Raw genomic sequence first — 576716 nt, 5'->3', positions numbered from 1 at the left:
ATGTAAGAATGCATCCACACACCAAATATTTTTGTTCTGAAACTAATACTTTGGAGAATAGCTCTCATGGCGTAAAAGTCATGCATGTGAAAAAGTTCGAATCGCTGATGTATTTACACTTCAACCTCAAGTCATGAATTTTTATGCGATTGCAACAATTTTCTCATGAGGGTCGACCATGTAAGAATGCATCCACACACCAAATATTTTTGTTCTGAAACTAATACTTTGGAGAATAGCTCTCATGGCGTAAAAGTCATGCATGTGAAAAAGTTCGAATCGCTGATGTATTTATACTTCGACCTCAAGTCATGAATTTTTATGCAATTGCAACAATTTTTAAAATGAGGGTCGACCATGTAAGAATGCATCCACACACCAAATATTTTTGTTCTGAAACTAATACTTTGGAGAATAGCTCTCATGGCGTAAAAGTCATGCATGTGAAAAAGTTCGAATCGCTGATGTATTTACACTTCAACCTCAAGTCATGAATTTTTATGCGATTGCAACAATTTTTAAAATGAGGGTCGACCATGTAAGAATGCATCCACACACCAAATATTTTTGTTCTGAAACTAATACTTTGGAGAATAGCTCTCATGGCGTAAAAGTCATGCATGTGAAAAAGTTCGAATCGCTGATGTATTTATACTTCGACCTCAAGTCATGAACTTTTATGCAAATGCAACAATTTTTAACATGAGGGTCGACAATGTAAGAATGCATCCACACACCAAATATTTTTGTTCTGAAACTAATACTTTGGAGAATAGCTCTCATGGCGTAAAAGTCATGCATGTGAAAAAGTTCGAATCGCTGATGCATTTATACTTCAACCTCAAGTCATGAATTTTTATGCAATTGCGCCAATTTTTCTCATGAGGGTCGACCATGTAAGAATGCATCCACACACCAAATATTTTTGTTCTGAAACTAATACTTTGGAGAATATCTCTCATGGCGTAAAAGTCATGCATGTGAAAAAGTTCGAATCGCTGATGTATTTATAGTTCAACCTCAAGTCATGAATTTTTATGCGATTGCAACAATTTTTCTCATGAGGGTCGACCATGTAAGAATGCATCCACACACCAAATATTTTTGTTCTGAAACTAATACTTTGGAGAATAGCTCTCATGGCGTAAAAGTCATGCATGTGAAAAAGTTCGAATCGCTGATGTATTTATACTTCGACCTCAAGTCATGAATTTTTATGCAATTGCAACAATTTTTAACATGAGGGTCGACCATGTAAGAATGCATCCACACACCAAATATTTTTGTTCTGAAACTAATACTTTGGAGAATAGCTCTCATGGCGTAAAAGTCATGCATGTGAAAAAGTTCGAATCGCTGATGCATTTATACTTCAACCTCAAGTCATGAATTTTTATGCGATTGCAACAATTTTTAACATGAGGGTCGACCATGTAAGAATGCATCCACACACCAAATATTTTTGTTCTGAAACTTATACTTTGGAGAATAGCTCTCATGGCGTAAAAGTCATGCATGTGAAAAAGTTCGAATCGCTGATGTATTTATAGTTCAACCTCAAGTCATGAATTTTTATGCAATTGCAACAATTTTTCTCATGAGGGTCGACCATGTAAGAATGCATCCACACACCAAATATTTTTGTTCTGAAACTAATACTTTGGAGAATAGCTCTCATGGCGTAAAAGTCATGCATGTGAAAAAGTTCGAATCGTTGATGTATTTATAGTTCGACCTCAAGTCTTGAATTTTTATGCGATTGCAACAATTTTTAACATGAGGGTCGACCATGTAAGAATGCATCCACACACCAAATATTTTTGTTCTGAAACTAATACTTTGGAGAATAGCTCTCATGGCGTAAAAGTCATGCATGTGAAAAAGTTCGAATCGCTGATGTATTTACACTTCAACCTCAAGTCATGAATTTTTATGCGATTGCAACAATTTTTAACATGAGGGTCGACCATGTAAGAATGCATCCACACACCAAATATTTTTGTTCTGAAACTAATACTTTGGAGAATAGCTCTCATGGCGTAAAAGTCATGCATGTGAAAAAGTTCGAATCGCTGATGCATTTATACTTCAACCTCAAGTCATGAATTTTTATGCGATTGCAACAATTTTTAACATGAGGGTCGACCATGTAAGAATGCATCCACACACCAAATATTTTTGTTCTGAAACTAATACTTTGGAGAATAGCTCTCATGGCGTAAAAGTCTTGCATGTGAAAAAGTTCGAATCGCTGATGTATTTATAGTTCAACCTCAAGTCATGAATTTTTATGCAATTGCAACAATTTTTCTCATGAGGGTCGACCATGTAAGAATGCATCCACACACCAAATATTTTTGTTCTGAAACTAATACTTTGGAGAATAGCTCTCATGGCGTAAAAGTCATGCATGTGAAAAAGTTCGAATCGTTGATGTATTTATAGTTCGACCTCAAGTCTTGAATTTTTATGCGATTGCAACAATTTTTAAAATGAGGGTCGACCATGTAAGAATGCATCCACACACCAAATATTTTTGTTCTGAAACTAATACTTTGGAGAATAGCTCTCATGGCGTAAAAGTCATGCATGTGAAAAAGTTCGAATCGCTGATGTATTTACACTTCAACCTCAAGTCATGAATTTTTATGCGATTGCAACAATTTTTAACATGAGGGTCGACCATGTAAGAATGCATCCACACACCAAATATTTTGGTTCTGAAACTAATACTTTGGAGAATAGCTCTCATGGCGTAAAAGTCATGCATGTGAAAAAGTTCGAATCGCTGATGTATTTATACTTCGACCTCAAGTCATGAACTTTTATGCAATTGCAACAATTTTTAAGATGAGGGTCGACCATGTAAGAATGCATCCACACACCAAATATTTTTGTTCTGAAACTAATACTTTGGAGAATAGCTCTCATGGCGTAAAAGTCATGCATGTGAAAAAGTTCGAATCGCTGATGTATTTATACTTCAACCTCAAGTCATGAATTTTTATGCGATTGCAACAATTTTTAACATGAGGGTCGACCATGTAAGAATGCATCCACACACCAAATATTTTTGTTCTGAAACTAATACTTTGGAGAATAGCTCTCATGGCGTAAAAGTCATGCATGTGAAAAAGTTCGAATCGCTGATGCATTTATACTTGAACCTCAAGTCATGAATTTTTATGCGATTGCAACAATTTTTAACATGAGGGTCGACCATGTAAGAATGCATCCACACACCAAATATTTTTGTTCTGAAACTAATACTTTGGAGAATAGCTCTCATGGCGTAAAAGTCATGCATGTGAAAAAGTTCGAATCGCTGATGTATTTATAGTTCAACCACAAGTCATGAATTTTTATGCAATTGCAACAATGTTTAACATGAGGGTCGACCATGTAAGAATGCATCCACACACCAAATATTTTTGTTCTGAAACTAATACTTTGGAGAATAGCTCTCATGGCGTAAAAGTCATGCATGTGAAAAAGTTCGAATCGCTGATGTATTTATACTTCGACCTCAAGTCATGAATTTTTATGCAATTGCAACAATTTTTAACATGAGGGTCGACCATGTAAGAATGCATCCACACACCAAATATTTTTGTTCTGAAACTAATACTTTGGAGAATAGCTCTCATGGCGTAAAGGTCATGCATGTGAAAAAGTTCGAATCGCTGATGTATTTACACTTCAACCTCAAGTCATGAATTTTTATGCGATTGCAACAATTTTTCTCATGAGGGTCGACCATGTAAGAATGCATCCACACACCAAATATTTTTGTTCTGAAACTAATACTTTGGAGAATAGCTCTCATGGCGTAAAAGTCATGCATGTGAAAAAGTTCGAATCGCTGATGTATTTATACTTCGACCTCAAGTCATGAATTTTTATGCGATTGCAACAATTTTTAACATGAGGGTCGACCATGTAATAATGCATCCACACACCAAATATTTTTGTTCTGAAACTAATACTTTGGAGAATAGCTCTCATGGCGTAAAAGTCATGCATGTGAAAAAGTTCGAATCGCTGATGCATTTATACTTGAACCTCAAGTCATGAAATTTTATGCAATTGCAACAATTTTTAACATGAGGGTCGACCATGTAAGAATGCATCCACACACCAAATATTTTTGTTCTGAAACTAATACTTTGGAGAATAGCTCTCATGGCGTAAAAGTCATGCATGTGAAAAAGTTCGAATCGCTGATGTATTTATACTTCGACCTCAAGTCATGAATTTTTATGCAATTGCAACAATTTTTAACATGAGGGTCGACCATGTAAGAATGCATCCACACACCAAATATTTTTGTTCTGAAACTAATACTTTGGAGAATAGCTCTCATTGCGTAAAAGTCATGCATGTGAAAAAGTTCGAATCGCTGATGTATTTATAGTTCAACCACAAGTCATGAATTTTTATGCAATTGCAACAATGTTTAACATGAGGGTCGACCATGTAAGAATGCATCCACACACCAAATATTTTTGTTCTGAAACTAATACTTTGGAGAATAGCTCTCATGGCGTAAAAGTCATGCATGTGAAAAAGTTCGAATCGCTGATGTATTTACACTTCAACCTCAAGTCATGAATTTTTTTGCGATTGCAACAATCTTTAACATGAGGGTCGACCATGTAAGAATGCATCCACACACCAAATATTTTTGTTCTGAAACTAATACTTTGGAGAATAGCTCTCATGGCGTAAAAGTCATGCATGTGAAAAAGTTCGAATCGCTGATGTATTTATACTTCGACCTCAAGTCATGAATTTTTATGCAATTGCAACAATTTTTAAGATGAGGGTCGACCATGTAAGAATGCATCCACACACCAAATATTTTTGTTCTGAAACTAATACTTTGGAGAATAGCTCTCATGGCGTAAAGGTCATGCATGTGAAAAAGTTCGAATCGCTGATGTATTTACACTTCAACCTCAAGTCATGAATTTTTATGCGATTGCAACAATTTTTAACATGAGGGTCGACCATGTAAGAATGCATCCACACACCAAATATTTTTGTTCTGAAACTAATACTTTGGAGAATAGCTCTCATGGCGTAAAAGTCATGCATGTGAAAAAGTTCGAATCGCTGATGTATTTATACTTCGACCTCAAGTCATGAATTTTTATGCAATTGCAACAATTTTTAACATGAGGGTCGACCATGTAAGAATGCATCCACACACCAAATATTTTTGTTCTGAAACTAATACTTTGGAGAATAGCTCTCATGGCGTAAAAGTCATGCATGTGAAAAAGTTCGAATCGCTGATGTATTTATAGTTCAACCTCAAGTCATGAATTTTTATGCAATTGCAACAATTTTTCTCATGAGGGTCGACCATGTAAGAATGCATCCACACACCAAATATTTTTGTTCTGAAACTAATACTTTGGAGAATAGCTCTCATGGCGTAAAAGTCATGCATGTGAAAAAGTTCGAATCGCTGATGTATTTATACTTCAACCTCAAGTCATGAATTTTTATGCGATTGCCACAATTTTTAACATGAGGGTCGACCATGTAAGAATGCATCCACACACCAAATATTTTTGTTCTGAAACTTATACTTTGGAGAATAGCTCTCATGGCGTAAAAGTCATGCATGTGAAAAAGTTCGAATCCTTGATGTATTTATACTTCGACCTCAAGTCATGAATTTTTATGCAATTGCACCAATTCCTTTCGTGAGGGTCGACCATGTAAGAATGCATCCACACACCAAATATTTTTGTTCTGAAACTAATACTTTGGAGAATAGCTCTCATGGCGTAAAAGTCATGCATGTGAAAAAGTTCGAATCCTTGATGTATTTATACTTCGACCTCAAGTCATGAATTTTTATGCAATTGCAACAATTTTTTTCATGAGGGTCGACCATGTAAGAATGCATCCACACACCAAACATTTTTGTTCTGAAACTAATACTTTGGAGAATAGCTCTTATGGCGTAAAAGTCATGTATGTGAAAAAGTTCGAATCGCTGATGTATTTATACTTCGACCTCAAGTCATGAATTTTTATGCAATTGCAACAATTTTTTTTCATGAGGGTCGACCATGTAAGAATACATCCACACACCAAATATTTTTGTTCTGAAACTAATACTTTGGAGAATAGCTCTCATGGCGTAAAAGTCATGTATGTGAAAAAGTTCGAATCGCTGATGTATTTATACTTCGACCTCAAGTCATGAATTTTTATGCGATTGCAACAATTTTTTTCATTTTCATGAGGGTCGACCATGTAAGAATGCATCCACACACCAAATATTTTTGTTCTGAAACTAATACTTTGGAGAATAGCTCTCATGGCGTAAAAGTCATGCATGTGAATAAGTTCGAATCGCTGATGTATTTATACTTCGACCTCAAGTCATGAATTTTTATGCAATTGGAACAATTTTTTTTCATGAGGGTCGACCATGTAAGAATACATCCACACACCAAATATTTTTGTTCTGAAACTAATACTTTGGAGAATAGCTCTCATGTCGTAAAAGTCATGCATGTGAAAAAGTTCGAATCGCTGATTTATTTATACTTCAACCTCAAGTCATGAATTTTTATGCAATTGCGCCAATTTTTTTCATGAGGGTCGACCATGTAAGAATGCATCCACACACCAAATATTTTTGTTCTGAAACTAATACTTTGGAGAATAGCTCTCATGGCGTAAAAGTCATGCATGTGAAAAAGTTCGAATCGCTGATGTATTTATACTTCAACCTCAAGTCATGAATTTTTATGCGATTGCAACAATTTTTAACATGAGGGTCGACCATGTAAGAATGCATCCACACACCAAATATTTTTGTTCTGAAACTAATACTTTGGAGAATAGCTCTCATGGCGTAAAAGTCATGCATGTGAAAAAGTTCGAATCCTTGATGTATTTATACTTCGACCTCAAGTCATAAATTTTTATGCAATTGCACCAATTCTTTTCGTGAGGGTCGACCATGTAAGAATGCATCCACACACCAAATATTTTTGTTCTGAAACTAATACTTTGGAGAATAGCTCTCATGGCGTAAAAGTCATGCATGTGAAAAAGTTCGAATCCTTGATGTATTTATACTTCGACCTCAAGTCATGAATTTTTATGCAATTGCAACAATTTTTTTCATGAGGGTCGACCATGTAAGAATGCATCCACACACCAAACATTTTTGTTCTGAAACTAATACTTTGGAGAATAGCTCTCATGGCGTAAAAGTCATGCATGTGAAAAAGTTCGAATCGCTGATGTATTTATACTTCGACCTCAAGTCATGAATTTTTATGCAATTGCAACAATTTTTTTTCATGAGGGTCGACCATGTAAGAATACATCCACACACCAAATATTTTTGTTCTGAAACTAATACTTTGGAGAATAGCTCTCATGTCGTAAAAGTCATGTATGTGAAAAAGTTCGAATCGCTGATGTATTTATACTTCGACCTCAAGTCATGAATTTTTATGCAATTGCAACAATTTTTTTTCATGAGGGTCGACCATGTAAGAATACATCCACACACCAAATATTTTTGTTCTGAAACTAATACTTTGGAGAATAGCTCTCATGGCGTAAAAGTCATGTATGTGAAAAAGTTCGAATCGCTGATTTATTTATACTTCAACCTCAAGTCATGAATTTTTATGCAATTGCGCCAATTTTTTTCATGAGGGTCGACCATGTAAGAATGCATCCACACACCAAATATTTTTGTTCTGAAACTAATACTTTGGAGAATAGCTCTCATGGCGTAAAAGTCATGCATGTGAAAAAGTTCGAATCGCTGATGTATTTATACTTCAACCTCAAGTCATGAATTTTTATGCGATTGCCACAATTTTTAACATGAGGGTCGACCATGTAAGAATGCATCCACACACCAAATATTTTTGTTCTGAAACTAATACTTTGGAGAATAGCTCTCATGGCGTAAAAGTCATGCATGTGAAAAAGTTCGAATCGCTGATGTATTTATACTTCAACCTCAAGTCATGAATTTTTATGTGATTGCAACAATTTTTAACATGAGGGTCGACCATGTAAGAATGCATCCACACACCAAATATTTTTGTTCTGAAACTTATACTTTGGAGAATAGCTCTCATGGCGTAAAAGTCATGCATGTGAAAAAGTTCGAATCCTTGATGTATTTATACTTCGACCTCAAGTCATGAATTTTTATACAATTGCACCAATTCTCTTCGTGAGGGTCGACCATGTAAGAATGCATCCACACACCAAATATTTTTGTTCTGAAACTAATACTTTGGAGAATAGCTCTCATGGCGTAAAAGTCATGCATGTGAAAAAGTTCGAATCGCTGATGTATTTATACTTCGACCTCAAGTCATGAATTTTTATGCAATTGCAACAATTTTTTTCATAAGGGTCGACCATGTAAGAATGCATCCACACACCAAACATTTTTCTTCTGAAACTAATACTTTGGAGAATAGCTCTCATGGCGTAAAAGTCATGCATGTCAAAAAGTTCGAATCGTTGATGTATTTATACTTCAACCTCAAGTCATGAATTTTTATGCGATTGCAAAAACTTTTAACATGAGGGTCGACCATGTAAGAATGCATCCACACACCAAATATTTTTGTTCTGAAACTAATACTTTGGAGAATAGCTCTCATGGCGTAAAAGTCATGCATGTGAAAAAGTTCGAATCGCTGATGTATTTATACTTCAACCTCAAGTCATGAATTTTTATGCGATTGCAACAATTTTTAACATGAGGGTCGACCATGTAAGAATGCATCCACACACCAAATATTTTTGTTCTGAAACTAATACTTTGGAGAATAGCTCTCATGGCGTAAAAGTCATGCATGTGAAAAAGTTCGAATCGCTGATGTATTTATATTTCAACTTCAAGTCATGAATTTTAATGCGATTGCAACAATTTTTAACATGAGGGTCGACCATGTAAGAATGCATCCACACACCAAATATTTTTGTTCTGAAACTAATACTTTGGAGAATAGCTCTCATGGCGTAAAAGTCATGCATGTGAAAAAGTTCGAATCCTTGATGTATTTATACTTCGACCTCAAGTCATGAATTTTTATGCAATTGCACCAATTCTTTTCGTGAGGGTCGACCATGTAAGAATGCATCCACACACCAAATATTTTTGTTCTGAAACTAATACTTTGGAGAATAGCTCTCATGGCGTAAAAGTCATGCATGTGAAAAAGTTCGAATCGCTGATGTATTTATAGTTCGACCTCAAGTCATGAATTTTTATGCAATTGCGCCAATCTTTCTCATGAGGGTCGACCATGTAAGAATGCATCCACACACCAAATATTTTTGTTCTGAAACTAATACTTTGGAGAATAGCTCTCATGGCGTAAAAGTCATGCATGTGAAAAAGTTCGAATCGCTGATGTATTTATACTTCAACCTCAAGTCATGAATTTTTATGCGATTGCAACAATTTTTAACATGAGGGTCGACCATGTAAGAATACATCCACACACCAAATATTTTTGTTCTGAAACTAATACTTTGGAGAATAGCTCTCATGGCGTAAAAGTCATGCATGTGAAAAAGTTCGAATCGCTGATGTATTTATACTTCAACCTCAAGTCATGAATTTTTATGTGATTGCAACAATTTTTAACATGAGGGTCGACCATATAAGAATGCATCCACACACCAAATATTTTTGTTCTGAAACTAATACTTTGGAGAATAGCTCTCATGGCGTAAAAGTCATGCATGTGAAAAAGTTCGAATCCTTGATGTATTTATACTTCGACCTCAAGTCATGAATTTTTATGCAATTGCACCAATTCTCCTCGTGAGGGTCGACCATGTAAGAATGCATCCACACACCAAATATTTTTGTTCTGAAACTAATACTTTGGAGAATAGCTCTCATGGCGTAAAAGTCATGCATGTGAAAAAGTTCGAATAGCTGATGTATTTATACTTCGACCTCAAGTCATGAATTTTTATGCAATTGCAACAATTTTTTTCATGAGGGTCGACCATGTAAGAATGCATCCACACACCAAACATTTTTGTTCTGAAACTAATACTTTGGAGAATAGCTCTCATGGCGTAAAAGTCATGCATGTGAAAAAGTTCGAATCGCTGATGTATTTATACTTCAACGTCAAGTCATGAATTTTTATGCAATTGCAACAATTTTTAAAATGAGGGTCGACCATGTAAGAATACATCCACACACCAAATATTTTTGTTCTGAAACTAATACTTTGGGGAATAGCTCTCATGGCGTAAAAGTCATGCATGTGAAAAAGTTCGAATCGCTGATGTATTTATACTTCAACCTCAAGTCATGAATTTTTATGCAATTGCGCCAATTTTTCTCATGAGGGTCGACCATGTAAGAATGCATCCACACACCAAATATTTTTGTTCTGAAACTAATACTTTGGAGAATAGCTCTCATGTCGTAAAAGTCATGCATGTGAAAAAGTTCGAATCGCTGATGTATATATAGTTCGACCTCAAGTCATGAATTTTTATGCAATTGCGCCAATTTTTATCATGTGGGTCGACCATGTAAGAATGCATCCACACACCAAATATTTTTGTTCTGAAACTAATACTTTGGAGAATAGCTCTCATGGCGTAAAAGTCATGCATGTGAAAAAGTTCGAATCGCTGATGTATTTATACTTCGACCTCAAGTCATGAATTTTTATGCAATTGCACCAATTTTTAACATGAGGGTCGACCATGTAAGAATGCATCCACACACCAAATATTTTTGTTCTGAAACTAATACTTTGGAGAATAGCTCTCATGTCGTAAAAGTCATGCATGTGAAAAAGTTCGAATCGCTGATGTATTTATACTTCAACCTCAAGTCATGAATTTTTATGCAATTGCGCCAATTTTTCTCATGAGGGTCGACCATGTAAGAATGCATCCACACACCAAACGTTTTTGTTCTGAAACTAATACTTTGGAGAATAGCTCTCATGGCGTAAAAGTCATGCATGTGAAAAAGTTCGAATCGCTGATGTATTTATACTTCAACCTCAAGTCATGAATTTTTATGCGATTGCAACAATTTTTAACATGAGGGTCGACCATGTAAGAATGCATCCACACACCAAATATTTTTGTTCTGAAACTAATACTTTGGAGAATAGCTCTCATGGCGTAAAAGTCATGCATGTGAAAAAGTTCGAATCGCTGATGTATTTATACTTCGACCTCAAGTCATGAATTTTTATGCAATTGCGCCAATTTTTCTCATGAGGGTCGACCATGTAAGAATGCATCCACACACCAAATATTTTTGTTCTGAAACTAATACTTTGGAGAATAGCTCTCATGGCGTAAAAGTCATGCATGTGAAAAAGTTCGAATCGCTGATGTATTTATACTTCAACCTCAAGTCATGAATTTTTATGCGATTGCAACAATTTTTAACATGAGGGTCGACCATGTAAGAATGCATCCACACACCAAATATTTTTGTTCTGAAACTAATACTTTGGAGAATAGCTCTCATGGCGTAAAAGTCATGCATGTGAAAAAGTTCGAATCCTTGATGTATTTATACTTCGACCTCAAGTCATGAATTTTTATACAATTGCACCAATTCTCTTCGTGAGGGTCGACCATGTAAGAATGCATCCACACACCAAATATTTTTGTTCTGAAACTAATACTTTGGAGAATAGCTCTCATGGCGTAAAAGTCATGCATGTGAAAAAGTTCGAATCCTTGATGTATTTATACTTCGACCTCAAGTCATGAATTTTTATGCAATTGCAACAATTTTTTTCATGAAGGTCGACCATGTAAGAATGCATCCACACACCAAACATTTTTGTTCTGAAACTAATACTTTGGAGAATAGCTCTCATGGCGTAAAAGTCATGCATGTGAAAAAGTTCGAATCGCTGATGTATTTATACTTCGACCTCAAGTCATGAATTTTTATGCAATTGCAACAATTTTTTTTCATGAGGGTCGACCATGTAAGAATACATCCACACACCAAATATTTTTGTTCTGAAACTAATACTTTGGAGAATAGCTCTCATGTCGTAAAAGTCATGTATGTGAAAAAGTTCGAATCGCTGATGTATTTATACTTCGACCTCAAGTCATGAATTTTTATGCGATTGCGCCAATTTTTTTCATGAGGGTCGACCATGTAAGAATGCATCCACACACCAAATATTTTTGTTCTGAAACTAATACTTTGGAGAATAGCTCTCATGGCGTAAAAGTCATGCATGTGAAAAAGTTCGAATCCTTGATGTATTTACACTTCAACCTCAAGTCATGAATTTTTATGCGATTGCAACAATTTTTAACATGAGGGTCGACCATGTAAGAATGCATCCACACACCAAATATTTTTGTTCTGAAACTAATACTTTGGAGAATAGCTCTCATGGCGTAAAAGTCATGCATGTGAAAAAGTTCGAATCGCTGATGTATTTATATTTCAACTTCAAGTCATGAATTTTAATGCGATTGCAACAATTTTTAACATGAGGGTCGACCATGTAAGAATGCATCCACACACCAAATATTTTTGTTCTGAAACTAATACTTTGGAGAATAGCTCTCATGGCGTAAAAGTCATGCATGTGAAAAAGTTCGAATCGCTGATGTATTTATACTTCAACCTCAAGTCATGAATTTTTATGCAATTGCGCCAATTTTTCTCATGAGGGTCGACCATGTAAGAATGCATCCACACACCAAACGTTTTTGTTCTGAAACTAATACTTTGGAGAATAGCTCTCATGGCGTAAAAGTCATGCATGTGAAAAAGTTCGAATCGCTGATGTATTTATACTTCAACCTCAAGTCATGAATTTTTATGCGATTGCAACAATTTTTAACATGAGGGTCGACCATGTAAGAATGCATCCACACACCAAATATTTTTGTTCTGAAACTAATACTTTGGAGAATAGCTCTCATGGCGTAAAAGTCATGCATGTGAAAAAGTTCGAATCGCTGATGTATTTATACTTCGACCTCAAGTCATGAATTTTTATGCAATTGCGCCAATTTTTCTCATGAGGGTCGACCATGTAAGAATGCATCCACACACCAAACATTTTTGTTCTGAAACTAATACTTTGGAGAATAGCTCTCATGGCGTAAAAGTCATGCATGTGAAAAAGTTCGAATCGCTGATGTATTTATACTTCGACCTCAAGTCATGAATTTTTATGCAATTGCAACAATTTTTTTTCATGAGGGTCGACCATGTAAGAATACATCCACACACCAAATATTTTTGTTCTGAAACTAATACTTTGGAGAATAGCTCTCATGTCGTAAAAGTCATGTATGTGAAAAAGTTCGAATCGCTGATGTATTTATACTTCGACCTCAAGTCATGAATTTTTATGCGATTGCGCCAATTTTTTTCATGAGGGTCGACCATGTAAGAATGCATCCACACACCAAATATTTTTGTTCTGAAACTAATACTTTGGAGAATAGCTCTCATGGCGTAAAAGTCATGCATGTGAAAAAGTTCGAATCGCTGATGTATTTATACTTCGACCTCAAGTCATGAATTTTTATGCAATTGCAACAATTTTTTTTCATGAGGGTCGACCATGTAAGAATACATCCACACACCAAATATTTTTGTTCTGAAACTAATACTTTGGAGAATAGCTCTCATGTCGTAAAAGTCATGTATGTGAAAAAGTTCGAATCGCTGATGTATTTATACTTCAACCTCAAGTCATGAATTTTTATGCAATTGCGCCAATTTTTTTCATGAGGGTCGACCATGTAAGAATGCATCCACACACCAAATATTTTTGTTCTGAAACTAATACTTTGGAGAATAGCTCTCATGGCGTAAAAGTCATGCATGTGAAAAAGTTCGAATCGCTGATGTATTTATACTTCAACCTCAAGTCATGAATTTTTATGCGATTGCAACAATTTTTAACATGAGGGTCGACCATGTAAGAATGCATCCACACACCAAATATTTTTGTTCTGAAACTAATACTTTGGAGAATAGCTCTCATGGCGTAAAAGTCATGCATGTGAAAAAGTTCGAATCGCTGATGTATTTATATTTCGACCTCAAGTCATGAATTTTTATGTGATTGCAACAATTTTTAACATGAGGGTTGACCATGTAAGAATGCATCCACACACCAAATATTTTTGTTCTGAAACTAATACTTTGGAGAATAGCTCTCATGGCGTAAAAGTCATGCATGTGAAAAAGTTCGAATCCTTGATGTATTTATACTTCGACCTCAAGTCATGAATTTTTATGCAATTGCACCAATTCTCTTCGTGAGGGTCGACCATGTAAGAATGCATCCACACACCAAATATTTTTGTTCTGAAACTAATACTTTGGAGAATAGCTCTCATGGCGTAAAAGTCATGCATGTGAAAAAGTTCGAATCCTTGATGTATTTATACTTCGACCTCAAGTCATGAATTTTTATGCAATTGCAACAATTTTTTTCATGAGGGTCGACCATGTAAGAATGCATCCACACACCAAACATTTTTGTTCTGAAACTAATACTTTGGAGAATAGCTCTCATGGCGTAAAAGTCATGCATGTGAAAAAGTTCGAATCGCTGATGTATTTATACTTCGACCTCAAGTCATGAATTTTTATGCAATTGCAACAATTTTTGTTCATGAGGGTCGACCATGTAAGAATACATCCACACACCAAATATTTTTGTTCTGAAACTAATACTTTGGGGAATAGCTCTCATGGCGTAAAAGTCATGCATGTGAAAAAGTTCAAATCGCTGATGTATTTATACTTCAACCTCAAGTCATGAATTTTTATGCAATTGCGCCAATTTTTAACATGAGGGTCGACCATGTAAGAATGCATCCACACACCAAACATTTTTGTTCTGAAACTAATACTTTGGAGAATAGCTCTCATGGCGTAAAAGTCATGCATGTGAAAAAGTTCGAATCGCTGATGTATTTATACTTCAACCTCAAGTCATGAATTTTTATGCGATTGCAAAAACTTTTAACATGAGGGTCGACCATGTAAGAATGCATCCACACACCAAATATTTTTGTTCTGAAACTAATACTTTGGAGAATAGCTCTCATGGCGTAAAAGTCATGCATGTGAAAAAGTTCGAATCGCTGATGTATTTATAGTTCGACCTCAAGTCATGAATTTTTATGCAATTGCGCCAATTTTTCTCATGAGGGTCGACCATGTAAGAATGCATCCACACACCAAATATTTTTGTTCTGAAACTAATACTTTGGAGAATAGCTCTCATGGCGTAAAAGTCATGCATGTGAAAAAGTTCGAATCGCTGATGTATATATAGTTCAACCTCAAGTCATGAATTTTTATGCAATTGCGCCAATTTTTCTCATGTGGGTCGACCATGTAAGAATGCATCCACACACCAAATATTTTTGTTCTGAAACTAATACTTTGGAGAATAGCTCTCATGGCGTAAAAGTCATGCATGTGAAAAAGTTCGAATAGCTGATGTATTTATACTTCGACCTCAAGTCATGAATTTTTATGCAATTGCGCCAATTTTTAACATGAGGGTCGACCATGTAAGAATGCATCCACACACCAAATATTTTTGTTCTGAAACTAATACTTTGGAGAATAGCTCTCATGGCGTAAAAGTCATGCATGTGAAAAAGTTCGAATCGCTGATGTATTTATACTTCAACCTCAAGTCATGAATTTTTATGCAATTGCGCCAATTTTTCTCATGAGGGTCGACCATGTAAGAATGCATCCACACACCAAACATTTTTGTTCTGAAACTAATACTTTGGAGAATAGCTCTCATGGCGTAAAAGTCATGCATGTGAAAAAGTTCGAATCGCTGATGTATTTATACTTCAACCTCAAGTCATGAATTTTTATGCGATTGCAACAATTTTTAACATGAGGGTCGACCATGTAAGAATGCATCCACACACCAAATATTTTTGTTCTGAAACTAATACTTTGGAGAATAGCTCTCATGGCGTAAAAGTCATGCATGTGAAAAAGTTCGAATCGCTGATGTATTTATAGTTCGACCTCAAGTCATGAATTTTAATGCAATTGCGCCAATTTTTCTCATGAGGGTCGACCATGTAAGAATGCATCCACACACCAAATATTTTTGTTCTGAAACTAATACTTTGGAGAATAGCTCTCATGGCGTAAAAGTCATGCATGTGAAAAAGTTCAAATCGCTGATGTATTTATACTTCAACCTCAAGTCATGAATTTTAATGCAATTGCAACAATTTTTTACATGAGGGTCGACCATGTAAGAATGCATCCACACACCAAATACTTTTGTTCTGAAACTAATACTTTGGAGAATAGCTCTCATGGCGTAAAAGTCATGCATGTGAAAAAGTTCGAATCGCTGATGTATTTATACTTCAACCTCAAGTCATGAATTTTTATGCGATTGCGCCAATTTTTAACATAAGGGTCGACCATGTAAGAATGCATTTATACACCAAATATTTTTGTTCTGAAACTAATACTTTGGAGAATAGCTCTCATGGCGTAAAAGTCATGCATGTGAAAAAGTTCGAATCGTTGATGTATTTATAGTTCGACCTCAAGTCATGAATTTTTATGCAATTGCGCCAATTTTTTTCATGAGGGTCAACCATGTAAGAATGCATCCACACACCAAATATTTTTGTTCTGAAACTAATACTTTGGAGAATAGCTCTCATGGCGTAAAAGTCATGCATGTGAAAAAGTTCGAATCGCTGATGTATTTATAGTTCGACCTCAAGTCATGAATTTTTATGCAATTGCGCCAATTTTTCTCATGAGGGTCGACCATGTAAGAATGCATCCACACACCAAATATTTTTGTTCTGAAACTAATACTTTGGAGAATAGCTCTCATGGCGTAAAAGTCATGCATGTGAAAAAGTTCGAATCGCTGATGTATTTATAGTTCGACCTCAAGTCATGAATTTTAATGTGATTGCAACAATTATTCTCATGAGGGTCGACCATGTAAGAATGCATCCACACACCAAATATTTTTGTTCTGAAACTAATACTTTGGAGAATAGCTCTCATGGCGTAAAAGTCATGCATGTGAAAAAGTTCAATTCGCTGATGTATTTATAGTTCAACCTCAAGTCATGAATTTTTATGCAATTGCGCCAATTTTTCTCATGAGGGTCGACCATGTAAGAATGCATCCACACACCAAATATTTTTGTTCTGAAACTAATACTTTGGAGAATAGCTCTCATGGCGTAAAAGTCATGCATGTGAAAAAGTTCGAATCGCTGATGTATTTATAGTTCAACCTCAAGTCATGAATTTTTATGCGATTGCAACAATTTTTAACATGAGGGTCGACCATGTAAGAATGCATTTATACACCAAATATTTTTGTTCTGAAACTAATACTTTGGAGAATAGCTCTCATGGCGTAAAAGTCATGCATGTGAAAAAGTTCGAATCGTTGATGTATTTATAGTTCGACCTCAAGTCATGAATTTTTATGCAATTGCGCCAATTTTTTTCATGAGGGTCGACCATGTAAGAATGCATCCACACACCAAATATTTTTGTTCTGAAACTAATACTTTGGAGAATAGCTCTCATGGCGTAAAAGTCATGCATGTGAAAAAGTTCGAATCGCTGATGTATTTATACTTCAACCTCAAGTCATGAATTTTTATGCGATTGCGCCAATTTTTCTTATGAGGGTCGACCATGTAAGAATGCATCCACACACCAAATATTTTTGTTCTGAAACTAATACTTTGGAGAATAGCTCTCATGGCGTAAAAGTCATGCATGTGAAAAAGTTCGAATCGTTGATGTATTTATACTTCGACCTCAAGTCATGAATTTTTATGCAATTGCGCCAATTTTTCTCATGAGGGTCGACCATGTAAGAATGCATTTATACACCAAATATTTTTGTTCTGAAACTAATACTTTGGAGAATAGCTCTCATGGCGTAAAAGTCATGCATGTGAAAAAGTTCGAATCGTTGATGTATTTATAGTTCGACCTCAAGTCATGAATTTTTATGCAATTGCGCCAATTTTTTTCATGAGGGTCGACCATGTAAGAATGCATCCACACACCAAATATTTTTGTTCTGAAACTAATACTTTGGGGAATAGCTCTCATGGCGTAAAAGTCATGCATGTGAAAAAGTTCGAATCGCTGATGTATTTATAGTTCGACCTCAAGTCATGAATTTTTATGCGATTGCAACAATTTTTCTCATGAGGGTCGACCATGTAAGAATGCATCCACACACCAAATATTTTTGTTCTGAAACTAATACTTTGGAGAATAGCTCTCATGGCGTAAAAGTCATGCATGTGAAAAAGTTCGAATCGCTGATGTATTTATAGTTCGACCTCAAGTCATGAATTTTAATGCGATTGCAACAATTTTTAACATGAGGGTCAACCATGTAAGAATGCATCCACACACCAAATATTTTTATTCTGAAACTAATACTTTGGAGAATAGCTCTCATGGCGTAAAAGTCATGCATGTGAAAAAGTTCGAATCGCTGATGTATTTATACTTCAAACTCAAGCCATGAATTTTTATGCAATTGCGCCAATTTTTCTCATGAGGGTCGACCATGTAAGAATGCATCCACACACCAAATATTTTTGTTCTGAAACTAATACTTTGGAGAATAGCTCTCATGGCGTAAAAGTCATGCATATGAAAAAGTTCGAATCGTTGATGTATTTATACTTCGACCTCAAGTCATGAATTTTTATGCAATTGCAACAATTTTTTTCATGAGGGTCGACCATGTAAGAATGCATCTACACACCAAATATTTTTGTTCTGAAACTAATACTTTGGAGAATAGCTCTCATGGCGTAAAAGTCATGCATGTGAAAAAGTTCGAATCGCTGATGTATTTATACTTCGACCTCAAGTCATGAATTTTAATGCGATTGCAACAATTTTTAACATGAGGGTCGACCATGTAAGAATGCATCCACACACCAAATATTTTTATTCTGAAACTAATACTTTGGAGAATAGCTCTCATGGCGTAAAAGTCATGCATATGAAAAAGTTCGAATCGTTGATATATTTATAGTTCGACCTCAAGTCATGAATTTTTATGCAATTGCGCCAATTTTTTTCATGAGGGTCGACCATGTAAGAATGCATCCACACACCAAATATTTTTGTTCTGAAACTAATACTTTGGAGAATAGCTCTCATGGCGTAAAAGTCATGCATGTGAAAAAGTTCGAATCCTTGATGTATTTATACTTCGACCTCAAGTCATGAATTTTTATGCAATTGCAACAATTTTTTTCATGAGGGTCGACCATGTAAGAATGCATCCACACACCAAACATTTTTGTTCTGAAACTAATACTTTGGAGAATAGCTCTCATGGCGTAAAAGTCATGCATGTGAAAAAGTTCGAATCGCTGATGTATTTATACTTCGACCTCAAGTCATGAATTTTTATGCAATTGCAACAATTTTTGTTCATGAGGGTCGACCATGTAAGAATACATCCACACACCAAATATTTTTGTTCTGAAACTAATACTTTGGGGAATAGCTCTCATGGCGTAAAAGTCATGCATGTGAAAAAGTTCAAATCGCTGATGTATTTATACTTCAACCTCAAGTCATGAATTTTTATGCAATTGCGCCAATTTTTAACATGAGGGTCGACCATGTAAGAATGCATCCACACACCAAACATTTTTGTTCTGAAACTAATACTTTGGAGAATAGCTCTCATGGCGTAAAAGTCATGCATGTGAAAAAGTTCGAATCGCTGATGTATTTATACTTCAACCTCAAGTCATGAATTTTTATGCGATTGCAAAAACTTTTAACATGAGGGTCGACCATGTAAGAATGCATCCACACACCAAATATTTTTGTTCTGAAACTAATACTTTGGAGAATAGCTCTCATGGCGTAAAAGTCATGCATGTGAAAAAGTTCGAATCGCTGATGTATTTATAGTTCGACCTCAAGTCATGAATTTTTATGCAATTGCGCCAATTTTTCTCATGAGGGTCGACCATGTAAGAATGCATCCACACACCAAATATTTTTGTTCTGAAACTAATACTTTGGAGAATAGCTCTCATGGCGTAAAAGTCATGCATGTGAAAAAGTTCGAATCGCTGATGTATATATAGTTCAACCTCAAGTCATGAATTTTTATGCAATTGCGCCAATTTTTCTCATGTGGGTCGACCATGTAAGAATGCATCCACACACCAAATATTTTTGTTCTGAAACTAATACTTTGGAGAATAGCTCTCATGGCGTAAAAGTCATGCATGTGAAAAAGTTCGAATAGCTGATGTATTTATACTTCGACCTCAAGTCATGAATTTTTATGCAATTGCGCCAATTTTTAACATGAGGGTCGACCATGTAAGAATGCATCCACACACCAAATATTTTTGTTCTGAAACTAATACTTTGGAGAATAGCTCTCATGGCGTAAAAGTCATGCATGTGAAAAAGTTCGAATCGCTGATGTATTTATACTTCAACCTCAAGTCATGAATTTTTATGCAATTGCGCCAATTTTTCTCATGAGGGTCGACCATGTAAGAATGCATCCACACACCAAACAATTTTGTTCTGAAACTAATACTTTGGAGAATAGCTCTCATGGCGTAAAAGTCATGCATGTGAAAAAGTTCGAATCGCTGATGTATTTATACTTCAACCTCAAGTCATGAATTTTTATGCGATTGCAACAATTTTTAACATGAGGGTCGACCATGTAAGAATGCATCCACACACCAAATATTTTTGTTCTGAAACTAATACTTTGGAGAATAGCTCTCATGGCGTAAAAGTCATGCATGTGAAAAAGTTCGAATCGCTGATGTATTTATAGTTCGACCTCAAGTCATGAATTTTAATGCAATTGCGCCAATTTTTCTCATGAGGGTCGACCATGTAAGAATGCATCCACACACCAAACATTTTTGTTCTGAAACTAATACTTTGGAGAATAGCTCTCATGGCGTAAAAGTCATGCATGTGAAAAAGTTCGAATCGCTGATGTATTTATACTTCAACCTCAAGTCATGAATTTTTATGCGATTGCAAAAACTTTTAACATGAGGGTCGACCATGTAAGAATGCATCCACACACCAAATACTTTTGTTCTGAAACTAATACTTTGGAGAATAGCTCTCATGGCGTAAAAGTCATGCATGTGAAAAAGTTCGAATCGCTGATGTATTTATACTTCAACCTCAAGTCATGAATTTTTATGCGATTGCGCCAATTTTTAACATAAGGGTCGACCATGTAAGAATGCATTTATACACCAAATATTTTTGTTCTGAAACTAATACTTTGGAGAATAGCTCTCATGGCGTAAAAGTCATGCATGTGAAAAAGTTCGAATCGTTGATGTATTTATAGTTCGACCTCAAGTCATGAATTTTTATGCAATTGCGCCAATTTTTTTCATGAGGGTCAACCATGTAAGAATGCATCCACACACCAAATATTTTTGTTCTGAAACTAATACTTTGGAGAATAGCTCTCATGGCGTAAAAGTCATGCATGTGAAAAAGTTCGAATCGCTGATGTATTTATAGTTCGACCTCAAGTCATGAATTTTTATGCAATTGCGCCAATTTTTCTCATGAGGGTCGACCATGTAAGAATGCATCCACACACCAAATATTTTTGTTCTGAAACTAATACTTTGGAGAATAGCTCTCATGGCGTAAAAGTCATGCATGTGAAAAAGTTCGAATCGCTGATGTATTTATAGTTCGACCTCAAGTCATGAATTTTAATGTGATTGCAACAATTATTCTCATGAGGGTCGACCATGTAAGAATGCATCCACACACCAAATATTTTTGTTCTGAAACTAATACTTTGGAGAATAGCTCTCATGGCGTAAAAGTCATGCATGTGAAAAAGTTCAATTCGCTGATGTATTTATAGTTCAACCTCAAGTCATGAATTTTTATGCAATTGCGCCAATTTTTCTCATGAGGGTCGACCATGTAAGAATGCATCCACACACCAAATATTTTTGTTCTGAAACTAATACTTTGGAGAATAGCTCTCATGGCGTAAAAGTCATGCATGTGAAAAAGTTCGAATCGCTGATGTATTTATAGTTCAACCTCAAGTCATGAATTTTTATGCGATTGCAACAATTTTTAACATGAGGGTCGACCATGTAAGAATGCATTTATACACCAAATATTTTTGTTCTGAAACTAATACTTTGGAGAATAGCTCTCATGGCGTAAAAGTCATGCATGTGAAAAAGTTCGAATCGTTGATGTATTTATAGTTCGACCTCAAGTCATGAATTTTTATGCAATTGCGCCAATTTTTTTCATGAGGGTCGACCATGTAAGAATGCATCCACACACCAAATATTTTTGTTCTGAAACTAATACTTTGGAGAATAGCTCTCATGGCGTAAAAGTCATGCATGTGAAAAAGTTCGAATCGCTGATGTATTTATACTTCAACCTCAAGTCATGAATTTTTATGCGATTGCGCCAATTTTTCTTATGAGGGTCGACCATGTAAGAATGCATCCACACACCAAATATTTTTGTTCTGAAACTAATACTTTGGAGAATAGCTCTCATGGCGTAAAAGTCATGCATGTGAAAAAGTTCGAATCGTTGATGTATTTATACTTCGACCTCAAGTCATGAATTTTTATGCAATTGCGCCAATTTTTCTCATGAGGGTCGACCATGTAAGAATGCATTTATACACCAAATATTTTTGTTCTGAAACTAATACTTTGGAGAATAGCTCTCATGGCGTAAAAGTCATGCATGTGAAAAAGTTCGAATCGTTGATGTATTTATAGTTCGACCTCAAGTCATGAATTTTTATGCAATTGCGCCAATTTTTTTCATGAGGGTCGACCATGTAAGAATGCATCCACACACCAAATATTTTTGTTCTGAAACTAATACTTTGGGGAATAGCTCTCATGGCGTAAAAGTCATGCATGTGAAAAAGTTCGAATCGCTGATGTATTTATAGTTCGACCTCAAGTCATGAATTTTTATGCGATTGCAACAATTTTTCTCATGAGGGTCGACCATGTAAGAATGCATCCACACACCAAATATTTTTGTTCTGAAACTAATACTTTGGAGAATAGCTCTCATGGCGTAAAAGTCATGCATGTGAAAAAGTTCGAATCGCTGATGTATTTATAGTTCGACCTCAAGTCATGAATTTTAATGCGATTGCAACAATTTTTAACATGAGGGTCAACCATGTAAGAATGCATCCACACACCAAATATTTTTATTCTGAAACTAATACTTTGGAGAATAGCTCTCATGGCGTAAAAGTCATGCATGTGAAAAAGTTCGAATCGCTGATGTATTTATACTTCAAACTCAAGCCATGAATTTTTATGCAATTGCGCCAATTTTTCTCATGAGGGTCGACCATGTAAGAATGCATCCACACACCAAATATTTTTGTTCTGAAACTAATACTTTGGAGAATAGCTCTCATGGCGTAAAAGTCATGCATATGAAAAAGTTCGAATCGTTGATGTATTTATACTTCGACCTCAAGTCATGAATTTTTATGCAATTGCAACAATTTTTTTCATGAGGGTCGACCATGTAAGAATGCATCTACACACCAAATATTTTTGTTCTGAAACTAATACTTTGGAGAATAGCTCTCATGGCGTAAAAGTCATGCATGTGAAAAAGTTCGAATCGCTGATGTATTTATAGTTCGACCTCAAGTCATGAATTTTAATGCGATTGCAACAATTTTTAACATGAGGGTCGACCATGTAAGAATGCATCCACACACCAAATATTTTTATTCTGAAACTAATACTTTGGAGAATAGCTCTCATGGCGTAAAAGTCATGCATATGAAAAAGTTCGAATCGTTGATATATTTATAGTTCGACCTCAAGTCATGAATTTTTATGCAATTGCGCCAATTTTTTTCATGAGGGTCGACCATGTAAGAATGCATCCACACACCAAATATTTTTGTTCTGAAACTAATACTTTGGAGAATAGCTCTCATGGCGTAAAAGTCATGCATGTGAAAAAGTTCGAATCGCTGATGTATTTATACTTCAACCTCAAGTCATGAATTTTTATGCGATTGCAACAATTTTTAACATGAAAGTCGACCAAGTCATGAATTTTTATGCAATTGCGCCAATTTTTCTCATGAGGGTCGACCATGTAAGAATGCATCCACACACCAAATATTTTTGTTCTGAAACTAATACTTTGGAGAATAGCTCTCATGGCGTAAAAGTCATGCATGTGAAAAAGTTCGAATCGCTGATGTATTTATACTTCAAACTCAAGTCATGAATTTTTATGCAATTGCGCCAATTTTTCTCATGAGGGTCGACCATGTAAGAATGCATCCACACACCAAATATTTTTGTTCTGAAACTAATACTTTGGAGAATAGCTCTCATGGCGTAAAAGTCATGCATGTGAAAAAGTTCGAATCGCTGATGTATTTATACTTCAACCTCAAGTCATGAATTTTTATGCGATTGCAACAATTTTTAACATGAAAGTCGACCAAGTCATGAACTTTTATGCAATTGCGCCAATTTTTCTCATGAGGGTCGACCATGTAAGAATGCATCCACACACCAAACATTTTTGTTCTGAAACTAATACTTTGGAGAATAGCTCTCATGGCGTAAAACTCATGCATGTGAAAAAGTTCGAATCGTTGATGTATTTATACTTCGACCTCAAGTCATGAATTTTTATGCAATTGCGCCAATTTTTTTCATGAGCGTCGACCATGTAAGAATGCATCCACATACCAAACATTTTTGTTCTGAAACTAATACTTTGGAGAATAGCTCTCATGGCGTAAAAGTCATGCATGTGAAAAAGTTCGAATCGCTGATGTATTTATACTTCAACGTCAAGTCATGAATTTTTACGCGATTGTAACAATTTTTAACATGAGGGTCGACCATGTAAGAATGCATCCACACACCAAATATTTTTGTTCTGAAACTAATACTTTGGAGAATAGCTCTCATGGCGTAAAAGTCATGCATGTGAAAAAGTTCGAATCTTTGATGTATTTATACTTCGACCTCAAGTCATGAATTTTTATGCAATTGCGCCAATTTTTAACATGAGGGTCGACCATGTAAGAATGCATCCACACACCAAATATTTTTGTTCTGAAACTAATACTTTGGAGAATAGCTCTCATGGCGTAAAAGTCATGCATGTGAAAAAGTTCGAATCGCTGATGCATTTATACTTCAACCTCAAGTCATGAATTTTTATGCAATTGCAACAATTTTTCTCATGAGGGTCGACCATGTAAGAATGCATCCACACACCAAATATTTTTGTTCTGAAACTAATACTTTGGAGAATAGCTCTCATGGCGTAAAAGTCATGCATGTGAAAAAGTTCGAATCGCTGATGTATTTATACTTCAACCTCAAGTCATGAATTTATATGCAATTGCGCCAATTTTTTTCATGAGGGTCGACCATGTAAGAATGCATCCACACACCAAATATTTTTGTTCTGAAACTAATACTTTGGAGAATAGCTCTCATGGCGTAAAAGTCATGCATGTGAAAAAGTTCGAATCGCTGATGTATTTATACTTCAACCTCAAGTCATGAATTTTTATGCGATTGCAACAATTTTTAACATGAAAGTCGACCAAGTCATGAATTTTTATGAAATTGCAACAATTTTTCTCATGAGGGTCGACCATGTAAGAATACATCCACACACCAAACATTTTTGTTCTGAAACTAATACTTTGGAGAATAGCTCTCATGGCGTAAAAGTCATGCATGTGAAAAAGTTCGAATCGTTGATGTATTTATACTTCGACCTCAAGTCATGAATTTTTATGCAATTGCGCCAATTTTTTTCATAAGCGTCGACCATGTAAGAATGCATCCACATACCAAACATTTTTGTTCTGAAACTAATACTTTGGAGAATAGCTCTCATGGCGTAAAAGTCATGCATGTGAAAAAGTTCGAATCGCTGATGTATTTATACTTCAACGTCAAGTCATGAATTTTTACGCGATTATAACAATTTTTAACATGAGGGTCGACCATGTAAGAATGCATCCACACACCAAATATTTTTGTTCTGAAACTAATACTTTGGAGAATAGCTCTCATGGCGTAAAAGTCATGCATGTGAAAAAGTTCGAATCGTTGATGTATTTATACTTCGACCTCAAGTCATGAATTTTTATGCAATTGCACCAATTTTTTTCATAAGCGTCGACCATGTAAGAATGCATCCACATACCAAACATTTTTGTTCTGAAACTAATACTTTGGAGAATAGCTCTCATGGCGTAAAAGTCATGCATGTGAAAAAGTTCGAATCGCTGATGTATTTATACTTCAACGTCAAGTCATGAATTTTTACGCGATTGTAACAATTTTTAACATGAGGGTCGACCATGTAAGAATGCATCCACACACCAAATATTTTTGTTCTGAAACTAATACTTTGGAGAATAGCTCTCATGGCGTAAAAGTCATGCATGTGAAAAAGTTCGAATCGTTGATGTATTTATACTTCGACCTCAAGTCATGAATTTTTATGCAATTGCGCCAATTTTTCTCATGAGGGTCGACCATGTAAGAATGCATCCACACACCAAATATTTTTGTTCTGAAACTAATACTTTGGAGAATAGCTCTCATGGCGTAAAAGTCATGCATGTGAAAAAGTTCGAATCGCTGATGTATTTATAGTTCGACCTCAAGTCATGAATTTTAATGCAATTGCAACAATTTTTAACATGAGGGTCGACCATGTAAGAATGCATCAACACACCAAATATTTTTGTTCTGAAACTAATACTTTGGAGAATAGCTCTCATGGCGTAAAAGTCATGCATGTGAAAAAGTTCGAATCGCTGATGTATTTATACTTCGACCTCAAGTCATGAATTTTTATGCAATTGCAACAATTTTTAACATGAGGGTCGACCATGTAAGAATGCATCCACACACCAAATATTTTTGTTCTGAAACTAATACTTTGGAGAATAGCTCTCATGGCGTAAAAGTCATGCATGTGAAAAAGTTCGAATCGTTGATGTATTTATACTTCGACCTCAAGTCATGAATTTTTATGCAATTGCGCCAATTTTTCTCATGAGGGTCGACCATGTAAGAATGCATCCACACACCAAATATTTTTGTTCTGAAACTAATACTTTGGAGAATAGCTCTCATGGCGTAAAAGTCATGCATGTGAAAAAGTTCGAATCGCTGATGTATTTATACTTCAACCTCAAGTCATGAATTTTTATCCGATTGCAACAATTTTTTTCATGAGGGTCGACCATGTAAGAATGCATCCACACACCAAATATTTTTGTTCTGAAACTAATACTTTGGAGAATAGCTCTCATGGCGTAAAAGTCATGCATGTGAAAAAGTTCGAATCGCTGATGTATTTATAGTTCGACCTCAAGTCATGAATTTTTATGCGATTGCAACAATATTTTTCATGAGGGTCGACCATGTAAGAATGCATCCACACACCAAATATTTTTGTTCTGAAACTAATACTTTGGAGAATAGCTCTCATGGCGTAAAAGTCATGCATGTGAAAAAGTTCGAATCGCTGATGTATTTATACTTCAACCTCAAGTCATGAATTTTTATGCGATTGCAACAATTTTTAACATGAAAGTCGACCAAGTCATGAATTTTTATGCAATTGCGCCAATTTTTCTCATGAGGGTCGACCATGTAAGAATGCATCCACACACCAAATATTTTTGTTCTGAAACTAATACTTTGGAGAATAGCTCTCATGGCGTAAAAGTCATGCATATGAAAAAGTTCGAATCGTTGATGTATTTATACTTCAAACTCAAGTCATGAATTTTTATGCAATTGCCCCAATTTTTCTCATGAGGGTCGACCATGTAAGAATGCATCCACACACCAAATATTTTTGTTCTGAAACTAATACTTTGGAGAATAGCTCTCATGGCGTAAAAGTCATGCATGTGAAAAAGTTCGAATCGTTGATGTATTTATACTTCGACCTCAAGTCATGAATTTTTATGCAATTGCGCCAATTTTTTTCATGAGGGTCGACCATGTAAGAATGCATCTACACACCAAATATTTTTGTTCTGAAACTAATACTTTGGAGAATAGCTCTCATGGCGTAAAAGTCATGCATGTGAAAAAGTTCGAATCGCTGATGTATATATAGTTCGACCTCAAGTCATGAATTTTAATGCGATTGCAACAATTTTTAACATGAGGGTCGACCATGTAAGAATGCATCCACACACCAAATATTTTTATTCTGAAACTAATACTTTGGAGAATAGCTCTCATGGCGTAAAAGTCATGCATGTGAAAAAGTTCGAATCGCTGATGTATTTATACTTCAAACTCAAGTCATGAATTTTTATGCAATTGCGCCAATTTTTAACATGAGGGTCGACCATGTAAGAATACATCCACACACCAAACATTTTTGTTCTGAAACTAATACTTTGGAGAATAGCTCTCATGGCGTAAAAGTCATGCATGTGAAAAAGTTCGAATCGTTGATGTATTTATACTTCGACCTCAAGTCATGAATTTTTATGCAATTGCGCCAATTTTTTTCATAAGCGTCGACCATGCAAGAATGCATCCACATACCAAACATTTTTGTTCTGAAACTAAGACTTTGGAGAATAGCTCTCATGGCGTAAAAGTCATGCATGTGAAAAAGTTCGAATCGCTGATGTATTTATACTTCAACGTCAAGTCATGAATTTTTACGCGATTGTAACAATTTTTAACATGAGGGTCGACCATGTAAGAATGCATCCACACACCAAATATTTTTGTTCTGAAACTAATACTTTGGAGAATAGCTCTCATGGCGTAAAAGTCATGCATGTGAAAAAGTTCGAATCGTTGATGTATTTATACTTCGACCTCAAGTCATGAATTTTTATGCAATTGCGCCAATTTTTAACATGAGGGTCGACCATGTAAGAATGCATCCACACACCAAATATTTTTGTTCTGAAACTAATACTTTGGAGAATAGCTCTCATGGCGTAAAAGTCATGCATGTGAAAAAGTTCGAATCGCTGATGCATTTATACTTCAACCTCAAGTCATGAATTTTTATGCAATTGCAACAATTTTTCTCATGAGGGTCGACCATGTAAGAATGCATCCACACACCAAATATTTTTGTTCTGAAACTAATACTTTGGAGAATAGCTCTCATGGCGTAAAAGTCATGCATGTGAAAAAGTTCGAATCGCTGATGTATTTATACTTCAAACTCAAGTCATGAATTTTTATGCAATTGCGCCAATTTTTTTCATGAGGGTCGACCATGTAAGAATGCATCCACACACCAAATATTTTTGTTCTGAAACTAATACTTTGGAGAATAGCTCTCATGGCGTAAAAGTCATGCATGTGAAAAAGTTCGAATCGCTGATGTATTTATACTTCAACCTCAAGTCATGAATTTTTATGCGATTGCAACAATTTTTAACATGAAAGTCGACCAAGTCATGAATTTTTATGCAATTGCGCCAATTTTTCTCATGAGGGTCGACCATGTAAGAATACATCCACACACCAAACATTTTTGTTCTGAAACTAATACTTTGGAGAATAGCTCTCATGGCGTAAAAGTCATGCATGTGAAAAAGTTCGAATCGTTGATGTATTTATACTACGACCTCAAGTCATGAATTTTTATGCAATTGCGCCAATTTTTTTCATAAGCGTCGACCATGCAAGAATGCATCCACATACCAAACATTTTTGTTCTGAAACTAAGACTTTGGAGAATAGCTCTCATGGCGTAAAAGTCATGCATGTGAAAAAGTTCGAATCGCTGATGTATTTATACTTCAACGTCAAGTCATGAATTTTTACGCGATTGTAACAATTTTTAACATGAGGGTCGACCATGTAAGAATGCATCCACACACCAAATATTTTTGTTCTGAAACTAATACTTTGGAGAATAGCTCTCATGGCGTAAAAGTCATGCATGTGAAAAAGTTCGAATCGTTGATGTATTTATACTTCGACCTCAAGTCATGAATTTTTATGCAATTGCGCCAATTTTTAACATGAGGGTCGACCATGTAAGAATGCATCCACACACCAAATATTTTTGTTCTGAAACTAATACTTTGGAGAATAGCTCTCATGGCGTAAAAGTCATGCATGTGAAAAAGTTCGAATCGCTGATGCATTTATACTTCAACCTCAAGTCATGAATTTTTATGCAATTGCAACAATTTTTCTCATGAGGGTCGACCATGTAAGAATGCATCCACACACCAAATATTTTTGTTCTGAAACTAATACTTTGGAGAATAGCTCTCATGGCGTAAAAGTCATGCATGTGAAAAAGTTCGAATCGCTGATGTATTTATACTTCAAACTCAAGTCATGAATTTTTATGCAATTGCGCCAATTTTTTTCATGAGGGTCGACCATGTAAGAATGCATCCACACACCAAATATTTTTGTTCTGAAACTAATACTTTGGAGAATAGCTCTCATGGCGTAAAAGTCATGCATGTGAAAAAGTTCGAATCGCTGATGTATTTATACTTCAACCTCAAGTCATGAATTTTTATGCGATTGCAACAATTTTTAACATGAAAGTCGACCAAGTCATGAATTTTTATGCAATTGCGCCAATTTTTCTCATGAGGGTCGACCATGTAAGAATACATCCACACACCAAACATTTTTGTTCTGAAACTAATACTTTGGAGAATAGCTCTCATGGCGTAAAAGTCATGCATGTGAAAAAGTTCGAATCGTTGATGTATTTATACTTCGACCTCAAGTCATGAATTTTTATGCAATTGCGCCAATTTTTTTCATAAGCGTCGACCATGCAAGAATGCATCCACATACCAAACATTTTTGTTCTGAAACTAAGACTTTGGAGAATAGCTCTCATGGCGTAAAAGTCATGCATGTGAAAAAGTTCGAATCGCTGATGTATTTATACTTCAACGTCAAGTCATGAATTTTTACGCGATTGTAACAATTTTTAACATGAGGGTCGACCATGTAAGAATGCATCCACACACCAAATATTTTTGTTCTGAAACTAATACTTTGGAGAATAGCTCTCATGGCGTAAAAGTCATGCATGTGAAAAAGTTTGAATCGTTGATGTATTTATACTTCAACCTCAAGTCATGAATTTTTATGCAATTGCAACAATTTTTAACATGAGGGTCGACCATGTAAGAATGCATCCACACACCAAATATTTTTGTTCTGAAACTAATACTTTGGAGAATAGCTCTCATGGCGTAAAAGTCATGCATGTGAAAAAGTTCGAATCGTTGATGTATTTATACTTCGACCTCAAGTCATGAATTTTTATGCAATTGCGCCAATTTTTCTCATGAGGGTCGACCATGTAAGAATGCATCCACACACCAAATATTTTTGTTCTGAAACTAATACTTTGGAGAATAGCTCTCATGGCGTAAAAGTCATGCATGTGAAAAAGTTCGAATCGCTGATGTATTTATACTTCGACCTCAAGTCATGAATTTTAATGCGATTGCAACAATTTTTAACATGAGGGTCGACCATGTAAGAATGCATCCACACACCAAATATTTTTGTTCTGAAACTAATACTTTGGAGAATAGCTCTCATGGCGTAAAAGTCATGCATGTGAAAAAGTTCGAATCGCTGATGTATTTATACTTCAAACTCAAGTCATGAATTTTTATGCAATTGCACCAATTTTTCTCATGAGGGTCGACCATGTAAGAATGCATCCACACACCAAATATTTTTGTTCTGAAACTAATACTTTGGAGAATAGCTCTCATGGCGTAAAAGTCATGCATGTGAAAAAGTTCGAATCGTTGATGTATTTATACTTCAAACTCAAGTCATGAATTTTTATGCAATTGCGCCAATTTTTCTCATGAGGGTCGACCATGTAAGAATGCATCCACACACCAAATATTTTTGTTCTGAAACTAATACTTTGGAGAATAGCTCTCATGGCGTAAAAGTCATGCATGTGAAAAAGTTCGAATAGCTGATGTATTTATACTTCAAACTCAAGTCATGAATTTTTATGCAATTGCGCCAATTTTTTTCATGAGGGTCGACCATGTAAGAATGCATCCACACACCAAATATTTTTGTTCTGAAACTAATACTTTGGAGAATAGCTCTCATGGCGTAAAAGTCATGCATGTGAAAAAGTTCGAATCGCTGATGTATTTATAGTTCGACCTCAAGTCATGAATTTTAATGCAATTGCAACAATTTTTACCATGAGGGTCGACCATGTAAGAATGCATCCACACACCAAATATTTTTGTTCTGAAACTAATACTTTGGAGAATAGCTCTCATGGCGTAAAAGTCATGCATGTGAAAAAGTTCGAATCGCTGATGTATTTATACTTCGACCTCAAGTCATGAATTTTTATCCGATTGCACCAATTTTTTTCATGAGGGTCGACCATGTAAGAATGCATCCACACACCAAATATTTTTGTTCTGAAACTAATACTTTGGAGAATAGCTCTCATGGCGTAAAAGTCATGCATGTGAAAAAGTTTGAATCGTTGATGTATTTATACTTCAACCTCAAGTCATGAATTTTTATGCAATTGCAACAATTTTTAACATGAGTGTCGACCATGTAAGAATGCATCCACACACCAAATATTTTTGTTCTGAAACTAATACTTTGGAGAATAGCTCTCATGGCGTAAAAGTCATGCATGTGAAAAAGTTCGAATCGCTGATGTATTTATACTTCAAACTCAAGTCATGAATTTTTATGCAATTGCGCCAATTTTTTTCATGAGGGTCGACCATGTAAGAATGCATCCACACACCAAATATTTTTGTTCTGAAACTAATACTTTGGAGAATAGCTCTCATGGCGTAAAAGTCATGCATGTGAAAAAGTTCGAATCGCTGATGTATTTATACTTCAACCTCAAGTCATGAATTTTTATGCGATTGCAACAATTTTTAACATGAAAGTCGACCAAGTCATGAATTTTTATGCAATTGCGCCAATTTTTCTCATGAGGGTCGACCATGTAAGAATGCATCCACACACCAAACATTTTTGTTCTGAAACTAATACTTTGGAGAATAGCTCTCATGGCGTAAAAGTCATGCATGTGAAAAAGTTCGAATCGTTGATGTATTTATACTTCGACCTCAAGTCATGAATTTTTATGCAATTGCGCCAATTTTTTTCATGAGCGTCGACCATGTAAGAATGCATCCACATACCAAACATTTTTGTTCTGAAACTAATACTTTGGAGAATAGCTCTCATGGCGTAAAAGTCATGCATGTGAAAAAGTTCGAATCGCTGATGTATTTATACTTCAACGTCAAGTCATGAATTTTTACGCGATTGTAACAATTTTTAACATGAGGGTCGACCATGTAAGAATGCATCCACACACCAAATATTTTTGTTCTGAAACTAATACTTTGGAGAATAGCTCTCATGGCGTAAAAGTCATGCATGTGAAAAAGTTCGAATCGTTGATGTATTTATACTTCGACCTCAAGTCATGAATTTTTATGCAATTGCGCCAATTTTTAACATGAGGGTCGACCATGTAAGAATGCATCCACACACCAAATATTTTTGTTCTGAAACTAATACTTTGGAGAATAGCTCTCATGGCGTAAAAGTCATGCATGTGAAAAAGTTCGAATCGCTGATGCATTTATACTTCAACCTCAAGTCATGAATTTTTATGCAATTGCAACAATTTTTCTCATGAGGGTCGACCATGTAAGAATGCATCCACACACCAAATATTTTTGTTCTGAAACTAATACTTTGGAGAATAGCTCTCATGGCGTAAAAGTCATGCATGTGAAAAAGTTCGAATCGCTGATGTATTTATACTTCAAACTCAAGTCATGAATTTTTATGCAATTGCGCCAATTTTTTTCATGAGGGTCGACCATGTAAGAATGCATCCACACACCAAATATTTTTGTTCTGAAACTAATACTTTGGAGAATAGCTCTCATGGCGTAAAAGTCATGCATGTGAAAAAGTTCGAATCGCTGATGTATTTATACTTCAACCTCAAGTCATGAATTTTTATGCGATTGCAACAATTTTTAACATGAAAGTCGACCAAGTCATGAATTTTTATGCAATTGCGCCAATTTTTCTCATGAGGGTCGACCATGTAAGAATACATCCACACACCAAACATTTTTGTTCTGAAACTAATACTTTGGAGAATAGCTCTCATGGCGTAAAAGTCATGCATGTGAAAAAGTTCGAATCGTTGATGTATTTATACTTCGACCTCAAGTCATGAATTTTTATGCAATTGCGCCAATTTTTTTCATAAGCGTCGACCATGCAAGAATGCATCCACATACCAAACATTTTTGTTCTGAAACTAAGACTTTGGAGAATAGCTCTCATGGCGTAAAAGTCATGCATGTGAAAAAGTTCGAATCGCTGATGTATTTATACTTCAACGTCAAGTCATGAATTTTTACGCGATTGTAACAATTTTTAACATGAGGGTCGACCATGTAAGAATGCATCCACACACCAAATATTTTTGTTCTGAAACTAATACTTTGGAGAATAGCTCTCATGGCGTAAAAGTCATGCATGTGAAAAAGTTTGAATCGTTGATGTATTTATACTTCAACCTCAAGTCATGAATTTTTATGCGATTGCAACAATTTTTTTCATGAGGGTCGACCATGTAAGAATGCATCCACACACCAAATATTTTTGTTCTGAAACTAATGCTTTGGAGAATAGCTCTCATGGCGTAAAAGTCATGCATGTGAAAAAGTTCGAATCGCTGATGTATTTATAGTTCGACCTCAAGTCATGAATTTTTATGCAATTGCACCAGTTTTTTTCATGAGGGTCGACCATGTAAGAATGCATCCACACACCAAATATTTTTGTTCTGAAACTAATACTTTGGAGAATAGCTCTCATGGCGTAAAAGTCATGCATGTGAAAAAGTTCGAATCGCTGATGTATTTATACTTCAACCTCAAGTCATGAATTTTTATGCAATTGCAACAATTTTTAACATGAGGGTCGACCATGTAAGAATGCATCCACACACCAAATATTTTTGTTCTGAAACTAATACTTTGGAGAATAGCTCTCATGGCGTAAAAGTCATGCATGTGAAAAAGTTCGAATCGCTGATGTATTTATACTTCGACCTCAAGTCATGAATTTTTATCTGATTGCACCAATTTTTTTCATGAGGGTCGACCATGTAAGAATGCATCCACACACCAAATATTTTTGTTCTGAAACTAATACTTTGGAGAATAGCTCTCATGGCGTAAAAGTCATGCATGTGAAAAAGTTCGAATCGTTGATGTATTTATACTTCAACCTCAAGTCATGAATTTTTATGCGATTGCAACAATTTTTAACATGAGGGTCGACCATGTAAGAATGCATCCACACACCAAATATTTTTGTTCTGAAACTAATACTTTGGAGAATAGCTCTCATGGCGTAAAAGTCATGCATGTGAAAAAGTTCGAATCGCTGATGTATTTATAGTTCGACCTCAAGTCATGAATTTTTATGCGATTGCAACAATTTTTTTCATGAGGGTCGACCATGTAAAAATGCATCCACACACCAAATATTTTTGTTCTGAAACTAATACTTTGGAGAATAGCTCTCATGGCGTAAAAGTCATGCATGTGAAAAAGTTCGAATCGTTGATGTATTTATACTTCAACCTCAAGTCATGAATTTTTATGCAATTGCACCAATTTTTCTCATGAGGGTCGACCATGTAAGAATGCATCTACACACCAAATATTTTTGTTCTGAAACTAATACTTTGGAGAATAGCTCTCATGTTGTAAAAGTCATGCATGTGAAAAAGTTCGAATCGCTGATGTATTTATACTTCGACCTCAAGTCATGAATTTTTATGCAATTGCGACAAATTTTCTCATGAGGGTCGACCATGTAAGAATGCATCCACACACCAAATATTTTTGTTCTGAAACTAATACTTTGGAGAATAGCTCTCATGGCGTAAAAGTCATGCATGTGAAAAAGTTCGAATCGTTGATGTATTTATACTTCGACCTCAAGTCATGAATTTTTATGCAATTGCGACAATTCTTTTCATGAGGGTCGACCATGTAAGAATGCATCCACACACCAAATATTTTTGTTCTGAAACTAATACTTTGGAGAATAGCTCTCATGGCGTAAAAGTCATGCATGTGAAAAAGTTCGAATCGCTGATGTATTTATACTTCGACCTCAAGTCATGAATTTTTATGCAATTGCAACAATTTTTCTCATGAGCGTCGACCATGTAAGAATGCATCCACACACCAAATATTTTTGTTCTGAAACTAATACTTTGGAGGATAGCTCTCATCCCGTAAAAGTCATGCATGTGAAAAAGTTCGAATCGTTGATGTATTTATAGTTCGACCTCAAGTCATGAATTTTTATGCAATTGCGACAATTCTTTTCATGAGGGTCGACCATGTAAGAATGCATCCACACACCAAATATTTTTGTTCTGAAACTAATACTTTGGAGAATAGCTCTCATGGCGTAAAAGTCATGCATGTGAAAAAGTTCGAATCGCTGATGTATTTATACTTCGACCTCAAGTCATGAATTTTTATCCGATTGCACCAATTTTTTTCATGAGGGTCGACCATGTAAGAATGCATCCACACACCAAATATTTTTGTTCTGAAACTAATACTTTGGAGAATAGCTCTCATGGCGTAAAAGTCATGCATGTGAAAAAGTTTGAATCGTTGATGTATTTATACTTCAACCTCAAGTCATGAATTTTTATGCAATTGCAACAATTTTTAACATGAGTGTCGACCATGTAAGAATGCATCCACACACCAAATATTTTTGTTCTGAAACTAATACTTTGGAGAATAGCTCTCATGGCGTAAAAGTCATGCATGTGAAAAAGTTCGAATCGCTGATGTATTTATAGTTCGACCTCAAGTCATGAATTTTTATGCGATTGCAACAATTTTTTTCATGAGGGTCGACCATGTAAGAATGCATCCACACACCAAATATTTTTGTTCTGAAACTAATGCTTTGGAGAATAGCTCTCATGGCGTAAAAGTCATGCATGTGAAAAAGTTCGAATCGCTGATGTATTTATAGTTCGACCTCAAGTCATGAATTTTTATGCAATTGCACCAGTTTTTTTCATGAGGGTCGACCATGTAAGAATGCATCCACACACCAAATATTTTTGTTCTGAAACTAATACTTTGGAGAATAGCTCTCATGGCGTAAAAGTCATGCATGTGAAAAAGTTCGAATCGCTGATGTATTTATACTTCGACCTCAAGTCATGAATTTTTATGCAATTGCAACAATTTTTCTCATGAGCGTCGACCATGTAAGAATGCATCCACACACCAAATATTTTTGTTCTGAAACTAATACTTTGGAGGATAGCTCTCATCCCGTAAAAGTCATGCATGTGAAAAAGTTCGAATCGTTGATGTATTTATACTTCGACCTCAAGTCATGAATTTTTATGCAATTGCGACAATTCTTTTCATGAGGGTCGACCATGTAAGAATGCATCCACACACCAAATATTTTTGTTCTGAAACTAATACTTTGGAGAATAGCTCTCATGGCGTAAAAGTCATGCATGTGAAAAAGTTCGAATCGCTGATGTATTTATACTTCGACCTCAAGTCATGAATTTTTATCCGATTGCACCAATTTTTTTCATGAGGGTCGACCATGTAAGAATGCATCCACACACCAAATATTTTTGTTCTGAAACTAATACTTTGGAGAATAGCTCTCATGGCGTAAAAGTCATGCATGTGAAAAAGTTTGAATCGTTGATGTATTTATACTTCAACCTCAAGTCATGAATTTTTATGCAATTGCAACAATTTTTAACATGAGTGTCGACCATGTAAGAATGCATCCACACACCAAATATTTTTGTTCTGAAACTAATACTTTGGAGAATAGCTCTCATGGCGTAAAAGTCATGCATGTGAAAAAGTTCGAATCGCTGATGTATTTATAGTTCGACCTCAAGTCATGAATTTTTATGCGATTGCAACAATTTTTTTCATGAGGGTCGACCATGTAAAAATGCATCCACACACCAAATATTTTTGTTCTGAAACTAATGCTTTGGAGAATAGCTCTCATGGCGTAAAAGTCATGCATGTGAAAAAGTTCGAATCGCTGATGTATTTATAGTTCGACCTCAAGTCATGAATTTTTATGCAATTGCACCAGTTTTTTTCATGAGGGTCGACCATGTAAGAATGCATCCACACACCAAATATTTTTGTTCTGAAACTAATACTTTGGAGAATAGCTCTCATGGCGTAAAAGTCATGCATGTGAAAAAGTTCGAATCGCTGATGTATTTATACTTCAACCTCAAGTCATGAATTTTTATGCAATTGCAACAATTTTTAACATGAGGGTCGACCATGTAAGAATGCATCCACACACCAAATATTTTTGTTCTGAAACTAATACTTTGGAGAATAGCTCTCATGGCGTAAAAGTCATGCATGTGAAAAAGTTCGAATCGCTGATGTATTTATAGTTCGACCTCAAGTCATGAATTTTTATGCAATTGCAACAATTTTTTTCATGAGGGTCGACCATGTAAAAATGCATCCACACACCAAATATTTTTGTTCTGAAACTAATGCTTTGGAGAATAGCTCTCATGGCGTAAAAGTCATGCATGTGAAAAAGTTCGAATCGTTGATGTATTTATACTTCGACCTCAAGTCATGAATTTTTATGCAATTGCACCAGTTCTTTTCATGAGGGTCGACCATGTAAGAATGCATCCACACACCAAATATTTTTGTTCTCAAACTAATACTTTGGAGAATAGCTCTCATGGCGTAAAAGTCATGCATGTGAAAAAGTTCGAATCGCTGATGTATTTATACTTCAACCTCAAGTCATGAATTTTTATGCAATTGCACCAATTTTTCTCATGAGGGTCGACCATGTAAGAATGCATCTACACACCAAATATTTTTGTTCTGAAACTAATACTTTGGAGAATAGCTCTCATGGCGTAAAAGTCATGCATGTGAAAAAGTTCGAATCGCTGATGTATTTATACTTCGACCTCAAGTCATGAATTTTTATGCAATTGCACCAGTTTTTTTCATGAGGGTCGACCATGTAAGAATGCATCCACACACCAAATATTTTTGTTCTGAAACTAATACTTTGGAGAATAGCTCTCATGGCGTAAAAGTCATGCATGTGAAAAAGTTCGAATCGCTGATGTATTTATACTTCAACCTCAAGTCATGAATTTTTATGCAATTGCAACAATTTTTAACATGAGGGTCGACCATGTAAGAATGCATCCACACACCAAATATTTTTGTTCTGAAACTAATACTTTGGAGAATAGCTCTCATGGCGTAAAAGTCATGCATGTGAAAAAGTTCGAATCGCTGATGTATTTATACTTCGACCTCAAGTCATGAATTTTTATCTGATTGCACCAATTTTTTTCATGAGGGTCGACCATGTAAGAATGCATCCACACACCAAATATTTTTGTTCTGAAACTAATACTTTGGAGAATAGCTCTCATGGCGTAAAAGTCATGCATGTGAAAAAGTTCGAATCGTTGATGTATTTATACTTCAACCTCAAGTCATGAATTTTTATGCGATTGCAACAATTTTTAACATGAGGGTCGACCATGTAAGAATGCATCCACACACCAAATATTTTTGTTCTGAAACTAATACTTTGGAGAATAGCTCTCATGGCGTAAAAGTCATGCATGTGAAAAAGTTCGAATCGTTGATGTATTTATAGTTCGACCTCAAGTCATGAATTTTTATGCGATTGCAACAATTTTTTTCATGAGGGTCGACCATGTAAAAATGCATCCACACACCAAATATTTTTGTTCTGAAACTAATGCTTTGGAGAATAGCTCTCATGGCGTAAAAGTCATGCATGTGAAAAAGTTCGAATCGTTGATGTATTTATACTTCGACCTCAAGTCATGAATTTTTATGCAATTGCACCAGTTCTTTTCATGAGGGTCGACCATGTAAGAATGCATCCACACACCAAATATTTTTGTTCTGAAACTAATACTTTGGAGAATAGCTCTCATTGCGTAAAAGTCATGCATGTGAAAAAGTTCGAATCGCTGATGTATTTATACTTCAACCTCAAGTCATGAATTTTTATGCAATTGCAACAATTTTTGTCATGAGGGTCGACCATGTAAGAATGCATCCACACACCAAATATTTTTGTTCTGAAACTAATACTTTGGAGAATAGCTCTCATGTCGTAAAAGTCATGCATGTGAAAAAGTTCGAATCGCTGATGTATTTATACTTCGACCTCAAGTCATGAATTTTTATGCAATTGCTACAAATTTTCTCATGAGGGTCGACCATGTAAGAATGCATCCACACACCAAATATTTTTGTTCTGAAACTAATACTTTGGAGAATAGCTCTCATGGCGTAAAAGTCATGCATGTGAAAAAGTTCGAATCGTTGATGTATTTATACTTCGACCTCAAGTCATGAATTTTTATGCAATTGCGACAATTCTTTTCATGAGGGTCGACCATGTAAGAATGCATCCACACACCAAATATTTTTGTTCTGAAACTAATGCTTTGGAGAATAGCTCTCATGGCGTAAAAGTCATGCATGTGAAAAAGTTCGAATCGCTGATGTATTTATAGTTCGACCTCAAGTCATGAATTTTTATGCAATTGCACCAGTTTTTTTCATGAGGGTCGACCATGTAAGAATGCATCCACACACCAAATATTTTTGTTCTGAAACTAATACTTTGGAGAATAGCTCTCATGGCGTAAAAGTCATGCATGTGAAAAAGTTCGAATCGCTGATGTATTTATACTTCAACCTCAAGTCATGAATTTTTATGCAATTGCAACAATTTTTAACATGAGGGTCGACCATGTAAGAATGCATCCACACACCAAATATTTTTGTTCTGAAACTAATACTTTGGAGAATAGCTCTCATGGCGTAAAAGTCATGCATGTGAAAAAGTTCGAATCGCTGATGTATTTATAGTTCGACCTCAAGTCATGAATTTTTATGCGATTGCAACAATTTTTTTCATGAGGGTCGACCATGTAAAAATGCATCCACACACCAAATATTTTTGTTCTGAAACTAATGCTTTGGAGAATAGCTCTCATGGCGTAAAAGTCATGCATGTGAAAAAGTTCGAATCGTTGATGTATTTATACTTCGACCTCAAGTCATGAATTTTTATGCAATTGCACCAGTTCTTTTCATGAGGGTCGACCATGTAAGAATGCATCCACACACCAAATATTTTTGTTCTGAAACTAATACTTTGGAGAATAGCTCTCATGGCGTAAAAGTCATGCATGTGAAAAAGTTCGAATCGCTGATGTATTTATACTTCAACCTCAAGTCATGAATTTTTATGCAATTGCACCAATTTTTCTCATGAGGGTCGACCATGTAAGAATGCATCTACACACCAAATATTTTTGTTCTGAAACTAATACTTTGGAGAATAGCTCTCATGGCGTAAAAGTCATGCATGTGAAAAAGTTCGAATCGCTGATGTATTTATACTTCGACCTCAAGTCATGAATTTTTATGCAATTGCACCAGTTTTTTTCATGAGGGTCGACCATGTAAGAATGCATCCACACACCAAATATTTTTGTTCTGAAACTTATACTTTGGAGAATAGCTCTCATGGCGTAAAAGTCATGCATGTGAAAAAGTTCGAATCGCTGATGTATTTATACTTCAACCTCAAGTCATGAATTTTTATGCAATTGCAACAATTTTTAACATGAGGGTCGACCATGTAAGAATGCATCCACACACCAAATATTTTTGTTCTGAAACTAATACTTTGGAGAATAGCTCTCATGGCGTAAAAGTCATGCATGTGAAAAAGTTCGAATCGCTGATGTATTTATACTTCGACCTCAAGTCATGAATTTTTATCTGATTGCACCAATTTTTTTCATGAGGGTCGACCATGTAAGAATGCATCCACACACCAAATATTTTTGTTCTGAAACTAATACTTTGGAGAATAGCTCTCATGGCGTAAAAGTCATGCATGTGAAAAAGTTCGAATCGTTGATGTATTTATACTTCAACCTCAAGTCATGAATTTTTATGCGATTGCAACAATTTTTAACATGAGGGTCGACCATGTAAGAATGCATCCACACACCAAATATTTTTGTTCTGAAACTAATACTTTGGAGAATAGCTCTCATGGCGTAAAAGTCATGCATGTGAAAAAGTTCGAATCGTTGATGTATTTATAGTTCGACCTCAAGTCATGAATTTTTATGCGATTGCAACAATTTTTTTCATGAGGGTCGACCATGTAAAAATGCATCCACACACCAAATATTTTTGTTCTGAAACTAATGCTTTGGAGAATAGCTCTCATGGCGTAAAAGTCATGCATGTGAAAAAGTTCGAATCGTTGATGTATTTATACTTCAACCTCAAGTCATGAATTTTTATGCAATTGCACCAGTTCTTTTCATGAGGGTCGACCATGTAAGAATGCATCCACACACCAAATATTTTTGTTCTGAAACTAATACTTTGGAGAATAGCTCTCATTGCGTAAAAGTCATGCATGTGAAAAAGTTCGAATCGCTGATGTATTTATACTTCAACCTCAAGTCATGAATTTTTATGCAATTGCAACAATTTTTGTCATGAGGGTCGACCATGTAAGAATGCATCTACACACCAAATATTTTTGTTCTGAAACTAATACTTTGGAGAATAGCTCTCATGTCGTAAAAGTCATGCATGTGAAAAAGTTCGAATCGCTGATGTATTTATACTTCGACCTCAAGTCATGAATTTTTATGCAATTGCTACAAATTTTCTCATGAGGGTCGACCATGTAAGAATGCATCCACACACCAAATATTTTTGTTCTGAAACTAATACTTTGGAGAATAGCTCTCATGGCGTAAAAGTCATGCATGTGAAAAAGTTCGAATCGTTGATGTATTTATACTTCGACCTCAAGTCATGAATTTTTATGCAATTGCGACAATTCTTTTCATGAGGGTCGACCATGTAAGAATGCATCCACACACCAAATATTTTTGTTCTGAAACTAATACTTTGGAGAATAGCTCTCATGGCGTAAAAGTCATGCATGTGAAAAAGTTCGAATCGCTGATGTATTTATACTTCGACCTCAAGTCATGAATTTTAATGCAATTGCAACAATTTTTCTCATGAGGGTCGACCATGTAAGAATGCATCCACACACCAAATATTTTTGTTCTGAAACTAATACTTTGGAGAATAGCTCTCATGGCGTAAAAGTCATGCATGTGAAAAAGTTCGAATCGATGATGTATTTATACTTCGACCTCAAGTCATGAATTTTTATGCAATTGCACCAATTTTTTTCATGAGGGTCGACCATGTAAGAATGCATCCACACACCAAATATTTTTGTTCTGAAACTAATACTTTGGAGAATAGCTCTCATTGCGTAAAAGTCATGCATGTGAAAAAGTTCGAATCGCTGATGTATTTATACTTCAACCTCAAGTCATGAATTTTTATGCGATTGCAACAATTTTTAACATGAGGGTCGACCATGTAAGAATGCATCCACACACCAAATATTTTTGTTCTGAAACTAATACTTTGGAGAATAGCTCTCATGGCGTAAAAGTCATGCATGTGAAAAAGTTCGAATCGCTGATGTATTTATACTTCGACCTCAAGTCATGAATTTTTATCCGATTGCACCAATTTTTTTCATGAGGGTCGACCATGTAAGAATGCATCCACACACCAAATATTTTTGTTCTGAAACTAATACTTTGGAGAATAGCTCTCATGGCGTAAAAGTCATGCATGTGAAAAAGTTCGAATCGTTGATGTATTTATACTTCAACCTCAAGTCATGAATTTTTATGCGATTGCAACAATTTTTAACATGAGGGTCGACCATGTAAGAATGCATCCACACACAAAATATTTTTGTTTTGAAACTAATACTTTGGAGAATAGCTCTCATGGCGTAAAAGTCATGCATGTGAAAAAGTTCGAATCGCTGATGTATTTATAGTTCGACCTCAAGTCATGAATTTTTATGCGATTGCAACAATTTTTTTCATGAGGGTCGACCATGTAAAAATGCATCCACACACCAAATATTTTTGTTCTGAAACTAATACTTTGGAGAATAGCTCTCATGGCGTAAAAGTCATGCATGTGAAAAAGTTCGAATCGCTGATGTATTTATACTTCAACCTCAAGTCATGAATTTTTATGCGATTGCAACAATTTTTAACATGAGGGTCGACCATGTAAGAATGCATCCACACACCAAATATTTTTGTTCTGAAACTAATACTTTGGAGAATAGCTCTCATGGCGTAAAAGTCATGCATGTGAAAAAGTTCGAATCGCTGATGTATTTATACTTCGACCTCAAGTCATGAATTTTTATGCAATTGCAACAATTTTTCTCATGAGGGTCAACCATGTAAGAATGCATCCACACACCAAATATTTTTGTTCTGAAACTAATACTTTGGAGAATAGCTCTCATGGCGTAAAAGTCATGCATGTGAAAAAGTTCGAATCGTTGATGTATTTATACTTCGACCTCAAGTCATGAATTTTTATGCAATTGCGCCAATTCTTTTCATGAGGGTCGACCATGTAAGAATGCATCCACACACCAAATATTTTTGTTCTGAAACTAATACTTTGGAGAATAGCTCTCATGGCGTAAAAGTCATGCATGTGAAAAAGTTCGAATCGCTGATGTATTTATACTTCGACCTCAAGTCATGAATTTTTATGCAATTGCAACAATTTTTCTCATGAGGGTCGACCATGTAAGAATGCATCCACACACCAAACATTTTTGTTCTGAAACTAATACTTTGGAGAATAGCTCTCATGGCGTAAAAGTCATGCATGTGAAAAAGTTCGAATCGTTGATGTATTTATACTTCGACCTCAAGTCATGAATTTTTATGCAATTGCGACAATTCTTTTCATGAGGGTCGACCATGTAAGAATGCATCCACACACCAAATATTTTTGTTCTGAAACTAATACTTTGGAGAATAGCTCTCATGGCGTAAAAGTCATGCATGTGAAAAAGTTCGAATCGTTGATGTATTTATACTTCAACCTCAAGTCATGAATTTTTATGCGATTGCAACAATTTTTAACATGAGGGTCGACCATGTAAGAATGCATCCACACACAAAATATTTTTGTTTTGAAACTAATACTTTGGAGAATAGCTCTCATGGCGTAAAAGTCATGCATGTGAAAAAGTTCGAATCGCTGATGTATTTATAGTTCGACCTCAAGTCATGAATTTTTATGCGATTGCAACAATTTTTTTCATGAGGGTCGACCATGTAAAAATGCATCCACACACCAAATATTTTTGTTCTGAAACTAATACTTTGGAGAATAGCTCTCATGGCGTAAAAGTCATGCATGTGAAAAAGTTCGAATCGCTGATGTATTTATACTTCAACCTCAAGTCATGAATTTTTTATGCGATTGCAACAATTTTTAACATGAGGGTCGACCATGTAAGAATGCATCCACACACCAAATATTTTTGTTCTGAAACTAATACTTTGGAGAATAGCTCTCATGGCGTAAAAGTCATGCATGTGAAAAAGTTCGAATCGCTGATGTATTTATACTTCGACCTCAAGTCATGAATTTTTATGCAATTGCAACAATTTTTCTCATGAGGGTCGACCATGTAAGAATGCATCCACACACCAAATATTTTTGTTCTGAAACTAATACTTTGGAGAATAGCTCTCATGGCGTAAAAGTCATGCATGTGAAAAAGTTCGAATCGTTGATGTATTTATACTTCGACCTCAAGTCATGAATTTTTATGCAATTGCGCCAATTCTTTTCATGAGGGTCGACCATGTAAGAATGCATCCACACACCAAATATTTTTGTTCTGAAACTAATACTTTGGAGAATAGCTCTCATGGCGTAAAAGTCATGCATGTGAAAAAGTTCGAATCGCTGATGTATTTATACTTCGACCTCAAGTCATGAATTTTTATGCAATTGCAACAATTTTTCTCATGAGGGTCGACCATGTAAGAATGCATCCACACACCAAACATTTTTGTTCTGAAACTAATACTTTGGAGAATAGCTCTCATGGCGTAAAAGTCATGCATGTGAAAAAGTTCGAATCGTTGATGTATTTATACTTCGACCTCAAGTCATGAATTTTTATGCAATTGCGCCAATTCTTTTCATGAGGGTCGACCATGTAAGAATGCATCCACACACCAAATATTTTTGTTCTGAAACTAATACTTTGGAGAATAGCTCTCATGGCGTAAAAGTCATGCATGTGAAAAAGTTCGAATCGTTGATGTATTTATACTTCAACCTCAAGTCATGCATTTTTATGCGATTGCAACAATTTTTTACATGAGGGTCGACCATGTAAGAATGCATCCACACACCAAATATTTTTGTTCTGAAACTAATACTTTGGAGAATAGCTCTCATGGCGTAAAAGTCATGCATGTGAAAAGGTTCGAATCGCTGATGTATTTATAGTTCGACCTCAAGTCATGAATTTTTATGCGATTGCAACAATTTTTTTCATGAGGGTCGACCATGTAAAAATGCATCCACACACCAAATATTTTTGTTCTGAAACTAATACTTTGGAGAATAGCTCTCATGGCGTAAAAGTCATGCATGTGAAAAAGTTCGAATCGTTGATGTATTTATACTTCGACCTCAAGTCATGAATTTTTATGCAATTGCACCAATTTTTTTCATGAGGGTCGACCATGTAAGAATGCATCCACACACCAAATATTTTTGTTCTGAAACTAATACTTTGGAGAATAGCTCTCATTGCGTAAAAGTCATGCATGTGAAAAAGTTCGAATCGCTGATGTATTTATACTTCAACCTCAAGTCATGAATTTTTATGCAATTGCGCCAATTTTTCTCATGAGGGTCGACCATGTAAGAATGCATCCACACACCAAATATTTTTGTTCTGAAACTAATACTTTGGAGAATAGCTCTCATGGCGTAAAAGTCATGCATGTGAAAAAGTTCGAATCGTTGATGTATTTATACTTCAACCTCAAGTCATGAATTTTTATGCGATTGCAACAATTTTTAACATGAGGGTCGACCATGTAAAAATGCATCCACACACCAAATATTTTTGTTCTGAAACTAATACTTTGGAGAATAGCTCTCATGGCGTAAAAGTCATGCATGTGAAAAAGTTCGAATCGCTGATGTATTTATAGTTCGACCTCAAGTCATGAATTTTAATGCGATTGCAACAATTTTTTTCATGTGGGTCGACCATGTAAGAATGCATCCACACACCAAATATTTTTGTTCTGAAACTAATACTTTGGAGAATAGCTCTCATGGCGTAAAAGTCATGCATGTGAAAAAGTTCGAATCGTTGATGTATTTATACTTCAACCTCAAGTCATGAATTTTTATGCGATTGCACCAATTTATTTCATGAGGGTCGACCATGTAAGAATGCATCCACACACCAAATATTTTTGTTCTGAAACTAATACTTTGGAGAATAGCTCTCATGGCGTAAAAGTCATGCATGTGAAAAAGTTCGAATCGCTGATGTATTTATACTTCAACCTCAAGTCATGAATTTTTATGCGATTGCAACAATTTTTAACATGAGGGTCGACCATGTAAGAATGCATCCACACACCAAATATTTTTGTTCTGAAACTAATACTTTGGAGAATAGCTCTCATGGCGTAAAAGTCATGCATGTGAAAAAGTTCGAATCGCTGATGTATTTATACTTCAACCTCAAGTCATGAATTTTTATGCGATTGCACCAATTTTTTTCATGAGGGTCGACCATGTAAGAATGCATCCACACACCAAATATTTTTGTTCTGAAACTAATACTTTGGAGAATAGCTCTCATGGCGTAAAAGTCATGCATGTGAAAAAGTTCGAATCGCTGATGTATTTATACTTCGACCTCAAGTCATGAATTTTTATGCAATTGCAACAATTTTTCTCATGAGGGTCGACCATGTAAGAATGCATCCACACACCAAATATTTTTGTTCTGAAACTAATACTTTGGAGAATAGCTCTCATGGCGTAAAAGTCATGCATGTGAAAAAGTTCGAATCGTTGATGTATTTATACTTCAACCTCAAGTCATGAATTTTTATGCGATTGCACCAATTTATTTCATGAGGGTCGACCATGTAAGAATGCATCCACACACCAAATATTTTTGTTCTGAAACTAATACTTTGGAGAATAGCTCTCATGGCGTAAAATTCTTGCATGTGAAAAAGTTCGAATCGTTGATGTATTTATACTTCGACCTCAAGTCATGAATTTTTATGCAATTGCGACAATTCTTTTCATGAGGGTCGACCATGTAAGAATGCATCCACACACCCAAAAATTTTGTTCTGAAACTAATACTTTGGAGAATAGCTCTCATGGCGTAAACGTCATGCATGTGAAAAAGTTCGAATCGTTGATGTATTTATACTTCGACCTCAAGTCATGAATTTTTATGCGATTGCAACAATTTTTAACACGAGGGTCGACCATGTAAGAATGCATCCACACACCAAATATTTTTGTTCTGAAACTAATACTTTGGAGAATAGCTCTCATGGCGTAAAAGTCATGCATGTGAAAAAGTTCGAATCGCTGATGTATTTATACTTCAACCTCAAGTCATGAATTTTTATGCGATTGCAACAATTTTTTTCATGAGGGTCGACCATGTAAAAATGCATCCACACACCAAATATTTTTGTTCTGAAAACAATGCTTTGGAGAATAGCTCTCATGGCGTAAAAGTCATGCATGTGAAAAAGTTCGAATCGTTGATGTATTTATACTTCGACCTCAAGTCATGAATTTTTATGCAATTGCACCAATTTTTTTCATCAGGGTCGACCATGTAAGAATGCATCCACACACCAAATATTTTTGTTCTGAAACTAATACTTTGGAGAATAGCTCTCATTGCGTAAAAGTCATGCATGTGAAAAAGTTCGAATCGCTGATGTATTTATACTTCAACCTCAAGTCATGAATTTTTATGCAATTGCGCCAATTTTTCTCATGAGGGTCGACCATGTAAGAATGCATCCACACACCAAATATTTTTGTTCTGAAACTAATACTTTGGAGAATAGCTCTCATGGCGTAAAAGTCATGCATGTGAAAAAGTTCGAATCGCTGATGTATTTATACTTCAACCTCAAGTCATGAATTTTTATGCGATTGCAACAATATTTAACATGAGGGTCGACCATGTAAGAATGCATCCACACACCAAATATTTTTGTTTTGAAACTAATACTTTGGAGAATAGCTCTCATGGCGTAAAAGTCATGCATGTGAAAAAGTTCGAATCGCTGATGTATTTATAGTTCGACCTCAAGTCATGAATTTTTATGCGATTGCAACAATTTTTTTCATGAGGGTCGACCATGTAAAAATGCATCCACACACCAAATATTTTTGTTCTGAAACTAATACTTTGGAGAATAGCTCTCATGGCGTAAAAGTCATGCATGTGAAAAAGTTCGAATCGCTGATGTATTTATACTTCAACCTCAAGTCATGAATTTTTATGCGATTGCAACAATTTTTAACATGAGGGTCGACCATGTAAGAATGCATCCACACACCAAATATTTTTGTTCTGAAACTAATACTTTGGAGAATAGCTCTCATGGCGTAAAAGTCATGCATGTGAAAAAGTTCGAATCGCTGATGTATTTATACTTCGACCTCAAGTCATGAATTTTTATGCAATTGCAACAATTTTTCTCATGAGGGTCGACCATGTAAGAATGCATCCACACACCAAATATTTTTGTTCTGAAACTAATACTTTGGAGAATAGCTCTCATGGCGTAAAAGTCATGCATGTGAAAAAGTTCGAATCGTTGATGTATTTATACTTCGACCTCAAGTCATGAATTTGTATGCAATTGCGCCAATTCTTTTCATGAGGGTCGACCATGTAAGAATGCATCCACACACCAAATATTTTTGTTCTGAAACTAATACTTTGGAGAATAGCTCTCATGGCGTAAAAGTCATGCATGTGAAAAAGTTCGAATCGCTGATGTATTTATACTTCGACCTCAAGTCATGAATTTTTATGCAATTGCAACAATTTTTCTCATGAGGGTCGACCATGTAAGAATGCATCCACACACCAAACATTTTTGTTCTGAAACTAATACTTTGGAGAATAGCTCTCATGGCGTAAAAGTCATGCATGTGAAAAAGTTCGAATCGTTGATGTATTTATACTTCGACCTCAAGTCATGAATTTTTATGCAATTGCGACAATTCTTTTCATGAGGGTCGACCATGTAAGAATGCATCCACACACCAAATATTTTTGTTCTGAAACTAATACTTTGGAGAATAGCTCTCATGGCGTAAAAGTCATGCATGTGAAAAAGTTCGAATCGTTGATGTATTTATACTTCAACCTCAAGTCATGCATTTTTATGCGATTGCAACAATTTTTCTCATGAGGGTCGACCATGTAAGAATGCATCCACACACCAAATATTTTTGTTCTGAAACTAATACTTTGGAGAATAGCTCTCATGGCGTAAAAGTCATGCATGTGAAAAAGTTCGAATCGCTGATGTATTTATAGTTCGACCTCAAGTCATGAATTTGTATGCGATTGCAACAATTTTTTTCATGAGGGTCGACCATGTAAGAATGCATCCACACACCAAATATTTTTGTTCTGAAACTAATACTTTGGAGAATAGCTCTCATGGCGTAAAAGTCATGCATGTGAAAAAGTTCGAATCGTTGATGTATTTATACTTCGACCTCAAGTCATGAATTTTTATGCGATTGCACCAATTTTTCTCATGAGGGTCGACCATGTAAGAATGCATCCACACACCAAATATTTTTGTTCTGAAACTAATACTTTGGAGAATAGCTCTCATTGCGTAAAAGTCATGCATGTGAAAAAGTTCGAATCGCTGATGTATTTATACTTCAACCTCAAGTCATGAATTTTTATGCAATTGCGCCAATTTTTCTCATGAGGGTCGACCATGTAAGAATGCATCCACACACCAAATATTTTTGTTCTGAAACTAATACTTTGGAGAATAGCTCTCATGGCGTAAAAGTCATGCATGTGAAAAAGTTCGAATCGCTGATGTATTTATACTTCGACCTCAAGTCATGAATTTTTATGCAATTGCAACAATTTTTCTCATGAGGGTCGACCATGTAAGAATGCATCCACACACCAAATATTTTTGTTCTGAAACTAATACTTTGGAGAATAGCTCTCATGGCGTAAAAGTCATGCATGTGAAAAAGTTCGAATCGTTGATGTATTTATACTTCAACCTCAAGTCATGAATTTTTATGCGATTGCACCAATTTATTTCATGAGGGTCGACCATGTAAGAATGCATCCACACACCAAATATTTTTGTTCTGAAACTAATACTTTGGAGAATAGCTCTCATGGCGTAAAATTCTTGCATGTGAAAAAGTTCGAATCGTTGATGTATTTATACTTCGACCTCAAGTCATGAATTTTTATGCAATTGCGACAATTCTTTTCATGAGGGTCGACCATGTAAGAATGCATCCACACACCCAAAAATTTTGTTCTGAAACTAATACTTTGGAGAATAGCTCTCATGGCGTAAACGTCATGCATGTGAAAAAGTTCGAATCGTTGATGTATTTATACTTCGACCTCAAGTCATGAATTTTTATGCGATTGCAACAATTTTTAACACGAGGGTCGACCATGTAAGAATGCATCCACACACCAAATATTTTTGTTCTGAAACTAATACTTTGGAGAATAGCTCTCATGGCGTAAAAGTCATGCATGTGAAAAAGTTCGAATCGCTGATGTATTTATACTTCAACCTCAAGTCATGAATTTTTATGCGATTGCAACAATTTTTTTCATGAGGGTCGACCATGTAAAAATGCATCCACACACCAAATATTTTTGTTCTGAAACTAATGCTTTGGAGAATAGCTCTCATGGCGTAAAAGTCATGCATGTGAAAAGGTTCGAATCGTTGATGTATTTATACTTCGACCTCAAGTCATGAATTTTTATGCAATTGCACCAATTTTTTTCATGAGGGTCGACCATGTAAGAATGCATCCACACACCAAATATTTTTGTTCTGAAACTAATACTTTGGAGAATAGCTCTCATTGCGTAAAAGTCATGCATGTGAAAAAGTTCGAATCGCTGATGTATTTATACTTCAACCTCAAGTCATGAATTTTTATGCAATTGCGCCAATTTTTCTCATGAGGGTCGACCATGTAAGAATGCATCCACACACCAAATATTTTTGTTCTGAAACTAATACTTTGGAGAATAGCTCTCATGGCGTAAAAGTCATGCATGTGAAAAAGTTCGAATCGCTGATGTATTTATACTTCAACCTCAAGTCATGACTTTTTATGTGATTGCACCAATTTTTAACATGAGAGTCGACCATGTAAGAATGCATCCACACACCAAATATTTTTGTTCTGAAACTAATACTTTGGAGAATAGCTCTCATGGCGTAAAAGTCATGCATGTGAAAAAGTTCGAATCGCTGATGTATTTATACTTCGACCTCAAGTCATGAATTTTTATGCAATTGCAACAATTTTTTTCATGAGGGTCGACCATGTAAGAATGCATCCACACACCAAATATTTTTGTTCTGAAACTAATTCTTTGGAGAATAGCTCTCATGGCGTAAAAGTCATGCATGTGAAAAAGTTCGAATCGTTGATGTATTTATACTTCGACCTCAAGTCATGAATTTTTATGCAATTGCGCCAATTCATTTCATGAGGGTCGACCATGTAAGAATGCATCCACACACCAAATATTTTTGTTCTGAAACTAATACTTTGGAGAATAGCTCTCATGGCGTAAAAGTCATGCATGTGAAAAAGTTCGAATCGCTGATGTATTTATACTTCGACCTCAAGTCATGAATTTTTATGTGATTGCAACAATTTTTCTCATGAGGGTCGACCATGTAAGAATGCATCCACACACCAAATATTTTTGTTCTGAAACTAATACTTTGGAGAATAGCTCTCATTGCGTAAAAGTCATGCATGTGAAAAAGTTCGAATCGTTGATGTATTTATACTTCGACCTCAAGTCATGAATTTTTATGCAATTGCGACAATTCTTTTCATGAGGGTCGACCATGTAAGAATGCATCCACACACCAAATATTTTTGTTCTGAAACTAATACTTTGGAGAATAGCTCTCATGGCGTAAACGTCATGCATGTGAAAAAGTTCGAATCGCTGATGTATTTATACTTCAACCTCAAGTCATGAATTTTTATGCGATTGCAACAATTTTTCTCACGAGGGTCGACCATGTAAGAATGCATCCACACACCAAATATTTTTGTTCTGAAACTAATACTTTGGAGAATAGCTCTCATGGCGTAAAAGTCATGCATGTGAAAAAGTTCGAATCGCTGATGTATTTATACTTCAACCTCAAGTCATGAATTTTTATGCGATTGCAACAATTTTTTTCATGAGGGTCGACCATGTAAAAATGCATCCACACACCAAATATTTTTGTTCTGAAACTAATGCTTTGGAGAATAGCTCTCATGGCGTAAAAGTCATGCATGTGAAAAAGTTCGAATCGTTGATGTATTTATACTTCGACCTCAAGTCATGAATTTTTATGCAATTGCAACAATTTTTTTCATGAGGGTCGACCATGTAAGAATGCATCCACACACCAAATATTTTTGTTCTGAAACTAATACTTTGGAGAATAGCTCTCATTGCGTAAAAGTCATGCATGTGAAAAAGTTCGAATCGCTGATGTATTTATACTTCAACCTCAAGTCATGAATTTTTATGCAATTGCGCCAATTTTTCTCATGAGGGTCGACCATGTAAGAATGCATCCACACACCAAATATTTTTGTTCTGAAACTAATACTTTGGAGAATAGCTCTCATGGCGTAAAAGTCATGCATGTGAAAAAGTTCGAATCGCTGATGTATTTATACTTCAACCTCAAGTCATGACTTTTTATGCGATTGCACCAATTTTTAACATGAGAGTCGACCATGTAAGAATGCATCCACACACCAAATATTTTTGTTCTGAAACTAATACTTTGGAGAATAGCTCTCATGGCGTAAAAGTCATGCATGTGAAAAAGTTCGAATCGCTGATGTATTTATACTTCGACCTCAAGTCATGAATTTTTATGCAATTGCAACAATTTTTTTCATGAGGGTCGACCATGTAAGAATGCATCCACACACCAAATATTTTTGTTCTGAAACTAATTCTTTGGAGAATAGCTCTCATGGCGTAAAAGTCATGCATGTGAAAAAGTTCGAATCGTTGATGTATTTATACTTCGACCTCAAGTCATGAATTTTTATGCAATTGCGCCAATTCATTTCATGAGGGTCGACCATGTAAGAATGCATCCACACACCAAATATTTTTGTTCTGAAACTAATACTTTGGAGAATAGCTCTCATGGCGTAAAAGTCATGCATGTGAAAAAGTTCGAATCGCTGATGTATTTATACTTCGACCTCAAGTCATGAATTTTTATGTGATTGCAACAATTTTTCTCATGAGGGTCGACCATGTAAGAATGCATCCACACACCAAATATTTTTGTTCTGAAACTAATACTTTGGAGAATAGCTCTCATTGCGTAAAAGTCATGCATGTGAAAAAGTTCGAATCGTTGATGTATTTATACTTCGACCTCAAATCATGAATTTTTATGCAATTGCGACAATTCTTTTCATGAGGGTCGACCATGTAAGAATGCATCCACACACCAAATATTTTTGTTCTGAAACTAATACTTTGGAGAATAGCTCTCATGGCGTAAAAGTCATGCATGTGAAAAAGTTCGAATCGTTGATGTATTTATACTTCAACCTCAAGTCATGCATTTTTATGCGATTGCAACAATTTTTTTCATGAGGGTCGACCATGTAAGAATGCATCCACACACCAAATATTTTTGTTCTGAAACTAATACTTTGGAGAATAGCTCTCATGGCGTAAAAGTCATGCATGTGAAAAAGTTCGAATCGCTGATGTATTTATAGTTCGACCTCAAGTCATGAATTTTTATGCGATTGCAACAATTTTTCTCATGAGGGTCGACCATGTAAGAATGCATCCACACACCAAATATTTTTGTTCTGAAACTAATACTTTGGAGAATAGCTCTCATGGCGTAAAAGTCATGCATGTGAAAAAGTTCGAATCGCTGATGTATTTATACTTCAACCTCAAGTCATGAATTTTTATGCAATTGCGCCAATTTTTAAAATGAGGGTCGACCATGTAAGAATGCATCCACACACCAAATATTTTTGTTCTGAAACTAATACTTTGGAGAATAGCTCTCATGGCGTAAAAGTCATGCATGTGAAAAAGTTCGAATCGCTGATGTATTTATACTTCAACCTCAAGTCATGAATTTTTATGCGATTGCAACAATTTTTAACATGAGGGTCGACCATGTAAGAATGCATCCACACACCAAATATTTTTGTTCTGAAACTAATACTTTGGAGAATAGCTCTCATGGCGTAAAAGTCATGCATGTGAAAAAGTTCGAATCGCTGATGTATTTATAGTTCGACCTCAAGTCATGAATTTTTATGCGATTGCAACAATTTTTCTCATGAGGGTCGACCATGTAAAAATGCATCCACACACCAAATATTTTTGTTCTGAAACTAATACTTTGGAGAATAGCTCTCATGGCGTAAAAGTCATGCATGTGAAAAAGTTCGAATCGTTGATGTATTTATACTTCAACCTCAAGTCATGAATTTTTATGCAATTGCACCAATTTTTTTCATGAGGGTCGACCATGTAAGAATGCATCCACACACCAAATATTTTTGTTCTGAAACTAATACTTTGGAGAATAGCTCTCATTGCGTAAAAGTCATGCATGTGAAAAAGTTCGAATCGCTGATGTATTTATACTTCAACCTCAAGTCATGAATTTTTTTGCAATTGCGCCAATTTTTAAAATGAGGGTCGACCATGTAAGAATGCATCCACACACCAAATATTTTTGTTCTGAAACTAATACTTTGGAGAATAGCTCTCATGGCGTAAAAGTCATGCATGTGAAAAAGTTCGAATCGCTGATGTATTTATAGTTCGACCTCAAGTCATGAATTTTAATGCGATTGCAACAATTTTTTTCATGTGGGTCGACCATGTAAGAATGCATCCACACACCAAATATTTTTGTTCTGAAACTAATACTTTGGAGAATAGCTCTCATGGCGTAAAAGTCATGCATGTGAAAAAGTTCGAATCGTTGATGTATTTATACTTCAACCTCAAGTCATGAATTTTAATGCGATTGCACCAATTTATTTCATGAGGGTCGACCATGTAAGAATGCATCCACACACCAAATATTTTTGTTCTGAAACTAATACTTTGGAGAATAGCTCTCATGGCGTAAAAGTCATGCATGTGAAAAAGTTCGAATCGCTGATGTATTTATACTTCAACCTCAAGTCATGAATTTTTATGCAATTGCGACAATTCTTTTCATGAGGGTCGACCATGTAAGAATGCATCCACACACCCCAAAATTTTTGTTCTGAAACTAATACTTTGGAGAATAGCTCTCATGGCGTAAAAGTCATGCATGTGAAAAAGTTCGAATCGTTGATGTATTTATACTTCGACCTCAAGTCATGAATTTTTATGCAATTGCAACAATTTTTAACATGAGGGTCGACCATGTAAGAATGCATCCACACACCAAATATTTTTGTTCTGAAACTAATACTTTGGAGAATAGCTCTCATGGCGTAAAAGTCATGCATGTGAAAAAGTTCGAATCGCTGATGTATTTATAGTTCAACCTCAAGTCATGAATTTTAATGCGATTGCAACAATTTTTTTCATGAGGGTCGACCATGTAAAAATGCATCCACACACCAAATATTTTTGTTCTGAAACTAATACTTTGGAGAATAGCTCTCATGGCGTAAAAGTCATGCATGTGAAAAAGTTCGAATCGCTGATGTATTTATACTTCAACCTCAAGTCATGAATTTTTATGCGATTGCAACAATTTTTAACATGAGGGTCGACCATGTAAGAATGCATCCACACACCAAATATTTTTGTTCTGAAACTAATACTTTGGAGAATAGCTCTCATGGCGTAAAAGTCATGCATGTGAAAAAGTTCGAATCGCTGATGTATTTATACTTCGACCTCAAGTCATGAATTTTTATGCAATTGCAACAATTTTTCTCATGAGGGTCGACCATGTAAGAATGCATCCACACACCAAATATTTTTGTTCTGAAACTAATACTTTGGAGAATAGCTCTCATGGCGTAAAAGTCATGCATGTGAAAAAGTTCGAATCGTTGATGTATTTATACTTCAACCTCAAGTCATGAATTTTTATGCGATTGCACCAATTAATTTAATTTATGAGGGTCGACCATGTAAGAATGCATCCACACACCAAATATTTTTGTTCTGAAACTAATACTTTGGAGAATAGCTCTCATGGCGTAAAATTCTTGCATGTGAAAAAGTTCGAATCGTTGATGTATTTATACTTCGACCTCAAGTCATGAATTTTTATGCAATTGCGACAATTCTTTTCATGAGGGTCGACCATGTAAGAATGCATCCACACACCCAAAAATTTTGTTCTGAAACTAATACTTTGGAGAATAGCTCTCATGGCGTAAACGTCATGCATGTGAAAAAGTTCGAATCGTTGATGTGTTTATACTTCGACCTCAAGTCATGAATTTTTTTGCGATTGCAACAATTTTTAACACGAGGGTCGACCATGTAAGAATGCATCCACACACCAAATATTTTTGTTCTGAAACTAATACTTTGGAGAATAGCTCTCATGGCGTAAAAGTCATGCATGTGAAAAAGTTCGAATCGCTGATGTATTTATACTTCAACCTCAAGTCATGAATTTTTATGCGATTGCAACAATTTTTTTCATGAGGGTCGACCATGTAAAAATGCATCCACACACCAAATATTTTTGTTCTGAAACTAATGCTTTGGAGAATAGCTCTCATGGCGTAAAAGTCATGCATGTGAAAAAGTTCGAATCGTTGATGTATTTATACTTCGACCTCAAGTCATGAATTTTTATGCAATTGCACCAATTTTTTTCATGAGGGTCGACCATGTAAGAATGCATCCACACACCAAATATTTTTGTTCTGAAACTAACACTTTGGAGAATAGCTCTCATTGCGTAAAAGTCATGCATGTGAAAAAGTTCGAATCGCTGATGTATTTATACTTCGACCTCAAGTCATGAATTTTTATGCAATTGCAACAATTTTTCTCATGAGGGTCGACCATGTAAGAATGCATCCACACACCAAATATTTTTGTTCTGAAACTAATACTTTGGAGAATAGCTCTCATGTCGTAAAAGTCATGCATGTGAAAAAGTTCGAATCGCTGATGTATTTATACTTCAACCTCAAGTCATGAATTTTTATGCGATTGCAACAATTTTTAACATGAGAGTCGACCATGTAAGAATGCATCCACACACCAAATATTTTTGTTCTGAAACTAATACTTTGGAGAATAGCTCTCATGGCGTAAAAGTCATGCATGTGAAAAAGTTCGAATCGCTGATGTATTTATACTTCGACCTCAAGTCATGAATTTTTATGCAATTGCAACAATTTTTTTCATGAGGGTCGACCATGTAAGAATGCATCCACACACCAAATATTTTTGTTCTGAAACTAATTCTTTGGAGAATAGCTCTCATGGCGTAAAAGTCATGCATGTGAAAAAGTTCGAATCGTTGATGTATTTATACTTCGACCTCAAGTCATGAATTTTTATGCAATTGCGCCAATTCATTTCATGAGGGTCGACCATGTAAGAATGCATCCACACACCAAATATTTTTGTTCTGAAACTAATACTTTGGAGAATAGCTCTCATGGCGTAAAAGTCATGCATGTGAAAAAGTTCGAATCGCTGATGTATTTATACTTCGACCTCAAGTCATGAATTTTTATGCAATTGCAACAATTTTTCTCATGAGGGTCGACCATGTAAGAATGCATCCACACACCAAATATTTTTGTTCTGAAACTAATACTTTGGAGAATAGCTCTCATGGCGTAAAAGTCATGCATGTGAAAAAGTTCGAATCGTTGATGTATTTATACTTCGACCTCAAGTCATGAATTTTTATGCAATTGCGACAATTCTTTTCATGAGGGTCGACCATGTAAGAATGCATCCACACACCAAATATTTTTGTTCTGAAACTAATACTTTGGAGAATAGCTCTCATGGCGTAAAAGTCATGCATGTGAAAAAGTTCGAATCGTTGATGTATTTATACTTCAACCTCAAGTCATGCATTTTTATGCGATTGCAACAATTTTTTACATGAGGGTCGACCATGTAAGAATGCATCCACACACCAAATATTTTTGTTCTGAAACTAATACTTTGGAGAATAGCTCTCATGGCGTAAAAGTCATGCATGTGAAAAAGTTCGAATCGCTGATGTATTTATAGTTCGACCTCAAGTCATGAATTTTTATGCGATTGCAACAATTTTTCTCATGAGGGTCGACCATGTAAAAATGCATCCACACACCAAATATTTTTGTTCTGAAACTAATACTTTGGAGAATAGCTCTCATGGCGTAAAAGTCATGCATGTGAAAAAGTTCGAATCGTTGATGTATTTATACTTCGACCTCAAGTCATGAATTTTTATGCAATTGCACCAATTTTTTTCATGAGGGTCGACCATGTAAGAATGCATCCACACACCAAATATTTTTGTTCTGAAACTAATACTTTGGAGAATAGCTCTCATGGCGTAAAAGTCATGCATGTGAAAAAGTTCGAATCGCTGATGTATTTATACTTCAACCTCAAGTCATGAATTTTTATGCAATTGCGCCAATTTTTAAAATGAGGGTCGACCATGTAAGAATGCATCCACACACCAAATATTTTTGTTCTGAAACTAATACTTTGGAGAATAGCTCTCATGGCGTAAAAGTCATGCATGTGAAAAAGTTCGAATCGCTGATGTATTTATACTTCAACCTCAAGTCATGAATTTTTTTGCGATTGCAACAATTTTTAACATGAATGTCGACCATGTAAGAATGCATCCACACACCAAATATTTTTGTTCTGAAACTAATACTTTGGAGAATAGCTCTCATGGCGTAAAAGTCATGCATGTGAAAAAGTTCGAATCGCTGATGTATTTATAGTTCGACCTCAAGTCATGAATTTTTATGCGATTGCAACAATTTTTCTCATGAGGGTTGACCATGTAAAAATGCATCCACACACCAAATATTTTTGTTCTGAAACTAATACTTTGGAGAATAGCTCTCATGGCGTAAAAGTCCTGCATGTGAAAAAGTTCGAATCGTTGATGTATTTATACTTCAACCTCAAGTCATGAATTTTTATGCAATTGCACCAATTTTTTTCATGAGGGTCGACCATGTAAGAATGCATCCACACACCAAATATTTTTGTTCTGAAACTAATACTTTGGAGAATAGCTCTCATTGCGTAAAAGTCATGCATGTGAAAAAGTTCGAATCGCTGATGTATTTATACTTCAACCTCAAGTCATGAATTTTTATGCAATTGCGCCAATTTTTTTCATGAGGGTCGACCATGTAAGAATGCATCCACACACCAAATATTTTTGTTCTGAAACTAATACTTTGGAGAATAGCTCTCATGGCGTAAAAGTCATGCATGTGAAAAAGTTCGAATCGCTGATGTATTTATACTTCAACCTCAAGTCATGAATTTTTATGCGATTGCAACAATTTTTAAAATGAGGGTCGACCATGTAAGAATGCATCCACACACCAAATATTTTTGTTCTGAAACTAATACTTTGGAGAATAGCTCTCATGGCGTAAAAGTCATGCATGTGAAAAAGTTCGAATCGCTGATGTATTTATAGTTCGACCTCAAGTCATGAATTTTAATGCGATTGCAACAATTTTTTTCATGAGGGTCGACCATGTAAGAATGCATCCACACACCAAATATTTTTGTTCTGAAACTAATACTTTGGAGAATAGCTCTCATGGCGTAAAAGTCATGCATGTGAAAAAGTTCGAATCGTTGATGTATTTATACTTCAACCTCAAGTCATGAATTTTTATGCGATTGCACCAATTTATTTCATGAGGGTCGACCATGTAAGAATGCATCCACACACCAAATATTTTTGTTCTGAAACTAATACTTTGGAGAATAGCTCTCATGGCGTAAAATTCTTGCATGTGAAAAAGTTCGAATCGTTGATGTATTTATACTTCGTCCTCAAGTCATGAATTTTTATGCAATTGCGACAATTCTTTTCATGAGGGTCGACCATGTAAGAATGCATCCACACACCCAAAAATTTTGTTCTGAAACTAATACTTTGGAGAATAGCTCTCATGGCGTAAAAGTCATGCATGTGAAAAAGTTCGAATCGTTGATGTATTTATACTTCGACCTCAAGTCATGAATTTTTATGCGATTGCACCAATTTTTTTCATGAGGGTCGACCATGTAAGAATGCATCCACACACCCAAAAATTTTGTTCTGAAACTAATACTTTGGAGAATAGCTCTCATGGCGTAAACGTCATGCATGTGAAAAAGTTCGAATCGTTGATGTATTTATACTTCGACCTCAAGTCATGAATTTTTATGCGATTGCACCAATTTATTTCATGAGGGTCGACCATGTAAGAATGCATCCACACACCAAATATTTTTGTTCTGAAACTAATACTTTGGAGAATAGCTCTCATGGCGTAAAATTCTTGCATGTGAAAAAGTTCGAATCGTTGATGTATTTATACTTCGTCCTCAAGTCATGAATTTTTATGCAATTGCGACAATTCTTTTCATGAGGGTCGACCATGTAAGAATGCATCCACACACCCAAAAATTTTGTTCTGAAACTAATACTTTGGAGAATAGCTCTCATGGCGTAAACGTCATGCGTGTGAAAAAGTTCGAATCGTTGATGTATTTATACTTCGACCTCAAGTCATGAATTTTTATGCGATTGCACCAATTTTTTTCATGAGGGTCGACCATGTAAGAATGCATCCACACACCAAATATTTTTGTTCTGAAACTAATACTTTGGAGAATAGCTCTCATGGCGTAAAAGTCATGCATGTGAAAAAGTTCGAATCGCTGATGTATTTATAGTTCGACCTCAAGTCATGAATTTTTATGCGATTGCAACAATTTTTAAAATGAGGGTCGACCATGTAAGAATGCATCCACACACCAAATATTTTTGTTCTGAAACTAATACTTGGGAGAATAGCTCTCATGGCGTAAAAGTCATGCATGTGAAAAGTTCGAATCGTTGATGTATTTATACTTCAACCTCAAGTCATGAATTTTTATGCGATTGCAACAATTTTTTTCATGAGGGTCGACCATGTAAGAATGCATCCACACACCAAATATTTTTGTTCTGAAACTAATACTTGGGAGAATAGCTCTCATGGCGTAAAAGTCATGCATGTGAAAAGTTCGAATCGTTGATGTATTTATACGTCAACCTCAAGTCATGAATTTTTATGCGATTGCAACAATTTTTAACATCAGGGTCGACCATGTAAGAATGCATCCACACCCCAATCTTTTTGTTCTGAAACTAATACTTTGGAGAATAGCTCTCATGGCGTAAAAGTCATGCATGTGAAAAAGTTCGAATCGCTGATGTATTTATACTTCAACCTCAAGTCATGAATTTTTATGCAATTGCGCCAATTTTTAAAATGAGGGTCGACCATGTAAGAATGCATCCACACACCAAATATTTTTGTTCTGAAACTAATACTTTGGAGAATAGCTCTCATGGCGTAAAAGTCATGCATGTGAAAAAGTTCGAATCGCTGATGTATTTATACTTCAACCTCAAGTCATGAATTTTTATGCGATTGCAACAATTTTTAACATGAGGGTCGACCATGTAAGAATGCATCCACACACCAAATATTTTTGTTCTGAAACTAATACTTTGGAGAATAGCTCTCATGGCGTAAAAGTCATGCATGTGAAAAAGTTCGAATCGCTGATGTATTTATAGTTCGACCTCAAGTCATGAATTTTTATGCGATTGCAACAATTTTTCTCATGAGGGTCGACCATGTAAAAATGCATCCACACACCAAATATTTTTGTTCTGAAACTAATACTTTGGAGAATAGCTCTCATGGCGTAAAAGTCCTGCATGTGAAAAAGTTCGAATCGTTGATGTATTTATACTTCAACCTCAAGTCATGAATTTTTATGCAATTGCACCAATTTTTTTCATGAGGGTCGACCATGTAAGAATGCATCCACACACCAAATATTTTTGTTCTGAAACTAATACTTTGGAGAATAGCTCTCATTGCGTAAAAGTCATGCATGTGAAAAAGTTCGAATCGCTGATGTATTTATACTTCAACCTCAAGTCATGAATTTTTATGCAATTGCGACAATTTTTAAAATGAGGGTCGACCATGTAAGAATGCATCCACACACCAAATATTTTTGTTCTGAAACTAATACTTTGGAGAATAGCTCTCATGGCGTAAAAGTCATGCATGTGAAAAAGTTCGAATCGCTGATGTATTTATACTTCAACCTCAAGTCATGAATTTTTATGCGATTGCAACAATTTTTTTCATGAGGGTCGACCATGTAAGAATGCATCCACACACCAAATATTTTTGTTCTGAAACTAATACTTTGGAGAATAGCTCTCATGGCGTAAAAGTCATGCATGTGAAAAAGTTCGAATCGCTGATGTATTTATAGTTCGACCTCAAGTCATGAATTTTATTGCGATTGCAACAATTTATTTCATGAGGGTCGACCATGTAAGAATGCATCCACACACCAAATATTTTTGTTCTGAAACTAATACTTTGGAGAATAGCTCTCATGGCGTAAAAGTCATGCATGTGAAAAAGTTCGAATCGTTGATGTATTTATACTTCAACCTCAAGTCATGAATTTTTATGCGATTGCACCAATTTATTTCATGAGGGTCGACCATGTAAGAATGCATCCACACACCAAATATTTTTGTTCTGAAACTAATACTTTGGAGAATAGCTCTCATGGCGTAAAATTCTTGCATGTGAAAAAGTTCGAATCGTTGATGTATTTATACTTCGTCCTCAAGTCATGAATTTTTATGCAATTGCGACAATTCTTTTCATGAGGGTCGACCATGTAAGAATGCATCCACACACCCAAAAATTTTGTTCTGAAACTAATACTTTGGAGAATAGCTCTCATGGCGTAAAAGTCATGCATGTGAAAAAGTTCGAATCGTTGATGTATTTATACTTCGACCTCAAGTCATGAATTTTTATGCGATTGCACCAATTTTTTTCATGAGGGTCGACCATGTAAGAATGCATCCACACACCCAAAAATTTTGTTCTGAAACTAATACTTTGGAGAATAGCTCTCATGGCGTAAACGTCATGCATGTGAAAAAGTTCGAATCGTTGATGTATTTATACTTCGACCTCAAGTCATGAATTTTTATGCGATTGCACCAATTTATTTCATGAGGGTCGACCATGTAAGAATGCATCCACACACCAAATATTTTTGTTCTGAAACTAATACTTTGGAGAATAGCTCTCATGGCGTAAAATTCTTGCATGTGAAAAAGTTCGAATCGTTGATGTATTTATACTTCGTCCTCAAGTCATGAATTTTTATGCAATTGCGACAATTCTTTTCATGAGGGTCGACCATGTAAGAATGCATCCACACACCCAAAAATTTTGTTCTGAAACTAATACTTTGGAGAATAGCTCTCATGGCGTAAACGTCATGCATGTGAAAAAGTTCGAATCGTTGATGTATTTATACTTGGACCTCAAGTCATGAATTTTTATGCGATTGCACCAATTTTTTTCATGAGGGTCGACCATGTAAGAATGCATCCACACACCAAATATTTTTGTTCTGAAACTAATACTTTGGAGAATAGCTCTCATGGCGTAAAAGTCATGCATGTGAAAAAGTTCGAATCGCTGATGTATTTATAGTTCGACCTCAAGTCATGAATTTTTATGCGATTGCAACAATTTTTTTCATGAGGGTCGACCATGTAAGAATGCATCCACACACCAAATATTTTTGTTCTGAATCTAATACTTGGGAGAATAGCTCTCATGGCGTAAAAGTCATGCATGTGAAAAGTTCGAATCGTTGATGTATTTATACTTCAACCTCAAGTCATGAATTTTTATGCGATTGCAACAATTTTTAACATCAGGGTCGACCATGTAAGAATGCATCCACACCCCAATCTTTTTGTTCTGAAACTAATACTTTGGAGAATAGCTCTCATGGCGTAAAAGTCATGCATGTGAAAAAGTTCGAATCGTTGATGTATTTATACTTCGACCTCAAGTCATGAATTTTTATGCGATTGCGACAATTCTTTTCATGAGGGTCGACCATGTAAGAATGCATCCACACACCAAATATTTTTGTTCTGAAACTAATACTTTGGAGAATAGCTCTCATGGCGTAAAAGTCATGCATGTGAAAAAGTTCGAATCGCTGATGTATTTATAGTTCGACCTCAAGTCATGAATCTTTATCCGATTGCAACAATTTTTTTCATGAGGGTCGACCATGTAAGAATGCATCCACACACCAAATATTTTTGTTCTGAAACTAATACTTTGGAGAATAGCTCTCATGGCGTAAAAGTCATGCATGTGAAAAAGTTCGAATCGCTGATGTATTTATACTTCGACCTCAAGTCATGAATTTTTATGCAATTGCGCCAATTTTTCTGATGAGGGTCGACCATGTAAGAATGCATCCACACACCAAATATTTTTGTTCTGAAACTAATACTTTGGAGAATAGCTCTCATGGCGTAAGAGTCATGCATGTGAAAAAGTTCGAATCGCTGATGTATTTATACTTCAACCTCAAGTCATGAATTTTTATGCAATTGCACCAATTTTTTTCATGAGGGTCGACCATGTAAGAATGCATCCACACACCAAATATTTTTGTTCTGAAACTAATACTTTGGAGAATAGCTCTCATGGCGTAAAAGTCATGCATGTGAAAAAGTTCGAATCGCTGATGTATTTATAGTTCGACCTCAAGTCATGAATTTTATTGCGATTGCAACAATTTATTTCATGAGGGTCGACCATGTAAGAATGCATCCACACACCAAATATTTTTGTTCTGAAACTAATACTTTGGAGAATAGCTCTCATGGCGTAAAAGTCATGCATGTGAAAAAGTTCGAATCGTTGATGTATTTATACTTCAACCTCAAGTCATGAATTTTTATGCAATTGCACCAATTTATTTCATGAGGGTCGACCATGTAAGAATGCATCCACACACCAAATATTTTTGTTCTGAAACTAATACTTTGGAGAATAGCTCTCATGGCGTAAAATTCTTGCATGTGAAAAAGTTCGAATCGTTGATGTATTTATACTTCGTCCTCAAGTCATGAATTTTTATGCAATTGCGACAATTCTTTTCATGAGGGTCGACCATGTAAGAATGCATCCACACACCCAAAAATTTTGTTCTGAAACTAATACTTTGGAGAATAGCTCTCATGGCGTAAAAGTCATGCATGTGAAAAAGTTCGAATCGTTGATGTATTTATACTTCGACCTCAAGTCATGAATTTTTATGCGATTGCACCAATTTTTTTCATGAGGGTCGACCATGTAAGAATGCATCCACACACCCAAAAATTTTGTTCTGAAACTAATACTTTGGAGAATAGCTCTCATGGCGTAAACGTCATGCATGTGAAAAAGTTCGAATCGTTGATGTATTTATACTTCGACCTCAAGTCATGAATTTTTATGCGATTGCACCAATTTATTTCATGAGGGTCGACCATGTAAGAATGCATCCACACACCAAATATTTTTGTTCTGAAACTAATACTTTGGAGAATAGCTCTCATGGCGTAAAATTCTTGCATGTGAAAAAGTTCGAATCGTTGATGTATTTATACTTCGTCCTCAAGTCATGAATTTTTATGCAATTGCGACAATTCTTTTCATGAGGGTCGACCATGTAAGAATGCATCCACACACCCAAAAATTTTGTTCTGAAACTAATACTTTGGAGAATAGCTCTCATGGCGTAAACGTCATGCATGTGAAAAAGTTCGAATCGTTGATGTATTTATACTTCGACCTCAAGTCATGAATTTTTATGCGATTGCACCAATTTTTTTCATGAGGGTCGACCATGTAAGAATGCATCCACACACCAAATATTTTTGTTCTGAAACTAATACTTTGGAGAATAGCTCTCATGGCGTAAAAGTCATGCATGTGAAAAAGTTCGAATCGCTGATGTATTTATAGTTCGACCTCAAGTCATGAATTTTTATGCGATTGCAACAATTTTTTTCATGAGGGTCGACCATGTAAGAATGCATCCACACACCAAATATTTTTGTTCTGAATCTAATACTTGGGAGAATAGCTCTCATGGCGTAAAAGTCATGCATGTGAAAAGTTCGAATCGTTGATGTATTTATACTTCAACCTCAAGTCATGAATTTTTATGCGATTGCAACAATTTTTAACATCAGGGTCGACCATGTAAGAATGCATCCACACCCCAATCTTTTTGTTCTGAAACTAATACTTTGGAGAATAGCTCTCATGGCGTAAAAGTCATGCATGTGAAAAAGTTCGAATCGTTGATGTATTTATACTTCGACCTCAAGTCATGAATTTTTATGCGATTGCGACAATTCTTTTCATGAGGGTCGACCATGTAAGAATGCATCCACACACCAAATATTTTTGTTCTGAAACTAATACTTTGGAGAATAGCTCTCATGGCGTAAAAGTCATGCATGTGAAAAAGTTCGAATCGCTGATGTATTTATAGTTCGACCTCAAGTCATGAATCTTTATCCGATTGCAACAATTTTTTTCATGAGGGTCGACCATGTAAGAATGCATCCACACACCAAATATTTTTGTTCTGAAACTAATACTTTGGAGAATAGCTCTCATGGCGTAAAAGTCATGCATGTGAAAAAGTTCGAATCGCTGATGTATTTATACTTCGACCTCAAGTCATGAATTTTTATGCAATTGCGCCAATTTTTCTGATGAGGGTCGACCATGTAAGAATGCATCCACACACCAAATATTTTTGTTCTGAAACTAATACTTTGGAGAATAGCTCTCATGGCGTAAGAGTCATGCATGTGAAAAAGTTCGAATCGCTGATGTATTTATACTTCAACCTCAAGTCATGAATTTTTATGCAATTGCACCAATTTTTTTCATGGGGGTCGACCATGTAAGAATGCATCCACACACCAAATATTTTTGTTCTGAAACTAATACTTTGGAGAATAGCTCTCATGGCGTAAAAGTCATGCATGTGAAAAAGTTCGAATCGCTGATGTATTTATAGTTCGACCTCAAGTCATGAATTTTAATGCGATTGCAACAATTTTTTTTTATGAGGGTCGACCATGTAAGAATGCATCCACACACCAAATATTTTTGTTCTGAAACTAATACTTTGGAGAATAGCTCTCATGGCGTAAAAGTCATGCATGTGAAAAAGTTCGAATCGTTGATGTATTTATACTTCGACCTCAAGTCATGAATTTTTATGCAATTGCGCCAATTTTTCTGATGAGGGTCGACCATGTAAGAATGCATCCACACACCAAATATTTTTGTTCTGAATCTAATACTTTGGAGAATAGCTCTCATGGCGTAAGAGTCATGCATGTGAAAAAGTTCGAATCGCTGATGTATTTATACTTCAACCTCAAGTCATGAATTTTTATGCGATTGCAACAATTTATTTCATGAGGGTCGACCATGTAAGAATGCATCCACACACCAAATATTTTTGTTCTGAAACTAATACTTTGGAGAATAGCTCTCATGGCTTAAAAGTCATGCATGTGAAAAAGTTCGAATCGCTGATGTATTTATTGTTCGACCTCAAGTCATGAATTTTAATGCGATTGCAACAATTTTTTTCATGAGGGTCGACCATGTAAGAATGCATCCACACACCAAATATTTTTGTTCTGAAACTAATACTTTGGAGAATAGCTCTCATGGCGTAAAAGTCATGCATGTGAAAAAGTTCGAATCGCTGATGTATTTATAGTTCGACCTCAAGTCATGAATTTTTATGCAATTGCGCCAATTTTTAAAATGAGGGTCGACCATGTAAGAATGCATCTACACACCAAATATTTTTGTTCTGAAACTAATACTTTGGAGAATAGCTCTCATTGCGTAAAAGTCATGCATGTGAAAAAGTTCGAATCGCTGATGTATTTATACTTCGACCTCAAGTCATGAATTTTTATGCAATTGCGACAATTCTTTTCATGAGGGTCGACCATGTAAGAATGCATCCACACACCAAATATTTTTGTTCTGAAACTAATACTTTGGAGAATAGCTCTCATGGCGTAAAAGTCATGCATGTGAAAAAGTTCGAATCGCTGATGTATTTATACTTCGACCTCAAGTCATGAATTTTTATGCAATTGCGCCAATTTTTCTGATGAGGGTCGACCATGTAAGAATGCATCCACACACCAAATATTTTTGTTCTGAAACTAATACTTTGGAGAATAGCTCTCATGGCGTAAGAGTCATGCATGTGAAAAAGTTCGAATCGCTGATGTATTTATACTTCAACCTCAAGTCATGAATTTTTATGCAATTGCACCAATTTTTTTCATGAGGGTCGACCATGTAAGAATGCATCCACACACCAAATATTTTTGTTCTGAAACTAATACTTTGGAGAATAGCTCTCATGGCGTAAAAGTCATGCATGTGAAAAAGTTCGAATCGCTGATGTATTTATAGTTCGACCTCAAGTCATGAATTTTATTGCGATTGCAACAATTTATTTCATGAGGGTCGACCATGTAAGAATGCATCCACACACCAAATATTTTTGTTCTGAAACTAATACTTTGGAGAATAGCTCTCATGGCGTAAAAGTCATGCATGTGAAAAAGTTCGAATCGTTGATGTATTTATACTTCAACCTCAAGTCATGAATTTTTATGCGATTGCACCAATTTATTTCATGAGGGTCGACCATGTAAGAATGCATCCACACACCAAATATTTTTGTTCTGAAACTAATACTTTGGAGAATAGCTCTCATGGCGTAAAATTCTTGCATGTGAAAAAGTTCGAATCGTTGATGTATTTATACTTCGTCCTCAAGTCATGAATTTTTATGCAATTGCGACAATTCTTTTCATGAGGGTCGACCATGTAAGAATGCATCCACACACCCAAAAATTTTGTTCTGAAACTAATACTTTGGAGAATAGCTCTCATGGCGTAAAAGTCATGCATGTGAAAAAGTTCGAATCGTTGATGTATTTATACTTCGACCTCAAGTCATGAATTTTTATGCGATTGCAACAATTTTTAACATCAGGGTCGACCATGTAAGAATGCATCCACACCCCAATCTTTTTGTTCTGAAACTAATACTTTGGAGAATAGCTCTCATGGCGTAAAAGTCATGCATGTGAAAAAGTTCGAATCGTTGATGTATTTATACTTCGACCTCAAGTCATGAATTTTTATGCGATTGCGACAATTCTTTTCATGAGGGTCGACCATGTAAGAATGCATCCACACACCAAATATTTTTGTTCTGAAACTAATACTTTGGAGAATAGCTCTCATGGCGTAAAAGTCATGCATGTGAAAAAGTTCGAATCGCTGATGTATTTATAGTTCGACCTCAAGTCATGAATCTTTATCCGATTGCAACAATTTTTTTCATGAGGGTCGACCATGTAAGAATGCATCCACACACCAAATATTTTTGTTCTGAAACTAATACTTTGGAGAATAGCTCTCATGGCGTAAAAGTCATGCATGTGAAAAAGTTCGAATCGCTGATGTATTTATACTTCGACCTCAAGTCATGAATTTTTATGCAATTGCGCCAATTTTTTTCATGAGGGTCGACCATGTAAGAATGCATCCACACACCAAATATTTTTGTTCTGAAACTAATACTTTGGAGAATAGCTCTCATGGCGTAAGAGTCATGCATGTGAAAAAGTTCGAATCGCTGATGTATTTATACTTCAACCTCAAGTCATGAATTTTTATGCAATTGCACCAATTTTTTTCATGGGGGTCGACCATGTAAGAATGCATCCACACACCAAATATTTTTGTTCTGAAACTAATACTTTGGAGAATAGCTCTCATGGCGTAAAAGTCATGCATGTGAAAAAGTTCGAATCGCTGATGTATTTATAGTTCGACCTCAAGTCATGAATTTTAATGCGATTGCAACAATTTTTTTTTATGAGGGTCGACCATGTAAGAATGCATCCACACACCAAATATTTTTGTTCTGAAACTAATACTTTGGAGAATAGCTCTCATGGCGTAAAAGTCATGCATGTGAAAAAGTTCGAATCGTTGATGTATTTATACTTCGACCTCAAGTCATGAATTTTTATGCAATTGCGCCAATTTTTCTGATGAGGGTCGACCATGTAAGAATGCATCCACACACCAAATATTTTTGTTCTGAATCTAATACTTTGGAGAATAGCTCTCATGGCGTAAGAGTCATGCATGTGAAAAAGTTCGAATCGCTGATGTATTTATACTTCAACCTCAAGTCATGAATTTTTATGCGATTGCAACAATTTATTTCATGAGGGTCGACCATGTAAGAATGCATCCACACACCAAATATTTTTGTTCTGAAACTAATACTTTGGAGAATAGCTCTCATGGCTTAAAAGTCATGCATGTGAAAAAGTTCGAATCGCTGATGTATTTATTGTTCGACCTCAAGTCATGAATTTTAATGCGATTGCAACAATTTTTTTCATGAGGGTCGACCATGTAAGAATGCATCCACACACCAAATATTTTTGTTCTGAAACTAATACTTTGGAGAATAGCTCTCATGGCGTAAAAGTCATGCATGTGAAAAAGTTCGAATCGCTGATGTATTTATAGTTCGACCTCAAGTCATGAATTTTTATGCAATTGCGCCAATTTTTAAAATGAGGGTCGACCATGTAAGAATGCATCTACACACCAAATATTTTTGTTCTGAAACTAATACTTTGGAGAATAGCTCTCATGGCGTAAAAGTCATGCATGTGAAAAAGTTCGAATCGCTGATGTATTTATACTTCGACCTCAAGTCATGAATTTTAATGCAATTGCGACAATTCTTTTCATGAGGGTCGACCATGTAAGAATGCATCCACACACCAAATATTTTTGTTCTGAAACTAATACTTTGGAGAATAGCTCTCATGGCGTAAAAGTCATGCATGTGAAAAAGTTCGAATCGCTGATGTATTTATACTTCGACCTCAAGTCATGAATTTTTATGCAATTGCGACAATTCTTTTCATGAGGGTCGACCATGTAAGAATGCATCCACACACCAAATATTTTTGTTCTGAAACTAATACTTTGGAGAACAGCTCTCATGGCGTAAAAGTCATGCATGTGAAAAAGTTCGAATCGCTGATGTATTTATAGTTCGACCTCAAGTCATGAATTTTTATGCGATTGCAACAATTTTTAACATGAGGGTCGACCATGTAAGAATGCATCTACACACCAAATATTTTTGTTCTGAAACTAATACTTTGGAGAATAGCTCTCATGGCGTAAAAGTCATGCATGTGAAAAAGTTCGAATCGCTGATGTATTTATACTTCGACCTCAAGTCATGAATTTTTATGCAATTGCGACAATTCTTTTCATGAGGGTCGACCATGTAAGAATGCATCCACACACCAAATATTTTTGTTCTGAAACTAATACTTTGGAGAATAGCTCTCATGGCGTAAAAGTCATGCATGTGAAAAAGTTCGAATCGCTGATGTATTTATAGTTCGACCTCAAGTCATGAATTTTTATCCGATTGCAACAATTTTTTTCATGAGGGTCGACCATGTAAGAATGCATCCACACACCAAATATTTTTGTTCTGAAACTAATACTTTGGAGAATAGCTCTCATGGCGTAAAAGTCATGCATGTGAAAAAGTTCGAATCGTTGATGTATTTATACTTCGACCTCAAGTCATGAATTTTTATGCGATTGCAACAATTTTTAACATGAGGGTCGACCATGTAAGAATGCATCCACACACCAACTATTTTTGTTCTGAAACTAATACTTTGGAGAATAGCTCTCATGGCGTAAAAGTCATGCATGTGAAAAAGTTCGAATCGCTGATGTATTTATACTTCGACCTCAAGTCATGAATTTTTATGCAATTGCGCCAATTTTTTTCATGAGGGTCGACCATGTAAGAATGCATCCACACACCAAATATTTTTGTTCTGAAACTAATACTTTGGAGAATAGCTCTCATGGCGTAAAAGTCATGCATGTGAAAAAGTTCGAATCGCTGATGTATTTATAGTTCGACCTCAAGTCATGAATTTTTATCCGATTGCAACAATTTTTTTCATGAGGGTCGACCATGTAAGAATGCATCCACACACCAAATATTTTTGTTCTGAAACTAATACTTTGGAGAATAGCTCTCATGGCGTAAAAGTCATGCATGTGAAAAAGTTCGAATCGTTGATGTATTTATACTTCGACCTCAAGTCATGAATTTTTATGCGATTGCAACAATTTTTAACATGAGGGTCGACCATGTAAGAATGCATCCACACACCAAATATTTTTGTTCTGAAACTAATACTTTGGAGAATAGCTCTCATGGCGTAAAAGTCAGCATGTGAAAAGTTCGAATCGCTGATGTATTTATACTTCGACCTCAAGTCATGAATTTTTATGCAATTGCGACAATTTTTTTCATGAGGGTCGACCATGTAAGAATGCATCCACACACCAAATATTTTTGTTCTGAAACTAATACTTTGGAGAATAGCTCTCATGGCGTAAAAGTCATGCATGTGAAAAAGTTCGAATCGTTGATGTATTTATACTTCGACCTCAAGTCATGAATTTTTATGCAATTGCGACAATTCTTTTCATGAGGGTCGACCATGTAAGAATGCATCCACACACCAAATATTTTTGTTTTGAAACTAATACTTTGGAGAATAGCTCTCATGGCGTAAAAGTCATGCATGTGAAAAAGTTCGAATCGTTGATGTATTTATAGTTCGACCTCAAGTCATGAATTTTTATCCGATTGCAACAATATTTAAGATGAGGGTCGACCATGTAAGAATGCATCTACACACCAAATATTTTTGTTCTGAAACTAATACTTTGGAGAATAGCTCTCATGGCGTAAAAGTCATGCATGTGAAAAAGTTCGAATCGCTGATGTATTTATAGTTCGACCTCAAGTCATGAATTTTTATGCAATTGCGACAATTCTTTTCATGAGGGTCGACCATGTAAGAATGCATCCACACACCAAATATTTTTGTTCTGAAACTAATACTTTGGAGAATAGCTCTCATGGCGTAAAAGTCATGCATGTGAAAAAGTTCGAATCGTTGATGTATTTATAGTTCGACCTCAAGTCATGAATTTTTATGCGATTGCAACAATTTTTTTCATGAGGGTCGACCATGTAAGAATGCATCCACACACCAAATATTTTTGTTCTGAAACTAATACTTTGGAGAATAGCTCTCATGGCGTAAAAGTCATGCATGTGAAAAAGTTCGAATCGCTGATGTATTTATACTTCGACCTCAAGTCATGAATTTTTATGCAATTGCAACAATTTTTTTCATGAGGGTCGACCATGTAAGAATGCATCCACACACCAAATATTTTTGTTCTGAAACTAATACTTTGGAGAATAGCTCTCATGGCGTAAAAGTCCTGCATGTGAAAAAGTTCGAATCGCTGATGTATTTATAGTTCGACCTCAAGTCATGAATTTTTATGCGATTGCAACAATTTTTCTCATGAGGGTCGACCATGTAAGAATGCATCTACACACCAAATATTTTTGTTCTGAAACTAATACTTTGGAGAATAGCTCTCATGGCGTAAAAGTCATGCATGTGAAAAAGTTCGAATCGCTGATGTATTTATACTTCGACCTCAAGTCATGAATTTTTATGCAATTGCGACAATTCTTTTCATGAGGGTCGACCATGTAAGAATGCATCCACACACCAAATATTTTTGTTCTGAAACTAATACTTTGGAGAATAGCTCTCATGGCGTAAAAGTCATGCATGTGAAAAAGTTCGAATCGCTGATGTATTTATACTTCGACCTCAAGTCATGAATTTTTATGCAATTGCGACAATTCTTTTCATGAGGGTCGACCATGTAAGAATGCATCCACACACCAAATATTTTTGTTCTGAAACTAATACTTTGGAGAATAGCTCTCATGGCGTAAAAGTCATGCATGTTAAAAAATTCGTATCGCTGATGTATTTATAGTTCGACCTCAAGTCATGAATTTTTATGCGATTGCAACAATTTTTAACATGAGGGTCGACCATGTAAGAATGCATCCACACACCAAATATTTTTGTTCTGAAACTAATACTTTGGAGAATAGCTCTCATGGCGTAAAAGTCATGCATGTGAAAAAGTTCGAATCGTTGATGTATTTATACTTCGACCTCAAGTCATGAATTTTTATGCGATTGCAACAATTTTTAACATGAGGGTCGACCATGTAAGAATGCATCCACACACCAAATATTTTTGTTCTGAAACTAATACTTTGGAGAATAGCTCTCATGGCGTAAAAGTCATGCATGTGAAAAGTTCGAATCGCTGATGTATTTATACTTCGACCTCAAGTCATGAATTTTTATGCAATTGCGACAATTCTTTTCATGAGGGTCGACCATGTAAGAATGCATCCACACACCAAATATTTTTGTTCTGAAACTAATACTTTGGAGAATAGCTCTCATGGCGTAAAAGTCATGCATGTGAAAAAGTTCGAATCGCTGATGTATTTATAGTTCGACCTCAAGTCATGAATTTTAATGCGATTGCAACAATTTTTTTCATGAGGGTCGACCATGCAACAATTTTTAACATGAGGGTCGACCATGTAAGAATGCATCCACACACCAAATATTTTTGTTCTGAAACTAATACTTTGGAGAATAGCTCTCATGGCGTAAAAGTCATGCATGTGAAAAGTTCGAATCGCTGATGTATTTATACTTCGACCTCAAGTCATGAATTTTTATGCAATTGCGACAATTCTTTTCATGAGGGTCGACCATGTAAGAATGCATCCACACACCAAATATTTTTGTTCTGAAACTAATACTTTGGAGAATAGCTCTCATGGCGTAAAAGTCATGCATGTGAAAAAGTTCGAATCGCTGATGTATTTATACTTCAAACTCAAGTCATGAATTTTTATGCGATTGCAACAATTTTTAACATGAGGGTCGACCATGTAAGAATGCATCCACACACCAAATATTTTTGTTCTGAAACTAATACTTTGGAGAATAGCTCTCATGGCGTAAAAGTCATGCATGTGAAAAAGTTCGAATCGCTGATGTATTTATAGTTCGACCTCAAGTCATGAATTTTAATGCGATTGCAACAATTTTTTCATGTGGGTCGACCATGTAAGAATGCATCCACAGACCAAATATTTTTGTTCTGAAACTAATACTTTGGAGAATAGCTCTCATGGCGTAAAAGTCATGCATGTGAAAAAGTTCGAATCGTTGATGTATTTATACTTCGACCTCAAGTCATGAATTTTTATGCAATTGCGACAATTTTTAACATGAGGGTCGACCATGTAAGAATGCATCCACACACCAAATATTTTTGTTCTGAAACTAATACTTTGGAGAATAGCTCTCATGGCGTAAAAGTCATGCATGTGAAAAAGTTCGAATCGTTGATGTATTTATAGTTCGACCTCAAGTCATGAATTTTTATGCGATTGCACCAATTTTTTTCATGAGGGTCGACCATGTAAGAATGCATCCACACACCAAATATTTTTGTTTTGAAACTAATACTTTGGAGAATAGCTCTCATGGCGTAAAAGTCATGCATGTGAAAAAGTTCGAATCGTTGATGTATTTATACTTCGACCTCAAGTCATGAATTTATATGCAATTGCGACAATTTTTCTCATGAGGGTCGACCATGTAAGAATGCATCCACACACCAAATATTTTTGTTCTGAAACTAATACTTTGGAGAATAGCTCTCATGGCGTAAAAGTCATGCATGTGAAAAAGTTCGAATCGTTGATGTATTTATACTTCGACCTCAAGTCATGAATTTTTATGCGATTGCAACAATTTTTAACATGAGGGTCGACCATGTAAGAATGCATCCACACACCAAATATTTTTGTTCTGAAACTAATACTTTGGAGAATAGCTCTCATGGCGTAAAAGTCATGCATGTGAAAAGTTCGAATCGCTGATGTATTTATACTTCGACCTCAAGTCATGAATTTTTATGCAATTGCGACAATTCTTTTCATGAGGGTCGACCATGTAAGAATGCATCCACACACCAAATATTTTTGTTCTGAAACTAATACTTTGGAGAATAGCTCTCATGGCGTAAAAGTCATGCATGTGAAAAAGTTCGAATCGTTGATGTATTTATAGTTCGACCTCAAGTCATGAATTTTTATGCGATTGCACCAATTTTTTTCATGAGGGTCGACCATGTAAGAATGCATCCACACACCAAATATTTTTGTTCTGAAACTAATACTTTGGAGAATAGCTCTCATGGCGTAAAAGTCATGCATGTGAAAAAGTTCGAATCGTTGATGTATTTATACTTCGACCTCAAGTCATGAATTTATATGCAATTGCGACAATTTTTCTCATGAGGGTCGACCATGTAAGAATGCATCCACACACCAAATATTTTTGTTCTGAAACTAATACTTTGGAGAATAGCTCTCATGGCGTAAAAGTCATGCATGTGAAAAAGTTCGAATCGTTGATGTATTTATACTTCGACCTCAAGTCATGAATTTTTATGCGATTGCAACAATTTTTAACATGAGGGTCGACCATGTAAGAATGCATCCACACACCAAATATTTTTGTTCTGAAACTAATACTTTGGAGAATAGCTCTCATGGCGTAAAAGTCATGCATGTGAAAAGTTCGAATCGCTGATGTATTTATACTTCGACCTCAAGTCATGAATTTTTATGCAATTGCGACAATTCTTTTCATGAGGGTCGACCATGTAAGAATGCATCCACACACCAAATATTTTTGTTCTGAAACTAATACTTTGGAGAATAGCTCTCATGGCGTAAAAGTCATGCATGTGAAAAAGTTCGAATCGCTGATGTATTTATAGTTCGACCTCAAGTCATGAATTTTAATGCGATTGCAACAATTTTTTTCATGAGGGTCGACCATGCAACAATTTTTAACATGAGGGTCGACCATGTAAGAATGCATCCACACACCAAATATTTTTGTTCTGAAACTAATACTTTGGAGAATAGCTCTCATGGCGTAAAAGTCATGCATGTGAAAAGTTCGAATCGCTGATGTATTTATAGTTCGACCTCAAGTCATGAATTTTTATGCAATTGCGACAATTCTTTTCGTGAGGGTCGACCATGTAAGAATGCATCCACACACCAAATATTTTTGTTCTGAAACTAATACTTTGGAGAATAGCTCTCATGGCGTAAAAGTCATGCATGTGAAAAAGTTCGAATCGCGGATGTATTTATACTTCAAACTCAAGTCATGAATTTTTATGCGATTGCAACAATTTTTAACATGAGGGTCGACCATGTAAGAATGCATCCACACACCAAATATTTTTGTTCTGAAACTAATACTTTGGAGAATAGCTCTCATGGCGTAAAAGTCATGCATGTGAAAAAGTTCGAATCGCTGATGTATTTATAGTTCGACCTCAAGTCATGAATTTTAATGCGATTGCAACAATTTTTTCATGTGGGTCGACCATGTAAGAATGCATCCACAGACCAAATATTTTTGTTCTGAAACTAATACTTTGGAGAATAGCTCTCATGGCGTAAAAGTCATGCATGTGAAAAAGTTCGAATCGTTGATGTATTTATACTTCGACCTCAAGTCATGAATTTTTATGCAATTGCGACAATTTTTCTCATGAGGGTCGACCATGTAAGAATGCATCCACACACCAAATATTTTTGTTCTGAAACTAATACTTTGGAGAATAGCTCTCATGGCGTAAAAGTCATGCATGTGAAAAAGTTCGAATCGTTGATGTATTTATAGTTCGACCTCAAGTCATGAATTTTTATGCGATTGCACCAATTTTTTTCATGAGGGTCGACCATGTAAGAATGCATCCACACACCAAATATTTTTGTTCTGAAACTAATACTTTGGAGAATAGCTCTCATGGCGTAAAAGTCATGCATGTGAAAAAGTTCGAATCGTTGATGTATTTATACTTCGACCTCAAGTCATGAATTTTTATGCAATTGCGCCAATATTTTTCATGAGGGTCGACCATGTAAGAATGCATCCACACACCAAATATTTTTGTTCTGAAACTAATACTTTGGAGAATAGCTCTCATGGCGTAAAAGTCATGCATGTGAAAAAGTTCGAATCGTTGATGTATTTATACTTCGACCTCAAGTCATGAATTTTTATGCGATTGCACCAATTTTTTTCATGAGGGTCGACCATGTAAGAATGCATCCACACACCAAATATTTTTGTTCTGAAACTAATACTTTGGAGAATAGCTCTCATGGCGTAAAAGTCATGCATGTGAAAAAGTTCGAATCGCTGATGTATTTATACTTCCACCTCAAGTCATGAATTTTTATGCGATTGCAACAATTTTTTTCATGAGGGTCGACCATGTAAGAATGCATCCACACACCAAATGTTTTTGTTCTGAAACTAATACTTTGGAGAATAGCTCTCATGGCGTAAAAGTCATGCATGTGAAAAAGTTCGAATCGCTGATGTATTTATAGTTCGACCTCAAGTCATGAATTTTTATCCGATTGCACCAATTTTTTTCATGAGGGTCGACCATGTAAGAATGCATCCACACACCAAATGTTTTTGTTCTGAAACTAATACTTTGGAGAATAGCTCTCATGGCGTAAAAGTCATGCATGTGAAAAGTTCGAATCGCTGATGTATTTATACTTCGACCTCAAGTCATGAATTTTTATGCAATTGCGACAATTCTTTTCATGAGGGTCGACCATGTAAGAATGCATCCACACACCAAATATTTTTGTTCTGAAACTAATACTTTGGAGAATAGCTCTCATGGCGTAAAAGTCATGCATGTGAAAAAGTTCGAATCGCTGATGTATTTATAGTTCGACCTCAAGTCATGAATTTTAATGCGATTGCAACAATTTTTTTCATGAGGGTCGACCATGCAACAATTTTTAACATGAGGGTCGACCATGTAAGAATGCATCCACACACCAAATATTTTTGTTCTGAAACTAATACTTTGGAGAATAGCTCTCATGGCGTAAAAGTCATGCATGTGAAAAGTTCGAATCGCTGATGTATTTATACTTCGACCTCAAGTCATGAATTTTTATGCAATTGCGACAATTCTTTTCATGAGGGTCGACCATGTAAAAATGCATCCACACACCAAATATTTTTGTTCTGAAACTAATACTTTGGAGAATAGCTCTCATGGCGTAAAAGTCATGCATGTGAAAAAGTTCGAATCGCGGATGTATTTATACTTCAAACTCAAGTCATGAATTTTTATGCGATTGCAACAATTTTTAACATGAGGGTCGACCATGTAAGAATGCATCCACACACCAAATATTTTTGTTCTGAAACTAATACTTTGGAGAATAGCTCTCATGGCGTAAAAGTCATGCATGTGAAAAAGTTCGAATCGCTGATGTATTTATAGTTCGACCTCAAGTCATGAATTTTAATGCGATTGCAACAATTTTTTCATGTGGGTCGACCATGTAAGAATGCATCCACACACCAAATATTTTTGTTCTGAAACTAATACTTTGGAGAATAGCTCTCATGGCGTAAAAGTCATGCATGTGAAAAAGTTCGAATCGTTGATGTATTTATACTTCGACCTCAAGTCATAAATTTTTATGCAATTGCGACAATTTTTCTCATGAGGGTCGACCATGTAAGAATGCATCCACACACCAAATATTTTTGTTCTGAAACTAATACTTTGGAGAATAGCTCTCATGGCGTAAAAGTCATGCATGTGAAAAAGTTCGAATCGTTGATGTATTTATAGTTCGACCTCAAGTCATGAATTTTTATGCGATTGCACCAATTTTTTTCATGAGGGTCGACCATGTAAGAATGCATCCACACACCAAATATTTTTGTTCTGAAACTAATACTTTGGAGAATAGCTCTCATGGCGTAAAAGTCATGCATGTGAAAAAGTTCGAATCGTTGATGTATTTATACTTCGACCTCAAGTCATGAATTTTTATGCAATTGCGACAATTTTTCTCATGAGGGTCGACCATGTAAGAATGCATCCACACACCAAATATTTTTGTTCTGAAACTAATACTTTGGAGAATAGCTCTCATGGCGTAAAAGTCATGCATGTGAAAAAGTTCAAATCGTTGATGTATTTATACTTCGACCTCAAGTCATGAATTTTTATGCAGTTGCACCAATTTTTTTCATGAGGGTTGACCATGTAAGAATGCATCCACACACCAAATATTTTTGTTCTGAAACTAATACTTTGGAGAATAGCTCTCATGGCGTAAAAGTCATGCATGTGAAAAAGTTCGAATCGTTGATGTATTTATACTTCGACCTCAAGTCATAAATTTTTATGCAATTGCACCAATTTTTTTCATGAGGGTCGACCATGTAAGAATGCATCCACACACCAAATATTTTTGTTCTGAAACTAATACTTTGGAGAATAGCTCTCATGGCGTAAAAGTCATGCATGTGAAAAAGTTCGAATCGCTGATGTATTTATACTTCGACCTCAAGTCATGAATTTTTATGCAATTGCGACAATTCTTTTCATGAGGGTCGACCATGTAAGAATGCATCCACACACCAAATATTTTTGTTCTGAAACTAATACTTTGGAGAATAGCTCTCATGGCGTAAAAGTCATGCATGTGAAAAAGTTCGAATCGCTGATGTATTTATACTTCGACCTCAAGTCATGAATTTTTATGCAATTGCGACAATTCTTTTCATGAGGGTTGACCATGTAAGAATGCATCCACACACCAAATATTTTTGTTCTGAAACTAATACTTTGGAGAATAGCTCTCATGGCGTAAAAGTCATGCATGTGAAAAAGTTCGAATCGCTGATGTATTTATAGTTCGACCTCAAGTCATGAATTTTTATGCGATTGCACCAATTATTTTTATGAGGGTCGACCATGTAAGAATGCATCCACACACCAAATATTTTTGTTCTGAAACTAATACTTTGGAGAATAGCTCTCATGGCGTAAAAGTCATGCATGTGAAAAAGTTCGAATCGCTGATGTATTTATACTTCGAAATCAAGTCATGAATTTTTATGCAATTGCGACAATTCTTTTCATGAGGGTCGACCATGTAAGAATGCATCCACACACCAAATATTTTTGCTCTGAAACTAATACTTTGGAGAATAGCTCTCATGGCGTAAAAGTCATGCATGTGAAAAAGCTCGAATCGCTGATGTATTTATACTTCGACCTCAAGTCATGAATTTTTATGCGATTGCACCAATTATTTTCATGAGGGTCGACCATGTAAGAATGCATCCACACACCAAATATTTTTGTTCTGAAACTAATACTTTGGAGAATAGCTCTCATGGCGTAAAAGTCATGCATGTGAAAAAGTTCGAATCGCTGATGTATTTATAGTTCGACCTCAAGTCATGAATTTTTATGCGATTGCAAAAATTTTTTTCATGAGGGTCGACCATGTAAGAATGCATCGACACACCAAATATTTTTGTTCTGAAACTAATACTTTGGAGAATAGCTCTCATGGCGTAAAAGTCATGCATGTGAAAAAGTTCGAATCGCTGATGTATTTATAGTTCGACCTCAAGTCATGAATTTTTATGCGATTGCACCAATTATTTTTATGAGGGTCGACCATGTAAGAATGCATCCACACACCAAATATTTTTGTTCTGAAACTAATACTTTGGAGAATAGCTCTCATGGCGTAAAAGTCATGCATGTGAAAAAGTTCGAATCGCTGATGTATTTATACTTCGAAATCAAGTCATGAATTTTTATGCAATTGCGACAATTCTTCTCATGAGGGTCGACCATGTAAGAATGCATCCACACACCAAATATTTTTGCTCTGAAACTAATACTTTGGAGAATAGCTCTCATGGCGTAAAAGTCATGCATGTGAAAAAGTTCGAATCGCTGATGTATTTATAGTTCGACCTCAAGTCATGAATTTTAATGCGATTGCAACAATTTTTTTCATGAGGGTCGACCATGCAACAATTTTTAACATGAGGGTCGACCATGTAAGAATGCATCCACACACCAAATATTTTTGTTCTGAAACTAATACTTTGGAGAATAGCTCTCATGGCGTAAAAGTCATGCATGTGAAAAGTTCGAATCGCTGATGTATTTATACTTCGACCTCAAGTCATGAATTTTTATGCAATTGCGACAATTTTTCTCATGAGGGTCGACCATGTAAGAATGCATCCACACACCAAATATTTTTGTTCTGAAACTAATACTTTGGAGAATAGCTCTCATGGCGTAAAAGTCATGCATGTGAAAAAGTTCGAATCGTTGATGTATTTATAGTTCGACCTCAAGTCATGAATTTTTATGCGATTGCACCAATTTTTTTCATGAGGGTCGACCATGTAAGAATGCATCCACACACCAAATATTTTTGTTCTGAAACTAATACTTTGGAGAATAGCTCTCATGGCGTAAAAGTCATGCATGTGAAAAAGTTCGAATCGTTGATGTATTTATACTTCGACCTCAAGTCATGAATTTATATGCAATTGCGACAATTTTTCTCATGAGGGTCGACCATGTAAGAATGCATCCACACACCAAATATTTTTGTTCTGAAACTAATACTTTGGAGAATAGCTCTCATGGCGTAAAAGTCATGCATGTGAAAAAGTTCGAATCGTTGATGTATTTATACTTCGACCTCAAGTCATGAATTTTTATGCAGTTGCACCAATTTTTTTCATGAGGGTTGACCATGTAAGAATGCATCCACACACCAAATATTTTTGTTCTGAAACTAATACTTTGGAGAATAGCTCTCATGGCGTAAAAGTCATGCATGTGAAAAAGTTCGAATCGTTGATGTATTTATACTTCGACCTCAAGTCATAAATTTTTATGCAATTGCAACAATTTTTTTCATGAGGGTCGACCATGTAAGAATGCATCCACACACCAAATATTTTTGTTCTGAAACTAATACTTTGGAGAATAGCTCTCATGGCGTAAAAGTCATGCATGTGAAAAAGTTCGAATCGCTGATGTATTTATACTTCGACCTCAAGTCATGAATTTTTATGCAATTGCGACAATTCTTTTCATGAGGGTCGACCATGTAAGAATGCATCCACACACCAAATATTTTTGTTCTGAAACTAATACTTTGGAGAATAGCTCTCATGGCGTAAAAGTCATGCATGTGAAAAAGTTCGAATCGCTGATGTATTTATACTTCGACCTCAAGTCATGAATTTTTATGCAATTGCGACAATTCTTTTCATGAGGGTTGACCATGTAAGAATGCATCCACACACCAAATATTTTTGTTCTGAAACTAATACTTTGGAGAATAGCTCTCATGGCGTAAAAGTCATGCATGTGAAAAAGTTCGAATCGCTGATGTATTTATAGTTCGACCTCAAGTCATGAATTTTTATGCGATTGCACCAATTATTTTTATGAGGGTCGACCATGTAAGAATGCATCCACACACCAAATATTTTTGTTCTGAAACTAATACTTTGGAGAATAGCTCTCATGGCGTAAAAGTCATGCATGTGAAAAAGTTCGAATCGCTGATGTATTTATACTTCGAAATCAAGTCATGAATTTTTATGCAATTGCGACAATTCTTTTCATGAGGGTCGACCATGTAAGAATGCATCCACACACCAAATATTTTTGCTCTGAAACTAATACTTTGGAGAATAGCTCTCATGGCGTAAAAGTCATGCATGTGAAAAAGCTCGAATCGCTGATGTATTTATACTTCGACCTCAAGTCATGAATTTTTATGCGATTGCACCAATTATTTTCATGAGGGTCGACCATGTAAGAATGCATCCACACACCAAATATTTTTGTTCTGAAACTAATACTTTGGAGAATAGCTCTCATGGCGTAAAAGTCATGCATGTGAAAAAGTTCGAATCGCTGATGTATTTATAGTTCGACCTCAAGTCATGAATTTTTATGCGATTGCAACAATTTTTAACATGAGGGTCGACCATGTAAGAATGCATCCACACACCAAATATTTTTGTTCTGAAACTAATACTTTGGAGAATAGCTCTCATGGCGTAAAAGTCATGCATGTGAAAAAGTTCGAATCGTTGATGTATTTATACTTCGACCTCAAGTCATGAATTTTTATGCAATTGCGACAATTTTTTTCATGAGCGTCGACCATGTAAGAATGCATCCACACACCAAATATTTTTGTTCTGAAACTAATACTTTGGAGAATAGCTCTCATGGCGTAAACGTCATGCATGTGAAAAAGTTCGAATCGTTGATGTATTTATACTTCGACCTCAAGTCATGAATTTTTATGCGATTGCGACAATTTTTTTCATGAGGGTCGACCATGTAAGAATGCATCCACACACCAAATATTTTTGTTCTGAAACTAATACTTTGGAGAATAGCTCTCATGGCGTAAAAGTCATGCATGTGAAAAAGTTCGAATCGTTGATGTATTTATAGTTCGACCTCAAGTCATGAATTTTTATGCGATTGCACCAATTTTTTTCATGAGGGTCGACCAGGTAAGAATGCATCCACACACCAAATATTTTTGTTCTGAAACTAATACTTTGGAGAATAGCTCTCATGGCGTAAAAGTCATGCATGTGAAAAAGTTCGAATCGCTGATGTATTTATAGTTCGACCTCAAGTCATGAATTTTTATGCGATTGCAACAATTTTTCTCATGAGGGTCGACCATGTAAGAATGCATCCACACACCAAATATTTTTGTTCTGAAACTAATACTTTGGAGAATAGCTCTCATGGCGTAAAAGTCATGCATGTGAAAAAGTTTGAATCGCGGATGTATTTATACTTCAAACTCAAGTCATGAATTTTTATGCGATTGCAACAATTTTTAACATGAGGGTCGACCATGTAAGAATGCATCCACACACCAAATATTTTTGTTCTAAACTAATACTTTGGAGAATAGCTCTCATGGCGTAAAAGTCATGCATGTGAAAAAGTTCGAATCGCTGATGTATTTATACTTCGACCTCAAGTCATGAATTTTAATGCGATTGCAACAATTTTTTTCATGTGGGTCGACCATGTAAGAATGCATCCACACACCAAATATTTTTGTTCTGAAACTAATACTTTGGAGAATAGCTCTCATGGCGTAAAAGTCATGCATGTGAAAAAGTTCGAATCGTTGATGTATTTATACTTCGACCTCAAGTCATGAATTTTTATGCAATTGCGACAATTTTTCTCATGAGGGTTGACCATGTAAGAATGCATCCACACACCAAATATTTTTGTTCTGAAACTAATACTTTGGAGAATAGCTCTCATGGCGTAAAAGTCATGCATGTGAAAAAGTTCGAATCGTTGATGTATTTGTACTTCGACCTCAAGTCAGCAATTTTTATGCGATTGCACCAATTTTTTTCATGAGGGTCGACCATGTAAGAATGCATCCACACACCAAATATTTTTGTTCTGAAACTAATACTTTGGAGAATAGCTCTCATGGCGTAAAAGTCATGCATGTGAAAAAGTTCGAATCGTTGATGTATTTATACTTCAACCTCAAGTCATGAATTTATATGCAATTGCGACAATTTTTCTCATGAGGGTCGACCATGTAAGAATGCATCCACACACCAAATATTTTTGTTCTGAAACTAATACTTTGGAGAATAGCTCTCATGGCGTAAAAGTCATGCATGTGAAAAAGTTCGAATCGTTGATGTATTTATACTTCGACCTCAAGTCATGAATTTTTATGCAGTTGCACCAATTTTTTTCATGAGGGTCGACCATGTAAGAATGCATCCACACACCAAATATTTTTGTTCTGAAACTAATACTTTGGAGAATAGCTCTCATGGCGTAAAAGTCATGCATGTGAAAAAGTTCGAATCGTTGATGTATTTATACTTCGACCTCAAGTCATAAATTTTTATGCAATTGCAACAATTTTTTTCATGAGGGTCGACCATGTAAGAATGCATCCACACACCAAATATTTTTGTTCTGAAACTAATACTTTGGAGAATAGCTCTCATGGCGTAAAAGTCATGCATGTGAAAAAGTTCGAATCGCTGATGTATTTATACTTCCACCTCAAGTCATGAATTTTTATGCAATTGCGACAATTTTTTTCATGAGGGTCGACCATGTAAGAATGCATCCACACACCAAATATTTTTGTTCTGAAACTAATACTTTGGAGAATAGCTCTCATGGCGTAAAAGTCATGCATGTGAAAAAGTTCGAATCGTTGATGTATTTATACTTCGACCTCAAGTCATAAATTTTTATGCAATTGCACCAATTTTTTTCATGAGGGTCGACCATGTAAGAATGCATCCACACACCAAATATTTTTGTTCTGAAACTAATACTTTGGAGAATAGCTCTCATGGCGTAAAAGTCATGCATGTGAAAAAGTTCGAATCGCTGATGTATTTATAGTTCGACCTCAAGTCATGAATTTTTATCCGATTGCAACAATTTTTTTCATGAGGGTCGACCATGTAAGAATGCATCCACACACCAAATATTTTTGTTCTGAAACTAATACTTTGGAGAATAGCTCTCATGGCGTAAAAGTCATGCATGTGAAAAAGTTCGAATCGTTGATGTATTTATAGTTCGACCTCAAGTCAGCAATTTTTATGCGATTGCAACAATTTTTAACATGAGGGTCGACCATGTAAGAATGCATCCACACACCAAATATTTTTGTTCTGAAACTAATACTTTGGAGAATAGCTCTCATGGCGTAAAAGTCATGCATGTGAAAAAGTTCGAATCGTTGATGTATTTATACTTCGACCTCAAGTCATGAATTTTTATGCAATTGCACCAATTCTTTTCATGAGGGTTGACCATGTAAGAATGCATCCACACACCAAATATTTTTGTTCTGAAACTAAACTAATACTTTGGAGAATAGCTCTCATGGCGTAAAAGTCATGCATGTGAAAAAGTTCGAATCGTTGATGTATTTATACTTCGACCTCAAGTCATGAATTTTTATGCAATTGCACCAATTCTTTTTATGAGGGTCGACCATGTAAGAATGCATCCACACACCAAATATTTTTTTTCTGAAACTAAACTAATACTTTGGAGAATAGCTCTCATGGCGTAAAAGTCATGCATGTGAAAAAGTTCGAATCGTTGATGTATTTATACTTCGACCTCAAGTCATGAATTTTTATGCAATTGCGCCAATATTTTTCATGAGGGTCGACCATGTAAGAATGCATCCACACACCAAATATTTTTGTTCTGAAACTAACACTTTTGAGACACTAACACTAACAGATTTTCAGGTCTAAAACTTAACATTGAAAAAACGCGTCTCATATGGATTGGATGCAAAAAACGCTCAGGAATGATATTATGGCCCCAACTGTATCTCAATTGGGACCAAAGTGACTTTGACCTTCTAGGAATTACATTTACCCAGGATCTTGATGATATGATAGTAACAAATTATACAGAAAAGATTAGAATATGTGAACAGCTTATGTCTATTTGGTCAGCCCGCAACCCTACTCCGCTTGGCAGAAACACGATTTTAAAATCGTTAATTATTCCTAAGCTACATCACTTATTCAGTTCACTACCAAATCCAAACACTGATGTTGTTAATGCATTTGAAAGAAATTAGTTTAAGTTTATCTGGAAGAATAAGCCTGACAAAATTAAGAGAAACCAAATCATTTGTGAAAAAAAGGATGGAGGGTTCAATGTCCCTAACATTAAAGCAACAATCCAGGCTAAAAAAATATCAATGATAAGACGCTTTCTTACTTCGTAATCCAAGTGGAGTTATCTATTTAATCTTAATCTTCCCAAATTACCGGTAGGTGCAGGCAATATATTAGAACATAACTGTAACTACTTAAGAAATAAACTACTACCAATTACCCCTAACAATTAGTACAAAGATATTTAGACTGCCTGGTGGGACTTAAACGCTCAACTGGAACACAACGCAAATCATTTACTGGCCGATAATATTTGGTTTAACAGTAATATATGTATCTGGCTTAAGCCCGTTTTTTTATAGCACCTGGAATCAAAAGGGGGTACGTTTCATAAATGACCTCCTTGACAAAGATGGAAAATTTCTGTCGTTTGACAACTTTTCAAAATCTTTCGAGATAAAAACGAACTTCCTACTATATAACGGCCTTATCGTGGCCATAAAACACTATTTTAAGGCAAGTAATGTTGAACTAGAAGAATTGAACAGTTGCAAAATCCAATTATACCCCTATGTATCGAAAATGTACTTAAATTTGTAAATGGATCGAAATGCTTCTACAACTTACTAATTTCAGAAGTCACTACAAAAAATGTACACTGTACGAAATGGGAAAAGAATATTCTAACGGATGACTCAATTGATAACTGGTCCCAATACAATAGAATGCCTTTTCGATGTACGAGAGACACTAAACTGCAATGGCTCCAATACAAAATACTCCATCATATACTTCCGACTAATGTTTTCTTGTGTAAATTAGGTTATGTTGAAAGTCGAAATTGCAGTTTTTGTTCAGTTGATATCGAGACCCCAATCCATCTTTTTTGGTCCTGTAATATGGTTCAGCAAATCTGGTGTCAACTTGAAGCTTGGCTACTTCAAAAGGTTAACATCCAAATCGAAATTACAAAGAAACATGTGATGATTGGCTTTCCAGAAAAACGCAATGACCCTCTAAATATCATCTTTTTGATGATAAAAGACCCTATATTTAAAAGTAAGTTAAACAAAAGACTCTCGTCATTTCAAGTCTTTCAGAACGAAATAAGAAACTACTACAACCTTACTAAATGTGCAGCGATTATTGAGTGTGACATTGGCCTATTCTATAAATTTTGGTCAACATGCCATCATCTATTTAGCTGACTACTTACCTACGTACTGGAATGTTACATTTTATCAAATAAATGTAAAATGATTGGAACAAATAAAAAATTATAAAAATAACAAAAAACTTTTGAGAATAGCTCTCATGGCGTAAAAGACATGTATGTGAAATAGTTCGAATCGCTGATGTATTTATAGTTCGGCCTCAAGTCATGATTTTTGATGCAATTGCGCCAATTCTTTTCATGAGGGTCGACCCAGGCCCGGGATGGTCAAAATCATCAACATCAGAGAAAGTTTTTTTTATTCCCCATATCGTTTGTGCAGTCTCCACAGATTTTTAAACGTGTATTTGGAGCTCAAAATTTTTGAAGTTTGAGAATTGAGCCAATTCTTGCCAAAATTGGGCATTTTCACAAGAGCCGGGGTGGTCAAAATCATCAAAATCGGAGAAAAGTGTTTTTATTCCCCATATCGTTTGCGCAGTCTCAACAGATGTTCAAAAGTGTATTTTGAGCTCAAAATTTTGAAGTTTGAGAAGTGAGCCAATTCTTGCCAAAATTGGGCATTTTCACCAGACCCGGGGTTCTCAAAATCATCAAAATCGGAGAAAATATTTTATTCTCCATATAATAAGCGTAGTCCCCACAGATTTTCACAAATTTGTTTGGAGCTCAAAATTTGCAGTCTCCACAGATGTTCAAAATTGTATTTTGAGCTCAAAATGTTGAATTTTGAGAAGTGAGCCAATTCTTGCCAAAATTGGGCATTTTCAACAGACCCGGGGCGGTCAAAATCATCAAAATCGGAAAAAAAATATTTATTCCCCATGACGTTTGCGCAGTCTCCACAAATGTTCCAAAATGTATTTGGAGCTCAAAATTTTGCATTTTGAGCTCAAACTTTTGAATTGAGAAGTGAGCCAATTCTTGCCAACATTGGGCATTTTCAGGAAACCCGGGGTGCTCAAAATCATCAAAATCGGAGAAAGATTTTTATTCCCCATATCGTTTGCGCAGTCTTCACAGGTGTTCAAAAGTGTATTTCGAGCTCAAAATTTTGACTTTCTAGAAGTGAGCCAATTCTTGCCAAAATTGGGCATTTTCAACAGATCCTGGGTGGTCAAAATCATCAAAATCGGATTTTTTTTTTTATTCCCCATATCGCTTGCGCAGTCTCCACAGATGTTCAAAAGTGTATTTGGAGCTCAAAAATTTGAATTTTGAGAATTGAGCCAATTCTTGCCAAAACTGGGCATTTTCGCCAAAAACGGGGTTGTCAAAATCATCAAAATCGGAGAATTTTTTTTTTCCCTATATCATTAGCGCAGTCTCCACAGATGCTCAAAAGTGTATTTGGAGCTCAAAATTGTGAAGTTTGAGAATTGAGCCAATTCTTGCGAAAATTGGGCAGTTTCAACAGACCCGGAGTGGTCAAAATCATCAAAATCGGGAAAAAAATATTTATTCCCCATATCGTTTGGCAGTCTCCACAGATGTTCAAAAGTGTATTTGGAGCTCAAAATTTTTCGAAGTTTGAGAATTGAGCCAATTCTTGCCAAAATTGGGCATTTTCACCAGAAACAGGGTTGTCAAAGTAATCAAAATTGGAGAAAAAAACATTATTCCCCATATTGTTTGCGCAGTCTCCACAGATGTTCAAAAATGTATTTTGAGCTCAAAATTTTGAATTAAGGGCTCAAACTGTTGAATTAAGAAGTGAGCCAATTCTTGCCAAATTTGGGCATTTTTACCAGACCCGGGGTGCTAAAAATCATCAACATCGGAGAATTTATTTTTTTTATCCCCCATATCGTTTTCGCAGTGTATTTGGAGCTCAAAATGTTTAAGTTCGAGAAGTGAGCCAGTTCTTGCCAAAATTGGATGTTACGACGTAAATTGTAATAAAAAGGTAAATTGTAATACTTGCAGCAAATTGTAATAATTTTGACGTAAATTGTAATAACAACGTAAATTGTAATAATATTTGACGTAAATTGTAATACGCAAATTGTAATAAAAATTGACGTATATTGTAATAATCTCTACTTGCGGTAAAATGTAATAAATTCTTACGGAAATACTTCAATACTCTTATAAGGCTATTCAAGATGTTTTTTGAATGACTTGCTTCAACAGTATGTTGACCAGTTCGACACGACTGAACGAGTGATGACGAAGGGTACAAACACAGGCTGGTAAACCAGTGTGTCGATTTGCAGTGGAAATCCTACACGAGTTGATAAGGAGTACATGATGCTTTTCTTGAAACAAACGAGGTAATCTAATCATATTTATACAATTCATTTTATTTTGACGAAGAATTCAAATACAACAAATGAGTTGACAGATCCCGTGCATACACAAATAACATCCGGTATATTCGGATATCTCTTGTACAGTTTCAAAGAGTATACGAATTATCAGAAATTTCTTGCAATCAATTGCTGAAATATATCTGCTTGTATCCAAATAGAAAGGAATTGAAAATTTATAATGAAAATATGTTTGTCACTAAAGTAAATTTTCTGTTTGACCTTGAAACGTACTTGAACATCATTAAACTCGACAATCGTTGGTGGATTGCGCCAAGAAGCCTTGATACGAAATATATACGTACAATAATCCCCTGAAAACATAACCTCCTCTGAAAGATTAAGAGGATTAAAGTTATTTGGGCTAACATCAAGCACTGTAATAACATACTCTCTTAAAATTCCAATGAAATGACTGGTGACTTATCAAAAAATCAATTTATATTTTGCTCCGATTTTTTTTTACCTAGTTCTAATTGCCTACCCTTATCACTTTCTTTCTGAAATTGAGTTTGAGGCTGCAATATATGTCTTCAGGGGGTATTTCATACACTATGTAACAACTGTTTTACCCCATTTCAAATTTGGTTTCATGCTGAATCGCTCTTTTGAACTACTGCTAACACACTTTAAATGCAAGGAAAGCATCCCAAACATATATTTTTATATATAAATACATTGTGTTGATAACCACGTACTTAACCTACAGAAATAACACTCCAGTGAGTTAATATATATACAACAATGTGAAAATGATATATATAATTTTTCGGTATGAATATAGCTCGAGATACTTTTGTCATGCAGTGAGAAAACATGCATGTTTGACACACACGGTTATTATATTTGTGAACAGTAATCCTTATACAACTATTGATATGTAAAGGGATCTTGAATAGTAAACTTTGCTTTATACATCTTTACTTAATCCGTTACTTGTTGGGGACATGTCAAGCCAGTTGAATGTTTGCTTTTATGTGTTCACCAGTGCAAAATGCGTTTCTTTCTGATTATTATCAATATTAATCAATATTTTTTATGTATTCCCTTGAGCTGTAAATTTACCCAAATAATATTATCTTGAATCGGGTAAAATATCCAGCTTAGGCCATGTAAAAAATTCCTTGTTTCTTATCACCGCCAGACATTACATTTCTCTTTTTTTTCACCCCCCTATTCACAACCAAAATCCATTTTCGGCACTCTCAGTTTTCAAACTTTTCTTTCTAAAGATTACTTGAGCCAGGTTAATGTATTATAATATCTTCTGTAAAGAGTTCATTCAACATGGGATGAACCCAAAAGTCCGCAAAATTATCAAATGCTAAAGTGTTTTTGAGTAATCTGTCGAAAAATTAATATGTAGAATTTCTTTTTAATAAAACACACCACCTTACCCATATTGTTGTTGATATGATAGTATCTACTACGTAGATGATAGTATGCCATCTAGATACTATCGTCCACTTACATACTTTCATCTACGTACATGATACTGTCATCTAGAGTATGTAGAAGTGCAGTCATAAATGTGATACCAATGATATAGAGCTCACATTTACTGCCATTACATACACACCTACATGCGCGCACACACATACATACGTACATGTATACACTCATACATACGTACATGTATACACTCATACATACGTACATGTATACACTCATACATACGTACATGTATACACTCATACATACACTCTCTCTTTCTCTCTCTCACACACACACACACACACATACATACCTATGTGTGTATGTGTTTGTATGTATGTGTTTGTATGTATGTGTGTGTGTGTGTGTGTGTGTGTGTGTGTGTGTGTGTGTGTGTGTGTGTGTGTGTGTGTGTGTGTGTGTGTGTGTGTGTGTGTGTGTGTGTGTGTGTGTGTGTGTGTGTGTGTGTGTGTGTGTGTGTGTGTGTGTGTGATGATGAGGGCATAGTATCGGAGATTAATATAATTTGGTTTCTTAGTTAGTCACTATTCTTTTCATTGGAATGTTAAGAAGGTATGCTATAATTTCAATATTTTATTACAGTGCTTGATGTTAGCTGGAATTATTTTAATCATCTTAAACCCCCATGAGAACTTTATCCTCTGAGGTAATTTTTGTCCGTATATAAGTCACAAATTAGTGATAACTTATGAAAAACGTAATTATCTGTTTCGAAAATTATGTACCGCATTATACGTGAGGTACCAAATTTGGTATCAAGGTTGCTTGGCGCAATCCACCAACGATTGCCGAGTTAAATGATCTTAGAATACTCTTCGTATAAGGTCAAAGAGAATATTTACGTTAGTGACAAAACCCTTTACATTATAGATTTTCCATCCTTTCAAATTTGATCAAATCAGATATATTTCAGCAATAATTGATGGCAACAAATTTATCATACATTCTGATGTTCTTTGAAACTCAACAAGACATGCCCGAAGATACCGGATATTATTTGTGTATGCTTTGAATTATGATTTCGTGCCGTTATCATGATGGATTCTGTTTTTGTTGTTGGGGTAAGGAGTTATTATCCCAGCAAAAGTTCTCAGTAAGTTGTTGTTAGTTCTTTATGACATATGAAAGGAATCCAGACAGTTACAATTATTCATTTATGTCATTAAATATACTTCTTCCTATGAAAGGAAATATTTTATGTTATATTAATGATCCATATGTTAATCATACATTGTACAAATATTGCATAAGTTAACATGGTTTTCATTTATTTATTATTATTTCTTTAACTGTGAGAACTTCACAGAGATCGAGAATACACAATAACTAATAGTATATGCAATGTAGGTAAAGAATATCCACGCCCCTCTTTTGATATTAATAAAAACATTGTATATAATGTTATGTATTAAGTATTCTCCTTTCCCATGCATGGGAAATCTATGCTGCATTTGCTGACGACTGGGTTTTTTCCTTTGACATTGCACAGGAGATCTGTCACTCATTTGTTGTATTTGAATTCTTCGTCAAAATATAATGTATAAATACGATTGAATTGTCTCATTTGTTTCAAGGAAACGGTCATGTGCTCCTTATCAAATTAAGTAAACCTCCAATGCAAATCGACATAATTTCAGGGTCCGGTTGCACAGAGCTCTCTTTGTAACTTGTAACTCAATGTTATTGCAATGGACTCCTAGCTAAGCTACTATTGTTTGATAAATCAATTAACCTATTTGTCGAATAGACGTACCTAATGTAATCCATCATTTTTAACCCGAGGATGGATCTTTCAGTCATTAATTTCGATGTGTACAGTTGTTAGAGTATCATTCTAACAATACAGACATGACACAATCTCCACGTAAAATAATTGATAAAGGTAGTCCTTGCGGGTTCACATACCTACATGTACATCGCCCAGGAGATTGTCATTATTTGCTTTACATCCTCCGAGCCACGTTAAAAAACTTGAAACTTGAATAGTAATAAATTGATATTATGTATATGAACATGTATGAATCAGCTTGCACACAGACTACTGAGGAATGACATGTCATCCATTTGCTAGTTAAGTTTAGTTTAAACATATTTTAATCACAGCATAAAATGAGAATTGTATTGGGGACACGTTCTTGCAACTTAGTAAACCCCTCTCCGCATAAAATATGTACAAATATACAGTTGCAAAATAAATAAATTTGCTTCAGTCAGTAGAAGTCAGACTTTCGACATTTACAAATCAATATATTTGTGTAAGTTTGTTACGTTATAATTATTCCATTGTGTAAATTACTACCTACTTTACCAATTGAAATATGATTCCAGTAGGTTAAATATGAACAATTATGATGAAAATAGGATGAAAATAGGATATATTACAATTAAGTACAAAACACAAAGAGTTTTTTCTCAAATAAATAAGAAAACTAAGTTCATTCTAGTAATTAATCCTCTTCTGGACAACCATAGAAATGAAATTCCAATGCGTTTTTACATTCATATAATTATACAACAATGTACGATAACGACCTCAATCCTCCCCCACACCCATACTTTAATGACGATTGTACGATAAACCCTGTACCAACCCTGACAAGGATAGGTTCTAGTCATTTAACGCCTTTGACACTAAACCTATAAGGTTATTACAATTTACGTAAGAATTTATTACATTTTACCGCAAGTTGAGATTGTTACAATTTACATCAATTTTTATTACAATTTGCGTATTACAATTTACGTCAAATTTTATTACAATTTACGTCAAAATTATTACAATTTGCTGCAAGTATTACAATTTACCTTTTTATTACAATTTACGTCGTAACATTTGGCAGTTTCACAAGAGCCGGGATGGTCCAAATTATCAAAATCGGAGAAAATTTTTCTTATTCCCCATATCGTTTGCGCAGTCTCCACAGATGTTCAAAAATGTATTTGGAGCTCAAAATTTTCAATTGTGGGCTCAAACTTTTCAATCGAGAAGTGAGCCAATTCTTGCCAAAATTGGGCATTTTCACCAAACCCGTGGTGGTCAAAATCATCAAAATCGGAGAAAATATTTTTATTCCCAATATCGTTTGATCAGTCTCAACAGATATTCAAAAGTGTATTTGGAGCTCAAAATTTTGAATTTTGAGAAGTGAGCCAATTCTTGCGAAAATTGGGCATTTTCACCAGACCCGGGGTGGTCAAAATCATCAAAATCAGAGATGTTTTTTTTATTCCCCATATCGTTTGCACAGTCTTCACAGATGTTCAAACATGTATTTGGAGCTCAAAATGTTGAATTTTGAGAAGTGAGCCAATTCTTGCCAAAGTTGGGGAGTTTCACCAGACCCGGAGTGGTCAAAATCATCAAAATCGGAAAAAAATAGGAATTCCCCATATCGTTTGCGCAGTCCCCACAGATGTTCAAAAATGTATTTGTAGCTCAAAATTTTGCATTTTGAACTCAAACTTTTCAGTTTAGAAGTGAGCCAATTCTTACGAAAATTGGGCATTTTCACCAGACCCGGGGTGGTCAAAATCATCAACATCAGAGAAGTTTTTTTTATTCCCCATATCGTTTGCGCAGTCTTCACAGATGTTCAAACATGTATTTGGAGCTCAAAATGTTGAAGTTTGAGAAGCAAACCAATTCTTGCCAAAATAAGGCATTTTCTACAAAAACGGGTCGGTCAAAATCATAGAGATCGGAGAAGTTTTTTTATTCCCCATATCGTTTGCGCAGTCCCCACAGATGTTCAAAATTTTGCATTTTGAACTCAAACTTTTGCGTTTAGAAGTGAGCCAATTTTTGCCAAGATTGGGCATTTTCACCAGACCCCGGGTTGTGAAAATCATCAAAATCGGAGAAAAGAAAATTTATTCCCCATATCGTAGCTCAAAATTTTGCATTTTGAACTCAAACTTTTGAGTTTAGAAGTGAGCCAATTCTTGCCAAAATTGGGCAGTTTCACCAGACCCGGAGTAGTCAAAATCATCAAAATCGGAGAAATTGTTTTATTCCCCATATCGTTTGCGCAGTCTCCACAGATGTTCAAAAGTGTTTTTTGAGCTCAAAATTTTGAAGTTTGAGAAGTGAGCCAATTCTTGCCAAAATTGGGCAGTTTCACGAGACCCCGGGTTGTCAAAATCATCAAAATAGGAGAAAAATATTTTATTCCCGATATATAAGCGTAGTCCCCACAAACTTGTTTGGAGCTCAAAATTTGCTATTTTGAGCTCAAAATGTTGAATTTTGAAAAGTGAGCAAATTCTTGCCAAAATTGGGCATTGTCACCAGACCTGGGGTTGTCAAAATCAACAAAATCGAATAAAAAATACATATTCCCCATATCGTTTGCACAGTCTCCACAGATGTTCAAAAATGTATTTTAAGCTGAAAATATTGTATTTTGAGCTCAAAATGTTGAAGTTTAAGAAGTGAGCCCTTTGTGCAATTTATAATGAAATGCAAAATCTGGATAAAAAAAATGTGTCTCTTCTCAAAAATGTCATCCCTGAGATTTAATGATTTTTTATAACAATTTTTGAATGAAATACAAAATTTGGAAAGTAAATGTGATTTCCTTTGTAGAAAATTTTATCCCTGAGATTTGGTACATTTTCGACAATTTGACTGAAATGCCAAATTTGGAAAAAAATGTGATTTACCCTTGCGAAAAATTTCGTAAATGAGATTTGGTGAATTTTTCGGCAATTTTTTGTTTTTCACAGAAATATGAAATTTAGAAAAAAATATGATTTCTCTTGTGAAAAATGTTATCCCCGATCTCACAAAATGTTATCCTTGAGATTCGGTGAATGTTTCGACAATTTTTTTAATGAAATGCAAGTTCTGGATAAAAAAATGTGTCTCTTGTCAAAAATGTCATCCCTGAGATTTAATGATTTTTTTAAAACAATTTTTGAATGAAACACAAAATTTGGAAAGTAAATGTGATTTCCTTTGTAGAAAATTTAATCCCTGAAATTTAGTGAGTTTCACGCATTTTTTTGGTTTGGACTGAAATGCAAAATTTTGATAAGAAATGTTATTTCTCTTGTCAAAAATTACATCCCTGAGATTTGGTAAATTTTTGGACATTTTGACTGAAATGCAAAATTTGGAAAAATTGTGATTTACCCTTCCTAAAAATTTCAACAATGAGATTTGGTGAATTCTTCAACAAATTTTGACTGAAAATGGACTGAAAAATGCCAAATTTGGAACAATTGTGATTTGTCTTGTGAAAAATTTCGTAGATGAGATTTGGTGAATTTTTCAAAAACTTTTGACTTAAATACAAAAATTGGAAAAAAATGAGATTTCTCTTTTCAAAAATGTCCTCCCTGAGATTTGGTGATTTTTTGACTGAAAAGCGAATTTTTCCAAAAATGTGATTTACCCTTGCAAAAAATTTGATCCCTGAGATTTGTTGATTTTCTTCAACTTTTTTGTGTTTTGGACTGAAATGCAAAATTTGCAAAAAGAATCTAGATTTCTCTTGTGACAAATTTCATCCCTCAGATTTGGTGAAGTTTTCGACAATGGTTCGTGTGGGACTGAAATGCAAAATTTGCGAAAAGAATCTAGATTTCTTTTGTAAAAAAATTTCATCCCTGAGATTTGGTGATTTTTAAAAAAAAAATATGTGATTTCTCTTCTGAATAAATTTCATCATTGAGATTTTGCGAAATTTTCGGCAATTTTTGGCTGAAACGCAAAATTAAAAAAAAATGTGATTTTTCTTATAAACAATTTCATCCCTCGGATTTTGTGAATTTTTCGACAATTCAAGGTTTGGGATTGAAATGCAAAATTTGGAGAAAAAAAATGTGATTTCTCTTCTGAATATATTTCATCCCTGAGATTTGGTGAAGTTTTCGACAATTGTTTCCTAAAATGCAACATTTGGAAAAAAATATGAATTCTCTTGTGAAAGATTTTATCCGAGATTTGGTAAAATTTTTGACATTTTGACTGAAATGCAAAATTCGGAAATATGTGATGTACCCTTGCGAAAAAATTTGTAAAAGAGATTTGGTGAACTTTGTGACAATTTTTTGGTTTTTCACAGAAATATGAAATTTAGAAAAAAATATGATTTCTCTTGTGAAAAATGTTATCCCCGATCTCACAAAATGTTATCCATGAGATTTGGTGAATTTTTCGACAATTTTTGACTGAAAAGCGAAATTTTCCAAAAATGTGATGAACACTTGCGAAAAATTTGATCCCTGAGATTTGGTGAATTCTTCAACAAATTTTGTCTGAAAATTGACTGAAAAATGCCAAATTTGGAACAATTGTGATTTGTCTTGTGAAAAATTTCGTAGATGAGATCTGGTGAATTTTTCAAAAACTTTTGACTTAAATACAAAAATTGGAAAAAAATGAGATTTCTCTTTTCAAAAATGTCCTCCCTGAGATTTGGTGATTTTTTGACTGAAAAGCGAATTTTTCCAAAAATGTGATTTACCCTTGCAAAAAATTTGATCCCTGAGATTTGTTGATTTTCTTCAACTTTTTTGTGTTTTGGACTGAAATGCAAAATTTGCAAAAAGAATCTAGATTTCTCTTGTGACAAATTTCATCCCTCAGATTTGGTGAAGTTTTCGACAATGGTTCGTGTGGGACTGAAATGCAAAATTTGCGAAAAGAATCTAGATTTCTTTTGTAAAAAAATTTCCTCCCTGAGATTTGGTGATTTTAAAAAAATAAATATGTGATTTCTCTTCTGAATAAATTTCATCATTGAGATTTTGCGAAATTTTCGGCAATTTTTGGCTGAAACGCAAAATTAAAAAAAAATGTGATTTTTCTTATAAACAATTTCATCCCTCGGATTTTGTGAATTTTTCGACAATTCAAGGTTTGGGATTGAAATGCAAAATTTGGAGAAAAAAAATGTGATTTCTCTTCTGAATATATTTCATCCCTGAGATTTGGTGAAGTTTTCGACAATTGTTTCCTAAAATGCAACATTTGGAAAAAAATATGAATTCTCTTGTGAAAGATTTTATCCGAGATTTGGTAAAATTTTTGACATTTTGACTGAAATGCAAAATTCGGAAATATGTGATGTACCCTTGCGAAAAAATTTGTAAAAGAGATTTGGTGAACTTTGTGACAATTTTTTGGTTTTTCACAGAAATATGAAATTTAGAAAAAAATATGATTTCTCTTGTGAAAAATGTTATCCCCGATCTCACAAAATGTTATCCTTGAGATTTGGTGAATTTTTCGACAATTTTTGACTGAAAAGCGAAATTTTCCAAAAATGTGATGAACACTTGCGAAAAATTTGATCCCTGAGATTTGGTGAATTCTTCAACAAATTTTGACTGAAAATGGACTGAAAAATGCCAAATTTGGAACAATTGTGATTTGTCTTGTGAAAAATTTCGTAGATGAGATCTGGTGAATTTTTCAAAAACTTTTGACTTAAATACAAAAATTGGAAAAAAAATGAGATTTCTCTTTTCAAAAATGTCCTCCCTGAGATTTGGTGATTTTTTGACTGAAAAGCGAATTTTTCCAAAAATGTGATTTACCCTTGCAAAAAATTTGATCCCTGAGATTTGTTGATTTTCTTCAACTTTTTTGTGTTTTGGACTGAAATGCAAAATTTGCAAAAAGAATCTAGATTTCTCTTGTGACAAATTTCATCCCTCAGATTTGGTGAAGTTTTCGACAATGGTCCGTGTGGGACTGAAATGCAAAATTTGCGAAAAGAATCTAGATTTCTTTTGTAAAAAAATTTCCTCCCTGAGATTTGGTGATTTTAAAAAAATAAATATGTGATTTCTCTTCTGAATAAATTTCATCATTGAGATTTTGCGAAATTTTCGGCAATTTTTGGCTGAAACGCAAAATTAAAAAAAAATGTGATTTTTCTTATAAACAATTTCATCCCTCGGATTTTGTGAATTTTTCGACAATTCAAGGTTTGGGATTGAAATGCAAAATTTGGAGAAAAAAAATGTGATTTCTCTTCTGAATATATTTCATCCCTGAGATTTGGTGAAGTTTTCGACAATTGTTTCCTAAAATGCAACATTTGGAAAAAAATATGAATTCTCTTGTGAAAGATTTTATCCGAGATTTGGTAAAATTTTTGACATTTTGACTGAAATGCAAAATTCGGAAATATGTGATGTACCCTTGCGAAAAAAATTGTAAATGAGATTTGGTGAACTTTGTGACAATTTTTTGGTTTTTCACAGAAATATGAAATTTGAAAAAAAAATGTGATTTCTCTTGTGAAAAAACTCATCCCGGGGATTTGGTGAATTTTGCGACAATTTTTGACTGAAATGGAAAGATTTGGAAACAAAAATGTGATTTCCTTTGTATTTTTAATTTTTCGACAATTTTTGACTGAAAAGCAAAATTTGAAAAAAATGACTGGATTTCTTTACTGAAAATTTTCATCCCTGAGATTTGGTAAATTCTGGGACATTTTGACTGAAATGCAAATTTTGGAAAAAAATTTGATTTCTCTTGTCAAAAATTCATCCCTGAGATTTGGTGAATTTTTCGACAATTTTAGGTTTTGGACTGAAACGCAAAATTTCGAAAAAAATGTGATTTCATTTGTCAAAAATGTCATCCCTGAGATTTGGTGAATTTTTCGACAATTTTTGACTGAAAAGCGAAATTTTCCAAAAATGTGATGAACCCTTGCGAAAAATTTGATCCCTGAGATTTGGTGAATTCTTCAACAAATTTTGTCTGAAAATTGACTGAAAAATGCCAAATTTGGAACAATTGTGATTTGTCTTGTGAAAAATTTCGTAGATGAGATCTGGTGAATTTTTCAAAAACTTTTGACTTAAATACAAAAATTGGAAAAAAAATGAGATTTCTCTTTTCAAAAATGTCCTCCCTGAGATTTGGTGATTTTTTGACTGAAAAGCGAATTTTTCCAAAAATGTGATTTACCCTTGCAAAAAATTTGATCCCTGAGATTTGTTGATTTTCTTCAACTTTTTTGTGTTTTGGACTGAAATGCAAAATTTGCAAAAAGAATCTAGATTTCTCTTGTGACAAATTTCATCCCTCAGATTTGGTGAAGTTTTCGACAATGGTTCGTGTGGGACTGAAATGCAAAATTTGCGAAAATAATCTAGATTTCTTTTGTAAAAAAATTTCCTCCCTGAGATTTGGTGATTTAAAAAAAATAAATATGTGATTTCTCTTCTGAATAAATTTCATCATTGAGATTTTGCGAAATTTTCGGCAATTTTTGGCTGAAACGCAAAATTAAAAAAAAATGTGATTTTTCTTATAAACAATTTCATCCCTCGGATTTTGTGAATTTTTCGACAATTCAAGGTTTGGGATTGAAATGCAAAATTTGGAGAAAAAAAATGTGATTTCTCTTCTGAATATATTTCATCCCTGAGATTTGGTGAAGTTTTCGACAATTGTTTCCTAAAATGCAACATTTGGAAAAAAATATGAATTCTCTTGTGAAAGATTTTATCCGAGATTTGGTAAAATTTTTGACATTTTGACTGAAATGCAAAATTCGGAAATATGTGATGTACCCTTGCGAAAAAAATTGTAAATGAGATTTGGTGAACTTTGTGACAATTTTTTGGTTTTTCACAGAAATATGAAATTTGAAAAAAAAATGTGATTTCTCTTGTGAAAAAACTCATCCCGGGGATTTGGTGAATTTTGCGACAATTTTTGACTGAAATGGAAAGATTTGGAAACAAAAATGTGATTTCCTTTGTATTTTTAATTTTTCGACAATTTTTGACTGAAAAGCAAAATTTGAAAAAAATGACTAGATTTCTTTACTAAAAATTTTCATCCCTGAGATTTGGTAAATTCTGGGACATTTTGACTGAAATGCAAATTTTGGAAAAAAAATTGATTTCTCTTGTCAAAAATTCATCCCTGAGATTTGGTGAATTTTTCGACAATTTTAGGTTTTGGACTGAAACGCAAAATTTCGAAAAAAATGTGATTTCATTTGTCAAAAATGTCATCCCTGAGATTTGGTGAATTTTTCGACAATTTTTGACTGAAAAGCGAAATTTTCCAAAAATGTGATGAACACTTGCGAAAAGTTTGATCCCTGAGATTTGGTGAATTCTTCAACAAATTTTGTCTGAAAATTGACTGAAAAATGCCAAATTTGGAACAATTGTGATTTGTCTTGTGAAAAATTTCGTAGATGAGATCTGGTGAATTTTTCAAAAACTTTTGACTTAAATACAAAAATTGGAAAAAAAATGTGATTTCTCTTTTCAAAAATGTCCTCCCTGAGATTTGGTGATTTTTTGACTGAAAAGCGAATTTTTCCAAAAATGTGATTTACCCTTGCAAAAAATTTGATCCCTGAGATTTGTTGATTTTCTTCAACTTTTTTGTGTTTTGGACTGAAATGCAAAATTTGCAAAAAGAATCTAGATTTGGAAATTTGGAAATTTGGAAAAAAATGTGATTTACCCTTGCGAAAAATGTTATTTTATTTTATTTAGTTGTTGAAATATATGAAGTAACCTCATTAGTGGAAGAGTTCACTTTTCTAAAGGTATAGTAGCATTTATGTGATGTGCAGTCAACCCTAAATTTGTTTTGATAAGGGCGTAGGTGAAATGGGGTGTAGCCGATATGAGGTCAGGCCCACTACAGGCGTCTGTCTGTTGTCAGTACAGACTTCATAAGTGCTCCACTGGAATGTGCAAAGGATAAGTCACACTCATCTGCTTGGACTACGCATGCTGTGGCTTCTGTTGTTGGAAGAAACACTGTCCCCCAATCAATGGCATGACGGACCAGTCTCTTGCTATCCTCAACCGTACATTTGAATCTCGCAGCACATCTTCCGCCAAGAGGATTATAACCACAATGACGCTCACTCTAAGAAAATAGTATTTTAAAAATAATAAATTCATGTACTGTAGGAAATTAAGTAAGTCAGATCTGATCAACACTGATTATTAATGATTAATTATCTTATTGTAAATAAGTAATGATTACTTTAACTTATGCGGGTTAGAATTGATTTTCAGCAACCCATGCTTGCCATAAGGGGCGACTAACTATGCTTGTAAGAGGTGACTAACAGGATCGGATAGTCAGGTTTGCAGACTTGGTTGATTGGATTGTCCAGTCCAGACTCGATTATTTAAAGACCGCCGTCATATAGCTGGAATATTGCTGAGTGTGGCGTTCAACAACAAACAAACAAACAAACAAACAATTTTTAAACAAATTTGTCTGTAATAACCATTAGGTCTGCTTTGTTGGATAAAAAACCTTCATAGCCTATTAAATATTTTTTACCTTGTTACTTGTACTTATTTTTTGTTTGTATATATTTTGCTGTGTGTTCTATTCATTTGTACGCCAGTTGATATTCTCATGATCTTACCAAACTAAGAAAGACGTTTTATTGACTGACTGCACTAAACGTCTGATGAACATTCCCGGACATTGAATAGTAGGACCCACAAAATATGAAAGACTGTTCTTTCATATTGTCCGCCATGCCAGAGCCCTTAACATCACTCTAACATAACATCAGGAATGATGTGGAATGCATTGTGATGCAGTTAATATCTGGTGGCACCAGACAACCTAAGAAGTAATACCATGAATTGGACAATACTCTCCAGAGGTACAAACAACGGTTTGAGAACAGTGACCTGCTGGCAGTCGGATACCTTGACGAAGTGTCACATTTGACTGGTTATCAAGATTAATTGCTAAATGTAAATTTTAGTGTAATATGTATTGCAATGTTGAATGTAATTGTATACAAATGAATGTTGAACGTTATTGAATGTATAATAATGTATGTCAATGTATAATAACTTATTTGAATGTATCATTATGTAATTGAATTTATCATAACGTAATCCATGTAATGTTGCCAAATGAATAAAAATAGAATGAATGAAAATACAATCAAACAAATATGTGGGTCTTGTTTTCTGTAGCTGTAAGTCAATATATCTAATGTGTTTACATTATAGCATGTTCCACCAGAGTGCTATGTACACAGTTATTATAGCTAGTTGTTGTACCAGCACTTTACTGTAGATCATTGGGAGTTATTCCCCTTTAGTTGATTAAACATGGCTATAAACCAGACATGCTTTTGACTCACTAGAAAGTTGAACCTCCTAAATAGAAGTTCCAGAAGTCAATAAGACCATAACATTTTTGAAACCAGAATTATTCTGCAGTAGTGTTGGGGGTACCCAGTATACCAGGCACACATAATCCCTTATTCCTTTAATCAATTTCAGTAATCCTTTTTCTAAACATTATATTAGAACAAAGCGACTAGCATTCCAGGACGACCCCATTTTAATGTTGACACGTGTCCGAAGATCAAACCCCTGACTTTTTTCTCTCTCGAGTTAGAGGTGTCACTGTATTTTCAATAACTTACATACTCAAAGAACACAAAGTGTACCACAAATTGTTTATTTGGTAGACTGATAGTTATGTGATTGACAAGTACATTACAATCAGTGGGGTAAACAACTCCATTATCAACAAACAATAAAGCTTTATTAAATCTCAGGTTGTGTGGAACTCAGTCCTGTCCTGGCAAACTGTTACTATATATCACTTATTTTAACATGTACCAAATTAAAGTTAAGTCTGTAACTAATTAAAAGCAACACATTCAGTTAGTATGCTTGAATATTAGCGGTGAGATAATCTTCTTCCATGTGTATTGTGTATCATTCTAGATTGCAATATCATTAAAAATAGCAAATCAGGGAAATGTATTTTATTACCTGATGTTATTACATGATGTATTGATAATCCAGTGATGTGAGGAAAATGCATATAGATAGATAAAAGTAGATATGACAAATGCTTCTGTTTTTATTTCTTAATGTCTACATCCATAACATGCATGATGTGGTACATTCACTTAATGTTGTCTGCTGGTTAAGTAAGAGGGTCGAACCTGGGATAAGTTGAACTATTTCTCTGGTCCCAAGGTGTTTGAGAGAAGAGGTAAAACTTTATATCACATTGCTAAAAAATATAGGATATAACAGATCCATTCACTCTCTTTAGAACCAATTAATGAATGTACAAATCAAACCAAGAAATTCTTACTAAACCTAGAAATTATTTCCAATACAATATCATGGACCGAAAATGTTAAACCTTATCTGATCCTAGTGAAGTGTTTGCAGGGAATATAATTAATTAGGTACGTGAGCGATTATATCATCTGTGCCTGTACAGTGTGTACACATGAACATAAAGAATGACCCAAATGAATAGAAAGGAAGGAATGAATATCACAGATCTGTTCAGTGGCTTGTCCCAGTAATACATTCTTACTTGTGCAAATTAAATACTGAAGTCGATCTGTCTTTCTTTGTTATTTCCTGTATTAAATTATTTACTGCTGACTTCATTCTAAGAAACAAACACTGCTTCCAATAAATGAGGAATAGAAAAACAATATCAGTTATTTTTGAACAAATGGACAATGATCCTTCATATTTACTTCAACAGATTTATGATGAATGAAATTCCAGGTCTACAATAAAAAAATATATTCATACTGAATTTAATAACTTCACAAAAAATATTCAGGAGGTAAGCAGACAATATGTGTGTGATCAAATGAGCCTGAGATCTTGGTTTGTTACAAGGTTGTTCAGAGTTGCTGTCTTGGCTGTAATCTTGGCACCAAGACTGTTGTATTTCTTTGTCATGAAATATTCAAGTTCTTCTTCACGCTTGTATCTGGACAAACCAAGGAATCCATTTGGAATATACATATAAAATAAGCCATTTATTTTTGCAAAAACAAAAACAACTGAATTTGCTTTCACATCTAACTGCAAAATGGCAGTCACTATCATCATGTTCAGTCCTTCTATACATCTGCCTTCGAGCATATAATGGTACAACAAATTATACAGAAACAAATCTTGTAAAATAACAGGAATCTAAGTAATCTGTGTATTATAAAGTCTGCTATGACTGTGCAATTTGATATCCACACCACAGAGTGAAAACAGCTCCAATGAGAACATCATGAAAGCTCAGGTCACCAATTCAGAGATCTTCCCCCTAACTTCAATCATCCAGAAAAGATAGGACCTGTCACAGCAGACTTAGCACGTAATATATGTTAATTATAACTATCTTGCTACAACAGTGTACAATTATTCCACAGGCATACATACAACTGCATATTCCCTGCTTTCGTACTTCATGGGTATGTTCACTTGTCTGTTTCAACAACCATTAGCTTGACTTTGTGTAGAAACCAGGAGGATGGCGATGTCAATGCTGGGTTCATGGATTGGTGAGATGATGCACCAGGACAAGAGGACCCAGTTAATGTAACCACGAAACATCCTCCTATCATTATCCCCAATTCATAACAACCTGTGTTATTGTAACACTCATAAAAATAAGTAAAATCTACATATTTATATACATTTGTATACTTATTCTGCATTATGCATTGACTGCCTACCTTACGAGAAAGAAAGACAGGGCCTCGCGATGGTCCTGGGTGAGAAAAAGAAGTTTTTCCATATCAAGTCTACTTTTTGCTGGCACGTGACAGATCATGATGTCACAACCAATTCATATTACCATACTCTCTTCACCTGAGCAAACGATTTTTCTGAAGCTATAGCAGGGAGGCAAGTCTGCGACAGGTGGGTCCTGAGAAGTAGTAATGCAGGATAAGTATACAAATGTAAAAAAATATTTAGATTTTACTAAATTTTTTACCTATGCTGCATTACTCCTTAATGCATCTCTATCTGACAGTTTGGCGGTGGGTAAACCTTCAGATGTGAAAAGAAACTCTAAAAAATCACATGATGCCGGACCGTCGGGCTTGTTTAATCTTATTTACAGAAACAACACAAGAATTGAGGATAAGTCCAAGTTAACTACCAGTAAAATAGAAGATTGGCATAAGCTAAAATCTGTATGTACTGTATTGCCAAGCCAAAGTTGAAAAGTCCTCCCATCGGGCGTGTTGTAGTCAGTACAGGGCGGGATGGGTAAAAATTGCTCCAGACAGGAAGAGTTCATTATTTGGGGTTGATTACCTGCTAGGCTACTACCAGAGGGCCAAAGTTACGAATGCTTTAACATCTTCAAGTGCCACATCACAAAGATAATGCCTGGCAAAAAACGTGTCGGACATCCAAAAAGATCCTTTCATGATTGCTCTAATAGAACAGTTGCTATGAAGAGCCCTGGTTGAGGCTACCGCTCTGATCCGTTTCCGTGAACCACGCCTAGTTTTGGAGAGGTGGATGAAAACTCATAGTGCATGTACAGGACACAAGAGGAGTTCTCCCTCATCTTTGACCCCAACAATCATAGAGATTGGTGGAAGGGTGAAGGGCCGGTTGGGTTGTCCTGGTAGTTGATTTTTCGCTATGAAATCCTAGCACAACCTGAGGCGTACCCCTGCATACCATGCTCAAAACGGACACTTGTTACGCCAAATGCATATAATTTACTCACCCGCACCACATTGGCCAAAGCCAAGAGAAGTATAGTTTTCTTGGTGATAAAATGAGGATGCGTTGAGTGGCTTGAAGGGGGGTCTGCGCAAACATCGATATACCACATTCAAATCCCACCCAGGGGGACGAAATTTGGCCTTGTGATCCTCAAGCCTGAAAGAGCACTGTAGGGCCTGTAGGTCCAGGACCTTAGTCATTTGGCGATTCGCTGGAATGGCCAAAACTGAATTAAGCGCTTCCAAATACGTTGTCATGGTGTTACCTTTCAAGTGTCTCTTTGTACGCATATGTTGGAGGTATTTAGCTAAGAATTGAGGTAATGCTATCATGGGATCTTGATTCTTTGCCTTACAAATGGTTTCAAATGATCGCCACTTGTTATCTTATAACCAGCCTGCTGGTAGAGAGACGATGTACCAAGGCAATGGCCTTTGCTGTCCATGCCGTATAGAACTTTACTGTAAGAGTGGATGACTAGATTCGACCACTCTGTGCTGGGTAATGGATCGTCTTTTGCAAGGTTTTTGAGGTCAACGAACCAAGCCCTCGACAACCACCAAGGTGTGACCTAATTAAAGACTAAAAAAATGCGCTCCTCAACCAAACACCAAGATACGATACCGCACAGGTGCTCCTGTTCTTATATCAAGGAGATGATGAAAGGCGGTGATGATGAAGCGAGGTGCCTCGTAAAATGTATAACCAATCTTGAAAGTCTGAAGCTCTTCATGTTTGGTACAGCTCATGTCTACCAGACACCACAAGACACAAATTCAATGAGAGTACTAAGGCCTCTCTCTGGAATCGTTTAGCCAACGTTGAGCATACACCGCCAGATGGGAGAATTGGCGGGAACTTTCACAGATACCTCAGTACGAGACCAGGCACTGCCAAAGGTTGAGGAAAAATGCAGTGTTATCATAAAAAATCGAATCGGTTGTTTTTTTAGTGTCTGCCTCAAACACAATGGTTCAGAGCTTATTTAGGGTTGTGCTTTGAATAGCAAAGCACAGTGTCATGTGTACATGTGACACATTTGATGCATTAGTGGTGTATATATTTACTGCAGAACAGCAGCACAACAGTTTCAGTAAGTTAACAGTAATGATACATAATTATGAAATTGACATTAGTTACACAAGCATTAACATTAGTTACACAAGCATTAGCGACAAGATTGTTTCAGTTCAATCCGAAAATGACATATATTTGGGTAGTTTATATGTTTAGTTTTGGTCACTTGCATTCAACAGTTATGTCACACAATAATCAGATTGTGTTTCCAAAACTTATATTATTGCACAAATTTTCAAATAGTGTTTAGGAAGAAGCCTAATTTGAAACACCAGTTGAGTCAATATTTCTTAGCCTGACAACAACATAGGAATAGGTCAGCAGATCAACATAACAATTCACATAACCATAGAGAAATATAACTAGATGTTTTGACAGAAATTAGACCTATCTTGATAATATTGTACTCACAATAAAGGAAAAATCCAATGCACACATTCCAAGAAAATCTTAATTATGGTTATCTTTCACATAATTCACAAACAAAACCATCAGATCCACATTCGTGCACAAGTTTTAAGACAATCTGGCATCACTTCCCATTTTGTCCACACCAAACCTTCATCTGCTGCTACCTTTGATATCCATTTCTTCAAGTATTTAGGATCTCTCCATACACTTTGTCTATTCAGGTCAGTCCAGAAGTATTTGTAGCACTGTTTTAGAATTGATGATTTTCTGCAACCTGGTGGGGCTCCATTCCCTAACCACGATTGCCTGTGCAGTGTTACCCATAGTTGACAAAAGCAATGTGAACAGCTGTGACACTGATCCATTAATTCCGACGTGAAATAATAAACAAATGTCTGTATCTAATTTCTTCCTGTTGCTGTGAAAAATAGTGCACCAATCTACTTACTAGTACAATCTACCATTGGACCATCATAAAAGAACAAGGTCAACATTATATTTCTTCAGCTGTTTATTAAAAATTTGATTTTGAAGCACAGCAACTCGCGTCATAAATAATTTATAGATTTGTACCAAGGGTTTTAAAATTTTATAAAATATGCCATTAAAGAACTTTTTTGTTTAAAATGACATTTTTTTTCGTAAATTTGACATTTTATTTTGTCTGCCCATTCTCTTGTTGGTTGAGGTCAGAGATGAGAAACACACATATAAAAAATATGGATGGCCTTATGCAAATGATACTTGGCATTCCACAAAAGAAATTAACAGGGAATTAAAATCTGGGTCACGGAACCCACGGAGTGACTTCAGCCTGAGAAGCTTTCGGACAAGTGTGACTCTGCCAAAACACATTGAAACCAAAGACCTACGCAAATGTTGAAAAGTCTTGGAATCGTTTGATTGCTATCTTTATTACCATTAAAACTTACGTCCTTGTTGTCAAACAGCCCACGAGGGTGGGTGTTTATATGTCGTCACCCATTTATGCATTAACCAGTGAAATTTTTGTGTTAACATAACATCATATTGACCTGTCGAGATTACTCTTATAAGCTCCTCCGCCCACTCAGATTGCGGTAGTTCCTTCCATAAATGCCCCTTACATATAGAAAAATTTGACCTGTCACCCTAGGGATTTCCCGGGCTACATGTATTTCGATTGCGAAAATGGTATGTTGACATAATAGTCAAATTGCAACAAATATTACTTGTAACAGTGGGTTGTGCGATCTAACGATCACTTCCCACACAATTTCTCTAAAATTAATGTAAACAATTTTTATAACCAGATGGTATATATTTTGGAACGAGTACCTTGAAGAGACATGCTAACGGTGATCACAAACAAGCTGTTGAGACTAAATATATGACATTGGATGTAGATGCAGCAATACATAACATATTACATCTGAGAAAGAAGCTGTGGGAAACATTCATGTATTGCTAACATTACCTGTGGATGGGGATGTAGCATCAATAACCTGCACATCAGATTTTAAGGGGTATTTTAATGATCTCTCGGAGTGTGGCCCCATACGTTTTGAAAATGACCCCATGTTTTTATGCTGAAGGGGTCCCTATCCCCGCTTTTTTATTTCTTGGCAGAACAATGCAAGCAGTCAACCAAGTTACCCTGGCATTCTCAGACTGCAGATGCTAAGGGGGATGGTCAGCCAAATTTCATGTTCACATATTTTGAAACTAGGATCCAAAGGATCGTAGAGACAGTTTCTTGGTTGGTCCAGGAGATTGGAGACCTACAGGCACGGTTAACGACAAATATGGAGGAAAAAGCAGAGGTGTTCCACAGGGGTTCTATGGGTGACAGGAAGGCATGGCAAGGACCTGCTTGAGTGAGTGAGTATGGTTTTTACGCCATTTTGAGCAATATTCCAGCAAGTATCACGACAGGAGACTCCAGAAATGGGCTTCACAAATTGTACCCATGAGGGAAATCGAACCCGGGCCTTCAGCGTGATGAGCAAAAGCTTTACCCCTAGGCTACCCTGCTGGAGATGTAGACTCATCATGAGGTGCAGTAGAACAATTTCAAGTCGATGCCAGATCCTCTGTGTGATAAGTAGATAAAATTGCACATTTATATTGCACCCTTGTATCACACTTTATTTCCACACCACACAGGAGCATGCTCAAAGAGCTACGCCAGTACTACCCTGGTCAATGGATCAGTGTGCAATTGATTTCATTCTCAACTCACCAGAGAATACACAACCCAAGCTGCATGTGGGGTGCTGGAAAGTTTACAGTCACAATACATCTCATCCTACCCATTCACTGCTGGGTGAACTGAGGCATATTTCGAACAAAGTCATTTGCCTCATGAGACTTCAGAGTTGAGATGGACTGAAGCCCTAGAAACTCTCAAGAAATCAATCAGCTGTATGCGTTCACCCATCCAATTACTCTCCACGTTCAAGTTTGCTTAACCTCGTTTGATTTGTGACCTGCAAGCTGTAAATACAACCATATGCCATCACAGCCATAAATGCCATAGTGCAGAGTAGGGGTGAACCAACCACAGGCAAATACATCCCACCAGATGCTACAGCATGATAAAGTGGAACCAAGACATGAATGAAAGAAGAGGCATCATGCCAGTTGAAAACACTTAAAGCATAGATGAACAACCTGAAGTGGAAGCAGACACAAGTACCACGTGACAAGCAGGTGCAAGCACCACCTTCACAGAAGGCGAAAGGGTTAGACCTGGAACAGAGAGTGGTAGTGGAGACCTAGGAGTTGGCACTAGCACCACAGAAGGTGATGGGCAAAACCCCACTTGGCTGACCACGGCAGATGATGTTAAAACAGCTGTACTGGAGAAAACCATCTGCCTGGGAAGATGCAGCAATTGGAAACACTGAGACACAGCCAGAGATGTTGGCAACAACATTCTGTGATGATGAATGAACTGGAAAAAACACAGCTGACTCCATTTCTGATGGAGTGACAGACATGGTTGGTGATAACTGCCATCCAAGCATTCCACTGGAAATGTTGATGTAACAGACATAGATGCAGTAAGAGTGCTTCCCAATTGACAAGATTGACAATCTAGACCAAGAGGATGATCATGGGCAGTTAACTTTAAATTGGTGACAGACTTCTGGTGTGTATCAGTCGAAAGGTTTCACTCAGTGTTATGTATATTGCAGAAAAGAAGCAACATGCACACTGTCATAGCTTGATAACAATATTTATAACATTATAAACTGTAAATAATGCCTGTAATCATGGGCTCATATTCATGAGGATTGACTGTGTGTTATCAAATGGGTTCTCTCACCTTGGTACTGGTCCTGCTGGTCCAACTGGGATATTGGCTGCGGGCATCTTGTTTCCATATGGGAATAGGTCACTGATAAGAACAGAAGGACATATACAGACTCGCTGATCAAATAAACATATCATACGGCTAAATATTTTACAAATAAAAAACATGAACCATGCATGATTAGACCTAAACCAAAATCAACAATGACTGAGTGAACTGCATATTATAATATAGTCCCAATTATCTTGGAATCATATATCCAGCTTTTGAATGAAACTATTACAACTACCCAACTGAACTTAACTTATAACCATTTTCTGAAGACAAAATATTCAAATGTCCTAAATTTACATCTACACACGAACACAACATAAAATTACTTTTTTAACAATGTAAAATATGTCTTAAATAGGAATTTCAACAATTTTCATTCGACAAGACCTGCACCAGGGATGCTCCAATTGTATACGAGTCATTTTCAAAATTTGCAAGATATTTCGTACCTTTGAATTGCAAAGAAAGAATATTTCTTTTCCTAGAAAATATCAATCAAATACTCAAAAACAAATATTCTAAACTTTTTTCAGCAAACAGTGTTCAAACAAACAGATTATCAAAGTATATTTTGTGGCCTATATATTGTTGGATAGTAAGGAGGATCAGAGGAGTGTTATCATTGATTCAGGGATCATGTAAACATAAAAATTTGAACTCTTACTCCCAGAATAAGGCATCTAATTGCCAGCACACAAAGTCAGTGATCTAACCCACTCTGCCATCAATGCCTCCATATCATAAAAGTCATACAACTTGTAGTTTTTATAACATATTTATCACACCTCTGATAAGTGTTACCGCATTTATTCATTTTCACAATTTTTATACTCCAAAATTATTATTATACACGAGAACTAAATGTTACTCCTTTTCCCCAGAAAGTGTGTGTGGCCATACATTGGAAGACAACCAATGGAATGGTATGACCGAAAATTACCAGTAGTTTAATCCACTGATGTATAAGCATCAATCACAACACTTACCTTTATTTTTCTGTGATAATAATGATTCATATTTATTATCACTAATTTGTTTCAGCTACTCATTCGTAAAATTAACTTGTAATATTTTTTCGCAAAATGTGTTTGTTCTTATTCTGTCGACAGGTCATCAGTTCAACAATCGATATATCCAGCATTTGAATGAAAATTTGTTCTGAAGATAATATATGCAAATGTCCTAAAATTTACGCCTTGTTTTTAATTAATCAGCATGTTAATAAGTAGTGAGTGAGTGAGTGAGTGAGTGAGTTTGGTTTTACGCCGCTTTTAGCAATATTCCAGCAATATCATGGTGGGGGACACCAAAAATGGGCTTCACACATTGTACCCATGTCGGGATTCCAACCCGGGTCTTCGGGGTAACGAGCGAACGCTTTAACCACTAGGTTACCTGACCGCCCCTGTTAATAAGTAACATACTTGTCACTGTATGAGGTAATGCAGACACTATGGAATGATGGAAAACGGAAGTTGTAAGTATTGGAGGGACAAACTATTTCACCGAAATTTAGGTAAACATTATTGAATGAAATTTTTGATAAAATTAATACAATAGATGACAAACATAAGGTCAGATACACAGTGAACACATTTTTATTACCAGATAGTGTAACAACAGGATTAACTTGCATAATTCAATATGATTTGTTGATATTCTATTTCCAATGACAGATCATGACAGTCATACATCTGAAATGATACTAAAGAGATATTCTTTTCCAGGATTTAATTGCCCATAGTTAGGGTGCGTATTACACACAAATATATATGGTAATTGTCACGCCTCCCATGGCAGAAACCTATGAGTACACAGTGGTCTCAAGACTTGATCAATGTACCAAGCTGCTGTGACACCATTGCCTCTCCCTGGACTGATGTTCTGGAAGACCACAGGGCCGACCCTCTGTGCAAGACCTATTCAACCCAATACCATGATGCTCAGACAACCCCACGAATCTCTCTCAACAACACATGCATTCGAATAACGTTCCCCATGGCGTCGCCAGACTCTCTCTCTGCCATCTGCTGCTGAGATACAGTAACGGCTCGTCTGAGAAGAGGACTCTTCCCGGCGAAGACAGTCCCTGCAATGACTTGGTGTCAGAATGGGTCCTCGGTGTGGCCTGTGACAGTAGATGTGTCTGCGCTATGTGTCGCTGGTGTGTCCCCATGGTCTGTCGAGCAGTTTCCGCATCAGTAACAAAACGATCTTGAAAATGCTGTCACACAATCTGACGATCCTGACGTCAGGTGGTGACCCTTGGTCTTCCACTACATGGTCGGTCATCTGTAATTTTGGTGGTCTGGTAGTGTTACTGGAGCCTGTATATGGTCCTTACGTGGACTTGAAATGCATTGGCTCCTTGCCAGGTGGTTTGTTCAGCTTGCAATCGTCCATGGGCTTGGTGTTGCTGATTTCTTGTCATTCTTAGCATGTGGTAACAATTCAATAACGAATGAACGTTTTCCGATCTGAGTGGATTTTGCGGTTCAGTATATATTGCATAACAGGGCTTTTCTGTCTGCGCATTTGTTTCTTAATTGTTCACTTATGCCCGAAATTAGGAAAAACAGAGGATTCTTTCAGTTGTCAACTCAAGGAATTAATCTCTGACATGCATTGTGTGGTATAGGTTTATTGTACCCAAACAGGAAATTAGTCATAAAAAGCTTGCTCCCCAATATTCATTGAAAATTTTAGTATAAATTGTATATTTATATACTTAACCTGTCATACATTTAGTATTTATTCTTTCATGTTTCAAGCTTCTAAAATAAAAACATTCTCCCGAACACCCCCTGCGTCTTTATGGGTACGTCCAGATGCTAGATCAATTGTGTGTTTCCTGTGCACGGCAAGCCTGCTTGAAATGACCACGTGCATACCTCTGCCAACTCATTCTCTCTCGCAGAGCTATCAGGCTAGAGGAATTGAGTTGAGGGGATGGTTGGGTGTCTCTTATGTCTGAGACAGGATAAGTATATAAATATTGAACAATAGTCATCATTGTTAATAATTCTAAGAATACTACCTCTATTACATCTTTGCCATAAATCCTGTATTTTAACTTCAGTCACCCACATTTTCAACAGACGTTCTCTTCACTGTCAATTACACATAATTAGTTGTTCTCCAATAGCACTATAGCAACCAAAGCTGTGACGTCCGACATCTAACCACTAGAGGTAGATGAATTGGGGAGGTGGGTGGGAGTACTTCTGATGTAATTGATGTAGCATTCTTAGAATTATTAACAATGATAACTATTGTTCCTCTACCTCTATATGACATCTTTGCCAGAATATACCAGAGTGACCCCGCGGAATCTGCCTCTAGAACCTCCCAGTGTAACTGACAGTAATCCTCCAGTGCCGTAGCCGGGGAGGGGGGGGGGGGGGGGGAAAGAGATTTTATATAGAAAACAGTTTTATTTGAATCATGAAACTACAAGTTGGTCTACAAGTGATACTTGTACAAATATTGCACCCCATATAGGCCTTGTCCTCTTCTGGAAACCTAATCACTGATTCTAATCCTGACCCGAGACAATTTCCTCTGAAATTTCTCTTGAGGACTTGAAAATCAGAAAGCCTCAAGAATCAATCAAATACATGATACCTTTATTAGAATACTGTTATATTTGCTGATCTTGATAGTTAATGACATCATTTCTGGTCTATTTCTGCCAAATGACGTCATTTCCTGTTAAAAATGGATTTGTGACACTATTTCCAGCACTGACATCACATCGGGTTCTCAAACCCTCTGATGCTTCCGGCATCAGTGCAACAGTAGACATAAGCGAGCCCGTTGGTGATGTACTTCTTGGAAAGAGGCTTGCAGGATATGAATAGTCTTCTTCGATGGTGTCTTATGTGGGTCTGTAGCCCAGAACTCTGATGGGACATAGAAGTCTCTCTGGGTGATCCACTGTCGGCCCCAAGACAGGAATGGTAAGTGTCTATGGCCCAACGGTCCCATGGTGGAAGACTGATTTTGGCTACAAAATCTGGGAGCGATCTCAGAGTAATTGAGGTCCAATGTTAATCATGGGTGAGACTAGAATAGTCCCAAAGCACAGTGTTTTGAAACTCTTGCTGCTGTCGCCATGGCTAGGAGGAAGGAGGCTTTTCTGGATCTTTGGAGTAAGGTGGCCTTAGCCAGGTGTTCATAAGGTTCTGTTAAAAGTGCCGATAACAGATAGGTTCCACTTGGGGAGGATACGAGGCGTGCGAACATCTTCCAGCAGGAAGGATCTCATTAGTCTGTTTAGAATGGGATGGGTGAGTGAGTGAGTTGGGTTTAACGCCGCTTTTAACAGTATTCCAGTTATATCACAGCAAGTCAGCTTAATGTGGGAGGAAAGCCCAAAGTGATGCAGGTCTCAGATGTTTACCACTCCGGTGAAACCCATGAGCACGGGTATGGTGCTGACAAACCTAGAAACACAATTGGGGCAAACCGGGATTCGAACCCACAATCATAGGTTTCTGGGGTGTCCAAGGGACGCAACTCTGCACAGCGAAACGCGGCGCCTTAGACGACTGGGCCACCTAGAATGGGATGGTTTCCAATTGAGAGTTCATCATGTTGAAGTACAGGGTGAAGTGCCCATCAGTAACCTTCTATCGTCCTATGTCGGAACTTATTGTAGAAATCTGCAACCATAGGAATGGGGATTGTATTAGTTATAATCCCTTGTCGTCTTCCCTATTGAACAAACTTATCCAATCTATTGTCATATATAAGGGAGGATGAAGATCACCATGATTTTGCCACAGCTCCAGAGGCAAGTCCAGAGTACCTGGATGTCTGTATCTTTTGTGTGATAACTTCCAGGCGGTTAGATGTAGTTTGGGCAGATTGTCGTAGAAAATGTTTGACCTAGGTTGTCGTGACAGATCTCAACGGAGAGGTAACCAGAGATGTTCTTCCATTAATAGACTTAATAATCTGGGGAGCCATGCTCTGCTGAGCCAGATTGGTGCTATCAAGATTATCATGCAATCCGTCTCCTCCACCTTGTAGATGACACTGACAAGGAAAGACCATGGTGGGAATGTGTATGCCAAGAGACCCGTCCAACCCATCGATAGTGCATCGATCTGGAGAGCCATTGGATTGGGAACTGGACTGACATAAACTGGAAGTTGATGGTTTAGGCAGGTGGCAAGGAGATCAAGATGCGGTGTGTCCCATAACGTGGTTATCCAAGCAAAGATCTCGGGATGTAGTGTCCATTCTGTTGCCACTATTCCCCCCTGGTGGGAAAGGCTATCAGCAAGGATGTTCAGCTTCCCTGGAATATGTTTCGCTTCCATCCGACAACTGATGGAGGCTGCCAAAGCAAACAATCGTGAAGTCTCCATCCTCAAAGAACTGGATCTGGCTCCTCATTGATTCAGAATGAATGCCACTACTATGGTGGCTATGAGTATGAGGATGTACAATTGGGAGAGACGTATTTTCCATGACAGTATGGCGTAATAAATGGCCTTCATCTCCCTACAGTTGATATGTAGGATCCTCTCTCCGGTGTTCCAAGATCCTTGTACCATAAGATTGTCCATATGGGCTCCCCATCCTGAATCTGACGCGTCTGTAACAGATGGTGTCTGGGCGTCGGAGAAGTCAGAGGAATGCTGTGCATCACATGCCCTCTGTGAGTCCCTTAATGCTCCGATGTATACGATGTCTTGAATGGAGTGGTCTCGGACTTGGAGGAATTGACTAGGAGGCCTAGGTAGGTCATAAGCTGAACCAGAAATAGCATGTTCTGGTATAACTGAGCTTCTTCCTGGTCTGCTGCCAGAAAAGTGTCCAGGTAGCCTTGCTTTTGTACTATGTGAAGGTGGGCAACCTAATGACTGCTGCTGTAATCATGGTAAACAGCCAAGGGGCTATTGATATCCCGAATGGTAAGACCTAGAACTCATAGAGTCGACCACTGATTGCAGGTCGAGGCTGATGAACCCATTTCCTACCCTCAAAGTCGACCACAACTTCCATATGGATTCCATCTGGAACTTTGGAGAAGGTACCAGGAATGATTTGTTGAGGAACGTTAAGTCTATTATCAACCTCATGTTGGGCGAATTCTTCTTTGGAACAAAGAATACTGGGGATCTGCTGCTGCTAGCTTGGCTCTGACTAAATGAATCTGCGGCTGACGGCCTGAGATGTCAGGATGGGATGTCTATTGAAATGCAGTTTTTGTATCCATGAGCCACGATGTCTTGGACCCAGCGGTCAGGCGTAATCTGCTTCCAACTTTTCGGCATAAAACGGAAGACATCCTCCCACTGGCCTTGGAGTCAGCATTATGTTGAAAGACAGTAGGTGTAATCCCAGTCCATAGACGTAACCAGGTCTAACGGGTCTATAACGGCGGAAAGGGTCAGAACCTGCGTTCACCTCTGTCCCTGGACTTGCCCCAGCGATAGGATCCTCGTTTCTTGTAGTCGGGCTGCCGAAACAAATCCTGAGAAGACTGATATTGACTCGGTTCGAACTAATCCTACCTGGAGGGAACAACTTCTTAGGTGGCTGTTTATATGACGAGTCTTTCTGATCCAAGGAACACTTTGGCATTGACAGCTAGATTGATCTCTCCAGATTTGCTGTCATATGACGTTTGCAACAGTGGAATGATGTTCCTGATTCCGGGGACAAACCAGTTGATATATGCACCAATGTCTATTAAATGTCTGGACCTCATAGACAGGTCCTTAATCTGTGAAGCAGGTAACGTGACTTTATTATTAGGGTTGCGTACTAGCTTCATAAAGTCATCGTCCAAAACTTGATGGTCCGGAAGTGGAGAATCATGTGTTCTATACCACTTCCGCTTCAGTGGAGGTTAGGGAAGCCAGTCATCCTGTATCAGCTTCAGTAGACTTTCAGACACCTTGTCTCCCCACCTTGCCAGCATAACTCAACCATGGCAATGTCTGGTGGATATGTACAGATGATGTAGGAGCTTGACATCCTCCGTACTTTGGCATTTTAGATTGTGAATTTTCTGTCATTTGAAGTACAGGCCTAAGATGATATAACTCCTAAATGAGTTCCACAAACCTGTATATCTCTATATAATAAGATCTAGGAATACTTACATGAGTACGATCGTCACTAAAATTAGCAGCTCTTAATATGACATATATCTGTTTTATCAGAAAACCATGGAACAATCTTAGATTAAATGTGACTACAAACCAAGTGCTAGATAGTTACAACTATAACAATAGGTGTGGACTCTAGCACACACAGGAAAGAAGTGAGGTTTCCCTCCATTACGCACTTCATAGCTTGGGTTGCTATGGTGCTATTCGGGAACAACTAATTGTGTGTAATTGTGTAAGTGTGACTGAAGCCAAAATACAGGATTTATGGCAAAGATGTAAAATAGGTGGAGGATTTGCAAGAATAATACAATTTATACTAAAATTTCCAAATTTTCAAACTTACCCTATTAAAGTCACACTTTATCCCACAGTTGGGTGGTGGGCTGCAGATACTGTAGCCTGTATAGACTACAACCTTGAGATATACACGAGTAAGCTTGATCTCAACACTGTAATTTTGAATTTGTTTAAAAATTTAAAACGGTCTGGTGTCTAAAAGCCATGAACTCGTGAGCAAGAAAAACACATGATCAACCAGTGTTGACAATCCCGATATGTTACTCAAACGAAACAGCAAGAGATTGGTCATGTCATCGTTCTTATAGAGCGACCGTGTAGCTGTAAATTTATAAGTGAAACCATGGACAACTTAATATCTATCCTGGAAAGACACCGATTCTTCAAACAAAACACATGGACCATGCAGTGCTAGGTTTGGTAACTCTTTTAACGCTTTGTCAAGGTTATCAAATACATTTAAGTGCATGAAGGAAACCAAGAGGAGAAGAGGAACGATCGACAATATTCCATAGGAAGGATGTTCGAACCAAATACCCAAAGCAGAGGTGAGCAGAATAAAGGTTCGGGACACTGTTCTTAGTCTTATGAAAGGCCGTACCTAATGGTGACTTCATAGATGTAGACTAAAAAGTCTCTACAGACGAGCTAATCCACCCTCGAATCCACTCGATCTGGGAAAACCAGAACAATCAAAAACACATAACAACAAAGTATATGTCCACAATTTATTCTGTACATGAGTCATTATAAAGAAATGACAACATTTATGTCCTTGACCAAAACAATCTTGGAAAGAGAAGAGCCACTTACAGAGAGCATGTAATGTGGTACATCAGAGTCATGTGTATAGACAAAAAAAATATGTATTAAAATGAATAACTGTACAAAAGATTACACTACATATGACAAAATCAGCAAATTTCTTTGACCCAGTAAGAATAATCAGCAAATAATTTCCCTCATAAATAGTGTTAAACATTCCTTACAGTTATTGTTTGGATGGCTCAAAATAGAAACACACCATATAAAATTCTCATGGATCAAAGTTTTGTGGAAAACACTGTAATTTTCCTCAGTTAAAAACGTCAAAGGCCATGGTCCTCAATAATTTGTGTTTCCAGTAACAACTTCTTAAGATATAAAAATATTGATACCTCCCTTGGCATGATCAAATTATCTTCCTGTGATGCTCAGAGGATATTTCCTGAAGAGGAATTTGCTATGTGGGGTTGCACAGCATGAGGTGAGGTGAAATGGGGTTTAACGGGTTTAATTGGGTCCAAGATTATAGCACTTATGTAGCAATGTGCATGCATGTATGTGTATGTGGCTGCTTGTACTAGTCTGGACTGATGCCGATTTATAGTGAAGGCCACTGAGATACCATGCCGCAGTTTAACATGAATACCCCACTCAGACACAGTAAACTGACTCCAAGCAGACCAGTCCTTGTTTTAGCCCCTTAATGCCAAGCGCCAGACAGGGTAACAACAAGTACCATCTTTAACGTCTTTTGGTGTGACGAGGCCAGGGATGAACTCTGAACCACTAGACCATGGAGGCGGTCCTGCACAGCATGAAGAGAGAAGTGGACAGAAATGCAGCTTTAAGGTAAAATTTGAGTGAGAATATCCTTTCCATGTCTTTTCCATAACGCACATTAATCACATATACATTTTGATATATTTGATTATGTTTTTGTGTCTTAAACATGGTGTAATGGTCAAATGGAAGAGGCCAATAAATTTTGGTGTAGGGAGCATTCGTTGTGTAAGAAATTACAAATTTGACTTTCCAGTAACTGTCCTTCCCATAACTCAGATTTTCATTATGGTAAAGACAAGTTTTCTTACAGAGAAGATATCTTGCTCTAAAAAGGTTATTATTAAGTCTACCTTTACATAGGAACAAATAAACAAAACCTTTGCAAAACAGATATACACAGATATGATTTTAGGTAATGTGTCAATTAAAAGAAAGAATTTGAAGAGACATTATGAAGACCTTTCTTATGATTGTTTCAGGAAGGACACATTTTGTTACTGTGAAGACATTGTTATTTATAAAGGCACTTATAATCAACAATTACACAGAAATGACATTTGAATGTATAAAGTATAACTAGCAATTAATCTAGACACACAACGAATAATTTTATGTATGAATATATGATTATTGGAAGTCATCTATGCTGAAAATTAAAGATTTTGTTACAGGAAAGACAATTTTTTGTTATGGGGATAGACATTTGTACTCTGAAACGTGAATTTCTCATTAACACTTGTGCTAAAATCTCTTTTACTTGAATGAAAATGCGTTAAGCATTAGATAAAGGATCATACTTGTGACTAAGTATAAATCTAAAAAATAATATGTTGTTCTATAAATTATCCCAAACTGTTACAGGACGGACATATTTTGTTACAGAAAAAACATCATTATTAAAAAATGGCACTTACATGCAACGATTACACAGAAGCAATATTTGACTTTATCATATGATATTATTTATTAGACATGCATATGAATAATTGTTTGTTTGAAGATATCATTATTAGGGATGGGTACTGGAGGTTTAAAGTGTATCAAAATAATTTGCAAAGCACATGCAAGGCTGTATTGCAATATGTATCAAGATATTATTGTATAATTCTACATTTTTAATTCATAAGCAAACTGATACATAAAGGAATGAATTGAAGTTCATAAATGGAACAAAACAAGATGCTGGAACAAAATAATGATTACTCATGAAATAAATACGCAGCCATCTTGGGGCCCCGGATGCTCACTCATGGGCTGCGAAGGCATTTGGCAAGTAAATAACACTAAACATGTGATAAAAATCTACGACCAGCTACAAGAACCCATTGGAGGGCATGTCCAACCGTGATCATCTGATGGAATAACAAGCAAGCTGCATCCACCTCTGACCTCAACACTGGATTAAAGACAACCAACTCCTCCAAAGACACCAACAAAGGAAGAAAAAGTCTTCAAATGTTGTAAGTACTACATTGTTGATTACTTTTCTTCCTTTAATTTAGTACGGTACATACTAATAGGTGTCATGGCAAATATGGAGTCTGGTATGGAAAGTAACTTTGAAAGTGAAATTCCAACAGTGTCTTTAGTTACGCCCCTTGCAAAAGTGTAATTCAGGCAAAATTTGGCACAAAACAACAAATTGTTTAGTATCAATTTCTTGTATTTCGTCTGCTTTTCTGAGCACAGCTTTCGAAAACCTTACTCTTGGAAACTCACCCTTTCCACAGGTTAAAGGTGTTGGCGGCGAATTGCATAAAGTGTTAGGTTCAGCTGTGTTAGATTTTGTCATTGAGGATCAGGAATTATCTCAAAGATTCTATGTTCTGCCTACACTACCAGAAGCAGTGATACTAGGTGAGAACTTCCTTGATGACAATGATGCAGTCTTAGATTATAGCTGTCATTCCTTGATACTTAACAACAGCACCTCAGACAGGCCATATATCAATTTCATATCCAATTCAGTGTAAGAGATTAGTGGATTAGCAAAAACAATAGATCAGATTTACATCCCCCCTCAGAGTGAAATTCATTTCATGGTTAGACTATCAGAGACCAAAGAGGATTCCCTCATCCTCATTGAACCCATTGCTTCCCTCACTGCTCATTCTGAAGTAGCAGGTGGTAGAACTCTTTCCAAAGTGAAAAGCAAAACTGCTACATTTAGGCTTATGAATCCCTCTCAAGAAGAAAAAGTTCTTGACAAGGGTACAGTTGTAGGAAAATTTAGTTACATTGACAAAGACTGTTTTTGAAATCGGCTCTGACCAACCATTCATCAGTACCGTTAACATGGACAATGAGAAGAGAGACAATGACACCAGGGATTATGTTAAAATTGCACAAGGGTTAGGATTTGATTTGACCAATACACAACTGACTCCAGACCAACGACACAGACTACTTAGATTTTTGGGACAAAATAGAAACATGTTTTCAATGAGTCTTGCAGATTTAGGAAAGACTGACATGCACCAACATATCATTGACACTGGCGACCACCCACCCGTTAAGTGAAGACCATATCGCCAATCTAATCATCTCCAAAAAGTCACTGAAGAACTTATAGATGATTTTCTGAAGTATGATTTGATCGAGGAGTCTACTTCTATGTATTCAGCTCCCATTATCCTAGTCAATAAACGTGATAGCTCATATAGATTTGTTTGTGACTACAGAAAGTTGAATTCTGTCACTTTACCAATGTCATGGCCTCTTCCTGTTTTTGATGATGTTGTTGATAACATCGCCAATGCACAAGCTAAGATCTTTTCTACTTTAGATCTTGCTAATGGCTTCTTCCAAGTGCCATTACATGAAGATTCAAAACATAAAACTGCTTTCGTCACCCATCAAGGCCTTTATCAGTTCAAACGTTTACCCCAAGGTTTGACAAATTCACCAGTTTGTTTTCAACAGCTCATGAGCAAGGTGCTAGGAAAATTGCTTTTTAAGGTTGCGCTGATTTACATTGATGATTTGATAAATTACAGCAAAAACTTTGAAGAGCTACTCCAACATTTGGAGCAAGTATTTTACTATCTCAAACAGGCAAAATTAACACTAAAGCCATCCAAATGCAATTTTGCAACGGACAAAGTTTCCTATCTGGGTCATGTTTTATCATGTGGAGGTGTTCAAGTTGATGACAAAAAGATTGATGCAATTAGAACCTTTCCAGTGCCCAAATCACAAAAGCAGAACTGCTCCTTCTTAGGTCTCACAAACTTCTACAGGAAGTATGTGAAAAAGTACGCTCACATAGCGCTTCCACTGAATGCCTTGCAAAAGAAGCATTCGGAGGCAGAAGTAGGAAAGAAACCAAAGTTCCAATGGTCACTTGAGTGTGATCAGGCATTCAACACACTCAAACATGCTATGAGTAATACACCTGTTCTGGCGTATCCAAATTTTGACAAAGAATTTCTTCTTGCAACTGATGCCAGTGATATGAGCAAAGGTTTTGTTTTGAGTCAAAAAGACGAGAAAAACAATGAACATCCAATAGCTTTTGGTGGTAGAGCTCTTCATGGCAGCGAAAAGAACTGGAGCATTACAGAAAAGGAAGGCTTAGCTCTAGTTGATGCCATTAGATCCTTTCGTCCATACCTTGAAAATTCCAAATTCACAGTCTACACTGATCATATAGCATTGAAATGGCTGAAATCCATCAAGGATGCCACAGGTTGGTTAGGGCGATGGTCTTTGGAACTTTCTACCTACACTTTTGACATTGTTCACCGCAGCGGCAGAGCCAATGGGAATGCCGATGCTCTCTCACGTAGGGAATATGCAGAAAATATTAACTGTAATGATCAGACAGAAGAAGATGCTGAGAAAACAGTCTTCTCAGTAACTTCAACTCAGCAAAGCAAATCAACTAGCAGTACCACAATCTTGCCAAACACCCATTCATCCACACAGGTCACACAGACAACTCAGACTGAGGATATTTGCACACCAATTGTCAATCACTTAGAATCAGACACACAGACAACACATTGGTCAGTCATTTTTGAATATGAAGAGGATTATCAGTCAGTACCAGTTAATGTTGTCGCAGCCTTACATGCTACAAATGCTGATGTTACCCAAGACACATTGGTTGAAGTAAGTATAAAAGAACATCCAAATTTACGTCACCTACAAAGGATTTGTCCAGATTTCATCCAAATCTTTGAGGATGATGTCCTTCCACAAAATGAAAAGGATCGTCAAAAGATTCTTATCGAAGCCAATACGTTTGAAATTGATGAAGGCATCCTATACAGATTCATTCCACAAAGACAGAAAGGCCATGCTGACAAATTCATTAAACAGCTGGCAGTCCCAGGAACTCTCAGAAATCAAGTCCTGCAATCCTATCATGACTCAGAGTTTGGCGGGTGCCACCATGGGAAAGAAAGGATGCAAAACACCATGAGACCTAAGTACTACTGGCCCAAAATGTACAGCGATATTATGTCCAGACATGTGAGGTATGTCAACAGACCAAGAGGCACTACCATGGCAAGAAGGCACCACTTCGTCCACTTCCTGTAGAAGAGGTCTTCACCCGATGGCACGTTGACATTCTCGGTCCTCTGCCAACAACACCAGACCAGTACAAGTACATTTTAGTCATCACAGATGCATCATCCAGATGGTGTTAAGCCTTTCCACTTCGGACCCAAGAAGCCAAAGAAGTAGCAGATGTTCTCGTCAGAGAAATATTTTGTCAGTATGACGCTCCAAGGACCTTAATTTCAGACAGAGGTCAGAACTTCATGTCCAAACTTATCAAAGCAATTTGTGAACTTTTGGCAATTAAATTTACCCATACCAGCCCATACCATCCTCAAACTAACAGCTGTGTAGAAAGGCTCAACTCTTATATCAATCAATCACTAAGAGCCTACTGTAACAAGTCTCAAAATGATTGGCCCCGTTTCATTCCCGGCATCATGATGGCCTATCAGATGGCCCCAAATTCATCAACACAAAAATCCTCATATGTTATGCTTTTTGGCCGAGAAATGAGAGCTCCACAAGATGTAGCATTAATTCCAAAAGAGAATTTAGGCCACAATAACAAAAGTTATCTTTCAAATTTGCTTGAGGAGCTTGAAATCACTAGAACAATCTCAGCTGAAAACACTGCTCGGGCTAAGGAGGTGTATTCAGAACAATATAATAGAAAGGCTAAAGAACCAGAATTTGCCCCAGGTCAAAGAGTTTGGCGTTACTGTCAAAAGTTGAAAAAGGCCTTTCCAACAAATTAACCAAAAAGTGGTATGGTAGCTATTATATCATCCATACAGGTCCAAATTATACCTACAAACTACGCCGAAGTTCTGACGACAAAATACACAAACCACTGGTCCATGCCAACCGTCTGAAGCCATATTTTGATCCTGCTGATCGTCCACAGTATCCTCCAGAACCATACCTCAATGACACTAGTAACATAGATTCAGGAGTCATGGATGACAATGAGGAACCAGTCAATGATTCACAGCTTGACGGCAACAATTCCCCGTCAACAAGTTCAACTTGCCAAGCGGCTGATCAATCCCCTCCACAACAGAAAGGTAACAAGGTCAATTCCAAAACTAAGGCAGGCACTTCCGGCAACAAGAGTCCGAAGCAAAAGACCCCAACAAAGAAGAAAAACCCTGCTCCAAGTACAACAGAAAAACCTGCCAGTCCAAGTACAACAACTATGAAGGAAAATCATGCCACACCAGGTCCTAGTACTCCAACCAAGGTAAATGGAAAGGTAAACAAAGGGAAAAGAGGAGTGAATAGTAAACATCACCAGCCAAAATCCAGAAAACAACTTGACGATGTCCAGGTTCAACCTCCAAGTCCAACATCAGGTAATCAAACGAAGGATATCCCTCAGGTTTTCAATCCGGAAGACATCCACTCAATTGTAAGTTCCAAGAGAGCAAACGGCAAAATCTACTACAGAGTAAAATGGAAGGATCAGGAAAGAGGAAACACATTGGAGTATGGCAGCAGCATTCCAGACTCCATTCGGAGAGAATTTCACCTCAAAAGAAGTATGTCAGGAAAACGACGAAAACGTCCACTGAAGAATCATAAGTTTTTCGACCAAAAGGAAACTGCACAAGACAATAAATCAGTCAATGTTCTGTCAGGGAATACAATGTCAGGAAATGTCGAGCAAGACAACACCAAACCATGCATAGAATTAGATGTCAAACCATATCCGTTTTTTCCAAAACACCTATGAAAAGTAGATCATAAAATAGGAAGAGTTCTGGGCATTGAAATTATTCAAGGAGACTGCTATGTCAAAGTCTCATATAAAGATTATCCTGATGATGACCACACATGCTATTTTGAAAGTGTTCCTCCCCACCTCATACAGCGCTACCTTGATGATAGCTGGAAGGATCTCCGTAAGTGGTCCTGTCTAGAAGACAATCCTCCATATGATCCAGAGGAAGCACCAATTTATGAATCCAAAAGGGTTATTTTTCCACATGAAGACTTTGGAAACATCAACACCTTTTTCTACCATATTTCAGCCACAGACTGTAGTCCCCATCTACCATACTTTGATCAACTCGCCATACATACCGAAAGCTGCCAGTTGAACATATTCTTGATCAAAATACAAAATCTCCTGAATAAACGGTGCAAATCATGAAACAGCTATTAGCTGTATCTTGTTATGTTTTCTTGTGTCCAGTCTTTTCACTATGGGTCGCCAGTTGAGAACAAATGGCATCAGCCTGATCATCTGAGTTATTTGTATCACAACAAATTTTGAGCATTGACCTGATCAACCAATCTCAAAAGCGAAATGAAATGACACAAACCAAACCATACTGCGAATCGAACCCAAACCGTACCAAAGCAAAGCAAACCATACTGCGAATCAAACTGAAACCGTACCGAAGCGAAGCAAACCATACTGCGAGTTGCACAGAAACCTATCGAAACGAAGCAAACCATACTGCGAATCGAACCCAAACCGTACCGAAACGAAGCAAACCATACTGCGAATCGAACCCAAACCATACCGAAGCGAAGCAAACCATACTGCGAATCGAACCCAAACCGCACCGAAGCAAACCGAAACCGTACCGAAACGAAGCAAACCGAAACAGTACCGAAGCGAAGCAAACCATACTGCCAATCGAACCCAAACCGTACCGAAGCAAAGCAAACCGTACTGAAGCAAAATAAACCAAACCCTATCGCATTGGACCGAAAAATCAAAGAAAAGGCAAACCAAATAGTTACGAAAACTAACAAATAATTCTAAAAAGGATATACATAAGTTCACCTTTTGTATACCTTATTAGTGTAATAAATCAATGCACTTGTTATATGCACATGCACATATATGTATATATAATGCGTCTAATGATTGTATAAAAAAATAGAAGGATATTTTATTAATATTTTTTTTTCTCATGATATACTTTTGTAAATTGCCGCCAATACATTCTTCCTGGCCATGACACCATTTAGTAATAATTATGTACTGATCTTTTACATCATAATTATCATATTTGTTTTATTTTCTAGCTATTACAGACAAACTGAGGAAGTATTTATATATGACATTATTTGAACATGCTAACTCTCTTTTCCATGTAAAACCCCTAATGGACACAGCCAACTATCTTACAACCCCAATCCAGGATGTGGAACTCAAGGCCTCCTACATCACCCATAAAACCACCAGTACAGAGTGCCAAGACAAGCCAGCTCCACATCCAGATATCCTGATGACAGCATTTTTATATTATGTTTCCTTATATCAAAAAGACTCTATAATAATTGTTATTTACTATACTACCAGTTTAACTTAATACATTGTCCATCTAAGCCATAATTATTTTAATTTTTACACGTTTGGGGTCCAAACTTTTTTAGACGGAGGGGAATTTATCATGGTATAACATTTATACTAAGGTATCCTATAATAATTAGATCCACATCAAGTGCTTTTATGAGTTATCATGGTGTAATATTTATACATCATTTCATATAATTATAGTTTAGCAAGTATATTTATCATCAGGTAAAATATATATATAAAATGTCAGTAGTTTCAGTTATAGCTTTTTAGATAGATGCTAGCCTAAGGTAATGGGAGCGCATCTAGACATACTATTCAAAAAGACAAGTGTTATGTCTACATAGTTTAATAGATTTGAAGCTTTTAGATAAATGCTAGCCTAAGGTATCAAGATCCCATCTCCCAGACAAAGGATATGTCTACATAGTCTTATAGATTACCTGGAACTATTTTATTTAAGTATATCTGTCATCACCTACCGGGGTATATTAGAACAACATTACTTCAATTAAGACTCATTAAGGATTAGCCCCCATACAAGCTCGTCTACAGTGCATTAAGGATTAGCCCCAACACAACCTCGTCTATAGTGACACCATAATCTCTTTCCAAAGCATCAAGTAAATATGTCAACAAGATTAGTGCCAGTCCAACAGGATTAACAGGAGTAAGTATTCCTCTCTGTCTAGCCATCCATTTAGCATAGGGCACAACCAATCGTGTATCAACCAATCCTATTCCTTTTTATTGTTCAATTTTTTTTGTTAAATACATACTGTAGCTAAGTTTTAGCAGAGAAGGGGTTTGACTCTCTTACCAAGCAGACCTCTCTCCCACAGCCCAGAGTGTTGTACCGACTCTCTGTGGCACCCTCAGAAGGATGGTGGAGTGGAGAAAGAGAAAGAGAAGGATGGTGGAGTGAAGAAACAGAAAGAGAAGGATGGTGGAGTGAAGAAACAGAAGGAGAAGGATGGTGGTGCTGACAAACAGAAAGAGAAGGGTGGTGGAGTGGAGAAACAGAAAGAGAAGGATGGTGGAGTGAAGAAACAGAAAGAGAAGGATGGTGGAGTGAAGAAACAGAAGGAGAAGGATGGTGGTGCTGACAAACAGAAAGAGAAGGGTGGTGGAGTGGAGGAACAGAAAGAGAAGGATTGTGGAGCGGAGAAACAGAATGAGAAGGATGGCGTGGAAAAACAGAAAGAGAAGGATGGTGGAGCAGAGAAAGAGAAAGAGAAGGATGGTGGAGCAGAAAAACAGAAAGGGAAGGGTGGTGGAGTGAAGAAAAAGAAAGAGAAGGATGGTGGAGTGAAGAAACAGAAGGAGAAGGATGGTGGTGCTGACAAACAGAAAGAGAAGGATGGTGGAGTGAAGAAACAGAAGGAGAAGGATGGTGGAGTGGAGAAAGAGAAAGAGAAAGGTGGTGGAGTGAAGAAACAAAGAGAAGGATGGTGGAGCAGAAAAACAGAAAGAGAAGGGTGGTGGAGCGGAGAAACAGAAGAATGGTGGAATGGAGAAACAGAAAGAGCAAAATGGTGGAGTGGAGAAACAGAAAGAGAAGGATAGTGGAGGGGAGAAAAAGTAAGAGAAGGATGGTGGAGCAGAGAAAAAGAAAGAGAAAGATGGTTGAGTGAAGAGACAGAAAGAGACAGATGGTGCAGTGGAGAAAAGGAAAGAGAAGGATAGTGGGGTTGAGAAACAGAAAGAGGGGTGTGGAGGAGCTGGGAAATATATAGAGAAGGATCAGTGCATTTATTATTTAAGTGTGTTTTATGTTTGTCGATGGCTGTCAAATGTTAAGGTTCTGTTTTTTATTGATATCGGATCATTGTATTCTACATTATAAGTTTCCAAGTTTACATAAAGAGAGCACCTTATGTGGTTAGGAAATAACATATACAAGTGTCTTTTAGCAGAAGTATAGACATGTATGTGATTGTAATTTAGTGGGGGTACATATTGGACATGTACCTTGACAACGAGGTGAAATCCTTCAGAGAACATTTATAGCATGGCTTATCAGGGAGAATACAGTACTTATCTTAGTCTTTTTTAAAAATGTCCATCCCGTTAGTCGCCTCTTTTGAACATGCATAGTTGCTTTTTACGACAAGCATGGGTTGCTGAAGACCTATTCTACCCCAGATCTTCATGGGCCGAAATGCTATGTCATTTTGTTCACATTCAGCAACCCATGCTTGTCATAAAAAGCAACTATGCATGTTTGTTCACATTCAGCTTCTTTTATTATAAGCGTTTACGATTATATGTATGTTTTCTTTTAAAAACAGCAAATAGAAAAGACTGTTTTCATTAGTATCTGAGGAGAGTTTTTTTTTTAATTTTCATCAAAGTAACCTTCCTGTGACACTTACTGTCTATACTGAAACACAGCAAGACTCTTAAGTTCAAAGTTGAGAAATTGAATGAGCAGGACTCCAAAGTATGAAGTTGTTTTAGTTATAACTCCAGTTTAGCATATATCTGATTCAGAAGAATGTATTGTTGGTTTATATGGTCATGTGAATTGATATGGAAAGTCAATTTTTTCACATAATGTAACTATACTAGCCACATAAAGAAACTGTGCACGGAGAAAATATATTCTGGATTGAAATACAACACAGCAAGAACAAAATGATGCAGACGCTGTAGCAGCTGAATGTTCGGACCATAAGAAAATGTCAATGGGACCTGAACAACATCTGTTACCATGACGTCAATAACAGGTATGACCACCCTGTGCGTGAATTACAGCAGTGCATCGGCGACGCATGGAGTCCACCAAATGGGCATGGAAGGCCTGGGGAATGGCCTGCCATATCCTCCTCAAATCCTGTGCCAAGTCACGGATGTAAGCTGGAGGATGTGGAAGACGATGCAGACAGTGCTCCATTTCATCCCACACATGCTCTATTGGGGAGAGATCTGGAGAAATTGCAGGCCATGGCAGTAACCTAACATTGTTATGGTGAAGGAAATCCATTGCGACCCTAGCCGTTTGAGGACGAGCGTTGTCCTGTTGAAATGTCAATCCTGGGCCATGACGTTGCAGGAAAGGAATGACCACAGGCATCAGAATCTGATCACTGTAGTCAACACTGGTGAGATTGCCCTGAAGTACCACCAAAGGGGTTCGGTGCCGTGCTGTTATCCCACCCCAAATCATCACAGAGCCACCTCCAAAACGATTCCTCTCCACGTGCATAACGTTCTCCCAAACGCCGGTATACACGTTGGCGCCCATCACTGTGGGAAATGTTGAACCTCGATTCATCTGTAAAGACAACATTTCTCCACCATATTCGAGGTTGGCGAACATGATTTCGACACCATCTGAGACGGTTGACTCGATGACGGTGTGTCAGGATGGGACGTATGGTAGGGCGTCGTGGTCGAATCCCATACTGACGTAAACGATTCCTGACAGTGTTGGGATGGATACGGCGCAGTCCAGGAATTGTCTGGAACGTCGTTACTGCCGTTTGGAGCCTGTGTCGGAGATGTGTAACTCGAATCCATCTGTCCTGTCTTGGCGTCGTTACTCGGGGACGTCCTGAACGTGGGTGGTCGGCAACGTCATTTGTGTTCTGATAACGCCTCACCAATGCCGATATCTTGTTACCATGGCATTGGAAATGTGTTGCCACCTGTTGTTGCCTCATTCCTGCTCGGATCATTCCAATGGCTTCATGACGCTGTGCCGCTGTCAATCTTGGCATGATTTGCTTGTGATATGCTTGTGTCTGCGCCTGAGAAGTTTTGAATTTTTGAATGACCACAGATCATGCTTTCCAAAGTGACAGCGAATTTTGAGTTGCACATGCTGTGTACAGCTGCACAGGATGCATGTGCAGTAACACATTGCACGTCCATAGGCCACCATCAATGACGTCATATCTTATTGCACAGTTTCTTAATATGGCTAGTATATATTATTTCCATTTCCATCGATAACTGAACATCATTACTTATTTATATTCTGAAAGTTAATAATCAAATCAAACAACCTTCTTTCAGTTAATCTGGACCAATTTTAACTCTGTTATGGGAAAGACACCTCTGCAACTGGATAAAATCTGGAATGGAACCAAAGGTTTGTACGGTTGCAATTAATTATCTTCTAACGTTACAGTTGATGTTGAAAGCAAATAAGAAAATAAAGTTTTCATTTTGAGAGACTGGATTTTACTTTTTTTCAATCTTCAAATTATGTAATTATTTTTACTCATATACAATTGTAACCCGCAAGGATCTCAATGTTTAATACCTTATCTGCGTGAACTGGGGCGAGACAGTTGTTGTGCCAACACCAAAGGATGAAACTTGTGGAGCCTTGTCTGTCCGTGACTAAGATGTTGCCAAGGTAGTGATATCAGAAAACTGTATCAGACTTCCAAAAGCACCCTTCCAAGATGGCTGAAATGGTGCAGTTATGGTGGAAGCAACCGCTCGAGTCTGGTGAGGTTTGGACGTTGTCGGTGGAGGCAGCCCAAGCACTCGAACTGGGCACAGGGAGGGGTCTTCATGGTCATTTGACCCCAAGATAGATGAGAGCGGGGGAATCGTAAATAGACGGCCAGGTTGGCCAGGAAGTTGGTTCTTTGCCATGAAATCCCAATGAATTCCCAGGAATGCCGAACTACTTTTTGATCTCTCAACCTGGCTCTGGTGACATCCAAAGAATGAATTTCGCTAACCTCAGGCTGCAGTGGCCAAAGCCAACAAAGAGATGGTTTTCAGCATGTCTGTCTCGAAGTCCTTCTCTGCCAGTGGCTCGTAATCACAGGAAATCAGGTGTTGAAGAATTCAAACGTTCAGGTCCCATGAAGGAGGCCTAAAACAGGCGGCTTGGTCTCCTAATAACTACGAACAGATGAGAGATTCTCGTTCCGCGACCGTGGAAACCTTTGCCCCTGAAGTGGTGGAAATGACAAAGTTGATAGCTGTGAGGTAGGTGGCTAACGTGGATCCCTTAAGTTTCTGGGTCGAATGCAGGTGATGTAAACAGTCAGCGATCTACTGAGGTGAGGCTGATGTAGGAGTTAAAATATCACAAGCACGACAATAAGTCTCAAAGGCTGTCCACTTGTGGTCATAAAGGTGCCTGGTTGATGAACGATGGGCTGCAGTTATGGTCTTCGCTACATGCTGGGAGTAGCCTTTGGCAATGAGAGACTTTGCAAGGAGATGGAGCTTTGCAAGGGACGGATGGAGCCACTGAAACAGAGGCTGAAGAAGTAGGTTATTGTGGAGTGAAAGATGATGTAATTGTTCGTCGACGAGCCTTAGCAACCAAAATCAGAGAAAGGCGATTTGTGCCTGCTACCCTCTGGAGGACCCAGGGAAGGATCCCTGTTGGAGGAAAGACGAAGGCATTGAGACCTTCCCACGAAATTGCTAACACATCATGCTCCAAAGCTAGGGGATCAGGGATGGGTGATACAAATCGGGACAGCCGAGCGTTGAAGCAGGTGGCGAAGAGGTCTACTTCTGAGGCCTGATAAAGTTGGGAAATCCATTGGAACGATGTTGGATGAAGAGACCACTCGGTTGGTGATGGTCTGTCGGGTTGGGACCAGGACTCTGCTATGACATTGGAGATCCCTGGAATATGTTAAGCCCGGACATGGATGTTGAGGGAGTCAATGAGTTGAAATAACTCTGGAGCGAGTGAGAGGATGGACATCAACTTCTTGGATCCAATTTTGTTGATGTCGGACTGGATGATGAGGGAGGAGGATATTGCTGATGTGAAGGCAACACTTGTCGTAGGACCACCGCCCTGCCTTTTGCAAATCTCGAAAGTGTGCTTGAAGCGTTTACAAACAACAGATGAAAGGACAGGACGAATGGCCTCAAAGAGTACCATCCGCAAACGTTAGATGTGACCAGCCACCATTGAAGATGAGGGCTGAGACGGAGTGGAAAAGAGATCAGCGTGTGACAATCATTGATTCAGATAGAGAGCGCGAGAAAACATTGAAGTGGTCACAGATGCAGTTGACCCTGTACAGTGAGCTCCTGCACAGATGTTACGAGACTCAGCAGTTGTTGAGTCTGAGCAGCTGTTTGAGTGTCCTTTTTGGGGACAAGGAACATGGGTGTATAAAACCCCCGAGTCGCGGAATGTAGGCTGAGACTTTTGATTGCGTTTTTTCTACTAACCTACACATAGAGTCGATCAACAGTGGTAGTTGCCTGGCTGGATATGTTCTATGTAGGGGCTGGTGTTGTAGTAACTGTGTCAGGAAGGGGTCTGCAAGGATGCTCCAGTAGCTTGCAAATAGCCCCAGGAATGCCCGGAGGCAGAAGATCATAGTCATGGCGTTGTGAAAAGGAATCAGTTCCCTGTCAAACCTCCCCCTCGGGAAGGTTCACCAGAGCGCTTGGGAGGAGACGGATTGTCCTGCGAATGGTTTCCAACCATGTTGTCCTCTTCGTCCTCTACTACGTCCGCAAAAGGGATTAGGTCCATATGAGAGCATTTCACGAAGATCACTATTGGCAGAAGCAACCTGTGGATAGTTTCGCTCTTTCTCCTCCTAAGTGGCGATGAGAAAGTGAATGAGTTGGCAGAGGTATGCACATGGTCATTAGGATTTTGTAGGATTAATACAGTTAAAGGGAAACAACACTCCAACTCTCAGGTGTCTAGCTGACACCTGTCTAGTTTTAATTAGCCCCCATAATCACCAGATGCCAGTAACCGTCAGTGCCAACAAACTGGGCTTCGGACCAGCAATGGGGCAATCAGCAGGACCTCATTGACAGCAACAGGGAAAAACCCATTGAATCCTCACATTTGATTGGATGATGTTTACTGTGACATGTGTAAATGTGTATGTACAATTATGTAGTTTAGTAAATAGAGATTATCATGCTTGTGTGTTTGGGGATGGTGAATATCCTGTATTAGGAATAAACATTGTATAAATAAATAGTGTTTATTCATAATACAGGATATTCACCATCCCCAAATACATAAGCCTGATAACATCTTTATCACAAACTGTCATTCTTCAATTATGTGCTTGAAAATCTCTTCCCATCTCTCACAAACAATACCTGAACATTGCAAGTTTCCTTGGAATGTGCGAATTAATATTTATTATGTCAGATGGTTAGTGATGTGTCAGTCGGACCTTGACAGTAGCCAATATAGTTCCAATTAACTGAACCTGTTTCTTTTTCAGTGGCTTAACTATATATATGCTATATATGCAAAACAACAATTGCCTACACAAATTGTTTGTACTTGACTTTCGCGGCAATCCAACTATTCTAATATGTGGAAAAAGTTCCAAGCCGCAGAGGTCTACAAGCACAGATATGGCAACTGATCCGTTTAGCTAGTGTTCTCGCAAAATCGTTTAGCAATGTATATCTCCAAGTTTCCAAAACTTGTAATAGGCCTTAACTACGTCACAATTAGACACTGATTTTCAGCATATCAGACTATTCTTTTGATAATGATAGCATTATCCCAGTAGTTTCTCCAGATTCCCAATGGTTAATTCTGAACTCGATCGACGAATGACAAGGGCAACGCCATGTTTGTTTGTAAACACTGAAACTGATCCCTACTTGACCTTTGACATTTGCATCTCTATCCGCATATGAAACCAACAGAAACTGTTTTTATTTCTTTGCTTTATCCTGCCGAGAAACCTACCCATTATATGGTAAACAGTAAATACATGTCCATATTATTTTTCCCAACAATGAAGTTCAGTTAAAAAATTCAAAACAGCAACAACCCTTATTTTTCAGGAAAATTGCATACAATAAAAACTACTCCATTCTTGTCACCCATGTTTCATGGTATAACCGCACACCTGTGAATTTGTCATCATTCACTTCATGCTCATTTAATTACTTTATTTTGGTATATTTAGTGGTGAAAACTTTGCAAAATCACTAAATAACATTCATCCGTGCCTCTGAGGTTGTTAAGGATATATTTTGCAATCGGTCATTTGCATTTGGCACTTTTGCTGTCTGGGTTAATTATTTAATCTAAGATTGGGTTATTAAACCAGGTCTGATGTGGTGAATTTAGAACATGTTATTTAAAATGCACATGACAGCGTAGCAAAAGAGGAATGGTCAGGTGAGTTCCTGCTGTTCTTGCACGGTTATCTTCCACAGAGGATATGTCAAAAGCAAGTGTTTACAAATTTTGGGTTTCCTAAAGCAGGCGGAATACACCCATATCTGGGCGTGAAGTGCCTCTGTAAAAACAACATACTTTGTCAAAAATTGTTCAAAGGATTAACTGAAAAGATGTGATAACTACATAACTGATACCATGTAGTGCTTTGTATTTATTCTGGGAGTGACTGCTATTGTTTTGTAAGGAAAGATTAGCAGCAGACTACCCCTGTTTGTTATATCACATCCAGTGACCCTTTGCAATTGCTGAAACATTAATATCAGATCTCGCTATCTTTATTTTAGTTTTTCTCTCATCATATTAAATGGAAAATGACAAATGAAAAACGCACAGCAGATCGTCACCTTTTGCCAAGGCATATATACGAAGGCAATGTAAACTTTGTCGATATTAATATAGCAATACTGCTATCATTACAACACAGGATTTATATTTTTGTATATAAAAGTATTCAACCACTTAAAATTATGATTGGTGAATATTTAAATGTTGTTTATTGTATCCTAAGTTCTGACTTCTGAAACAATGGTAATTCGGCATATGGACATGCAGCTTCCTGCATGACTATTGTCATGAAACACACTGCCTTACTCTGAAGGTCTGCGCAACTATTGTCATGACACGCACTGCCGTACTCGGCAGGTCTGCGCGACTATTGTCATGACGCGCACTGCCGTACTCGGAAGGTCTGCGCGACTATTGTCATGACACGCAGTCTTAGGGTTAATAAAGTATCCTTATCTGAATAAAGTATGGCAACTTACTTAGACAACTTGTCATCTGATGATGATGACTGAGACCCATCTATGAGGGTGAACTGAGCATTCACCATCTCTGGGGTAAGGTAGATGCCATTCAGCCGAGATTTAGATTCTGCTGTCTCCTCGTCTCTGTAATATAAAAAGGTGATTACTTCAGGGAAGTCACAATGTTCACAGTTCTCAACTAGAAAAATTGTTTGTAAGCAGTCCAGGTTTGGAAAAACACATGTCCATGCAATGCAGCAGAACTTTCAGAAAAAGATGCTATGCTACTTTAATTATACAGAGTGTTACACACTTCGGGTCATGGTAACTTGCCACATATTAAAGCAAAACCTGAGGTCATCATTGTTTTCATTATTGTGAATAACACATCATCTTAGTGTTCAGGGAATTATGTCACTGGGTTCACTTGTAAAAAGCATCCCCACTTACAATCAATATTAGGCACTTACAATCAGCTTTTAAACAATCGCCATACCCAAGTCTTATTCTACTTACATCAACTGATCTCAGTGGGAGTGTATGATTGGATCTAAGTTCGCTATCTCAGCTAAGATTGAAATTTTCAAAGGTGGAGGTATCAACTTAACAAAGCAACTTTGCAGATTTTAATACTTTAGGGCATGCTTAATAAATGCTTGACCAAAATCATTTGAAAAATGGAAACAGCTCAAAACAGACAAAACAAATGATAGGCTAAATTGTCAGCCAAAAAAAAGATTCACCACTGTTGTTAAAACGGTGGTTGTTGCGCTACCCACTTTCAATGATCAGGTCGACACCCAGTCTACCCCCTTTTACCTCAGATTTTTAAAATGGACTTTCTGTCTTCTTTGATTACCGTGTCCATAACTGAGTTGTCTACTCAGGGGATTAATCCCTTACATGCAATCATTGTGTGGATTAGGGCTGAAGGCCGCAGGTGATGAGTCATGAAAAGCTAGTTACAGACATAAATTGTTCTTTTAGTTATTCACAGTGTCAAGATCAAAGTGTTTTTCACACAACAATGTATGCAATGTTGTCATTTCAGTATGATTAACAGCAACAGCCACACCTTTGTCTTGATTAATGTTTGAGTTGTGGCTGTCGCTTTCTGACGTATCCACATAGCGGCTGAGCACTGCAAAATTATATAGTGAATAGACACTGTGTATGAGCCAATGAAAAAATTTGTCAAGCACTGCTGTTGATGCGCAGGAAGCTTTAGGCCATGCCTGGAAATAGATAATGACCTTGCGCTTATGATAAAAGATGCAATGACAACCTTCACAAAATACAGAAATACTGAAGAGATTTGTTGTCACTGTTGTGTGGCAAGTCATACAACTGACCCATTACACATTATTATAAGACTGCCTCCGTGGTCTAGTGGAAAACAAAGTCTGTGTCACACTAAAAGACATACAAAAAATGGTTCTTGTTGTTACCCTGCCTGGTGCTTGGCATTAAGTGGCTAAAAAAAGGACTGGTAGGCTCGGAGTCGGTATACTCTGTCTAAGTGGGGGTATGTATCTTAAACTGTGGCATGGTATCTCAGTGGGTTAGCACTATAAAATCGGCATTAGTCCAGACTAGTGAGGTGAGGTGAAATGGGGTTTAATGTCACGTTCAAGATTATTGCACATATATAGCGATGTGCATGCACGTGTGTGTGTGACTGCTTGTACTAGTCCGGACTGATGCTGACTTTGAGAGTGTTGATGTGCCAAGTTCATTGTGCGCCAAACCACAGCCCTGAGGCTGTCTGGCCCTGTAGATGAGCAACCCACCCCTGAAGAGAGGCGTCTACAAACAGGTTTAGATTAAGGGTTAGCCCGATAAGGAGAAGCCTCCAAAGACATTGGACTCTTTCGACCACCAGTTGAGATGAGTCCTTAGATGTTCCGATGTAAGGAGCCAGGAACTGTTGTTTTGGGCGCAAATGTAGGCAGCCTCTGCTTGTCAAATACTTGGCTGAAGGGATTGGGCCCAGCAACACTTGCCATTGCCCCGGATACATTTGTGCCCCGGACTGCTGCCACAAGTTCTGCATCAAGTGAGTCTCAAGGTATGGTTTTGTAAGCTTGTTTGTACATAGGTTGCACTGCCGTGTAGGTAGGTGTCGATAGGATCGTGGCTTGAGCTGGCGCCAACCCGGTAGGAGCACCGTAAGATTCAAGCGCCATCATTGCTGGGACCGTCACCATGGAGGCCAAGGACGCCTGAAAATTAGAGACAGGTGTAATACTCACATTCGAGTCCGGCGCCGTAGAACACAGAGGCAAATTAATGTCAGCAGTCACGAGAACCATAGATAACGCTCCACCTAACGACGAGGGTTGAGTGATGATAACCCGGGGAATGGTGGCTGTAAGTGTGCTGCTACACTGACATCTTCCTCGCAACACAAATGGGACTGCTGTAGAATATGCCTGTGTGTGACCAGTCTAGAAATTGAGAAACTCAATGGACAAGGAAGAGAGAAAAAATTACATTGAGTTTTGAAATGTTTATCAAAAATACAAACGTGAAACATGGTCGCAGAATGCTAACCACCAAATTAAGCAAAAAGTTGGAGGACCAAAATAAAACACAACTTCCCAGTAGAAGAACGAGCAGGAATGTGATCACATGTGATGTCATGAATGGTCACATGACAGTGGGATGAGTTCTACAAAAAGTAGACTGAAGATGGAAACAGACTTTTTTTCACCTCGGACCCATCGCAAAGCGCTGTCTTTCTTTGTTGAAAGGTAAGCAGGTAAGCATTAAGGAGTAATGCAGGAAAAGTAAACAAGTATGGTTTTCCGGAAGCAAGAGAAGGGGAGATATTTGGCCTCAAAGAACTCTTTCCCCATGTCAATACATGTGGAAATACCCTGGGAAGCTCTGACCACAGAGAGGAACTGGCCCAGGATAAGATAAATCTGACCTAGGTTGGAGTCACCAGAGGGGAAAGATCTGGCCTAGGCTGACCCTTTCCAGCCTCAAATATAAGGGGAGAATGTGTGGCCAGGGGTGGGGAAGAACGTGACCAGGCCAAACCTTTCCCGAGGAAGAACTTGCCAGGGTGATGTTTTGGCCTGTTACAGGCCTGGTGCGTCTTGAGGATATGTCAGACTTACCGTACTTCTGAGCTTTGTGCAATTCTGCCTCACATAACCATAACGAATCGCTGGCATTAAATACCTTACCCTAAACCCATATGTCGAGAGAAACGTATTTGAGGCATATCGAGGCATGTCGTAGGCATCACTGTCAGTTAAATGTCTAAATATCTTCCACAAGACCTACGTCTGCTCGAACAGCGAGAGCTACTACCTTCAAGAAACGTAAATCAGCATGTCTTGTAAATGGGCCACACAGATGTGGTTGACGCGTGTGCTGATATCTGAGCAGACCTTCAAATATGGGGAGTTCGAAGTCAAAGAAGGTGGGGGAACTATGTCATGCTGGGCCAATAAGGAGCTACCAAAAGAAGGTGGATGCTAACCCACCGACGAAAAGACCATCCCACCAGCTGGCTAGGGCATCATGATCCCTAGCCAGGGAGTCTGGGATTAGTGAGACAAACGTGACAAGTGGTGAACAAATTGACATTTAAAGATTTGAAGAGGCTGAGTTTAAGATGCTCAAGGCAGGTGGAATCTTAAGCCAAGGTGAGCAGGACGAGCAGGCATTGCCACCTGTGGATCGTAACATTAGAGGACAGACAAGCATGGACCAGAGGTTGAAACAAGTTCAAATATTTCTGAGGGACGAAAAGGCCACGATGAATTGGAGGGTTTGGGGAGAAGTCAACTGCAACTTGTCGCAGCTGACCTCCCATCCAAGCTGCCGAAAAAGGATAGAGAACCTGATCTGTTTGCGAAACAACCAAGGCATAGGATCGCCCATCAGGCAGCAGTCGATGTCCGAGCTGAAGGCGATTCCCTCCTTTATAAGAATGCCCCGGAGATTTGGCAGAAAAGGTCTCAGACAAAGGCTTTGAATACAACTGAGCCCAACAGAGGTGCTTCACATTACGTTGTACAAAGCTCTCTTTGTACTGAGCGCCTGTTCAGCTAAACACATCTGTAGTGTGTGAAGTGGCGCTTCAGCCTGTGCAGTAAAGAGAGACTTCTCAAATAACTCATGGACCTCTGCTGACCAAGGTTGAAGGGGATGTGTCTTCCAATACCCGAATGATGTCGTTAAGAGCTGAGAACAATTTCCAAAGGAAGTCGGACTCAAGAGGGCAAATTCTTGTAATCTATGTCTGAACAAAGGTGGCGATGAGTGACAAAGGAAGGAGTGAGTGAGTGAGTGAGTGAGTATTTGTTTACGCCACTTTTAGCAATATTCCAGCAATATCACAGAAGCGACACCAGAAATGCATGGGCTTCACACATTGTACCCATGTGGAGAATCGAACCCGGTTCTTTGGTGTGACAAGTGAACACTTCAACCACTAGCCTACTCCACTGCCTCGACAAAGGAAGAAGAGATATAGGCAAGTCAGAGTCTACCATGATCCGTAGATTGCAATCTATGAATGCATGAAGTGGACCCTGCTTGTCCACAACAGAAGCTACGATGCTGGGCGCCGAACCGCAGGAAGAGGTTCTTGGCGAGGAACGATTACACTTAGAGACTCTTTCTGGAGAGGGTGGGCGTGATTTAGTGATCTTGCGGTTCCGAGACTCTCATCTAGAACAAGGTGTAAGGCGACAATTGAGGCAGGGGTATCCCAGGTGGAGACGAGAGTGGCAGTGGTGGCCATGGCAAGGAGGAAAACTGTTTTTCTCAAAGCAAGAGGAAATGCAGCTTCTGCAAGATGGACACTCAGATTATTTTTTTAATCTTTTAAATTTAAGATGTTTTCACTCTACAATATATTCAAATTGGCTCCTGTTATCAATAGAGTACAAGAACAGGAAGATACAGATGCCACCCTGCTTCCTCATTGTAAGCCTGTCATCTCATGAAAAGGAGTGAGTGAGTGAGTGAGTATGGTTTTACGCCGCTTTTAGCAATATTCCAGCAATATCACGGCGGGGGACACCAGAAATGGGCTTCACACATTGTATCCATGTCGGGAATCGAACCCGAGTCTTCGGCGTGACGAGCGAACGCTTTAACCACTAGGCTACCCGACCGCCCCTCATGAAAAGGAAGGAGCCTGACACGTCCATCAAACTGAGCCATGTCTTCCGTACAATAACAGGAAGGTGAATTTCAACATCTTCTGTAAAAAAAACAGCTCAATGCAGCCCGCTTGAAAACAGGGCATCCTGTGAAAGGTGTGACCCTAACAGCTTTTACAGACAAATCAAGGTTATGCCTCCGATTCACAGATGGCATAAAAAGTTGTTGGCAACATGGCAGCGAGCTTTGTGCCAGGGCAACAATTCTTGACAATGGTCGTTATGAAGGTGGGGTGTGATAGTGGTAGAGGATGAGGGTCATAAATCTAAAAAAACCTGAGGGAAAGTGATTTATCTTAATTATTAACCGGAATAATATATGAAACAAGACAGGTGAACTGATTTGGTTATTGTGAATGGACATTTGACTCGTCAGATGAAATTTTGCATGGTGGGTACACCAGATATTGATCTACTCACTAAATCTAATCTAATATTTTAAAATCTAATATTTTACTATAAGTTGTATATTTGTGTACTTATCCTATCTCACACTATGCATTTCATCCTTCTTCATTCTTGGTGTGGAAATGGTCCTATAATGAAGTTTCCAGCTTAAAAAACCACTGCACCTCAACACATCCCACTCATCTGCATGGGGACCACCATAAACAATAGGTCACACACCACAGAGCGTACAGGCTCATGTAACTGTGATGCAGGGATGGTTGGGTGGGCTTTTAGCCTAGACAAGTATATAAAAATACAATTTATTGTAAAAATGTAAAGATGTTAAAAACTGATCCTATCTCACACTGCATTTATCTCACTGTTGGATGGTGAGGCCCAGATACCCTAGTCTGTAAAAGGACCTTAACTGTGAGATGTACATAAGGAACCTGGTTCTAAACCATGAAAAAATCCAATGGCTGTCATTAAGCTTTAGTGTAAAAAAAAACAAACTCATGTAAGGGTTGCGTCATAAAACCCCTTTGCGCTACTAAGACAGAGACAACATAAGAACGGGTAACTCATGTGTTTCGTGTTTCTGACCATGGTCTCCTGACAGAACAAAGTAACGTGATGGACACCATGCAGAAGTGAGGAGGAGTTTCTAGGTATTGAAGATCCAGATATCTTTCTTCTGTCTTTCTTTGGAATAAGGAAGATCGGTGACTAGAAGTCTGGGATAACTGGACTGGGACCTAGATATTCTATCGCATGCCTCATAATCAACGTACCTATGGTTTCTGTTATGGCAGGTAGTTGGTTGGCAGCATACTGTCTTTGCAAGGGGCTGGCAGCCGGAAAAACTTTCTTCGGCGGTAAAGTGAGAGTGAAGCGCCTTCGTTCATTATGATCATAGTGATGACAATCTCGAAGAGAGGAGTAGCGTTGTGTCTCTGTAGCATCGTGATGATCATCAGAACTCAGGTGATAACGATTCTTAGGAGAGGGGCATCGATGATGATCCACTGCACCAGAACACTTGGTTGATCCCTGTTGACGATTGTGTACAAAGTCCTGTTGATCCACTTAGTCATAAGATCTGTGTGATCCTGTACATGTAGGTGATCGCTATCGATCCTTTGAGGATAGTCATATCAATCTGTGGAAGCATATCAATCTGTTTATCTGCGTGAATGATGTCAATCCTTTGATAAACAGCAATCCTGTTGATCTGATGATTGGCATCAATCCATCAAATTACGTCGATCTCTTGATCTCAGCTGATCCATCGATGTATGTCGAGCACTCTATCCATAGATCCAAGTGATGAGAATCGATACGTCGACCTATGATGATCCGCTGAGGTACATCGATTCATCGATCTATATCAATCCTGGACATAAGTCGATCCCTTGAGATGTGTCAATCCTTGTCAATCCCATGTGCCATGTCGATCTATCAGTCAATCCCTCAATCCATGGGGATCCATTGACATACAGCTATCATGATGATCCAACGATGTTGGACGATCAATCTTGATCCATACTGATTCATCAATGCTTGTTGATCCATCAATGTTTGGCAAAATTTGTTTTACGAATGGCAAATTATAGATATTACATGCACATAACACAACATGGCAATTTCTGTAATGCATCATGTCCATTACTTTTTCTTTAAAAAAATCTATCTAATGTGACAATAAATATATTAATTTTAGCATATATATATAAATGAATAAAGTGCATTGATGAAATCTGCACTGCAAAGACGGACACACTGAGAAACACAGTATTCACTTTGCACCTCTACTAACTTCAACTTCTGAAAGTTAATCATATGAAATTGGATATTTATTGTGGAAACCTGCGCTTCTGTCGGATAATAATTGCTCAAATAACTTTTTTGTAGGAACTTATGAGCAAGCATGTCCGTTATAACATGACATGGGCAGGGACAAGGCTCATAAAAGCCTTCCTATATGTCTTTTTATTACAAAAATGACAATATTGGAGGGGAACATTTTCCAAATATCTAAAAATCTGGTATTTATAAGATATGGTATTTAGTAAAATGTACTCTCATGTCACGTTTTGTGTCACCATAGCAAATAATGACCCATATATATGAGAGAACTGTCTGTTTCAGTTTCCTCACTCAAGACAGGCCATGTACAGATTCTGATATTTATGGAGGTAATTTTTTAAATCTGGCTCTGATAAGTGAAGACACCACTGACATCGGTCGTTGTAAGAGCATGTGCCACGATAGTCACAGCAAACGAAGTGTGGGTCATGCGTAGAGGAAAAATACGTTTGCAATCCTTGCAAGTATGGCGTAACGACTCCGTAACCCTCGTCTCAGCAGTTGTATTTTATTGAGAAAGACAGTCACTTAACCTAAAACAAAATAATTCTTTTCTGTTCACACCGGGTGATTAGAAAGAGACCCTTACACAAGTTATTTCGACACTAAAGGTTTGTGATAATCATTGGATTTTATCATGGTTTAGAACCAGCTTCGAAATGCATAGTATGAGATAGTATAAGTTTAAATATTTACAGACATTTATCATCCTTACACCTTCATTATCGTGTCATCAGTTCATTATTTTTTAGTCTTTAGTATAGCTAAGAACATGTGGAACATGATATGTGTAAATAATATTTATATGTTTAGAACATTTGAAGAAGATTTTCAGTGTTTATGCCAGACAAGATCCAAAATCAAGTCTTTGAAAGGCACTTAGAAGTGATACACATAAGAAAGAGAATTTATAGATGTCAACTTCTTTATTAAGAGAAACACAACGTTCCAGAGTATATATATGCTTACTCCTTCATCAGATGAAATGAATGCTATGACTTACTTACTTACTTTGGATATTTAACGTGCGCTTTCCGTCTGATGTGTATTTCGCACATGGGCCCGGCCAGGCCATTTAATGTGTTTGCGAAAGGGGCGAAAGTGGTCTGTGCAACTGCTATGAGGCAGAGAGCATATATATATATGTACATGTATGAACAACAATGCTGATAGTTATGGACAACTGGGAAGCCAGGGCTTAAAGGGGCACTGATCTAACGCCATTCCCCAGACTGGTTGTTGCCTTTGTTATTGTTTTTTCCCCCGTGAGTACCCGGATGATACGCAACGCAACTGAGCGTGACCAGAGACTGGGCTACCATCTGCAAGGACAGCTAAATAAACTTGGAAGCTGGAGGCAATATTTGTTTTACGCATTTTTGAACACTGGTTGGTTAACTGTGAACTATAAAGATTTCGACAAAGGGCACATGTTAATTAATTTCTTCAGCCTAAACAAACAGACAAAAAGAACGGCGGAGCTCATCGGATGTCGTCATTTGGAAACACCCCAGATGGTTATAGTTTAATAAAATAAAAAAAGTATCCATGCAGTGAAAGCATTTTCGGATTTCAGTTAATGAATTTATTACGGGTACAATTAGTGGTAGCACCTCTTATATTACCTGACAAAGGTTCCATTTGGTATTTATTGTGTCTGGACTAATTATTCAATCTAAATCCAGGTTTGAAGTGAGGTGAAATGTGTGTTATGTAATATGCACGTGGCAGCCCAGAAAGAGGTGAATGATCAGTTGATTTACTTTTTTTTGTAAATCAACGGATCGTTCCTAGTCATCAAAGGATTAACAGAAAATACGTTGATTGTTTAATCACTGTTATCTTACACAGTGGATATGTCAAATGTGAGTGTTTACATATCAAAGTTTACTAAAACAAAGGGAATACACTCATATCATGGCGTGAAGTGCCGATGTAAAAACAACATACTTTGTTCAAAGGGGTAACTGATAATACGTTGATTTATTGCTCATTGTTATCTATCACTCAATGGATTTTTTAGGAACCGTGGACGTTAGGAAAATAGTTGTCACGTGGGCCTTCTCAGCCGACCCTTGAGACTTGACACCTATGTGAAACACCTGAAATAATTTAAGTGATCAGTTGAGAAACGAACACGGGTTATAATATCCTGAAACGATATATATCTTTTAAAATATTGGATTGTTATAGTGACACAGGACATCGAACAAGTTTCTTTGTACAGCTGCAGACAAGTGGGATATTGTTCCTTTGTCTGGATATTCACGGATACATTCCTCGAACAAGGAGCTGCCTAATATTTATACACATAAATTTGGTAGGTTGTAATTATGGTATTTGCATTTTGTTTTCCTTCATTTGCTGTAGCATGGAACCGATTCATTCCTGTTTCTCTACGTCTTGGTTGGGAAATTCTTCAATGCGCGATAGGCATTGTTTTCACAAGTCTTTTCCTTTGTAAGCGTGTATATATCAATTTGTAAAATGTGATTCTCTCAGGCAATTTATAAAATGTGTAAATATTTCAGTCATTTTGACTGAAAAATCTGTCCAGATTGACTAAAAATTGATTAAGACGATCAAAAGGGACTAAAAACATCACAACAGATTATTATGTAGGATCAGAAGCCAAACAACATAGAAATGTACTTTCTCTTGGTGATGACATTAAACATCAAAATGTTTGGAATACTTTATCATAATAATACAGATGGAAATGTTTTTCAGTCAATTTGTAAAATAACTGAATATTGAGGCATTTAATAAATTTTAAAAAGTTACACATTTTGACTGTAAAAAATATACACACTATAAAAAAAAGCAATGCTCAGGTGAAACATTTACTTTGTGTTGCAAGCAAAAATAGTGAAAACGAAAATCGCAAAATTACCAAGCAAGTGACTTATCCAAACTTCGTCACCATTACCGATTCTACCCACAAATATACCTACATTTCCTTATTATCTCGAAAACTGTATTTCATTTTGTTGATCAATGTGACCATACGCCCTTATTACTACCCATAAAAGTGACTAATGCGATTACGAATGATGCAGCAGAGGTCGCGAACTAGTCTAGATTTCTGCTATACATCCGGGTACTCACTGGGAAAAAACAATAACAAAGGCAACAACCAGTCCCGGGGAATTGCTTTGGATCAGTGCCCCTTTAAATTATCACTAACTGGTAATTGGCAATTGACAATTGGCAAATGGCAGGCCGGGGGATAATTAGCACTGGTCGGTAAGAGAATAGAAATAGCAATGGGCAAATGGAAGCCAGCTAGATAACAAGCACCGACAAGTGATAATTTAAGTGATAATTGTAAGTCATGGCTTCCAGTTGTCTGCAACTATCAGCACTAATTACTGTTAAGTGTTGGCTTCCATTGTCTGTTGCTAATCATGGCACCTATCAGCGCCAATTATCTGTTGGCTTCCTTTGTTAAGTTTTCACCTTTTGTTATCTTATTACTTTTGTTGTTCTTACATGTATATATATATATGCTCTCTGCCTCATATACTCCAACAAATAACCTTCTTGTGGATACCCGTCCACGTAGGAATATACGGTAATGAAAACGCCGATAAAGCAGCTAAACTATCCCTCAAAATCCCAGAAATAAGCTTAAACTTACCCATCTCAAAATCAGAAATTAAAAGCATAAACAAGCAAAAAATCACAAAAAAATGGCATAACCTATATCTAAACTCAAATAGCATAATCAAAAAAGTGCTCAGCAAACCACTAACCAAACCAAAAATTCTCCATCCATTAAAAAAAATCGACAGAGTAATCACTAAACTCCAAACAGGACACACCAACCTAAATAACCACCTAAAAAAAATAAAAAAACACACTACAGGTAACTGCCCACACTGCAAACAACCAGAAACCCCAGAACATGCACTCATCCACTGCACACACTACCTTGCACATCGAACCGCAATACAAACCACCCTCAATCTAAACAAGGCTCTCACTCTAGAAGCAATACTAAACCCACAAAATAAACTAGAAAACTTCAAGGCCTTAGGCGTATTCTCAAAACGGAACTAATAACACACATCTAAAAACACAATAACCTACCAAATCAAAATCACATAAACAAACAAACATCCACCATACCCAGCTCCCTTAGCTCTCCTCCCCAACCCCATCGGCATCTATTCCAAATCTCAAAATTCCCAAATTCTATATAAGCAACCCCTAAAGCCCCCTCTTGGATTGCACAAACCACTTTCGCCCCTTTCGGAAACACATTAAATGGCCTGGCCGGGCCCGTGTGCGAAATACGCATCAGTCGGAAAGCGCACGTTAAATAAGTAAGTAAGCATATACTCCGAAATGTTGTGTTCCTCATAATAAAGAAGATGACATCCATAAATTCTCTTCCTTTAGATCCAAAATATAAGCTCACATTGACAATTTCAAGGTGCGTTCAAACAATCTTACTCTATGTTTTCCATGTCATCCTTGGGCAGACCATCAAATAATGCAGGAACATCTTTGGACAGCATCTCATCACCAAACTGGTCATCCCTGCAAGTCAATACCATGACCTCAATTATATCTAAACAACAAAAATAAATTGCATACTTTCAGCACCAAGGTTCTTTTACAACCCTAGAACACTTTCACTCGTAATGTTTGGTGTTTGGCACACTCAGCAATATTCTAGCTATACGAGGGCTGGTCAAAAAGTTCTAAGCCTAAAAACAAAACCAACCAACATGTGTTTTTAATTTTATATTTTAACATAATCTCCCTGCTTTTCAATACACTTCTTGTATCGATTATGAAGCTTTTCAATTCCAGTCATGCAGGAAGAAGTTTTCTGAAGCCACCATTTACAGCAGCTTTGAGGTCATCCTTGTCATCATAGCGCTTTCCACGAAGGTGTTCTTTCAGTGTAGGAAACAGGTGGAAATCACATGGTGCAAGGTCTGGCGAGTATACAATATTCACTGTATGTTTCACTATTGTTTTTGCCTCATATGCAGTTACCTCCAGCATACATGTGATAAACTGTCAGAAGGTGTCAGGAACAATAAGCCCTTAGCATCACTAGCAACCATTATATTTAAATGTTAATCAGTCATAATAACCTGCCAATGTACAATGGCTTAGTACCACAAAGGTCAGTTCTCCTTATCCATACTCATTTAACATGCTTCCTGGGCTTCCTAAAGAAATATCAAGTGCATTTATCCAGATGCAACATCATTTCCCCTAATTTCATTAAGATATAGTGTTATTTCTGTCTGTGGTAGTCTGTTAATAATCTGACTACTTTGCTTCATAAATATCCCAGAAATGTCTGCATTATTCAAGTGCTTTTACGTTTATACTACTGTTGTTGACCTTTCTGACCTAGATTTGTATTAATCTCATTGGTTGACTAATAGAGTAGTGGCCAGGCTATATAGTGGCCATATAGTAGAACAAAGCAAACGGACTAGAAAATGATAAAATGATGGTTGTGGTCAAATGGTTTGGTGGCAGATACTGTTTTTAATTTTTTAATTATAGCTTCTCACAAATTTGAGATATTAGTGAAAAAAAGCCAAAATGTGGTAAATTTTGCTCCAATTATTGGGAAATGAACCATAATGAATTATTAGTATTATCAACCAAGCCATTTGAAAATGATCCGACACGTCTTATAAGGAGACGGCAGTGTTAATATTCAACATAGCTTTTACCATTTTTAAAATAATTGGTAATATGTTACCCCACTCCTGATTTTGTCAAAATGTGCAATTTTTATATTCCCATGGCTAATTTCATTAATAATAGATTTACACAACACATACATGTCACCGTTTGCAAATACCTTTTCTATGTAGGATATTACTGAAGGTTTGCCTAAAATCAATGATTATTTAAACCACCTAGGAGATACATTTGAAGGTCAATGATACTTTGAAAGTCTAGTTCTAAATTAATACATAGATAGTATTTAAAAAGCTACAAATGCTCATACAACTTGCATTACTGGTTCTGGGCATGCTTGGTTAAGCCCTATCGAATATACGAAGAAACAAACAAAAAATGTGCACTATAAGATCAAAACAGCTGCTCCCCCTCAAAATGGACAATCAGATAATACTGTGGACTCAATCTCAAGACACATAGAGGTATTAAAGGAAGAGAATTTATGGTCGTCAACTTCTTTATTATGAGGAACACAACGTTCGGGAGAAAATACTTTCTCTATGAAGCAGAGAACATATATATTTTCCTGTAAGAACAACAAAGTAATTAGATAACAAAGGAGGAAACTTCACAAGGGAAGCCAACAGTTAATTGGCGCTGACAGGTGATTAGCAATGGACAAATGGAACAGTTAACAGTCTCCGGGCCAATGGCAGAGGCACCAGCAGCGCAAGTCCTGACCCCAGAGGATGTATATACCAGATCCCCTGCACCTGTGGCCACCAATACATTGGAGACACCCTCAGTTCCCTCAACACAAGACTCAAAGAACATCAGACCTCTGTCAACAGACTAGACCTGAAATCCGCCATTAAATCAGCACCAAATAACCATTGGCTTCCCTTTCTTATTTTCCAATTGATATCTTGTTACTTTTATTGTTCTTACAGGTGCATATATATGTTCTGTGCTTCATAGCATTAATTCTCCTGATGAAGGAGTAAGTATATACTAAATGTTGTGTTCCTCTTAATAAAAAAGTCGACATCCATAAATTCTCTTTATGTGTATCACTTTATGTGTATCACTTTATGTGTATCACTTCTAAATGTCATTCAAAGACTGCAAAAAAAAGGTACCTAAACCTCATAATGTGACATATATCTGAATATTTATATTGCTCTCAATACCCAAGGAGTGTACTATATGATTATATTTGTAATTACAAACACAATTCTTCATAAGAGTATGTCACTTAAACCTCAAGCCGTGTACAGTTCGGTATGACTAGACTGTCAAATGTAGTCAAAAGTAACAACAAATGAATATGACCAAGATGTAAATGAGAAACATCTTTACTCATGGTATAAAAACAATATTGTGGCTATGTAGCCATGCTATGTTCCAAACACACTTCTGCACTTGTACACAGCAGACATAATTCAAAATGACTATATCGGTTTTTAGTTTCCACAAAAAGCAGTAAATGCATTATTGTGTCACTGGATTTTCTCTGGTCTCCTTAAAGACAACCAACGCACTGAAGGCACCATACATCGCTTATGTTTATACAAATTTTGTGATTGGCAGGTGTTACAGGTAGGGCAGGACATGATAACCATTCTCACCGATTTTCAGTGATCTGTTCATATAATTTTCATGGCTACGTCCCATAGAATCTGTATTGGCGGATATTCGAGACTGGTTGTTCTCTGGTGTTGATGTTTTATAAAAATTCAAAAAATGTTTTGTGCTGTTATCTGCTGCAATGCTGTATTTTAAGGGTCGTGTCTATTACACGTTCTCCCATTTGGAGACTGTGATAATGTGTTGTGGTATAAAAAAAGTTTTACAAAAACTGTAAACATGCTTTGGATTTATGTCGCTAAAAGGAACAAAGTCTTTGTATGTTTTAATTCTACATGTAGAGTGACATGTAGCACATGTCAGGGGCTCAATATCCAAAAAGTGTGGAATCTAGTTATTGCTGTCATTCATTAGTTACCCCCTACCACTTACAGGTCAACACAAGGTACGTTTACATATATCTACTGTCGTAACAATCGTTAGATCAAGAGTCAAGAAGAGTCAAGAAGAATCAGAGGAGATATGTCAACCGTTGTTCGATGTCAGCCGAAACACATTTAGACATTAAATACTTGATTACCTGAATATTTCATCACTTTGCTTTGATAAATACAGCAGCAAGCAAAAGTCGAGCAAAGATTGTAGAAATGTACAATGTGAACAGACATTTTTAACATCTTGCTTGGTGTTGATGTTGTTATATTGGAAGCATCCCAGAGCAATATACACCAAATATCAAAACTGTTTAAATGGTTTAGAGGGTTCATGTGCTCAAATAAAACAATTTGGTGGACAAGAGTCATGGAATTTTTTTAAATATGCTATTATATATTTGTGTTTTCTTTTAACAGGATGGGGATGGGATCACATTTATTAAATTTTCATACATTATATTATACCTATATTAATTGTGGATTTTTTCATAAGCTCCTCAAGTATTCAGGCAGATTTTGAGATATCAGCCGAAATGATTGTCAATATGGAGGTTACGTTATCTTCAGTTTTGTAATAATTTGAAATTGAAAATTGAAGGATTTTTTCCTGTTTTTGACACATTTTGGCCAATAACTCGACTTAAACCATTTTGCTACTTGATTATTTGTTCTATTTTAGGTTTTAGTCAGCACACTGATTTTGTTTATACAATGAGCATTGCAATATGCAAACTGACTTGTTTATATAGCCATTTATTTGATTTACTTAATTTTGTCATACAAGTGTGCATTTTACCACCAAAAGACATGTCTGCCACCAAAAGAAATCACCACGACCATAATTTTCTGATGCATAAATGACATCTTGTGAAGAAAAATGTGGTTGTGTCTTGTTCTATTGTGGGGAGGGGTTACTCCTTAAATAAGCCTCTTTTTAAGGGTTGGCCGCTACTCTATAATACCACTGATTTCAAATTTCCCGATTGCCAGTCTGGGATGCCAACTCACTATTAGACAATCAATTAGCGTAGAATAATCACATGATACATTATCACGAAATTTGATGTTCGAGGTGTTGTTACTTCTGTGCAGATAAGTCACAATGTCAGCTAAAAGGCAAATTAACATGAGGTATACTTAAAGTTTGACTTTCAAATGTATACTTACCACCTGGCCACCCAAACAGCAGAGAGGGTAGGGGTGTTGCTGAGAGAGGTGAGACCCTGGGATGGGAACTTCTTCCATCCCATGACGCCACGCACAATATCCTGTTAGATATACAAGCATAATCAAGAGACAGACTAAAAGCAGTTTTTGACAATATCAACCTGATAAATGTCACTCATTCAATCTGAAAATGCAGTACTTTGGGGACACATAATATATTTGAACATTATCTGAAAGTAAATCAAAACTCTGCCTGGGAATTTCTTAAAAAAACATTCTTGGAATGGCATAGCTGTACAGACATCGTAGCTTTATGAGATCAGTTTTAGAAAACATAAAAGTGTTTTCAAGTTCTTCACCACCATTTCTAAAAGGCCCCAGACCATAAGGTCAAGGTAACCATATCAACTTACACACCTTGGCACCACATTTAAATCCAATCCATGCAGACAATCAGGAGATTACTAGCTGACAATGTATGTACTAACATACAGATATATTCTAATACTAAGCCCCCTTAAGGAACAATGAGGAAACTAAATGCATTTCCACTCTGATATCATCACTTCCAGTTGCAGACACCGTTTCTGATTTGAGAAACACAATCTTAAACAAGAAAGGCCTTTTCCTCATGTTAAATTTTGCTGCAAGGCAAAATGCCTAATTACCGACGACCTTTCCTTTCAATTTCAATCGTTAAGTCTTGGTAATCTCCGTGTTTCGGATTTCCCATTAGCACAATATAAACGCAGTGCACGTAGTCAGCACTTCACACTCCAAATCATTTTGACAAAATTGTTTGACAGGCAGTTTGTTAACCCCCTCCCCCCCAGACTACCTACGTATTCTCGGACGAGAACGACTATAATTCCAATGTGAGTCCTTGACGTTCTGTTTTGAAACATAAACTTGGTTGACAATATTTTATTATTCCAACTTGTGACACAGCCCCGAAGAGTATTGTGAGGTGAAAAACGGTTCAAATGCGGATGTCTTCTTAGAAGTTTGTCGAAGATAAATTACTCTTTGACTCGAAAGGTCAACGCTTTATTGAGATGGACGGGTTAAATGTTCATTACAAGAGAAGCACCTGACTAGATCCCAAAGAAAACAACGTCTCTAAGCTGAAATATAGGAGCTATGTTCTTCAGTAGAGAGTTTAAAGTTCAGGAAACTGGCTAGTGTGAGACCTGTAGCGTTATCACCATTTAGGGAAAAACCCAGTCAATATCAAAGTTAGCTCCCCTACGAAAATGTATGCGTATTATGTCATCGAGTGCCATCATGGATTACCGTACGTGTACTTGAATGGATGGTATGCTGGCTGTCGCATGTACTCCAGTCAATATAACACATTCAAAAGAACTCCAGTATTAGTGATGACATAATACAACCTGACACAGGGTCCAAAGGGAGACACTTTGCACTGGAGAGGTCAACCCAGACACAGAATTTCAACACGTCAACTTAGGGATCTGGAGGACATGGACTCCAATGTCACCACACAGATGAAGTCTAAGGGACTTGAGGTTTCAGACAGCGACTCTGCCGGCAGTGCTTCAGAAATCACACACAGCAGTGTTTCCAGAGGTAGGCAGTCAGGTATTAATGGCAGATCCGCTAAGTCAACCATGCCGCCCCAGATATGGCCTAACACCGTCCTAAAGCTCAAGTATGCTGCTTGGGTGGTCAGGTTTAAGGACTTTGACTTCAGACTGCTGGTGGCGGGAGAAACAGAAATTATTAAAGGCGATTCTTCAACTCCTGCTGAAGAGCGTGGTAGCTTAGACTTGTTACAAATTAGCTTATCAAAGAGATAAGAACGAATGGTTGCCATTCTTGATGTTTACACAGCATGGCTCCGCAAGATAGAATTGGGTAAAATATTGTGGTCTGATCAATCAAGCGTTTTAGAAACCCTGCTGTTGGCTAGATTTGTTATTAGGAAGCAACATAGGGACAGTCTTAAATCGGCAAACGCTGATTCTCTGGGTAGAAACTTTCTTAGCATTCCTGATCCTCCAACTAACAAATGTAGTTTGGTACTCCTTACTTTATCAATGAAATAAATGTTCTCAGCATGCCATTCACACTGCTACCATCAGAGTCCAACTTAGACTCTTAAAGAGCCCAAAATAAACACTCCAAATGCTCTCTGATATGCCCACATCAGTCTAAACATCCTGGAAGAAAAGATAAGACTTTGTGACCAGATAATGAAGCACCCCTACCCCTGCAAGGAGAGGAAATAGGGCAGGGTAGGTCATGTCTATCAGTGGCCGCTGTGTCTGCTTGTCGATCAATAGCCATCTTCATAGCCCAGCATCAGTAGTGGCATTACAAAGAAAGATAAAATCTTAATATTGAGTATCTTGTTCTACGGTTAAAAGATTTTACTTTGACCGGGTGCCAACCATGGGCCTACGATCTGCTGCCTTTATTTGCCAGAGTATGACTAATGCTGTGAAGCATATTTTGCAGAGTGAAGGGGTGAGTGCAGTTAACTATCTAGATGAGTTCGGGGGAGCAGATACCCTGGAGAATGTATGAAACAGCTTTACTAAGCTTGGACAGGTTTTGAAGGAATGTGGGCTCAAGGAAGCTGAGGCTGAGTCTTGTCCACCATCTTCAAGAGTGTTATTTTAAGGCATTTTGTAAGACACAAATCATCTTTCTCTTGAAATAGATGAGGCCAGACTTATAGCATACAAAGAACTCTTCAGCAGCTGGCTCGATAAACAAAGAGCAACTATCAAGGGAGTTCAATCCCTGATAGGTAAAATTCATGTGTTTGGCCCAGTAGAGTTTTTCTTTCCAGAATTACGGCCTTGCTCTGTGGGTTACCAAGTGAGGAAGGGAGACTATTCCATGTAATTAAAGAGGTAAAACTTGATGTTAAATGGTGGCTGGTATTTCTTCCTTGGTTCAAGAGAGTGTCCATGATGGTGAAGGAAGAGTGGTCGGAGCCTGATGACGTAGTCGCATCAGATGCATGCTTGGAAGGTTGTGGTTGAATTTCAGGGAACAAATATTTACATGCCAAATTTCCTCCCTTTATTTCAGAGAAAGAGCTACACATCAATGCTCTGAAGAAGCTGTCCTTGATGGTGTGTCTCAAACTGTGGTGTCATACATAGGAGGGTAAACGGATTGTTGTTCTCTGTGACAGTTTGGTGTCAGTCACAATATTGAAATTACGTGAACTTTGTACAATTGCAGCTATTCAGGAATTCGAAGTCCGGGCAAAACATATCCTAGGAGAAGACAATCGTCTTCCCGACCTTTCAAGGTGAAAGGGCAAAGCTTCCAAAGACAATTCTGGCACAGAACAGAAGATAGACATTTCTCCCTCTGCAATCCTGATGACTGCTTATTCTCCTTTGAGCATGAGTGGTAATATAATTTCAGTTTGTTGCAGGTTCGCAGCTAAACACACTTCACAAGAAACTAAACCTTTGCACGAGGCACCCGCAGAAGTGGAGAAGATTTATGTTATTTTGTACCTATTTCCAGTTCCAATTTTGTCCAGTCGCAAAAGACACTGTGTGTATGGATGCACAATTTTTGTCCAGGTCCTTTAAGACCACCAAATCCATTAAGAATTACCTCAACAGAGTTTAACTTAAGGATTTACTTTAAGATACATCTTTGGGACAACTTAGAGCTCAGGCTGGCTCTCAAGGGAATGGTCACTCTTAAGTCCCATTTACAACAACACGCCTACAGATGCTGCATATTGGTGTTTGTTTTTGTTTTCCTTTTTCTGATGGCTCGTAAATCAAATTTAGTTCCTCAATCAGCCAGTGGGCATGGTCATACTTCAAGTTCCTGAAAAGAGAAGTTGTTCGTAAGCATGACCAAGTGATTCTCTTCTCCATTAACTGGTCTAAAACAATTTAGTTTTGAGAAAGAAAAAGCACAATTCCTTTGCTTACAGCCCCAGGATCCACCCTGTGCTCTGTTAGAGCTTTTCGTTGCATGTGTTGCTTATGTCCCACCAAACCAGAAACCCCAGTTTTTGTTATTCCAGGCCCAAATGGCATGCAGCATATCACCTACCCTATGTTGCATTACAAAAAGCCTTGATTGCTGCCACAGGTCTGAACCCAGAAAGCTTTTCTTCCAATAGTTTTACCACAGAGGCAGGGCCACATGGACCTTCAGATCCAAGGTTCAAGATGAGCTGATCCAGCTCCATGGTGACTGGCTCAGCGATGTGTATTAAGTTTATATACAATACAATTTTCAGATTAAAGCCCGGATCTGTGCTGCCATGCTGAGCCATATCCCCTCCCATTAGGATGCTAAGATTGGCTGGTATGGTTTTTCATCATGAGTTTTGTTTTGAGGATATCAGTGTCCAGGCCTGCTGACCCTATCACTATTTGGCCTATTTTCCTTTTGTCTCCCTATTGCTTTCAAAGTTATTCACAACATGTGCTCATCTTATTGTCCCCTTGTGGTGTTTATGGTAAGCATATTTTGTCCTCAAGAATGTATTATGAACTTCATTTAAACTCAAACAGTGTTTACATTAGTAGGATGAAAGTTAATACATATCCTCCTTAGGGTGGCGCATTGAAGTGGTAAAGTTTTTGGTGACCTTTATGGAAGGTCAAGGTCACTGGAATGATCATTTAATTACCCTCCTCACCAAGCCACAACAAAACTATATAGTTTATATATAAACTTTTTTGGCCGCAAACAGTACATGCTATTTCCCACATGACAGTATATGTATAGAAGTTGAAATATATATATATATATATATATATATATATATATATATATATATATATATATATATATATATATATATATACTCACATGCAAAAGAAACGCAAGTGGTTTTAAGAGGCGTGTCATCTTCTCTGATGAAAGTCGCTTTTGTGTCTCCCATGCAGACGGAAGAGTCAGAATTTGGCGGCGTCGAGGTGATCGTTTCGCTGACAGAAACGTTGTGGAAAGGGATCCATGGGGTGGACCTAGCATCATGATATGGGCAGGGATTGGACTTAATGCGAGACTTGGACCCATGTGCTTTCTGAATGTTGGTCAAAGTCAGGGACACGGCGTCACTGCTCAGCGGTATATCGACCAAGTGATCAGGCCCCACGTTGTTCCATTTTTTGCACAACATCGACAACACATTTTCCAGCAGGACAACACTCGTCCCCATGTTGCCAGAGCTACCATGGCCTTTCTGCAACAATACAACATCCGTGTTCTACCGTTGCCAGCCCTCAGCCCTGATCTGAACCCCATCGAACACTTGTGGGATGAGGTTCAAAGGTGTCTGCACGATGTGCGCCCAGTCCCTACAACTGCCGATGAACTACGCACAGCTGCTCTGGATGTGTGCAGGAGGAGCCCTAGGGCCTTCACAAATCATCTGATCCACTCAATCTACAGGAGATGTGTGGCAGTGATCAATACTAATGGTGGTCACACCAGGTTTTGACTGACATTTTGGGTATTGACCCGAAACTTTGTAAGCCCTTAACATTTGAAAAAAACAATTATGTCATCTGCCTTTTAATCCATTAAACTGTCTTCAGTCAAAGTTTTGTCAATCTTGCCCTATTAGTATTTCTTGTCTTTACTGTTGAAAATAAATAACATGTATACTGCATACTCGACTTGCGTATCTTTTGGGTGTGAGTATATATACACACATGCACACGTACACGCACACGCACACGCACACGCACACACACATACACACATACACACATACACACAACCAAGGCTCAAACAATGACAAACGCAGAAATTGAATAGGGCAATATGGCTGACAAATAATGAAAATAGTGAAGCTTATATACATGTCAACAACTAGAAAGAATGCCAGTTGAAACAAAATTACCTATATGGCGGGACTCTACAAAGCTGAAAATTTGCACATAGAATATGACTATGTTAATACTATGGAGCATTTTATGGTAAGCCGCCAAGCTGTAGGCCGAAAAAATGCAGACGAAATATTTAACCAAAGGACATACCCTTGTATGACATTGAGAGTGAATTTGACAATCATTATTAGTTGCATGTGACAAGGTCCAGATTGAGAGACCGTCCCATTGTTTTAATGGCATTTGTATGTTAACGTTTAAATTCCCTTGGGTTTTTAGTTACCTTGTAGAAGGTAAATAACCACTTTGACCTTTATTGCTCATAAAACATGTGCAAGAGCAAACAGTGCACCTTGTAATGATAATATTACTCTTGTTAGTTTAAATGCTAATCTGTAACATCAGATTAGACACTTATGTTGCATTTCCTCTGTGAGAATAATTCCATAACTTCGTGTGTATGCCTGCGTCTGTGTCCCCGATGCAACGTCAAAGCCTGGAGTTGACTTGAGAAACAAATTGGTTACGTAAGAGGTGGTTATGCCCTTTAACATATCTAGACTGGTGTTGTGGAGACTTATACCTGTGTAGATTTAATCAACACTTGGTGTATTTAGATCAGTTTGGTTGTATATTGATACCAGGGAGTCTATTTTGAGGTAGTAGGCACTTGGCCATTCTAATCAAAATGAAAAGAAATCTCAATTGAAAAGGTCAACTTCACTATTGCTTCTAAAAGAGGTCATAAAGAAAATAAATATTGATCAAACTGAACAATTCAGAACAAGGCTCTCTGAAACTCTAAGCATTCAATGTACTTTATAAAGTAATTGCATGTGATCAACTGATCAATGTATCAGAGCTTAACTACTGTCAGCAACATCGCCGGTTGAGTTTTTGATCTTCCCATCCCTAAGGAGAGATACTATGTCGTCTGGGCCCAAGATGTAGGTGAGCTAGGGGATCGTAAAAAGCCATGAAGGTTGTCCCAGAAGCTGGTTCTTCATGAACAAAATCCCAGCGAACGCCCAGAAAACCAGCCCCTTCTCATTCCTTTCAAACTGGACGAAGTTGACATCCAAAGCGTGGATCTTGCTGATACATGCAGCAGTCTCAAGGGCCAGTAAAAAATGATCAGCTTGAAATCTTTGTGATCAAATGGTTCATAGTCAGCTGAAGTCAAACGGCGAAGCCAAACGAGGTGGTGTCCTAATGATGATGCTGGTATTCATAAGGGTGAGAGTGATAGTAGTAGTCCGTATAGGTGACTGACAGGGAGTGAGCAGGTTAGCGGTCAACTGAGTCTAGGTACCGGTAATCATTATCACCCAAACCCTGATGTGTATGAGTGGAATGAGACGACTGTGAAGAATCTTTGCAATATCGATGATCCTTGGAGCATCGAACGTAGGAACTTCAATCTCGAGAGCAATGATCGTGAGAGCAAGAGCGACGATATCTGCCACTTGAAACTGAACTTTGATCGTGAGAGCGCCGATTCTAAGAGCAGTGGTCGTTAGCGTGTCGATCCTGACATCGTTGAATCTGTGCATCAAACACTTTTTCTGCACAATTCGATGCTAATCATATGTGATTTCAAAGGCTATTAATTAGGTTTGTAACGAATTCACCTAAAGCTCCTAAAAATATTTAAAAGCCCTTATTTTCAGGGAATCCATATTTTCCTCATTGTAGGACAAAAGATGAGCCGTTAAAAAAATATGCTACATTTTAAAAAGTAAAAAGGAATCACACACGTGAGAAATTTCTTGAAATCCAGTCGCAATGTAGATCTACATAGTTTCATCCATTGTGAGTACGAGCAATTCTCAGAAAAGGTTTTAATCGACATCTTCAATATTCAATGTCGTTCTTGCAATGACAGAGCAATAACCCATATTATGTTGTTATTATTATGTCATATTAATATGTTACATCTCTTGCTGACATGATCATTGTCAGAATAAAATCGAAAAAGTCATCGACCACAGAATCAATTACAATTTCATATTAAGACTTAAACATTTGATGTTACACACCGGCAGCAATCACAAAAAAAACAAATTATAGGAGTGAAGCCGACCATGACTGCTACCCAGAGCAATCAACAGTAAACAGGTGACTATGCTAAAATAGGGGCGGTCGGGTAGCCTAGTGGTTAAAGCGTTCGCTCGTCACGCCGAAGACCCGGGTTCGATTCCCGACATGGGTACAATGAGTGAAGCCCATTTCTGGTGTCCCCCGCCGTGATATTGCTGGAATATTGCTAAAAGAGGCGTAAAACCATACTCACTCACTCACTCACTATGCTAAAATAATTATTTATTTCATTTATTTTGAATTTGGAGGTAATTTGAATCTAATTCGGAATTTTCTCGATGTTGTTTACCAACTTTACCAAGTGTTTGTTCAACTTTACAAATCGCCAGTTAAGCCACACCCTCAAGTGTCACCTACGCCTGTCAATATCATGTCCGAAAGTTATCTAACAAACACATTTACAAACTCAAGAAAAATAAGATACTTTTTATAAAGATTTATACATCTATCAAAATATCTATGAAGTGTCTGTTTCATCCAATTGATGATGATGTAACCAGATTGTTTTTGCATATAATCAATTGAACCAAAAGTTGCTTATTTTTAGAAATTTCACAAATAGTGGTGTTTTCTTTTCACAAAGAAAACAGTAAGAAAATACTGGACTGCATGTCACTCAGTGTTGAGTGCCTCAAGTAGACAATGGTTGTAACTGTACCAAGGAATTTGAGCAATACTTTGTTAACTTGCAGACTTTTCTCTTTGAGATACATAAACTACTTAAAGTTTTGATGTTTAGAAAGCAGATGACATAAGTTAAATGATATATGTAAAACCTTCTTGGTAGAAAGTTAATGCTGTATTTATTTTGGGGTCGTTGTTATGTTATTTGCCTGTCAAATCTGTTCGACCACAGGGGAACAGATAATAACACATTCCGTCAAGTTGCTTTGGGAGCCTGAAATAACCTGCTTTACTTGAATGAATGGTGAATAACCCCAAATAACAACATTGAAAAAAGCTTACAATTCTACTCGCCATTGGTTTATGAAACTGACCCAAGCTAGTAGGATTGTGAGCCCTTTCAAAACAATTACACATCAGTATGGAATAATGATTATAGCTAAAATGCCCCCCAAACTCTCCCCTACAAACATCTCCATTGAAGACCACATGACTTCAAGTGGGAACAAGTATGCTGACCTCTCTGTTCAGATAGCGTCTCTGCGTGGAGGCGTGGGGGTTGGTAGCATGGTCATTCCGGACATAGCGAGGGAGGGGACACAGGTGGAAGTCCGGGTCAACCTCGGCATATGGGATGGGGGCCTGGAAAACCTGTAACCCTGGGGCCGGATTCTGAAACATAAACAACATTTGCATAGAAATAACCAGTAGTGCATACAGATATGAAGTATATGCTAAAATAACTGAGTCTGGACAAGACAAACCTGTCATGGAATAATGATCCCATAAAGCCATCTTATACATTGAAACCTACCAATTTCTATCTTAAATGACTCATACAACAAGCATTGGCAACAGAGGGCTTAAAACTTTGCTGGATGTGGCAAACCTTATGAAATTATGAACTAAACATTATTTGGTTATTCATTTTAGAAAATATTATCATGCAACTTTGAATCACATAAACTAGCTGTCATGGATACGATCACAATTTTCAGTATTTCTTTACAATTACAATTTACTGGTAATATTTTAGCTTTTGGGACAGAAAAAGATTGTAACTTCTCCAAGATCATTACTCACAAATATATGAAGAGGAGGATACTCAATTGGCTTGAACAGAGCTTCAGGGGGAGATAATGTTTGTTTTGTGGTCCTCTCCATGACCTCGTTACTTGAGTCGGCAACATCTACCGGTGCCATGTCGTCTTCTGGTATCTCCTCCAGATAGGAACACTCCAGGTCTACACTGGCAGCCAATTTGATTACCTCATCCTGAAACAATGTCAACCCCATCAATCATCATATGCTTCTGACAATGTTGTTAAACAGCCCAGTCTTTATTATTATGATTTATAATAATAATAATATTCTTTATGATTTAAAGGCGATTTACAGTAAACTATAAATATAGAATTAAATCATATTAACACAAGTATCTTGAATGAAAAAAATTGAAAGGCATTCCTGGAAACTACAGAGAGTTAATGAGCTGTGTTGTCATCACATGACGTGTAGAGAGTTGATGTGCAGACGATCACTGTTTCTGTATAGTGTTTGGTAGATTACTAGCGTTTGCCATGGCATCACCTGACAATGCCATCAATGAAAATGTTGAATTTTACCTCATTGACCCAACACATATTTGTCCATATCAGTATCAGCCAATGGTTAGTCAAAATAGTCATGACAGCAGCGAGGAATGCGAGGAAAGCCTAACAAGTGAAGACGATCAGTCTGACGCCAACACAGAAAGACGAGGGAACACAATCTTGTATTAAACGCTATCCTGACAATTTGAAATAAAATAGATGTTTGTCAATAATAAAGAATTCATGAGACAGTTATTCTGGTGCCAGATTAGATTGATGCTTCGTATAAACATCTTTAATTGTGTTGTCTTTGTGCCAAACAATTAGCATAGGGCTATACAAACTAAATTTGTTTTCTCTACAAATGAATGTTATGTGTTAAAATTGTAAATTCCCTGCATGGAAACGCCCTTGAACAAAGTTTCCAGCTTTTAAGCTTCATTCGCCCAAACACACTGAGCATCACCATGGCGACCACCTTGCCAATTAGGCCATACACCCAAATCTCTCGTGCAGCTTGCCGTACGTGTGCTGATCACTTGACCCATACTGCCTCATCATTGTCTTTCTTGGAGCTGACAGGCTGTGTAACTGTGATGCAGGGCTGGATGGGCAGGCACAGTTTGTGAGATAGGATAAGTGTTTATAAATATACAATTTACTGTAAAATTTACAAAGTTTTAAAACTTATCCTTATTCACGCTATGCATTTTTCCCAAAGTTAGGACAGTGGGTGGCAAATACCCCAGCCTGTCAAATTCTATACATAAGGATTGAGGTAGGGTAACCTATTCCACTACGACTTTAAACCAATCTGGAAGGGGGCTCCATGCAATTAGCTCTTGAAACAAAATCACCTTATGTTCGTATTGGTGAAGACCTCAATTGTTTGGCACAATCATTTAAGACTATGTCAAAACTATCTATCCCACTGCGGCATAGATTTCATTAAGACACGATGAGGAACGATTGACAATATCCATAAGAGGATCCTCTACTGGGACATCACATGCTCATGGCAGAGGTGAGCAGGTAAAGGTTTGGGACAGCACTGAAACGGCCTCACCTTTCGGTGATTTTGTAGTGAAAGACTAATGTCTCTACAGATGAGTTATTTGCCTCTCCATTGAAGCCTCGATCTGGGATCCTGATTTCGTATAAGAAACAAATAAGGCTCTCAATAATGAAATACTCAAAATACTCGGAAACCATCTGGGAGATGGGGATGAACAATTTCTTCAGGGATTGTCGAAAGGTCGATGAAGCCTGCAGGTAGATGTGCAAGGCTTAAACTGGACACAGCGAGATGTCCTCGATATCCTCAGGATGTAGAATAGAAGCAACAGACGGGATGGTAAACAGCCTGTCCGGTTGCCCTGGGAGTAGGTTCTTGGCGATGAAATCTGATCGCAGACCTATAAGGACTTTTCCATGGTTGTGCCTCTCAAATACAATCCTGTTAACATCCAAGGCATGTATCTCGCTGACCCTCACAGCAGTAGCCAAAGCTAAGAGGAAGCCTGTTTTGAGAGCAAGCTGCTCGAGGTCTTTCTCTGCTAGTGGTTCGTATTCTGCTGACGTCAAGTGTCGGAGGATCCAATTTGGTTGGACGAAATCTCGAAGACTGATCGGCAAGTTTATAAGAGCGTAAAAGGGCTTGTAGCTGTAGTCTGCTATGACATTTTTTACTCCCAACATGTCCCGACATGTCCAGAGTGTTGAACAGGTGAAAAGTCCATCGTTAGTGATGGTAGGGAGGCTGATTTGGTAGATCACATTTTGTTGATGTACCACACAACTGAGGCGTTGTCCTACTGTATCATAAGTCGAGTTGATTATAGTACCTCTGCCCAATGAGAGATTGCTAGAATGACCACCTTGAATTCGAGACTGTTGATGTGGAGGTTTGATTCTGCAGGTGTGCTCCCAAACCCACTGTCGTTGCATCCACGAACAAGTGAAGCGTTGGTAGAAAGGGTTCCAGGGGAACTCCTGAGCAAAGATTCATCTTGGTTAGTCACCATTGCAAAGGTGTGTACAGGCACAATGGGAGGCGAATCAGAACTCGACAATCATCAATCCGGTTTAAGAAAACACTGAATTGGCGGTAATTGAAGTCGACCTCTCTCGGTGAGAGCTTGAGCCGACCTTAGGAGACCGAGCAGCAGCTGCCATTGTCGAAGATGTAGACTCTGAGTGCCAGCATCAGGAGTCTTTGTATCTTCTTCCATCTGTGTCGAAAGGGGCTCCAATGAATTACAGTTGTCGAGAGGGTGTTGTTTCTAACTTTTCTACATTTACTTGCCAATCTAGTTGGTGAAGGCGAGATGCTTGAGTAGAACATTCCGGTCGGCTTGAGCCTGGATGCAGTCTTTTATGAATGACTCGAAGACGATTCCTCTGATGTATAGAAACTTGTGATGGGCTTCGTAAGGCGGGTAAAAATTAAGCCACGTGGCTGAAGAAATTCCAAATTGGAGCACTTTCCACTGGTAGTGACGACCTTGGAAAATGAACCGGAGGTATTAGCAGTGCTCTCGATGGATGGGTACGTGTAGGTAGGCGTCTTGTTTATCCAGGCTGACCATGTGGTCCCCTTGTCGAATGATGGTGCAAAGGAGCACGACAGACGTCATGCGAAAATGAGCCAGTTTCTCATGTTGAAAATCATGCAAAATTTCTTGCTGTCTTTTTTCACAACTAAAAATATTGGGGAGTAGAACCCCGGGGTTCTGGGACAGGGTCCTAAACACTCTAGGGCATTCTTGGATATCAAGGTACCTATGGTGTCCTGTGGTATAGTAAGTTGCCTGGTCGGATACACCCTCTGGCGTGGCGTAAACGATGTCGCCGGGGATCCTGTGAGCGGCAGCCTGTATCCTTCCCTCAGGATCTGGGATACATAGGGATCATTCAGTAATGTCTGACTGGCTGTAAATAGACCTAGTCTTCCGCCTACTGGTGTAAGAGTTACAGGTACAGCTGGGGGAGAAAGTTCCCAGTCGTCCTGGAGACGGAGGGAATCACTTGGAGGAGGGATCGCCTGCCTTGGGCGTTGAAGGTAACCTGGTCTTCTGCCAGGTTGCGGAGGTCCAGATGGGATGGGTTGAACTGAGGATGTTCGCGATCTTTCCTCTGTTGCCCTTCAAAAGTGTTGTCAATGGAGTTTAAGTAGATACACCGACACTTGAAGAAGAGCCTCTTTGGTGACCTCCTGAGCCACCTCCTGAATCGCATTGTCGAATAGGTAGGGCAATGGCCTGGGCGTCGTTGTACAAAGCGATCTTAGCGCTAAGGTGATCGTAACTCCCATACCTTAACATAGACTTACGACAGTCTTAGTGCTAAGGTTGCTTTGTACAACGGCACCCAGGGCATCTGGTAGAGTGTGACCTTGTGGTGTGCATTCAACGGACAATAGTTCAAAAGACCTGATGGTGAGTGAAAAGAGCTATGATGTCCTTGAATTTAGTTTGTGTTAAGTGAACTGTCCTTCTGACGTAAGCTTCTTCTGAAGTCTTGGCCTGTTGTATTGACATGCCTATAGTGTCCGTGGCCGATAAGATAGTAGATAATAAGGGTAGAGTCCTTCTGACGGTGGCATCTAAGTACATAAGATCTCTATCTTCAATAATAGATGTAGTAGAGGAGCGCTAAAGGGCGATGGAAGAGATATTCCCGTCCAGCTCTGGGGAGGAGGCCATGGCTGCATCCACGATCCAGGGAAGAATCATTGAAGGTTCAACCTGGCTGTGACTTGTCTGGCGCTTGGTCTGGATGCGTGTCACTCAGGACTCGGAATGTGAATGAGAAGAAAGTCGACTCACGTCTACCCTGCGAGGTCAATGGGGAGATAGAGCATGTCTATAGTGATCCCGCATCAAAGAGTATTGAGGTAGGGTCGATATCTGTGGTCTTCATGTCTATCCGGAGCAGGATACGGGTAGCATTGCGTAGGCTGGTATCGATGAGCTGTCGATGGATCCGATTCCATTCGCTTTCCCTCCAATGTGAGTCAGTCGAGTAAGATTGTCCCTGATGTCAATGCTGTTCTGGAGAACTTGAATGACTATGTTTATCATCAAAGGATTGATCCAAAGATCTGAAGAGTCTGAGGTTTAAATCTTGTTGACCGAGGGTTATCTGCTTCGAAGGTTGGTCCATTGTTGGCAACATTGTAGTCCTTTCTCGAGACGATCTAGGTTGAGGGCAATGATCAGAATGTCAACCCTTGGAATCTCGACCCTTTGAATGTCGACTCCTGGATGCTGTGTCGGAACCCTTAGTAGCAGTACGATCAGTAGAACTAAATGTACGACTAAATGTCGACCTGTAGAATGTCAACCCTTAAAGAGTTGATATTGAGAGTACGATATCGACCCTTCACACGAATGTCAACCTGTAGAATGTTGTCCAATATAGGGTCGATCTAGAGAGTTCAATATTGACCCTTCACATGAATGTAGACCCTTGGAGAGCGACTCTGTCGAATGTCTACTTCGGGAGTGACGTCGATCGTGCGTAGTAGATCGCAATAGCTTACAACTCCTATCACGTCCGGATGACAAAGTAGATATAGTATTCAAGGTCAATGCGACATTCGTTGCGGTGGTTACAACCTGGATAGACTGATCCCTGCATCTTGACTGGTCAAAGTCGAGGGAATAGGTCTGAGTGTGATCTCTGTCGATGGACCTGTAGTAGACCGGTCTAAGCTAGTAGCCAGAACCATACGTGTATCCGACGTATGCTTGGCCTGGGAGTTTATACCAGTGGAGATTGTGCTTGTAATAGTTGAAGCAGAGGAACTGGTGGGAATCTCCTCTTCCAAAAAGCTGAAGGAGACAGCGTCCTCTTAAACTGAAAGCGTAGTATTCATAGCCAGGGTTGACTTCATGGACGGACTAACACTGGTCTTAGTAATACATTTTGGCTTTTTAGGCGCTGACAGACCAAATTATTCCTTTTGGGGATTTCTTTAGGTAGTCATTGAATGCCTCCGATGATAGGTGTGAACAATCATTACATCTGAACAATGGTTTGCATACACCCCTGCCGGACGTTTAGGTTCATCCTTGCCCATCTGTTTTGCGTGAAAGTACACCAAACTCCTTATGAATTTGAGAAAAAAAGGCCCAAAAATATTCTCCCAAAACAAGTACATCTCCAGTGTGAGGCGAAAAGAAAGACAATGATGAGGCAGCACGGGTCAAGTGATCAGCACTCGTAAGGAAAGCTGCACGAGATTCGGGGGTGCATGACCAAATTGGCAAGGTGGTCACCATGCTGATACTCAGGGTGTTTGGGCAAATGATGCTTAAAAGGTGGAAACTTTGTCTCAGGATGTTTCCCATCTCCCCGAAGCAAGGGAGTTAACTGATTTTAAAAGTCCAGAGTCCACCCTTGCCGAACTAGGCTGTAATTTCTGGGCTCGATCGTAGCGCTACCAGTGGTTATTATGAGTCATGTCCCTTCTGAGCCTCTCCTATGGACCAATCAGATTCCACCTCTCCTATAACTTGCCTTTGTATCAAACAAAATGGTGGCACCCAGTCAAGAAGACCTGATCGGTAATCAAGTCCTATAGTCTGATAAAAAGGTCTTACATCTCAAGGTGAATCAAATTGCATGAGCACCTTGATTAAAAACATGAAAATATTTTGCACATATTAATAAAAATTATTTTTACATACGAGTCATGATTATCAACAGAAATACTCATCAGTCACTTTCATTGATAATTTAAGTGTGCCATAGGTGCACGGAGGTAAGGAATTCACCGTGCCATTACAGTTTTAGGTGTGCCCTTGGCATGATGGCACTAATAATTTCGAACCCTGATACAAATTTAATGGTGTACACAAAAGTTTCCTTTCTATATCTAAATTTTTTCGATATTTTTTTAGTAATTAGGGCTGAAAGGCTTGAAGCCCTATATTATTATTATTATTATTATTATTATTATTATTATTATTATTCCGCCAATTCATCTACCAGAGCTGGCAAAGTAACCACTGGCTCAATTCTGTTGACATTTTGAATGTGTATGTAGACAGTTGAGTTCTAGGTACAAACAAAAACCCAAGGCTGTAGGCCCAAAGACCAAGGGTAGATAACTGAAAAACAAGTAATTTTGGAAGCTATAGTTTGCCCTATTGCTTCGCAACTGCTTGTCCGATTACTTTCAAAGTTTGGATGTGTCTGCTGCTTTGGTTGCTTGATATTTTTTTTCATTGGTCATTGATCACGTGGTTTGGCAGCCATATTGGATTCAAGGTTTTCACATGGTTTTTGGGGTATATGTCTTCAAATCTGAACCCACTGCATGAAATGATTTCAAACTTTCTGAGAATTGTCTCCATACATAATACATCAAACCCTGTGAGCCGATTATGGATATCTTTTTTAGATGCGACCATAATGGATTTTGATTTTGATCATTTTTTTCACCAAAATTTTACTTTTTACTTTAAGATCATATCTTGTAAAGTTGTTGACAGAAACTATTGCAAGTTTACATGAAGTTAGTGTGCCATATGCATCCTATAGTTTGTTCTTGTCTTGGTGGCATGCTAAAAGTAACACTGCTTGGTGGTAATATTTGATTAATATTTGGGACACTCAAATTTTATAGTGGCGATGTCCGGTGACTATTTTTTTATTGAGTTGGTACAAGCAAACCCTTTGAGGATTCGAACATATTTGAGGTCGGAATTGGGTTTAGAATGGATTTGGATACCCCGGCACATGACAATTTTGTAGCAGCGATACCCTGCAAGTGGTGCCTACATTTGACGGATTTGGTACAAGGAAACCCTTTGAGGATTCAAACATTGACGTTTGTTCGCAGTGTTCCTTGTAGCTTGCCATCGCATCCTTTTTCTCAATGCTTTTGAGGTTTGTGTTGAGTAGTATACTGGTTTTGGGGGACTCAGGATTCCTAAAAAATATAGATAGGTTCATCCTGCATGTTTTGTGAATAAAATATCAGAGATCTTTCCTGCAGAATCAGACAAGGAATTCAAGTATGCAAGACTGTGAACTGAATATGTGAATTTATGTACACCAAAATTGGGAGCACCTGTAAAATACAATACCACAACTTCTTGTGAGGACGATCTCTGCCGTAGGCCACGTGTCTCGAAGACGAGCAAACAGTTTTTGTTAGAATCCCTCGGACGCGAACTCGCAACCTTCGGATTGTTAGCTCGAAAGCTCACCAACTGAGCTACGTCCTGTGAAACTAAGTGCAAATTTATCTAGTCATGCCTATGCCATTACGGAACTGAATGAAAAGGGTCGAATAGGTGACGGACACTTACAAAGGTTACGGGTAGGTTACTTTAGTCTACGGTCACTTACTAGTAATCCCGATGGCATTTGGCATACTCATCCCATTCCGTAATCTACAAGATACCGTGTGGCGAGGAATGAGCCAATATGGCGAGAACTGAACTGGCTCTTGGCGTCAGGAGTCAGACGTCTGAATGACATGGGATTTAATAATTCGTCAGGAGATTTTTGTGACAGAAAAGTGTGGTAAGGAACACTGTAAGGATAATGTGGATAATTGTAAGGAACGAGGGAAGCATAAGCATGGCTAGTGACGACACAAGGGTGAGTTTGCTTTTGAATCAGTACTGAATAAATGTAGCTGGTGAAAGTGCCTTGCTTGAATGTTCCATTTTCAAAAAGCCAAAATATTTGACACTGAACCATTTCATCCTGTTTCTTTCTCGACGTTTTTGTGGGAAGAATATTAGGAACAGCTATAGAGTCAATAATAGCCACTAAATGGGTACCTAACCCTAATCCTAACCCTTCAGTAATAGCCACTTAACAGGTACCATATACCCTGATGATCGTAAAGGGGTGATTAATCATATAGGGGATCGCAGGGTGATATAGAGTTCGGGGTAACCTTCCCTAACACCGGCGACATTTGGATGTGTTCAGCCCCAAAATAATATTACCTAATAAACTGCATTGCTGTGCATACTAATGAAAATGAATGAATCGAAAATATAATACTTGTATTAATTCCCATTTATCATCATTTTAGCCACTTGAATTACAAAAAACTTGCTATAAAATGCACCACGCAGGCTATATTTAGTGACAAATATTCAAAACACTCAACATCGCTGGGTGTATTCAATGACATTGCGTGTAGAGATGATAGATCACTGGGAGGAGCTTATTCACACTCGATGACCCCTGACGTCACAGGCTATTTTTTTGCAGGTGTGACTGGTAACTAAATACTACAAATTACGTCATAAGGTATATTGTCACGTGTTTGAAAAGTTTGTGGTACTGTATTCTAAAGGTAGGCCCAAAATTGTGCGAAACATATAACCTTAGCATGTAATCTGATCAATGTGCATGGTCCTCTGTAATTGTTGTATGAGTGAAGTCATGAATTATATACAACAATGGACTATTGAAGATCTGGGTCAGAATAGGTCTTCAGCAACCCATGCTTGCCATAAAAGGCGACAAATGGGACTGGGGGTCAGGCTAGCTGCCTTGGTTGATGCATGTCATCCTATCCTAGTTGTGTAGATCGATGATCATGATGTCAATCACTGGATTGTCTGGTTCAGACTCAATTATTTACAGACCACCATCATATAGTGGGAATATTGCTGAGTATGGTGTTAAACAAACAAACAATATATGTAACAATGAATGCAAAATTTATTTTCGTAATCATGTTCGATGAGTTTGTGTTGATCTCTCTCATAGACAGATGGCTCAAAATGCAAGAAACACAAAACGGCATGTCCAGTCTGTTTCCCTTTTTCCTCCTTGCTGACATCACTTTATCCATTCTTTCCTCATCGCTAAACACTTTGTACTTTTGTTTGATGAACTAGTAGACCTCCAAGCCCACACAATACCCAATTTTGCATCTTCAATACGCCAAGAATGACGTATAATTGTCCCCGTGAAGATCCGGGTTAGAATTGGTCGTATGACGTGACTAACGGGATCAGTTGGTCAGGCTCGCTGACTCGGTTCATGCATGTCATCGTATCCCAACTGTGTGGGTCAATGCTCATGATATCAATCACTGGATTCTCAGGTCCAGGCTTGATTATGTACAGACCACTGTCATATAGCTGGAATATTGCTGAGTGTGGGTTAAACAACAAACAAACAGAACTTCATTGGCATCTTGACAAATGCACTGCAAACGAAGTTTGTAGCAAATGTTCACATTATTCCACTTACTTCACAATAATGTTGTTTCAGGAGACGGTGCTTGCTGGTCATATTTGTTTACATTTCAGAGAGTTTAATGGTGTAACTTTGAGGTATATTTAACAAAGTTTCTGACAAATCTGATAACCAATAAAGTCATGTATAACTAGGCTGCCATACATATCTATGTTATTAAATTATGGAGGAATAAATACGCTAAGAAAATGAAGAGAACATATCATTTCAGAAAGTGATAAGTTCTCGGCTGATTATTCATTTCATATTCAACCCTTCAGGCACCTGTTCGAAGTATCTGAGTTTTCTTTACAGTTTAAATAAATAAATTCTTTAGTTGATTACGTGACAAAGTAATTTGCCCATCCGGGGCAAAGGCCCCCGGCACGTAACCATGAAAAGGGTCGCTAATCTGGGAGCCTGCCAGACAGATCGGAAGGTATCAGTTGCATGTATGCATACTGACTTAATCAGAAAACTTACTCATAGAATTTGTAATTATAAACTTCCTGTTCTTTGTTTTTATTTGCAGGACAATGCAGCGTTAGAAATTGGCACTGGTCCTGTAGTCCTTGTCAAACTGACCAATAGTTAAGGTATCATAAGAACTAGTAGAAAATTTCTCATTATCAAGGGTTTTGCTATTACCGGTAATTATCATTGTAAGGACTAGTGGACTTTCTAGCGCTACAATGGAGGTGTATTTTGAAATTAATGATAAATGCTGTTTTGCAGGAAAATATTCTCTCATGTGGGAGAGTGGGAGATTTCACCAAATTATGTGAGACTTACGCAAAATGCAGGAGGGTCGACAGGTCTGGGTATGAAAGATGACAATGACTCACCTGTGCTCCAGTTCGTAGAGGTTGGGTAAGTGTGGGTGAGATGTATCCGCTGGAGGCATTCTGGGAATCATGCTTCTTGTAGCTGAGGAGGGAGTACTGTTGCGGTACCTGGCAAAATATACTATTATAAATATGTGACAGATGGTCCAGTAATGTATCGCCATAATTTACAATGATGTTTTAATTATTTCTTAATATTCTGAATGCTGAGCTGCCAACCAGTTTTCACTCCCATGTGTATTTATTCTGTCTTGAAAGAGACAGTACTTGAAATAATTTCCGAGCATGTCACATGCCTGATTCAATTCTCAAACCAAAACAATAGAGCTCCACAAAGTGAAATCAACAACGGAAGCGCTGTGTGGAGTAAAATGGCTTCAGTTTTGTTTTTTAAAAGAGGCCAAAAAAAGAGAAAGCTTGTGTGTTTCGCTTACGGATGAGTTGCAAAATACTAATTGCCAGCTTGATCAGATCAGAAGTCAGTGTTGAACAAAGCCTTTGTTATAATATAAATGTGTGACGGTGGTATGAAGGCTATCACTCTCCTACCCAGGGTTCCTTGCAGCCAGGCTTGTACCTCTGTCACATCGTAACATCTTATACAGTCCATTCATGTGGTTTTCATCTGTGTCATTTTGGATCAGTCTTCACATTTAGATGATCATGAAATGTTTAATCAACTTTCATTGAGAAAATATCCTAATAAGCGACAAACTATTTCCTTTTGTATATGTATCCTCCACATCCTGTCATCGAAGCCTTGAAGGCAAAGCTAGTAATATGGTCACTTTGATGTGTAAAGCTATATTGTCATGCACCTCAATGTCGCAGTTTTAGTAGTAGATTTAAATAATTATGCAAAACAATATGTACAGAGCAATGAAAGGCTTGCATTAGGCCCGTCTGTTCTTATTTCAGAATAAGCGTGTTTGTTTACAAACAATAGAAAAGTCTTTTCACATGATCAGTCTACACCGGCGGGGTGGTCACTGGAGCAAAAATGGAATAAGACTAGCAAGAGACGAGTAAGTTTACAAACAAAGGTTCAGAACGGTCGACGTACTGTTCCTTTAAAGTTGTTGTTTTTGTACAAAGACTTTTCAAGATGTACCTGGATTTTAATTTATAAAAAAATACAAGTATGGCAAGAAATAACAAATAAGTGGAGGTGTACAATGTAAAAATCTTCAAACTAGTGTTAGTGGGCTTTTTCCTGTGAGTGACCTCATTCAAAATTTCATAAAAAATAAAGAAAATAGCATAATCAGTATCCCCCGTCATGGGGCACATTAAAATTTTGTTTATTCATATAGTAAACAGTTACACGGTAGTTAATGTTAACTATACATCCTCATATATATCCTATATATATATATATATCCTCAAGAAGAGATAGCATCCTTGTGTGGAAACGTCCAAAAACAAAGTTTCCAGCTTCTAAGATCACAAACACCCCTTGCATCACCATGGCGACCACCCAAACAAATCAGGTCAGGCACCCGATTATTTTGCAGTCTGACTGACGTACATGATCTGATCACCTGACACCGCCTGCCCATCATTCTCTTCTTTGGAGCTGACAGGCTAGTGTAACTGTGATGCGATGATGGATCGTCGGGCATAGATCGTGTGAGATAGGATAAGTATTGTAAATATACAATTTACTGTAAAACTTACAAATTTTTAAAACCATACCCACCTCACTCTATGCATTTATCTCACAGTTGGACGTTGGGTCGCAGATTACCCTAGTCTGTATTTGTCATGTAACTGTGAGATATACACGAGGAAGTTGGTGCTAAACATGTTTCAACCCTAAGATTGTCATACATTCGTGTCCGAAGACAAAGACTCATGATTTTATCGGTGGATCACTGCACTGCACTGAGTGAGAATACCCCTTTACAGCACTAGAACACAACATCATGTCATCGGGTATAACATGTGATGTGTGTCTTCGCATAGGACATCGTTCTATGATGACCTCGTGGTTTTGAAGTAGGCAACCTGTGTTTCAACCCAAAAAGTTTTACATGAAGGGTTGAAGTGACAGATAATATTTTTCTTCAAATTAAGACAATCACTATGAAATGATACTTATCGAACATTCATGAAACTTCGCAGATTTAATTGATCGTTACTTTGTCTAGATGTGCAAATGACTAATCATTTTTAGATTCCCTCTCTACAATGACCACCTGGTTGTTATTTGTAGGTTTAATTCTAAAATTTATGACCCCAAACCCTTTTAACCGACTTCTATCAGATTTACTGTTGTACAAAGGTTATCTATACTCTACAAGGTAACCTCATTTCCTTAACTATCCTAATACCAAGTCGTAGATGGAGGTGGGTTGTTAGAATGGTCGATTAACAGAGTTTTAGGCAGAAAATAATGGACATTTTGACAATCACTGGATTGTTTGCTCCAGTCTCGATTAGTTACCGGACGCTGTCTCAGAGCTGGAATATTGCTGATTTTGGCGTTAAACAACAAACAAACAAACAAACAAATCCAAGTACAATGATAGAAACAGCTGGGTAGTCTTCCAGTGTACTCAATAAAAATTACAGCAAAACCTCTACCACATTTTGCCTATCTTTGTTATCATACCAGGTCAATCTCTCCGGTTGGATATATGTAAACACACATAACGTATCTCTACTGAAACCAAACATACTTTTATCAAACAGAATAGGAATAGCATTTCTGCACATTTAACATCAACAACATACCTTAATTACCAGTGAATATTTTATCAAAACCAGTATTCCTCCCGAATACCTCCCGAACTTGGACTTTTTTGTGTCTGGTAAACAAAAAAGTTAATATTCTAGAAAAATGTCACTAAAGCCATATTCTATTGTCTATGTTTCATATAAAGCAAAATGCCATGTTGAGATAAAAAAACAAACAAAGCCATATTGGACAGTTTGTGGGTCAAACCTTTTATTTTCCAAGCAATGTAAGATGTGCTTTTGCCTGTTGACTCGCTATAACAGCCCAGGTCACCCCGTTATTGCCCTGAGGCTGAGTTAACCTTGGACCTTGACGGTAGCACCCTGGTCCACAGATGACAATGTTCCACTTGAGTCCCGATCTGCAACTGGAGCAGACACCTGATGCTCATCACCTTCCAGAGCAGTAGGTGGCATGACCTCAATAACGAGCCTGCCATTCTTATAATAGCCCTCTATTAGCCCTTCTCTTACCTGAGCAAAATCAGTTTCTCATGCTGTCGCTTATTACGAATAATTACAAGAAACCAAGCAAAAGCAATGAAACATGTGAAAATAGCAATAAGTACCCCATATTTCCAATCAGACTTTGTTTGAATCTTTTGCAATAAGTTATGTAAGATATTAACCCTCAATGTAAAAACAATATTACATAAGGAGTAATTGTTACATTAAAGGTTGTAACAAACCTATTCAACCACGACTTGTAACCAATCTGGGAGAGGTCTCCAGTCAATTAGCTCTACAAGACAAACCCCCCAAGACATAAATAAGGTGGATTTGCTTAGCATCTCATGTTACCCTTTGTTGAAGCTTTGCCAAAGCTATCAATCCCACCGCAGGATTGAAGTATGCTAAGACAAGATGAGGTAACAATCAACAACATTAATAAGATGATTTTCAAACCAAAACTGAGACATCATGTGCTCAAGGCAGAGGTGAGCAGGTAAGGGTTTGGAACACCCCTGAAACGTCCACGCCTTACGGCGACTTCATAGTGGAAGACTATTGTCTCTACAGATGAGTTTTTTGCCTCTCCATTGAGGTCTCAATCTGGGAACATGAAAGTACAATAATAAACAACAGAGTGGCTCTCCATTATTTATTCATGCTATACACAATTCAGGAGACCACTGAGGTAACTATCTGTGAGATGGGGATAAACAACCTCTTCCGGGATCGTCAAAGTATCGATGACACCAGCAGGTAGATGCGTAAAGCTCTGACTGGACATAGTGAGATGTCCTCACGATCCTTAAGGAGTAGGATATAGGCCAAAAACGGGATGAATAGTCTACCTGGTTGACCCAGAAGTTGGTTCTTCGCAATGAAGTCCCATTAAGACCAAATTGCACTTTGCCATGGCTGTGCTTCTTGAATCGAATCCTGTTGACATCCAAGGCTTGTATCTCGCTGACCCTCACAGCAGTAGCCAAAGCAAGAAGGAAGACTATTTTGAGAGTGATCTGATCGAAGTCTTTAGTTTCCAGAGGTTCGTATTCTGCTGACGTCAAGTGTCGAAGAATAATGTTCAAATCCCACTTAGGTGGATGAAATCTGGACGACTGGTCAGCGAGTTTATAAGAGCAGAGAAGAGCTTGGAGTTTGGCAACTACAGAAATCTTCACACCTGTTGTAGTAGTGATGACCAAGTTAAGAGCTGCTTGATATGTGGATAACATTGAGCCCTTAAGCTTCCTGGTAGAACGAAGATGCTGACGATATTCTGCAACTTGCTGTGGAGTAGCAGTAGTATGAGAGGTGATAGACCTGCCACGGCAGTATCCCTAGAAGGCTTTCCATTTATGGTCATACAAAGCTTTGGTTGAAGTACGGTCAGTAATGGTCTTCGCTACTCAGCTTGTGTACCCTTTTGTTACAAATGACTTCTGGAGATGAACCTGACGCATAGATGTGTGATGTCCAGGAAAGGATGAAGAAGGCTCGAGTGAGTTTGAAGGAGAAGGACACTTCAAAAAGGAAGCAGATGATGACTTCCCTTTGCGAGCTCTACCAATGAGTAAACCAACTGTGGCCAGTTAGGTGCGATCAAAATCATATGTATCTGAGTTGTGGCAACAACCTTCTGAATCATCCGTGGTAGAAGCTGTTAGTGGAAAGGCTTAAGCGTAGAGATTCTCCCACTATATGTCCAGAGCATCATACTCCCATGGCTCTTGATCCGGAATTGGAGAGATGAATCTGGGGAGTCGTGTGTTGAACCTGGTTGCGAATAGGTTGATCTCTGGGTGATGGTAGAGGTGGCAAATCCCCTCGCAGATAATCGAATGTAGATGCCATTCTGTTGAGGGTGGTCAACCTGGATGGGACAAGGGAGTCTGCTATGATGTTGCTGACCCACTGAATGTGTCAAGCTCTAGCAGGATGCCCAACGCATCGATCAACTGAAAGAAGTCATCAGGGCCAGCAGGGAGGCTGACTTGGTGGATCCAATCTTGTTGATGTACCAAACGTCTGAGGTGTTGTCAGACTGGATCATGAGTCATTACGACTGAAGAACTTCCGCCCAATGCGGGAGATCACTTGAATGACCACCTTGAATTCGAGATTGTTGATGTGGAGGGTTGTTTCCATTGCGGTCCTGATGTCTGACGATACTGAAGGTGCGATTGTTGATCTGAAGATAAGGTCCCAGAAAAAGCTGAAATGGACGTAGTTGTAGACAACCTCTTGGGGAAGGAGCTTGAGCCGACATGAAAAGATCAGATAACTGCTACCATTGTCGAAGATGTAAAGACTGTCTAAGTGCTAATGGCACGAGTCGTTGTATCTTCTTCCACCTGTCCGGAGGAAAGAAAATCTTCCTGAGATCAGTGTAAAAAAGAGCTCCGATGAATCGCAGTTGTCGAGAGGGTGTGGTCTCCGACTTTTCTGTGTTGACTAGCCAACCGAGATGATGAAGTAAACTCTGCGCGAAGGCGAGATGCTTGACTAGAATGTTCCGGTCGGTATGGGCCTGGATGCAGTCGTCTATAAATGACTTGAGGATGATCCCTCTGACGTGAAACTTCTTGATGGGCTTTATGAGGCGGGCAAAAAGCCATGATGCCGAAGAAATTCGAAACAGGAGCACCTTTCACTGGTAGTGACGACCTTGGTAAATACACCGTAGGTAATGGTGATGCTGTCGATGGAAGGGTATGTGAAGGTAGGCGTCTTGTAGATCCAGGCTGACCATGTTGTCCCCTTGTCGAACGATGGTGCAAAGGAGCGCGACAGACAACTTGCGAAAATGAGCTGGCTTTTCTACGTACCACGTGTTAAACAGCTTCATGCTGAAAATCATCTTCTTCGTCCTCTACCACGAAAAGAACCTGATTTTCCTGTTGGGAGGGGTTGAATTGGGAACGTCTACGGTCGTGCCTCCTGAATCCTGTTATGGAATAGGTTGGGAGATGACCACGGCAATAGACCAATCCAATCTGTCAATCAAAACTAGCGCATGCGTAAGTTATATCCAATCAGAAGACCGGGCACGCTTTGCAGATTTGTCAGACTTTTTTCCGTCGTCAAACGATGCCTGAGAAGAGACGTGCTTTGTGCTATTTTCACTCACGATATCCATTACAAATTGCTGGGATTAGATGTATACCCTTACCCAAACCCACAGGGTTGGGAGAAAAATGTTTGAGGCTGTTTGAGGTGTGCGGTAGGCCTCAACATCAGTTGATGTCGCCACCATCTTCCACGGTACCCACGTCTGCTCAAAGGTGAGAATTTGCACAAATTTCTGCACTTTTGAACATATGCATATTCAATACGAGTAAATGACAACTCGTGGCAATTTAAGATTTTACACACGTTATAAACAAGGATAATGCTTGTAACTACAAAATCATTTCTGAATTATGTATTTTGGCAACATCGGGCATATTGCTGAAATGTGACACGCATGACGGCCGTGACTCTCTGTAAACAAATATGTCAGTGATCTGATTTCGATTAGTACAGATAGAATTGAAGTACAATCTGGTGGAAATTGTTGTCCTCTCTCTTAGATATTATTTATTTTGTAACAGATTTTTAGATATGATTTTAGTTAAATCACAACAATCGCAATGAGCCTATATATCTATAAATACACGTTTTGCAAATTACTCGAGTGTATTATTTCAAATTACTCTAGCATAGTTCTTGAAATATTATTATCATTATTATTATTATAATTATAATTATTATTATTATAGAAATATTGTCATTGTCAATGGTTTTCTTTCCCGCAAAATTGTTTAATTTAATTCCCATTAAATTATGCTTTGAATATTTCAACATTTCTATGTAAAGACACAACCCATGCAGTAATGAATTACCTGATCCCATTCTTGTGAAATGGAAATCATCCCTTCAAGGTTAGAAAGAACAGGAATATTTCGTGAGAAGGAAATATTTTGACAGATTGAAATAAAAAAATATTCTTAACTGATATAAGAAAATTATTGGTTTAGAATTTTTACAAAATAACTTATTCACTGATAGTGGAAGCTTACTAATATACATTTAAGTGAAATATTACAACTGTTAAAAACGATAATAAGTCATTTATAAGTCAGATACAAACAATTTGTAAAATCAAAAGCAGTATCTCTTTGTCACACCCTGAGTGCCTGATCAATTCAGATACAGAATAAATTATATTAATTCTTAATACATTTCATATATAACTGTGATGAATATTGAAATGTATTTAACCCAAAAGGTAAATCTTTACCATGATTTGAGGAGATTGTCAATATTTGATAATTGAACAAGAGCTAGTGTTTATTGGTTATTTACATATTGTTCGAGATTTGGTTATAATTATGTTGAAAATAAGCTTCATATTAACTTGACAGAGATTTTGCTGGTTTCAGGACATTTTCATTTTCAACTTTATGACATTATGGATGACAATCAGTCAGTATCCTAGAAAAGGAACTGGTCTGAATCCCTGTTTGCGTGTATTTTTATTATTTAAGGAAAAGTCATGTTCACACTAGAATTTGTGAGGCATGCTTGGGATGTATATTGCAATATCTAATGAACTCCAGGTGCCCAGCTACCTGATACTTGCATTTAAATGTATGTTATTTCATGTATATGTAATACTTGTCACTTCACATGTGATTTGTAAAAAATGAAATATATATTATTTAGTGTTATGTCCTATAGGCATGTGTTTTCTGTTGCAATAAAAAAAATATTTCTTCTAAACAGTCATGATGTCAACAGTTCATTTTGTTGATTAAAGTTTGAACTTCTGAGATATTAAAGTCTCTGAATGGCATTTAGAAGTGATACACATAAGGAAGAGAATTGATGGATGTCAACTTCTTTATAATGAGGAATACAAGGTGGTGTTCCTTATAAAAAGAAGTTAACATCCATAAATTCTCTTCCTCATGAGATATTTTTTTTAATTTGCATGTTTAGTTGTTTACAGTAATAATTCTTGGATTCCCAACAATTCTTTTCAATAAAAAATCACACATGAATTTAAATTTGTGTTGTATATCTTATTAATGCAAGTTAATTGATGGGAAGTACTTCAGACCCTCTCTTCAGATAATTTTGCTACCCCAGGTTATGGAATATGGATCCGATTGATTCGCCATGGCAACTGCAGGTGGTCATTTCATCTTGGATCCTCTCAATGTTTTCCACTGTTGTCACATACATGTACCTAAATACTGGCAGTTTAATAAGTTCAATATTCTGGAAGTGTGACCAGGGAATCTCATTATGCAAAAAGCTGTCTGAGACGGCATCCTCCCCAACTGATTGGGATGTGATCGTGGCTGATGGTGGTTGCTTGACCACTGATTTTTGGGTTGGATGGATGCTAGCCTTAGTCGTACCTTTGGGTTTCTTACACAAGTCCAAGGAGCGTCCATTCCAATTTGGAATGAATGTTGGATTGCTTTGGAAAGATCGCTCATTCCAACCTTTCCAAAGCTTGGAAGGATCGATCTTTACGGAAAATCCAAAATTGGATTGGCAACATTTCCAAACATATTTCCAACACAGGAAATGTTTGGAATGACTTGGAGTAGTTTGGAATGGTTTGGAATTGTTTGGAAGTATGTTTAGAAGGAACAAGTTAAAATATGTTTTATTAGTAATTTGAACAATAAAAAGACTATGAATTATCTATTGGGTTTAAACTATATATAATAAATAATAAACTTATCTCAAACATTCACTACTTGTCTGTCTAGCGAGGGGCTTTTACAGTCGCATTCTCCCTAAGGTGAGAGAGAGACCCGCACTTGACTCGACAAGACAATAATAGGTCTCAAGATTAAGTATTCGGCTGGATGGCAGCTGCCATTTAATTATAAAACAGACAGTCGTCAAGACAGCTCACATATAAGTGCGCCGACATGTGCCTAAGATCATCCCTCAAAATACCTGAAATAAGGCTAAAGCTACCAATATCTAAATCAGAGATCAAAAGTATCAACAAACGTAAAATCACTCAAAGATGGCATAACCTCTATCTAAATACAAATACTCAAATCATAAAAATCCTCAAAGAAACCCTTACCAAACCAAAAATCCTCCACCCCTCCAAAAAAATCGATAGAATTATCACCAAACTCCAAACAGGCCACACCAAACTTAATAGCCAACTCCTAAAAATGAAAAAACACACAACCGGGAAGTGCCCACACTGCACACACCTAGAAACCCCAGAACACGCACTCTTACACTGCACCCACTACCACACCCACCGAGCAACATTACAAACGAACCTAAATCTAAGTAAGGCTCTTACCCTAGAAGCAATCCTGAGCCCACAAAATAACATAGAAAAATTTAAAGCCCTAGGCGTATACTTAACTAAAACAGACCTAATCAATTGCATCTAAAATAATCCAACCACCCAAACATACCACATAAACCAACAAACACACCTTAACAAACTCCCTTAGTCCCCACCACACCACCCAGGCATTCATTCCAAATTTCAAAATTTCAAAATCTTATATAAGCAACCACTAAACCCCCCTCTCTGGTTGCAAACCTTTCATTTTCCCTTTCAAACCACTAAATGACCAATGTGTGCGAAATACGCTTCAGTCGGAAAGGGCACGTAAAATCTCCTAGTATAAGTAAGTAAGTAAGCCTAAGATCATAAAATGGACAATCTTTGGTAACATCTAATTTATTGTTGTCTCACGCCAGAGCTTTGAATAATTCTGTTCATTGAACAATTGGAATTCAGGAAGTTATCAAAATTGATTTACTTACCATAAGATAGGATAAGTTGTTTACAACATAATATTATCATGTCAGGACGTACTACAGTCAAAACCATATATTATAAAATCAATTTAATGACTATGATTTCCAAGTCCCGATTATCAAATCAATAAGGTATCAGTTTCACCACATGTGCACAGACCACCTATACTTATATATATATTTTTCATAACTATTCTCCAGTTAAAGTCCTAACCTCTTATCAAATAATCTGTGAGATTGATCATCATTAACGAAACTCATTCTCATCAAAGAATACACAACAAATGAAGAATCAGATGCATACATTCATTGCCATGCTTCATTCATCACGAAGCAGATTTACATACATTTGTGAATAGCACTTAAACTGTGATAATGAATTTTACCATATCAACATAATAATATATACACAGGACATGCATTTAATAAATATTTACCATAATATGCATTTCTGAATATATAAAAGACTTTAACGTTGATATTTCAGACCAAAAAAAAGTCTCCTGTCTTTTAACATTCAGGGGAAAAGGGTTTGCTTTCACAATTGAACATTTGTTTTCACCAAAGGACAATCAAATCAAGCCAAAAACATATACATATATATGGTTAGCGACCCTCATTGTACAGCGAGGGGGGAAATTCGTCTGCTCTAACTGCCTTCACAAAAACATTCCAGCCCTTAATTAAAGAGGCAGCTGTGATGTAGAAGCATTACTTGCAAGGTTGTTTTAATAGAAAACTTACATTTTAAAAACACAATTGTTCTTATATAATGTTTTTAGGTTTGGTTTATAAATATTAGAGAAGAAATAGAAAAATCAAAATAGGAGTTGTGAATAGTGACAAATTTTAATTACATCACTGTGTCAATAATTATTGACTGATTCCGTCAAACAACTGTCAAACCATTTATTGCCATGTACGTACATGTACACAGGAAGTCGGCGCTGTCTGAGGCTCCAGGTAAATAAACATCGTGGTTTTATGACGGGAGATCAGACGAACTGTGAACCAGGGGCATGCGATGTAATTACACCTAAAGGTGGTAGAAGCAGGGTATTGTCTCTTGAACTGGCTAATTGACCGTATATATAATTGGTAAATATATTTCTTTTTGACACCCATGTTTCATGCGCATCCTGGCTTCATAAGCAGAATACAGACAAATGAGGCCCCATGATCAGCGGAGCGTGAACAACATGGATGCCGCCTTTTCGACCATACCGAACAGTCAAGCTGCGATCTCGGAACTGATCGCCCGATTGAATCCAATTGCAAGAGGAGACAAGGTTACTTCCCTTACCCAAACATGATCGTTGCTCAGAAATATTCAAATCTATCTTCAGTAAATCATGAAATTAATGCGAGCATGACATTTATGCGAAAAATGCGATCGTCAGTCCCTCTGATTATTTTAATATGTTTCATTTTATCATGATAAAAAAGTTAGTCACTTTTAAGGTTACCACGTTGAAAATGGAAACAATCAAAAACAACACAATGTATTCTCTCATCACTCAGCCTAACAGTGATGTAACTGCAAATTAAACAATCAAGTACGCTAAAGTATGACACATGGTGGGTGGATGACCAGGGGCACTTTGAGTTTGACAGGTGTCATCAACTGGTCAAGTAACATCACGGTTTGTATATTTCACGTTGATTGGACAGTCTAGACTGGCGCCAACTAATCATGACGGCGTCTTCAGAACAGAACAGAACTTTATTTCTCCCAGGTTTAGGCTTACGTGGTAAAGGGATAATTTTGTTTTAGTGATAGCACATTTTTAATTCAATCTAATATACTTTCCTTGATTGATTATATGACTGCGGTCGTAGATCCGGATGTATCTAAATATGCTCAGTAAATACACAGGATTTATTGTTATACTATTAGGATTAATAGATACAATTGAGTATTTATACCCTTGATCATAAAGTTAGTCACTACTTTTATTTTCACATGTTCGATTTGTATGATTTGACTTCTTTCAGTGGCATTTAGAAGTTGGTGTGATGAAGTAAGACGAGTTCTATGGATGAACAACTTCTTTATTACAATTAGTGCGACGTTTCGGTGTAGATCCTGGATGTTGTGGTCGGGGTGGGTTTGGGTTTGGGTGTGGTCGGAGATGGCTGGTTTTGAGTCATTTTCTTTTGTACTGAGGTCTTGTGTTCTTTTATTCTAATGGGTAGGGGCCTGGATGTTTCTCCAACATAGGAGTCGCTACAGTAACATTGTATGTGACATACGGCACCAGCTGGGTCTTCTTTCTTTGATTTAGGGGGCTTGCCATTGGCACTGAGGATGTTCTGGATTGTCCTGCCTCTCTGGAATCAATGTTGGCATGGTGTTTGAGCAGTCTGCGGATCTGGTGGCTGGCTGTTCCTATGTAGGGAAGACTGATGACAAACGGGGCTGTCTGTTGTCGTGGAGGCCGCTCTCTAGGGCTGAGGATGCTGTTGATTGTTTCTTCAACTAGGCTGGTAGGATAATTGTTGAAGTTAGTGAATACATGGCGGATGTGGTTGAGTTCAGTTTGTAGCTGTTGTGGCGTGGAACAGATTTTGACGGCACATTGGGCTAAGGTGGCGATAATTCCTCTCTTGATTTGTGGTGGATGGTTAGAGGAATTGTGCAGATACTGATCCGTATGGGTTGGTTTACGGTAGACACTTACGTAATTAAATTGTGTATAAATAAGGACACTAGGTTAATTACTGTTATTGATTATTTGATGAACATATTCACCTTTAGTTGCGTAATATGTCACAGAGGTAAAGCTAATCATAACAACTAATTGTCCCATTTATTTGCCTTCTATCTTTTATATGAAACAAATGCTATAACATGGGGTGATAAACTTCATTGGCAATAGACGTAGCATATAATTGCCCACATGAACAGTCTACTCTGTTCCAGATATGTTTATTCATTTTGTCAGCATTTAAATCGTTGCATTCCTGGCTCAATGATTCATTTGACGAAATCTTGTTCCCTGTTTTGAATTACCGTCAGATAGTTCCAGACCAATTATAAAATTTCCAGCCCTATGTGTTGCGCATGATTCTGAGATAATTTGAAGTTCATATTCTTGTACGAACACTTATCAAAATTCATTTATACCTAGTACTATTATGTACATATGCATATTAGTTCAAATTATAATAATGAGGCCCTCTATTCTCGAAACAGTCTTTTTTCTACGACAACTGTAAGTCATATGGGAAAACAAAATATTTGTTTAATTGTTCAAAGTTCATAGTCAATGTCATATGATTATAGACAAGGAAGATAAGAAATTAAATATAAAGAGTAGCCACTTTAAACGACAGAGTTAAATTTGCTCATGATTTGGTCTTTTCGTGGTAAATAGTGCCAAAATACTCTTAATTGTTTCCTTTCATGTCATTACTAATCTCACATAAGGTCAAAAGATGTACAACGTTTAACAGATATGATTATGACATGTTGTATCCAAACATATCCAAACAAATCCAAACAAATCCAAGCTTGGAAATATCACCTTGACAAATTTTGGAATGGTCATATTTCCATTTGGAATGATGGTATTTCCAAGTTTTGGATTGTTTGGAATGGATGATATTTTGTCCAGTGTTAGACGAGGAAGGTCATCTGAAAGATGAGGACATTTTGCACAACGGAAACTAGGTTTGCAAACTCCCCTGATAGTCACAGCATAATTTGTGTGGATCCACCGGTGAATATATATAGCAACACTTCTTGCAGGCCTGACGTTTCTTCTGATCCTCGCCCATAATGTTGCAAGTAGTATGCTGAACTCCCAGCAAATTTTGAGGAAAAAAATGGCCAAAATATTCTGTCTAAAATATAGCATGTCTCCACATGGAGGCTAACAGAAAGAGAATGATGAGGCAGAGGGTGTCAGGTGATCAGATCATGAAAGTCAGGCTGCATGGGATCCGGGTGCATTACCTGATTTTTAGGGTGGTCGCTATGGTGATGCAAGGGATGTTTGGACAAAATGAGCTAAAAAGCTGGAAACGTTTTAGGATGTTTCCACACAATGATCTGAAGTATGAAATGCATAAAATTCCTATATCCCTTGCCCCACTTCGTGGTGTGGAATAAAAATTGTGGCAACAACAAACTGTAATAATCATTACAGACCATATACTCCCATATATACCATGTTTTACAGTTTGTATGTTGTTGCCACAACCGAAGGTCTAAATCAGTCCAAAACGAGAGCTTTGCTGGTACACGTCCATGCCGTAGGTCACTTGCCAACAAGAAAGTAAATGTATACAAAATTGCGAGATGACATTACATCACATAGCTAGAAACTGTTCTTGAAACTTGTTGAAACATATACAGCAATACTATGTGTAGTGTCTCCTGGATATCCTTGCAGGTCTCTTTCACTGTAATCTTTGATGTGTGTTTCTGTGAAACAAAACATGAACCACTCCAACAAACTTATCCTTCTCCACATCCTCAAAATGAGCATGGAGGAATTGAACATTCAAGTGAGCCACTTTGAGTCCATCACCATGAATGTCCTCTACAGGGTGTGTCCAGGTGAACAGTCTTTCATTCCGCAATCTAGTCATCTCATCCAATGCTTTTTTGTTTGCTACAATTTATGTGATAAGTTTGGTGAAGAAATATTGTACGATTTTCAAGATCTGCTCCAGAAACAAGCACTACCAACATTTTCAGTCTAAGGCAAAGTCGTTGCCAGGGAAACTCGGTAAATATTTTGGGTAAAATCCCAAAGTATGAAAAGGCACCAGTTTTCCACTAAACCTATTTATGGTGAAGTTTGGTGAAGAAATATTTTACGGTTTTCAAGATCTGCTCCGGAAACGAGCACTACCGCCAGGGAAACTCGAAAAACAATTTTTTCAAAAATCCAAAATTATAAAAAGGCACCAGTTCACCACTAGACCTATCTATACTGAACAACAAAAGTTCCTGTGACATTGAATAAGATTTAATGCAAAGTTATGTTTTTTACCAAATCTGAAACAATTTCAGTTGCAACAGATAAAAGACTCCTGGAAGTGTTCAAATGGTTTAATTTGCCATACTGACTTCAGAAAATGTGTGATTTCATAAAAAACATGAACATGCCAAAATATCAATTTACAAATCAATAGCGTGTGTGTCCACCTCTGGTTGCGATGCAAGCAACACATCTTCATCTCATGGAATTGACCAGGCGTTGCACAAAGTCCTGTGGGATATTTGTCCATATCTGCGGGAGCATGTTTTGAAGCTCCTGAAGTGTCTGTGGAACACGTGGTTGACGTCGATCCATCTCATCCCACATTTGCTTAATTGGCAAGTGATCAGGGGAGCGAGCCGGCCAGGGGATGACATTCACGTTGTTTTGTTGAAGAGAATCCTGAACAAGTCGAGTAATATGAGGCCGGGCGTTGTCATGTTGAAAGGTAATGCCTGGGCAAAAACGGTGAGAACAATAGGGCCGATGATCTTGTCGCGGTAGCACTGTCCATTGAGATTTCCTCTACCACTATGGTAATCCCAAACCATGCCATAACGCTGCCACCCTAAAACAGATCTGCTTCCATGACACAATGATTGACGTAACGTTCACATCGACGTCGGTACACTCGAATCCGTCCATCGCTGTGGCTGAGGCGAAAACGAGACTCGTCAGTGAATAGAACTTGTCCCAACTGCATGGTCGTCCAGCGTAGACACTGTTTGCACCACTGTAAACGTGCTTGACGGTGGTTTCCTGTCAAAATGGGACGTCTGGCGGGTCTTCTGGCGACAATCCCAGCACATCTATGGCGGCGACGTACGGTTTGTGAAGATATTCGTCGAAGGCCAGGGATGCTTCTTGCAGTCACTGTTGCTGGCTGGAATCGATTCCTTAGGTGTGTTGTTCGAATCCAGTTGTCTTGTCGATTATTGGTTACGTGTGGCCTGCCACTACGAGGATAGTCTCTGACTGCAATCGTCTGTTGCCAACGTTGCCATAAACACCAAATGGTGTTTCTGTGGACGTTAAATTGTCTTGCAACATCACGTTGACTCGATCCTGCTTCAAGCATACCAATGGCTGGCAGACGCTCATTTTCGGACAGGCATGGCATTTTGTTATGTTGAATAATTCCATAATTTGGTTGTTTTTCTGAGTGGTTGTTGTCAGCACGATGCTCAACAATGCATATGGAATCCCGTTAACGCATATGTTTTTTTACCCATTTTTGGGTCGTGAAATGCATGGGGCTTGCATAAAAGTCATCTTTTGCATGGAATGCATGCTTTTCTGTAGCAGTTGTGTTTTTGTGACTTGATTCCATACATGTACTACAATACTGAAAACCAAACTTTACTTGTTTCAAAAATACACTAAAATATTGGTGTCAAAGGAACCTTTGTTGTTGAGTATATGTGCCAGGTTTGGTTAAGATATCTCTCATGGTTTTTGTGTTCTACTCAGGAAACATAATGTGACGGATGGATGGAAGGACGGACGGCACCCATTCCTATTTCCATAATAAAGTTCTTATGCTTTTTTTCAGGCTGATCCACAGATACCTCATTGATCACGACGTGAACAGAACGACAGAAATGAACAGTGTATAAATCAGTTCCCAAACTCCACGGGCCATGAGTGCTTGTCAATAAAAACTGTTTCAAGCCCTCATCATATTTTACTGGGCCTGCTTTATGGTGGCCACCATTTGCAATATGAAGTGAAATAGTCTTGAGATTATTATGCTGAAAAATGGCGAGGCTGGTAAGTGACATAATACCATACATGTACGTGATATTTGTGGTGGTTCTCAGATTTTCACATGCATAGCTAATAACGCATGTACAAGCAAATCAGTCTTAAGCAGTGTACATCAAAAACCCAGTTTCCGATAAACTACGAAATGAAAGCAAAATGACAACCCATTTTGATATTGAATGACACTTAAACTGACTTGAAGAGTTTAAGTAATAAATAAGCATTGATTAGAATTTTCAACTATACAGTCGGGCCTACTTTACAGAAATGTTACTAGCCCAATTTATAAGTCACCGGCACGTGGCAGGCGTGAGGCAGCTGTTTTGAACACTGAATGTGAACACAATACCTTGAGATTGAAGTAAGGAACTTTCCTCTTGACAAAGACTTCGGTTGGCTTGAATGGTACCACACCTAATGCATCAGGTGCCTGGAGTCAAAAGATAAAAACAAAAAATATTGAACATGAATTTTATGTATATAATAAAGCCAAAATGAATACCTTAAAAATATATAGACAGTGTGTATGGGTAAACTATTTTTATTAATCCTTGCATTCAGCACTTCAAACATCAGGTGAAACACACCATCTGCTTTTCCTTTTTATTGACATAACTTCTGGATCATGAACAAATGACCATGTCTTTGAAGGAAATTGTCTCATAGAAAGTTTGCTGAAGACTTTAAGTAGTGTAGATGATGAGGGTTGTGGACCACTACCACTGGAGCCAGATTTATATACCCATACCACCACTACAGAGGAAATTTTTTATGTCAAAATGATGATGCGATTTAACGATCGTCATGACTCGTATTAAAAGAATCATCAATATGAAATAATAATGAACAAAATTTACTATAGCCCACACGGATATTGGAAAGGTATAGGAGCAATACAAAAATTAGCCACCGCGGGTAAGGTATCTAAACATGTGGCCATGGATTGGCTAAAGAAACAAACGATGAGGCAAATATACTTACCACTTCCACTGGAGCCAGATTCATATACCTATGAATTTTTTATGTTGAAATGATGATGTGATTCAACAATTGTCATGAGATTAAACTAAATTGTACTGAAAATATTCTCTATTATTTTCACTAATATTCATACCATTCATTGAACAAAGTGATATTCAAAATGTTTACAAAGATCTTTGTTCATTTTACTAGGAGACCAGACTATATACTCTTTGGAAATTGGAAAGAAACAATTAATGACCGTATTTGGTTGGTTTGACATCACTGATATAATATATACCCTGTGGTAATTCTCGCCATTTGATTGTCTCCGTTATTATATACTTATGTAAGCATTCATTTAAATGTGATCAAACAATCCCATTTTTAATCTCCAACCAGTTCTTTGGTTTTGACACGGAATAATTGACACGCTTGTTGTCCCCCTTGTTCTATGAACTTGTTTTTCTCATCTTCGCTAATACCACTGGTCTTACAAGAATTAGATCGAATCTCCTGCTTCATTGCGTTGTATTTTGTGAGTTCTGACAACACTAAACAAAACTCATCCTCGCTGTTGAAATATGATCCTCAATGCTGTTCAACTTTGCTTCGGCAAGTGTCCGAATATTAACGTGTTTTAATGCTTTCTTTTGCAACTTACGAGAAATAAATTTTATCTCTATTCCCGCCAGTCCTGAGAATCCAGCCGCTACTTCCATACCAAGTACGATAGGCGCGGCGATTTTAGTTGATAATAAACCAACACCAGCTACACAGAGTCCCATGCCAGCTGTTACAAGCGTAGTGTCAACTCCTTCGAGAACATTCACAGCCCCGCGATACTTTTTATACAATTCAAGTCTAAGCTCCCTACCCTTCTCTAATCGATGTTTTATGACGCTTATTTGATGTAATCGAAATCCATCCACAGTATCCATCTTTTCAGATGCTTCATCAAGCACCGGATATAAACCCATAATGTATATCATTATATCATATAATAGTCTTTAATTGGTCTTGTTTCAAAGTTTTGAGAATATACATCAACCTTATTAAATGTATATTATGAGGCATAAATATCTTAGTAAGAGAAATGCTGTCACTTTTATTAACTTGGACCCCCTCAAGGGTTGCAACGGGTGATACTCCCATATCACATGAAATTCTCGCGCTCACGTGCTCACGTGCGCAGGAGCCTTGACGGTGACTGGTCAGACATGTTCCATGTAAAAAATAATACCCGGGAATAGCGATCAGCTGCTTCGCTTAGGGTTATTATTATTTTAAATATGTTTAGTAAAGGCTGCATATATTTAAGAAAATAATGGAATATATTATTCCTGATAAATAAAATAGTTTAAGATACAATTGTTGCCGATCCTTGCAATAAAAATCCTATAAAGTTATATCATTGGGTGTGTCTTGACCGAATCACCGGTCGATTCCAAGAAAACGTGTGTACAGCTGATTGCTGTTTCCGGCTTAGTTTACGAGAAAATACACAAGGTAATCTTAATCCCTAGATATAAAACAATGCCTGGCAGAACAATAAATACTATTTAAACGGTAAATAAACATGTCTGGTGATTTTTTATCTCAAATTTCGAATTTGTACTGACGAAGTTTTTCTGCGCATAATATTCAAATTTCTTTTTTTCCAAAATATTGAACCCGCTAGAGGGGGGTGCGCATTATACATGGGTGCGCACTATACTCAAGAAAATACGGTAAATAATACTACAACGTCAACGCTCGTGTTTCTTGAGCCATTTAATTGATAGACCTGGTAATATCTCGAAGGCATCAGGTGCATTCCCAAACAAGACTTCAATAATAAGTGTAGAAAGATTTTTTTATAGCACTCAAGTTCTGTTTTATATCATTGAATTCAGTAACCAAATTTAAACTAACATTTTTTACTGCTCAATAACATATGACCTGGGTTTTCTGGTAGGGGAGAGACTAACACACTTTTTCGTTTTGAGGGGATATAAGACCCAAGTACGATCCCACTGATCATTTTCTTAGTTAATTGATGTCCCTTACCCATCATCGTATATGGTGCTGTAATGACGATCTTTAGTAGCCACTCGATTTTTTCTTCGATCACAGTCCATTTCTTATCATCATTGCGAGTATGATTGTATGAAGTGTTTTTATTGAGTCTACTAACGTCGACATCACTTAAATCTCCTAGATTACCTGTATACATTATCTTGTAAGGGGTCTTATGACTTTTAACAGGTCATGGTACGGCATATATGTTGTGTTTATCCATTCTCTTGCAACTTAAGTTCGTTTCAAGGCGTCAATAGCGGTAATCTGACCGTGGTTGCTGTTAATAATGGTGAGTTGTGTGATCTACCGATCACTTCGCATACGATTTCGCCGAAATTATTGAAAACATTATTGAATTAAATTTTAAATATAATCAAAAAAATATATCTTGCAAACATTAGTCCAGATGAACAATGAATATTTTTTTATATTACCAGGAATTATAATAATAGGATTATATGCGTACTTCTGTTCGGATTTGTTGACTGGTATTTCTGGTGTTACGTGATCGCGGTGATCAGCTGATAATGTTTTCTGAGATGGGGGAAAACATTATGTCATTGGAAAACTTGAGTTTAGTGAAAATGTTAGTAAATTTTGGGAGCCATGCTTTACCGCCCGCTATAACCGAGTTAGCGCTATATTGAAGGGCGCAATAACGAGGGCACACTGTATATCTTAAGGGACCAAATTGGTGCTGAAGATTTGGAAGTCATGGATTTCATTTTAATCGCATCGGATGGTTTCTTCCCTATTAATCTCGTTACTTCATTATTCAACGTTGATACAACAGCTGATAATCGTGTCACCCATTCGATTGATCTTAATCGTTCCGATTTCATTTTGATCCCATACTGATAGCCAAACTAACGTTCAGCTAATGTCTGGTTAAGTCTTTCAATGATAGCTTGACTACGGTGGGCCTCTTTTTCACCACGCCTGATTTCGACATCGTGCTTTGTTAATAGTTTAGTTTCTGATCCCATAAACTCGCGACAGGGATCTACTTGAAATAGCTTAGGCCATTTTAGTGGTTCGCGTTTATACATGCGGCCCAGTGCATTACCTACTTCTGTTGAATCTTTAGAGGTTAATGGCTCAGCCTCTTTGTATCGACTAGCCACATACACTATGGTTAAAGCGTATCTATACGTTTTGCGTCTTACCTTATCATGGGGAAGAAACAAGAGGTCAGCCTGATGAACTTCATTCGTTGTAAAAATATAAAACTTCTTCCTCAGTATTGGGGCTGGGACGGGTAACTCGGGTACTCGGGTTGGTCCGAGGTAGGACCCGGGTACCCACAGTACTACCCGGACTCGTGGTTAATCACGTGACATATTGTTTAAAAACTCACTAGAGCTCAGTGGGTACACTACAAGTCGCTAATGTTCCCATTTCTTTATAATGATGCACACATTCCTTTAGACTTGTATATGTTTGAGTAAAGTGAGTGAGTGAGTTTGGTTTTACGCCGCTTTTAGCAATATTCCAGCAATATCACGGCGGGGGTCACCAGAAATGGGTTTCACACATTGTACCCATGTCGGTGTTTGAGTAAAGATAAAGCTTCAGTCAACTTCAGTGAACGCATGATTTGGTCGTTTCATGAGAGACCATATATCCATTATATGGTCTCTGGTTTCATACATGTATCTAAACAGGTTTTGCCAGGGCTACAGTTAAACTATTCCCAATTAGACATTGTGTTCACAACTCTCGAGACCTACAGTGGGCTATAGTAAATTTTATCCATTATTAATTAATATTGATGATTCTTTTAATATGACTCATGACGATCGTTGATGCGCATCAGCGTTTTGACATAAAAAATTCCATCTGTAGTAGTGGTATAGGTATATAAATCTGGCTCCAGTGGAAGTGGTCCAGAACCATCATTACCTATACTACTTTTCACTGTTTGTTATCTTATTACTTTTGTTGTTCTTACGTGTACATATATATGCCCTCTGCCTCATATACATTACTCACCTAATGAAGGAGTAAGCATATAATCCGAAATATTGTGTTCCTCATTATAAAGACTTTTGTATTGTTTCACATTTTAGCTTTCCAGTTTCATGAGGAATGACTGTTATTTGTGACTGTATGAAACAGTTCCCAGACAAGGCAGTGTTTAAAAGGAACAAACTCTTGTTCTGTCATTATATTTTGTGTTTAAGATATATAAATGTTTCAGAAAAAAGGCTTTGTTATTATATCTAATACATGGTTTAAAAGTGATATAATCTGCATTACTTAAAGTTGCCTTCTGAGCAGTTACCCCACAAAGTCAGGAAATGTTGATCATTTTCCTCCTCCATCCAACCAATTTGGCCCCATAAATCCACAACTCCATTTCCTTTTATTGATCTGGGCTTTTTTTAAATATTTATTTTGCCTTCTTCCAACTAGCAAATTGAGTCCAAAGAAGCCAAACACTATACAGCATTTGATTGGACAAAATGTACTCAAAATATATTGGCCAACGAGATGAAACACATAATACATGGATAAAACATGACTGAATTATTGTGATGGTAGAAAGTAAATGTATTAGCAGAATCATATAGTGAGACTTACCATATCATCCTTAATGTTGGGAGGTATGTATGTTGGGAATGAGTACTTCTTGACATCATGGCTGCTGAAGTCATAGTGCTGAGCCACATCTTCTCTGTCCTCTTCCTCATCCAGTTTCTCCTGCTGCTCACCCACTACAATTTACACATTTACATCTAAAGGTACAGTCATGCTCAAAAAGTCTCTTATAAAAAGATTCTTGTTAAGGCGACACTTTTTTTATTTCTTGGTTTACGGATTTCAAACTCATTTCAAAAGTGAGGCAGGCCAATTAAAAAAAAAAAGAAAAAAAAGCCTCTCACATTTTTTCACCTGAATTTTGTCCTAAAAAGTTAGGTAGGTATGAAAAAAAATATCCTGGCGTATTAAAAGTAAAATAACTCAATTTTTCAAGAACATTTTATTATATCCCTTGCACTCAGCTTGTGCAGGGATGACAACATAACAATATTCATGTCATGGGTGGAAATGCATGAAAGACGCTGCTATTTTGGCAGCAAATGCATGGGCAACGTTTAACTCTTTCAACACCAGCCAACCAGAAGATTACTGCTGTGACACCAAGTTCCCAGAGACTGTTGTGTGATAAATGAAACCAACATTTATCAATGAATTATCTGCTGAAATTAACATCTTTGCTACTACATGTTTGGCCATACACTATTTGAAAGGTCTAATTAATCCTATTGTTTATAAATATGAAAGTTATGTGTATTTCATTATTTAAATAATTCATGAACAACTAAATAAAGTTCGTTTTAAATAAATAATAATGTAAACTAAAACATTCATAACGTCCAAATTTAGCGCAAATCTAACGATTTTTTCGGCAAATATAAGAATTCATAAAATCCACTTACCTATTTCTTTTTAATTTTCATTTGTTTACGTTGAACATTATTTTAAAAAGAATTACAAATAATATCTGTCATCACCCATTTCCCGATGATAGTGGCTGTCCGCTCACTAACATGAGGAAATACCTCGGTTTTCAAAGCTTCGTATGAATAACACATACGTCCTGCCATGTCAGTATACATTAAAAAACTTATATTGTTTCACCGACAAAATGTGCTACAAGGTTCGTGATTAGTCAAATTTAAGCACGTGACCTAAGGCAGCTAATCAAATTACAGCAAAGATAATTTTCAGACTTTGGCGAAAGGTTTGTGTTAAATCATGTTATTCTGAACGTTTTAGCATGAAATCGCGATCTATAATAAAAATATGGAACTTTATGGATGTATAGTGCTAGGTTACGAGCTGTGACAAAGATTTCTTATGCATATATTTTGGCATTAAGACATCGTGTCCGAGCCGAGAAATCCAGGCGACGAAAGCCGAGATGTCATTTGACTTACGATATGCGATCGCACAAAAAGTTGGAAATAATAACTAAGATGTCAGTTTGGCAACTTTTATAGATACATTTTTGATGATTTTATTACTTTGTAAATAAAGACGTTTCAGCCCGTGAGGACCCGTTGTCGAAGTGTGTCCGAGAATTTTATTTTCAATAACATTGCGGGAAATAGTGTCAAGTGAATATATTTTTAATCTATAGATCAAAAAAGGATAAAATCAAATGGAATAGGTATTTCAGACATTGTGAAATGTGATAGATTTAATAAATGAATGATACGACAAGTAGGTTAATATAATTATAAACTATTTTGACGTGGCTTGGACGGTTTACCGTGCGGTGTGACTTGTGGCTTTGAACGGCCAACAGTGTTGAAATAGTTAAACTGGACACCACTGCGCTTTGCGTTGACAAGCTTTGATGGTATAAAGAAGGATCCCAGCAAGAAATATCAGAGTGACTTCCCTTTGCTTTAAGATCGACGAGGAAAAGAAATCTTTTTTTGTTTGAACTTTTTGTCGAAAAGATCGGCGGTATTAAAAAAAAGGGTAATTTTCATTTTTATTTTTTTTTAACATTTGGACTTTGAAAGAGCGGCGCATCCGTAAACCAACAAATAAAAAAAATGTCGCCTAACAGTTTGTTAAACTGTTTTGGCCTAAAATTTTAGAAAATATAAATATTTTTAACATTTGTATTCTTTTCCTGCATAACCTCTTCATGCACCTCACAACAGAGAAAGACAGTGCTTCACGATGGTCCTAGGTGAAGAATAAAGGTTGTTTCCATCTTCAGTCTACTTTTTGTAGGACCCATCGTTTGTGACATTCCTGCTCATCACCTGAGCTAACAAAAGATTTTTCTGAAGCTATTGTGGGGAGACAGGTGGTCCCTCAGACGCAGAAATGCAGGAAAAGTATACAAAAGTAAAAACAATTTAGATTTTACTAAACCTTTTACTTATCCTTCATTACTCCTTAATGCATCTGTATCAGGTGGTATGGTGGTGGGTATGCCTTCAGATGTTAAACCTCAATATATATATATACCCTTCAAATGACAAGTTGTCAAGGAAACCAAATGGCAAAAACAAAGAGCCGGATGGTTGGGCTGGTTCAATCTTATTTACAGAAAGAACATGAGAATTGAGTATAAGTCCATGTAAACAAACAATAAAAAAGAATATTAGCGTAAGCTAAAATCTTTACAAACTGTGTTACCAAGCCAAAGCTAAAAAGCGTGAAAATCCCCCGAATGCGAATAGTGTAAGACTGGCTCCGGACAGGAAGAATTCATTATTTGTGTGTCAAGGGAACCTTATGGCATATTAATCGCTGAATGGTTATATTTTTCAATTTGAGGATAAGTCTAGGCAAAACAACAGTAAAAAAGAAATTTGCAAAAGCTTAATTCTAAACAAACTGCGTTACAAAGCTAAAGAGCCTGAAAGTGACACACGTGTCAAGGGAACCATATGGCGTAACAAGCGCCTAACAGGTATTGGAGAATCAGCGGCATTGGCGTTGGCATCGGTGTCAACATATACTACCATTCCTGTCGTCAGGAAACAAGAGTCGATGCTAAAAGTAAAACCCGAATAGGTGTCAGAAATAGAATGAGATGGGTAGCCAAAAACTAGAACTGACTGTAGAGCGAATGCGGAATGCAGCAGAGCCCTCTTGTCTGGGGTGATAAACACCAGAGAGGTCGACGGGCCCCGCTCAGGGAATCTGAGAATCAGTGGCGTCGGTGATTGGTGACCTGTTGGGCTACAACCAGGGACCAAAACTGTGAACGCTGGCGACATCTTCCAAGGCTACATCACGGAGGTAGTGGCTGGCGATGGCGGTATCAGATCGCCAAGAACAGCCTTCCATGAGCGACTGGATGGAACAGTTAGACCGAAGAGCCATGGTAAATGTGATCGCCCTGATCTCGTGTGGGTTGATAGCCTTGGGGGATGGGGGAGGGGGGAGGGGGGAGGGGGGAGGGGATAATGAATTATCTATCAGGCTGTCCTGGGAGTTGATTCTTGAAGATGAAGTCCCAGCACTGCCCATGATGAACGGTGCCCTGAGCACCGCGTTCGAACCGGACACGGGTGACATCTAGGGCGTGAAGCTCACTGACCCGAGCGTCAGTAGCCAAAACCAGTAGAAACACAATCTTCTTGCTTAGGTTGTAGAAAGAAGACGAGTGGAGTGGTCCGTAGTGACCCACGCGAAAAGCGTTTAAGATCACATTTAGATGCCACGCAGGTTGTCTGAACTTTGCTTTCTGGTCTTCAAGACGGAACGAGCGCAGCAAGGCCTGTAGTTCAGGAATATTCGTCATTCTCCGATCGTCTCGGATGGCAAGAACGGAGTTGATGGCGACCAGGTATGTGGAGATGGTAGGGCCTTTCAACTGACGGGTGCTGTGCAAGTACAGAAGGAACTCAGCCAGGAACTGCGGTGATGCTGTGAGCCTGTGCCAGAACATGCTCTCAACCTGGTGAGTACAAGACGAGAGAGTACAGGTCCAGCCTTACCACCAAGTCGAGGAAGCGGAAGGTCTGGTTTAGGAGGGATGGAGAGTGGAGAGTACCCTGGTTCCTTGAACACCACACCATGGTGATGTTATCCATAGACATGATCAACAGGGCATGACCGAGAATTCTCTGCCAGCAAGTGACGTCTAGGATAAGCGCTTTTATCTTGAGGCTTTTGCTGTCCCAATGGTTTCTGTATCTGGTAGCTAAGGCTGAAGATATAAAGGTGTCGTAGTCTGAAAGATCAAACCGTACAAAGGAAGGCGATCTTTTCCATCCCTTGAACGCTGTATAAGCGCTATCGTTCTTATAGCAAGGGGGCGATGAAACGTGGTGCCTTGTGACTGCCATGTTGGCAGCGGAGGTCTATTATTTCCATCACCTGTCATTGGATGGACTGCGACAGGCGTCTGGTTGAGTGGTTGCACCATGCATACATGTAAGCATGCAAACTAATCTGTAGAAATACATTGCACTGTTCGCCATAGGTCAATTGACCAAATCCGGTCGGAGTTGTTTACATTCGGAGTACTTGAAACATGACATGTAAATCACTCTGCGCAGTAGCCGAGAAAGCCGCATTGGAACCGGAAATGAGGGGCAATCTTCACACACAGACAATCCTTAATGAACTGTGTGGTAGACATACAAGTGTTGTACCCGAGTTTTGTGAAAAAAAAGTCCCGGGAGCACTGTGGAAAACCCGGGGAGCGCCGAGAAAGAGCCTCTTTGATGAACGCTGGCGCTGAGGCAGGGTAGAGGAGCATGGGTGCTGGTGATGTCTACGAAGAAGACAGTGGATGTCTATGAAGAAGACAGTGGATGTCATCGTCGGATGGTAGGGCCGGTGTAGAGCGATAAGATACACGGTGATATGTGAGACCAGTCAACGATGATCCCGAGAAGTAGGTACCCAGTAGCCTATGACAAAGGGGTCAAACAGGCTTAATGAGCCTGAACAGTGAAGAGCTGCCAGTTCTGATTCAGACGTCGTCCACCAGAAGCTCTGTTTTGATGGAGGTCATCTCTCCTAAAGCATGGCATTTTAAACGATGGGGTTAAGGAGAACGTAGCAAAACAAAACCTTGTCCAGACAACCAGTGGGCAAGTTGAATCAGACCAAATGTCTACTGGTTGAAAAGATGCCTCCCAGGAAATTGAACAATAGTCACGATCCTGACGATGTACGAGTGAGCAGCGACAGGAGCAACAACAATTGAAAGACATGGTTTCACCTTGCCCCTCCGTGGGACGATCTATGAGATGTCAGTAAGCGCCGGGAGCTTCAGGAGCGTGGGAAGTGCCGGGAGCGCCAGTAAGCTTGGCTGAGATACGCAGGCACCGGTTGTGTTGCTTTTCGCGAACGCCGACGGCGCCACTGCTGTCAACGTAGATGGCAGAGGAGACAGAAGACCGGTCCCGTTACGGGTGTCACCGGAAGGGACGATGTTGTCGATAAAAGTGACGGCAATGGTAGTGTCAAAAGACCGCAGTCTCCAAGTTGTAAGCCATATCAGGGCGGTGATGAGCACGTTGAGTGAGGTGTGTCCTGGGTACTCGTTTCGAGTTGAAGGAGCACAGCGAAGAAGGACTGCACCATTCGCACTGCGTTGTGAAAGTACAGGGCGTCATACAATCACAGCAGAAGGGGCGGCCCCGACTAGATTTGTTCCCGCTGCATCTGCAAGTGCAGTGAGGCAGAAAATCTGGAATTCAAGCAAAAACATAACCATGTGGCAAAACCACAAAGTACGGGAAGCATAATGTAAGTAAAAATCTTTGTATTTTATTTAAATTTTTGAGAGCAAAAAATTACGCTAAAAGGTAGGGAAAAGGCAAAGCTTTAAGCAAAAACATAACCATTTGGCAAAACCACAAAGTACGGAAAGCATAATGTAACTCAAAAACTTGTATTGTATTTAAGTTAATGTGAGCAAACAATTACGCTAAAAGGTAGCGAAAAGACAAAGCTCTAAGCATAAAACATAACCATGTGGCAAAACCACAAAGTACAGGAAGCATAATGTAACTCAAAAATATTGTATTTTATTGAAGTTTATGAGAGTGAGTGAGTATGGTTTTACGCCGCTTTTAGCAATATTCCAGCAATATCAAGGCGGATGACACCAGAAATGGGCTTCACACATTGTACCAATGTCGAGAATCGAACCCAGGTCGAACAACAGTTGGAACAACTTTTCTTCAGCAGCTGGATCTCACACAGTTTGTCTCTCTGTCAAAAGACAGCAGTAAATGCAATACAGAGTAATGCAGGATAAGTTAAAACATTACATTTTTCCACATTTTTTACACAAATGCAAATTGTCAAAAATAATTTAAATACTCAGGATTATATTGATCGAATTACCCACATCCTAATGCGCCATCTGGATTCGCTTGTGCAATTTCGAAAAATGGCGGCCCTCGAGAGGGGGACGAGCATTGTTGTACGTTACAGAAACACGTGAGTCGTGATGAATGCGTGAAGGGCTGGGCATGCATAAAGGTCAGGAGCTCAACGAACGTTTGAAGCTGTGCAGAGGTGCAAGGCTGTGCGCAGATGTCTTCATTCTAGGTGCTCATTGAGGACGGCTTCGTGGAACCCTTTGTCGTGGATGATAATTTCAATTTTGTTGAGGTGTGAGCTTCGTGTGAAGGTCTGCGCCATTGTGGAGGACGACGTCTTCGAGGAGGACAGAAGAGGACTTCTTCATCGCCAGAAACTGGAGATTCTTGCCAGGGTTGGAAGACTTCACAGGAGACTTCTTCGACTTGACAGCCAAGACACCCTTCAGAAGATAGTTGGCACTTCTACTGCCGACAGATGATTTTTCTTGGCTGAAACATCAGGGATGGTCTGTGAAGAGTGAAGGTTAATATCGACTTCATCTTCGATGTCAAATCCCATTTCTTCGTCATCTTCTTCTTCTTAGTGGTTGTCTCTGTAGCCGAAGTGGAGTGTGAAGACTCTGTCCTCTTCCTCTCGATGGCATAGATGTATTCAGCGAATTCTTCTTCAGCCAAGTGGAAGCAAAAGTTGCATTTATTGTCTGTGGTAGAGTTGCATTCCATACAAGGTGAACAAAGGGTGTGTGGATCATGACTGGAGATACGCAGACGACACTTGGTACACGTTTTCATATTGAAAACAAGGAAGATATAGAGTGCCAACAGAGGGATGCGTTAGGGTGAGAAGTCTTCTGTTCACTGCGAACAATGCACAAGAGTTTCCACTACGTTTTGGTAAGAAGAAAGAGTTAAGCAAATTAGTAGAAGTCAGGATAAGATAAAATAATACTTTTTTAGCAATATCATACCTATCCTTACCTTTGGAAAGGAAAGCGTTAGAAAGAAAGAAGGTTAGAACAGGGACAGAACAATGGTTGGATTTGGATAAAAATAAAACAAAGTCAAATCTGTGGTGTTAACGTAAAAATAAGGTGATCTGATTTGAAAAGTGTTATTTACAAAGTTAGTTTGCGAACAGAACAGCGCCATGATCAGGCAAAGCCAATGCCATGACTAACTTGTAATAATATAACATTAAACAAAACTGTTTACTGCATTTACAATTGAAAGAAAAACAAATACTGCATTGCATTAGTAGTAGTAGTAGAAGACCACTACTACTACTACTACTGGATTGCATTTATGCGCATTTCAAGACAATTAAGCAATAATTTGTTGAATAACCTTGACCTTGGCAAGGATCGGTTTGCAGTTATGAGACAGTTTCGAACAATTGATTCCCTATAAGAAAAATATCTTGAATCAACTTTTTAAAAGAATGAGTTTGCTGTCAAACAACTGCAGAACAAGTCTGAACAAATGTCCACCAACAGTCTCTTTCATAAATAAGGGTTAAATCATATATCTGAACAACTGTCAAACAATTTTGTACGAGAATATTTTCAAAAAGGGTATGTTTTCAAACTTTAGGATAGTCCTGCCTTACAAAGAATCAACAATTGTTTTCAGGACTCAAAATTAGTAGAAATTTTGCAAGGGTTTTGAAACACTGAATTAAGAAAGGAAGAATGTCACTAACATTTTGAAAGGTAAAAACATTATGTACAAACAGAAATACATAATTTCAGAGAATTACATTTTAAACATGTTCATGATTTACCTAAACCCTTGATGGCAAACTTCTTTTTGCTCCAGTCTATCATTGCTTTTCTCAGGGAGGCAAGTTTATGGCTTGCCCTGGCTCGAATTATCACCTACAAAAAAGAGATGTGATATTTTTTCAGAAACAATTTCAATGCTACACCAGATGTAATATCATGAAAAGCATCAGTGAAATAAAGGAAGTTCTTGGAACAATCAAGAATACTGTAAACTAGCCTCCATCACCACCATTTCTAGAGGGCTCCAGAAATCATGATATACATGTGAACAATTTGGGGAAATACATGCCAACTACAACACCATAACACCATTCCCTTCTTTTGGCTGAGAGAGTTGAGGAACCTAAAGGTTGCAGTTCCTGTCTGAGAGCAGCATTTCTGGTATGGGAAATAGAGATTACTACACGAGTGTCTGTCAGATACCATTGATCTTACAAGTTTTTTCAAAACGTATCTAACGAGTGAAAGCGAGTTAGATACGCTTTGTAACAACAAGTTGTAAGATCAATGGTATCTGACAGGCACGAGTGCAGTAATCTGTTTCTTACACACCCTAAATTCGCACCTTTTTAGCATTGAACCGATGAATTTTGTCTATTCTTCTGATTGCAGTAGCGCATTAACACATAACACCACTGTCATAAGTGACGTCATCCTATATGCTGCTTACTACTCATAAATAATGTGACCCTACACAAAAAGGTTTCTGTCATATCTGTGGATTATCAAGGCGATGATGAAAATGCAAACTAGACAAAAACCAAGAACACGCTGGGTGCCAAGTTGAAAGTTTACAAGTTTATCAAATATGTACAACAATGTTTACTTCCGTATGACATCACTACCGGTGACCGACTTTTACAAAATGGCGTGTTCACTGGTAACAGTACGCGGGATTTCCAGAGGAGGTTTTTGTTGATTGAGGGATCATATACACATAAATGTGTCACGTAAGTAATCAGAAACATTCTGACAATCTGCGTACTGTTATTTGTTTAACATGTTTTCCAATGTAACAAAGAGAATTAGTCAGAAATGCAGATAACTACCGTCATCGTTGTGCATGATTTAGCGTCAGTCATGGCGTCACACAGGACAAAACTTTTAAGGCTTCTGTTGAATTTGTTTAATTTTTCCAATCTTATCCCCACACTAAGGTTGACGTGTGACCAAGTTTCACTGACTTCCATATTATAAACATTAAATGAAGTAATTTGAGGAGGACAAGCATAGTAGCATAATTTTAGGCTAAAAAGCGTAATAATTACGCCAAAAGTGTAATAGTTGGCATCTCTGTATAGATGTTTTGACTGAAGTGAACACGGAGTGAGTGAGCTTACCTTGCGTCCTGCCTGTCGAAACACACTGAGGGAGGCATGTCGGATTGCCCACATATCATTGGTGTAGGGGTCAAACTTGGTCTCTGCCGATGCAAGCTGGAAAACAAATTGTCACATTATATTTTTTACATAAATTTCCACCAATACTAGTCTATGAATAGCTTCATAATTCAAACGTTTTAGTTCTCAGGTAATATCTGCATCAGTACTTAGATAGGTGCATCATTACTTAAATAGGCGCATCAGTACTTAGATAGGTGCATCAGTACTTACGGTAGATAGGTACATCAGTACTTAGAAAGGTGAAACAGTTTCGTTTTGTTTTCGTTTCATGTTTTTTAACACTGCACTCAGCAATATTACAGCTATATAACGACATCATGGGCATCAATCCAGGCAGTGGGATACGATGACGTGCATCAACCAAGTCAGCGAGCCTGACCCATCCGATCCTATTTATTGCCTCTTACAACAAGCATAGTCGCCTTTTACTGAAAACATGGGTTGCTGAACATCTTTTCTACCCCGGATCTTCACAGGTCAGGTGAATTGGTACTTAGATAGGTGCATCAGTATTTAGATAGGTGTTTGTGTTAAAATACTGCACAGAATCCACTTCTGGTTTTATTGTACACCATGAACAACATGGTGGCTAGTAGCAGTTTAGGGGAGGATGTCAATCATTCCACTGATCGTGCATGCACCAGATCCGGGTGTAGGCTGTTCCAGTCCACAATAGTTCTCACAAAGAATTACTGATCACATTGGCTTGTGGTTCCCTGTGGCACTTGATATCCTCTTGAGTGATTTACTGTACATCACTCAACCAGGTTACTTGATGTGAAACTTGACAAACCATTGAGTTGGCTGCGCTGTTAGATAGTTCTGTGGTAGGAAGGCTTGCACCAATCCCTCACCCACTTTGTATAAGAAGAATAACCTCTGACATTGTCATCGATTTTGTAATTTGGAAAGATCTAACTCCTGCAGGATAGAAGTAACACCACCTTCAGTCCAGGATGTGCACTCTCCAGCAATGAATCTGTCTGTTGCCGCTGTACTCTTTCGAGTCTCTCTATGTCCTTGTGGGTATAGGGATCCCACACTATCCCTCCATATTCTATTATTGACCTCACATAAATATTTGCTGTTTGTTTACCATGAAACCAAGTGTGTAATGAGATGTCAAACAATATTTATCATTGTGTATAATTCTAAGAACACTACCTATATTACATCAAAGCCATTATTCCTGCAATTGTGCAAATCATCCACTACAAGAATCCCAAGAGTTTAAAAAAAACGTACACTTTACTGTCAGCCATCTCAACCAGTTGTTCTGTTAACCGTACCTCGGGCAAAAAGCTTTGAACACGGTGGGTATCGTCAATTCCTTCCAATCACTACATCCACTTGATGCTGATACTCGTAGATTGGGAAGGATGGAGGGAGGAATAACCCTGATGTAATGGAGGTAGCACTCTTAGAATTATATACAATGATAACTAATGTTTGATAATTCCTTTGAATACCCAAACCTCTATTACATCATAGCGAGAATACACCGGAGGGATTACAGTAATGATGATAAAAATACATTGAAATGTTAAGAAAATGCACAATACCTTGATATTTCCACTATTAATACAGTTGTATTCGCTATTTTCATGACGTCATGGACATGGATTTCACAGACTGCAGCTCCAACTATGTGAGCCCCCAACCCTGTTCGGATGTGTCCGTGTAGACGTGGTAGTCTGGATGAGGAAATATCAAGGGAACGCCTGTCATGACATCCTGTCCATCCACCAATTCAACTCGAATAACTGATCTGATGACAGCCGTTCCAGGGGATTGAGATCAAGGGATCTCGTCCAGTTCATGAAAGTTTGCAGAGGGGGGGAGTTGAAGACATCCTCTGTACGTGAGATCTTGGAGAGATGTTAGTAACCCCAGACATGACATCCATGATCAATGAGATTGAAAGGGCTGATTGATGGCTTCCACAATCATTGTCTGGAATTCCATGTACTGGTTATCCAGGGGTCTGAGAATACCCCGACTTAACTGGAACCTTGCCCCCTATGTACACGTCATCCTGTACAGGCCGAAATTCCGACTTGGTTGGATGAACAAGAAACCCAAGGTTCTACAGCAGCTGTATCAAGAAGATTGTATCTCCCTCACAAGCCTGATGATCAGAGTTGTTATCTGCAGCTGCCAACTTGGTCCTTTCCAGATGGAAACAATGATCCATGGAATTGGATACAAGTGCTGGCCGCTGGTGAAAGTTCAGCTTGTATCCCGTACAAGTAACCTTGAGTAACCACTGGTTGATGTTATGAGCTGCCATTTGTTGATGTAGACTCATAGAAGTTCCCATAAAGTTCCCACAGTTGGTGTCATGTTGAAATCAGGTGGACAATAATCAAGCCAGAATCGGCGCCCTCTCCTGTCTCTTGGGCTAGGCCCGCTTTGGTCTCAACATCAATCCTGGCTGGTCAAATTATGGTTTTCTGAGGGGAGAGGATGTCTCAATCTGGGTTAGGCACGAAAAGAATCTTGTACCCAAGCAACATGTCGGTGCTACCAAGAATGAAAAGGTGTGTGACCAGGGTGCTTGTATGCTGACACTGCTACAGTTGATGTTTGGAAATGTACTTGGCCTAACTTCATCAATTGGTGCAATTGACTGTTGGTACATGACGGGTTGGGATAACACTGACTTCTTGATGGCTGGACATCAAAACTTGTGCAGATGAGAGATCTTCCTGTATTCATAACATGTTTCTTATGGGTGAGTAAAGCCAACTTGATCATGTGTCATTGACAGTGGTGTTTCCTCTGGGAGACCCATGTATGAGTCTTGGAGGGTAGAAGACATGACAGACCCCTAGAGCAAACAAGTTACAAAAAGCGCCTATATCCATCATTAGACTATTTACCAATTCCAAGTCCTTGAATGTAGTCATAGGGACACTCATTCTAGTCAAAGGTGACCAGACGAGACAATAAAAATCATCATTGATGGAAGGTAATTGAGAAAAGGAGGACCCATGTGTCATATAAGTTGACCATTTAATCGACAGCAGCAGCAATCTATCATCCGATTTGGTGCATAGGAGATTGTAATTTGCATGACGAATTACTCTGGTCATACAAGATGGCCAAGGCCAGAGTACTGAATATTCATGCGTGCGATCTATGCACTCTATGCGAGTCCGGACTCATTCCTGTCTGAATGAAACAGTCCCAGATCCACGTGAAGTGAAGAAGAGTTCCAATTTATACCTTGACTTAAAGTTGCCTGTAAATAAAATGGATTTTTATCTTGGTGGCCATTATCCATTTTAAAGAAGTCTGCAATTCTCTAATGTCTTTCACACCATGGTGGGATATGTAGAAGAATCCAAGAATCATTTTAATCTTTCCTTGAGTTTATTTTTACCCATATGATCTCAGAGCTTGTGTTGAATTCTGCTTTATCCCAGGATAAATTGATAGGTGTTTCCATATTTATAGGTGTTTCTACATTTGAAGAAATGTGCATTGTGGGAAATGATCATTGAATTATTTAAAGGTCTGTGTGGATATTATTGTGCCTGTTAACATCGACAAACCAGGGGTAACGAAAGAGATGAAATCAGTTCTAAACGAAACAAGAATTGCATTCAGAGAAGGCAAGAGATTTATTAAAGTAAAGGCAATTAAAACAAGGAGTCATCAGGAGATGACATGTCCCCCCTGGTCTGGTGCAATTCGGAAAGGGAGTTTGGCTGCTTATACCCCACTTTTGGTTCATTGCCATTGAATACCTTGAGTTCAGTGAAGAAATAAATTCGAAAGAATAGATCAACTGACTGTTACTTTTAAGTCAAACTTGATGAGAGAATTAATATTTAATCTGTCAGTCCATATACAAGAGAAGTTATTGAACTATCAAAACAATACCATGGAATTGGGAGTCGGAACTTTCTATTTTTATATCAGGTACACAGCAATATGAACAGAGTCAAAGTTAAACTTGTTGCCATGGAAATGGAAAAACCATAAGTTCTTAAAATATTGCTAAAAAGCAAAAGGCACCAGTTAACAACCTGGGCCTAGATTTTCGAAACGATCATAGCCCTAAAATTATCGTAAAGTTATCGTAAGGAAATCGTAGGCTATCGTAGCCTATTTTCGAAACTATCGTTGACCTGAGATATCTTAAGTTTGTTGTAAATCTAAGATAGCCCCATACCTGTCTTTATTGTATCTTCATCCAAGATGGAGCATACTTTGCCATAGATATTTTGCCAAACAATTAGTCTGCTTCACGTTCAAACATTGACATTTCATTTTGTTAAACTGTGTGATACAAATTGACACTTCGAAAATCCCAAGAACATATCAATGATTCCACGTCAGAAATGTTCTTAATCGCGACAGCGATCCACAAAACTATGGAGTCGATAGCTTAAAATATATTTCTATCCAAGTCCATGCTGAAGAAATATGAAACAATGTACCTTTTCGATAATTTGGAAAGGATAAAAATGGAAGGTGTCGGCAGGCTACATTAATGACCGTGACCTTATTGATAACTAAGGGGGAGCTAATCTTAGTTCATACTCTAGTTGAGAGTGGTTTCCCTTTGTATTCGCCCGGGACATCTTGCTCAACATTACAGTTTTCATATAGCGCAGAGTTCCACTATTATATTTTCTGGATCGCATTTGTGTCAATGCTTTAGTCTTTATTTTCGCATTTTATTAAATTTAGTAAAATCTAAATATTTTTTATATTTGTATACTTATATGCATTACTCCGTATTGCATTTACTGCTGTCTTTTGACACAGAGACGAACTGTGTGAGATCCAGTTGCTGAAGAAAGTTGTGACAACCAGTCCAGGAGGCAGCGCCCTCTCACAGTCGGCATGTGACCCGGAAGTCATGACGTCACACCAAAACACATAACTGCTTAAAACATATCATCTGAAACTTCGTAATGCAGGATAAGTATACAAATGTAAAAAATTATTTAGATTTTACTAAATTTTTTAACTTATCCTGCATTACTCCGTATTGCATCTTCAGATGTGATCCATAATAAACCCTCGTCAAGGTCTGATGAATCCGCACCGCATACAAGTGATGACCAGAACATCTACGACCATTCCTGTCTTCAGCAAACAAGAGTCAATGCAAAAACAAAATGCCCGAATAGGTAACCGAAATAGAATGAGGAGGGAAGCCAAAAAATAGAACTTACCGAAGAGCGAAAGTGAAACGCAGTAGAGCCCTGTAATCAGAGGTGATAAACACCAGAGAGTTCGACGGGCCCCGCTCTGGGTATCGAAGAATTAGCGGCGTTTGCGGCAAGATCTACGGCCAATCCCAAGAGCAAATGCGTAATGCAAGACAGCCCTCTAAGTCTGGAGGCAAGGAACACCGGTGAGGTCGATGGGCACCGCTCAGAGAATCAGCGGCATTGGATTCGGCGCCGGTATCCACATCTACTACCATTCCTGTCATCAGAGTTGATGCAAAAAGTATAACCCGGATAGGTGTCAGAAATAGAATGAGGCGGTAAACCCAAAACTAAAACTGACCTAAGAGCGAATGCGGAACGCAAGAGAGTAGTTTTGTCTGGGGTGATAAACACCAGAGAGGTCGACGGGCCCCGCTCAGGATATCGGAGAAACAGTGACGTCGGTGAAAGATGACCTGTTGGGCTACAACCAGGGACCAAAACTGTGAACGCTGGCGACATCTTTCAAGGCTACATCACGGAAGTAGTGTTTTGCGAAGGCGGTGTCCGATCGCCAAGAACAGCCTTCCCTGATCTCGTGTCGGTTGATAGCCTTGGGGGGAGGGTCCAATCCGGCGGCTTCATAAGCTTTAAGGATGACCACCAGGAGCCAGAGGAAAAAGTATTCCTGCTGACCAATGACAGCGACGAAGGGGAGACCTGCAGAAAAAAGGTGTTTCTCAGACTTGGGGCAGGCTTTTAGATCGTTGTAGAACAACCTTCAGTGCCCTTACTGGACATAATGACGCTCCTCCTCATCCTCAGCACCAACAATGGACGAGGGGGGAGGGTATAATGAATGATCTATCAGGCTGTCCTGGGAGTTGATTCTTTACCCTGAAGTCCCAGTACGGTCCATGATGAACGGCACCCTGGGTACCGCATTCGAACCGGACACGGGAGAAGTCGAGGGCGTGCTGTACATGGACTCGAGCGGCAGTAGCCAAAACCAGTAGAAACACCGTCTTCTTCCTTAGGTCGTAGAAGGAAGACGAGGGGAATGGTTTGAAGGGCGTTTAAAACCACATTCAGATCCAACGCAGGCGGTCTGAACTTGGTCTTCTGGTCTTCAAGACTGAACGAGCGCAGCCAGGCCTGTAGTTCGGGAATTTTCGTCATTCTCCGATCGTCCGGGATGGCAAGAATGGAGTTGATGGTGACCAGGTATGTGGGGGTGGTAAAGGGCTTCAACCGACGGGTGCTGCGCAAGTACAGAAGGAACTCAGCCAGGAACTGCGGTGACGCTGTCATCGGATCCTGGTGTTTGTCTGAACAAAATGCCTGGACAGACCATCATTTATCAGCATACAGTCCCCATGTAGATGGACGGTGGGCTGAAGCAATAGCCTTGGTCGCTCTAGCTGAATAGCCCTTGGCTCAATGGGCTTTCTGCAGATGTGTCAGGCGTGCAGACGAAAACATGCGGGTATGAGGGTGTGGCAACCGACCGTGTGGATGGAGCAGAAGGTTGGACCACACCAGAAGTTCCAGGGGCTATGTTTCGGAGTTCGACTTCTGGCTGGCCAACAAGGCGAGACCAAATTCAATGTCAGGGGCCGAGTGGCCTGGATCTCTGAAGAACCAGGGGAGGGAGAACTGGAGTCGAAAAAAGCGTACGCGCGTAATCCTTCTCAGGAACAGCTGAAGGCGTCGACTGCCACAACGGCCGTATCCGGAACTGGTGGAATGTAAGACGACGGCTGGCAGCTTTCAGAGATGTGGCAAACAGATCTAGGTTTGGGGTGTCGACCGTTTGACATAGTCTGGTCAGAGGCGCCGGAGAGCGTGAGGCGTCGGAGAGCTTGAGGTGCTAGGAGTGCCGGAGGCGTCGGAAGAGTCGGAGGCACTGGTAGCACCGGAGGCATCGGAGACGCCGAAGAGCTTGAGGCGCTTGGAACACTGGAGATGTTGATTCTCGGGGGCGCCGGCATGACCGAGAATTCACTGCCAACAAGTGACGTCCAGGATAAGCCTTTATCTCGAGGCTGTTGCTGTGCCAGTGGTGTTGATCTCCGGATCATAGTTGGTCACAAGGTGGGCTGGTGTGGGCCACTAGCCACTGACAAGGTGGCAGTGGAAGAGCGGGAAGTCATGGTAAATGAGGTCATCTACAAGACTGCAAAGTTGAGAAGCCAGCAACAGGGGTCTGCGATTGTGTACCGTCGGGACAAAACGTGGAGAGGTGTGCTCGCCTGCGAACCAAACCCCTTGTAGACGAAGTACACCGGCTTCACAATCAACAGCCGGGGCATCGACGTAACCGGGTAGTAGGAAGTCGAGGCAATATGTCCACTGCACAAAGTAATGAGATCATTTCCATCCCCTGAGCGTCGTATAAGCAGTCCTGTTCTTATATCGAGGTGACGATGAAGGACTAAAACATGATACGAGGTAAGTATTCAACAGGGGTCTGTGGGACGGCTGAGGGACGAAGTATCCAATCGACACTGTGTCCGGTAGTCAAGGCGGAAGATATGAAGGTGTCATAGTCTAAAAGATCAAACCGGACGAAGGAAGGCGATCTTTTCCATCCCTTGAACGCCGTATAGGTACTATCGTTCTAATTGGGGAGGGGCTGATGAAATAAGGTGCCTCGTGACAGCCGTGTTGGCAGAGGAGGTCTGTTGTTTCCATCATCTGTGCAGGGATGGACTGCGACAGGCGCCTGGTTGAGTGGTTGCACCAAGCATACAGTTAAACATGTAAGCCAATCTGTAGAAATACATTGCACCGCTCGCCATGGTAAGTTGACCTAATTCCGGTCGGAGTTGTTGACAGTCCGAGTGCTTGACACGTGACATGTAAATCACTCTGCGCAGTAGCCAAGAAAGCCGCATTGGAACCGGAACTAAGGTACAAACTCCACACACAGACAATCCTCAATGAACTGTGTGATAGAAGAACAAATGGTGTACCCGAGTTGTGCGAAAAAAACGCGGGAGCACTGGGGGCGTCGTGGAAAACCTGGGGAGCGAGGAGGAAGAGTCTCTTTAGGAACGCTGGCGCTAGGGCAGGGTAGAACAGCGTTGGTGTCGGCGATGTCGACGAAGTAGACTCTTTTATTCTTTTTTTTTGTTGTGCATGTCGTCGTCGATCTGATACAGACGCTGTCCACAAGACGCTCTGTTTCGATGGAACCCAGCAGGTCATCTCTCCGAAACCATGGCGCTTTAAATGACAGGATTAAGGATAACGTCTCAGTGGGCAAGTTGAATCAGACCAGCTGTCTATTGGTTGAAAAGATTCCACCCAGGAAGTAGAACGATAGTCACGATCACAAAGACCGACGGGAGAGTAGCGACAGGAGCGGTGACAGTTGTTTCACCATGCTTCTCCGTGTGACGAGCTATGAGACGTCAGTAATAGAAGTAGATGGCAGTGGCGCCGGGGAGGCGATAGCCGATGGTGCCCCTTATGCCGAAGCAGAAGATCGGATGAGATACTCGGCTTGTTGATCTGAGCTTCTTAAAGCTTGGTGATCTGGCCGGAGGTCTTGAGGCGCCGGATACATCAGAGGCGCTGGGAGCGTCGTAACTCTGGAGGCGCCGAAGATCTTGAGGCGCCGGGAGCGCCATAACTCTAGAGGCGCCGGAGACATCAGAGGTGCCGGGAGCGACAGAGCTCTTGAGGCGCCAGAGACATCAGAGGCGCCAGAGTAGTCAGAGGCACCGGGAGCGCCGTAACTCTAGAGGCGCCAGAGGCGCCGGGAGCGCCTGAGCTCTTGAGGCGCCAGAAGCGCCGGAGTAGTCAGCGTTGTCGACGAAGATGGTGACAGGAAACCTGTTACGGGCAATGCTGAAGACGATGGTATGGTGTAGGAGACCGTGAATGGTCATATGTCGTGCCATGGGAGGCAGACTCTACGTTGGGGGCGCGGGAGCCGCCGTTGGTGTTGGTAGCATTGCGACGCCTGGCTGAGCGCTGCTACTGTCAACGTAGATGGGGGTCAACAAGCATGTTGAGCGAGGTGTGTCCTGGATACTCGTATGAGCTGAAGGATCACAGCGACGAATGACTGCAACATCGGCACTGCCTTGTGAAAGTACAGGGCGTCGTACAATCATGGCAGAAGGGGCGGCCACGACCAGATTTGTTCCCGCAGCAACAAGTGCAGCGAGGCAGAAAATATGGAATTTAAGCAAAACATAACTATGTGGCAAAACCAGGAAGCATAATGTAACTCAAAAACTTTATATTTTATTGAAGTTTATGAGAGGAAACAATTACGCTAAGAGGTAGCGAAAAGGCATAGCTTTAAGCAAACACGTAACCATGTGGCAAAACCACAGAGTACGGGAGACATAATGTAACTCAAAAACATTGTGTTTTATTGAAGTTTATGAGAGGAAACAATTACACTGAAAAGTAGCGAAAAAGGCAAGGCTTTAAGCACACCAAAAACAACATACATGAATTTAATGTATTACCCAAGCCAAAGAGAGAATTCAAAACGCAGAACACGAAATTACGTGGCCACGTGGTGAATGGCAGAAATGGCTGGAAAGAAAACAAAATGGTCGGAACAACATTGCACCCGTAAATTACTGTGACTTGAGCCACAAACGAGCGATAAACGTTACAATTTAAGAAAGGGAAGACCCTAAGGTAACGGCCCATAACAGGTAACAATGTAGCAGCATACAATGAATGTAGAAACACACAAAATCTAAAAACAAGAAGCTTTAATTTCCACAAGGGATACAAAGTACGTCCGTCCGTGGAGGTGACAAAGCAGTTATGTGTTTTGGTGTGACGTCATGACTTCCGGGTCACATGCCGACTGTGAGAGGGCGCTGCCTCCGGGACTGGTTGGGACAACTTTCTTCAGCAACTGGATCTCACACAGTTCGTCTCTCTGTCAAAAGACAGCAGTAAATGCAATACAGAGTAATGCAGGATAAGTTAAAAAATTATATCAATCTACATATGTAAAAAAACATAAAGGTTTCGCATAAGTTTTTACATCTAAAATTGTGTGGGAGGGGTGGTTTTAGTAATTGAATTTTAACTGTACAGTGTAGTATTTATTGACTTAACAAGGAAATACATGTGTTCAAATATTTGTATGCAATGTTTAATATTTTTCTTGCAAAGTAATTTGTTTCGTTTTAAATTCAATACCTATGTCATCCATATCCTATTGAAAGACAAATATTTGACAAAAAGTGATTAAAAACTGTCTGTTAAACAATTGCATTCTTTAAAAACAGGTGATTGAAGGCATATAGATGTATTCCATTAAATATAACAATTTACTGAAATTTTTACAGCAAAAGTTAAGCACAGATTTTCGTTCCCATGCTAGTTCGGGTCCTCATCAAAATGTAGCATAGTTTGCACATTTTCCAAAATTCACTTTCCAATATATGTTCGCAGAAAAAAAGTTTATTGAATGAAATTTACTGATCAATATTAAATACACATTTTCAACACAATAATCTTTGCATTCAATAAACCATTTTAATTTTTTTGTGGTCTTTTTAACATTTAAGTCTAGACAATAAAATCATTGAAACGTATAGGGTCAACGGACAAATACTAGCAAATGATCCTCAGCAATTCTGTCAGACAAGCCAAACATCATTGAACTACATTCTGAAATAGATTTGAAACATTACAAAGTATTTCGCTCCTAAGCCAGATTTAAATTAAATCAGACAAATCAGTTTATTAGCTCTACTTAATTTAAAAGGATAGAAAATTATGCATATAAACGTTAAATTTTGACAACAGGACTTGACAATTCCTAAATTATATCTATTTGCGAACGAAAATTAGTGTCACTTTTAAATTTTGAAAAGAATTATGGATCTAGATAGATAAAAAATAATTTCATCATCTAAATACTAATAGCTTGATATTGTACTTAAGTCCTTGGTTAATTCGTGAAATATATTGGATACATAAATAACAAAACAAACTTAACAAACTTAGATTGTCATAAAAACTTGCTTGTGTGTGCGCTGCCTTCCTGAACAATTTTTGTTTTGAGTGTTTCCATGTCTAATGTTGGTTTTTACACTAATACAAACTTGACTTTTGACATAAACACAAACATATACAGTATACATAACTTAACATCAGACTTTAACATGCATGTTAAATGCTGAACGCATATGCTATTCGATCAAAGGTCTCGTCATTGTCATTTAGAATAACTTCCCTTACTTTAGTCCTTGACTTTGTCGGCGATGTGTTTATATCATATCTTTGAATGTAAGTTGTTAAGATTTATCTTAGCTGAGATCGTTTCGAAAATCTAGGCCCTGGTCTTGGTGTGTGCACAGTTTCAAGAAAGAGTACTTATTACACACCATAATGTCAAAGTCAAAGTTAAACTGATTGCCATGGAAACAGGACAAAATAAATTTTTCATGTACCATGTGTGGATGAAACATTTTGAATAGTTTTTTAGTTCTGCTCCAGAAACAACACCTACCTCTGTTTCAGCTAAGTCTAACTGTTTCCATGCACACAAGGAAAAATCAAATTCAAAAACATTCCTAACCAGCAAAAGGCACCTCTTCAGTCCTTGGTAAATATATGTACCAGGTTTGCATGAAAACTCTTTCACAGTTCTCAAGTTTTGCTCCAGAAAGGAAATCCATTTCCAACTTTTGAGACCAAATTGTTTCCATGGAAATCGAGAAATATAAAAACGAAAAAAAATCTGCAAATAGCAACAGGCACCACTTCAGGATCTGTTTGATATATCTGGCAAGTCTTGTTGAAAGATATTGATCATTTTTTGAGTTGTGCTCTGAAAACGAAATCAACCCTTTATGAATTTATGTACAAATTGTTTCCAGCGAAGTTGAGAAAAATATAAATGCCAAATATCTGTAAATAGCAAAAGGCACCACCTCAGGATCTGTTTGACATATCTGCCAATATTTGTTGATAAATACTGTAAATCGTGAAATTAATGCGTCTCCAAAAGAATGTGAACGCTTGCCCCCAGCCAAAAATGCGATTCAATATGAATGTGACACCCCCCTCCTCTCAAGCATCAGTGGATTTACATCTAAAGAAAATGTCCTCTATCAGGTTTACAGGAGAATCCTCACCGTAATCCAACCTTACATTAATCCAATCACACATCAAATAGCACCGCTTATTAGTGCTGAGTAGAGTACTTCTGCTAAAACAATACATGCGCGCTGGCTCTATCCGCATTTGATGCAGTCGCAGAGAACAAAGACACCATGTTGCGTGGGTGGCTTGACAGAAGAGGCGTCAACTATAACCCCCTGCATTATATGCCGCGGGGACAATAATATACCCCTTAATATTCTCCAGGGGTACAGGATTTATATCAGTCAGGTAGTCTCTAATATCTGTTTCTAGCATGTTGTCAGAATTTAGTTTCGCATTACATTTTTTTTTAATAATTATCAGACACAGTTTTCAAAATGTAGCAGTGGAATGCTGAAATTACTACCTTTGTAATGATACTGTTTGGGGCTGAGCACTTTGCTAGTAAGGAATATCTGGCAGTTTGGATCCACTTACCTCTGCTGCATCTCTCAGTGTTCTCTTGAAAGTACACTTTGTGGAGGTCCTCTTGTACTCACTCTCTGGCACACAGTCACCACGCTTGTTGTACTGAAATTAATTGACCATCTTTGAGTGCAATTGTACAATCACCACACAGAGAGCAAACAAAGATCAGGACAGTGAGCCATGCACAGGCATAAGTGATAATCAGGATGACTATCTACTGATTTGGTAATGTTTCTTTAAACAAATTGGCCCCCTTTAGTTATGTCTGTTTAGAGTTTGTAAACACATGTTGTTTTTAGCTTTATAAGAAACAAACCAGTAGTTGATAGTGTGATTCACAATATATGGGTGAACATATCAACATGTAAATATATAACACAATATGCATACTCAGTGAGTCAGTATTCACCTGATGAAGGAGCAAGAAGAAGACATGAAACGTTACAAACAATAAAGAAATTGTGATCCATAAAAGAGTCTTGAGATCATGTTTTTCCAGCTTCTAAATACCCCCCTCCCCCCCACACACACCTACCTATGAAAGAATTGATGGTTACTTGATGGCAATTTATAACAGTTACACCTCAGGCATTTGAAAACATTATGCCATATTGAATATCATATCAAAACCTTTTGAAAAAAATCATGTGCCGTCACTGGTGGGCACACACCCGTGAAGTTTTAATTTCACTGGTTCAGTGATTTGTAAGGAAATGATGTTTATAGTGCGAGTTCAATTTCCAAGATGTGTAGCCTTGATATTCTCACACTGTTGCATCAGCATATTTGCATAAATTTGGACATTGATGGTCTGACCATTTTGGAGGTAGTCCACCAGTAGGATAACTTTGGAATCCTAATCCAAGGCATCATCTTGCTAGCTGATGGGTCAGACTTTGCCTTATTCTTCTTCAGAAGAGAAATTAGATATTTCCACAGCTTTGACTGTTGTTTAGTCTCTGGCTGATAGTGGTGAACCAAAGACTCACCAAGACATGAAGAACCCGGAGCATTTCTGAGTCAGAAGCCTTGGAACCGTGAGTGCTGAAATCTTTGTCATGTCCGGTTTATTCCTGAGAAAGTTCTCAAACCTCTCATGAGAGATGACCACATGACCACTGAATGTGACATATGGAACGAGTGGTGAGTCCTCGATCATCCTCAACCGTATCATGTATTTTATCAACAGTTTCCTTTGTGGTGGCAGCTGAAGGTCTGCCTGATCTTGGCCAATCTTCCCCTCTTGAACTCAGCCGCCCACCTCTTAACAGCAGTTTCGGAAGGAGCATCCTCCCCTAAATTTGACACCATCAGGGTTCACTCCAGGAATTTTCTGACATGGGACCTTTATGTGAAAATTTCAACTATTCCACAGGTACGCCCATACAGCACAATGTTAAAATGCCCAACTGTATTTAAAAATGTGGGCCTTTTTTTCAAATTTAGGGGCTAAAAGCTCACTAGAATTATCCCTGCACCATGTCTGCATGAATGTTAGTTGGTGTTGGCCATTTCAGTTGGAAATACTTGATGACAGCATGATTGCCAATTTTGTCCATTTTCAGCAACAGAGACTACCTAGTGACTTTGATGCACTAACTGCTCTCTAAAAGGCAACACAATGAGTGAAATAAATGTCAGCAGGAATAAGCAAGAGGCCCTATGATATAATATATATGTATGCACTCATGATTGTCCAGAATTTTGTCACAGCCAAAGGCTGATTTGCTTCATCGCCTGAGAGATTCTATCAAAGAAAAGCAGCAAGGAATGATGAATGCTTGAGTTCTACTTGTAGAGACTTGCAAAGGCTGCTGTGCGACAATGTGGGTTCGAAGAGCCTCCTCACACTCCATACTCGCCAGACCTGGCACCAAGTGATCTTCACCTGATTCCTAAACTGAAAGAACACCTTCGTGGAAAGTGCTATGACAACAACGATGACCTCAAAGCTGCTGTGAATGTGTTTTTCAGGACAGCTTCAGAAAACCTCTTCCAGACTGGAACTGAAAAGCTTCACTATCTATACAAGAAGTGTATTAAAAAGTAGGGAGATTATTTTGAAAAATAAAATTAAAAACACTTTCACATTTGTCGGTTTTGTCTGTTAGGCTTAGAACTTTTTGACCAACCCTAATATACTTACAGTTTAATTATCTTGACCCTCAATTTCTGTCTATGAGTAATTATTTCCAGTTCAAAACATCAAATTAATGATTTGCGATCAAATTCTGGCAAAACTTTTTAACATCCCCATTTACATGGGGCTGCTTAATAACTAGATGTATGCTTAAACAAACACTGTAATGAACAGAAAAATAAGACTTGAAGTGCAAGATTTGGCTGTAACTATCTTCCACTCAAATCAACAAATCACAAAACATATGACAATGAATTTAACATTTCAAGGGCAAACATGACAGTATTATAACACTGAGTAAGTCACCAAAGAAACTGAAAACAAAATAAGAATTTCTTGAGAAAATATCATGACAAACAGATTTCAAATGAATGGAATATATATGTAATTTATTTTCTAAGAACCACACTGTAAACCTTGCAAAAAAAACACAAGACTTTTGCAAAGTATATCTGTTATAATTGAGGAAGGCACCAAATATGTTGCATTTCCATAGACAGTTCACATGTCAGTTATAAAAAGTATGTTTGCAAGGCAGAATCATTCTTCCAAGCATTCCATGTTTGCGTAATGTGAAATTAATATTTCTCAACCTTTAAAATTGGTAACATTACATTTCTGAAATGATGGCATGCAATATTTGGGGAAACATCCACCCTAATTAACAAGAGAACATAACATCTGAAACATTTTTACTTACCAGTTTGGGAAAAACTCTCTGTAGAATATTCACATATTGGGTCATATCGGGAGAAACAGATTGTATTGATTTTTCAGTGTAATAAACTCTCATAAAAGTAACAATTAAATTAGCACCGTTGGTACTGTTGCTCAACTGAATAAGTAGTCAACAAGTAAGGATAAGAATTTATGGATGAACAACTTCTTTATTACAATTAAGAGCGACGTTTCGGTGTAGGTTCTAACACCGTTATCAAGCAAGTGATTTACAGAGTTACTTACTTACTTACTTACACAATTCCTTTCTTGACTTGAGGTGGATGGTTGGATGCATAGTGTAAGTATTGATCTGTGTGGGTGGGTTTCCTATAAACAGTGGTCTGGAGTTTGTCGTTTTTATCTTTCTGTATGAGTACATCAAGGAAAGGGAGCTGTCGATTGGTTTCTTCCTCCATGGTGAACTGCATACGTGGGTTTTGAGAATTAAGGTGGTCCAATAGGGTTCTGGGGTCATTGTTGGGATGTAGGATGGCAAAGGTATCATCAACTTTGCGGAACCAGCAGAGGGGAGTTATTGGGGATGTTTCCAGGGCTTTTTCTTCCAGGTGGGTCATAAATATCTCGGTGATCAAGGTGTTTATAGGAAACCCACCCACACAGATCAATACTTACACTATGCATCCAACCATCCACCTCAAGTCAAGAAAGGAATTGTGTCAACCCTACCAAGACGAGCCCACAGCATCTGTTCCACGAAGCAACATCTAACTACTGAACTTAGCCACCTCAAACAAGTATTTACACAGCATAACTGCTATCCTGAGCAACTAGTACAACAGACGATAAAGACCATCACCAAGAAATCCCTGAAATCCCCACGTCCACAGTCTGCACCCTTTGTGATCAGCCTCCCCTACTTTGGAACAGTTAGCCACAAAATCCAGAGACTCTTAAAGAAACAGGCCAACATTGATGTAGTCTTCAAAAGAAGTCAGACTATTCAGAACTCTATTAAAGCCACAGGGAAAACACCATCCAGCCACAAGCCAGAACCATCAGGAGCAGTGTACCACATTCCGTGCAATTGTGGACAAGCTTACATAGGAGAAACATCTAGGCCCCTCAAAACCCGAATTAAAGAACATCAAAGCTCAGTCTCCAAACATGACTCTAAATCAGCTCTATCAGACCACATCCATGACAACCCAAGCCACAACATCCAGTGGGAGAGAGTCACAACCCTCGCCACCAACCTCAAAGACTTCAAGATCAGGAAACTACAAGAAGCCATCAACATCAAAAGACTTCAGCCCTCAATCAACCGTGACCAAGGCTATTACATACACCTGGCGTACCATCAACTCATCAAAGACCCCAATCAGCCATAATCCCGTTGTTTACATTACTGGCTTCATCCTTTGTATCATGGCACTGACTTCACCCATGGTCATCATCACTGCCCTTGTGTGTACACAGCAGGCTTCGCTACTCCAGTATACAATATCTACCCTACTGTATAAACATTGCCTCCTACGTGTATATATACTTGCTTACTGCACTCTGTAAATCACTTGCTTGATAACGGTGTTAGAACCTACACCGAAACGTCGCTCTTAATTGTAATAAAGAAGTTGTTCATCTATAAATTCTTATCCTTACTTAGTACTCCAACTTCTAAATGCCTATCAAAGAAGTTAAGTAGTCAACAGTTGAAAATGTCAACAATTACTTCCTAAACAAAGCTACAGTTAAGAAAAACATAGTACTTCATGCTAAAATGGTGATGTTATACACTGGATATAAATAGAGGATGAATCTTTGAGTGAGTGAGTTGGGTGTAACAGCGCTTTTAACAGTATTCAAGTTATATCGCGGCGTGTCAGCTTAATTTGGGGGGAAAGCCCGAAGTGATGCAGATCTCAGACGTTTACCACTTTGGTGAAACCCATGAGCGGGGGTATGGTGCTGACAAACCTAGAAACATTATCGGGGCAAACTGGGATTCGAACCCACAATCATAAGTTTCTGGCGTGCCGAAGGGACTCAACTCTGCACAGCGAATCGCGGCACCTTAGACGACTGGGCCTCCCATGCCCCCTTTAATCTACATGTCTGAGGCTCTTCAGGTATGATGACAATCAAGTTACCACCTGATCCAATTAAGTCACCTTTTGCAACAAGCAAAAGAGTGCTGGGGACATACGCTTTAACCTGGGTCCCCACTGGGTCACCATGTCATTTGCTCACTTGGTGAATTATTCAATATAATAATCAATATCTATTTATACATGGCGAAAGAAGAATGAAAAGATTGAAAAACACTTTGTGTGAGTTCATTGGAGTATGAACCTTCATAAAGCGAGGGCCAAACATTGTATGCAAGGACCTTCATACAATGTTTGGCCCTCACACTCCACGATAAACGTGACGGGAGAGATTCTTAATAAACCTGTGGATATTACAAGTGTTAGTCATCAGCGATCAATTGCCCGATCACTGAAAGGTGATTGTAGAGATATGTCAAATACATACTAAGGTACATTCGTATATTGCTGTAGACTGTCACTGTATTCTAGACATGGATCGAATCGATACTACGATAGTTTGAATGTGCTTTTCTTTGTTTTATTCTCTACGATGGGTAGTAGCAAGGATATCCTTGAACGAACATGCAATCAAACTCTCTGACTTATCCCAATGTATGCTTAAACGCTAAGTTCAAGATTAAAGGGTCTAAATGATGAGAAACAATGGTTCTGTATTTATTCGTGCTGGGGAATTCCCAGGGGTTCCCCCAAGAATGTGGAAGAAGTCCCTCAGTGATTACATCATATCACGAACACGGTCTTGTGAAAAATGTATGAACGTCAAATTGGGCCCTTCATACACTTTTGAACGTCCATTTCGCGGTCATGTGACCTACCTCTCATCCCAAAGGAAAAAAAGTATATCATGTAAACTTCAAATCAAAAAAATATTTGAATATAAAACTCTTTTTAAAGTCGTATAAGGGTAACAAAATCTTTAAAACTATTAAATGTGCATAATTAAAATATATTTTAAAGGTACAGACCCTATAGTCTTCCCAGGCATGCATCCTGTCTTCTAAAACATATGTCCGCTTCTTGTTGGAGATCTGAACCTCGCCGAGTCGTATTTGCCATCTCAGTTGGTTCTGCCTCTCTTCATACACATCTTGACGTACATCATGTGCAAACTCGGCTTCCTGCATGCACGTTTACAATTAACTTAGCCACAACTTTTTCCCATGATCACAATCCACTCAAGGGTAAAGGTTACATATATGTATATACATAGGCTGTTTGATTGGCTCGTACCATTTGTAAACATTATGATTGGATTACACAAAGCTAACAGAGTCAAGATCTCTACCCACATACCGAAAAATCAACAAACAAACGTCATGTTACTGTAATAATTAGTTGCTAGTCATACAGTGTAGCTATCGTACAGCCAAGACTGCAGTGGATGGCTCTTGTTCTTTGATATGTTGTTCACAGTTCACAATTTCTTCCTGCAGATTTATGGATCGCCTTTTGCAACAGACCTCCAGTGTTTTACATTGACCCATTTTGGGGGGTTTCTGGTGGTTGGCCACCATGCCCTACTTTTCTGTTGGCTGACATGAACATGATATTTCTCTGTAGAAATTGAACTTGTATTGAACAATCCTGTTTACTTTTATGTGTTCAGATGGACATGATATAACCTGTCAAAATGATAGATCAGGTATTAGAAATCAAACAATAGTAATAATACCTCTATTTAGTATTACATCGTTGTCTGTATTTTAGCTGTCATCACATGATAAAAATCTTCAGATTTTTTAAACAGATATCTTCTTTACTGTCAACTATCAATAAGTGTTGTTTGTGCAAGTAATGTTATCTTGCCTTCCAAAGCAACTGTGCAAGTGGAAGGTGGAAAACCTCATTTCTTTCCAAAATCAGCCATCCTAGATGAAGAATACAGGCTAGTTGGGTGATAATTCTTGCGAATATCCTATTTGCATATATCATTATGTAATAGGCGAGTTATGACATCTAGTTATACGTACACTGGATAGTTTACAGACTGCTGGATTTCAAACCAGTTAACAAATTAAAAATGTGCATGGCATGACAATTGTTGGAGTCCATATCACATAATCTATACCAAGTAACTGGTATGGTCATGGAAGATGTACATACTCATCTTGTCCTTATTCTTGCCATTTTAACAAAGTCTGTCTGTCCTCACTTCCCAGTTTTAGGTCTGGGAAGTGTAAGAAGTGGGACCACGGCACCTGGCATATCCAAGCATTGGTGGTACCTCTACTTTGTCAGCATCTTATCTATTAAAATAGGCATTGAGTGTCCAGATTCACAAACAAGTAAAGGAGGCTCATCTCAACAGACTATGGCTGATGAAATATCAGACTGATCTCCCTCTCTCTGGTCTTGATCTGGTTTGAGGATAGGTGTACGATCCACCGAATCAATACACGTTTAATGCCCAATTTTCACATGCTTATCTGAATTTATTAATCTCCCACAATGGCAGACAATATGAGATGGTGATGGCACCCCCGTGTGATGATTGGTCATCTGTCAGACCATGACTCACGGTCACAATGTAAGTTAAAAATTTGAGCGAGGAAGATCTGGACAGGGGTGGAGAAGGACTGGCCTAGGACATTCCTTCCCCGGGGAAGAACTGGCCAGGGAACATTTTAGCCTGGTACACTGGTTTTATAGTGCTAGCTCATTGAGATACCATGCCACAGTATAACATGGACACGCCAATTCAAGTCGACCAGTCCTTGTTTTATCCCTTAATGCAAAGCGCCAGGCAGAGTAAGAACAAATACCATATTTTAACATACTTTGGTATGTTGTGGTAGGGGCTGTCGAACCAGCGACTGTCTGCTATTCAGGCAGATGCTCTGGCCCTTAGACCATGGAGGCAGCCATTTTTCATGGTAGAGATAAAACTCATGCAATCTGTGCAGACTAGGGTTAAAAAATCGGAATTATTATAAACTATGGCTTTTATGCTTACTTTCATTTGTCTGTTAGAGGGCTTGTTTGTGTCCTTCTTGGTCAAGATGGCTAAAACAGAAAATGTTATCAAATATGTTGATAAGCTGACAAAACAGATGCCAATCATTCTAATATACAGCATTCATTTTGCTTAACACATATGACACATTATGCTTTAGTCAGAGACAGAGTGAACAAGAGCACCACAGGTACAGAAGACATCTTTATTCAGTGATAAGGCCTGAGATGTGCCAAACTAGATATTTTGTCAAATTCTTGTAAACTGACATTCAGAACTATTCTTTTCTTACTGATATTGATGCTAGAATCCGACCTGGAAATGTCCATTTTATGAACAAACAGGTGGGTTGAGTTTGGTATTTCCCGCATATTTTCACAATCCTCACGTCGATTATCTGTTCCTTTTCTCCTAATACCGATTGTCTAATCTCTCCCACTTTTGGATGTGATTGTTTGGCCACGATCCTCTCCAGCTGCTAAAAATGCCTCACCTGAACACATCCAAAAACGTAACTATGGTCACCACCATCACCACCTGCCCTTGTAATGCATGGATCTGATGCTGGCTGCGCATGTGACCTGCCCTGCCAATTCATTCTTTTTCGTAGAGCGATTCCAGGCTTTTCTGAACTGTGATGTGGGAATGGTTGGCCACATTTTTTGTTTAAGATAGAAAAAGTATGTAACAGTACAATTTAATGTACAATTTACAAATATTGAAACTTATTCTTTCTCCCACTTTACATTTATCCCATGGTTGGAGGGTGGGGTGCAGATACCCAAGCTCGAACTCGCCTCAAACATTAGACGTACACGAGTAAGCTGGTCCTAGAATTCTGATCCAATCAAAGATCACTACGTTATTTAGGCTTGTTCTGACGACAACTCGTTTTGGGTAGCTTCTAAAAAACCCTTTTTGCTACAAGGATGAACTATCATGAGGTCAGGTAACTCATGTGTTTCATGTCTTTGCATAGGACAGCATTCTAAAAAACATTGCATTGCATGGAAAAAGGACGAACCCGTTCGGCAACGACTTGTAACATTCCGCGGATGTCAGACAAAGCAACCAGTCCTTGGTTCATCATTGGTCCAACAGTGGCACTATAAAAAGACTGACTTGAGTTAAATATGGCAAGGGTTTGTAGTCCTCAGATGACAAATGTCTCAATGCCACCGACGAAGAGTCAGAGACTGTTTGAGACGCAACGGTACTTGTTGCTGTATCTTTACCCATCTGTCATATGGGATGAACAGTTTGGCTGCTTGGGTATCGAACAATGCTCAGATGAACTGGAGCTGCTGTGTAGGGACCATCTCTGATTTCTTGGCATTGACAAGCCTTTGGCAAACTGCAGCTGATTCTCTAGGACCCAAGGGTAGGCATGAGCCTGAATGCAATCGTCTATGTAGGCCTCAAACACAATCCACTGACAGCGAAAACATTGTGTGATGGGTTTCATGATGCAACTGAACAACCACGGGGACATGGAAATGCCAAATGGGAGCACCCTCCAGTGATAGCGTATCACCTGTGAAGACACCTTGAATGATCCAGATAGATGGTCACGTGAAGATACTCACCTTATAGGTCCAGAATGAGCAGTTAATCTGCGTTGAACTACTTCATGTTGATCAGGCGCAGTTTGACTGTGTCTTTCTTGGGGATGAGGAAAACTGGAGATTAAAACCCGGGAATGATGGGATTGGGACCTAATGACTCTTTGCCTTGATTGGCTAACAATGTAATTATTGTGTCCTTTAGAGCTGGCACTTGGTTTCCCAAGCAGTCTCATAGTACAAGTGATTCATCACCAGATGCGTTGATAGAAATGGCAGCTGATATCTTTCATTAGAAGCATCGTTAATAAGGTTCGTCTAGTACCATCAAATTGGCTGCAAACATTCCAAGTATTTTGCCTACCTGTGCATTGTACACTGACGGGACTGGGAGCGGAAGGTTGACAATTTGACAAATTGTTGTCAGATCATTGATTAAGAGTGACGGATCTGGACATTGTGGCCACCGGACTACTGCCTCCCTGGCCTCATCATTTATTGCAGTGAAAGCGAAAAGCCTCTCTCAAATAAGTCTACGCTCGACGGTATTGGGCCGATCGTCTGCGGCACTCTATTGAAGTTGTGAAGAGTGAAGAATGCCACTTCTACATAGAGCTCTCATGTAGCCGAAGAAGTGAGGTAGTTGGTCCATTACACCTTGGAATTTATCATGAATGAGTTCAATTGCTCCATGAATATGAGCCTCCTTAGATGTGTTCGCATGTGCTAGAGACATGGCAATAGCCTCCGTAGCCAGCAGAATCATTGAGAATGAAGGGAGGGTTTGCCGAATGATCATTTCAAGATGCATCAGCTCACTGTCCTAACAATTGATGTTTGACTCGATCTTTTGGCATTGTCATCTGAATATCTGCGCCTAGTTCCAGTGAAGAGGCAAGTGACTGCATATGATGTGTGCCGCGCTCCATTAAGTTACATTAAGAAGCCTTTATGCGCCCATGTGAGAAAAGTGAATGATCTATCTAAATTCTTGCCCAATTCCAGCATCACCAATTAAGGTGATACATGTAAAGTCAAGGTCCACGTTTTTATCTTTCCTGACAAAACAAGCGTGACGATCCTCCTCAGAATTTTGTCTTTGAAGTTTTAAGGTATTGGTAATCCAAACCATTATGTCAAAAGTATAGACGCTATTGAAGCTTTCAGTTGGAGAAACGATCAATGCTGCAGTCTCTGGTTCCAGCTGTGGCATGCTAAGACTATTATCCGGACCATGCTGGCGCATAGGAGTATAATACAGGAGACCCCCGATTGAAGCTTCAGTGAAAGGGACCAAGAACTGTAAAGGGTCTCCTGTAAAAATGCCTCTGGTGATCCTCCCACTTATGAGGATCATGCAACTTGGGCATTTGTGATTACACAATGTCAACTTGTGGCAGGTGTGACACTAGTCATAACATCAGGTTGACATGTGTCATAACAAGTTCCAGACACAACAATAAGTTGAATAGATAAGATATTCTGCGACTTGGTCTTATATTGAAGCTGCAAAAGTTAAGGAATGCCCCTCGTACATCCAAGGCTTAAAAATTAAAGAGTCTTGGTTCTCAGGCACCGCCGCATCATCACAAAGTCTGCTGCACGTTGCGTTTTCATTTCCATTTCCCCCAAAAAGTAATCCTTAAATATTCCGCGTCACAAACACACAACCCTATTAGTGAAATGCTACATTACTGAACACAATGGGATCCAAAATATCATGCAATTACTTCCCTTTACATTTACTCTGCTTTACTGCACATCTCGTGTTATGTGTTAAGGTCTTGGCGGCAGAGTTTGTGTGCTTGTTATGGTGTTTGCAAAGTTGGTCAAAGAAAAGATGAAATTTACAATAAATCATCACTAGAAATGTTGATTTACAAAGTCAATGGTATTTGTGTACCGTATGCTGGACAATGTGTTATACTCAGTGATTATAATAACATGTGTATTTGTCTTGTAAAATAAGCGGGTTATGCATTTTCTCCACAATCGATGAGTGATTTAGTTTTAAAAATACTTAATGTGGAGGCTTACCTCCTCGTATGACTACTGAACGAGGCATTATAGATGATACGGGTGTGAGGTTAGATGTTAAGAAAGAGTCCAAACCTTACTCAAGCGAGAGAAACGGATGGGACGAAGGGAGCTATGTACTACCCTTTGCCAAACCCGAACAACCAGCCTTTAAGGTTGCTCTCTGAGGTTTCTTGGCCGCCTAAGGCCCATATTCGGAAGATGCAGACTGAGAGCACCTATCATTCTGTCGTCTCGACGCTTTTGTCTGTGGAGTTCAAAATCCTCATAAGTCTCTACAAAGTACATATCTGTCAGATACCAAAGCAGTCATTGCACTTAATGTGGATCATGTGTTGAAAAGGTTTTCAGTTGTCCCAAACTTTCCTTTTCTGTCTGTCCAGACTGACAAATAACTCTAGAACTAAAATACTCAACAGTAAGTTGTTGTTATCCTTCAACTCAACGTATGTCTGCACTCTGGTGCGATGAGAATGAAATAGCAGGGCAGGTCACGTGGTTGTGCGGCACGAGATCTATGCATTGCAAGAGTATGTGGTGATAGTGATGACCATTGTTATGGCTGGGATGTGTTCAGGTTAGGTGTTTTTTTAAACTGGAAATGGATTAAAGGATCGTTTCCACCCTAGGATTGACTAAAAACAGAGAAATGCAAAGTGTGAGATTAGTACAAGTATAAACAAAATCAGGAGCATAGTCAAAGTGCATAACTTACATTCCCGGAGATCTTTTGCCCGCAATTTTCCTGGTTCCTGTATGAGAACCTGCGCAACAGCATACGGACTCTCTATGACTGATGGGAACTTGATACCCTGGTATTCTATCTCCTGATTTAACAACAGTAAAACAAATCTACAAATCGATGCTCATGATATTCATCACTGGATTGTCTGGTCCAGACTTGATTATTTACAGACCGCCGTCATATAGCTGGAATATTGCTGAGTGTGGCGTTAAACAACAAACCAACCAACTTTCAAATATTTCACAAAATGATGAAAATTGATATTTCCATTTAACAAAACATAATTGTGAATACACTTTTACAGATGTGATACTAAATTCATACTCAGACAAGCATTTACAATAAGCAACATATAAACTAAATATGTGTGTGTGCGTGCGTGAATGTGTGTGTGTGATTGCGCGTGCGTGTGATGTCACAGTTGAACATGAATGCACCACTCAGACACAGTATACTCCGAGACTACCAGTTCTTGTTTTAACCCCTTAATGGTAACACCAAGAACCATATTTTAAGGTCTTTTGGTATGATGTGTTTGGGCAAACTATCGCTCTTCAGGCAGACGTTCGACCATAAGATCATGGAGGCAGTCTCTTAAGACCACAATTCCCCCATGTAGGGGCATGTTATAGTTGCATCATTATTTTCTAAGTTTTTGTTACATTGCTGCATTGTTACCTTTTTTTGAGTCACTAAAGGACGTTTATTCCCTGATGGTTTCCGTTTGGATCTCGCACGGTCCAGTGGAGATAAGCATCTGGGGTCAAGAACCTCAGAATCTGCATAGGTGCTTTCAGATATTTCCCTGCATAAATCAAACAAAAGTTATCACTGAGAATAATTCAAATGATATTACCTATGCTACATCAAAGCCTAATTTGTGTAATTTGTGTTGTTATCAAACTTAAAAAGATACAGACTCCTTACATCTTCCAAAAGAAAAAATCTCATCAGTCTGTGTAGCACTTGGCGACAAACTCTCAGAAGTCATATCATGTTGTAGGACTGAAATTAATGCTGATCTATACTCTCCCACTGTTCTATGATGAAACTTCTTATCCTGGCAGAGAAGTAGTCATGGGTCTAGATTCTAAATCATTTCTTTCACTTGAAGAACTTGTCCCATCTGTTTTTATAGATGGCAGAAAAAGAAGGTCCCCAGATATAGCCATCACCTCTGATGCTAACTTGGGAGTAATCCTGAGGCATCTTGTCCAACATAAATTCCAAGTGTGAAGATGCAGACTGTGTAGTTTGCTGAATATGTCTGACCTGGAATGACGGAGAAGATCCTGCTGCTGTGGTAATTTAAGTGGAGATTGTCCATGAGTAAAGGAGCAAGTCTGGGAAACCATAGTCGTGTCAGCCTTTGTTGAATGATTATACAATTTGTCTTCTCTGTCTCATAGATAAGCCGAGGTATTAACTTGGTCCTTGAAATCTGTATCAAAATGTTAAGTGCAGTAGATGAGAAGATAGATCATCAATAGTGTCTTGAGGTGAGATGTAGATGACATTGTGAACAGGCTTGGTCTGTGATTTTGTTGGATGAATAAAAAAACCAAGATGATATACACTGAAAGGCAAAAGAAACGTCACTTCTGAAAATACTGATAAAACTTAACAGACACTGGCAGTTACATGTTCTGTGGTCAATAAACTCATTTATCGTTCTACTGCTTCTTTATGTGGCCTTAAAGTCCATTTAACAATTGAATATAAAATGGAGTGCTTTGCCCAAACGCAGCCTACAAAAGTTCAATGGGACTCTTGTCAAAAACATGATGCACGTGCATATTGTGGATGGTATGGGTATAAAAGACAACCAAAACTGTTAAGCTGGCTTTCGTTATTTCGATTTATCAGCCATGCCAAGATTATCAGGAAATGAGAGTCAACAAGCCATCAGAAGACTGCAAGCAAGCCAAGAGTGCACAGGTCGTTGCAAATGCATTCAATGTCAACGTCAAAACGTATCGTTTGCAACATCAACACAACACCACCAAAACCACCGACGACCGACCGGGTAGTGGTCGTCCTGGAGTCACTACTCCCAGACAAGATCGGTTCATGATACGCCAACATCTGCAGAACCGATTCCTAAAGGCCACTGAAGCATCTTGGCAAACCATTGGCAATCACCAGCGTGCCCTCAGTGATCGTACAGTCCGACGTCGCCTAACTGCCAACAACATCTCGTGCCACCGTCCTGCTCGTGTACCCATCCTGAGAGATTGTCACCGACAGACCCGACTGCAATGGGCCAGGCAGCATCAAAATTGGCGTCAACAGCAATGAAGGAGAATCATCTTCACTGATGAAAGTCGCTACTGTGTTTCAACGGTGGATGGCAAAGTCAGGGTCTGGTGAAGGAGGCGCGAACGTTATGCTGATGCTTGTGTTCTGGAACGAGACCCGTGGGGTGGCCCAAGCATCATGGTTTGGGGTTGAAACAGACTGAACCAGAGAGATGGATCTGTGGTCTTTCAGAATATTGGTCCAGGCAGGGGTAATGGCATCACAGCTCTCCACTACATTGACCAAGTCCTCAGACCCCATATCGTGCCTTTTTTTTGCCCGTCATTAAAACCACACCTTTCAACAAGACAACGCCCGTCCCCACGCTGCCAGAGTCACCGGGGACTTCCTCCAGCAGCACAGCATCCAAATCATGCCTTGGCCTGCTCTCAGTCAGGATTTGAATCCCAATGAACACTTGTGGGATGAGATCAAACGCTGACTCAACGACGTACGCCCAAGGCCGACAACTGCAGCAGAACTGCGTGTAGCGTGCCTGAGGATATGGGCCCATATCCCACTGGCCTTCATCAACAAGCTAATCCACTCCATGTACAGGAGATGTGTGGCTGTAGTCAACTCCCATGGTGGCCACACCAGGTACTGATTTTGAACCCCCCCAGCTGTGTCTTCTGGTGCCTCCCCATATTCACAATGCGCAAATAAAGATATTTATATGATACATCTACATGATGTTTCTTTTGCCTTTCAGTGTAGAAGTTGAATGAGAAATATTTCTAGCTTCGTTCCGTCCTAATCTGATGAAGGCTTGCAAGAGATAAATAGTGTGTTTCTATGATTTCATGCGACACAGGAGTCTGTTAGGATGATCCACAGCTTTTTCAAAGCAGGAATGGAATAGTGATTATGTCCTAGCGGTTAATGTGCTGCAGACTGCTTCTCAGCAACAAACACTTGTTGCAATCTAAGAGTAATTGTGTGCAAATCCTGTGCGTGAGTGATCGAAGAGAGGTCAATGTAATTCTGACACTCTGGCAACCATTGCTAGGCAGAAAGCTGTCTTCCTCGAAGCAAGTAGGAGTACAGCTTCAGCCATAGGCTCATATGGTGTTTCCATCAAGGCTGTGAGGACAAAGGATAAACTCTATATTGGGAATGTGTGTGGGTATTTGATATCTTCCAGTAAGAATGACTTCATAAGGCGATTGAATACTGGGTGAGTACCTGTATCACATGGAAAACACGAAGAAACAGTAGTTGAATCAGAAAAACATGTTTGGCATGAGCTGATCTGGTAATCCGGATTAATGGAAGCGCATGGGTGGTTGACCGAATATAGTCTATTCTGGTGAAGGGCCCCTGGTGACGTCATGTCAGCCGGTTATCAATTATGCTCGCTGGTCCACAGGGTGAAGACAGTTTATACTGACTATAGATAAATTTATTTTGGAGTTCAGTCATCAACCTTCCAGAGGCCTTCACCAAGGCACCTGCTGGTGATGACTTCAGACAGTGACTAAGAAAAGATTCTAATCTTCACCAGAGATGACAACGTGCTACTTCTTGCCAATGCTGCTGTCTACTACTGTGACGGAACATTTGACAGGTGCCCTGCTGTCTTCACAAACATGTATACTTTATATATATGTTTGTTGAAGGCACGATGTGCTCACTAGTATAAGGACAACTGCCCAACAACATATGAGAAAAAAAATTGAAAGATTAATAAATTTTGTGAAAACATGTGCTAACAATCTTCATCTCAACCTGTCACCAGTCAACATCTTCATATACATGTGAAGAAAAAGAAATAATGACAACTTGGAACATCCTCTTGACCGGTACAAAAGATAATTTTTTGCTGGGTAGATATGTGCAGTCGAGAACTTGATGCTGTTTCACATCTAGCCGGATACTGATCTCAATGGATTGTAAATGTAAGAATCTGTATTGATGTACATATGTATCTGTTTATATAATGTCAATGATGAATTGTGTTTCATATCCAGGGTTCTTTCATTCAGATTATGGTCAGTATATCAAAGAAGCATGTGCTAATCTAAACATGCGGATTATATGTTGGCATATCAAAGAAACCGGCTATGTGGAATGACCCTGCTGATTGTGTCACGATCGACTTCAATTCTGATTTGGTCTTATGCATGCAAAAAGGTGATTAGTTCCAACAGGACAAGCAGAAAATCGATGTGTCTATATGAATTCAATATTTGGATGTGATCCCAACTTATGAACTTTGCTGTTATCCAAGTGAATAGTCACTAGATAACTTGTAATGGTGCCCGTTGCCTTAAGTATGAAGTTTCCGTATAGATTCCCTCTTGAACTATAGTACTTTCATTTTTTGAGAAAAAAATCTCGATGACCACATGCCTCCATAGTTAGGTAACAGACATTCTGTTTAAAGGGAGCGAGATTTCCCATAAACAGGTTCCACTGATGGGCCACTCAGCAAGCTTGGCACCTTCCTAGTGCATAAAGAGCTTGTACCTCAATGGTTTACATACAAATTGCTCTCCATGAAATTGTATGCCTCTGGTGACTGTGACTAGGGCTGGGACAAGTCCAAATTTACTACCTGGATACCCAACCCCTTATTACCTTTCACTACCCGGGTAACTGCTGCAGGTCTCGAGTTAGGAAGAAATGTCTGATTTAGAAATCTTTTAGCTGAGCCCTGGCAAAAAATATTTAGATCCACGTATAAGACAGTCTTGTGATACATACACTGAGGTTAACTGAAGCGTTATATTTACTGAAACATATAAACAAGTTTGAAGGAATGTGTACATAGTCAGAAAGAAATGCGAACATTAGCAATTTGTTGTAAAACCATGGAGTTTTATTGTTACTGTCATTGAACTATATATCACGTCACTTACCACAGATTGGGGTAATCAAGTGGGAACCTGGATCCTAGTCAGGACCTACCCAACCCGAGTATCCAAGTTAACCTCCCAGCCCTAACTGTGACAATGTTGATTGTTGAAAATTGGCAGTAAGGGTATGCTTCTTGTACTTGGCGGTCATCTAGTTGTGTGAGACGGCTTCTGTGTCAGGATTGAATCTGTGAGCAATTGCTGCTAAGTTAATGAGAATGCTCTTACAGTAAACTAGATACGAATGCTGTTTGATCTTGGCGATTGAAGAATCTCCTGACATGCCGTTATCTCAATAAACCTGTTGACGACTTCCATGTTCTTGAAACTGGTGATAGGTACATTCATCTTGAGCGGAGGTGAGAATGGCAAGTTGAGAGTCTTCTATGTTGTTTTCCTTGTGTGTAACTTGTAACACATTAGCCCAAAGGATGGCCAATGCAGAGTATTGCACTAAACTGAAAACAGACACTAGATCCGTAAACCCTGGTCACTCTAGCCTGTACCATGATGGGTCTTCCGCATCGGTGGATCTGAATTCCAGCATCAGATGATAAACCCTTCCATGATCACAGTGAAGGTAAAACTGTCCAAAAATTGCTGACAGGATCCAATTCCACATCACAACTGCCATACGGTGCACCTTTAAGATACATATACCAATGCTTCCTTAGAATGAATGGTAGACTGACAAAACTGCAGACCCATGGGAGGGGGTCTCATCTCTGCCAAGACTGCTAGGGGGCCGTTGGGCATGTCCTGCATGCAGAGTAACGGCAAATGTCAGAGGAGTGCATGTCATCAGAGCTCTCTGATGAGATTGGATGTCTTACGTAATATTTCCTGTTGTCTTAATTGTCAAGTTGGTGTGCCTTGGGAATGATTTAATCTCTACTTCTGGTACAATGAGAGGATCATGGCTCATGAGACCTGTCTCCAGATCCACGAACTGAAGTCATCATGTCAAGAATGTCGGTCTCTAGGCTGACTAAATTTCTTGTGCCATGTGGATTTGTATGCCGGTCTTCTGTGGACACAATTTCAGATCTGTCATCCTCAACCATGTCCTATGTACGAGATAAGTTTGCTTGTGTCTAACAAACATTTGCTGTTAACTCAAGCACACAGGAAAGATGTGACTTTTCCTGCTCCGTGTTTGCAAGGTGGCACTGGGCAGAAAATACGGTTAACCTTCAGACTCATTATGGATGACAGGCAGTGAAGGAGATGTCTGTTGAAAAACTAAAGGAATTTATAAGTGTGATGACTTTTGTTGAATGGCTATAATGTGATACTTGTAGGGTATTTGAAGGAATTTTATTAAAATCTAAATATTTTTTTACATTTGTAAACTTATCCTGCATTACTCCTTGATGCATTTCCAGCTGTTTTTTGACAGAAAGATGAAGCTGTAAGAGGTCCAGCTGCAGAAGAAGTTGTTCCAACTAGGTGTGTCGCTATTGCACAACGCCAACGTGACCTTGGAAGTGATGACGTCATGTATTATCACATTACTGTTTGATCTTAACATCTGAAGACATCGTGGGGCAGTAGCTCTGCAACAGGTGGGCCACTTCAGATGTAGAAATGCAGGATAAGTATACAAATTTTACTAGATTTTTTAAATTATCCTGCATTATTCCTTAATGCATCTTTATCAGACTGTATAGCAGAGGGCATACCTTCAGATCCGGTCCTCTGTGACACAAACTCTCCAGTCATTGAGATCATCATTTGCACAGTTCTGCAACTACTTCGACCAGTCCTGCCCACGAGAGCATGAGTACATCGTAGTAAAAAGCAGTAGGTGAAATTAGAGTGCACTAAAGTCTAGAAACATGAATTACCAAGCTAAACTGGTGATTAGCAGAATAACTGAGTTGTGTAAGGTTGGCTCCAGAAAGGATGAGCATTTAAATGGTGACGATGATTGGTGACCTGCTGGGCCATGACCACAGGGCAAAAACCAGGAACGCCTTCAACATCTTCCAAGGCCTCATTCCTCAGGTAAAGGCTTGCGAAGACAGTGGCGGACCTCCATAAACACACAACCTTGATGGCTCCAATAGAGCAATTACTGAATAGAGCCATCGTAAAGGCAACCACTCGAATCTCATGAGGGTTATTAACTCTCAGTGGATCTGGTTTGATCAAATTCTCTGCGAGTACTATCTCCGTCTCCATGGAATCATTCCGCCAACATTAAACATACTTGATGAGTCAAGGAGAATCTGCGGGATCTTTCACAGAAACCTCACCATGAGGCCCTGCACTGCCAAAGGCATGAGGAAACATCAGACCTCTGATGTATGAAAGCCAATCGCGTGTCCAGTATCTGGATAGTTGTTTGCTTAGACGACCCTGTCATACGATGAAGACCCTCATCTGGGTGTGTGCCATGTTCCACACCTCAAAAGCAGGGATGGGGAAACCATCCTTCCTAAACCGAGGAACTTGTAAACGCCAGCAAAGAAGATAATATCACAAAATCTTCGTTCATTGCTGAGACCAGATCCTTCAGGACATGGACAAAAATATGTCTCATTTATCTACGCCCATCCGGGAGTAACGGAGGCCAAGAGGTCAACCGTCCAGTCAGGGACTTGGTTACGGCTAGATGAGTGTCCTTCTCAGGGGAAGATTTGTTGTACAGAGGCACAAAAGAACCTTCAGACAAATCCGAGTGGAAGCCATATGATATGCACACATTATTAGATGCGCTATGCAGCTAATCGTATTCCTTCCTGCAGACAGGGGAACGGATCCTGGAGCAGTGCCAAGATCGAGACTTCGAACTGCGTCGAGAAGATCCTGGAGAGGCTGGGCCATGAGAGGACACCGCCCGAGAGGTAGAGGCACTACTCATTACAGCAAGAGGCACCAGTGGAGCAGGTGTCTACGCACCGGAAGCACCTTGGACGTCGGGGAGGTCGTCGGCGCCAGAATAGGCAAAAAGGGGCTTTTGACATGTAGTGTGTACACAGACGCAGGTGCTTGTGTACCGTATATGACCGCGGATAAGCCGACCCTGTAGATAAGCTGAGGTGTTAATTTGACCACTGAAATACAAAAGAAAATGATATGATGGTAGTCATCAGTGCCCGGGGTGGCGCCATCTCCAGTGAAGTCATCAGTGTTTAAGGAGATCTAGTCTGGATAAACAACTACATGTCATGCCCAAAAGGGAGGTGTAGGATGGATGCTTCCCAAATGAAGCAGCCTGCATGTCTGAGAAACCAAGGGTAGAAGGTGTTTCTGCGTTGACAGGCATCTTAGGGTGTCTATGCGCCTTCTGGGTCTGACGTTTCCTCAGTACCATCAGTTATTAGGAAATGGCTTGAGGGGTGATGGGACAGCAGAGACAACACTGAGGTGTTGTTGAACAGGGGTCCATGCAGTCCAAACACAATGGGTGGGGATCCCTGGTAGTCACCTGACAACAGCTGACTGATGGTTATTTCGGCATGATTCTGCTCTTTCTGGAGGATGCTGATGAACTTGAACAGATTCTGATATGGATGACCAGTCTTGTTCATTTTAGCATGCCAACCCTCTACATGATTTGTGGTTCTGGCCCCATCGTTGCTGAAATGGTTCCACATTGTTCTATCAGGTTTCTCCACCCACTGCAAGGTCACATAGACCGCAAACTGAAGTAGTGCAGGGTTGGCGGCTGGGTTGGCAAGGTCGGCGTTTTTCAATGGCATGCCACCAGACATTATCCATGTCACCAATCCTCACCAACGGCAAGGCACAAGCACATCTGACAAACAGGATCACGACTGGATCAGAATTGAATCTTGTCTGTAGTCCAAATCTCTGAACATTTCGCCATATGGCCTGTCTGTAGTGAGCTGGGAGAAGAGTTTGGGGCATATGCATGAAGGTATCATCGCAAAAGAAGGTATCAGCTGCTGTAAGGTGTTGTAGGTTGTCTGTCACGGTGAAGATAAGCATCTTGTCGTCGCCGTGCAGAAGGAAGTTTGCCGTTGATGGTTGTAGGCTGGGATCATGGTGGTGATCAAAACATGTGCTGTGTTTGATGGTTGCAGGGCATGTTGCACTTCAGTGTACACTGGCCTCTTAACTCGGTACTTATGACCCCCATTTACAAGCCATCAACCGCCACGGTTGTTGGGAATGAACTTGATGTTTACCAGCACCTTTGCCATTTTGCAATGAGGAAGAGACGTTAGGACCATATTTATATGCTCCCATTATGTCAGTGATTTCTGATCACTCACTTAACTTACCACTATGCAAATCATTGCAAATCACTCCAAATTCAAAATGTTTTCTAAATGATTTAATACTTTCATGTAGTGAAAACTACTACCATCAACCTGCTGGCTCATGAGGTTAACCGTGGACCTGTAGCTGTTGATTGTCTAAGTGAGATCAGTTCACCTGCCGCCTTTGGACATGCTCATTTCCTTGTGAAAACACCACCACTGTTAATCCCCACCAGCCTGGTGGCAAAGTGAGGATAAGCCGTATTGTTACTGTGGCAATAATACAACAAGGCATAAATCTTTAATTTAAGCAAAAGTTGTATTCATAATGCATGCAACAGAACAATGAGAAACTGCCTGGTAATTTACAACTGAAAAAGTCAATGGATAATTATTATCATTATCACTGGAGAAAATTACACAAAAGAAAGTGTAAACAAACACTTGAATGCCCACAAAGAGTAAAGGCAATATACATGAAACAATTACCAAGCAATAAACAAGAATTCAAGATGCACGGCACGAGAATGTGACCACACCGAGAATACAGGATAGCTAATCATTGCTAATTGGAACAACATTATACCTGATATTAGTGTGACTAAGAGGCACTATCAAACGCCAAAGATTATAGCAACAAAATGCTGAGACATGAAGTCAAAAACCATACCCAATATACAATCACAAGTATAACATAGAGATAGAAATAACAAGCAATGAATGCCAGTAGATTCTGGACACATCTAGTCCATTTGATGACAAACAGTAATGTGATGATATGTGACACCGTTGCTTCCATGGTCACGTGAATGTTGTGTGATGGAATTGGCCACACACCTAGTTGGAACAACTTCTTCTTGGGTACAATCAAATCCCTGCAGGTATCATTGAATGAGACCACAATGTGAACTGTTTATAAACCCTACTTGTGCAGAGTTCTGCTAAGAAACTTTACAAGTGTGGAGAGGGACCCCTTCAGCATAAAAACATGGGGTCATTTTCAAAACACATGGAGCCACACTCTGAGAGATCATATAACAAACTTTAAATCCGATACACAGGTTATTGGTGCAGAATCCCCATCCACATGTAACGCTTGTGATACATAATGTTTCCCATGGCTTCTTTCTCAGATGTAACATTATGTATTGCTACAACAACGTCCATGTCATAGAAATTGTCTCAACTGCTTGTTTGTGATCACCGTTAGCATGTCTCTTGTTCCAAAATAATAATTTTGCCTTGTCATTGAATTAGATTTCACATGATTTATGCAAAGCTGACATATTATATTATTTCATATGATAGTTATGCTGTAACCATGTGTAGTTGCGATGCCAGGTTCTACCTTTCTCAGTCTGTCACTGTCGGGTTGCGCCATGTGAAACTTTCACTAACGTTACCTACGGTTGCTGATAATGCGAAATTAAGCTCATTTGAAGCAGAAACATCTTTGGCATTATCAGAAGACTGTCTTAGGCTGTGTTGATGAAAAACAGAAATTTAAAATTGATCTGTCTCTGAACATTTTTCTGACTGTTGGATTTTGCAGTTTGGCCATGGTTTATTAGTTACAAAAAAGAACAAATGAAAATCATCCATATGACTACTACTTGATTCTGATTGGACCATTTGGGACTTTCAGCAAATGAAAGGCCCAGACAGCAAAATGAGACACGAAAATGGGGAAGTTTACATTAAAATATTGAAGCAGCAGTGCAAGTGATGTAAAATATTTTTTGAGACAGTCAGTGGACCCCATAATTAAATGAAATAAACCTATCTGAAGCATAAATATTATGCTCCAATCAAAACATTATCGCGGAAATCCTCAGCAGAACACTGCTTGTTGCATATTTTATTCCGAGAATATTTTCAAATTTTGTATCCTAAAATTTACTGTTGTTAAATAGGTAACTTGGTAAAGTGATAATCTGATCTCAGTTAACCAGTTTAGGCCAGTTATCTAAGAGGTAAGTGTACCTAGGCAACTTTCAGAAATAGAAATAAACTGGCAAGACCTTTGAAGAAGATGATTTTTGAAATTAACATAATTTCAGGCCATGTCAGATTGAAAATAAAAATTTCCTAGTTGTAGCACAGAGCTTACTTCAGAAGCCCTGGTGAGGAATGTCCTGAGAAAGTACAGAGGATGGGTTTAGAATTGAACTGTGAGATGGTCAGCTGTATCTTTGCCTGCACTGTTTGGAACTCCCGTGGCATGAACGTTACTGTAACTTCAGCCTTGCTGTTGGCTGGCACAACACCTGCAACATACAATCAATGCACGATCAATTAGATCTTTTCATGATGCTGTTATGAGAACCAGCCCCCTTGGTAAGAGCAGCAAAGCAGTCACAGCAATACACAAAATTACTGTTTATGGGTTCTGATGTGGGGACAGTTTCAATACATTTTGAAAAAGACCAAGTCACACAGTGACAAGAAGTACCGTATTTCGCCGTCTATAAGGCGACCCCAAGTATAAGGCGATCCCCTTGTACAAGCTTTACAAATCGATGCTGATTTATATACCCCATCTATAAAGCGAATTGGAATGAAGAAAGGCACCAGCGCATACACAATCCCTACATTAATTTTGCAATAAAAACATGTTTGTCTTACGCAGAATTTTTTTTACATCATATCCCTTCAGTGAATTCAGGGAAACAAACAGATCATAACAATTAAACTTGGTCAGTACAAATTTACTAGACATGATGATTTACCGATCAAATTGTATTCCTGTTCTGATAAGCATTGTTTTATATGCAGAGATTAAGTTTACCAAGTCTCATAAACTAAGCCGAAGGCAACAATCAACTGTGCACACATTTCTCGGAATCTATGAAATTGAAATTACCCAATAATATAACTTTAAAGAATTTTAATACAGTGGTGGTATGAATTGTATCTGAAACTATTATTCTATCAGGAATAATGTATTCCAATATCATGTTATCATAGTTGCAGTTTCACTATATACATTTGAAATAAATTAATAATTAGCGTAGCACTTTGGTACAGCTGATCGCTATTGCCATTTATTTTTTCGTATGGAACAATTTGACCAATCACAGTCACGATAGCAAAAACTTTATGTTGACATATAATAGTCCAACTACAACAAATATGACTTTCAGCAAATGCAAGCAATAGTCAATGAAATTTTGATTAAAATTAATAAAATAGATTACAAACAGTCCAGGGGCCTGTTCCACAAAGCGATCTTAGTGCTATGATTGTCGTAAGCCTATGTTAGAGTATGGGAGTTACGAAGTAGTATAGGTAATAGGGGTTCTGCCGCAACTCCACTGGAGCTGGTTTTATATACCAATACCGCTACTACAGGTGGCATTTTTTATGCCAAAATGATTATGCGATTCAACGATAGTCATGAGATTAAACTAAAATGACTCTAGCTCACCACCACTTGGAGCCATTCAATGCTTCTATGATATAAATTTTTATAGGTAATGGTGATTCTAGACCACTTCCACTGGAGCCAGATTTATATACCTATACTGCTACTACAGGGGGAATTTTTTTTATGCAAAAATGATGATGCGATTCAACGATTGTCATAAGTCATATTAAAAGAAATATCAATATTTATTAATAATGAATAAAATTTACTATAGCCCACGAGGGCTAAATATACTTGCCGGCACCGCGTTATATACCGAGGAAGAAGTTTGATACTTTTACAACAAATGAAGTTCATCAGGCTGACCTCTTGTTTCTTCCCCACGAAGATGTGGCTAGTCGATACAAAGAGGCTGAGCCATTAACCTCGAAAGATTCAACAGAAGTAGCTAATTCACTGAGTTGCATATATAAACGCGGACCACTAAAATGGCTTAAGCTATTTGAAGTAGATCCCGGTCGCAAGTTTATGGGATCAATAACTAAACTGTTACCAAAGCACGATGTCGAAATCAGGCGTGGTGAAAAAGAGGCTCACCGTAGTCAAGCTATCGTCGAAAGATTTAACAGGACATTAGTGGAACGTTTGTTTGGCTATCAGTATGGGATCGAAATGAAATCCGAGCGATTGAGATCAACCGAATGGGTGACACGATTATCAGCTGTTGTATCAGCGCTTTATAATGAAGTAACGAGATTAATAGGGAAGAAACCATCTGATGCGATTAAAATGAAATCCGTGACTTCAGAATCTTCAGCACCGAGGAGAGGCAAAGAACAAAAACTTCCGGATAGCGTAAGCGTAAGATATTTATACCAGCCCGGTGAACTCGAAGGAGGCCTACGTCGCGCAACAGATCCGATTTGGTCTCTTAAGACATATAACATTAGTCGATTGGTTACGAAAGAAGGAGAGCCTATTCTTTATTATCTTAAAGATGGACTGGGCAGGGCATTTGTATGAGAAGAGTTGTTCATAGTTCCCAAAGGTACAATATTACCGCCCTAAATAACCATAAGCATAGGTAGTTACACCATCATTATCAATCCATCTCTTTGTATCTAAGGGGGATAATGATGTCTTGTTCATTCTTAATCCATATATCCTATGATTGTAACTTCTTAGAGAGTTCATCTCGTGTTTGAATGTTCTACTGTTGAATAATGCTTCTTTATACTGTTCGTGTTTGATATGCTTTTTTACCACATACTTTTTAACACCCTTAGCTTTTCTTATCTCTCCATTATCGGACTTCCTTATAGAATACATCTTAGGTCTTAATCCGACATACTCCGCTATAGGGGTCCCAGCACATTCATCCTTCATCTTACCTAATACCTTTTTATTTACTACGCTGTGCAGTGGATTATCTTTTGGGTAATCGCTCGTGTCGTACATATCTATTTTTTCTGCCATATCTTTATACACATCCTCAGTTTGTATTTCCATCAACAAAGAATCTGTGTCGGTATATAACACCTCGCATCTATCGCCATATTGCTTCTTAAGTTCTTTGTAATGAAAGTCATACATTAAGTGTTTTGACAAGTCGAGAATACTCATACCAACGTACACCGGTCTGTTGAATTTTATATTACTCTTCTGCATATGCAACGCGGCTAGGTCGTTATTGAATATGTTGCTTCTGTTAAAAGCTGGACTGGTTATAAGTTTCCTGAGTCTTTCTTCCTCATTAGATCTAACTAATTTAACATCAACACGCTTCCTTAGATTCTCCATAGTTTTACCAAATACTGAGTTATTCATGAGCTTATATAGATTCTTTTCAAAATCGCTGGTAGCTATCTTTCTTAAATCTGTGTTCAACCTTATATAGGGCTCCATCCAAGGGCTTTGATCAAACTTTAGAACTCTGTGTATTTTTTTAAGTTTCATACCTAACGATAGATATAACTGGAGATTTCTGTAGTGAACTATATGTTTTGTCTTATCCATTTGGTATGAGTTTTTCTACGTTAGCTAACCTAGTATTACCCATCAAGGAGTGTTGATATTCCGACATCCAATCTTTATTAACCATTAATCTTTCGGGAGCTAGCGGATAACTGTTATGGTCTTTATGTAACGAACTTGGATATTCCAAGTCAACTTCTAGTATATACCCTTTATACACATTCGCATTGATATCATCGACCCACTCAAAATCACCCGTGGGTAAAGGTTGACTCATAGCCCATCCGTACAAATTGTTAGCGTCGAGATATAATATATGCGTGTCGGGTTTACTCAGATCATATCCTTCCACTAATTTATTATAAGCCTTAGAATACCTTTTCGCTACCATCGATATACCACCTCTTAATCCTTTCTAAATAAACAAGTGCATATCGTAATCTGTCAGTAGTTTTAGTTCTACGCCGGTCTTCTTCAAAAATGCATCCCACGATAGTCCGGGACTGGAATAGTACCATGCAGGATCCAAACCGTATTGTTTTAAACATGTCTTTCTAAATATCTCTCATATATATCGGCGAGTAACAGTACATCGGTTTTTAAGTACAGATCGTGATAATCGCCTGAATTCTTACAACCTAATTTATCCCACACCGTCAGAGCGTGTTCATAATCGGCATCTGTTATTTTAGTTTCTGTTAAGTTACTATAGAATGATTCAAGGGGTGGTAATTTAGTTTCGTCGAATCTAGACCAATCTTCCATATTCGTAAGGATATACACCTTTTCTCAGCAACAAATGACGAGTTATCTTATCGGTATATTGATTTGTTATCGCAAAGTCATCGGGATTGTTCGCATTAGCTAAATTGTCCAGGGAAGATAACAGAAACTGTACGGAATCTATGAATCTAAGCCCATTACTTTGCTTTATTCTAGCTTTCCCATCCTTGTCCGTATAATGTATAGTTTTAGTCAACGAGAATGATATGTATTTTTCCATATTATTAGGAATGCCGTCGGTCTTTGAGATAGCTTGCATGATGAGATGTGAATCGTATCCCCTAAGGTTATGAAACACAACTGGGATGGGTCTTGTTTGAGAATTCATTTTTAGTTTCAAGTTACACTCGTTATGAGCGGCTCCCCGATAATTACCCGTGACGTGGCAATGATCTCTTACTGAATCCCCATTCAGGGGTTTATTACAAACATTTCAACTCGTTGACTTCTTATGGGCCCTCCAATCATCCCTCGTCATACACATGGGTTTCTTACAAGATAAATTTTCCCTGATTATTCTCTCTTCATTTTGTAGATATTCTAGGAAATTTCCTGCTGCATCAGGACCTCTGTAAATCACGGGCGGGTTTGTTTTCCCATCATACCTTACAACTATATATCCGAACCCACAAGGAATATGTTCTTGAGTTTTGTACGTAAAACTACTATCAGTATTATCTTGATTATTTTCTAAAGTTTTGATAAGCGCTTCGAAGTCGGCGTAAATTACGTACGGTACTGGCATTTGATTACAATAATGTTCAAATTTTAATATATCTTTTCCCTCTTTAGGCATATCGATCCTGATAGCAGTCTGTCCAACACCTCTACAGTCTTCTTTATGCGCTTCTAATAGATCTTGTCTGCTGTACCCATGTAGGCATCTTTCGCAGAAATATTTCTTTCCCTTATATTTAGTTTGATCTTTAATAGCCTGTTTAAACTCTTTATCCACGTATAATGATATTCACCATCTTTTTCGATCAGAAATGAATGGATTCTGGGAATATGTTCCGGAGCGGAGCGTATCCTGTGTACAACAATTCCTTTAGAATAATGTCCGAAAACATGTATAGCTAAATTATTTTGCTTTTCCACCTTATCAATTAGTGATATTGGTGTAGGTTCGTCGATACCATCAAAGTTGAGTCCATCGTTTTGAGGATAGCTAGAAGGTCTATTTGCAATTTTAGAATCTACGGGGAACAATGCAGATCTTATCATCATTCTTAAACAGTCATCGGATTTATTTTTTACGTTAATTATGGCTTTTTACTTCTTATAATAGGGGGGTAAATCTATATAAGATCCGCCTTTGAAGGGCATATAATTTGCTATATCTAAATATATAAACTATCGATTTTATCCACACCCCAACCCAAACCTCTATTAGTCCAACGTTCTAAAGTTTCCTGTATCCTCTGAATTGATGTATCTAATGATGTGTTTAGAGTATCGGATTCGGTTATAACTTCTTGATTGCTTCGGAAATATGGTTCGGTATATTCGGTACTATCGTCTGCGCTACTTTTACTCAATGACATTTTAATCGTCAGCTGGTTTTTTATACTATGTAAATCATCTAACTCATCGTTAATTTTGCTCGATATGATGTGCTAAACATCATTAACATCCATGTTGGAATTAATATCCATCCTCCAACCTCTTAGATATTTACCAACGCTGGCGGATGTGGGTACAAATTTTAATTCTTGTTGTTTTTTATCAACATCGTCATGTTGTTTTTTATCAACATCATCTTGTTGAACATCATTATTGTCTAGTAAAGCAATCAATTCAGCTTTTCTCATTCGAGAATAACCTCTCAGCCCACTGTTTTTTGCTTGAGCTTTGAGTTCTCTAACAGTCTGGGGTTTGTTGTATTCCAAACCGAGTAAATCGATCAATTCAGCTTTTCTCATTCGAGAATATCCATGTAGACCACGTTGTTTTGCCATAGCCTTCAACTCTCTGAGAAAAACCATTGTGACCATGGTATATACAAAATGATTTATTTGTCTAAATGGTTATTTTTCATATATAAATATGTATTCTCCCCAACCTATTCCTCTCATTGATGTAATCTCTCTTCCTAGCGTAAATAATCTGCTTCCTGACCTTATCAGCACCGTGACTCTTACATAAACTGTAACTACATTTGACTCCAATCCCACATACAGAACAAACGTAATTTTTAAAACCCTTTCTTATGTTATAAGCGTGGGCGCCACAGTAAATACCAACGGATGGCTTCTGACATTGAATAGATTTCCCCATGAGTGTATATTTACATAGATTCTTGGTTATACACATATCGTATCATTTGTCTAAAAGGTAAATCTCCACATCTCCACTGGCTATTTATTGATTAGATGTCACTCTGACTAGGTCACGGTTTAAGCGTCGTTATTGTGTAGCTATAAATAGCCACAGCAGTCAATCCGATTATTATGAATATTACCTCGCGGTCTTTCTGAGCTTCTGACGGTGTATAAAACTGACTCATTGTTGGTCTCGGTATTGGGTCAAGTTTTTTCCCATAAATGAGGGAGTATTCATGCATGGCAGATTCAACATCCTTAAACGTTTGAATTGAATGTCCCTCCCTACGCAGTTCTTCATGAATAAAATCTAATCTCTCGCTTCTCTGCCGCGCCCATTGTGAATGAGCTTTTTTGAGTTGTTCTAAACTTTATTATGTCTTTTCTGCTCCGAACCTCTCATACTAGAAAATAAAAAATTACTCCCCGAAAAAGTTAGAGCATTAACAATAGCTCCACCAACCATCATCGCAATTGATGCCATATTATATGAATCTAAAATATTCAAATGTTTAATTACTTCATTATGTCTTCCAGGATAAGCCCTTGTTTGATGAGCATATCCTTTGTTGCCATAGCCAATCCAATATCATCGTCCGTTGTTCGCATGTCAAGCCATAGCGTGTACTACTACCCATCAATACACCCCAGAAAGACAGATCTTTCACGACCGCGTTAACTTCTGGGCTTCGTTTTATAGAAGGGAGTTTTTTAATCTCATCCCATTGTTGATACGCTAGCATTCCTTGAGTATATAGTTGATTAGGAACGTCCTCGATAGTCAATTCTACTTTTGTAATCTTGGGATTGTAGAACTTCTCTGTATTTCTTTTAAATGCATCGGAGGGGTCCTCGAACAACATCAAACAATAGTTATCATTGTGAATAATTCTAAAAATACCACCTCTATCACATCAGTGCCATAAATTCCTGTTTATGCTGAGAACCACACTATAATTTTTTTATAAATTTTCAACAGACGTCCACAACACTGCCAACATATCCATAGTTGTGAGGAAACCCTATCCCTTGCCAGTGGCGCCACCACGCATGCGCAAGGCGGGAATCTAGTCACTTCTTTCAACCCATTACTCTCATCAACTAGATGCAGATATTTGGGGAGGTGGGAGGGATTAATTCCTGATGTGATAGAGGTGGTATTCTTAGAATTATTCACAATGATAACTATTGTTTGATAATTCTTGTGAATACCTCACCTCTATCACATCAGTGCCAGTATACACCAGAGGGACCGGCGGGTTCTGGTATCTAGCATCCCTTAGATATTTGGCTAGTGGAGTGGTAAAAACCAAGGATTATATGCCAAAAGGGGATCTAAAACGGATGTGTCTAATAGTCTACTTCCAAGACTTAGACGTATAGAATTTTCAAAACGTCATATGATGGGTATATGTATATTCCCTTGTGATACTTAGACATAGTCATCTGTGACGTCACTTCCGGTGTCATACCATGCACCTCTTGTGGTATATGTCTACTATATTCTCGTATCACTATGACATGGTTTATCGTTATGCCCTTCTGGATAGTGATATTTAACGTATCTTGATGTTAGTCCGGTGTGATGACTCCTATGACGTCACTTCATTGATGTTTCCTATCATGTAGATTACCGTCTATCACTTAATCCTTCGATCTCTGATTTCAGTGTTGCCATTTGCCCTGCTTTACTAACTCAGTAGCGCAGTCCAGTGACAAAGACAACTTACCCTGAGTTCATGAGGTACTTCTGAAATCTTCACCCCTCCCCCCCTTCTTTTTCCCACCCCGGAAGAGGAAGGGGAACAAGGTTACTTGGCGACTATCACCTGGGTCAGCCACCAAGGGCCCCAGAGTGTATAGTCTTTAGATCGGTCTGTATGTCTCGTAAGTAAAAGTTTGAAAAGTGTTGTGGGACTACCACTGGCAGCTGGCTACAACTTGTTCAATGGATACTGTATTCCATGCTAGACTTGTTGCAAGGGCTCTGATCTCGTGAGGCCTGCAGTTTCCCAAACTCGGCGTGGAGATTTGTGCCAGTTTATAGCTATCTATGATAACTGATTTGCCATCCCGCTACAGTGCCCTCTGTGATGTCCTTTTCTGACGAGGGCTTGCAAGAGATAAAGAGGCATTTTCTCTGCTTTCTGTGGGGTTGAGTTGCTGTAATGAAGTATCTCAAGGCTCTTATGGGACAGATCAATCTATCCGTTGACGACTGGTTTTTGGCAATAAATTCTGGGAGCGATCTAAACGACTCTGATTTCATTCTTGGGTATGAGTTACAGTGGAGGTGTCAATAGCGTGTAATTCTGACACGAGCCGCCGTAGCCATGGCTAGTAGAAAAAAACAAAAACAGTTTCCCTGGGGATAATAGTAATGTAGCACTACTCATGGGTTCATATGGTGTTTTCATCAATGCTGACAATACTATAATTAGATCTCATTTGGGAAGTACGTGGTACTTTATTGTCTTTTCCAGGGCAAAGGACTTTATGAGTCGATTCAGTACTGGGTGGGTACCTATATATAGACCAACGTGTTATAATACTGATGTTGTAATTTCTTGTCGTTTTTTAGATAGACCAAGAATTCAGCCACTATAGGTATGACGATGCTGATCTCCATGAGCTTGCCACTCTTCGTGCAGCTGATTTAGAGTAACCGGTGGCTTGCATCTTATTCGAGATAACTTCTAAGTGTGAAGATGGAGGTTGTCGAAGCGGCCGTAAAATATGTCCGCTTTGGTTGTCTCGATAGGTCGTGACGTACTGGGAGTTTCAGAGGTACTTCTACCAGAAGTTGTAGAAGTCTCGGAAACCAAGCCCTTTTCGGCCATGCCGGGGCTATGAGGATTATGACACAGTCTGTTTCCTCTATTTTCTTCAGTACTCTGTCTACGAGAGCCCATGAGGGAAAAGTGTATGCAAACATTCCCTCCCATTCCATGGAGAGCGCATCGACTTGGAGTGCTAGTGGGTCTGGTACCGGGCTGTCGTAGACTGGTAGTTTGTTGTTGAGACATATGGCGAATAGATCTAGGTTTGGAGTATCCCATAGCTGGGTTATCCACTTGAACACCTCGGGATGTAGTGACCATTCTGTGGGTACTATCTTGTTCTTCCGGGATAGGTAATCATCTAGGATATATAGCTTGCCCGGTATGTGTCTTGCTTCGATCTTGCAAATAACTGAGTCTACCAAGGCATATAAACATGTAACCTCCTTCATTAAAGGCTGAGACCTTGTGCCTCTGTAGGTTAAATCTTGGATAGATGTGAGCGGGCATAGGCGAGACATCCACCAGTGTCTCGACTTGACTGCCTGATCGAGTGCGCTTGTTATCATGTGCTGTACTCTTGCATATCTGTCCTCTGGGGGTGCTGCTATGCCGTTGTTGAGTAGAATCTTGTGCCTATGTAGGTGATGCCTGTGTGGGTACTAGCTCTGTTTTAGAGGGTGAACCAGGAAACCTAAGAGTGTTAGTAGTGAGGCACACTGTGTTTAAACTAATTGCGATTGTCCTGATCGGCCAATAGGAAATCGTCTATATATCCGAGAAGCCTTATGAGCTTATATGGGCGCAAACCGATGATGGGATTGGTGATCCTGGTGAATAACCATGGGGCTAAGGATATGACGAATGGTAGTACCCTGAACTGGTATCTCTGACCGTTGACTGCAAAGCGTAGGTACCTGGAATACTGGGGAGTAGAACCCGTGAGTGGTCTCTGACTCCTTTAAGATGCTGATAGCCCCTTGGCTAGTTCGACTGGATTCGATGTGGTCGTATCTTTGATCTTCTGTAGTTCTAAATCATTGTCTATTGGGCAAGTGATGTCGGTAGGGTCTGAAGGCATTTCCGGTGGTATCCCCTTCGGGGACTGCTTCTGCTTCCTCCTCTGCGAAGTGGGATGATCATCTTTAGCAGGAACTGTGCTGATATCCAGTCTTGTGCTGATTGAAGATCTTCCTGCATCTTCAGTATGTGTTCCAGTGAGCTGTGGATGAATCCGGTCTGTTGTAGTGTCATCTCCGTGGGGTGTCTAAGTGTAGGCCTACGTTCTGATTGTTCGAGGTATGACGTGGAGAATTGCAGCTGCAATCCAGTTAATGTATAAACTGAAATTAATCATCTGTTTGTTGACATAATCTAAGTCCCTGATTAAGGCCATGTCAACATGCATTTTTTAACGAGAGAACATGCATTTCTTAACGAGATAGTAGAAATGTTCAACGATGCTCAGCTGTTGTGCGAGGGGCAACTTGTGTCGTGTAATCTTATTAATGGCAGGCATACCCAGTCTAACATTAAGTGCCGAATGTAGCATTTAATGAATATTCGATTCTTGATGACGTCATCAATATATGACGAACAGGGAAGGGTAAGGAATTCTAAAATCAACTGACCGGTACCTCCTACCCGTCACGTTCTAACAAGGTCATCTGGTATTTTGTCCTTGTATCTGTTTTAAAGGGCGGGCATTAGATTTATAGAGTTCTGCAATGATATCTTAATGGCATAATTATTTGGTCTATAATTAACCTCCGTAGTAGAATCCCCATGTATAAAAAACAGTATTAGCAATAAATCCGCACCCCCTACTCAGGCTGTGCTGAGACTGGGTCATATGGCTGAGGGTAGCGTAATCCCGGTCGTCTGATCTACGGCTGGCCGTGCGGGAATCACGTGTTCTATAACTGTGTGATAGTGACGTAACATCTCCCTCGCTTTCTCCGCCCGTGTAACTGGACTGTGTGGCAGTATGAGAGCTTTTTCAGTTCGTCTATCTTATGGCTACAGGGTGAATGGTGTGTATTTCTGAGCATACTGCGGTGCAATGTCTGTGATTCACGATCTGCCCTATGGTGTGCGTGGTAGGGAGGAAATCTATCTCTTTTATGTTCTCCTGTGTCCTCATAATAATCAGATACAGCGTAGGCTTGCATTGTCTGCTGTATGAGGAAGTACTGCCATATTCAGCCTTAATCTCGTGCTCATCAATCCCAGTTTGGACATGCCGGGTTTGTGCAATCAATTCTTTTAGATATGATTCCTGAGCCATTGATTGCGAGCGCTTTATCAATTATTACAACATTGAGTTGGTTAATTTCTCCGAATCCCTTTAGTTAAAATCCTGTGAGGTACATCTGCTCCTCAACTTTATTGGGAGATCCTTAGGTCTCTTGAATCTCGTGATTGACCCCTGTTGGCCAAGCCCGGGTTGTGCGACAGATTCTTTTGGATATGAGATTTCCTGAGACATTGATTGCCTGCGCTTTTATCAATCTGATCGAACCCTGTATGGCCAAGCCGGGGTTGTGCAACAGATTCTTTAAGATATGAGATATTCTGAGACATTGATTGCATGCGCTTTTATCAATCTGATCGACCCCTGTATGGCCAAGCCGGGGTCATAGATTGCATGCGTGTGTCAATCATAACAGACATTGAATTTGTTATTCTTTCCGTGAACTCATTTAAGTTAAAGGGGGGATGCGGCAGAGGGTGAAAATTGTTAGTTTCTGTCCAAACTCGATGATCGACCGTACCAGACGTTGCCGGATGCAAGTTAGAGGCTTTCTGTTTGACCGGTAAAATACATCTGCTCCTCAACATTATTGGGAGAGTGGGATGAGCGACGGGGTCTCTTCTCCTCATAAGGTGAGACGGCGCCCTCGCGCGACACTCGCGCTTTTACGCTTTATACATTGAATTCCGAACTCAATTAAGTTAAAAGGGGGGATGCGGCAGAGGGTGAAGATCGTTAGTTTCTGGCCAAACTCGATGATCAACCGTACCATACGTTGCCGGATGCAAGTTAGACGCACTTTCTTTTTGACCGGTAAAATGCATCTGCTCCTCAACATTTGGGAGAGTGGGATGAGCGACGGGGTCTCTTCTCCTCATAAGGTGAGACGGCGCCCTCGCGCGACACTCGCTTGTAACCCACGTGATTAATATGGCCACCAAGGGCTTAATCACTTGTTTTTACTTGATACTCTTGTAATCTTTGTAATCAGGATTGTTGATACATGCCTTGTAGAGCTTGTCAATTTTCTCCTTTGACAGACGCTCGCAATAGCTGCACCTTGACTTTTGTGTGTAGTTGCTTGCACGATAGACATCTAGGGTGAGGGTCACCAGGATCTGGTGTTGCCCACAGCCTGAACAGACGGTTGTCTGTCCTTGAGATGAAGATCTCATCCCACAAAATGTTTCTTACTAATTACTTACTAGAACTTCTGATCTTCTTATACCCCTGTTCTCTGCTTGTAGAACTGCTCACTGCTTGTAGCCTATGAAGCTTGAGAAGATCTAATGTGCTTTGTAAGTGTGGAACTCAATCACGTGTACAGATGTGCAACAAAATATTTTCCTTGTTGTCATCTGGACACACAGGAAAGAAGTGACTAGATTCCGGCCTTGCGCATGCGTGGTGGCGCCACTGGCAAGGGATAGGGTTTCCCTCACAACTATGGATATGTTGGCAGTGTGGTGGACGTCTGTTGAAAATTTATAAAAAAATTGTAGTGTGGTTCTCAGCATAAACAGGAATTTATGGCACTGATGTGATAGAGGTGATGTATTCACAAGAATTATTAAAATACCCTTCAACGATCTCGTGGGGACGTTTAGATTGATATTCCACGTTGTATCTTTTTTGTTCCTCGTGATCTTTCGATGTCGCAGCACGCGATCGTACAAAATGGCTAAACTTCCTGTATACTGGTTACGAATTTGTCTGGCTACTTCGGGATCTGTTATCATATCATACTCCAGCGAGATATTGTCAATGGAATAGCTAGCATCTTCAGCAGCTCTGATTAATCTGCTGTAGTCATTAAAAGTGAGTTCGTATTCTAACCTATCGCCTAGGGATGCTTGATAAAAGGGCATGTGGGAATCTAGTAAGTCTAGGGGAATATAGAATCTGTTACCTAATGCGTCGGCAACTGCCTGATCTTTTACGACGGTACCATCACCACTAAAAGCATCTACACGCAGTCTCAATGTGTTCCGATTACAAATACCTTGGTACTGTAAATTTTCCCGCTCTTTATCCGTTCTCCAGAGATCCAACAATAGTATATATTGCTATCGTCGATACTCATAACCTCATTACCGCTAATTTTAATCGCGATTTTCTTAACGATAGCACAACCTATGTTCTGAACGGGCTCCCTGTTAACGTCGGTAGAAGTCAAAATAATTGTAAATGCCAGTCGGACAGTTTCCGGAACTAACACATCATGTGCGACGAGATAAGGAAAGCGAACCAGAAGCGTTTGATTCTGATCGATGGTACTCGGGTTATTAGTTATAGTTACTGACTGACGAATTGCTTTGACCCCTAATGGATCTCGAAGTCTACGTTGTGGGTTTAAGTTGCGTCCGTATTGCGAGGACATTGTTATATTGAAATTATATAACCATATGTTTAATATAAAAAATGGATGAGTTTAATCCAGATAACATAACTGATACTAGTACAATCGAAGAGGGTACTGATGAAACCAGTTTTATGAATCTTGATGATGAACTTTTACATTCAGCCGTTAATGATTATTACGATACCTTTAAAGATGTTAGTCCTATAGGTCCTGACTATTCAAAGTTTGAATTAGATAGTAAAGGAATATTGCGACTGCATCGCCCTCCGGATATTGATCTTATGAATTTTTGTACTCGTAAGCCCCTAGCCTTGCCTACGATAGCCGCTAAACACGGTATCAGCACTGTTCGTGATGAATTAGGTTTTGTAGACTACTCACGAGGAGCAAAACTTTCCGCGAAGACTACTAAGGTTCTTAGGACTGTGCGTACTGAACTCGGTAACATAGATAATTTGGAAGAAAGCCCGAAGGTGGCCTCGGACGGACTCGGAGAAATCTTGGATACCTACTACGATAATTCCACGGTCTTGGAGTTCAGTATTATGGAATTACGAGGTCTTGACAAGGCAATGCGAACAATGCGGGGAGAACTCATCAATGATATAGCCAAGATATCCGACATCGACAAGCATATAGCTTATGAGAAGACAAAACTTGAACAAGCGGGTGATGAATTCAGTAGACGTCGCGTTGCAGAAAGATTGCGTAACTTAGAAGACGAAAGATCGGCCCGCCTCGAAGCTGCTTACGGTAAAAAAAAGGCACTTTGTTCACAAATCAGTCGATTTTGAGAAACTATCAATCAAGTCCTCAACGATGACACTACACTGGCCGATAAAATTAAAACATTGTTCAGAGAACAGGGAATAACCACTGCTAGTATTTTAACCGCATTGGGATTTATTATATCGCGTTAACCGGTGGCACAGGCGGTACAGGTGGTAGTGGCGGATCACCTCCTACTGATAGGGATGGTATAAAAGAGTGGATAAAAAAGCATTTAAAAACATTAGGTTCAGCACTGGGAAAGCTCGCCGAGAAAGCCGCGTCCGCACTTCCCGGTATAATAGGAGAGTATTGTTTCCTGGCTCTTGAATTTATTAGCTAAGACCACCACTTGGCTTAGTCAAAACTTGTGGGCACTGGTCGTAGCAATTGCAGGGCTGTTGTACGTATCCGCTAAAGACTATTTAACCAAATCAGTTCGCTAAGAACTATTTAACCAAATCATGAGTAAACCAACCGCAACTCCACCTAATACAAGCGCTGTTTTTTTATCGATATGTTGTTGATTTTTAGACGCAATATGTGGTACTTGTGGTTGTGCGTTAGTAGATGTGTTAGTAGGAGTGTCAGTAGATAACTGTGGCTTGACTATTCCCGTTTCGCCTGTGTTTGTTTGCGTTATTAATTCGGTATTAATATCTGAATTTATACCTGGTTTTTGTTGATCGGTAGCAATAACAATTTTATTATTATAACCTATCACTTGACCGATCTTAAGTTCCATATTACTAGGAGACATATATAGTCCCGGCGCATAAAAGTAGTCCACTTTGGATTGAGCGTACTGTAATACATCTTGATAACGCTTTATAGACGATGGTATGTCAACTGGTGAATTAATAGCATCCTCCATGTTTGCGACAAACTGTTTTTGCGCATCGAGTGCCGTCCCAGAACCAATAATGGACATTCGTGTTTGCGATTGTGCACCGAGAATTGCCCATACATAAGTTCTTATTGATTCATTAACTCTTACAACTCCTGGGTTAGTAAAATTATTTTCCGTTTTATCATTAAGAAATTCATTCCAAGCGTTTGCAGTATCGTTCATTTGTATAAATTTTGTAACAATATAAGCCAAACCAACCTTAAAACTCGTAAGAGAACCTCTCCAATCGTTACTTGAAAGTTCCCAGCCATGATTAAGATTATGCAATCTTACAAAAAGATTGTTTTTCTGTAACAACTTACATGGATCGAATGGTTGATGAGTTTTTTTAACTAAATCATCGCTGACTTCTTTAACAGTTTTTTGGCCGCTGTACGGAACACCTAGACCATGGTTAATTCCTTTAATACGCCAATCTTTACTCTTAGAAATATTAAATTCCTGACAAATACGCTCATACGCGAACCTATTGTACGGATTATTTGTGGAATTCCATGCTCGATACTGCGGTAATGGAGCACTAATTTCTTTAAGTATACGTCTAATCTGATAGTACACGTGAAATGTTACAACAGACTTATTCAGTTCAAATCCTGGGGAATAAAGAGATACACCACATCCCGTTGTGGCACACCATATGGCAAAGTTTAACTGATTCTGCCAAAATTGCATCGGATTGTGAAACCAACCGTGCACCATTTTATCACTAGTTGCCGTGACCCTGTACTTTTCAAAGATATCAGGGAATTTAACAAAAAAATCAAAACCAGAGGCAGTTACTATAATCGATATCGATATAAGTTTTGATATAGTATCATTGTATATTTAATATGTATGTCACACTCCCAGGAATAACAAATGGTCAGTTTATTCAACTGCTTCATACTATCGATAACTCGGATGGTCAACTCGAAGTCGCTCTATGCGATGTAACGTAGTACCCGAGGTTGGATCAATATAAATGCTGCAAGAGGTAATAATAAGACAGTAATAAATAGTAAAAAACACATTATACCTGATGGGTATTACAGCGTATGCTCACTCAATGATGGATTTTTTAAGCCTAATGGAATTAGTCTCACACAAAATGAGTCGAATGGGATGCTGATTTTAAAAGCTGGAGAAAAGGATGTAAAGCAATTACACTTGGATTTGCAGATGGAGATATAACAGTACTCAAGACAACATTTGATGGATATACATTACCCGATTTAGTTCATCTATCTTGATCAGATCAGTATGACGGTAAATATTCAACTAGAAAGTCCTTCAACTCTGCTCAGATCTATTACAGTCAAAGATGAAAAATATAATAGCGGTAGAACGGAATCTTTCTCAACATTACAATATAAAAAATTAAAGCGGGGTATTATTTCAGACCTCAAAATTTCTGTATTAGATGTAAAACACCAATCTGTACATATAGGATACTTAAGTGTAACACTCCATATTATAAATAATGGTTGATTCATCAGGCCCTGGAACACTCAGACAATGTAATACAATTGCGCTTTCCGATCTCGGAGACACAGAAGGATTCGGTAAACCCGGTACCGATGGTAAGTTATACGCTTTACACTTACAAGATAATGTATACAAGCGGGTAATCTAGAAGATTTAAGTGATGTCGACGGTAGTAGACTCCTTAAAAACACTTTGTACAATATTACTCACAACGATGATAAATAATGGACTATGGTCGCAGCAAACATCGAGTGGCTACTGAATATCGTCATTACCCCACCGTATGTGATGACGGGTAAGGGACATAATTTAACTAAGATAATAAATAGTGGCATCGAACTCGCGGCTTATATCCCATCCAAACGAAAAAGTGTGTTAGGCCCTCCCCTGCCAGAAGACCTAGGTCATATATGTTATTTAGTCGTCCGGCAGTCCAAAATGTTAGATTATATTTGGTTACTGAATTCAATGATATTAAAGTTAACTTGAGTGCAATACCTAATATTTCTACGCTTATTATTGAAGTTTTGTTCGGAGATGCACCGGAAAATGCCTTTGAAATATTACCAGGTCTATCGATTAAATGGCTCAAGAAACACCAACGTCAACGTTGCAGTATTATTCATATTGGAGCATCACCCGTTGCAACCCTCGAGGGGGTTCAAATTATTAAAAGTGACAGCATTTCTCTTACTAAGATATTCTTGCTGTATAATATTCATTTGATAAGGTTGATGTATAATCTCAAAACATTTAAGCAAGATCAATCAAAGACTATTATATGACAGTAATATACACTATGAGTTTATATCCGGCGCTCGATGAGGCATTTGAAAATATGGATACTGTTGATGGATTTCGATTACAGTATTCGACCCGTTAAGCGCCCAGGGCTCTTAAAAAAAGACAGAAAGGGTGGGCGCTTATTGGGGACAATTCAGGTCAAATTGGCGTAAATTCATCAGTAAGCCTTACCGTATTTTCTTGAGAATAGTGCACACTTTTTTCCAAAAAACACAGCTGTGTAGAAGGGAGTGCGCATTATACACGAATTAATGAGTTTTGATGTTTTTTCCCCTATGGAAAGACATTACTGTGAGCACGTAACACCGGAAATACCATGTCAACAAATCCATACTGAAGTTCGCAAATTATTCATGTTATTACACTGTCTGGCTATAAAAAGTGTTCTTTGTATATCTGGACTTTTGTTTGTAACTTATTTCATTAATTTTATTCAAAATTCCTTTTAATATTGTTTTAATTAATTTCAGCGAAATCATGTGTGAAGCGATCAGAAGATCGCACAACTCACCGTTTTTAACAGCAACCACGGTCAGATTACCGCTATTGAAGCCTTGAAACGAACTTAAGTTGACAGAGAATGGATACATATATCATAAATGCCATACTTTGAATCGTTAAAAGTCATATTTGTTTTTGTTGGACGATTCTATGTAGACACGTAATTCTCGCGATCACGCAATCATGTGCACAGGAGCCTTGACGGTGACTGGTCAGACTGGTTCCATGTAAAAATTAATACCCGGCAATAGCGATCAGCTGCTTCTCTTAGGGTTATTATTATTTTAAATATGTTTAGTAAAAGCTGCATCTAAATTAACAAGATATTGGAATATATTATTCCTGATAAAAAAATAGTTTCAGATACAACTTTTGCCGATCCTTGCATTTAAAATCCTGTAAAGTTATATCATTGGGTGTGTCTTGACCGAATCACCGGTAGATTCCAAGAAAACGTGTGTACAGCTGATTGCTGTGTCCGGCTTAGTTTACGAGAAAATACACAAGGTAATCTTAATCCCTGGATATAAACGATGCCTAGCTGAACAAAAAATACAATTTAAACGGTAAATCAATATGTCTGGTGATTTTTTTATCTCAAATTTCGAATTTGTATACTGACGAGGTTTCTCATTACCCGTTCGTTTGCCGGACTTCGCTGAAGGGGTACAGTGTAATTTTTTTCTGCGCATAATATTCAAAGTCACAAATATCTAAAATAAACAGAAGACAGTCATGCCCCACTGATACGGACTTCAAATATCCGGAAACCTCGGTTCCCGTACAATTTTCATTTAAAACGAAATAATTACTATATAAATTTTCGGAACCGGGAAAGGCGCTCATTGAGGGGAGGGTCGAATATGGTACATCAAATAAGCGACATAAAACAGAGGGAGTTAAGACTTGGATTGTATAAAAAGTTTCGCAGAGCCGTGAATGCTCTCGAAGGAGTTGACACCTTGCTTGTAACGGCTAGGACTCGGTGTAGCTGGTGTTGGTTTATTATCAACTATAAACGCCGCGCCTATCGTACTTGGCATGGAAATAGCCGCTGGAGTCTCAGGACTGGCAGGAATAATGATAAAATTCATTTCTTGTAGGTTGCAAAAGAAAGCATTAAAACACGATACTATTCGGATACTCGCCGAAGCAAAGTTGAACAGCATTGAGGATCATATTTCAACAGCAATGGCTGATTGTAAGATATCCGAGGAGGAGTTTCGTTTAGTGTTGTCAGAACTCACCAAATACAACGCAATGAAGCAGGAGATTCGATCAAAATCTCGTAAGACCAGTGGTATTAGCGAAGACGAGAAAAAAAAGTTCATAGAATAGGGGAGGCAAGAAGCGCGTCAATTATTCCGTGCCAAAACCAAAGAATTGGTTGGAGATTAAAAATAGATTGCTTACTATCATTAGATCACATTTAAACGAATGCTTACGTAAGTATATAATAATGGAGAATTACAAACCAACAAAGGAAGGACTCGAAAAAGCTATTGAAACATTTATGCTCAGGGACAAAATTATCAAATGGAGAGAATTACCATATATGACCGCGTATAAGCCGAATTTTGAGGACCAGAAAAAAGATTATGTAGAAAGGGGTCGGCTTATCCACGGGATACACTTTCATGATAGTATTTTTCAGATCGTGATCCGACAGAAACATTGCCTGAATGAGGGTCCGATAGATTACAACCCGAAAGTTTGGAATAAAGTTATCAAATAAAAACTATCAATAAAGTTATTATTATACACCAATGTTGTCATTATTAAAAAAATGTTATGCATATTACTACTTACGATAATAAGTTTTCAATTGAATGTTCAAAGTTTATCATTCTTCATACACTCCACAATCTTTACATTTAACAGTATATAATTCACAGATGAAATCGCCATAGCTATTACCGGTACGTACGTTTTGGAAAAATCAAAATTTGATAGTGAACAAGTATCTACCTTTATTGAAAGGGGCAAATAAACAACTGTAACGGCGAGTTATTCCGTTTGCCATTTGCAAAAACATGTGATCAGCTGTTTCCTGTGATGTCACAGACGGTGACCACTGTGATTGCTTCCTGTTGTTTAAAATGCAACATGGTACACAAGGAAATGAGCACTGATAAAAACGGGCCGATTGGTATTGTTATGTTGTTTACACAAACACTTTCAAGTTGTGGGTGCTTAGCGATCGTGGTGGGAGTAGGGGCTTAATTATTTTGTTTTCGAGAGATTAGTTTAATAAACTGGAGAAGCCTGTGAGTAAGTGATGGTCATTTAATTTATTCATAGTTTATTTAATTCAATTGAATTAACATACAATAGTGGCGGCAATGTTTGAAGTTGAATTGAAGTAAATTGGTGAGTTACTGCATAGGTGTATAAAAGTTGGAATATTTTTATGACTGGCATTCTCATCATCAGTTCAAAATGAAAACTCCACGCTTACGATGCTGCATTCAAACTACGAGTCGTCACTGTTGCTGAGTCGACAAACAACAGTGCGGCTGCACGGCAGTTTGACATTAACGAGAGGCAAGTTAGTGCCGTCTTTTCTTTCCTCCAATTTCTAACAGAAATGCCGAAAACAAAGAAAGCTAGACGGTTTGACGTATCACCATACATTAAACTAGAGGATGTCCTGTATGAGTTTATAACGGAACAAAGACAGTTTGGTTACATGGTAACCAGAAATATGATTCGCCAACAGGCACTGACGGTTTACAAGGCGAAGAAAAAGGAATTCGACCTCCCAACCACGTTTAAGGCATCGTCACACTGGTGTTCAAGTTTTATGAACAGGAGACACCTTACACTCAGGTAGAAGACCCACATTGCCCAGAAGCTGTCTGACCAGGTAAACACAAAAGTGGACTTGTTTCATGCCTTTGTCATCAAAGAACGGAAGGCTATGGCCTATGAACTTTGTCAAATCGGCAACATGGACGAAACCCCTTTGAACTTTCATATGCCAGGCTCCAGAACAGTTGACCACCTGGGTGCCAAGACCATATCGGTGAAGACAACGGGGAACGAGAAATAACATTTTACTGTTGTTTTAACCTGTTTGGCTGATGGGACGAAACTAAAACATATGGTTGTATTCAAAAGAAAGACAATGCCAAAAGACAAGTTTCCGGCTGGAGTTGTTGTCGCGGTACACCCCAAAGGATGGATGGACGAAGACCTAGTTAACAGATGGGTGACAGATGTGTGGATGTCAAGGCCGGGTGGCATGAGGGGATGCAAGTCGCTACTTGTATGGGACATGTTTCGAGCCCACCTGTGCCTGAGTGTAAAGAAGAAGTTGACTGAAAGCAAGACACACCAAGCAGTCATACCAGGCGGATGTACATCCCTTCTCCAGCCCCTTGACGTATGCCTAAACAAGCCATTCAAGACCAACGTCCGAGAGAAGTGCTCGGAGTGGATGCTGAACAGCGATCACACATTCACCAAATCGAACGCCATGAGAAGAGCTCCACTCGCAGAAGTGGCAAAGTGGGTGGTGGAGTCTTGAGATCCCCAAAGACATGGTTCAGAAATCGTTTTTGAAATGTGGAATTTCTAACGCAATGGACGGGTCTGAAGATGATATTTTATTCGAGGAGTTTGTGTCCCCCGCCCTGGTTTCTACGGATGTGGAAGATGTCATGTCATGTGATGACCTTGATGACTATTACGAGATGCGACAGATGTAGCTGTGTGGGCGTTGAGGACAGCGACACCAAATTTGATGTCTTTACAAGGGAAGATGTGATGTAAATAATAATGTATATATGTTTTTATTTGTTACAAGGGATGATGTGATGTAAATGATAATGTATATATGTTTTTATTTAGTTATTTGAACACAAAACAAATAAACAAAAATACACTGATTTGAAACTAAATATTTGACTTGTGTTTTCATTTGTTGGTACATTTTCTCACAGGTTCATAATTCTATATACACCGTTTCACAAAATGGCGCTTCGTTGTTGATGGCAACAAAAAACAATCATAATGAGATTAAAAAAAAGACAAGAGAAACAGCGTCCCACATTATGAAAGTGGATGACTGGTTTGTTAAATCATTATTAGAAATAATAATGACCTTTTCAATATAATTACAATGTTTTTCATCTTATTGAATATCTGCGAATTCGCAGTGTTTTTTGCCTTGCACTTCCTGGTTCGGCTTATCTGCGGGTCATATCATTTTCCTCTGTGTTTCAATTGTAAAGTTAACACCTCGGCTTATCTACGGGGTTGGCTTATCTGCGGTCATATACGGTACCACAAGGTATATATTATATTTGTGATGTCAACCAACCAAATACGGTCATCAGTTGTTTCTTTCCAATTACCAAGAAGAGTATATAGTCTGGTCTCCTAGTAAAATGAACGAAGAACTTAGTAAAAATGTTGAATATCACTTCGTTAAAAATAATGGTATACTTATTAGTAAAAATAATAGAGAATATTTTCATTACAATTTAGTTTAATCTTATGACTATCGTTGAATCGCATAAACATTTTTGCATAAAAAATGCCACCTGTAGTAGCAGTATAGGTATATAAATCCGGCTCCAGTGGAAGTGAGCCAGAACCCCTATTACCTATACTACTTACGATCATCTTAGCGCTAAGATTGTTTTGTTGAACGGGGCCCAGATATCAAATGAGCATTTTTTATAACTACACAGTGTAATTACATGATTATTTTGCGTACTGCAGTACCGATTTGTTGACATGGTATTTCCGGTGCATTCTGGTTCCTTTAAGTTTTTTGCCAAAGACAAATTTAATACATACTTCATGGGTTGATGTATTTAGTATATTACATTATTCAGTTTGTCTCTTATTTGATAAACAAAATGAATATTCATGACAGGAAGAAAGTTACATTCCTTAAATCAATTGAACAGAACTGTTTTCTGATATGTAATATGAATAACCTTTAAATATCAGTTACAAATTACAGATTATTAGATGATGGCTTGGCTGTGGTAAGTCAGACCTTCACCCATAATTGGAATTTGGATGATACCTACACAAGTTTCAATTGCTCCATACCAGCAACATGTGGTCAATGCATCATTCACAAATACACTCCTGCAGGTAAAGGTAACTCTATGACACGTTTCATTATCCTTCAACAGGTTCTAGCATCCATTTAGCTTAATTTGATGAAGTACAGGCACTTCCTCCAGGACTCTGGTAAGTGTACTGTTAAAAATGTAGAAGCTGAGAGGGGCTGATTGATAATAGTACTTCTGGTTTGTTCAGACACTGCCTGCACAAAGAAAAATGCTGTTGCTGCATTCACATATCCTGAGTTGAGAACCACATCTGTATGGAGAGCCATTCCTCTTGCCTCTTTACGATACTGTTGAGAAGGCATTGTGTAGGTGCCATAAAATCTCCGGGTCCCATCATGGGATTAGAACCACAGACCTTCTTATCCGAGTTCGGCCACCTTGTTCACATGACCAAAGAGCTGACAAGGTAAAGATGTCATCTGTGGGATGACTCCACACCCTGCTACACATGCATAAGTCCGATCTTGTCAGTGCAGAAGTGTCCAACAGGGGGATAAAATGACGCCACAAGACAGTTAAAGAAGATTTACAGTAAACTATAAACATTGGATTAAATCATTTATAAAGCATATTAAAACAATTACATGGAAGGAAAATCTTTTTGTGACAAAGACGATAAAACCTACTCGTATTCCGAAAACTATCAAGAGTCAATGAGCAAACATTGCTAATTTGCGCTTGTCTTTATGCCAAACAATTGTTGATGTTGTCTGTGGATATGGTCAACTGGGCATGACGGAGAGTGCTCTGCTAGTGAGAGACGGCTAGGATAAGTGGTTATTAGCTCAAGGTTGTTGCTGTGCCAATGGAGTTGATCTCCGGACCAGCCGTGTAGCACGGGGCAAGGAGACGCTGCCAAAGACATTCGATTCCACTGTCCACCACCAGAGGAATCGGTGTAGGTGAACCGGGGTCCACAAAGGCAAAGCGAGTGTCCGGCATATGAAGGGTGGCGGACTTGATGACCCAGTCATTCGATGCAGGTCCTCGTCTAACGTGTGTGCTTCATCAGCAATGTTGAAGGAGTGGACAGAAAAATCACCATGAGGACTGTGAGGAGCCTTGAATGATGACGTGATGGACACCTAAGCGAAATCCTCATCTAAAGCCGCAACAAGGTTGGTTAACATAGGGTCAGGTTGGAGCAAAGTCAGGTAAGACCAGATAGTGTATTTTTTGTCAACATCAGAACCAGGGAAGAGAGCAATGGAGGACAAACGGTCAGCCAGACAATCAGCTACCTGGGAAGGACCCACTTGGGTGTCAATCTCCAGAGAGGGAGGATCTAAATCTGGTCAAAAAGATCCCTCCGAAGAGTCTGAGCAATGTGAAAGACTTTGGGATTGAGAAGACATGGAACACCGGCGAGAGGAAGACGGAGAAGATGAGGCATAAGACAAATGAGGCTGGTGAGAACCTGTGGTAGACAAAGGGGCTAAAGGCATCGGCGAGTCAGTAGTCAGGTGGCGGGTGCGATGTCATTGTTAAGGTGAAGGCAACGGAAGCGTAAGGGCATTGGTCTTGATGAAGGAGGGAGTCTTGATGAGGGAGTTGTAAGCCATGTCAGGGTTTCAACAAGCACGTGAGTGAGACGTTTCCTGGATACTCATGAGTAGGAGTTGAAGGTGCACGGCGTCAAAGGACTGCAATATCGGCACTGTGCTGTGAAAGTACAGGGTGTCATACAACCAAGGCAGAGAGGATGGGGGTCCCAAACAGATTTGTTTCCGCGGCAGCAAGTGCAGTGAGGCATAAATTCTTAAATTTAAGCAAAATCATAACGATGTGGCAAACATAGTGAGCAAAAGGTAGTAAAAAGCAAAGCTTTAAACACACAAACATGAGGTCAAACAAAATTAATGGATTACTGAAGCCAAATAAAAGAATTTAGAACGCAACACACAAAAGTATGTGGCCATGTGGCGAACTGAAAATGGCGGGCAGGAACAACAATACACCCATAAATTACCGTGAATCAAGCCACAGTTGAGCGATAAAATGTTATAAAATAGGTAGGGGAAGACCAAAAGGGAACAAACCATAAACAGAAGAGAATCTAGTTAGCAAACGATGAATGTAGAAACAGGCAATACAGCAACACAATAAGCTTTATTTCCACAAGGGATACCATAGTATGTCCGTCTGTTGAGGTTACAAAGCAGTGATGTGCTTCAATGTGACTTCATAGCCTCTGGGTCACATGTCGACTGTGCAAGGGGGCTGCTTCTTCTGGTTAGAACAACCATCTTTAACAGCTGATTAACAGTTCACACTGTTTGTCTTTCTGTCAGAAAACAGCAGTAAATGCATTAAGAAGTAATGCAGGATAAGTTAATAAATATCAATATTGCAACCATCCATCTGAGACTGGTACAATAGGTTGGTCGTCTGTTAAGCAGCATCTAGTTCAGAGCCCTAGGTTGAGATAAGGTTGACACTGGTCGACAAGTGGTGCAGTTGCACCTGTCAGTCAGGGTCACTGGGGGAATGGAGAACAGATCCGAATCAAAACCAACCATAAATCGGCTGTGGTGATCGTGGCTTGAACTACTTCCGTATGTCCAGGTCACCAGCAACATTTCCCGTTACACGGGCTTGACTAGGCTTGCCCAGGTGTCTCTGTCCACACGGCCATTTGAGTTTGATGGTACACTGGCAGAACATGGTTCACACATTACCTTCTTCTAAACACCTGTATACTGCAGACATTGAGCATCTTCTGTGCAACCTGTAGAACTGCAACTTCAGCAGGGTATGTGAGGGTCACAATGTGTTATGAAGTGACCGCAAACATTACATGTATGAGTAGGGGACACATTCTTGTCTCACCAGACATGTTTACTGCCAAACCACACGGAGCAATTAAACACACTATAGTTTCTCAAAGGTACAAATGTTTCACATATATCACAAAACATTAACTATTGTTGATGACTAAGGTAATGTTAAGAAACAATTTTGATTTACAGTGGGAAATAACCAGAAAACACTACGCGAAGACAACTACTGTTACATATAGATGGCTCTAGCACACACAGGAAAGAAATGTCAGAGGTTTTTTGCCACCTTGCACATGCGCAGGTGCTTTGGAAGGCAGAACATAGGACCTGGATATTTACACAGTCATGATCAAATATACATTTGCATTGTACATGTATGTAATACTGCAAATATTTCGTAATTTTGACTAAATTAAAATTGGGTGGATGGCAAATCTGACAGCATGAATGTGTATTTCTCTAGCTACAAATGTAGCATAAAGATCTGCACCGTTTCCATGTTATGATCCAGGATAAATCATATTAGAGGTATTATTCTCTTCATAACAAACAAATGTATACAATGTATCTGTTTATTATAGGGTGGGAATAATATCGGTTTGCATGTTATGGTCAAGGTTCTAACTCCTTTGGGAGTGCCAGATAGATGAACAAAAGTGCCAGTCCTGGTAGCATATGTGCATTCCTCTCATTATACTCTCAATTGTACTTATGGTTATACGATGGGGATCTTAACTGTGTCCAAGTTATAAACTCTTTTTAGCCCCGCCCCTTTGTCCCCGGGGGTGAGGGTAGGGTTCAGCCCCTCTATTTCTCCAATTTGAATCCCCATCTTTGGAGAATGCTTCCAACCAAATATGGTTGATAACTATCACTTAGTTCTAGAGAAGAAGTCGTCTAAAACAATAATGCCAAATTACTCCTATTTGGTCCTGCCCCTCAGCCCCTTTGAGGGGTCAGCCCCTCCATTTGTACAATTTTGAATCCCCACCACCTAGGGATGCTTGCAGTCAAATTTCGTTAATTTCCTATTGGAGGTTCAGAAGAAGAAGTCGGACGGACAGACGACGGACAGATGACGGACGCCACGGTACAGCATAAGCTCACCTTGGTCCTTTGGACCCGGCGAGTTAATAATATATTACTTGCACAACAAGTAATGGATAGTTGACAGTGAAGAGGACTTCTGTTGAAACTCTAAAGACTATTTAGGATGTGCTATTTGTCAAAATTTGGGATTTATGACAAAGCTGTCACGGAGGTAAATAGGGGTGACTATTGGTCTGGAAATCACTATTGCGATAACTATTAATATTGAAAGAAACTATTGCGATAACTATTGATATTGCAAGCAACTATTGCGATAAATAACGATGGTTTTCAGTATATCATTGTAGATGGATTTTAGAGTTGAATTAAACCTTGGAACTGAAGTTTCCTTTGAATGTAATAACCACAACAACAAATAACAAGTACAGAGTGAGATATGACTGATTTGTTTTTTCTTTACCCTAATAATTTAAGAAAAAGAAACTTCCACATTATCATGTGTAAATTACCAACACTCATGATCAAAAGAAAAATAAACTTAAACAACATTTGACTCAATTGCATAATATGGTAAATACAATCGAAACTATCGATATTCCTAACTGAAATCGATGCTATTGATCGGAAACTGATTTAACAATCGATTTATTGACTTTAAGTGCTTACCAATAGCAATATATTTCGATTTATCGTGACACCCCTAGAGGTAAGGTATTTGTAGGAATAATGAGTAGTTTCATATTTATTTATCCATTTTTCATGAATGAACCCTTACTTAAAAACTTAAATGAATTTTTCAGATGACAATTGATTCAAAGCTCAAACATAAGTTAATATGATGGAGGTACATAACCTTATATTTCACATATCTGTGCCGTTGTTAATTTTGTTACCTGACATAGGGGAGATTTGGAAGGCCACACTTGGCTGGATGTAGGTAATCTGAAACTCAAAATCTACTGGAGCTCCACAGTAGAGAGGAAATACTTCAGACATTCTGAAAAGAAAATTTTATGATGATACAAAGATGCACTGAATTTTATTTTTCTAATACATACATCTGAAGTAGAGAATACAATGAGAAGAAATGTTTTTAGGAGTTGTGTACACATTGATAACTTCTTTGAGTGGCATTTAGAAGTTGGTGTGATGAAGTAAGACGAGTTCTATGGATGAACAACTTCTTTTTTACAATTAGTGTGACGTTTCGGTGTAGATCCTAACACCTTTATCAAGCAAGTGATGGATAGTGCTTACTTACTTACTTACTTACTTACTTTGGAGATTTAACGTGTGCTTTCCGACTGATGCGTATTTCGCACACGGGCCCGGCCAGGCCATTTAATGTGTTTCCGAAAGGGGCAAAAGTGGTGTGTGCAACCCAAGAGGGAGCTTTAGGGGTTGCTTATATAGAATTTGGGAATTTTGAGATTTGGAATAGATGCCTTTGGGTTGGGGGGGAGAACTAAGGGAGCTGGGTGTGGTGGCTGTTTGTTGTTTGTTTATGTGATTTTGATTTGGTAGATTATAGTGTTTTTAGATGCGTTTTATTAGTTCCGTTTTGATTAAGAATACGCCTAAGGCCTTGAAGTTTTTTGGTTTATTTTGTGGGTTTAGTATTGCTTCTAGAGTGAGAGCCTTGTTTAGATTGAGGGCGGTTTGTAATGCGGTTTGATGTGTTAGGTAGTGTGTGCAGTGGATGAGTGCGTGTTCTGGGGTTTCTAGTTGTTTGCAGTGTGGGCAGTTACCTGTAGTGTGTTTTTTTATTTTTTTTAGGTGGTTATTTAGGTTGGTGTGTCCTGTTTGGAGTTTAGTGATTACTCTGTCGATTTTTTTTGATTGAGTACTTTTTTGATTTGGCTATTTGAGTTTAGATATACACTGCTGCCTAGAAGTTCTTTCTCCTAACACGCGTTGAGAACGCGTGTAACACGCATGTGACACGGGTGCTCAACGGGTTGCACACGGGTTGAGCACCCATTGGACGCGGGTGTGCAACAGGTGTGCAGCGCGTGTGCAACCCGTTGAGCATGCGTGGGTCACTCATTGCACACGCGTGTGCCACGCGTGTAACACAGGACTGGGTTTCAGTTGAAGTTGGAAAATATATCAAATGGATTGTGAGATAAATCAAAACAGTGAGATGTGAATCTTGAGTTAATGAGCGGCCATTGACCTGTGTTCACCAGACCATGAACACAAGGTCGGCCCGTCTTAATTAGTGTTCGGTTGCTGGACTTTTATGACATGAACCATTCCACGAGGGTCCAATCCAGCCATTGTGGCTACCCGACAGTAGAACAGTAGTGAATTTAGAAGCGAGTTTATTGCTAGGGAAATCCCGAGTTGACATGATAGTCGCGGGTTGGTAAATGCTCGCTAATAATGAAGTGATTGTTTGTGGATTGTTTGTGTCATTGAGGGTGACTGCAAATATAACTTTTTTCGTTCGCCAAATTTATGCTTTAGATAGTACAATTATGATAGAATAGTCATCACTGCTTATGTCTTATTATTCCACGTAGGAATATGTCCCATTTTCCCACACCCCACTTTCTGTTTGGTATTTTGTAGAATTATTAAGAGAAAGTTTTGTGTGGGACTGAACATTTATCACTAATTCTAAGAGGATATTGGAAATGAATATGAACAGCCATTTTGTCTCACTGTTGATAGAATTTTAGATCTTCACAATCACCGGGTGTGACCATGTAGACAGAATCTCGCAAGTGTTTGTGATTATTACATTTGCCCAATGACCATGGTGAGTAATGTTGGGGATACCAAAGGTGACAGTTTACTATTAGAGGAAATTGGTTGTGAGTACTTATACTGTTTGGATAGGATATCTTTAGGATTTTAATCCTTTCTTTCTCTGTGGGTAATCCTTTCACGCTGATGGAAGGAAGTCGCTCAACCAGGTCATGACAATGGTTATGCGCAAGGCTCGGAATCGCGAAAAGATCACTGGAGGTGTTGATGGAGGCTGGACATGCAGCATTTCCAGTGTAGGCTGGCACCTCGTCTGTTTCACTCGGTATTTAAAACCTTGACCATTCACAGGTGCATTTGTCTATTTACAATGAAGTTGTTTAGCATTCCCAGTATTTCTATACTATCTCACTGATTACTTGTTAATTGGTCACTGCAAGTGCCTTAATTATTTAAATTTCAGTGAACTGAATTTATTCACATGTTAGCTTTCAAAGGTTGTGATGGATACTTGTATAATCCTCAGTTTAGTTAACTCACTAACTACTGTGAGCGTTTTGGCATGACTTATGTGCTTGTATAAACACTGTAACTGCTAAAAGCGGCGTAAAACCATGCTCACTCACAGTAACTGTTAATCCTCTGCATTGTGCTGGCAAATTGGGGATAAACCTGTGACGATCAAACTTAGCTAGAATCCTTGTTTATCTGTGACATCTTCCAACTGGTGACATTTTAGTAAACTTGAAAAGTGATGATGAATTTTAATATTCATATTATTATAGTTTTTCAAATTGTAAATAAAACTTTGATAAAATTGTGCTACACTCTCTGGAAATATGTATTGTCTGTGGGTAAGTTTATATGTCACGTCACATCAGCATTTTTTCAGTTATATTGCGGCGAAATAATTGCCAGCTTTTTGGACTACATGTTACATGGCTGCTTTTATATTTCTTATACAGGTGCTTGACTGCCTCAGTAGTGCATGGTCAATTAGAATTTTAATTGTGTAAACAAATCAGTCAAGTTTGCAACAATAGATGAATAAGTTAATAAATTTGGAGCGCAGTTACCAATTAAAAACATAGAGACAGGTCATCGATATAAAACAAACATTATGGTCCTGTTAAGACGATTGACAGTTAGAACGTTGGAGTAAATGAACCTATATTGTAGGATCAATCGCTTTTGACATGTTTAAACTCACTTTAAGGCACATGACAACTCAAAGCTGGTAATAATTGGGGGTCTGACAAACAAACCCTCCTCAACATCTACAAAACACTCATTCAATCCAAAATCGACTATGCCGCTCCGGTCCTAAGCGGCATCTCAACAATTAACTATAATAAAATAAAATCAATCCAATACAAGGCCCTCAAAATAGCCACCGGCACCAGGACTGGGACCTCACACCACGCCTTATTACTAATCACAAATACACTCTCCATTAAACACAGAATACAACAAACTATTCTCAACTACTGGGCTGGGGCACAACACAATCCAATTTTTATAAATAATAAAACCAAAATACAACAACATCAACAAACAGACGGCACACAAATTCAATAATTCCCCTGATCAAGCTCCATATATGACCCACCTACACAAGCTAATACTCACCCACAATCTAAGCAATATAATACATACACCCCCTCCCTACAATACATAGCAGACCTCCCTTCCCCCCCAGTAGATACAACCCTCCACAAACTGTTTATACCAAGCAATGGCATCCCAGCTGAAAAAAAGGCTAAAGTAACCCTTACACACATCCATAATAACTGGCCTACACACACTCACATCTACACAGATGCATCCCAATCAAATGGTAAGACAGGATTAGGAATACACATAGACCAAACACCCCCAGTCACTACCAACTTTCACTATAAAAAATTCACCAACAATAACACAGGGGAACTACTAGCAATCCTTACAGCAATACACGCTACCAAAACAATTAATCAACAAAAATTCCTAATAATATCAGATTCACTAACTTCACTCAAACAAATACAAAACAAACACTCCAGAACACGTCCAGACCTCATCAGCAATATTATTACTCACACCAACCAACTTAATAACAACAAACAAATCAGTCTACTCTTGGCCCCAGGTCACACAAATATACCAGGCAATAACACAGCACACATCGCAGCCAAAATAGCCACCCAACAGCCATCTCTGGAAATTAACTTCCATACCTCTAAAATAGAAATCAAGAATAAAATCAAAAAGTCTATAAAACTACAAAACTACAATAACATAATTCAAAACACCAATTCGCAATGGCTCAAAACAATTTTTACGCAACCCAATCTAAAATGTCGCAACTTTAACAACTCTAACCATCTGGACAATATCATATCAAGAATTATTAGCGGTAATACCAATCTCAGCCATAACCTACGCAAACAAGGCAGACACCCGGACGGGAAATGTAAATACTGTAAACAACATGAAGACTTGTACCATATTTTTAACAGCTGTCCTTTCTATAACACCCTTTACTCCGAACTTTACCAAGCTATCCCCCCTAACTATAAACAAAACCTCTCACTACTTTTCAACCCATCCAACCCTATCCACATCTTCAATGCAATAACACAATTTATCATCAAAGCAGACCTCTTAGAGAGAATTTAGAATCTCCCCAAAAAACTATACAAAACTACTTCGCCCTAGTCAACAATCTCCCAAAATTTTCGGATCGGGATCCAAATTTCCAACACGCGTCGTCCTCTCCGACGTCCGCGCCTAAAACCCAGTTTTCCACACACTAAACCAAGAAACCCGTTAAGCCAGCAAGCGCCTACCACAAGCCCACACCGCTCTCCACCTAACCACATCATAACAAAAAAAAACAGTCAGCACTATCCCCAATCAGTTCAGTTCTCCTCCCCAATCACATCGGCATCTATTCCAAATCTCAAAATTCCCAAATTCTATATAAGCAACCCCTAAAGCCCCCTCTTGGGTTGCACACACCACTTTCGCCCCTTTCGGAAACACATTAAATGGCCTGGCCGGGCCCGTGTGCGAAATACGCATTAGGCGGAAAGCGCACGTTAAATCTCCCTAGTAAGTAAAGTAAAGTAAGCACTATCCCTGGGCCGGGTCCCAATCAACCCCTCTCATCCAAAACTTAATAAACCAAAATATCAGCCCCCAAAACCAAGCTCTAGCTCGTAAACACCCCTTACTTACCCCAATATCCCAAAGAATAACAAACTACCTAAATGAACACCAAATTAAAAATCTTAAACAAAACTGCAAACAATCAAATATCTTTACCCCTAAACTTAAAATACCCAAAATAGACACAACACTAGCTAGCCAAATAAATAAACCAACTGACCTAAACATAGCTAAAACCACCACACTAGCATACACACACGAAAATCGGCCAAATTGGTGTCACATTTACACGGACGGATCCTCAGATCCGACCTCCAAACACACAGGTTTCGGAGTCCATACCACACAACCAATTAAAACCACACAATCCTTCCGAATCCCAAACAACCAATCAATATTCATGGCAGAACTAATGGGCATGGCCTCAGCCCTCCATAATCAAGAATCCAAAAACCACAAAAAAATCCTAATACTTACCGACTCCCTTAGTGGACTGCAAGCCCTCCAAAACAAAAATACCAAAAACCGACCTAAATTAATAAATCAAATACTTAAAAGCTCCAACGACCTAACTATGGCAGGCAAACAAATAACCTTCTTGTGGATACCCGCCCACGTAGGAATATATGGTAATGAAAACGCCGATAAAGCAGCTAAACTATCCCTCAAAATCCCAGAAATAAGCTTAAACTTACCCATCTCAAAAACAGAAATTAAAAGTGTAAACAAGCAAAAAAATCACAAAAAAATGTCATAACCTATATCTAAACTCAAATAGCATAATCAAAAAAGTGCTCAGCAAACCACTAACCAAACCAAAAATTCTCCACCCATCAAAAAAAATCGACAGAGTAATCACTAAACTCCAAACAGGACACACCAACCTAAATAACCACCTAAAAAAAATAAAAAAACACACTACAGGTAACTGCCCACACTGCAAACAACTAGAAACCCCAGAACACGCACTCATCCACTGCACACACTACCTAACACATCAAACCGCATTACAAACCGCCCTCAATCTAAACAAGGCTCTCACTCTAGAAGCAATACTAAACCCACAAAATAAACCAGAAAACTTCAAGGCCTTAGGCGTATTCTTAATCAAAACGGAACTAATAAAACGCATCTAAAAACACAATAACCTACCACATCAAAATCACATAAACAAACAAACCATACCCAGCTCCCTTAGTTCTCCTACCCAACCCCATCGGCATCTATTCCAAATCTCAAAATTCCCAAATTCTATATAAGCAACCCCTAAAGCCCCCTCTTGGGTTGCACACACCACTTTCGCCCCTTTCGGAAACACATTAAATGGCCTGGCCGGGCCCTTGTGCGAAATACGCATCAGTCGGAAAGCGCACGTTAAATCTCCAAAGTAAGTAAGTAAGTAAGTAAGCACTATCCATCACTTGCTTGATAAAGGTGTTAGGATCTACACCGAAACGTCGCACTAATTGTAATAAAGAAGTTGTTCATCCATAGAACTCGTCTTACTACATATTGATACTTTCAGTCAGATGAGCTACAACTTTGAAAGTCAAAACTGATATGGAATCATGTCACTGAATACCTTTCAAAAGGGACAAACTCACAACAAAGGTTCAGATATAGATTGAACATACAATAGGGGCACATGTACAAAAACAGTCACCTGGTCTTTTGACAGATGGATATGACTTACTTGTGCCCGACAGGGACTGGAGAGAATGAAAAGTGATGGGGGAAGTCTTTCGTGCTCATCACAGGGTAGGCATGAATAGGCACCACCAGGTTTTCCTCTCCCTGCAGACAGAAGGCACATGGAATTACAGGTGAGTAAGAACTACCCTCACCACGTGATTTAGAAATCAGTTTATGTCCTTGAAAATGAACTGAAACCCTGCTTAAGGCCACTAAAATGTCAACACTAAAATGTCAAAATATATTGGAGAACTAAAATTGTGTTTGTAATACATGCACAAACAGAAGCAGCCCCATCCCCACCATTTCCTGAACACCCTCAAACTTTCCCAGCAGAAATATATTCATCTCTATTCCATGTTGTCTTATGCAATACAACTTAGTCCTATGCCTCCAGTTTACTTTTAATGCAATATACAAGTACTGCCAGTTGCTGGGCCAACCTCTGACTTTGCAATTTAACGGAGTTGTTTATTATGGAGTTTTTCTACATGTACAAAGATCATAACTCCACAATGCTTAACTGGAAGCCATCGTAACTCAGTATCAGTCCTGTCCTTGTGAGGATTCGCTCTGGCTCAGGACAATACATTCTGGTATATTTTTCTTTATGTGTAGCTTCAAAGTTCCCACACAGCTATCAATTTTGAAACCACGTGCACATCGGTTCCTTTTCTGGAACTGTGAATGATTGTAATCCAAAATGTCCTGAAGACATATTTCAGATTTTGTGATAATATAGAAGAATGATCTATAAAAATCCTGAAAATTTCCTTCAGGAATACATTTACTTTTAATTTAAGGAATGAAGTGGCTATTTCATTTAACCTATCTACATAAATATACATAATGAATATTTCACAATTCTCCAAATATGTATGTGCTGCAGTGTGTTACATTCACAAAGCATCTTATAGAAAGAAAAGCAAGATGAATGGCAATTTCTATCTTCAAATGAACAGTTAATTAAGAGATTCATAAATTCTATGGCATTTTAGAAAATATAAGTAACATTAATACATACATGTACCCATTTTGCAGCAGTGCATTATTTTACAGGGTGAAAATATATCAAGAGATATTCAAATTATATACTCTTCAAAAAAAGAAACTTGACACTGACTTTCAAAATGTAATATGATGCGATTGTTTCAAAATAGGACACAGAAACCATAATTGAAACACTGTTTGACGATCAATGTACACAATGTTCAAAACATTGATCGTGTCACCTAGACAGACACACCTACACGATACAGTTAATGTCACAGGGGTACAGAAAATGTCAGTATCGGTTGTGCCCACCACGTGCATCAATCACCGCTTGACACCGACGACCCATAGAGGCAATCAAGTTGTCAATAACACGCTGTTGGATGTGCTGTCATTCATGCTGAAGTGCATCAAGAAGCGCCGGAAGTGCTTGGGGCGGTGGATTCCTTCTGCGAACGTGTCAATCCAACTCGTCCCACAGATGCTCAATCGGGGACAAATCTGGTGACTGGGCTGGCCAAGGTAATGTCTGGATGTTGTTGTGCTGTAAGAAATCCTGACAAACAGGTGCAATATGCGGTCAAGCGTTGTCCTGCTGGAACTGTCCGCCATGAACGTGAGGAAGAACATAAGGCTGTAGGATCAAGTCTCTGTAAGGCACACCTGTCAATGCATCTTCCACATGCACGAGAGGCGTCCTAGGACGGTGATGAATTCCGGCCCATACCATGACACTCCCGCCGCCAAATGGGACAACCTGCTGCACACAGTTGGGGGCGTAATGTTCACCCTGACATCTGTAGACACGTGTGCGCCCAACAGCACGTGTGAGTAGGAAACGGGACTCGTCAGTAAACAGTACATTTCTCCACCTTGCACGTGCCCATCTAACCCTCTGTTGGCACCAAAGAAGAAGGTCCTCCAGATGACGTGGGGTCAATACATGACGTCGAACAGGTCTTCGTGCAAAAAGTCCAGCCTCCCTCAGTCTGTTGCGTACCGTTTGATCTGATATTCTGCATACCCCAGGGATCTGTGTGGTTGTAGATGTGGCTGTGGTAGTGCGGTCTCGGAGGTGTCGCAGCCGGATGTATCGATCTTGTGCTTGGGTTGTCACCCTTGGTCTTCCTGACCTTGGTCTGTCGTCAACTCTGTTGATGTTGTTGTATCGGGTCCACAGCGTAGATTGTCTGTCTGGATACGCCTGGCCACTTCTTGCTGAGTTGCTCCAGCTTGTAATCTCACAATCGTGTTGTTCCATTGAGCTGCATTCTGTTCAGAGTAGTTTATTCAGTGGTGCAGGGAACACATATATTCATAAATAAGTCATGTAAGTTAAGTAATCTGAAATCAACATGTTCTATTTGTTTTTTATGTTTCTATTCTAGCCTTGATACTAAATGGAAAGGCAGACTCATACCGCTGTCAGTGCGCATAATTTTGCGTCAATCATGGCGTCATGTGGAACAAATTTTGTTGACTTTTCCAAATAAGTATCTAATTATTAATTTCTCAATTCTTGCAATGATTATCGACCCAGGCATATTCACAATAATCTGACCTAATGTATGCAAAAGGTTGACGACTGAATCTCTCAGAATAGTAGAAAATTTTAACATGCAAAACTAGAAGTTTGCTTTGTTTACATTTTCAAACAAGAAGGCCTTGTAGGTCTCAGAGCACAGGGTCTGGTTTCACACTTAATTCAATTGGACCATTTGTATAAGTGACTTAAGCAATTGATTGGTAATGGTATGATGAATTCAGGGATGTATGTAGCAGAGGTTTAAATACATGTGATGCGACAGGCATCTCAACTGACGCGATAAGAGTCGTGATTTTGCAACACTTTCCAACATGGAGGTGGAGTATGGAGAAAGAGCAGACACCTGATAGTTTTTGACTGAACTTCTCATGTAGCTATACCTTATTTGAATAAATAATTACATTTAGAAGGGGGGAGTTGGTAAAATGCGAAAATGGCAATATTTTTTTATGTACACTACTTTAAGATGTCGTTTTCTGTACATATGCTTTGCCTAAAATAGTTGTTAATGGCATCACATAATAGATACTTTCCCAAAGAATCCAAAACTGTGACGTGTATTTTTGTGTATGATGTATTTTAAGTATTAGAAACGTATTCAGGGCCTAATCTCATTTTGGCCTACACTACAGTGTACAATCACATAGCCGTCATTTCAAATAACACTATGAACAGTTTAACCAAGAGAACTAGACCAATGCAAATGTCAAAATATATAATTTGTTACAGGGTTATTCTACGTACACTCAAGTCCCATTAATCTGACACTCGTTAATCAGACAAATGGCTTTATCCGACACTAATGATGGGAACCGATTAAATCAGTTGACACTAGCCATTAAGAAAGCAGCTTTCTTGAGCTCAAAATACAAAATCTTCAGCTTAAAATACATTTTTGAACATCTGTAAAGACTATCCAAACGATATGGAGAATAAATTTTTTTTTTCAATTTTGTTGATTTTGACCATGCCGGGTCTGGTGAAAATGCACAAATTTGGCATTTGGGCTCACTTCTTATACTTCAACATTTTGAGCTCAAAATACAAAACTTTCAGCTTAAAATACATTGGACCTAACTGAGGGAGGCATGCTGACGTAAGGGAGACTGAATTTGCTGTGCCGGGATGAAGGTTAAATCATTATAGGGACTCAGTAAGGTAGGAAGTATCTGTGTGGAAGACTGTAGTGTCCCTGGAGGATCTGGTACAACCGCGATAAGCGGACATGAACCAGAGGCGAAGACGGGGAAGCTGAATGGCACATTGGAGGTACTTCGCACCTTGGAAGTGTGCTGCTTCAAAGAGGAGCGTTGGTCTTGAGATTTTTGCTGAACCTTAGAAGTACGTCAATCTGGGGAGTATTCACGATCCTTGGAGGTATGGTGAGTCTGAGAAGATCGCGGATCCAGTGATCGGCAATCCCTTGATTGCCGATCCCTATCTTGAGTTCATCGATCCTTAGAAGATCATCGATTCATGTGTTCAGGTGGATTGTATTATTAGAAGCTGGAAACCTTTGTTTAGGCATGTTTCTACTAAGGATCGAAAGAAGAATGTAAAATGCATAGTGTGATATAGGATAAGTTCAAAAATTAATATTGTGAAGCTGGAAGTCAGGTACTTTAAAAATACATTACATACATGTATTACATTACTATATTTATAACAAAGATTCATGCATGTCCAGTTTATTGAGAAACTTCTGTTTGGGAAAAACATGCTCATTACCATGAAACAGTACTAAAAAAGGAACATTATAGCACTATTTAAAAGCAAATGTAAATTTTGTTCACGATTGTCTGAAATAGGATGGTACATTTTAAGTTTTGATGAATTCACTGAACTGTATCAACTTAAAACCAACTTCCTTGAATATGCAGGTTTGATTTCAGCTATAAGAGCGTATGCACATACCAAATCAATATCTTTTGAAAAACAAGTAGAATTGCCCTCTATTCATCAAAATTTAGAGATACTATATAATGGAAATCATATAATTACATTGCCAAAATGAAATGGTTTCAATATGGAGTGGTCCATAGAATTCTGACAACTAATAAAGATTTGTACATCTATGAACTAAAAACAGAATCATTATCATGATAATGTACTTTTTGTGATGTTGAACAGGAATCTTTCATACATCTGTTGTTTCAATATATACATGTAAAACCATTGTGGCAAATGGATAGAAAACTGTACTGGCACAAAATTTGGATGTAAGGAAAAATGAAATGACACACTAAACTTGATTTTCATTTTAACTAAATTATACATCTACAAAAACAAATATACGAATTGCTTACCAAATTTGAATGGTCTCAAGACTATGTTAACAAATTCTTATCATTTCAACAAGTTTACTGCCTATTCAGAATGCAAATATGGAAAGTTTATGACCTTCTGGTCCTCATGTCACAATGTGTTTACACAGGTAAACTTTATCCAATGTCCAGCGTCTACACAGCACTAATAATATGAATGTAAAATAATTATATTGTCCATCAATTTTCTCTCTGAAATGTGTCAATTACCATAGAGTGAGCCTGTACCCTAAAAAAACCCAAACAAACATTATAAGCACTTCCTAATGATCTTGACCTTCTGAAGAAAATTGGATTTGCAAATTGAAAGTGTATGTAGTTACAAAGGTCAAGCTACTGTAGTATACAGTAAATACAGTCTGAATTACACTGATTGCAAGTCTTTCAATGTATGAATGACCATATGACATGACCTGGACACATGGCAAATTTGGCATGTTTAGAAGGAAGTGCTTAAATGCATTATTAATCATTTACAAGTGTTCTGAATTATCATAAATAAAAATCAAGCATTCCATGCTATTACAAAAGGGTTTCTGGTGACCTTCACCCTCACAGATGATCAAGAATCTTCTCAAAGAACATCCCATTATATGGATGAGGTGTTAAAGTTTCATCAAAATCGAAGCATAAATGCTCCTTTCCTGGGGGCTGCTTAATGAACGAGTGAATGTTGTTTTTGACACCTCGATCAGACAAACCAGTAATTTGACTGCATGGTCAATGAACCACTTTGCCGGGGGATGATCAACCAGTTCGCATATCATAACAACCCAGTGCTCATAAGTGTCCAGTGCCCAAGAACTGCTATAGGATTCAAACACATCAACCAAAAGTTGTGAGAAAGACACCATGGTTCCAGTCCTTTCTTCCTCAAATGTAATCATATTCCCTCTGTACCACCCAATACTACATACAACAAATTGACAGCAAGCTCACCGGGCAGTTGATTCTAATACAATCATAGTAATATCTCCACTCGTCAGGGGTAAACTCTACTGTACAGTCAAGGGTGAGGCCTGGCACCATCCTTTCCTGCAGGAAAAACACATTAAATAACTGATTATTAATTATCCTGACAATGGAGTTTCGCTTTTCATAATTTTACACATTGCCTTTTTCAAATTGGTTCTGTTCATAACAAATTGAAAACTATAAACAGACAAGTTAAAATAATATATCAGTCTACTATTTGATGCCAACATGCATGATGTGACCAAATTTTACATTTGGCAACCGTGATTTTATATGATGCTTTGGATATTATAAGCAGACCCCTTGCTGAATAATACATGCAAAGCCATCCACCCTCGTGAGAAGAAAGCAATTCTTCACCATGGATGCAGGACTGACAAAGAAACAAATGTGAAACAGTTGAGTTTATATCAGAATTCAAACAATTTCATGTCATCACCCATCTTTCCTCAGAGCCACATTCATGTGCTTAGTCCAGGAAGTCTGTGGTTAGTCCATGTTGTCTGTGGTTAGTCCATGTAGTCTGTGGTTAGTCCATGTTGTCTGTGGTTAGTTCATCTTGTTTGTGGTTAGTCCATGTTGTCTGTGGTTAGTCCATGTAGTCAGTGGTTAGTTCATGTAGTCTGTGGTTAGTCCATGTTGTCTGTGGTTAGTCCATGTAGTCTGTGGTTAGTCCATGTAGTCTGTGGTTAGTCCATGTAGTCTGTGGTTAGTCCATGTAGTCTGTGGTTAGTTCATGAAGTCTGTGGTTAGTCCATGTAGTCTGCGGTTAGTTATCTTGTTTTTGGTTAGTCCATGTAGTCTGTGGTTAGTCCATGTAGTCTGTGGTTAGTCCATGTAGTCTGTGGTTAGTCCATGTAGTCTGTGGTTAGTTCATGAAGTCTGTGGTTAGTTCATGTAGTCTGTGGTTAGTCCATGTAGTCTGTGGTTAGTCCATGTAGTCTTTGGTTACTTCATGAAGTCTGTGGTTAGTCCATGTAGTCTGTGGTTAGTTCATCTTGTTTGTGGTTAGTCCATGTAGTCTGTGGTTAGTCCATGTAGTCTGTGGCTAGTTCATGAAGTCTGTGGTTAGTCCATGAAGTCTGTGGTTAGTCCATGTAGTCTGTGGTTAGTTCATGTAGTCTGTGGTTAGTTCATGAAGTCTGTGGTTAGTTCATGAAGTCTGTGGTTAGTCCATGTAGTCTGTGGTGAGTTCATGAAGTCTGTGGTTAGTCCATGTAGTCTGTGGTTAGTCCATGTAGTCTGTGGTAAGTCCATGTAGTCTGTGGTTAGTTCATGAAGTCTGTGGTTAGTCCATGTATTCTGTGGTTAGTCCATGTAGTCTGTGGTTAGTTCATGTAGTCTGTGGTTAGTTCATGAAGTCTGTGGTTAGTTCATGAAGTCTGTGGTTAGTCCATGTAGTCTGTGGTGAGTTCATGAAGTCTGTGGTTAGTCCATGTAGTCTGTGGTTAGTCCATGTAGTCTGTGGTTAGTTCATGTAGTCTGTGGTTAGTTCATGTAGTCTGTGGTTAGTCCATGTTGTTAGTTCATGTAGTCGGTGGTTAGTCCATGTAGTCTGTGGTTAGTTCATGAAGTCTGTGGTTAGTCCATGTAGTCTGTGGTTAGTCCATGTAGTCTGTGGTTAGTCCATGTAGTCTGTGGTTAGTTCATCTTGTGTGTGGTTAGTCCATGTAGTCTGTGGTTAGTCCATGTAGTCTGTGGTTAGTCCATGTAGTCTGTGGTTAGTCCATGTAGTCTGTGGTTAGTTCATGTAGTCTGTGGTTAGTCCATGTTGTTAGTTCATGTAGTCGGTGGTTAGTCCATGTAGTCTGTGGTTAGTTCATGAAGTCTGTGGTTAGTCCATGTAGTCTGTGGTTAGTCCATGTAGTCTGTGGTTAGTCCATGTAGTCTGTGGTTAGTTCATCTTGTGTGTGGTTAGTCCATGTAGTCGGTGGTTAGTTCATGAAGTCTGTGGTTAGTTCATGAAGTCTGTGGTTAGTCCATGTAGTCTGTGGTGAGTTCATGAAGTCTGTGGTTAGTCCATGTAGTCTGTGGTTAGTCCATGTAGTCTGTGGTTAGTCCATGTAGTCTGTGGTTAGTTCATGAAGTCTGTGGTTAGTCCATGTAGTCGGTGGTTAGTCCATGTAGTCTGTGGTTAGTTCATGTAGTCTGTGGTTAGTTCATGAAGTCTGTGGTTAGTTCATGAAGTCTGTGGTTAGTCCATGTAGTCTGTGGTGAGTTCATGAAGTCTGTGGTTAGTCCATGTAGTCTGTGGTTAGTCCATGTAGTCTGTGGTTAGTTCATGTAGTCTGTGGTTAGTCCATGTTGTAAGTCCATGTAGTCTGTGGTTAGTCCATGTAGCCTGTGGCTAGTCCATGTAGTCGGTGGTTAGTTCATGAAGTCTGTGGTTAGTTCATGAAGTCTGTGGTTAGTCCATGTAGTCTGTGGTGAGTTCATGAAGTCTGTGGTTAGTCCATGTAGTCTGTGGTTAGTCCATGTAGTCTGTGGTTAGTTCATGTAGTCTGTGGTTAGTCCATGTTGTTAGTTCATGTAGTCGGTGGTTAGTCCATGTAGTCTGTGGTTAGTTCATGAAGTCTGTGGTTAGTCCATGTAGTCTGTGGTTAGTCCATGTAGTCTGTGGTTAGTTCATGTAGTCTGTGGTTAGTCCATGTTGTTAGTTCATGTAGTCGGTGGTTAGTCCATGTAGTCTGTGGTTAGTTCATGAAGTCTGTGGTTAGTCCATGTAGTCTGTGGTTAGTCCATGTGGTCTGTGGTTAGTCCATGTAGTCTGTGGTAAGTCCATGTAGTCTGTGGTTAGTTCATGAAGTCTGTGGTTAGTCCATGTATTCTGTGGTTAGTCCATGTAGTCTGTGGTTAGTTCATGTAGTCTGTGGTTAGTTCATGAAGTCTGTGGTTAGTTCATGTAGTCTGTGGTTAGTCCATGTAGTCTGTGGTGAGTTCATGAAGTCTGTGGTTAGTCCATGTAGTCTGTGGTTAGTCCATGTAGTCTGTGGTTAGTTCATGTAGTCTGTGGTTAGTTCATGTAGTCTGTGGTTAGTCCATGTTGTTAGTTCATGTAGTCGGTGGTTAGTCCATGTAGTCTGTGGTTAGTTCATGAAGTCTGTGGTTAGTCCATGTAGTCTGTGGTTAGTCCATGTAGTCTGTGGTTAGTCCATGTAGTCTGTGGTTAGTCCATGTAGTCTGTGGTTAGTCCAGGTAGTCTGTGGTTAGTCCAGGTAGTCTGTGGTTAGTCCATGTAGTCTGTGGTTAGTCCATGTAGTCTGTGGTTAGTCCATGTAGTCTGTGGTAAGTCCATGTAGTCTGTGGTTAGTTCATGAAGTCTGTGGTTAGTCCATGTATTCTGTGGTTAGTCCATGTAGTCTGTGGTTAGTTCATGTAGTCTGTGGTTAGTTCATGAAGTCTGTGGTTAGTTCATGAAGTCTGTGGTTAGTCCATGTAGTCTGTGGTGAGTTCATGAAGTCTGTGGTTAGTCCATGTAGTCTGTGGTTAGTCCATGTAGTCTGTGGTTAGTTCATGTAGTCTGTGGTTAGTTCATGTAGTCTGTGGTTAGTCCATGTTGTTAGTTCATGTAGTCGGTGGTTAGTCCATGTAGTCTGTGGTTAGTTCATGAAGTCTGTGGTTAGTCCATGTAGTCTGTGGTTAGTCCATGTAGTCTGTGGTTAGTCCATGTAGTCTGTGGTTAGTCCATGTAGTCTGTGGTTAGTCCAGGTAGTCTGTGGTTAGTCCAGGTAGTCTGTGGTTAGTCCATGTAGTCTGTGGTTAGTTCATCTTGTTTGTGGTTAGTCCATGTAGTCTGTGGTTAGTCCATGTAGTCTGTGGTTAGTCCATGTAGTCTGTGGTTAGTCCATGTTGTCTGTGGTTAGTCCATGTAGTCTGTGGTTAGTTCATGTAGTCTGTGGTTAGTCCATGTAATCTGTGGTTGGTTCATGTAGTCTTTGGTTAGTCCATTCAGTCTGAGGTTAGTCCATGTATTCTGTGGTTTTTCCATGTAGTCTGTGGTTAGTCCATGTATTCTGTGGTTTTTCCATGTAGTCTGTGGTTAGTCAGTACCCACAGGTGATGGCCATACCGTTGACAAAATATGGATTTGGATTATTAGTCACCTTTCCTAAAAAGAGTGTGTATACATACCAATTTCTTGTACTTGATGTAGAAATATTTACTCTGTGGTGGGATGATATGCATTCGGAGAACATCTGATGAAGCGTTGACAATCTTAAATGACCTGGTCTGTTTCTTTTGTAATTCAAAGCCATCAAAATGAATGTTGGATGGACGGGTGTGAATTGCAGCATTTTTACCAACTTTGGAATATATTTCTGTAAGAAAAACAAAATTGCAACAAAAATATACGACACCAAGCATTTCATCCTTCTCACTTGATGCTATTTTGTGATGGATACTTGCAACTGAAAATTTGAAAGCAATACCTGGCAATTGCCAAGTGCTTAAATATTTGCATGCTTTGGCTCCAATGTTTTAAAATGCATGAGAAGGGGGTACAACACAATTGTCATTACAAATATTATAAACATTATTGAGTTACTGTAAAAGATGTCCTACTGTTGATAAATAGTGTTTGGAATGGTGACATTTGGATGTATGCAACGTCAATATTTAAATAACTAAAAAAAAGGCATTCCTGTGCATGATAATGATAACTAAAGAATCGAAAATATAAAACATGTATATTAGTTCCCATTTATGATTCCTTCATCACTATGAATCAGTGGAACATGACGTCGACCATACTCAATCATTGTTTGAAAATAATAAGCGATAATCCCTGAGCTTACTCTGCACTGCTCGCCTTATTCCGCAAGCGAATTTTCTGCTCCAGTGACCCCACAGCAGTCAGAGGCATGTCACAGACTTTGCTCTTGTTTGTAAACAAATGCACCTCTTCTGCAAAAACCTCACATGGGTCTAATGGAAGCTGTTCGGTGCATCCTACATATTGTTTAGTATGATGATATAGATATATACTGAACCGGAAAAGAAACGTCACCCCAAGTAACATTGCATGAAAAGTTGTCATTTAAATATCTGAGTACCATATTTTCTTGAGTATAGTGCACACTTTTTTTTAAAAAAAACACAGCTTTGTAGAAGGGAGTGCGCATTATACACGAATTAATGAGTTTTGATGTTTTTTCCCCCATGGAAAGACATTACTGTGAGCACGTAACACCGGAAATACCATGTCAACAAATCCATACTGAAGTTTGGAAATTAATCATGTAATTACGCTGTCTGGCTATGAAAAGTGTTTCTTGCATATCTGGACTTATGTTTGTAACTTATTTCATTAATTTTATTTAAAATTCCTTTTAATATTGTTTTAATTAATTTCGGCGAAATCATGTGTGAAGCGATCAGAAGATCGCACAACTCACCGTTATTAACAGCAACCACGGTCAGATTACCGCTATTGACGCCTTGAAACAAACTTTTGTTGACAGAGAATGGATACATATATCATAAATGCCATACTTTGAATCGTTAAAAGTCATATTTGTTTTTGTTGGACGATTCTATGTCAACACGTAATTCTCGCGATCCCACGATCACGTGCACAGGAGCCTTGACGGTGACTGGTCAGACTGGTTCCATGTAAAAAATAATAGCCCGGCAATAGCGATCAGCTGCTTCTCTTAGAGTTATTATTATTTTAAATATGTTTAGTAAAAGCTGCATCTAAATTAACAAGATATTGGAATATATTATTCCTGATTAAAAAAAATAGTTTCAGATACAACTTTTGCCGATCCTTGCGTTAAAATACTGTAAAGTTATATCATTGGGTGTGTCTTGACCGTATCACCGGTAGATTCCAAGAAAACGTGTGTACAGCTGATTGCTGTGTCCGGCTTAGTTTACAAGAAAATACACAAGGTAATCTTAATCCCTGGATATAAAACAATGCCTAGCTGAACAAAAAATCCAATTTAAACAGTAAATCATCGGTCTGGTGATTTTTTATCTCATATTTCGAATTTGTACTGACGAAGTTTCTCATCACCCGCTGAAGGGGTACGGTGTATTATTTTTCTGCGCATAATATTCAAATTTCTTTTTTTCCAAAATATTGAACCCGCTAGAGGGGGGTACGCGTTATACATGGGTGCGCACTATACTCAAGAAAATACGGTAATTTTTGTCAAAGTTTCTCAAATGTAACATAACCTTATCCTGAAAAAAGAAATTTGTTGATAAAAAATCAAAGCAGATGACAATAAAACCGATCGCCCAAATGCATCACGGCAACGGCCATGGTAACCTGATGCACTTGAGTTCTGTGCAGATTGAAATGCACATGCGTTCCCCCATTTCTTGCCCTATAAAAAAACCACCCAGATCGGATAACATTCATTCGTTATTGAATTGCTACCACATGCCAAGATTGACAAGAAAGCCCTTGGACGATTGCAAACTGGACAAACCGCCCGGCAAGTAGCCAATGCATTTCAAGTCCACGTAAGGACCATATATACAGGCTCCAGCAACGGTACCAGACCACCAACACTACAGATGACCAACCACGTAGGGGAAGACCAAGGGTCATCACCCGACGTCAGGATCGTCAGATTGTGCAACAGCATCTTCAAGATTGCTTTGTTACTGCTGCGGAAACTGCTCGACAGAACATGGGGACACACCAGCGACACATTAGTGCCGACACCGTGCGTCGACGATTGACGAACAGACACCTCCACTGTCAAAGGCCACACCGAGGAACCATTCTGACACCATGTCATCGCCGGGACAGTGTTGAGTGGGCAACACAGCACCAGCATTGGCGCCAGCAACAGTGAAGAAGAGTCCTCTTCTCAGACGAGAGCCGTTACTGTATCTCAACAGCAGATGGCATAGAGAGTGTCTGGCGACGCCGTGGGGAACTTTATTCGGATGCTTGTGTTGTTGAGAGAAACTTGTGGGGTGGTCTGAGCATCACAGTGTGGGAAGGAATTCGTCTTGGACAGAGGGTCGGCCCTGTGGTCTTCCAGAACATCGGTCCAGAGAGAGGCAATGGTGTCACAGCAGTATGTTTACAGTATTTGGACAAATAAAGTTTCTCATATATCTATCCATCGTAATGTTTCTTTTGCGGTTCAGTATACTACTACATCGGCTTGAGCTGGGACGGATAACATTTATCAAGGAAAATATCTGATTGTAAAACATCTTTGCTACTACATGTTATACACCATTTGAAAGGTCTAATCCTACTGTTCATACATATGAAAGTTATGTTCACCATATTATTAACAATGATTAAAACAATGCATTAACAACTTAATTAAGTTTGTTGTAAATATAAAAAATGTAAGCTTACACATTCATAACGTCCAGATTATGGATCAAGGAGGCGAAAATTTGACGATTTGCAGCAAATATAAAATTTCATAAAATCCATTTACCTATTTCTTTTTTGTTGTCATTGTTTACGTAAACAGTACATTATTTTAAAAGGAACCATAAATAGTATCTGTCATCACCCATTTCCCGATAACAGTGGCTGTCAGCTCAGTAACATGAAGAAATAACATGTTTTTCAAAGACTGCCATGTGACGCACCATTAGAAAGCTTATTGTTTCGTCTACACTATAGAAACCTCGCCCAGAGTCTTTTCGGTACTGTAACATGTGATTTATTCGAAAGAAATTGGTTTCTGATGATCTTGTAGCAGAGAAATCAAGGCAACCAAAGCCGAGATATCATGTGACTTACATTACACGCGATCAAACGAAAAGATGAAAATAATAACTTAGCTGTAAGTTTGACAACTTTTAGATATATTTTTGTTGATTTTATATACATTGTATTACTTTGTATAGTATATTTAATTATTTGCTTGAAATCTCTTTATTTTTCTCTTTGACATGTTCGATGTGGGCCTGTTGTCAAAGCGTGAGTCCAAGGATTTTACTTTCAATAATTAACATTGCGGGAAATAGTGAATCATTTTAAAATTTATCAATGAAAAATAATAAATTGAAATTGTATACGTATTTCATATATTGTGAAAAGTGGGAGATTTAATAAATGAATTATATGACAGGTATGTTCATAAAATTATATACTATTTTGACATGACTACAGCTTGGCCGGTCTACCCGCCTGCAGTGTCTGGGGACTCAAGGCTTCTTGGCCGGTATACCGGCCTACGATTTTGAAAGAGATAATTGCAAAAATTATCAAGAACTCTATGGTTACGCTACAAGTGACAAATTTTCACATTTCTTTTTGACTATGCACACATTCCTTCTGACTTTATGTGTTTGCATAAAGATGAAACTTCAGTCAACTTCAATGTATGCATGACCAGATCAGTTTATATGTGTATCTAAATACATTTTGACAGGAGTACGGTCAAACATTTCCCAATCGGTCATTTCGTACCTATATCTTGAGACCTACAGCGGCTACCTGGGTAGCGTCGGGTAATAGGGGGATGGGGACCCGGTGTAAAGTCTGAAAGTATACCCCCCCCCCCCCCCCCTTCAAAGTATATATAGTTAGATTTTGGGGCCTTCCAGAATCTACCCCTCTTTCCCAGAATCAACCCCCGGGGTATACTCTGGGAGCTCCCAGAATGATCTACACCCTGTTTGACTTACTTACTTACTTACGTTTGGAGATTTAACGTGCGCTTTCTGACTGGAGCGTATTTCGCACACGGGCCCGGTCGGGCCATTTAGCGTGGTTTTGAAGGGAAAATAAAGGTGTTGCAACCAGAGGGGGGTTTTAGTGGTTGCTTATATAAGTTTTGGAGATTTTGAAATTTGGAATACATGCCTAGGGGTGTGGTAGTGTACTAAGGGAGTGTGTTGGTGTGTGTTTGTTTGTTTATGTGGTGTGGTTGAGTGTTTTTAGATGCGGATCATTAGATTGGTTTTAGTTAAGTATACGCCTTGTGCTTTAAATTTTTCTATATTGTTATGTGGATTTAGGATTGATTCTAGGGTTATGGCTTTATCTAGTTTTAGATTTGTTTGGAGTGTTGCTCGGTGGGTTTGGTAGTGCGTGCAGTTTAAGAGTGCATGTTCTATTGTTTCTATTATTTCAGGAATTTTGAGGGATTTTTTGGCGGCTTGATCGGCATTTTCGTTTCCATATATTCCTACGTGGGCTGGGATCCAGATAAATGCTATTTGTTTGCCTGCCTCTGTTAAGTTATTTGCGCTTTTGAGTATTTGGTTAATGAGTTTAGGGCGGTTTTTGGTGTTTTTATTTTGGAGGGCCTGTAGTCCCCTTAGTGAGTCTGTGAGTATTAGGATTTTTTTATGTTTTTTAGCATGTTGGTTATGGAGGGCGGATGCTATGCCCATTAACTCTGCAGTGAAGATGGATTGGTTGTTTGGGAGTCGATAAGATTGTGTGTTCCTATTTGGTTGTGCTATGTGGACTCCCAAACCTGTGCGATTTGTGATCGGATCGGAAGATCCGTCTGTGTAGATGTGGCACCAATTTGGCCAGTTTTCGTGTATGTAAGCTAGTGTGGTGGATTTAGCTATGTTTGGATCGGTTTGTTTGTTTATTGAGTTTGCCAGAGATGTGTCTATTTTGGGGATTTTTAGTTTTGGGGTAAATATATTTGATGGTTTGCAGTTTTGTTGGAGGTTATCTATTTGGTTTTCGTTTAGGTAGTTGATAATTCGTTGAGATATTGGAGTAAGTAAAGGGTGCTTCCTAGTTAGAGCCTGGTTACGAGGGCGGATATTTTCGTTTATGAGGTTTTGGATGAGAGGGTTTGATTGGGACGAGGCCCAGAAATTAAGGGTTAAGTGTTGCCTACGTAGGTTTAGTGGCATTTCTCCTGTTAAGGCCTGAAGTGAAGTGAGAGAGGTGCCATGTTGGGAACGTGTGACTATTTTAAGAGCTTGGTATTGGATTGAGTCTAGTTTTTTGGTTAGGTTATTGCTAAGGGTATCATAGATCGCACATCCGTAATCTAATTTAGACCTAATTAGTGATGTGTAGAGAGAGAGTAGAGTATCTTTGGAGGCCCCCCAGTTGGAGCCGGTGAGGCATCTTAGTGCGTTTAGATCTTTGCTGCATTTAGTTGTTAAGTTTTTAACGTGGGCCTCCCATGTTAGGTGTTCATCGAAGATTAGCCCTAGGCATTTGGTTTGTTTTTGGAACTTAATTGGTTTATTGTTTAATTTAAGATTTGGGGTGGCGTGTTTCATTTTTCGGTGTTTGAAGACTATTCCTGTAGTTTTTTCGGAGTTTAGGGAGAAGCCCCACTTGTCTGCCCCTTGCTGTATTTTATTTAGGGACTTTTGGAGTAGATTTTGGGAAGTTGACATACTTTTTGTGCGGATCCAGAGGGCTCCGTCATCTGCGAATTTGGATGTTTTAATTTTAGGGGATAGGCCCTCGAAGAGGTCATTGATCATTATGTTAAAGAGTGTTGGGCTAAGAATACTGCCCTGGGGAGTGCCGTTTTCTAGGGGACACTGGTCCGATAGAACCTGGTCTATACCCACTGTGATTTTTCGGTTATTCAGGAAGTCCTGGATGTAGTTAACGATTTGTCCTTTTAGTCCTATTTTTTTAAGTTTTTGAATTAGCCCGTTGTGCCAAACCATGTCGAATGCTTTTGAGAAGTCCAAGAAGATGCCTGTAGTATATTGTTTGTTGAGTTGTCCTGTTTTGATCTCCTGTTCTAACCGGGCGAGATTGTCTAGAGTTGAGCGGCCAGGAGTGAACCCGCTTTGGTCTGTATTTATGGTGTTGTTTAGAGTTAGGTAGTGTTGTAATCTATTTTTGGTCATAGATTCCATTACTTTACATAAGTTTGAGGTCAGAGATATTGGCCTGTAAGAGTTAGCTTGGTTTGCAGGTTTGTCGGGTTTAGGGATAGGGATAACTAGAGCCTGTTTCCAAGAGGTTGGTACCTGGCTGTTTAGGTAGATTAGATTATAGAGTTTGAGTTTGGAGTAGCTTGGGAGGGAGTTTTTTTATTATTTGGTAGGATGTTAGGTCTAGTCCTGGGGCTGTTCCCTTTTTCCTGTTTTGGAGTACATAGTTCAGTTCTTCTATTGTGAAGGGTTGGTTTATTTCTAGGTTATCGTTTAATTCTTTGGTAGGTTTGGATTCTGTTTTGAGTTTTGTTTGGAATTTATCACTGAAGTTTTTGTTACTGCTGATGGTCGAAAAGTGTTCAGCTAGGTTATTTGCTTTTTCGCTGGGGTTGGTTGAGTTATTTATATTAGGAGTTTTTTTGTGTCTTTTTAGGCCTCTAATGGCATGAATTTTGCGCCAGACCGTCCTCGCATCTGTGCGGTTATTTAATCCCTCACAAAAAAATTTCCAGTCCCTGGTTTTGGCTATTTTGACTAGGTTTTGGACCTCATGGTTTAGTTTGTGGGCTATAGGTATGTAGTTATGGTCGCGTTTGGCTTTATTGAAGGCTTTTTTACGTTTTTGTCTGGTTTGTTCTATTTCCTCGTTCCATCAGGGTACTGAGGGTTTGCCTGATTTGTTTGCTTTTCTAAAGGGTATTGAGTTTTTAGCTGAGGTGATTATGTATTCTGTTAGGTTTTTGCAGAAGGTTTCTGGGTCATTATGTTCTATCTCGTTTAGATTGGCTTGTTTGCAGATATTTTGGAATTTATCCCAGTTAGCATGGTTATAGTTAAATTTGGGTTCTGAGTTTTCGGGTTGGTCGGGGACGTTAGTATTTCCTATGGTTATGTTTATTGGGAAGTGGTCACTTCCTAGTGGGGCGTCGTGAACTTCCCATTGAGTGCTTTGGGCTAATTCTGAGGTGCATATACTTAGGTCGATAGCCGACATGTCTCTATTGCTTTTATCATATCTGGTTGGTTGGTTATTGTTAAGTAATACGAAATCGTTGGCCTCTATCCATTCAGAGATTATTTTACCGTGATTATCTATTTTTTCCCCCGTGCCCCAGGAGGGGTGGTGGGCATTAAAGTCTCCTAGGAAGATTGTTGACTTTTTGCCTATTTGTTGAAGTATGTTTAGATCCTCTGCTTGGATTTTTTGTTGATGCCAGTGGTAGATATTTATGATGTTTATTTTTTTATTGTTTAGGGTGATTTGAATACCGTTGGTTTCTAGGTTTGGGGTGTTTATTTTGATCTCTTCATAGTTTAAGTCTTCTCTAATTAGTATGGCTAAGCCTCCTGATGCTCTAGTGGTTTTGGTTTTAGGACGATCTGTTCTGACTATGTTATAGTTGGCTAAGTTAAATTTTGATTTATTTGAGAATTTAGTTTCTTGGATGCATGCTACATGCGGTCCTTTGTTTAATTTAAATTTTGCTTTTAGTTCGTGGCTGTGCGAGTTAAGCCCGCCAGCATTCCACTGTTTGATTTAAACATTTTATTTCATGAAGTTTCCTTTTTGGGCATGCATCTAACTCTGTCTTGATATCTTCTGGTCAATTGCTGTAACAACATTGTCATCTGATAAAGTTTACATAAATGCCTATTCAGTACACAATTAGCATGATTAGTTTCAAAACATTCATATCCTGTTATTTAAATTGAGAAAAGGTGGGAGCACCAGTTTTTCCAAACAGTAAAAATCATAATTAAAGAAATCTCACATGTGAGATGAGAATGTAGATGAATGTACATGAAGTTTTCTTTTGGAGGATGCATCTAACTCAGTCTGGATCTCTCCTGGTCAATTGCTGTAACAAGATTGTCATCTGATTAAGGTTACATAAATGCCTATTCAGTACACATCTGACATCTGACATTGTTGTCTTCACCCATTATGGAAAGGAGTTGAAATGGTATATGCTACCCAGCATCATTCACGCTTGAGAAGCTGTACATTGGTGCAGTGTATTTTACCAACCTCCATGAACACTTTAACGTAGTGATAAATGTCCAGTGACACTGAAATGATTCATGGAATCATTTAAGAATTGACCTTCACTTTGTGTGAGTTCATTGGAGTATGAACCTTCATAGAGTGAGGGCCAAACTGTATGAATGTCGGAGCCCTCACTTGATCACTTTACATCTAGTACATCTCTCAAGACAGAGAGTTTTCCGAAGTTGTTGATGAACCTGTGGAGGTTACATGTGTTAGTCATCATTTATCAACTGGCCGATCATTGAAAGGTGATAAAAGATGCGTCAAACAGGCACAAAGGTAAATTCATAGATTGCTGGAGATAGTCACTGTCAGCCTAGACACGGATCAAGTCGATACTACGATAGTTTGGATGTGCTTTTCTTCGTTTTGTTCTCTACGATGGGTAGTAGCGAGGATATCCTTGAATGGACATGCAGTCAAGCTCTCTGACGTTTCTCAATGTATACTGAAACGCTGAGACCAAGATTAAAGGCTCTAAATGATCAGAAAGAACGCTTATGTATGTTTTTGTGCTGGGGAATTCCCAGGGGTTTCCCCAGGAATGTGGAAGTAGTCTGTCAGTGTTTACGTCATTTCAAGAACACGGAAAAACATATGAACGTCAAATTGCGTCATTCATACACTTATGAACATCAATTTCGCAGTCAGGTGACGGACCTCTCGTCCAATGGAAAAGCTGTATATCAGGTAAACGTCAAACTAAAAAATTATTGGATATTGATTTTCAGAATAAAATTGATCTCATATCATGCATATTATATGTTAGTTTCATCTATTTGTTATTGATAATATAATCAATATAACTCTGACTAAGACAATGTCAATTGCTTCGTGAAATATATTACATCCATCTGACTATATTTAGAAGAATAAGAATGTAAATGGACAAATAATTGGATGCTTTTAATGATGTGATGACTTCTAAAGTCAGAATATATTCTTGATGCTGTGATACATGCCTCCCCAAACAAAAGTACTTACAGACACAAAATGATTTTATATGCAATCAAAAGTAGGTAGGTCTATTCACAAAGCATATTTATGCTTATTCAATAACATAAGTGTAAGACATTTCATTACACAATTCTCAACACCAACTTTCGAACAATCAATGTGATTTGTAAGATATTTTTTATTAGTTTAAACAATATTTATTTCTTCTTTGATTGTATAAAACAACATTTGAATTGTTGTATTCAATAACAGGTTATCATTATCTACACCGGGATAGATTCTGGGAAAGGGGGGGTAGATTTTGGCAGCATACACCTCGTAGTAAATTTGGACTCGTCACAGCCCTAACATCTGCAACAGTGATGTGCTTGACAATATAGCTATATACATCAAAATGACCAACCATATCGCTCAACCTCTCTGTAGGGCTTCGAAAACAGCACATGGATGATACATACGCAAAAGGAAATAGGTTTTCACATTTTAGGATGTTTTCTCAAAGGAAGTTAAGCATTTCATGAAATATGTTTATCTTTATGTGTAGACTCATCCAAAGTGAAACAGATGAAAAACACTTGTGTACTGTGTAAGATCTGACATGTGACATAGGTACTAGGCTGCCCACAAGGACCTCTGAGTAGAAAAGTGATTGGCTTCATACAACTGAGGCATATCTATATTGTAATGTAGGCTTTGATCAACACTAGCTTCTAATTAAATCAAGCTGGCAATTAGTATTTTGTAACTCATCGATAAAAAAAAAATACGTTTCTCTTCTATTTGCCTCAAATAAGAAAATATGACTGAAGCCAGTTTACTCTGCCCAGCGCAGCACTTGTTTTGTCACCTTTGCTGTGACCATTTAGGGTAGTTTCGAAAAGGGAAAATAAAAGGAGGGTGGAACCCAGGATGAGGGTTTTAAGGGTTGCTTATATTGTAATTTTAAATTTTTGAGATTTGGAATAGGTGCCAAGGTTTCAACTGACTGACTGACTGATATAAAAGATTTAACGTGCGCTTTCCGACTACAGCGTATTTCGCACACGGGCCTGGTCGGACCATTTAGTGTATTCCGAGAAGGGTGAAAGTGGTGTGTGCAACCCAAGAGGGGGCTTTTAGGGGTTGCTTATATTGATTTTTTGAAATTTTTAAATTTGGAATAAATGCCGAGGTGGGTGGAGGAGGGAACTAAGGGAGCCGGGTGAGGTGGGTGTTTGTATGTTTATTGGATTTTGGATTGGTAGATTAATTAATTTTTAGATGCGCTTAATTAGGTCTGTTTTGATTAGGAATACGCCTAGGGCCTTGAAGTTTTCTAGTTTATTTTGAGGGTTTAGTATTTCATCTAGAGTAGGAACCTTATTTAGATTGAGGGCGGTTTGTAGTGTGGTTCTGTGTGTTTGATAGAGGGTGCAGTGAATGAGTGCGTGTTCTGTGGTTTCGGGTTGTTTGCAGTGGGGGCAGTTGCCTGTGGTGTGTCTTTTAAGTTGTTTTAGGTGGTTATTTAGGTTGGTGTGTCCTGTTTGGAGTTTTGTAATTAATCTGTCAATTTTTTTAGAGGGGTGTAGGATTTTAGGTTTGGCTAGTGGTTTTCTGAGCACTTTTTTGATTTGGCTATTTGAGTTTTGATATTGATTATGCCATTTTTTGGTTATTTTTTGTTTGTTTACACTTTTAATTTCTGATTTTGAGATGGGTAGGTTTAGGCTTATTTCTGGTATTTTGAGAGATTATTTAGCTGCTTTATCGGCAATTTCATTGCCGTAAATTCCTACGTGGGCGGGGATCCACAAGAAGGTTATTTGTTTGCCTGCTTTTGTTAGGTCGTTGGAGCTTTTAAGTATTTGGTTTATTAATTTAGGTCGTTTTTTGGTATTTTTGTTTTGGAGGGCTTGTAGTCCACTAAGGGAGTCAGTGAGAATTAGGATTTTTTTGTTGTTTTTAGATTGTTGGTTATGCAGGGCTGAGAAGGTTTCAACTATGGACCAAGGCTTATATAGCCAAGGTCACCTGACATGGATTAAGTAAAAAATATAGACAACAGTAATTAATCAGTGACATAGTTGCACATCTCGTTCAGAATGGCAGACAGTCGATGTACAGTACAATGGGGATTAACAATTGGGTTTAGCATCTTTTATAATGGTAATTAAGTCATTCAAGGCATGTAGATGTCATGGCTACAGGGGAATTAGCCTTTGGAATTTAATGTTCATTCAGAAAATGGAAATATTGAATACTCTCATCATTGCATTGCTAGGCTTATTCAATGATATTGCGAGTAGTGATGAGAGATCAGTAAAAGGAGTTTATGCATACTCGATGACCCCAGCAACCCAGTGAAGTTAGTGTCGCAAGTCACTTTCTCGATAAGACACCATGGATGGAAGTGATTGGCTTATTATTTCGTAGGACTACCAATCATAGCAGTCTCCCTGATCATAGAGATAAGGCAGCTGTCAGAATGATGTGTTTGTGATAACTTCCGATTCCCGCCTAATTGTGGAAGGAAGAGGATTGGGGCCGCCGCCGATCGAATGCTGACTGGAATAATGAACTGATAGATTCAACTTGTTGAGAGAGTATCCTATCTCGATGCAAAGTCTTTCCCCCAAGAGTGGTAGACATGGCCAGTACCAAAGTTTGAATGTCTGTCGGCGAAAACAATCGTGGCTGTCAAACCTTCTCTGATCCTCTCGTCTGATGTTTGGTTAGGGGTTTGTCGAATATTGTCCGGTCCTCTGATAAATCTTTCCATATCTCTATCTTGAGTACTGTAACACTGTCAAGGATAGAAATTAGAACTCCAGCCCATCCCAACTTCACTAATGTTAAAGGTGTTCTACGGGCTGGTAGAATTTGGAACATTTTGTGGATGCTTTTTGTTTTCACTATATGGGCTAGTAGGCTTTCCAGGTTAATTTCTATCCCTGTTTCATTGATCGTCTCAGTTCAATTATGAATGATGAGTCTCTGCAGATTCACCAGAACGTGTCTCTGGGTCCACATAAATCTTTGTCCGATCATCTGATCCTTCATCTAATGCAAGTGAAGGCACATTGGATGTACAAGAGCCTAGGCGTATTCAGGAGGGCGAGCGACCACGCAAGACTACAGTGAGGCAATATCACGCCTTTCTGAACGGGAGGCGCGTGCTCGCTCTCGCGGCACAACATCCAAAATGGCGTCACCGGGAATCAAAACAGCCCTGTTCACAAGTGTCATAGATTCACACATTTAATTTCATCACAAGTTTGATGGGTTCATACTTTGATGTTTGTGATCCCTGTGCTGGACCAGACAATCCAGCAATCGACATGAGCATCGGTCTGTGCAATGGGGATACGACGACATGCATCACCCAAGTCAGCGAATCATATTACTCGATCCTTACAGCAAACATATGGGTTGCGGAAGACCTATTGTCTTCCCTGATCATCACGGGTCAAGATATTGAAAATACAAAAATAACTTTTTGATGGTAGATCTAGTCTAAAAGAATATTCTATTGACATCGGTACCATTCTCGCCAAAGGCAAACATTTGTACAATGTGCGACGCCATCTTGGATTACAGGTGAACTACCTCTCGGGCTCGATCGCGAGTACATGTGAGCGCTCGCGCGATAAGCCGTGTTCAACAGCGCTCGCTCGCATAATATCGCGAGCGCCCGCCCTCCTGAACACGCCTCCTGATCTTGCCGCCTTCATTGAAGTCCTCTTTGGCTTCTTAGCAGATGATGGCCATTGTTCCTCTGAGATAGATGTGGAAAGCTTGTCACTATCTCTCGTCTGTCATCAAATCATGTTCAAGTTCAAAACATGAACAAAATCATATTATTTCAGGAAATACACACACAAAAATCAAACTTCGCGCAAACTTCCTCTCCTATTAGTAAAGAAAGTGTTTCTTAAATTTGAAAAAATCCATACAGTAGTTCTCAAGTTACAGGTTGCACATTTCTAAGTTAAAGAAAACGACAAAAATCATATTTTTTCAGAAAATACACACATCAAAATCAAACTTAGGAATCCACCTCTTCTAATAGTATGGAAACTGATCTCTAAATTTGAACAGAATCTATGCAGTAGTTTTTAAGTTATTGATCCCACAAGTTTAAGTAAAAATTTCAAAAAATGAAAAATACCTGTTTTCTTCAGAAAATCGAAATACTGAAATCAAACTTCGCGCTGCACCTCTTCTATTGGTAGAGTAAGTTTTCACCAAGTTTGCAAAGAATCTATGCAGAAGTCTTCAAGTTGTAGGTCGCACAAGAAATATCCTATTAGATCTGGGATAAACAAAATATAATATGTCTCCACACAAGAGCGATAAGAAAGAGAATTAGTAAGCTGGCGACATTACATGATCAGGCTGCATACAATTCATGGTTACGGCTGGGATGAGTAGTATAGGTAATGGTGATTCTGCCGAAACTCCACTGGAGCCAGATTTATATACATATACCGCTACTACAGGTGTCGTTTTTTATGCCAAAATGATTATGCGATTCAACGATAGTCATGAGATTCAGTTAAATTGACTCTAGCTCACCACCACCTAGAGTCAATCAATGCTTCCATGATATAAATTTTTAAAGGTAATGGTGATTCTGCCGCAACTCCACTGGAACCGGATTTATATACATATACCGCTACTACAGGTGTCATTTTTTATGCCAAAATGATTATGCGATTCAAGGATAGTCATGAGATTAAGTTAAATTGACTCTAGCTCACCACCACCTGGAGTCAATCAATGATACCATTAGTACAAAAACGATGATGAGACTAAACTAAATTGTAATGAAAATATTCTCTATTATTTTTACTAATACGTATACCATTATTTTTAACGAAGTGATACTCAACATTTTTACTAAGTTCTTCGTTCATTTTACTAGGAGACCAGACTATATACTCTTCTTGGTAATTGGAAAGAAACAATTGATGACCGTATTTGGTTGGTTTGACATCACAAATACAATATATACCTTGTGGTAATTCTCTCCATTTGATAATTTTGTCCCTGAGCATAAACATTTCAATAGCTTTTTCGAGTTCTTCCTTTGTTGGTTTGTAATTCTCCATTATTATATACTTACGTAAGCATTCGTTTAAATGAATTTATGATTTTTTATGTGGTACGATCTAATGATAGTAAGCAATCTATTTTTAATCTCCAACCAGTTCTTTGGTTTTGGCACGGAATAATTGACACGCTTGTTGCCTCCCCTGTTCTATGAACTTTTTTTTTCTCGTCTTCGCTAATACCACTGGTCTTACGAGATTTTGATCGAATCTCCTGCTTCATTACGCTGTATTTGGTGAGTTCTGACAACACTAAACGAAACTCCTCCTCGGATATCTTACAATCAGCCATTGCTGTTGAAATATGATCCTCAATGCTGTGCAACTTTGCTTCGGCCAGTATCCGAATAGTATCGTGTTTTAATGCTTTCTTTTGCAACCTACAAGAAATGAATTTTCTCATTATTCCTGCCAGTCCCGAGACTCCGGCGGCTATTTCCATGCCAAGTACGATAGGCACGGTGATTATAGTTGATAATAAACCAACACCTGCTACACCGAGTCCCATGCCAGCCGTCACAAGCGAGGTGTCAACTCCGTCGAGAGCATTCACGGCTCTGCGATACTTTTTATACAATCCAAGTCTCAACTCCCTCTCCTTCTCTATTCGATGTTTTATGTCGCTTATTTGATGTAATCGAAATCCATCAACAGTATCCATCTTTTCAAATGCCTCATCGAGCGCTGGATATAAACTCATAGTGTATATTACGGTCATATAATAGTCTTTAATTGATCTTGCTTAAATGTTTTGAGAGTATACATCAACCTTATCAAATGAATATCATACGGCAAGAATATCCTAGTAAGAGAAATGCTGTCACTTTTAATAATTAGGACCCCCTCGAGGGTTGCAACGGGTGATGCTCCAATATGAATAATACTGCAACGTCGACACTCGTTATTCTTGAGCCATTTAATCGATAGACCTGGTAATATTTCAAAGGCATTTTCCGATGCATCTCCGTACAAAACTTCAATAATAAGCGTAGAAATATTAGGTATTGCACTCAAGTTAACTTTAATATCATTGAATTCAGTAACCAAATATAATCTAACATTTTGGACTGCCGGACGACTAAATAACATATATGACCTAGGTCTTCTGGCAGGGGAGGGCCTAACACACTTTTTCGTTTTGATGGGATATAAGCCGCGAGTACGATGCCACTATTTATTATCTTAGTTAAATTATGTCCCTTACCCGTCATCACATACGGTGGGGTAATGACGATATTCAGTAGCCACTCGATGTTTGCTTCGACCATAGTCCATTTTTTATCATCGTTGTGAGTAATATTGTACGAAGTGTTTTTAAGGAGTCTACTACCGTCGACATCACTTAAATCTTCTAGATTACCCGCTTGTATACATTATCTTGTAAGTGTAAAGCATATAACTTACCATCGGTACCGGGGCTACCGAATCCTTCTGTGTCTCCGAGATCGGAAAGCGCAATTGTATTACATTGTCTGAGCATTCCAGGGCCTGATGAATCAACCATTATTTATAATATGGAGTGTGACGCTTAAGTATCCTATATGTACAGATTGGTGTTTTACATCTAATACAGAAATTTTGAGGTCTGAAATAATACCCCGCTTTAATTTTTTATATTGTAATGTTGAGAAAGAGTCCATTCTACCGCTATTGTATTTTTCATCTTTGACTGGAATAGATCTGAGCAGAGTTGAAGGACTTTCAGGTATAATAATGAGTTTGCCAATACCACTATCTTCAAATATCCATATCTCATTATCACCCCTTGCATCATTTATATTGGTCCACCGCTGGTAATACGTTACATCACATAGAGCGACTTCAAGTTGACCATCCGAATTATCGATAGTATGAAGCAGTTGAATAGACTGACCATTTGTTACTCCCGGGAGTGTAACATACATATTAAATATACAATGATACTATATCATAACTTAAATATGGAATCAACCATTATTTATAATATGGAGTGTTACACTTAAGTATCCTTTATGTACAGGTTGGTGTTTTACATCTAATACAGAAATTTTGTGGTCTGAAATAATACCCCGCTTTAATTTTTTATATTGTAATGTTGAGAAAGATTCTGTTCTACCGCTATTATATTTTTCATCTTTCACTGGAATAGATCTGAGCAGAGTTGAAGGACTTTCAAGTTGAATATTATTCGTCGTACTGATTTGATCAAGATGGATGCACAACTCTTTATAGGGAACTAAATCGGGTAATTTAACCCCTGTGCTGTTACACCGGCTAATATCGTATCTCCACTCCATCCAAGTGTAATTGCTAAGTTCTCGTAAAGCTTTAGTTGCTTTTTTCCAGTGTCTAATTTCAGCATTCCATTCGAATCATTTTGTGTGAGACTAACTCCATGGGGCTTAAAATTTTTATCATTGAGTGAGCATAACTCGGATGCATCAGATATAAAAATTTTTCTGATAATAAAAAACCCTTTTCATCTAATATCAATATCTTATTTTTACCTCTTGCAGCATTTATATTGGTCCACCGCAGGTAATACGTTACATCGCATAGGGCGACTTCGAGTTGACCAGCTGAGTTATCGATAGTATGAAGCAGTTGAATAGACTGACCATTTGTTATTCCCGGGAGTGTAACATACATATTAAATATACAATGATACTATATCATAACTTAAGTATGGAATCAACCATTTTTTATAATATGGAGTGTTACACTTAAGTATCCTATATCTACAGGTTGGTGTTTTACATCTAATACAGAAATTTTGAGGTCTGAAATAATACCCCGCTTTAATTTTTTATATTGTAATGTTGAGAAAGATTCCGTTCTACCGCTATTATATTTTTCATCTTTGACTGTTATAGATCTGAGCAGAGTTGAAGGACTTTCTATTTGAATATTTACCGTCATACTGATCTGATCAAGATGGATGAACTAAATCGGGTAATGTATATCCATCAAATGTTGTCTTGAGTACTGTTATATCTCCATCTGCAAATCCAAGTGTAATTGCTTTACATCCTTTTCTCCAGCTTTTAAAATCAGCATCCCATTCGACTCATTTTGTGTGAGACTAATTCCATTGGGCTTAAAAAATTCATCATTGAGTGAGCATACGCTGTAATACCCATCAGGTATAATGTGTTTTTTACTATTTATTACTGTCTTATTATTACCTCTTGCATCATTTATATTGATCCACCTCGGGTACTACGTTACATCGCATAGAGCGACTTCGAGTTGACCATCCGAGTTATCGATAGTATGAAGCAGTTGAATAGACTGACCATTTGTAATTCCCGGGAGTGTGACATACATATTAAATATCGAGATACATTACTAATCAATCAATTATAGTAACTGCCTCTGGTTTTGATTTTTTCGTTAAATTCCCTGATATCTTTGAAAAGTACAGGGTCACAGCAACTATTGATTAAATGGTGCACGATTGGTTTCACAATCCGATGCAATTTTGGCAGAATCAATTAAACTTTGCCATATGGTGTGCCACAACGGAATGTGGTGTATCTCTTTATGGTCCAGGATTTGAACTGAATAAGTCTGTTGCAACATTTCACGTGTACTATCAGATTAGACGTATACTTAAAGAAATTAGTACTGGATTGAGCATGGAATTCCACAAATAATCCGTACAATAGGTTCGCGTATGAGCGTATTTGTCAGGAATTTAATATTTCTAAGAGTAAAGATTGGCGTATTAAAGGAATTAACCATGGTCTAGGTGTTCCGTACAGCGGACAAAAAACTGTTAAAGAAGTCAGCGATGATTTAGTTAAAAAAACTCATCAACCATTCGATCCATTTAAGTTGTTACAGAAAAACAATCTTTTTGTAAGATTGCATAATCTTAATCATGGCTGGGAACTTTCGAGTAACGATTGGAGAGGTTCTCTTATGAGTTTTAAGGTTGGTTTGGCTTATATTGTTACAAAATTTATACAAATGAATGATACCGCAAACGCTTGGAATGAATTTCTTAATGATAAAACGGAAAATAATTTTACTAACCCAGGAGTTGTAAGAGTTAATGAATCAATAAGAACTTATGTATGGGCAATTCTCGGTGCACAATCGCAAACACGAACATCCATTATTGGTTCTTGGACTGCGTTCGATGCGCAGAAACAGTTTGTCGCAAACGTGGAGGACGCCATTAATTCACTAGTTGACATACCATTGTCTATAAAGCGTTATCAGGATGTATTACAGTACGCTCAATCCAAAGTGGACTACGTTTATGCGCCGGGACTATACATGTCTCCGAGTAATATGGAACTTAAGATTGGTCAAGTGATAGGCTATAATGATAAAATTGTTATTGCTACCGATCAACAAAAACCAGGTATAAATTCAGATATTAATACCGAATTAATAACGCAAACAAACACAGGCGAAACGGGAATAGTCAAGTCACAAATATCTACTATCGCTCAACCATCTACTAACGCACAACCACAAGTACCACCGCATATTGCGTCTAAAAATCAACAACATATCGATGAAAAAAGTGGAGTCGCGGCTGGTTTACTCATGATTTGGTTAAATAGTTCTTAGCGAACTGATTTGGTTAAAGGGTCTTTAGCGGATACGTACAACAGCCCTGCAATTGCTACGACCAGTGCCCACAAGTTTTGACTAAGCCAAGTGGTGGTCTTAGCTAAAAAATTCAAGAGCCAGGAAACAATACTCCCTATTATACCGGGAAGTGCGGACGCGGCTTTCTCAGCGAGCTTTCCCAGTGCTGAACCTAATGCTTTTAAATGCTTTTTTATCCACTCTTTAATACCATCCCTATCAGTAGGGGGTGATCCGCCACTACCACCTGTACCGCCTGTGCCACCGGTTAACGCGAGAGTCAAAGTCGATATAATAAATCCCAATGCGGTTAAAATACTAGCAATGTTTATTCCCTGTTCTCTGAACAATGTTTTAATTTTATCGGCCAGTGTAGTGTCATCGTTGAGGACTTGATCGATAATTTCTCGAATTCGACTGATTTGTGAACAAAGTGCCTTTCTTTTACCGTAAGCAGCTTCGAGGCGGGCCGATCTTTCGTCTTCTAAGTTACGCAATCTTTCTGCAACGCAAGGTCTACTGAATTCATCACCCGCCTGTTCAAGTTTTGTCTTTTCATAAGCTATATGCTTGTCGATGTCGGATATCTTGGCTATATCATTGATGAGTTCTCCCCGCCTTGTTTGCATTGCCTTGTCAAGACCTCGTAATTCCATAATACTGAACTCCAAGACTGTAGAATTATCGTAGTAGGTATCCAAGATTTCTCCGAGTCCGTCCGAGGCCACCTTTCGAGCTTTCTTCCAAATTATCTGTGTTACCGAGTTCAGTACGCACAGGCCTAAGAACCTTAGTAGTCTTCACGGAAAGTTTTGCTCCTCGTGAGTAGTCTACAAAACCTAATTCATCACGAACAGTGCTGATACCGTGTTAAGCGGCTATCGTAGGCAAGGCTAGGGGCTTACGAGTATGAGAATTCATAAGATCAATATCTGGAGCGCCACGCAGTCGCAATATTCCTTTACTATCTGATTCAAACTTTGAATAGTCACGACCAATAGGACTAACATCTTTAAAGGTATCGTAATAATCATTAACGGTTGATTGTAAAAGTTCATCATTAAGATTCTTAAAACTGGTTTCATCAGTACCCTCTTCGATTGTACTAGTATCAGTTATGTTATCTAGATTAAACTCATCCATTTTTTATATTAAACATATGGTTATATAATTTCAATATAACAATGTCTTCGCAATACGGACGCAAGTTAAACCCACAACGTAGACTTTGAGATCCATTAGGGGTCATAGCAATTCGTCAGCCAGTAACTATAACTAATAACCCGAGTACCATCGATCAGAATCGAACGCTTCTGGTTCGCTTTCCTAATCTCGGTCACACGATATTGTTAGTTCCGGGAACTGTCTGACTAGCATTTACGATTATTTTGACTTCTACCGACGTTAACAGGGAGCCCGTTCAGAACATAGGCCGTGCTATTGTTAAGAAAATCGCGATTAAAATTAGCGGTAATGAGGTTTTGAGTATCAACGATAGCGATATATACTATTGTTACATGGATCTCTGGAGAACGGATAAAGAGCGGGAAAACTTACAGTACCAAGGTATTTGTAATCGGAACACATTGAGACTGCGTGTAGATGCTTCTAGTGGTGATGGTACCGTCGTAAAAGATCAGGCAGTTGCCAACGTATTAGGTAACCAATTCTATATTCCCCTAGACTTTGAATTACTAGATTCCCACATGCCCTTTTATCAAGCATCCTTAGGCGATAGGTTAGAATACAAACTCACTTTTAATGACTACAGCATAGTAATCAGAGCTGCTGAAGATGCTAGCTATTCCATTGACAATATCTCGCTGGAGTATGATATGATAACAGATCCCGAATTAGCCAGACAAATTCGTAACCAGTATACAGGAAGTTTAGCCATTTTGTACGATCGCGTGCTGCAACATCGAAAGATCACCAGGAACAAAAAAGATACGACGTGGAATATCAATCTAAGTGCCAACGAGATCGTTGAAGGGTATTTTAATGTTGTTCGAGAACCCCTCCGATGCATTTTAAAGAAATACCGAGAAGTTCTGCAATCCCAAGATTACAAAAGTAGAATTGACTATCGAGGACGTTCCTAATCAACTATATAGTCAAGGAATGCTAGCGTATCAACAATGGGATGAGATTAAAAAACTCCCTTCTATAAAACGAAGCCCAGAAGTTAACGCGGTCGTGAAAGATCTGTCCCTCGGGTTGTATCGATGGGTGAATACCTCACCACGAAGTATGCGCTATGGCTTGAAATGCGAACAACGGACGATGACGATAACTACACGGCAGTGGGAGGAGAATAGAAAATGCTAGTGAGGGTGTCACTATACAGATAACGAAGCTCCAGGAATCAGCTGGTAAATTAAACATATATTTGTACGTGATTATGGATGCGCAACTTAATATACAGAATGGACGATTCGTGCAAGCAATTTATTAGTAATCTGTTACCTAAAGAACCACACTGCGCTATCATATGCGGGCAAACGGGTTGTTGAAAAACAGCTTTTATTCTAGATATTTTACAAACTCATTATCGGGACGTTTTCGATCATATTATTATTCTGTGCCCGACTATAAGCGTTAATAAAACATACCTATCCGGGCGATCGTTTACAATACTGTTTACGAGTATGTCACGAAAAATACAAAGGAGAATCAACCCTTTTCGTAATAGACGACTGCAGCGCGAGTAAAGAACTCACAAAAAAGAAAGATATGCTTTCGTATTTAGCATTCTCTGGACAGCATACTCAACATAGCGTTGGGTACTTACTCAAAAATACAACTCTGTCCTGAAAGATCTCAAAGAGCAGACCAAATGGATAGCCCTGTTTCATTGCAAAGACCGAGATTCATTCGAGGAATGTTTACGCGAAAATGATGTTATTTATACTAAGCTCGAATGAGATAAAGTCAGAAAACTGTTAGCGGCAACGAAGCACTGTAAACTCGGATTAAAAACCGATCAACCAGCTGCTTATGCAATTGCTTAGCAAAATGTGGCAAAAATGTAGCAAAATGTAGCAAAATGTGGCCAAAATGTGGCAAAATTATAGCAAATATAGCAAAATTATAGTTAAAATACGATAAATTGAACATTAACAGTTAATATGACATAATGTGGTTTGAAATCCTCATTCTTTCGCAACAGTTCATTATTATGGGATGTATTGGATATGCCATATCATATTATGTTAGACTTAAATATCTCCTTAGGTATTACATTATGGAATGCGACGAACTCATCGAACAAATGCTCAAAGAATCTGATCAACATGCAGAAGAACCTATGACAGATAAATCTTTAGATAAACATAGAGAAAGACCCGCGGCTTTGGTAGCCGGTGGAAAATGTTCCCAATATTTGGGGGAAAATTGTACCATCGAAAACATTGATAACATGACCGACAAAGAAATTAAAAAACTGTAAACGCGTTTCGAGTCTAGACTGGGAGCTACCATGACTAAAACGATAGGGTCGGCTATATTACAACTATACACAGTCGTAGCTAGTACGTTTCTACCTATCCCAGCAGAACATTGCATGTATTTATGGAATCTCTCGAGAAAGAGAAAACACCACAAAAACAACCCGGAGTTACTAGGAAAAAAACCCAAAACATCTCTGCAGGCAGGATGGGAGGACTCGCTTGCAAAGCGAAACTAATGAATAATTCAAATATTGATCCGATTAAAACATGGGCACTAGTAGGAGTTGTTGCTATAGCGGCTGTATGGTTGTTTTATAAGACCTAAGAAGAGAAAATTTCATCCCTGATGTCACAACAACAAGTACAATTAGAGGTTAGCCCTCATATAATGCTATAAGAAGCATGACTACTCCAGTTACAGACGGTAAAATGTTGGTAAACGCAACGTATCATTCAGCGGTGGTCACCGGCTTGGCCATTGGCTATGTCCGTATGGCTAAAATGATTACTAAAGCCACACCTCCATAGCTAGATTTTAATGGTTATGATATCAGTATGGCCGTTCTTCATATAGGATTGGCTATGGCTACAAAGGATATGCTCATCAAACAAGGGCTTATCCCGGAAGACATAATGAAGTAATTAAACATTTGAATATTTTATATTATTGAACATGGCATCAATTGCGATGATGGTCGGTGCAGCTATTGTTAATGCTCTAGCTTTTTCGGGGAGTTATTTTTTATTTTCTAGTATGAGAGGTTCGGAGCAGAAAAGACAATAAAGCATTAGAACAACTTGAAAAAGCTCAGTCACAATGGGCGCAGCAGAGAATGGAGAGATTAGATTTTATTCATGAAGAACTGCGTAGGGAGGGACATTCAATTCAAACGTTTAAGGATGTCGAATCTGCCATACATGAATACTTCCTCGTTTATGGGAAAGAAATTGACCCAATACCGACACCAACAATGAGTCAGTTTTATACACCGTCAGAGGAACAAAAAAAACGCAAGGTCATATTCGTGATAATTGGGTTATCAGTTGTTGCAATTTTCAGCTATACAATAACTACGCATAAACCATGACCTAGAGTGACAGCTAACCAATAAATCACCATGACTGCTAATCTATAAATAGCGTTGACTGCTGTGGGTATTTATAGCTACACAATAACTACGCATAAACCATGACCTAGTCAGAGTGACAGCTAATCAATAAATAACCAGTGGAGATGTGGAGATTTACGTTTTATACAAATGATACGATATGTGTATAATCATGAATCTGCGTAAATATACACTCATGGGGAAATCTATTCAATATTAGAAGCCATCCGTTGGTATTTACTGTGGCGCCCACGCTTATAACATATGAAAGGGGTTTAAAAATTATGTTTGTCAAATGTAGTTACAGTTTATGTAAGAGTCACGGTGCTGATAAGGTCAGGAAGCAGATTATTTACTCTAGGAAGAGAGATTACATCAATGAGAGGAATAGGTTGGGGAGAATACGTATTCATATATGAAAAATAACCATTTAAACAAATAAATCATTTTGTATATACCATGGTCACAATGTTTTTTGTCAGAGAGTTGAAGGCTATGGCAAAACAATGTGGTCTACATGGATATTCTCGAATGAGAAAAGCTGAATTGATAGATTTACTCTGTTTGGAATACAACAAACCCCAGACTGTTAGAATACTCAAAGCTCAAGCAAAAAACAGTGGGCTGAGAGGTTATTCTCGAATGAGAAAAGCTGGATTGATTGCTTTACTAGATAATGATTATCAACAACAAGACGATGTTGATAAAAAACAACAAGAATTAATATTTGTACCCAAATCCGCCGGCCTTGGTAAATATCTAAGAGGTTGGAAGATGGATATCAATTCCAACATGGATATTAATGATGTTGAGCCTATCATATCGAGTAAAATTAACGAGGAGTTAGATGATTTACATAGTATAAAATACCAGCTGACGATTAAAATGTCATTGAGTAAAAGTAGCGCAGACAATAGCACCGAATATACCAAACCATATTTCTGAAGCAATCAAGAAGTTATAACCAAATCCGATACTATAAGCTCATCATTAGATACATCAATTCAGAGGATACAGGACACTTTAGAACTAATAGAGGTTCTGGTTGGGGCGTGGATAAAATCAATAGTTTATATTTAGATACAGCAAATTATATGCCCTTCAAAGGTGGATCTTATATAGATTTACCCCCGTATTATAAAAAGAAAAAAGCCATAATTAATGTAAAAAATAAATCCGATGACTGTTTAAGAATGATGATAAGATCTGCATTGTTCCCCGTAGATTCTAAAATTGCAAATAGACCTTCTAGCTATCCTCAAAACGATAGACTCAACTTCGATGGTATAGACAAACCTACACCAATATCACAAATTGATAAGGTGGAAAAGCAAAATAATTTAGATATAAATGTTTTCGGACATTATTCTAAAGGAATTGTTGTACACAGGATAAGCTCCGCTCCGGAACATATCCCCAGAATCAATTCATTTCTGATCGAAAAAGATGGTAAATATCATTATACATAGATAAAGAGTTTAAGCAGACTATTATGCGATCAAACAAAACATGCAGGAAAGAAATATTTCTGCGAAAGATGCCTAAATGGGTACAGCAGACAAGATCTGTTAGAAGCGCATCAAGAAGACTGTAGAGGTGTTTGACAGACTGCTATCAGGATCGATATGCCTAAAGAGGGAAAAAATATATTAAAATTTGAACATTATTGTAATCAAATGCCAGTACCGTAGGTAATTTACACCAACTTCGAAGCGCTTATCAAACCCATAGAAAATAATCAAGATAATAATCAAGGTAGTAGTTTTACGTACAAAACTCAAGAACATATTCCTTGTGGGTTTGGATATATAGTTGTAAGGTATGATGGGAAAACAACCCCCCCCGTGATTTACAGAGGTCCCGATGCAGCGGGAAATTTCCTAGAATATCTACAAAACGAAGATAGAATAATCAGGGAAAACTTATCGTGTAAGAAACCCATGTGTATGACGAGGGATAATTGGAGGGCCTATAAGAAGTCAACGAGTTGTCATGTTTGTAATAAACCCCTGGATGGAGATTCCGTAAGAGATCATTGCCACGTCACAGGTAATTATCGGGGAGCCGCACATAACAAGTGTAACTTGAAACTAAAAATGAATTCTCAAAACAATACCCATCCCAGTTGTGTTTCATAACCTTAGAGGATACGATTCTCATCTCATCATGCAAGCTATCTCAAAGACGGACGGTGGCTTAACATGCATTCAAAATAATATGGAAAAATACATATCGTTCTCGTTGACTTAAACTATACCTTATAGGGACAAGGATGGGAAAGCCAGAATAAAGCAAAGTAATGGGCTTAGATTCATAGACTCCGTACAGTTTCTGTTATCTTCCCTGGACAATTTAGCTAATGCGAACAATACCGATGACTTTGCGATAACAAAAAAATATACCGATAGGTTAACTCGTCATTTGTTGCTGAGAAAAGATGTATATCCTTACGAAAATATGGATGATTGAGTCTAGATTCGACGAAACTAAATTACCACCCCTTGAATCATTCTATAGTAACTTAACAGAAACTAAAATAACAGATGCCGATTATGAACACGCTCTGACGGTGTGGGATAAATTAGGTTGTAAGAATTCAGGCGATTATCACGATCTGTACTTAAAAACCGATGTACTGTTACTCGCCGATATATTCGAGATATTTTGAAAGACATGTTTAAAACAATACGGCTTGGACCCGGCATGGTACTATTCCAGTCCTGGACTATCTTTGGATGCATTGTTGAGGAAGACCGGTGTAGAACTAAAACTACTCACTGATAACGATATGCACTTGTTTATTGAGAAAGGATTAAGAGGTGGTATATCGATGGTAGCGAAAAGGTATTCTAAGGCTAATAATAAATTAGTGGAAGGATATGATCCGAGTAAACCCGACACGCACATATTATATCTCGACGCTAACAATTTGTACGGATGGGCTATGAGTCCACCTTTACCCACGGGTGGTTTTGAGTGGGTCGATGATATCGATGCGAATAATATCCCCTCAGATTCCGATAAAGGGTACATACTAGAAGTTGACTTGGAATATCCAAGTTCGTTACATAAAGACCATAACAATTATCCGCTAGCTCCCGAAAGATTAATGGTTAATAAAGACTGGATGTCGGAATATCAACACTCCTTGATGGGTAATACTAGGTTAGCTAACATAGAAAAACTTGTACCAAATTTGATGGATAAGACAAAATATATAGTTCACTACAGAAATCTCTAGTTATATCTATCGTTAGGTATGAAACTAAAGAAAATACACAGAGTTCTAAAGTTTGATCAAAGCCCTTGGATGGAGCCCTATATAAGGCTGAACACAGATTTAAGAAAGATAGCTACCAGCGATTTCGAAAAGAATCTATATAAGCTCATGAATAACTCAGTATTTGGTAAAACTATGGAGAATCTAAGGAAGCGTGTTGATGTTAAATTAGTTAGATCTAATGAGGAAGAAAGACTCAGGAAACTTATAGCTAGTCCGGATTTAAACAGAAGCAACATATTCGATAACGACTTAGCTGCGTTGCATATGCAGAAGAGTAATATAAAATTCAACAGACCGATGTACGTCGGTATGAGTATTCTCGACTTGTCAAAACACTTAATGTATGACTTTTATTACAACGAACTTAAGAAGCAATACGGCGATAGATGCGAGGTGTTATATAACGACACAGATTCTTTGTTGATGGAAATACAAACCGAGGATGTATAAAGATATGGCAGAAAAAATAGATATGTACGACACGAGCGATTACCCAAAAGATAATCCACTGCACAGCGTAGTAAATAAAAAGGTGTTAGGTAAGATGAAGGATGAATGTGCTGGGACCCCTATAGCGGAGTATGTCAGATTAAGACCTAAGATGTATTCTATAAAGAAGTCTGATAATGGAGAGATAAGAAAAGCTAAGGTTGTTAAAAAGTATGTAGCCACATCCACTACTGTTAAAGCTTATTTATACGTTTTGCGTCTTACCTTATCGTGGGGAAGAAACAAGAGGTCAGCCTGATGAACTTCATTCGTTGTAAAAATATCAAACTTCTTCCTAAGTATATAATGCGGTGCCGGTAAATATATTTACCATATTGCTTGTTTCTTTAACCAATCCTTGGCTACATCTTTAGATACCTTAGCCGCGGTGGCTAATTTTTTTATTGCTCCTACACCTTTCCAATATCCTTGTGGGCTATAGTAAATTTTATTCATTATTAATTAATCATTTTTGCATAAAAAAATGCCACCTGTAGTAGCGGTATATAAATCCAGCTCCAGTGGAGTTGCGGCAGAACCCCTATTACCTATAAAAATTTATATCATGGTATCATTGATTGACTCCAGGTGGTGGTGAGCTAGAGTCAATTTAACTTAATCTCATGACTATTGTTGAATCGCATAATCATTTTGGCATAAAAAATGACACCTGTAGTAGCGGTATATGTATATAAATCCGGCTCCAGTGGAGTTGCTGCAGAATCACCATTACCTATACTACTGGATGTGTTTGGGTGAGGCGTTTTGGGAAGCTGGAAATGGGGATGGTTTCCATGCCAGGATCGAAGAAGAAGGATGAAATACATAGTGTGAGGTTATAAGTCTAAAAATATATAAATTCCTTTAACCCCCTGGATGCCACAGGGACATATATGTCCATCCTCTACAGCCCTCACTTTGAAGTCGAATAAAATTCAAAATACATCATGCACACTAATACAATTCACAGTTTTGAATAAGGTGGGAGATTCCCTGTTCTGTGATATCATCCACTGGCATTTTAGGCCAAGCAAAAGTACTAAAAATGACCTCTGAAAATTAGGTACTTCGTAAATGTTGCCATTTTTTACACATTACTAAATCAACACTCACCGCGTTATTTACAGCATGTTTTGAAATCTAAATTTCGGATATTTACTCCAATTTCAAAAACAGCATATTAGTGATCACGGGTATCTGTCCTTTATGAAAACACCAATGATCATTCCAAAACATCTCCAATAACCCTAGAATCATTTAGAATGTTTTGGAAAATACGCAAAGACGAACGCCGAAGTGAACTTTCCGCCATATTGGATAGTGTTTATAAAATCACGTTTCAGGTACACCGTTTATGAGGCGCCTGTAACATCACGTATATTTCAAACTTAGCTGCGATACATACATCCTTGAATTCCTCATACATTTTAGAATCAAATGACCAGTGGTCTTTGTCACCAATGTGAAGTGGCTGGATGAAATCAAGCAAAATAAGTTAGGTGTGAAAATGAACGCTGTGCTCAAAAAACTGCACTTGTTTAGAATGTAAACAAAGCTAAATACAGATTTTACACAGTGTAGCATTTTCTCCTATTTTGAGCTATCCATTTGTCTATTCGTTCAATATATTGGCTCAACATTTTCAGAATATGCATGGGAACAGAATCGTAGGGAGAATTAGGGAAATTAAAATAGATACATTGACAATTTCAGTTGAAAATATCAAATTGTTGCAAAGTTACCATCCTGTATGACCACATGACTGACACAAAATCAAGCACAATGACAACGGTATTTATCGAAATTTCTGACTAGTTCGGTTTGTTTCAATGAAAATTATAACTACAAATAACAGTACATAGATTGTCAGAATGTTTCTGATTACTTAGATGTCACATTTATGTATATACGATCCCTGAATCAACGAAAGTCCCCTCGTAAAATCCTGCGTACTGTTGACAGTGAAAACGCCATTTTGTAAAACTGGGTCACGGGTAGTGATGTCATACGTCAACATTGTTGTACATATTTGGTAATTTCTTTGAGGTGACGGCCCTTGAATGAGAGTGCACACGATCATTGTACCATGTTGTTTACAGTTTCAGTTATGATGTAGATTTTGCATATCTTTTATACATTTTTTCACACAGTTAATTTCACTTTGGACATTTGTCAATGTTCAAAATGATATCATACGTAAATATAGGCCAAAACATGTATGAACGAACCTTTGATAATCTTCTTTTTGTTTGAACATTGTTTACATAACAATTTGGGGCGGTCGGGTAGCTTAGTGGTTAAAGCGTTCGCTCGTCACGCCGAAGACCCGGGTTCGAATCCCGACATGGGTACAATGTGTGAAGCCCATTTCTGGATATTGCTGGAATATTGCTAAAAGCGGTGTAAAACCAAACTCACTCACTCACTCACTCACATAACAATTGATAGGTTTTTAGTGCCGAACACGATATTTCTTTCCTTTGGACAAGTGTTACAAGATGAAGTGTAAAGGTAACTGTAGCATATACGTATTTCTTTTTGGATGTGCAATAGTCAATATTATAAGTTCATATTAGAAATGTCCATGAATTGCCGCTTAATTTTATTTTATAACTAAAACTGAAAATATTACTTTCACAAAATGGATAATATTTTTTCGGTAAAATATATGCATACTTTTCAGAAAGAATTGTCTTGGTCTTGGAATTGTTTTTTTAATGTCGTTTGATACACAGAACAGTGATATCTAACGATTCGCCAGGTGCGCGTTAGTCACAAATAATTTACGAATTATTCCTTTCGTTTTGCATTATATAATCAATGGGTTTATTCTTTTTTCAATATAGTGATCACAGGATAGTAAACTGTTTACTTAATTTCTCCAGAAATTGTAAAATGTATTAGATAAAATCCATGCCAAGTACCCCGTTGGGTCAACCTCATACAATTATCCTGATAATTGTATACCAATAGAGCCTTCTTTGCATCTTTTATTGTGTAATTCTGAGAGTGAGTGAGTATGGTTTTACGCCATTTTTAGCAACATTCCAGCATTATCACGGCGGGGGACACCAGAAATGGGCTTCACACATGTAATTCTGAGACGAGATGAAGAGAAATAATAACATAATAATGAACAAATATATGTCCAATATTGAATATAATTTTGGTTGTTTTGACATATTCTTTTGGGTATTTCATTACGTAAATTAATGCCAAACAGGTGCATGTCTTGTCCAATTAAGATACACTATAAACTATCTAATTGTTTACATATTCAAGACATTATTCACTTGGTGAAAGCAGTAATTTTATGTTGTGTCGAAAAAGCGTCAAATTCCTTTTTAACACATCAAGATTTTCCATACCATGAACAAAAATTATGGGAGATATATATTAATCAAAATACCAGTGTCGTCTTTCTCCGATGTTATCAAAGACATAAAACCAGCCATGACATCAAAAGGAATGGTGTTATTTATATGGTATTTCATTACATTTGATGATAAGGCTAGTACTCCATGAATAATGGTGCAACATCAGTGAAATTACACTTACACAATCAGGAGAATGTTGGAATCTAAGGACTAAGTTATAGGTTAGATAGGGCCATCCATTTCTCTATTACCTCTTTTTTATGAAGTACGATTTCATGATTTCTTATGGGTTTTTTTATAACTAAACGTATACAGTTTCAATATGGATATTTGTGTTGGAATGGTTTGGTTCCTCGTGAACGAAACACCACGAAAATACATTGTCCTTACACACAGCTAATTCTCACCATTTGACCTGAGTTACAATCAACTAGTGCTAAGTATAGCGGAGTTATAGCCCCTTTTCTTTGTACGCATGTAACCTCTCTGTCGCCTTTTGACGTCATAGAGAAAAATCAGTTTTTATCATTTACGGCATGCTATTTTTGGCATTGAATGTATGTCATTATACATATGCATGTAACTCCATTTGATATATAGTTATGTCGTTCAGATATAAGGCAGTACTTTGTTTCGCTGACAGTTTCCGTAAAGCTTCGAAATAAAAAGAATTGTTGCACAGTACTTTTATCGGTGTATGTTAAAAAGAGGAGAAATTTACTGTTTTTCAACGCAGAATGAATTCTTGGACAACACTTAGAAGTGTATTTTTTTAAAACCGGTTTTATATTTGCAGTTTACTTTACACCATCTAATAGGAAATTAATATTCTCCACCTCTGCGTAATTTTATAGCCAATTCTCGCACAACCTTCACTTTTCCGATCTTAGGAAAATGTGGGTCAGAAAAAAAAACCCGACTTCAAGAGGTTTAAAGACATTAATACGTATCATGTGACCCCTGTTCAATTAATTCATGGTGAGTGAGTGAGTGAGTATGGTTTTACGCCGCTTTTAGCAATATTCCAGCAATATCACGGCGGGGGACACCAGAAATGGGCTTCAGACATTGAACCCATGTCGGGAATCGAACCCGGGTCTTCGGCGTGACGAGCGAACGCTTTAACCACTGGGCTACCCGACCGCCCTTAATTCATGGTGACATATAGCTACTTTTCATATTGTGGCTGAGGCTAGATTGTGGTACACCAGATACCTACACTATTTTGGTTAGGAGTGTGTGAGATCTTCTTCCTTAGTAACAGTTTCTAAGTTTTTCAGCAGCCATTTTTAGCCGTCTCGCTAAATTTTAACAGGGGGTTTGGGCGACTTGCCCCCAATACATGCTGGAGTGAAGATAACACCCTTAATTCAAAACAGTATACTATTGAAACATGTTCAAACTTTTTAACGCATTTAATCAATTACACTATTTTCTATTATTAACAGTTTTTATCCACCAATTGTGGATTAGTCCACTTTTATATGTTAACTTCCTGTTATGTGTTTACTTCCTGTTATATGTTAAATTCCTGTATTGGGACGAAAAGATCATTGTGCATTGGAACTCAATATTTTCATATCCATTAAATGTTCCTTTGGGTGCGTTTTGGCGCACTCTTTCACTCTTGCGTTTTGTCACACAGTCCTGTCCATAAACCATTGTAATAAAAATTTGTCCTTTTCAGTCACCTGATTTAATGAAAAATGCTACATGTGTGTTTAAATGTGTCCCCAATGCATGTAACTGATGAGGCTGCCGCACGCCATAATGGAACTTCTATTTTCGAGTAATTATCAAAATATTGATAACTGATTTTCGATGTTTATGAATTTCATTGATATTCAGCAAGAAACTGAAACAAGTTATGCTCATATACATCCCCACGTCACATGGTTTCATGCCTCACCCCTTTTCCAGACCCAAAACAATATGTGACCATTCGCTTAAAGGGACAGTATGTCGACGGTTCTGTGTGTTTTTAAATCACGCATGAAATCATTTCAGAGTAGGACGTCAAATGCTGATTCAATTCTCAAACCAAAACAATAGAACTCTGCACAGCAAAGCCGACAATGAAACCGCTGTGCAACTAAACTGGCTTCAGACATATTATTTCATAAGTGGTAAACTGAAGAGAATCGCATGTGTTTTTGTCATGGATGAGTTGCAACATACTAATTGGCAGTTTGTTTAGATTTGAAGCTAGTGTTTATCAAAGCCTATATTACAATATAGATACGCCTCAGTTGTAAGAGGCCAATCACTCTCCCACACTTGAGTTCCTTGTGGTCTGAGCTTTGTACCTCTATCGCATCATCACATCTTACAGTTCATTCATGTGTTTTTCATGTGTTTGTTTTTGAATACACAGTGCCTTTCTAGAAAGAGGTCAAATGTTATAAATGGAATCACATTTTCCTCATAAAGTACCAATTCTAGTGCTTTTGGGGGGGTGATTCCCCTCTGGGTTTTGAGAACAAATCCTAAAGCATGAAAAACTATTTTCATTTGTGTATTCATCCTAAACGTGCTGTCATCGAAGCTCTATGAAAGGATAGCAATACGGTCACTTTGATGTGTAAAGCTATATTGTTATGTACCTCACTGTCGCAGTTATTGTAGTATGTCTATATATTTATGCTTACCAAAACGTAAAACGCACCGAATATCAGGACTGTCTGTTCTTATTTCAGAAGAAGTGTGTTTGTTTACAAACAAGGGAAAAGTTTGGTCTTGTGAATAGCCTACACCCGCCGTGTGGTCACATTCTGTCACAGAATAAGGTGAGCATAGCCGAGTAAGCTCGGGGGTTATTGGCTATTATTTTAAAACAATGATTTTACAAACACCATGCTTTTCAACTTAGTGCATGGCGTCTGCAATGGGGACATGTTTTTTCAGAAATGACTGACGTTACATGAACGAAAGTTTGCATGCTTGTGTAAGTGATACTTATCAAAACTTGAGTTAAAAAATGATGCCTAAAAAAAACACATTTTTTTTACAAAGTTATGGCCCTTGACAACTTTTAGATAAATTTTTGTTGATATTAATTATTATTTCATGTAATATATCAAACTCTTGCTTGAAACGTCTACATTTTGCTTTTTGACATGATTGATATGGATCCGTTGTCGACTCAAGTGTCCAAGAAAAAAATTCAATAAATTTTTAATAATTATTAAATCTAACGGTAAAATATGACAAATTGAAATGAAAAAACATATATTTCAGACATTGTGAAAAGTGATAGATTTAATAAAGAATGATATGACATGTAGTTTCATAAAAAAATATACTATCTTGACGTGGTTATGGCATGGCTGGTCTACCGGCCTGTGGTGTCTGGGGACTCATGACGTCTTGGCCAGTGGTTGAAAAGAGTAAATGAGTTAAATGACACTTCAAATCCTACTGAATACATCAAAGTGTTCGCCACTTGCCACTTAAGATATGTTGCAAATAATGTTACACAAGGTATGCTGGTAAGATATTCAATAAGTAATGAAAACATACCTCAAAACCTACTTTCACACCAATTCACATCTTGATCAAACTTGATCTGATGATAATTTGTGTCAGAACAATCGTATGCACCAAAGATGCATCGGTTGTGCATCTATGGTTACCCTGACTGTAATGGAAGAGCTCAAAATCATGTGACTGTAACAAGATGGTGCCTGATAGCATTATCACTATAAAATGAAAAAGATATGATCATTTGACCATCCGAGTGTTTACAGAAATAAATATTGGCCTACCTTTAGAATACAGTACCACAAACTTTTCAAACACCTCACAATACCCTATGACATAATTATTAGTATTTTGTTGCCATTAACACCGGCGAAACAATGCCTTGTGACATCGGGAGTCATAGTGTGTGCATAAGCTCCTCTCAGTAATCTGTCATTTCTCCATGTAATGTCATAGAATAAGCCCAGCGATGTTTGGAGTTTTGGAATATAAGTTTACTCAATATAGCTGATATTTTTTTTTCTTAATTCAAGAGGCTAAAATGATCAAAAATGGGAACTACCCAAGGTAATATACACATATTATTTTTTAGATTCATTATTTTTCATGATTATTTACAGGAATGCAGCTTTTAAGGTGTATCATATTGGCACTGAACACATCCAAATGTACCCGGTGTTAGGTTAGGTTACCCTGAACTCTATCCTTAGCCCATGGATCCTCCTTCGTTCCTCACAATGATCCATATTATCCTTACAGCTACCACAATTTTTTGTCACAAAAATTGCCTGAAGAATACTTAAACACCATGTCATTCATGAGTTCCCGCGAGTTCAACATCTGACGCCTGGAGCTGTTGTCAGTCGCACCATATCGCCTCATTCCTCACCACTCAGCAAATGCTCAGTATCTTGTTGATTACAGAATAGGATGCATGTACCAAATGACATCAGGATCACTCATAAGTGTCCGTTGACTAAAGTCACGAGACACCATGGCTACCTGTAACCTTTGTAAGTGTTTGTCACCTTTTGAATGTTCAGTTCCGTAACGGCATAGGCATGACTAGGTATTTTCACTTACTTTCAGATTCTCTAGGTGCACCACGTCCGAAATCACATTATGTGAAGATAACTACCGAATTGCTTTTACCCTCCCATTTGAAGATATGCCAATGACCAAGTCAAATATATCAATATAGACACTTTTCATGGTGGGGACAGCACGGTTAAACAGATCCAGATTTTAAAACAGAACACCTTTTACAACATGATAACCATATGTATATGATACATGTCCTATAACAATCAACACTTACTCGTCTCCAGTAGATGGTTTGGGATATCAATCTTCTTTCTTGGCTCTACTAGTCGCACTGTGTTCAATAATAAATCCCGACTCATCCCAGATTCATCTCTAGGACTCATTTCAACTGAGACAGGCCTTGAGCCTGCTCTGACAACTGCACCTAGGGTAGGCATTATGCTTGAGAGAAATATGACAGTCGTCAAATTGTGTTATCCATTCATGATCAAGATTACAACTGCACACTCAAGCTAAATGTTATTGAGATGCCATCCGGTAGCCATGTTGTTTACAGTGGAACTACATTAATGAGAACCAAAACATAGGCCACCACTCATTACGTTCAAAACCATCACCTATATAATTTCGAGTGGATATTATGGCATTGACTAATGACATATGCATTCAAAATACCAATAAAGAAAACGCGAAATACAAAATGAATTTATAAAAACAGCGTATTAATCGCAGGATTTAGTTCCGCGGTTGCCAAGGAGCCAGTCCATATTTATGCTTTCAACTCATCCACATGATTAAACACGTTTACAACAAACTATAATCGTAATAACAATCATTTGTAACTAGCCAACACAAAATATAACCATGATATCATTACACTAATATGAATTTAGTTTATCTGATCTCAATAATAACCCAATCAACTTCATATTGTCATCCTTGAAACTTATCGCATTAGTTAAAGGAATGTCGTATATGTAACAGGAAGTAACTCTTCCATCCGAAGGTTTCTTTTACCTTCTTCCTGTTATTATTTGTCATATGCAACGTGGTGAAAGTATATTGTTTCCTCACGAACGTATTGAACTGAAATATGCTTGTAGTTATTATCGAGGGAAACGCAAATTGACTTTAACTACACTTTGATGTTGATAGGTGAAAAGTTATTGAAAACGACCAAACAGCGAAATGTAGATTATTCTCTGGCGCCGGTCGAGATACCATAAATGTCGGTGACATTACTTGGCATGTCAGTGAAAGTCAAATAGCCTCTAGTTATGATTGGGTTTTCAATGATAACGAAAACCAGCGACGGGTTGCCTTTGTGTGGCACAACTGATATCAATAGTCAGGACCAAAGTGAAGACTATCAGTTGGCGTACAAAGATTTGAAATTTATTACTAAGAAACTTTCCAAATTCCCCGACAGATGTTCATGTACACCAAATTCATACTCCATACAGTAAGTTTCCTTCTTTATATGACATTTACAGGACACCTTATACTGTTCCATTTTGTCAGGCCCTAAAGTTGTGGTGTTTGGGTTGTTATTATATTCAAAGGTGAAACCAGGCTCTGGCAATTAGGCAGTCAATGTCCTACCAAGTTTGATGAATTCTAAACCGACATTCTTTGACTATGAACTTAAATTTTATGATGCAAATATCAATCTGATCATTCCCCTTAATACAAAGAGACAACATCTGAGAATAACGCAAGTCACGAATTACAAAGTATAGACCTCGACTTGACTGAAATTGACTCAAGTCTGTGGAACATAGTGCCCCTTTAAGAAGACTTCTGGCTCCTAATAATTGTATCCTGCGGTCCAAAGGAATAACACAATTTCACAAGTAGCTTGCAAAGTCAAAATAAAACATTCTTTGAGAGATATGGCCATGGTCATGTTTCATTCATGCCAGTCAAGTAACATTGGCCTAACTTTAGAATTCAGTAACACAAACTTTTCAAAAGTGTGACATGATTTGTAGTATTTTGTTGCAAGTCACATGGGCAAAACAATGCCCTGTGACATCAGGGGTCATGGATTGTGCACAAGCTCCTCCCAGTGATCTATCATCCTTACACGCAATGTCATTGAATACGCCCAGCGGCGTTGAGAGTTTTGAATATTAGTTTACAAAATATAGCCTGCAGCGCAAGTTTACGAAAGTCCTTTTTTTTTTTATTATTTATTATATTTAGTTTTTCTGTAATTCAAGTGGTTAAATGGTTACAAATGGGAGCTAATATACTTATTATCCCCCCGGCATATAATGCAGGGGGATATAGCGATCAGTCTGTCAGTCCGTCTGTCCTTTCGTCCGTCTGTCTGTCCTTCCGTCCGTCCGTAATCATTTCCTTTTCCGGGGCAGAATTCGAAAACCATTCAGTGTATTTGATTGAAACTTGGCACATCTATCAGGCACATACTGAAGTGGTGCCTTTTGATATTTTGGGATTTTTCTAATTTTTATTTTTTTAAATTTTTATGGAATGAAGTTGGACATAGACCCAATTGGGGATGGGGTTCGTTTCCAGGGCAGAATTCGAAAACCATTCAGTGTATTTGATCGAAACTTGGCAAAGCTATCAGGCACATACTGAAGTGGTGCCTTTTGTTATTTTTTTTTAAGAATTTTGATTTATTACAATTTTTATGGAAAGAAGATGGATCTAGACTCCAAACGGGAACGGGTTCATTTCCGGGCCAGAATTCGAAAACCATTCAGTGGGTAAACGATGTATGCTTCTTAAAGAACATTCAACTGTTGACTCATTACATACAGAATTGCACATTTACTAGTGGTTACTTTACAGACCGCTGCCGGGGGGATATGTCATCTTTCTGATGACTCTTGTATTATTTTTTCTGTTCATTAATTTTCATTATTATGCACAAGAATGCAGTTTATTAGGGATATTATATTGGCACTGAACACATCCAAATGTCGCCAATCTTAGGGTAGGTTACCCTGAACTCCATCCTTAGCCCTTGGATCCCCTTACGATCAATCAACCCTTTACGATCATTAGGGTTAGGTAACCGTTTAGTGGCTTCTAGATTCTATAGCGGCTCCTAATATTCTTCCCACAAAAGCGTCGAGTAAAAAGGATGAAATGGTTTTGTGTCGAATATTTTGCCTACTGGAAATTGTCCTGGAACATTCACACAAGCCACTTTCACCGGATTACATGTTTTCAGTACTGATTCAACAGCGAACTAACCGTTGTGTCATCACTAGCCATGCTCATGCTTCCCTCGTTCCTTAATATTATCCACATCATCCTTACAGTGTTCCCTACCACACTTTTCTGTCACACAATCCACCCAACAAATTATCAAATACCATGTCATTCATGCGTACTTGCGAGTTCAATGTCCGACGTCTGACGCCTGGAACTGTTTTCAGTTCGCTCCATATTGGCTCATTTCTCACCACTCGGTATCTTGTAGGTTGCGGAATGGGACGAGTGTGCCAAAATGGCATTGGGATCATTCGTAAGTGTCCGTAGACTAAAGTCAAGAGACACCATGCTTACCCGTAACCTTCATAAGTGTCCATCACCTATTTGACTTTATCCGATCAGTTCCGTAACGTCGTAGGCATGACCAGGTAAATTTGCACTTAGTTTCAGTGTAGACGTAGCTCAGTTGGTTAGCTGTCAGTCTAACAATCCGAAGGTCGTGACATCACGTCAGACAGATTTTTTCAGAAACTGGCTGCTTGTGTATGAGACATGTGACCTACGGCAGGGATTGTCCTCACGAGAAGTTGTCGTACTGTATTCTAAAGGTGCTCCATTTTACCTAAACATCAAAGTATGTTATTTCAGGGACCTTGGCCCATTTCTCAAACAATCGTTGCAGAGTTCTTAGGAATGATATACTGAAAACTGGGGTTGAGTTTTGAAATAATCAGTAGGTTCGGACATGAGACTAAGGGAGAATTTATGTTCAATCCTAGGTGCCAAACCTTGAATGGTGAAGTAGGAAAGCATACACTTACTCCAGTGCACTGATATGCATTTTCATGTGTGTAAATTATTAAGTAAAATATTTATTACAAAAAAAAATGAGGTTAGTCATCAATCATATTTTTGAGTGTATTGCTTTGAGATTTCATTTTACCCTCTGTTATGTCTATTTTCAGTAAATGTCATACCTAACTCAAATCATTTATTGAAATAATATTCTTGTTTAACTTGACCTGCCTGCTTCCAAAATAGCCTCCACCCCTAATTTATTTATTTTTTATCTTAAAGCGCTGGTTAGAAAGTTAAGTTTCATCTTTGCACTGGATTCAGACATTGAGGCGTGTGGATTAGAACAACATTTAAATTAAATTAGAAATAGTTAACGCACACATTCAGTCAGTTTTGAAAACCGCCATGAGAAACATTTCTGTTCTTTTCTTATCTGGCCTTATTATTGTATTTTAACCATAACTGGAGTTTACTCTCTGTGTCATCGTGTATGGCATCATTCACTCCCTCACAGCTTCAAAAGATTAAGAATGTGTTTCTTAGCATTTTGTTTTCTTTAAAGATTTAAACAAAACTATTCAAAATGGGGTTTTGTAGCAATTTACAAAGTTTATTCTGGCTCTGGTTTGCTCTTCAAATCATAGGTTAAATTATCATCATTTTCGATATACAAAATACCAGGCAGTCATAGGCAGCCTTCTAAGCTGCTGCGTTGACTGCAAACAAATTTAATTACTCACAAAAAATATGGACTATCATGTAAATTTCGGTGCTTAGTATGGGGCACTTATAAGGATTACTTACTTATTGGTCTATAACCAGGTCAAAAGGTCGAAGTGGAGCAGGGCGCTGAATACAGCGAATACAGAATTTATTAGAATCTTTAACATGATATATGATTAGACACCTTGTACCTGAGTAATACAATACCTCCGACCGATACTGAAAAGCAAAGTAAATATTTAGTGATTTGATTGAAGTATTATCAGTTTTATAGTCTTTCAAGGCTATTAGCTACAGATAGGATCATATTGTGATTTTAGTTTTCATTACAATTATAATCATTTTTAACCTATCCTGCTTTACTCCTTAAGGCATTTAAGCATACGTCACAGAAGTGATGACGTCACATATCTTCACATTACTGGTTGTGACCCACACTGACAAGTTTTGTTTGGAAATAAAGCTCCAGAATCTACTGGCATCCTTTTGCTTGTTGTTCAATTTGACATTGTACTTGTGATTTATGTCATTCCTATGGTTTGTGACTTCATGTCTTACTATTTATTTTTGCCATTGCATTATTATATTGCCCTTGATGGTGGCTGCTAGTTACTGTAAATATCATGCATATTTTGTTCTAATTAGCCATTTTTAATTATTCAATCGATTGAGTTTTGGAGTTGTAAATTGGCTACTTGAAGCCATTTGTGAAATATTCAGAATCAAGCAGGTCCACACATCTCCATATCATCCTCGGACAAATAGCTGCGTTGAGAGGATGGATTCGTATTCAGCCAGGCAATGCAAGCCCTAATGTGACGAGTCCCAGGCCAACTGGCCCAAGTCCCTACCAGGTATCATGATGGCTTATAGAATGGCCCCAAATTCATCTACCATATATATGACCATAGATAAGCCGAATTTTGTAGGACCAGAAAAACCTGCTGTAGAAAGGGGTCAGTTTATGTATGGGTTACACTTCAAACTCTTTTTCTGTAGGTAAAAAAAAATACATCGTATAGATTCTGGTGAAAGAATAATGCCAACAAACAAACCAACAAACTTTTTCAGTGAAAATGAGAAATTTGCGATAAAACATCGCTAGCCTTGATGATTTACCATTTTGATTGTACTTCTAGTTATGCTAGGCATTGTTTTATGTGCAGGGATAAATATTACGGTGTGTATTGTCTCGTAAAGTAAGCAGGAAATAGCAATCAGCTGTATATCCATGTTCTCCCAATAGCACTTTTGTGTATTTTCGCATGGTACAATTTGACAAATCACCGTTGAGTTTTCGCGCAACCTCGCAGAAATAGTATGTTGACCCTGCTGATCGTCCAGTCTATCCTCATGGTCCTCTCATCAGTAATGATCATGACATTTATCCTGAAGAAATTGATGAGGATCCTGACCTTCAGACAGGTCCCCCTCCAAGTGCCCCTTCATCACCATCCCCACCAAACCTTACAACAGGTGAGAAGAAGGGTAAGAAAGGAAAACATAAATCACCATCACCACCTGACCTTACTACACAGGTAATAACAATAACAAGGATGTAAAGAAGGGTAGGAAAGAAAAAATTCCTACTAGTCAACAGCAAACTCCGAAGTCTCCCACAACAACAAACACTTCACACCGACAAGAGGGATGCACACTCCAGACAGACCTACAGTGGAATGGGCAAGAAAATCTCAAGACGGACTTCATTCCCATGGAAATCAGCATGAATCCATTCCAAGGGTGTCGGCCTGCAGTTGTGACTTCTTTTCAAGACTCGGTTTGTGGATTCAAAATCATGCTATGCTGCATGCCATCAAATAACCTTTATCAACTGTACCCATATTCACAAGTATATTTAATGTTAACTTTTCAAAGATTGTACATCTATCAGTTTAATTCCATGTCATGTAACTTTTCAGTTTGGAGACCAAACTTCTCAGACTGGAGGGTGATATCATGGGCATTGAATATGAACATAAGTTTTGTTATAATGCTTAATTTAAACTAACATAACTGTTAGAAACTGAAAGTTTCATACATTATACATGATAAATATACATTTATAAATAAAGTATTATAATAAAATAGCTTTGCAATGTTCTAAATAACAAACCATAGATACATTGTCACATGACCCAAAACATTCAATAGTTATCTATATTGAAACAGTGTTTAATCTAAAAGCCATATTAAGCTATGACTTAATTTGTGGTGTCTTAATATTAATATAAACAAACCTTAGACCCTATAATCCAACTATAAGAATAATATCCGAAAATAACATTGTTGACACCACTTGATTACCTCTATATTCTACCTGTGAAGATTCGGGGTAGAATAGGTCTTCAGCAACCCATGCTTGCCATAAAAGGCGACTATGCTTGTCGTAAGAGGTGGCTTACAGGATCTGGTGGTCAGTCTCGCTGACTTGGTTGATGCATGTCATCGTATCCAAATTGTGTGGATCAAGGCTCATGATGTCTGGTCCAGACTCAGTTATTGACAGACCGCCATCATATAGCTGGAATATTGCTGAGTGCGGCGTTAAACAACAAACAAACAAATAAACCTCTATATTCCATGAGTCTAGACGGCGCCCTAATTACCGAGGGCTAATCACCTAAAACAAGAGATGTCACACACCTACAAGTTAGTGTCAAAGGATACACATCTTAAAGTTCCAAATAGTTCAAAACCTTAAATGTTAATCCCTAATATGGTTGGTCCCCACAACCTAAGCTTGATGTGATTGGTAAACTAACCCAAACCAATGATATAATACGTATACATGTAGGGTAGTATTAATATTGGTCTGGGAAGAAGTGTGTGCAGACTTGCTCTTGCCTTCCTTTGAACATGCTCGGTCCCTGGGAAGTCTATTGTTGTACACCACTGTTGTAAAAATTAGTTTCCTACCTATATATATGTATATATATCATCTGTGTATATTGTACTGGTCGTCTCCTGTTTTACCTGACTAAGCTGCCATAGTCTGAACATTATAGGAGCTTGAATCTCATCTCCAGCTAAATGCGTGATACTTGGTTACTGTGCAGGGTAATTTAAATGTCATGTCAAGAACTCTCTGACTGTAAACATGTCTGACCAGAATTAGGTCAACGAACCTAATGCCAGCCATGCAGTGTATTTCTACAGATTGGTTTGCATGCTTACTTGTACTTTATGCTGCAATCCCTTGATCAGATGCCTGTCGCTGATATCAGTGTGACCGAGTCACTTACTTCAGTAGATCATCAAAGCCTACATGCGTAGTAATGAGACACCACCCTTAAGCATCACCTTGATAAAAGACGGGAGCGTGTATATTGCACCAAGGGAATTGGAACGATCACCTTACTTTGTACTGTATGATCTTTCAGACCAAAGTATTATATATTCAACCTTCTCTACTGAAAATATTGAGTTTATAAATCTTCCCAAGAACTCCGATGGCAACACAGAGAGTAAGGAGGCACCTGGTCCCCTCTTCATCATCACCTTCATTAAGAAAGGGAGCATTATACAACGCCCAGGTGATGGATATGATCGCCTTACTTCGTACATCATGATCTTTCAGACCAAACTTTTATGTTTATAATCAGCTGGATACAGCTTCGACTTCCCATGACCGTTACTTCTATGCCTCAGCATTATTTAGTCTGTATGGGATCTGGCTTTGGTTTTCAGATGAACACAACTTTCTACATATCGTCATGGCTCAAAACAATCAGAAACCCTCCTGAAGACTTTTCAGCTTTACAGTCTCGAAGACAGCCTACCAGTTATCAAATCTACTACAGGCTCTTCTACCTGATTACACTGTGTCAGTGATCATGGGATTGCTCGCGTCATCCCAGGATTTAATGAGCAGAGGTCGCCTACGCCTCAGTCCGATCCATCAGTTCCTGGTGCCTCCCTCGTCATCCCAACATCGACCTCTTCGCCACTTGCCAGAACTACCAGATCTCAACGTATGTCCCCGATCACAGACCTGCAAGCTTGGGAGGTAGACACATTCAGCATCACTTGAGAAGGACAAAGAGCGTATGCTTTTGGGCCACCAGTACTGCTTCCCAAGGTGATGCAGAAGATCCGGGCAACCAAGAGCCTCGCTCAGACTTTGACCATGCCTTGGTGTCCAGCAGAGGGGCTGGTTTGAGGATCTCAAAGACATGTTCACAGACGACCCCCTCAAACTACCAGGTTGGCCATACAGACAGGTTTTCATCTCACACCTGGTACATGTGCAAAGGGCCTCAGGTGCCAAGAGTTAACTGGCCAGAGCAGTGACAGCTCTAAATTTGTCTCTCAGACTTTCTACCAGGGGAATTTACGACGACAAGTGGCGATCCTTTGAGAGTCGTTGCATGGAACCCAGCGACTGCATCTCTCCCCAAGGTATGGTGCAATTTCTTCTGTACCTCAAGGGCAGTACCATCACCACTTACCTGGTGGCCCTTAACTCTGTATTGGCAGTCCCAGAGTTCATCCTTCTGGCTTATGAGATTGCTGGTCTGAATCCTTTGGCAAACAACCCGCACAAGCTCTGGGTGGTCGCATCTACGATGACTCCACAGCATTTGCTCCATCAGATCCACCATGGAAGGATGTTTCTGGAGATTCAACAGTCCTTGCCAGCCACTACCTCTCTTGAAGATCCAGTTCAGATGTATTAAGGAGTAATTCAGGATAAATTTCGTAAAATCTATATATTTTTAACATTTGTATACTTATCCTGCATTACTACGTCTAAAGTGGCCAACCTGTCGCTGAGCTACCTCCCCACCATGTCTTCAGATGTTACGATCTAGTAGTAATGTGATGATACATGACGTCACCACTTCTGTGGGCGCTGTGCATTCATACATCTAGTTTGAAAAACTTTCACGTCATCTTTCTGTCAAAAAACAGCAGTAAATGCATTAAGGAGTAATCAAGGATAAGTATACAAAATGTAAAAAGTATTCAAATTTTACTAAAATGAAGTTATTGAAGTATTATTTTAATATATTAATCATGCTATAGCCAATGAATTGTTTTCCTTGTCAATTTCAGTTTCACAAGTGCTGTTGGTTTGACGTTTCTTGTGCTTTGTGAATCTTCCTACCCAGTTGTGTTGGCCTTTTCATTTTTGGATGAAATACAAAAGGAATTCTTACAGGCATATGAAAGACACAAGACTAATGAGGCATCATTAAGGCCATATGCTTACATTAAGTTTGGTAAGTTCTAGTTATTAATGTCAGTAATAATGCTGGGTGGAGATGGTTTATTTGAAAGCAAAAGCCAAACGGGGTGAAAGAAGGGTTGATTGCCCTCTTCGTCCTATCATTTTTCTTGGAGACTATTGTTGAATTTCCACCAGTGAACAGCGAGTGATATTTTGAAATCTGACTCTTATTTTTTGTCGTCCATTTACGACATAACCATGATAATCATTACCTGGAAACAGATTGACAGCTGGCCAAAACCTTCTTTCACCCAGTCTGTCAATGTTTATGCTTGCTAATTATTGTAGTACTGAACCGATTATCTGATCATGGCACACATTACATTGGGCATATTTTGGTTTTCTTATCATGCATATGTTCTATCATGTGTCTATTCTAAGAAGATAAATCATGTGTCATATGCAGTTTTCATTCCTTCTGATTCCATTCCATGTTAGGCAATAAAAATCATGCATCCTTGAGCATTAAAAGTTATGTTCAGAAAAATAAGAATCTTTTCCTGCCACCTGACTGAAAGTCAAGTGAGCTTTTGTCGTGGTCTGTCGAGTGTCGTCCATCTTCAGTCGTAAATATTTTTTCCCTCAGAAACCACTGGACCAGTGAAACTTGAATTACACATACTTCTTCTTACTTTAATGGTGCCCCCCCCAATTTGTTCAAGAGGTTTGAATCACGGCTGCCATATTGAAATAACCTCGTTATGGCCATTTCTCAGCCTTTTTTGTACAAAATGTAATGAAATTTGGTACATGTATAGATAGTTCTTGGACTCAATGCATGTTCCATTATTTGCGATATTTAAAATTTGACCTTCGTTTGACCATGCACATAAATTCTTGCAAAATGTATTGCTTCGGAGTCTAAACATCATCTCAGAAATCACTGATCTGATGAAGCTGAAACACCACATGCTTGTTTCTACCAAGGTTTAGTATTACTGTACCTACATGCCAATGTGCCTACAACCCAATATGCCCACGACCACCTCCATGGTCTAGTGGTAGAGCGTCTGCCTGGAAAGCAGAAGGTCCGATCCCAGTCCGCGTCATACCAAAAGACGTTCAAAGATGGTAGTTGTTACCCTGTCTGACACTCGGCATTAAGGGGCTAAAACAAGGACTGGTCAGCTTGGAGTCAGTACACTGTGTCTGTGTGGGGTATTTATGTTAAACTGCGGCATGGTATCTCAGTGAGCTAGCACTATAAATCGGCATCAGTACAAGCTACTGCCACACAAACACACACACGTACATGCACGTCCCTATATAAGTGCAATAATCTTGGACGAGATGTTAAACGACATTTCACCTCTCCCACCTTGTTTCATAGGGGCGGTGGAGTAGCTTTGTGGTTTCACTCCAAGGCCTATTACGATTTCCCACATGGCTACAGTGAGTCTCACAGTCCCTTATCCATATTATTTCCCCTTCCACCCAGCCCTTTCTGAAATGCAAAGCCCTAAATGAAGCAGTCCAGATATTTCTCAGGTTCTGAATCTCCCATCTGACTGGGGCTCTTTTTCAATTTAAATGGAGTTCTTTGTTTCTATCAATTTGTTTCTATATTTTACCCTCGACTTTAACATTTGTCGAGGGTACAATGTGTGAAGCCCATTTCATGTGTTGCTTCGGTGTTATTGCTGGAATATTGCCTAAAACAGCGTAAAACCATACTCGCTCACAACTTGTTTCATATTTGTTAATACTTTTTATCTCAGTATTCATGCAGAAAATATTTGAGTAGCACTGCTGACTGCAACCTTTTTTTATTGTGTCTCGGTTGACAATTTACGCTGTTGACTTCATGTCCAGGTGAGCGACAGTGCCATGGCACAATTTTTTTCGTTATTTGTGCTTGTTTATTCCTATGCTTTTTCAGCTCTTGAACACTCTTTACTACCCATTGGGTCAGTTGTATAAGATATTACTTGAATACTGCTAAATGTGGCCTTAAACCCAACTCACTCACTCACTGACGTACCTGAGTAAAACCTACCTGAAATAGGAAATATACCACAGACCTGATAGTCAACCACATACTGTAAATCTTGAAATTAATGCGAGCATGAATAAAATGCAGAAATATCTATTTATTCCACATCACGGTTCATTGAGCAGTAGTTACAACAAGTATATGAAACAATGCCATTCAAAGAATAGAAATTACACAATGGGGTCAAGAGTTCCACCCACTCACGTCAAACTAGGCATAATTGAGTACTTCAGCATTCCAGACAGTTGCCACCCACGCAACACTGTGTCAAAGGCCAACACGACCCAATACTCATACAGATCATTGAACTGTTGTTTGTTCAATTATTTTGTTGCCTTTGTACTTCCTTAATGCCAGTAGACAGAATAAACATATTAACTTAGTGTTGTTTTTAGGAAGACACTGATGTTGTTATTTTACGGAGTTGCTGTTTGATTTGATAAAAGTAAGGTTGGATTAAGATATTGATATATAACATTCCTCTGGGGATTGGGGGTATGTCACATTAATTTGGATTTTAGGTGTCAGCAGGGGTATTATTCTGGAAACTCATTAATTTAAAGATTTACAGTATTTGAGCCCTACCACAGAGTTCAGCCTGGCATGTATAGGCATGGTGAATTTTATTTCAGATGTGAACATAAAGAAAATAAAGACTCGCTATAACAATCCCAGGTCACTGACTACAAAGTTGGACCTGTCTGCCTTAAGCCAGGAGATAAAACTTCGTCCACCTCATGTCATTCATCCAGATGAGTTCGAGTACCCTGGAGGGAAACATGCTTCACTGACATCATTCAGAACTGCTGGTAAGAGAATAAAGCCAATATTATTTGCATTGAGTCCCAAAGAAATTAATGAATGTTGGTTCTCTTCATTTTGTTATGTTGTAGTTCAGTTGTCAGCAGCATAAACAATGAATATATCTGAAAAATTCATAAGTGTTTGAACCAAATAAAAACAGAAATAACATAATTCTTGTTAGTATCCAATACTATGCACAAAGAAAAAATTTAAGCACACCCCTATTTCTGAACCATGTAAAAAATCATGGCATGAGGCTGACTGACCACAGGAGCTGGGCAATACCAATGTCATCGGATAGAACAAACAGTTGACAACAAATAAAGAAGGTGAGTTGTGATTGAAATTTACTGACAAAAACATCATGGTAACAGAGGTACTGTTTTTGACCTCAGACAGTACCTAAAAAGATATGGAGCTGCAGGATTAAGTAAACAAGTTACGTTTGATGTATCGTGTGAAAATGTTCCTCAAAGTCTCTACTTGATATGACATGGGAAACAGATCAGTAGCAAGTATAACCGCCACGTGCCCGGATGACGCATTCCACCCTACGTCTCATGCCGCCAGTCAGACGTTGGATCTGTTGATGGGTCAACAACAACCACTCCTGATGCAATGCTGCTTCCATATAGCGTAAATTTTGTACAGGAGAATATCGTGCCTCTATGCGCCGCCCCAGAATATCCCAAACATGTTCAAGTGGGTTTAAATCTGGGCTCATTGCTGACAAGGGTAGAGTCGTTATTGCATTGGCCTTCATGTAATCCATGACTGCATGCAAACGAATGTACTGAGGTTGAGTAGCAAGAGGGTGGTTAAGTTGCCCCTTATGGTGACCAAATCCAACCTGCAGTCATGAGACACCCCTAAACCATTTAGAGAGCCCCCGCCGTATGCAACAGTCGGTTTAATGTTCCTGGGGGTGTAGGCCGTTTTCCGGTGCCTCCAAACTCTCGTTCTTCCACCTGTGACGTGGAGCAGAAAGCGACTTTCGTCTGATCGATGGATCCGTCTCCAACTTCTCAGATTCCAGTTCTGTCGCGCAATACACCATGCTAAACAAGCAGCTTTTTGGTGATCTCTCAACAAGGGACTCATAATGGCTGGTCTTGCCCTCAGTCCTGCTGCTTTCAGCCGGTTTCTGACGGTTCTGGTGCTGAAATGACGATTGGGCAATCACAGTTGTTTCAGACGAGTGCTTGTTAATAAGGGTTCTCGGCATATGAGACGAAGAAGGTCCCTGTCTTCACGATGTCTCGTCAAGGAAGGTCTTCCGGTTCTGGGACGGTCCTATACATCACCAGTCTGAGCATGTTTCTTGACTAAACGGCTTACAACAGTGTGATGATACCCCAAATTCTGACCAGTGGCATTACACGACATTCCTGCGTTATGCATGCCGATTATTTGCCATCTTGTGGCGTTTGATAATTCGCTTCGTGCCATGGTCACACAATGTTATGGAATAACTGTTCAAAACCGAGCTTAAGAAAACAATTTAAACGTTTGAATATACTGCTTTTAGAGATACTCGAGGGTAGCATGCTGCACGGGCATACCATGCATGGCATGTGAGCTTTCGTCACGCATTACTGATTACATCATCTCGAGAAAACATAATTCTTCCCGTAATTATATCTTTCATGACTGTTACAAATATGGGGACCAAACAATAATGAAATATATTAGGGTGTGCTCAGCTTTTTTCTTTGTGTATATCTCCCAAGTTAATAAATATATACTGAACAACAAAAGTTCCTGTGACATTGAATAAGATTCAATGCAAAGTTATGTTTTTTACGAAATCTGAAACAATTTCGGTTTGCAACAGATAAAGGACTCCTGTAAGTGTTCAAATGGTTTAATTTGCCATACTGACATCAGAAAATGCATGATTTCATAAAAAAAACATGAACATGCCAAAATGTCAATATACAAATCAATAGCATGTGTGTCCACCTCTGGTTGCGATGCAAGCAACACATCTTTGTCTCATGGAATGGACCAGGCGTCGCACAAAGTCCTGTGGGATATCTGTCCATATCTGCTGGAGCGTGTTTCAAAGTTGCTGGAGTGTCTGTGAAACACGTGGTTGATCTATCTCATCCCACATGTGTTTGATTGGTGAGAGATCAGGGGAGCAAGACGGACAGGGAATGCCATTCATATTGTTTTGTTGAAGAGAATCCTGAACAAGTCGAGCAATATGAGGCCAGGCGTTATCATGTTGAAAGGTAATGCCTGGGCCATGACGACGCAAAAACAGTAGAACAACAGAGCCGATGATCTCTGTCCATTGAGATTTCCCTCTACCACTATCAAACGTGTCCTCTGTCTTGCTGTAATCCCACCCCATACCATAATGCTGCCGTCCCTGAACTGATCTTCTTCCGTGACACAATGATTGATGTAATGTTCACCCCGATGTCGGTACACTCAAACCGTCCATCGCTGTGGCTGAGGTGAAAACGAGACTCATCAGCGAATAGAACTTGTCGCCACTGCATGGCCGTCCAGCGTAGACGCTGTCTGCACTACTGTAGACTTGCTTGATGGTGGTTTCCTGTCTAAATGGGACGTCTGGCGGGTCTTCTGGCGACAATTCCTGCACATCTGAGGCGGCGACATACGGTTTGTGAAGATATTCGCCGAAGGCCAGGGATGCTTCTTGCAGTCACTGATGCTGGCTAGAATCGATTTCGTAGGTGTGTTGTTTGAATCCAGTTGTCTTGTTGATTATTGTTTACTTGTGGCCTACTATGACTGTTGTTAGCATAGCATTGTTCGCGGTAGGTTTTTGTACAGTGCGTGCAGAAATGATATACTAAATTTTCAATTCAAATATTTCGTGTGTGAAGTTTTTATTTCAATAAAATCAGTACTAGTACAGGTAATAATTATGACCATGCAAACTTTAACTTACCGTCCAGTTTTGATATAATGAACGTTCAATCATTAATAAAATAAATATGACTGTTGTTAGCACATTCCCATGTGTGGAAGTTTTCTTCCGTCGCTCTGTTTATGATTGTTCGTATTACCGACTATTACTTGTAAGCTGGGCTCTGATTGGATTAAACGATCAACTTCCAGGGAATTCCATCGATAGTAACGAATGACGTCCTGTGTCTGAGATTAGTTATTCCGTTGCCCAAAGACCATATATGGAAATATGAGTGACGTAGTTTTGGTGAGAGAGTTAACATCATTGATTCATGAGGATAAACCAGGGCGAGATTATCCCGTATATCAACACAATGCAGAGAGTGCATTACAGTCAATCGACTATGGTACTGACGTCGACTGCTATTAAGATGTAAATAAAAAAAACTTGAACGACTAACAATGAGTTGAATTTTACTGTAATATTATTATCTGTGTTAATTTTGTGTACATTCGTATCAAAGAACTTGACTGTCAATTATATTCAGTTCAGAAAAAACAGTCAAATTTACGCAGTATTGCCAATAAGTATAGTCTGATACTGAACAGCCATTGTTCAGCCTGTTTTTGAACATGTTTTTGTAATGTTTGTGATAATGTTTGTGATAATGTTTGTGAACTAATTGCAAGTCTATGATCAGCCAAAACACTGTGTCTGACAAGAGCATTTCGCTGGTGTGTCTTACACCCTCTTGTGAAAGTGTTGGACATTCCAGCCTTTTCACATGCCCTACAAAACATAACTATGCCATCGTTTGACAATGTTTGTCTCAGCCACAGAAATTCACTTTCCCATTTGTGTAAATAGTCAGGGGATTTGCGAGCTTTTTTTATTTCGGAACAACTTGTAGACTCACTAATATCAGAATAGGTGTCTGCACTCAGATCTGCTTCGGTATTAGACAGAGTGCTAGGCGACACAAAGCGTAACAAAGAGAACTGTTTTGACATCGTGAATCCTGTTTACGTGTGTGTCACTTGTATTCTAGCAGACGACAATGTTCAAACTATTCGTTAACCAATCAAAGCTCATGTTACAGGGATGCGATTCAAAGTGCCATCTGGCCACATTCTATTTTTAGCAATGGGAATTTCGAGGTTTTGATTTATTTTCGTCTGAACATTGTAAGCAGGCTATCAGCTTTGAATACTTTTTTATTTTATGGTATTAATACAAAATTAAGTATATCACAAGCTGTGCGTGCAAAACACGCATGCAAAATATTTTTTGCAATTTTATATGATTTTAATGCGTGAAAAACGCACGTTTCTGCGTTAACGCGAACACTGCTTTTGCATGGAATACATGCTTTTCTGTAGCAGTTGCGTTTTTGTGACTTGATTCCATACATGTACTACAATATTGAAAACCAAACTTTACTTGTTTGAAAAATACACTAAAATAATGGTGTCACAGGAACTTTTGTTGTTGAGTATATTACTATCCTGCTATGCTGAATCAAATATGCTTCTTTGTCATCGAGGTTCATAACATCGAGTGAAAACTCTTACATGAATGCATCCTGGACCACAGAATGTCATTCTTCTCGCTCAAACTTTGGTGTCTTCTCCTGTAATGACATCGACAAACTACTGGTACATTGTCTGCGATTGGTTTTCTAAACCATGAGGGGCGGTCTGGTAGCCTAGTGGTTAAAGCGTTCGCTCGTCACACCGAAGACCCAGGTTCGATTCCCAAAATGGGTACAATGTGTGAAGCCCATTTCTGGTGTCCCTCGCCGTGATATTGCTGGAATATTGCTAAAAGCGGCGTAAAACCATACTCACTCACTCACTATATTCATTCATGAAGTGTTCTTGAACATGTTGAAGTGTTGATTACTGAGTCACGAACAGTTCATGAACTAGAATGTTTTTTCTTTGTTCATAAACTGTTCAAATGCTCTTGACCAAGTTCGTGAACTTACCATATGAACTTTTACTGAACAGTTCATGATGATCATAAACAGTTCATGAACAGCTCATTATTTGAACAACTCACTTCACAGAGGCAGTCACCATTGTTAATAATTCAAAGAATACTACCCCAAGTACACCTCAAGGACTCCCACCACCACCCAAATTACCTGAATCTAGAATTTAGATTATGGGAAGAAGTGAGATTTTCCCACCTTTTGCATGTGTGAAAGGCAAGGGAGGTAAGATACTATTACTTGCATTTTTATGGATAGTTGACAGTGAAGAGGACTTCTGTTGAAAATCTGAAGATTGTTGTTTTAGCGTGATGACAAGCCAAATTATGGGAATCAGGCATTGATGTAACAGAGGTTGTATGCTTTGAAATATTAACAATGATAACTATTGTTTGATATATTTTCTCCCTTGCACATAAAGTGTCATTAAAATAACCAGCTTCTGCAAGAATGTTCTGGACTGTATAGTATTTGACTAAATAGATACCTTCCTGACTATACCCTCAAACATTTCATGAGGATGTTTGAATTTACAGGAAGATAATTGAATTCACAGGACATTGCCTTGTGGGATAAATTGTTTTGGAACATGTAGAAATCACTGTGATTCTATTGTGACAATTAAAAATAAAACTATTCTTTTACATCATGATAATGTTCATTTACAGCTTCATCAGGTCGACATTTCGTCTCACTTGACCTCTATGGTTGGCTGTCGGTGGGGATGAATATACTGTGTTCATTTCTCAATCTCACCCGTGGTGTCAGCATCATGAACGATGGCCATATAGATGTAAGCAATCCATGTTCCTGCTAGATTGCAGTATACCAGATACCTTCCGTCATTTTTGTAATGGATGTTCACAAACTCCTTTCTTAGTAATGGTTTCTATGTTGTTCAGCTGCCATTTTTAACCATGTTGCTAAATTAATTAAATTGTGGTCATTCTCCGCACACAAGCCATTGTAATAAATTCTTTCATAAGTAAATAATTTTCAGTCACCAAAGTTAATAAAACATGCTACATGTCCCAATGCCGCATGCCACAAAGGAACTTTTTTGTTGATGTCTGATTTTCGATGTTTAGTAATTGCTTTGACACTCAATTTTGGAGTTTAATCAAATGCTTGTTTTGAGTTTTATCCCACATTTTGCAAAACGACACTCTGTCACAGAACACATTATTAGACGCATCAAACAAATATGGTGGACAAATATGCAAATGTACCTATGTTCCTCAACAATCTGCTTCGCAATTGCCCAAAATGTTATTACTATTTCTTCTCACACTGTTGGTGTACATACAGTGGACACTCACTTATGCTCTCTCTCTGATTTTTTCTGAGGGAAAATACTAGGCTCCACCAACAGCAGTCTGACCTATAGGAAACGTCATCTTTGGTCAGGAAGAATGTATTTATAAACAGTATACTATATCAGTTTATGTCATCACAGGTTAAAAGAGGGTTCACCCCCAGCAATATGCCTCATGTTAAAGCTTTCACATGGATAGGTAGACATGTCCTATGCTATGATTACGTACAGTTTTTCTAGCTATTATCATTATTCATGCTGAGCAAAATGAGTTGTTGTTTTTACCAATTGTTCCTGACTTTTTGTCATTCATTAAACATTCATGTTGGTCATGGGTGTATTTGATGTATTTGGTATATTATGTGGATTTCTTTTCAGAGCCTAGACAGTGAATCATTCCAGTATGCTGTTGCCTTTTTTCTATGCTTCTTATTCTTTGGTTATCAGGTAAATATACCTTGATTGATATTGGCTTGATAAAAGTATGAAAAAATTTGATATCTCAAATAAGACTATTACTCGCTCTGGTACTGTCAAACACAATGGTTAAAATGATACTTTGGATGTGCATACTCCCAGACTTGGCCACACTTTGTGTGATTGTGATCTGTCTGCACTATGTCTGTGGAAGGCAACGTTTGGCCTTTCCACAATAAACTAACACATCATGGTTTCACCATCAGATGTGGCAAGGTCAGGCAGCATAGTGGTGACAGCGTTAGCTTGTCACACCGAAGACCCGGGTTCGATTCCCAACATGAGTACAATGTGTGAAGCCCATTTCAGGTGTCCCGAGGCATGATATTGCTGGAATATTGCTAGGAGAGGCGTAAAAACCAAGCTCAATCAATCCATACAAGCCTAAGTGGCTTTACTTCAATTCAAGCCAATTTTTTTCATTAGTTGGTTTAGTTGAAATAAAATCACTTTCTTTTATCCCCCACCCAAACTTTTCAGGAATTATTTTTCTTTATTTTTTTGTGTTTCCAAGGCAGTAAGTTTGATTTTAATTCAAGTGAGAGTATAGTGACCATGTCCTGGCTGATGAATTTGCGGAATTGTGATTGAGTCTTACATGGACGATTGCATTGAGACCAGTGCAGACTCAAATGTTCTTACACAACATCCTCTTCACAAACTCGGTTGACTCGTCAATATTGGCAAGTCCGAGACTTATAGTCAGCTACAAGATGTTACTCCCTCTAAATTGATTTTCAAAGATTCAACGCCACAGGCTGCAAGCACTCAAACAACGGCCGATGTTAGGGAAATGGCAGCAGATCCTTGGTGTTTAGACTTAGGTGCAAACCCTCACTTTGAGGGGTCAACTTCACCTCCGTCTGATTGTGTATTTCCTTATGCCCTTCATCCAGAGCAATGATTGCCTGACATCTCCTGCCACTTCATCTGCGTTCGCATCTTCAGTGGTGGCTAATAACAGCGAACAGCAAATGTTTGGGACATGTGGGACAGTCTCTTTGACTGACCTATGCATCTTCTTTGACACATCAACCCAGGGAGCACACTTCCTAGTCTACAAGTAGTAGGGTAACACATGTTATATTTGGGATAACACTTTCTTAGTAAAGTACAGATTCTAGTACTTTTTTTAGTTAGGTCCCGTCCGGGATTCGAACCCACACTTGCCAGAGTGAGGCACCTAATCGCCAGCACACAGTCAGCGATCTAACCCACTCAGCCACTGAGGCTTCCACAAGAATGAAAGTCTGACAACTGGTAGTCTAGATCACATACTTTGAGTACGCCCAAGGCGCCAGGATTCGCTGTGCAGAGTTGCATCCCTTGGGGAAGCCAGAAACCTATGATTGTGGATTCAAATCCCGGTTCGTCCCGGTTTCTAGGTTTGTCAGCACCATACCCGTGCTCGTGGGTTTCACCAAAGTGGTAAACGTCTGAGACCTGCATCACTTCGGGCTTTCCTCCCACATTAAGCTGACATGCCGCGATATAACTGGAATACTGTTAAAAGCGGCGTTAAACACAACTCACTCACTCTTCTGTTTCAAATTAATTCTCAGCTTTATGTTTAGTTTCAAGCACATCACAACAACACGCTTTAATCTGAACCAATCTGAGAATAACTCAAATCGTTCTACATCAAATCCCATATATCCAGTTGTCATTGTTGTCATCACAAGACTCTTGACACACTTCACTTCTAGATCAGTGAAATTCATTCTACCTCTCTGTGCTGAGGTACATCCTTGCTCCAGAGGAAGAGGGGTCCCTTCAACCAGTCAGATTTAAGTCATCAAGATTTGAGGTGTCAGACCCCTAGATACATCATCTGAGGGATTCGACTCGCTCTAAATGTACTTCCACTGAGAAGTTCAGTTTTCACACGGATCATACTCGATTGGGATTTATGTCAATGAAACACTTTTCATGACAACAGTTGCTTCTTCCATATCTCTGTCCATATCTCAACTGGTGTTGATTTGCATTTGATTTCATTACCTAAACTGTTCAGGCCTGTTACACCGGCAAGATTCAAGATCTTAGCAGACAGTCTCTCTAGAAAGACCAAGATTGTTATGTCAGAATGGTCCCTCCATCCAGACATATTCATGTGGATAACTTCACAGGGTGACACTCTGCTGCCTTACCTACTTGCCATGTGCCTGAACAACAAACTCCCTGTTTACATCAGTCCAGTAACAGATCCACAAGCCCTACAAGTGACACATTTTTCATGAGTTAGAAAGAAATGTTTGTCTATGCATTTCTCCCATGGTCTCTCCTAGACAAAGTCATAGACATGGACACTATTCCATACCTGCTCTGAACCAAATTGTAGATCACGCAAATGTACTTCTATGTCCTGTATGTGCGCTTAAATCTATCCGGTGGCAACAGAGCCTTCTGGAAGACACGGAATCCTTCCAAGCAGGTTCCATTGAAGACACCACAGCTACAGCTGCAAAACCCCCGCCAAGAATGACAAATGGTTGATCCCTAATCATTTGTCAACTGCGGGTAGGGCAGCTCATGGGCTAATGCCTGGAATCCCCATTATGGAATCTTCAGTGATCATCAAATCCTTCATAACCGGAAGTGACGTCATTCAAACACGAAATGACATCATTAGAACCGGAAATTATATGTCTACAACATACCCGTGATGATTCGGGGTAGAATTAGGTCTTCTGCAACCCATGCTTGCCGTAAGAGGCGACTTTATTTGTAGTAACAGGCGACTAACGGGATCGGGTGGTCAGGCTCGCTAATTAGTTGATGTATGTCATCATGTACCAATTGCTTGGATCGATGCTCATGATGTCAATCACTGCATTGTCTGGTTCAGACTTGATTATTTACAGACCGCTGGCATATAACTGGCATATATGCGACGTTCAACAACAAACGATGTCAGAACAGGAAGTGATATTCACGCGATAATGATGTAATTATGACCTGAATTGACCTCAGCAGAACCCGGAAGGGACGTCATAAACAGATAATTCCATTGAATTACTGTCATATTGCCTCCAATGACGTCACTTCCCGTCCAATAACAAATAATGAATCTTTCAGAGGTTATGTTCTGATTCTATACTTTATGGTGGCTTCAGAGTTTATGGAGTACATCCTTTATTAATAAGGATTTGCTGTAATCTGTCCTAGGATTACTAGATGTCAGAACGAACCATTTGTTGAAGCTAATCTTGCAATGATGTAATGGAGGTATGGTATTCGCTGGCAAGCAATAGTTATCATTGTTAATAATTCTAAGAATACCACCTGAGGAATAATCCCACCCACCTTCTCAAATTATCTGCATCTAGTTTGAGGTGGGATATTTGGAAAGAAGCTAGGTTTTCCTGCCTGTTGCATGTGCAGAACAGACCCATGAAGATCCGGGGTAGAATAGGTCTTCAGCCACCCAATCTTGCTGTAAAAGGCGACTTTGCTTGTGGTAAGAGGTGACTAACAAGATCGGGTGGTCAGTCTCGCTGACTTGGTTGATGCATGTCATCGGATCCCATTTGCGTGGATTGATGCTCCTGATATCAATCAGTGGAATGTTTGGTCCAAACCCGATTATTTACAGACATGCCGTCATATAGCTGGAAAATTGCTGAGTGCGGCGTTAAAAAACAAATAAACATGTGCAGAACAATGGTGGAGGACAACTATAATCCACACAACTAATTAATGTCGGTGACAGTGAAGAGGAGGAGTTCTTTGAAGATCTAAAAGAGTTGTATATTGTGATGACTGCCAAAATACAAATGGCAATAAAGGTGATTATAGAGATAGTATTCTTAGAATTATAAATGTTGCAGGGGTGGTTCATTATGAAAAATGACAAGCTGCAGTTGTGTTTGTTGAGGTGACATTTATTCCATTATCAATCACACTGTAATAAAATATATAACATTATATACTGTACATAGAATAGCATTCAAAGACACGGCTGCATATTAATTATTTCCTAGTTTGAGCAGTCACATTAATCCATACATGCAACGCATACAGTTACACATCACTAGTCCGTTGTAGATAACTTATATAAATACAATTTACTGAACTTTCAAATAGTAATACATATATTAAATGTCTCTTATCATAACTGAATATATCAGTTACACACCATATAGTTAGAAGAATACTAGTAGCCGTGTGGCGTCTTAAATATATACTTATTATCTCTAAGAGTAGGAATATATATAAAATGCTACCATGTTGTGTTAAATTATAACACATAGTTAATACATTTAAATTCATCCATAAGTGAGTGATAAAATAAAGGATTTATAAATACCCTGTGGGTGACACCGGGGTGTGTCTATAAACCCACATCATATAGGATTATAGCATTCCTATAAACAGTAAATAACATAACTATCATGCCTGAATACATACATACATACATACATACATACATACATCATAACAACCATTTCCTTAAATTATAGAAAACCAACTTCTAATTCAATCCTTACATTCAAAACTCCCAATCAAATCATGCTCTCACACATATTTACATGTAAAACACTTTATACTGATAAAATAGAAGATATCTTGATTATTTGATATCATAGGTAAGCATTTGCAATATTTTACATTATTGATAACATATTTAAATGATAAGTTAGAATTCTATTTAGGAAAGATAATGTAAATAACTAACCTGAACTATATGTAGTCCATGTCCTGTCTGTGCAGAGTTATAAGCAGAGTGAATAAAAAGTGTGCAAATGTTAGGGAGGAAAGCTGTAGTTAGATAATGTTAATCAGCTAGGAAGCTGAAAGCTATTGTATTGACAAGCTAGAGAGTTGGTGACAAAGGGACAGGAATAGACTAACCTGTCCACCCTTCAATAAATTGGATCAACCGCTTGGACTCTTAACCCAAGCATATACATTTTGTACTACAACTAATGAAGATGTATACAACTACTTGAAATGAAAAGAGCTAAAACTATATTCCTAAAAACTATATATGCAATATCCTGTTACATAAACAATGATCCATATTGTTTGATTTCTGCTGCTTGCCTTGGGATGCTTGTTCCCAAAGGAAACTTTGTGAACTCATGATTTTGCTTTGGCATTATTCTGAAGTTCTGTAGCGTCTTGTTCAGCCGTTACCTAAGCAATTTCAGTTTCTATGGCTTTCGTAAAAGTCAAGGTTCCTCAGTCAAAAACCGACACTGAATATTTTCTATTTTCAAACCAAACGTAAACCTGTCTCTGGGCATATGATTTAAATTTGTGCCAAATTCACAATGTTGGGTCAAATGTTTCAGTTCTGCCACATAGGAATTAACACTTTCACCTGAATTCTGGTCTCTTTTATGAAACAAAAACATTCAAAAAAGTTTGGTGACCTGTAGAGTTTTCATAATCTGGGCAAAATTTGATTTGATGGTTTATCTGGAGATATTTATGTCTTTAACACCAAACAACGCTGCTGTGTGTTCTACATAATTTTTGCCAATTTTTTTCCAAGTTATTATATTCTCCCAAGGTTCCACAGAATTAGCCATACTTCTGAGTATATACCCCAAATGTTCTGCGGGGAACACTCCCAGATACCAAAGAAATATTGGATCCTGATACAGAATTGTTTGCCACTGCAGTGCAGACTGTGGGAAATCTACACAAGCTGAAGGCACAGGCTGACCAAGTCAGCTGACGACTGACAATACATTGTGAGACCCTGTGATTTCATGATAGCAAGCTACTAGGGGAAGCATCTTATAACACTGTGTTGTGCGCACACAACACTGACCTTCACGTGTGGCCTTGAACATTGACCCTCAGCATTATGTGATGACTCTACACTAGAGAGTGATGATAACAGTTTAACGTCAATCGGCAGAGATAGGAGTTTTTATTTTTCTTATAGATAGATTGATTATCTCACTTTTAGTTAGATATAATAGGATGTGAGTTTGGTATCGGGAGAACCAGAGAAATAGATCCAGGGGTTATTGTTGTTTGTCCGAAATGTGAGCCCTGGAGATATAGATGGTGATTGTTTCCATGATTATATTCTTAGTGTTAATGGACAAGGGTGTTGTAATTTGGCATGAAATTGAACATTCTGTGCTGTTGTCAGAAACCTTTGAGCAGGATGCACAGGTTTATAGAATATTGATCTTGCACATTAAGTATTCAGTTATGCTGCTATCCCCAATGTCATGTGTGAATCATAATGTTCACTGATACAACTCTTCTTTCCCAACAGGTGTACTTGATTTGCTGCCCTACCGGTATGAGGAAGCCTCTTGCCTGTGCCACACTCGGGAGCATCTGTCTGTGCCAGCTGTATCTGTGGGAACATCGAACTAGTGTACAAATGCTGTTTCATGTCACTGTAGGCTGTGCAGCCACCTTTACTATATTCACCAGACAGATTCAAGAGAAGTTACCTCAATATAATCTATGATGTGGTGTGTTTCTGATGTGAAGATGAATTATAAGATGATGGAGACATCATACCCCAGTACAAGCAGTCAGGATGTATGTATGTGTGATTCTGTGTTGGTCCATGTTAAGGATGTTACTGTATATGGTTGGAATACAAGTGAAATAGGTACAGAATCCTGATGCAGAAGCCTCAAGTGACAAAACAGAAACAGGTTCTCAGGCAATTACTTTTTTGCCAGCACATGACCACACGTTTGGGCTAAAAAAGTGCTACCCTGGTAAACAAATTTCCATTCAATTTCTGAACAAGCTATCTGATTTTAGGCTGCTGAGAAAGTTAAATAAGATATCACTCTTGTAAATGTCAGTACTGGCTCTATCACGTCAACAATTGAGAAAAATATGGACATACAAAAAGATACATCAACCTTGAAATTTACAAAAACATTAAATGTTGTCAAGAAATGAAACTAATGGATAATGTCATGGTTGTATGCTGTATAGTTTCAAAATACACTAAACACAGTTGCTGTGCTGGGGGAACATTAAACTAGGTCCTCATATGTCATTTTCTGGTTGACTTGTCAGTTTTACAACTTTCTGTGAATAAATAATGCACAGCGCGTTGATAAAGTCATCCTTGTTTGCACTAAATCTGCTGCCATTGAAATATTTGTAACTTTAAGCATATTTTGGAACATATTATTGAAGTCAACATACAAACTATTCCTTAAAATCTTCAAAAATATATAGATTACAAGTAACAAATGATCAAATGTTTGAGTAATTATATTTTTATAAGTTTATGGAAACCTATAATTAATGAGTTTTCAAAACTGAAATCCGTCAAAGCGTATTCAAAAACGTTCGCTGCGTCATACCAAAACATGTTAAAAGATGGTACTTGTTGCTACTCTGCCTGGTGCTCATTAAGGTGCAAAAACAAGGACTGGTTGGCTCGGAGTCAGTGTACTGCATCTGAGTGGGGTATTCATGTTAAACTGTGACATGGTATCTCAGAGGGCTAGCACATTAATATCGGCGTTAGTCCGGACTAGCAGCCACACACACATACACACGTTAATGCACTTTGCATGTAAGTGCAATAATCTTTGATGTGACATTAAACGCTATTTCACCTCACCTGAAAAACGTTCAATTAGTAATGCATACCTATTGTCATCTGTGCACCCTGTGGGAATTCCAGGGAAGAACTGGTCCCAGCAACATAAATGTTGATTGTTTCATCACACCCCAACGGAGTGGATCAATGGTCACAATATCAATCCCAGAATTGTCTGCTCCAAACTAGATTATTTAGAGGCCGCCGTCTCATAGCTCAAACATTGTTTGTGAGGCGTGAAACAACACCTAAACAACGACAACAAAACTGATGTCTGTAAAAGAGAGTCTATTTGAAACATTGTCCCTTTAGAAATTGATACGAAACTCAGAACTGTTTGATTTGCATTCTAGTCGTAAGTTGGTGGGTAAAAAAGAAAACGTACAACTTTATCGATAACAACTTCTGGATTATTGCATATAGCGACGTTTCGATGTAGATTCATACACCGTTATCAAGCTGGAGTGACTAGAACCAAATGAAGCGAGGTATATGTGCATATGATTGACTGAAGCCATGTATACAGTAAGAATAACAAATAGCCCATAGGTAATGAAGCCAGGTGTATTGTTAGGATCAAATGTAACAGGACACAGACCATCGCTCATCCTCTCACATTGCTAAGAACCTTCATGCTTCTTTTGCCAAGGCTACCCAAGCCCAGGGCTTACCAACACCAAACTTCAATGCCAAGAAGTTTCCCTTACATGCATGGATGCTTTTCTCCTGGTCTCAGAGATCAATGAAGATTATACTTTAATAAAACTTATTCCAAAAGTAGGACATATCGTGTTGATGAGAAGAAGTTAGCACAACTGTACATGTATACAAGAACTAGACATTCCTTCTTAGGCCTTTCCATGTCATGCTCCATTGATAAAGCTATGCTGACTGCCTCAAAGATTCCTCAGAATAACCAGGAAAGGATGTTTCTATCTGAAATGATAGCGCACATAAAGAATCAAGAATTGCTCAAGTTTCTGCTTAGGCTAAAAAAAATAAAGAATTGGTTCTCAGGCAATGGATCATGACAGGATTTGACTACTATTGGACTTGGAATATTTAAGGATTTTGTTGAAAAAAGTCCAAAGGATCCTGTGCCTGTTGTTGAAGGGGAGCTGTTGAACAACTGGGACCTTCCACTCCAAGCCGTTCAGTACTGCAATCAACTGTTAGTGGAAGACTGGCTGGATATTGGAGCAATTTGGACATCCGTGACCACCCTATCATATCAAACATTCTGAGAAAGGGCTACAGTAAAATTGTATGCGAGGAACCCTTTCTCTCTCTCAGTCCGCTGATTATTCAATTTCCGGAGACACTGCAATCCACACCGACAGATGCAATCGGCACACTTCTTGCATAGAGATAGGACAACCAGCTGTCCTAATTTTAGACTTATATTCACCTGTCTCCTTAGTCCCCAATAAGCAAACAGACAAGAAGTTTTGTTTAATCTACAACATGAAAGAATTCATCAAGAAATATCTTCAAAAGCCAGACAAGTTCAAAATGATCCATCTACTACAACTAAAACAAATGATAAGCAGGATGATTACCGGTATCCCAAAGAATTTCAATGGCACGTGGTTCTACATGTTGCTCTTTCTACTTGGACTACTGGATTCAAGCACATCAACACGTTTTGTTTGTTTGTTGTCTAACGTCGCAATATTCCAGCTGTATGGCGGCGGTCTGTAAATAATCGAGTCTCAACCAGACGATCCAGTGATGGAGGCTACCACTGAATTTCTCTCTGAAATTACTAACAGTCAAGATGGTAGGTCAAATCAGAAGTCCAAGCTCCATCCGTCACAAGATCTCATGTTCTGAAGCAGAATCAAAATCCAAAGTTATCTTCCAGCAGCTATTCACAAACAAATGTCGGTCAACCACTGGCATATGGCCAAGCTCAGCAAGTACGGGGCAGACATCACCTGTATCCCATTGAAAGATTCCTCAAACCATTCTTAGATTATCAAGAACCCAAACTTCCACAACACCTGAAGAAACATCTCCAATGGTTGAAAATCAAGTCGAACGTTTGCAGAGGAACTTACTTGAACAAGCCGGAATACAAATAGATACAGTACCTCACTTCAAGGATGGGATGCCCACCTCGACTCTGAAGTAGCGTTGGGGATGTGATCTGCAGAAGATAAAAGCTTTTCAACAAGAACCACATAGAGTTTGAGGCAGTAATCCGGGCAATATCTCAATTGGTGCCACAGTTGAGAGACATGAATCTGATGATAAAAACAGACAAATCAACTTTGGCCTTTCATATAAACCTCCAAGGCACGACAGGAGCAATAACCCTGATGAGGTTAACATTTCAGCTGTACGAGTAAACAGGATCTATCTAAAATTCAAAGCAAGGTACATCCCAGAGCCTCAATACCATCACCAACAGAATGGATGCCACATCCATAAGCATTCCAACTCGCGAGATTGCCCATCAATGGATCTATTCACAACCTGGTTCAACAGACAGATAGTAACCTTCGTCTCCCCAGTACCAGACCCTCAGGGTTGGTCCACATCTGATACCAATGGTTTTACAGAAGATGATGCATACAAAAAACCTTCAACTGTTTTTGGTTGCGCATTAGCAGTAAAACCAACTCAAAAGCTCACAAACTGGGCAAATTAACTTCTTCATCCACACTCAAAGCAACTTCTTTCAATACCAGATCTTTATGAGCTACACATTAGAAGCATATGACAAACAACCTCATAAGACAAGGCAACTTGACCAGGGCAGCTAAGGCAGTTAACTTAGCACTTTGTTGATCTGCAAGGAACTTGTGTGAAGACGAGTGGAAGAGATTTGACCAGTTTGCAATAACTAAAGGGTTCACAGCAGCAGAAACTACCTCACCACAAGTTGCAGATTTCTTGTGTAATCCTCAAGGGTTCAACCCTAGGATATCATTTGGCAGCGATCAGCTCCGTCTTAACTGTGACTAAAAGAGTAAAAGTCACCTGAGTTTCCCAACCGACAGCCCTAGTGAGATCCTACAAATTTGGGGATCAACAGAAAAAGTTCAGAGCTCCAGCTTGAGATTTAAACATAGTGCTGCAACATCTAACATGTGATGTTTCCGAACCACTAGAATAAGCTGATTTCGAACATCTGACACAAAAGACTTTCCTCCTGGAGCCAGTCACAGGAGACAGAATGTCAGAAATAAATGCACTTGACTTCAGTTTCCGTGGAGATTGGGGTAGAAAAGGTCTTCAGCAACCCATGCTTGTCGTAAGAGGCGACTCTGTCCCTGGGAACCATTACCTCAGGGACTTTGCTGCAGAAGATGTCACTACTGGCATACATCAATTCGAACCATTTATAGAAATAGCTCAGCATTTAACTGTCCCCAGGAGACGATACTTTCCAATAACCACTGACCGAGAGTCCATGTTCCCCTGTATCTGTATTACAATGTAATTCAGACCATGAGTGATAATGGCTGTCCGAAGATTGTCCTTCTCTTTACCCTGAAGTCTTTCTAAAGCAAGCTGGAATGATATTCTATGGACAGTTTACCAAAATCCACAAAATGTTATGATTTTCTGCTTTTTATCCAAAAAGGAGGTGGTACCCCGCGACAGACATCGCACACAACAGAGCATAGATAAGGATGCTCCCATGGGGTTTCTACAGAACAGACCACGTCAAAATCACACATTACGGTGAGACCAACCACCAACTGTGAGATTCAAGCAACTAGTATGAGTTGACTCATACACTGAAGCACCCTCCCAGCCACTCTCTCTCATGAGATTTCGATTTATGAATGATAGGAGAAAATACTGAGTGGTGAGTCTGACGGGTATGAGTCAGGATGAGTATAAATGACATTTTACCATAAAAAGTTATTATTTGAATCGTAAGGTGTTCTTGTCCGTTCACCGTTCACTCTTACCTTTCGAGAACTCCGAAAAAAATACAAGGTGTGTGAAGCAGAAACTTTGCATGAATGATCTCATGCAGCAATAGTGTCAAATCATTTTCACAGAATTTCGATCCTATATTAAACATATTGAAGGTGCCATTTCTACATGTATTATTGTAAGCATTTGTTGTGCAGCAAGTTTATCATGTGGAATAACCTATTGTACTATTTTGTCATGTTCTGATACCTTCACATACCTGTTTGTATCATGTAACTACATTTTCTTCATCACTACAAGGACTTTTGTTCATTTGAATCTGATTATAAAATGTCATTTCGTGTTCACGTGGATAGAGTGAGTGAGTCAGTCAGTTGGGTTTAACGCCGCTTTTAACAGTATTCCAGTTATATCGCGGCCTGTCAGCTTAATGTGGGAGGAAAGCCCGCAGTGATGCAGGTCTCAGATGTTTACCACTTCGGTGAAACCCACGACCACGGGTATGGTGCTGACAAACCTAGAAACATAATCGGGGCGAACCAGGATTCGAACCCACAATCATAGGTTTCTGGCGTGCCCAAGGGACGCAACTCTGCACAGCGAATCGCGGCGCCTTAGACGACTGGGCCACCCGTGCCCCCTCTCGAGGATAGAACATCTGCCAGGAGAGCGGAAAGTCGATGATTCGATCCCAGGCAAGTAACAAAACGTAACAAGATCATACTTCTTGTTATCCTGCTGGGGGCTCGACCGCCTCCGTTGTCTAGTGGTCTCCGTCCGGAGTTCGATCCCAGGCCGCGTGATACCAAAAGACGTTAAAAGATGGTACTTGTTGTTACCCTGTCTGGCGCTCGGCATCAAGGGGCTAAAACAAGGACTGGCTGGCTATACTGTGTCGGAGTGGGGTATTCCTGTTAAACTGCGGCATGGTATCTCAGTGAGCTAGCACTATAAATCGGCATCAGTCTGGACTTGTACAAGCAGTCACACACACGTGCATGCACGTCGCTATATAGGTGCAATAATATTGAACGCTACGTTAAACCCCATTTCACCTCACCACCTCACCTGCTTGGGGCTCGGTAGTAAGACTTGTCGGACTGGAGTCACTAAACTGTGTCTGAATGGGGTATCCAGAGTGTAACCAGTCATGCACTCTAGGTATGTGTTTTGTCAATGAATTTGCTATGAAATATCATTCATCAGACAAAAGACCAATTATTATGTTGTTATTTTTTCAATAACATAACATTTACACCACTTTATATGAACCCTAGTTACTTTTCCATACACACTCCCTGATGACAAGCGCCAGGCGTACAGCGCGGGGGCAGGTGCTATTTGGGCATGTTTATCATCACCTCCAAACTCGCTATTGCAGTTTGTCCTAACACAGCGATATACCTTCTATGTAAATACTTGGGTTGTACTAAATACCGCCCAGGTTTTATGTGCAACTGCCCAGAGAGTCTGTTTACAATCCAACTGTCCGTGATGAATATACACCACCCTAACATCTTAATTTGTTTTAAAACTGATTTTCAGAGAAGAAATTAATTATTGCATGGGTTCAAAGTAACGTTCACAATGGTTCAGGAAGAGTAAGCAGGGTAGCAGTGCTTGAACGACCCGGGTGAACCCGTGTTGAACAATTGTTTGTTTGAATGTCGTTTAACGCCGCACTCAGCAATATGCCATCTACATGACGCCGGTCTGTAAATAATCGAGTCTGGACCAGACAATCCAGTGATTGACTTCATGAGCATCAATCCACGCAACTGGGATCCGATGACATGCACCAACCAAGTCAGCGAGCCTGACCACCCGATCCCGCTAGTCGACTCTTACCACAAGCATAGTCGACGGCAAGCATTGGTTGCTGAAGACCTATTCTACCCCGGATCTTTACATGTCCGGATTTCGGTCGATTGCCTGATTTGCAAAGCATGTGCACCGCCAACTCGTTATCAACAGATATTTTCCAAGTCTTTTCATGTTTTTAATCAAGGTTCTCACGTGATTTGATGCACTTCGCGATGTAAGAACCCTTTTATCACAATATAGGGCTTGATTACCGATCAGATCGTCTTGACTGGGCGCCGCCATTTTGTTTCAAACAAATGCAAGTGATACGAGAGGTGGAATCTCATTTGTCCATAGGAGAGGCAGGCTCCTTCCCAGCGCGTGACACCTTCGTTACACGCTCGGTAACATCGCTGCCACCAGTGTGGGCGCGGCCATTACAAGAATCTTGAAATTTGCCCTCCAACCCCATATGTAGTTACGTTTATACTTTTGTTTATGTCTTTGGGAATGCCATCATATTTCAATTTGAAAAGGTTTACGACTGACCATGTTTTCCAGACGAATTTACTTTGTTGTTTTGATAATCAGATTGGTTCGAGATTGCAGACTAACGGAAAATCAACCAACTTCTTCCTTACATTCTGACTATATCAATAACGCGATAGTTTTAATGAAACAGAAATTCAAACTGACAAACGAAGAAAGTAATTTTGCAGCGATAAGTGTATTCGGCGCACGACAGTCGACACTTGTTTGTAAACACAACGGTCATTCGGTTGTGAGTTCAACTCCAAGCGTGGTTGTGGCTACCTATTCACAGTGGGGAGTTTTGACTGGTGGCAGCGATAGTATAGAGAGCTCCGGGAACGTACTATCGCTGTGAGGAGTATAGAGAGCTCCGGGAACGTACTATCGCTGTGAGGAGCTTGTAGGAGAGGCTTAGAAGGGACATAACTCGCAAAAAACACTGGTGGCGCTACGATCAAGCCCAGGAATTCCAGCGTAGTTCGGCAAGGGTGGAAACTGGACTTTTAAAGTCAGTTAACTCCCTTGCCTAGGAAAGATGGGTTTGTATAGTGTATATTTATGGCAGTGAGTTCATGATCAAAACGTAAACATCGAATGGCCCGAAATGATCGAAAGGGCACGTTCGCATCATAGCTGTGCCGTGTCTACCAGTTGTCCTACTTGCTCGCCCGTTCCGTCAAATTACTGCTGCATTTTTCATGTGAAATGACTAAAAGTCACGTGTGATTGATCCAACTACCTGGCTGTGGGAATAAATTGCCCTAACCTTTCCACATTTCGTCGCAAAAGGAGATTTCTAAAGTGTGGCCACGACATCTAACGTGAGTCGACGCCATGTTGTAAACAAATTGTGTCAAGGTCGGTTTTATATCTGGTAGCTCGGCCCCCGTTTCTGTCGATGGTGCACGCGATACAAGCACGATACAACTACTCAAAAACATCAAGGTAACTTCTAAAATGATGATAGCAATATTATTTTTGCATTTGGGTAAACCGCTTATGCATGCGATGTGTTGTGAAGTTCGATTTCGATTTGACTTTGCTTTCAAAGAAACTGTTATATTCGCGCTATGATTGGTTTGCTGAACTAGTATTTTCCGTGGGTCTAATGTACATGGTACATGCTGTGATTGTACAAGATAATTGATAACCAATTGTGTATGTGTATATATCATCAAATGCACATTATAAATCTCCTTAGAAAATGGAATATATACTCAACAAAAAAAGTTCCTGTGACACCAAACAGGTAAAGTTTGGTTTTCAATATTGTAGTACATGTATGGAATCAAGTCACAAAAACGCAACTGCCACAGAAAAGCATGCATTCGATGCGAAAGTTGACTTTTATGCAAGCCCCATGCATTTCACTACCCAAGAATGGATATAAAAATGTGCGTTAAAACGAGATTCCATATGCATTGTTTAGCATCGTGCTGACAACAACCACTCAGAAAAACAACAAAATTACGCAATTATTCAACATTACGAAATGCCACGCCTGTCCGAAAATGAGCGTCTGCGAACCATTGGTATGCTTGAAGCAGGATCGAGTCAACGTGATGTTGCAAGACAATTTAACGTCCACAGAAACACCATTTGGTGTTTATGGCACCGTTGGCAACAGACGAATGCAGTCAGAGACCATCCTCGGAGTGGCAGGCCACGCGTAACCAATAATCAACAAGACAACTGGATTCGAACAACACCACCTACGGAATCGATTCCAGCCAGCAACAGTGACTGCAAGAAGCATCCCTGGCCTTCGATGAATATCTTCACAAACCGTACGTCGCCGCCATAGATGTGCTGGGATTGTCGCAAGAAGACCCGCCAGACGTCCCATTTTGACAGGAAACCACCGTCAAGCACGTCTACAGTGGTGCAGACAGCATCTACGCTGGACGATCATGCAGTTGGACAAGTTCTATTCACTGACGAGTCTCGTTTTCACCTCAGCCACAGCGGTGGACGGATTCGAGTGTACCGACGTCGATGTGAACGTTACGTCAATCATTGTGTCATGGAAGAAGATCGGTTCGGGGACGGCAGCGTTGTGGTATGGGGTGGGATTACAGCAAGACAGAGGACACGTTTGATAGTGGTAGAGGGAAATCTCAATGGACAGAGATCATCGGCCCTGTTGTTCTACCGTTTTTGCGTCGTCATGGCCCAGGCATTCAACATGACAACGCCCGGCCTCATATTGTTCGACTTGTTCAGGATTCTCTTCAACAAAACAACGTGAATGTCATCAGTAGTATAGTTTGAAGAAGTATCCCACTGGCGACAGCCAGTGCCTCATTAATATGCAAATGTATGCATGACGTCATAGGTCAATGAGGTTAATAAAGGGTCAACTGACCGGATGCAATTAAGATGCAAATGTATGCATGACGTCATAGGTCAATGAGGTTAATAAAGGGTCAACTGACCGGATGCAATCATGCAATTAATTACTTAATCATTGGTTATTGAGATCAATACCAATCCTCAAAACGTGACCATAAGCAATGGATCTCCATTCTCAATCGTCATCGCCATCCTCAAAACGTGACTACGAGGAATAGATGTTAATCCTCACTCCTCGAGACGTGCTCTTCGCTCTGTCGTATTGCGGTTCGGGAACAATGGCCCCCTCCCCCTTACGTGTATTGTTATACCAGCCATCGTGTTGTGGTTTGGGGTCAATGAACCCTTTAACGCCCGTTGATGCAATACGTGATCGCATTCGCGCACTCCGTAATATTTCGCATCGCTGTCATTTATCACTCTAGAGAGAGATTGTGAACTTATCAACACTGTTATGGTGTAATGTCGGTTTAGATTATTCTTCGTTAGGTGTGTAATCCAAAACAAAACAATATTTCTGTGTTGCAGAACAGTTTAATTTCATTAATCACATATGTATTATATCATAACGATATCTGTAGATTACTTTTAGTTATGAGTGCGTGAGTGAGTCAGTTGGGTTTATTGCCGCTTTTAACAGTATTCCAGTTATATCGCGGCGTGTCAGCTTAATGTGGGAGGAAAGCCCGAAGTGATGCAGCTCTCAGACGTTTACCACTTCGGTGAAACCCACGAGCACGGGTATGGTGCTGACAAACCTAGAAACATAATCGGGGCGAACCGGGATTCGAACCCACAATCATAGGTTTCTGGCGTGCCCAAGGGACGCAACTCTGCACAGCGAATCGCGGCGCCTTAGACTACTGGGCCACCCGTGCCCCCTTTTAGCTATGAGACATGTGTAAGTATGCATATATCAAAATTATTTTTTTATTCATTCAATACATTATAATCATCATCATACCATATGTGTTTCTCTCTATTATTAAAAAGAAGCAATTAGTCGCAATAATAGTTTATTCCTTCAGTTTGAATACAAATTTCAATATGATACAAAACAATGTTGTGGTATCATCACATACAAAATATTGCGTCCTCACACATCAATATTCCATACACAAGATTATAAATTGTCCCCTCATACCATACCGTACCTTAACACAAGATTATAAATTGTATGGTTGAGTGCACAAAAAAGTGCAATGCTGTTACCTTGATTGATAATGGAATGACCCATAGCTAAACATCAAGATATAACAAAACAAAATGACGTGTTAAGTCAGATGTACTTATTTTATAAACGTTCATCTCAGATTAGGCTGTTACCTCAGATGTATATACACATATATTAATTTTAATCATGATATGTACACGTCATACTCGGTTCATCCTATTGTCAGACTAAGGTCTTTTGGCAAGTTTCAGGAGGTGGTCCACGGCATCTAAAAACTGAACTGGAGTCTTCTGACCAAGGCATAGATGGTCTTTCAATCTGATGATCCGGTGGTCGATCTCGCGATACACTCCCTTGTGGCTGGGTGGTGCTGCTCCAAAGTTGACCTGGACGAGTTTGCTTCCCTTCCGCATGTTCAATACGTCTGATGACCTCTGGAGGAAGGCAGAAGGGGTATCTCGTTGTCATCTTCTTGTGCTAGCTGGTCATTGTAGAGGGAGTGCATCTTGGTTGTTTCTTCACGGGCGCGCTTTCGAAGTGTGCTGAGGAACTTGAGTTTGTTGACATGTTCTGGTGGATGGTTGTGCTCAGTCTGGTTCCGGAGGAAGTCGTCACTTGTTGTGCATCTACCAGTGCAGGTCTTGGTAACACACCTCCAGTGGGTGCTGGTCTGTCTTTCTCGATTTCGGTTGTAGAGATATCCATTCAGAAGAATCTGAGGTGTGCCTCACTGTGACATAATATATTCCACTTTCCTTAACCAAGCCATTCTGATAATGCTACCATGATCTGCCAGTAATAATATTTATATCACAGTTGGTTAAACTGAGTAGACTCTGACAAATTGATAGTAAAAGATTATTTTTTTATATGAAGAATGTTATTATAACAAGAAGCTAAGAGCAAGTGTAACTTAAGTCGTAGTCTAGTTGAGAAGTTCTTCATTTTCCAAGTTTTAAAGATCAAACACTACATATTGGATTAACACAATAACTTATAAACAGAGTGCAACATGCAACTGGAGTAGCAATCTAGTAAATAACTGTAACAATAAAGTAGAAAATAAGTAGAGAAAGATCAAACAATGAACCTTAAGACATGTCTAATTTGTTCACTGAGTAGGACTGTACCATTTTTATGGGTACTGCCCTAATTAATCACCTACTTCAGTGTCTGACAATTGGTTGTCTAACTAATAGGAGATAACCCCGACAGGTGGCCAAAACGTGATGTTGAGACAATAGCACTAGCTTCACCGGCAATTCGCCTGTGTTCCCGTAACAAAGACGTATAGTAACACTTCCTTATACGGAAAGACATTACTATGCTTACCCTTTCCGATCTTTAACACCATATATCTCAAATTGTACGTTACTAATAGTTTATTTGATTCTATTGAATATTAATTTAAATGATTTGGTGATTGATATGCATGATTACATGGCTGATGTGCATTATATGCAAGATTAAATTATTTAATTTTGAACACAAAGACGATTATTCATATGCACTAGATGAACTGATTCAAATATTTCATTACATTCTGTTTGCTGTTTGTTATTGCGAAGGTACAATTTATAATCTTGTGTAAAGGTACGGTATGGTATGAGGGGACAATTCATAATCTTGTGTATGGAATATTGATGTGTGAGGACGCAATATTTCTTAATTTGATGATTTGATAACTAAAAGGGGGCACGGGTGGCCCAGTCGTCTAGGGCGCCGCGATTCGCTGTGCAGAGTTGCGTCCCCTGGGCACGCCAGAAACCTATGATTGTGGGTTCGAATCCCGGTTCGCCCCGATTATGTTTCTAGGTTTGTCAGCACCATACCCGTGCTCGTGGGTTTCACCGAAGTGGTAAACGTCTGAGACCTGCATCACTTCGGGCTTTCCTCCCACATTAAGCTGACACGCCGCGATATAACTGGAATACTGTTAAAGCGGCGTTAAACCCAACTGACTCACTCACGCACTCATAACTAAAAGTAATCTACAGATATCGTTATGATATAATACATATGTGATTAATGAAATTAAACTGTTCTGCAACACAGAAATATTGTTTTGTTATGGATTACACACCTAAAGAAGAATAATCTAAACCGACATTACACCATAACAGTGTTGATAAGTTCACAATCTCTCTCTAGTGTGATAAATGACAGCGATGCGAAATATTACGGAGTGCGCGAATGCGATCACGTATTGCATCAACGGGCGTTAAAGGGTTCATTGACCCCAAACCCCAACACGATGGCTGGTATAACAATACACGTAAGGGGGAGGGGGCCATTGTTCCCGAACCGCAATACGACAGAGCGAAGAGCACGTCTCGAGGAGTGAGGATTAACATCTATTCCTCGTAGTCACGTTTTGAGGATGGCGATGACGATTGAGAATGGAGATCCATTGCTTATGGTCACGTTTTGAGGATTGGTATTGATCTCAATAACCAATGATTAAGTAATTAATTGCATGATTGCATCCGGTCAGTTGACCCTTTATTAACCTCATTGACCTATGACGTCATGCATACATTTGCATCTTAATTGCATCCGGTCAGTTGACCCTTTATTAACCTCAATGACCTATGACGTCATGCATACATTTGCATATTAATTGCAACCGGTCAGTTGACCCTTTATTAACCTCATTGACCTATGACGTCATGCATACATTTGCATATTAATTGCATCCGGTCAGTTAACCCTTTATTAACCTCATTGACCTATGACGTCATGTATACATTTGCATATTAATGAGGCATTGGCTGTCGCCAGTGGGATACTTCTTAAAGCTATACTACTGTCATCCCCTGGCCGGCTCGCTCCCCTGATCTCTCACCAATCGAGCACATGTGGGATGAGATGGATCGGCGCTTTCGACGTCAACCACGTGTTCCCCAGACACTCCAGCAACTTCGAAACATGCTCCAGCATATATTGACGGATATCCCACAGGACTTTGTGCGACGCCTGGTCCATTCCATGAGACAAAGATGTGTTGCTTGCATCGCAACCAGAGGTGGACACACACGCTATTGATTTGTAAATTGACATTTTGGCATGTTCATGTGTTTTTTCATGAAATCACGCATTTTCTGAAGTCAGAATGGCAAATTAAACCATTTGAACACTTACAGGAGTCTTTTATCTGTTGCAAACCGAAATTGTTTCAGATTTGGTAAAAAACATAACTTTGCATTAAATCTTATTCAGCGTCACAGGAACTTTTGTTGTTCAGTATATTATCATTACGCGACAGGTTATTAGATCGAATTAATTTACAAATTATTGATATCGACTGTACTCTCGATTATCTTCAAGTCTTCAATTTTAATTTGGTATGTTATCAGTAATGAGTTACCTGTATTGTTTTTCGTTCAATGACGTTACAAACTGCAATTTTATTTGTGTAGGCTAATAGACAGTCGATGATTTCTCGCCGCTGTGCGCGTGATTTGACCTCGCGTGTTGTGACGTGGATGACGTCACGTCCAAAAACTGATCGATGTTGTGGTCGTATAATGGATACACGTGTTTTCAGTTTCCAAATAGTAATATTCTCTTTGACTGAACTAGAAAGTAGATCTGGTACATCACGAATTGGAAGATTTCCACGGCTACCGACGGGTAAACGAGATATTAGTGGACTGACCTTTTAGCGCAGTTTTCTAATTTCGGTATGTTGACATGTGCTTTTTATATCTGTGTTTGATATTTGAAGAAAATAATGTGCATATAGTTGAGCAAGTGAATGGAATGTTTTATAGTGAAAAAAACTGTCAAAATGGATCCTTGCAATATTAAACAGCCTTTTAATATTTGAGCCTCGCATGATAAAATCTCGAATGGTTCAAATGAAACATCAACAGTAAAAGTAATTAGATCTAGACACAATATATAGATAATCGATTTCTGAATGACAAAAAGTTTTCAGTTTAAATGTGATTTTCGAACGGATCGCTGACTTGGTTGATGTATGTCATCGATCCCAATTGCGTGGATCGATGCTCATGATATAAATCACTGGATTGTCTGATCCAGATTCGATTATTTACACACCGCCTTCATATAGCTTGAATATTGCTGAGTGCGGTGTAAAACAACAAACCAACCAACCAAATGTGATTTAGTTTTGATGTTTTAACTAGTTTTCATTATGTTTTTTTTCACTCTGCATTATCTAGATTATCAAGTACTTCGATCAGTGACATACGTATGTAGTAATAACTACTTTTTTGTATCCTTAGTAGGAAAAATAATTTGTAAAAACGTCAAAATGAATGCATTCTTGTGGGTTTTCTTCACAATTTTAAATTGTATATGTTCCCTCCAAGCTGCTAGACCTAAAACAAATAGGAAAGATACAATTACTAAAAAAACCATTTATATTGAAGGTTTCCTAGTTATATTTTCGAAGTTCAATTCCAAGAATCTTTTTCCTTGTATGACAAATATGGGAAACTGTCCTCGAAATAAACTATCACGCATGTCCTTGAATGTATATATGTATACACCTATGTGTAAATACACTTCTAAAGTCGTTTATAAAACAATACAATAAAAAGTTGTATTTCATGGACTGGCCACACAGTATATTTTGAGCAAAGGTCTAATTAAGTAAGACAGCCAAGTGCTAAATACAAGCTGAGGTGAGGCTGTATTTTTGGTTGTTGCCAGAGTGAGACAAATTAGTTTTGAGCACATGAACAGTATATACATTGAACTTTAATACAACTTTAATCGTAGTCATTCATATTTTCATAATTTTCTTTTTCACTTAATCTAGATATAACTTATAATTGTACCGTAAAAACCGTAATATTGCCTTCTTTCACCAGTGCAAGTTATCGCTTCCTTGTAAATAAATATAGCCTCCCCTCTATGCTTCTTGAGCTTTCAAATTCAAGTATTAAAATTGTCCAATTACATCTCGTTTCACGCTTTTTATAAGTTATGTTTAAACCATTAACAACACATCATAACTCTGGAAGTATAAATAAGCGGTCTGTGTGATTGCACAGCCGATTGTATGACATATGGCGCCTGAGTTATGAGTGATGGAAAATAGGTTTGGTGAATAAATTTGCTGTCTATGAAAACGTTTCAACGAGTTTGATTAAATCTTCTTAATTGTACCTACTCTTGGGTGTTAGAACGTTAGTATAATCTTGTTAATTATTAAGAAAAAATACTGTCCTATATTGATCGATGACAATTTGAGTATTGTTAGGGCTGTTAGCGATCTTTTACATTTCGGCCTTTGAAAATGTCAGTCAATTACGCCGAAGTCGTTTTTATCACTGATAAAAGAGCACTGATCGACACTGAAACCTACATGGACGTAGCCAGGCTTTCATCAAGATATATAATTCAAACTGTCATTTGTATTGAGACACATTATTGTCTTTGATTCAGTCTGCGAACGAACAAATCACGACCACTTACGTCAGTCTGTTATGACGTCAAAGACACTGACATTATCAAAGAGATTTTTTATCGATAAATATTTATCACGGAAAATTCGCAGTGAATGTGTACTTCGACATGAATTTCATATGTCTTTCACTGCTAGGATATATACTTTCCAATAATATGAACTACTGGACATTTGCATTCCAGACAAGGGCGCTCACTTGACTTTACTTGCAACATTCGGGTGCTTCCATTTTACGATTAATGTAGAAAAGTAGTAAACTTACAATAACAGCACTTTTATCGATGGCTAGGCAGTGCATTGATCGTTTGGATTTGTTGACTTTAGATACTGTTGGAAAGACGGTCAACTCGAGTTGAATGTTATACAATTCGGTTACACTGTATGAAGCAATAAGGACGTTGTAACAATTTTGATACAATGTATACGTTTTTGAATTTGCGACGTCATCACAGTGCGGCAAAGAGCGGTATGCAAAGCCAGCTGACGGCCAGCGTTAAACATGGTTGGCCAATGTTACCTCGTTTAACTTGTTTACGTCATTCTTCGGTTGGCCAAAGTTGCCCATTCCTACTCAAAATAAATACAGTTAGACGCTGCTGTGTCGAACTTTGATGTGACGAACTTATGGTTGTCCCGAAGTAAAAGCTTGGTCCCTTATTTATTTATCATTTTCGGCTGTGTCGAACTTTAGATAACTCGAACTATTTAAGTTTCAAATATATTTTCCAATGGGTTGGTATTTTTGCTATTATACGAATATTTGTCCAACGAGTAACTGAAGGGCAATATAGTTGTCAGAAACAGCTTAGCTTTGTTATAGTGGGTGTGACTTAAAATTAAACGTCTCATCGGCATTATTTCAGCCATATAGCGACAGCTTTGTTTATAGAGTTGTATTACGTGACAGCTAGGAGTTTTATCGTTCAACAAGTCTATCCTCATCTAACATAAGACACCCTTTGTCATTGTTGTTTGAGGACGCTTTGTCTTTTCGTAATACGAGGGCTGGTCAAAAAGTCTAACAAACAAACCAACAATTTTTTATTTTATTTTTCAACATAATCTCACTGCATTTCTCATATCGATAGTGAAGCTTATCAATTCCAGTCAGGAAAAAGTTTTCTGAAGCCACCCTGAAAACCCCACACACGGCTATAGGTCATCGCTGTGGCCATAGCTCTTTCCATGCACGAAGGTACCGTGTTCTGTCAGTTCAGGAGACAGGTAGAAATCACTTGGTGCCAGGTCTGGCGAGTATTGAGGGTGAGAAAGCTCTTCGAACCAACATTGTCGCACAGCAGACTTTAAAAGTCGAGAGGTATGACAAGAGGCATTGTCATGAAATGGTAGAACTCCAGCAGTCACCATTCCTCGACGCGTTTCTTTGATAGAATATCTCAAGCGATGAAACAAATCAGCATAGTAGGCACCGGTAATTGTATTTGACTTTCTAAGTAATCAACATGGATCACACCCTTTGCATCCCAGAATACAGAGGCCATAACTTTCTTCACTGATCTTGAAGACTTGAATTTCTTGGGTGCTGGGGTAGTGGTATGGTGCCATTCCATGCATTTGACTCGGGATCGTAGTGGTAAACCCATGTTTCGTCAACCGATACTAATCTCTTTTGGAATTTGACGAAATCCTCAATTAGCTCCATATTATTTCCTCTGGCAATGTGAGTTCTTTTTTTCTTAAGATCAGAATCCGTAAATGTTCATTCATGAATAATAGTTTCAATGGATCCATGGCTTAGACCTGTGTCTTCCTCAAGTTCAGCACTGTCTATCAGACAGTATATGTTTTCTATCTCCTTCTCTAAAGTCAAAAACTTAATTACTGCTCGGTACTCGTTCGTTTCCATTTCTGTGTCCATTTGGACCCCTATCGCGTTTAACTGGCTGTCGATAATATACAAACGGCCTCAACAGACCAAATACACTTGCAATGAACTGCTTAAACAATGTACTACATTGGCCAGTTCACTTTGTTATGGCCCATAATTGAAAGTTAGTCAGACTCAGAACTTTTTGACCAGCCATCGTTTGAACTCGGGTTGCCGGATTCAACTGATGACAAAGGCGTTGGGGAAGCCTAGTGGTTATAACGATAGTTCGTCTCGCCAAAGTATCGGGTTCGAATCCCCAAATAGGTACCACAAAAGATAAATGCATGAAGTAAAATGTATTGAAAAGATAAAAATCTCAACGAATTCAACATAAATTCGATATTGATAGACAGTTGGGAAGTAAAAACAAGCTTTCAACGTAATGGACAAAGGACACATATAACTTAAATCAATCAAGTTCAGTGACACGTCGCACCAAGGGCGTGAAAACTCAGTCGTCTGATGACGTCACGTTAGATACGTCGCCATTCTTCTTGGAGGGCCTGGATAAGTTCTTGTCGCTTGGCTGAAGGATGTCGTCGCTGTCGATCACCACGATCCATTACCTCCCAGAGGTGTTCTAATGGGGAGCGTGCAGGCCACGGCAGCACGTTCACGTTGTTGGCTGCAAGGAAGTTCTGTACGATTCGGGCTTTATGAAGTCTAGCGTTGTCATGCTGAGATAGGACACCACGTGGCAGCTGTGGACAAAAAGGTAGGAGTGGGACGAAGAATGGCATCCATCTGAGGCTGAACTGTTAATTTCAGTTAACGACGGCCAAAGGTGGTCTCTCCTGCCCACAAATTCCTCCTCTCACCTTGACACTCCCTCCACCATACCGTACGACCTCCTGAATGCAACATGCTGCCTTCGACGGTAAACATGCCGACTTCCATAAACTCTGAACATACAGACCTGGCTTTCATCAGTGCAGATGACCCTTTGCTAGTCACGTCGCGGCCATCTCAATCTCTGACGACGATGTTGCGCTGTCAATATAACTGTCCTCTGTAAGGTTTGTAAGCCTAAATTTCTTCAATGGCCTGACCACTGTCTGTAGAGTAAGGCATTCGTCACTGATGACGTCACTTGTATCGATTCCGGAGATGCAAAGTACGCAAGTATCGGTCTTCATTGGGCGTAGTTAGCATGGGTCTGCCTGTTCTTGGCTTGTCTTATGTCTGTAACGTTGCATCAGATTAGTTACAGCAGCACAGGAGCAACCAATAGTTCCAGCCATGTGGTCATGGATGGCTCCCATGGGTATCATACCCAGAGCCCGCTTACGTCATGGCATTTCTGTAGTGTTTTTAATTTTGTCGGTGTGAGTGTCCAACATGCCGTCCGTAGTATTTATATACCCCTACTGCACGTGTAAATTCGGCTGCCCCAGCGGCACGTGTTTTTTCGCATTTTCTAAAAAAAAGGCTTGCCGTGGACGTATATCACTTACTGCTCTTTCTTTTAGTATACATGCAGATTCTTAAAACAGGCTCGTCACCCTTGTCTGATGATCCTGCTAAATGAATACAAATCTTGTAAACGATCAATTAAAAAAGATGGACGTAAGCAGGTTTGAAACCAGATATTTGTTATCTATAAACAGTTAAGTGTAGATCTTATCTGGTTATGGTGCAGCATTGGACATGTACGGGACGAAAGGCACCTTTCGATGTATGCCTATTTAGTCTCACCTATTCACGAAAGCCTCTTAGCGCAACGAAACCCTAACCGCTACGACCTAGTTTAGGATGTCCTAGCGACATGTTTTACGACCGTTTCATAAAGGCATCGTAAGCCCCTCTTAAGATGAGAGTGAGATTACGATTTACGACATCCTAATATGCATAGCAATACTATGCAATTCAAGGTATTTAGAAGTGATACAGATAAGGAGGAGAATATATGGATGTCAACCTCTTAATTATGAGGAACACAACGTTTCGGAGTATATGCTTACTCCTTCATCAGGTTAATGAATGCCATGAGGTAGAGAGCATATATATGTACATGAAAGGTCAACAAAATTAATAAGATGAGACAAGGTGGAAAATAACAAAGGGTAGAAACTAACAAGGGAAGCCAACAGATGATTGGCGCTGATAGGTGATTAGCAATACACAATGGAAGCCAACACTTTACAGAAATTAGCGCTGATGGTATGGAAGCCAGTACTGGACCATCTCAAGGAAACCTTCACCTCCCTCAACAGCTATCCTGCCCACCTAGTCTCCAATACAATCCGCAATACCCTCAAGAACTCCTACCCCAGGCCAAAACATCTCCTTCGCCCATCAGAATCACCATACCCTACCAAGGCCCTGTCACTCATAAGAACAAAGACAACATAGATGTCACCTTCACTAGTGGGAAGTCCATCAAGACCCATCTACAAGCTAATGGCAGAGGCACAAGCAGCGCAAGTCCCAACCCCCGAGGATGAATATACCAGATCCCCTGCAACTGTGGTCACCAGTACATTGGAGAAACCCTCAGACCCCTCAACACCAGACTCAAAGAACATCGGACCTCTGTTAACAAACTCGACCTGAAATCCGCTATTACCTAACACATCTTGAAGAACCAAAACCATAACATCATGTGGGAAGCCACCAAAGTCCTGTCTACCAACAGGCGACAAGGAAAACTTCAAGAAGCCATTGACGTCAGGAGACACCAGCCAGTCATGAACCGTGACCAGAGAACATATCTACCTAGTGCTTGGGACTTATTGCTTTGATTCTTGTTGATCTTTCTCGGTTTCTATAATTACCTAGCTGGCTTAAATTTGCGCTTGCTATGTCCATTCTTTCACCTATAGGGGCGGTCGGGTAGCCTAGTGGTTTTAGGGTTCACTCGTCACGCCGAAGACCCGGGTTTGACTCCCTACATGGTTACAATGTGTGAAGCCTATTTCTGGTGTCCCCCGCCGTGATATTGTTCAAAACGGCATAAAGCCATACTCACCCACTCACTCTTTCACCTATCAGTGCTAATTACCCCCGGCCTCCCGTTTGCCCAGTGTCCATTACCTATTACTTATCTATGATAACTTAAGTACTGGCTTCCATACCATCAGCGCTAATTTCTGTAAAGTGTTGGCTTCCATTGTATATTGCTAATCACATTTAACATCCCAAACTGGACCCTAGAGGAGATATCACTTGGGTGAGATCAAGCGATATCTACACGGGAGCCGACTGTATTTTAACAGATACTGCTACAAAAAGGACTACAAAGATATAGGCACTACGTCAGCAGTTCAACTCCCCTTAAACTACCCCACCCATAAGTTCCTAAATATATCCATTTACCCACAATAATCCCCAGTCGACCACACTGTTAAAACTACTTTTTACACTTAAGACACTGCTTATTACTGTCTACAAACTGACAGTTGGAAGAATGAATTTGGATGATAAATAGAATCTCACCCTTAAAAATTGTGTCTTTTGATATCAAATATATCAACACTCGTTGATGTATCTGATAACAAAAGACACTCGGGTGAGATTCTCTATATCAGCGCCAAATGTCTGTTACACATCGACATTCCACCAATAGCTCCTGAGTGTGATGGTTTGAAGCGACAACAAACTGCATCGGCAAAAAATTGTAACTCTCTTGTGTGGAAACACGGAAGATTGTAATATTAGAGTTGTTCCCCTTCGAAACGGCAGACGACAGAACTATATATTATGGGCGCTTCTGCACTAAAGATAAGAAAACGAAACTTCTCCTCGGCTGACATAGATGTCATTGTGCCAGGTGTTGAAAGTACTTTTGACACGCAGAATTCCGCCTATACGAATACAGTGACAAATAATGCAAAGAAGATCTGGAACAATATCAACACGAAGTTAGCGCCTTTTTTCTGATGATACGTTAAAATGAAACTCATAAGATCTAAAAGTGAGGCTAATATTATAAGTTGATGTATATGATTTTCACGCATGAAAGTAGGGGGACATTTTGTTAATATTCATTCATTCATTTATTTCAACTTACATATTTTTTTCCTGAATGTTCATAAACGTAAGAAGAAGTTGTCATGTGTTTCAAGGGTCATAAATTTGTGACATTTACTGAAACAAATTGGAAATAGGGGAAAAGTTTTTTGAGAGAAGTGGTTAAGATGGCCATATACTGGATTACATAATGTAGTAATAGTTAAATTAGCTCAGATTATTTTCATGTTTGTTTTCTCTTTATAACATAAACGACTACTAACCACCACTTCACCTCAAAATTTTATTAACCTCTCACAGGAGAGTGGGTAAGTGATTTTTCCTCAAAACCACATCATCAATCTTGCCAGTTTTCGTGGCATAACAGGAAGTGTTATAATTTATGAACACATAAAGTAACAGTACAGTCTTATTTTCAAATAAAAATACCAATTAATTTCAAATATGTTTCACAAAAAACACCCTTACTTATCATTATTATAATAACAATAATATTAAATATCAGGTAACATAACCCAGAATGATGAGGAAGCACAAATGAAATGGACGGATATGAAGGGAAGTGTCAGGAAGGCAGAGTCAGCCAGGAGGCTGAATGCTAGGAGAACTGGTGGTGGACCACCCCCAGATGACCTAACTGCAACGGAAAAGAGGGTAAATAATTAACGTAGATTCATGTTATTATGAAGACTACAAACAAAATGTTTCAATATGTAACTGATAAAGTAATGTTGTCTTGAGTTTTGAAACATATTGAGTTTTGGTAACAATAGACATAATTCAAGAAAAACTAATTGTGTATTACACATTTTAAAATAATCTGTTATTATAGTAATATATAGCCAATTCCTTCTTTAAAAAGATTCTACAAACTAATTACTTCCTGTGCTATTGAGGGGATCTCAGGAGGCATGGAAACACCTGGTAATGATGACACTTCCTTCTTGTGATTTATGTACATGTGTATTAAAGTCAATAAAGAATGTAATTTAATCAAGTTATATGTTTATGTGATGGTAAATGTATAGAATATTGACAGTATTTGTTCATTATAACACAAATGAAAATGATTTTTTTCCATTAATTTAACAGTGTTTAGCATGATTCCTTCAGTAGCTGATGAAGCTTAAGAAGCTACACAGGCATTAGTCTTTGGTAAATATTGCTGCAAACTCATTGCTTTCTTTGTTTTGAAGATGTAAATATAATAACTTTTGCCAAATTCAAAACCTTTTATGTTAAAGTGTGGCTCTTCTATGTCATATTTATTTAACATTTCTTAGTGTGTGTTGTAATATCTTGTTGATAACATTTTAATTTATCTGTAGACACTATTGCTCCTTTTTGCCTCCTGCATATTGGCAACTTCCCCTTACATATTAAATATATTATAAATGATTTGTTGTTGTTGGTTTGTTGTTTAACGCCGCACTCAGCAATATTCCAGCTATATGACGGCGGTCTGTAAATAATCGAGTCTAGACCAGACAATCCAGTGATTGACATCATGAGCATCGATCCACGCAACTGGGATCGATGACATGCATCAACCAAGTCAGCGAGCCTGACCACCCGATCCCGTTAGTCGCCTTTTACGACAAGCATAGTCACCTTTTACGGCAAGCATGGGTTGCTGAAGACCTATTCTACCCCGGAATCTTCACTGGTCATATTATAAATGAACTCATGTATAAAAAAAACATAAATGAAATTACTCAATACCCTTAACGGTCAGGCACAATCAACCAATACCTTCAATACAAATAGTTTAATGGACTCACAACTGATAAATATCAGATTCTCCACAGGAAGTGTTTTACACTCCATTGACAGCTACGAGCACAGGAGAAGCTGATTGTGGAACTAACACAGGTATGAAAAAATATTAATAATAAAGACAATCAAATGTTACACTTTGCAATTTACACTGACATGATGAATAAATTCGTATACTTGGTGCTATATTATTCACAAAATCCAAGTTTATGCTGTAAATACATGTGAACAAACAGAATACCGGTATCCCATGTGAGATGTTAACAGTTATAATTATCTTAAAAAATGATATACATTCCAGAAAAGAACCAAGCCAGTCTGGAGGATATAATGATAACTCTTGCTATCAGTATGTATTAAACATTATGCAACTTTATTAAATAGTAAATTAGTATTAACATTAAAATCAATTCTAGTTAATAACAATACAAATTTTATTTCAAGGAAAACCTAAAGGGATCAAGAAAACATCTAATGAAGGTATGGTATTTATTTGTTCATAATGTAGTAGTATCAGTATTACATGTGATCATAAATGTTTAATCAAATAATATTAATGAACATCCAAACATCATTAATTTAACCGAAAATTGTTTGAATATTTTCTGAAGACATTCTGGGAGAGATAAAGTCCTTACAAGCCCAGGAGGAGAGAAGAAAAATCTCTCCTTGAGAAAAATTCTGTCTGTACAGAGGGACTTCGGTGACATCCAAAGACAGAGGCTGGACCTGGAAAGAGAAAAAAACAGGAGCGATTGACAAATCAACTATGACACAATGACGTTTATTATCTGAAAGTACAAGCAAGTCTAAATTGTTTGTTCACATTGCAAGGTTTAAGGACGTCACAGATATTTAGAGGCTTTCGTGGAACGGCCCCCAGACCAGGAACATGGAGATATATAAGTGGAGCAAGTGCACACTCTATGTGGTTGTGTTGCTGAGCAGTCTACGAGGCCGAGTTCATGGTGTGATTGATTTGTTACCAGCGTTCAATACAAAGTCCAAAATCTATATATATATATATATATATAAGGCGATGCCATTTGAATTGGTCATGCCGACACCCCCACCCCCCAAAAAATAAAAAAATAAAATAAAATAAATCGATCAAAATTAATTAAATAAATAAATAAATAAAAGTTGGAACCTGATCAGTACGATTAGTTCGTTGACGACGAAATAAATATATTTCCCTGTGTCTCTGGTAATCTTCGTATGTTCAGTGCCTCTTCTCAGTAATGGCATTTAAATTTAGATTTAAATTCACAACCCACATAGCTCAAGGGAGGACCATTTTAGGAGGATATTTTATTCCCAGCTTAAATACTCGTGATTAGCAAAGAGAAACTGTATATTTTCCTTAATTTCGTTGTTATCACCAGCCCATGAGACTGTAGTCGCTAAGTACGATACAGCACAGTTGGCTACTACACGAATACAGCAAGTACGATACAGGACAGTACTACATGAATGCAGCATGCACTATACATAACATTACTACACAAATAGTACTACAAGTAAGATATAGAAAAGTACTCCAGGAATACAGCATGCACTATACCAGCGTTAGAAATTGGCACTAGTCCTATAGTCCTCGACAAACTGCCCAATAGTTAAGGTATCCTAAGGACTAGTAGAAATTTGCCCCTTTAAGGGTTTTGCTATATGTTATCATTATAAGGACTAGTGGACTAAAAGTTTTAGTTTCTACCGCTGTATATATTACAGTAATACACAAATACAGCAAGTACGATATAGAAGAGTACTACACGTATACCGCAAGTACGACACAGCAGACTACGCGAATAGAATAAGTAAGACATAGAAAGGTACTCCAGGAAAACAGAATGCACTATACATTACACAACAACACGAATACAGCAAGTAACATATAGACAGGTACTCCAGGAACACAGCATGCACTATACATTACAGTAATACACGAATACAGCAAGTACGATACAGTACAGTAATACACGAATACAGCAGGTACGATACAGTACAGTACTATACGAATACAGCATGCACTGTACATTACAGTGATACACGAAAACCGCAAGTACGATACAGTACAGTACTATAAGAATACAGCAAGTACGATACATTACGTCACTACACGAATACAGCAAGTACGATATAGTACAGTACTAGACGAATACATCATGCACTGTACATTACAGTACTACACGAATACAGGTACGATATAGTAGGGTACGACACGAATACAACAAGCGCGATACAGTACAGCGCTACTCGAATACAGCAAGTACGATTCAGTACAGTACTACACGAATACAGTAAGTACGATTCTGTACAGTACTACATGAATACAGCAAGTACGATTCAGTACAGTACTACACGAATACAGTAAGTACGATTCAGTACAGTACTACACGAATACTGTGAGTATCCATCAGTACAGTACTACACGAACACAGTAAGTACGATCCAGCACAGTTCTACACGAATACAGCAAGTAAGATATAGAAAAGTACTCCAGGAATACAGTAAGCACGATACAGTACAGTGCTACACGAATACAGCAAGTACGATACAGTACAGTGCTACATGACTACAGTGATATTAAGGATAAAAAAATAATTTCTTTGTCATTTCATATGTTTCTGGAGAATGTCATTGCTAAAATTGTGAACATATTTTTTTATCCACATTACGAAAGCGACTTGCGTCTGTGCCTTCCCCAGTAAAGGAGATTATTTTACCAAGCTACCAGTCTGTTGTTTCGCGTTAGGTTTATACTTCCTTGTCATGTTGCTAAGGAATGACACCAACAGTGTAAAATTGATTTATAACTTTTTTTTAACCACTCTCACGAGTTCATAGGAAATGTACGTACACGTCTAAACCTCCGTGGTCAAGCGGTTTGGCGTCTGCCCGGAGAACAGAAGGTCGGAGTTCTATCCCCGGCCGCGTCACACAAGACGTTAAAATATGGTACTTGTTTGTTAACCTGCCTGGCGCTAGTCATTAGGGATAAAACAGACTGGTCAACTCGGAGTCAGTATACTGTGTCTGAGTGGGATATTCATGTTAAACTGCGGCATGGCATCGCAATGGGCTATCACTATTAAATCGAACCAGTACACACACACACACAGATACACAGAGACACACACGTGGATGCACGTACCTGTATAAGTGCAATAGCCTTGAACGCAGCGTTAAACCCTTCACCTCACATGTTAGCTCTGGAAAAAAACATCCAGGAGCATAAAGTAGTTCTTAAAATTTAGAGGAGCACGGAGTAGTTCTCAGAATTTGAGAATGAAACAATGCATTATCGTGCGAATAATATATACTGATACAATAAATTGCCTTAACATATCATTGAATATGTTAGCATATTGTAAATGAGACTTCACAATTATTGCTTGTTAGCAGTATTGTTTATCATGCAGAAGAAACTTTGTTCCCTATGTTTGATTAGGGAAACAAATCTCCGATGAATTAGTATTATCGGTCATCGATAATCACGTCGATATAATTGTTGTATCATTTTAAGAAAATATTTGAATATCATTAGAACGGATTATATTAATTTACATTTTTAACTTCATAATACAGGCGTACGTGGTTGGTAACATTTGACATAGCAGTTCAGTATTTAGAGTATTTAGCCTCTGTTCAGCCAGGTAGGGTGATATGTTAATGTGACTGTTAACCTTCAAGCGCCGGAAAGGCAGCTTGGGTTGTATGCTCCCCCGGGAGCTGACAATGCAAATCGTGTGCACACTAATCAAGTGACTGGGGTAATAATGCAGCGCTTTGAGCATGGTGTAGGGTATGGATTTGGAGCCTTTAAAATATGCACATTATTATTATTTTCAAAATTATATTTTGTCGACCGGAGAAGTGAAAAAATCTTTTCCAGACTAAAACCCCAGTCCCCACTTTCATAACACGATAAATTCCTTAATACTTTGTAACTTCTAAAACAACATTTACATCATTATTAATGTCGGTACTTGCAAAATATGTCATTGATCCTGAAAACTATTCTAACATGACGAATTTATGTAATTTCAGTACTTAAAATTTCATCTTCTCTTTTTGTAAGATTTGTGTTGTAAACGAGGGCATTGAATTTGTTTTCCCTTCACATATTCACATTGGGTTTTTCTTTAAATTTCAATTAGTTGAACACAAAATATAGTCTTTACACCTGTACAAAACTTTAGTGAAACGGGGATGAGCAGAAGATGGAAACAACAGACGGTACTTGATAATGGGTAAACACGACAAACGTGGGTTGATTCTACACGTGTATGTTATGGAAAGAAAGGCTCGTAAAGAAGTGTTCTGTGTTTTGAGCGATCCGGCCCTTTTAAGGGTAAAATTATACATCCTTTCAGAATTGTAACGAGCGACTGATATCCCATATTAATTCAAAAGTAATATTTACAGATCATTTAATGCACAATTACCTGCTGTCTGCAAGTGACAAGGTATGTCAACGACAAACACCTTTTCGGGTAAGGAGGTGACATGAAAATCTGAAAGTTTCAGAACTTTACAAATGTAAGGGATTGATTTGAGCCTAACGGGGAGTGATCTGAGCTGTGAGTGAGTATTTTGGGCCTAGTTGAGGGTCGTGACCAGAGCCGAGGCTGAAAGCATTCTGGAATGATTTTTTAAGGGATTGGTTTGAGCCTGCTATATACCGGCACGTATATTTCGTATGTCGACCAAGTCCCGGAGAGAAATCAGCTGCAGAAATAGCCTCAGCCCTTCAGAGACAGTTGCTTTGAAAAAAACTTACCCCCCACATTGCTTGAACACACTGGAATCAATAATCTTATCCGTCTAAAGTGTGTTGTCTGATTTGACATATGATGACATTGTTGGGTTAACTATCAGTTGAAGTTTGACATACATAACTATTGAACGGTAAGTTCCCTCAATTTGTGCAATAACAGGGTAACTGGATTGGAGGTATCGCATGTGTGTACTAAACGGTATCTGAAAACCCTAATTTTATGAACCAAAGATGTATCAGTTTAGGCAATGTCAACTTGAGCAGGAGCAGGATTGGTTTCAACACTACACACAAGGAAATATTTGCTGATAGGCCACCATTAGTTATCATTTTTGAATTTTATCTGACAGGAAACAGAGTGTTGGCGATAGGGCAGATAGCTCTTTGAGAGGATATTTTTGGAGAGATATTGCACATTTAGTCAGTTTGTTTGTACAGGATATTTACCATACCCAAGCACACAAGCGTGATAACCTCTTTATCATATAATGTCATTCTTTAAATATGTGCTTGAAAATCGCTTTCCTTCTCTCACAAACATTACAGAAACATTGCGAGTTTTCCTGGAATGCGCGCATTAATATTTATTACGTCACAGGGTAAGTGATGTGTCAGTCGGACAGTGACAGTAGCCAATATAGTTCCAACAATTGTTTTTACTTGCATTTCGCGGCAATCCATTGGTCTGTCCGCTAGAGTAACTGCCCTTTGTCAAAGGGAAGCTACTCTAACCCTAGTCTATGAGACGTCACGGGCACGTTCAGACGTTGTTGACAGTCGGCCTGTCCTGTCATAACGTTAAGAAGTGCAGTCAGATGTACACAGCGACAAAACGAAACAAGGTAACAATTCAAACATATTTCGGCCAAATCCAGCTATTTTAATTTGTGGAAAAGGTTTCAAGCCGCAGAGGTCTACAAGCACAGATATGGCTACTGATCCCGCTTGGCTAGGCCCCCAGCTAACACACGACGTTGTCACAACGTTGTGGAAAGGTTGTGGATTGGTAACGTCGTGATATTACGTTGTCACAACGTTATTATAACGTCAACGTGCAACGTTATTTCACAACGTTATAACAACGTTGCACATTCACGTTGTGAAAACGTTGTGCATTGGACATCACACAACGTTTTGTAACTACGTTTCTGAAACGTCGGTGAAACGTTATAGAGTTTGAATCTCGATAGTCATGAAGGAATAGAACTGCTTTATCAAAATCAACATGAATTTGTCAGAATACCAAGGCAGTAATGCATTACCTTTCTATATATTCGGCATTTGAATTTTCATCTCTTAATACTAAAATTTCCAGAACGTAATTGTGTATCTCTATGACAACGTTATTCCACAACGTAACAACAACGTTGCAAATTAACGTTGTGATAACGTTGTGCTTTGGACATTACAACACTTTTTGTAAATGATGTTTAGGAAACCACTTGTAGATCTACCATCTCTAAGTGTTATTTTTTTAAACATATATATCTAGTAACGAAGTTATCTGTCTACTAAATGTTGTCACAAGCAATATTACAGATAAAAACAATTGGCGCCCATTTTTTGCGGCGTGAGAGCGACTGCATGCTGAAAAGTTTAGCCTGTTGCCTCGTGATTGACGTCAGAATGACGTCACATTGTCGCGGAAGATTTGTTGTCACCAGCCATCTTAGTTCAAGCTCACTCTAGACATATTAGAGGTCTACAACCAAGAGATTGTGCAGCAACTGGAACTGGACAGATGATCTGTGAATTCGGATGAGGTAAGTTAATTTTTCAGAAGCAGCCTCCGCTTGTTGATATGTTTCTGTACATGCAGATCGTCAAATGATTTAAATGTATCGTATTATTCAGCAGTGGCAGGGTTTAGAATGCAGTTTGCCGGTCACTTTCACTGAGCGTCAGTGTTGATATTAATATTTGATACACAGAACATGATGTATATAGAGGTGAAGGAGGCCCAAGACTTTTTTCCATATTATTATTTTATTTATACCAAGGGTAATTACCAAGGGCAAGCAGTATATGTTTGACCAGAATTCAGTCTGGCGGCGTTTTGTGGCCGTCATATTATGTTCGGGTTTCGATCGAAAACGTGTAGGTCTGTAAATAGGTCTAACTTATGCATCACCTACTGACCACTGATAGTTTTCGCCATTTCTTCCGTGTTATTTCTGAAATCATTACTATTTAAAGTTTACATGTAGAATCTACTAATCTTCTGACTTTGATTTTTGTGAAACAATGTGGCTCATTCAGGCCATGGGAAAGGTTTAGGCTAGTAGATTTCTCTAATACAGCGAAGAGAGGGAATCAAAACAATGGAAGTGTTATCAGATCGACTCTCTGTAGGCTACTAGTTATAGCCTTAGTCTTAATGCGCTCAATGATGTTATGAAAAATTGTATTTTCGGGAAGATACAGAAACATACTTGTTGTTTCCGAAAAGGCCTAATTAGCACTGACTGAAGTAGCCTGTGGACCATCAGGTTGTTGGTGCTGTCTATAAAGTTTATTTTAGCAAGGCGCTTATCATGGTGTATTGTTATTATTTCCCAAAAAGAATCAATTCATCATTTTCTGATAATTAGATCTATGTCCGACTCCCTTCTAATGAAAACGAGCAAAAGTAAAACGAGTCTCTCGTCTTGCGCTATAACGGGGTGTTGGCGGTATTGTCATATTGGTGATGATAAGCTAGTCGATAGTCGAAAGTTAAATATCACCATATATTGTCAGTGAGTTGGTAATCGTTTGTTGATTATTAAGGTGAGATAGGTGTAGCCAATGTGCACCAATGAAAAATACAATGGAATTGATAGCAACAATATTCGTTCGGTTTTCGATCTCCATATGTTGCCACGTAGGCTACCATACTACAGAATTATATTTAACGATATTGAACTGTATTATGTTAATAAACGTAGTAACAAATAAATTTCAATAAATATTTACAGAGCTGTTTCAACTTCGTCTGGTATTGTAGAAGCTATTGCATTTTGTTAATTTTCCCATGTTTCTATCTTTGTAAATGTTAGAACATATATACATATCCTGGCATATTAATATGGAAAATATTAAGGTTAGTATTAAAAAAAATAATCACAATTTTAATCAGGATAAATACCCTAAAGTGTTAACTTCTATTCATAATTCATATTCAATATTCATGCTTCAAATATGGGAACTATTTATTATATTTGTCAATATATATTTTTCATTTATGTATATATTTTTCAAATAAGGTTTTAGAAACTTGGCCAACATATTCACTTGAATCACTAGTTTGTGATGTACAGCAGAAAGATAAAGTTACTGCTTTTGAATAACTACAGTTGATCTATTGACTGATAAAACTATTTGCCAATACTACCACCAGTTACATCATACTCTAAGTAAATGTGATTTATCTATACAGTACTGGTTTATTTAAAAATGTGATACTTTGTGGTTTCTGTTTTTCTTTCAGGTGGAGAAAACAGTATTGTGGGAGCATATTTGTTTAAAGTACATCACTGACAGAAAGGTATGTATAATGCAATAATATATACAAACATCTTCAAGAATTAAAATTTAGATGATTCTTATTTAATTATACCCACAATTCTAAAAGGGCGGGGGTATAAAGTTACACCAATGATTCAGTGCTAAAAGCTTTTCTGCCTATGTATGATCCAAGAGCATCATGGTATTACTGTCAGCGCCTTCTTCGCACTTTCAGCAGTTTTTAATTGTTTAAAGCTCTGCACGCTAACGTCGAACCCATTCGACAGAGGTGTCCATCCCCGTGCATCTGATGTCGAACCCATTCGACAGGCGAATAGCATAACAACAGCCCAAAATAAAACTCGCCATATCTATTTACCAAGAAGGCTTTGCGTAACATTTAAATTACGTATGACATGCATAAATGCTCAGCTTGTTCAATATCAAAACGTTCAGTCATTTATTTACCTCAAAAAGAAAATATCGCGAGTTAAAAAAGTTTCGGCCAAACTTCTCGGCACACATCTACCAGGAACGGCCATTGTTGACTTTTGGCACTTCACGTTGAGCGGCATGCAGTCCGATATTTTCTTTATAATTTCATCATTTTTCTTATTCGATCATAATTTTTGGTTTGCTGACGAAAGGAAAAAACTCATGTTCCTTTATTTCTAAAAATTAGCAACTTTCGGTGTAATTAATTGTAAACAAAACCAATCTGAATCGTAACATCATCGATTGGATGGAACTTGTACGATCATGGCAACGGCGGTAAACAAACAACTCCACATGCATAGTTATCCCGTTAGACTATTACAATCATTTTGTTACATCTAACTTAATTTTCTAGAATTATTGACACGCATGTATAAATCTTTGTAAAAAGAATTTCCTTTTAAAAGAGTTTGCAAATGATTTCGTTTGATAAACTTTCCGACACATTGCCAAGCCGACAAACGTCAGTGATACGTTTGGGCGTGGCCTAACTCGCGATTTGTTGAGTCGAACAAAGTCAACAAACACTGCGAAAAATGACAAATATTGGATGATACGCAAAATCTGAACTGATATACATTCTAGGTAAACTATTCAATAGCAAAATAATGCATTTTACGAGAAATAATCAAAATACTTGTAATTTTAGCTATCATTTCTGAAACCGGAAGCACGTACCGCATGTGACACATGGAAGCAAAATATGCACAAGTTGGTAAGCTATCATAAAGAAATTCCGAAATAGATTCAAATTCAAAAGAAAATACATAATTTACTATTTTTCGTCAACTATTTACTATTTATTGATCTGGAGAGCAGTCTTCACTCTTATTTGTTTCATATTTCTTCGTGATTGTCGCCATAAAATGTGTAAGTCTAAATCCGGACCCGTAATGGATTTCACGCTCGATGATTTTAATTTTAAAATATTTTCTATAAACGAGCGCAACGGAGAGCGATCCAACGTATTGATATGCCATAATAATAACATAATATTGTTATTGGTCTAACATTAAAAAAAGAACAATTTAAATATTAAAGATGTTGTTGAAAACTTTCTGAGAACCTCCCGTCCTCTGAACCGATAACATTTTGGTACACAACGAGGTAGTGTAAATATATATAGATTCTAGGCTCCTATTTATATATATGTGTGATTTTGTACCCAAAACAAATTAAATTGTACCCAAAATACTTTGTGAATTTGTACCTAAGAAAATAAGACAATAGATCTATAATTATATTTATGTTTTAATGTAGATGAACAGAACACATAATAAAATATTTCATCAAGTTCCAAATATGATTATGACTGATCCTTGAAATTGATTGTTTAGTTTTGAGAGAAAATTGACGTCTTGTCACTGAAGGAGAGGCCAGTTAAGTTGGTTAAACCTAAGTTAGAATGAATTGTTTTGATAGGAAAGTGATATTATGTTAAGTTTAAGACCCCAAATTAATGTATATCTTTGAAATAATTCTAGGTAGATCTACAAAATCACATACCCATTTGGGTAACAAATTACTAGAAATTTTGGGTACAAAAGTCACCACTGTACGTTTCAACTGATTTTCGTGAATCAATGGGATAAAAAAAATTCGTCTGAATGATTCCTTTTCTCATTTTTCAAGACAAGAATTTGTTTTACATAACAAAACACAGGCAGATCTACACGGATCACGTTTAGTCCTAAAAATGTGAAAAATATGGACACCTCAGAAATGAGGGCTTATAAGGTTATAATTCTACCTAACTAGTCACATGGTTTGACTTAGATCTAGGTCTATCTAAGAAAAGTCCTTATGAAAATCTTTTTTTAATTTTTTTATGACACTTACATTTCTGGCACTTAGACAAAGAGTATTCAAGGAAAGACAGATATGTTTTTGAATGAAAATATGACTTTCCTTTATAATTCTTTTTTCATGATGACAGGGGAACTTTTATACACACCAGCTGAGGAAGTTGTGATACTGTGATTGCATACAAAGAAAAAACAGTTTGGAAGCAGTACCTGTATGTATAAAATAGACCACATAAGGTGAACAAAAGTAATGGATTGGCTGACTGGAAAAAATACATCTGGCAAGGGTAAACATGTACACAGGCATGTTTCTTTTCATTCCAACCAGAAGACTGAGATAGCATTTTCTAAGAAACCTATGGCAAACTTACCAGCTTATGTGCCACCATGGTTCTTGTGATTAAACAAACAAAAATGTCATGTACTGTTACAAGTACTGTTACTATAATTAAATTAAATTAATTCCTATTAAATTATATTTCAGAATTGTTTTATTTGGAAACAAACCACATAATGCACAAAATTAATGTCCATATCAGTTTAGTATGTATTTGTTAAGGATCTGATTTAATCATTATTCATGGAATACTAAAATTAAAATGATGACATCAGAGAGTTACTTATTCACATAGTTGATTTTCATAGTGCAAGATAATAATTGTTGAATAAATATGTTGAAACTAAAGATAATAATTGAAGTTTGATCAGTTACACTCTGCTGATGCAAAAACTAATATTTACTGTCCCCACACACCATCATTGTGGGAAAAATAACTATTAAAAATAACTTAAAATTTTAAAACCTGTAAAAAGCTGCAAATAATTAAACAATTACAAATCTATCATCAATGCGCAATCATGGTGGTCTTCATATTTTTGGAATAAATTTAGAAATCCTTCGTGAAACTGTTCTAAAATCATGCTAGTATCTATGAATGTATTCCCGAAAGGAAAACTATCCTAAATGTAATGTGGAACTAACACCGAAAATATGTACGTAGAATTTTATTGCTTATATATACCCTATCATTTTCAGCAACGCGGGGATGTTATTTTGAAACACGATTTGTCAAGCCCATTTTCGCGCACCTGTTGTTGAGGGTGATCTTGCTGATCGACGATATCCATAGACGTATTACGTGGGATACACTTGTTGTAGTGAAACTTATCAGCATGTACATCGCAGAAATATGAATCATGTCCCATTTATATTCACAACATAGAATGGTGATTCTTAAATATCAACAGAAGTTCAAATTAAAGATACCGAGAAACTTGCATGTGGCATGTTGATTTATCGTCTACCGTTTCCGGGTCACGGGAGCATGCAAGGTCAAACGGATTAACTAATACGCGAATTATATCGTCAAAGTCACATTTTTATTTCATGTTAGTGGTGATTACTGATACTGTGTATCGACTTATATTTTTGCTGTATGTGATAGGCGAACTGTTTCAAAATTTACTGTAATTGTTTTGTTTCGAAAGCTTATCAGCAGACTACCCCTGTCTGTGACATCACATCCGGTGACCTTTGCACTAATTGTAGTAGTGCTGTCAGAATTCACGATCTTTATTTTCATTTTTCTCTCGTCATATTTATTGGAATATGACGAATAAAACATTCTTCGATTGAGAAGATCGTCAACTTTCGCCAAGTTATATTTATAAAGGCAATGTAAACTTTGTTGATATTAAAATAGCAATAAGTTGTGCGGAGGTCGGGCGAAGCGCGCCATGTTTGATTTTAGGACGTCTGCTAGCATCATGACACGGGTTGTTTATTTTTGTATATCGTAAATATTCAACCAAAACGCTTGAAATTAGGATTAGTGAATATTTATAAGTCATTAATTGTTTCCTGCAAATTATATAACATGACACGTCAGATTAACCCGAATATTCGTATTTCTGCAACCGACATGATGACCTCGAAAATTTAGTTATTTTCTGTTTAACGTTTAGATAATACATTCAATGAAATGGTTCATAATTTACCATCGCGCTGATATATGCCGATTATAAATCCCGAATTTTTACTCAATTAAAATTATGATATCGGAGATATGATTATTGAAATCAATTTGCAAAAATGTTACGATATTAGAGGGTTCCTAGCATGAAATGCAAACCACCTTCAATAACGCAATTCAGGTAAGTTCAAGAAAATTAACAAATTTTGAGTTCGCTTTGGTCTTAACCTTGGTATGATTGAAAACACCAGGATATTTTTATATAGAATTGTGTAGTTTTCTATCAGGAATAAATGTGCAAAATATTTCTTCAATTGGCCCTTGTTTAATGAGGCACCGACTGTTTGAAATCACCCACCCTCTTTAGAGCGCCTTATGCTAAAATTAATCCAGCAGGCAGGGGTAAGAAGTGTGAAAATAATTCAGCAGGCTAAAGGTTAAAGACTGACATCAGACATCAAAATATTATTTTGGGGAATGCAACCATTATTTTGTTATGTCAGAAAAATGTCCCTTGCCTTGCCATTTTATAATATTTATGTCATTTTTTATTCAGTTACCAAGGCATAAGGAGAGACTATGGATACAGTTGAAGATCATCCCTGTGACTTTTCATTTGAGGACTGAAAAGGCTCCTCAGCCACTCAGCCCAAGTTCTGACTTGTCATTTAACAAATAAATAAAGGTCACCTCATCCAGAATCTATTGTCATTTCGTTGCTGGGAAATGGATCTTAGGACATCAGATGCATAGACTATTATGTTATGTGGTTGCTCTCAATGCTGAATGTATGGGGTAAGGCCAAGAAATTTTAAATGTTTCAATTTGTGCAGGGCTTATTGTTTGATGGTTTTTAATTTGCAAATTCTAGGGGAAAATGAAATATCTATTAATTGTGTTGAAACATTTGTGAACAATTTGCACAATGTGACAGATCTAGCCTTGAAAATTGTTTGGGAAAATAAATATTATATAACCGAATTGTACATGTAATTTCAAACATTTAGAATTTTATCTTGGCCGTATTTCAAACTCTGCCAAAAGGAGAGTGCATTTCATTGACTTGCTGTTTCATGGATAGGGTTAAAGTGAATTCAGTTTGCAGAATGCATTGCTTGGTACCTGATGTCTTAACTAGATTGGTACAAACTTTTCATGCTGCCTGGGAGGTATTGAGGAATAACACAGGCGTTAATCTACATGGACATTGCAACAACGTGCTGCAATGGCTGTAGTGTCGCCATATGTATGCGATACCTACGTTGTCGCGACGTTTTGTATAAACGTTGTAGCAACGTAAAAAATGGATGTTGTGACAACGTCTTGATTTAGTTGTATTTTGGTTTACGCACAACGTTGTAGCAACCAATCTGGGAGTCTACAGATTTACGTTGTGACAACGTAACATCACAACGTTGTAACAACGAAATGTCAACGTTGTCAAAACGTTGTCACAACGTAGAATTGTTTGCTGGGGGCCTAGTGCCCTTGGCAAAATTGTTTCGAAATTTATATCGCCAAAGTTGCCAAAACTTGTAAAAAGCCTTAGCTACGTCAGTTAGACACAGATTTTCAGTATATTAGACTGTTCTTTTGATAATGTTAGCAATTATCTCTAAAGTTTATCCAATCATACTTATGATGACGTCATAAATTACAACTGTGACGTCATAATGTATTTATACACTCCAGCGACGACACCAAGTAATTTAACAATTGTAGGGAGACATTTGAATTAAAATATACAGTATATGTAAAGTAGCAGTGTAACATTTACGATTGAAATGACAAATCTATTAATACATTCTAGAGTTCAATTTGGGTTTCATCAATTGGATAAACATTTGTTCTTTTTCCAGTCTCTGCTGCTTGTTACTGGTATACAATTTATAAAACGGAAAAATACTAAATTATCCGTTTCCGCAATCATCAGTGTGTTTGCTGACACTTAAGCATCGAACATTAGTGTCTCTAATCTGCTGTTTGTGTACAGTGACTCTATCTTTAAATTCCATGCCGGTTTCGCCGATGTAGTTTTCGCCGCATTCCGAACATCTCATAACATACACCACCACATCTTTGCTGCGGCAGTTCATGTCGGCTTTCACAATGAAACCCTTGCCATTTGCAAAAAGGAAAATGGTACCTTCACTAATGATGTTACACGTGCCGCATCTTGGTGTGTTACATCTACTTACACATGGTACACTCTCTGTACAAGAATATTTGGATAGACAAAGCATTTGCTTGAGATTGTTTTGTTGCCTGGTACTTTTTATAACTTTGAATTTATTCAGTCCTTGTTTCATTTTATCACATGGCTGTAGAATTGGGAGGTTGTCTCTTATGACTGGCATGATATCACAGTTATTAGGATTGAAGGTGGACACAAACGGTATAATTTGATCGCCCACAGACTTTTCATTAGGTTTCAAGAGATTATTTCTTGGAATTTTTAACGACTTTTCTATAGCGTCATTTATGACGCGAAGCGGATATCCTAGCTTCCTGAGATATCCCATCAATTCTTTCAATCTCATCTCTCTTTTATCCGTTTCCAACACGATGGTACGTAGGCCTACTCTCCGCGCAAGTGAATAAGGAATAATAGTTCTTGTATGCCTGGGGTGACATGAACCGAATTGTAAGTATTGATGGGTGTCCGTTGATTTGGAGTAGATATTAGTTTTCAATTTAACTTCCCAACCAGTTGAGGAAGATATTAAATTGAAGCCCTACGATTTATTAACTACCATCCCTTATACTTAAACTAAATACTAGATTTTTCATTTTCATGATTTGGATATCACACATATACGAAAATATGTTCTTTTTCAAAGCGACCCCCACACAACTGAGCTTTCTGTTCGATAACTTGATGGCGTATTAATAATATTAGTAGTATTTTACAGACAGGCATATAATACAAGCCAGCGCAAATGTATCAACAAACCATACCTTGTAGCTTCGTATTGCCACAGACCTGTGCCCTGTCCTCTCAGCGATAAGCCGTTCGTCTAGGCCAGAGTCATACAGACGTGTTGTAGTGGTGGCCCTCAGGGAGTGGTTGGAATAAAAACCACTAAAACCTGCCACTTTACACAGTCGTCCGAAAGTGCCTCTTAAAGGGTGCAATCCAATCGGAATGTCAGCATACCATGTATTTTTCTCTCACAAATTTCAATGGCTTCAAGTAAAATGCGGTGCATATTCCGTCTTTAGGTCTGAACATAACATAAAAATACAAATTAATATAAACACATGTGTTTTCAATATCTAAACATCGAGTTCAAGTGAGTAATGACAATGCCCCGCGCACAGGGGTGTGAACTTCATTTTGTTAACTAAATGACGCCCAATGTAGTATGATATCATAATTAAATATTGTTCAAGTTAACCATCGATGCTAAAATATGTATTGCTTCAAATTATACTCAACAATAAAGTTCCTTAACACCAATATTTTAGTGTATTTTTCAAACAAGTGCGTCACTAAATGAAGTCATAATAATTAATAGGTGACGTGTTATGAACACTTGAGTTGAAAATTCCAAGACAGTTAAATCAACTTGCCAATATACTCTTAAAAGTTACTTCACTGATATCATTACCATTCAATTTTACTGTCAAATTCATTGATAACTTACCTGAGTGACATGTACTTTTCATAAAGCCGAACAAGGCACCACTCTGGACGTTCCAAGTTCTGGCCCACTTTGACGCATTTTCGTTCACACTGTCGATGTTTTAAGCCACCTCTGTTTTGGACACATCTTCCATGTATTTTAGACATTTCAACCCATCAGCACCTACTGTTATTTCGAACTGTGAATCGGACCTGTTCTTAGATATCTGTGCTTATCACCAGCCCTCAGAGCACAATTGAGGCCAATAGAATACACAATTGTATCTAATAGCTGTGGGGGGTACCCTCCCCCAGCATCCCCTTCTCCCACAACATGTCTTCCTGGTCCACACTGACAACTTCCGCCTGCCTTTTCTCTATCCCGATTCTCTCTCTTGCCAAATATTTCATTCCTGCATCTAGCACGGACCTTAATCCTTGAAACATCGGGGATTCGAAAAAAATCAGTTGAGTGCCGTTTCTTATGATATAATATTGTAGATATGAGTCAATTTCATAAAGAGTATTTCCGCGATATTCATCGCCTTTCTTATTTCTGACCTCAATCATAAAATACATCAATATTTTATACTCCCTTTCCTCCTGAGCCAGTGACCAATGTCAGGGTTCAATACCATGTCCTCTGTTCTGCCCCACTTACGCCGTTCCTTCACCCACCCTTGATACAAGCGAACTGCCCACATTCTCTTGTTTTCAGTATTCGATGAGTATGCTGAATCACACAACTTCTTAATGTCAATATCAGATGTTGGCTTGCCAAACCTTGCTGAACTTGAATCTACGCTTTGTTCAGAAGCGTCACGTGATTGAGGTATTTCTGATGAAGTTAATGGCGAGCGAGTGTTACAATTCAAGGTAGCAAATTTAGAAGGTTAGATTCAATTGCTTGGCTTGCTTTGTACAGATCAGTGTCGGAACCTGAGGAAAACCCTTCGAGATCAATCAACTCACATTTACCAACATCAAAGTTTGGAAGTTCATTTGAATCCAAATTTAGTAAAGTTTCAAAATCTGAATTAACGTCCACCTCAAAAATGTTCGTGAAACTATTTTGTGTGACAAATACATCGTTGTCGGAATCATTTGCACTCATGCTGACAACCCTACCGAGTCGAACGTCGTTCATCGAAAATCGAAAAATATGATGTGGCATGTGCAGATATACACACCACGCTCCCGTAGTTTTGCACGTTTATTGGTGTGTTTTAGCGACTTGGTTTGTCATGACTATGTACAACTAGAACACACACGTGAATATCACTTGAAGATTAGTTTGAGGCATTAACTTGATCGAACTTTGTTTTTATGTAGGAGGCTGACGGCCTCGAAAAAGCTTCACGTGCGAAAATAATCGCGAGATTTCGGACATTCGCCTAAACTTAAATAAGTGGAGTAAGACATTCTCCTAAACTTAAATAAGTGGAGTAAGATTGAACACAGTTCTAATTGAACTGTGTTCAATCTTACTCCACTTATTTAATTATTACTATAGGTATGTATGTATGTATGTATGTATGTATGTATGTATGTATGTCAGAACCTATTGTCACTGTGAACCTTTTTCACATACACTCTCTCAAGAAAGAAACGCAACCCCAGTCTGAAAATGTGAGAAAACCCCGAGAAGAAAGATATTGATAGTAAATACAATTGTTCTGATATGCACTTATACCATGTACTCTGTTTATTAACGTAAGCGCCCAAACACACCAATTTTCGTGCACAAGGGCATTTTACTTTTATCATAGTGAGCCAAATTTTCACGTGGCCCATGCCAAAACCCTCATGCACGTGCAATTCATGGAAAGAGCAGTAGAAGTATGGGTTTATAAAAGCACGTGTTGATTAGCGATTCACTCTATCATTTTCATCGAAAGACAAGGTCGAATATGCCACGGTTGAGTGCTGCAGATCGAAATATCGCCACTGGTCGTATTGAGGCCGGATAAAGCTTTGGAAACGTTGCCCGGCACATCAATGTTCATAAAACAACGATTTCCCGACTTTGGAGCCGATACACCAAGTTTCATGCAACTGAAGATCGACCCAGAAGTGGTAGGCCAAGGGTTACCACACCACCTCATGGTCGATTCATCCGGGTCACCCACCTACGTAATTGGCTAGCCACACCTACCGTCATTGCAACACAGGTGCCAGGTTTGAGAAAAGTGTCCGCACAAACAATTAGGAACCGTCTACGGTCTACGTGCAAGAAGACCACTTATTGGACCTGTTTTACGCCACGAACATCGACGCCAACGACTCTGTGGTGCACCAACGTTCGGATATGGACCCTCAGAAACTGGAGGCGCGTCTGGTTTAGTGATGAATCACGTTTTCTCTTACAACGCCGTGACGGAAGACAGCGTGTCTATAGAAGAGGAAACGAACGTTTTGTCCCGAACAGTGTTCGACAGGTCGACAGATTTGGAGGAAGGAGCGTCATGGTGTGGGGAGCCATGTCTTACAACCAAAGATCAGACTTGGTGATCATTCGTGGCAATTTGACAGCCAAGCGCTATATCAATGACGTCTTACAGCCTCATCTTCTGCCGATTACCGACCAACAGAGGGAGCTCTATCAACACGACAACGCCCGGCCGCACACTGCTCATGCAACAGTGAATTTTCTCCAGAATTCTAACGTCAACGTGTTACCATGGCCCTCCCGATCACCAGACATCAACCCAATCGAACATCTTTGGGATTATCTGGACCGACGAGTACGTGCACGTACACCGCCGCCGCAGACGTTGGATGCACTAGCCGTTGCACTGCAGGAAGTGTGGAGAGCAATCCCTCAGGAAAGAATCCGGCGTCTAATCCGTTCTGTTCCTAGGAAGTGTAATGCTGTGATCGCAGCTCGTGGCGCTCATACGAGGTACTGAGAACGACGCCCCCTTGCGTCATGTAAATCTTAGTGAGAGAACTGTCGAAGTCTGGACTTAAACTTGCATAAGTGTACTGCCACCATGCCAAATTTCATATTGTTGTCTTCAATAATAAATGTGTTATAATAACTTGAATATTGAGATAAACACCTTGAAAATATAGGGGTTACGTTTCTTTTTTGAGAGAGCGTATATTCCACAATGTAAAAGTTTGAATTATTGTGCGAAATAAGATGTAACTTGCTCCTTCATGTGCTCCAGAAACTTTTTGTCGCAGTGGATCTGATCAGACTGCTGTCTTGAAAGGTCAAGTGAATGGTGTAACAAAAATAGCTCGGTAACAATCTGCACACGCCAACACATAGCACTTGAAGCAAGTTACAGCTTGTATCTGTTGCTCCTCCCAACCAATTGCTGAGATAATGCCGGCTATATATTAGATTTATTCAAACGTTTTTCTTGTCAGAGCTCCAAATCAGCTTACCTGTCACGACGTTCTCTGTGTCCAGCCGGTCGATGGTACGTATGCATTAAACTTGCCTTACGAGTATGTTTGGCTTTCTTTATTTCTTCATCTAAGTTGTTTAAATAACTTTGTTTTCTTCGAAAAACATCGTTGGTGTGTTTTAAACTTGTAAGAACATTTCTCTATGTGAACTTTGTTTTTCAAGTACAGATAAATGTGATGCAGTGAAATGGCTCTGGCGTTATTAAAATCTGTGAACCAATGACTTTGCTTGAAACATGTTCTCTCCTTAGTCATCTTTACAAATAATTTATGTCAGGTCGCGTTTATAATTGACGAAAAACACAAGGACCTTTACTAATTTTCTGCTCTCTATATTTGAGTCCTATTGTTATATTGGAGCCAGATGCTAAAACCTATAAAGCACCCATGATGACGCTGCGCCGCACACTAGGCGGATCCCAACACACACGTGTTGTGTTCAGTTGCAGGGACATGAATATTATATGAGTCATATCTATGTTCATGTTAGTGGTATTTCCGCACAAGCGTGTTTTTTAAATATACTCATTATAGAAATTCTTTTTAAAACTATGTTTGTATAAATGTAAAAACTTGTGAATATGTGCCGCCGTATTTTATGTGATTATTTATGGCTAATATTAACCTGAAGCTGTGTATGAATAGGTGCAAGTACAAGAAGACTGTTATAGGGCAATGTATGTTTTCATGAATAGAAACAACACATTCAGGACTCTTACTAGTCTTAATGTCTTCAGCAATATTTTAACATAGACGTTTGTCTTGCTGTGTTGTTTAATGTCAAATCTATTCAATTCGACACATATCAGATCTTTAAAAAAACAAAACATATACTCTTAAAAAAAAGAAACGCAATAGGGATATTTTGGGTCATAAAAGCAAAATGTAGAGGTTTAATGTGTTATAGTGTCAGTGACACATTCCCGGATCAAAATGATGACAACAATGACATGCAAACCATTAGTCGGGAAACACGTACAATTCGTAAAAACGCACCCAATGTCTGGTTCAGCGACGAATGGATGGAAGAGCACGGGTCTACATACGTCGGGGAGAACGTTACGCCGGAAACTGCGTACAGGACGTGGAAAGGTTTGGTGGGAGTAGCGTTATGATGTGGGCGGATATCTCTCATCATGGAAGGACAGGTTTGGTCCATATCCGATTATTCTTACGACTCGACCATATATCAACGAAATTCTCCTTGCCAACGGCAACGGTGTATTCGAGCAGGACAACGCTCGACCGCATACAGCACGGATCACACGAGCCCGTCTACACAACAACAGCCTTGATGTTCTCCCCTGGCCCTCCAGATCCCCGAATTTGAACTCGATAGAACACTTGTGGGATGAATTTGATAGACGTCTACGCCGACGTAAACCACAACCGCAGACGTTGCAGCGGTTGGCTTTTGCGTTGCAGGCCGATTGGGCTACCATTCCCCAGGATGTGATTCGCATACTCGTCTCTTCCATGGGCAGGAGATGATAGGCCGCCGCCGCTATCGAATCGAACGGGGGACATACGCGTTATTGATGGTAGCTGACCTTCACCTTGGACTTTTCCTATGTACCGATAACTGAGATGACTACAATCACCAAGTGTTCTCTCCACAACATTTTGGCTCAATACCTCGTACGGTTCCTCGTATAAATGTATTTTCCTACCTCACACAAATCTGGCTTTGCGTTTCTTTTTTTAAGAGTATATATCATAAAAAAGCATCACACATTTTCTTCCGAAACTGAGAAACGTGGTTAACTCAGTATGTTGTTTTGTAGTGTGTTTTGCCTATATCGAAAGCATATAGTTAAATCAGCTGGCATTTGTTAAGTTTTAACAATAATAATTTTGTCCCAGTGTAGTATTTTTTCAAAGCAAACTTTGAAATGATGATTTGCCCTAATCATCGTGGAGGTCCCCCAATATATAACCCCATCCCCTCGTTTTTCTGCAAACGATTATCCCGGTTACACACCGATCTTAGAAACACTGCTGTATATATCATCGGCAACTAGTTCAATTACCTGTCATTTTCACGTTGCTAGGCTCGAGATATGTCGAGAAACATACATTTTCCCCTGCACATTTAAAATAGGTCAGATCCGTTGTCACACTAGACAAGTAAAACACTTTTACGTGAAATGCATTCACATCCTGATTGCAAAAACCCACAAGATCCACTTCAAATGGAGATAATAATTTTCGTTTGATATTGTTTTGAGATGGACTATTACTGAAACCATACAACCCACTCCTGACTCGGCCTGTACATCGATTTGTCTGTATTTGTATTTAAACAACCATCATGGTTTGTGTCACTGTCTTCTACGGGTTCACTGAAAGTACGGAGTCCATACAAGAGAGAAATGGAATATGAATTCCTTCGTTCAGTCGCAATCAATATATTACATGAATTTCCTTTATTTAAGCACCAAAACAGTCGCAATAATAGAGTGCAATTAAGTTGCGTCGATATGAGAATGATTTGTCATCAAGTGTTGAACGACTGATTAACAGTGAATTTGGAAGCACAAAAGGATAATTTGAGGATAACAAATCCAAGGACTGTAGTAGTCACTACTTCTAATGTCGGAATGCTGAATGCCTAGATTTGTATCGTATTGTATATCACCTTTGACGTGCCAACGGATCAAGACTCGTTTTTAAAGTGATATAAATATCCTTATTTTGTGCAGACCTATTGCTGCGTGCCAATCGTTATTTGGCGTATTTATTGTTTTATGTATTGTTTTGCAGTTTCTATCAAGGGAACCCAAGCTACGACACATTCTACCATGCCTGACAAGCGTTGTCTGGTGCTTGAGTGGTAGGTGTATATGCTGTTGTTTACGCGCACTCTACGATCAATCAGTATCAAGTACGTTATCATACATTACAATATGCCAGCCTAATTATTTTCTTGATTAGCTTTGTGTTTTAGAATGAGATCAGTCTGTCATGGGGTAGTGGTTAAAGCAAAGGCCCATCACGCCAAAGAGCCGGGTTCGATTCCACATATGGATACATTGTGTAAAACCCATTAAAGCAGTCCTCGCCTTGATATGGCAGGGGTATTGCTCGGAGCGGCGTAAAGCATAATTCGCTCATTCAGGCACTGGGAGATTGGGAAGCCTTGTGGCTGAAGCGTTCGATTGGTACGTAACGCTGATCCAGATTTCATTCTCAATGTATGTACCACGTGAGGAGCAAACCGATATTGCAGCTATATTGCTAAACCGGCTTAAATTGCACTCATTTGCTTCGAATCCCCCCAATATTATTGTCTTTCAAAATACCTATGATATCATTTTGAATTTTACGTGAAGGGTTAGCGCACGTAAAATCCTTCCTGTAGATTGTCGGTAACTTCGTAAATTCGAGTTTTTTGGAGTTATTATTTGCAGTTTGGAATTATTTATAAACCACAGATAAATGTTCAAGTAGCAGTATAAATTCTGATGTAGAGTTACTGTTAATTTCGACCAAAAAAACGAAAAGGTCACAACTTTTCCTATTGCACACTCGATAATATTTAATGATTTAGAGGCATTTTAAGTTTAGTTTAAAAAAAACTACAAAAAAGTAAGTGACAGGTGAAATAAATTCTTGTTTTACACGTCTGGCAAACTTAACTTACCTCCTTTCTTCATTGAGTACACACTATGAAGTTCGTATAATGTCAGTCATGAGGTCTTTGGGAACTTTTGTTGTAAGTATATCATATAAGCTATACTTTGAGTAATTGCATACGAGCAAAAATCAGGGCCCTTTACACAAAACAACCTCAGGTTAGGCAAACCTCAACCACTATTGTTAGAATTAAGGTTAACTTAGTCTGAAGTTTCGCTTGTTTGACAAAGCAACCGTAGCTCGATCTTAATTCCGTTTGTCAAACGTAGCGCTAAGGTTGCGATCTTTAGGCTGTATGACATGGCGTGCTGAAATCATACCTCGATGCTGTTAAGAACACGACAGTTTAGGATTCTTTGCTTATTTTCTAACACAATTTGTTTAGACCGACTTACATCGCCAAAAGTAGTATAGGAAATGACAGTTCTAGACCACTGCGTCCTAGGCCAGTTTAGTACCCCAATAAAGCTACTACAGAGGTAATGTTTTATGCAATGCAGCAATGCGATCCAATGATCGTCATGGATCAAATTAATTAATAATGGATAAAATTTACTATAGCCCGCGAGGATATTGGAAAGGTATAGGAGCAATACAAAAACTGGCCACTGCAGCTAAGGTATCTAAAGATGTTGCCAAGGATTGGTTAAAGAAACAAGTAATATGACAAATATACTTACCAGCCCCCTTGTTATATACCGAGGAAAAAGTTTGATATTTTCACAACAAATGAAGTTCATCAGGCTGACCTCTTGTTTCTTCCTCATGATAAGGTAAGACGCAAAGCCTATAAATATGCTTTAACCGTAGTAGATGTAGCTAGTCTGTTTAAAGAGGCTGAGCCATTTACCTCGAAAGATTCAACCGAAGTAGCTAATGCACTGAGCCGCATATATAAAGGTGGACCATTAAAATGGCCTAAGTTGTTTTAAGTAGATCCTGGTCGCGAGTTTATGGGATCAGTAACTAAACTATTAACAAAGCATGATTGTTTGCATTAGCTAAATTGTCCAGGGAAGATAACAGAAATTGTACAGAGTCTATGGATCTAGGTCCATTACATTGTTTTGTTCTCGCTTTCCTATCCATGTCCGTATAATGTATAGTTTAAGTCAACGCGAATGATATATATGTTTCCATATTATTAGGAATGCACGTTAAACCACCATCAGTCTTTGAGATAGCTTTCATGATGAGATGAGAATCATATCCTCTAAGGTTATGAAACACCATGGGGATTGGTATTGTTTGAAGATTCATTTTAAGCTTCAAATTATACTCGTTATGCTCACCTCTCCTGTTTTCCAATCATACCTTACAACTATATATCCAAACCCACAAGGAGTATGTTCTTGAGTTTTGTATGTGAAACTACATTCAGTACTGTGTTCGGTATTTTCTATCCGTTTTATAAGTGCTTACCATCTTTTACGACCTGAAATGAATTGATTCTGGGAATATGTTCTGGGGCGGTGCTCAACCTGTGTACAACAATCCCTTTAGCATGCCTGAAAACTGAGCTAAATTATTTTGCTTTTCCATCTCAAGTTTGAGTCCATTGTTTTGGGGATAGCTCAAAGGTCTATCAGAATGTATGTTTGCTGAAAACAGGGCAATTATCATCATTATTTTTTACATTAGTTATGGCTTTTTTCTTCTAAATCTTAATAAGATCCTTAATCTACATAAGATCCACCTTTCAAAAGCATATAATTTGCTCTTTCTAAATATGAAGTATCGATTTTAACAACGCCCTAACCCAAACCTCTGTTAGTCCAGTGCTCTAAAGTTTCTTGTATTTGCTGAATTGATGCATCTAATGATGCGCTTATGGACTCTTGCATAAACAGTAATGACCTTTGACCCCAATCCCACATACAGAACATGTATAGTTAACCCAATATTTTTGGGATTGGCCCATGCGTATGAATTTACATCTGGATGTGCCCTTCGCCATTGTGATAAATATACACTTCTAGTATCATTTGTCTAAATGCATGTCAGCTGAGTCTCTGCCTTGTGTCATGACTATTAATAGCGTGGCTAAAAATAGCAACTGCCTACAATCCCAACACTATAAATGCTATCTTGCGGTCTTTCTGTTTCTCTGACGGTGTATAGAACTGAGTGAGTGTTGGCTTTGTGCCAATTGAGTCAAGTGTCTTCCCAGTATTTGTGCATGGCTGTTTCAACATCCTTAAACGTTACGAAGCTCTTCATTGATAAAATCAAGCCTCTGCATTCTTTTCCTGGTCCATTGTGACTGGGCTGTTTCGAGTTGTTCTAATGCTTTATTATGTCATTTCTGCTCCTCTCGTAGAAGAGAATATAAAATTACTCCCCGAAAAGCTAGAGCATTAACAATCACTCCACTGACCATCATTACAATTGATGCCATTTTATGCTTGAACTATGTTCATAAATATTCAAATGTTTGATTATTTCATTATGTCTTCTGGGATAAGTCCTTGTTTGTTTAGCATTTCCTTAGTAGCCAAAGCTAGGCCTACATCTAGAACCATCATACCAATATCATAACCATCAAAATCTAGCTTGGGTGGTTGGGCTTTAGTAATCATTTTACCTATACGAGCATAGACTATTGCTAAGCCACTAACAACTGCCGAATGAAACACTGTGTTTACCAACATTTTACCGTCTGTAACTGGAGTAGTCATGCTTTTATAACATTACATGAGGGCTTAACTCTAATTGAACATCATCCAATTTTTGAACTGGTGGTGTTTTCTCTTCTCCAGTCTTGAAAAACAACCATACCACTGCTATAACGCCTAGTGCATAGGGAGCCCAAGTTTTAATCCTTTGTGTATAATGTTCATGGTGTATTTTTGCCTTCCTTGCTAATAGCCCCATTTTACCAGCGGCTACTTTTCTGGGTTTTTTAGTCACTCTCACTTGTGGTGTTTCCATGTTCAGTTGTGGCATTTCCACATTCACTTGTGGGATTTCCGCCTCCAGTATTTATTTGAACTTCTCTCTTTATATTATTAGGTGGGCACATATGTTTAAATTGACAATACTTAGCCGTTATTAAAGCTGTTTGGTAAGTGGTGCTAAGAACATTCCATCTCTATGGTAAAACTCACAGCTTACTGCGCTTAAAGCATGTTCAATAAATGGGTCTTTCTCGAGAGATTCGCATAAATACAAGTGATTTTCTGGCGGGATAGGAAGAAACATACTAGGTACAGCTGTGAATAGTTGTACAATAGCCAAGTCATGGTAGCTCCCAGTCGTGCGTATAGTTTTTTAATTTCTTCATCGGTCATGTTATTAATTTTTTCTTTTTAATATAACACACTAGCCGATATATAAGTCTAATATAATGAAATCTGAAATGTCCAATACAGCCCAAAATAATAAACTGATAAAAAAGAATGAGGATTTCCAACCACATTATTACCTAAATGGTTGCTTGTGTTCAATTTAGCACATTTTTGCTATAATTTGCTATATGTTTCCTATATTTTGCAAAATTTTGCTAAGTAGTTGCTAAAATATGCTGAGCAGTTGCTTAAATTTGCTTAAGTTTGCTTAAGTTTGCTAAACATTTGCTAGAGTTTGCTAAGCACTTGCTGAAATTTGTTAAACAGTTGCTAAAGTTTGCTAAGCAGTTGCTAAAGTTTCCAGGGGCAGTCAGGAAGCCAAGTGGTTCGCTTGTCATGCTGAAGACCGGGTTCGATTCCCATCATGGGTACAATGTGTGAAGCCCATTTCTGGTGTCCCCCACCATGGTATTGCTGGAATATTGCTAAAAGCGGCGTAAAATCAAACTCACTCACTCACTCACTCACTCACTCACTCACTCACTCACTCACTCACTCACTAAAGTTTGCTAAAATTTGCTAAGCAGTTGGTAAAATTTGCTAATATGTGCTAGGCATTTGCTGAAATTCGCTGAGCAGTTGCTAGAATTTGCTAAGCAATTGCATAAGAAGCTGGTTGGTCAGTTTTTAATACAAGTTTAGAATGTTTCGTTTCCGTTAACAGTTTTCTGACTTTATCTCGCTCGAGCTTGGTAGAAATAACATTCTTTTTCGCATAGACATTCCTCAAATGAATCTTGGTCTTTGCAATGAAATAGGGCAACCCATTTAGTCTGCTGTCTGAGATCTTTCAGTTTCAGGACAAACGCTATGCTCCATATGTCATCCGGAGAATGCTCAATATGAAATCATATCTTTCTTTTGGGTAAATTAGGTTCGCACTGCAGTTGTCTATTATGAAGAGTGTTGATTCTCCTTTGAATTTTTTGTGACATACTCATAAACTCCAGTAAACAATCACCCAGATTTAACTTTGTGCACCCGGGGATCTTTCATTACCCAATCTCTTGAAAGGTATGTTTCATTAACGTTTATAGTTGGACACAGAATAATGATATGGGTGAAAAACTTGTGATAATGACTTTGTAAAATATCTGGAATAAAAGCTGTTTTTCTACACCCCGTTTGCCCCCAGATAATAGCGCAGTGTTGTTCTTAGGTAAAAGATTATTAATAGATCACTTGCACGAATCCTCCATTTTGTATATTCAGTTGTGCGTCCTTAATCACGTACAAATATAAGTTTAATTTACCTGTTATCTGTATAGTAACACCCTCACTAACATTTTCTATTCTCCGCCCACTACCGTGTAGTTGGTCATCATCTGTGGTTCGCATGTCGAGCCATAGTGCATACTTTGAGGTAAGGAATTCAGCCAGCGATACATTCCCAAGAGCCAGATCTTTTGCAACCGCATTAACGTCGTCTTATAGAAGGGAGTATGTCCGCATGCCTTGACTATATAGTTGATTAGGCACGCCCTTGATAGTCAATTCTATTTTTGTAATTTTGGGGTTGATCGTAGAACGCCTCGGTATCTCTTAAAAATGGTTCAGAAGGGTCCTCAACCAACATTAAAATACCCTTCAATGATTTAGCGGGCACGTTTAGATTGATATTCCACGTTGTATCACTTTTGTCTCCGCTTTACTGATTACGAATTTGTCTGGCTAATTCAGAATCTGTTATCATTCTCCAGTGAGATCAATGGAATAGCTAGCTTCTTCAGCGGCTTTGATTACTCTGTGGTAGTCATTAAAAGTAGAATCTGTGACCTAATGTAACACATACAGCCTTATCTTCTACGATGGTATGATCACCAATATCACCACCCACACGCAGTCTCATTGAATTTTCATCACAAATACTTTGATACTGTAAGTTTTCCCGTTCTTTTGCTGTTCTCCAGAGATCCCTGTAACAGAAGTAGACATCTGTTGTCTGTTGTCAATACTCAAAACCTCCATTGAGATCAATGTAATAGCTAGCTTCGTCAGCGGCTTTGATTACTCTGTGGTAGTCATTAAAAGTGTGTTCCTATTCTAACCTATCACCTAGGGATGCTTGATAGAAGGGCATGTGACTAGCTAGTAATTCAAAGTCAAGGGGAATATAGAATCTGTTACCTAATGTATCAGCAACAGCCTTATCTTCTACGATGGTATGATCACCAATATCACCACCCACTCGCAGTCTCATTGAATTTTCATCACAAATACTTTGATACTGTAAGTTTTCCCATTCTTTTGCTGTTCTCCAGAGACCCATGTAACAGAAGTAGACATCTGTTGTCTGTTGTCAATACTCAAAACCTCATTACCGCTAATTTTAATCGTGATTTTCTTTGCAATTGCACATCCTATGTTCTGAACAAGCTCTCTGTTAACATCATTAGAAGTCATGAGCGCCGATTATGGTGTTAAGCCGCTTTTAGCAATATTCCAGCAATTTCATGGCGGGGGACACAAGAAATGGGCTTCATACATTGTACCCATGTCGGGAATTGAACCCAGTTCTTCGGAGTGACGAGCGAACACTTTAACTGCTAGGCTACCCGACCGCCCCCGCCGAGATTAGGAAAGCAAACTAAAAGTGTTTGATTCTGATCAATGGTACTCGGGTTATTAGTTATAGTTACAGACTGGCGAATTGCTTTGACTCCTAATGGATCCCGAAGTCTACATTGTGGATTTAACTGGCGTCCGTATTGCGAAGACATTGTTTATGCTGAAATTATGTTTCCATATGTTTTATACAAAAATGGATGATATTAATGTAGATAACCTAACTGATACTACTGCAGTCGAATGTGGAACAGATGAAACCAGCTTTATGAATCTTAATGAGGAACTTTTGCAATCATCTGTTAATGTTGTTAAGTTTACAAAAGATAGTAAAGGAATATTGCGCATACTTGGCTCTCCAGATATTGATCTTATGCATTCTCGTACAAGGAAACCCCTAGTGTTGTCTACAATAGCTGGGGGTCGTGGCGGCATCAACATTATTCGTAATGAATTAGGTCTTGCAGACTATGACAACTCACATCAAAACTTTCTCCAAAGACTACTAAGGTTCTTCAGACTGTGTGGACTGAACTTGTTGCAACGGCGGCTGCCATAGATAAAGATAATTTGGAAGACATACCACAACATGCAAAGGAGGCCTCTGATGGTCTTGAAGAAATCTTGGCAGCCTATGATAATTATACATTACAGGCACCATCATTGGAGTACAGTATTAGAGAATTAGAGAATGCAAACAATGTGGGGATCACTCTTCAATAATATAGCCAAGCTAGATGAACTCGACAAGCATATAGCTTATGAGGAAACAAAACTTGAACAGGCAGATGATCAATTCAGTAGACGGGGCGGTCAGGTAGCCTAGTGGTTAAAGCGTTCGCTTATCACGCCGAAGACCCGGGTTCGATTCCCGACATGGGTACATTGTGTGAAGCCCATTTCTGGTGTCCCCCGCCATGATATTGCTGGAATATTGCTAAAAGCGGCGTAAAACCATACTCACTCACTCACTCAATTCAGTAGACGCTGTGTAGCAGGAATATTGCGTAACTTAGAAGACGAAAGATCAGCCCGCTTGGAAGCAGCTTCCACCAATAGAGAAGCACTTCGTTCACAAATCAGCCGAATTCGAGAAACTATTGATCAAGTCCTAAATGATGATACAACACTGGCAGGAAGAATTACAACATTGTTCAGATAACAGTGGATAACTATTACCAGTACAGTCATGCCCCGCTTATATGGACTTCAGATATCTGGAAACCTCAGTTCCCGGACAATTTTCACTCAAAACGAAATAATTACTGTATAAATTTACCCGTATATACGGAAATTCAGTTTCCGGAACTGGATGGTCATTTTCATACACAAACCACTGAAATGCACACAAAATTGTCTCACTTACCGGGACAATACACTTCCGCTGGTGGCAATCCTTCCGCTGGTGGTAATCCTTTGATTCGTGAGAAGTCAATTAACCAAGTGACACTGAGTTACGTTTGAGACGAGCTTGTTTATTGTACATGTAATCCCATTCGATAAATATGTCGTCTGATGAGGTCAGAGGTCAAAGTTGTGACTTCAAACTGAGTATGGCCTGTCAACCAGCGAAACGTAAGTGACACGCAGTTACAGAATGCGAAAAAAGGGAAATTTGTCTGTTTAAGGAAAAACACCCGTCGGCAAGTTTGGAAACCATCAGTAAGTATTATGGCACTGAATTTGGACATACCATATGAAAATCGACAATTGATGACATTTTAAAAGACAAACAGAAGTGGCTAAATCTCCCGGAAAATTCACATGACTTATCACCATCCCGTGTAGCAAAACACCAGAAGATGGAAGATGCATTATATCTTTGGTTGTGTGACATGACAAGTCGTAATATGCCCGTTAATGATGAAAAGCTGATAGAGAAAGCTCGCGATTTTGGTGGCAAAATGGACATTTCTGACTTTGCATATTCTCGATTCAAATCCAGACATAGTGTATCATGTAGGAAATTTCAAGGGGAGGCTGCTAGTGCCGACAAGGACGCTGTTGTGAGAGGAAGGGAAGATCTTCGAAAAGTACTGCAAGAATATGAGGAGCAAGAAATTTTTAACATTGATGAAACTAGGTTGTTTTTTTAGTTGGGACGAAATCAAACACTTGCGTCCAAGCCTGTTAGTGGTATGAAACGATCCAAGGAGCGTGTAAGTGTGGCTCTGTGTGCGAATGCGAATGTGTGAAAGTGAAGCCATTTGTGATGGGAAAAGCTTGACGACCTCGATGTTTCAGTGGTGGTTTCAATCCCGAACTTTATGTTAGGTACGGCAACAATACAAACGCGTGGATGACATCAGAACCCTTTTCTGATTGGTTGCAGTCCTTTGACAGGCAGATGCGTTTGCGAGGTAGGCGTTTTATTCTTTTGATGGACAATGCCGCTAGCCACGCCCCGAAGGTAAAATTGACACATGTGAGAATTTACCACCTACCTCCAAACACCACTGCACACATTCAGCCGATGGATGCGGGCATAATTCGTGCCTTCAGGGCCCACAGCAAACATCAACCTGAGATTGTCAATTAGGATGATCAAGTGTGCATGGGATGCCGTGACAGAAAGTACAATCGCGAATTGTTTTCGCCATGTGAACATTATGGGTTCAAAGACTGATAGTGACGACCCAGAGAAGGACATGGCATTGTCGGAGCTTCGGGATGTGCTAAAATCCTATGTTGGCTCTGTGCCTTCAGCTGAGCCGATCTCAGCTGAGGAATATGTGAACTGTGATGAGGAAGATGTGACTGGCGAGTCCCTCAGTGATATTGACTTTTTGCAAGCCGTAACACAGCCGGAGCAAGATTCAGACGATGTCCAAGACGAGCAGCCCCTCCAACCCACTACAGTCACTCACAAGGAAGCTTGTGCTTGTATAGAGACCTTGATTATATATTACGAGAACACAGGCGATCTGGACAATTTGGAATAATTGTTTAAAATTCAAACCTCAAAATGTTTAAACTTCCATGACAGATTTTTTTAAACGTGTATGTCTTGAATAAAGATTGAGTGGATGTATCTGTTTGCTTTGTTTGCTCTGTCATCTGTCAACTCTTCCAGTAAGAAGCTGCTTTCAGTTATACGGAAAATCGTTTATACGGACGAATTGTGAAATGACGCAAGTGTCCGTATAAACGAGGCACGACTGTATTTTAACCGCATTGGGATTTATTATATAAACTTTACCTCTCGTGTTAACTGAGGCACACCTCCTAGTGATAAGGATGTTGTAAAAGAGTGGATAAAAAAACATTTAAAGGCATTAGGAGAAGCACTAGGAAAGCTCGCTGGGAAAGCCCGTCAGCACTTCCTGGTATAATAGTGAGCATTGTATCCTGGCTCTTGAATTTATTAGCCAAGACCGCCACTTGGCTTAGTCAAAACTTGTTGGCGGTGATAGTAGCAATAGTCGGGCTGTGTACTAGCCGCTAAGACTATTCATACAAATCATGAGTAAACCCCCCGTAACTCCACCTACTGTAAGCGTTATTTTTTCATTGATATGTTGTTGATTTTTTACCGCAATATGTGGCTTTACAACTTGTGGCTGTTGCACTTCTGTTACAGTATATGACTGTGGTTTTACTTTTCCTGTTTTGCCTGTAATTGTTTGTGTTAATATTTCAGTGTTAATATCTGAATTTACACCTGCTTTTTGTTGATCGGAAGCAATAACAATTTTATGATTATAGCCTACAACTTTTTACTGATATTAAGTTCCATATTATTCGGAGACATGTATAGTCCTGCTGCAAAAACATAGTCTACTTTGGATTGACCGTACTGTAATACATCTTGATAACGCTTTATAGAAGATGGTATGTCAAATGGTGAAGCAATAGCATCCTCTACATTTGCAACAAACTGTTTTTGTGTATCAAGCGCCCTCCTAGAACCAATTATTCCTGTTCATGTTTGCAACTGTGCACCAAGGATTGCCCATACATAATTTCTTATTGATTTCATTATTATAAATAATGGGTTTGTAAAATTATTTTCTGTTTTATCATTAAGAAATTAATTCCATGCGTTTGCGGTATCGTTTTGTTGCACAAACTTTGTAACAATATAAGCTAAACCACTCTTTAAAGCTCATAAGATCTTCTCTCCAATCGTTACTTGAAAGTTCCCAGCCATGATAAAGATTATGCATTCTTACCAAAATATTGGTTTTCTGTAACAACTTCAATGGATTGAATGTTTGATGATATTTAAAAACTAAATAATCCCTTTCTTCTTTAACAGTTCTTTGCCCACAATACGAAATACCTAGACCATGGTTAAGTCCTTTAATACGCCAATCTTTACTCGTAGAAATAACAAATTCGTGACAAATACGTTCATATTTCCACCTATTGTACGGATTGTTTGATGAATTCCATGCTTGATCCTGCGGTAATGGGGCACTAATATATTTTAGTATACATCTAATCTGATAGTAAACATGAACTGATAAAACAGACTTATTTAGTTCAAAGCTGGTGGCAAAAAGAGATACACCATATCCTGTTGTAGCAAACCATATGGCACTGGTTTTGCCAAAATTGCATTGGATTGTGGAACCAATCATGCACCATTTCATCACTAGTTGCTGTGACCCCGTATTTTTCAAAGATATCAGGAAAATGAACAAAAATCCTAGCACCAGAGCCACTTTCTAAAATCGACTGGTTCGTATTGTAAGTTGATTTCATGTTTAAGTTATGATATAGTTTCTTTGTATATTTAATATGTATGTTACACTCCCAGGAATAACAAATGGTCAGTCTATTCAACTGCTTCAAGCTATTGATAACTCGGCGGGGCAACTTGAAGTTGATCTCTGTGCTATAACATATTACCGACAGTAGACCAATATAAGTACTTTGAGAGGTAATAAATACGTTCTATATAGATATAGAACATTGTACTATTCCTGATTGGTATTACAGTGTATGCTCACTCGATGATGAACTTTTTAATCTTTTGGGAGCTAGTCTCACACAAAAATAGTCTAATGAGGTCCTGATTTTAAGCAGTGGAGCATATTCTATAAAATTTGACAGGGGCTTAGCAAATACACTTGCATCCATCTTGAGCAGATCAGTACAACGGATAATATCCAACTCGAAAGTCCCTCAACTCTGCTAAGAGCTATTCCAGTCAAGATGAAAAATACAATAGTGGTAGAACAGAATCTTTCTCATCATTACAGTATAAGAAGTTGAGGCGGGGTATTTTAACAGAGCTCAAAATTTCTGTATTAGATGTAAAACATCAACCTGTACATATAGGATATTTGAGTGTGTCACTCAATATTATAAATAATGGTTGATTCTTCTGGACCTGGAATGCATAACCTTAGACAATGTAATACAATTGCACTTTCCGATCTTGGGGACACGGAAGGATTTGATAAACCCGGTACTGATGGCAAATTATATGCTTTACACTTACAAGATAATGTATACAAGTGGAAAGACGTTATATTCACAGCACCAGCACCTGATTCAGGAGATTTAAGTGATGTTGGACTCCATAAAAACACTTAATACAATCTTGTTCACAACGATAACAATAAATGGACTATGCTCGAACCAAAAATCGAATGGCTACTGAATATCGTCATTGCCCCACCATCTGTGACAACAGGCAGGGGAGCATTTCGCTTACTAAGATATTTATGCCATATAGCATACACACAATAAGGCTGATGTATACTCTAAAGACATTATCAGTCGACTAATTAAACACTGTTATATAATATAAAATATATTATGGGTTTATATCCAGTGCTCAATGAAGCATCTGAAAAGATGGATAATGTTGATGGATTTTGATTACATCAAATAAGTGAAATAAAACATAAAATAGAGAAGGAGTCAGATTCTAGACTTGGATTATATAAAAAGTATTGCAGAGCTATGAATGCTCTTGACGGAGTACACACTGCACTTGTGACAGCTAGCATGGGACTTGGTGCAGCTGGTGTTGGTTTATAATCAACTATAATTGAGGATCATATTTCAACAGCACTGGCTGATTGCAAGATATCTGAGGAGGAGTTTCGTTTAGTGTTGTCAGAACTCATCAAATACAACGCAGTGAAGCAGGAGATTTGATCAAATTCTCGTAAGACTAGTGGTATAAGTGAAGACGAGAAAAAAAAGAACTGGTTGGAGATTAAGAATAAATAGTTTCCTGGATATGCATCTTGATCCAAGATGATGATTGGATCACATCACGGCGTTGCATAAGAAATGACCTCTGTAGTAGCATTATTGGGGGATGAATCTGGTCTAGGTGGTAGTGGTCCTGAACTGTCATTCCTTATACTACTCCAAATTAAATTCTAAACATAAACGGTTACGAAACTTATAACAATACCGCTCTTTATACCGAACCATTAAATATTTACTTGACAGACCAATCCTGTCCAAAATCTATCTCGTTTTCATAGGGCCTATATTAGAATATGCTTCAGGTATGGGATAACTGCAGTCAAGAAAATTCCGAAAACTTGAAATGAAACTTGAACAGGTCTCCCTGAATTCTCCTCAAGTTCGAATTTATGTTTTGAGACAATTGCAGTATTGTTAATAATGTAGGTCCATCGCATTTACATGATACGTTACCACCCAAAGTATCAACTATTAGTAGATATGAGTTACGAAATAAGAACAATATGAATATGCCGCATGCACGAACAGCATTCATTTATACCTTCTTCAATCAAATTATGGAATGAGTTACAATCTGTCTGTAAGCATAATGTATACGGGTATGTTTATGTTTGTATATGTTAGTAAATATGTGTATGTGTTATATGTAAGTGTGAACAAACATATATGTATACATATACATGAGGGAAAAGACCACCTAAGTTGGATAACTTTTGCCCAATCCCAATGACCATAGTTGGATAACCTTTGCACAATCCCAATGACCATATATGTCAATAAAATGTGTTTAAAACAGCATCTTGGGCTATCCAAACATAGGAAAAAACACATGAAAATAATAGTGTTCTGACATCAGATGCCCATGTATGTTTGCCATTCTTCTCTGAAGATTCTAGCAACCGGTAACTCTTGCAAGGGTAACGATATGGCATTCGTATACGTTTGATCCAATATTTAATTACTTTCATCTGAGTTCGAACAAGAAAGAAGTGACCAAAGCTCACATACCCCCGTTATCCCCGCTGGTCAACAACAAATAGTAAATAGTTTGTTAATTAATGAAATATACCTGTTGCTTTAAGTCAGAGGAACTGCCCTTTCCTTTGTAACCCCATGAGGATGCATTATGTTTGAAATGAACACATGTTTTTGCAAATATATTTCAATCTAGTGTGGGATAATCAATGCTTAGCACAACATACATTCTTGAGGTTTCTAAATGTATCCATGGAAACGGCCAAAATTAAAAAAATCAGAATCTTCAAACTAGCAAAAGGCACAAGTACTCATTGTGGTAAATGGGTGTAGCACGTTTGGTGAAGCTAGGGTGCATAATTATAAAAATATGGGCAGTACAAAACACCCACCCTAAAAGTTTAAGTTCCTTAATGTTTCCATGGAAACGGCAAAAATTTAAAAATTCAGAATCTTCAAACTAGCAAAAGGCACAAGTACTCATTGTGGTTAATGTGTGTAGCAAGTTTTGGTTATGGGCCGTACAAAAGGACGGACTGAAGGACGGACAGACGGAACGCTATATACCCCGATTTACTTCGTAAACGGGGGTATAATAAATATAGTATAGCGCCCAGTCTCCCCTAGTATGGCTTTATTTAACCGTGAGGAAAATATTAAACCTAAATATACTCTTAAAAGAAAGAAACGCAATACGGATATTTCTGGCCGTAAAAACAAAGCAGCGGAACGAAGAGGTGCAAAATGAAGAGGTAAGGAACATGTACGATTCAGAAAAAACGCACCCAGTGCATTAACAAAAGAACCATGGAGCTGCACGTACTGCACGTGCAGCTGCACTACGAACAGTATCAAAGTGCAGGGTTTTTGAGTGCCTGCCATCTGTGTCAATCGAACATTGACAGTTCAACAACATGCCAACATTAACAAGTGCAAAGAAACAACGCCATATGTCACTTGCAGGTAGGGGAATCCCGATCATCTGTTGCCAGGTTTTTCAATGTAGCGCCCAGCACCATCACAAGGCTATGGGATCGGTTTCAACGGCATGGGTCAACACATGATCGGCCAAGGTTGGGACGACCAAGAGTAACGACCCCAGCCGAAGATCGCTACATTCGACTGCTCCACCTACGTGAAAGGAAGACCCCAGCCACCTCAAACGTATCAAAAATACCCGGACTGTGCAGAATCTCCGATCAGACCGTACGAAACCATCAAAGAGCAGCAGGTCTACGAGCAAGACGTCCTGTTCGACGCTTCATATTGAGTCGACAACATCATCAACTACGACTGCATTGATGTTGTTAACACAGGGTATGGCGTCAACTGCGATGGAGAGATGTCTGGTCCAGCGACGAATCAAGATTTCTCCTCCGGCGAGGGGATGGAAGAGCACGGGTCTACAGACGTAGGGGAGAACGTTACGTAGGGAACAGGTTTGGTGGGAGTAGCGTTATGATGTGGGCGACTATCTCTCATCATGGAAGGACAGATTTGGTCTATGTCCAGGGCAATCTTACGGCTCAACGATACATCCAAGAAATTCTCCTACCACACGTACTCAAAATTGCAGCCAACAGCAACGGTGTATTCAAGCAGGACAACGCTCGACTGCATACAGCACGGATCACACGAGCCTGTCTACACAAGATCCCCGATAGAGCACATGTGGGATGAATTGAAAAGACGGCTACGCTGACGTCAACCACAACCCCAGACGTTGCAGCAGTTGGCTTTTGCGTTGCAGGCCGGTTGGGCTACCATTCCCCAGGATGTGATTCGCATACTCGTCTCTCCCATTGGCAGGAGATGTCAGGCCGCTATCGATTCCAACGGGGGACATACGCGTTATTGATGGTAGCTGACCTTCACCTTGGTCTTTTCCTATGTACCGATAACTGAGATGACTACAATCCCCAAGTGTTCTTTCCACAACATTTTGGCTCAATACCTCGTACGGTTCCTCGTATAAATGTATTTTCCTACCTCACACAAATCTGGCTTTGCGTTTCTTTTTTGAAGAGTATATATATATATATATATATATATATATATATATATATAATAGGAAACAACTCTCATATTTACATTACGAAACGACCATTTTTCCTTTTGCGCAACTTTATCACCATTTCTAAATACAACTATATTTGACTGATCTAGGTTAAGCTCTAGCCCCCAAGTTGCTGCAGAGCGTTCAGTTGCTTTGTAGACCATTCACTGTACAGGAAAACATAACCATGTAATTACTAAACATGAACGGTTACGAAACTATCGCTAACTTCCATGTGTTAGAGCTGTCTTTAATTATTCCTAGATAAAATCATATAGATAACAAATTCTGGATAAACAAGTTAGGACTATTCAGTCAGACCAGGGCTCAAATTTCAGGTCAGGTGTTTTTTAAAAGGCTATGCATCAGTTATGGGCATAACTCAAGGTCAAGTATAGTACATTTCATCATGAATCTGAAGGAGCTTCAGAGAGGTTTCATCAGACTCTTAAGAATATAAAAAGGACTTACTGTTTTGAGATTGAGAAGGATTGGGATGAAGGCATTCATTTGTTGTTGTTTGCTGTGAGAGAGTCAGTTCAGGAGTCCTTATGTTTTAGTCCTTTTGACCTTGTCCTTGGCCATACTGTTCGTGGACCTTTAACCCTCATGGTGCCTGGACGTCAGTCAGCCTGCATACCGCTCAGTGCCGCACTATGATGACGTCGCAAATTCAAAAGCGTATACATTGTATCAAAGGTGTTACAATGTCTTTATTTCTTCACACAGTGTAACCAAATTGTATAACATGCAACTTTTGTTGATTGTCTTTCCATCAGTATCTAAAGTCACCAAATACAAAAATCTATGCACTGCCTAGCCATCAATAAAAGTGCTGGTATTACAAGTTTCCTACTTTTCTACATTAATCTTAATATGGACGCACCCGAATATGGCAGGCAAAGTCAAGTAAGTGCCCTTGTTTGAAATCTAAATGTCCAATAATTCATATCATTTGCAAGTGCATGACCTAACAGTGATAGACATATGACACTTATGTTGAAGTAAACATTCACTGCGAATCTTCCGTGAGTTATATTTACCGATAAAAAATCCCGATGAAATTGTGCGTGTTTTTGACGTCAAAACAAAATTGACGGAAGTAGTCGTGATTAATTCATACGCAGACTGTTTCAAATATTATGTCACAATACGAATGACAGTTTGGAGTGTATATCGTGAAGAAATCCCGGTTACGTCCATGTATGTTTCAGTGACCGTGCTCTTTTATTAGTGATAAAAACAACTTCGGGGTAATTGACATCATACATTTTCAAAGGACAAAATGTGAAAGATCGCTAAACAGCCCTAACAATACTCAAATTGACATCGCTCAATATCGGGCATCTTTATTATTTCTTAATAATTGACAAAATTCTACAAACGTTATACCACCCAAGAGTAAGTACATGTAGATTCAATCGAAATTGTTGAAACGTTTTCATGGGCAGCAAATCTATTCAACAAACCTATTTTCGATCACTCGCAACTCGGGCGAAATATGTCATTGTTTCACTATGACCACCAGAAAACATACATCCTCGTCTCAGCTAGTATTTCGCACTTGGCTGCCTTACTTAGACCTTTGCTAATATACTTGTATGGCCAGTCCATGAAATACCACTTTTTCTTTCATTTATTCATTTCATTTATAAATACGACTCTAGAAGTGTATTTACACCTAACTAGGTATGTACACGTACATTCAAGGACATAGTTTATTTCTACTTGTTTCCCATTCCATCCTATTCTGCTAAAGGAAAAGTTTGAAATAGATCATGATCGTAGGTCAGTGAAAGTAATTGAATTATTTGTCATAAAGGGAAAAATATATTCTTGGTATTGAACTTCGAAAATTTAGCCAGCAAAATGTTTAATATAAATGTTTTTCAGTTATTACGTCTTTCCTTTTTTCTTAATTTTGGCCTAGCTAAACTACAGCTTGGAGGGAAGATATACAAATTAAAATGGTGAAAAGAGAACCACAAGAATGCATTGATTTTGCTCTCAGACAAATATATATTTAAAAAAAAATATATTTCATACTAAGGATACAAAAACAAAGTAATTACTACTATGTCACTGATCGAAGTATTTGGTAATTTAGATAATGCAGAGTGAAAAAAGACATAAATAAAACTATATAAAACATCAAAACGAAATCACATTTACACTGAAAACGTTTTGTCTTTCAGAAATCGATTATCTATATACTGTGAGTAGATCTAAGTACTTTTACTGTTGATGTTATAAATTGAACCATTCGAGATTCTAATAGATGAAGCTAAAATATTAAAAATCTAGGTTATTAAATATTGGATCAATTTTGACAGCTTTCGCACTGTAAAAAATACATTCCCTTACTCAATTATTTTTTGGGAATATCAAGCCTTCAAACAGATATGAAAAGCACATGTCAACATACCAAAATTAGAAAACTGCGCCAAATATTCTAACACTGTTAGTCAAATGATTAGCGGCCTCATTCACTCGTCGGTCGCCGTAGACATTTTCCAATCGTGATGTACTAGATATGCTTTCTAGTTCAGTCAAAGAGAATATTGTTATTTGGAAAATGAAACCAGATGTATCCATTATACTACCACAACATTAGATCAGCTGTTCCATGTGACGTCATCCACGTCACAACACGCGAGGTCAAATGACGCGCACCTGTCCAGACGACAAATTCACAGCGGCGTGAGATCACCGACCAGTAGTTTAAAAGTAATACCTCAAGCACCTTCCGGGGAAGGTGCCCTATGAATATTCATGAGCCTAATGTTATGCTAATAGACATGCATGACGTCACAATAAGAACGGCGTCATTATGCATGAATGTTAAGAATGTGAAGAATGCGGCCTTTGTTAAAAATGTCATAGTTGAGGAATTCTTAAGGAATGCCAGCTATGTGGTATGTAGTCGGGGTAGATACCTTTAGATGTATACTAGAAAGGTCGTCAACAAATGGAATGTCACCCTATCGTGAAAGAATAAAACAGACCTCGATCTCTTGATATAGCTACTCAATGAATACTAGTATGTCGTCATCGAGACAAAGAGGAGAATGTAGGAGAGTTCATTCACCATTTGATCATCAGAGTCGACTACGAGGAAATATATATTTTTTGCTTTGTCTTACAAAATACAGACGTACCTTTCATCTGATTCAACCAATACCATCAATCATTTTCACTAGAATAAGTGAATAAAAAATAGTATAGTTTTATTTAAAAAATCCTCTACTTTAAAGTAGTAAGAAAACTAGTATATGGTCAGAACAAGGCCCAAAACCTCCCTTTGTGGTAATAGGAATGTCTGGAATGTGGGGAATGGTATGGCACCTCTGGTCTATTATGGAATGTCTAGAATGTTGTAGAATGTCTGGAATCGTATTGTACGTCTGCTCTGTTATGGAATGTTGAGAATGAGAATTGGCATGTCTGGAATGTTGTAGAATGTCTGGAATCGTATGGTACGTCTGCTCTGTTATGGAATGTTGAGAATGAGTATTGGCATGTCTGGAATGTTGTAGAATGTCTAGAATCGTATTGTACGTCTGCTCTGTTATGGAATGTTGAGAATGAGTATTGGCATGTCTGAAATGTTGTAGAATGTCTGGAATCGTATGGTACGTCTGCTCTGTTATGGAATGTTGAGAATGAGTATTGGCATGTCTGGAATGTTGTAGAATGTCTAGAATCGTATTGTACGTCTGCTCTGTTATGCTCGGAATGTTGAGAACGGGTATGGAACGTCTTAAATGTTATATCACGTCTGGTCTTTTATGGAATGTTGTAGAATGTCTGGAGTGTCTACAATCTTCTAATGCACCTGATTTATTATAGAAAATCGCGAATGTGTATCCCCAGTTTCATTACACAGATATATATTCAACAAAAGCTATGTACGTGAAGAAAACGTAAACCTCGTCATAAGCTGAAGAAGAGATCGAGCCGTTATCTAAGTATTTGTCTATCATCTTCCTTTTCCATCACATGCAACACTGACCCCTATCTCAACGACCATAACGCTGAATCTCTACTACGTTACGGTAAAGCATCATTGTCTTGACTGTTAGCCTAGATACACGCCCTACACATAAGTGTACACAGCGTCCTTGGGTTCGTCCCTTTCTCTCCCATCACCCCCTTAAACAGTATCTTGTGATCAGACAATCAGTCAAAACATGACCTTGTTTGTAACTCCTTTTTGCCGCGATAGTCAAGCCACAGTTGCGCTAGTGTAGAAAAAAATATGAAATATGGCTTTGAAAGGAATCACTGCAATTGTATTGCAACAACAAGGAAACGCGCGTCGACAACAATGTTAGATTGAAATGTTAAGTACCCCACAACCACAGCTGGCGGAATGTAGCACATGGTGAACATTTTCCACGACCTCGCGGGGAATCATCGACTTTATCTATTATGCCATATTTAAACGTCGACAAGCCTCTCTCGTTATTCAATCACGAGTCACTGATTCGCGCTTGGGAGTAGAAGCAATATTTTTCTTTCACATCTTTGGATTATTTTATATTTCCTGTTACAGTGTGCGTGTACACTTTTTTTCCATTAAAAAGCAGCTTGTTCATTGTTGGACATCACTTGAACGCACACGCTATACAGCTGATGGGTCGTTAAGTACGTATTCAATCGCCGAGGTAGAATCGACTTTTTCGTCTCGTTTCGAAGTAAACATACTACTGCGACGGTCGAACATTGAACTATACTATGATTAAAAGTTAACGATCAGTCCAGTTTGGTTCTTGGCTTAGAGTGGAAGCAATATTCACCGTCTTCTGTTCAGATTCATGTTGACTTCCTGTTTTTGTAACTGAACGAAAATTGTACAACATGTCATCTCCCGATGGAAAGTGCGCCCGAGATTTATTGGTGAGATCTGACGTTACTAGCCAAGTCGCTGACGAACGCAGAAGAGGCATATGTATCAGACCCTTTCACAGGGAGGACGCTGTAGTCGGAACTCTGGTTGGTTTACTGATGTTAGCAATCACCATTTTGACCATCGTTAATGCGGTTACTATTTTGAATTGGAAAAATAAAACTTCACAGCAAAAAGATAGTGAACTATTTTTTGACGACCCACCTATTGAACCAACCCTCAGTCTACAGTCTATCAATGCTTCTTCACAGTGCTCGAACACACAGTTAGTCTTATCCTATTCAACACGAGCTGTCGTTTGTCGTAGCGAAAATCGCACCGTACTTGACGTGACACAGTTTCTGAATGAAAAACCAACAATAAAAGGTATAACGCTTACTCAGGGCGAATGGAAAATGATGTTACGTCTGAAACCTTTCATCCGTGCACAAATCAGAACCATGAATGAACGGACAATGAATAAAAGAACACTGTCTGAATGATCTCCACGAACAATTTAAAATTACATATTTAGGTTATCAACAATGGACTAAAAGACGATGAAAAGAAGAAGAAAGTACTCGAAGTTTACTACGTTTATCAATGAAAACCTACATGTCATAGAATATAGCGTGCGCACAGAGTTGTAGTTGTTTACACGAATAAAATACTTTCATGTAATGATAGCAGAAATTGCTTGAATGGTTACGCGAAAGCCGAAGGTCCTAAGAAGTCCTAAGGAGCGGAAAACGACACCATTAAATTATCACATCAATACGCTACATGAGGGTGGTGGTGGTGTCGATATAAGATTATGTCATACGTTGTAATATGCTATGTTTTATAGTTGAAAAGTCATTTGTTTCTGAGTCTCTGTGAACGAGTGTTTACATGAATAAAATATGCTGTTTATCACTCTCTGATTGTTTTGTCCTCATTGCTTATTGTTCTTAGATATCGTTAGTTTATCTTAACAGGTATTATGTTGAGACGAATGTCGCTCTCTCACAGTTGAATCGTGGCTACAGACACAGCACATTCCTTGTTGGATAAGGCTTTAGAAATGATTCTTTTAACCGTCGTAAACCATGATTCAACCAATACCATCAATCATTTTTACTAGAATTAATAAATAAAAAATAGTATAGTTTAAAAAAAATATTTCTGTACTTTATTCACGCCATGATATATTTTGTTGTAAAAAAGTCAGTCTTATTCTTATTTTCAATCTTAATTTCCAACTCTGAAAGATTTCCTTCGCTCATATCGTACAGACACAGCACATTCCTTGTTAGATAAGGCTTTAGAAATTATTTTTTTAACCGTCGTAATCCATGATTCAACCAATACCATCAATCAATTTCACTAGAATTAATGAATAGAAAATAGTATAGTTTAAAAAAACATTTCTGTACTTTATTCACGCTGTGAAATATTTCGTTGTAAAAAGTCAGTCTTATTCTTATTTTCAATCTTAATTTCCAACTCTGAAAGATTTCTTTCGCTCAAATCGTGCCCTAAGTTTCCCATCTAAATCCTGAATCCGACCATACACTTTCTTTTTAAATTATATCTAGTTCACATCACATATTATTCACCGAACATAAACTAAACCAAATTAAAACTTCACAATCCTAAAATTTTAACATTTTGACCAGTTATCATTGTGGGCCCTTATTGTGTATTTAAACAGTAATGGCCACGTATTGTCTTCAGATAAAACCCGTTTTTGTGCAGGTGAATCGATCAAAATCATGTGCACAGCACTATAGTGGCAAAAGTGCTCTTTCACGTGCAACTGGTCACGTGGCCATAATACCGCACGTGTTTTTAGCCATACTTGTTAGAAGTCATTAACAAAAAAAGAAATACACAAGAAAACAAAAGTCTGTACGGCCATTTGTCATGCCACGCCTTTCAAATGTGCAACGTGAACGTGCCATCGGCACGATTGTCTTACTTCACCTCCGTAACCGATTTTTGACGGCTACATCAACCAGAAATGAACTGTTTAGGGGTAGACTGAGTGCGCTAACTGTTCGAAACCGTCTGAGAACTGCTCACCTTCAAGCACGACGGCCATACTGCTGGCCGATTCTGACTCAATTACACAGACGTCAACGTCAATTGTGGGCACAGCGACACTTACGATGGACTCAGAGGAATTGGAATCAAGTCGTCTTCAGTGATGAATCCCGATTTAATCTTCGATTTGCTGATGGTAGGGCGAGGGTGTGGAGGCGCCGTCATGAACGTTACGCCCAGTGTTGTGTACAGGAAGGTGACAGATTTCGATGCGGAAGTGTCATGGTGTGGGGTGCTTTCTGCGGCAATGCACGTTCAAGGCTTCTTGTCGTCCGTGGCAACCTCAACGCTGCTGCTTAGCGCGACCAGGTACTGGCACCAGAACTTCTGCCTTTTATGGCAGCACATTGACCCGGTTTGATCTTCCAACACGACAATGCCAGACCCAACACAGCAATTTTGACAAGGAATTTCCTTCAGAATGCGGGAGTCAACGTCATGGACTGGCCGTCAAGGTCTCCCGACCTCAATCCCATCGAACACGTCTGGGATGCTCTTGGCAGAAGTATGTGCAGTCTCCAGAACCAATCACAGAATTTGCAAGATCTTGGCACCATTTTGCAGCAACAATGGCGTCGTCTTCCCAATCATGTGTTCACAAGCATCACAAGGTCCATGCGGAGGCGTTGTGTGGCAGTTGTAAACGCACATGGTGGCCATACACGCTACTGAACTTGTGTGCCATCAGATTCTCGTGCTTGGGACTTATGATTTAAACTGTTGATGTTATTACCGAATACCGTAGGTGCTTGGAACAAATTATGGTTACCACCGTTAATTAAAATCCTTCTTTGGACACTAATGATTAAAAATTACCTTCTCTGATACATTTTTCCGTTGTATATCATATATGGGATTACTTTTAAAAATGTGAAGTTTTTTAATTTGACCAGTATATTTCAGCAATCCAACCACAGCGCCATTATCACAGTTTCAATGAAAGGAAAAACAAATCGAAATCGAAGTTAACAGCACAGCGTATCCATAAGCGGTTAACCCAAATACAAAAAAAGGTATTGCTGTCATCATTGTAGTTATGTTGATGTTTATAGTAGTTGCATTATGTTTGTATCGCGTGTACCATCGACAGAAACGGGGGCCGAGATACCACATATGTGGAACCGACCTTGACACAATTTGTTTACACACTTTTGAAATCTTCATTTGCGACAAAATGTGAAACGATTATAGCTATCTCCCATATCTTTGATTTGAATATTTTCTGTATATCAGCATCATAAACAAAAAGACAATCTGCACTGTCGTTTCGTCTCTAGCGCCGTGCTAAATCGCCATGACACACAGTCGATAAGCATATGCAATACTTGAACTAAAAACTTCCGTGGCCGACTAAACGTTAGTACTCTTACGCCAATAACTGTACAGTGGGGACAAGTAAATCTTTCTGACCAGTCCGATCAGATTTCTTTTTCAAATTGTCTGTCTGATATAATAATAGTAACGTGTATGTGACATGGGTGCATAATAAAAAATTGCCTTCATTCGCATGAAGTTCAACATGGCAGAAAAAGATCGAGAAGCGCGGTTACCACTTTACTAATCTCGCTATATTTCGCAATCCGTAGCTCTGCATAAAATAAGTGTTACACGATATTAACGCTGAGATGATTAGAGTGATGATGGTTATAATTTCATTCAATGAACGTCATAAATGTAATGGAAATATACACTGTCGTTTTCTCATGTGTACTGACCAGTCCGCCATTACCGATAGTCGATAAATATATACAAAACGTGTAAATAAACTTGTTCGTAAAGGAATGAACAGAAATTTATTCTACACACAATAATTATGGGAACACCCCTAAATTTCATAGCCATGTATAAAACTTAACGTGGCTTGGTCATTTATGAACTTCAGTAAATGCAACTTTTTGTGCAACAAATTGATTAAAAACTTGGGTGCAGAAAGACTCCCTCGCCATGTCAGATTCAAACGCCAAAACACAACAACCTAGTGCATGTGAAAGTCAGAATTCCCATGCAGTTGGTGGCAACTTTTCTTTATAAAGAAGCTTCAGACACTGTGAAGTTACACATTTCCTTAAACATGCCCCAGCGAAGACCGTTAAGCATTCACTACAGGAGTAGGGCCATAGCGTGGCTACAGGATGGTGCATCCATAAGGAATGTTGACGTCGTCTTCAAATGTCACCGTCTGTCATTCACAGACTGAGGAAACGGTTCCAGACAACAGGGAGAGTGCAGGACAGACCGCGTTCTGGTAGACCCAGAGTAACATCTAGGGCAGATGACCGATACGTTGTGCTTGCTTCGGAACCGGTTCACAACAGCCAGTGCTTTGAGACTGCAACTCTGACAAGCAAAACACACCAACGTAAGCGTATCGACCATCAGGAACCGCCTCAGAGCTGCTCATTTAAGGTCACGTCGTCCAGCTGTACGTCCTCATCTTCGTCCTCATCAGCGAGCTGCAAGACTTGCCTGGGCCAGGACACATTTGAGATGGGATAATCAACAATGGTCCAGAGTTCTCTTCATTGACGAGTCCCGTTTCTGTCTTGAGCATAATGATGGAAGGGTAAGGGTAATGAGACGTCCTGCAGAACGTTATGATGATGCCACTGTACGAGAAAGAAACCGGTTTTGCGGTGGCTCTGTGATGGTATGGGGAGGCTTCAGTTTGCATCACCGAACACCTCTCTATCTTGTTCAAGGCAATTTGAATGGAGTGAGGTATCGTGACGAGATTTTGCGCCCTCTTGTCCTACCACAGTTGAACAACACTGGTCCAGGAGCAATCCTGCAAGATGACAATGCCAGACCAGATCGGGCCAGAGTCGTTAGAGACTTCCTGCAACAGAACAATGTGACTGTGATGCAGTGGCCAGCTCCAATTGAGCATCTTTGGGATGTTCTCGAACGACGTGTCAGGGACAATCATGGAGTTGCACCAGCTCTTCAGGTTCAGTGGCTCCAAATGGAATGGCAGCCGATTCCACAGGCTACCCTTCGTACCCTTGCAAGATCCATGAGGCGAAGATGCACCGAATGCATCAATCAACGTGGAGGACACACTCTCTGTTGACATTGTGATTTCCAATTTTTGACCCCCAATTTCTTATTCGACTTGTTCGCGTGTGCTTTTCAATGACACCTACCTCTAAATGTTATTGTTTTGAAGCTTGATAATCTGCTAATGCACAATTGTAATGATACGATCACATATCATTAAATGTTCCTTTTTATAACAGAATATTTTGGTGTTCCCATAATAATTTTGTGTAGTACATTTATGTGAATAAGTATACAGTTGTGAGAGACATGCCTTTCTGACCACTCTGGTCATATTATTTCTTATAAACAAGGATTTTGTCTGAAAATATTTACGTGTATGTGACATGGGTGCATAATTAAAATTCTCAGTCATTCGCTTGGTGTTCAAACATGGCAGAGAAAGGCCGAGAAGCGCGGTAGCCACTTTACTAATCTCTCCATATTTCGTAATCCGTCGCATTGTATACCGTATGAGTTGCACGATGTTAAAGCTAAGATGATTGGGGTGATGATGGTTATAATTTTGACTTTGTGCACTCAGTGTTTGATATCTAAATTCACGTTTTAAAAAGGGCATTTTCTCGGGACCATATATGGTCCCTTGGCATTATGCGGGCGTGAAAAGTGAGGAACATATATAGTCCCGTGGCACCAAGAGGGTTAAAGCAATTAAAGGAGAATTGGCTTCATGGTAGGCCTGAAATCAGTTTGCTGGAGTATGTTTCATCATTTCGGACATGGATTTCTAAATCCTGTGAAGTTGCTGGAGATGTCTTTAAGGAATACCTGGACAAAATGAAAGTATATCATGACTTAAGTCTCAAGAGAGAAATTTCAGTTCTCTATTTAGTGTTATAACCAATCCCTGGTCAACCATTACGTGCTAGGTATCAAGGTACAAACGTTATTGTACAAACACCAGGCCGTCGTTATAAGACATTTTTTTCCAGTTCAATATGACTAAAAAATATCACGAAAGAAATGACAATGTACCTACGCAGTCTGTTGCCACTGTAGACATTGTATCCGATTGTGATACTGAAGAGAATTGTGACTTTGTAAAGTTTGATTGCATTGCTGACTATGCCTAACCGATCATTATGCCTCAAAGTGAGATTGACCAATCAGAGAGCAGAACTACTAACCCCAAATGAGACCGCATACCATCAGTAACAGCCATTTTGGATTTTCCGACATCCACCTCACATATTTCACATGACAATTCTGGTACAGAAATTTGTTATTCGACACTGTTGTGTGTTTTAATATCATGAACTGTGATCTTCAAAAACATTATTTTTTAAAGGAACAACGTTCGTGACTTTATTGATAAACACAATAGAGAGAAAAAGCCCACAACGGAGGGCTCGGTCCTTCGTCTGGCAGTTAATGGAAGACCTCGAGCTTCTGCAAATCATAATGCCCTGAAAAATAGCGTTACCCTTATACAAGTGTAAAGTTTTCGGCACAATTAATTCGTTATGGTGTCTTTAGTTGCCGTATACGGTGTCAGAATAGGTTAGCAGAACAATCAGGATCATTTATGCAAAACGTTTTCTCTCTGCCTTCAGTATCACCTCACCTCCCTTTGTTTCAAGTACTTTCATGACACTGAATTTCTTGATTTGTTTGTTGTTTAACGCCGCGCTCAGCAATATTCCAGCTATATGACGGCGGTCTGTAAAAAATCGTGTCTGGACCAGACAACCCAGTGATTGACATTAAATAATCTCCTGATGACTCTTGTTTGGCAGGTTTTTAAAAAAGATAAACTTTTTCTCATTAACATATGGCTAAAATATTGCTTACGAATGTTATGACTTCGTGAAAACCAAGGCTATGCCATCCCATGTAAGAGCCTCCAAGAGAGATTTTCGCACTTATTGAAAGTTTGGAAGTATTGCAACCTGTAGTATCATAGCAGACTTTGGATGACATCATAAATCTAATCACCAAACCACTCAACTTTTGAACTGCAATGAAGAACAGGAAGTGGTGCAACATCTGGTGTTGATCCAATGATAAATATAAATTCTGACATCAACATGATCAATTACAAGCTTTGTGACTTTGAGCCTTAATAAGGTTGGCATAAAATGGTACTTGATGCTGGATGATACATTTAAATAATTCATCACGAAAATCTGTTTTTATAAAGTAAACATTCTTAACGAACTGTACACTAGACTTCCCCGTATTGGCAGGCAAAGCCATTATATGGCTAGCTTGTTATCTGATCCTCTAAAAAAAATGACCATGTGCGAGATTTGTTAAAACATACAACTTTATATAATTGAAAACAAATGGATTAATTGTCTTTGTCTTTACAGCTGCAAGTGCGCAGGGTATAGAACGTAAGTACGTTTCAATCAATCCATTTCTGTCAGCGTTTACATCATCTGTACTTTTTAAGGTTTCTATAGGTTCAGGTAAAGTCAAACCTTAGAATCCCTTTTTCCTGTTTCACTTAATTTCCATGGGAATTTTCTGCGATTAACCTTTGTATTCACAATCTTTGTTTTTGAAGGTTTGAAAAAAGTCAGTTGTTTATTCATTTGTCTTTTGTGCCTAAGTAGATACTGTTCACGTAAGTAAAAATATCTAAAAATATATGAAATATAAATGTTCATACAAAGTATTGGAACAAAGATAAGTGTTCCAAGTGTTTCTTGGTAAACTAAAAATTCGAGTACTTTTTGGGGTTGAATCCCATCCGTGATTCGAACCCACACTCACAGAGTGAGGCACTTAATCGCCAGCACTCTGAGAGTTCCTAAACTAACTCGAGTCCATATTTCTATTGGTTATTTCTTTCGGATGGAAACTGAACAAGAAAACAGCCTTATCACTATCCCTCTCACACATTAGAATTTTGTTTGTTCATATACCAGAAATCCCCAGCATTTGAAACAGGTGGATGCCCAGTGCTACCAATATCAGGTCAGATATCAGGCTCAGAGGTCATTTCTCCTAAAACATAACACTGGTTTCAGGAGCTTGGTGAAACACACTGATGCAAGTTAGACATTTTCTCTTTCCCTTGAAATACTTTCTCTCCATTGGGCGCACTGTTTTTGGGAAATGGCATCTTTAGGGGAACATTATTCAGAACAATACACAAGTGTCTGAACTAACATTTGCCTTCATCTCCATACCAAAAAATGTGTCCATCTTTCATGTTTGATGTACATGTAGCCGGGCGTGGTGTCATGCGTCCAGCCACTGGGCTGCTAGTCAAAACATGAGGCAGTTCTTGAAGATGATGATGATATTTATTCTTTGGTAGTAGATGGTGGGAGGGAAGCTGTAAACAAGAGTCCTCCCTCCATAAAGAGTTCATGCAGAATGCATAAGGAGGGCAGGTGCGAAAGGAAGTTACAGAAGTGGACCAAAGGGCCAATCAAAAGAAAGGTAGCATCTGACAAATATTAAAGGAAGTCAAGATGCTTCAGTCACATAAAGTGGTGGACATATCTAAAAATAGATAGGGGGAAGTCCAGGTGAAGCTGGAGAAATTACAGAGGCTGCAAAAGGGTATCAGGTTGGTGTTAGTTGGCTGACATTCAACTGCAGACAAGGACAACATATAATGAACCTATAATGAACACAGAATGAAGTGATGGTGATAATAGATGAACATGTATGTATATATGTATAGAATGAATCTAAGGGGGGTTATAAGTGGGTGGTACATATGTGGCTATAACTCATTCAGAGTTAGCACCACCACCCGGCTACATACACCCCCACTTTGGGAAATGGCGACCTCGCCATTAAATAGCGGCAATGTATAATTACATCCTCACACCCAGACACTTTGTTTTACAACAAACTGCCCATCTGTCATCCACTTTGGCTTTGTTCGGGTTCGTCCAACTCGCCGAGGTGGTGGCTGTGGAGTTGACGATCCTGAGCCAGGGATAGAACTGGTTGGTGCAGTTGGTGCTGGTGTGGATGGTGAAACTACTGGTGAAACTACTGGTGAAACTACTGGTGACACACTTGCAAATGGCGGGCTGATTGGTGGCAGTGCTGACACTGGGGATGATACCGACACTGGAGAAGGAGAACTCTCAATATCCATGTTGGTTGTTGAGATCTCAAGTGTTGTGTCAGTACTTGTGTCCTTAAGGTCGCCAGAAGATGGTGTTGAAGTAGTAGTCGTCGTCGTCGATGTCGATGGTGTGCGCCGTGGCCTGGGTATGGGCTGACCATTCGTACCAATGGGAAGGAGTAGATTACGGTGGAGTACACGACATTCTCTGGTTCCTTCCTTATGAACTTTAAACACAGGAATGTCGGCATGAAGTTGAGAAACAACCACGTAATACTCCTCTTCTCACCGGTTAGCCAGTTTTTGCTTCCCACGTATGTTGACGTTACGCACCAATACAACGTCACCAACCTTGATTGTGGCTCCGCGTGCCTTAAGATTATAGGCTTTGCATTGTTTAGCCCGAGCCCTTTCAAGGTTTGCAGCTGCAAGCTCATATGCAGTGTGTAATTTGCGCTCTAGATCAGCAGCAAACTGCGTATAAGCTGGTGATGAAATATTGGCCAGTGATGTACCAAAAGCAGCGTCAACAGGCAGCCTAGGTTGTCTGCCAAACATGAGGAAGTAGGGAGTGAACCCCGTTGACTCATGGAGGGAACAGTTATAGGCATCAACTAAGTGAGAAAGGTGATCTTTCCACTTTGCCTTTTGCTGCTCCTCCAGAGTGCCGAGCATCCCTAAGAGCGTCCGATTAAACCGCTCACATAGACCATTACCCATTGGATGATACGGAGTGGTCCGCGTTTTGAGAATACCCAATATGCTGCACAGCTGTTTGATGATATCACTCTCAAAGTTCCGGCCTTGATCAGAGTGCAACTTCTCTGGAATGCCATAGTGAACAATGAAGTGATCAAACAGTACTTTGGCTGTAGTACGTGCCGTTTGGTTGCGAGTGGGAATGGCAACAGCATATTTGGTGAAATGGTCCGTAATGACCAGGATATTCTCATAACCACCAGATGAGGGCTCCAAGCTGAGATAGTCCATGCACACCAACTCCATAGGTTGAGTGGTTTGGATGCTAACTAATGGTGCACGCTCAGTTTGATTAGGAGCTTTACGAAGTATACACCTCTGGCAGCAGCGAATCTTTTTCTCCACATCCGTGATCATTCCCGGCCAGTAAAACCGTGTCCGGAGAAGAGCCACGGTCCTGTCCCTACCAAGATGTCCCATGCCGTCATGTAGATGGGTAATGTCCTCATCTCTTTTAGACTGAGGAACAATCAATTGATAGTAGGGTACTACACCATCTGAAAGTTGTTGCCTGTGGAGAAGACCATCTTTGACAGTGAGTGAGTCCCACTGCCTGAGAATGGATGCAGTGTCCCGGTCCATGGATTTAAGAGCCTCCTTGGTTGGACGCGTATCCTTATGGATGAGGTCCAAAATCGAACAGATTGAGGAATCAGCTTGCTGATATGTTCTCATCCGTTGGCTAGCGACAACGTCAGAAGGTTCCATACCATCGACCGCCAACATACAATTCATCACCTCCTGATTGAGGGAGAGTGTCTCCACGGCACATGATGAGATGAGTTGCCCATTACAGAGAGCAGACACACTTTGAATGTCCATGGACTCACGCGGCAACCTGGACAAAGCATCGGCATCAACATTCCTTGCACCCGGAACATACTCAAGGGAGAAGTCATAAATAGCAAGTTCTGCGAGCCAGCGATGCCCAGTTGCATCCAACTTAGCGGAAGTTAGGACATAAGTGAGGGGATTATTGTCAGTCTTTACAGTGAATGAGTTGCCATACAAGTAGTCATGAAACTTCTTGGTGACAGCCCATTTTAGAGCCAAAAACTCTAACTTATGAGCAGGGTAATTGCGCTCGGCTTTGCTGAGACTGCGACTTGCATAGGCAATCACTCGCCTTTGATTGTCTTGGGATTGGTACAGTACTGCACCCAAGCCATCCCCACTTGCATCGATGTGCAATTCAAAGGGCAGAGTGAAATCAGCAAAAGCCAAAACGGGAGCACAAGAAAGCCTGCTAATAAGCTCCCTGAAAGCTGGCTGTTGAGCATCCCCCCCATACAAATGGTTGGTTTGACTTGATCTTGCGCTTGGATCTCCCGCCATGACCAGCAAGCAAACTGGTTAGTGGCTTGGCAACTTTAGAATAGTCTGGAACAAAACGTCTAAAGTAGCCGGAGAATCCAAGAAAACGACGAACATCTTCGACATTACGTGGAATTGGCCAGGTCTTCAATACTTCAATCTTCTCAGGGTCTGTTTTGATACCCTCCTCAGAGATTACGTGACCTAGGTACTTAACGGAGGTCTGCAAGAATTGGCATTTTGACGGCTTTAGCTTGAGCCCGTTCTTGCGCAATCTTTGAAAGATTGCACGTAATCTCTCAAGATGCTCATCAAAGGTCTTAGAAAACACAATGATGTCATCGAGATAAATGAGGCAAGAGTTTCCTCTATCCATGGTAGAGCATATGAATCTCGAATTGTGCGACTGTTCAATTTTCTAAAGTCAATACAGAAGCGCAGACTCGAGTCATGTTTGCGAACCAGGACAACAGGCGAGGCATATGGACTAGCAGATGGACGGATAACTTTAGCATCTAACATCTGCTTTATATGGTCCTTGACCTCTTGATACATAGAGGGCGGAATACGTCTATGTCTTTTCTTAAATGGAGTCTCATCTGTGAGTTCTATTCGATGGGTGACCAAGTCAGTATGTCCCATGTCCATATCAGACTTGCTAAACACATCGTCAAACTCATTCAGTAGAGAGCGCAATTGAGTTATTTCATCTGGAGTGTGATTATCACCCAGAGAGTCCAGTTCAAATAACTCTTTTGGTAGTTTGGTAGGTACAGAGCCAGTATTACTGACGCCATCCTCAGGGGATAAGCCGTCCAACACAGCAACTTGTTCCAAATGACAAAGTACTGTTTTGGCTGGAATTGTAACAGCCTTGGTGGACGGGTTAGCGACCTCAACCTTGACCCGTGTTGTTGAGTGGGTAGACTGAAACCCAACAACACCAGTAACGAGGGTAAGTGAACCAGGAAGAACGGACTGTGTGGCACAAAACTCCATACCAATCTGTGGAGCACTACCCCTGCAAATACCTGTTATAATCTGGTTGCAAGATGGGGGTATGGTTATAGATTTAGTTGTCCGCACATTCTCAGTTCGGTTCAGGTCATTCCAACGCCTACTGAGCCACTGAATAGCCATGGTCCAAGGAGAAGAACTCCCAGATTCCCTGTCACCAGGGTTGCTTTCACAAGCAGCACGCAGGACATTGGTCCCCAGGATAAGAGGTACCTTAGAGGTGAAGTCGGTAGTGGGCACCACAAGGATGAGTGCGGGTACCTCCACTACTTGACCCATGAAGTCAGGGGGTATAGCAATCGTAGTCTCAACATACCCCAAATAGGGTAGCTTGGCTTCCCCAGCTCCATGCACCTCTAGTAATGAGCTGATTTGGTGGAGTGGCAAGTGAGGGAGGTAAGCTCTGTAGAAGTTTTCAGAGAGAGTGGTGACCATTGAACCAGTATCTATCAAAACATCACAGGCATGCTCCTCTACCTTCACATGCACAATGTTTGGGTGCCCAACTAAATTGGAAGGCACCTTTCGTTGAGCGCTTTGGTTAGAGTCCTCAGACCGCTCCATAACTGGGACTCTTAGAAGTTTAAAGCAGGGCAATGCTGGTGACCCCTTTTGAGCCCTGGCCTTCCACAATCAAAACAGAAAACTGATGATTGTTGTGGAGGGGGTTTATCACCGACCTGCTTTACTAAAGGTTTATTTGTCTGGGCACCTCTGAAGGGAGCTTGGCCTTGACTCCTGGTGGGTGGTTTGTAAGAGGAGGCTTGAGCAGGCTTGAGCAGACCTGAGCTCAAGAGAGTGAACTTTGTCCCCGATAGACTTTAGACTCTTATCAAGGTCTTTAAGCCTAGAGAGCACATCCTCCATCTCCCGACCACATGGTACAGGAGTGGTAACGGGACACTGATGTGCCTCCTTAGGGGTAAGCAGTTCCTCCTCCACCCGACGTACAGCAAGCAGCAGTTGGCTGTACTCGAGACCAGAGTCAAAGTGATGACGAGTTGCCTGCTTCAAAGCATCCTGGGACAACCCCATCCAGAAACGGCTTCGAAGCAAGGTCATGGCAGCATTTGGTGGGAGCATTCCTGAGACTTCGATCTTTGAGATCAAGTCACGAAGTCTACAACTGTGTAAAAGCGCTCCATGAGCGTCTCGCCAGGCATCACATTGTCAAAGACAATGTCCAACTGCTCTAAGGCAGAATCAAGGGTTGCCTCAGCAGGGAAACCACTGAGAAGATCTGCAGCAGAACCCTTGGCTGCTCTCCGCATGGCATTGAATATGGCGGTGTCAGAGTGAGCATTTTCACGTCGACACCCCAATATTTCAAGGCACCACTGACTATATTTCACATCACCCTTTGCCCTATCCCCTGAAAATGTTGACAACCGGGGACTTGGTGCATTGATTATTGGCATGTATGAGGTGTGTGATATGGGCATAGTGGAATGCGGATTTGCCAGGAACTGACTAGGCTGAGCAGTTGGAGTGTACCCAGGGTATAGAATGGGCTTGGGTACATGTCTGTTGGGCCAAGCCTCATTTGGTGCCCCAGTCGGACGTGTAATGACACGCGACTGCTGTGAGTAAGGGGTTGATGAACCCTGGGGTTGATAATAGCTAAAGAGTGACCTGCAGGGCCTAGGCAAAGATTTCGGCAATTCTATCCTAGGGCTATGGTCTTGTGGGGGTATTGTCCGCTGGGAAGGCTCCATGGGTGACCATATATCAGGCAACAAAGGAGACCCCAGAGGTGAATGTGTTAGCAGTGACGGTAGCCCAGGTGTATATGGTTGGGGAACAACCCTTTGGCTATCCACAGGAGGTGGAGGCACATGCGGCCGAGACAACGTATCTCCAGACCCAACATCAGCTACATAAGTGGTCTGAGGTGGATGTGGATTAGTGTCATCTGCTAGACGGTAGAGTAAACTAGTACGGACTAAGGGATCAAGCTGATGGATGAAATCCACAACCTGATCAACCTGTGATCTAACATCACTGTCCGACTGAGCCATGATGTGTATGATAATACAAGTATGACAAACCTCCAAAAAGGCAACAAGGATCCTATACGTTGGGACCCAACAACAATATTATGAACCGAGGCGATCGCAAAGTGCAAAAACTCCTAAGTTTTAGAAAACCAAGTGCAGGGCTCCTACAAAAGCAAGGATACAAGATGGACTGTGGTGTGATATGGGTAGACTTACAACTGCGAGGAACTAACCACTACCCCAGGTAAGCAGCAAAGTTCAATAGCAATGCAAGTAGCCAAACAACAATCAGGATGTGGTCACCTGAAGGACAACTTATGCATGTACTGAGGTCAGGTAAAATGAAACACTAGCCAGATGATCCCAATGGAAATGAAATAATCCAGCAAGCAAAGGCTACGGGGTGAGACTAACCTGGCAACAACTACAAAGTCATCCCAGATACAAGCAGTAACTGCAAGTACTACAGACCAGACAACCACTGGAAATAAGTCAAGATGCAGCAACAACTGAGTTGTACATACAGAAAGTAAATGTTACAGTAGATACTGACTGAGCTCCACTGTCACATATGTAACTTACATATGAGGGGAAACTATACAAATATCTCCCATCACAGATATACTGTTACTTGAGATAATAGATATGCAATTGATGGAAATACTGAGGACCTAATCACTGATGGTGTTCAAATATTTCAAACAGAAGATCTAATATGACTGATGATAGTGATGAAGCCTATAATGGGATATGGTATATGATGAAATGAAGAAACAACACAAGACAAGACAAAATACTTATGGTAAACATGTTAGTGGTTTGCTGAAGAGAGATATGTCCACACGGAAGGAAAGACAGCAGGAACAGCATGGAAAAAGAAGTACTGAGGATAGAGTCTGACACAGGTAAAGTAAGAAGGGTATCAATGCAAATATCAAAAGTATTGACAGAAAATATATCAAGTAAAAAAATAAACTTTGGATTTTGAAATTGAACTGTTTAAGTTAAATGTTAAATAATTTCAAATATAAATTTGGAATCAAAGTCAAATAATTACCAGCTACACTTAATATTAACCTGAAATTTTGATCAGTGGTGAAATTTTGAATAGATATGAACTCCAATTAATTTTTCAGAATAAACTTGTCAGCGAGATGAAAAATGAATCTATACTATATATATATATAATTTAAATAAACACTGTAGACATAGAAATGTGGTAGAAATAGAATTTGTACTATAATATAATCAATACTCTGTAAAAGTCAATAGGATTATAAATTTCAAACAAATATAAACATGATAAACATATAATATATATCACAGGATAAATAGAAATATACAAGGTGGATCACAAATGTCTCGATAGTCAGGCTCAAAAGTCAATGTCCTGAATTTGTGAAACACAAAAAATCAAAAGTTCAAAGGTCCATACACTTCATGAAACAATGATGAATGAACTATTCATTCACATAAGTGTATCAGATGTCCTTGGAAACTGCATGAACTCTTCTATGTTGAATTCCATCATGAATGATGAACTGCCTCTTCTCACTGTACAAGTGATGATTCTGATGAAACTAGCAGCCCCACGTTGGGCGCCATTTTGTAGCCGGGCGTGGTGTCATGCGTCCAGCCACTGGGCTGCTAGTCAAAACATGAGGCAGTTCTTGAAGATGATGATGATATTTATTCTTTGGTAGTAGATGTTGGGAGGGAAGCTGTAAACAAGAGTCCTCCCTCCATAAAGAGTTCATGCAGAATGCATGAGGAGGGCAGGTGCGAAAGGAAGTTAAAGAAGTGGACCAAAGGGCCAATCAAAAGAAAGGTAGCATCTGACAAATATTAAAGGAAGTCAAGATGCTTCAGTCACATAAAGTGGTGGACATATCTAAAAATAGATAGGGGGAAGTCCAGGTGAAGCTGGAGAAATTACAGAGGCTGCAAAAGGGTATCAGGTTGGTGTTTGTTGGCTGACATTCAACTGCAGACAAGGACAACATATAATGAACCTATAATGAACACAGAATGAAGTGATGGTGATAATAGATGAACATGTATGTATATATGTATAGAATGAATCTAAGGGGGGTTATAAGTGGGTGGTACTTATGTGGCTATAACTCATTCAGAGTTAGCACCACCACCCGGCTACATACATATGTGTTAAACATGGATAGGCTGCATTACACCATCATGTGAGATATGTAGCTATCATTACAGGGAAACATAGCCCGTTGGCCAGGCCTGAAAAACAAGATTGTCGTTTTCACATTTTCCTGTATACCTTAAACCTTTTCTGTTGCGTATAGTGGGTATGTGTACACACATTCTATGAGTAGTAAGCTTGCCAGTGTTTGCGTGAATTTTCAGGGCGTCAAAATTGCATAAATTGAAGGAAAAATGCATAATTGACAAACTTAACTCTCATTACCTGTCCAAATTCTGTCTGATTACAATTGATATGTTCGGTTATCTGAATTTGGCAAACATTTTGTTTAACTGTTATTCAAAATCTCAGTGAAAAATTTGATAAAAATAAAGTTTTTACCTCATTTTCATGATATCAATCACTTGATTGTCTGGCCCAGACTTGTATTGTGTCATGAATACTTATGGTAGCATTATCTGCCAATCGATTGTCAATGAACTCTAACAAAAGCCAACAACTAACAGTGACTGAGATACATCTCTTGGGATCACATCATTTGTAGATATCTGGATCAGATCACCTCTGTCCCGATTAACTGGGTTGACAGCACGAAGTGTGTCCATAATATTTTCAAAATCGCCTTCATCCCTGTTCAATCTGGCATGTGACTTCTCCTTTTGAGATTGGCAAGTGGTGCAGCCATCAAGCATACATCTTCTAGGAGTTCAATCATAGCATGTCCACATCCATCTGTCGAGTGCTGTTTTTATTCGGGTAATCCCTACTAAGCCACCACCTGATGAGCACATGCGATTTACCTGTTCTAGAGCCATGTAAGTTGCTACCCGATTAAAGGATCCTTCAGCTTCTTTTACTACCAGCTTTAAATTCATGGTATACCTCTGGTGTAGTATGCTCAAGCTGCAGCATGACGATCAGGTATATTGTACCCAAGCTCTGTTCCAAAACTTTCCCGTCATCATCTTCTCTGCAGTGCATTCACTGAAGACGCAAGAATCGATCCACACGTGTCAGACCCGAATCGGCAAAATGTTGACCAACGGTTCCAAGATAGTTTATGGCTATGTGGAAACTACCCGATTGAACAACTTCATCAGAAAATTATCAGGCAAGAGTCATACAATGACCTTTGCTCCTCCGTAGAGTGCCTGATCGAATGTTACTACTGCACTTGTTTCATAAAGTTTTCTTGCAGTGTCCTTGCAGCGGAGCAGTACAGTCATCGTGGTATCCATCTCATGTGCAGGTGCTGGGATAATAGGCAGATATCCAGTGATAGTTTGAGTAGACTTGACCTTTGATACTGTCTGATTAAACCCAGTCCAAACAGGAACAGACTATCGACCTTGATGCCGATATCTGCTGAGGATGAAAGCAATATTATTTTGTCTATATCGCTGACTTACATGTCCTGAGCCAAGGAAGATGTCACCCTGAACGCTGCCTGGTGTTCTTTGTAGGACGTGATTAGGAGGAACCTCTACAGTGGCTAGATGATGAAATCCTTCCGGAACATAAGACATTACCTAGCTCCTAGCTATGAGGGCCTTTTGCCCTTGTTGAAATACTGCCATCTGAGTAACCTGGAAAGTTCCTTTGCCATCAAGAGTCTCTTCTATCATGTCGAGATTGTCTCCTGCAAACTTTACAAACACATTGTAATTGTCTTTGAAACGTTCAATTTCTGCATTGGCTAGTGATGTGTCTATTCGAAGAACAATATCATAACCAATGCTATCCCCACTGGCATGAAGATAGTTAACAAGGGCATTTGATCTTGTTACGTGGTGTACTAGTAGCCCTGTAGCAATATGCCTTGGTGTGTTTTTCTTTCCTTTTGGGAAAACATAAAAAATGTTCGGCCCTACATTAAGAATTTTCTGGTGAATCTGAGAATCTTGTTCATTATTGTCTACACCATCAGTCAGTATCTTCCTCAGCAGAGTATATAAACTGTCAGGTTTGCATGCTGCTGCATCAGTTTAATACATGACCTAGTTGAAAGCTGAAATCAATAATGTCTACCAATCGGGTCCAAGCTGTGCTGTAGACATCATTATTTTAATGGTTTATCAGCAACTAGATTCTTCTCAGCTTTACAAGATCTGTGATTGTGAGCTTCATAAGCAACTTGGTCGTTTTCATCAATATACACTTTAACATGTGATCCCGTTCTGCAATGTCTTGTATCAGTCTTGCTACTTCCAGAGATTGTACTTGATGCAGACTTCCACGTTTTCGAGACTTGCAGAAGATACATTTTGTCCAGGCTACCTTCTGAACTTCTGTTCTTGTTGGTGGTTTCCAGATATCGGGGTCATCATCATCAGTCACAGTAGTAGCTTAATCCTTGTCAACATGCTTGAGTTTTTTAATGCTTACTAAATTTTGTTTGCTTGTGAATGCCAAGATACTTCCTATTTAAGGGTTTCATCATGGGGAGATCGATGCCATGACCGTATTTCAAATATTTATGGCACTTTTTCAATGCCTTGTTTTCCAGCGTTTGATGAAGCAGCTTTCGTTTTGTCTGACAAAATAAACACAACTGCCGATTTTATGGAAGGTTTCGCACACTTTGAAGGCACATCAGCAGAAGGGTCGAAGCAGTCTTCCATCATGTCCCAGATTAATCTGTAAGGAAGGATTAACATACAATTTTATGCTGAATTATATCCAGCTCACCAATATATTTTATGTTTGCATTATTCTGCATTCAAAATACAGGCATTGTATACATACACTTGAAAATAAAGATAAAAATGTGAGTGAGTGAGTATTGTTTTACGCCACTTTTAGCAATATTCAAGCAATATCACGACGGGGGACACCGGCAAGGGGCTTCACACATTGTACCCATGTGGGGAATCGAACCCGGGTCTTCGTCTTGACTTGCGAACGCTTTAACCACTAGGCTTCCCTATATGAATAATTAACTTAAACATGTGAACAATGATCCACCGGTGTAGAGCCTCACAAAAAAATGCAAAGTGATCTCCCTTGTCTGACATAAGCAACTCTGAATAATTGAATGTTTGAGTCTAAATGGTTCATAATACGTAATACTCTGATGTACAAAGCGTATTTTATAAGATTTGTAAAGTTGAATCTTTGAATTATTCAAATACAAGCTTGTTATAGAAAACATGAGATAACTCGAGAATTACCTGCCCTGATGAAATCACTGAAGGCAAGAAATAAATCTGTTATAGCAGTAAATATTCTACAGGACATAACCCTTTCATCACTGAACTACATTGGTACATGGTTATGAAAGAGAAATACAAAAATACTTACATCTTACTGGAAATCCCAAACTGATGATAACGTAACTTGACGTCACTTGACACTGACAAAAACGGGTTAATAACAGAGATGGGGTAGTTTAAATAGTCAATTTTATGTATATAATTAATAAAAACATTAATATTCAATTTGACATAAGATGTCGAAATTAGTTTTCGAAATGTCATCTTATATCAATATTATTATTTATTATCAGTTGACATTTAATTTAACTGAAACAAAATTGGCCTATTCAGAGCCCCTGAAATTTCATGCACAATCTTGCAAGCTTACTACACATTAGAAATTGTGTGCAGATACGTCCTTCGTGCAATAAAAAAACGTTTTAGGTGTACAGGAAAATGTGGGAACTGAAAATCTTAACTAAGACTCTTTTCCTATGGTGGCCAACTGACTAACAACATGGGTCGCCATTAACCATCCTTTTTTGTTTCATCCTTCATTTGTCAGTGCAATACATCTTTTTAATTTCTTAATATTTATCCATCCGTCAATGTTATCGGAAATGACAAAAATGAACAAAGTTGAACCTTTTGAACTTTTGCAGGTGGCATCGTGCTAAACGTCACCAGTAATAGCTCAATCGATGTACCAGAAGGGGAAGATGTGAATATAACTGCACTTTGCGAGTCTGTTCCCAAGGCTACTTACACCACATTGATGAGGACATCTATACCCGTGGCATCTATGGTGCACTGCGGTTGTCATGAAATAGCTTCCACATGTGTATTCACTCTCCAAAATGTGAGCCGAAGCCAGTCAGGAGAATATGAGATCTACGTCAACAATACGAAAGGGGAACACAGGAGTACATGCACAAAGATTGATGTTACATGTAAGTACCATGGAGGATTTACACCACCCCTTCTGCTGCTGGTGAAATTTGACATATTTTACCGATAAATATAATTAGCAAATATTCTACGATTAAAAATTTGGTATTGTTAACTATATCGTGAATGATGTTGAATTTATGTATCCCCTCAGGGGGACAATAATTTTACCCTACTTTAACCCTCTTCTAGGATACAGACAGACAGACAGACAGACAGACAGTTTATTCAGTAAGAAGGCCATAGGCCCATAATACAGACAATGGTTGATTGCATGAACTACGTATGCTATATAAGGAAGTATTCGATTTAAGTTTCTCGTAGCCGTTGGACTTTATTTAGATATAAACATGTGTTATATACAACATCAAAGTTTTCTGATGAAATAATTTCAGTGAAAGATGTTACAGTTTGAAACTTGGTATACTGTTTAAGATACATATTTCTTAGGGCTGAATAACGCTCACATACAAGTAAAACATGAAATTCATCTTCAATAAAAGATATACCATTTTCTATACAATATTTACATAATCGTTCAGTGTATGGGACATTTGTGTATCTCCCCAAGTCAATTGCAAGTTTAAACTTGCTACATCTGAAACGAGTCATACATATTCTCAGATATACTGGTATGGTGAGTTTAAGATATTTTTCTACATTCAACAGGGATTTAAAATGTTTAAAATAAAAGGTATCAGATATACTATTTATAGAACTACACCATGATTGTTGAAGTTTATCAAATAATCTTTGCTTAAAACGATGAACAAATACCTTCACATTGCCAACATCTTGTGTTAACCATACAAAATATTCTTAATGTGAGTAGCCCATGTGGTGCGACCAGAATGGTCCAGTGATTTGAGCATTAAATAACATTGGCGAGGCAGTCTGCGCTCGTCAAAACGCAGCCTGCACCAATACTTGATGGCCTTTGTGGTATACACAAGCTGGAGAGGGGCTCTCCCGCACTCTCCTAAAACCATTGCATTGTTTGTTGTTGTCCCCCGCCGCGCGAAAGCGCGAAGCGGGGGATATAGTATTCACGACCGTCCATCCGTACGTCCCACCTGTTTGTTGCCGCGATATCTCAAGAACTAATCTTTGGATTGTCTTCATATTTGGAACTATGGTGTATATACAGACACCGCAGACACCAGTCGGTTTTGGTGACCTTGACCCTATTTTGAAGGTCACAGCAGGCAAATCTGCTTTTGGAGTTGGAAAACGGTGTTGCCGCGATATCTCAAGAACTAATCGCTGGATTGTCTTCATATTTGGTACTGTGGTGTATATACAGACACCGCAGACACCAGTCGGTTTTGGTGACCTTGACCCTATTTTCAAGGTCACAGCAGGCAAATCGCTGGATTGTCTTCATATTTGGTACTATGGTGTATATACAGGCTGGGGACATTTCGTCACTTTGTGACAAATACTTGTTTTACCTGTATTTAGAAACCATTTACACAATTTGTTCTGTACATTTTCAATAATTTTACAATATGAGATGCCCCATATTTCTGCGCCGTAACAGACAATTGGCACAATCATAGCATCAAATATCTTAACTAAATCTTGACAGGGTATATTACCAACTTTCTTTTGATATCTATATAATGTCATAATGGCCTTGTTACTCTGTGCAGCAAGAGTATTAAGTACCTTAGTCCAAACAAGTTTGGGCGTGAACACAATACCCAAATATCTATAAAACGACACGGTTTCAATATATACACTATTAAATTTCCATTTTTCATAATGTCTAAGGAGCCCGCCATTTCTGAATACCATAACTTTAGTTTTCTTCAAGTTTACCTTCATGCCTGTGGTATTGCAAAAATGTTCCAAGGCATTGATCTTCTTTTGTAAATTTAAAGGTGTATCAGCAATAGATGACGCGTCATCAGCAAACATAAGTGCATATATTGCTGGGCAGTCTTTAGTAATAAAGACAGTTTGTCCTCCATAATTTTCCATAAAATTTATAAGTTTATTTATGAATATTAAAAACATCTGAGGGCTGTTCTAACACAGGCACACAGTTTATTGTACATTGATGTAATAATAGACAAAAACTTTCCGCAGACACCAATATCAGCCAAACTCTGTAACAACATATTGTGATCAACATTATCAAAAGCCTTTGAGAAATCTACAAATAAGCAGTAGAACCTTCCTTTCTTTTTACATGCATACTTTTGGATAATGGCCTGTAGTGAAAATATATGATCTGTCGTGGAATAGTTGGGTCTAAATCCAGCTTGAGATTCGTCAATGATATGTTATCATCACACCACCTCTGTAGTCTAGCATTAAGAATAGATGTAAATACTTTGCATATGGTATCAATGAGTGATATGCCTCTATAATTGTTGGCATCATTCATATCACCAGACTTGAACAGAGGGCAGATGATACTTTTCCCCCACACATCTGGAAAGTTACCACTCTCAAAGATTTTGTTAAATGTAATAACTAAAATTGGTGTAATTTGTTTCTCTGAAGACTTTAAATATTCAGCCGCAATACCATCAGGCCCAGGGGATTTATTATTCCCAAGCTGGTTTATTTGACTTGATATTTCTTGTGCTAGAATAGGAATGTTAAATGTTAGATCATTATTGTCAGGGATATGGTACATACTGCTATCAAGTGCAAGATCCTGCCTAAAAAGAAGAGACATAAAATGGTTAGTCCATTGCTCAGTATTAATTGATTGAGTGACTGCATTAAATGGTTTACTATCCTTGAGCAGTTTCCAGAACAACTTTGGGTTGTCTCTTGCAGCTATCAGTTTTTCTCTCTTTGCTTCAAGAAATGAGTTTTTCTTTCTACTAAAAGCATTTTTAAACATTGATCTTAAGTGTCTAAAAAGTGAAAAATTTTCCCCATGATCTCTGTGAGCTCTCAGGGCTTTGTATTTGTCACGTTTAATTAATTCAAGTTCATCATTCCACCAGGGAGGCAGCTGATTTCTCCTGAAGTTAGAATTTAAACCATATACTTTTTTGGTGTGTTCTGCAGCTTCTTGATAATAACTGACTATACAAGATACTGCTGTATTACAATTATTATTAGCTAGTTGTAAGATATAATCATAATGCTCTACTAATATACCCTCAAGCTTGTGCAAGAAGGTTTCTTTAGCACCTTCATTCCACACATATTTCTCCCAACTGCTTCCACCTTCCTTTTCCAGATTACAGTTGGAGTTACTCCTTGTATTACCTGGATACCAAGGATACAGTCACTGACAATCTCAGTTGCCAACCAATCCTCCAATTTGAAATAAATATGTTATTCAGAACATATTCGTCAAAATGTATGATACAAATCAAATTCTTTTAAAGACATTTTATTAAATGAATGCTAACATTAAACATTGGTACCATATATACACATGCACAAAAGTTAAGCGTACCCACCATATTTGTGAGCTGTTACTTTTGGCACTTAAAGATGACTATTATAACGAGATGTACGATTGTTATAAGCCGTATATGTAAACCTCATGTGATGCAAAAGTTGTCCCAAAGCAAGTTTATCTTGTGTTCCAAAAGAATATGAGCAGAAAGAAATTTTACCGAAGACCAGAAATTGTAGGATAAGAAAACATTGAAAAACTTTTTTTGTCATGTAACTGTCATGATATCAGCAGACCATATCAGGTGTCACATAGACACCCTAGGGAGTGCAGAGTCTATTGCAAGACAGAAACGTCAGTAACGTGTGTATGATCCACGGACATTGACCACAGCTTCAACCCTACGCCTCATACTAAATACAAGTCGTTGAATGCTTCACTGAGGCAAACGGATCCATTCTTCATGAAGTGCGGCTTCAAGTCCAGCGAGATTTTGAACTGGGGGATCACGATGTCTGATTTTCCGACCAAGAATGTCTTCTGGATATTCCTTGGTGCAAAAGGAGTCTTACGTTGCCTCCAAACACGTATTCGACTACCAACAGTTCTTAGCAGCATTCGACACTCGTCAGACCAATGGATCCTTCTCCAGTTGGCCACGTTCCATGGACTACGGGCACGACACCAAATCAGACGATTCCGCATGTGCCTCTCGTTTTACTGGTCTTCTGGCGTTATAACCAGTCGCTCTGAGGCGACGCCTTACGGTCATCGTCGAGAGTCTCTGATGGGTAATCCACTGCAGTCTTAAATCTGTTGAGGTGACAAATGGATTTCGTCTGACTATCCTGAAAAGACGTCTATCCTCTCTGTTAGAGGTCTTTCTTGGCCTACCAGACCTATGCCTGTCATTGACATCATTGGTTTGACCATGTTTGACATTCAAACGAATGATAACACTGTGATGACGACCCATTTGTCTTGCAATGGCATGCCAGCATTTTTCATGCATATCACTTGCCATCTTTCAGCGTTCGTTAACTTTCTCCTCACCATGGCTGATTTTCAACCTCTACTGGAAGGGGAATCTCACACAGGAGCAAAATGCAACCACGTGTCTGAAACTTGAATCTCACTATTTATAGGGTAGGGGAACTGCAGCAACACGTAAAGCACGCTTTCCTTGTGGTATCTGGACAAATTTGGGTTCATGAAACTATGGAAGCCTAATTCAGTCATACATCATCATATTTCGTATTTCTGATTCCCACACGTGAAATCAAGATACTATGAATATGGTGGCGCTTAACTTTTGTGCATGTGTATAGTTGGTTTAAGTTGATTACATTTCTTTTGCATCACATATCGGGCATATGATCTAATCATGGGCTTGTAATCACTATATGGGATCAAGAGACGTGTCACAGATTAGTTACATACAGACTATGAATCGGCTCCAAGGCAAGTGAGTGAGTGAGTTAAACGTTAACGTCACATCGGCAGTATTTCAGCCATATCGTTACGAGACAAAATGATACATAAATAAGAAAGGTATTAAGACTGTACAAAATCCTGTTGTCGAAGGACAGTACAATAACTAGATGATCAAAGATTTTATTTGAAACTAGTTTCAGAGTACGTAAAACAATTAGTTAACAGCACAATATAAAAAGGGGCTATAGATCGCTAGCAACCAAAGTAAAGCCACCATATCAGGGACCATGGGGACTTCAATACGTCTGCTTCCTGCTCGGTTCCACAGCAGGATTTACACCATCGCTCTATTGTATGCCATTTTAGCCATCGATAACAAATACTTCTTTTAAAATTCTGGTATGCATAAAAATACCTTGATTGACGTGGAACTTACTTACCCCCTAAGGGGGGCGATAATTTTACGCTACTTCAACCTCTCCCGAGGGTACTCATTAGCACTACCAAACAAAGTGTCATCAGAAGATCACATATCTACCTTGTCCCTACTTTTGTAATGTAAGCCCAATGGATCAACCAAGTATGGAACAAAACCTAAGGAAAGGGCTAATTTACAAATGGCAGGAATTCAAATTTTAGTGTTCCTTAGATATTGGAGTGAGCAGAGGCTGAGAGATGGGCTTATACACATATACTATGGTATGTCACATTGGTGTAAGAAGATTTTATCACACATTTGTAAAAAGCTGTACTATATATCAAAAGTAGTAGATATGTAGACAACACTCTCACTCCTTGTTTGTCCCACGTTAATACATCACACTATATGATAAAAGAAATGACACAAGTCGATTAAAAAATATATATTTTCCTTGAAACATATTTTCAAGTAAACATTTCAAAAGTCTAAAGATTGCAATGGGAACCTATTTCAGATGTTTATCCTATGATAGTGAGTGAGTGAGTTATGGTTTATAGTCACATCGGCAATATTTCGGCCATATCGTGACTAAATCAAGTTATATATTCATGAAACACAAAAACTGAACTATAAAACCTGTCGACAAAGGACAGTAAAATAACTAGATTATCACGCCTATATCTAAAACTAGCATGTCATTATAAAATTTTAACTATTCATAACAATACAAAATATAAATGGGCTATAGATCACCAACAACCAAAGGTAGGTCACCATACTAGGTACCATGGGGACTTACGGTACTTCTGCTACCTACATGGTACTCCAGCAGGATTTACACCATCCCTCTGGCTACTGGTGATTGTTTGAGAGTTAAGCCAACAATCAAAATTACACGTATACTACGATTAAAACTATGGTAGAAATAAACATACTTTGAATGATGTGGTCTTACATACTCCCATAGGGGGACAATTATGTTACGCTACGTCAACCCCCTTGAGAGAAAAGCCACTTACAATCGCAGATATCAAATTTACTCATACCTATTTACATAATTACAAAACATGATCTTCAAAAATGTTGTAACAAAGATATTTCTTTTAAAAAGCAAATTATTAGATTAGAATTCACGCTGTTAAAAAGGTCCTTCATAGTTGATGCTTTGAAATATTTATCCCTTGTGATGAAAAATCAATGCAGTCAAGCAGGACATGCTTGACCGTGATTCTTTCATCACAAGGGATGCACATCGGAGGATCCTCATCTTTCAATAAATGCTCATGTGTATACTTGCTATGACCAATACGACATCGTCGTATCATGACCTCTTCAAAACTGGACTGACAGCCCCAGTAGGTATAACCGATAGTTGGTTTAATTTCATGTAATTTATTTATACCTACTTGCGCGTCCCACTCCTTTTGCATAAGGTCCCTGATGTAACATCTAATAACAGGCTTATAGCCACTGTATGGAAGAAGAAGTGGTGTCTCAGATGTGTTGAGAGCTGCTTTAGCTGCAGCATCAGCCATTGTGTTGCCAACAATTCCAACATGGCTGGGTAACCAACAAAAGACAATGTCGTATTGGCCAGTTGCAAGGGTATTAAATAATTCTAAAGTAGCAAGAATCAGTGGATGAGTCGAGTTGACGTTTTTTAGTGCCTGTAGGCATGACAATGAATCGGAGAATATGATAAACTGCTTTCATTTACTTTGATGTTGAATATATTCTAGTGCTGCCAGTATAGCATTGGCTTCAGCGGTAAATATGGATCTATGATCTGGTATTCTAGAAGATATAATTTTGGATCCAACGACTGTGGCACTAGCAGTTTTGCCACTATCTTTCGACTCATCAATAAAAATAGAGCGGTAAGAATCAAATTTGGATCTCAATTGAATATACTCCTGTTGGAAGACTAATTGGTTGGTTTCTTATTTTTTGAAATTTGCAAGTGTTAGGTCTACCTCTGGGTTGACTAGTTGCCAAGGAGGCGTAGAAAGCAGCTGATATGGTGCGATATTATTTAGATCTATGTTAGCTGCTATGATATGGGGCTTAAGTCTGATCCCAAGAGGTGGAACAAGTTTGGATTTAGTTTGCAACAATTCTACGTAAATGTGAGAGAAAACACAACTGTATGCTGGATAAGACGGATTTGAACGTAATTTAGCAATATATTGTAATGCGAGTTTAAGACGGCGTTGGTTGAGAGAAGGTTCGTAAACCACGTATAAACTATCAGCAGGAGATGTCGGGTAAGCTCCAAGACAAAGCCTCAAACCCTGATGATGTATTGAATCTAATGTAAATTACTTTTACAGGCTCCACCATAAAAGATGGAACCATAATCCAGTTTTGAGCGAATAAGTGATCTGTATAAATGGAGAAGGGTTTTCTGATCCCCTTCCCATTTAGTGTTTGAGACGACTTTCAGTAAGTCAAGTGCTATCAAGCATTTTGTTTTCAGATTCTTATATTGTGGTAGGAATGTCTGATGACGATCAAAAATAAGTCCGAGAAACTTGACCTCCTCAACTACTTTGATGGGGGTGCCAGATAGAAACAATTCTGGGTCCTTATGTGGTCTATATTTTCTGCAGAAATGTATACAATTAGATTTATTTTAGGAAAATTTAAAGCCATTGGCCAGCGACCATTTATGTATTTTATTCAGACATAATTGCAGTTGTCTCTCAATAGCATGCATGTTTTTACCCCGACAAGATATACTGAGTCAAATTAAAAACTTCACATTTTTTAAAATAATCCCATATATGATTTACAATGGACAAATGTATCAGAGAAGGTAATTTTTAATCATTAATGTCCAAAGAAGGATTTTAATTAACGGTGGTAACCATAATTTGTTCCAAGCACCTACGGTATTCGGTAATAACATCAACAGTTTAAATCATAAGTCCCAAGCACGAGAATCTGATGGCACACAAGTTCAGTAGCGTGTATGGCCACCATGTGCGTTGACAACTGCCACACAACGCCTCCGCATGGACTTTGTGATGCTTGTGAACACATGATTGGGAAGACGAAGCCATTGTTGCTGCAAAATGGTGCCAAGATCTTGCAAATTCTGTGACGTCCAGTCCATGACGTTGACTCCCGTTGACTCATCAGCAAATCGAAGATTAAATCGGGATTCATCACTGAAGACGACTTGAGTCCATCGTAAGTGTCGCTGTGCCCACAATTGACGTTGACATCTGTGTAATTGAGTCAGAATCGGCCCGCAGTATGGCCGTCGTGCTTGAAGGTGAGCAGTTCTCAGACGGTGCGCAGTTTGCGCACTCACTCTACCCCTAAACAGTTCATTTCTGGTTGATACAGCCGTCAAAAATCGGTTACGGAGGTGAGGTAAGACATCTGACGATCCTCTGCATGTGACGTCACACGTGGTCGACCTGGCCGAGGACGATCAGCGGTGTTACCCGTTTGCTGTAGACGCGTCTGTAAATCATAAACAGTCCGTCGACTTCAACCCATCGTCCTTGCGACTTCAGCTACGGACGTTCCCGTCTGCAACATGCCGATGGCACATTCACGTTGCACATTTGAAAGGCGTGGCATGACAAATGGCCGTAAAGACTTTTGTTTTCTTGTGTTTTTCTTTTTTTGTTAATGACTTCTAACAAGTATGGCTAAAAACACGTGCGGTATTATGGCCACGCGACCAGTTGCACGTGAAAAAGCACTTTTGCCACTATAGTGCTGTGCACATGATTTTGATCGATTCACCTGCACAAAAACGGGTGTTATCTGAAGACAAATCGTGGCCATTACTGTTTAAATACACAATAAGGGCCCACAATGATAACTGGTCAACGTGTTAAAATTTTAGGATTGTGAAGTTTTTAATTTGGTTCAGTATATATTGAAATCATCTTCAAACAGCGATCCATCTACTGAATCGCTATTTATCTATTTATCTAAGACTATTTATCTTGATACTGAATAGTGTGACAAAATACAGCCTTGTGGGACACCCTGATCCCGATTATAATGGTCAGACTGGGTTCTACCAACACGGACTTGAAATTGCCTGTCAGTTACAAACTGGGATATAAAATGAGGTAAACGACCTCTCAAACCAAAATCATGTAGATCCTGTAAAATGCTGTGCTTCCGGGTAGTATTGTATGCTTTCTCTAGACCGAAGAATATTGATACTACGTGTTGTATATTTACTATAGCATTTTTAACAAAGGATTCGAACCGTACTAAATGATCTATAGTACTTCGGTTTTTCCGGAAACCACATTGAATATTAGTAATAAGATTGTTTGTTTCCAGATTCAAAACTAATCTGTTATTTACCATTCGTTCCATGGTTTACAGACACAACTGGTTAACGATATAGGGCGATAATTTGAGGGATCTGTATGATCCTGGCCAGGTTTTGGTATGGGGACTACAATGGCATTGTGCCACGAAGGAAGGACATTCTCTGAAGTCCATATCTGGTCAAAAATGTCTCAAAGGGTTTCGAGACGTGTCTCAGGCAAATGTTTCAAGAGCTGATAATGGATATTATCATCTCCTGTTGCTGTATCATGAGCTTGTCCAAGGGCAGTACGTAGCTCATGTAATGAAAATACTTAAATAGTCTTCACCATTGTCCGAATTAAAATGTATTTTTTCTTTTCCTGTTGTTTCTGGTATTTTCTAAACTCCGGGACATCATTTGATGATGATGAATGTTTGGCTAACGTTTCTCCAAGTTTATTTGCAATGTCAGTTTTCTGATTACCATCCTTAAGATGATGAACAGAAGATTTTGAACCTTTGCCTTTTATTTCCTGGACCATGTTCCACACCTTGAAAATGGGTGTACGGGAATTTATTTTGGAGACATAGTTTCTCCAAGATTGTCGCTTATTTTGTTTAAAAGCACGTCGTGCCTTGGCATTTGTAATTTTAACCCTATCCAAATTATGGACTGTAGCATGTCGGCGAAAATATTTTTCTGCTTTCTTCCTACACTTCCTGGCCTGTTTGTAGTCATTAGTAAATCATGGTTTACGAATATGGGGATTTGCAGAGGACTTGGGAATGGTTTGGTTAGCAATGTCATTCAGTAAATCCGAAAATAGCTGTAACGGATCTGGAATATTCTGGAAAATATCATGTTTTAATTTGTCAGTACACATTACCTCATATAAGGACCAATTAGCCTTGGTAAAGTTCCACCTGGATGATGGTGGCTCATCAGTAGGATTAACAGTTTTAAGTATAGTGGGAAAATGATCACTCCCGCAGAGGTCATCATGGACTGTCCATGCAAATTCATTATACAAGTTTGAGTCTGTGAGTGACAGATCGAGGGCAGAATAAGTTCCAGTGGCTGGATGTAAATAGGTGCTCGAATCATCATTAAAGATACATAAGCTATTGTCAGAAAGAAAATCCTCAATGATTTTTCCTATATTATTAGCATTTATATTTCCCCACAGAGGGTTTTGTCCGTCACCAATGATAATGCAGGGCTTTGGAAGTTGATCGTATAGATTTTGAAGATAAGACTGTCGAAGATCAGAGGAAGGAGGGATATATAAGGAGCACAGCGTAAAAGCAATGTGCAGAGTCAGCCGAACAGCGACAGTTTGAAGATTGGTATTTAGAGCGACAGGGCTATGTATGATGCCCTGCCGCAACAAGATAGTTGAGCCTCCTGTTGCTTTATCCTCAGGAGGAGAAAAGGAATGATAATCATCGTACTGTCTTAAGGTGAACTTATCTGTACTTTTAAGATAAGTCTCTTGAAGACGGAGTGCTGCCGGTTGTAAATCTTGTATCAATAATTGAATCTCATTGAAATTATGTCTAAGTCCTCTGCAATTCCATTGCAGTAGATTGGACAATTGAGTCATGGTGGCTCAATTCGAGATCTTTCACGTGAATGTTAGGAGGAGCTACGTGATCGGGGCATTTGACCGCACAAACATACCTATCTCAACTCAGAGTGGAGCAGATACACTGAGGTTTGTGAACACAGGTGATCTGTGACCTTTCGCCTTTAAACACAAATATTGTAGCGAGATGGCCTGGGTGCTGTCACGACTCTAGAATCTTGCAGGAGAGCAGCATAAACGACAAGTTTGAAAACGGTGATGTCCAGGGTTACCTACTAGGGGATCCATAGCATCCATGTTTGCCATACTTGCTCAGTCCTATCAATAATCTACGCTGAGAGACGCTACAGCTCATCGCTATATAAAGGAAAGGGTACGATTGGGATATTATTCAACAATTGGAAAAGTCGTTCTCCGTGCCTGTCTTTGTTACCTTGCATGAAACGTGATACAATATGTTGCGTCACCAAAGCATGTGCTGTTTTGCACAATATTGCAGTGCTCAGAATTTACCTGACTTTGAACAAGACGATGATGACGAAACCGATCATGACGACCACAACGACAACAATGTCCCGCCAGGCATTGACAGACAGTGCTAGCGCAGGTTTTCAATGAGACTTCTTTGACTTACTCGCACCACTTATTGTGTAATGGAGAATTGTAATAAAATCTGAATTCCCCCAAGAAAATAGAATCTGTAGTTTACCAAGAAAGTGTTATCCCAAATATAATGTTTAATTTGATCACTTTCTAAATGGCATTGCATATTCATAGCTTTCGGCCATTGGAGCCGTACCAACTTACTCTTGTCAGAGACGTACACAAATTACGTGATCTAGACTATCTGTTGTCTGACTTTCATATTTCTGGAAGTCTCGGTGGCTGTGTGGGTTAGATTGCTGTCTTTGTGTTCTGGCGATTAGGTGCCTCAATCTGGTAGTGTGGGTTCGAATCCCGGATGGGACTAAACCCAAGAAAGTACTAGAATCTGTACTTTACAAATAAGGTGTTATCCCAAATAGAACATTTGTTACATTTGACCACTTTCTAAATGGCATTATGATTGTGTATTCATATATGAAATGTTGTTATGACTATGTTTTCATATCTGCCGAATATTACTTAGGTCTATACATATTACCAGCACATGTCAGTGATAAAAAAAGGTGACACAAGCAGTTAAACCATCGCTAAACTATTCAGGTATATATTTTTTAGCTTAAACTGTTTTTTTAGACTAGATGTTTTGTCTATGTCAAAACTACATCTGAACCATGTACGATCATATGACCCTTAGAGATCTAGAGAGTTCAAACAGGAAGGGTTATTTTAGGAACGGAAAATTTGCAATTGTTGATTCCGAGCCCGTTACATTGAGATGGACATACATGCAACATGTGGGAAACTCTAAGAAGCGTTCCTCTAGTTCATAGAACACTGAATTCTATGACACTCGCTCTAGTGCGAGAGAGACACTACTACTACTACTACTACTACTACTACTACTACTACTACTAATCATAATAATGAGTATAGATAGCGTTTAACTCCACGCCTAAGCACGTTGAGTTGGGGTTTGTATGAAGAAAGGATTTCAGCATTCTTCAGACAGTTTAGAAGTTCTTTCCATTTCATTGAATCTTGGAACATCTGGCAGTTGCTTTGAGCTTGTTCTGAGACAACGCTTTGGTTGACATTGGGGGGAGCTGTTCTAAGTATACACTGGTATGACAAGACAATATTTTGTAATGATTGTACAAGTAGTCAATGTAGAGATCTTACGATGTTCTGAGCTTTCAAATTTTGATGCCATGATAACCATACGGGCAATAGCCATGGCAGCGATATCAATCATCTATCTCAGCATTGGTTTCCTGTCCTTTATTGAAACCTTTAACTTCATATGATTGACAGAAACATGACATCATCATGTGACCTTATTTCCAGATTTCATTCAGTCTGATCTGTGTACTACAAACCATTGGAGATCGTCGCGTGGTGTTATTGTACTGATTTAAACGTTATTTGTTTAACTTGTACTTGAAGAAATCATTCATAAAGCAAAATGCTGTCTTTGTTTTTGTATGGTTAATATGTCACAGCTGGTGGTTCATCTTAGCTTTGTGAAAGGAGATATTTACTCATGTTCTATTTTCAGGATTTGAAAGTGTTTGACATAAGTTGTTATAATTTGTTTACCCGTCTTTAGTCCCATCACAAAGTAGACACCATTTTATGGATAACAACTTCTTTAATACTTATACCGTTGTCAAGCAAGACTGAATGAGGGTTACTTACTTATATTGGAGATTTAACGTGCGCTTTCCGACTGCAAGCGTATGTCGCACACGGGCCCGGCCAGGCCATTTAATGTGTTTCAAAAAAGGGGAAAAGTGAGTTTGTGCAACCCAGGAGGGGGCTTTAGGGGTTACTTATATAGTAATTTTGAAATTTTGAGATTTGGAAAGAATGCCAAGAGTGGGTGGGGGACGAACTAAGGGAGCTGTGTGTGTTGGGTGGTTATCAAATAAGGTAGTTTTGGTTTTAATATTTTATTTGGGGTTTAAATGCGACTAATTAGTCCTGTTTTTATTAGGTATATGCCTAAGGCTTTGAATTTTTCTAATTTATTTTGTGGATTTAGGATTGATTCTAGTGTAAGTCCGGTTTTAAGATTTAGGGTGGTCTGTAGTGTTGTTCGGTGTGTTTGGTAGTGTGTGCAGTGAATGAGTACGTGTTCTGGTGTTTCTTGTTGTTTGCAATGTGGGCAGTTTCCTGTTGTGTGTAGTTTAGCTATTTTACGGTGATTATTTAGTTTGGTGTGGCCTGTTTGTAGTTTGGTAATTATTCTGTCGATTTTTTTGGATGGTTGTAGTATTTTGGGTTTATTTAGGGTTTTTTTGAGTACTTTCCTGATTTGGCTATTTGAGTTTTGGTATATATTTTGCCATTTTTTGTTAATTTTTTGTTTATTGACACTTTTGATTTCTGATTTTGAGCTGGGTAAGTTTAAGCTTATTTCTGGGAGTTTAAGGGATAATTTTGCTGCTTTATCTGCCTTTTCATTTCCAAAGATTCCTACGTGGGCGGGGATCCAAATGAACTCTATTTGTTTACCTACCTTAGTTAAGTTGTTTGAGCTATTGAGTATTTGATTTATTAGTTTGGGGCGGTTTTTAGTGTTTTTATTTTTGAGGGCTTGTAGTCCACTGAGAGAGTCGGTTAGGATGAGGATTTTTTGGTGTTTTTTAGATTGCTGATTGTGTAGTGCTGAGGCCATGCCCATTAGTTCGGCCGTGAATATGGATTGGTTGTTTGGGAGTCGGTAAGATTGTGTGTCTTTGGTTGGTTGTGCGATGTGGACTCCGAAACCTGTGTGTTTTGAGATCGGATCTGAGGATCCGTCTGTGTATATGTGACACCAATTTGGCCAATGTTCATGTATGTATGCTAGTGTGGTGGTTTTAGCGATGTTAGGATCGGTCTGTTTATTTAGTGTATCGGCTAGTGTTGTGTCTATTTTTGGTATTTTAAGTTTTGGAGTGAAGATATTGGATGATTTATTGTTTTGTTTAAGATTATTTATTTTGTGTTCGTTTAGGTAATTGGTTATTCTTTGGGAAATTGGAGTAAGTAGTGGATGTTTCCGGGCTAGGGCTTGGTTTCTAGGGCTAATATTTTGTTTTATTAAGTTTTCGATTAGTGGGTTTGATTGGGACGCGGCCCAGAAGTTTAGGGTAAGTTGTTCCCTACGTAGTTTAAGTGGCATTTCTCCTGTTAAGGCCTGGAGTGAGGTGGAAGAGGTGCCATGTTGAGTTCGTGTGATTAGTTTTAGGGCCTGATACTGGATTGAGTCTAGTTTTTTAATGAGAGAGTTGTTTAAGGTGTCGTAAATGGCACTGCCGTAGTCTAGTTTGGACCTAATTAGTGATATATAGAGTGAGAGGAGGGTGTTTTTAGAGGCCCCCCAGTTGGAGCCGGTTAGGCATCTTAACGTGTTTAGGTCTTTGCTGCATCTGGTTACAAGGTTTTTAATGTGAGCATCCCAGGTGAGATGTTCATCGAAGATTAATCCTAAGAATTTGGTTTGTTTTTGGAATTTGATTGGTTTGTTGTTTAGTTGGAGGTTTAGGGTGGCGGGTTGCATATTTTTGTGTTTAAATACTATTCCTGTGGTTTTTTCTGAGTTTAGGGAGAAGCCCCATTTGTCAACCCATTTTTGTATTTTATTTAGAGATTTTTGTAGTAAGTTTTGGGCCATTTTAATGCTTTTAGTGCGGATCCAGAGGGCTCCATCATCCGCGAATTTTGATGTGTTTACTTTGGGGGATAGTCCCTCGAATAAATCGTTAATCATAATATTGAAGAGTGTTGGGCTTAGGATGCTGCCCTGGGGAGTGCCATTTTCTAGGGGACATTGGTCCGATAGCGTTTGGTCTATGCCCACGGTGATTTTGCGGTTTGTTAGGAAACTTTGGATGTAGTTAATTATTTGACCTTTAAGTCCTATTTTTTGTAGTTTTTGTATTAGCCCGTTATGCCAAACCATGTCGAATGCTTTGGAGAAGTCTAGAAAGATGCCTGTAGTATATTGTTTGTTAAGTTGGCCTGTTTTAATGTCCTGCTCTAGTCGGGCGAGGTTATCTAAGGTTGAGCGTCCAGGAGTGAAACCGCTTTGGTCTGGATTTATTATGTTGTTTTGTTCTAAGTAGTGTTGTAACCTGTTTTTGGCCATTGATTCCATTACTTTGCATAAGTTAGAAGTTAGGGAGATTGGTCTGTATGAATTAGCCTGGTCAGCTGGTTTATTGGGTTTGGGGATTGGTATGACCAGGGCTTGTTTCCAAGGTGAAGGGACCTGTCCGTTTAGATATATGAGGTTATAGAGTTTCAGAAGAGTTTGGAGTAGTTTGGGTGGTAGTTGTTTAATTATCTGGTATGAAGTAAGGTCTAAGCCTGGGGCTGTGCCCTTTTTCCTATTTTGTAGGACGTGGAGTAGTTCTTCCATTGTGAAATGGAGATTAATTTCTAGGTTATTATCTTTTGGCTCTTTGGTAAATTTGGTTTCTGCTTTTAGTTGTTCCTGGAATTTTTGGTTGAAGTTGCTATTGCTACTGACGGCCGAGAAGTGATTTGCAAGGTTATTAGCTTTTTCAGTGGGGTTTGTTGAATTGTTTACGTTGGGAGTTTTTTTATGACGTTTAATGCCCCTAATGGCGTGGATTTTGCGCCAAACTGTTCTGGCGTCTGTATGATGGTTAATTTCTTCGCAAAATTTTTTCCAGTCTCTTGTTTTAGCTGTTTTAACTAAGCTTTGTACTTTGTGATTTAGTTCATGTGCTATCTTTAGGTGTTTGAAGTCACGTTTGGCTTTATTGAATGCGGATTTGCGTTTACGCCTCGTTTGTTCTATCTCCTCGTTCCACCAAGGAACCGAGGGTTTGCCTATGCTGGTTGTTTTGAAAGGAATGGAGTTTTTAGCTGCGTTTATTATATAGTCAGTGAGGTTTTTACAGTAGATTTCGGGGTCGTTACTTTCTAGGTCAGCTAGGTTAGCCTGGTTGCAAATGTCCTGAAATTTGTCCCAGTCGGCTTTGTTGTAGTGGAATTTAGGTTCCTGGTTTGGGGCTGGTGATGGGATGTTTACGTCTCCTATAGTTATATTTATGGGGAAGTGGTCACTACCTAGTGGTACCCCGTGTACTTCCCATTGAATACTTTGGGCTAAATCTGGGGTGCATATGGTTAAGTCGATAGCCGACATTTTGTGGTGTATTTTGTCGTATCTAGTAGGTTGGTTGTTATTTAGTAGTATTAGGTCATTTTGTTCTATCCATTCTGAGATGAGTTTTCCGTGTTTATCTATTTTATCTTCTATACCCCAGGTAGGGTGGTGGGCATTAAAGTCTCCTAGGAAGATTGTAGATTTATTGCCTATTTGGAGGAGGGTGTTTAAATCCTCAGGTTTGACCTGTTTTTCTACCCAGTGGTATATATTTATGATATTAATTTTTTGGTTGTTATTTGTTATTTGGATACCGTTTGCTTCTAGGTTCGGTGTGTTTATTTTTAGTTCTTTGTAGCTTAAATCTTCCCTGACGTATATGATTAGGCCGCCTCCGGCTCTACCTGGGTTTGTTTTGGCTCGGTCAGTTCTTATTGAGTTATAGTTTGGTAGGGTGAATTTAGATCTGGTAGAGAATTTAGTTTCCTGTATACAGACTATGTGTGGACCTTTGTCTCGTTTGAATTTGGCTTTTAATTCCTGGCCGTGGGAGGCTAATCCGTTGGCGTTCCACTGAAATATATTTAGTCCTTCCATTTTGGGGGATGAGAGGTTATTAGTTTGTTTTGAGTTTTAGGTTTTGTTTAATTGGTAGCTTCCCTAAGTTGGGAGAGAAATAACTCAAAGGAGAGAGTTGTGAGTTTTAGTTTTTGTGCTACTGAGTGAAAAGCTTTAATACTAGCATTTGGTGAGTTTTGCTTATGCATGTAGGCTAGGAGTAGTGTGAGGTTATTAAGAGTTTTAGTGCTGGTTAATTGAGGATTTTTGCGCCTGAAGTTTTTGTTGGTTTTAGGGGCTGAGAAAGTGATTTCATTTATTTCCTCGGTGGAAGAATACTCGTCTTCGTCGGTTAGGTTGGTTTTTATTGTTTGAGTTTTCATTGGGGAGGCCTGTGGAGGTGTTTGTGGTGTGGGGTGTTGAGTTTGTGCTTGCGTGTTGGGTGTAGCTGTGGTTTCCTCAGTGTTTGAGTTTTTTTGTTGTGGTTGCTTGTGGGGAAGTGTTGTTGCCTTGTGGGCTGTAGAGTGTCTGGCTGAGGGTCGTTGTGTGCCTGTGGTTTTGCTGTTTGCTTTGCATGCGGGTGTTGATGTTATGGGGGAGTTGGTAGGTGGCTGTGAGAGGTGATGTGTGGAAGTGGTGGGTGCGGTTTCTATGTGGTTGCCCCAGATTGAATCCGAGAGTTTGTGTGTGGTGGTTGAGTGTGGTGTGGGAAGGAGAGGTTTGGATGTAGGTGGTGCATATTTTCTTGTTTGGATTTTGGCCGAATCTATGTTTATGTGTTTGTTGGCCTGTTGTGTTAGGGCATGTCTGTGCGGACACTGGTTTGAGAGTGATGTATGTTTTATGCATTTGCAATGGATGCACCAGGGAGAGCATGTACCTGGGCAATCGGTTTGGGCGCATTTTTTACATTTAGTTTTTTTGAATGTACATTGGGTGGCCGTGTGGTTATATCTAAGGCAGTTAGAACATTGTTTGACCTGTTTGATGTATGGTTTAACTTCTAGTTTAGTGTGGGCACCGAAAGAGATGTGATTAGGGGCTTCAGGAAATTTAGCAGTTTTTTTGAAGTTTACAATAACGATTGATGTAGGGACCGTTTTGCCGTTTCTGTTTGTTGTTATCCTGCGGGTGCTTGTTATTTGGGGTTGAGGGTATTGATTTGTGTTTGCTTCTTGGGTGTAGAGTTCTAGGTCTTCGGCTGTTTCTCTAGGGTTTACTCTTATTACCCCTCGGGTGAATTGCTGCCAATTTGGAATTTGTTTTGTTACGGTTACGTGAAAAATTTGTACTATTTTTTTAGCTGCATTGAATGAATCTTGATTTGGGAATATTATTTGGTAACCTTTATTTGCTTTTTTGATGTTGCTGTAATGGATTTTTTCGCGTTTAAACCATAAACCTATCCTGTCTGGTGAGAGTTGTTTAGTTAGGATTGATGCTGAGCCTGCGGCGAAGAAGTATAGTGCGAAGGTGGTGATGAAGGAAGCCGGGGAGGGTGTGGGAGAAGGTGGTGGAGTGGATGAGTCGAGCTTACGTTTTTTTGGGTTTGTGTATTGTGGAGGCGAGTTGGCTGGTTTGGTGGGGGTGGTATGTTCCATGTCTGAGCCATACTCGTCCGGAACAATGTTTTCGACTGTCCTCCCGGAGGTGTTGTGCGCTTCCGCGGGTGTGGGTAAATCAGGATCTGGGGTGTCTGCGTGTGAGATGATGCGTGTGTCTGTCATGTTTTGGGTGAGTTGAGATGTGTGGTGCCTGAACCCTAGAGATTTATTTTTTTGCTGGAAGGCTGGGGTTGGTGAGACAAGTGGAAAGCTGGGATTAGGAAATATTAAGTCGAAGGAGTGGAGTGATAGGTGAGTGGTGGGCGTGGGTGGTGAGTAGGAAAAAGCGTGCGTTGTGAAGGGGGGATTAGGTGTTTTGGGTTTTTAGGTTTTTAGGAGTTGGGTCAAAGGGTGCGTTTGAGTGGTGGGCGTGGGTAGTGAATAGAAATGAGAGCGTGCTGTGTTAAGGAGATGGGGGAGGGTAAGGTGTTGGTTTGAGACTAAAGGGTGTGTTTGAGTGTTGTTGTTGTTTTTTTTAAGGATTTAGGGGTTTTGTGATTAATTTGGTGAGAGTGATAAGAGTATGTGAGTAAGGATGAAAGGATAACGTGATGATAATTACCGATGGTGAAGTTTCCTTGGCTGGCTATCAGGCAATGCTCTGTGCTGGCTTGGGAAGTGTTGCTCGCTGGGAGTACAAACTGCAACTGATTGTCTGGCCAAGACTCGTTTATTTACAAACCGCTGTCCTGTAGCTGGAACACTGCTAGGTTCGGCGTTAAACAACAAACAAACAAACAAACAAACGGTGAGAGTGATTGTAAGAGTATGTGAATAAGGCTGAAAGGATGACGTGATAATTACCGATGTTGGAGTTCTCCTTGGCTGGCTATCAGGCAATGCTCAGTGCTGGCTTGGGAGGTGTTGCTCGCTTGGGGTACAAACTGCAACTGGAATGAGGGACTTTGTACAGAATATATATAGTAGGTGGAGTATTAACAGTAGAGGATTAACTATAACAACAATTGCATACATGAGTGGGACAACATGAGTAAGTTATGACAACAGAAGGATAGTACTGTCACAATATGATGGACAGAGAACACATAGGTGGAAGCCATTGGGACATGAAGCCAATTAAACAGGATCTATATATATCACTCAGTTTATACATTGTTCATTCATTAAGATAATACAAGTACAGATACAATAAAATGTCACTAACAACTTCAATTTCATAACTTGTTCGTTTCATGCCTGTTCATGCCTGTTACAGATAATACAGTAAACAGTAGGGGTATAAGTCACTGTTTTCTTCCAGATATAATAAACATCGAAACAATTATTGTATATATAGTTTCTAGATCTGCATTTTCATACTGTTTAAGAAACACGTTTCCCCACTTTTCTATGCTACCTGTTTTAGAACAGCTTGGGTCCAGTAAAGTTTGGGAGAAAAAATTACTTCCTTTTATTATTATTATTATTATTATTATTATTATTGAGCATTCTTATATTTAATTGTGTTAATGGGCACTCCATTAATCCTACTGGATATTTTACAGTTCTTTTTTAATGTGTTACATTTAAATGAATGAAAATGTGTTTTAATTCCATACCTCACTTCCAATTCTGTAATGTTACATGATCCCTGTTTTCATTTAGAATGTCATTGCTGTACACTATTCCTTCCTTAAACCGCTCAGTATGACATATTAGTTTATCTGCTGTCATAATAAGAGAGTTAACTGACTATTAATGCCCAATTGCCATCCTTGTCGAACTAAGCTAGAGTTATGTAATTATAATTTTGCTTAATTGACCTGTACATCCTTAGTCCAATCGAAATCGCGTACCAAAACTGACATCCGGTTCATAAACAACATGGAAACTGCCGTGCAGATTTAGGCCGATTGCAGCTTTTGCAAAGCATTTTCACTGTCAACTTGGCATCGAAAGAAATGTCCCAACAATTTTCGTGTTTTTCTGATTTGATGCACTTTGCGAGGTGAGGTCCGTTTTATTACAATAAAGATCTTGAGTATCGATCAGATCTTCATGACCGGGCACCGCCATTTTGTTTGAAGCAAATGCAAGGATATGAGAGGTGTGATCTGATTTATCAATAGAAGTCAAATAACTCGTAATAGCCACTGGTGGCGCTTCGATTGAGCCACGAAATTCCGACAAAAACTGGACTTTTACAGCTAGGTAACTCCCTTAACGCCGATCTGCATAAAACTCACTAACAAGCAAAAAGTGATAATCATTTTTCCTACATCCAGAATTACATGTTTTACAACTTCTATCTTCGGATTGATTTATCGCATACATAACGCTATCCAATCTGTGACGAAGTGAATAAGGTTGCTTCGCGATTTACAGACATGACCAAATGGTTAATGAATCCATAATTCACTCGACAGTGATAATTACTGATCATCTCTCCGTCATTGATTTACGTGGCACAAATGTCTATGCCCTGACTCCGTTACAAGGGTGAACTTCACATAGAAAGATTTATCCTACAATATAAATGTGATATATTTTTTTTATCATTGTCACCTTTAATACTGATACAGTTTTGCCATCAATGTTGGAAGGACATTATCCCAGTTCCTTAGAGGTCCTTCTCTTGGCTGTCCAAAAGGTTATCTACGTTACAACGGCTATGACATCATCATTCGAGTTGAAATGGATTCTGTCTAAATTGAATTAAAAAAAAAAAATTATATGAAGAATTTGTACAGTGCATTTTCCAATTAACAACTACTCAGACACCTAATGCCCAGCACACAGAGTCTCACCCTTGCAGTGATGGAACTCAACCCTTAAAGTACCAGACTCTGTATTTTACTGTGTGTTATCCCAAGTATAACACGTTACATTTGACACCTTTTAATGGCACTGTGTGTTAAAACATATCTGGTTTTGTAGCTGAAAAAACCCTCATCCTCAATAAAAGGTCTCCATATCAATAGGGTCATCCTCATCAATACGGAGTATTTCGTGAGCAAAGCCATAATGTTTTACACCGTGACACAAGCATGATAGACAGTATGCCTGTAACACTTATTCATTAATAATCATTTCAGATCTTCCATTTCAAGATGTATGGTGCAAGTCACTGTGTCATATCCACTGTGATATGACTGAAATAGTAGTTGCTGTAATATAAAATGAGTGAGTGAGTTGGGTTTAACGCCGCTTTTAACGTTATTCCAGTTATATCATGGCGTGTCAGCTCGAAGTGATACACGTCTCGGACGTTTACCACTTTGGTGAACCCATGAGCACGGATATGGTGATGACAAACCTAGAAACATAATCGGGGCGAATCGGGATTCGAACCCACAATCAAAGGTTTCTGGCGTGCCCAAGGGACGCAACTCTGCACAGCGCTTTAGACTTCTTGGCCACCAGTGCCCCCTGTAAATAATAAAGAGGATATTTCATGTGTCGAGTGAAATATCATGTTTCTCTATAATATCTTCTTTCCCCCGTCACGAGCTGAGAGAAACATGACATTTCACTCGACACATGGAATATTCTATTTAATATATACTTTTTGTGTAGTTGTCTACCAGAAAATTAAATTATTTCATTACAAATGTAAAACCTTGAAACGTAAATTCTCCCTACCTAACACACAGTGACGGTTCACCACCCCTTTGCAACTTAAAAAGTAGTTTCTTGTTTGCAAAATCATAAAAATATGAACAAAAGTATAAAAAGATATTGACGGTCACGATAATTCATTGTCATACATTTCGATATGATTATATACAAAATCAACTTTAACCAAAAATATTCTTAAATACTAGGAGACCGCTGAGAGAAGAGAAAGAATACACTCTGGTCAAGTAACAAAAATGACGCTTTGCGAAACGAACAGTCTCGATTGACGAGTTATATGAGAGATTTACAGTTGATAACGAAACATTACATTTTCCAGCGAAGATTAAACGTCTGGATTGATATTAACTCAATAAATGACCATCCTTAATTATTTTGCCTTGTCAATGTGGAACTAATGTAAAAAGAACGTCAACAATTGCGTAGACACTTCTAACAAAAGGAGACACAAAGGGGAAGAATCTCTTGTATGACAATAGTTCCGTCAAAGGCTTAAGTTCACTGCAGTGTAATATCAAGTGTAATGTTCACTGAAAAGAAAATATCACTTTTCTCAAATTCAGAAAAATTCTGTATATAATAAGAAACGCCCATTCAGCATAATTTATTCTTACTTGAAAAAAAACACATAAACATGCTTCTATTGTCAAAAGACAAGAATTATATATCAATATCATTACAAGTTATGCCATAAATGAAAACGAAAAAGAAGGTATTGTGTCCACAGTTTGGATGATGGGGTTCATTTGTTCAGTATTTGATCAACTACACGTATCAAGAATGAAATCCGCATATCATCAAAACTCCCCTTAATCCTTCAGAATGTCACAACTGTAAGTCAGTATTGTGTTTACCCACCACAGTAATCAATATACTCGACGACGAGAAGATGTGATACGTCTGATCACAAGAAGTGGGATTCATTGCCATTCTTCTCAAAGGGCCTGTGCTAACTGATGTTTGTTATAAGGGCGACCTGGTTGTGTTCTAATTTGACAGTCAAGGTCATCCCAAAAGTGTTCTAAAGGTGATAGGTCTGGTGATTAGCCAAGGCAAGATGTATTGGGCCTCGTGTTATCTTGTCCTGTTCTGTTGCACGAACGTTTGTACAACAGGTTGGAGAGATTCGTCAATGTAACTCTGTCCCAATGACGTTTCCTTCCAAAATCATCAGATCTGTCTTGACTGGACTAATGATGACACATTGCAGGACTAATGATGCTACATTGACATGGCTGGCTACAGATGAGTCACACTGTAAAAAGTAAGAGAATAAGGTCTAGAATAATATTTTATCAGGAGGATATCCCGATCTATATTCACAACAGATTTCGCTTATTCTACACACAAGATTGCCAGATATTATAGGAATTTGCACACTTTTCAGTAAAGTTTTTGTGACAGTCATACTAACTCCTTCAGATAATCTGTCATGTCATGCCTTGCTGAAGAATATGCCCAAGTCATTAAGTTCAGGTATGTCTAACGGCTTGTCAAGGAACGTTTCAAAAAGACAGATTATGTCAAACTGTTTTAGGTTGCTTGTTAGAGCTTGCTTAAAGTTCCACGATAGTATATTTACAGTTTGGTGTGGAGTAAGTTCATGTTCATAGATAGCGGATAGTTGTTGTTCTTTAGCCCGGTTGATGTCCGAGCTTGACTGTTCATTTTGCTTGCCAATGCATAACATTGCCTTTCGTTGATTTGGAGTAGATGTCGATGCCGAAGGTTTGAACAAAGTTGTTCCGGCCTTGGAAGTAGTAGAAATGTTCTGTTGGTCTCTCTGGTATTCACGTTAGCCTCGGTTTGAAGTATCTTTAGGCCGTAGGGGTTTAAACATTAGTTTCCAACTATAGTGTAAAGCATGTTTTCCGTTCTCGCGTTCGCCTATCGCCTGTGCTTAGTCAAGTCATTGGATATACCTACGGAGGATTTAGTGAAATTTTCTCTATTATGTAGTGTCTTCACTCTGTCCTCTGTTAGTGCAGGCTTAGCTATTAGTGGCCATGGCCGTCCACTGTCCTATTTATGACCCATACGGTACCCACGTAAACTCAGAGAAGAGTTCAAAGAGTGACATGTTCTGTTGGTAAGGTGACACTTTTTCACTCTCGCACCCTGTACATCATAGAAGATCACATGTGAAACATGTCTCACGGCGACATGGAAGTAAGAGTGTAAAATAAGCTACTGTCAATCTGTTTATGATATATATGTATGAAGAATTCAATACGATATTCAAAACACTAACGCACATGTAGCTTTTCGTTTACAGAAATCGAGAGACAAATTCAAGGTGAATGTTAGTGTATTTGAGTTGATCCTATAGGAATTGTACACTTGTACCGGACAAGGCTTTTATACCACCGGTCTCGTAAAAAAGCATAAGGCCCATAGAACATACTGGACGTTAATAGTGCAGGGACGACGAACACTCTGTTCTCTATGGTAGCGGAGAGGAGACATTGCTTTCTCGCCTTCAATTGAAGCAATTGAACGAAGCGAGAGAGTAATAAAGCGAGTAAGTGATAGTGAGAGAAAGTGATATTTCCCGTAATGCCGTACATTAAAAAGTTTTAGTGATCTATTCCTAACAATTTCAGTGCCATTTTTCCTTTTATACCTATAATTTTTCAACATTTTATAGTAGATTAATTTGTTAGAAATAGATACAGAATTCTAAACATTCCTAAAACGTGAAAACGACCATTGAAACAACGCATGAAAATGCCCCACCTTAAAATAGAATAGATGAATTGAAGACAAATGAATACATGAGACTTGCTGGCGTTCCATGATATATTATTTTGGTACTCAAACTGCACACGCATATATAGTGGAGGGACCCATAGCAATCTCTGGTTGGTTAACGTTTGAATAAATAATATTCATGCATTGTTCCTGGTTGTTACAATATACTCATAGATTATCCAACTCATGTCTACCTGAAAGCGGATTATGGTCATAAATAAACAAAGGATGGCATTCATTTGCACCAGCAGCATTTCAAGTAGTTTAATGATCAACAGCTCATTTGTTATTTTTTAAATATCAAAATGAGTTTTTTAAATACTTAATATATAATTAAAAACATATGCTATTTTATACCAATAAATAATGTATTCTTGATCAATTAACTTCCATGTGACCGTGTGTAAGTGCATGTATTTGTTTGCGTGTTCACGAAACCATCATCTGCAAACATTGTTGAAACGTTAACCCTTAAACATATTTGCTTTTTTTTCAGATGCCCCGGTCTGTAGCTCTCTTCAAAATCCGCACTTGTCAGTGATAGAAGGCGAGAGGGTGACCTTTAACTTATTAGTACCAGCTTACCCGAAAGTCTCCTCCGTACAGTGGTTGTATCAGGGAAATCCCATCAACCTAACCAACCCAAGATACAGTGGTGGCACAGTCGCCATACCGTCTCTTACTATAGCCTCTGCTGCCAGGGATGACGCCGGGCTGTATAACTTCACGGCTAGCAACACTGTCGGTGGGCTTGAAAAATCAAACTGCACAACTAACCTCACTGTTTACTGTAAGTACCCCAGATAGACGTACAAATTTCATTCCTTGATCCAAGTTGCACGTGGGACTAAACGTGGTGACCAAAGATATTCTTACACATCTATCTTCAAAGGCTCGCGAAAGTTGGAAACATGAAAACAAATGTCATCTTACTTTTTTGGAGGAAACACTATGTGTCATGCTTGACTTTACATTGATAACATCAATACATGCAATTTGGGAATTTTAGCAAAAAAAAGATATTGTGCCAGATTGTTTGAAAAAATATTTATGCTTCAGATTGTTGGCGGGAAATAAAAATGTTCTGTCACAAAAAAATTGTTGTTGAAAGATGATGTTATTTTCAGATTTTAGACATATAATTACTATCTAAGAAATATCTTGGCACAATGAAGTTACAAAATTAATGCTTGTGTGAATATTGAGATTTAAATAGAGCTCCTGATTTTAAAGGTTTTGATGCTCCACAAGTGTTTTGAGCCATGAAAACTGAAGACAAAGACATGTCTTTATTTCCTTACATGCTCAGCAAGTGATTATATTTTGACTTCTTATTTTATTTTGAACCATAAAAACTTTAGTTAGAGCCATTGATTTTAATGTCTTTGATTGCTCAACAGTTTATTCTATTTTGAGTCATAACATCTTTAGACAGAGCTTCTGATTTTAATATATCTGATTGTCAGCAAGTGATTATTGTTTTAACCATAACGTTTTGAGACGGGGCCTCTGAATTTAATGCATTTGATGGTCAGGAAATATATACACCTAGAAATTTAGCACCACGGATCAAATGTCTTGTGTAAGATGAGACACTTGACTAATAAAACACAGAGAATGATGCAAATGTTTAATATTTTAATTGCAGTAATAACACAGTTTCGATAGTTCTGTATTGAGCAAAATTGATAAACACGAAAACTATGGATCTAGGCAGTTCCAATGTCAGGTATGAACGACCATTTCTGTCACAAAACGTTCATTGTTATCTTGCAAAGAAAATCACAATCCTGAAATTCAAACGCGAGTGTAACCGCCATGTGCCTGGATGACAGATTCTACCCTTCTCCTCATTCATCCAGTGAGTCTTCTGATATGATCAAGAGGTAACTGCTGCCACTCCAGATGCAATGCAGACTCTAAAGCTGCCACATTCTATTCTGGTGGATCCATTGCCTGCAGCCGACATCTGGATGCATAGCGAGCCAAGGCAAAATGTCAATAGAAATCCAGTCACAGCATGTACGTCGATAGGGGGCTAACATTGTCGTCAATAAACACAGCTCGAGTGGCAAGCGCATGATTGTCAGCATGTGGCACAACAACAGGATTGAGGATGTCCTGGATGTAACGATTACTGCTGTGGTAACGAGACCCCACCATAAGGGACTGTTGGTACACTGTTCCTGAGGGTATACGCAGTGTTTCTGTGTCTTCAAATCCGCATTCGCCCATATGTGACTTGCAAGAAGAATCTGCCTTTATCAGACCAATCCGTCGCCACGTCCTCAGATTCCAATGACGTCGAGCCATACACTAAGCAAATCGAAGTCTCTGATGGTGAGCAGTTAGCAAGTGATAACTGGTGTCCCTTCGTCAATTCAACCCAAATGATTTAGCCGGGTTTGCACAGTTCTGGTGGACAGATGCGATCGAGTTGGCATTTCTTAGAGCTTTACTCATATCAAATGATTGTCGCCTCACAAAAATTGCTAGAGACCTGCCTTCCCATACAGTTGTCTTTCGGGGTGGCCCTGGTCGTAGACAGTCCTTTACTTCACGTGTCTGCCCGTGTCTTGTCACAAGTCCGCTGATGACACAATGGTAATATCCAAGTTGACGTCCAATGTCTCTATACGACCTATCTCTGTCATCCATGCCAATCAATTGCCAATGGAATGCCTCCGTCAGCCTTCTGCGTGCCATGGTTACAGCCATTCTCTGAACGAGTGTCATGACAATTGGATTTTTATTAACAGTTATATCACTGTTCTTTATTTTGTCAGGGGGATGCTTAATTAATTTCTAGGTGTATATTTTGAGCTATAACTGCAACAAACTCTTGTTTTACAGACGGTCCTGATCTAGACTGCTTCAACCCAACTGCAACAATCAATGAGATGGACCTTTATGTCTTTGCAATTAATGTTACATCTTATCCGAAACAGTCACGTGTCGACTGGTTCAAGGGGAATAACCTTATCGACAGAAATGACACACGTTTTGCCCAAGGTAACGTCAACATTCCGTCCTTAACGCTCATCAAGGCTAACCGTAAGGACACCGGGAACTACAGCGTCAATGTCACCAACAACGTCACCAAACAATTTGTTCACGATTGTCACACCAACCTTATAGTCCAGTGTAAGTTCCAGATAGTTTTCAATTGTTCAGTGTTTAATGACAATGTGCCTCTATGTGCTACGACCTGTATTTCATAGTTAAACATATAATTTTGCATATTTCCGTGTGTCTTTGTGAACTTACAATTCACAACTTATAGTGCCTTCACTTCAGTGTTCCCAAATCTTCAGGATGGTAAGAAATGTTTAGTGTAATCGATGATAACAGGTACAACCTTCATATCAATTGATATAAATTTAGAAGTTAATTACATAGAGAATCTCACACGAGTTGATAAAAGTGGAAAGACTCTGTGGCTTGCCGAGGAGTTTTACCACTTTTAACAACAAGTGTTGATGTATTTGATGTCAAAAGACACGAGGGTGCGATTTTATTTATCATCCAACATCCATCTTCCTTTTTCAGTATGTAGAGAGTAATAAGCAGTTTCTTAAGTGTTAAAAGTACTGCTAACAGCTTCAGTAGCAGATCCAATAGTGATGTCATTTAATTGTGATGTCATGGTAACCAATGACGTCACAATCGTCTGCAAAACATTGTGATGCAATGTCATTGCTACAATATCTACAATGTAGATATCGCTTGATCTCACCTACGCGATATCTCCTGTTTGGAGCCAGTTTTGGATGATAAATCACAGTTCAAGCAATTCACGTTATTGCCAGAGTGTTTCATCAAAATGTAAGATTTTTTCAAAGGGTAGAACAACTTCGGAATGGAAAGCAGCTAGTCATACTAAAATGTCAATCCTAATTAATCTTTTCTCGTCAGGAAAAAAACCCTCCTTACGTGCTTAGATTGAATTTTATGTTTAATCTTTGATATTACATTACATTGTCAGACCGACCAAGCTGTAAGCTACTACATCCAACTCCATATGAGATCAATGAAGGTAGCAGCATTACAATCAACGTCACAGTAATGTCGTTACCTCGTCCAACGTTTGTGGACTGGAATCTGAACGGCACCGCCATCTCCAGAAACAACTCTCACTACAGTGGCGGTAACGTCACGGTCCCATCCCTTACCATAAGCGACATCAGACGAAATGGCACTGGGTTTTACTCCATACAAGTAACAAATATCGTGGGTGGAGTTACAGATAACTGTCAGGTCTTCGTCCGCGTCCTATGTAAGTATTTCTGTAGCCAGATTGATCATGAACACTATATATGTTATAAACTGATGCTGGAACGATCGGACGGGTTACATAAAGTCGGACCCGTTGTCTCGAACACAGCGGGACCAACTCACTCACTCAATCACACATTTTGAAAATCCAACGTTGAAATTAGACTGATAATTAGGCCATTGACTGTTCTCTCAAGATGCATCCTGTCAATAACGTGCGCAGCTTTCTCCGAGATAGATTTTGAGAAAATATAAACACAAACATCACCAAGTTAGAAACATGTGCAGTCTCTAGCTTCAAACCCGGTTCAGTGAATGTGAGGGCTTGTTGGCTTTGTGATTTATTACAAGTAAGCATGTGATGTATCTGAAATTGCTTGTAATTATCATCAGCTACACCATTGTTCCGTTCGGAGTTCGAAAGATTCATATCACGAGATCGCATCGGTTCACATGAGGATGATATTTCTAACGACTATCCACTTTGTCCAAGGAGCAGTACTCTCATTTACAACACGGTGTTCAAGGTCGAACGTAGACGCGATAAATGTTGTGATGATCTTTCGACATCACATTTTGTTTATTGGTGACGCTTTGAATCGTTTTATGCCACGATGCTTGCACTACTACAGTGCATTTTGAGAGTCCGTACACTCAGGCTGTTGTCCCCTTCGTTATTCTGTCGGAATATTGCTAAAAGCGCCGTAAAATCATACTCACTGTCAAATTCGATTTAAAACGTATTTGATTGTAAGACCTGAGATAGATCACAGGTAACTGCAAATGCTTACAGAATGGATATATTCACGTTAAATATGTCAATAATACGGTTCTGGGATATACGCGTAGTGTGTCTATGCATCTATGATGTTTTGTAGTGTATAGCGAGAGACAATCGAGAATTTTCCTCATTGCTACCGATGCCCATTCGAATGACCAGTTGTTGTCAAACACAGACCCGTCCGCATGGTATTAAACACTGTTTACTAAAGGTTTGTTGGTATTTAACGTGTGATATCCTCTGGGGCGTGTAACAAAGCCGAGTGAGTGAGGTCCTGGGATTTACACAAACCTGAATTTTATTTTTTTCAAAAATGTCGGCTAACCAAGATTTGTTTGCACTTTATGTTCCTGACTCCTGAGGATGAAACTAGGTTTGGAAATGTTGCAGGTGATATCTGTTTTTGACTTTTTCCGGATTTTACAACCTGATAACTGTTCAAAATTCATATTCAAAATAGTACGGTCAAAGTTTGAACCGTGTCCCAGATTCATAGGTGCACGACTTGCCTTCCAGATTCGTTTAACTTAGATTCTGGTATTCACTTGTTTTTGGTTCTAATTTCGCTCCGACTATGGAATTTGGTTTGGTGTCCCTCGCCGTGATATTGCTGGAATATTGCAAAAAACGGTCTAAAACCATGCTTATTCACTATGATATTTGGTATATCAGAACACATCCCCATTGAGTTAACCAAAGTGGTAAATGTTTCCTTCCTCACTAACCTCACGTACCAGACAGCTGAATTCTGTTATTAATTCTGCGTTAAACTTCCTTCCTTTTGGTCATTCCTGTAACTCTTTCTCTGTTACCTACTGAATATGACTCTTGGGTTTTTAAATACCATGCACCGTGAACTTTGGTTTCGTCAAAGTGGTTAACACTATAAGCTGCCATACGATCACTGAACTTACTTCTGAACTGTACTTACTAACCTACTCGTTCATGTTAAGGGATACGCAATCATCCATACATTGAAAGAAATAATCTTATTTTGTCTTACAGATCGCCCCGAGTGCATTATTCTCTCAAACACCACCTTATGGATCACGGAATATTCTTCAATCATAATCAACGCCGCAATCGACGCAGTCAAGTCACCAACCGTGGTCGATTGGAAACTCAACAACATCCATGTCAATAGGACAGGGGACCGGTACACAGGAGGCAACAAGTCTGAGAACCCGTCGTTGAACATCTCGGGCATCACACGTCGCGATGCGGGTATATATACCCTGACTGCTTCGAACACCGTCGGAAGCGTTTTGAACGAGTCAAACTGCAACGTCAATGTTTCTGTGCAATGTAAGTAGTTTACACGATTCCTTTGTCGATGGTGTGTTAAATGTATTTTCTATGGAAAAACGTCAACATAGTATTTTGAGCGAAAGAGTGAGTTGGGTTTATCGCCGCTTTTAGCAGTATTCCAGTTATGTCACAGCATGTCAGCTTCATGTCGGATGCAGGCCTGAGACGTTTACCACTTCGGTGAAACCCAAGAGCACGGGTATGGTGCTGAAACATAATCGGGGCGAAGCGGGATTCGAACCCACAATCATAGGTTTCTGGCGTGTCCAAGTGATGCAACTCTGCACAGCGAAATGCGGCGCCTTAGACGACTGGGCCATCCGTGCCCCAATAATATTTTGTAACAATTGAGTTTGACCACATGTACAGATGTTCCAGCTCCTGTATCACTGAAGATTTACATATTGCTTTCAACTTGTGTACTCCTTTAACACCCTGGTTGCCGAGTTTTATATAAGTTCTGAAAAGTAAATGTTGTGGTAGAACTGGGGTCGCGAGGCACTGGGTCTAGCGCTGACGATACATGTACGCACAAAATGTAGAATACAGCATTACCAATCACAGGGTGTATTATTCATTTTAAATATATGATGTATTTGACTAACAGACAGTGTTAAGTGTTATCCGCAATTTTGTTGTGCGAATAAAAACAACACATTTCACTACTTTTAATCATACACCGATAAAGGTACTAAGCGACATTTTGTTACAGTTACCTTTACAATTGTCGTCCGAAACCAGTTTCCATGTGAGATAAAGCTTGGATGAGTCAAAGGAAATCAAAGGAGATCTCCTAGGAGCAATTGCTGCAATGACGAGACCTCAGCGGTTACCATGGCGTTGCAATCAAATGCCATCACTGTTCTGTCTGTCTCTGAAGAGTGTGAGCTGTACTTTCTACGCTCAAGACACTGGTTATTTGCATTTAGTAGTTCACGAACAGACAATTGAGAATATGTGAGCAATGTGATTTAAATGTGATTTAAGATGAGTTTCATTTTCTGTTAGTTTGTCCAAAATACGACCCCCTTAGAAGAAAATATATTGATCTGCCTGGTTTTGTACAACCCACTCTACAAATATTTACAACGATCATGTCAACAACTGATAAAGATACTCTAAAAAATCTATCAATGTTCATTTATCATGCTATGTTAATTAGAATATGACCTGTTAAACGGATCTGTATCCACTCCCGAAAACAGACTTATTTCAGTATGGAATAAATCTTATCCTTATCCTTACTAAATGGCTTCATTGCGCAGTATCCAAACCATAGGCTAATTACTGCTGTAACTGAATGACACCTGAATGTAACTAAATCGTCCCGAGTCGGCCCCTGCTCCATGCACGGGGCACTTGTGCTCGCGCTATGGGCTAGAAGAGACGATCTTTCTTTGTTCCATCGTCTCTAGTCGGCCATTCGCGCACCGGCTCTCTTCAAGTACACACATTATTCGCGTTTCTGTTTGCCTTCGCTTTGTTCGTTTGGCTTTATTCACAAACGATATCGTTTTCCGATTTATGCTTTAAATACCCAACAATGTCATCGCTCATTGTATCGGATCTATTTCGCTCAACTCCTGAAATTTACCCCACGCACATTTACCACTTGTTGATTACCGTCTACATCAACCCGACATTCCGCGATGCCTCCCAAGAGAAGAGCAGCCATCAAACACAAACTCGTGAGAGGAGTCAAGGACAACCGGGCGTGTACATATAGTACAGATGTATAGATGCTGCAGCCGATGGTGAGTTTTATGATAACATGAATAAAACGAAGGTGGCATCCACACAGCTTCTTAATGCACAGGCTACTAACTCGGGTAATATGCCCCTGTTTCACTACGACCACGAATATACCGAATCACCCCGAAAAGGAAATTTTTCATGTTCGTAGATAAATCTCAGTCATTTCTTGAAGCTCTTAAATGAATCTTATTTGATTCCCAAACATTCGTACAGTTCGCGGGAGTTCGTCGAATCGGCGAGAAAGTTTTTGTTTGTCAAAAACTGTCGTGGTGTAAGGGTCCCCGAATTGCAATTTCATGGCTGTATCGTAATCCATTCGTAATCAATTCTTTTGCATTCTTGGCTATTCTTAACGATTCGCGGCTCCCAAAATTTCTTGTCCTCAACCCGAAAACATCCCGAAACAGCTACGAATGTCCCGAGTCAACAAGGAATAATGTAAGAATTATGTAAGATCAACATTCGGCATATTCGTAACTTAGTCGTAGGTGATTTTTACAATTCGTGCATGATCCGTACATGAATCTTGTAATTCGTACATGTTTCTTAACCAATTCCTGGAATTCTTCATATTTTTCAACCCGATTATCCACGAAAGTTTACATTATTTGCCGAATCGTCACGAATTTCGAAAGTTTCCCATTCGGGGTGATTCGGGATATTCGTGGTCGTAGTGAAAAGGGGGCATAACCAGGTAAAACAGCAACTGGAAAAAAATCCCTCAGTTACTGTAACTGTCATCAACCAATTAAGCAGCAACCCAAGCGCCTGACCGTGACAAGCTCGACTTCAGCTTCAGGGAAACATCACTAGTGAGGTAGGCTGGGGGACTTTAATAAATCTTGTTGTGGCAGGTACAACTGCAAGTACCTTCACAAATGTGATGTGGCAGAAAGTCTTAATACATTAGGACCTGCTTTCGTGGGAATGGGGTCCAACAGTCCCCAAACAAGCCCAACCGATAAGAATGGTAAATTCAGTGGCCCATTCCCCCGTGTTACACCAATTATAGAGTTGTTAGGTTTCACTTTTGTGTTTCAAGCTTGAATTCGATGAGCTGCCTTGCTCAAGACTTGCAATCAGCAAGACACTGCAAGCTACGTCAAACAAAAGCTTCAAAAGGAAGTTGACCATGGAAGGATGCCGGGACCCTTTACGGACATCCCCTTAGACAACCTGCAAGTATCTCCAATAGTCCTGGTGCCATGCCATGTTCAACATTCGGGTCAGCATGCCGATCATTTCCGTCTAATTTACCATTTATCTTATCCCAAATGCAAATCTATAAACAACTATAGATGCAGAGGCCTGCTCCGTGGTGTTTGTTAGATGTGAAGAAGCTATTGACATGGTTCCACAACTGGGAAAAGGGCCCTAAATTCGTCATCTCTCTTTTGTTCCAGCTAGTTGGCCATTCGTGCACCGGCTCTCAAGTACACACGTGCACGTGTTTCGCCGTATCTAATCACTCTCTCCCCCGCCGAGTTTGTTGCTCATCCTCTAGCCTTATTCAACCTGTATTTGTCCATTTCATTTTCAATTTTTATTCCTCTTTTTCTTCAGCTTTTATGTATGTAAATAAACCTGTAATTAAAATGGTTTCCACTATGCTTGTATTCATGTAAATGAATGTGTTCTAATGATACTTGTTTATATGAAAATAAACATGGTTTACCAGTGTCTGTATATTTGTCAAGGCCCATCTCAACAATGAACAATGTCGAGGTGTGCGTGGTTCTTGTGGGATGCCCTGCTAGTAGTGTGTGAGTGAGTTAAAATTTAAAGTCATATCGGCAGTATTTCAGCCATATCGTGACTACCAAACATAAAACAAACGAAATACATTTAAACAATAAAATCCTGTCAACAAAGAACAGTAAAATAACTAGAATATCACAGATTATTATTTAAAACTAGCATGCAACCATAAAAACATTTCATTATACAGAACAATACAAGATAAAAGCGGGCTATAGATCGCCAGCCACTGAAGGTAGACCACCATACTGGGGACCATGGGGACTTACAGTACCTTTGCTACCTGCGTTGACCCCAGCAGGATTTACATCATCCCTTCAGTAGCTGGCGATTTTACCCAATGTTAGCCACAATTAAAATTAATTGCAAATATTCTACATGTACGTTTAAAGGAGTAGTAGGCAGAAATATTCTTTGAATGACATGGACGATATCCATTTAGGGGGACAATAATTTTACGCTATGTCAACCACCATTGAGGATACAGCCAGTAAAAAACTCAGATATAAATTCATATTTTAAAAAGGTCATTTATTTTATACAAAACATATTATCAAAATTTAAAATAAAGTTACGTGAACTTTAATGACAGTTGGGTAGATGCAGTCATTTTGCTAACTTTCCAATAGTTTGAGTATGGGTACTTAATCGTTCTATAGTTTTCCTTGAAAGGTCCCCCACCCATAGTTAAAAGGAGCGGTAACCCTCCCATAGTGCAGCATGATTTTTGCAAAATTATTTTGTGATACATTCTCGGGAGAAGATACAGGAAATGTGTCCTATAATCTTCACTAATTTCAGCAAAATATAACAGGTTGGGGATGCAGGTTTGCTGGATTTCCTATGAATGATGTTGTCAACGCGGGCTTCCATCTCCGCAGATGTCCTGTACGATTAAATGATAAATTAATGCATTAATGAAAATACTTAAACTAAACACTAGATTTTTCATTTTCATGATTTAGATATCACACATATACGAGAATTTGTTCTTTTTCAAAGTGACCCCCACACAACTGAGCTTTCTGTTCGATAACTTGATGGCGTATGAATAATATTAGTAGTATTTTACAGACAGGCATATAATACAAACCAGCGCAAAAGTATCAACTTCACTTCACTTTATTCTCCACAGAACCACGCATGGTGGTATTAGAGTACATTTTACATGTCAATCATTATGTACAAGCAGTCAAAATGGCGGCGGACTAAAACAATATATTGTAAACAGTGGTAGATATAATAAGCATGTCTATCATCTAAGTTTTGATATTACAGAGAAGATAACATTTATAAACTTTGCTAGGTTTCTTAAAACAGTGAAATCTGATGATGTAAACAACCGTCTATAAGATGCCATATTTGAAAATTTGGTTAGTTTTGATGAAATAAATCTTTTTCTATTTTCATCAAAAGCAGGACAACGTAATATATAATGAAACTCGTCTGCAATTGTCGGAGAGTCACACAATTTACAAGTTCTAAATTCCCTTGGAGTATTATACCAACGCCCTGTCTCAATAGGTAAACAATGATTGGATGTTCTAAATTTTAATATTGGGTAGTAAATATATTTGGGCAGTAAGATAAAGGAATCAAGTGATGGTAGGGTCTTAATGTGTTTATAATATTGTCCCTTGGGACTTAATTCTATTGCATTCCTCCACACTTGGTAGAAGTGATCTTTTAGTGTAGTTTCTACTTTATTAAGCAGCCATGTTCTGTTAAAATTACCTGGGAACATATAAACATTACTTAGCCCACATGAGTTAAGGGTATTTTCAACAAACTTAAGCCAAGAATAAGAATGATTATTTTACACACTATCTAAAGACATGAAATTGTACAGTACCGAGGATAACTTGAGGTGAGACAGGGGCGTGTTGAGTTTATACCAATAACTAATAATTCTCTTAGAAACATGGATGCTGATAGGAAATCTTCCAAATTCACCATATAAGAAATAATTCGGTGTGGACATTCTGAGACCAGAGGCTAATTTTAAAAAAAACTTGGTATGTATATTTTCAAGTATATCTATTTTAACATGTCCCCAAAATTCAGAGCCATATAACATAATGGGTAAAATCATTAAATCGAATGCTTTAAATACGCAGTCTAGCTGCAAATCATTGTTTCTTGCCATTTTCAATAACAAAAACGTACATTTCTTAGCTTGTGTGGCTAGAACACTTATACCAAATGTCAATTTTCTATTTTTGTGAAAGTTAAAACCTAGATATTTATAATTATGAACTATTTCAATTTCTTCTTTGCCAGAGTAAAATGATAGGTTGTTTACTCTACACTTACCACTTCCAAAAATAACAATTTTAGTTTTATCACTATTTACAGTTAGTTTCCATTTCTGACAATATACGTGAAAATAATCCAGGGACCTCTGCAGCGCTGACGCTGAAGTAGCAAATAGCACTGTATCGTCTGCATATAACAGAACTAGTAGTTGTAGACAAACTAAATTCAAATCATGTTTGCTGGATATATCAACACCATTACAATCAAATGTTTTTAGCCAGGATTCTAAATCATTTATAAAGATAGAAAACAATATCGGAGAAAGGTTTTCTCCCTGTCGGACCCTCGAAAAACTTGTGAAAAACGCAGATACAAAAAAAAACTCGATACAGGATTTAATATTGGAATACATATTTTGTACTAATGTAAAGAATTTCCCTTGGATACCATAAGTTAACATTTTTTACCAAAGACCAACTCTCCAAACGTTGTCAAAAGCTTTGGAAAAGTCAATGAATGCACAGTACAATTTCTGTTTGTTGTGTTTTAGGAATTCTATAACTGAATTAAGAACAAACATGTTATCAACTGTTGAGTAACCTTTACGAAAACCGGCTTGGCAAGGGGATAATAAAGAGTTAATGTTTAAGAATCTGGATAATCTACAGTTAAGTATACATGTAAAAAGTTTTCCCAGACAGCTCAAAATAGTAATGGGTCTATACGAACTAGGATCACACGAGTCACCTTTACCTTTATAGATAGGTTTTATGACCCCAATTAACCATGAGTCGGGAACTTCACCTGTGTCAAGTACGACATTAAAAAGTTTCCCTAAAAATGGGAGAAATAAATATATTGAGTCAACTATATATTCGTTTTCTACAAAGTCTTCACCTGATGCTTTATTTCTTTTCAGTTGTGATACTGATTCACTAATTTCTTGTTGTGTTATGGCAACATTAAGAACTGAGCAATCTAGGGGTACATGTGTATTATCAATATCTTCAGGAACTGTATCATCATACTCTTGTGCGTTTATATTCTTAAAGTATTCATATAGTTCATTAACACCAAGGATGAGTCATTATGCGCACGCTTTCGTTTACGCAGTAGTTTCCAATAGTCCCTTGGGTTCTTCTTCTGCCAGTCTCTAATTTCAACGGCTAATTTACATTTATATCTTTTCATGTATTTGTTCATACATGTCTTATACTCCTTAGCTGCATGACTAAAGTAGATATGGTTTTCTTGATTCCTATGTCTTTGATATTTTCTCCTAGCTTTATGGTAGTGTCTACGTTTCAGAGTACATTCTTTTCCGAACCAAGGTTTGTTAACTTTATGTTTCTTATCATTGCCAGTATAATTATATGAGGTGGAAGAACGTATGCCAAATGTATTTATCGCTGCATTTGTGAGAATATCAGAGAAGATAACAGTTGCATTATTTATTAATTCATTTACCTTCGTAGTGTCATCAACCACTTCATTTAATAATGTGCTTACATCTTGTATCTGCATAACATCAATATTGTTCCTGTATTGGTTTGTTTTTGATGAGTCATATCTTTTGGGTTTTGTAAATATTGTTACAGGTTTACTGGTAGATGATTTAGGTACATTACCATACATTCTGCTATTCATACTTGATAACGAAAAAGCTATAGGACAATGTACATCTGAGTATAGTGGAGAAAAATCAACAATTTCAAATCTCTTAAAATATGACAGGCACCTGTTGGAACATATGACATAGTCAACAGTACTTGTATCCTTACAGGTAACCTTTCCGGATTTTGCGTCTTTGTCCATTCTTCCATTGCAAATAAACATTTAATTTTTTTACAGATATCAATCAGTTTGTGACCATAATTATTAATTTTGCTACTATCGTTCGAGTGTCGATGACGTGGAAGTCCGAGTTCATCTAGAACAGATTCTGGACATCTGACATTTCTTCAGTATCAATATCTAATTCCTCTAACAAATGTTTATCTAAACAGGCATATTCACACAGTGTTCCAGTACGAGCATTAAAATCTCCTGTAAGGATGAGTTTCAGTGTGAGAGTACATATACATGTATAATAGTGCTTGTTCTAACTGATCAGGGGCGGTCGGGTAGCCTAGTGGTTAAAGTGTTCGCTCGTCACGCCGAAGACCCGGGTTCGATTCCCGACATGGGTACAATGTGTGAAGCCCATTTCTGGTGTCCCCCGCCGTGATATTGCTGGAATATTGCTAAAAGCGGCGTAAAACCGTACTCACTCACTCACTCACTCACTCACTCTAACTGATCAAACATGTCTGTAGTGGCGTACTTAGAACCTTCAGGTGGAAGGTACACAATACCAATTAAAAGCTCATCATTGCTATTGAAAACTCACCTAGATAGTTTAAAACATAGTATGTAATCCGATTCAAAATCTAATAAAGTGACATATTTAGAGAAACAATGTTTAACTGCAAGGCCTATACCTCCCGAACGCCTGTCACCCAGGCCCCTGTGCTTCAAAAACAGTGTAAAACCATCAATTTCAATATCATCGAGTGTATCTGTTTTGGTTTCTTGAAGAGCAACAAAGTTAAAAAAATATTTACAAGATCCAAAAACTCTGGATAATTAAGTCGTTTTCTCAGACCGCACACATTTATGTTGATAACACTAATTTGTCCAAATTTATAAACAAATAATTCTGAATTGTCATTTTCCACTGAGCAACTTTCGCTAAGAGGGCGAGTTCGTGCACAAGCTGGACTAGACTCTCCATCATGTAAACCCCGTGAGCCACGTGGTAGTTCAAGTGCACGACTCGTCGATTTTATAGCAATTGAGTCTTTACTGTCGAGTTCACCCTGGTTGTTTTTAAACGGAATATGATGGCTAAAGACATTAGATGAAACATGTTCATAACATACCAGTTTATCTAGAGTTCTGGGTGGTTCAAGTGTCACATGGTGTGAGCTCGCTGCGTCCTGGCACAAGTCATTTCGGCCTTGCCATCCCTACACTTTCGGCCTAGTTGCCAGGTTACCACGTGTAAACATCCGGTTTGTATTTGGAGGAGCACGATAGGGGGGAAGCACCGACGGGTTTTGTAATTTTCCATCAACAACCATGGACGCGCGTGTACCTGGACTCCTTGCAGAACGGAACAAAGGTGTTAGGACCTCTCGACGATAGGTACTAATCTCTTCTGGGAACTGCTCAACAATACCGTACGGCTTGTTTTTTTAACTTGTACCCAGAGCGTTTGACAGCATCCCTCTCGCGGCGGTATATGAATTTAGCAATAATTGGACGAGCTCTGGGTGGATTTCGCTGGTTTGGAGCACGCTTTGAGCCTAATCTGTGTACTCTCCTTGTCATACCTTGTAGCTTCGTATTGCCACAGACCTGTGCCCTGTCCTCTCAGCGATAAGCCGTTCGTCTAGGCCAGAGTTATACAGACGTGTTGCAGTGGTGGCCCTCAGGGAGTGGTTGGAATAAAAACCACTAAAACCTGCCACTTTACACAGTCGTCCGAAAGTGCCTCTTAAAGGGTGCAATCCAATCGTAATGTCAGCACACCATGTATTGTCTCTCACAAATTCCAAGGGCCTAAGGTAAAATGCGGTGCATATTCCGTCTTTAGGTCTGAACATAACATAAAAAAACAAAATTAATATAAACACATGTGTTTTCAATATCTAAACATCGAGTTCAAGTGAGTAATGACAATGCCCCGCGCACAGGGGTGTGAACTTCATTTTGTTAACTAAATGACGCCCAATGTAGTATGATATCATAATTAAATATTGTTCATGTTTACCATCGACGCTAAAATATGTATTGCTTCAAATTATACTCAACAACAAAAGTTCCTTTGACACCAATATTTTGGTGTATTTTTCAAACAAGTAAAGATTGGTTTTCAATATTGTAGTACATGTATGGAATCAAGTCACAAACTGCTACAGAAAAGCATGCATTCCATGTAAAAATTGACTTTTATGCAAGCCCCATGCATTTCACTACCCAAGAATGGGTATAAAAACATGTGCGTTAACGGGATTCCATATGCATTGTTTAGCATCGTGCTGACAACAACCACTCAGAAAAACAACAAAATTACGCAATTATTCAATATTACGAAATGCCACGCCTGTCCGAAAATGAGCGTCTGCAAGCCATTGGTATGCTTGAGTCAACGTGATGTTGCAAGACAATTAAACGTCCATAGAAACACCATTTGGTGTTTATGGCAACGTTGGCAACAAACGAATGGAGTCAGAGACCATCCTCGGTGTGGCAGGCCACACGTAACCAATAATCGCTAAGACAACTGGATTCGAGCAACACACCTACGAAATCGATTGCAGCCAGCGACAGTGACTGCAAGAAGCATCCCTGGCCTTCGACGAATTTCTTCACAAACCGTACGTCGCCGCCTCGGATGTGCAGAGATTGTCGCCAGAAGACCCGCCAGACGTCCCATTTTAAAACCACCACCAAGCACGTCTACAGTGGTGCAGAGAGCGTCTTCACTGGACGGCCATGCAGTGGGGACAAGTTCTATTCACTGACGAGTCTCGTTTTCACCTCACCCACGGCGGTGGACGGATTCAAGTGTACCGACGTCGATGTGAACGTTACGTCAAGCATTGTGTCATGGAAGAAGATCGGTTCGGGGGCGGCAGCGTTAGGGTATGGGGTGGGATTACAGCAAGACAGAGGACCCGTTTGATAGAGTGGACAGCGCTACCGCGACGAGATCTACCGTTTTTGCGTCGTCATGGCCCGGGCATTACCTTTCAACATGACCTCATATTGCTCGACCTGTTCAGGAATCTCTTCAACAAAACAAGGTGAATGTCATCCCCTGGCCGGCTCGCTCCCCTGATCTCTTACCAATCGAGCACAATCGTGTTCCACAGACACTCCAGGAACTTCGAAACATGCTCCCGCAGATATGGACAAATATCCTACAGGATTTTGTGCGACGCCTGGTCCATTCCATGAGACGAAGATGTGTTGCTTGCATCGCAACCAGAGTTGGACAGACACGTTATTGATTTGTAAATTGACATTTTGGCATGTTCATGTTGTTTATGAAATCACGCATTTTCTGAGGTCAGTATGGAAACTTCAACCATTTGGACACTTACAGGAGTTTTTTTTATCTGTTGCAAACCGAAATTGTTTCAGATTTGGTAAAAGACATAACTTTGCATTAAATCTTATTCAATGTCACAGGAACTTTTGTTGTTCAGTATAGTTAAATCACGTGTACACCATTGGGATCAAATATAATTGGTTGGTCATGCCACTTTCAGCAATATTTCAGTTATATCGTGGCGGCCTATTAATAAATGTAAACTGGAAACAAAGATAGAGCAGTTCTGGACCAGACAGCCAGTGGCTGACGGCATGAGCAACGATCTACGAAGGCTCGCCAACAATCAGAACACATTACATGACCACCTCCCCCACTCCTATTATGTCGCCTTTTAGGACAGCCAGTGTATACCGAGGACCTATAAAAATTCTATCCCGGAAATTGCGTCACTAAATTGTAATGAAGTCATAATAACAGGTGACGTGTTATGAACACTTGAGTTGAAAATTCCAAGACAGTTAAATCAACTTGCCAATAAACTCTTAAAAGGTACTTCACTGATATCCTTACCATTAAATTTTACTGTCAAATTCATTGATAACTTACCTGAGTGACATGTACTTTTCATAAAGCCAAACAAGGCACCACTCTGGACGTTCCAAGTTCTGGCCCACTTTGACGCATTTTCGTTCACACTGACGATGTTTTAAGCCACCTCTGTTTGTTTTGGACACATCTTCCATGTATTTTAGACATATCAACCAATCAGCACCTACTATTATTTCGAACTGTGAATTCGGACCCGTTCTAAGATATCTGTGCTCATCACAATTGAGGCCAATAGAATACACAATTGTATGTAATAGCTGTTGGGGGTACCCTCCCCCAGCATCCCCTTCTCCCACAACATGTCTTCCTGGTCCACACTGACAACTTCAGCCTACCTTTTCTCTATCCCGATTCCCTGTCTTGCCAAAGATTTCATTCTCGCATCTTGCACGGACCTTAATCCTTGAGACATCGGTGATTCGAAAAAAATCAGTTGAGTGCCGTTTCTTCTGATGTAATATTGTAGGGATGAGTCAATTTCATAAAGAGTATTTCCGCGATATTCCCCGCCCTTCTGATTTCTAACCTCAATTATAAAATACATCAATGTTTTATTTAACCCCCTTTCCTCCTGAGCCAGTGACAATGTCAGGGTTCAATACCATGTCCTCTGTTCTGCCCCACTTACGCCGTTCCTTCACCCACCCTTGATACAAGCGAACTGCCCACATTCTCTTGTTTTCAGTATTCGATGAGTATGCTGAATCACACAACTTCTTAATGTCAATATCAGATGTTGGCTTGCCAAACCTTGCTGAACTTGAATCTACGCTTTGTTCAGAAGCGTCACGTGATTGAGGTATTTCTGATGAAGTTAATGGCGAGCGAGTGTTACAATTCAAGGTAGCAAATTTAGAAGGTTAGATTCAATTGCTTGGCTTGCTTTGTACAGATCAGTGTCGGAACCTGAGGAAAACCCTTCGAGATCAATCAACTCACATTTACCAACATCAAAGTTTGGAAGTTCATTTGAATCCAAATTTAGTAAAGTTTCAAAATCTGAATTAACGTCCACCTCAAAAATGTTCGTGAAACTATTTTGTGTGACAAATACATCGTTGTCGGAATCATTCGAACTAGTAGTATAGGTGATGGTTCTGGACCACTTCCACTGGAGTCAGATTTATATACCTATACCACCACTACAGGGGGATTTTTTTATGCGTAAAAGATGATGCGATTCAATGATTGTCATGACATTAAACTAAATTGTAATGAAAATATCCTCTATTATTTTTACTCATACATATACCATTATTTTTAACAAAGTGATATTCAACATTTTTACTAAGTTCTTCATTCATTTTACTAGGAGACCAGGCTATATACTCTTCTTGGTAATTGGAAAGAAACAACTGATGACCGTATTTGGTTGGTTTGACATCACTGATATTATATATACCCTGTGGTAATTCTCTCCATTTGATAATTTTGTCCCTGAGCATAAATGCTTCGATAGCTTTTTCGAGTTCTTCCTTTGTTGGTTTGTAATTCTCCATTATTATGTAAGCTTTCGTTTAAATGTGATCCAACGATATGAAGTAATCAATTTTTAATCTCAAACCAGTTCTTTGGTTTTGGCACGGAATAACTGACGCGCTTGTTGTCTCCCCTGTTCTATGAAATTTTTTTTCTCGTCTTCACTAATACCACTGGAATTTGATCCAACCTCCTGCTTTATTGCGTTGTATTTGGTGAGTTCTGACAGCACTAAAAGAAACTCCTCCTCAGATATCTTACAATCAGCCATGGTCCTCAATGCTGTTCAACTATGCTTCAGCAAGTATCCGAATATTATCATGTTTTAATGCTTTCTTTTGCAACCTACGAGAAATAAATTATATCGCTAATCCTGCCAGTCCTGAGACCAGCCGCTATTTCCATGCCAAGTACGATAGGCGTGGCGATTATAGTTGATAATAAACCAACACCAGCTACACCGAGTCCCATGCTAGCCGTAACAAGCGCGGTGTCAACTCCGTCGAGAGCATTCACGGCTCTGCGATACTTTTTATACAATCCAAGTCTCAACTCCCTCTCCTTCTCTGTTTGATGTTTTATGTTGCTTATTTGATGTAATCAAAATCCATTAACAGTATCCATCTTTTCATCGGGCGCCGGATATAAACTCATAGTTATATAGTTATATATTCTTCAAAAAAAGAAACTTGACACTGACTTTCAAAATGTAATATAATGTGATTGTTTTAAAATAAGACACAGAAACCATAATTGAAACACTGTTTGAAGATCAATGTACACAATGTTCAAAACATTAATCATGTCACCTAGACATACACACGTACACGATACAGTTAATGTCACAGGGGTACAGAAAATGTCAGTATCTGTTGTGCCCACCACATGCATCAATCACCGCTTGACACCGACGACCCATAGATGCAATCAAGTTGTCAATAACACGCTGTTGGATGTGCTGTCATTCATGCTGAAGTGCATTAAGAAGCGCCGGAAGTGCTTGGGGCGGTGGATTCCTTCTGCGAACGCGTCAATCCAACTCGTCCCACAGATGCTCAATCGGGGACAAATCTGCTGACCGGGCTGGCCAAAGTAATGTCTTGATATTGTTGTGCTATAAGAAGTCCTGACAAACACGTGCAATATGCGGTCGAGCGTTGTCCTGCTGGAACTGTCCACAATGAACGTTGTCGTGAGGAAGAACGTAAGGCTGTAGGATCAAGTCTCTGTAACGCACACCTGTCAATGAACCTGCCACATGCACGAGAGGCGTCCTACCATCGTGATGAATTCCGGCCCATACCATGACACTCCCGCCGCCAAATGGGACAACCTGCTGCACACAGTTGGGGGCGTAACATTCACTCCGACGTCTGTAGACACGTGCGCGCCCATCATCATGTGTGAGTAGGAAACGGGACTCGTCAGTAAACAGTACATTTCTCCACCTTGCACGTGCCCATCTAACCCTCTGTTGGAACCAAAGCAGACGGTCCGCCAGATGACTTTGGGTCAATACATGACGTCAAACAGGTCAAAAGTCCAGGCTCCCTCAGTCTGTTGCATATACATCAACCTTATTAAATGTATATTATATGGCATAAACATCTTAGTTAGAGAAATGCTGTCACCTTTAATAATTTGGACCCCCTCAAGGGTTGCAACGGGCGATGCTCCCATATAAATAATACTGCAACGTTGACGTTGGTGTTTCTTAAGCCATTTAATCAATAGACCTGGTAATATTTCGAAGTCATCAACCAGTACATCTCCAAACAAGACTTCAATAATAAGCGTAGAAAGATCAGGTATAGCACTCAAGTTCTGTTTTATATCATTGAATTCAGTAACCAAATTTAAACTAACATTTTTTACTGCCGGACGACTTAATAACATATGACCTGGGTTTTCTGGCAGGGGAGAGCCTAACACACTTTTTCATTTTGAGGGGATATAAGCCCCGAGTACGATCCCACTATTTATTATCTTAGTTAATTGATGTCCCTTACCCATCATCACATATGGTGGGGTAATGACGATATTCAGTAGCAACTCGATTTTTTCATCGACCATAGTCAATTTATTATCATTGTTGGGAGTAAGATTGTACGAAGTGTTTTTATTGAGTCTACTAACGTCGACATCGCTTAAATCTCCTAGATCACCTGTGAATGCAACTTCTTTCGCTTGTATACATTATCTTGTAAGTGTAAAGCGTATAACTTCCCCCATCCATACCGGGTTTACCGAATCCTTCTGTGTCTCCAAGATCGGAAAGCGCAATTGTATTACATTGTCTGAGTGTTCCAGGGCCCGATGAATCAACTATTATTTATAATGGAGTGTTACACTCAAGTATCCTAAATGTACAGGTTGATGTTTTACATCTAATACAGAAATTTTGAGATCCGAAATAATACCCCGCTTTAATTTTTTATATTGTAATGTTGAGAAAGATTCCGTTCTGCTGCTATTATATTTTTCATCTTTTACTGAAATAGCTCTCAGCAGAGTTGAAGGACTTTCTCATTGAATATTATCCATTGTACTGATCTGATCAAGATGGATGCACAACTCTTTATAGGGAACTAAATTGGGTATTTAACTCCATACAATGTTTGGTTGGGTGATATTAAACATGCTCCTCCTCCACTAAGTCCAAGTGTATCTATTTGCTTTTCTCCAGCTTTTAAACTCAGCATCCCAATTGACTCATTTTGTGTGAGACTATGTCCAAAAGGCTTAAAAAATTCATCATTGAGTGAGCATACGCTGTAATACCCATCAGATATAGTGTGCACGTCTCCATTTATCCATATCTGATTATTATTTCTTGCAGCATTTATATTGGTCCACCGTGGGTAATACGTTACATCGCATAGGGGGACTTCAAGTTGACCAGCCGAGTTATCGATAGTATGAAGCAGTTGAATAGACTGACCCTTTGTCACTCCCGGGAGTGTAACATACATATTAAATATACAATGATACTATATCATAACTTAAATATGGAATCAACTTACATTACTAATCAGTCGATTTTAGTAAGTGCCTCTGGTGCTAATTTTTTTTATCCACTCTTTTACACCATTTTTATCACTAGGCGGTGTATCACCTCATGTACCTCCGCCGCCACCGGTTAATGCGAGAGTCAAAGTCGATATAATAAATCCCAATGCGGTTAAAATACTGGCAATGGTTATCCCCTGTTCTCTGAACAATGTTTTAATTTTATCAGCCAGTGTAGTATCATTGTCGAGGACTTGATCGATAGTTTCTCGAATTCGACTGATTTGCAATTGTGAACGAAGAGCCTTTCTATTACTGGAAGCCGCTTCAAGTCGGGCCGATCTTTGGTCTTCTAAGTTACGCAATCTTTCTGCAACGCGGCGTCTACTGAATTCATCACCTGCCTGTTCAAGCTTTGTTTTCTCATAAGCTATATGCTTGTCGAGTTCGTATAGCTTGTCTATATTAGTGATGAGTTCTCCCCGCATTGTTTGCATTGCCTTGTCAAGACCTCGTAATTCCCTAATACTGAACTCCGAGGATGGTACCTGTAACATGGAATTATCGTAGTTGGTATCCAAAATTTCTCCGAGTCCATCCGAGGCCAAGTTCGATCTTTCTTCCAAATTATTTTTATCTGTGGTGCTGAGTTCAGAACGCACAGTCTGAAGAACCTTAGTTGTCTTCACAGAAAGTTTTTCTCGTGAGATGTCTACAAAACCTAATTCATTACGAACAGTGTTGATACAGTGTTTACTGGCTATCGTAGAAAAAGCTAGGCGCTTACGAGTATGAGAATTCATAAGATCAATATCCAGAGAGCCACGCAGTCGCAATATTCCTTTACTATCTATCGTAAACTTTGAATAGTCACGACCGATTGGGCTTTCTTTTAAGGCATTGTAATAATCATTAACGGTTGATTGCAAAAGTTCATCGTTAAAATTCATAAAGCTGGTTTAATCAGTACCCTCTATCAAGCATCCCTAGGCGATAGGTTAGAATATGAACTCACTTTTAATGACTACAGCAGAGTAATCAAAGTCAATGGGGATGAAACGGCTAGCTATTCTATTGACAATATCTCACTGGAGTATGATATGATAACAGATCCTGAATTAGCCAGACAAATTTGTAACCAGAAGTTTAGCCATTTTGTACGATCGCGTGCTTCGACACTGAAAGATCGCCAGGAACAAAAGAGATACGACGTGGAATATCAATCTAAACGTCCCCTCTAGATCTTTGAAGGGTATTTCAATGTTGTTCGAGGACACTTCTGAAGCATTTGCAAGAGATACCAAGAAGTTCTACAACCCCAAGATTACAAAAGTAGAATTGACTATCGAGGGTGTGCCTAATCAACTATAAAGTCAAGGCATGCGAGCATATCAACAGTGGGATGAGATTAAAAAACTCCCTTCTATAAAACGAAGCCCAGAAGTTAACGCGGTCGTGAAAGATCTGTCTCTCGGGGATGTATCGATGGGTGAATACCTCACCACAAAGTATGCGCTATGGCTCGACATGCGAAGCACAGACGATGACCAACTACACGGTAGTGGGTGGAGAATAGAAAATGATAGCGAGGGTGTTACTATGCAGATAACGAAGCACCAGGAAACAATTGGTAAATTAAACATATATTTGTACGTGATTATGGACGCGCAACTTAATATACAGAATGGATGAATCGTGCAAGCGATCTGTTAATAATCTTTAAACTAAAGAACCGCACTGCACCATCATCTGCGGGCAAACTGGTTGTGGAAAAACAGCTTTTATTCTAGATATTTTACAAAGTCATTATCGGGGCGTTTTCGACCATATTATTATTCTGTGCCCGACTATAAGCGTTAATAAAACATACCTATCGAGAGATTGGGTCATGAATGATCCCGGGGTGTACAGAGTTGATAAAAAGGAGAATCAATAGATGTCTGCAGTGTGAGTAAAGAACTTACCAAAAAGAAAGATATGCTTTCATATTTAGCATTCTCTGGAGGACATACTCAGCATAACGTTTGGGTGCTTACTCAAAAATACGACTCTGTCCTGAAAGATCTCAGAGAGCAAACCAAATGGGTAGCCCTGTTTCATTGCAAAGACTGAGATTTATTTGAGTAATGTCTACGCGAAAATGATGAACGAGATAAAGTCAGTAATCTGTTAGCGGAAACGAAGCACTGTAAACTCATATTAAAAAAACAGCTGCTTATGCAGTTGCTTAGCAAATATATAGCAATAGCTTAGCAAATTATAGCAAAAATATAGCAAAAGTATAGCAAAATATAGCAAAATATAGCAACAGCTTAGCAAATTATAGCGAAAAATATAGCAAAATTATAGCAAAAATATAGCAAAATTTAGCAAATATAGCAAAATTATAGCAAATATATATAGCAAAAATACGATAAATTGAACATTAGCAGTTATTATGTAATAATGTAGTTTGAAATCCTCATTCTTTCGCAACAGTTTATTATTTCAGGCTGTATTGGATATGCCATATTTTATTATGTTAAACTTAAATATCTCCTTAGGTATTACATTATGGAATACGACGAACAAATGCTCAAAGAACCTGATCAACATGCAGAAGTAGTAACAGATAAATCGTTAGATAAACATAGAGAAAGACTCGCAGCTTTGGTACCCGGTGGAAAATGTTCCCAATACTTGGGAGAAAATTATACCACTGAAAAAGTTGCTAACATGACCGATGAAGAAATTACAAAACTATAGACGTGTTACGAGTGTGGACAGGGAGCTACCATGACTAAAACAATAGGGTCGCCTATGTTACAACTATACACAATCGTAGCTAGTACGTTTCTCCCTATCCCGGCAGAATATCACATGTATTTATGCGAATCTCTAGACAAAGACCCATTCATCGTACACGCTATAAGCACCGTAAGCTGTGAGTTTTATCATAGATACGGAATGTTCTTAGCGCCGGTGACCACGGCTTTAATAACAGCTAGGTATTGTCAATTTAAACATACGTGCCCACTTACTGATAATGGAGACTCAAGTGACACCACAGATTGTAGAAACACAATTACAAGTGAACAAGGAAATAACCCCTGTTGCACAATCACAAGTGAATAAGGAAATACCAGCGATTGCGAAATCACAAGCCAGAGTAACTAAGAATCATAGAAAAGTTGCAGCTGGTAAAAAGGGTGCGTTAGCGAGGAAGTCGGCAAAGGCCCACAATTATTCAAATATTGAACATAGTCGTCCGATTAAAACTTGGCTCCCTATGCACTAGGAGTTGTTTCTACCCAGCTAACACACGACGTTGTCACAACGTTGTGGAAAGGTTGTGGATTGGTAACGTCGTGATATTACGTCGTCACAACGTTGTTATAACGTCAACGTGCAACGTTATTTCACAACGTTATAACAACGTTGCACATTCACGTTGTGAAAACGTTGTGCATTGGACATCACACAACGTTTTGTAGCTACGTTTCTGAAACGTCGGTGAAACGTTATAGAGTTTGCTTCTCGATAGTCATAAAGGAATAGAACTGCTTTATCAAAATCAACATGAATTTGTCAGAATACCAAGGCAGTAATGCATTACCTTTCTATATATTCGGCATTTAAATTTTTATCTCTTAATACTGAAATTTCCAGAACGTAATTGCGTATCTCTATGACAACGTTATTCCACAACGTAACAACAACGTTGCAAATTAACGTTGTGATAACGTTGTGCTTTGGACATTACAACACTTTTTGCAAATGATGTTTAGGAAACCACTTGTAGATCTACCATCTCTTAGTTTTATTTTTTTTAAACATATATATCTATAACGATGTTATCTGTCTACTAAATGTTGTCACAAGCAATATTACAGTTAAAAACAATTGCGCCCATTTTTGGGGGCGTGAGAGCGACTGCTGAAAAGTTTAGAGAAAAAGTCAGAATGACGTCACATTGTCGTGGAAGATTTGTTGTCACCAGCCATCTTAGTTCAAGCTCACTCTAGACATATTAGAAGTCTACAACCAAGAGATTGTGCAGCAACCTGGAACTGGACAGATGATCTGTGAATTCGGATGAGGTAAGTTAATTTTTTCAGAAGTAGCCTCCGCTTGTTGATATGTTTCTGTACATGCAGATCGTCAAATGATTTAAATGTATCGTGTTATTCAGCAGTGGCAGGGTTTAGAATGCAGTTTGCCGGTCACTTTCACTGAGCGTCAGTGTTGATATTAATAATTGATACACAGAACATAATGTATATAGAGGTGAAGGAGGCCCAAGACTTTTTTCCATATTATTATTTTATTGATACCAAGGGTAATTAGCAAGGGCAAGAAGTATATGTTTGACCAGAATTCAGTCTGGCGGCGTTTTGTGGCCGTCATATTATGTTCGGGTTTCGATCGAAAACGTGTAGGTCTGTAAATAGGCCTAACTTATGCATCGCCTACTGACCACTGATAGTTACTGCCATTTCTTCCGTGTTATTTCGGAAATCATTACCATTCAAAGTTTACTTGTACTAATCTTCGGACTTTGATTTTTGTGAAACAATGTGGCTCATTCAGGCCATGGGAAAGGTTTAGTAGATTTCTCTTATACAGCGAAGAGAGGGAATCAAAACAATGGAAGTATTTTCAGATCGACTCTCTGTAGGCTACTAGTTATAGCCTTAGTCTTAATGCGCTCAATGATGTTATGAAAAATTGTATTTTCGGGAAGAGATAGAAACATACTTGCTGTTTCCGAAAAGGCCTAATTAGCACTGACTGAAGTAGCATAAATGTGGACCATCAGGTTGTTGGTGGTGTCTATACATTTTATTTTAGCAAGGCTCTTATCATGGTGTATTTTTATTATTTCCAAAAAAGAATCAATTCATCATTTTCCGATAACTAGATCTATGTCCGACTCCCTTCTAATGAAAACGAGCAAAGTAAAACGAGTCTCTCGTCTTGCGCTATAATGGGGTGTTTGCGGTATTTTCATATTGGAGATGATAAGCTTGTCGATAGTCAAAAGTTAAATATCACCATATATTGTCAGTGAGTTGGTAATCGTTTGTTGATTATTAAGGTGAGATAGGTGTAGCCAATGTGCCATAATGAAAAACACAATGGAATTGATAGCAACCTTATTCGTTCGGTTTTCGATCTCCATATGTTGCCACGTAGGCTACCATACTAGGTCTACAGAATTATATTTAACGATATTGAACTGTATTATGTTAATAAACGTAGTAACAAATAAATTTCAATAATTATTTACAGAGCTGTTTCAACTTCATCTGGTATTGTATAAGCTATTGCATTTTGTTATTTTTCCCATGTTTCTATCTTTGTAAATATTAAAACATAGATTCTATATACATATCCTGGCATTAATGTTAGTATTAAAAAAAATAGTCACAATTTTAATTGGGATAAATACCCCAAAGTGTTAATACTTCTATTCATAATTCATATTCAACATTCATGCTTCAAATATGGGAACTATTTATTTTATTTGGCAATATATATTTTTCATTTATGTATATATTTTTCAAATAAGGTTTTAGAAACTTGGCCAACATATTCACTTGAATCACTAGTTTGTGATGTACAGCAGAAAGGTAAAGTTACTGCTTTTGAATAACTACAGTTGATCTATTGACTGATAAAACTATTTGCCAATACTACCACCAGTTACATCATACTCTAAGTAAATGTGATTTATCTATACAGTACTGGTTTATTTAAAAATGTGATACTTTGTGGTTTCTGTTTTTCTTTCAGGTGGAGAAAACAGTATTGTGGGAGCATATTTGTTTAAAGTACATCTCTGACAGAAAGGTATGTATAATGCAATAATATATACAAACATCTTCAAGAATTAAAATGTAGATGATTCTTATTTAATTATACCCACAATCTAAAAGGGCAGGGGTATAAAGTTACACCAATGATTCAGTGCTAAAAGCTTTTCTGTCTATGTATGATCCAAGAGCATCATGGTATTACTGTCAGCGCCTTCTTCGCACTTTCAGCAGTTTTTAATTGTTTAAAGACTGACATCAGACATCAAAATATTATTTTGGGGAATGCAATCATTATTTTGTTATGTCAGAAATATGTCCCTTGCCTTGCCATTTTATAACATTTGTGTCATTTTTTATTCAGTTACCAAGGCTTAAGGAGAGACTATGGATACAGTTGAAGATCATCCCTGTGACTTTTCATTTGAGGACTGAAAAGGCTCCTCAGCCACTCAGCCAAAGTTCTGACTTGTCATTTAATAAATAAATAAAGGTCACCTCAACCAGAATTCTATTGTCATTTCGTTGCTGGGAAATGGATCTTAGGACATCAGATGCATAGACTATTCTGTTTGTCATAGTGTTGCTCTCAATGCTGAATGTATGGGGTAAGGCCAAGAAAATTAATAAATGTTTCAATTTGTGCAGGGCTTATTGTATGATGGTTTTTAATTTGCAAATTCGTGGGAAAATCAAATATATTTTAATTGTGTTGAAACATTTGTGAACAATTTGCATATAGCCTTGAAAATTGTTTGGGAAAATAAATATTACATGTATATAACCAAATTGTACATGTAATCTAAAACTCTGCCAAAAGGAGAGTGCATTTCATTGACTTGCTGTTTCACGGATAGGGTTTAAGTGAATTCAGTTTGCAGAATGTATTGCTTGGTACCTGATGTCTTAACTAGATTGGTACCTGATGTCTTAACTAGATTGGTACAAACTTTTCAGGCTGCCTGGGAGGTATTGAGGAATAAGACGTTAATCTAAATGGACATTGCAACAACGTGCTGCAATATCTGTAGTGTCGCCATATGTATGCAATACCTACGTTGTCGCGACGTTTTGGATAAACGTTGTAGCAATGTAAAAAATGGATGTTGTGACAACGTCTTGATTTGGTTGTATTTTGGTTTACGCACAACGTTGTAGCAACCAATCTGGGAGTCAGATTTACGTTGTGACAACGTTACATCACAACGTTGTAGCAACGAAAAGTCAACGTTGTCACAACGTAGAATTGTTTCCTGGGTATAGCCGTTGTTTTATAAGACCGAAGAAGAGAAAACGTCACCCCCGATTACACAACAACAGGTTCAATTAGAGCTAAGCCCTCATATAATGTTATAATGACTACTCCAGTTACAGCAGGAAAATGTTGGTAAACGCAACGTATCATTCATCGGTGGTCAGCGGCTTGGCCATTGGCTATGCCCGTATAGCTAAAATGATTACTAAAGCCACACCACCCAAGCTAGATTTTAATGGTTATGATATTCTTATGATGATTCTTGATATTGGATTGGCAATGGCAACAAAAGATATGCTCATCAAACCAGGGCTTATCCCAGAAGACATAATGAAGTAATTGAACATTTGAATTTTTTCTATTATTGAACATTTGAATATTTTATCATTCATATAATATGGCATCAATTGTGATGATGGGCGGTGGAGCTATTGTGAATGCTTTAGCTTTTTAGGGGAGTAATTTTTTTATTTTCTAGTATGAGAGGAGCAGAAAAGACACAATAAAGCATTAGAACAAGTCGAAGCAGCCCAGTCACAATGGGCCAGAAATAGGATGTTTAGATAAGATTTTACAAATGATGAACTGCGTTAGCAAGGACATTCAATTCAAACGTTTAAGGATGTTGAATCTGCCATGCAAGAATACTATCTTGTTTATGGAAAGAAACTTGACCCAATACAGAGACCAACAATGAAGCAATCAAGAAGTTATAACTGAATCCGATACTATAATCACATCATTAGATACATCAATTCAGAGGATACAAGAAACTTTAGAACGCTGAACTAATAGAGGTTTAGGTTGGGGTGTGGATGAAATCGATAGTTTATATTTAGATATAGCAAATTATATGCCTTTCAAAGGTGGATATTATATAGATTTACCCCCATATTATAAAAAGAAAAAAGACATAATTAATGTAAAAAGTAAAGGCAATGACTGTTTCAGAATGATGATAAGATCTGCATTGTTCCCCGTAGACAAACATCCGGATAGGCCTTCGAGCTATCCCCAAAACGATAGACTCAACCTTGATGGTATAGACGAACCTACACCAATCTCACAAACCGATGTACTGTTACTCGCCGATATATTCAAGATATTCAGAAAGACATGTTTAAAACAATACGGCTTGGACCCGGCATGGTACTATTCCAATCCCGGACTAACGTGGGATGCATTGTTGAAGAAGACCAGTGTAGAACTAAAACTACTCAACAATTCGATATGCACTTGTTTATTGAAAAAGGATTAAGAGGTGGTATATCGATGACAGCGAAAAGGTATTCTAAGGCCAATAATAAATTAGTGGAAGGATATGATCCGAGTAAGCCCGACATGCATATATTATATCTCGACACAAATAATTTGTACGAATGGGCTATGAGACCACGGATTATTTTGATTGGGTCGATGTGAATGATATCGAAGTGAACGATATCCCCTCAGATTCTGATAAAGGGTACATACTAGAAGTTGACTTGGAATATCCAAATTCGTTACATAAAGACCATAACAGTTATCTGCTAGCTCCTGAAAGATGAATGGTGAATAAAGATTGGATGTCGGAATATATACACTCCTTGATGGGTAATACTAAGTTACCTAACGTAGAAAAACTCGTTCCAAATTTGATGGATAACACAAAATAGATATAGTTCACTACAGAAATCTCCAGCTATATCTATCGTTACGTATGAAACTAAAGAAAATACACAGATTTCTAAAGTTTGATCAAAGACCTTGGATGGAGCCCTATATAAGACTGAACACAGATTTAAGAAAGATGGCTACCAGCGATTTCCAAAAGACCTATATAAGCTCATGAATAACTCAGTATTTGGTAAAACTATGGAGAATGTAAGGAAGCGTGTTGATGTTAAATTAGTCAGATCTAATGAGGAAAAAAGACTCAGGAAACTTATAACCAGTCCAGCTTTTAACAGAAGCAAGATATTCGATAACGACTTAGCCGCACTACATATGCAGAAGAGTAATATAAAATTCAACAGACCGGTGTACGCTGGTATGAGTATTCTTGACTTGTCAAAACACTTAATGTATGACTTTCATTACAACAAACTTAAGAAGCAATACGGCGATAGATGCGAGGTGTTATATACCAACACAGATTCTTTGTTGATGGAAATACAAACCAAGGATGTGTATAAAGATATGGCAGAAAAAATAGATATATACAACTCGAGTGATTACCCAAAAGATAATCCACTGCACAGCGTAGTAAATAAAAAGGAATTAGGTAAGATGAAGGATGAATTTGCTTGGACCCCTATAGCGGAGTATGTCGGATTAAGACCTAAGATGTATTCTATAAAGAAGTCTGATAATGGAGAGATAAGAAAAGCTAAGGGTGTTAAGAAGAATGTGGTAAAAAAGCATATCAAACACGAACAGTATAAAGAAGCATTATTCAACGGTAGAACATTCAAACATGAGATGAACTCTTTAAGAAGTTACAATCATAGGATATATGGATTAAGAATGAACAAGACATCATTATCCTCCTTAGATACAAAGAGATGGATTGATAAGGATTGTGTAACTACCTATGCTTATGGTTATGGTGGTAATACTGTATCGTTGGGAACTATGAGCAACTCTTCTCGTACAAATGCCCTGCCCGGTCCTTCTTTAAGATAATAAAGAATAGGCTCTCCTTCTTTCGTAACCAACCGACTAATGTTATATATCTTAAGGGACCAAATCGGATCTGTTGCGCGACGTAGGCCTCCTTCGAGTTCACCAGGCTGGTATAAATATCTTTCGCTTACTCTATCCGAAAGTTTTTGTTCTTTGCCTGTCCTTGGTGCTGAAGATTCGGAAGTCAGGGATTTCATTTTAATCGCATCAGATGGTTTCTTCCCTATTAATCTCGTTACTTCATTATTCAGCGCTGATACAACAGCTGATAATCGTATCACCCATTCGGTTGATCTTAATTGATCCGATTTCATTTCGATCCCATACTGATAGCCAAACAAACTTTCCACTAATGTCCAGTTAAATCTTTCAACGATAGCTTGACTATGACGGGCCTCTTTTTCACCACCCCTGATTTCGACATTGTGCTTTGTTAACAGTTTAGTTATTGATCCCATAAACTCGCAACCAGGATTTTCTTGAAATAGCTTAGGACATTTTAGTGGTCCGCGTTTATATATGCGACTCAGTGCATTAGCTTCTCCTGTTGAATCTTTCGAGGTTAATGGCTCGGCCTCTTTGTATCGACTAGCCACATCCACTACGGTTTAAGCGTATTTCTACGTTTTGCGTCTTACCTTATCGTGGGGAAGAAACAAGAGGTTAGCCTGATGAACTTCATTCGTTGTAAAAATATAAAACTTCTTCCTCGGTATATAACGCGTTGCGGGTAAGTATATTTGCCACATCGCTTCGTTCTTTAACCAATCCTTGGCCACATCTTTAGATACCTTAGCCGCAGTGGCTACTTTTTGTATTGCTCCTATACCTTTCCAATATCCTCGTGGGCTATAGTAAATTTTATTCATTATTAATTGATATTGATGTTTCTTTTTAATATGACTCATGACGATCGTTGAATCGCATCATCATTTTTGCATACAAAATTCCCTCTGTAGTAGTGGCATAGGTATATAAATCTGGCTCCAATGGATGTGGTCCAGAACCATCATTACCTATACTACTGCACTCATGCTGACAACCCTGCCGAGTCGAACGTCGTTCATCGAAAATCGATAATTTCATGTTGCATGTGCAGATATACACACCACACTCCCATAGTTTTGCCGGTTATTGGTGTGTTTTGACGACTTGGTTTGTCATGACCATGTACAACTAGAACACACCACGTGAATATCACTTGAGTTTGAGGCATTAACTTGATCAAACTTTGTTTTAAGTAGGAGAAAGTCCTCAATCTCGCAATTATTTTCGAATGTGAAACTTGTTCTAGGCCTGAGGGCCTGATGTTTCTCCTAAACATATTATACAATTCTATCTCTTTTAAAAACCCAATAATTAAATGAGAATTAATATTATTAAAAGTTTCCTTGAGATTTGAAATATTTATCCCTTGTGATGGCCAATCAATACAGTGAAGCAGGACATGCTTGACCGTGATTTCTCATCACAAGAGAAACAAAACGGAGGATCCTCACCTTTTAAAAAATATTCATGTGTAGATCTGCTATGGCCAATACGACATTGTAACATGACCTCTTCAAATCTTGATTGACAACACAAGTAGTTGTAACCGATATTTGGTTTAAGTTAATGTAATTTATTTATCCCTCTCGGGTGTCCATCTCCTTCTGCATTAGATCTCGGATATATAATCCAATCACTGGTTTGTGATCAGTATATGGAATCAGAAGTGGTGTCACAGATTTGTTGAGTGCTGCCAATGATTCCTACATGGCTGTGTAACCAACAAAAAACGATGTCGTATTGGCCAGTATACATTGAAAACTGTTCACTGTCATGTCAAATAAGGCCACAAGGTTGCGCTGAACTCAGTATCTCGTGTGACCGCCCCGGGAAGCGGTGTGCGGTGGAGCGTTATCCTGTTAAAAGAGCTCCCTCTGGCGGTTAATGATTGGAAGACAGTTGAAGAATTTGATTCATGTAGCGATTTGCTGTCAAATGTCCCTGAACCACAACCAAGTCAGATCTCATGGTATAGGATATGCCCCCCCCCCCCCCCCCCCCACACCATGACACTACCACCACCGAATTTGTCGAATTCATGTACACAATGTGGGGCAAAACGCTCATTTAGACGATGATAAACATGTTGTCTTCCATCTCGTCGGTGAAGGAGAAATCGTGATTCATCACTAAACCACAGTTTCTCAAATTCCAAGGCTGTAAGGTATGGCAACAACGCATGCGTCGCTGTCGATGGATCCGTTGCAAAAGAGGGATGATAACTGGTCTTCTCGGTTGGATTCCAGCCTCGCGAAGATGGTTCATGACAGTCTGGCCGATATCCGCCTCAAACCTGGGATGCGTCCTGCAGTCTCCGTAGCTGTGGCATTGCGATGACGTAGGTGGAACAGTCGAATTTAGCGATCCCGTTCAGGGGTGGTAACTCTTGGTCGGCCGGTTCTCCGTCGGTCTGCATTGGAATTGAACTGTGTGTATCGGTCCCAAAGCTGGCAAATGGTGCTGTGGTGGACGTTGAAGTGAAGTGCAACGGAAGACTTTGATTACCCTCTTTGGATACGTCCTATAGCGATGTTCCGAGCATTTTTGAACTAGAAAAATGTTGACAAATTATTGGTTTATGCTTGCCTTTTTATAGCCACTACCACGAGTTACGAATGCCATAACTTGCACGTGGATTTTGCGTTACTGTTTTCCTCCATGACAGTTTTGAACAGGTGTGAAAACAATGCCGTTTTTCGAATATCAGGCCACCAACATTTTCCAATAACATATATGCAATTTAAATCCCGAAATTTTTGTGTAATCAGGTTCAATGAACTACATACTACATGTGCGTTTCTTTTTTAAGAGTGTATGGGTTACGCAAATGGTTATATTCTTGTTGGTAGATTAGTTGGTTTGTTTCTTATTACTTAACTTTACTTAATGACAGGTCAACGTCTGGCTATACCAACTACCATGAGGGAGACAACAAAACAGTTGGAGCTATAATTTTAAGATTGATAATGGCAGCAGATATTGCCGGTTTGATTCGTAGACCAAGTGGAGGAATAAGGGATGAGGGGACTATAAACGCAATCATATGCAGGAATAGTTGGATTGGAATAGACCTTTGTGAGATATTGCAATGATATTTTTATCTGACATTGTTTTAGTGAGGGCTCATCCGCCTCTACATACAGACTATTGAGAGGGGATATTCTGAAGGCTCCAAGGCATAGCGTCAGGCCTTGATGACTGATACTATCTAAAACTTATAAATAACTTTTCAAGGCTCAACCATAGATGATGGAGCCATAATTTATATTCAAGTGCCCTGTACAGTTAGAGGAGGGTTTTCTGATCCCCACTTTGAATTTGAAACGACTTTCAGAAGGTCAAGGGCCTTCAGGCATTCATTTTTCAAATAGTTTATGTGTGGTAAAAAGGTTAAACGGTGATCAAGAATAATACCCAAGAACGTGGCCTCTTCTACAACTTTAATCAGAGGGCTATCTAAAGCCAAATCAGGGTCTTAATGAGGTTTATTTGGGATTTTGAAAATTTAAAGCCATTTTCTAATAACCATTTATTCAGCTTGTTAAGACACAGTTGTAATTGTCTTTCAATACTATGCATGTTTTAACCAGGACATGATATGTGAAAATATCATTGACAAAAAGTTATCAATCTTTTGAATCATTTAAAACTTTGGAAAGACTATTTATTTTTATGCTGAACAATGTAACAGATCCTGATTATAATAATCATACAGTGTTGAACCCACGCGAACTTGAAATTGTCTGTATGGTAAAACATTAGATATAAATTGAGGCAAACGGCCTCGCAACACAAAGTCATGTAAGTCTTTTAAAATACCATGCTTCCCTGTAGTGTCACATGCTTTTTCTAATTCGACACTGCATGTTGTTTGTTTCTTAACGAATGACTCCAATCGAACTAATTGGTCAATGGTACTGTGATTATTATAAAAACCTCATTGAATATTGGTTATAAAATCATTTGATTCCAAGTACCATGTCACTCCATGCGTTGACCATGCGTTTCATGGTTTTGCAAACACAGCTGGTCAATGAAATATGAAATAATTCGAAGGATCAGTGTGATCACGTCTAGGTTTTGGTAGAGGAACAATTGTAGCTTCTCGCCATGAAGAAGGAAATTCTCCTGACGTCCAAATTTCATCAAATAATATCAAAAGGGTTTCTAAGTGAGTGAGTTGGGTTTAACGCCACTTTTAACAGTATCACAGTTATATCGCAGCGTGTAAGCATAATGTCGGAGGATAGCCTTGAAGTGATGCTGGCCTCAGAAGTTTACCACTTTGGTGAAACCTATGAGCACAGACAGGCATTGTGATGACAAACCTAGAAACATTATCGGGGCGAACTGGGATTGGAACCCACAATCATAGGTTTCTGGCGTACCCAAGGGACGCAACTCTGTATAGCAAATCACGGCGCCTTAGACGACCTTAGGGTCACCCGTGCCCCCAAAAGGGTTTCTAAACATGATTGTGGTAAATGTTTTAAGAGTTGATAATGTATATCAACAGGCCCTGTAGCAGTATCATGAACATGCTCAAGGGCAGTATTGAGCTCATGAATGGATAAGATAATTGGGAGAAATAATTTTCCCAAGATTTACATTTATTTCGTTTAAATTTATGACTTGCTTTAGCGTTGATATTTTGAATTGATTCAAATTGTAGACCATAGGATGGGGACGGAAATAGTGTTCAGCTTTTTTCCTTATATATGTGAGGATTTGAGGAGGACTTCTGAATACATTCATCAGCTATTTTATTAAGTTTATTGGAAAAAAAGTTTTATAGGGTCGGGAACATCATGAAAAAAAATCAGGTTTTATTTGATCAGTGCAAAGGACTTCATATAGTTTGCCTTAGTTAAATTCCATCTTGATAGTGGAGAAACATCAGATGGTGTAACAGATTGTAAAATGGTAGGAAAATGGTCACTTCCACTGAGGTCATCGTGGACTGACCATTCAAATTCATCAAGTGAATTTGACTCTACAACTGACAAGTCCAGACAAGAGTAAGTGGCAGTTGTAGGGTGTAGATACGTGGAAGAACCATCATTATTTGATGAAAAAATCCTGAAGTAATTTTCCTTTAGAATTGGTGTCACTACTACCCAAAAGTGGGTTATGACCATTCAGATCTCCCATGATGAAACAGTGCTTAGGGAGTGCGTCATATAGTGCCTGAAGATAAGACTGTCGGAGAGAGTAAGATGGTGGTACATACAAAGAACACAAACAATATTTAATGTTACACGTACTGCAAAAGCCTGAAGAGGGGTATTGAGGGGAACAGTTCTGTTAATGACGCCCTGCCTCACCATACCAGAGGATGCTCCAGTTGCTTTATCACGCGGAGGGGAAAAGCAATGGTAAGTATCGTACTATCTTAAATCAATGTTTTCAATAGTTTTAAGAAAGGTTTCATATAAACAAAATGCTGATAGTTTAAAATCTTAAATTAAGAGCTGAAGGTCATTGAAATTGATCCAAAGTCCTCTACAATTCCATTGTATTAAATTGGGAGAGCAACTCATGGATGCTTTACTGGAGATTGTTAGCATGGAGAAGGTCCTCTACGCTGTAATGGCTGCAATGGAATGACCTCTTTATCATGAGGGTCAAAGGGATAGTGAACCTCCAGAGGGGCTGTCAATGCTGAAGGCAAAGGTTATATGTTTCTTTATTTCCTTTGTTGTTTTATTTCTTTTCTGGTAAGTGGTGCATTGCTTTCTATTTAAATAGATTTACTGGCTCAGATTGAGTTTCAGGATAAGGGATAATGACTGAGGGAGGTTCAGTTTCTGGGATAGGTTCAGTTTGTGATGCTGAGGAAGTTGATTTGGATGAAGTGCTGGTGGCATCTGCATCAATTTGATAGAGTGTTGTCTGCTAATTTGACACCAAGCTAATAGCTATGTCGCATCCGGTATCAACTTTGACAGACGAGGTAACTTCAGAAAGGGTGGCAGTGGTTGGTTTACTTTTAAACAGTGTCTTAGCTTCTGAAAATGAGATCATTTGTATATTTGATTTTCCGGATTTATGTCTGTGTCACAAAAGTGAGTGAGTGAGTGAGTGAGTTTGGTTTAACGCCGCTTTTAACAGTATTGCAGTTATATCACGGCGTGTCAGCTTAATGTGGGAGGAAAGCCCGAAGTGATGCAGGTCTCAGACGTTTACCACTTCGGTGAAACCCACGAGCATGTGTACGGGTATGGTGCTGACAAACCTAGAAACATAATCGGGGCGAACCAGGATTCGGACCCGCAATCATAGGTTTCTGGCGTTCCGAAGGGATGCAACTCTGCACAGCGAATCACGGCGCCTTAGATGACTGGGCCACCTGTGCCCCCGTGTCACAAAAGAGGGACATGTGGTCACCGCTTCAGTTTGCACATTTGATTTTACCTGTGCAGTCAGTGCCATCATGCTGCTTACTGCAGGAGGAACAAATTGCCCAGATACCACAGGACTTAGCCCCATGTCCGAAATGCTGACATTTAATACAACGGAGTGGATTTGGTATGTACACAATCACTCCGATGTAGAAATATCCAGTTTTGATTGATGAAGGGTCTTTTGTTAAAAAGATAAGTTTGGGTTTTAATAAGATTGTCACCATCTCTCTGCTGCAATTTCCTCTTCTGACATGTTTGAAAGGTACTTGCCTCAGGATTAACTTATGAGTTTTGTGCACTGAGAAAACAATCTCAGTATTTGGGAAATGATGTGCTTGGAAAAGATTTAGAGATTGTTGTCTCTTTGGACACTCTGCAAGCATTGAACCAGGCCGGGGATGATTCTTGACAGTACCACGTATTCCCTGAATAGATTTCGAATCCAGGGTTGATTTTGAGGGTTCACAATCAACGCCTTCAATAGGCAGAAATCGTGGCCAAGAGTCAACACCTCACCCGATCCCTCATCAGAAGACACAACAGTGTCTGTATCAATATCATTTGATTTTGTACGAGAACCTGTGTACTGTGAGGTAGCCATAATGAAAGGAAATTGATTCAACAACCCCACTACCCACCTACCACTGAGTGTCAACAAGGACGGTCGTGAGGTGGAAACCGACCTCAAACACCAGGGTTACAGGGGTTGTTATACTCCTGAAATAAAGATATGAATAGCTGTCCTTAAGAAAAGGAGGAATGTCAGGCTTGTTCGGCCCATGGCATAATCCTATAAAAACACAAGGTCATCATATATTCTGATCAAAACCGGTATAATATGTCCACACGTCTAGGTGAAGTAAGGGTCGAAGTGGTGTGGTGGGCAAAAGGAACATCTGTTCTTGGCTCCAGTGCACTCTCAACCACCAGAATCCCGTCTTCCACTGAAACAGGGGCGTAACCCACAGCAAAAATGTTGCCTAATTCAATTTTACAACAAGCAATGGGACACACTCTTATCTACCCCGGGTACCCACGGGGTTACCCTGCTAGTAACAAATGAACTTATTTTCAAATTACTATTCGCGGTTAAGGTTACCTACTTTTCAGCGGGAACCTTTTCCTGCTTCTCAATGGGAACCTGATCTTTCCCGATTTTTCAACTGTGGAACCATAAAAAAAGCTTATGTTGGACAACCAATTTCCACGTATATTGGCCTAGCGGTTGTCGTGTCATGTAAGTGGTAATTGACATTTGGACCAGCGTTGGTATCTGCAATGGTTTCACGAATTGGGCTAGGCAGCAGTAGTTGCTTTTGGCCGACAACTGTAGTTCCAATTATGTGGTCTGCGGCCGGGCAGCTGCTTTCAGCAGCGTGGTAGTTGCCAAAAAACGGTAGCGTTTCTTATAATAAAGTATGCTTACAGGGACGGGCAATGGTCTCTGTCCTAGGCCAGCAGCAGTAGCTGCTAATCGCCATTGCAACGGAAGCTTTTTGTGTTATTAACTAGAAGCTTAGTACCCTATTATAGCACCTGCACACCCTCGACCATTTTATCCACTCTCATGTCGTGCTGTTATTATAGGCACGGGCATCCACAGCTTGGGAACTCGTGCCTCAACTCAATGGGTTTTTCACTGTCCAAGACTTCCTACATATTGCAACAGTTGAATAACACATACCTCAGTGTTGTCTTGTCGCGTATATGGCGAATTCAACAAAGAATGCATCAATGAATGCAATGATGAATCAATCATGTCCTGAGTTGGTCTTTCGCAATTCTCACCGGAGGCAAACTAACTCTGGGAGAATCTGAAACCTTGAAACTTGCACATAACCAGTTTTGCACAGTTTTAACTTAACACATAATACTCACGGAAAACTCAATACATGCACCTCTACTCATGCAAGAGCCTACCCCGACAGAAGGAATGTTTATGCCTGACGAAAATGAAAATCGGACATTTACAGTGTTTTCAAAGGCACTGTTGAAGTTATAATTAAAATCAAATATTTCAGATACTCTAAAATGTAAAAACGATGCACTGAGTAAAGGAAATAGTATAAGTGTTGAAGATTACATGATCCATCCATTGGCATTGTAAATATATTTCATATATACTTGTTAACAAAGTTTTGTATCAATGTATTTGTCATAGTGTTCATTCAACGTGCAAAACCTGCATGCTTGTTTCCTGCCTTATTCAGATTACATGCCATGACATGACTTAAACACTCAGAAGTGTGTATTTGGCACAACACACTTGCAAATATTTCACTGCAAATGTAAACAACAAAACAGGTACACACAATATCTTTCACTTTAATCAAACCAAGATAACTCACTTTTAATAATTCAGTATAGTAATGTCTCGAACAATAAACACAAGATATCTTTGATCCAGAGGTTCAACATGGTGCAAAGAAATGTTTCAGCATACCTACATATTGATGCAAGTACATAAACGGTCATAAAAAGCATAGGTGTGTAACCCAGAAGATAAATCAATTTGCCCGTGGTACCTCCAGAATCAGGAATGTGAACATGGCACGTTCCACTTTAAATATCTATATTTAGAAAACAAACATATTATGAAAACAAAACTAGTAGTGTTTTCACAATGACTTCCTGAAACATTTGTTATTGTTTTCACAGTAGTATGCATGATGCTGTTGACATTGATATATGTACAGTGGTAGATTATTAATATTTTTTCATAACTAAACTTTTCCAAAGTAATAGCTACAATGTTGTAATATTATTTGATAGTGAAGTAGATCTGCACTTGGAGACATGCATTTTATGTTAAAATTGAGACCTACAACGTCGCGCGTGCATTTACTAATTTTAACCATAAATCATTCATACTTCTCTATAAGAGTTACCCCCTAATGGTAAGAGGTTATTCCCTCGTTGTTGAGTTAATTAACATCCAGGTGATAACTGGTCACAGCCTGCTTAATTGGTTGTCTATACGTCTTGCCGATGGTCTTGTGTGTTGATTTAGCTGTCCTCTGCCATAGCTGTTATACAGTTGCTAAGTGAATCAGCTTGTATATTTGTTCATAGTTTATTAATCAGTATTCATTGTCAGTGTCAATTGGGGTCTTGATCCTTTGAATGACCCCTCTTTAGTTACATTTATCCGATAATGACAAACAGGTCAAAGGAGCACATTGACAAGCATAACATATACAGTAGGAGTTGAAACAGGACATGGGCAATATCATAAATGAATTACTCTTAATTTTACGGGTGCAAAATATGTTATCAATGTCACTGGACGGATCATGTTCTTTTAAAACTTTTTCTCAACATCTATGAGTCCTTCATTGTAACTTCAATTGTGACTTTGTAAACATTGTACATCAGTAAATAAGTGAATCTGAACATGAGTTAACAATGTTATTTCTGTATCATGTTAATCTGCTACTGAGAATGTGACACCAGACAAACCAGTGACCGCTCCATATCGTACGGGTTAGATGTCACAAAGTCACTAAGGATACAAGTGGTGGACATCCGTGACTCATTTTAGTCAGACATAACCAGTGCGTCCTTCGGTGTGGGCTGTGGCATGATTGTGGAGAGGCACGTGTTGCGTGTGAGTATGTGACTTAGAACTGCACACAACTGGTTGTGCAATGATGAATCAATCATGTCCTGAGTTGGTCTTTCGCAATTCTCACCGGAGGCAAACTAACTCTGGGAGAATCTGAAACCTTGAAACTTGCACATAACCAGTTTTGCACAGTTTTAACTTAACACATAATACTCACGGAAAACTCAATACATGCACCTCTACTCATGCAAGAGCCTACCCCGACAGAAGGAATGTTTATGCCTGACGAAAATGAAAATCGGACATTTACAGTGTTTTCAAAGGCACTGTTGAAGTTATAATTAAAATCAAATATTTCAGATACTCTAAAATGTAAAAACGATGCACTGAGTAAAGGAAATAGTATAAGTGTTGAAGATTACATGATCCATCCATTGACATTGTAAATATATTTCATATATACTTGTTAACAAAGTTTTGTATCAATGTATTTGTCATAGTGTTCATTCAACGTGCAAAACCTGCATGCTTGTTTCCTGCCTTATTCAGATTACATGCCATGACATGACTTAAACACTCAGAAGTGTGTATTTGGCACAACACACTTGCAAATATTTCACTGCAAATGTAAACAACAAAACAGGTACACACAATATCATTCACTTTAATCAAACCAAGATAACTCACTTTTAATAATTCAGTATAGTAATGTCTCGAACAATAAACACAAGATATCTTTGATCCAGAGGTTCAACATGGTGCAAAGAGATGTTTCAGCATACCTACATGTTGATGCAAGTACATAAACGGTCATAAAAAGCATAGGTGTGTAACCCAGAAGATAAAACAATTTGCCCGTGGTACCTTCAGAATCAGGAATGTGAACATGGCACGTTCCACTTTAAATATTTATATTTAGAAAACAAACATATTATGAAAACAAAACTAGTAGTGTTTTCACAATGACTTCCTGAAATATTTGTTATTGTTTTCACAGTAGTATGCATGATGCTGTTGACATTGATATATGTACAGTGGTAGATTATTAATATTTTTTCATAACTAAACTTTTCCAAAGTAATAGCTACAATGTTGTAATATTATTTGATAGTGAAGTAGATCTGCACTTGGAGACATGCATTTTATGTTAAAATTGAGACCTATAACGTCGCGCGTGCATTTACTAATTTTAACCATAAATCATTCATACTTCTCTATAAGAGTTACCCCCTAATGGTAAGAGGTTATTCCCTCGTTGTTGAGTTAATTAACATCCAGGTGATAACTGGTCACAGCCTGCTTAATTGGCTGTCTATACGTCTTGCCGATGGTCTTGTGTGTTGATTTAGCTGTCCTCTGCCATAGCTGTTATACAGTTGCTAAGTGAATCAGCTTGTATATTTGTTCATAGTTTATTAATCAGTATTCATTGTCAGTGTCAATTGGGGTCTTGATCCTTTGAATGACCCCTCTTTAGTTACATTTATCCGATAATGACAAACAGGTCAAAGGAGCACATTGACAAGCATAACATATACAGTAGGAGTTGAAACAGGACATGGGCAATATCATAAATGAATTACTCTTAATTTTACGGGTGCAAAATATGTTATCAATGTCACTGGACGGATCATGTTCTTTTAAAACTTTTTCTCAACATCTATGAGTCCTTCATTGTAACTTCAATTGTGACTTTGTAAACATTGTACATCAGTAAATAAGTGAATCTGAACATGAGTTAACAATGTTATTTCTGTATCATGTTAATCTGCTACTGAGAATGTGACACCAGACAAACCAGTGACCGCTCCATATCGTACGGGTTAGATGTCACAAAGTCACTAAGGATACAAGTGGTGGACATCCGTGACTCATTTTAGTCAGACATAACCAGTGCATCCTTCGGTGTGGGCTGTGGCATGATTGTGGAGAGGCACGTGTTGCGTGTGAGTATGTGACTTAGAACTGCACACAACTGGTTGTGCAATGATGAATCAATCATGTCCTGAGTTGGTCTTTCGCAATTCTCACCGGAGGCAAACTAACTCTGGGAGAATCTGAAACCTTGAAACTTGCACATAACCAGTTTTGCACAGTTTTAACTTAAAACATAATACTCACGGAAAACTCAATACATGCACCTCTACTCATGCAAGAGCCTACCCCGACAGAAGGAATGTTTATGCCTGACGAAAATGAAAATCGGACATTTACAGTGTTTTCAAAGGCACTGTTGAAGTTATAATTAAAATCAAATATTTCAGATACTCTAAAATGTAAAAACGATGCACTGAGTAAAGGAAATAGTATAAGTGTTGAAGATTACATGATCCATCCATTGACATTGTAAATATATTTCATATATACTTGTTAACAAAGTTTTGTATCAATGTATTTGTCATAGTGTTCATTCAACGTGCAAAACCTGCATGCTTGTTTCCTGCCTTATTCAGATTACATGCCATGACATGACTTAAACACTCAGAAGTGTGTATTTGGCACAACACACTTGCAAATATTTCACTGCAAATGTAAACAACAAAACAGGTACACACAATATCTTTCACTTTAATCAAACCAAGATAACTCACTTTTAATAATTCAGTATAGTAATGTCTCGAACAATAAACACAAGATATCTTTGATCCAGAGGTTCAACATGGTGCAAAGAGATGTTTCAGCATACCTACATGTTGATGCAAGTACATAAACGGTCATAAAAAGCATAGGTGTGTAACCCAGAAGATAAAACAATTTGCCCGTGGTACCTTCAGAATCAGGAATGTGAACATGGCACGTTCCACTTTAAATATTTATATTTAGAAAACAAACATATTATGAAAACAAAACTAGTAGTGTTTTCACAATGACTTCCTGAAATATTTGTTATTGTTTTCACAGTAGTATGCATGATGCTGTTGACATTGATATATGTACAGTGGTAGATTATTAATATTTTTTCATAACTAAACTTTTCCAAAGTAATAGCTACAATGTTGTAATATTATTTGATAGTGAAGTAGATCTGCACTTGGAGACATGCATTTTATGTTAAAATTGAGACCTACAACGTCGCGCGTGCATTTACTAATTTTAACCATAAATCATTCATACTTCTCTATAAGAGTTACCCCCTAATGGTAAGAGGTTATTCCCTCGTTGTTGAGTTAATTAACATCCAGGTGATAACTGGTCACAGCCTGCTTAATTGGCTGTCTATACGTCTTGCCGATGGTCTTGTGTGTTGATTTAGCTGTCCTCTGCCATAGCTGTTATACAGTTGCTAAGTGAATCAGCTTGTATATTTGTTCATAGTTTATTAATCAGTATTCATTGTCAGTGTCAATTGGGGTCTTGATCCTTTGAATGACCCCTCTTTAGTTACATTTATCCGATAATGACAAACAGGTCAAAGGAGCACATTGACAAGCATAACATATACAGTAGGAGTTGAAACAGGACATGGGCAATATCATAAATGAATTACTCTTAATTTTACGGGTGCAAAATATGTTATCAATGTCACTGGACGGATCATGTTCTTTTAAAACTTTTTCTCAACATCTATGAGTCCTTCATTGTAACTTCAATTGTGACTTTGTAAACATTGTACATCAGTAAATAAGTGAATCTGAACATGAGTTAACAATGTTATTTCTGTATCATGTTAATCTGCTACTGAGAATGTGACACCAGACAAACCAGTGACCGCTCCATATCGTACGGGTTAGATGTCACAAAGTCACTAAGGATACAAGTGGTGGACATCCGTGACTCATTTTAGTCAGACATAACCAGTGCGTCCTTCAGTGTGGGCTGTGGCATGATTGTGGATAGGCACGTGTTGCGTATGTGACTTAGAACTGCACACAACTTGTTGTGTGCAGGTTTCCAGATATGCAATCCAACAGAAAACCTGATGTACACGTAAACGAAAGTAAATTAACCAAAAGATGTGATTCGTCATGGAAACCTACCAGAAACCAGAGCTAAAGTTGTAGGAAATTTATGTTTGTAGGTTTACTGATACATGGAATCCAACATGTGAGTGAGTTCACATTTACGTCGCATCGACATTATTTCAGCTATATAACGACAAGAACAAGTCGATATATTCACAAGTTATATATATATTTTTTTTTTATCAAACGTATTTGGGCATAACAACATAATTTATACAGTTTAAAACACAGGTATAGGCCATCAGTAACCAAAGCTGAGCCTACTCGCTTGGGATCATGGGGACTTACGGTGCCTAAGCTTCCTGCAGCAGGATTTACGTCATCACTTTAGCTACTGGTGGTTGTGCTCAATACTAGCCAATATTTAAAAAATACTCAGCAATGAGTTGGCTTATCACACTGGTTGATGATAGTTACATCGATTATTAGAGGAATTACGTGTCACACAGGGGGACACTAATTTTACGGTACTTTAGCCTCCTGGACAGAGCCTTCGATAATCTTTGATGATAAAAGCATTACACCATTATGTAATCCAATGAAAACAAAAGAATAAACAACCAGAGAGGCCGCAATTTTTAATGAAGACCAGAACCAAAAGGATCATTAATATTTGTTGGTGATGAAAAGTTTGGATGTATTGATGGGTAAATGGTGTTGGAATGTGGGGGTATGATGTGAAAAGTTTCCGATTCGTTAAGATTAGCTGATTGAGCTTGTGAAGGTGGGTGCCAAATCAGCATCGTTGTTTAGATAGGAAGGTGTGAATCGTTGTCATGTATGAGCAACAATGAAAGTGAAGTAGATCACAGCTTCGATTTCTCAGATACATTGTGGACAGAAGCTACACGATTACGCATTTTTTGACATCCTATACTGTTCTGTTATTAAATGTTCCCGATCCTACCAAAAGTTATCCACTTGATATCCTCTTTGTGAGAGATAACATATACTCAACAACAAAAGTTCCTGTGACACCAATATTTAAGTGTATTTTTCAAACTAGTAAAGTTTGGTTTTCAATATGGTAGTACATGTATGGAGTCAAGTCACAAAAACGCAACTGCTACAGAAAAGCATGCATTCCATGCAAAAGTTGACTTTTAATTATACAAGCCTTATGCATTTCACTACCCAAGAATGGCTATAAAACATGTGCGTTAACGGAATTCCATATGCATTGTATAGCATCTTGCTGACAACAACCACTCAGAAAAACAACAACATTACGCAATTATTCAACATTACGGAATGCCACGCCTGTCCGAAAATAAGCGTCTGCGAGCCATTGGTATGCTTGAAGCAGGATCGAGTCAACGTGATGTTGCAAGACAATTTAACGTCCACAGAAACACCATTTGGTGTTTATGGCAACGTTGGCAACAGACGAATGCAGTCAGAGACTATCCTCGGAGTGGCAGGCCACGCGTAACCAATAATCGACAAGACAACTGGATTCGAACAACACACCTACGAAATCGATTCCAGCCAGCAACAATGACTGCAAGAAACATCCCTTGCCTTCGACGAATGTCTTCACAAACCGTACGTCGCCGCCTCAGATGTGCTGGGATTGTCGCAAGAAGACCCACCAGACGTCCCACTTTGACAGGAAACCGCCGTCAAGCACGTCTACAGTGGTGCAGATTCCGGGGTAGAATAGGTCTTCAGCAACCCATACTTGCCGTAAAAGGCGACTATGCTTGTCGTAAAAGGCGACTAACGGGATCGCTGACTTGGTTGATACATGTCATAGATCCCAATTGCGTGGATCGATGTTCATGATATTAATCACTGGATTGTCTGGTCCAGACTCGATTATTTAAAGACCGCCGTCATATAGCTGGAATATTGCTGAGTGCGGCGTTAAACAACAAACCATCCAACCAACCAATTCAATGGACAGCGCTACCGCGACGAGATCATTGGCCCTGTTGTTCTACCGTTTTTGCGTCGTCATGGGCCAGGCATTACTTTTCAACATGACAACGTCCGGTCTCATATTGCTCGACTTGTTCAGGCTTCTCTACAACAAAACAACGTGAATGTCATCCCCTGGCCGGCTCGCTCCCCTGATCTCTCACCAATCGAGCACATGTGGGATGAGATGAATCGGCGCCTTCGACGTCAACCACGTGTTCCACAGACACTCCAGGAGCTTCGAAACATGCTCCCACAGGTCTTTGTGCGACGCCTGGTCCATTCCATGAGACGAGATGTGTTGCTTGCATCGCAATCAGAAGTGGACACACACGCTATTGATTTGTAAATTGACATTTTGGCATGTTCATGTTTTTTTAATGAAATTACGCATTTTTTTTAAGTCGGTATGGCAAATTAAACCATTTGAACACTTACAGGAGTCTTTTATCTGTTGCAAACCGAAATTGTTTCAAATTTGGTTAAAAAACCCATACCTTTGCATTAAATCTTATTCAATGTCACAGGAACTTCTGTTGTTCAGTATACTTGACAGTATTCTGTTCAACCTCAGTGATTAAAGGCTTAGTTTGACGATGACAAAACTAATTATCCAATACCAGAAGGTCATTGATGCTTTGACTGTGTTTGAACAATGAAAACCCCACTTAATTGTGATACAGGGGTAGTTGACAATGTCAGACAAATTGTAGGATACTCAGTTATCCTTTAAAATATTTAATACATTTTTTTCTACACAGATATAGACAACTGCACCAACCGCAGCTATACAGTGTGTGAAAATGGAACACAAACCCTTAGATGTTCGGTTAGTTGTCTGCCATCCCTGAGAAATGTGACATGGAGAAAGAACGGGGTTGTACTGGATGTATCCAATCCCCGGTATAGCGGTGGGACTGTATCATCACCTGATCTCACAATTTCCCATGTTATGCGAACTGATGGCGATGTCTACACCTGTGAAATGGAGAACGTCGTTGGTGTAGCAGGCTGCCAGATTACATTGGACGTCTTCTGTGAGTAGACTTTCATTTCTGTGAGTAGTGATGAATCATAATCATAATTTACAACATACGTGGTATAATATAAGATATTTGTTTTAATCGGGGACATTTCATGATATGAATGCAAAGTTCTTTTAAAAAAAAAAAATTCAAACATATTTAGGCGTAACAACATTATTCATAGTTTAAAAAACAGGGTATAGTCCATCAGTAACCAAATGCCCAAATGAATGTAATGCATGTACGATTGGTACATTCCATTTGTCAGATACCACGTTTGACTTCTCCTACTATCTAAGGCTTGTTACCCATGTGGTAAAATGGCTTAGTCACGATCATACCCCGTGCTATCTTCTTCTTTTCATGAAAAGAATTTTCACTTCTGTGTTTCAAAACAATCAATAAGATATATAAATTATAGAATCACATTTTTATATATATGTTGATTCTGCTTCTCATTTTTGATGTTATTAGTTCAAGGTTATATATACATATATTTTTTATAAAACAAAACACTTTAGAAATTTGTATTGGATGTTGATTTCTTTTGTTCTTTACGTTTGATATAAATTAAACGATTGCTGCTGTGTATGTTTTATAGACGTTAAGCAACATAGGTTTCATATGTCAAAACAAATACATTGATTAACTCAATCTATGAAGAAAGGATGTGTCAATATTGCCACTTTTGGTAGCATCACCTTCTCTTAGCTGTAGAGGTGATTTTGAAAATGTACCTCTCTACGATGTAGGTTATTTTTCTGCCCACCTTCCATGTTTATGATCAATTCAGATATCTCTGACGAATATATGCACAATTTTGTACAATCATGTAAATTGAGAAAACCTTCAATATTCTCACAAGAAGCTGGGGTGAGAACCTACAAATTTAAGTTGTTTTTATGATCAAATAGTTTATCAGTTTGATCTATTTTGAGAGTAAGGGAAGACTACACAATCCTATTGTACCTTTGTAGATCAATTATTTTCCAATTAACTTAAATGTCATGGTTACAGGTTCTATGTTTCAGAATAGGATAATATATTTGTCTAGATTGGAGAAGAACGTTTTCATCTTTTAAATATTTATTTTAATACCCTCCTCTCGACGTCAGATCTCCAATTTTGATAAAAAAGAAGAAGAATCTTTTAAAGTTATTTCTATCTGGACAGCTAACCACTGGCTTGAAACGCTTTGTGGGTCATAAAATACATAGGACAGACCACAGTAATTAAGTATTTGCCTCACGTTTTTTATCCAGGCATTTAGTTCATTATTAGATAAAAAATGCAAATGAGCAAACTTATAGATAAGTTGCGATAGTTTTGTTGCAGGTCCGGATTTACAAAGTTTATGCCAAAAAATACCGTTAGCTGCATAAATCGATAAAGGTAGTCTACCCTGTTCTCCATAAACCATAAAACTTTGGGTCGCATTTCTAAGACCACAGGCTAGCTTAACGAATTATAAATGTCTTTTCAATTATGTTCATATTTTCGTATGCCCAAATGTCACAGCCATATAATGATATTGGTAATATCATTTCATCAAAAGCCTAAAGTAAACAATCCAAAGGAATATTATAATTTCTAGATTTTTGAGAATACATGGCTTTACATGCACTGTCCGCTAAACATTTTATTGCTGGCTTGAAAATTCTGTTTCTACTAAATAGAACACCTATGTTCGTATATTTGTTTTACGATATCAATTTCCGTATTCTCCAAATAAAAAGACAACCTTCTGTTTTTGGACGGCCCGCTTCAAAAGATCAAAACTTTAGTCTTTTGCAGGTTTACTTCTAATTTCCAGATAATGCAATAACTTTTAAAAGAATCTTATGTATTCTGGAGTTTAGTTGCAGAATCTGCAAAGAGGACTGTGTCATCAACATGCACAAGGGTTATGAAAAAAGAAACATAAATGTACATGTAAACTCACATCACCAATGTCCATACCAATGTAGTACCCACTGTATAAGAACTGGGGTATCTGACAAGGGGGGTATCTGACATAAGGGGTATGACCGTACGATTCATTTGGTTAGTTCCAGAGTACATAAACTGTTAGCATCATTGGGTGAATGTGTTTATTAAGGGTTAAACCATTCGTGGAAAAGGGGCGGGGATACAAATTTAAGGGCGGGGATACAAACAAGAAATAAATTGTTAAATCTGCATAGTAGATAGGGAGCAGTGACCGAAAAGCCACATAATAGGAGCGGGTTGTATTGAACAAAGATCAAAAGGTTTTTGGTGGGAGGGAAAAAAGTGAAGAGGAAGGAGACCGTTTAAATTAACGGAAACAGGTTTTCATTCTATGAATTTACTAATTATCATATTAAAAAATGGTGAACCCTTGTTTGAATTTCAGCTCGACCAGACGTCCACGTGCCACGCAGGAACATAATGTTGGTTGAAGGACAAACATCATCTATTGGTTGCTCCGTGGATATGCGCGTTAAACCCAGTCCCGCCATTGTCCACTGGTTTAAAGATGGCGTCAATCTCGACACTCACTTTGGTCGGTATAGTAACGGGGATATAAACAATCCTAGCTTGACGATTACCGATATAAGGCGCGAGGACACCGGTAAATATACATGTGGCGCAGTCAACGGTGTTGGCGACAGTCAGTCTGACACCATCAATGTTACAGTGGAATGTAAGTAACTACATTTTTGTGCAGCCCCTATAGAAGACCAGGCACTGAGATTGGGTGTCTAACCATGAGAATGTTACTCAAACTCTAATGTGAATATTCTTTCGTCCTTCGTGTCATCAACGTCAAAAATCATATTAAATTTTGTACAATTCAGTTTTGGCGTGTTCGTGGTTGATAAGATAGATCTAAAATCAGACGCAGGATATTAACACTGTGTAAAAGATCTTTTACTTCACCAGTTGGCTAGTATCTTTTTTGTGTAACGACATGATCATCACTGTTATCCATATATGGCGGTTGCCTGTAAATAACAGTCTTGGCAAACACAAACCAGTGATTGATGTTATGAGCGCCGTCGGAGTATCCAGAAAGTCCAAAGTGAACCCGAACTCATCTGAAAGCATAATAATTCCCAGAGTTGCTATGCTCTACAAACAATGACATCTGTCTAGAATGTGTCGATTTGTTAACGGTGGTATAAACCGTGATCGCCTTTTATGCAGACGATTTCTATTGATTTGGTCAGTAACTTGAACTCGGGTGGCATAACGCTAATGAAGACTTGTGTTGTTGATACAGGTCACCTGTGCGGGGCGAATATTTAACATTGTGTCTGCAGAAACCTTTCCAAAGTCTGCAAATCATAGACTTGGACACATTGAACATATTGGTAACCTCTCACTGAGTTCTACCAGTTTGAAGCATGCCAATAGCCATTAGGCTTTCATAAAGTTTCAATCTGATCACACATACTGCATAAAGCAAGAGTAGAGAGCTTACGTGTTACTGTGGATAATGAACATTAACAACACTAATTGCTCAGATCGATTTGACGACCGAAGTCCTCCCCTCCCACGCGCACGGGGGAATTGCCTTGTCCACATACAATGTTTCGGGTGTTTTGGAGCGTTAGGGTTTGATTCAGACATCTCATTTGCCATAGATTCCGATGTGGAGTTGTCCCTTTACGAGTGGCGACGGACCCTAATGTTATAACGAAGTTGAGGATGAAAACCACAGTTTATTGTATTGTTACATATTCTATGCTGAATGATCAGAGCTGCTTTTTTTTATAAGCGTTTGAGAACTTCGGTAGTTTTAACGATATTCGGGAAGTATGTTTTATACTCGTAACGCATTTATATGGTAACCTTCGATAACAGTAAATTCCAGAAAAGATAATTATATTTCAGACAACAGAATATTAATATATTCTAATGAAACTGAAACGCCTTTTGGCCATACTGTCTTCTGTGGATCATCAACTGTACCAATACGAACGCCCCTTTTCCATAACATTTATATTATCAATGTGTACAGGAACTTTCATTTTCAGATGCGCCAACAGTCTTGGTCAAGTACAATAACTATGGTTTCTACCTGGGATCTGCCACAACCTTGTGGTGCTATGTGGACTCGTATCCCCTCGTGTCTCCAGGAGACATCACGTGGGTGCTTGATGGGAAATTTGTAATACCCAGCACTTCCTGTAGTGACGTCAGACCCAACTTGCGGATGTGCAAAGTGGACACAAGTACCGCTGGCACATACATGTGCCGAGCTCACCATCGATTGGCATCTGTTAATAGCGCGGACATAAGTGTAAATGTAAGAGGTAAGAACCCGGCACAAACGTGATAATATATACGACCAACAAAAAATAAGGAAACTAAAGCAATGATAGTGAAGGTATAATGACGATAACTGTCTGTAAAATTAATTTGGGGCATCTGGTGTGTCTACCATGTTGGACAATACATGCACGGCATACTGTTGGCCCGCCGTTCACGCTGGGCAAGATGTGACCTGGCACTGGTATTTTGCAGTTCAAAATTTCTGCCGATAATTCTGGCGAATGGAACAACAACAGGACGAAAAATGTCGTTAACATATCACTGGCCAGTCAAATGTCCATTCACAATAACAAAATAAGTTCGCCTGTCATGTATGTACCGCCCCACGTCACTGCCGCGTATTTCACTTTCTGGAATACAAAATTGATTTTGTGATTCCTTATCTGACACTTTAGTTTGAATAATGCCAATGATTACTTATTCACTGTATGCATAGTTTATGCCATATTGTGCTGTCGAAAGATAGAATTTAGATAGGTTACATTTCCCATACTCTCTCTATCAATGATTCACAGAATGAATGTAATTGTTTTCAATCTGTAAATAATAGAAAATTTATATTTCCTAAGTGACTCACTGATGTGACACATTCATGAGATCATATGATGCTACAATTGAAATTTAACATTTCAATGATAGAAATAAGGTAAGATTCTGAAATGAGCTAACTTTCTTACACGAAAATTTGTTTTGCAGATATGTGTCCTACAATCGTTGACAAAATCCACATTGGTTCTACAGATGACGACATAAAAGAGTCGGGGTATGTCAAACGTATAAGTAATAGAAGATGTAGTCAGGTAAACAAAATATTAAACAAAAGGTCAATACAACGTTTCTACTGTTATTGACATTCCTGCTTTGCTTGATAAGTGGGCTTATCCTTTTCGTGAGAGTGATTAAGGTGCATAATATATTTGCACCTTGTGGTTGCGTTTTATTTATTTGGGTTTGATTTTGTATCAAATATCACTGATATCACTGTAGACATGACATTATACATAAATAGATGGTGTGGGGATGGGAAACATTAAAAAAACCATACAGAATAAATGTTACTCAGGTAACACACTAAAAGGGCTTTCTAATCAAAATGTATTTCAGGAGGAGAGTGATTTTTTACACCTTCATCCATACATGCCATATCAGACAATTTCACATGAGGGTAATTTATATACATGTCAGTGGGTGAGTAGGGTTTAACGCCGCTTTTAACATTATTCAAGTTATATCAAGGCGTGTCAGCTTAATGTGGGAGGATTTGAAGAATGTATAATACTGTCTCCAATATCACGATCTTCTGCTGTGGCTACCTGTGCTGTGGAAATGATGTGATGCCTGTGTCGCCCTGTGCATGAAACAGGCCCATACAACCGCGGTTGCTCGCTCTTCACATGTGGAACATCTACAATGGCGTTAATCAATAAAGGAGCATCACAAGCCATTGCGTGGGCAAAGGCATTCCAACTGAATGTCCAATGACAGCATGCGGGATTCTTACACACCCTACGGACTTTTTTTGGTGGTACTTTGCGGTCCTTCAGGCCTCCATGATTTGTCTTGGACACATCCTCTTTGTACAAAAGATAACGTCTACGTATACGTTTCTCCTCCACGTGCGGCCCTGTTATTTGTGGCTGCCAAAATAGTCTCAAGTTCCAGTGCTCCTTACCACCTCGTAAGGTGAAATTCAGTCCTGAATATTACAAAATATCAGAATGAGTATATAATAATCCAGCATGTTCATTTAAAAATTAGACTGCACAGTTACGCCCACATTAGACTAGAGGTTCCAAAGTCGAAAAGTAACCAAATGCAAAATGAAATGGTAATGGTTTCAAATGTTTTTTATATATATTTTTCATAATTTGGAAAATCCATTAAACCCCAGAATTAATCTCATCGGAAATAAATTCATTTAAACCAAAATTGTGTGGTCCTGAACATAGAGAAATGCATATTTTAAAATTGAAACCATATGGATACACATGAAAAAATATGTACAATATTGTATCAAGCAGCTGTCTTGGACTGTCTTCATCCAATGATCCATTCTTCCAGAGTAATTCCTCTTTATCACATGATATGGTTTCGGTCATTTTCCTACTGGAACTTCCTAAACCCTTCTGCGAGAGATTGGGCATAGCAGCATCTAAAGACTTGCGAGCTTCAATAAATTCATCATCTTCAAATAAGTTTATGACTGTACCATTCTCTCTCAGTGCTGACTGAATCGCCGCGAAGAGTGCATAAACGCTGTTGGCGGGATATTCTGAGCCATTTTGTTTTCTTGTTTCAAAGAGAAAGTATTTCAAAGCAATATTCAAATATTCTTTATCCATTTGCAATATTGGAGTGTACAAGCATGCTGCTGGCAATTCAAGGTTGTCTTTCATGGGCCGCAACCGTCTCTCTTCTTGCCACCTTGAAAATACGGACACCCCCCAACTGTTTCGATATCGGGTTGATTTTGGAACACACACCTCTAATTTCTCTTCAATTTCTTTACCACATTAGGGCTCTCCAAACCTGTATTGAAAATCATCACTTTCGAATTCTTCCTTTCTAAATGTGGACTGGGTCAGGAAAATTTCGTCTACGCTGTCCATCGCTCCTTCTCTGAGAGCAGGACAGAATACCACTGAGAGAGCACGTGGTTAACTCCAGTCACTGGCATGTGCCAGTTGTGTTCGCGCGATGCGTTTTGCGACATGGCTTACCCTGTGGGTCGAAATTTAGTTTGGAGATAATTTTAAGGTTCAAAATCGGTTTATAAGTAAGATAAAACATTTCCCCTCGGGTTGTTATGATATTTAAAACCCTTTCCCTCGGACAATCCCTCGGGGTGCGGAAGGAGAGCCCAGAAGGAGGTTAGAGCCTTTAGCCCAGAAGGAGGTGGTTCATGGGGCCATCTGGAGTTGCTGACCTCCTAATTCTGTGAGTCTCCAATAAATTTAGGATCAAATGTGCTGGAGTATAACACCCATTTATCCCCGGTCTTTGCAGCTTGGAGATCCACTGCAGCATAAGATTGTTCTTTTTGTTGACACTTGATTGTAGCTGGGGGAAAAGAGGTACTGAATCCCATAACATGTCAATATGCAGAATTTGAACGAAATCGGACAATTTCTTTGGTAACACAATGGTAATGGAAATAAGTCAGTGTCCGTACCTATGTACACATGTAGTAGTTAAGAAGTTGTCCAGACAAATTGAAATGAAGAAGTAATAAAGGACAATCAAACTGAGCCAAATAATTGCTATGTGCCCAACTTAATGTTGAAGTTGTCACGCGAACAAAGTTTAATTGCAATCAGTTAATTAGTTTAGAAGGAATTGTCTGGAGTGAGTGAGTGAGTTAAGATTTAACGTCACATCGGCAGTATTTCAGCCATATCGTGACGAGAAGTTCATCAATAATGCATATATTTTTACAATATAAAAAGCTGTCAACGGTGGACAGTACAATAACTAGAATATCACAGAGTCTATTTAAAACTAGTTGAGAATATATAAAAGTATTGGTGAACCACACAATATAAAAATGGGCTAGAGATCGTCAGTAACTAAAGGGAGACACCATACCAGGGACCATGGGGACTTACAGAGCCTTTGCTTCCTGCATGGACCCCGGCAGGATTTATATCACCCCTTCGGTCACTGGCGATAGTGTACCAATTAAGCCAAAGATTAAAATGACGAATATTCTACGATTAAAAGCCTGGCATGCAGAAAAATGCTTCGAATGATGTGGGACTTACATACCCTCTTAGGGAGACAATAATTGTATGCTACTTCAACACCCCTCGAGGGTACAGCCACTAACAATCTAAGTTATTAATTAGCACTATCAAAATTTATGAATACGTTCTGTTTTGTTTAAATAAAACATAATATTAAATGTGAATGAACTTTACTTAAAAGGTGCTTCACTGTTTTTACACAGAAATATTTATCCTTTGTGATGAAAAATCCAATACAGTCAAGCAGGACATGCTTGACCGTGATTCTTTCATCACAAGGGACACAAAACGGAGGATCCTCACCTTTTAGTATATACTCATGTGTATATCTCGAGTGGACAACACGACATCGTCACATAATGACCTCTTCAAATCTGAACTGACAGCCGAAGTAGGTGTAACAAATATTTGGTTTAATTTCATGTGATTTATTGATACCCACTTGGGTGTCCCACTTCTTTTGCATCAGATCACGCATGTAAGATCTAATCACAGTTTTATAATCACTGTATGGTAAAAGAAGTGTTGTCAAAGATTTGTTGAGTGCTGCTTTTGCAGCAGCATTAGCCATTGTGTTACCAGTGATACCAACATGACTTGGTAACCAACAAAAGACGATGTCATATTGGCCAGTAGCAAGATCATTAATATTAATTAATTCGCGAATTTGGATTAAAAGTGTATGGTTCAAAGACATATTTTTAATCCCCTGAAGGCACGTAGGCGAATCAGAAAAAATAATGAATTGTTGTCCCCCGACGCGCGAAAGCGCGAAGCGGGGTATATAGTATTCACGACCGTCCGTACGTACGTCTGGTCGTCCGTACGTCCGTCTGGTCGTCCGTACGTCCGTCCGTACGTCCCACCTGTTTGTTGCCGCGATATCTCAAGAACTAAACACTGGATTGTCTTCATATTTGGAACTATGGTGTATATACAGACTCATCAGACACCAGTCGGTTTTGGTGACCTTGACTCCATATTCAAGGTCACAGCAGGCAAATCTGCTTTTGGAGTTGGAAAACGGTGTTGCCGCGAAATCTCAAGAACTAATCGCTAGATTGTCTTCATATTTGGTACTATGGTGTTTATACAGGCGGGGGACATTTCGTCACTTTCTGACAAATACTTGTTTATGTTTAGATTGATTACTGATATAGTTTAGTGCTGTAAAAATGGCGTATGCTTCTGCTGTGAATATGGAACTGTTATCGGGTAATCGTGAAGATATTGTTCTGGATCCAATGACAGTGGCACTAGCAACCGTGGATCCGTCCGTAAATATAGATTTATAAGTGTCGTAAGTCTTTCTTTATTGATGCTATTCTTGTTGGCATATTAATTGGTTTGTATCTGATTTCTTTATTTTTGTCAATGTCAGGTCTACCTCTGGCTTTACCATTTGCCAAGGAGGAGATGAGAAAAGTTGAGTAGGAGCTATATCTTGGAGTTTAATATTAGAAGCAGATATTGCAGATTTTATTCAGATTCCGAGTGGTGGATTGAGTGTAGATTTCTTATTGTAAAGATTGAATATGCATTCAACTGGATTTGACTGATTAGAATATAATTTAGTGATGTATTGTAGAGATAATTTTAGACGGCGTTGTTTAAGAGAAGGCTCATCTGCTACTATATATATATATATATATATATATATATAGACTGTGAATGGGAGACGTTCTAAAGGCTCCAAGGCAAAGCCTCAGGCCCTGATGATGTATAGTATCATACACGTACACCTGTAAGAGGGTTGTTTGATCTCCTCCCCACTTTGAATTAGAAACTACTTTCAATAAATCGAGTGCCTTCAAACATTTAGCTTTTAGGTATTTAGTATGTGGGAGGAAAGTTAAATGGTTATCAAAAAAAGTCCCAAGAACTTGGCCTCCTTCACAACTTTGATAGGGGTGCCATTTAGAAAAAGTTCAGGGTCCTTATGCGGTTTATATTTTCTGCAGAAATGTATACAGTTAGTTTTTGATTTGGAACATTTAAACCCGTTCTCTAGACACCAATTGTTAATTCTATTGAGACATAATTGTAATTGCCTTTCTATTGGGTGCATATTTTTACCACGACAAGATATATTAAAATTAACCACAAAAAGTGATCCATCAACTGAATCATTTAAAACTTTCGATAAACTATTGATCTTTATGCTGAATAATGTGACAGACAAAATACTGCCCTGTGGGACCCCCTGATCCTGATTATAATAATCAGACAGGGTAGTACCCACGCGGACTTGAAATTGTCTGTCTGTTAAAAAGTTGGATATAAACTGAAGCAAACGACTTGGCAATCCAAAGTTATGTAAATCTCTTAAAATACCATGTTTCCATGTAGTGTCATATGCTTTTTCGAGATCGAAAAAGATAGACACTGCATGTTGTTTGTTTATTATGGCATTTTTTACAAATGATTCTAAACGTACTAAATGATCGATCGTACTTCTGTTTTTACGGAAACCACATTGTATATTTGTAATGAGATCATTGGTTTCTAAGTACCAAACAAGTCAATTATTTATCATGCGTTCCATGGTTTTGCAAACGCAGATAGTCAATGAAATTGCTCGATAATTTGATGGATCTGTGTGATCACGTCCTGGTTTAGGTATTGGAACAACAATGACATCACGCCAAGACGGTGGAAATCGTCCTGACGTCAAAATTTCATCAAAAATATTTAACAGTGATTGTATACATGATTCTGGTAAGTGCTTCAGGAGTTGATAATGTATGTTATCATTTCCAAGAGCAGTATCTTGAGATTGTCCGAGGGCAGGATGTATTTCTTCAATAGAAAATATTTCATTGTTATCTTCCCCATTATCTGAATTAAAACTAATAGGTTTCTTTTCCTGCTGTTTTTGGTATTTTTGAAATTGAGGCACATAACTGGAAGAGGAAGAATGTTTGGCCAAAGTTTCACCCAGTTTATTTGCAATATCAGATTTATCAATTAACAACGCATTCCCATTCTTAAGATGGTGAATGCCAGATTTAGGTCCCTTGCCTTTGATTTTCTTGACCATGTTCCATACCTTGGACATGGGCGTACGTGAATTGATTTTTGAAACGTAAGCTTGCCAAGGCTCGCGTTTATTTTGTTTAAACGTACGCCGTGCTTTAGCATTTGCAATTTTGAATTTATTTAAATTATGTACCATAGGATGGCGACGGAAAAAATGTTCAGCTTTCTTCCGTGCCTTCCTAGCATGTTTGCAAGTAGCATTAAACCATGGTTTACGGATGTGTGGATTTGCAGAGGACTTGGGAATGCATTAATTAGCTTTTTTGTTAAGTTCATCAGAAAACAGTTTTATTGAATCAGGAACATCAACAAAACGATCAGGATTTAATTTGCTCGTACAAAGTAACTCGAACAATGACCAGTTAGCTTTAGTGAAATTCCATCTTGATGATGGAGGAAAATCAGATGGAGTTATTGTTTGAAGAAAAGTCGGAAAATGGTCACTTCCACACAGGTCGTCGTGGATTGACCATTCGAATTCATTTAGAAGCTCAGAGTTGGTAAGTGATAGATCTAGAGATGAATAGGTGCCTGTGCCTGGATGTAATAGGTTTTAGAGTTATCATTAAAAATAATTAGAGCATTGTCAGAAAAGAAATCTTCAAATGTCTTCCCTTTGCAGTTTGAATCAGCACTACCCCAAAGTGGATTATGTCCATTTAAATCGCCCATAATGACACAGGGCTTGGGAAGCTGGTCATAGAGCGCCAGAAGATCTGTCTGTTGAAGAGTAGAAGATGGCGTAACATAAAGTGAACATAATGTCAATACAATGTTTATAGTTAATCGTACAGCAACAGCTTGAAGTGGCGTATCTAGTAGAACAGGGCTATGTATAACATCCTGCCTCACCAATACTGAAGATCCTCCAGTGGCTCTTAAGTCCTGGAGGGGAGAAGTGTTTATATGCATTATATTGTTTTGTCTGGATTTGGTCAGTATCTTTATAATAAGTTTCCTGTAAACAAAAAGCCGATGGTTTAAAATCCTGGATTAATAATTGCAAATCATTGAAATTGTTTCTTAGTCCTCTGCAATTCCATTGGATAATAGTAGAAGAGCAACTCATGGTGGCTCAACTGGAGATCGAGAGCGGGAAGGAGGTCCATTCCCTTGGTCTGGGAGTGAGGGACTTACCTCCATTTCCAGAGGTCCAAAAGTATTATGTACCTCTACAGGGGTTGTAGTAGGAGAAGGCACCTCCTAGTACTGGATAGCCCTGGCCCTTCTCCTCTGTTTTGTTTTGTTTGTTAGACAAGTGGGCTTCACCTTGTAAATCTCCAATGCCATTGATAGATTCTGATTCTAATGGTTGAGTTGCTGTAGGTTCAGATAAAGGATTCTCTGTTTGGGAAGCAGATGTTACCAGCTAGGGGCTATTTTGAGATATCTGGGTAGAGTCGTCAAGTGCAATCTGAGTATCCTTAACCCAAGAGATAACAGTTTGAGTGCAGGCTGTGAATACTTTGGCAATTGGAGGTGGGGCAGACACAGCAGCTGATAATGTTTTGGTGAAAGTTGCTTGTGATGGAAGAAATATTGTTTTGGCTTCTGTATATGAAATATTGTTGGTACATTTGATTTTTAGTATTTTTGATTCACGATCAAAGGCAGTGTGGACAATACTGCCAGCTTGTGTTATTCACAAATGAAGCGCTTAACTGAGGTAACACTTTGTATTCCCTTTGAGATTGCAAAAGGGTTCAGTTTTAGGGGATCGCCATCAGCGGATGACATGACAATGAACCTTGGCCATGAGTCAGTTACCTGTGAAGGGACATCTTCATCAGATGAAAGAGAATCTAAATGCCTGCGTTTGTTTATTTTAGATGAACCAGAATGAGGATTGAAAGCCATGTTATAAGAAAATATTTCAGCTCCCCACCCGCTATCGAGTGTCAACAAGGACAGTGCCACAGTGGAAACCAGTCTGGAACACCAGGGTTACAGGGGTGTTTTACTCCAGAAATAAAGACATGAAAAGCTGTTGTTAATAAAAGGACAAATGTCAGGCTGGTTCAGCCCATGGTATTTTCCTATAAAAACACAGAATTCAGCGGTCCATATGACCAGATTGGCCCATGAGCCACCGCCTTCTGGCATAGGACTCTAGGCAAAATATACATTGGCATTAATAACATTATCATATTTCATGATAAACAATTTATTTCCTTTGATATTTCTAAATACAAGTTTTCCATGCACAGGGCATGGCGTGACCAGCCGATTGATAGATTCGGGCCAATTCTACCACCAGTCTAGGTGAAGTAAGGGTCGAAGTGGTGTGTTGGGCAAAAGGAACACCTGTTCCGGGCTCCAGTGCCCTCAACCACCAGAATGCCGTCCTCCACCGACACAGGGGTCGGTCGCCTTTTACGACCAGCAATGGGGTGCTGAGGACACGTTCTACTAAGAGCTATTAGCGTTACCCAGCACTCACCACGTGGAGGTTGCTCTTCACGAGTGCCAAATTGTCTGGAAAGAATGTTCTACTGACAGACCGCTGATTCAATTATACCTTCTACCTTCGTTGCTGGGGAACAATTAACTAATAATCAAATGAAATGATATTCACGAGGGTTTTCAAAAGGACTTCATAAATAGATATTTACTGATTTAGATGTTTGAGACCTGTAAATTACAAACTGTCGACTGTGAGACCATCTTGGATTTCTGAATGAGGTTATATTACTTGACCTTGTGCTCATCATCCACACCTAGGTTCATAAGAAGCACTTATTAGTATGGGAAAATAGTCTAAAATAAGGTATATTATCTAAATTTCGACAAAGCAGAGGACTCCACTCCGTTGCTATTGTAATAAAATGTGTTTGTGTTAAAAATATATATCTAAGTATCTCTTATCGAAATGGAACAGCTAAATGTCGACCAATCAGATGTCTCGGTTCGTTGCCATGATGTAAACCTATTCGGTAAAGTCCTAAAATACATTGTACCTAAACACCAAATTTGAACGAAATGTCTGAATATCGATCAATCAGCTCTGCACATGCCCCTTTCCGTTGTCATGGAAGCAAGACAATAACGTAAATAATGGCATATTGCATAATGTCCCTAGATACCCCTTTGTACCAAGATTGAACACATTCGGCTAAATGACATGTCAGTAATGACCACTTAAAGAAATCCTGTAAATAACGACCAGGTGCAGTGCACTTACACAAGTTCCATTGCTCTACTATATGGTGTTCCTGAGAAAACGCGATAAGTTTAAGGTAGAATACTTTCTATTACGAATAATTATAAGAAAGGGAGCAAAAACAATAAAAAATGTACAAAAAGCAAAAAGTACCCTTTATTTCCAATCAAACTTTTTTATAAGAATCTTTTACAATAAGGGTCGATATGTTTACGATATCAACCCTTAATGTAAACTATTTTTTTTACATTAAGGTTTGCGGGTTGTTATTCTTAATTTAAAAAAAAAGACATTAAGAGTTAACACGTAACCTTTAAAATGCAATTTCTTTTAAGAGTAATTTTTACATTAAGGGTTGTAACAAAGCTAGAAAAAATAGGAAGAAAGCTGAGAAATATTTCCGCCGATATCCTATTGTGCAAAACTTCAATAACGTTTAAATCATAAGCACCATTGTAAGACATCAACTCTGGAGGAACTATGAATCCAAAATCAAGTCCCGCAGATCCATGTCCAAGGTGTGGAACATGATTCAAAAGATTAATGGCCCGGGTTCAAAATCTAGAGGTCACCATCTCAAAGATTGCAACACACTATTAACAACTTACTCTGAAATCTTGCAAACAACATTGGTGAACCTACGCAAACCTTTCCTCATCAATCTAACTATAACCAGTTTGATAGATGCCAATTAACAACAGAAAAGAAAAAGGTCAAATATAACTCTGAAAATGGCCAGGACTACAACGAAACAGTTTTACCCCATGAATTTCATACTGCCCTAGGGCCAGCTAACGACACTGCAGCCGGAGCCGACATCATTCATTCTTGGCTCCTGACACACTTGCCCAGTTCATGTTTGCAAAACGCTTCTTAAAGGATTCTTAAAATGGTTACTACACATGCTTTATATTCGCTATTAATGGATACTTAGGTATATATGTTATACACTCAAGACAGTTACGAACAGTAACACTTCATTATGCAGCTAGAATAAACAATCTAGAACAGACGTCCTATGAAAGCATTTATCGATTATGTAAGATAATTAGGTAGGTAGTCACGTGAATAAGTGACGTCATACCGGACAGTTGTCTCATTAAAACACACAACCTAGCAACGGTGCCAAGCCGAATCGCTTATCGAAAAATCTGACTAATAAGTCGATCCACAAGGTCAAAAATGGATTTGGATGGTCTACCAGAGAAACGGAAGTACAACTTTTCAATTTGAACCTATTTCTGGCTGCAAGAACGCCAGGAATACTGACGACGATTCCAGCATTTCACAAAAAAACAGTGACGATCCCGATCTCGACGATGTTTTGAATAGGCCTCATACAGACTGTATTCTAGTCATTTACGTACCATATTTTCAGCTGTCACGGTAAAAGTTGTAGTCATTATTACCGCAATGATAGACCAACATGCTAAGCCACGTCTACGTGGACAGTAAATGCTAAAATCTCAAATCTCAAAGTTACAAATAAATGATTTTAAGATAATATTTAAGACCTTTTATCTTCATAATTTGATGTTATAACAGATTTTATGACGAAATGTACCCAAGGGAAGGATCGAATATGGGGATAACCATTTCTGTGAAATACATTTACGTCATTCAATTCAACTGGTTGCCAATGTCAATGTCAATGTTGCCAGAGGAGAAGCAATGTAATAGTGATTAATTTTTCAGTTTCCATAGACTGGTAAGCTGTTGTGATACTTATCGTGAAATTATATAGGGATACATAAAATGTAAAAAGATTATGTGCTTTTAATGTGATTTTCAAAAAATAAGAAATATGTGAAATAAAATAAAGTTTTGCTGTTATTTTTAGGGAACTGTAACATGAAGAAATTTATAGTTTGCGTATTATTAGCTATATCAGAATTTTGTTGATAGGTGTGACTGTGGCAACTGTATGTCCATGTCAACCCCATCCCGAACTGAGAAATGCTGCCACTTTTTTATGCTGGGGCGGGAGGGAAAATGGAAGAAGGAGCTGAAACTTTGAGTTATATGACTCAACATGAAAGAGTTTCAGTAAATTCCATTAACAATACACGTCCTACAGTTGGCGCTCCTGGGATGCGTCAGCTTGGCAGGACCACTAGACGATAACGAACCAATTCATAAATATGGTCCTTCTTAACTGGTAATAACTACAACTATTTTTAAACATATAGTGCTCGCTATGTGGCATACTGCCGACGTACCACATGGATCCATGGAAAGCTAGGAAAACATGATTGTCCCATGCCATCATATGAGGCGCGGTGAAATGGGGTTTAACGTGTGTGCGTGCGTGCGTGTACCAGTCCGCTGAGATACCATGCAGCAGTTTAACATACATACCCAACTCAGACACAGGATACTGACGCCGAGCCGATCACTGCTTGTTTACTTGACGCTGAGCGCCAGGCAGGGTAACAACTAGTACCATATTTTAACGTCTTTTGGTATGACGCGGCCAGGCTTGGAACCCTCGACCTTCCTTTCCGGACACTTCCCCTAGGCCACGGATGCGGTCTATACGATCATGTGTGGTGACTGCAATTTGGGAAAACGTTCCATCTGAAGAAGCGGCTGGATTGAAGTACTAGAGACCTTCTTAATACATCAGATTCAGTCACTAATGATTTAAGTTCATACATCCGACACTTAATGATTTCAGTTTATGCACCAGTGTCTATTGACTTTAGTTGATACATCAGCCACTTACGATTTCAGTTCACACATTAGACACTTATGAATTCAGCTCATACAGGAGGCACTTATGACTTCAGTGACACTTATGACTTTAGTTCATACATTAGACACTTATGACTTCAGTTCACACATTAGACACTTACAATGTATGACTTCAGTTCACACATTAGACACTTATGACTTCAGTTCATACATCAGGCACTTATGACTTCAGTTCATACATCAGGCACTTATGACTTCAGTTCATACATCAGGCACGTATGACTTCAGTTCATACATCAGGCACGTATGACTTCAGTTCATACATTAGACACTTATGACTTAAGTTCATACATCAGGCACTTATGACTTCAGTTCATACATCAGGCACTTATGACTTCAGTTCATACATCAGGCACTTATGACTTCAGTTCATACATCAGACACGTATGACTTCAGTTCATACATTAGACACTTATGACTTCAGTTCATACATCAGACACTTATGACTTCAGTTCATACATCAGGCACTTATGACTTCAGTTCATACATTAGACACTTATGACTTCGGTTAATACATCAGGCACTTTTGACTTCAGTTCACACATTAGACACTTAGGAATACAGTTCATACATCAGGCGCTTATGATTTTCAGTTTAAGTCTAGATATCAGTTCCTGTTTACTTGTTTTTACAAAACTGTCTGTTGCAAATTCGTAATTTCACAGTCTTTCATAGTCACTTCATGCCAGCTTGTAGATCACAATGATAGCTAAAATAGTTATAATTTCGGAATTAATTAATAAAGTTTGATTCTGACCAGAACCAATATATGGAATTTTAGAATAAAACACTTCCAGGACACGTGACACTCGAAATCGTGTTTTCCACTGGCGTGTGCAACAACTAAACACATGTCTGAACAGGCTGAATTGTTGACGTGTCCTGCAGAATATCTGTACTGGACCGTGTTGCTTTGAAAATAATTAATTTAGACACAGTGTTTAAGCGTAAACAATTATTATTATAGCAATCGTAAACAATTATGGCAATTCTTATTTTCTTTAACCAAGTGGCCTTGTGACTTGTGTATGTAGAACGAATGCCCAATCTCTAATGAATGACAAGCCTACTGCCAAAACCTTCGACATGCGCGAAAACTATGACAGAAAATCAGAGTACAGTAAAATCGATCTACACCAACAACTCGAGAAAATGAAAGCAGTGAGAGGTACAAGCGAGCATGTAACATCGTACAACTTAATATTGTCAATCAAGTTCACACCTACTTCACTCACTCACACTCCTATTTGTTCTAACCGTCGTCGCTTCTGAAATGTGTTTGCACGTGCAGCGCAAAACACATGCAAAACTGCGTGCATTCCCCCTTCGTCCATCCATTAGAAGCCACCATATGAGAAAGACACCAAGAATTCACATTCGACTTTGAAAAAGGACAGGAAACATGGTTCGATTAACTGAACTACAGGGAGGCCATGCCATCGGGATGCAACGTCAACTGCAGTGGCAAGGCACTTTGAATGACGTGTTCACCATCACCAGATTGGTCACAAGGAGCAACACACAGGCGGTGTCCAAGACCGGCCGAGGGCCAGGCAGGTCCGTTACATCCACGTGACACATCTGCATGACTTTGTTCCGTCATTGTCAAGTGGTGTTTAACTTAGTTTGAGGGATGTTGTTAGAGCATGGACAAAGTAGCCATGGTTTAAATAGTTGTAAATAATATTGCTATGATAAAATATGTTTTAGAAATTTGTTATTACGTATAACTTTGTATTCATAACTCAATTGCAGATATACTGAACAGGCCATGCAACGTCTTCTCATTGATCGAATAAGTCTGCGAATAGTGTTCTGGGGCGACGTGAGAGGCGTTGACCCAGGTAATCCCATAGATGTTCAAATGGCGATAGATCGGGTGACAGGGCTGGCCATGGAAGCAGAGGCACATTATTGTTCGCTAGCAACTGTGTTGAAACACGTGCTGTGTGCGCTCTTGCATTATCTTGCTGGAAGGTGTGCATATCCTGGAGCTGATGAAAGAATGGGATGACGTGATTTGCCAATATGTAATTCCTGTAGTAAAGGGCATTAACTCTTCCACGACAAACATGGAGCTCTGTTCGATGGTTATTGACTGATGCCGCCTCTTGTATAATGTAGCTGTATAAGAATGTGTACAGTTGCTACAGAAGACTCATCAGTGGTTAATATGAAGGATTATCCCGTTTGGCATAAGCATTGGTGCAGAGATGAGAGCATTATTTTAGGAATCAAAGGAATCATTGACATGTTGTGTCCTTTTGCAATGAAATATTTAATGGAACAGCATTTTAGCAAGTTTGTCGACAAATCTGTGATAGTAACCTGCAAGGCCACAAAAACTGACCAACATGTTGCTGTGGTTTCAATGTTATGTGTGTTTCAAATTTCAATGGATCAACCTCGATGCCTTTCCTTTAAAAATGTGTCTAAGGTAGGTTACATTCTTTGTCGTGTCCTACCTTCTTGACTGCAAATCTGCATTTACTACGTCACTTTCAGAAAGAGACGGAAATGCTCTGCCATTCTTTTGCTGATTGTGCACATATAGCTGCAGGTCCTCTCCCGATGCCCTGTCCTTCAGGCAACTCTACAGGAACTCGGCAATGTTCTTTCTGAAAAGTGGAACAATCCTCCTTTGGCAACCACCCATCACTTATTGGGAGCATGATCGGATCACGTGGATCGCATTCGTTCTATTGGGAGTTTTTTCGGACAATGAAGTTGTTTCGTGACTTTTTGACGTTTCAGTTTGGGACAAATACTCTCACTTTGACGGGTGAACTGACTTATTATCGGTCACATGACTTTTGTTAGAATAGATTTGCACATGACAATGGACTTTTGTTCATTAAACATGTTTCCACGCGATAATGTCTCAACAGAAACACACTTTGACATATTACCCTCTAAATGGATGACCCTAAACAAACTATGAGTAATATAGTTTTAAGGAAATCCATTCATAAGATTAGTTAGTTGTGCAGGTGTGAAACAGTCCAAGAAAGTTGTGCTCAAATGTGAGGTAGGATACTTTGATAGGCATTGTTATAGAGCCTTGCAGCACTGGATGTGTCCCCATCAAGGCCTACAATATTGTTTTGTGAACGGAAGGTTTAATTTGTTCATAGAATAGCCTGCGTTTTTGAGGATGTTTTGAGTAACCCCATATATCAGCCCTCCTACCAATCAAATTAGGTATATGGGTTTTATTGATATTAATCTGAAATACTATTTTTATCAAGGGAAGCATCTGGAGAACTTTTGAGGTGTCTGAATTAAACATGCTCAACTGGTGTTGGATTTCTCACAATAGTATGCAAACAATTATTCTTGACGAGGTCAAAATGCGAAAACAAGGACCCTAGGACCCAATCCCTTCCACCTCAAGTGTTTTGTTATACCGAAATCCACTTTAAAATTTATGAAGTATTTTAACCGTCCTCTGTTTCGTTACAGTAACGTAGCTAGTAACTGTAAAATGTCCTTACCAGACGCCATATTATTTTCTAGAAGACTAGTCAACGTGACATGTCAATACTGAGAGTCAATATTCGAGGTCAGTGTCAGTCACATTATGTCGGGGTCTACACTGAAATGTATAGTTTCATCACGTGTTATGGATTAATCAATGAAATTGCAGGATTCGTTATCGACGTATAACAATAAATATTATTTAGTGCTAATAAGAATAATAATTACCATACCTCTTATGAAGAATCCGTAGCCTCGTCCAAAATATTTTGCCATTTTTAACAGTGCAGATCAGTTCTACATGATTGCGCCTTCTACAGCACCTGCAGATAAGTCGCCAGTAAGGACAATGTGCTCTATACGAACACCCAGATGGACATTCACAAATTGGACGCTATTTTCGGTGATGTGGCCGCGGATGTCTCGATGGTGACTGCCATAATGACGAGGGTTGATTTGTCCTCAGCTGGTGGTCTCTGCGGTTTTCCTGTGATTGACCGGGTGCATACTGCTGTTGATGATAAATGTTAGTTCTCATTAAGCCTGTGGTTTAGCTGTTGGTACTGTTTCTGGTGGGGATGAAGACGACTTACGAGGGTAGCCACAAGCATACTGTCCAGCTCTTCGTTTCCAAAGCTGTTGACTTGTGGTGTTAACTGAAGTTATGTCTCTGTCTTTGTCATAGGAACTCACCCATCGGTGTAATGATAATGGTTAAACATGAATCAAGGATCTCGATTATTTTCATTTGAAAATTTTCATAAAGCAATCAACATTCTTTGTGGGACCTTGCTGCACCTGGAGTTTTGTTGTATAAAATAATATAATCTAGGTTGCGTGAAATATCCTAAGACCTTATCCTTTGGCACATGTATGTGCGTGACATGGATAGAAGAGGTCCTGTATGTTGGGGTGACAGAAGAGGGGCTGGTTGGTGTAGACTTTGGAGGCAGACAAGTAGTGTTATCTTGTCATTGAGAAGTTCAAGATCGTCCTATTTTCACCAATTGGGATTGCGATTATCTCAAGCTCTTTGGCCCTTAAAGTAAGTAGAAGTATGAAAATGTAGATTCCGACGACAGAGCAACTTATGCGTTCCAACAATTATTACAGGAGCAGTGTCATGCATAATTAGTTCAAAACATCTGAACAAATGTTATATTAATAAGGCCTTATTTTAGAATGACTACGGTCTTGAATTCCGCGCTTATCACAATAGGTCTTATACATGGCTTTTAAAATACTGCTCACGACAGGAGTGTCCTTTAACATGAATGAACATTTACTCACTAGTTATCAGAAAGACTAAAAATACCGCTGACGTTGAACAAGCAATACAAGACAATTGACATGTTAATCATATAATAAACATCCTATATACACACAAAGTTAAAAAGTGATTTAGGAAAGAACAAATACAAATGACTTACATTAAAGTTGAAGTAAGAATAATGTAGATACAGATGACGAATGGCAAAATGTGCATTCCAGAGTTTATTACAGAGACACAGGGGGATTTGGAAAGCTCTGTCCCTATCATAATTTCCAAAATGCTCTGATTGGTCGAACGGTATCTTTATTGTTGGATTCAAAGCTACTTTAAGAAAGAAGTTAAGCTATAATTTCTTTTTACGTGTTGTTCTCGGATTGAACAATGTTCACATACGCAACCTAATAAATATACATTGGAAGGGGACTTGAATTAATGAAAACAAGGAGTACATCGACATTGCAAGTTTAGGCACCCATTTGCTTAAGGGCTTGACTGTGAGACATAGTGTCCACTCTAGTTGTACTTTTTCCCCCTGACACATAGTTATTTCAACAGTGACACTGAATGTTGTCAAAAGTAAAGTGAAAACGCATCATTCAAAGTTTACATAATTGCGTTTGATGTCCCAATTTCCAGACAAAAAGAAAACTGAACTATGACATTTGTGACAGTGATGTTGATTGAATTTGTTCAGCCTTAGATTAAAAATTTATTTTGCATTCATGAAATATGGAGTGTGCAGTCGAACATTTCCGAATATGCATAAGCCATACACAATAATTGATGTATACTTCCAAATGCAACTCAAATACGCTTCTTCACACAGGTGTATCAGCGGTCGCCTAACAGTCCAGTTGAAAGGAACGACATCTAGCGGTACTGTTTGTGGGAGGACATGGACCTCGGCAGAAACGGAAGTTGTCTGTGGCATGAAGGGATATCAGTATGTATTCAGATCCCTTAAACCAGGTGCATACACAGTCTAGTTATTCACCACTGATAATTTTACATCACACCACGGACGCACTGTATATCTGCTAATGTTTTATAATGGAACATTGGCACAATTACGCCGCTAGATTCAATGGCGGCTGTTGAGAGATCTTGAAAATTGCAAACCACAAATCGACAGAGAGAAATATTTGTTCTACATAATTTCTACACTACAAACACTACTAGGTGAACAGGGTTATAGGACTGCCCCAATTCTTTCCAGCATTCAGTTTCTCCGTGAAGAATCATCACTGAAAGGGGGACAAGACTGACCCTGTGGTCAAAGAAGCCGAACTTCTGTGTCCAGAGTAACGTCCCGAGTGTGTCAGTCAGTTACTTAGAGATGTATTCATGTATCGGACGTTATTTCGAGAGGTTCAAATGTGGTCGATCTAGATGTTGAAATACAATGTCTAATAAAACCCTTCATCTCAATATAACACCGAATCATGAGTGTTCTTATACTACATGTACAGCATCAGAAGCCAATATAGGTTGCGTCAGATATGTTGACATCATTACTTGAATATAAACATATGTGTGTATGCACTGAATTTTCGAAACGCGAGTCATAACATTTGAACATCCAGTGTAAGTTTCCAAAAGCAGTGTGATGCAGTGTAATAATCGCATTATTATCTATTACAGATGAAGAAAAGTGAGTGTGAGTGAGTGTGGTTTTACACCGCTTTTAGCAATATTCCAGCAATATCACGGCTGGGGACACCAGAAATGGGCTTCACACATTTTACCAATGTCGGGAATCGAACCCGGGTCTTCGGCGTGACGAACGAATGAAGAAAAGAATCAGTGCCTTCTGTAAAGAGAAACCCTGTGGAGAAACTGACATGCATATGACGTCAACAATGATGTCTGCGTTACCTCAACGCTTCGTATTGGCTTTCTATTTATACCAAAGCGATATTTAAAATGCATACTATATCATGAGGTACAAATAATAAATAAGCTTACAAATAATAACTGAAATATGTATTTTCAAGTGTATATACTAACAACAACTGTGACAAATTTATTCAGATATGGCGACTATTCGATGAGGGGTGGAGGATTAGGACCCATACATCTCGGTGACGTAACTTGTTTAACAGGGGCGAGGACTCTGAATGAATGTCGACTATCATCCATTGCAAATTGTTCTCATGACCACGACCTCTGGCTGACATGTTGTAAGAGTAGAGTCACGTCTCCAGGTACAGATTCTAAACAAATTACATATAGGTGTATGGGCTGTTTGTTCAAGATTCGAATGTTGATATAAATAAGGTTAGCTAAGAATGATGATTTGTTTGAAGATCGATACAGAATTTGTTAAAGAGGCGAGGTGCATGCCATTTAATAGTTCCAGGATTTTAATCGTTCAAAGCCTACTCAAATTGTTAAATGACAATCAATTATTTATTTATTTATTTATTCAATAGATTTAGTACATTAATTACACAGTGACAGTGGCTGCGTATTTACACATGCTACTAGTTACATCTTCCCGACTGGGAATTGAAGGTCAAACGTTTTACCACTTGTTTTCAGTTTTAAACTAACTGATGAATTTGGCTGCCCATACATGAATTGCAGCTGATATACTGACACTGATATAGTTCCTGGTATTAGTTGTAGTTGAGACAGTGCCAACGACCACAACGACAAGCTCACAAACAGCAGGTAACAGTGTTATTAATATGGCAGAAGAATACATCTTACACACTGTAATTATAATGTCATCACCATAACGAAAATTGAGAAGGTTAGTTCGTGAATATCTGGGATATGAAGCAATGTTGTATTACAACAATTACAGACGCCTGTAGGTAGGGGAAAGGGGTGAAGGTGCATTTATATGTTGGAACATTAAATGAAGAATCTAACGAATGTGTGAACATCTTTAAACGTGAGATGTTGGTGTGTTCTTTTTCATACTAATACTTATTATTTACATAAAAACACAGTTGATTCTTCTCCTAAGTGAAGTAAATATTAGTTTAGTACTGCAAATACACACAAAAGCTCAGTTTCCTGTTTCTCAACAGCAGAACCGAATGACCAGTGCAAGGACACAGTGATCCCTGTCGCCGCGGTTGGCAGCGCCCTCCTTCTCACTACCACCGGCCTGGCAAGTTAGTACTTCTTTCGCGTCCGACAATCGTATTCTCGTGGGACATCCCGATTATGCTACAGCTATTCATTAACGTCCCTTTGGAAAATTCGCTGAGATTTGTGTTGGGTTCTGTGGAGTTTCGAGAGTCGTGATCCTCATTTAGTCAATACTATCACTTATTGAGGGTGAAAATCACATTCACTACGGTTATGAGTCTTGTTAATCGGTTGGTTACAAATAAACAAGTAAGACTTTGATATTTAATCTTACACTGAGCATAATTACTGTCATACAACTAAAATAATTATAACAGTGGCGTTGAAACCCCGATAGGTATGAACGTTAAATGAACAGTGGTTAAATATTTCCTACTGTTGAATTTAAATGCAGTCTCATGTTTCAGGCATCTTGCTCCGTGAAAAATGCAGTGCATGCAGTTCGTGCGGTTCCTGTGAAGGTATTTACATATTACGTATTACGTTAGGGTTGTAACACAGATGACACCATCTTCCCAGGCAAGGCAGTTAACTGACTATAAAAGTCCAGTTTCCAACCTTGCCGAACTCGGCTGGAAATTGGTGTCTCGATCGTAGAGGCACCAGTGGCAGTTACGAGTTATGTTCTTCTTCTATGTCCCTCATATTGACCAATCAGATTTCACCTCTCCTTTCACATGCATTTTCTTCAAACAAAATGGCGGCGCCTAGTCCAGACGATCCGATCGATAGTCAAGATCATTATTGCAATAAAATGGGTCTTACCTAGCGAAAGACATTAAATCACTTGAATACCTTGATTAAAAACATGAAAACATCTATCGCCGCCCAGTTGACAGTACACATGCTCTTTAAATCATGCAATCGATCAAAATCGGCACAGCAGTCGCCATATTGTTTATCCGCGATTTTGATTGGATTATATATAAAATCGTTAGTCCATCCAAAATGCAACTCCATAATTATCGCCTAGTTCGGCAAGGGTGTAAACTAAACTTTTACAGTCAGTTAACTCCTTTGCCTCGGGAAGATGAGATGACACAACCTAGACCAACTAGATAACTAACACGTCCCTTTCGTCGCGATTCTCATGCAAACAGACTGCCTACATGGTCTGGTGGATAAGAGCGTTTGTCAGGAGAGTGGAAGATCGGTGGTTCGATCTCTGTCCGAGGTAAAAGATGGTACTTGTTGTTGCCCTTCCTGGGACTCGGTATTGGTCGACCGGATACGATTGGTTGGCTATCAATTATTACAACTTGAAGGCACCCCTTGTCAACTAGATCTCGTTCGATTGAAACGTTATTCCCATGGTAATACATATGGTAATATGTATATTCATATACAGTTACAATATACATATGTGATTTTTAAATGCATTATTCTATTCTATCGACTAAATCGATTCACGTCAATATTACGCTATATGTAAAAAAAGACAGCTAAACGGGAATTCGAGAAGCACTGTGATATGAAAATGGTAATGCCAGATTCATCAATTGAAAAGAGATTATACTAAACGATAACTGCATATATTGCAAAAGCCTACTGGACAATAAAATATAGAGATGTGTTTTTCTAGTCATTCCTTTGACTTTGGACAACACGTTTAAGTCCAGACGCTAAAAACCTAGGATGTTCAATGGCCACACTAATCACTTTTTGAATAGGCGAAATTTGGCTTTCCGTTCTTCCTTGATCTACATCTTTAGGTCACCGTTACGGCGTTGCTTGACACTGGCGTTTATACTGACGAATGTATTGCAGAACTAGATAACGTAAGTGAGGTTTCTTCAAGTTACCGTAGTGTAAGACACTTTTGCTGTGCCAGAGAGCATCAAATACAGTTTTCCCTGGTTATAATGACACCTTTCGTCCAGTGGAACATATGGCATTATAACCGGGATAGCTCTGTAACTGCAGGAGGACTGCATATACATGGAAAAAGTTAAGCACCCCCTGAAATAATGAAGAACATCATGTCACCATAATTTTCAACTGTAATATTAATGATGATAATTATAATGACAAGAACAGTCTTACACTAAGGAAGTTCACATGCCAAGTTTGCATTCTTCAAAATGGGGTATTTTCAGGCATGGAATTTAGGCATATAAATGCGCTGTTTTACAATGTTTAATCACTCCTCGTGAACATGCAACGAAAGCTAATCAGACGCGCAAAGATGGCAAATAGTCGGAATGCATTCCACGGGGCTATCCTTCAAAACTATGGGCCTCAACTGGGCTATCATTACACTGTAATCAGCCATCCGACTGGTGTTTCGATTAGTACGACATCCATTTACAACGAGTCACCTTTTTGCAACGAATCCTGAATGGCTACTCTATCGACATTGTCACCAAACGTCCCTGTCATCAGATTATCACCAGAGGTTCCGTTTGACATGATGTTTAGCACAAGGAGCTTGGAATCTGAGAATCTGGCGGAAAGTCCATTTTGTAAGAAGAAAGCAGATTCCTGCATCTTGTCACAGAGGCACAGAGATATGGTATATACTCCTAGGAACATCAGACCCTTATGAGGGAGTCTCGGTAATGGTTTGGGGTTGTATCTCACACAATTGCAAGATGGCCCTGGTCACCAAACAAGACAACCTGACAGGTAATCAGTACATCCGAAATATCTTTGAAACAGTTGTTATCCCCCAATTCCGCAACCACTCGCTCGCCTCAAGACATCGGTTTAAGGATAGGTTTAAGACCCCATAGTTCGTGGGCAGTGACAACCTACCTCCAAAACCATTCCTTCGTGATTTAGATCTACCACGCATTCATTTATAATCAAAGGTCATGTTTTGAAAAAATAACAGCAACTACAATAAAAGCGCGACAAAGCGACAGCGGATCATTTTTTTGAAATGCTAAATATTGAAAATATGCAGAAATAAATATAAGCGGGACAAGGCGACATGTGGTGAAGTTTTCGCATTTGCTGAATTATTTGGCTGGCTGAATTTGAACTGGCTCTTCATCCTGAGGAAACAAACTGAATTGGACCACATTTGGCTATTGTGTTTTAAGTATGTCAGTGTCTTTGTATTTGCATAAGCATTCTTAATAATAAGGTCAGCTGTCTTTCATTTTCATTAGAAATGGCTTTAACCGCTGAAATAGACTGAATTGACCTGAGGTTTTAAAAGTTTAATATCTGTATGTATACCTGTCCGTATTGATTTCGAATACTTTGAATTCTCAATGTTTGTATATATATCAGCGGTCCCGTTCGAGCACAGTAGGCCAGTTTGCACAGTATGTCATCCACAAGTATTATAGAAATCGTTTGTCAGAACATGCATCTGAGCCATAGGCCTTTATACAGTAAATGACAGAATACGGAATACGAAAGTAAAATACTATAGCTACAGTGCATGTACAAAGTTTGTAACACACATCGCACGATACAATACTGTAGACTTAATGGGCTTGTTTGTAAGTATAAAATAAATCATCTAAATGTAAGCTGAAACGGAAAAAGTAACTGTGCTTCATGAAACGTGATGTCAATGTTGTGTTATTAAAAATAACAACATAATATTTGGACATTCTTCTCATCAACGTTCTATCATAACACAATCATTGACATTTCTTTGCATAGAGTAGAACATGGCCTCGTCCCGGTAGCATACACAATTTAAACTGCTATCAACAAAGATGAGATGCGTTCTCACGGGAGTTGTGATGCCACCCCATACATTACACCTCCACCCACAAACTGACGTTGAGTAACGCAAGCGTCGCCAAAACGTTCTCAAAGGCGCCTGTAAAACCTTGCACCAGAGCTGTCCAGATTAACCCTGGACTAATCTGTATCTCCGTCCCTGTAACACATTACTTTCCTATTCGCCGAGCCCTTTCGGTAATGCAAAGCCCTGAATGAAGCAAGTTTGTATTTTCCTCAGGTTCAGGGTGTGTAATCATCTTCAACTTGCCCCGAAGGGATCCGGGGTAGAATGGTTTCCAGCACCCCATTGCTTGTCGTAAAAAGCGAGTGAAGGGGGCAACATGTTGGCCGTGGGTTGCGCCCCTGTGTCGGTGAAGGACGGGGTCTGGTGGATGAGGGAACTCTTCCTTTGCCAAATACACCACTTCGATCCTTACTTGACCCAGACGAGTGGTAGGATGAGCCCGGTCCTGTTAATGGGCTGGTCATACCAGGCCCTGGGCACTTGATATTGTATTTGTACAGTTCTGACTTTTGATTTGACTTTCTATTTTAGGACTTGGTCAAAACATTTATGTAACAAGTCTTAAATTTTAATTGTAAAATATGTCAATTACGTAGAGTCGTATGCCCAGAAAGCGGTTGCTCATGAGCCAATCTAGTGGATTGATACATTTTTAGTTAATCTGCATGAGTATACCATTCCAGTATCCTTGGTGCTGCCAGCTGGAGATTCACTGGCTTACAACATTGTCCCTGTGATACACGATGGTGGGTGGGAAGCTGGGATAGTAAACTATTTACAACTACATATGGCACAACCACCCCCCCCCCCCTCCCCCCCCCCTCTTTTTCGATTTAGAACATTATAATGTCTGACCATTATAATCAGAAAGTATGATCACAATGATCATGATCAAGGTGTCACACAAGGCATTTTGTCTGTCATAGTAAACAACTTGATAGACTTTACAAGGTTTAAAATGATTCAATTGATGGTCTCTTGAAATGTTTTTAAATTTGCAAAAGCCTAGACCAAGTGTATTCATTTTTGCAGGACATACAAGCGCCATAAAGATTCTGAACTCTTCTTGGAAGGCACTCCTATCAGGGTTGTTGAGGGTGCCAAATTTCTTCGACTCATCTTCGATCATCATTGACTTTGCGTACACACATTAATCATCTTAAAACTAAATGCCTGAAGGTTCTAGATATCTTGATGGGCGTTGCGAATACGAAGTTGGAAGGTGACCAGACAACCCTCCTCCTCTCTAAAGTAGAATGTGTCTCCATTATATGGTGGAGTCTGTAAGAGCATTTAACCAAAAATAGATTAAGATCGCCATTAGGGACTAAGATTATGTGTACAGTCCATTCAAGTGACTGAGTTCAAATGTGTCTCTGTTCACCCAGCATGGAATGGGTACCCAATATGTGAGATAGATGTAAAAACCCTCCAGCACCCGTACCCAACTTAGATTGTTTACTTACCCAGGGAGTTAGGCATGGTAACTGGAATGCAAACAAATCCACTGGTCGGGGAACAAATAAATCACATTTGTGCAGATACTGGTACCTGGATAAGTGTGGTACAAAAAGGTGTAAAATAATAAAATAATATAGTCGATGTCTTGGCGCATTTCAAACATCACCTGTTGATTGCCTGTATGTTGAAAGTGGTGAACTTTCTTTGAAGCAACGCCGTATCCATACATTACTTAATTGCATTCCAACCCATTAAACCCTACATACAACTGTGTCTTTAAACCCCCTTATGAACAGCTGTTTCACAGTAAGCCTAAGCTGGGCCCACCACTAGGCATTCGGATTAAACCCCACATTACAGATGCCAATATTGATTTAGGTATTATTTCTCCTTTCAGGCTTATGTATTCTCCTCCTTTGCTTTACCAATCTGACGTTGGCTTTGCTCTAGACACAAATCAATCAATATATCAACAAGAATATATACAGGTTAGAAATATATATTAATGCCTGTGGATATACACTGATGGATCCACGAATCCTATCAACAACAGTGCTGGTTACTTGATCCATATCCACAGCTCTTAACCCCAAGATGGTCAGTCAGTATTCACTGCTGAAATGGAGGTAATTCATCACCCACTCAAACACATACTGGAACTTCCGGAAGCAAAGGCAGTCGTCCTATCAGACTCGCTAAGTGCACTTCAAGCCATCAGCGGCAGCAACTCAAACTCAAGGCCCAACACAGTCAATGATATTCTATTCGAATATACAAAACTGTCGGACCAAGGGTAACAGGTGTATCCGTGTTGGATCCCCTCTCACATAAATATTCCTGGAAATAAAAAAGCAGACACACTGGCGAAGCTAGCTCTAGACAAAGCGGAGATACAGCCTATTCCCTTTAGTAAACTAGAGATAAAAATCAAAATTAAAGCCTCTATAGCTCAAAGATGGCAAGCCCAGTGGGACGCAAGTAAGATCAGCAGATGGCTGTACAAAATTCAACCCAAGATCCAACAAAAGCCAAACTCATACTCAAATGAAAGGAAAGTTGAAATTGCCATTTCCGCCTCATACTCGGTCACAAAAAGCGCTATGGCAAGGTTTGTTCATCTTGCAATCAGGCTGAATCCATTGCTCACTTATTACTAGAATTTCAAGACCACTCCCCAGCCCAGCTCGGTTTAAACAAGAATTGCAGTTAGATCCGCTGTCTCCTAAAGCCAACAGGTGCAAAAGCGAAGGCCAAACTAACTCTATTTCTGAGAGATGGGCAGCTTCTCTCCATAAACATAGCAGCCAAATATAGAAATGAAATTATATCAATACACGAAAATAGAAATCATATAATTAAAAAACCCAGAAATTATGTGAATACCAAACTCGCAATAGATATGTGTACCCTACTCACACACATGAGTCCCAAAGGGTAACAGGTCAGTCGAAATTGCTAAGGCAGAAGGCGACCTCTTAAACACTTAAAGCAACAACAACAACAACAACAACAACAACAACCTCCAAGAAAAGGCCGATCAGGCTGGGCGCTGGCCCGAAAATTGAAATAGCGCAGCGTGCCAACACCGGAAGCACGTTTGGGGGACAATTTTGCTTGCCGATTTTTATCATCTGTTTTACGCTATTTCCGTTTTTCAAGTTTAAGTTTAGTCAAACATTTGTAATTAAGTATGACATAAAGTATTAAAAAAGTTGTCTTCCTAAACCAAACAAAGACAGAAAATTGTTAAAAAACTGGTGCCCAATCTCACTACTAAACGCTTTATATAAAATTATCAGCTCATGTATTGCTAATAGAATTAAAAAAAACTTAAATACAATCATACACCATAATCAAACAGGATTTATTCCAGGTAGATGTATAAGCGAAAACACTAGGAAGCTCTATGATATCATCTTTGAAACCAAAAGACTTAACAAACCTGGCCTACTCCTACTAATAGATTTTGAAAAGGCTTTTGATACAATTTCTAAATCTTTTATAATACAAGTAATGACAAAATTTGGTTTTGGACCGAACATCATTAAATGGGTAGGTATTTTGACTTCTAATACCACTGCATCTGTTATTCAAAATGGACATCTATCATCATTCTTTGGGCTTGAGAGGGGATGTAGACAAGGAGATCCAATTTCACCCTATTTATTTATTATCGCTGTAGAAATTCTAGGTATTATGATTAGAACAAATCCAGATATAAAAGGTATAGCAATTAACGATAAGGAAAGTAAACTAGGTCAGTATGCGGACGATGCTCAATTATTTCTAGATGGATCTGAAAAAAGCCTTAATACTTCAATGGATACCCTCAACAAATTCTATCAAATGTCAGGACTTAAAATAAATGTAGAAAAAACAAAAGCAATTTGGATAGGATCATTGTCTGAAAGTAATCTAGTTTTAGCACATGACTTTAAACTTGATTGGTATAAGGGAGATTTTGAAATTTTAGGGATAACTTTAAATGCTTCATTGAACGACCTTTGGGTAATCAATACTAGAAAAAGAATAGAACATATTAATAGACTACTAGCTAATTGGCGCAGAAGAACCTTAACTCTTATTGGAAAAATTACGGTTATCAAAACTCTTGCTATATCAACTCTGGTACACATCTTCTCTGCTCTACCCAATCCACCCAAAGCTTTTATTACCGACCTAAACACATTAATTTTTAGATTCCTTTGGAATAACAAAAACGACAAAATTAAGAGATCAACTATTAGCAGAAATTATGAAGATGGAGGTCTAAGGATGATAGATATTGAATGTTTTATCAATGCTCTCAAACTATATTCATTACAAAAGTATATAAAAAAGTATGAAGATTCTATAACAATCTTCCCTCTAAAACATCTTTTCAAACTTGGTTCTAATGCTGTAGAATGTTTATCTAAACATGACAACCCTTTTTGGAGAGATGTATTGTCTGCTTGGAAGATATTTTACCAAAAAATGAGTTTGTATGAATATGATTTAGACCACATTCTGAATCAACCACTCTGGCTGAACCATTTTTTTAATTCATCTTATATTATAAAAAAAACTGGTTTAATCGAGGTGTTCAGAGTGTTAGAGACCTTTGCGACAACAACGGTTTTCTTAGTTTTGAAAATTTCAAACAAAAATATAAGATCCAGGGAACTTTTCTAGACTTTCAAAAATTACTGAACAATATTCCAAAGAGTTGGAGATTTCAAATCAGAGACAAAACCCTTGATTTTAATGTAGTTCAGCTGAACAATGTATGTAAACACTTCTTTAATAACGTTAAAAAATCAAGGACTTTTTATGATGAACTGATTAGGAAGGATACCGTACCGAAATCATTAGAATACTGGAATATGGTTTTTCCTCAAGGTTTGGATTGGAAAAATATACTTCTATGTTATAGAAAATGCACGCGCGACTGTAAACTTTTAGATTTTCAATATCGATTTATAAACAGAATAATTTACACTAAGAAAGAATTATTCAAGATGAAACTTGTCGATGAAGATATTTGTACTTTCTGTAAAACTGCTTCTGAAGATATGTCTCATGTATATTTGGATTGCCAATCTGTTCAACAATTTTGGCTTAAAGTTGAAAACTTCCTAAATTACAACCTGCAAACAAATTTTATCCTTTCGAAAGTTAATATCTTTTTTGGTGTTTCCACTCATAACCATGTAATAAATCAGATTATTATATTAGCAAAAAGATTCATCTACATATCAAACATAAAACAACAAGATTTATCTTTCGAGCAATTTCTTTCACTACTAAAAGACACAATTTGTTTGGAAAGTTTTATCGCTAAAAAAAATAATCAATTTAACCAGTATGCTGAGAAATGGCAAAACTTACGATTCATAATCTAACGAAGCAGTTGAATCATACTTCCTGTTAATTAGTAATCATTTATTTCTTGTAAACAAATATTTATAATCTCCCTCTCAGTTTGAGAAAACGATACATCCAACACAACCTGCCTGTCCTCACCTATGAAAACTATAACTTGTGTTAATTCTGTCTTATAAGTACATGTTAATACCTACACTTGTAACAATATATATGGAATGGAATAATAAAAAAAAAAAAAAAAATAAAAAAAATAAAAGTATTAAAAAAGTTGATGTGTTGACATTATTTGCGCTATAAGTTTCAAAATATTTCTGTTAGAAAATAGTATAAGAAAATAGTAGGTCTGGACTGGACCACATGAGGTGGCAGCATCCCTCTGGTTCGTCTCCAGGGATAGAGGGCAGGGTTATCTCTCATAAGTTACACGTCCCATTTGTCACACACCTCTAATTCCCAGTTGTTACACAACCTGGGGGGAGGCCAGGAGGGATTTAATTAAGACAACACCTTCTGAGTAATGGACCAGTCCTAACTGCTGTATATACGATTACCACAGAGACCAAGGTATACATACTGATTGCAAAGCTTGAGTCTTAGCAAAAACTTTATTGTGAAATGTTATGATACTAAGACTTTAAAAGGCTACTAATCTGTATTAAATGTATGGTTAATCTGTCCATATATGAAACAGTAAGATATTCTTTGGTGAATTTATTGTTAACGTATGTATTTTATTTTACTAGAGTCGGGTCTGTAATCTAATTATTCAATTATGTTATCCTGGGTATATAGGGGTTGGGGGTGTTCACACTGTGCTGGCAGCTATGGTTTAGGGTAATTTAGCTAATCTACCGTGTTAATCCCTTCAACAATAGAATGATTAAAATGGGGACTATCGTGTCGGCTGGTTCTGGTTCATTGGAGAAAGAGCACTGAACACAATTATACTATAATTGACAAGATTCTTCACGTTTGTCAGGAATTCGTCAACAACGATCTTGGTGTTAGCAGGCATGTGGTTGTGAATATCTCTGTATGATGTTATCATTCCTTCAGAGTTGTTGATGGTTGTAGGTCATCCGGCCTTGCAACATCTCCAGTGTACCTTGGCAACTCTTCTACTCTTAACCGTAAATGTTTCACCCTGGTAACAAAGGTTCTGACCACCTTGGAAATTTGTAATAAACTGAACATTCACTTGTACATTCGCCAATTAATGTAAAAAAATCTGCCGGCACAGTGTGAACAAACCAGGGCTTGGTTTCATTAGCTTGGGTCATAACCATGGCGGGTTTAAGGTTAGTAGAGTTTTAACATCGCAGTGAGGCAAACTTAAGGTTACTTGTACAACCACTCGACAGATTTGTCAACATTGGAGATGCATCCATAAAGCCTACAAAGGAAAATGTACAACAGTCGGAAATTTGTACGGAATATCACAGACCACATTCATCCCCGTGAAGATGCCGACCGTCTAAAGTCTGTGAGGGCAAGAGGTGTCCCTCTTAGACAAGTACAAGACACCTTGTTGGACGCCATGGATGAGACTCCTGAAGTTCCCCGTGCTGAGGGCTTCAATGATATATGGTGATGAACTGGGTTGACTTCGAAGCCAGATTTACCCTTCATCTCTGGAACCATCACCAGACAACAGGACCGCACATCAACAACGATCTTAAGGGATTTCACAACCGACTCAATCGAGATCTATGCCACGATCATTCGAACTTCTACCGCTTCATTGAAGTTATCCAGAGAATCGAGAGGGCTGGCCGCACTAAGATGTCCCAGAATGATTTTGAGCCACTCCACCCAACCGCAAGAGAGTCTACAGAGAGTCTGAAAACCGCCTGGATACATTGAAAGATCAGCTTCGCCAGGGACTCAAGACTCAACTCCAGTTCCTGGATGCTTCAGGCTTCTATGCAGGGTTGGAGTAAACAAAGACAATTCAGAGACATTCAATTCAATTAATCAGTGCTACTACCACTTCTAATAAAGGATTTTTATAAAATTATAACATGATATGTCTTTGTGTGCATATTCTTCACAAGTTTACTTTTCTACAGTTTCTTATACATCAAAATGTTTTCAATAAAAACGAATGACCCCAGGGATCGAACTCAGTCACAACAAAGTAAGAAATAAGTCTGTGAGTTAAAGGGTCGTCGGTTATCTGAATTGTCATGAATTCAGTATTTTGGGTGTGGAGACACTGCGACATATTTTGACCTTGATAAAATGTGATGGTGTCGCCCTTTGGTAAAAATATAAAATATATTATCGTCCTTGGTAAGCGTATTATTATTAACCACAGCTCGACAATGCGACCATGCGGCAACTCAACAGACGGTCAAATGTCAAACTGTGGCATTTATTTTTTGACACACTTTGCTTTTGTTTTTGTAAGGGCGACAATACGTCAGTGTGCCTTCTAGGGTTCCATACAATAATTATTACCCGCATCCGATAAACAAGAACGATGGCAGGTTTGTTTGTAAACACTGAAAATAGTACCTCCCTGACATTATTTATTTGTATATATCCGTAAATGACCCTAACGCATACAGTTTTTGTCCGTTGGTATTATTCTCCCGAGAAACTACTTATTACATGATACAAAAATGCATCTTCTACAAATCATTGTGATTTGAAACATTTCATTTTGTGCATTGTTACAGCAAACAATGCACGGCATATCTATCATGCATTCTATCTTTTCCAGGGTGCAATTTTGGGAGTTTGGCTTGCAACAACGAAGGTACACACAAATAAGAGCACCTGTAACGTGAATCAGTATAAATATGCATTTCTGATGATGAGCATAATTGTATTGCCTGCTTATGTACGAAACAAAGGGAAGAAAATCTCTTTCGTCGGTGAAAGTGGCTTCAACTTTGTTTATTGCGCCAGGCGCGATTTACTGTGATGTCGGGTCCTGACGGAACTCCTATTACCCTATATAAATCAAAGGCAAAGTAAATTGATAATGGTCGATATAGAACGGTTTCCGAAAGTTACCTAAAGTAGGTTATTATTTAACGTTCACACTGCACATACATGTACATCTCGTCACGTTTGGTCATTATGAAGGTTATATCAGATGGCCTGTATCTGTCCTCAGGATATGAAGATATAGTTACTGAACATCCCAGTTACTATTGTTCCGCCATGCTTTCTGTTTCAGGGGAAAACTCTTTGTGTGCTTGTCGTAGTAACAGAGTTGGTGATAGCAATAGTAGGTATGTGCATCGTGTATTGCTGGACAGACGTGCAGATACAAAGTGTTTCAGAGCTCGATATCTTACGGGGTCCGCGACCTGCACTTTTTCTGACAAAGGCCTAATCTGTTCCCTGCCGCAAAAAAGGTTCTAGTAATTTCTTATGCATGAAGACGTCAACAACAATAACTCTTGCCAACAATACGAAATCAGCGTTGTTGAGTGCAATAATGCTACAAAAGCCCCGTCCATTCTATTCACAGCTAATCGGGACACTGTAGTCCATTAGTGGGCGTTGACTAAAGTTTATCTGTTTACGGGCCCGGTAAAAGCGAAAGCGTTTGCTTGGTTAATCAAAAGCAACGTAATAACTTTATTATTATTTTCATTAATTTATTTATATTTTAGTGATGAAGAGGAGATCCTCGTTGTGATTAGAACAAATGGAGGTGGGTCATCACATTACACGTCGACGATTGACCGACACTGACCTACGGATTGTCTTCGGATATTATTTATAACTGAACTTGCGTTAAATAAACACTGGACGTCTTTTATCGGTAACTGAATACAGTGCTATAAATTTCCATGTTACAATTTTCAAGGTGGGTTGCATCAAATATGATATATTAGTGAAATATATATCATTCTAACAGTGTATAAACAGTGAAATATTGTTGGTCAGGACCTCACTAATGCGTTTACAAAGCACATAACTGTATGCCAACAATTCTGTAATCAGTGTTTAAGACTCTAATTGGAACGGCGTCCTCCAGATTATGTGAGTTTCAATGCACATGTTCAACATTTTCTGAAAGTTAAATCCAACAGACATTTTGACTGTGAAAGGATGTCGGTGATTGTGAGGGTTGCTAAATATCATATCTTCAGTTTGGCGACCTTTTACCATGCGCATAATACACATGGTAAAGTATTTATGACCGCTTATGGAGCTGTTTGCATATTTTGTTTTGCAGGAACATTAGAGTTTTTTGACAAGGACAATAATCAACTGAATGGTGTTACGTGTAAGTAATTCATCATATGTTCCTTGCTATACGTTTGTCGTGGATTAACCATTCATGTGTCACTGGTATAATGTATTTCATTGTATGATAACCAACACCGTGGGGAATCCGGGTTAGAATAGGACCCGAGTAACCCATGCCGATGGTACGGGGCGACTGAACGGATCGGGTGGTCGGGCTGAATGACTTGGCTGATTGTGTGTCATCGTGTGCCGACAGCGTGGATCATACTATCGATCACTGGACTGTCCGGCCTCACTCCATTGTTTACAGGTCGCCGTCATATATCCCTTAAAGTGTTGTGTGCGAACAAAGAAGCACAAACATGAATAATAATCATAATTGAATTGTTTAACGTGCAATGTATAAAGAATTACATACATTATGTTTAAGCATATAGTTATGAGGTGATTACCAAGTTGCAACGCCAGATTAATCCAGAATTAGGTACGTACAAAACTGAATGGTGAAATCAGTAAATAACAACGCAAGATCAATGCATAATCAACAAATTATATTAGACGTACGGGATTATATATATGTGCAATCGGCCAAATATATTGCCACAGCAATACATAATAGGCCTCATTTCATAAGTCAGTGAACTCACGAATGTCTAGAATTCGTCACAGTTTAATGTCGTGAGTGAGGCACGTGCTCCGCTCTTGAATCCAGGAAACAATGGTGGAAGCAGGCAGAAAAGTCGGCGCTTTAAGGTAGGTATCCCGTCCACCCTGGGCAAGTAGACAGGTCGCAAGTAAGATCGTAGACGGCCTCTTATCATCCTCGTCCCGCTCTTATATAGTTTCTTTGTTGTGTGTTGTTTAACGCCGCACTCAGCAATATGCCAGCTATATGACGGTGGTCTGTAAATAATCGAGTCTGGACCAGACAGTCCAGTGATTGATATCATGAGCATCAATCCGCGCAACTGGGATATATGATGACATGCATCAATCAGGTCAGCGAGTCTGACCACCCGATCACGTTAGTAGTCTCTTACGACAAGCAAAGTCGCCTTTTACGGGAAGCATGGGTTGCTGAAGACCGAGGAGCAGAAGAAACTATTTACCTTTCAGTGGATTTTGTCACATGTTTGATTTTCACTTGAAAATGTCTTTAGTGACTGAAATTATATAATCATATAACTGGCGCTCAGCCAGCACTCATAGAATACTTCTACATGGTTATATATTTTTAAATATAACTTTTATAAACTTTGATGATTAAAAAAAAACATTTTTCACATAATACACATCTGCTAATGGGTAGTGTATATATCTTATCTTGGAAAATATATAATTTTGCCTTTTTCGGGGCAAATTTACATTTCAAACATGGTAGGGGACAGTCTTCATTGATCCAATTTATGTTTACACAAACATACCCAGCCACATATTACTTTTAACAACTGTTGCAATACTGACTGATGATTAAATAGACATACTCAAATTTAGTTCTTTCAAATTTCAATTACCAAATAAAAACTTTATTATTTACCTCACGAAACATCTCGAAAAATTCAGTAAGTCCCGGAAGTTAATCAACGTCTGTGAACAAGCTCCCCATAGCGGTGTTCTCTGTTCTGGGCGGATAACAAAGGTGTCAAGCGATGTGAAAGAGCTTGGACGTACAATATATGCTGTCACATAACAATATATTATTTGTTATAGGTATGTGCGACTTGATACGACGACATGAATGTCCGTAAGTATAATTTAATCGTTTCTATAACAGCCTACATACAGCAACATGTGGTAAATGAACCGGGTTTATCGTCGATTTGAACAGTATTTTAGCCAAATCAGTTGAGGCGTATCATGTTCAGAATTAAAAGGGAGGACTACCCAAAATGACACAGGTCGTAGACGCTTCCTACTGTGGTGACACTCACGATCACGAACCGATGTTCTTAATTGATACGCATTTGGGAATTTGGCGGATCCGGGCACGACTAAGGACGCACAGCGTCTTATCTGGATAACATTTGCCAGGTATCACACAATCATCACAAAGCAATGACAGCCACTCTGATTAACGTCTAGCAATATAGTTGCAACGACGTTTAGTAATTATAACAAGAAAACAGCGTTATCACTATCCCCCGCCATGGGGCACTGTAGATTATTTTTTGTTCATATAATAGTGAATATAAACTATAGAAAAGAGACATATAAAGCCTTACGAAGAGAAAGTCACTTGTGCCGCTTTATGCCATCATAAAAAAACTGAGTGCCGCTTTATGCCGTCATAAAAAAATGATTAAGTGTGAAATCAATACACACAAAAGGCCTTTCTCTGGAAAAAATAAATCAGTCTTGATACATATCACCTAGCTATATAGGTAAGGTAACTTGTCCCATTGCACACACAATGCCCAAAGTACAATAACATGGATCAAAGGCCATAAATCTGAAAAAGAAAACAGAAAACTACGGGACCAATTTTCGAACTCAGTCTTGGGAAGTATCTCTTAGATAAGCATGCAAACCTATATTCATGCAACTTTAGTTGATAATGAGAAAACTTGTCCCCATTTCACTCAGTATGCACTACTTTGAACAGCACAGAACAAAACAATTATTGACGGGACCAATTTCCGAACTCAGTTTTGACAAGTATCTCTTTGATAAGCATGCAAACTTTTATTCATGCTACTTCAGTAGTTAATGAGACAACTTGTCCCCATTTTACACAGTATGCACCACGTTGAAAAGCACGGAAAAAGGTCGATAACTCTGTAAACCATTTGACGGGACCATTTTCGAACTCAGCTTTGACAAGTATCTCTCAGATAAGCATGCAGGGATCAAGAGCCACAACTCTGTTAAAAATCAATTAACGACACCAATTTTCGAAGCCATAAGTGTGTCCCTGACTTAAATAGTTTTTCAGAAGATTTGTACTCTTTGAGAATCGGCCGAATGGACGGACGAACTTCGGACGTTCCTATGTTCCCGTCTATCTTCGTGGCGGGGATAATTACGTCAAATAAAGTATCATGATATTCTATGTGTTAATAGTATGTTGTTGAATAAATGACAAATGATTCTTTCACACAGAAATTCAATAAAGCCTGGACACATTAACGGTGAGTTACCAAGACTAGTATCAGGACAATATGCACGTACTGTCATTGTAAGCTAATAAGGAGTAGTTCCAACTGCCTTAAGTGCACACTACGAAAATAGTAATGAACACTTATGGTTCATTGTTCAACGTTCAGGTACACATATATAGTTCATGCTTAGCAAAGATATATTTTAATAATGAAAATATTTTTGCCGTAAACATTTAAGCTATTCCTTTGACGATACTCAGGGAGTCCTTATTTGGAGTCTTTGCAGTAAAGAATTCTGTTTGCATTCTAGCTGAAAGGAACAATCTGGGACCATCGTGTCAATGTAAGTATTATGATCGATTGATTTACACCTTTGATATCTTACAATCTGCCTCAACTTAATAAGTCAAGTTATCCGAAGTTCGTAGTGCCGATATTAGATCGTAGCTACCATAGTGTATTGCGACATAAAGGACTTCGAATTACAATGTTTAACTGACTTTACATTCTCTATTTCAGGCGCCCACACGCCACACTGCGACTGTAACAGGTAAGCAAAGGCCAATAAACAGAGAAGCATGCATACACACTTAAATGCTGCGATAAGTGAAACACTGTTCTAAATTACGATAAACGGAAACCCAATTCATTCGTACACGCACTGATTACACAAATAGGCCAATCAGTTACATACAATGTAAAAGGCTGACTGGATGATTGGACTTTAGAAGCAACACATGATATGAGGACTTAATGTTCCCCCTCTAAGAGCCCTTCTTGTGTAAAAGCATTATATATATACATTGTATCTATATTTATATTCATGTTTGAATTAATATATTTTGTAGATTAAACACAGGCTTGTTACATTCTATATGAATATGGTGTAATATATTCTCTGCATTGCTCTCAAACCTGTATATCAAACATGATCAAGCGGGCTGTAAATAATCGAATCTAGACCAGACAATCCAGTGATTGATATGATGAGCATCGATCCACGCAATTTGGATACGATGACATGCATCAACCAAGTCAGCGAGCCTGACCACCCGATCCCATTAGTCGACTCTTATGACAAGCAAAGTCGCCTTTTACGACAAACATGTTTTGCTGAAGATCTATTCTACCCCGGATATTTACGGGTCGGCCGTATTGGATTCATGACTTTCAGAGTGCATTTGGGTACAGGACTTCAAAAGCCTACTCCTCTGAAAGATTCTGCAAAGGAAACTTGAAAGTGACATTATGCTTCAACATCGTATGTTGCATCTCTTTTTGTTTGTTTTTGGGTAACGTCGCTTGGTGGCAACAATTGAATTTTAGGCATGCAAGATGCTTCGAGAAGATAATGAAAGAAGCGTTTGTATAGTATGAGGTTAACCCAGATTAATGTTTAATCTTTACATTGACACATGAGCCAAATGCAATCTTGCCTAATCTTCTGTAGTGGGTGTTACTTAATATCCCCAGCAACAATTTGGGAGGGGGATATAGGAACACGTCACCTGTTACTTCCTGAGTATAACTCAAAGACCGTTCAATATTTCTGGACCAAATGTTTCACAGATATCGGCCTAGCATTGAAATTGTGTTTCTATTGTATCTTTTTAAAATGTCTTTTCCTCGGTTTGAGTGGCAACAAATGGAACTAAAGGTAGGGTAGGGTTTGTTTCCACGTGATAACTTAAGGACTGTTCAATACTCCGGGGCCAAACCTATTGCAAAGATATCAGTCTAGACATGAACTGGTGCCTTTTGGTATTCAAGAATGTTTACATTTATATATATTTTTTCCAGTGCTAATTAGGAATATTGAAAAATATAATTATTGTTTCCCCCTTTTCAAAGACAACGACCTATGTTGTGAAATAAGTTGTAGTTATACGTTTGTTCATTACGATGGAATTTTAATGCAGGAAGCCATATTTTTCAAACCTGAGTGACGAAATCAAAACCGGAAGTACCAATAATTTTTCGCCTCATACTGAGCCATGGGACATTCTGGTTCAATGCAGGAAAAAGGTGTTTTCTAAATCGGATGTATCAATAATAGGGCTCTCTGGATTAAAATTCAAAGGCGGTAAGTATGTGTTTTCCGAACACAGTAGTGATGTGATCCAAAGTGGAAGTACTAATAACTTTCTTAAAAAGTAGGTGTAAAAGGTAGACTTTCTGGTTTTAACATCTAATAAGTAAGCATGTATTTTCCAAAGCCTGAAGTTACAGACGTCTGAATGTCTGAATGCTCTTTAAGCTAAAGCCAGGACTAATTTCTGTTCAAATGATAGACGGTTCAATACAAAGGGACGTATGTCAATGTATGTCAAACTTGATAATCCAACACGTACAAGTGTCGTTTCAGTCCAGAAACACCAGAAACTTCAACGCAGTTCAAGTAAATTTTAAACGTCAACGCCAGAGATCTCTATGTCTCTATGATCCAAAGAAACAGATTCCATTGGGCGTAAAATCAAAATAGCAGTGAAAATAATATGGAAGGATCAATGAAAATCAGTGTTGACACAATGGCCAGTTGTCTTCGAAAAGGATAATCATATTCCTATCCAACCGGTAGCACCCGCCGCTGACACAGAGTGCGTTAAAAGTATTATTTTGCTACATGACTCCGCACAGCAGTACTCTTGCCATGCGACGGGAAAATGTAAATGTAAAATGTAAATGTAATCAAGTGATGAACCAGGAATCCAGTTACTCGACAGCGCATTTACTGATTGTTGTTGAAACTAAGAACCATATGTTTATTTGGAATTACTTGCTGTGTACAAGTGCAGAGATAATGCTGCTTTTAAGTAATGAAAAACATGTTCAACTAATATGTTCGTTTTGCAAGTAAAAAGCGACAAACCTTACCATATTCATGAAAAACCTCTGTGAGTTTCCGACTATATGATGAGCATGTGTTTATGAATCACAATAAGATAGTGATGATATATAGCAGGTGTTCGCGAAAAGGTGAGCGTATCCTGACCCACTGGATGCACCCGTCACAAACACATACATAGGCAAATCAGTTGTTCACCTAAATAAACACGGGAACGTTTGTACCTCAAAACTTGTGAAGCTGGAGCTCCAGTACTATTGCTCGACACTGACTATTCGAAAGTTGACTATTGAAACGTTGAAGTGAGTTATTTCAGTAAATCTTTCTTTACCACAACAACAGCGGATGCTATCACAGAACAGTGGTTTCCGCAGAATTCAAAACTTATAGCCTTTTGATTAACTTCAAACTTGATTGTCGTCCCACACAGATGAGCGTTAATATCATTCAAGAGTATTAAACATCAAAGCATATGATGGCGCAATTAATGTCTCTATTTAAAATGTGTGTTACGCGGAGGTGCCAACATGTTTTTGATCGTCAGGGTCACGTACTTACAATGTGTGGAAAAAGGACAACCATCACTTACAAAAATCTTAAAATTCATCCTCATTTAAATATTTCGTTGAAGACGTCTGTTTACATTTACACCTATCTGATGCAGGGCATGATATCTATATCTAGATGGTAATGTCATTGTGCATGTGTATGTACAACACTAATGATCTTTTGAGTAAACCTCTCTCATGTCCGTTATAGTTAGGCGCACAACATATTATACGTTGCATTAGCATTTAATGTTTATTCCTCGAATCTTGCTTGTCTTGGTTCTGTCAATCCTGCGAAAGTTTGATGAAAAACATTTTTGACAATTCATAATACAAATTATACGGACATATTCTCTCACATACATACATATTTGATTAAATCGATGAGTTTCACCTTTTGTTCATATACCTGCATTGATACTTTGTAAGTTTGATGTCTAACACAGACATATTTTCTTCGGGTATGTGAGTGTGTTCCTTATTTAAGATTTAGCGTCGCATCCGCATTGATGAATGATTAATGACGGGAAATAAGTTTCAACCTGTAAATCACGAGCATCATTTCATAAATTTAGCAGATTAGCACTAGTATTATCATATAAGATTTAACAAATCTTCGATACAAATCGATCCATTAACAAGAAGCAATCCTACTGAGGCACACAGAGACGGTGCCCGAGTAGAACTACACAATCAGCATAGGTACTGTTAATTGTTTCCATTCTATGAAAGCATAGGGGATTCCTACATTTGAAACAGACGACGTTCAGATACACTACTGCCTAAAAGTTCATTCCCCTAACACGCGTTGAGAACGCGTGTAACACGCATGTGACACGGGTGCTCAACGGGTTGCACACGGGGTGAGCACCCGTTGGACACGGGTGTGCAACGGGTGTGCATCGCGTGTGCAACCCGTTGCACACGCGTGTAACACGGGACCGGGTTCCAGTTGAAGTTGACAAATTTATCAAATGAATAGTGAGATAAAACAAAACAGTGAGATGTGAAATTTGAGTTAATGAGCGGCCATTGAGCTGTGTTCACCAGACCGTAAATACAAGGTCGGCCTATCTTAATTAGTGTTCGGTTGCTAGACTTTTATGGCATGAACCATTCCACTAGGGTCCAGTCTAGCCATTGTGGCTAGCCGACAGTAGAACAGTAGTGAATTTAGATGCGAGTTTATTGCTAGGGGAACCCCCGTGTTGACATGATTGTCGCGGGTTGGTAAATGTTCGCCATTAATAAAATGATTGTTTGTGGATTGCGAACATATTCATTTGCCCACACGAGTCATTCCATTTGATTGCAAATATAACGTTTTTCGTTCGCCAAATTTATGCTTTAGACAGTACAATTATGATATAGCCGTCACCACTACTAATGTCTCATTATTTCACGTAGGAATATGTCCCATTTCCCCACACTCCACTTTCTGTGTTGTATTTTGAAAGAATAAATAAAAGAAGGTTTTGTGTGGGAAACTTTTATACTAATTATAAGAGGATGTTGTAAATGAATATGAACAGCCATGCTGTCTGACAGTTGATAGAATTTGAGATCTTCACAATCACCGGGTGTGACCATGTAGACAGAATCTCATAGGGTTTGTGATTTTTACATTGCCCAATGACCATAGTGAGTATTGCTGGGGATACCAAACGTAACAGTTTATTATTAGAGGTTGTGAGTACCTATACCACGTAGATAGGATATCTTTAGGATTTTAATCCTTCTTTGAGAGGCATTTAGAAGTTGGAGTTCTACGTTAGGAGAAGATTTATGGGTGACTTTAATCCTTTCTTTCTCTGTGGGTAATCCTTTCACGTTGATTGGAAGAAGTCACTCAACCAGGTCATGACAGGTCGTGCGTTTACTCACTAACTACTATGAGCGTTTTTGGCATGACATCTTTTCTTGTATAAACATAGAAACGATGCTCACTCACTCACTGTTAATCTTCTGCAGTTTGCTGGCAAAGTGGGGATAAACCTCAGTGTCAAAGACGATCAAACTTAGTTCGAATCCTTGTTTATATGTGACATCTCCCAAATGGGGACATTTTCATAAACTTGGCAAGTGATGATGAATTTTAATATTAATATTATTATAGTTTATGAAATTGTTAATAAAACTTTAATCAAATTGTGCTTCACTCTCACGAAAAATATATTGTCTGTGGGTAAATTTATATGTCACGTTACATCGGCATTTTTCAGTGATATTGGGACTACATGAAACATGGCTGGTTTTACATTTCTGATACAGGTGCTTGACTGACTGAGTAGTTCATGATTAATAAGATATGTTTAAATCAGTCAGGTTTGCAACAATAGATGAATAAGTTGATACATTTGGACCGCAGTTACCGATTAACAACTTAAGACATAGAGACAGGGAGGAGATATATAACCAAACCTATGATCCTGTTGAGACAGTTGACAGTTAGAACGTTGGATTAAATGACAGTAACTAATTTGAACATTCCCCAGTTATATCATAAAATACATCATAACTCATAACAGTCCGAGAGACAGCTTCCAGACATATACTAGTATTGAAGGGACAATCGCTTTTGACAGTTTAAAAATAAACTCACCTTAAGGTCCTTGGCAAGTCAAAACTTACCTCCCTGAGTATGTTTTTTAGGTTTTGACTATGCTTGTGGATTTCAGAGACAGACATGATTTGTTAGCTAGATGTTATTACAATAAGCGAAAATGTCTTAAAAGTCCACAGTTTGTTTAAAAGTACAAAAAGTGTGTTATAGATCTATCAACGTTTTCTTTTATTGAACATAATATTTGCACTATATTGCTGTAAGCTGTAAATAATCTAGCCTCCCCATGTACGTAACTTACATATATTTATGTATGACCAGAACAGCAAATAAAGTTCTGGTAGATAGGTACCTCGGAGATTTAAAGTGCGCTTTCCGACTTAAGCCTATCTCGCACACGGGGAAGCACTTATACTATTAGGGTAAAAAAGCGTAATGATTAAACAAAGAAGTGCAACACCCCCCCCCCCCCCCCCCCCCCCCCAAAAAAAAAAATTAAAAAAGAGAGTTAAGTTTAGTCCTTGTAGTAGTCTCTTGGTCAGCTTCTCATCCTGGGGGTCGGGATTCTTGTAGAGACTCTTGGCAAGGAGGGCGGCGGTATTGGCGACGAAGTGGTTTGAGGTCGGTACGCCACTACTCTGGAAGAAGTGGTACAAGTCAGTGTAGTTTGTGATGTCGTACTCGATGTCCTGTCCCCCCTTCTTGTGCACCATGACGAAAGGGACTCCTTGTTTGGCGTAGAGATATTCCTTTGGGGTGTTGATCTGGTCAATCTTGAGATCCGGCCGGGGCTTGTAGTGGTTGATCGGAATGTCTGATTTTTCCACTAGTAAATAAAGTTCTTTGGTATGACCTCTTTTATCCCTGCTGACGTTATCCTAATGTTCAATTTCAGTCTGCCTCACCAAGCGTAAGAAAGCATTGTACATGTTCTGATAAACCACACTGATGCAATTAAGCAAATGAATATTTGCTGTGGGCAAATATCTATTTTCTATACATATTTGTAGATATGAAGCATTCTAGTTAATTGTGGATACACTGGGCAGACAGAATTGTGTTTATTTCCAGGCCATCCTGATCGTCGTTTACTACTATAAGGTGTATGGTTGGAGGCAAGATCAAAGGCGCCGCACAGCATTTATTAGATAACAGACGGGGTCGTACGTTTCGCTTTGAACAACCACCCCACCTGTCTGTAGGAGTTATATAATCGGTGCGCAAATAACTGTGTCAAGTCCACTGCCGGGCTGATGCGGTAACAGTGTCAGCGATGAACATGAATGCTCAAATCATAGACCTGTAGCACTCACAAGTTGCTTAGCCAAAATATTTGAAAAGTGTATATTCAATTCTCTGATAACAGCAAATATAACCTTAGAAAAAGATTCAACATACAAACAATCAAATGTAGAACACAGACCTATGCTTATTATCATTTCTTCTGGATATGATCAACCTGCGGAACCCTCTATCCGATGAAGTAACTAATGCTCGCTCATTAAAAGAAATCAAATCCTTAATTAATCGTTCTGATGCAATTATTAATAATTTTGACTTCAAATATTTTCATAGATCACGCCAAATTGTCCACCGTCGCCTTTGGCTCGGCTGCAGTGACTTAAACGCTAATACGTTTAGACGACATGTATCAGACATACCAGACTGCACTTGTGGATATCACCTTGAAGATGCAATTCACTTTTTCTATAACTGTTAAAAAATACGATAATATCAGAAATACTGTGTATTTCTACACACATGGGTATGGTCTAAACATGATATTACATGGCAGTAGTTAAGCAGTTCTACAAACATGACTCTTCTTAAATCAGTTCATGACATCATTGTCAAAAGCAAAAGGTTTGAGTATGAAGATTTCTACAAAGGGCGCATGGTAATTAATTTCTTCAGCCTAAACAAACAGACAAATAACGGCGAAAGCTCATCGGATGTCGTTATTTGGAAATACCCCTGATTGTTACAGTTTGATAATAAAAAAGTATCCCTGAGTGAAAGCATTTGCGGATTTCGGATTGCGTGGATGATACAATTACTACTCCCTTGTTGTCATCCACATTTTCTGGTATAACCCTACACTTCTGTATTTGTCGTAATTCATTTGCTGCTCAGTTAATGAATTTATAACATGTATACTTAGTTGTAGCACCACTCAGATTACCGGATAAAGGTTCAACCTGGGGTAATTATTTAATCTAAATCCAGGTTTGAAGTGAGGTCGAATGTGAGTTATGCACGTGGCAGCCCAGCAAGAGATGTATGATCAGTTGCTTTACTTTTTTTGTAAATCAACTGATCATTCCCAAACATCAAAGGATCAACAGGAAATGCGTTGATTGATTAATTACTGTTATCTTGCACAGTGGATATGTCAAAAGTAAGTGTTTACATGTGAAGGTAGGGTTACTAAACCTAGGGAATACACTCATATCATGGCGTGAAGTACAGATGTAAAAACAACTTAATTTGTTCAGAGGGTAACCGATAATACACTGACTGGTTGTTCATTGTTATCTAACTCAATGTATGTTTTTAAGAACCGTGGACATTATAAAAATAGTTGTCACGTGGGCTTTCTCAGCTAACTTGGCACCTATGTGAAACAATTGAAACAAACTAAGTGATCAGTTAAGAAACAAACACGGGTTATAATATTCGATACATTTAAATAACGTTTAAAAACGATATATTTAAATATTTTAATATATTTCATATATATTCCAAATATTGTTTCCAAATAATTATTATTAAAGTATTTGATTCTCACATAGACATTTGACATCGAATAAGTATTTTTGTACAGCTGCAGACGCAATGGATATTGTTCCTTTATGTTGATATTCCCGGATACATTATAACTTTGGTAGGTTGTAATAATGATATTTGCATTTTGTTTTCATTCATTCGTTGCAGCTTTGAACAGAATCATTCTTGTTCCTTTCCGTTTGGTTGGGAAGTTTTTCGATGCGCAATAGACGTTGTTTTCACAAGTATTTTCTTTTGTAAGCGTGTATATGTTACAGTCAATGTGTAAAATATGATTCACTCAGGCAATTTATTAAATATCTAAATATTTCAGTCATTTTACAAATTGACTGATTAATCCATTCATTTATTTAACCGACAGACTATAAATGATAAAGACGACCAAAAGAGCTTAAACACATCACAATATATTAATTATGCTAAGAAAAGAAGCCAAACAATACAGAACTGTACTTGGTGATGATATTAAACATGAACAAATATTTGGAATTCGTTATCATATTCATTATAAAGATGGACATATTTTTCAGTTAATTTGTAAAATAAACTGAATATTTAGGCGTTTAATACATTTCCTTAGTGAAATCTGTTTACATTTTGAATGTAAACATATACACACGGTAAAATAAGCAATGTTCAGATGAAATATTTACTTTGTGTTGCAAGTCAAAATAGTGTACACGAAGATCGCACAATTACCAAGCAAGTGACTTATCAAAACTGCATCACCATTACCGATGCTCCCCACAAGTATACCTACATTTCAAAAACTGTATTTCATTTTTGTTGATCAGTGTGACCATACGTCCTTCTACTTTCAATAAAAATGTGCTTACGAATGGCGAGCACAGGTCGCGAACAAGTCTAGATTTCTGCTATATCATCCGGGTACTCACTGGGAAAATACAGTAATGCACAAGTAACAACTACTCCCGCGGAATTGCTTTAGATCAGTGCTCTTTTGTACGTTGAAATACTATATATTGTGATTGCCAAAATGATGTATCAAGGATCAAGTAGAAGATACATTGACCGATGCACTGGGAGTTTATTCAACAGACCGTGAAAATAACACTGCTGTATCTTATTATTTATTTTAGATGACGCAGTCAAAGCTCACTTCTCCTGGCGGCCATTATCGAACGGCCAGCTAAAACACAACCCCGCGCTTACGTCTACAGGTCTCTTCCTGTAGTACGGTAATTAGTATTCTCTCCCTCAAGTGTATCCTCAATGATATAACCCACCCTCATTAATTACATGCTGCTCTTTTCCAGCCTCACGGCTATGGAGCTGTGATAAAGAGTCCAAGTCATCATAAAGTAATTAGGGGCCAATAAAAACAATGCGCCGCCAAACCTCATACATATTATCACTGAAAGTCGTACTACAGACGGTTAATGTCAAATCACAATAAAAGCATTTCATTTGCAATAACATGTTCCAGGACCATGTATTCTCTTAACACCATCGGATTTAGAAGCAATGGTCGTATAAAACAAAACAGATCTATTTAATCACAACAGTATTCATGTTATTCCCACAAAATCACATAAAGAAAGGAGACATTAGCAAATACATGTGTATTATCATTTTTCGTCAGGATAACAAAATTTTCTCTCCTTGTTACCACCTCCAGGTTCAGCTTAACACGGGTCCTCCTTTGGTCAAAAGTTTGTTCCCCCTCTAATGAGTGTGTTACAAGCGCACCCAATCATGGTTCAATTGTAACGGGTGGATGGATCAAATGTAAGGAGCTGTTTAATATTGAAAATGCACTAAAATAGAACTATTGAACTGATTAACTTTGTTTGAACTCGAAACAAATGTACATTCATCATACACTGTCATCTGATTGACAGTTTCGACAAGTGAAGACTCCTTGTTTTGATGAACACCCTTCATGAGCCCAACATTTGCATGAAGAACATTGTACCCATTCTTCACCTGGACGACTATTCATGTCAGAATCACACTTAACGGGCTTCTTCCTTTGTTTACACGCCAGACGTTTTGGTACTGATTTTGTTTTTTTCTTTTCTTTTGCCTTTAGTTTCTCTTCTATCAAGATCCGTTTGATAGGCGTGTCAGTAAGGATTCGGGATATCTTTTCTTTTTTCCTTCCTTTTGTTGTTCACAGGGCTTTGCCTCAGGGAATGGCTTAACAGCTTCTGGTGAGAATTGAATCGGGGCTGAAGATTACAAGGACAGAATCATCAGAAGCAGCTGAAGTCCCAGGATCAGGATCACTAGGAACAGCTGAAGTCCCAGGTTCAGGATTATCGGAAGTAGCTGAAGTCTAAGGGACAGGATCATCGAACGCAGCTGAAGTCCCAGGGTCAGGATTATTGGAAACAGCTGAAGGCTTAGGGACAGGATCACCAGAAGCAGCTGATGTCTCAGGGACAGGATCATCGGAAGCAGCTGAAGTCCATGGGGAGAGATGATCGGAAGCAGCTGAATTCTCAGGGACAGGATCCTCGGAAGCAGCTGAAGTCTCAGGGACAGGATCATCGGAAGCAACTGAAATTACTGGGGAGAGATCATCGGAAGCAGCTGAACCCTAAGGGACAGGATCATCGAAAGCAGCTGAAGCCTCAGGGACAGGATCATCGGAGGCTGCTGAAGTCCCTGGGGAGAGATCATCGGTAGCACTTAAAGTCCCTGTGGATAGTTCATCGAAAGCAGCTGAAGTCTCAGGGACAGAATCATCGGAAGCAGCTGAAGTCTCAGGGACAGGATCATCGGACTCAGCTGAAGTCCCAGGGACAGGATCATCGGAAGCAGCTGAAGTCTCAGGGACAGGATCATCGGAAGCAGCTGAAGCCTCAGGGACAGGATCATCGGAAGCAGCTGAATTCTCAGGGACAGGATCATCAGAAGCAGCCCAAGCCTCAGGGACAGGGTCATCACCCATCGTGGCACCTAGAGGAGTAAGCACTGCATCACCACAGCTCGTGCATTGAGACACCTGATATAGGCATTCACATGCGTGAATGTCAGTACAGAGACCATAGAAGCCGTTCAGGATACAATCGAGTCATTCAGCTCTGAGACCACCTCTTTTGACACCTCACAGAGATGTTCACCGCATGTGTTGTTCACTTATGAGTCTCGCGTCACACCGGATTTGGCACGTTCTTGGTCGACGGGGTCATGTTACCTATCCGCGCCCAGTATATTTTCAATAACCCATCCAGTTTTTTCAAGCAGAGTGTCAAGCAATCCCTCAGGCAATATAAAAGACACTTTTTCGGCGACATGCTGCAAGGAATGCAACCAGGGGTGGCGATACTCATTGCTTTCACTTTGCGAAATGACCCATATCATTTTTATAGACCAAATATCCGATATCAGAATGACTATCAGTGAAGACAACATGCCTTCATTGGTTGTTCATTAACTTTAATATAATAAATAATTTCTTCATATTGTTTTTGTTCACTGTCATGGCCGTTTGAAACTGACTGTTCCCATATTTTATAAGCCTATAAACGGGAGTACAGTGTATGCTTTATGTCGAAATACTATATGTCCTCTATATAATTAAAGTACAGTCAAACACCGTAGTGTCGAAGCTGAAGTGACCAAAGTAAATACTGCGATGATCGACTCACAAAAACCTTTTAATGTAGTTGGCAAACGTTTTACAAAAATAATAAATAAAAGAATTATAGTAAGCTGACAAGCTGGCTATAGAAGGGGTTATAGTACCACCGAAAATATATTTAATTTGTCTGTTATTCAAAAGTACTTACCTAAGAAGAAAGGCCGTATGTATGTATTTTTTGTTGATTTTCCACACTTTCTGTTGTATTATGTATATAATGTTTTGAAGTCAATGTATTCGCAGCTACGTTCTTGTGAAAATACAAGTTACGGTTTAAGTGATTTCTGTGACTGCAGTTTTGGACCAAGACAGGGTTGTATGAAAAACCCTACATTAATTATTTTGTTTTTAAATGACCTTATTGAAATGATCAAACAGTCTGACTGCAGAGGTACATATTTTGGTAATCTTCTTGAAACTGTCACCACCTTATTATTTGCTGATGACATGGTAAATGTTGCAGACAGCGGGTATAGATTACAGCAACAAATCAATGTTTTATGTACGTTTTACAATAATTATGGCATGATAGTGAATAAACAAAATACTGAACAATGGAACCATGACGGGCATGTCTCGGTATCCATTTCACACCTACACCTAAAACATGCATACACTTGTCACTAGCTGAGTAAGCCACATTTTTGCTGTTCATGTTTATTAAACGTTATAAGATCAATGTGAATGCATCAATGTTCTTGTTCGACAGAATGATCGCACCTATATTGATCTACGCCTCTGAAAGTTCACGGTTGTCTGTCCAAGTGGTCCCACAAGTGGTCCCACAAGTGTTCAGTAGGGCTCATATCCGGGGAACATGGTTGAACATTGTGGTTGGCAAGGTAGTCTTGAACAATTCGAGCAGTATGTGGCCTTGCATTGACTTGCTGGTTAACTGCGCATGTTCACGTAAGAAAGGTTATACCGCCGGTTGAAGAAGCTCATGTTGACACCTTTGTGCATTTAGGTTACGATTTATATGGTCAATGGGCAAGTTTTCTTATCACAGCAAATTCCTTCCCATAGGATAACACCACCTCGTCCATTTGGGTAGTACTATTGACCACACCCAGGTGCCAGTCACTCGCCTCTTCTTCTGTTAACACAGATTTTGCCATCAGCAATGTGGATTAAGAATCGACGTTCGTCAATGAAAAGTAAACGCCGCTGCCAACGTCGAACAGTCCTTGCCCAACGCAACCGAGCTTGTCGATGTCTGAGGGTCAAACCAATTTCAGGCAGTGGACGATGTGACTGTGGATTGGCTGATACGGTGCCCAATTGCCGTTCCTGATGTTGACATCGCCGTCACGAACCTATCCAATCTCATGTTGATTGGATGGAGCTTCGTCACTTTTGTGACACATCAGAGAAGGAATTTGATGCTGTGACGTATCTGCGATATGCTCATAGTCAAGGTATCTCATGCTCCGTAGTTGCTGCCAAGAATCATTTTGCCCTACTGATAGCTACTCTCTCAACACGCAGACTCGAATTGCAAGCAGCTATGTTGGCACTCCGACTTTTGAATTCTTCAAACGACGAGATAAGAGCGTCTAGTGTTGTGGTGTCATGGGCAGACTCGAAAACAGTACTGCAGTACATGAACACTAGTATCAGGCAGCAGCATGAATTGGCATAATGTACCGTCATTAGAGAATCCAGCTGATTATTGCAAATCTCCGTTTCTTATCCCTAGAAGAACATCATGGATGTTGCATTTGAATCGCGAAAGGGTGCATTTAACACAGAAGGCATTTTGATAAATTCCAGAAGCAGTAAACTGCTGTCTTTATCTCCTATATATGATGGTAGACATCTTCACAATAGAAGTAAGGTTTCAAATCTTAATGCCCTGAAACTTAATTGCTCATGCAAGATCGTCACATGATGACAAGTCATGGAGGACCAGAACATGTGGTTTCAAATGTCAACCATATTGTCTGCATATTGAACTATCAGATTCTCTTGAGACTAAAGATTTGACTCTCCTCCTCATGAACTTCATCCGAATCACATGTATTGTGATAATGAAACAAACAGCCGAGGTGCGAAAAATGAACTGTGCGAGTGTCTTGAGAATCCTTGACAAATCACAGGCTTTGTGGCTGCTCACGACATTGAGTGGAATTTCACTGCTCCTCTGTGTGGACACTGTGGAGGAGTTTGTGAAAGACTTCTTGGATCAACTGCTACAGAAAAGTATGCATTCCATGCAAAAATTGACTTTTATGTAAGCCCCATGCATTTCACTACCCAAGAATGGGTATAAAAACATGTGCGTTAACAGGATTCCATATGCATTATTTAGCATCGTGCTAACAACAACCGCTCAGAAAAACAACAAAATTACGCAATTATTCAACATTAGGAAATACCACGCCTGTCCGAAAATGAGCGTCTGCGAGCCATTGGTATGCTTGAAGCAGGATCGAGTCAACGTGATGCTGCAAGACAATTAAACGTTCACATAAACACCATGGCAACGTTGGCAACAGACGAATGCAGTCAGCGACCATTCTCAGAGTGGCAGCCATGCGTAACCAATAACCGACAAGACAACTGGATTCGAACAACGCACCTACGAAATCGATTCCAGCCAGCAACAGTGACTGCAAGAAGCATCCCTGGCCTTCGACGAATATCTTCGCAAACCGTACGTCGCCGCCTCAGATGTGCAGGCATTCTCGCCAGAAGACCCGCCAGACGTCCCATTTTGACAGGAAACCACCTTCAAGCACGTCTACGCTGTATGGCCATGCAGTGGGGACGTTACATTTCACTGACGAGTCTCGTTTCCACCTCAGCCACAGCGATGGACGGATTCGAGTGTACCGACGTCGAGGTGAACGTTACGTCAATCATTGTGTCATGGAAGAAGATCGGTTCGGGGGCGGCAGCGTTATAGTATGGGGTGGGATTACAGGAAGACAGAGGACCCGTTTGATAGTGGTAGAGGGAAATCTCAATGGACAGCGCTACCTCGACGAGTTCTTCGGCCCTGTTGTTCTACCGTTTTTGCGTCGTCATGGCCCACGCATTACCTTTCAACATAATAACGCCCGGCCTCATATTGCTCGACTTGTTCGGGATTCTCTTCTACAAAACAACGTGAATGTCATCCCCTGGCCGGCTTGCTCCTCTGATCTCTCACCAATCGAGCACCGTTGGGATGAGATGGATCGGCTCCTTCGACGTCAACCACGTGTTCCACAGACACTCCAGGAGCTTCGAAACATGCTCCAGCAAATATGGACAGATATCCCACAGGACTTTGTGCAACGCCTGGTCCACTCCATGAGACGAAGATGTGTTGCTTGCATCGTAACCAGAGGTGGACACACACGCTCCTGATTTGTAAATTGACATTTTGGCATATTCATGTTTTTTTATGTTATCACGCATTTTCTAATGTCAGTGTGGCAAATTAAAACCATTTGAACACTTCCAGGAGTCTTTTATCTGTTGCAAACCGAAATTTCGTAAAAAAACATAACTTAGCATTGAATCTTATTCAATGTCACTGGAACTTTTGTTGTTCAGTTTAGGAATACTAATCCAATCTTACCATCCACCGCAGATGGATCGGAGATAAACCCAATTCTTCTGTCAGAGATCTACTTCTGGTTGTTAGTGACAACTGTCCCAAAGGCCAGTGGGACCTTGAAAGAATACACAATTATTAACCACTTTCTAAATCTTGTGTTCTCGTATTGACAATGCAAAGTAAATGGGTCCATCTCAGTGTTCTCAATGGAAGCAAGTATTGGTAGCACAGATGTTATTTTCAGCTACATTACGAGTCTGTTTTCTTATTGGTATAGTCAAAACCAAAGCCCCACATCATCGCTGCCACCACTATCGACAAACAAACCAACAAACCGACCTCCAGAACAGTTAGAGACCATAGGTAAGAAAGAATTACCAGAACAAGACTGCTGGACTCTCCGACTTCAGTGCGCCGAACGCCAAGTACTTTTACTCAGTAATGTATGTTATCCCCTCCACAAAGTTGGGGTAGGTTGGGGGAAATATGGATGAGTGTTGTCCGTCAAAAGACCGTTCAATATTTGTTGATAACAATTTACTCAGCCTTGCCATGTACTGGGGCCCTTTGTTGTTTAACAAAATGAAATTTGTAATATATATTCCATAGAATGAAAACGAGAGTGTATGCAATGATACCAATCATCGACTCGTGGTAAGATTCTTGTTGTAATTATTTCTGTTCCTCGTTTAATGCGACAACAATCACCCTCACGATAAACAACTGGGAATGTCATGATTAACATCTGATGGACTACTTGCCTGATAAAGGTACTGATACCTGCATTGAAAGAATGTATTTAAATAAATAAGTCAGCCTAGTCTGCTGGTACTGGCGGTTTTTTTTTACGTATTTATAATTTGTTCAATTGCAGTACGGATGCCTTCAACTTCCTACACAGATACAAGTGATGAGGAAGAGCACCATGATTGTGAGTAGAGATTTTGTATAATATCCTTAGTCATTACACGTGATTTCGGATCACTTGCGGATAACTTAGCAAACAATGACGACATGTGTCAAAACTTCAAGTAAAGATGATATGATCAAGCTTTTTTTGACAAATGCTCTTTAACAATAGAAACGCACAGGTGCTTAGACATGCATAATATATGAAACATTTTAGAAAGCACAGGCGTACGATATCTGAAACATATACAATAATATTCCATCTGGTATCAAATTAATAATGTCATTGTGAGAATCATCAAAACGCAGTGACGACCTAAGCATTCCCCAAACGTAATAACACAAAAATGTAACGCCATGTCAAAACCCCGGGATCGGTGCACGTGAAACATGAATAGGTAGGTCTATAAACGTGCTGAGTTCTCGATTGGGTTACGAAAAAAACGTCTGTCAGGAACTATTCAGTCCCAATTAACTGTAGCATAACTCATTACGAACGAAACGAAGTCGTCGAATGATTGGGGCAGGAGAATCACATTTGATGTATTCAACATATCCCTGATAATATTCTTCAGAATTTCGTACGAGTACAAGAGCATGGTACGTCATGTGATCAACATAAGGTTACAACAATTGTAGTTCTAAAATCGTTTTGTGGAACGAGGCCAAGGACCGCTTCAAATGGCTACCTCATTTGCGGCCAAAGTGTAAAAGAGCATTATCCATAACAACAGCAATTCCAGTACTGTAAGGATATCTGACCAAACAGCGTGGAACCACAATCGTGAGGTAGATCTCAGAGTCGGAAGACAGATGTGTTGTTTTGAAGTAATATTGTGTTATGTACTGCCAGTTTGGTTCAGTGACAAGTCAGGATTAAAGATGAAACACTATACAACCTCATTATGATTGGGGAACGTATTAATGCCTTACAACGCGACAATGCCAGCCACGTGCAACAACACAATGGAACAGGTCGTCCCATGGTCCTTTGTAAGACGAGTTGAATTGACGTCGTCCTGATTCACAGACATTGCCACAACTTGCCCATGCAAAGTATCTGGAATGTTCATACTGTACCAGGGGCGGTCGGGTAGCCTAGTGGTTAAAGCGTTCGCGCGACACGCCGAAGACCCGGGTTCGATTCCCGACATTGGTACAATGTGTGAAGCCCATTTCTGGTGTCCCCCGCCGTGATATTGCTGGAATATTGCTAAAAGCGGCGTAAAACCATACTCACTCACTCACTCACTCATACTGTACCTATTTCTATAAAGATCTGGACAAGATCATGTAGTGCCAGTATTAGGCCATTGTGTCCTAGAATAAAAGTGTCACTCCTTAAACTCTTTTTTATGCAATGGACATTTGCATGAAAAAGGGGTTTATCATGATTACATACAATAGGAGAAACAGTTTCAATGCATGTTAGAATGTTCATCATAATATGGATTGGGGTACTGTCACTGCTTTCACGTGTCATGAAGGTAATGTTATAAATCAGTCCGATATCTCATGATTTTCTTGTGATTTCATGAGATTTTGTTATACTAAACAGAAATGTATTATCCCTTTGTATTCGTTGACAGATGCCGATATACATACAGAAGATGAAACCAGCAGAGAGTGTATCTGTAAGTTATTAAGTTATGCAACAGAGTACACAGTGCAAGCAGTTTCACACGCACTCACACTCAAAACATACACATACCCACACGCGCGCAAACTAGAACAAACAGTTTCTAAACCACACAAACACACACTTACACACTCAAGCGCGTGCGCGACACACACACAGGTACATGACAAACGCATATGACATTGCATGTGCCCGAACTAGCACACACACACACAAACACACAGACACGGCATAATATCAGTCGCAACTACAGTCCGTTTGACTTCAAATGAGAACGATGAATTGCAAAATAACTCGAAATCCAGAAAAGTGTATGAAACATCAATACGGTACTTGACCATGAATACCCAGTACCCAACAAAATCTGAATTTTGTTTATTTTAAGACCTATGACGGATGAAGTTCTTTAAGAAACTATCATGCAATTTTGTATAGAAATGTGTACATGACACGTAGGGGGACAAACCGTGGAAGGAACAGCGCAAGCACGCATGCACAGCACGTCCTATTGTAGGGGAAATGACAGAGCGTTAGAGGGGCCGTCTCATGATAATTTCAGTCGCAATCTGATTCGCTCATGCCAAAGATCTCGTCGTCGGAACTGCTGGTGCCTGAACAGTTTCTAAAGTTCACCTACATTCACTATGACACATGCGCGACACACACACAGTCACATGACACACGCACATGACATGGCATGTGCCCGAACTCGCACAAACGGTTTCTCAAACACCACACACACACACACACACACACACACACATACACATTGCATGGCATAAAATAAGGCTCAACTAGTACACACACACTAAGACACTCAAGCGCGCGCTTGACACGCACAACACATATGACACTGCATGGGTCCGGATTAGTACTCTCTCTATCTCTCCGTATCTCTCAGGCACGCACGCACAAGCACACACACATATGTATATGACATACATGTATGTTGGTTAGCTGGCTGGTTGTTTTACGCCGTATTCAGCAATATTCTAGCTATATGGCGGTGGTCTGGACCAGACAATCCAGTAATTGATATCATGAGCATCGATCCACGCAATTGGGATCAATGACATGCTTCAATGATGTCTGCAGCGAGCCTGATCACTCGATCCCGTCAGCCTCTATGTAAATGACATACGTAATAACCAATTGTTAAATTACAAGTGATTTTTATAAATGCCTTCCTGTTTCAGGCAGCGACCCGTCAAGATGTGAATGGTAAATGATTTCTTATCAATAATATATTTAAAAGAATAAATTATTTGATCTTGTACGAAAATTATCGCAATGAAATAATTAAAAATGTTGACTGCAGTGGAAACAAAAACTCACACATAAACACTTAATAGCAACGACGCGTATTTCTAATGTGATTCTGCTTTGTTATAACAGTGATTCTGCATATGAAAAGATCGAATATGAAAAAAGAAGACAGAGGAGTTACTCAAGCGGAAGAATGACATCTACCCGTCATGGAGACACCACTGACCCCAAAATGGCAAGCGATAACGTTACCAGTCTTGATCTGATGCCACCTATCCAAGTTGATACTCCAAGAGGAAGGAGCCCTTTCACGGAAAATGGTACTGCGGGCCCTTCAAGTAGTGGACTCAGTAAGGTACGCAAGAGATCAAAGCCCCGGAAACAACCCACAGCTCAGAATGATTCGACAGGCTTGGATTCTGATGACCGATACACAACTATTTCTTCTGTTTCGGAAGGAAGACCGATGCAAAACACGATGCCCACTGATGCTGATGTGTTTAACGCAATCAATGGCAGCGATCCGCAGACAAAGAAGGATGGTGGAAAGAAGAAAAGAATCAGATCTAAATCGAGTGATCACAACAGACAGATAGATGCCCAATCCAAATATCCCTTGCTGTATGATACGCGAACCTTTAGAGCCAAGGAGGACTCACGTCACTGATTCACATCCATATAAGACGATGTCCAAAAAATGTATAGGGTTTTTTTCGGGCAAATTATAAATGCATCCGAAAGTGAAACAAATGATTATATTTTGGGAACTAATGAAACCGAAACCTAATACGGAAATGCCAAACATGGACGATATGTCAAGCTTAAGATAAACATCCTTCACATATGACACGAAACCGTTTGAAAGGTACTATGCAGATACTATGCAAGTATGTCAAGACATCATGAGTGTCATGATCAACTTATGCTTGTTTCCTAGGTCTTCCGATCTGCTGTAACATGACATTACGCGCATCTCTCAACATCAGAAGATTAAAGATTGTGAACGTTTTATTATTAATTTGACACAATATGTACAACTGACAGAAAATGAGGGAACAAGGATTTTAATGCAGCTAAATGTACATCTACAATACCAAAGGCGTTGCATCTCAACGCAAAATAAAATCACAATATAGTTTCACAACATGCATAAAAGAGGATGTGATGCATGGTGCAAACAGAAGCCAAACTGTGTGCACATATAGGGGAACTCACAATCACTGATGCAATTGAGCTAGGAACACACTTAAAACTTTCTTTGGGACAATATCTCAATGAACTGACAAAATGGCGAATTGTGGGTACGAAAGAGGGGGACGTCAACATCCAAAGTTGCCCGAATCAAAAGATGTAAGTTCTGGACTGTGGGGCAAATACCATAAAACAGATAGGGTTGCAATGAGACCTGGGCGTGGCAGGCCTAAAACATGACACCACGAAAAGATAATCTCATTTCACTACGTAATAGAGACATATTTACTCGAGGGGTTGTGCACTAATGGCCTTGGACCTTTTTTCTCAGACGAATCAATGGTTTTGCCTCCGATTCACAGACAGGCAAACTGATTTGATTATTGTGAGGGGACATTTGACTTGCCAGCGATATGCTGACGAAATTTTAAGCCGTGGCATTGTTTAATTGGCTAGAATTATCACTGGAAAATTTACTTTGCTTAGGGGACATGAGGCTATCTGGCAGCTCAAAACCAGAGTGTCTCGCCAGCCTTGGCTGGTTGCCAAAACATTCCTGCTGCCATACGGCTTTACCCATTCATGGTAAAGGCAGAAGGAAATATGAAGTCGTAAGGCAGTATGAGGTTGTCCTCAAAACCCTTCATTCAGCTCTTTCCATGTTTCTGATACAAACCAAAATTGGATTTTGCCTTCCTCTTGTATCTATTAGTTGGTGGGGGTGGGGTGCTGGGTTGATTTGATGCATAGGCAACAGCTGACCCTCCACTTAAAGCTGCCCAGCATCACCCCTGACTGACTGCGCAGCCCAGGAAGCTTGAGCCTACCAGTGATAAGCCTAGCTGATTGGCATAGAATATGGCACTGGGGGTGCTTCCGATGTTGGGAAGGTTCAATGCGTTGTGCTCTGTCCAGCCTGGCCCATGGACTGTTAACTTTTCACCAGATAGGACAACGCAGTGGTAAGAAAGAAACGCATGAAGCCAGCTCTTTGGTTGGGCTGCTGGACAGTTTGCACCATGATGCCCGGATTGTCAGGGGCCCGGATTGTCAGATGCTTGATGTATGCAAGATTATCAACAGTGAACTACGAAGAGTGGCGTCAGCTTTTTATGTCAACGACTCAATGCTCAGAATGATAGGAACTGGCAAGAATAGAATGGAGAGACTTCTGATCCTCAAAAGTCTCGCAGAATTCAAACTCAATCCCAACAAGAAGACCCTGCATGCTCTCACACCAGACGGAAACAAATAACAGTAAACAGCATTGATATGCGCGAATTACTCCTTGCTGCATGTTTGCAAGGGTTATAAATTATCAACTGATGATGGGATCTTCCAAGATGTGAACAACAG

General features: G+C 38.6%; 4 protein-coding genes and 2 pseudogenes across 6 annotated transcripts; 3 read left to right on the top strand and 3 right to left on the bottom strand.

The window, feature by feature from the left end:
- Positions 1-106803: 106803 nt before the first annotated feature.
- On the bottom strand, positions 106804-325927 carry LOC139470382 (cilia- and flagella-associated protein 221-like). 2 transcript variants are annotated; one of them, XM_071252801.1, is made up of 23 exons: positions 325659-325927; positions 289792-289979; positions 285625-285720; positions 279824-279924; positions 273162-273265; positions 245168-245324; positions 234348-234474; positions 233640-233751; positions 229326-229375; positions 227338-227490; positions 221453-221545; positions 208647-208742; positions 207306-207399; positions 199284-199417; positions 194029-194109; positions 176941-177048; positions 166365-166556; positions 165801-165953; positions 156706-156806; positions 152315-152401; positions 140433-140558; positions 114654-114725; positions 106804-108101 (listed from the first exon to the last, which is right to left on the bottom strand). In XM_071252801.1, exons 1-23 carry the CDS (start codon positions 325819-325821, stop codon positions 107975-107977), a joined length of 2715 nt encoding a protein of 904 aa, XP_071108902.1. In that variant the 5' UTR covers positions 325822-325927; the 3' UTR covers positions 106804-107974. The 2 variants fall into 2 exon arrangements, with proteins under 2 accessions (XP_071108902.1, XP_071108903.1); XM_071252802.1 differs by lacking the exons at positions 106804-108101; positions 114654-114725; positions 152315-152401 and having other exon boundaries at positions 140470-140558.
- Positions 325928-326381: 454 nt separating this feature from the next.
- On the top strand, positions 326382-351875 carry LOC139470380 (vesicle-trafficking protein SEC22a-like). 2 transcript variants are annotated; one of them, XM_071252798.1, is made up of 6 exons: positions 326382-326846; positions 335153-335319; positions 337953-338129; positions 343673-343797; positions 344698-344766; positions 351038-351875. In XM_071252798.1, exons 1-6 carry the CDS (start codon positions 326662-326664, stop codon positions 351236-351238), a joined length of 924 nt encoding a protein of 307 aa, XP_071108899.1. In that variant the 5' UTR covers positions 326382-326661; the 3' UTR covers positions 351239-351875. The 2 variants fall into 2 exon arrangements, with proteins under 2 accessions (XP_071108899.1, XP_071108900.1); XM_071252799.1 differs by lacking the exon at positions 344698-344766.
- A 21254-nt stretch (positions 351876-373129) lies between these two features.
- LOC139470056 (uncharacterized) lies at positions 373130-375934 on the top strand (annotated as a pseudogene).
- A 2394-nt stretch (positions 375935-378328) lies between these two features.
- Positions 378329-392513, bottom strand: LOC139470110 (uncharacterized protein KIAA1958-like; annotated as a pseudogene).
- Positions 392514-393804: 1291 nt separating this feature from the next.
- LOC139470055 (titin-like) lies at positions 393805-574836 on the top strand. Its single transcript, XM_071252343.1, has 31 exons — positions 393805-394241; positions 394761-394770; positions 397523-397592; positions 425855-425878; positions 438692-438979; positions 464789-465082; positions 467146-467436; positions 468278-468568; positions 470354-470653; positions 512998-513273; positions 515636-515926; positions 517263-517541; positions 518257-518323; positions 535833-535949; positions 537038-537210; positions 537629-537679; positions 538045-538131; positions 538516-538569; positions 549871-549906; positions 550333-550387; positions 550775-550815; positions 551344-551394; positions 553068-553101; positions 554457-554485; positions 554766-554798; positions 554975-555005; positions 570633-570718; positions 571230-571286; positions 572854-572898; positions 574100-574124; positions 574299-574836. Exons 1-31 carry the CDS (start codon positions 393805-393807, stop codon positions 574834-574836), a joined length of 4461 nt encoding a protein of 1486 aa, XP_071108444.1.
- Positions 518951-519956, bottom strand: LOC139470408 (uncharacterized protein KIAA1958-like). Its single transcript, XM_071252820.1, has 3 exons — positions 519536-519956; positions 519066-519256; positions 518951-518965 (listed from the first exon to the last, which is right to left on the bottom strand). The coding sequence occupies exons 1-3, from the start codon at positions 519954-519956 to the stop codon at positions 518951-518953; spliced, it is 627 nt and encodes a 208-aa protein (XP_071108921.1).
- Positions 574837-576716: the final 1880 nt, after the last annotated feature.

The sequence above is a fragment of the Haliotis cracherodii genome, unplaced genomic scaffold (assembly GCF_022045235.1).
Source record: "Haliotis cracherodii isolate W230 unplaced genomic scaffold, xgHalCrac1.p SCAF_20, whole genome shotgun sequence".
NCBI classification, from domain to species: Eukaryota; Metazoa; Mollusca; class Gastropoda; order Lepetellida; family Haliotidae; genus Haliotis; species Haliotis cracherodii.
The sequence above is the reverse complement of the archived record's forward strand: the minus strand, read 5'-3'. Positions and strand labels throughout refer to the sequence as shown.

What these genes read in the sequence shown, in the direction of transcription:
- LOC139470408 (XM_071252820.1), bottom strand. Translation starts at nt 519,956, where the DNA reads ATGAAAGACAACCTTGAATTGCCAGCAGCATGCTTGTACACTCCAATA. An exon ending in TTTTCATGTGTATCCATATG is followed by an intron (nt 519,257 to 519,535) that starts GTTTCAATTTTA and finishes TGTAATATTCAG; the next exon opens with GACTGAATTTCACCTTACGA.
- LOC139470382 (XM_071252801.1), bottom strand. Translation starts at nt 325,821, where the DNA reads ATGCCTACCCTAGGTGCAGTTGTCAGAGCAGGCTCAAGGCCTGTCTCA. An exon ending in ACATCAAGTACAAGAAATTG is followed by an intron (nt 285,721 to 289,791) that starts GTATGTATACAC and finishes TTTTTCCTGCAG; the next exon opens with GAAAGGATGGTGCCAGGCCT. An exon ending in TTCCTTACTTCAATCTCAAG is followed by an intron (nt 177,049 to 194,028) that starts GTATTGTGTTCA and finishes ATATTTTGCCAG; the next exon opens with GTACCGCAACAGTACTCCCT.
- LOC139470055 (XM_071252343.1), top strand. Translation starts at nt 393,805, where the DNA reads ATGGTGTGGGGAGCCATGTCTTACAACCAAAGATCAGACTTGGTGATC. An exon ending in GACGACATAAAAGAGTCGGG is followed by an intron (nt 518,324 to 535,832) that starts GTATGTCAAACG and finishes TTCTTCACACAG; the next exon opens with GTGTATCAGCGGTCGCCTAA. An exon ending in CCACACTGCGACTGTAACAG is followed by an intron (nt 555,006 to 570,632) that starts GTAAGCAAAGGC and finishes TTATTGGTATAG; the next exon opens with TCAAAACCAAAGCCCCACAT.
- LOC139470380 (XM_071252798.1), top strand. Translation starts at nt 326,662, where the DNA reads ATGATTGGGTTTTCAATGATAACGAAAACCAGCGACGGGTTGCCTTTG. An exon ending in ATATGCTTACATTAAGTTTG is followed by an intron (nt 335,320 to 337,952) that starts GTAAGTTCTAGT and finishes ATTTTATTTCAG; the next exon opens with ATGTGAACATAAAGAAAATA. An exon ending in TCTTATTCTTTGGTTATCAG is followed by an intron (nt 344,767 to 351,037) that starts GTAAATATACCT and finishes CTTTCCCAACAG; the next exon opens with GTGTACTTGATTTGCTGCCC.